The sequence below is a fragment of the Argiope bruennichi genome, chromosome 3 (assembly GCF_947563725.1).
Source record: "Argiope bruennichi chromosome 3, qqArgBrue1.1, whole genome shotgun sequence".
Lineage (NCBI taxonomy): Eukaryota > Metazoa > Arthropoda > Arachnida > Araneae > Araneidae > Argiope > Argiope bruennichi.
In genome coordinates, this window is record NC_079153.1 from 95,047,788 (window position 1) to 95,478,884 (window position 431,097).

Genomic DNA, 431,097 nt, shown 5'->3' on the forward strand with positions numbered 1-431,097 from the left:
GCCTCGTTGGATTTGGCACAAAATGTAACAATTGCCTATACTGTAGATGTTCATTCTGTTCATCAACTTTTATCCATATAGCTTCGTTTCGAAGTTATCGTTTTAACTTAGATTCGAAGAGCTGGACAGGCAGACTACTTCTGAATAGATTTTGCTCAAAATTTGACAAAAATTTATAAATTTGGTATATAAACTGTATACCATGTTTCAACCATGTAACTCAAAGCGTTTTTGAGTTATCTTTGAACAAAGTTATCTTTCTCACATAAAGTTATGTTTGAGTTATCTTTGTCACATAAACTGAAGGGCATTTTCCAAAAATGTATTTTTCGAACTCAAGGGAGTCTGAAACTTACTTTTTGTCAAAATCTCGAGTTCAAATTTTTTGACGATTACTATACTTTCTCCATACTAAGTATAAGAGAAAGTAAAAATTAATAATAAGAATTATTATTATTATAATTGTCTGAAAATAGCGTGACAAAGTCATTTCATTTTAATTACTCTTCAATCAAGTTTAGCAGAGACGGCACAAGAAATGATGAATCCATCAATCCTATTTTATTTCTTATCTTATTAATTTAATTTAATTATACCTTCATGATTCATACTTAATTCACGTATGCACATTTTTTTTTCGTGTGTGTGTGTGTGTGTGTGTGATCAATCTAGCCTTTTTTGCCATTTACGGCAAAACAACCGCCCTATTCAGTGAATATACCTTAAAATTAAAGTAGAATTTAGGCTAATAGTGGGGAGAAATTTTTCCAGACCCTCACTGTATACCATTTCTCTCCCCTCGAAGTTGATTGTAGACCTTGGGTTGATTGTAGCACTGTGGCAGTTACAAGTGCTCACATTTTTATTTTCAAAGCAATTCTCAAAGTTCCTTTAAGTTTAATAGTATAGTAACGCCTAATGAGAATTTTTAGCGTCTTTTTTCAGTCCGACTGAAACCGAAATTGACACAAAGCTACAATTTCAAAAAGTTTCGACTTTTTTTGGCGATTGCAATATATATTTTTTTATTAATTGAAATAAAAAAAAATCTTGTTAATATATTGTGATTAAAACTGCATATTTCAATATTATTGTCATTGTGTTTTTGAAATATCGCTTTTATATGCATACTAAAGTGCAGACCGATACAGTCAACCCCTTTTAAGGATTTGGTTAAATTTCACATGGATCTATATCTTAAATACTAATTCTGCTTGCCAAATTTTATTTATCTATCTCTTAACGTTTTGTAGCTATCGAGCACTCTTGTACTCAGACAACCAGCCAACCAAAACTTTCTCTGAATAGATTTTGTTCAAAATTTGACAGAATGCGTAGACCATATACAAAATTTAATTTGTCTAGATTAAACTGCCTTTGAACTATCATGTTTCATTCCCTGTCCATCTGTGGACACAGATTCAAAAATGTATTTTTTAAATTTAGTGAGTTTTGAAATGCGTTAAAATATCGAAATCGATTTTTTTTTATTATTATCAATACTTATTATTTATTATTATCAATAATTTTTTTATTTGTATCATACTTCTCAGCATTAGAGAAAGTAATAAAGGCAGAATTTATAATATTACTCTCGACATATTATAGGAAATATTCCACAAATTAAGCATATTGAAGACATATTAATGTGTATTATTAATGTCTAATGTAATATTAGTTGAGTAGACTATATAAGATTGTTTTTACTTTTCATAAAAAAATTCGTTGTTCTAATTTTTTTTTTTTTTTATTTTTTTATTTTTTTTTAAGAAATATTTTTCTTGAATTGGTAAGCTAAAAGATTCAATTCTAAGCAAAAATTTTTATCTTGACCAACCTTATTAGTGAAAATTGTGCTCTCCCTAAATTATTATTTCAAATTACATATAATTCCTGCATTTCATATTTCTCGGTGCACAGAACACTGATTAATATTGCGTTAATATTATTCAATATTTCATTGTTATTGCAGTCCCAGCGTTATCTTAGCTGGATAACAGTATAACATAATAATTATTCAATCAGGGTGAAATTTGTTTTCTTGTTTAAAATATCTCGAAAATAAGTATAAAGATTATAAAAGAAAGTTGTAATAGAAAATGTCATACCCATTGACAGAGCCTTTAGAAAATAAAAGAATGGCCATTATTTAGTATACTACACTTAATTACTCTTTAAATGTACATGCATTTAGTTATATTAATGCTCAGTTTTAAAGCAATGCTATGGCTATTTTGAGATGGACCTCGTCATATTGAACCGTGGTTTCATGGTGAGGGTGGCGCCTGGGCTGGCACCCACTCTCCAAACTTCCAAGCCACAGCCTTTAGAGGACGTTGGGCCTGACGGATTTGGCGTGCACCAGGCTCGCTTACATGACAGTTCTTCGGTGGAATCGGGTTTCGAACTTGAAACCTTCCGGTTTCGAAGCCCAGACCGTACCACCAGGTCACCGCGGCTTGCATAAATGTAGTAATAACGTTAAAAGTTTTGTTTCCTTGCAGTGGGATCATCTCTATTCATAAAGTTCACGAATTTTGAAATCAAAACTGATCACTAAAACTAACATAAAAATATAATAAATATAAAATAATAAAAATTGCCGACCTTAGCTCATTAACTTTTCTCCACTTCAGAATAAAAATATGTAAATATAATAAGAAATTTAAGATTACATAACTCATTTTTATTTCAACTTAGCTTTATTCATACACTGATAAATCAATCGATTTGAAAACAAAAAAAATATTTATTTGAGTTGCAAGATACGAAAACAGAATTCTGCATCAGATAATGGCGTGGGGGTATTTTAACTTCGCCAAGTTCTATAGAGGGTGGTGAACAATTATATATACTAAATGATGCTTTTTTACTATCGGTTTCAAACCACCTGGGAGGGGCACCTCGAAATGAGGATGAGATGCTTCAGGCATGGCGGTTGGATCTCGCCACCCTGGAGGGTACGCAAAAAGGTGGCGGATCTGGTTCCTCCCATCGATGACGGGACGTACTTCCTTCGGGAAGTGTTGTACAGTGGCCGGTGATGGCCCTTAGAACTCAACCACAGTTCCCGCCAGTGTTGCTATTTCGGCGGTTCGGTCATTCAGTTTTCTTCATCCGTGTGCCTTCGGGCGGATCGGAAACTCAGTGATATGACTTACTATCGGTTTCAGCTTGTAGAAAATTATGCACTTCTCTTTTCTATCCAACAAGAACACTTGAACGTTTCATGCTTGTGGAATGAAATTAAATGCATGCTTCTTCTCGTTTTTTTTTTTTTTTGGGGGGGGGTATTTGAAAATATCTTGTATTAGGCCATTTCTTATTTACGATGAAAAACAGAATAACGAAAGTGCATTCACTTTCTTCTTGCTGACGTTTGATAATACGGAATCATTCCATGCATTATTTAAGTAATGTTTAACTAAAAATCATCCGATAAAAAGATGCGTTCCATGTTATTACTTACAATGTCGAGGATATTTTACATTTCTTCTTACATTTCTATCAATGCTGATTGCTGAGAGGCCTTCGTAAGTCCCCATGATGCCTGAGATTGTGAGAAATAATCTGTTATCGACATTAAATATTCACCAATTTGTGAATCTCAATTCAACCTTTGTACAGAAATTAAAGAGATATAGATATATCCGTTCTTTTCTAAAAGCAATCTCTTGACTCATGTTCTTGATAAAGATTTCGGTCTCTGCCAGTCTGGAACCACAAATGAATAAACTAACACACTGTCCAAAAAAAGATGTTGATGGTATAATTATTTTTATCACCTCATAACTAATGATGTTATTTAGGGTGTCGAAACTTTTTTACATTTCTGTTTGCAATTCCGAAGCTAAGAGGACTCCATAAGTCACCATGATGCCAGAGATTGTGAGAAATAATCTTTTGTCGACGTCAAACATTCCCCAACCTGTGAATCGGAACTCAACCTTGGTACAGGAACTGAAGAGATATAGATGGAGCAGTTCTTTGTTTTTTTCTAGCTTCCCTACGAAATTCCGTGAAACAATCTCCTGGTTCATGTTCTTGATAAAATTTTCTGTCCCTGCCAGTTTGGAACCACAGATGGTCAGAATGACGAACCAGCACACTGTCCAGGAAAAGACGCTGATGGTATAACCGTTTTTAATGATCTCTACAGCTGACAGGTAACTAGATGAAATCACGCACACTAGGTTAAGAATGGTGCAAAATGAAAGAACATAAGCTAGAAATGCAATAAATGAGAACGCTTTTTCGATTTCCAGATGAATCTTTTTCGCCATAGTGAACATTATCAGAGCTCTAGAAACATTTTCTCTGATAAAGTCTTGCAGTAATCTTAAACGTATCGATTGAAGATGTTTTCCAAGAGATTTAACATACGTCAGATATACAAAACTAAGAAGGGTCATCGCCAGTCCTGGGAACATAAAGAAATGTAGCATGAATGCTATCTGGTGAATACAGAAAACAAAAGTCAGCAGAATTATAGAATCCGATCCAGAAAACAACTGGATTATTGTTATGGCAGTTAAGTGGCTTTCGAAATCACTCAAGACTATAGCGATAGAGGTAACGGCAATTAATACAGGTATCAAAACGCACGATCGACAAGCAATAATGGCGTATTTTCTCAAAGGTGATTTCATCATCTTTTCATGTGTGCTGTCAAACAAATAAATGCTGGAGAGAACTTTTAATATGCTTAGCTTGCCGAAAAGAAGAGACAGTCTGAACAGAAGTAAGATCACATTCAGTGAGACTGTAGTCACCTTCAATGTAGTCGAGGTATAAGGGAAAGCGTAAAAGCTAATAAACAAAGTATAGATGTTGAATAAAACGCAAATGGTTTCTAGAAATGATTTCGCAGCAGTCTTCATTTTCATATTTAGATTTGCGTCTCCACTTTGTTTGATATTGGAAAAGTCAATTCCAGCAAAGAAAAGATATTTTAAGATTATTGTAAATTGAGGGTGAAGTTTCATATTGTTTTGGATATTATATGGAAATTTTTTTTAAAAAATTTTGATTGCTTTAATCGTTGTAATGGCTGCGAACTGAGCGATGCATGTGATTTTTTTTTTTTTTTTTTTTTTTGTGAATTTATTTTCATGAAGAACAGAAACTATCGAAAATATCGGCCGATGATGATCTGAATTTTAGACATTTCTGAACATGCATTTTCTTCCAACGTGCTGTGCAACATTCTTTTTATATGATGGGTTTAAACGGAATAAATCAATAGAATAGACAATGGTCTTTTTACTACATAGATATCTATCAAAACGGAATGTAATTATTTGCCTATAAAAATAATAAAGCACTTTCAGAACTTCTTAGAAAATTCTTCTATGCATTCAAAAGGATAATTCAATTCAAAGAGGACTCAATAAAATATTTTAATACCTTTATCTCCTCAGATTACATGTCTTTAAAAAACTAGTACTTTTGGTTGTTTTTAGTGTTTTTTTTAATGAATTATGAGCTGAAAATTTTATATCAAAACAATTTCAAATACCTTCATTGATGCGTATCGGCAACAGATGCAATTTTTCAATGGAATTATTGTTCATTTCACGTAACAAAACTTCCTTAACTTATCATTATGCAATCCACATGACTTGTCATGCAATAATAATTGTTTTTAACTAAATAGCATATGTTCTTATAGTTAATATATAAAACGGTATTAAGAGATCTTATCATTTCTTTCAAGCAGCTCAAGAGATGAAAATAATCTGCTCTCTGAATAAGAGCATAAGATAAAATGAATGAGCATAAATTTAGATTTCTGATATTTGTATAAAATCCATAATTTTTTTAAACAATAAATATGCTTTTGACATTCACAAATGACGCCGACGAAGAACAAAAAAAAGGTAAGATTATTCACACAATCCATTAAATTGTCTATGGTACATAAGTTATTTATTTAAAAAAAGTTCTTAAGGTTATAAACAATGAAACTTTGGATAAAATGAAAGCCATTAGATTTTAACAGATCTACAGGCCAAATAACAAAAGTTGCGAAAAAGTTATTGGCAGGAGTATCAATCATAAGGTTTTGCGCATAGATTGTTTTTATGCTAATGGCAGTTTATGTTTTATAACTGTCGATTAACCACATTAAAAACTGATGCTGCAATTGATTGTTGACTTTGAAACATTGTGCAACAGCAGACTAATTGATTCTGATCTATTGATACAGTTAATTATTTTATAACGATGATTCTTATTGCTTCTGAAGAGAAATTTCTGTAACTGTTTTGATAATTCAGAGACAAATGTAATGGAAAGCATAATAAAAAGCCAGGAGAAGGCTAAAAATAAAAACACGTTCGAAAGAAGGACTAGTATGTAAAATGTATTCATGCTAACCATTATTAGAGACCATTATATTTAATCAAAACGGTCTCAAAAAGGATCCTTACCTTTTCTAGAATACTCATTGATATGAATGACTGCCATTGGAACAATTTAGGTGCAGGTAAAGTCCTATAATCACCACCGGCCCAATTCTGGTACGTTCCGTCATTGGATAGAAGCAATTCAGTTAAATATAATTACTATATTTATGAGGAACGAAAGAACCTATTTATTTATATAATAATTTCTCACCCTCATAATCGTGATGCCTCTCGTTGGAGCATATATATATATATATATATATATATATATATATATATATATATATATATATATATATATATATATATATATATATATATATATATATATATATATATATATATATATATATATATATATATATATATATATATATATATATATATATATATATATATATATATAATATATATATATATAATATATATATATATAATATATATAATATATATATATATATAATATATAATATATATATATATATATATAAAATTCTCTTTACCCTATCTTGACAAGTGATCTAGTCGCCGCGAATAAAATATTAGACACTGTGGCCGACACATAATACCCCTCATTACTAGCAGCAAAAATAATAGCAGACTCGGCACTTGTCATTGGAGATGGATCTAGAGAGCAATACTATCTTTATTATTTTCACCAGGAAAATAAGAAAGAATCATCACACTGGAAAATTTTCATTCCCATACATCAGATGCCTTCCACCCCAACCTGTGGAATATGGAAGAATCTTGTTATGGAAAATCAAAATCCGTCTGCTGAGTGTACGATGGGGAAGTTCAATAACGGATAAAGATTTTATTCTACACAAAAATATAAAAATGTACACAAAAATTTATTCCACACGAAAAATAGGAATGTACGCAAAACAGCACGCAATAAACAACAGCGCACAAACAGCAAATAATTATTAAATAGCCACATCAATGCAAGGTATCCAGAAAGACTTCACACAACTATTTGCTTGAGCTGAACTAAACTGACTAACTTCCTTCAGTTCTGTTCCTGTTCAGTTTTTTCAGTTCTGTTCCGTGATAGGATAAAGAAGCTGCTAAAATAAATGTCGGAATTGGAGTCTTAATGAAAATATCGTCAAGATTCTTAATTATTATGAGTTCTTCATTTCTATCAAAGTCACTATACTTGTCGCCAAGGCAAGGTTCATTGACTGGTTCGTTAAGCATCTATTACTATTAATATCTTCTGTAAAACTATCTTCTTTACCAGGAGACTTGCTGATCATGGAAACTACGTTGCAAATTCTTAAAAATGTATTACTGCAAACGGTAAATGCATCCACCCTCATCCGAAGTGTTGCAAATAATGTGGACGTCGCAACAGCAATGAGGCGGGATCTATGGTTGAGCTCCACCAGCTACAGTACAACCCTTACCGTAGAAGGCACGTCCCATTATCGTTGTGACTCAGTCCCGAATCTTTAATATGACAACAGGATGATTAGAACCAACCATCTTATTGGAAGTTTTTCATCCCCATATTTTTTTTTGGGGGGGAGGGGACTCCCGTTAAGAATGGGATCATATATAACCACCTACACATCAGCTACACAACCCCGCCAACCGGTATTGAAACCATATATATAAAATGTTTTTTAAACCATAAAATAAATTTTTTGGGTTGCTCAGGTACAAGGAAAAATTCTTTTTCAAATAGATGAGGGGATAGCAAACACAAAGGGTGGTTGCTAGAAGGACCCCTTTTTATATTGATTATAAAAATTTTGCCAATATGATAGACCCGCCTTCACACATAATGACACTCTAAACAAAGACAGAAAATGTATGAAAACTTATAAAATGCTTCACTTTTCTATTGCTTTTTTAGTCCTTATTGATTGCTTTACCCTTTTTTCTTAGTTTCTGCCTACCACAGGTGGTATTCTTTCTGCAAAAATCATTCTAAAACCATTTATGTTTTATTAGATCACATTTCAATAAAAAGATGCTGCCGTTTAAAATTTTCTAAATTTTTTCGCTATAACCGTAATTGATAGTCACAAAGAACTCATATATTGGAAAGAATTTTTTTTTTTAAATTGTCATTGTAATTTACTAGCAAAGAACCTCTTTTATGGTCATAGCATTTGCAACACCATGTTCTATTATAAAAACGGCCTGTTTCACCTACCTTTAAAAGCTGCTCCATTATTTTAAAAATAATCTATATAAATATCGGCAAGCTTTCTTGATAGGGATACGATTTCTTTTTCTTGCAACCAAAAAGAGCATTCTATGATAAGTAAAAACCTCAAAATTAATTATATACACACGTTTTGCCTTTTTACTTTCTCGTATGACAATTACAACAAAGAGATTGCATTGTAATAGTAAAAAAATTAGTACTCGCGATTTCAACGAATCTTTATGTTTCACACTTCCCTGGATCCGAAAAGTACATTTGGGAAATTATATCCATCTGTCTGCAAACAAATAATGCAAAAACGCTTTGCACTACGTGGATGAAATTTGGTATAAGGTCTCCAAATTTATAAATGTTTATCGGATTTTGAGCGCCATCCATTTGGAGGAAGTTCGTATCTCTAGTTGTCCGAATATAAGTTGAGACAATAACTACAAAACGAAGAGAGTTGAATGAATAAACATATAAAACGTAATACGTTTAAAAACAAATCTGTATGTATTAATTGCATCCTACCGATGAATCGTCAAAATCGCACTTTAATAGGCTTTTTCATAACTATTGTTAGACAATGACATATGGTAAATAGTAGGCATTAATTAAAGTATATACGAGAAAGTTTTTGAGAGACCACTACGGTTTTTTTTTTTTTTTTTTTTTTATGTCTGACTGATTAAGCAACATGAAGAATACTCAACTTATCTCTTCCTTCATTGACTGTTGTTCTCTCGGCGATGTTTTTATATTAATCTGAATTTGGCATTTACATTGTCAAAAGAATGAAGATTCTTGTATTGTTGTTTCTAATGACACTTGTCATAGACAAACTTAGCGATTTTAAGCCGAGAGAGCACGTTTTTGTTTTTCAATAGCGCCATCTAGGGACAAGAGTACGCCTTAGCTAAGCATGCGTCACAACCCTTCTTACGGAGCGGACTTCATTTTTGCATTTCATTTACTCATCTACAAATCGTAATTTACGACCTGAATCAGAGAACGATCACCTCTGAACCAGTACCCCCAGTGGTATTATTCTCGTCACGGAGGACTTTATGACCACAACAGATTTGTACGTGCAACCACCACACATACACAGAATCTTCGGCTGGCGCGGTTCGAACACACAACCCAAGGGATGCGAATACAACGCCCTACCAACCAGGATATCCCAGCCTCGAAGATTTTTATTCATTCCATAGTTTAAAATCATTTTCTGCCATGATTCTTACTTCATTTTTAATGAACTAATAAATGTCATGGTCATTTTGCTCACTTCATGTTACGTTAAATGTAATAACTCTTTTATTCTATCACAAGAAAATATGAATGAAGGAAATTTACCATGCAGTTTTATTATTAAAATTGCATATCATCAAGTTTTGGAACGTTTATCGTCTATCGGCCCGTGAATTGCTATATATATGTAAGAGCCATATTTCGACTTAAATAATGAAATTTGACATGCCGTCTTGTGGCCAAAATTGTACATCTATTTCAAAATTTGGGCCCAATCTGGGAAAAAAAGAAAATGCACTAAATCCATATTCGGTTTTCTTCTTTTGTTATAACACGAAGAGTCACATTTAACGACTCCCGGTTTACATCGCGATTGTTAGAATATGCCAAAATAGCCAAATTTTGTTATAAGATGGTAAGATTTTGCCAAGATGGCTGCATTCCTGATATTGACGATTTTCAGATCTTGCTAAGATAACCAATGGTTGACAAGGATTTGCGTAACTTTCAACAATCCACATAAAAATAAACAAGTATCAATTTAATATCTTTGAAAGTCGAGGTGGAGACATTCATGCAATCTTGCAGTCTATTTGCAAACGCATGATATGTGTCCTTATTAGCAAAAGATATTGCCTGATATCTCTACGATTTTGTTCGACATTCTGAATGCCGGCCAATATCGTGAAGATATGGTACAATGTAGTTCGGTATTCTGTTCTTATAGAGGCGATATTCTTTTGACTTAAATAGAAATTTTTTACATACTTAAAAGAAAATTAATTGTTTAGTTATACTAAAATTTAATATTTCGCATTAGTTGTAAATAGTAATTCAAGGTTGATTTTACTGAAATAAAGTCTGCAATTTTTATTAATAACATACTTTTGTGCAGAATTTTTTTTTAAATCCGTATATAACAAAACTTAAATATTATTATGATATTGTTTTCTTATTAACTTTATTGTTATTTAGTAATTGCAAATGCAAATGAACCATTAGAATCTCATTTTATCATAAAGAACAATTTACTTAAGAGCTTTTAAAACTTTAATTACCTGAACATTCAACCCACAAAACTTGCGAAACTTCTAGCTGGTATTACCTGTGATCAATAATTATCTTCAAACATAGTTTCATTTCATGAGGTTAAGACAATTTTCATATTTGTTTATTCTAATAGCTTAAACCCACCAGTATTTAAAAGAAAGCGACTAAATCTAAGGTAAATATATCTGTAAAAACATATATTTAGACAACAAATATCAAATGTAACAAGAATAGGCTTTTAACAAATGAAAAAAATTATTGTCAGTTTAACGTTTGTTCATGTATGTTTTGCTTCCTTAATATTATTTGGGAAAAAGAATACAAAGATATTTCTACTAATTAAGTCACAATGTAAAGTGTAAGCAAGGTAAAAGATTCGAAATATTCGCAGATAATGTTAAGTGTTAAAATGTATACGTCTTTCTCGTATCTCCTTCAACTCCTTTCTTCATCTCCTTCAACGCCCTATATGTTTGAATATTTGATAATTTGAAATTATAAAAGGGATAAATTGATAAATCGTGGCTTAAGGTATGACATAAGTATGGATTTTATTTCATTTCATTTTGTATTTCTGATATTAATGCGGCTATTAAACTTTTATTAATCAAGATTTTGTTTTGGATATCGGAAAAAAATATGCTGTTACTCTAAAATTAAAAAATAAATAAGTAAATAAAGCATTCATTAATGATAACTAAAAAAGAAAACTGATTTAATAGTGATTTTTTCCAATGAAGAGGCATTGTTTTTTTTTAGGGTGGGAGGGGGGGGGGTGGAAATTTGATATGATTATTTAAATTTTAAAATTCGATAATTTTGTGAGAGTGTTTGTTATCTTTTTAGTGAGATTATGATATTTTTCTACTCAACTCTATTAAGTTATGAAAATAATTAAATAACTAATGTAGCATACTAATTTTTAAAAAAGTAGGTTTTTTTTTTTGCATACTTTGTTATTTTCATGCAAGCTTTCTTTTCTCCGATGATATATTTAATAAAATTATAAGTACAACTCTCAACTTAAAGGTATGAAAATATTTGGGAGAAATTAATATTCTTTTTTTTTCTTTTGTAAATTAGTAGAGTTTAGGTAATTTTAAGGAAGTTAAAATTAATAATATCTTTATTACTAAATATTGTGTTACATTGAAATGATACATTAAATAAAAATTATCTTATCAGTTATAAAAATCTTTTAAAATGAACTAAATTACTAAGCAAAGATGTATTAATTTCTCAAAATAAAAAATTTCCATTTTAAGCATTTAATGTAAAGCTTAACAAATTTTTTTTAAATAAAAAAAAGCAAATATATATATATATATATATATATATGTTGAACTTATTTATTTCTCCAACGTGCTATGCTTTGAACTCCTTGCTACAAATAATGTTTCTTCTCTAATATATTCAAGCATCTAGTAAGCAATGCATATTCCCTCTTTAATATAATATGGAAGCTATTAGATATTCTATTCTTTAACGAAATTTTATATATTTAAAAAGGAATCTTGATTACCTGATTATGACAAAAAAAAAAAGCATGGAGCAGTGATGAGGGCTCTCAAATGACACTTGAAAGGTTATTAACAAGACTGCAAGTAGGAAATGGATGGAAATTTACTGATTCCTTATTTTCGATATGGCAATTGTCTGAAATGGCTAATTGAATGTATAAAATAACATAATCTCATTTACTAAAATAACATTATGACTAATAATTGTAAAACTATCAAGCAATCACTGAAAGTGAAAATTCAGCACTCACTTTAATTATAGCAATAATAGCTTCGAAAAAGTTGTCAGTTGAGCATTTCATTTATGAGTTTCAAGAAAAACTAAATCCATAACTATAAAAACAAATCATAATCCATAACTGTAAGATTTTTCTTTCAACATTAGGTTCCTGACGTGCATCTAATGCACATTGTCTTTAATCCTTATAATTTTTTAAGGTATCTTACTTAAAAACCATATAACCTCAACATCGTGTTCTCGGAGTTCTCTCACAATTCCTGCACTGTTTAGATGGAAATCGTTTTATCAGAATGTTGAATTTTTGGAGGACTGGTTCGATAATTAATTTTTACTTTTAATAGCATTGCATCCTGTTTCTTATTTAAGTAATGGTTTCGATAGCTTTCTATTGCGAATTGTAATATTTTGATCCAAATTTTTTGGATTGGTCCCTATTTAAATGAAAGTTTTGCATCCTAAGCTACACTGAATATTTAAGTAAATTCTTGTAAATTTTTGGATACAAAAAATTATCTAATTTATTGCAGCATTTTTAAATTTCTATATCTACTCTTTCATGCTTTTTTCCAGAGAAAATCATTTTAAATCATATAAATGAAAGAATAAATAAAACTGGTGCAAAATTAATGTTTTTCTTTAAAGACTTTTTTATTAATTAAATTTTTCTAACATTAAATATCTTTAACTAAACGACAAGAAAACGTGTTATTCTGTTTAATAACAATAAAAGCTACTTTATGTATACCTATTTTCAATGTTGAAAATTTCGTTAGCAGTAAAAATTTAGCCCTTACTGAATTTCTTTTGTTATTTATAAAAAAATTGCACAATTTTTTTTTAAATATACTTGAATGATATTAAATATACTCATAAATGTTTGTGCAATTAAATATATTTTATAAAGCAAAGCATAGAAATTAGAGCAAAAAATTTGCTTTTAATAGATATAATATTTTTATATACTCCCTTGTTATAGTACATACATGGCTATTAATAAATATTTCTCCCTTTCAGAAAAATAACTTTTTGTTAAAATTTCATATATTTCATTCTAATTATCAATAAGTCAAATAATTCATTACAATTTCACATACATTTATTAGTACTATTCTTTTTTCAGAATTCCTTCATGTATGAATACAAAAAAAAGAAAGAAAGTTGATGATTTCTCATACATAATAAAATTATTCTTTAAAGCACCAAAAATATTTTTAATCAAATTTAAAAAACAAGAAAGACTAGGCAAGAAAATATTTTCAACAAATTAGAGATACCTGACTGGAAATATGCCATTTGAAAGCGACACTTGAAATGTCTAAAAACTCATTAAAAGTACTTGGGAAGAAAATTCTAAAAAAGCCTCTTACAAAACAAATAACAGACGCATGAAGAAATATATGATTGCCTACCATATATCATTCCATTCTAATTAATTAAAATGGAATTCCCAAAACACTTGAAAGTTGCAGCTGTAAATGTTTGGCCGTATTATATATTCAAGGACCCTAAAAACATCTCCGACATCTCAGGAATAGAAGGAGAATTGCTCAAAGTATTAGCTGAGAGACTAAATTTCAGATACACTGTTCTCTTACCAACAGATGGTCAGCAGTTTGGCTTCAAGGATGCTTCCGGAACCTGGACAGGCGTCAAAGGAATGGTCGCGAGGGGCGAAGTGGACTTGACTGTCTCTCATTTAGGCATTACTGAAGAAGTATTTAAAATAGCAGAGATGAGTGCACCTTATTATGCTGACTACAAGACCTTTGCTTCGGATTTGCCACGCCCTCTGCCCAAATATACAGTTCTGATACGACCATTTTCTGTCTACGTATGGATAGCAATTGTCGTTTGTTTCACTTTGATCCCATTTATCTTTCATTGCCTAACAGCTCGAAGACAAAGAGACTTTGGAAATCATTCTAATGAAAAAGAGCATGATAGACCAAAAAAACAAAAAGCTCCAAACACAGCGATGGGAATCCTAGATGGGTTTTTGCTAGTTTCGGACACACTTCTCAGATTCATTTACACATCTGTTATCTTGTCTGTTCTTACTGTGGAGCGCAAGGGAAATGTTATTCGGACAGCTGAGGAACTAGCACCACTGTTGAAGTCGAGAAAATACAAATGCATGTTACTGAAAGGGAATACTATAGCGAATTTTTTAATGGGAAGCAATCTGGAGTATTTGAGAACCATTGGATCAGTGATAAAAAACTATAATGATCCTTACGTCCCTGCAGAATACCAAATGAAACCGTTTGGAGATAAAAGAGTGGTGGTTGGTTCGAAAACGCTGTTTCAAATAATGCATGGCCCTACTAAATTCATCTCAGATGATTTAATGGATGTTGCCAGTACAGCCGTTTTTCTGAAAAAAGGTTTCTGCTGCGAGGACCGCTTCAGCACAGTCCTTCTCCGCATAGTGAGTGCAGGTTTGTATGAAAAATTCATTCGTGATGTGGCTTTTCCACAGGAAGTGAGAATTTCTTCTTCGTTAGTGCATACTGATGCGGTGACGAAATTGAACATGAATGCTCTTTCCGGTATATTCTTTGTTCTTTGCATGGGTTATATTTCTTCTCTTGTGTTACTTTTATTAGAAATAGCGCATGATCGATGGCGACGGAAACCAAAGATCCGTAAGTTAAAACAATAAAAGTTATGGTTACAGTGCTTATTATTGTACTTGAATCACTTAAAATAAAAAATTAATAAAAGGTACAAGCATTATGTAATGGCGGAGGATTTATATAATCTTCAGTCTATTATAAATTTTGTCACTACATCTCGAGCACTTTCGTCACCGAATTTAGTCATTTATGTGCATTCAAGTAATAGTGATTACAAATTGTAAAAAAGTAAATTTTAGCCTTTAGGAGAGCCAGGCCTATATATCAATGAATCTAAATTTATGAAAATTATAAATACACGTACTTTTTGAAATTATATTTATATTGTACCAAATGCTTATATTGTATTATATTTTCACTAAATACGTAAAGAAATGTTGCTTTCTTAATTTTTTTTAAATATCAGACTATTGATATAGATATTGTTGCACAGCTTAAAATGTTATTTTATGATGTATGAGAAAAATAATTTCTATTATGTAAAAATATTCTTTTAAACTAAACAGATTTTTATTTTGAATCGCATATTGAATTAGTTAAGGTATAAATGCAGTTCACCTTTTCCTTTACTTGTTTTATAATATTGATTATCAAATGTTTATATTCTAGTTAAAATGTAAACATTTAAATGAAAATAAAAGAGGTGTTATTTATGTAAATTTCGATTTATTAAGTGATAATTCTTTATTAGGCCTTTGGATATAGCAATATAATAAAGTATTATATACTATTTTATATATTTAAAGTTTACTGGAGAAAAGTATACATGCAATAATTAATTTATTAATTATTTCATATATTAATTACTTATATTATAACTTGTCCATTATGAAGATTTTTTCTTCATAGTTAAAAAAATACACCTTTGTCTAGAAATAGAGACATTGCTTTTTTTTCCTTTTCAGTTTATCGATTTGCCATGATACTGGAATACTTATAATACTGATTATCAAATGCCTATATTATCATTAAAATGTAAACATTTAAATAAGAATAAAAGTGTGTGTTATTTATGTAAGTCTCGATTTATTTGTCTACCTCTTTATTAGCTCTTTGGATATAGCAATATAACGAAGTATCTTATTACTATCCCAAGCAGCAAAAGAAGTCGCCAAACGGTTGGCCAACCATCGCATCCATCTGATATAGGTTGCCCGTATTTTGCCAATGTCACCTTTGCATTGGCGCGGCATCGGATTCTGACCATATTTTTTTCTGTCGCCTCTGAAGGTCGCTTTTTCATCGGGGCGAACTCCTACGGCGACTTAGTGAAAAAGACCGGCTCAAAGCAATTGGCCCATAGTCGCCTCGATGTCTGGAAAGTTGCTTTATTTTATATATTTGAAGTATACTGGCTAAAAGTATATACGCAGTAATTAATTTTGTTAGTGTGCATCATCAGGATTTTTTTTACGTAATTGAAAAACCACCTTTAACTACAAATAGAAAAGTTGGGTTTGTTAGAGTTTATTAATTTGGTATAGCGTATAGTTACTTAGATATAGGGCATATCAAGGTTAGCAAGGTTTGATATAAGTTAAAGCATATACTATTTCGAGATCTTTTTTTAAAAAAAGAAATTTTCAAATTAATGATCTGATAAGCAAACCTACATACCCTATTGTAGAGTTAGGTTGCGTTTGAACTATAATCGAAAAGACTTCGTCATCTTGTCATTGTTTTATAAGAAGCACAAAAAATTGTTTCTACACAAAAAACGATGAAATATTTGTAGATGCGATGAAATATTTGTAGAAAAAAAAACAGTTTAAATTTTATTGCAACAATTGGAAATATTTTTACAAAATATACTTAAAATATCCTTAAGAAAATGTGAATTTCAAGAAATAGGTACAAGTCAAATAAACAGATATAATTCCGAAGAAAGTATCTTGATTTTTTCCTAGTTTAAAATTTATCATTTGTCTTCATATTTTTGGAAATTATTGCCAGAAAAACACCAGAATTTAGCTCAAATGTATTTAAAATTTCAAAATTTCTTTCGCAATGATGTTTTTTATTCAGGGTTCTAAATCTTCTGTAGATAATATTAAAAGATTTCAATTCTACCGATAAAAAAATTCAGTTTCCTTTCACTTGATGAGAATCTATGGATAAAGTGTCATAAAATAGTAAGAACGCAGTAACAATCTAATAATTTTTTTATGAATTCTTTCTATACATATAGTTACAAATCTAAAATTGCTTCTCCGCGAAGTAAATCTCCTATGAGTGAATTTTACAGATATTTTAATGAATGTTGAATGGATGACAGGTCAATGACTCTCGGCTTTAGCGACAAATATGGTGATAAAAATGAAGGTTCTCGAAAATGCAAGAATTGCGTTCAGATTCTTTACGAAATTTCGCATCCGAAGAGGGTAATCTGTTGTTCTGAATTTGTAATATAGCTTCCGTGTGCAGTATGTCTCCTGATAAAGAAGATAGTTTTACATATATAGTAATGGGTGCTAAATGAATCCCAAGTCAATAATCCTGGACTTGGCGACAAACGTGCGATCATTTAGTGACTTGGCGACGAATATAGCGACTTTGACAAAAATAAAAGACTTGGAATATTTAAGAATATTGGGAGAAATTCGTAGATGTTTCTGAAAGCGTTCATGCTCTGCCATGAAAACTATATTAAAAAAACTGAGTGAAGGAATAAAAGTCAATTAAGTTTAGTGATATTCTCTCTGTGGAGAGTGTCCATGGAAAAAATTCCTTAACTGTAAAATTCTTTAACTTTGATATTGTGATATCACATTATTCAATTAAGGATTTGTTGTCTACCTGTGTGCTGTTGATTAGTGCTAGTGCTGTCTAGTCTACATAACAGTTGTGTTTTACTGGCTGTTTCGTGTTTTCTCTTATAATAAAGCGTCCTTATATATCATCGAGCTTCTCAAACTTCTCACTGATTTTTTAGCAAAAAAGGATAGTGGACTTTCGTTCAAAGTAAAAAATACGTTATGTGGAATAGAAAATAGCATTATGTGGGAAGTGAATTATCAGACGAAATGATGCATGTATTTTCTAATGCACATATTGCAAATGAATTGTTACATTTTTTTTAACTAGTCTGCTTCACTATTCATAAACAGCAGGTTTTGGATCTCTTTTAAATAAAAAAAAATTAAAAAGTGTAAAAATTAAAATAATAATAATAATAAATTGTTTTATGTGTAATATGAAACTGTTTATCGTGCTTTAATTAGAAAACATAGAAATATTGAAGAAAAAATTAAAGGACATTCGAAACGATGGCAATGTTTTAGATAACTTAACAAGGTCATGTTTTAGACTTAATTCGTCTATCTTTACACCATTTTTTGTAAATTTATTCCTAAGTAGTCATTTTAGCAATTAACTGGTTCACTGGGGACATTGGTTTTATTATTTCACTTAGATATACATTCATGTTCATGATTCTCTCAAATTATCAGAGCTATCTCATTTGAATTTGCATAAGTTCTGTACCAATTTTACATAAATTCTGTTTAGTGTGTATGTGAAGCTTCCTAATTTAGATCAGTCCTATAACATCATAGCTCTATTAAAAAGATATATCTATCTTCTAATCAAGTTTCATTTAATTTTTACTATATTGTAACCACTTTTTTATTTGTCTTTTAAGTTACACAGATATTAAAAATAATCCATCTTCTCTAGTTTTCAGTAGTGGAAGAAATTCATTCGCTAAAATAAGTGATGAAACAAATGAAAATAGGTTTTCTAACAACAATGACAAACTGAATTTTCGACGTGTATATTCATAGAATTAATAAGGCAGTAACATTAAGCATCGTTTACCACAAATGCGGCATACTATTTTATTATTATAATTTCGGTTCTCATTAATTAAGGGTGGAAGAGTTAAAACTCGCCAAATGTAGCACCAAAACCAAACTGGCGTTGCAACCTTATGAACGCGCTTCTAACTTACGAGAAGGAAACAAATATCTATTTGTTTGTTGTTGTTTGTCAGCCAAAGAATCGCTAATACTTCATTGTTAATCAATAAATGCCATAATTTCTTACTTAATGGTGCTGGAAACACAAAAAAGATCGTTTCTCCGGGCAAAAATCTTTTCGGCCTGAAAATCCACACAATTTTGAAACATTTCAGTAAAACACTACATGATCACCTTTGCATTTAAAGCAAATATGCTATGCTTTATTCTAATGGTTTCCCTCAGGAATCACTGACTTACTTATAGGTATTTGTTGCTTTTGGTCATCACTTGTTATACCAGTCTAAATCTCAATTTGAGCCCCAAAAAGATCCGATTAATTGGCGCATTTCTGAATCGAATTCAAGAGTTTCATCTCAGATTAGATCATCCTGGATTTTGTCTTGGATCGTCAATATTTCATTTTCAATACAATGATTGCAATCCTGAATTATCACATTTGACATACCAGTAACTTGCCGTAAATCATTGGGGTGCGAGATGCTTGATTCATCCATGAAAATTCAAATAAATTATTCCCATAGTGTGCCTATTTTTATCAAGACATGACGTTAACTTTGTCCAAGTTTCTTTGTAACTATTTTTATATGTGCTTAACAACAGAAGCCAACTCTTCTGTCAAAAACTCCTTTAAGTAATGAAAAATTTTAACTTAGAGAACATACTCGAATCCTGTGGATTGTGAACTGCTTAAATCCTTAAAAAAAATGTCAATCTACACCTACTGACAACTAAGTGGCGGGATGTTAATTTCTGGTCACTTGAAATTCATTGGATACATTACTTGCACTTGATCTACCTTATCACTAACCCTCCTTTTTTCCAGAGCACCTGTTAGATTTTGGTATTTAAAACATCTTGAATTTTTATTTTAGTTGCGAAATAGGTTTGCTTAAAATGATTATTTCTGTCTGTTCGTCGGGCTGCACGATATCATATTTGTTAAAAGAACATAAACAGTGATTCAATTCTGCACATCCTTCTTAATTCTTTCGCATTATTATTATTTATTTCGGCTAAAGCAGCCTTGTCGTAACTCTTTCATCGGCTATTTTTGACTAGGAACTTAAGAATTAAAATAGAAAGTACAAAATCCAGAAAAAAACGAAAGAAAACCAAAGAGTAAATATGTATGACTTACTTTTAATCTCATTGATGCTTCCATTTATTTATTTTGTTGGACATAAATAAATCTTCGGGATACGTAAGAATGTTTAATTTTTTATATAATTAATAATATTGCAATTTATTTACAAAAAACTGTGCGAAAAAAACATGGAATTAAAGTAAGAATATTTTTAACTGATAATATCAAGTTCTGAGTTCCGAATAATATTAAATAACGAGTTCCAAACGATTTTTTTTATATGCATTGAAATAGATTTATTTTTTACTTTTATGATGCAAACTAAAACTTCTTTTCGGATTGTAGACAGGAAAAAAGTTAAAGCGCGACAATAAATAAATTAATTAATACACTTTCAAACAACATATCCAAAAAATTATGTTGCTAGGGTTTTATTCTTTTAGTTTGGTGCATTTTAATGAAATAAATGCTTATCTGAGTAAAAATAAAAAAGGCAATTTCCTTCGAAAAAATGTATTGTTCATGGCGATAAGTTTTAAAGATATAATCAGTGAGTTGTATCTGCAATATATCTTGTTATCATCTGCATATATCTTGTTGTCATCCACAATCGGTTTTTCTAGGACGGAAGCCTTACCTCGGAACAATTGTAATTTCTTTTGAAGTGCTGGAGGCAAGTCTGAAATATCAAAAATGTAAAATTATAATGTGGAATTTGATTTTTAATCTTTATTATTACTTATAACTTGATAAAATGACCATATAGGTTATTGAAATTAATTTGGTAGACTTTTGAAGGAAAAAAAATTGTCATAAATATTTAAACGCTGTATACAAATTACAAAATTAATTACATGTCGCAATAATGCTACGAATCGTTAGTATTGTTTTGCTGCGCAGTTAGTTTTATTTTTAGAAAGAAAGATTTATATATTTTTTAGCAAATTCTGAATGGATATCAGGTCGATTACCACCGCCCTAGGTGACTGCTTTGGTGAAACAAGTGTTGATTCTTGAAAATAAAATACTTCTGTTTCTATCTCTGTTTGGAACTGAGATGTGTGTGTTCTTCTTGAGAATTTCATATCCATTTGAAAACATATGTGAACGTGGGGGGCTTAAATGATTTAAAACAGTTAAATCAATTCTCTCTTTAGAATTTTATCACATTGTGAGAAGGAATGCTCTGCTCTGTTGTGTAGTTATTAAATTAACTTTCTTTCTTTACATATCTATTGTTGATTTTTGAAAATGCTGTACGCTTCGGCCCTGTTTTGTTACCAGTGCTTCATGTTCCGTGGGAATACTGGCAGTTTTTAATTTGAATTAAATCGTTAACTTGCTATGAATTAAATAGCGTACCATAACTTAATGCCCCTGATTCCAGCAGAAATGCTATTATAAACGTCGAATTGAGACAGATATTAAAACTACATTATTTTAATAGCATTTCATCTGTTCTATTCATTCAATAAATGAACATTCTTAATGAGTCAGGTCCCATGACATTTAGTGCCCTTAAAATTTACAAAATCCTTCACCTAAAACTTATGCGCCAAATATTCAAATTTGTTGTGTGATGAAAAAAGATGGGAAGTTCTGCAAAAAATTCAAAAATATGCTTGGGTCTTATTCTTTTAAAGAGGTACATGGATGATTCATATCTATTTCGTAACTGGAGAATGGCATTATAATATGTTCACAAGTTTTGTGATTCCAGAGATTCAGCAATGTTGATGCATTCAGAACCCATTAATTATGGCGCAATTCCACCACAAAACATGAATTTTCTTTTATGGCAAACTTTCTCAAACAAACGCATGGCTGATCAGACATTACTTCGCAACTGCTTGGTCTCCTCGGTTACTTGATCTCTCTCCATGTGACTTTTATTCATAATGCTTCTTAAAAGATTGTGGAATCCCTGTACCTCCGTTTTATATTTTTAATTTTTTAAAATTTTTATATAATTTTTTTTATTTGTTAAATAATGACTGCATCATGCGAAGTTTTTGTTTTGTAAATTTCCTATTATTTGGACAAATAGAATGCCCTTTACAAATCCATGAATTAGTGAAGTTTAATCCGATAGGTCAAACTTATTTTTATGCATCAAATTATGTCACATAAATTGCATTAAAGAGCAGTATTGATTAGGAATTCAAGAAATACGAAAATACCTAATCATTGCTTTAGAATTAATAAGAAGTATTAACTTTAAACAAATAAAATAACACTGAAGAAAAGTATGATTTCCAAAGATGTTTCCTCAATGTACAAAAATATTCGCACCTTAAATTTGAACAACGGAAGAAAAACGCGGAAAGAATTATTCGTAGCAACGATGAAAAACATTTGAATTTCATAACAACAATGAAAAATATCGTTGTAAAATGTAATTTAAATTATTTTCCTGTATTTCTTATAAGTAGCCGAAAAAAATTGGAACATACACACACAGTTTCTAAATAGATATCAATGAAAAAAAATAATGTTTTTAATTTTAATATGTAAAATTCATTTTCCAATATAATTTCAAGAGTTATCGTAGAAAAAGGGCAACGTTTTATTTAAATTTAAAGTAAATAAGATTCTAATGATATTTTTAAAAATATATTGATCTGTTGTGTACATTTCTACCCAAAATGTAATGACAAATTTGGTTCTCTAATCCAGTGGTCTTCCCTCTAGATTTTCAACATACGCAAGAAAAGTACATATTTGCTTTTAATATTAATCGAGATCGAACATACCACAAAATTAGTGAGTCGCCATCGTTTCATTTTTTCTTTTCTCGTTGGTACTTCCTAAAAATGAAATATTATATAAGTAATCAAAAATATAAGCATTATGAAATTAAAACCTATTTCTAAAACAATCTAAATTTAAATTATTTCGGAAACGAAATTAAAAATTATTTTGGAATCGAAACTAAAAAATTATTTCGAAATCATACTAAAAAAACTAAAAACTAAAAAAAAGTAAAAAAGGTAGAAAAAGCAGCATTGCATTTAGAGAGAGCAAATGCAGCTACTACTAAAACATAGATGAATCTAGACTAATTAGTAATAAATATCAAGTTAAAAGAAAGAAGTAGAATCAAAAATAAAATAATATTAATTAATTAATAAATAATAATATTTTTTCCTTTTAACTTGATATTTATTACTAATTAATCTCTCTTTCTCTCTCTCTCTTTATATATATATATATATATATATATATATATATATAAAGTATTTCAAGAATTTCATGTGCAACTTCAAGATAATTCATAAAATGTTCAATAAAGATTCTTAAATTAATTAATACAGATTAGAATCTTGTCAGTTAACGAAAACTCGATGATTTTAATCAATTCATCCAGAGAATTTCAAATTTTTACTAACAGTTTTTCTTGTTAAAATTATTATTTTGTATAAGTAATAATTATACCAATTACTGTAATTACTAATTTGTTTTACATAATAGTTATAGGGTATTAAACTTTTCATAAATTTAAGCATTTAAATTCAATGAAAATGAGATAGTAAATTTGTATCGGCGCGCTGTATGTAAACAGATTATAGAGAGAATTTTTTTTAAAAAAACTCTTTTTTAAAAAGTTGATATGATTGGAAACTGAAGAAGTTAATTACAAATATGAGGAATTTAATCAAAAGGCCTAAATCGCAGAGGCATTTTTTGTGCAGTTCAAAATGTTTAGTGTTAAATTCTTATGCAAGACGGTGCATGAAGCATATATTAAAGTAAGGTTTCTCATTTCTTTTATCTTATACCAAGAAAATAAGATTCAAAAATATATATGTACCATTATAATTATATTTTCGAGTATAGAATTATATATAGATATTGTTATAAATCTGCAATGTTACTTCCCAGCACTGTTAGTTCAATCACTGGAAAGACCGTTTTACGATCAGCTCTGTTGAATGCTGATCGGGTACCGAGTCAGAGATCCCAGAGCTTGGCCGCAAACATGGCTACCATTGGCGAATTGGTGATGAATTTGGCAACAAAATAGATGATACTAGAAATTTCCAGAATTTTAAAGATTGAGCCAATAGGAACCGAAATATGCTTGATCGTTCCAGAACCTTTTTTGCCCGCCTCCGGGAATTATAAAAGGCGGCAGTTCTCAAGCCGGAGTCAGTCGTGAAACGAGTCGTAGTCGTGAAACATGTCAACGGTGAAGATTGGGGTCAGTCCGGCGAAGAGCAAGCGTTGTGTGGAGCTCAAATGATTGCTGAATTGAGTTGTGTGCCAAGTCTTTATTGGGGAAGCTACCTCGAGTCGTGTGTGGAGTAGCCAGTCGTATAGTAGAGATTCGGCAGCTGGATACAGTTAAAGCGAAGAGATAGTGGTGAATTGCAGAAATTTGGAGAGACCGTAGAATGAAGCTACGTGGATTCTCTCCTCCTACTGAATTCTGTCTGGTCGCTTTGCGTGCTGTGGTTGTTATTATTACCAGTGAACTACTGTTTGTTGCAGTGTGCTGCTGTGTGTTGTCTGTGTTCGTTTCGGCTGTAGATTTGTTGTCTGCGCATTTTTGTCTTGGTATTAATAAAGTCGTCGTCCATTACTGAAGGACTATTTATTTTGTCGACCAAAAAATTGTCGAAAGAACCCCGTAATTTCCTTAACAATATATTGTTATAAATCTGTAATTTTGCTTCCCGGCACGAATAGTGTCATCGTGGTAAAAAACGTTCTAAGATCTGTCCTGTGCATGCTGAGCGGGTGCCGCGTCAATGACCTCAGAACTTGGCTACCATTTGGCGACTAATTTGGCGAGTTTGGCGACTAAATGGATAACACTGGAAAGTTCGAGAACTTTCACGATCCATCCCCTAAGAACTGAGATATGCGCTGTTTGGTCTGGAAGATACTAGCCCCGCCTCCCAGAACTATAAAGAAAGCAAGCACTTAAGACCAGGAAAAATTAGATTAGACAGCAAGCAAACTGCTGAACTAGCGATTAAATGCGCTGTGTTATTGCGATTAATTGACGGTATTTGTAGAAAAATTTTGTAATAATATACATACATACATTTATTATGTATGCATTATATCTAATTATATTTATAAATGAAATTTTTACATCATAGTTAAATAAGTATGCTTAATGTTGCAGTAATAATATTTAATAGGAAACATTTAAATTTTTATTGACAAGCGCCTTTGGGACACCAGCTAATTTACCTTGAGTAACGTCCTTTGAAATTTTCAATTAAATATTTATGTGCTTTGTTCTTTAATAGCTTCTTAAGCAAAACATTCTTAAACTTTAATTTTTATGGCTGCACAACAGGTACTATTGTAGAAGCCTTACACCCTGCTGTTTATTTTGCTGTATAAGTCTTTGATTTTCTATCAACTGTTCTGAAATTTGAACTGGGAATTGAAGGGAAATGAATAAAAGTTCAATAAATATTTTTTTAAATTTGTTAAACAAAATATGTTTTTTAAAAATATGATTACACATGATTATATGATTAAATATGATTATGATATAATATATTTATAACATAAATCCTTCAGTTTACTATAATATTGATAATATATATATATATATATATATTTTAATTTATGAGAGATAAAAATTTACAATTCATATAAAAAAAAATCCACTGAAAATAGCCCGTTTTCTATCACAATATTTCGTTGCGCTTTCCTAGAAATTTAAAAGCCAATAAAAAAAGTCATTACGTTTAGATTATTGATGGATGAAAAAATATTAATAAAATTAAATATCTTAACTGACTAAATTTAGACACTGAATAAATGTTAGTTAGGTTTCATTATACATAAAATGACATCCCCCCTATAATATTGTGTGTGTGTGTGTGTGTGTGTGTGTGTGTGTGTGTGTGTGTGTGTGTGCATGTGCGTGTGTGTGTGCGTGCGTGCGTGCGTGTGTGTGTGTTTAATGATATTTCAAACTCTTAATTTAAACCAAATTAATTTCTAAAGCTTTATCTTAATTTAGCCCATAGTAATTTCATTCTCTTATTTCTTGATCCAATTCCACTTTCGGTTTAATTAATTCAACTGAAGCTGTGTAAAAATTTACTGCGCAATCACTTCTACGTATCAAATGAAAATGATACTTCCGTTGCCCTTCTCAAGGTCAACACATATGCATCATTTTTAATAATTCTATACGAATTTTTTTTATCGTCATGCATTTGCACGATACAACACAATAAATAAGCAATGCATGAGAAGAAATAGCTTTGAATTTAGAGTTGATTTTTTAAAAGCACGCTGTAAAACACTTACTTGCTTTGTCATGGCGCAAATTTTTGAGGAAAATGTGCATCGTGCTACCTGAAAGGAAATAACTAACAATTAAATTTAAAGAAATTAAAATCACAGAAGCTTATATAAAACTATATAAAAATGATTTGATTGAAAAATAGCATTTTCATAAAGCCTGAATTTCCGCAATTATTGAAATGTTCTTAAAGCTTTTGCAGTGTAAATTGAATTCGTTGATAATTTAAAAATAATATATAAGAACAATTCTTGTAAATGTTAATAAATAGATAATCTTTTCAAACGTGTGCACTTTTGGTCAGAAATGAATAAGAAAAATGTTCTGTTTTCTTCTTATTAATTAAATTAATTTTTTTAAATATTTTTTCAAAAGCAGGTTTGCTTCGGGATAGTACGAAGTATAACTGAAAAATGACTTAGTTATATATATAGGTCTGGAAACCTCCTAATTAATAGTATTACTCGACGAAATGTAAATCAAGCAAGATTTTTTTCTTTTTTTAAATAGAAATATAAGTAATAAAATATTTATTATATTTCTAACATATATAATAACATTTTATCATAAATATATAATGGAAATATAATATTTATTTATTTGAGGTTGCGCACTACAGAAAGATTCTAATTATAGTATGTAAAATATTGTAAAATATGCATGGGCAAATAAAATGATATATAAGATAAACGCATAAAAAATTATTCAATTGCATCATATAATTTAAGCATCGAATACAAAAATATACAAATTATGAGCATTAAAGTTGGAGATATTAACCTTAAAAATATTTAATAATCTAGAAAACATTAAGATGGTTAGAATATTTATTAAAGAGTTAATAAAATTTTTATAAAGAAAAATATCTATCTAATTAAATTTGTTAAAGACATTTCTAGACGGCGAATTAAAATATACTTTTGATTTGCCATCTATAACAATCTAGAATACATTTTGCATAAACGTAGAAAAATATCCATGTAATTAAATTTGTTAAAGACATTTCTAGACTGTTCTAGACGGCAAAGCAAAACCAATACTATTTAGTATTTCAAGATAATCAATCGTGCTATTAATAATTTTATAGAAACTTCGCTTGCAATGAATATGTTGACAGGATTTCAAAATCTGAATGTTAAAAGTTTTCCTGGAGATATGGCCAAATAAGAAACCATAATACGCTCATGCAAAAGAATGTGCATGAGCGTAGCGTGAGTTTTTAAAAATTGTTGAAAATGAAGAATAAGGTTTCTTTTTAAAATCTGTGTAGTTTACAAGGTGTATAAAAAAATTTAATTACAATATCGTGAAATTTAGAAATTAGACTAATATTTAAGTTTTTTACAGCACCATGACGTCATGGGATTGGTCTTTAGTAAAAAAGTTCATGTACAAGAAACAATACTAATTATATCGCTTTAAAAACTGATAATTTGGTGGAATCATGGATCAAATCATATTTACATGATTTAAAGAAAATTAAATATAACCAGTATTTCTAGCAAACTAACTGGTCACCAAAGGCGCATAATTTTACATAAAAAGAAATTTCCACTCTATTGCGATTAAAACTAATCAAATTATGAAATTTTTGAATATTACTATTTTATAAAACGTTAGATTTAAGACCACTCCATCGACCGTCTCAAAGACGATATGTCAATCAACATGTAGAATTTTCACGAGACAGATTCGCCTAAAAATTAGGAAAATGTTGATTGCTCTAAAATTGCAATTTTCAGAGTTTTATAACACTGTCAGATTTGATCGGAGAAGATAGAAACGTTATTATTATTATTTAAAAGCTTAAATATCAAGAATATTTCGCAGAATATGATTCCTCATGACCAAAAGATTGTATAAAATTTTGACTTTTTTGAAATATATTTATTGACCGAAACAAAATAAAATACTTTTTTTTGCGCTATTTAAATCCTTTTGAAAGAAAAACTAAAAACTGAATTTTATAAGGAATCAGATAATTTTTTTTACTGAACAATTCTTTGGAATATTGCATAAATTATGAAAATTATTCTGTAGTGTATTTCAGACTTCAATGCCAAACGATTATGTTTTCTCTACTAATATTTTTCAAAAAACATGCTTGTTTAAGCAAAAAAAATTATTTTGTATTAATTGGTTAATCACTTTCACTTTAATTTAAAGTTCAAATTTTTATGGGAGCTGACAAAAAATTAGAAAGACATAGTACAAAAAACAGAATGGCGTGAGGTTTCTGTAATAGTATACGAGTTATATGACTGTCAAAATTTGAAGCTTAAATATATTTTGCTCAGGAAGCTATTAAGAGATTACATAAAATATTTAATTGAACATTTAAACGAACATTTATCCCAGCTAACAAGATGGTTTCCATAGACGGCTGGTGCAAAATAAGACAAATTTTATTGAAGTTGGTTTTGTAAAAAGAATTGTGTCTGATTTGTTGCTTAATTTTTTTGAGATAATTTTCAATATTTTAAGAAATATATATTTATTAACATTAATATTTTCATATTCATATTCATCAACCAATCAAAATATTCAACAAAATCATACAAGGAGTCATTATATTAACAAAGCCAAAGTGTCCTGGAATCTTAAAACGTTTAAAGTAATAATATCATTTTCAAATTTTTTTATTTGTTTAGGTAATAAATCTGATGCAAAAATACCTCGAAATCTTTGCTTTTTCTTCAGATTTTTCTCAATCATTTCGTTAGAAAATTTCCGAAATCATGATTAACTTTTTTTTTCTAAAAATTTTTAATCAATGATCAATCACCAAAATTCTTTGAAATTCTAGAATGTTCCATTTTATCCCTAAAATCGCTATATTCGTTGCCAAGTCTCCAAACTGTTGCCACGTTTGTTACCAAGTCCGGGGAGCATTGATCAAGCATCCTTTCAGCATCCATCGTAACTAATCGTAAAAATATTTTTTCTTGCCGTGAAACTAGTTACGATGCTTTTAATGTCTAACAATTTGACGAAATCAAAAACATAAAGTTTTGCCTAAACGAATTAACTAAAATTAAGTGTAATCAATATATCCGCCGGACCTGCTGGTCGCCAAAGGCGATTAGTATTGAACAAATTTTTGTTTTACGGAAGTATAGAAAACTTTACCTTCCGGCTCAAATGCTTCATCTTGCAGACTTTCTCATGTTTATTACCGACGAACTTCGGATCGGCGTCGAGTACAAAGGCAGTACATCTGATTTCTTGCAGCGCACACTGTAAATAAATATAATTAAAACAGTTTCCAAAACATTATTTTATTAAACAGTAGAAAATATTTCATTTTAATAGTATTATTTTTTTTCTTATTTCGAGTTATTTTTCATCATCTATACTAATAATAAAGGTGTGTGTGTGTGTGTGTGTGTGTTGGCACTCTACAGGCCAGACCGTTTGACCGACAGCAGTCAAATTTGCCAAATATATACATTGGATAATGGAAATATGCTACTCAGAAAGATTTTTCTTGAAATATTAATTAAAAATTTAAGGGAATTAATTGGAAATTAAGCGAAATATTATGCTTCCCCGATATAACTTCCGAAAATAGTACAGAGTGAAATAATTTTTACTTTATCTCAAAATTATAAAAATGGTTTTTTCAATGATATCGAATTAATTGTCGTACAGTTTTAACAATTGAAAAATTTGCCTAATTTTTAATAATATCTGTTATTATGAAATTCAAACCGCTTCAATTGTTTCTCCAAATAATTAATCGCGTAATTTTCTTCTATTGTTAAGAGCTAAAGAAGAATGATTTTGTTTAATATTCGCACAATTTACAAGACGAAGGCGAAAAAAAAGTGGTTAGAATGTAACGAAAAACTCCCAAACAGGCGGTTTCGTCTGTTTGTGAAGAAATCGTCTTTTTCGCGACAAAAAGAAGATTTTTTTTCCGAATTCGCACATATATTTGATTTATTAGGTTTTTCATCTCCTTGAACTGTATGGATTAATATATTTTAGCAAAAAGAACGGCTTGTAAAAGAGACAATTGGGATTCTCCTATTCCTTCACAGCTGAGTGGATTAAATTCCAGTTAGCATTTAAACAAATAAGTAGGTGTAACATTCCACGAAATGTTTCAGTCATTTCAAAAGGTGTCATTCAGTTACACGTATTTGCTGCTGCAACATCTCTTGCTTACGGAGCTATGATTTATTGTCGCCAGGGATAAGGAGAATAGTTAATAAAAAAATTTTTGTCTCTAAAACTAAAATCGCACCCATCAAGCGAGTATCTATACCGCGATCACAGTTTTGCGCTGCTCATCTTTTGGCAACTTTGTTTCGCACTGACCTGAGGATTTTAGACGAATATAAATTTAAAATTTCAGCTCGGATTGATTCTAAAGCTATGCTTACACTTTAACGACTTTTTGTAATCTTTTTTCTAACTGCACTTTTACTAATTGTAAGTGTGATTTTTTTTCAAAATTTTTTTAATATTATATAAATAATAGAATATAATCTAAAAATAAAGTTTCATTATATTCATTGGATTTTACTAGGAACACAATAGCATCCAGATTATCCTAGTAATAGCGATCTTGTGATCAGATTACTTATTACTATCGCAACAAAAGGAGGAGGTACATCAGAAAATGTCTGCTTCAAAAATATAGCATAATTTGTATTTGGCTTCTTCGTATGATGAAAGAGTCGATTCTTTGACTTCCATCAATTTCTAGCTTCTTTCGAATTGACAGTCCATCAATTCGAAATCAGTTGCTGAAGCGTATCTCTGACGTTTTGATCGAAGGTCTTATAAAATGATTCAAAAATTAAACCGTTCTTGGATTATACGACAATTATTTAGGTGAAATTCCTGCAAAGGATTCCTCATTTTCCCAAAAGAGTCTTCCAGCCTATGATCAAGCTACCTATTAAAGAAAAGAACTTTATGCCATTTTGGTCTACTCATTAAGAAAATTCTATTTGTTAAGTGAAGATGTGTGTTCTTGCAAATCCTAACCATTTAGATTGATTTAAGAGTTTCTTTGCTTTTGTGCTTACTATCATGTGAATGAAAAAGTATTGTTATCGTTGAAAAATTCAACCTAGATATTTTGATGAATCCCTTTTTTTTCCAATTCTGAATGAATCTGAAAGAAGCCGCTTTTAGGAATATATCCGTCAGTCTGTTATTCTTAATATTGTTATCGTCGTTTGAATGAAAAAGTATTGTTATCGTCGAAAAATTCAACCTAGATATTTTGATGAATCCCTTTTTTTCAATTCTGAATGAATCTGAAAGAAGCCGCTTTTAGGAATATATCCGTCAGTCTGTTATTCTTAGTATTGTTATCGTCGTTTGAATGAAAAAGTATTGTTATCGTCAAAAAATTCAACCTAGATATTTTGATGAATCCCTTTTTTTCAATTCTGAATGAATCTGAAAGAAGCCGCTTTTAGGAATATATCCGTCAGTCTGTTATTCTTAGTATTGTTATCGTCGTTTGAATGAAAAAGTATTGTTATCGTCGAAAAATTCAACCTAGATATTTTGATGAATCCCTTTTTTTCAATTCTGAATGAATCTGAAAGAAGCCTCTTTTAGGAATATATCCGTCAGTCTGTTATTCTTAGAATTGTTATCGTCGTTTGAATGAAAAAGTATTGTTATCGTCGAAAAATTCAACCTAGATATTTTGATGAATCCCTTTCTTTCAATTCTGACTGAATCCGAAAGAAGCCGCTTTTATAAATACATACGTCAGTCCGTAAACACTTAAAAATGTAACTATTTAAATGTATAAAATTCGGTATGTTACATTTACAACAATATTGTAGTTTTTTTTTTTTTTCGTTGAAATCCATGCACAGAATGTCGATGGTAGCAAAACAAAAGGATAAACATCTTTTAATTGTGTCTTTAATGAAAACCTCTAAAATACTATCAAATGGTGTAGAGAAAATAAATTGCCGTCTCGATATGCTTTGATATAACATTAATGTCTGCCTTCTTTTAAAAAGTCTTCTTAAAAATTGGGATTTACCTTTAAAGAGAAGCTTAGGAGCTTATTATGTAATACAGATTTGCAACAGCGAAATGTCTTTAATAAATGCAAAATGGTGTTTCTCACTTGTAGTGATATATATCCGGCAACTTGTGTAAAGCAGTGTTCACACGAGGCTAACTATTGTGTGCAATAAAAGGTCACGCCTACTGTTCGTCAACGGATTCTGAGACGACCACATTTCGACGACTCCATCTCATTAAGGGGTGAGACGCGGAACGATGAGTACATTTCCGGTATTCCCTTTGACCTTGGATTTCTCCTATTAGATACTAGTAAATGTAAACATCTCCTCCTTTCACCCCTATTTCGACGGATTAAACCAATCCTAACTCATGCGCAAAAGCGCGGAAGGTTTTACAATCCGTTGCTGAACAGTACCTCAGGAAGATCACGTGACTGCAATAGGACGGTGACAGATAGTTACCGCGGTCAGACAACTATTCGTCACTATCCCATGGTAATCACGTGATCTTCCTTGAGGTAGGCATGAACTTTTATTGCGCGCAATAGTTGGCCTCGTGTGAACACTGCTTAAAAGTAGCACGACGTCATTCCATGCAACTTATTTCCTTGGCCAATATGATCATACGACCTGTACCGACGGATTGCTGGTACTGAGGACATCTAAAATATGCATGAAGAATCCATGACATTGCCTGATTTGAAAGACGCCGTTAAGCATGAAATATCCAAATTCTGCCATGTTATTCTCGTCCTTTTTAGCAGTCTTTTTCCATATGCAATAAGTGAAAGGATTATAATTGTAATCTAAGTAAAAAAATTTATGTTCTCGTCTCTCTGTTATTATTGATTGTTTTCAATGTTGTAAATTGCATGTGATGCTATTATTCGTACTGTATGTAGTGTTCCAACGCCATTTATAACTTTCAAACGTCCAATCAATTTGCGACAGAAAAAAGCGGGAGTTGATATTCGAAAATTTTGGAAATTTTCACTGCAGCCTTAATCAAATCATTATTATTCAAATTTCATGTCAATTGGTTGAAAAAAGTGACCATTGGGAATTCATAAACTATTCATTTTTTTAAAAAATCATTTTATTTTTAATTTTAGTCTGTGTAAATCGTCATCCTTGTCCAAACAAATACGTCGTTTTATTTTTTTTAATATTTACCTTGTATCTGCAAATTGGTAAATCGTTAAAATATCGAATTTTCATAATAAGCCGATTTATTTATGGATTTCTATTTTCTCATATAAAGAAAGTATAATAATTGGTCAAAAATTCGAAATCGAGATTTTGTCGAATCTCGACTTTTCGACCTCCTCTGAGTTCGAAAAACACATTTTTGGAAAATATCCGTCTGTGCGTGACAAAGATAATACAAAAACGCTTTGCTCTAAATGGGTGAAATTCGGTATACGATCTTTATATCAAATTTGTAAATTTTTATCAAATTTTGAAAAATAATATCCGTTCAGAATTTAACACGATAACCACAAAACGAAGAAAGCTAGACAAATAAAATTCGATACACAGAATTAACATCTGTAGTCTAGACACCTACCAAATTGACCATCTGCTGGTCTATACTTTTAGAAACGTGTAAACGTAAACTCAAAGTTGCAATGACTTAAATACATCAAATTTAGTACATGATTTTGCAGTTAAAAATGTAGTTTTGTGACAAATTCTTATTTCAATCTGCTGGGGAAAACGCGTATAAAAGACAAATTTGATTTTCAGATACCATTAAACACATGCCAGGGAATAATCGCCAAAAAACTCGTCAAACGATAGAATCAGTAAAAATGCTAATTTCAAGTCGAAGGTTAATATTTCTTAACTGTTGAACTCCAGTGGTATGCAAGGTGTTCTCTGAGATAATACCTTTATTAGAGAGTATGAGAGAAAGTTTTTTGGAGGATCAATCCAGCTGGTTTTTTGAAATTTTCAGATTTATTATTTTTTTCCTATTTTTAGCAATTAATATTATTATATAAGTCATTTAAAATATCTTGATGCCTTTAAATTTCCAAATTGCAAACATGAGTATTACTCACCTCATTGGTGAGACGCTTCGAACAGCTCTTACTAACAACCTTGGATTCACCTAAAGGATCTGCAAAGAGAAAACATCATAATATCTGAAATATTTATTAAAAAATTAAATTTCAAAGCTTTAAATAAAATGATAGAATGAAATTGTACGCTGAAATCGCAATCACTGTAATCAGCATTGCATTCTGGTATAGTTCAGCAACGGATTGTAAAACCCTCCGCGCTTTTGTGCATGCGTTAGGATGGGTTTGATTCGTCAAAATAGGGGTGAAAGGAAAGATGAAAGGAGGAAATGTTTACATTTACTAATATCTAATAGGGGAAATCCAAGGTCAAAGGGAATACCAGAAAGGCATTCATCGTTCCGCGTTTCACCCCTTAATGAGATGGAATCGTCGAAATGCGATCGTCTCAGAATCTGTTAACGAACTGTACCAAACCATACAGGATCGACAACGAAAACTCTGGATTAGTGAAGGGTTAAATTTTAAAAACCAGTGGGAGTGTCTCCCGAAGCCTTTCTCGAATACTTTTTAATTCCTTAACTGCCGAGGATGACTTGCGAGGTTCGGTCCCCAGTGCCACGTATATATATATATATATATATACGTATAAGTTGCGAGACGTATATATACGCCAGGGGCAGTTAACACATTGACTTAGGGAGACATATATATACGCCCGCAGCAGGCAAAGGATTAATAAAGAACTTCCTAATTAAGAAATAATATTATCAGAGAAAATACCTTACATGGCACTAACGTACAATAGATACAAAATATTAACCTTTGACGTCAATTTAACATTTTTAATGAATCTTATTGATTTTGGGGGGGGCGGGGGGAGATTAATTATGCGAATAAGTTTAATAATATCCACAAACCGAATTTGGTTTTTAGACTTGTTCTTGTGACACAAAACGCCTATTTTGGGACGGACCTCGTAATTTTGAACCACGGTCAGATGACGAGGACGACAGCTGAGCTGGCACCCCCCCCCCTCCACACCACACCAGCGGGAGGACGTTTGGTCATGACAGATTTAACGTGCAACTGACCCCCTTACACGACGGTTCTTTGGTGGAATCGGGTCACGAACCTGAAACCCTCCGGTTCCGAAGCCGAGACCTTACCACAGGCCACCGCGGCCGTGAGTCTGTTAACATTCACCAAGATAGGTCGTTTGACCTAAATTTACCACATTATGTACAGATATATTTTGCAAAAAATGTATACCTGGGAACATTTTTTTTGAAATTCTAATTAATTTTTTAATTAAATAAAATCAAGCGGAATTTTGGCATTGATGTGCGATATTTCAAGAAAATATTATTGCACAAAAGCAATTTTTCACAATATTTCAAATTTAAAAAAAAAAATCTCTTTTGTGAGTCTAATTTAACTGCCATGTAAATTTTGGCAATTTTTTAAGAAATATATTTTTTATATAATTTTCTATAAATAATTTCATTCTTTAACGGCAATTCAAACCATTTTAATTCTTTTCCGTCAAATAATCGTGTAATTTCCTTCGATTTTTAAAAGTTAAGTTTGTATAGTTTGCGTGAGGTATAAGAAAATGAAATTGCAGTGCTGCGAAAGTTAAATGACAGATTATCCAACAGATACATTTGTCATAACAGTATGATGTCAGTGGACTCTGTTTGATGGTTCATAATCACAATGAAAAGAACAGGTGTAAGGTTGTTAAAAAATACTTATTATGCATAAAAATATTTTTAGGGGAATCATGAACATTAAGTCATGCATAAGAGATTTAATTAAAAGTAAACACAACTAATATTCTCAGTGAACCAGCTGGTCCTCAAAGGTGATTAGTAAAGCCTAAATTTTAAATCAGGAAGCCTTTTCCTCCGATAAGACATTAGAATTTTACATTTATCGGTATCTAATTTGCCTTCGCCGTATATTCTTTACAAATTTTGGGAATCTATAACTTATCATAAACTGCACATCTGAAAGTATTGTAGAATAGTTGAGCGATTGAACAGCTGGTCATCAAAGGTGATTAGTAAAGACTAAATTTTAAATCAAGAAGCTTTTCTCTTCGACAAGACGTTTGAATTTTACGCTAATCTGTATCTCATTTGCTTTCGCCATATATTCTTAACAAATTTTTATGAATCTATAACTTACCACAAGCTGCACATATAAAAGCATTTTGGAATAATCCAGCAATTGACCAGCTGGTGATCAAAGACGATTAGTAAAGACTAAATTTTAAATCAAGAAGCCTTTCTCTTCGACAAGACGTTTGAATTCTATATTAATCTGTATCTCATTTGCTTTCGCTGTATATTCTTTACAAATTTTCGTAAATCCATAACTTACCACAAGCTGCACATCTGAAAGCACTTTGGTATAGTCGAGCGATTGCTCTCGGAGAAATATTCTTCTGTTTCCTTAGGAGAGTTAGCGGAAGCAAGTAGAATAGAATGAGTATCACCAATCGCATCTTCATGGCGAAATAGTTCGTGATAAACGCTTTTTTTGGTTTGGCCTTCTGGAATAAAAAATTGCGACACAAAGATCGATGCAATTAACTAGAAGTATTAAATTGATTTAGATTTAAAATGTGTATTCATTCCAAGAATTAAACATTCAGAATTGCCGCAACAAATTCTTTCTCCTGTTATGCATTCAGTTCGATTCTTCATGCTTTTCGTGTTTATGCATTTCCAAATGATTTATAAATTTTGGAATCTTTTAGCGGTTTTGGAAATGAGGATACAAATGAGATTCTTATTTTAATTTAAATCAGCCGATGGTATTTTTGGTATTTTTAGATTTAATGGCGCAAGAGCCAAATATGGCTATACTGCGCCAAACAAATGGTATTAAAAATGTCACGTATAATTCAGTCAGTTGAAATTTATAATTTCTCGTGATAAAAAGAAATACATCCAATATTGAACAGTATCAGCATTTATAAAATTGCGAATTACATCCCGTAAAGAGAATGTTTCCAAAAATGTTAAAAGATTAAAATATCGATGAAATTTAAAAAAGGTGAAAATGCATCTCCCATAACATAAAAAAAAGGTACAATAAATTACAAAACGAAGTGAAAAGAGAAAATCATTGCAATCTTTTGATTTGGTGTTTCTTCAAGTATTTGCTATGTATAGGGGTACTTGAAGTTTCACTGTAAAATTTTTAAGATTAATCCATTTAACTTGACATTCTTGGGGACTTTGTTTAAAAACAGTTTTATCAACTGTGGTGGAATCGGTAGAAGGTTCCGCAGCAAGTGGTGTTTCGTCAATTGTTTCATGAGGGTTGTATTCTATTGCATTATCCGATTCTATTTCGCTGTCAGTGTTTGGGTTGGGTTTATTTGTGGTCATGAATTCAAGCTCAGACTTGGCTTTATCCATTTTATCTGCTGATTTAGAATTAATGGAAGAGCTCAAATTTGAGACTGGCATAGGTTGGGAGACTTGTCGAGGTGAAGTCTTCCAGAATTTAGAATATGATATATTTTCAGAATTTGCTTGTGATCTTTTTTATATTTTTTCTTATAAGTGACAGTTTTAAATTTATTCAGGTCCTGTGACATTTCATTAGATGGGACATGAAGCGTTTCATGTTCATGACCAGTTGGCTGATTAACTAAGATAGAGTCTGAAGTAATTGGTATGTCAGAAGGATCTGGAGGTTTAGGAAGGACTTCATTGTCAGATGTTTTGGCACTTGGAGGAGATTTTGTTTTCTTTCGTTTCTTCTTAGCGAAACGAGTTAAAGAAAATTCTGAATCTTTAGATTGAGAAACAGGTTGAGAAGATTGTTTAGAAGTAGATGCTGAATTTCGATTGTTTTCAGTTTTTTGTGAGTTATTGCTCTTTACTGATTCAAGAGCTGAATGCTTACAGGAGCAGGTTTTCAATGTATTAATATCTGTAAAGTCGGTCTGAGAACTAGTACATTTCAATGTTGAACTTATGGCGGCACTATAAGTAAGGCCAGGTTTGGGTGTTCTGTCTAAAACAATTTTTTTCGCTTCTGCGTATGAAATATTTTTCCTAACTTTCAAGCTTTGAATCTCTTTTTCCGTTTTCCATTTAGGACAGTCACGGGAATAAGTAGGTCTGTGAGCTACAAACTGAAGTTTCATGATCATCAGCTGAGCATTTGGCGCATCGAAGGCTGCCGCGGCAAGTTCCCTGGGAATGTCCGAATCTCTGACATTTAAAGCAACGCAGAGGATTCGGTACATATGGTTTAACTTTAGATTGTATATAGCCAGTACGTATAAATTTCGGAAGTTCCGGACTACTGAAAGTTAGAAGGACATGTTTTGTTGGAATGAATGAACCATTGCGTTTAATTTTTATGCGATGAGCTGCACAAACTTTTTGGGAATACAATTCCTGAATGAGTTCATTCTCCGAACAATCAAAAAGATCTAAATCGGAGATGACTCCTCGAGAAAAATTCAGCGTCCTGTAAGGAGTTACCTCTACAGGGAAGTCTCCAAGTTGTGTTAATTTCTGCATCGCAGCAATCTGTGTTTTTGATGAGGTCTCAATAAGGAGATCCCCGGACGGAAGTTTTTTGGTAGATTTGACATCACCAATAAATGAAGAAATCAATCTTTGAACTATGAAAGGTGAAACTTTATTAAATGTCTTTGGTGTGTGTAAGATTAGGAATCTAGTATCTTCTGTGATTGGTAAACGTGGCAAAGTGTCTGAAAAACCCATGCAAAAAGGGAAAAAAATTCAAGCCCCGACGGCACCGCCCACCATGGAGCCCAACAAGGGAAGGCAGCCACCGGCTCTGGTTGCCTCCAGCCTCAGCGCTTACCCTGATGCTAGCCAGAACTTATACGCTAAGGGCCACTTCCAGGAACGTCTACCACCCTTAACGCAGAGACCCAGAAGGTGACCCCTTCGCTTGATCCCCTTGAGCAGACCAGCCAAATGGCTTGGATACCAGCCGATTGATACACCGGGGACCAAAATGTACCACCCGTCAAGTGGGTCGCCACGCACGGCAAACACGTGGGGTTTTTGGCTGTCCATGAGAAGCAAGAAGCAAACAGAGCGGCAACAGCTTCTCATGGAGAGCTCCCTCGCTTGCCGTCGAGGGAAGGAAAGACATAGCAGAAAGCAGAAGGCGTAGAGGAGAGCGAACTGAAAGGGAGTAAAGATCCCTGGGTACCTCGGGATTGGGACACCCGTACTCACCTAAAGAAGGTCAGCCCCTGAGGGGTTTAAATCAGCCGAAGAGGGCGCTTTTCTAATGATATTTCATAGCCTCCTTTTAGAGATCAGCTGGTTTGCCTAGATTAAGTTAATTTTATGTAGCTTTATGACTTCATCAGAAATATAAACCTGAAAATCAAATTTAATAAACATGTTTATTATTTTAAAAGCCCGTTCCGTTCATTGTACCGCTTATATTCCAAATTTTCTGTCGTCTTACTTAAAATGTAAGCGTCGTTCTGCTTACTATCCTTCAAAATATTATGCCAAATTTGATAGGTATCGACCAAATTTGGTATAAATCAAATTTGATAGGTATAGAATTGTCTTTTAGAACACCAATATAGACACATATATACATTCTCTTTCATTAGTAACAGAGATTTTTAAACTGTCATAATATTTTCTATAACATATCAGAAAAAAATATTTGTAAAAACATGTATTTGTATAGACATTCAAACAAAAGCTTTGAGCTATAAATTATAGAATTAAATTGTGATTTTTTAATAGCTAAAAATAATTTTAAATTCAAGATACTTATTTAATTTAAATTCTAGCGAGGAGCAATTTCAAACTAACATTTAGTTTCAATTCAAAATACTTTATACTTTCCACTTTTTTATTTCCTCTTAAGTATAATAATCGTCAAAAAATTCGAATAGGAGATTTCGATGACATCTATAGTGCAAATGCCAGTCCAATTTTGAGCTAAATCCAACGAAAGGTTGGCCGTCTGTCTGTATGTTCTTTCAGAAAGATATAAACGCCATAATCCAAAAACGCAATCGCTTAAATATTTCAAATTTGCTACGGTATTTTGTGACTACAAATACAGTTTTGTGTTAAATTTTGGTCTCAATGAGTTGAGGAAAACATATCTAAAGCATAATTCGATTTTTGGATACTGTTAACGCATGCCAAGAATTTATCGCCAAATGACTCCTCAAGGATGTTTAGCGTTTTTTACGATAAATTCAGTAAAACGTAAATTTTGCGTTTTTACAATAAATTCTGTAAAAAAAAAAAAAAAAAAAAAAAAAAAAAAAAAAAAAAAAAAAACTAAATTCACGCAAAAAAAATATTTCGTAACAATTGTACGCCAATGCTATGTAAGGGATTCTCTATCATGACAAGTTTATTAGAGAGTATGCGAGAAAATTTGGGGGAGGCTCTGGTTTTGTATCCTATTTTGAAAGTACCGTATGTATAACATCTTTTTCTAGAAAGTGAAACTTCTCATATCCTTGGGTGAAAATTAAACTACGAGTTTATTCAATTCTGAAACTAACATTTATCCCATGTTTGGGAACGCTAATGCGAAGTGAAACTATTTTTGACCATAATAAAAATTGAAGCTATTAGAAAAATCCTTTTGTACGAAAATTTCTTTTACTATGTATTTACCTAAACTTCAATTATTGCCCGATAATTGAGTTCTTATGTTGGGCCCATTGTTTCGTTTTAACAAGAAAACTAATCCTAATAATTGTACACGCAATCAAGAATTGCATTCGGTCATTTTTGTCAAAAGCAACTTCAATTTACTTAAGAGTTTTTTAAACTTAAATTACAACAATATTTAAACAACGAAAGGTTTTGTGAATATAACTTGCTCACGTTTTTTTTTTTTTTTTTTTTTTTTTTGTCACGGTTTTATTTAGTAAGGTTTGAACATTCGGAACATTCTAATATTTGATTATTTCTCTTTAGTTTTTAAATTCAAATAAATTCTAACAACCAACAGAGTTTAAGATAAATAGATCTGTATAAATATATAGACATTTTATACTTAAAACATTAAATATAAAGTGGGATTTACGAATACGTTTTTAATATATCAAAAAAACTACCGTAAGTTTAATTTGAGTTTTTAAAAATTTGCTCACTTTACAATTTTAACCAGCGGGTGTGGTCCTCAAAAAACTTTCTCGCATACTTTCTAATAAAGGTGTTATACCAGAAAACGACTTCCATGGAATTGGCGTATAAAAGCTACGAAATATTAAACTTTGGCGTGAATGTGACATTTTTACTAATCCTTGGCGAGTTATTTGGAGATTAATCCCTGGCGATTAAAGTATCCAAGAATCAAATTTGTGTTTTAGGCGCGTTTTCCTCAACCGATTCAAACACAAATTTGACACAGAACTATAATTGTAGTCACAAAATCCCACACCAAGTTTGATATATTGAAGTCTTGACTTATTGAAATGTGTCTATACTATAGATATTAATTCTGTATATCTATCCAGCTCTCCTCATTATCGTGTTAAATATATTCGAACAGCCGGACAGGCAGACTTCCTCCGAGTGAAAGAAACAAAACAAAACAAAATGCTTTTTTATCTTGATGTCCAAAGATTATCGAAAAATCACTAGGGACCGATTGGAAACTAAAAAAGTATACTTTTCTTATTTTCTTTAGGAAATTTATCTGAGTCTATATCTCTTGAACAAAATGATGATACAGAACGATGTTTCGTGCGATAATCTAAGAAAAAAGATACGACCAGTAGAATCTGATTTCTTTGTGCATTCTTATTTTAAAAATGTGTAACTATATATTCCAATGCAATTTTATGTAAATTATTATATTGCTTGTTTTCATTGCAATTAATGTAATTATATAATTACATTAATCATTATTTAATTAAGTTATATGACGCTATATTTAAAGTCGATCATATCAAAAACAAGTTGCAAAATTGACGATTCCTAGAATAAATTATGGTAAAACTCTCTTCTCTTCCTTTTTTCACTTTCTCGTACACGTTCTTTATATTATACGTATAAAGAAAGTATAGTAATCGTCAAAAAAATTCTATGCCAAGATTTTGACGAATTTCCAAGTTTCAGATCGCCCTGAGTTCGAAATTTTTTGGAAAATGTACGCCTGTTTGACCATCTGTCACAAAGATAACTCAAACATGCTTTGATCTAGATGTATAAAATGTGGTAAACGATATTTACACCAAATTTGTAAATTTCTCTCAAATTTTGAGCAAACTCCAATTAGAGGAAGTCTGTCAAAAAATTCTGTGTCAAGATTTTGACGAATTTCCAAGTTTCAGATCGCCCTGAGTTCGAAATTTTTTTGGAAAATGCACGTCTGTTTGACCATCTGTCACAAAGATAACTCAAACATGCTTTGATCTAGATGACAAAATTTAGTAAACGATATTTACACCAAATTTGTAAATTTCTATCAAATTTTTAGCAAAATCCAATAAGAGGAAGTCTGTCTGTTCAGCTGTTTGAATATAAATAAATACGATGACTAGAAAACGAAAAGAGCAAGACGGATAATATTCGATACACAGAATAAACATCTATATTATCGACATCTTTCAGATTTTGTGCCAAATCCAATATGGGATTGACCGTTTGCCGTTCTGCACTTTGCAAAACATGAAAACGTGGCAACTCAAATACATAATAAGTAAGCTCAATAACTGAACAATGCAATGACTTAAATAAATCAATCTGATATGTGATTTTGTGACTTCAAGTGCAGTTTTGTGTTAAATTTTTATTTCAATAGAATGGAAAAAACGCGTCTAAAATATAAATTCTCTTTTTGGGAACTATTAACTGCATGCCAAGGATTGATTACCAAAGATTGATAGATTCAGTAAAATTCACGCCAAAGTTTAATATTTCGTGACTATTGTGCGCCAATCCCAAGCAAGGTGTTCTCTGGGATGACACCTTTATTAGAGAGTATGCGAGAAAGTTTTGAAGAGACCACACCCGCATATCATATCCAGTTTCTATAAGCAGCATTACGAACTATTTTGCTGAAATGCTTCGAATGCCATAAGTAGGTTTAAAAAAAAATTCTTTATTTATATGTGACTGAAAAACCACTTTTCAAAAAGAAAAAAAAATGTGGACGGTCCTTTTTTGCAATTACACAAATAATTGTACTAACTGTAATTCGCGTTAAATAAAACTGCATAAAATTAAATACAACACAAAATAGGAAAGCATGTCAATGTAGTTATTTACAAAAGAGAAATTGAGTTGGTCACGAAATTTTGAGTGACAAATATTCACAATTTTCTGATCCTATATTATGCTACTCAAAACTGTTTGAATATTAATGGATCGCGTGAACATTGTTTGCACTGTCATTTTAGAATACAGTCGTTGGGATACTTGTTTGCATAAATAAGAAGTAATTATTGTAAATGCAGCACTGAGTGTTGTAAGTTTAACTTATTCAAATGTCACTTACGAATCTTTTTTTTTTTAATTGTTACATTGTTTTTTATTATTGGAAACTGTTTTTTGAGAGGCATTTGTTAAAAATACAGTTCTATCCATTAGTATAATCAATAAATTTTTTGCTATAGTTGTGTATATATATATATATATCATTCGATAATGGTGTACTTTAAGAAATTTCTGATTTTCGGTCTTTAAATTATTTGTGCAATTTGATTTAGACTCCAAAGACTCAATAAAAAGAATCCAACAATTTTTTTACAAATAAAACAAAATCAAATCCATACATAAAAAAGAGAAAATAAAAGATTAGATTGAAATGATAAAAATACAATGCGTAAGATATAACCATGATCATGACTTTTTTTTGGAATGCTAATCGCTTGCACAAGTCTGCTTTTATCGGTATTCATACAATTTTAATGAAAAATCGACCGTTGCTACTTATTGAAGAAGTTTTAAAAGTATTTTTGTTTGAAAATGAAAAGATTCTATTTGGACACACCCTTTATGGGCAACTTAATTTTTAAAAAAACCTACAGTGAATAAATTTAAATCATTATAAATAAACTTGGGGTTTTTTTTATAGTAAAATGTGTTGCACACATTATTATACAATGTCTCCATGATACAAAGTTGCAATCATACGAATTACGTTTATGCATTCGAAGTGCCAAATTTCATCATAAACTCAATATGGTATTGTACAGGCAGTTAATCTAATCGATTAGTAGAAGGAAAAACAGAAATTTCAATTTACAATAGAAATTGATTTTTTTCTTTTTTTTATACTAATATATTTAATTTAATTATTTGACTTCTTAAATGTTTAAAAAAAATGAATAATTTGGGATATATGTTTACCGCTGAACGCAGTTGTTCATTGATGATTTGTTGAACTAGCAACTTTATGTGATCTTTTAAGGTGGCTGGATATCAATGCTTCCTTAATAAATCACATTTTTCATAATGGAAAATCACAAGGAGTAATATTCATTTTCAGTAAATCATCCCGTGACTCCAAGATCTTAAAGTTGGATTGGAGTTCGGCACAAGAAATGAGATCCAGAAACACGTTGAGTATCTGCAAAGAAAATATACATCTATTTATTCTTTCATTCGTTACCGCAGAACTTGTTGAACACATAACTCAATCTAAGGAGGTAAAATCTAATACAAAGCGGATGGTACATAAATCTGATTGAATGCAATCGTCTGTGCTGTTTCGTTTAAGGATCAACAAATTTTGAAACTATTGTTCGGTACCTCCGGGAAATACAAACAGTTCACGAGTTTCCTGGTATTAGTAGTCACTCAAGCAAATTTATTGAGATTTCAGTTCTTTTATCCAAAGGCCACTTCTTATTTTAGAGATACACTGGGGAAAAGGTTATCATTAATTTCGAAAATACAACCATAATCATCATCTGATTTGCTAAGATGATGGTGATTAATTTCTAATGGTGATTCTTCTTCTTAATTTCTAATGGTGATTCTTCTTCTTAATTTCTAATGGTGTTTAATTTCTTCTTCTATAATGGTGGTACATTTTTAATAATCGAATTTCTCAGAAAAACACGAATTAATTTTTCTTTTAATAAATATACTTAACCACAAGAGCTGTTTCTTTTTTTATCAATTCCTATTATTAGTTCACACTCTCCCTGTATATATTTATATATCTTGTACAAATTTTCAATCGTTAATAAAATACTTTTTATTCATCCACTCAAGTTCAAATATATATTTTTAAACTTGTAGTGGATGACACTTGATGTTTATACAGTTTTTTCACATATTAATTCAATAATTAAATTTAATTAATTTTTAATACTTTAAATAGAGTTTTAGCAGTTTGTAATGAAAATTGAAATCAACAGGCAGTAGCTCAATCGGTAAAATGCAAAGATTTCAGTACTTTTCACGTGAAGGTGAAGAATACGAGTTCAGTTTCTGCGAAAATCAATAATTTTTTGATACTTAATAATTTTTTTGATAATTATTTAATAAAAAGTAACTAAAATAAAATGTTTTTTGTTGACCCAAGTTGGAATTGAATTTAAAAAGAAAACTTTTATATTACTTGTTTTAAATAAAATTTCTGTAATCTTGTGATAGACAAGATTCAAACAACTATTCCTTTCTGTTCATTTCTGAAGCAAATGTTCAAAGATTCCATCAAAACATCAGGAATGTATGCTGTGTTAGAAAAGTTCTTCTCGTTCCGTTCATTTTTTTTCTTATTGGATCAGTTTTTTTTAGAATTAGATTCAGAAAGTTCAATTCTGGTTATATTACAATTTATATTTTGAGCATTTTAACATCAAAATTAATTCTTACACATTTTAGCAAAGAGAGCAACTCTCAAATATATAAAACAGCAATCTTATAAATAAGAAAAGGCCTTCTTTCTCTCAATGCAATTTTATAGAAACTCACAATGTTCTATGTTTATAGTCATAAAAAAACGCAATCAATTTTTTAATATTTTTTATAATCATTTAAAAATTTTGCATCCAAGAAATATTTTCACGGATGTTCTTTACAAAACTTATTATAGTTTTTTTTTCCTTGAAGTCAAATTAAAGAAATTCATATTCCACCTTCTCCTTATGAATTGAAATTGTATATCTAATTAAAGAGTTAATTAAATATACATTCTTTTAACTTTCTAGTATACGTAGTATAGAGAAAATATAATAATCGTAAAAAAAATTCGAAATCGAAATTTTAACGAATCTCCATGTTTTAGATCTCCCTGAGTTAGAAAAACACATTTTTGGAAAATGTCCGTCTCTCTGTCTGTGGCAAAGATAACTCAAAAACGCTTTGAACTACACGGAGGAAATTTGGTATATGGTATTTATACCAAATTTGAGCAAAATTCATTCATAGGCAATCTATCTGTCTGACTGTTCCAATATAAATTAACACGATAAGTACAAAACGAAGAAAGCTAGATAAATAAAATTCGGTTCACATATTTAACATCCATAGTGTAGGCACGAATCAAATTTTGAACCAAATCCAACTGTGTGTTGACCGTCTGTCGGTTTGTACACTCAGAAACATGCAAACGCGATAACTCAAAAACGCATTGACTTAAATATATCAAATTTGGTATGGGATTTTGTGACTTAGAGTACAGTTTTGTGTTAAATTTTGGTTTTAATCGGCCTGAATAAACGACTCAATAAAAGAAATTGTGATTTTCTCAGACTCAAAATAAGCACTCGAAACCATACATAACGGTAAAACAACAATAACGCTAGAAATTAATACCCTCCTCCATTTACTAAATATACCTTGCACTCTCCAGTGGATCCCAGCTCATGTTGGAATTGAGGGGCAAAGGAAGCACGAGACGAAGACCAACCTCGAGTAGTCACCTGTGCAAATGCGAATGCTGCCGCTAGGCGAAGGATCTACAACCAGCATCTTAGCAAGGCACCAATCCCCGATCTGAACTGCCCAAGAAATTTTTCCTCTACAATAGCCAGGCTACGTACTGGACATTTCAAAGGCATGAAGATCTCACGAACCAATATAAAGTCCTATCCCATCTTCAAGTACTGTCCCCATTCGCAACTAACTCCAGATCATGTTTTTGACTGCCAGGCCATTATCGGTTCCCTTTTTCAGCTTGGAGCACCGCCAATCGAAATCCTCCATAGCCATCGGGCTCCAGAACTTGCAGATCTTGTCACCAAGGCTTTTGGAGGACTCTAGTCTTTTGCACTAGCACTGTATGCATAGACACGACAACAACAACAACAATCGGCCGGAAAAAAAGAATTTAAAACACAAATTCGTTTTTCGGTTACTTTTAACTGCATGGCAGAAATTAATCGCCAAATAATTCGCCAAGAATGCCGTGATAGATTCAGTACAAAAGCTAAATCCACGCCAAAAGTTAATATTTCGTAACTATTGCTTGCGAATAATATGCAAGGTGGTTTCTGGGATGATATTTTTATCAGAGAATATGCGAGAAAGCTTTAAGGGGATCACTCCCGCTGTTTTTTTTTTTTTTCTTTTTTCTTTCCCACCTCTGCATACAACTTCAAGGGTTTAGGCTTCTATGAAGGTATTCAACGTCACTATTTATGTCTGATATCACTCTTAGAGTCTCAGGAGCTCCGAGTTGCGTTTATTTTTCCCGTAAATTTTGAATAACTTCTTCCTTCTGTAGAAATTTTTATTAGTCAAATCTTATAACAAAAATTCACGCACAAAACTTCGGTTAACACACCTTTTTCAAAATGCTATTTTATATGCTCATCTACAGCTTTATAATTATTTCCAAAAAGTAGTGCGGAGTTTGGTGGAATGTTCTGATTCATTGTCTAAAGATTATATTAAATGCTAGCCTCCTTTGCTGACCAGCTGGTTTATATTTTCTTTTGAATTAAATTTTGTCATCATTAATCTATACTACTATTATAAATGTGAAAGTTTGGATGGATGGATGTGTGTTAGTCAACCACGCCAGAACGGCTGCACAGAATTGGATGAAATTTAGCTGAGAGATAGATTATAGTCTGGAATAGGACATAGGCTTCTATTTATTCCGTTTAATTGAGTGGTTAATTGTTTATTAATTAAAAACTAACTTTCCCGCCAAAAATCGCCAAATGAGTAAAGCTTCAGGGTTATTTTTTTCCCACGCCAATGAGATTAGGCTTAACATGATTTTGACTATTATTTCAAACGATTCTGTTTATTTTCTTAGTGTTCGATACATTTAAAACTAAACATTGTCAATTAATCGATCTTTTGGATTCATTCTGAAGTACTTTTGAATTTAAATAAAACAGAATAAAGGGAATTAAAAATTTATAATCTATATTGTTACCCCAACTGGCGTAGAAAGTTCATACATTTGTGTTGCCCCAATTGACGTTGAAAATTCACGCATACGCAGGAGTAAGAAAAGATAAAGCCATTGATGCTATAAATTCCAATCTATTTCCACGCGTACGAAGTCGCGGGTAAAAGCTAGTAGTAGAATAATTTTAATTCAGCTCAAATTTCTGAAGCTATCTCTTTACTCTTGTTTTCAGACTCATAAACTTATTTAAAAAATCTTCCACTCTAAATACTTTTTTTTTGAATATTTCCTCAATGCATTTAGCTTTTTGTTTTCATTCTTTGTATCAATCCTTATCACAAGCCTCTAATCTGAATCATTTATTAATTATTTTCGAATTTGTAATCCTACGCTCTTTATTATTCACATCTATTTTCAATTTCAAATAATCATCAATTTTGTTAGTAGAAAAAATAATCCTGTTCGTATTCTAACATTTTTAATATCATCCATTATCTAAGCATTTTTGACAATCAATAAATTAGTATTCTTGTTTGAACAACAACAACAAAAAAAACTATTCTAGGTTTATGTTTTATGCAAAAACGATTGGTAATTTATTTTATCTTTTTTTCCATCTAACTATTGAGCATAAAGAAGTTAAATTTCTGTTAGAGGTAAAAGTAAAAGGCCATGTTAAAGATAAAGGTGTATTAAAATATTAATTTGTTTTACCTTTTTTTTTATCTAACTATTGAGCATAAAGAAGTTAAATTTGAATAATACGTTAAACGGCTCTAAATACATTCAAAGTCTCGACAATTTGTTAGAAAATTCGCAACTCATTCTGTAAAAAGAATAAAATGAGAATCGAAGTTGATAAAATACATCATAAAATTGCTCATACTTGAGCGTGGAAAAAAAAGTTTGTCTATAAAAGTTTTGAATACCAGATATAAATACTATCTGCTTTATATTCGAGTTCGTTGGAAGATAAATTTACATTTCCATCGCACTTTATATCAACACAAAACAATTGATAATGGTTAATGCCCATTTATTTGGAGCATCAATTCTAGATGATATAAAGCAATAGGATAATTCACGGAATATACTATTGTATTGTAACATACATTTCATTCTTATATGCGATTTTATTTAATGCCCATGCTATTTTATTTAAGGGGATGAAATTATAAAAAGAAGAAAACTTGCAATTCAAGGCTTAAGGTATGGTATATTTTCTCTATAGATTTAAATTCATTTTGTTTTATAATTAAAATGCAGGCTTCCGATGTTTGTTTAATTGTGACACTGTGGTGCAACGAAGAAGTAAAAACAAACTCACACGTAACTTAAAACATTTTATTTTTGAGCTTTGAAATTGTGTGAAAACTCAACTCTGCTTTGTTGATTGACTTGTGTTCTAAAGATTTGATAAACGCATTAGTGTTACCTCTGTTAATCTACGATCGTTATATTTGTATGTTTTAAATGTAAATTAAGTGTAAATATTAAATGCTTATGTCGTCTTACTTTGGATTTAATTATTTTAACAAGAACACACCTAATATATGACAGCATGACTTCTTCAGTTTCGCTTTAGTCGTCACAATGCCTTTTCGAGTACCAGAAAATTATTTCCACTATTCGGAAGTTACAAAATGCAATTTTCGAATTTAAAAAAATCATTAATTATAACTAAAAATAAGCTGATTAAAAGTAATTATTTAAAGAGTTTCATTTTTTAATGAAGATTATTTTATCATTTTTCGGTATTTCAGAAGTTTGTCATTTTTTATCTCAAAAGACGACCCTAAGAAATCCCAGATATTTTACTCACAAATCAAATTAGGGGTCACCGTCTAAGGTTAAATCTTCTGATATAGCTTAATAAATTTAATAAAGCAAATATAATTACATATATTATTATTAGTAGTAACTGTTCCTTATATTAAGAGGAATTTCTGAAAAATGTTAATCAAACATATAAAAAATAAACACATTTCTGTGTAAGTTATTAATTGTTATTCTCTTAAAAGCTATCATTAATTTCACATTAGTAGGGTTTAATCAGGATTTCTAAGGCTTGTATTTAAAAATTAACGACTAATGTTTTTAGATAATATTGTAAAATTCATTCAAAATGAAGTGCAGATTCTATTTAACGAAGACTTATCGTTCTACTGAAAATAATAGTATTGAAAAAAAAACCCTCATTAAATAAAAAAAAAATTAAAATCAGTTTTTAAAATAACTTGAAAAATCAAAAATTATAATATATTATAATCGAAAAAATCGATCGATTATAAAGAATGCCGAAAAAATCGAAATCGATTATAAAAAATAATAATCGAAACTAAATAATTTATAAATGCCGTTTAAAGCTTAGGTTCTATATAAGGTTTCGAGAATTATGGAGTTTTATTGAATGAAGACTATATTATATTTAGAATAATTAAAAAGTGGAATAGTTTTGAATCATTTGTACTTAATATCAAATGTTTTTCTATCTTCTGCCTTTATTATTTCAGAATGGCTTTCTTTTTAATATTCAGGATAAAAAAAATACACTATTTCAATAAAATAAAATTAACAATTTCTGTAAAATCCGGAAAAAATCATAAACAACTCATATAATTTTCATATTTTTAAAAAATAAATGTTTATAGCTAAAAAAAATTATCGTGACATCATATATTAAAAAATGATTGTATAAAATAATTTATTTCATGATTTAAGATGTTCCGTTAACATTCCTCAAAAAATTCCAAAATAATTTATTTGATTATTAAACATACTTTAAAAAAATTATCAATTTGATTTGGAGTAGTGCGTTTTTATTGTTATAATAAATGTATAGTAAAATTTATTTATTGCTGTGGGTTTTTTTAACTATTTACAATATTTTACTAACATCTTGTTTTATTTTATTTCTTCTCTTTTATAATTTTTTAATGACTTGATTTTCTATATAATATTCTAAAATTTTAAAAAGCAAATTGAAAAATTAAGGAAATGCTGTATTTATATCTTCGATTTAAATAGTTTGCTTGTACATTTTTACAGAGTTTAAAAGTAATTTTTAAAGATTCATAAGATATGAAATGGAAATTAAAAAAAATATATACAAGATTTATCTGAATATATTACAATTTTTAAATAAAAATTTTTGAGCGTAACCAATGTCAAAAAAATTTGATTTTAAAAAGAAGAGAAAAAAAATTTTTGTTAGAAAGAAAGAGGAAAATAAATTTAATCTTTACACAGGAAATTTAGTTTAAGAAACAATAACCAAGTAATAAAACAGAAAAATAAAATTTGAAATTTACTTTTGAAAACAGTTTTTTTTTTTTCTTAAGTAAATTTTTGTGACATTGGTTACTCTCACAAACTACAAAAAGCGCTTTCAATCCTAGAAAATGACCGTAGATGCATAACTAATTCTTTGACTGATTTCAATGTTTCAAATTTTAATATTTCAAGAAATTTATCTTAGTTACCAATTTTTAATATCAGGAGTCAGTTCTTGAGGAAATTATACTTCGAAATTAAATATGTATTAAACTGGACAGGAAATAATGATGTCACTTTCAGTAAAAAGTTGCATTAAATAATTATAATATTTTTTTTTAAATTTTTCTATTTTAAAAAATATTTTTTACTTCTATTTGACATTTTATTTTTAAAATGGCAAAAATTCGATTCCAATCATGCAGTAATTAATGGTAATGTAATTCTTTACAGAATACATTCATATACAAAGATAAAGAAAAATCTCAGATACTTCATATGCAATAAACATCTTCCTAATTACCCCTGGAAAACAAAATGCATCGGAAAAGAGCTGTTCACAGTTTCAATGAATTAAAAATATAATTTAAATATATATTCCAAAGATAAATGGCGATACCACCAGAATGATTAATTGAGATGAAATTCTGAGACAAGTTACAAAATAAGAATTGCATTCGTTATAAATATATCGATTCTAACAAATCAAAATGGAATTCCCAAAATACCTGAAAGTTGCCGCTGTAAATGTCTGGCCGTATTATATTTTCAAGGATCCTAACAACATCTCAGATTTCTCAGGAATTGAAGGAGAATTACTCAAACTTCTAGCTGAAAGGCTGAATTTCAAATATACGCTTCTCTTGCCAACAGATGGTCAGCAGTTTGGCTTCAAAGATTCTTCCGGAACCTGGACAGGTGTCAAAGGAATGGTCGCGAGGGGCGAAGTGGACTTGACTGTCTCTCATTTAGGCATTACCGAAGAAGTATTTAAAATAGCAGAGATGAGTGCACCTTATTTCGATGACCACAAGACGTTTGCTTCTGACTTACCACACTCTCTGCCCAAATACACAGTTCTAATTCGACCATTCTCGGCATATGTGTGGATAGCGATTGTCTTTTGTTTTGCTTTCATCCCTCTTATCTTTCATTATCTAACAATTCTCAAACAAATTAAATGTAAAGATATTGCTGAAAAAGTAGATGATGCAAGACCCGCCAAGCACAATTCGCTAATTAGAGCGACTGGAATCTTAGATGGATTCTTGTTGATTTCCAAAACGCTTCTCATATTTATATATACATCTGTTATTTTATCTGCCTTCACTGTGGAACGCAAAGGAAATGTGATTCGGACAGCTGAGGAACTAGCGCCTCTGTTGGAATCGAGAACATACAAGTGCATGTTGTTAAAAGGGACCGTTATCCCAAACATTCTAATGCGAAGTAATTTGAAGCATTTAAGAACCATCGGGTCTGTGATAAAAAATTACCACGATATTTACATTCCTGCAGAATATCAAATAAAACCATTTGAAGAAAAAAGAGTTGTCATTGGTTCGAAGCTGCTGTTACAAATAATGCACGGTTCGAGTAAATACATCTCACATGACTCTTTGGATGTTGCCAGCAAAGGTGTGATAATGAAGAAAGGTTTCTGTTGCATGGATCGCTTCAATACAGTCCTTCTTCGCATAGTGAGCGGAGGTTTTTATGAAAAATTTATACGTGATATAACCTCTCCGCAAGAAATAAGAATTTCCTCAATATTGCCCCGCACTAATACCGTTATCAAGCTGGATTTGAATGATCTGTCTAGTATATTCTTCGTTCTTATCATAGGTTATATTTCTTCTTTTGCGTTACTTTTATTAGAAATTGTGCATAACCAATGGCGAAGGAAAAAAGCTCTTAAATGAAAACTGTAACCATTTCATGCAAGAAATTTTATCCAAAATTACGAATGTGAAAATTAATAAATCCAGTGTACGGTGATCCAATCCAACAGGCTCAAAAGAGCGACATTTTATTCTACAACAAGACACGGGCACACAGGCAGCAAAACACAGCCGAAGCGTACCCAAGAACAGCACTTACAGTTTAAACAATAACACACAAAGAGCAAATCGGTAGTGAACAGCCGTAACAATACAAAGAGCTTGGAAAGAACAAGCTCAATTATTCATTTAAGCTGGCTACGCAGTACATTACTCAATGATGTCTCACTACTAGAATGACTCCAACTTTGTCTCCTGGTTCCAGTAATAGAGCAAGAAGGCTACAGAAAGATCAATATAGCTCGCATTCTTATGGCGATAAGTCCATTTTTATGGATCTATCACCAAAATTCCTTTAGATACTGGCAATTTTTTTTATTTTTATTTTCTCGCCAATTTGTCGCAAAAAAATCGGGGATTATTAATCTGACATCCGTTCAACATGTATCAGAGCTATCCGTAAAACTATCTTATATAACCAACTGCATCGGGAAGCATTATTACAAATTCCTAATTATATTTTCTAAATATATGATTATTTATATATGTGTTGGTATCCTTCTACAAGCAAACTTTGCCTTTCACTTGGTAAAAATTATTTACTTGAGTATTATCTTATATAATATGGAATTCTGTTTGTAGTAGGAATTTATATTAAGGTATCTACTTTTGTTACTAAGTCAAGTACTAAATCGAAGGACTATTATCTTATAAAGGAGCAGTGTCACCTTTTGACATTATAAATCTCTTAAAATAAAATTTAAACTCTTATAAAAGGCAATATGATCTTAATAATTTAATATAATATTTAATCAATATATAATTTAATGTTTCACTATCGTCCAATTATATGTTAATTGCGTGTGCGTGTTTGAACAGGCCAAACCATCTGACGTATAACATTCAAATTTGTATATCTGGGTGAAATTCGACCCCAGATTTACTGTACTAAGATATAGATATGTATAGAGAGAGTGATATTTGATTTGATTATATATGCCTAGTGCACGCCTATTAAAATTCGTCCAATCCTGACTGTTTGAGTATTTGAAAAATTTTGTCACTGCTCTAAATCTGGAAAATAAATAAAATGAAACGCTAACTAATTGTGACTGGAAACAAACTGATTTCAAAATAATTATTTAAAAAAATGAAAATATTTTGTCATGATGCTTTTGTTCATCATTTTCGAATCTGAAAGGAGAAGCTTTTTGAGAGAATTTGTAACAGCGTTTTATTCAATCATATTAAGATCGTTATCCACAATTAAGAACTCTTGATGTAGTATAATTATCTTTAAAATAGTTACGGTTGTATTATTATTTAGAAAAGTTATATTTACTGCTTAGTTTGTGATTCATATCTATGCTAAAGTTTGGTTTGGTTATATTAACGTCTCGCTTGAAGCAACACTAGGGTTATTTTGGGGCGGACCTCGTAATTTTGAACCGCAGTCAGATGACGAGGACGACACCTCAGCTGGCACCCCCCTCTCCACGCCACACCAGTGGGAGGACGTTTGGTCATGACCGATTTAACGTGCAACAGACCCCCTTAAACGACGGTTCTTCGGTGGAATCGGGTCACGAACCTGAAACCCTCCGGTTCCGAAGCCGAGACCTTACCACCAAGCCACCGCGACCCTCATCTATGTTGAAGATAAAAACTCAAGAAATAATCATATGGCAACCTTTTAAATATTTATTGAAAATATTATTCATATTGCTTCGTATTAGAACAGTTTAGAGGGGAATGAAAGATTAATTCAGAATATAATGTAAATAAAAATAAAAATTTAATAAAATCAGACTAATTAGTATTATTTATAATTTATTCGGGAAAAATTGAAAAATATATAAAAATTTTAGAAATTCATTACATAAAATTCTTAACGCATCAACAGAAGATAATATATTTTCTAAGTATTGTCTAAATATTTTAATTCTTTTTGTAAGAAAAATCATCTTATTAAAATAACCGAGTTATTTTAGGATAATTAGGTAAATTATCATTACTATCAATTATAGTAAGTTTTATTCATCATATTTCAACGACGATATCAACAGTAATATTCTATAAATTCCTTTCTGAAAACCTAGTCAATATACTCAATACACATTATACAAATCTATAAAATGTAACATTCATAAGTATTCCGAATTCAGAATATGAACAACAGTATTCAGAATATGAACAACAGTATTCAGAATATGAACAACAGTATTCAGAATATGAACAACAGTATTCAGAATTCAGAATATGAACAACAGTATTCAGAATTCAGAATATGAACAACAGTATTCAGAATATGAACAACAGTATTCAGAATTCAGAATATGAACAACAGTATTCAGAATATGAACAACAGTATTCAGAATTCAGAATATGAACAACAGTATTCAGAATTCAGAATATGAACAACAGTATTCAGAATTCAGAATATGAACAACATCGTGTTGATTGGGTATTATCGAAACGAGAAAACAGGAAATATAGCTTACCTGTTTGGTTCTTAAAAAAATGTCTCAAAACAAATTCGGACATTGATTTAAAAAAATTATTTTTATTAACAGATGCTAAAAAATAATTCAAATTGAAATAAAATTTGCAGTTTCCGATTAAATAACACTTTTTTGGTAAAATTAATTTCTTTGTCATTCGGTTATTCACATTTAATTGCAAGAAATTCTGTTATTCTCTTTAATACCAATCCAACTTTTTGAGTGCTTCTAATCTTTTACATTTTGATATTTCAGGAAATTTACCCAAATTAGTATCTGTTAACAGAAAATTTTTTAGCTTTTTGTGACATTCTATCAATATCTATAAATATTTGAAGACGGAAATTCTAATGAAACATATTTGCGGAATTAGGTATTTATTAAACTCAATATAAAAAGGAATAATATTTAAAATAAAAGATTATATTTAATAATTTAAACCCTTCTCTATGAATATCGTTTTTTCAAAGTATAACACATACATTTTAGAAATTTCTCCTTAATAAATTTTGTAAGTTTTCAATTAAAAACCCCTATTTCTATTCATCATTTTCAATTTCAAAAAGAAAAAAAAAAGAATAACAATTAAAATGATGCAGGCATTAATTGGTTTTTATTATTCTTTACAGAATAATTTATGCATGAAGGTTTTTTTTAAAAAAATGAAAATTTTAATAATAATTAACCTCATATTTAATAACCTTTCATGTTGCAAAAAAAATTGGAATTTTGAAGCAACTAAGAAAAAGTTTTCTGTTACATTTCTTTTATTGGAAATTGCACATAATCAACAGCGAATAAAATCAAAGAACTTAAAATAAAACAAATCAAAAGTTGTTGTTATTGTTATTGTTACTTTACATGTATTGATTTCTCTGTTAGCTTAAAAGTGAGTAAAGGATGTGATGATTAAACCATTTATGATTTGTATTATTTATACAAACAATCATTATCTAATTGTTTTGTCTAAAAACGTTTAACATTTTTAATTCTAGATTTGAGTTATTTCATTGTACTCACATTACCTATTTATTGATCCTTCTCTGAATATTAGCATGCACTTAAAAGATTTTTTAAAGCAATAATAAATCTTCATACCGCATTAAAAAAGATTTAAATTAAATTCAATTTTCCCTAAATGTCTAAATAAAGTTTCCTTTCTATTCAAAAGAAATCGATGTTGGTATTTTAAAACTTTCATCACAATACATTATTTAATGAAATTAAAAATTACATATTACTCTATAAGAAAAAAATATTCTGTGACGTAAGAATATTTCTTTAAAATAAACTTACTTTCATTTTTATTGTGTGATATAATGGAATTTCTGGTTTTTATTATTTTACTGGTTTTGAAATCACTGTTCATATGTTTTTATTCTTATAAAAACGTAAATCTTTAAATTGGAATAAAAATATATATCATTTATATAAATCTCGATTTATTTTCTCATTTGCCTCTGCACATTACATTTAGACGAAGCCAAGTAATTAGATCCAAGGTTATATATATATATATACGAAATGTCAAAATTTTTAAACTGCAGTTTGTTACACAGTGGACTATTAATAATGCAATCGTAAATTTTGGAATAAGATGTATCATTTTTTTTACAATACTCTGTTTAAACAGCTGTATCTCAAAATCAATACAAAAGTCCGTTTTTTTATTGCATAGCTTATCTTTGATTTGTTTAGTGTGAATGCAAGGTTCATTCCAAAAACAAACCGAACTTTCAAATAAGAACAAAAGATCGTAAACCTCTAAATCCTTTATAATTATGTTGTATTAAGCTAATTTAGCGTGTACTTGCATTTTTTGATAGGAGAAATTTTTTTTCCATTGCTTTATGAAGAGTAGTGTGAACTGGGCAATTTCCCGCATTTCGAAAATAGCTGTTTAAACAATGAGTTTGATGGAAATTTCACAAAAACTACAACATTTTAGATGGCCCAACAAGCCAATGGAATTGTTTTGGCTAGTGACAAATTTATAAATAATACCAACGTCTGAAATCGATTAGAATATTCGCAAAATAAGATCCTTAAACTTTATTTGATATTTCAACTTGTATTCTTCAATTAAGGAAAAACACAATTTTATTTGTGAAAATCATCATTTAAATATCATAACATTGAGAATTTGCAGCAAAGACGTATTTGACATAAATTTCATCGCGCTGCAGTAAATTAAGCAGCTTGTGTTTCTCTTAGCTAGTAAACAAAGCATAAATATCGTTATAGCTAATTAGAAAGTACTAATTCGTACAAGATAAATAAATGCTTTTTAAAAGTTAAGTGTTTACCCAATTTGGCTCTGTAAACTTTCTATTTTTTTCCTAAAGTTCAAATAAATCTTGTAAAGTCGAAGATTTGAAAAACAATAGCAAGTCAAAGACGGAAACTCACTGCGAGATTTGCGTTAATAAGAAACGAATTCCAACAATAGGAAACATGTTAGAATTCCTATATGAATAAAGGAAGAGAATGTCTTTGCAAGATTAAAGAGGGAAATAAGTAGAAAAAGAGGCAAATCTCAGCTTGTCAGATATTGTTGGATCCTTCATATGAGGGTTGAAACTTTCCAAAAATTTTGTAGTTCTGCCAGTTGAATACTATGAACTTTCTTTTGTTTTCAAAATTGAAAGTCTGCGATATAAAATAATAGATGAGAGAGAAATAATTTGAGAATAAAAATATAATATAATTTTGAACGAATAGATTTCATTAAAAAATTATTTACTTTAACCACATAAGTAAGATTATAAAGCTGAATGCAAAATTTAACATCTTAACCAATCAGTGTCTTTAGAATGGTTCGAATAATTTTTTTCATTATAATAATTAGAAGCGATTATATTTATTTCAAAATCACATGCAAGATTTATTTTTACACGTGTAATGAAAAAAAATCCTTCATTAGTATAAACAAGTTTATAAAATGAATTACATATGCCTTGCTTTATGTGATACTCATGAAAATTTGAAAATAAAACTTTATAATGAATTTTTCCCTCGCATCTTGATGTTTATTTACAAATTATGTCCAATTTTAAATTCTTGATGAAAATTACCTACTTAAAAATTTTTTAGAATTTAATTATCAGTTATTACAATTAATAATTATTTTTTAATTCATAACAAGGCACCACCTGGTATTAAATTTGAAAAAAAAAATGATTTCCAAATTCCACTATTTTGCACAACACTGCGAATAAATTAAGCAGACCGCAGTGATCTAGTAGTAAAATCTTGATCTCAAAGTCAGACAGTTTCATTTTTCGAAACTCAATTTCGCTAAAGATCCATCTTTATATGGTCCTAGTATATGCTAAATCTAACGTCGTGAATTAAACATTTTCCCGTTTGTATGATTCAGAAGTTTGGAGAGGAGATGTCTGCTCGACTGTAGCGCTACTCATCTAAGCTGGCTTCATTGCAAGTTTTGTTCCCAAAAAAGTCCTAGCGTTGCTTTCAAACAGATTGTAAATATAACTAAACAAAACTAAGGCGTTTAAGCTAAAGAATAACAGCTTGAACTGCTGTGTACAGAAATTACTACATGGTGAATACATTTATATATAAATGTATACAATTGCGTATATTCAAAAAAAAACATAACATGCGAATATGCCTATGATGTAGCTTCCCCAGTTCTTTTTTAAATAAATGTTTTTAATATGAACAAAGAAAATAAGAAATAGAATTTTATTGCTCAAGAAATTTTATTATTAATCATTTTAGTTGGTGGCTAAATCATGCGCCTGATTTAATCTATTGGATCTCTGGGTTTCAGTTGGGGATCGTTAGGCCTAAAAAAGGATGTTTTCATAATCTCTACATTCCCAAATTCAGGAGAAGTGAGCTCGTAGTCTTCACCAAAAGTCCATCCGTAGTCCCAGGACGTGCAGATGGGGAAAAAATATTTGTCTTCAGGATCTTCTAGATAACGTTCTTTCAGGTACTTCTGTCGACCTTCGCCTTCTTTGCTGAAGCCTAAAATAAAAAATGTCATTCGAAATAATGTATGCTCTTCAGATACCTGTCAAATTTGCCATTTTAACTCTGAAGTTAGCTCTTTACGTTTCAGAGCGGAAAGGAAGGTGGTGTTAGAGCACAGCGTAAGACCAAGTGCAGTTAGATAGATAATTTATGCGATTATGTTTGTCATGTGACTATGACCATTACAGATACGAATGATAATTGTTTTCAAGAAAAACGTAATTAAATTAATGATTTCTATGGCTTTATTTTGAAAAAAAAATTGCTTTCTAGCAATGGTTTCTTTTTGTGCTAGCGTTTATAAAACTGGTGTATAAAGAAATCTACAAAATGATTATAAATACAACATAGTTTATATATAGTTAAATATTCATGGAAATTGTATTTCATAGAAATTTGTAGCTCAAGTAATGGCATTATGCAACTAGCAATGGCACATTTCTTTTTTACTTCAAACGATTCCACGTCAAAGAATCGGATCATTGTGGCAGTGGAGAAGTGCAGGAACCACTTCATTATGCCATTAGCTGCCTTCTCACCACATCTTTCATGATAGCAAAGATCATCTACGACTTCGAACGAATATGGTGGATCAACATGATGGCAACTAAAATGTCCAAAATCAAAACTAGAAATCTGGTGCTGTTTCTGCAAGATAACAAAGATTTGATTTCCCAATTCCAGAATAAACACTGGCAGATAGATGTAATTATACAATAAAATAGGGTTAGCCCTTCAAAGAGGAAAACGTGTTTTTATAAACTGTGCTTCGATAAATTTTTGAAAAACGATTAAAATTATAGAAATTTTTTTACAGAAACGAAATTTATGTTACTTGAAAAGTCAAGTTTTTAAATTTTTTAATGATGTAAAAATAACTTTGTTACAATATATTCCGAAGTTATGGTCGAAAAACATAAATTCATTCTACACCTACTTCCCACTTTTTTGGGGGGTTGTCTAGCAAACTGTTTAATAAACCAGTTTGGCTGAAATGCTAAGAAACATGTAAACCAAATATCGCTTAAATCCATCCACCCATATGTGGAATTTTATAAGATTTAAACAGACAAACGGATATTCTGTTTTACTAATGTGATGAAAAAATATCTGTAATTCTTCATTTAAATTATATACATTGTAGATATCGTCTGCAATCTTTTATAAAACATTTATACAGCTTATATAAACAATTTTTCAACAATCAAAAATTTATTTTATTTTATCGTTTGGAAATAAATTGGTTTTTAATGATATAAGAATTTTCACCTCTATTGACTGTTAAAAAAAGGTGATGATTATTGATTAAACATACAAAAGACTTTTAAATACGACAGTTCATCAAAAACAGCAGTATTTGACTGATTTGAAAAGTTTAAAGCTGGTTATGATTTGAAAAGTTAAAAGTTTAAAATACATCGTAAATTATCAGCGATCTTCGGTTAATATTTAAGATATTGATATAGTCAAGCAATAGATGTTTGTTAGTCATCGTTTGATATTATTAAAAAGTTTCTATATCATATGATCCTGTCAAGCAATTTTTAAAATTTTAATTTATTTAGGATTGCGCAGAGTCGCTAATTTATTCCAAAAAGAAAAATGTGCTCATTTGGTCTAAGAAATGCTTTCTCAAGACGATTCCTCTTTAAAATGCATTATTATTAGTGATGAAATTTGGTTCTATGCATTTGATATAGAAACATCTCAACAATCAAATGAAAGATGAAAAAAAGACTGAAAGTTCAAGTCAAAGTGGCTCGGAAATTAAAGAAATGTTAATTGTTTTCTTTGACTGTCGTGATGTTGAGTATTATGAATTTCTACCACTTGATAATACGAAGCAAACAACCAAGCTCTGATTTTTCTAAACATCGATTACTGGATTTTTCTACTAGTTGCGTTTTTTGACTCGTTACAATATGCCGACAATTTCCTGAATTAACGTGTAGCATATCTAGATGCACAATGGATCTTTAATGAAATACAAAATCCAATTATTCCTGGATCAGCAGCAGAGCCTGACTAAGGCAGATTCATAAGGGATAGTTGCCCCGGGGCCCCGGTTAGGCAAAGTCAGGCCCTGATTAGCACGAACATATTTAAATCAAAATTCATAAATAAATTATATCTTGCTAGTTATCGAATTAAATTAAAATCACTTAGCAAATGAACAGATTGATCTTTCCAATACATTTTATATAAAATATTGTTCTAAAAAGATTTTATATTTCAATAGATAATAAATGTTGACCTACCTTAAATAGAGATAGTTCTAATAAATAAATTGTCAAAGAAAAAAATTATTCCAAAAATATCATTTTAAAAAACTTTTACCTTTGTACAGAAGTTTCTTGATGTCTGTCGGTACTGGTTTCATTACCTTCAGTCCTTCTATTTTTATCATCTTTCCTGCGTCTTCTTCTTCTGGATATTCTTCCTCTTTTTTCCAGGAAAGGAAAAGTTCCTTTTCAGGTCGTTCTGGTTCAATGGAAGTATCTGTATCAGGTGGAACGAAATCATCATCATCGTCATCAGGATCATCGTCAAATTTACATGCATCTGGTGCTGCTCTCTTCAGCCGTGGACCATGTTCCAAATGCCATTGGACACGAACCTAAGTGGAATCAGAGTCTGGATTAGTTTTAATTGGTCACTGAGTTTAGGTTTTCATAATAAATCTTAGCATTGCGTCAATGTAAATATAGTGGATCCTCATAAATTCTGAAAATAATTCGTATTTACTTCTGTTCGGATTATACTAAACATATAAAATACTGAATACAGTAGAATGTTATTGTTATTTGACTATTAAATTCTATTTGTATGTCAGATGCTTGTATTTGTGTGCGCACGAGCAATGGTTTAGATTGTATTTGACGAGAAATTGAAACGGCCACTCCAGTAGATGCTCGAGGGCCTTGTTGAAAATCCTTTCTGTGAGTCGCACAGTTTTTTAAATTTAGTAGAGAAATGGACCTTCAAATAAATTTTTTGCAATCCCAAACAAATTGGATTATTTATAACTTATTTAATGTCTTCCTTATGTGAATGCAAGCAGTGGCAATTCAAAGAAATAATTTTAAAGGTCCTTACTCGGGTTCCTTCAAAAATTTAAATTGATAGTCGATAACTTTTGGAGACTTAAAGGAGGTTTGGTTGATTTCCTTGCTCAATTCCATTCCGCTAAAAGAATCAGAGACTTGAAGATCGCTTTCCGATTCTTTATTTTTCAGTTTTGCTTCAGAAGTTTTTCTAGTCTTTTGATCAGTTTCCGAACTCTCTTTAATTTTCCATTTGTTGTATGAAACTGTTTGGAAAAGTTCTTTTTCTTCTCATTTGTTTGTTCATTTTTAGGAGATCATTTATGAGTATTAAGTAAATCTTACAAGTCTGACAGTTTAACAGTACTTGTTTATTCGTTTTCTATTATATTGATAGAAAGCTTTGGAATTTTAGTTTCTTTTGGGCCGGAATGTCCAGTTTCATTTGATTTAGCATGTGTATCGGGAAAGTTTGTTTTCAAAACTGCTGTGTATGGATTGTCAGGTTTAAGGTTTCTATCTAGTACAATCTTCCTAGTTTCTTGGATAGATATCTTTCTGACAGTTCTACGGTTTGAATTTCTTTTTCTAACTTCCATTCGGAACAAGACTTTAAATAAGAAGAATGATTTTGTTTGCAATTGACACATTTTCTGGATTTTGTACAGCCGGTTTTTTCATGTTCCGGTTCAGAACAACGGGAGCAGAACATTGAAGATCCACGAGAAACTAGTTTAGTGTACCCAGATCACTGGCATTTAAAGCAATGAATCGGGTTTGGAATGTTAGCTGATGTAATCTGTCGTTATTTTCTTTGGTAGTACTGGTGAATTAAATGTTAATATTACGTGACTAGTTGGGATAATATTTCCGATTCTTTTCAAAGTAATACGACGAGCTGCAATAACTTTTTGAGATTCAAGTTCAGAAACAAATTCTACATCGCTTACCATCAAGAATTCATCACTTGACATCATGCCCCTTGTATAATCAAGTGATGTGTGAGCTGTGACCTTAATTGAAATTTTATCAAAAATTGTTTTCAAAAGTTGCCTCGCCTGTTCCTGTGGTGATGACTTAACAAGTAAATATCCCGATCACAATTTTTTTTTAGTGTACTTGATTATGTATGTATTTTTGATTTAAGAAAGGTGACATGTTTTATAAACTTCCATCTTCATATGAATAACAAGGAATTTCAACAAACTTTTAGATAATTCATTTGATTTCATGATCAGTGTCATCATGACATGAGCAGAACGGTTGAAAATTGAACAGAAGCGGTTTGTTTGGTATCTGACAAGTGACAGTGAATTGATCCCATTGGAGTCAATGTGTTTAACAAAAGAATACATGCAATAAAGAATACGAACTCGATCCACGGCGGCACTGTCTGCCAAGGAACCCAACAAGAGAAGGCAGTTGCTGACTCTGAACAACTCCAGTCTTAGTACTCGCCTTGTAAACTAGCCAGGACATATACGCCAGGACCTACGCTAGGTCACTTCCGGTAACGTCTACCACTCTTAACGAAGAGCCCCAAATGATCACTGTCTCTTGATTCCCTTGAACAGACAGACCAGATGGTTGAGATACCGGTCGATTGATACACCAGGGACCGAAATGTACCATACGTCACGCGCGGCCAACACGTGGGGGTAAAGTGCTGTTCAGAAGAAGCTAACAGCAAAAAGAATGGCAACAGCTTCTAATGGAGAGCTCATTCGTCTGCCCTCGAGAGAAGAAAGTAAAAAGAAAAACTTAAAACGCGGGAAAATTTGAAAGAACAGATACTAGGGTATCTAGGGATCTTGGAGGCCGTTACATCTGTAGAATATGTGCCCCTGAGGACAACCAAAATTGTTGCATTCTCGTGTTTAACCTGGCGATTTTCAGATTACATCATAATACCCAAGATTCATTTTACATAAGACGCCAAGATTTCGCCAAGAAGGATGCATTCCTAGATTTACCAGCCTGGGTTACTAAATCAGATTGCGTTAGATACTTCGGTTGGCAAAGAAGTGCTTTTTGTTGGGTAAAACAAGTATCGAAATCGAAATTCTGAAATGTGTAAAAGGAAAGGAGCTAAAAAAGTAATATTTAAACCAATAATTAACTAATTATTTTTAATTTTAGTTTACCTTACAGGTTCTTGTACACTGACCACAAGCTAGCCATTAATCGCCAAAGGTCACACATTAATAATATCTTTCGCAACTAATTTTTGCCAATGGCACGGGGTTAATACGTAAATACTCTCTTAAAATTCACGCCTTAATGTCAACAAAAAAAATTAATCAACAATCCAGTCGTGAGGTTGTAAATATAGTTCATTTCATTGTTGGTTTGCTATATTAGTCAAAAATTAAATGATATCTTAAAATAGTCTCAACTAGTAACTTAACGTAGGCAAAATTGAATCGATTAAAAATGTAACGTTGCCTTCAACTTACCTTATTTTCTTTATTAATGGTCTCAGTGAAAGCCTTCTGAAAAGCAGGATCCAGCACTTTTTCCCGGGCCATGGTTATTAATGAAAAACTATTAACAATGATTTATTAAGAATAATAAATTAGTCGAAAAAAAAGAAAAAAAACGAGGGCATTACGTCTATCCTTTGTGTAATAAAACACAAACGAAATGACTATTATTATTAGTTATTTGGACAAAATTTTAAATAGATGTAAGACATTGTTTCTTTGGTTTTGGATGAATATTGTTTACAGTAAAAATCATAGGAGTTTAATTGTTTTTTAAAGGGCGAATACAATATGCAACTTAAGAATGCTTTTACCAAAGCAAACCAAACTATTGAAAATAAAAATTTGTAAAGGTATGGTTCATGTTTTTATATAAGAAAAAAAAATATGAAAAAGTCTATTGATTTTATTAGTAGAAAATAAATGAACGTTTCCAAACAGGATCGAAAACTATCCCAAAACACGATACAGGGTGAACAAATTTTTTTTTATCATGAAACGTTATTATCAAACAAACCCGAATTGATCTAAAGAGTTACATTTTATTTCCTATTTAAGATAAAATGAGTTATTAAGAAAATTTTCTTTGCTAAAGAATTAAATAATCCTTCCGAAGCTTGGGTCTAGTTTAGAATAAACTATCAAACAATAATTCATCTTCATCTTTTTATTTCAGCAAAATTTCTTTCATTCCAACGAATTCTTTGTCAACTTTTTTTTTTTTTTTTTTTGCTGAATTATTAAATTTAATTATGAAAACTATTAATTAAATTGTACTAATTGCAACTATTAATTACTATTAAATTATTAAAACATCTCCACTTAGCAATGGAGCACAAGAATTGAACAGTAGATGACTGGATAAAGGCCATTTATTCCAATGAATCACGTTCTCAACTACACCGTACAGATGACAGCATACAAATGTGGGGAAAACAACACTAAAACTTGGTCCAAATTGCATTGACACAACATTTCAAGTTAGTGAGTGAAAAATTATGATTTGGAGAATGTTTTCTTGGTACCGTGTTGGTCCTTTGATTACTGCAGAACAATGTCTGAATACCTAAGGGTATATAAATTTTATCGCAAATTATGTACTGTTCGCCAACGGATTCTGAGGCGATCACATTTCGGCAACTCCATCTCATTAAGGAGTGAGACGCGGAACGATGGGTGCATTTCCAGTATTCCCTTTGACCTCGGATTTCCCCTATTAGATACTAGTAAATGTAAACATCTCCTCCTTTCATCTTTCTTTTCACCCTAATTTGACGAACTAAACTCATCCTAACGCATGCGCAAAAGCGCGGAGGGTTTTACAATCCATTGCTGAACAGTACATCTTGTTATAATAATACCCTGTCGGGAAGGATACTTCCAGCAGCGCAACGCTCCCTGTTATAAAACTAGCATTGTCCACAGATGATTTCGAAAAGCATGATAGAAACTACCTGGCTTAGGTGGCCTGCACAATCACCATATATCAATCCAATTAAGAATATGTGATATGAAAGCAAATGAGGTATCAGGCAGCTGGATCTAGTGTTATCACTTCTGAAGGAATTGGAGAATGCAATTCATCGGGTATGGTTTCAAAATTCCTCATACCGTCTACGAACATCTCATAGAAACCACGTCGAGAAGAATCCATGCAGTATGGGCGAAAGGGAATTGTATTGAAGAGGTGATCATAATAATTTAGCCACCATATAAAACTTTAAAGTGGCACAGAAATCGCTCTTCTTACCAATTAGCAACAGTTCAAATGTAAACAATAACTATACAAACATTTCAGGCAATTCGTAGTGGTTTTCGAGCAGGTCGGTGGCTTCCATCGCATATATAGTGTAATATGTAGTAAACAATTAGTTCAGAGATCTTTGCAGTTGCTCTTTAAGATTCCCCGCAATTTGACGTACTGTAGTTATTATGTTGGAACTGGACAATTCTAGCAAGTCTCTTTTCGGAACGAACATTCAGTAGTCTGTGACGACCACAAACCTGACGTTGAGATCGGGTTTTCTGCTTAACAGCACACTCTCTGTAAACATTAACAGCTACTGCTCTCAAATACTTCACAATTATAGTCGTTTCGAAAATATTAATTCCGGCGCTTCGAGGGACAGCAATCATCCCATGTTCAAACTAAATTTAAATTACTTTTTTTTTTTTCAATTCCTACTATTAGTTCACACTCACCCTATATATATTTATATATCTTGTTCAAATTTCCAATCTTTAATAAAATACTTTTTATTGATCCACTCAAGTTCAAATACCTTTTTTTAAACTTGTAGCGGATGAAACTTGATGTTAATACAGTTTTTTTAAATATTAATTCATTAATTAACTTTAGTTTTATATGGGAACCAATATCAGTGTAATTCCCCACCAAACGCAGCTATGGTACTGCAGAACGAAAAATGCTACCATTAATACTACCATGGGCATCAACAGTACATAAGATGCAAGGAGCACTGTAGATTATGCAATAATATACTAGAACGAAAACTCTTCGCAGCAGATCACGCATATGTCGCCTTGAGTCGTGTGCAATAATTAGATGGACTATTAATTGAAGAACTAGACTTCTCGAAACTCACTGGAAAGGTTCCTTGCAATAATGAAGCATTACAAGAGTTTAGTTTAGTTTAGTTATATTAACGTCCCGTTTGAAGCAACACTAGGGCTATTTTGGGACGGACATCGTAATTTTGAACCGCGGTCAGATGACGAGAACGACACCTGAGCTGGCACTCCCCTCTCCACACCACACCACACCAACGGGAGGACGTTTGTTCAGGACGGATTTAACGTGCAATAGACCCCCTTACACGACGGTTCTTCTGTGGAATCGGGTCTCGAACCTGAAACTCTCCGGTTTCGAAGCCGAGACCTTACCACCAGGCCACCGCGGCCACAAGCATTACAAGAGATGGATAGAATGAGAAATTACAGACCACCATCAGCTTCATAAATTTGAAAAGGAAATAAATAGAAAGCGAATAAATAGTAACAAACAAAAATAATAATTCAATACCATATATAGAAAGGAAAATAGACAATTGCAAGGAAATTCGCTTTCTCTTTTGCCACTTAATATTGTGATTCTGTCATATGTATTTACATATTTATATTAATTGCAATTATTTAATAAAAAGTAACTAAAATAAAAAAATTCCTTTGTTGACCTAAGTAAGAATTAACTTAAGATTCTTTTTATATATATTTTTTTATTTTTTTTTTATTTATTTATTTTATTTTTTTGCCAATTTCTTTGCAATTAAAACGATGCAATTGATACTTCGTTTGTCATGCATTCCCTTTTTACAACTATATTTACAACATGAAGCTATGACTGATATGCGTATAAGTACCAGGTGGTCATAATAATTTGACCACTCAGTATATATATAGATTGTAGCAGATAATGGATATTATTACACAATAATAAAAATGAAGAACTATTATTGACGAGAATTAATACCATGACTCATTTTGTTTTACTGTAATAAATTTCATATATTGAAATTCATTACTTTATATTCATAAATTTCAAAGCATAAATAAATTTACATCCGTGTCATTTATTCATTCTTATTTAACAACATGGCTGAAAATCCACATTGATCAAGATATGATGAATTGAAAGACACTAACATTTCGAGCACTTTATAGAAATATACTTACACTCATCTCTTCTTTTTAACTAAAAATTGAATTAACTCAAATCATCTTTTTTAAACTGAATAAGATTTCGTTAACATGCAATATTTAAAAACTGATTTATCTCTTAAATAGAAACACCAGAGGAGAGGGATAGAGTATCTGCCAACATCCCTAAACGAAACCCTTTTAATTGCTGCAGTAGTTATAATATCACACTTGGTGCTATGAATCATTTTAATTTCACATATCAGTTTCCATGACATTATGTGGGAAAAAAATATGCTTTACATCACCAAATGTAAATTTTTATAATTTCAATGCATGTTTGACACCCCATTTATAGCTGCAAACTTAATTTCTTTTAATATTTTATAGCCCCAATAATGCGACTTATGAATTAGCAGTTAAATTTAGCCTGAACGTAGCATGTTTATATCAATTGGTTATTTTATTGAAATGAGTAAAATGAAGGATAAGACACATATCTAACCCTATATCTCCAGCAATAAAACTATATTCTGTATATAAATTTTACAAGATCTTATTTTCCCGATACTTTTGTTTTGGAATTGTGTAATAAAGAAAATTATAATATTTTGCATTTTAATATAGAAATTATAGCAAATTATAAATATTTTTTCTCTACTAATTTAAATAAATTTACAGTAATGTCTCTAATCTTTTCCTTATGTACTCTAAATTTTTAACATTTTAATCATTAATATAAGGAACAAAATAATAATATTTTTATCAATTTATTAGTTACTGAAATCTGATTTATCTGCAACCAATGATACAAAATTTAAATTGAAAAAGTTTTGTTAATTTTGCTAATAAGAGACTGTTTAATGTGTGTGTTTTTTTTTTTAACAAATGTCATCTAAAAAACTGAACAGAGTTTCTCCTACAGAACATTTGCATAAGCTGTGTAAATTATCACAAAAGAAACGATCAGCAAAATGGCATTTCCAACAAAACATTTCAAAACTAGTCTTGAAAGGAACATAATGTAATTGTGCAAGTTACATGATGCAAATATACATCTTTCATCTGATTTAATAAGTTGAATGATTTTTTTTTTCGACCAGCTAAAGAAAAGAATTATTTACAAAGAGACATATTATATAAAACATTAAAAAAATTGAGAGCTAAGAGGATTATACAGAAAACTTCAAAATATTCTTTATTAGGAAAAATTAAATTTTATCTTTTCTCAAGAAATGACCACTCTTTGTCATTGATCAAAAGAATATTATAGGAAAGCTGTATCCATTGAATATTATAAATAGAATTAGTAATGTGCAAGTATATCTTTCATTTGATTTGTAATTATAAAAATATAACTTTAGGTAAAATAAATGCTTTTACATGTACTAAAAATACATAAATAATACACTATCTTTTTCCAAATATTTTTGAAAATAAAACTTTAACTTTAAAAAACCATATTCTATCCCACCCTCATATAAAAAGAGAGGCTTTTTTTGCTATTTTAATTAAATTATGAAACTAATATTATAATAATTACTAGATCATTTATATTCTTAAGTATGTTAAAACATTTCAAAATGTTATCCTGGACTGTAAATATAATACCAGTTGAAAATAGTTTGTAATAAATATTTTTGTTAAAAATGTCCTATCCCACCTCCTTCCATCTCCCACAGAAAGTGGGTGTTATATCTATCTGTCTTTTACATTCACCAGATTTTTTTCACATATACCACAGTTTGTAAAGCCATGCTCCAAAATATACGACATGTAATAATACTTCCTAATTAGCTAATTTTTGATAAGCAATTAAAGTATTATGAAATTTGGTAATTAAAATGATAGCACCTATCTTAACACTGATCACCACAGAAAGCCAAAAGATTGCTATACTATACAATTATAGTATGACAACATTTAGGCATTTTAAAAAAATCAAAATATGATACTAAAGAATGAAAGGAAACCTAAAAAATGTTATATGAATAAAACCTTACATCTGATAGAAATTTTGAAGTAACTTTCTAAAAAACAAATTATTTTTGAAATGAAAACACTAGCAAATTGTAGAATACAAAAATCTTCTTTATTTACATTACATTTGCAGATGAGTTTGGCATGAAAAAAAATCAAGCTGCTTCAAAAAGTTATGAATGACAAGAAAAGTAAAACACAAACTATGAATGAAAATGCCCCCAAACAAATTTAAAATACTAATTATTCTAATAATGAAATAAAGTTAAGAAATTATGAGTTATTTTAATTGGGGGAGAAGCTTAGCATAAAAATAAAATCTATCTTATAATTTAAGAAGATTCTGTATCATTTACAACTGACTGTCCCAGCAATATCAGATTTTTGATTTTTTCGAGCAATGCTTCATCCGTGACAATGGCAGATATATTGTGAGACTCCGAGTTCAGGTTAACATCAACAGAGAATTCACTTTCAGTAAAAATCTTTTCCACAGCTGAAAGAGCATCATCTGTAATTAGAATATTATCAGGAAGTTGACAACAAATGGCAAAAGGTGGAGGTATGCAGTGTTCTGGAAGTAAATGACACAATTCTCCAACAGGAACCGTTTCACCCGAATCTACAAGATGTAACTGAATTTCACCATCAGTTGATGTAGCTTTTCCTCTGTGCCATGCATCTTTATATAAAATTGCATAAACTCCCGCTTCCACAGCAGAAACCTTTCCTGTATTCAAAGGATAAGAACTCTTCATGGAATTTTTAAGGCTTTGTAAACTGTCCAGCTGTTCCACCAAATTGAGATATAACTGAATTATCCCAGAACTGATATTAATATAGGATGTCTTTGCACTATACTTTCCAGGTTTTAAATCTGAATTGGAGATTGTCTGACTGACAAGATTCTGTGAAAGCAGACCAAATAAGACATTTTGGCCTGTCAAATATAGATTGACTTGTTTAGGCTTTCCCTTTTCAACAACTTCAATAGACACATCTTTGCCAGTATCTTGCACTCTTGACAAAAGATCTAATATGAAGTTTTTAGCATCTTCTGCTTTTTCAGGAGAACAATATACACCAGCTAATTTGCATTCTACAGCATAAGGTGGAATCTTTTTATGTTCAGGCTCAAGATCGACAACTGAAGATTTATCTACTGTTTTAGTTATGCCAAAATCAATTAGTAATATTGTCAATTCATCTTCATGGATTTCCATTATCTTTCCTCTACACCAAATACCATCCAAATGCACAGCACAAAGATCTGAAACTGAGCATTGTGAGAAACCAAGTTCTTTCTTAGAATAAATGCTCTGAAGGGATTCTCCTAAGGTGGACATAAGCTTTACATGAAGATCATAAGGTATCACAGATAACATCACAGATCCATTGGAAATAACAATATCTGATACATATATATCAACTTTCCCTACCATTTGGTCTTCAGAAACATCAGTAAACACATCTGGAGATGATTCCTCTATTAAATTGAATGATTCTGAAGATGGATTAATACAGAAATCTCCAAGTGCATTTACAACTGAGAGGTCAGCTTCAATTTCATTTGATGCCAAATCAATTTGTGACTCAAATACTGTCTCAGTATTTTGATGTTCAATAAAACTTGCATGATTGTTTAAATTTTTAACACCATCTGCATCAAATAATTCATCAGATCCTTGATCCTGATGTTCAGGCATCTGTTTTATGTCACATTCTGGCCTCTCATCCCATTCACTTTCCTCGACAGAATTATTTTTTGTCAAATTATCAAGCTCATCTGATTCCGCTCTGTGATTTTCAACCTTGTCATCCAGTAAAGCTCCACCTACATCTTCAGTAGAAAGGTTATTGCCTACAGGTATTTCATTTGATTCGATAAATGGCTTTTCTGCTTCTGTATCTTGAAGAGTAGTTGAAGCTTTTGCTACAAAATCCGATTCAGCTGAATCTGACAAATCAATGTCATTTGGCAACTTACAATTATTTACATCCAAATTTGAAGCCTTTTCTGGAGAACTAGAATTTGATAGTACAATGCTTTCTGGAGCACTTTCAGAGTCTAATAATTCACATTCAGGATAGGACACAATATTGTCAACAGAATCAACATCTGAAAATGCCATACTACTTGACAATTTACTTTCATCAGGATCAATTTTTGAAGCTTTCTCAGGGGAACTAGAATTTGACAATGCAGTACTATCAGATGCACTTTCAGCATCTAAAAATTCACATTCTGGAACAGACAGAATCTTTTCAGCAGAACCAACATCTGACGGAGCAGTACTACTTGAAACATTTTCAGCATCAGAAAATTTGTCAAATTCACATTCTGGAACATAGGCAATTTTACTCATAGAATCAAGATCTCCTAATGTTTCATCATCTCCTTGATTAAAATTATCAGTGTTATACTGGTCATGATTAGATTCTTGTAAGGATTCTGGCTGTTTTTCATTTGAATCTGCAACACATGTTTCTATATCACTGCACAGTTCATTATCCATATTTGTATCTGATTCAATATTTTCAACATGTGGAATTTGATCTAACTCTTTATTGTCCAAACACTCTTCCACTTCACTCCTTTCAATGTCTGCCTTTTCTTCTGATTTTGCTATCTCTTCATTTCCAAGGGTGTTCCCAGACGACAAAATGTCATCTGTGCCTCTGTCAATTTCACTCAAAGTAGAATTCTCATGATTTTTCTCTGTATTTTTCTCTGTATCTTTCTCAAACAAATGTATTTCAATAGGATATTTTACAGGATAGGATTTTTTCATCTCGCACACAAAGATACGTCCAGAAACTTCTTTTACATCTTTTGTTTTTATGTTGCTAGGGGAATTAATAATTTTACATTCATGTAACAATAAAGGTAGATGCCACAAATCCTTTGGCAACATATAGAAATTTGTAATTTCAATTTCAGTTTCAATTCCAAAATCAATACATTTTACATAAGCACATTTAGCAGAATCATCAATGCTTAAAATAGATATACGGGACCAGTTGTTGTCTATTTTAACAGCATATAAACTTTTAGGATCAATTTCATGAAATGAAATGCTTTCATTACAATGTTCCTGCAAACACTTTTGAAGATTATCTCTTTCATGAGCAAACTGAACAGGAAGTAAATAAAATATATCTCCAATAATATTTTCAATTGTTGCCTCAAATTTATTGTCAAGGCGATTATTAACAATATATTGAGGAGAAACAAGGCTATTGGCTAAAAGCATATCTACAAGATCCACTTCTCCATATAAAAGATTAGTAGCACATGCACTTGGCATACTGCATAAATGTTTACACAGTTTTATAATGACATTTTCACTATACACATATTCTTCCATTTTCTCTTGCAAGTTTTCACTTTGGTCATTCTCAACTCTAAATCCACTCAAGCAAAATTTAATAGAAAACTGAGGTTCCGAAAAGAACTCGGGTGGAAGTGCACTTATATATTCTGGTTCAACCACTTCAGTATTCCCATAGTCAATGAACTTAACTTTAATGTCATTTCCATCCACAGCTATAACTTGTGCTCTATACCAGCTTTCATCATCCAAGTATTTGGCAGCACAATAATCAAAGCAGTTGATATTGGATAGTCTTTCCTCATTTTCATTACAGAAAATTTGCAATCTCTCCTGAAAGCTAGAGAGCTCATTGTCTATTTCTGTTGGGACACCATATACTGCAATCATGCCATTTTCATTTTCCCAATACTTGACATTAATGGACAGTTCATCTTTATCAGCAAAGGAACGGAGTGGAATGATATTAGATTTGATACTTGTCACTTCAACAAATGTTGTCTGCAAATTTTCTGCTACATTTTCATTCAAATTATCAACAAGTAATTCCTTAAAAGTTTCAGGAGGTGGAATAATTTCATCAGCCAATCCTTTTTGACACAAAATTTCAGCCAAGTCGCCATCACCATGGTACAATCGAACTGCATAAGGCTCACTAAGCTGAAAAACTTCCATATTTAATTCTACTTCATCTATAAAATATTCTTCTAACTTAGCTGTTATTTCATATTCTTTTCCTTCTTTAGCTTGAATAGCATACAGTTTACATTCTATTGCAATGGGTGGTATTTTAATTAATTCAGGAGTGAGAGGTCTCAGATTTTTCAATGAAGAAACCTCAGAATTTCCATAATCTACAAAGAAAACATAAATATTTTCACCTTCAATATCAGTTATAACAGCTCTATACCATGCCCCATCTTCACTGTATTTAGCAACACAAGGCAAGGACACACATGGATCTTCAAGTACATCTGGAATAGATGACTTAGTTTTATCAGATTCACCTTCAGAAGAGTATAAAATTTCAAGTGTTTTCATCACGGTATCCAGTTCTGTGCTGAGCTCCAATGGCATAATATAAAATTTATCATACGAATCAACATAGCTAATTTTTACAGGCATTTTAGAAGAACTTAGCTTACGCTGTGGATAGCTCAAATCTGAAGGCAAAGAATGCAATTGGTCCTCCACTGTTGTTAAGTGATCATCTGCATAAGCCTCCTCAGTTTCAGGGCAAGAGTCAATGATAGCAAGTTCCATATCTATCAAGCTCTGGGCAACATCTTTATCTTCCTTAGATATATTAACAATGGCAGGTATATCCTTGCTGATGAAAGTTATTCCTAAAGGACAATCAAGGACCATATCTTGAAAAGCATCCACAGCTACATCAGACCACTGATCACTAGTAGAGGTTATTCCATTCAACTTGCACCTTATTGCATAGGGAGGAATACCTAATAGTTTTTCATCCATGGGTTTCAGGAGATTCTTATCAACAGAACTGGTATTTCCATAGTCCACAAAAAGAACATCAACAAAAGTTCCTAGAAATTAAAAAAAAAAAAAAAATGAATATATTTATCTTGACAAATATCATTCGTATACTACTAAAAAATACTATCCACTTTTGACATACAGATAATTTGCTGGAATTATTGCATATAAAAGTTTAAAAAAAACATTTATGTATTGTTTTGGTTTAATGATCTAATGATTCCCACTTGCAAAGTGGCAAAAAAAAATTGGTTCAGTTGTTGAGGTTCTGGGACTCAGTTTCATTCTAACTATACCTCTCAAAAAAGAAAGAGGGGATAGGTAGCAACATTGATAACATATCTAGACAGTTGAATTAGTATAGTGGTTGGAGTCGAGAGAAGTACTCCAATAGAATAAGGAGTTGTTCTTAATCTAATGAATCCTTCTCTAAAAAATGAAGGGTAGTAGGCCCAGGCAACTATTTATGACATAGCTAGGGATCATGAGCTTTCATATCACATTCAAATTAGTGAAATATTTTTTTAAAATCAAGTTATAACTGAAGGTTTTTATTTATTTATTTATTTATTTATTTATTTTGCCAGTTATTTTAATTATATGAATGCTAACTCATGACAGATTTTTTTGAAATTGATTTCAAGTTTTTATCAATTAGTATTTATAAAAAGATGATTTATTTTACCAATGACTATATCAGTAAATATCTCACTAATATTAATTACTTTTTATTAGTATTCAGTATTTATCTCCTTTTATACTACTAATAAAAATACAACTAATACTAATTTAACTACGCATCACATATTTCAGCTATAATTCCATTGAAAATAATAACATTGTACTATTTTATACACATTAATATTTATACAATATTAAACAATTGTTAAAAATATTATAAAAAGTTTAAATATGTAAAATACAATGCATTGTATTTACAGTTTCTACATAAAATAAATATTTTCAAAAATTGTTTTAAACAATAATCTCAACTTCAAACAGAGTAATTAATATTCCACGGATCAATACTAATAAAAAATATAAAATTTCTTCTTGTATTTATTTATTCAAAAGAAACACAAATACAATTTTATTCAAAAAAATTATAAAGAAAAAAAGTGCAGGAAGAAAAATTTTTTCCAAAACATTTTGCAAAAGTTTCAAAAAAAATATTAAAAATATTTTTAAAGTTCAGAGAAGTTATTTTCATCGAATAAAAATATGACAAAAACAGTCTCTAAGCAATATGCTGTTTTCACATCATTTATTCATTTTTCTTTTTAAACGAAGTTACATACTTTAAAAATATGCATTCATATGCTTGTAAGACATATGACTTAATATCACAAGCTACATTAAGGCTTTCATCCCCATTTTGTCTTAATAAAAGTAAACAACTAAAATGCCAGACAGCAGGGAGATACTATATATCTCTATCATGTGTTATATATCAAATATTTTATAATATATCAAAACTTCACAGTCAGAAAAAAATACATCTAAATTAAGTGATATATTTTCAGTTTTTATTTTTAATGAAAAAAAAAAAGGTTATAGTTTTCAATTCATTTTCTCGAAATGAATATATAATAACAAAAAAGGAATGGATAAGACTTGCTTCTTTAGCTAATAACAGAGTATCTAAACAGATATTTGTAAATTAAAAGATAGCTGCATGATTGTTGTAAAAAAAACAAAAATGCAAATTTTGACAAAAAAAATATATATATATATTTAATTTTTTTTACTCATATTCTATTAAAAAAATGACTATTTGAAAAACTTGAATAAATGTACTTAAAGAAATAAGTAAAGAAAATTTTAATATAGCATATTGATATACGACAACTTTATATTCATGAAAAGAAGATCAGAATCTTTTTTTCATTATTTATTTGCAAAACAATAGGTTCCTTCTAGTTTCAAATCAATTGGATTTATTTCTAACATTCTTGTTTTCTCAATATCATCTGGAAAAAAATCAAATTTACTAGTATTTAAATGTTCATACACTTTTTTAATCTATGTTGGGTTTTTTTAATGCGATTCATTTGTGAAACTATAGTTATAATTTGAATTCATTTCACAGCTACAAAATATGACACTAATTCACTCTGCCCATGAGTAACTTTTTCAGTGCGATCAAAAATTGAAATATTTCCTAAACGTGGCCAATTATGCACTTTGTAATAAGAATGTTTAAAATTTAAGAATATTTATATAAGAGAATTTAATAGAATTGAGAATTAATTTTGAGAATCTTCCTCTCTCTATCAATAACAAAAATAAAAGAAAATCATAAATTAAAACAATATTTCGAATTTTTTTAAAATTATATAAAGCAAAAAAAAAAAAAAAAAAATCAATGTTTAAATCTTTGTTTGTTTTTGAAAGAATAGAAAATGATTTAATGCAAATAAAACTGGGAAAAAATACAGAAAATCAAAAAAGGTGCTATTTTTTTTAATTATAAATAATCCAAAAAAAAATATATTGGCCAAATGTGATGTACAAAAGTAAACATATTGAAACAAATAAGAAAAGTAAAAAAATCCATGGAAGATAAATTCAAAAAAAAATTTATGAACTCCTTAACAAGTAATACATTTTGCATACATATGACCTATGTCTCATCCCATTAAAAAAAGATTTAGAGATTACTTACCTTGAATATTAATAACTTCAGCTCTATACCAACTATTATCCTCAGGAAACTGAGCACAACAAGCATAGCCAATGCAAGGATTTTGAATAATTGCTGCTGCATTATCAGACTCGCATTGTTTAGACAATTCAGTTGCTAATTCAAACAAAACATCTTCACTAGTTGCTAGTTGAATGAAGAAATCATGAGGTGTATTGACCACAGTGGCATAACCTTCTTGGTAGCCAAGAGGAACATCAGGAGGTAAAAATTTAGGTACTTCTGCAAAAAAAGGTATACATATTATATCTACCATATACAGAAGACGTCAAAAATTCAAATAATAAAAAATAAACCAAATTTAACTTTATCTTTAAACCAAAATCAAATCTAAAAATATTTAATAAAAAACATATTTATGGCTCTGAATAAAAGATGAAATATCAACTACTTTTTTAAAATTAGAAATTTTAAGAACAGCACTAAATTTACAGAATAACATTATTTTATAATTCTAAGTCTAATTAGGTTTTAAGATAAAAATAGCTTTATATAATATTTCTTACGATTTAATATTTCTTTTGCAAAATCAAAACATAAAATTTCTGTAACTGATAGATTCATTTTTTAAAGTTATATTAAATTGAATTAAATATATATACATATGTAATATTATTTGTTGTGAAGCATGATGCAGTTTGAAGACAATGAAGATACTTTTAATTTTGTGACGTCGTTTTATTTCATTTTGAAGAAGCAAGCATATGTACAGGTGATGAGCACACAGAGCGACACAGAAACGGAATGAGGAAAAAAGCTCTTGGACATTTTATCCCTGGTCTTATATAACCTATGATTTTGATAGGGAAAATACTTCTTTTCAGTGCTAATGTATTATGAGATTTCGACAGGGATTTTCGTTATACGGGTGGACAAGGTAGGGGAAACACAGGGAGATTTTAAAAAAGAATTTGCTTGATCAGCAGTATGTTATCTCTTCATGCGTAGTGTCGGAAAGTTAGATTTTAGCTGATTCAACAATTTAACAAAGCTTCTCTTGAATTAATTAAGTAGAGACAGTGGAATTGGATCACGAAATAAGAGAATATTTTAGAATGAAGTTACTATGGGCTAAATTAAGATAAAATCTTGAAAATTAATTAAATTGAAATTAGAGTTAAAATATCATTACATATATATTGCCAATTTTAAGTAGACATGAGATATATTTTCTGTGTGGACTTCAGAGCAAAGGATAATTCATCTTTAAACATTGAACAAGATAGCATAAAATATACTCTTATTGGTATTTAATGATTTGTTTTATTAGTTGAAAGCTTTAGTGAATACATAAATATACAAAAATGACAAAAAGCATAAATGCAAAAATATGGAAAGTCCCAATATTCTTGCTCAAAACAATCAACTCTATACACAAAATATTATACTTTTTTTTGTTATTCACACATTTTTTAATTGTTATGAAAAGTAATTAAGTAACTATGGAATGGTAAAATATAACTAAGTAACACATTTTGTTGAGAATATATGTAGAACTAGCATAATTTTACGTTGAAAATAAAACGGGGAAAAAAGACGAGCTCTTTAGAGTTAAAACATCTAAAAAAGTTTAAAGAACAAAATAAATAAAGAATCCCCATGTGAAGAAAGCAAAAATATTTTAAGTGTTCCTTTAAGGTATATAATTACTACAGTTAAAATCTATTGAGCAAGCAAAAAGAAAAAAAAAAAAAAACCCTATTTGAAAAGGTATAAAAAAAAGAAAATTACTTCTAAGTAAATCATATCTTTATAAAATGTAACATAAGGAAACATCCAAATATATTATCCAAAACAAATAACTGAATACCATAATAATATTGCATTCACTAACTAATGTTTTGTACAATAAAAATGATAAAAAAAAAGAGCAGTTATTTTCTAAAAAACTAATTATACTAATTTTTGATGAGCATTAAAACTTTCAAATACATGAAAATATTGCAAAAGAACATTCAGTACACAAAACATCAGAAGTTCACATATTTCTAAAATTTGTACCATGAATCAAAAATATATGTATCATCATAAAATTCATTTTCCAATTATGAATTAATGTACTTTAAATAAAGTTATTAATAAAAAAATAAAACATTTTGAAAATTTTTTTTATTATATTTTAAGGAACTTTTACATCATAAATATACATTGTAATAATTAGCCTTTGGCGACCAACCGGTTCGCCACTCTTAATGCTCGTTAAAATTTTAATAATTAAATATTTTATTTAACTCCTATTTTAATAGCTTCTTCATAGTATATAATTTATTCATAATATTATAAAGGCCTTCAGCCATAACGTAATATGTGTATCTCTAATTTTCTGTTAGTTCCAGTAGAATTTATGCTTTAAATTAAAGTGGATATGGTTAAACTGCAATCAATATAAGAACATTTTTTACTGAAATGAAGCATTTTTTTAAATATGAGGTCTGAAAACAGAGTTGCTGAATATTTAAACCTTATGGACACTAAAGAATATCTTTCTTAATTTATGTAATATCTCAAGAAGTTTTCAATAAAATTTTCTCAGATTCATCATGAACAGATCAATCAATTAATAATTTTTAGTTATAAATGTATCAAACACTAAGAAAATAAACAGAATTGTTTGAAATAATCGGTTGGAAACGTGTTAAGCCTTCAAAACCAAGTCCGTATAAGTTCAAAATAGAGTTGTGAACAATCAGAAAACAATGTGGATGTGTGAATTTTCAACGCCAATTATGGTAACGCAAATGCGTGAATATTTTTACGCCAGTTGGGGTAACGCTATGCATATTAGAAATTTTTAATTTCCTTTATTCTGTTTTGTTTTAATTCAAAAGTAGTTCAGAATGAATCTGAAAGATCGATTAATTAACAATGTTTAATTTTAAATGCAACAAACATTAAGAAAATAAGTAGAATCGTTTGAAATAATCGGTCAAAAATATGTTAAGCCTATTCTCTTTAGTGCGGAAAAAAAAAAATTGAAGCCTTACTCATTTGGGGTGGGGAAATGAAAAGATTTTTTGGTGGGAAAGTTAGTTTTTATTTAATAATTAAAATTTTAATTACAAATTCAAAAAAAGGGGCCCCTGGTGCACATTCCCGATCTCCAAGGTATGCATGTGCCAAATTTGGTAGCTGTAGGTCGAACGGTCTGGGCTGTAGAGCGCCAACACACACACACATTGAGCTTTATTATAAGTATAGATTAATACTATGGTAGAATAAAATTTTTAAAAGATCCAATGCATTAAAAAATCAATAATATATATATTCATCAATAATATATTTGCATTCATTTCTTTTTCTTAATAAAATTGTATAATTAAAATGCTTGTTCATGATATTTCTGTCACACGAAATATCTAAAAATTGATTTCTTTCTTGAGATTATTGAACACAATACCTTATCAAATATCCAGTGTGTGATTAATATCCATAATGGAGTAGAAAAAGTAGAATATACAATTCTGAATTGTAAATAGTTAAAAATGGTAAAAAAGGGTATTATTTTATACTTAAATTTTTCCCCTACAACCAAATTATATCATCAAAAATAATGTACTATTTAGTGATTTATGAGTGTACCATAAGTCATCATATGCACACTAAATGATTTTTTTACTTTTAAATTATAAATGACTAAACGCAAATAAACAAGAATTGTACCCAAGAAATATAATTTTAAAAATTACTTTTGAATTTTAATTTAAAATTTACTTGTTTAATTAAAAATAGAAGAGAATATTTTTTTAAAAAAAGAAAATATTTATAGAAACAATGAAATGATTTAAGTTTCCATATAATAATGAATGCACAGTTGCAAATTATGCATAAAAGTATTTTTTCAAATTTGTTAAAATTCAGGAAATAATTGTACAACAGCTAAAAGATAAATGATGCTGTAACTTTTTTCCCCCTATAGTAATGCTTTTGAAAGTTAAAGCAGAAATACATGATAGGATTTTTAATTCAGTTTCAAAAAGTCACATAGAGATGCATATCTTCACCGTCAAAACTACATTCGTACCAATTTTATAGTTGTATGTCCAGCAATTTACCAAGTAGAATGTAAATATACAACATTAAACATGCACTTTTATTACTGATAAACACTGAAGGAAGAAATTGAGAAGTTTTCTGATTAGTACGATTAATATTATTACAAGAACTCAAAAATATGCTAAGTTTAAGTCACTTATGTCAAATAAAACATTTTTTTTTTTTTACCAGCAGATAAAGAAGTAGAAGTATCCTCATGAAAACCAAAGAGAAGATCACTAAGATTCACTTCTTCTCCATCTTTTTCAAAAAGCAGAGTCATAATGTAAGTGTCATTTATAACACCTTCTACTTTAGCAGTTATTTCTTCAGCTTCTTCTACAGCTGCCTGGAACTCTTCCGTTTTATTGCTATCACAGTTGGGAGGAGCTCTTGAAAGTCGACATTCAAAACATAAAGGAGGAATTGTAAGAAACTCTGGAAGAATTGCAGCTAACTAAAATTAAATAAAAAATTGGGTAAAATAAGGATAAAATTAAGCTCTTTTGCAAAAAACAATTTGATACCAAGTCATTTTCAATAATTTAACATTATCAGTTTTTATTTAAAATTAAAAACACCCCATTACATTATATTTATGTTTTCACATTATATTTAATATAAAATTATTTAAAATATGAACTGACTCAAGAATAAAGTTCATATAAATCAAATAATATTTTTATAATCCATCCTAATCATCTCAATCCCTGCAAGGGAAGATTCTGCATTTCCTTCCCTCTTCAATGAATCTTTAGTAATAATTCATTATTTACAATAATAAATCTAAGATGCAAGTAAATAGAATTTTAAACAGTGCAAAATTTTAATATTCTGTCTAATAATAAACGAGAATGCATGTGAGTGTCTGTTGTTCTACAGGGCAGATTATTTTACATAAAGCTATCAAATTTGACATGAATATATTTTAGAGGTTGGGAATTTGAATCCCCAAATTATTTTTTTTAATTTTAATTATAAATTAAGCAAGAATAGAAATCACTACACAAAAGTATTTTAATGCCATTCTAAAATTCATAAAATTATTCTTTTAAGGCCAATAATTTTTCACTTGTTTTAATATTTTTAAGCAAAACATAACTTTTTAATAACATCCATTTAACACATAAAAAAATTGTATTACTATAAAAATTCAAAATATTTTCTTTTAAAAGATACAAATTTAATTAATGTACCATTCCCCCCCCCCACACACACACACAAGTTTTGATTTCTCATTTAATAAAAAAACATTTTTTGCATAATTTTTTTCATTAAAATGTCATCCTATATTTTGTATTAAAAATTAAGAAATGAATATTATACATTTTTTCTGGCACAGTTTGCTTTCACATTTTACTTCATTCAATGCATTGCATGATTTTTTTAGCTGATTTTACTAAGATAATAACACTGAAACTACCAAAAAAGGACAAAACGACAGTTCCAATTTATCGGTGAAATGTCAGCAAATTTAGTATTAAGACAAAATTGATTTGCTGAATAAAAACACTGTTTTTTTTAACATTTATTTTTAATTTTTCATTAACAAATATTTGGCAAAAAAAATCCTATGTCTGATTGTACTAACTGATGCATTTTAAATCCTGCTTAGCTAAAAGAAAAAGAATTCTGAATATTAGCAATTTGCCTTGACAATCTATAAGTACATTCTAATGAATTAGTAAAACAAATAGCATAATGTGAAACAGCAATATATAGAAATTTAATTTAGCTGAACAATTTATAAAAAGCATACTAAGCATATCTAACAAATGTATTTATATAAACATAAGAATATACCTGATTTAATGAAGTTTCTTCTGAATTCCCATAATCTATAAAGAAGACTTCATACTTCTCCAACTCGCAGGATTTTATTTGGGCTCTGTACCATGATTCATCATCTGAATATTTTGCCATACAGTAAGCCCCAGGTGTCAAGGCAGCTGCATTAATAGGATGAGCTCCATTATTCATGTACTGACTTTCAATATCAGACATCAATTTTTCTAGAAGTTCAGATTCATCCACAAGTTGGCACCAAAATTTGAAAGGGCTCTCAGCAAAAGAGACAGTAACCGATAACAACTGTCCAGAAACAAAAGTCATCTCTCGTTTCAAAAGTAATGCCATAGGCTGTGATTTTATAGCTTTTACTGTCTGGGGTAAAATTTGCTGCTCTTTTAAAGGGACATCAAGGGCAGCAAGGCCATCATTGGCAAGCTTTTGAGCAACATTTTCTTTATTGCAAGTCATATCAACCAGATAAGAATCTTCCAATTTAGAAATAAATCTACACTGTACATCTCCTTCAAAGTATTGGCCCAGTTTATCATTCACAGCCCATGCTTTTCCAGGAGGTTTAATTCCTTTTAAACGACATTTGATAGCCTGAATTGGCAACAGTGTGAAATCCTGAGTAATAGAACGGATTTTTTTCCTATCAACAATTTCCTTATTACCATAATCTACATACAATATATCCAATGAGTTCTTTTCTACTTTTTTAATTTCACCTCTATACCATACAGAATCTAAAGAAAACTGGCAAACACATATCATTCCAGGGTGAGGTCTATCAATCATTGCTTCTGCAATCGAAACTTTTTCATAATATTCCTGCATTTTAAACATCATTTTTTTAAAATCCTCTTCAGAAGATTTCAGTTGGCAAAATACCTCTCCAGGATTTAGACCAAAGGTAACAGTCACATTTTCAAGTGAGCCAAGGTTAACAACGGGTACAGGAAAAGTTAAATTGCTTGATACAGTGTGAGAATTCATAACAATTATTTTACTTGCATCTTCTAAACGTCCATGACCTAAAGACACAAATTCTTTGTTGAGAACATCATCTTGTAATTTACCAATACTTACTAAATTTACAGCATAAGTACCATTTTCATCTGATTCCACAAACTGGGCAACAAATGATTTTTCAAGGGTCATCTCTCTAAAAGTTTCAATGTCTTCATCACTCCAACTACCACTTTTTGGAGATACATTATATGATTTGCAACGTATGGCTTGAGGGGGGAGGTTGAAAAATTCTCTTTGTAATTCCTTTATCTTTGAAATAGGTACAGTATCGGTATTTCCATAATCAATAAAATAAACATTACAAGTTTCTGGACCAATTTCTTTAATCTGTGCCCGATACCAGGATTCATCTTCTTGAAACATTGCACAACATGGAGAATCAACAGCAAGGTCATGCACTTTCATTTCATTGTCATTCAAATTGCAGTATGTATCCTCAATACTTTTCATCATAATTTGAAGTTTAGTACTTTCTTCTTCTACCTGGCAATAAAATTCACTAGGACTTACTACATGAGAAACATAAACATTTCTATATGCTTTGGGAGGAATAGATGTAACATCAAATGCCTTTCCGTATGATCGAGTCTCTTTTCTGTCCTCTTTGACAGGAGAAGAAAATGACCTTTCACTCTTATCAAAAGGCTGTTTATTTCTTGGTGGTCTTACTGAATCAAATTTTGCAGAGTTCTGATTGGCACTTCGAGATTGCCTGGATTCATTATTTACAGGAATAGCTTCTTTCTTCGTAACGTGTTCTTGAAATCCTCTGAGACCAGCACCTACAAAAAATAAATGTTTATAATAATAATAATGGTATAGAATAATATAATATAAATAAAACACTAATTTTCAAACAAACAAATTTAATTGCATTGTAATTTTAAACAAATTTAAAGCAAAATTAAAATAATTTTATAATACATCACAACAATATAAGACTAAGAAGAAATTTAAATACTAAAAAAAATTTACAACACATACTTTTTAGAAAAAATAAAGAAAAGCAAGGAATATACAAAACAGAATTCTTAATTCAAGCTGCAAAACTCAGTGTAAAGGTTTAATCATTATTCCTGTTCACTGATATCTGAAACTGAAATACTTTACATACTTTTCACAAAAATATCAAATATTCATCAAAATTTTCAAAATGACTCTTGATATTCATATTTGTAATCAATATTACTGAAGATATGTCTAGTTTTAAAAATTCTCTAATTAAAAAATAAAGGTAATAAAATATATAAGAACCTAATCAAATACACTTAAAAAATGCTACTATTATCCTAATATTTTATTATTCATAAAATTTATATTTTTATAAATATATTTATTTGGCAACTAGGAAATAAAGTCTCAACTCAGCTGCTTACAGTTCCTTTCTCAGACAAGCAGCCATAGGCAGCTGCCTAACTGACAATCTGCCATCACTTATAGCTACCAAATTTACATAAATATAGATAAAAATATATACTTCAGAGTGAATTTTTTAAAATTTTAATAAAGAATGAAACAAAATTTTGACACTCTTTTGTCAATTTCTATAAATTTTATCCCATAAAAATGATTTTCACATCTCTTGAAATTTAAAAAAATGTCTTTTTAAGTAACTCAAGTAATTGTCTTTTTTAAGTTAAGTGACCTAATTTTCTCTCTATTTTTAATGAAATTTTTAAAACAATTTATGCATAATTTACTTTTCATCATTGTAATGAAATTTAAATTTCTATCGCTTACACAAATATTTAACATTCAACAAAGGAAGATAAAAACAAAATTAAAATCATACCCAATGATTTTACTTTCATTCTTTTATCAATTTTTCTATGAAATTTCTTAATCAAGTTTTCTAAAATAAGAAATATATCCAATACACCTAAAGATTAAAATTATAGCATGATGAAGATTTACAGAATCTTTAATTCTTTTTAATGTTGCTGGACGAAAAATGCATCATAATCTTTTAATATTATGTTTATATTAATGACATTTAATTAAACAATAAAAAGTCAGTTTGTTAAATAACTAAAAAAAATGCATGGATTAAATATTTTACCAGTTTAAAGATTAAAATATGTTTGTTAAGTTAAGACAGGAATATTATTAAGAATTTCAATTAAAATTATATAAAATCACTATCTTTAGAAAAGAAGTTGATTACCAAAGGCAGCTATTAATAAATACAATTAAAATAATAATTTTAAAATGCTAAAAGCATCTGAAATTTTTCTGTAATATTATTACATTATTTAAATGTTATCTTTACATAAACACCCCAAACCTATCTTTATGCACAAGGACAACATAAATCTTTTTTAAAAAATAGAAAACCCTTCTTGATTTTCTTAACTTAAAAAAAAAAAAAAAAAAAAAAAATGCATTTTTCAAGGGGGGGGAAAAAGCTGACAAACACAATGATCTATGAAATATTCAATTAAATTTAGAAAATAAGAGGAAGATGAAATGATTATCATATTTTTAAACATGGGTCTTACTTGTATTATTGAAGACTTTCATTAAATGCTTGGAAAATTCATTCCCAATAACAGTAGATTTATATTTGTGCCAGTTTTAAATGGTATTTGCATGATTATCTTACTTTTTTTTTCAATCTTATTTTAGTTCACTTCTAGGTCAATGGACCTGTATTGAGCAAAATAGTTTGTCTTTTCAGATATTCATTTCTAGCACATTAATTACAGTTTATGCTATATTTAAAAGTAAGAAACATAAATCATTAACACAGCCAATTTATTAAATAAGTTACTTAAAATAAAAACTGACAAGTATATTTCTTGGAAATTTTTGAAATAGACCTTTTAAATAATAAACTTTATATTTAATTGTTCATATTCAAGAAAATTAACCACATAAAATAAATAACATTTTTACTTGTGCTAGAATTTTAATACAGGAAAGAAAGAATTATTTGAAAAGTTTATGCCTAATCTTTCACATTCAATACAGATATTTACTATCAAAACCTTAATCATGTAGAACTTTCTTTTTTTTTATCTCAAACATTATTTTAAAAGCAATTCAAATAGTCCACTGAAAAAATATATCAAATCTAACATAACCATCTCCAAAATCAGTCTAACTAAATTAATTTACTTCTTTTTTTCATTAAAGCACCTACCTTACTTGGAAATCCCTACTTTATATTTTCACCATCATCTTTAATAATAGAGTTAACATAACTTATAAATTCATTTTGCTATTTCACTGGGAAAACAATAAACAAACAGTATAGTTAATTTAAAATAAAGTTTGATATGTTTAGCAAATAAAAATAATTAGTATTATTTTATACTAATATTATATTAATTAATATTATATTATTATTATAATTATAAAAGTAAAATTTTGTTAGAACAAAATTTCAAACATCAAAAAGAAAATTACCATGTATGGAGCGTGGAACAACTGTCTCATGCTGTCGTAATAGTTCTAAAATAGCAACATTTCCATTGAAATCTTCAGTGAGAGTTATCAACCACTTCCTATTTTCTTCTCTGACCATCTTTGCTTGAATAGAGTTTTCTACCATAAGACTTTGTAACTTTTCAATAGGTGTTGCAGGTGGGTATGAAACCAATCCACATTCAACGCCAAACTGAGGATAACTTATAAATTTCTTTTCCATGGGATGAATATCAGAAAGTGGAATAGTTTCCTTATTTCCATAATCAACAAAAGCCACATCACAGCTATTACCAGCCGCTTTTTCAACCCTGGCTCGATAGAAGCCATTGTCCATGCTAAATTTCGCACAAACAAAATCCCCAGCTTTTGGTTTGAAAGAAGTATTTCGAGCATTTGCATAGAGTTCATTTATTTCAATTTGCATTTCTTCCAATTTTTTTAAGCTCAGTTTTTCAAACTGAGCAAAAAATGAAGAGGGGGAACTGAAATAAGTAATATAAAGTTGTTCAACATCAGAAACAGGTACAGAAGGGATAGTTGACAATTTTGGCATAAGTTTTTCATTGACTGAAGTAGATGAATTTTTATCTTTGAGAGTCAAGGCATAACTTTGATCATCTGTAATTGAATGGACATGTGCTACCAAATTTTCACCAGCAGTTAATTCCTCAAACATGTCAAACATGCTATCTTTCTGGCTAGAATCTGAAGGTAATTCAACACCATATAAACAACACTTATAAGCCTGGATGGGAAGCTTCATTAAATCAGGCTTCATCCTACGAACATCTCTTAAAGATGCATTGTCGTAATTACCATAATCAACAAAAAATACTTCAATATCGTTCTCATGACTCACTTTCACAATCTGTGCTCGATACCAGGCAAGATCTTCCGAGAACTTTACACAAACAGGTAAATTAGGGACACAATCAACAAGCGATAAAGGCTCGAGTTCACATCCAGAATTAAGAACATTTGACAAATTATCTAACTGATCTTTAAATTGAAGAAGCTGACAGTAAAATTCAGTTATATCATTAGTATAGCTTACTGTGACATCATATGTAGTATTGACATTCAGTTTTTGACGTTGATAACTCAATACCTGAGGCATTGTAGGAGGGAAATGCCTTTGCATCAAGGACTGCTGTGCATGTGGTGCCAAACGAACAATATGAACCATGTTAGTTGTTGAACCACTGTGGCCTACAACATGACACTCAAGAAGTCCACAATTAATAATGCGACGAAATTCTTCCACACTAATATCATCTTTAGGTAAAGAACAACAAATTGCTTGGGCAGGAAGAGCAAGATAACGATTTGGTATTGCTCTCAATTCTTTATAAAGCTTTGGTTCACAATATCCGTAATCAACAAAGAACACAGAATACTGGTTATGAGTAATTGATTTAATTGTGGCTCGGCAGAACATATGGCTACCAGAAAATACAGCTAGACAAGGAGTTTCAAGCTGTGGTGAATTAACAGGAACAAAACTTTCTGTAGAAGTATATGCTCTGATTTCATCCATCAATTTATTTAATTCCACTTCAGCTGCTGCAAGCTGCACATAGAATTTATATGGATTATCTGAACATGCAACTTTAACAAGATGAGTAGTATTCCGATCTAAAATGTTCATTTTGTAATTAAAAACAGGACGTATAGGTTGCTGAGGGGGTACTTCTGGCTTGATATATGCAAGCCCACTGTTTATAAGCCTTTGAACAAATGGTTCTTTTTCACCTTTTTTTGCAATTCTCACAATTGGTACTTCCCCATAATTAGAAACAACAAAACAAGAAACAGTTTGATAAAGTAACTGTGATTCACAAAATCTAACAGCATCGAGAGACCATTCTTCAAAAGCCGGTCGAACGTCAGCTAATATACATTCGATAGCTTGTCCTTTATTTTGACATAAATTAGCATCCAGCTTTCTCAATTCCTCAATAGATACTCTTTCTTCATTTCCATAATCTATCAATTGCACTGTAAGTTCAGAGAAATTGATAACATTTAGAACACGAGCACGTACCCATGCCCGTCTGCCTTTGGAAAATACAGCACATACAGCACCAACAGGAACTTGGTTACAATTCAGAAATCCTGATGAATTCGCCAAATCACTGCCCGTTTTACTTAAATGGTTTTCGAGGGCTTTTAAAGTATCAACAGCAGTGACAGGCAAAGCCCAAAATTTTAGAAATGCGCCATCACCTTTCACGAAAGTGATAATAGCATCTTTTGGTGTCGATTGTCTAATCAGGGCCATGATTCCCGAATATTAACTTTAACAAAAATTATAGCAATATAATTTGCAGAAGATAATCACATGTCACACATAATAAAAATATTAAGGGCAACCACACGACACACACAAAAAAAACCGATAAGTTTCTATTCAACAGATAACAGTCACAGTTATAAGAACAGAAATGATTTAAAAAAAAAAAAAACTCTCAAAAGTCATAAAAATTCAAAAGCATTGGTTCAAAATTTATTCAAAAAAATGAATGTATTACGACGTAAAATTTTAACAATGCACAAATTTTTCATAGCTTTTAATCATTTAAGAAAATTAATTAATCATAGCGACGTCACAACCTTTATACTAAAAATATTTTGAGCCCTGAAATAAATAAAGCATTGTTATGTCTGATATCGTTTCTTTCAATATATTTATGAAATAAAGTAGTTTCCTATTATTTAAGAGAAGAATTACGATCCCCATTGTAGGGGAGTTAATAAAATCTTGATTCTGTGCGTAAGCTCCTTGCATTGTTTACACCAATGGGACGGATCGCGGTAAAAGTGATATTTTGTGAGGGAATCATATATCATACAATCATTCAATTTTTTTTTGTCGGTAGTGAAAAATTTATTAAGCTTTATAAACTGTAGGAAACTGCCTCAGAAACATAAAGAGTATATTCTTATTTAATCTTATAATTTAAAAACATTGCTTCCCATTTATTTCGTAGAGTATGCATTTATGGACAGCAACAGAATCGAAAATACGATGCACCGCTAATTTATAGAAAATTTTGTACTTCCATATTACAATTAAACTAATGTCATTATAATTTTTTAAATTTTGTTTGAAAATAGAAGAAAAGAAATTTAATTTTTTGTTTGAGAGACAAAAAAAAAAAAAAAGCTCTCACATGAATTTTCATGTAAAGAATCCAATCGAATTGTATTTTTCCCTGAAAAACAAATACATAGTAGCAATAAGAATTAGAGGACCGAAATAAAAAGTACTATTTTAAAAATGTTTTCTGCGATTTCAAATCGTTTCATTATGGTTGAATTAAAAAAAAAAAAAAAAGATGAAAATTAAATTTGAAGTTATCATCTTGTCCTAATTAACCAGTTTTAAAATAGGATCCCCCCCCCTTGAATTCTGAATGATAAGCATATAAACATTTTTCGACACCTCTGTGAGTTTCAGCAAAATTGAATTTTTTTTAAAACTGGATAATGCTAATAGTAATATGAAATTTTTACCAGAAATTCCCTTCTATATATTACGTAATTCAGTGGAAATCCAGAAATTTCATGCAAATCATAAATAAACTCAATACTTGACTCAAATAGCTACACTTAAATAAAAATAAAAAATATTTTTCCAACTGTGCATTTTTTTAAATTTATTCCACATTTAATTAAATATTACCATTATATTTTAATGCTTACGAATTTTTAATTTAAATTTTCCACTAATATTTATATCTTTTTATAAACGCAAAAAACCAATTTTAAAAATTTCACCCTTCCTTTTACCTTTATCATGTAATATATCTGGATGCAGACGTAGACATCTATTTTGGTATTTGGATAGAAAACAACAATTTAATAGCCAAATAGATAAAATTTGATACAGATATTCAATATCAAAAGTGTAGATATCTAAAAAATTTGAAACGAAAGCTGTTCAAAGAATTAGCGTCTTTCAGAATGGAGTTTTACAAGCATGTAAATGTGATAATTCAAAAATGCAATTTTTGAAATATGAAATTTAATTTAGGATCTTGTAACTACCATTGTAGTTCTTTTTCAAATTTCAGTTGCAATCAATTAAAAAAAAACACGAGAATATCTAAACTTCAATTCTCGGATACTAATAATCACATGTCAGGAATTAATCACCAAGGATTTTATGACAGATTCAGTAAAAGTGCTAAATTCATGACAAATGTCAATATTTTTTAACTATTGTGAGCCAGTACTATACAAGGCATTCGTGACCTAACCCAAAGTGCATAATTTTATGAAAGGGAAGACACTTTTTCTAGAAAGTATACGTGAAAGTTTTTGGGAGACCACCCCAGCAGATTTATTAACCTTTTGTTTTCGAGAAAGTAATTCGATGCTAATTATTCAGTTAATATAAGTACATGTTTATTGCTCCCAAAAATAATATATATATAATTGTTTTTAGTAGAATTTCTTCAAAATTCCATCTACATCTTCTGACCATTCTATAGGTATATTTAGCAATAAAAATTTAAAAATGAACAAATAAAATGCAAAAATAATGCACCATCTTGAATGGTACCTGAGAGGAGCCATTCGTGTGTAAAAGGTTGACTGGCAATCTTTCGATTAACACTAGGTACAAAATAATTTTTTTAATACATTTAGGGTAGTAAAAAAATTAAATACGTTTTTTAGATATTTATAATCATAAAAACAAAGAAAAAATAAAAATTATTAAATAAAATAAAACTATAATAAAACGATGCATCATAATAATTTAGATTTGTGAAAAACAATTGAAATATTCAATTCCCAACATATATTTTATGTTAGTATACATTATCAGGGACATATTAAACATAACATATAGAAGATAAGATTGTTTTATAATGAAATTTGAAAACAGGAACAAATAATTTCCTGTTATCCTATATATCATTCCAGTTATCAGCATCCCCTTTTCTCAACTAATACAAAGCCCAAAATTATGAATAAGACATCAACAGATAAAATTTTTTAGGAATGTTTGACATAGCTCAAGTTAAAGAACATTGCTTCAAGTATAAGATAAATGAAAATATCGTAACCAAACCATCATTATAAATGAAGTGAAATATACTGCAACCAAATTTTTGCTATTCTGTATATAGGCTTTGTTAAGAAATTAATTTCTATGAACCAACAAAAGAAATCATTGGGGAAGGAGGGACATTAAATTTACAAAAGTTTTACAATTCTTTACTGGCTACTTTATAAATGCGCTTTCCACAAACTATTCAATTCAAAAGTAAGAAATAAGATAGAATTGATAAGAATGTACAATCAACCCTTTAAGTTTCCGAAACAAAAGGATGGGAATTCCAAGACACAAATGCATAGATTATCCATGGTGTACTTGTGCCTACAAAATATTTTGTAGTTAAGCTTTATTCTGTTGATGTAATATGGATTTTGAGAAGGGTATTGCTCAAATTTGCCATATCACACTATAGTCCTTGTTTAGCATTGAATTAGACCCTGACAAATTTGGCAGTTGTGTCAATTTATATGTAAACAAATGTTAATTATACACAAATTAAATGCCAGTTCTTAATGAAAAGTAAAGTTCACATTGTTTCTCTGAAGAGATAGATTCTTATTTAAAGTTACATGGTGATTATTACAGATGGGACTTAACATTTATAACCATCTTCTCGATCAGAAACAAGAATCTAAAAATTTACCATCAAATTAACTATTTCTATTTTTTAGACCACAATACCTTGAGGGGGTCAACTATTTCTCAATGAATTATCCATTTTTAGAGTGAACTATTATTCATTTGTTTTCTACAAAAATTATTTACTAAATGAAATTTCAAATTGTCATATCTTTAATTCATTTCTAATACTTAAAACAAGTGGCAGCTTGAAAGATTAAAATTAAATATGTAATCATATGGACACCATGAGAAAAGATAACAGATTATAAAACAACTTTCTTTATTTCAATAACTTAACATAAAAAACAAAAAGTTGTATAAATAGTTCATATGATCTGATCTATGTACAAAACCTACAGATGATGTGGACAAGTGTCAGATGAATGTACAAGTCCATGACTGAAAGGTGAAGAATCGAGTCCTTTTACAAGTCCATATTTCAAAAACTATTAAATTAAAAAATTAGTTCTTATAATTCATCCTTAAGGTCTTCATCATCCGACTGTGGAGGTGGTGGTGCACCACCATCACCGTATAGCTTAGAAACGATGGGAGTAACAATTTCTTCAACCTCTTTCTTCTGCGACTTGTATTCTTCTGCATCAGCATCTGGATTGCTTTCCATCCATTTGATTTTTTCTTCCAAGGCCTCTTCAATCTTTTCCTTATCAGCATCGCTCAACTTTCCACCCATTTTCTCCTTGTCACCAAGCTGATTCTTTAATGAGTAGACATACGATTCTAATTCATTCTTGGCCTCAACCTTTTCTTTGATTTTCTTGTCATCCTCAGCAAACTGTTCAGCATCTTTGATCATTTTTTCAATCTGTTCAGGACTCAACCTATTGTGATCATTAGTAATGGTGATCTTTTCCTTGTTCCCAGTTCCTTTATCTTCTGCTGAAACCTTCAGGATGCCATTAACATCAATTTCAAAGGTCACTTCAATCTGAGGGACACCTCGTGGTGCTGGAGGAATACCAGTTAAATCAAAGGAACCAAGGAGATGGTTATCCTTAGTCATAGGACGTTCTCCTTCATAGACCTAAGGAGAATAAATTTGTTATAATAAAACTTAAATGTTCAAAAATTGCTATAATTTCCTTTATATTTTTAAACTTTACTATAGAAGATGCTAATGGGAAAATTTAAATTCAGGTTTACTTCACAAAACCAAGCTACATTAAATGAATTTCGGGTTACTGAGCATAACTTTTACAAGATCAACAAGAGAATGAAGAAAAATATGCATCTTACACAAAAATTTCTAAACTTTTATACCAAGTCTTAAATGCATCATTGTATGTTCTTGTATTTATATTAAAAAAATTCTTAAATGTAATAAGAATGTTTTAAAAAATGATTTATAAATGATTTGAAAAGCTGTAGGGTAATTTTTAATTTAGGCTTCATATTCCACCTTTCTTTTAGAGCAGGAAAACAGGGTTTAAAAAGATAAAAAGTACCGATATTAGAGAAAAATTTAACAGCTAAAGAGGACTTACCTTAATGGTTACAGTATTTTGGTTGTCAGAAGCAGTCGAGAAAATTTGGGCTTTCTTGGTAGGAATGACAGAGTTCCTTGGGATCAATTTTGTCATTACTCCACCAACAGTTTCAATTCCAAGAGTCAAAGGGTTTACATCCAGAAGAACCAATTCACCTGTTAAAAAGAATTATTAACGAGATATAGATAAAAATACAGTTAAATATATAATGTTATTAATTAATTATATTTAAAAAATATGTATCAAAAGCTTTTAGAAGTTCAAGAAACCTAGTTTTACCTGTATCTTCATCACCACTTAATACACCAGCTTGAACAGCAGCACCATATGCAACAGCTTCATCAGGGTTGATGCCTCGAGTTGGCTCCTTGCCATTAAAGAATTCTTTGACCAGTTGCTGAATCTTGGGAATACGAGTAGAGCCACCAACAAGAACAATTTCATCAACATCCTTTTTCTGTAAATCACCATCTTCGAGTACTTTCTGAACTGGTTTCATGGTAGATCTGAATAAGTCCTGAAAAATAATGATTAATATTTTAATAAAGATATACTAGAATCTTTAGATAAATATTCCCTATTTAAGTTTAGCTTAAAATTGTGTAATTAACTTTCTAATAATATTGAAAGAAATCCCATACCATATTAAGTTCTTCGAATTTGGCTCTTGTTAACGTTTCACTGAAATCTTCTCCTTTGTAAAAAGATTCAATCTCAATTCTAGCTTGATGAGCAGTAGATAAAGTTCTCTTAGCCTTCTCAACTTCACGTCTTAGTTTCTGTACAGCTCGATTATCTCCTCTAATATCATGCCCAGTCTTCTTTTTGTATATCTTAATAAAATGTTCCATAACTCGCTGGTCAAAATCTTCACCACCTGTTGAAAATAAAAATATTTTCATTAAATATTAAATTCGTATGTTACAAAAGAAGTATTATTAAACTGTTATATTTTTATAGCAAACAATTTGATCAATTTGATAAAATAAGCATGCTTAAACTAGTTTTAATAGCTTAAGCTTCATTATAATACAAACAGTTTTAGATAGTAAAAATCTGACTAATTCAAATTTTTCCTTGATCTTTTAAATTTTTATACCAATAAAAGTCAAGACTTTATACTATATATTCTGAATTAAAAATAAATATACTTTTATTACCTTAATCAATTCAGAACTTTATTATCTTATAAAAAGATAATTTTTTAAAAGTTTAAACCTATTTATTTACAATACTGTTTATTAAAAATATTAATTTAAATTTAAATAAAATTTAAATATCAAATCTTTAAGATTAACCTTAAAGTCAACCTTGGTAAGTCTTGAGTTTAACCATAACAAGATTAAATAAATAAATAAAAAATGTTAAAGATTTCTATTTTCTCCAACTTATTCTAGCTAAAAAAAAAAAAAAAAAAAACACCCGAACAAGTTTATTATAACGCTTTTCATTTTAAATTCCATTGTATCAGCTAAAGGGCTCAATATAAACAGGTTTAATAGAAATTAAACGAAATATTACAGCTTAGTTTTTAAGTTTAAACTTTTCATCAATATAAAAACTAGATCCATTTAAATTCTTACCAAGATGAGTGTCTCCATTTGTAGCTACTACTTCAAAGACACCGTTATCAATGGTAAGCAAGGATACATCAAAAGTACCACCTCCCAAATCAAAAACCAAGATATTCTTTTCGCCTTCCTTTTTGTCGAGGCCATAAGCAATGGCAGCAGCAGTTGGCTCATTTATGATTCGGAGAACATTCAATCCAGCAATGACACCAGCATCTTTAGTAGCCTGTCGCTGGGCATCATTGAAATAAGCCGGGACAGTAACGACAGCATTCTTTATTTTCTTTCCCAAATAAGCTTCAGCCGTTTCCTTCATCTTTGATAACACCATGGCAGAAATTTCTTCAGGAGCAAAAGTCTTCTCGCCATCCTTGGTTTGTACCCTAATGTGTGGCTTGCTGTTTTTTTCAATAACCTATTGAAAAAAATTAAAATTATTTTCTTGTATTTTTATTAAATCAAAAATATTCATCAACAACAAGTGAAAAATTCATTTAAAAATAATTAGAGGTAGTAGCTAAGTAACACAAGATGTAAAGAAATTTATTAATATTGATGAATTTAAGGGAGATTTAATACCTAGTCTCTTGATTAAGAAATAGCACTTATTTTGTTAAGATTTCCCAATATATTGAAGTTATTAAGAGAAAGAATCAATTTTAACTTATCTATTCTTCAGGTTAATTCATAACATGATTAAATCTTGACTTTTAAGAAATAATATAATTGGGTACAAGTTTATATTTGAAAAGGAAGAGTTTACATTAACTGGATAATAAAGGAAACTATAGCTGTTATTGCTAATTAAATTTTATTTCTATAGATATACACGATGTAAAACCTAATATATTAAGAGTTATTTTAGGTGAACTGCAGTTTAACCTCCTTCGCCAAGTTGCAATAATGCATCAAAGCTGGAAACCTCCATTTTAGCTAGACTGGCAAATATATAATCTTTATTATGCGCTATGATTGAACATCTGCTCCCTCGCTTTCGAACATTTCGCAAAAAGCGACACAAGACCGTTGGTGGTGGTTTTTGAGAATTGCACCAAGCAGGGGGTTAAACTTCGGCTGTACCGTTATTTTTAACCAAGACATTGAAACAAATTTAGATCGCATTTCGTTTTGCTTATTAATATATCAAATATATACAGATATTTTTAATTTAGTAAATATATGTTATGATAAATTTTATATTTAATAATATGTATTATTGTAACTTGTTTTTAATTTGTTATTGTAATTTATTTAGCAGATTTAAGAGTAATGTACATTTAATAAAATTAATAGTTTTCTGAACCTTTCCAAGAACAAGACGAAACTTTCCCTGAATGAGAATTTTATTGATATAATTATTTTTTTTATAGAAAGTAAGTATTTCATAAATACCTTAAATGGGAAGTATTTAATATCTTTTTGGACAGTCGGATCTGACCATTCTCTTCCAATAAGACGCTTAGCATCAAAAACTGTGTTTTCAGGATTAGAGGTCAGTTGATTCTTAGCAGCATCTCCAATTAATCGTTCTCCTTCAGCAGTAAAGGCAACATAAGAAGGTGTAATTCGATTACCCTGATCATTAGCAATGATTTCTACACGACCATTTTTAAAGACACCAACGCTATAAAGAGAAATAATCATGAATTTTATAAATAATTTTAATCTACCAACTAGAACTTTCTTTAAATACCTATTCATTAGATATACTTTAATGACGGATATTTTAAGAAGTTGGTATTGAAATAAAGATATTCTGTATGGAATTGCAACTTTTAAGTATAGATTTCAGTAAGTTTCATTAAACAAATTAAGAAACTCAAATGTAGAATTAAAAATAGGATTTAAAAGGAAGAAAAAACTAGTCATTAGAAGTATTGTATTAATAAAATGTCGTTTCATAAGTCCTGTACACGACTATAAAAGGCGTTAGTTTAAAGTTTTTTAAAAGTCTGAATCATTTTTAATTAGCTTCGAGAGTAGTTCGAAATAGTTGCCTGCTTTGACAAGAACCCAATTCTCTCATCTCAATAACGATATAAATTTGTTTTTTTAAAGAAACTCTGAACATTTGGATACTTATAAACTATTAAGAATTTATTAATGTTATAATAACAAATGTTTTTATAATTTTGCATGTAAACATTAAAGGATGATTTATCATTTGTGTTCCCATCTCAAGTTGTTAATACAGAATAAAAAGCTAGTCATACATTTTTAACTTTTGTCATTGTCAAGAAATTTAATGAAAAACTGTTGAAAAATTTTCTAATTTTTTTTATCTAATAAAAATCATTTTTTAAAGATTAGATTAATATATAAAACTATAAACGTTTCTAATCCAATATAGTTTAATTTACACATTAAAAACAAAATTACGAGCCATTAATCAAGTTTAAATATTCCAATAGCTAAAGATGTTCTATTTCGAAAGAAGTATAAATCAGCTATTCTAAAAAAATTCTGCCAAGTAAGGAATGAAAATGAATTTCTAAAATAAAAATTTAAATGGTCATTTAAACAACAAGATAATAACTCCAATATTATAAAGCGATTAAATAAACTAAATTCCTGCTAGCTTTAAAATTACAAGAAAATGTTCAATTAGATATATTTATTAAAGTAAATTAATATCAGTCTAATGCTATATAATAAGAACCAATATATTAATAGTTCAAATCAGTTATATTATTTAGATTGTAAAGAAAAAGCCATCTTAAAAATGAGAAAGTTAATGATGGTTCCATTGCACAACAGCATTTTAATTATGGTATATTTATTCATTCAATTCTTCAAACGATAAAAAAAAAGAAAAATTCTTCTACATATATACTGGAGCAAGTTCTTAAAAATCTTTCAGACAGTGATACATTTAATTATTTAGTGTACATGGAAGAGTTAGAAAAATTTACTCTTCTTCCCAAAAGGAAGGATTCGACTTATCGATTCGACTCGCCTGAAAAATATGAAGTCAAGAATGGGATGACATACCATGAGTAAGTGGTTCCAAGATCAATTCCTATAACCGTACCCAAACTTTCTTTATCTTCACTTTTGGAAGAAACCAATGTTATCACAAGCAGCAATAATGCTGCTAACCTCGTAACGATCTTCATATCTGGTTGCTATGAAAAGAAAAAATCATTTAGAAATATAGTTCTTATGATTTTAAATATTATTATAAGTATAGTTTTCTTATAATTTTAAATTACTATAAAATAAGAAGTTTCGAGAAGTTACACAAGAAAACAGAAGTCACATTAATTCTACATACACGAGAGACAACACGAATTTCATTAAAATCGAAGATCAGCCATTAATGGTCTGCTAGTAATAGTCACTTTAAAGTATAGAAGACGAGAATAGAATAATTACTTATCAAATTCTTTTATATTTAGTGAGTGCAATTCAAGGCAGAAAACATTAAACAAGACAATTTTCACCAAAAAAGGGCAAAAAAATTTTGAGCACTTACTTTATAATTCTCACTTTCAGGGAAAAAGACTCAATCGAAAAGAATCAATGGAAAGCACACGTATATCAAAAGAGCACGAGAAACTTGTACCACAAATCTATCTGTATTTTCTCACGTTTGTCACAAAACTACTTCAATGCCGGTGGAAAAAGGTTTATTAAAACGGCTGAAACGGCGTGGCGAAAGTTGATTGGTGGAGGTCAACAAATTCGTCCTACGTCTATTGGTTGGATTACGTAGAGAGTTCCCGAAGCTTGTAGAGCTGACGTGTATTTCTGCTCTTGAGCTTCTTCTCGCCAAACAGGGAGAGTGAGAGATAAGGAGCCCTAGAAAATGAATTTAATCTCTAATTTGGCATTTTTAAAATTCTTTTCCCTTTATTTATCACGCGCGAAATCTGAAGTTTAATTTTTAATTTAATGTCGTCTACTTAATTTATTCACTGAAGAAAATTATGTAATTTATAAATATGTCATTAATAGAATAAATCAATTGAACTAATATGCAGTTAATTTAAATATATAGTTTTGTTTATTTTCTTAGTATTACAAATGAATTTTTAAAAGAAACTTTGTTGTTTGTCTGCTTTGTTGTGAAATTCGCATGAAAATTAATAGCTAATGAATAAACAAGATTTTCAAATGGGAATATTGGAAATGTGTTAAACTGAAAGAAAAAATGAAATATATAAAAAAAAGTTTTTCTCTATTTTCTCAATAATTTAAATGAAACGGATAACGGTATTTCATTATCCTTTAAGATAAATAAATCTTTTTTTTTTCAATCTATTATGATTGGTTTCTGGAAGATACATTAGAAATATACTTTTGGGGAAAGTGCTTTTTCACTTTACTTACATTAATTAATGTTCTGCAAAACTACAAATAAAATTTTGGATTGAAATGTGTAATTACAACCAGATTTAAAAATTTTAATCTCTACAATAAAAAGCTCTAAACTTCATACACATACCTTTAATTTCATATTGACAGACAATAACTTAAAGAATTTCATGACCTTAAAGAAAAAAAAAAAAAAAGAAAAAAACCTAAAATCCTAGAAATTTAAGGAAACAATGCATAGTTTGATTCATTGACGAAAAAACTGTTATTTGTTCTTAAGGTTGAGATTTTTTCTCCTTCTTTTCCATCTTTTGTCATATTTGTTTCGTTAAACTGAAAAAAAATGCAAAATTATTTTATAAAAAAAAAAAAATTATAGTCCCTTTCTTCCACCTTCTATAAAAGCAGCAAAATATTTTGAGACATATGCAATAAATGTTTTGTCATGTCCCCATGCTCCTTTAAAAAAACTTATAATATAAATATATATTTAATGCTGAGTAAATAATCGAATTCTCAGAACAAACTCAGTTCTGAAATATTTTTAAAAATTACGAACAATTTCTAAAAGATGTAGAGAATTATAGAATTGTCAGCTAATTTCTTAAAAACGCCTTTTAAAAAAAAAAATATTGTAATATGTGAAATATGCAAAGATAAAGTATTATAAACATGAAAGAATTCAAACTCAAGATTTTGACATGTTAACTGACGAGTTTTAAACTTCCCTTAGTATTCATTCATTCATTTTGGAATTATGTTTGTACATCTTTCTGTGAACACGATAGCTTCAAAATACTTTGAGCAACATAGGTGAAGAAAAATCTACAAATTTTATACCAAATTTGTAGATTAAAAAGAAAAAATGTTGAAAGAAAACCATTTAAAGGAAGTATGCCTGTCAGACTGTCCGAAAATGCAAAATTACATAATAAAAATAATTAGTTTGTTAAATAATTTAAACAGCTAGATGGATGAAACTTGGTGCAATGGTGTAGTGTCTAAAATGTAATTTCGTAATAAATTTCGAACTAAATCTACCAAGGGCTTTGATCGTCTATCTGTTTGTATTATCGCATGCCTATAAAAGCTATAACCCACACATGGAAATTTAGTATATAATTTCATTTTAAATGAAATTTAATGTATATTCTTTTGACTACAATTGTAATTCTGAGTGAAATTTTGGTTTCAATCGGTTGATGAAAGAGGCGTCAAACTGTAAATTTGATTTTTGACACTTGAGTAAACCACAGACCAGAGATGAATCACCAAAGACAACACTCTATATTCATTAAAAATCTCAGATTCCTGTCGATTCCTCAGATTCCTCTATATTCAGTAGATAAGAAAGTTTTAGAGGAACCATTCCTGCTGGTTATTGTCTGAATTTTGAAAAATTGTTTGGTAAAATTACCTGAGTTATGCCATTCATTTCTGTAGAAAGATGTGGGCTGTGGGTTTTATATTCATTGTTCAAAAACTGGTAGATCGATGTGCTCTTTATAAGAAAATTGTTAACTACTGGAAATTTCTCTATTTTAGTTCTCAGGGAAATACAAATTGTTGGCAAGTTTCCTCTAATACAAAGTCAGACGTTCATCTCATTTGATTGATCATTTTAGCCAATCGAAATGGTAACGTTTCACCTTTATCATAAATCTATGTTGATAAGTTACTTTAAGCTAATTGTGGTTAGTTAAGCACAATAATATTCCTGATAATTTTTGAATTTATAAGTAAGGGAATTCTGATTTCCATAAGATTGAGGCAATGTATTCGAGCTTTTTGCACATTATATATCGCTAAAAAAACTTATGGAGTATGCGATTTTTAAAAAGTTAATTAACGATTTTCTTCATTTCAAGCTAGTATACTTCAGCTTGATCACTCAAATGGTAGAATGATAAACAATGTATAAATCAGTGTGGGCTATAAAATCTAACAATGGATTGACTATCTGTCGACGTTTATATTTCAGAAAAATATAAACGTTATAATTTAAAACCTAGTGACTTAAATATATCAAATTTAGTATGAGATTTTATGACTACAAGAGCAGTTTTGTGTCAAATTTTTGTTTCAATCGTTTCAGAAAAATGTGCCTAAAACAAAAATTCGATTTTTGAATACTATTAAAACATGTTAGAGGTTAATCGCCAAATCACTCGCCAAGAGTGACGCGAAAGATTCAATAAAAATTCGGAATTCACGCAAAAAAGCTGATATTTTGTAGCTATTGTAGTATGCCAGAAAATTTTGCGGAGACCACACCCGGTGGTTTCTGAATATTCTGACTTGTTACTTAAACATCATACCGACGATATATTTTTAAATCCTAAAATATTTAATGTATTCATGAGTGTAATTTCTATTGAAAAGTAGGAATTAGAAACTCTTCCACATTATATTAATTGGAAATTGAAATTAACACAGAGTAAATGCATGCAACTGAAAGCAAATTAAATCTGTGATTTATAATTCAATCTGCCTATTACGAAATATACGGCCATGTGTTATGTAAAATTTGGTCACGTGGCGTCTGCCTGATGCTATGCAATGAATTAATTTTGAGTTATATTGCTCTGCTTAATGTATTATTTGTTTCATTTCTTTCCTAACGTAGCAGATGGCTTCTAAGAAGTTTCTTTAACAGCTGTTGCAGGAAAAAAAAAAAAAAGAGTACGATTTTTTTTTTTTTTTTTTGCAAATGATCGATTAAAAAATAATGTAGAAAGCATAAAAGAATCCATCGAAATGAAAAAGCAGATGTTGCTAACTCGTCTGTTACAAAAGTAATTCATAACAATAAATGAACTTGTTGCTAAAAGTAATAAATTATTAAGTAGAAACAAAATGAGCAAACTTGTTATTTTAACTGTCAATATGTAACGAAATTTGATTGATGAAAAAAATAAATAAAAAAAGCAATGCTTTATGTGGTAATTTTATATATATATATATATATATATATATATATATATATATATATATATATTCTTTCCTTTTGACCTTGGAAAGTTTGATGCTCTTTCTTTACATTTTGCCTAATTTTCCCTTTATTTAAAGAAATAAAATCAATAAAAGGTTTATGTATATTAGAAGATCGGAATCAAAATTCTTAGGACTTTTTTAATTTAAAGAATAAAAGCTATTTAATTTTTCATTTTTAAACTTTGGATTCTAAAACCCTCCTTGCTTTTGCGCATTCATTAGAATCGATTTAATTCGTCAAAATAGGGGTGAGAGGAAAGGAGGTGATGTTTACATTTAACGATAAAGTAAATTCCGGAAATGGCACACATCATTACGTGTGTCACCCCTAAGTACGCCGAAAAGTGGTTGTTTCAGAATACTGAAACGAAATGTGTATGTATTGGCACTGCACAGGACAAACCGTTTTACTTAATGCAACAAAATTTGGCGCAGATGTACTTTGGTGGGTAGGAATATGCACCTTGGAGCAAATTTTAATTATTTAAGCGAAATTTTGGAATTTTTAGCGATAACTTTCGAAAAATTCAATACTATAATTATTTTTACATCATCATGAAATTGAAAAATAAAAAATATTTACAATGATAATAATTTTTTTTAATATATAAATTAGTTATTTCCTTTTTAGTCACTTTTAAAAACATTTTAAGTTTATTTTCCAACAATTGTTTTCACAAAAAATAAAAATAAAATTTAATTAAATCAAGAGTATTTCACTAGTAAAATAAAGTCAAGTCAAGAATATTCCACTAAATTTGATTCCTTGGGATCAAAGGACTATATAAAATTTAAACACATATTTTTTTCAGAATTTCATTTATTGATTGAAACAAAATAAAATATTATTATTTATATCATTTAGTCCTTTTAAAAGAAAAATTAAAAATTGAAAAGAAATTTTTATTGAATAAATCTTTAAAATATTGCAGAAGCTATTAAAAAAATATTCCGTAGAATACATAGGACTTCAATGCTAAACGATTCTGTTATATGTATTCATATTTTTAAAAAAGCAAAAAGTTTTTGTTTTATTTAAAGTCTTATCACTTTCGCTTCAATTTAAAGTTCAAATTTTAAGAAAGTTGATGCACAATACAACAATTAACATGGCTTCAATAATAGTATGAGTTATATGACAAACAATATAAAAAAATTTGAAGCTAAAAAAATATTTTTCTGACGAAACTATTAAGCGGCCGAATTACATGAAATATTTAATTGAAAATTTTAAGAAATATTGATCTTGGTAATCCAACTGTTCACCAAAGGCGACTAGTTCAAAACAAAGTAAATCAGTCCATTATAGGAACGAGAAAGAACCTTGAGAAATCTTCGAAAAAAATTAATATTATTATTATTGTTACATAAAAATTATTTAACGAATGCATTGATTGCTGAAATGGTTGCTGTTTTGTGTAGTTTTAATTTTTTTTTTTTTTTTTTTTTTACTTTGAAAATGCATACTTGAAGAAATCAATTATTTTAAATAGATAGAAATAGAATAGAAATGAATAGAATAGAATGAATAGAAATGAAGTGTTACAAAATTTATACTTTCGCAATCCGAGTCTGATGTAGAAAACATTTTTGACGATTTCATGGAATGAAATGGTGTGAGAAATGCTATTCTGATATTTAATAATATACACTCAAACAGCTACAAAATGACTCAGGACTTAAAAACAATGAAATTTAAAATTCTTAGAAATGTTCATTTAATGCAATCAAAGCTTATTTTTAAAAAAAAAATTTTTTTTAACAAAACGAATATGCAGAGAAATTCGTATTCAGAATATTTTAGTGAAAGGTACTATTCGTTTTATCATCGTCATTTTAGCAAGGTTTAATAAAATTTTATTTGTTATTTTACTAGTTGTGTGTGATTACACGGAAGTACAAATTATTTAATTATCGAATGATCAAAATTAAATATGAAAATATTACGAAAAAATTCGTACATATGAGTTTACTAACCGCCACTAGCAACCAGCTGACTTTGTGGGGATATTGGCTGTGTTTAATATTTAATTAAATCTTTTATGCATAAGTTAGTGCTAATAGTTGATCCAACAAATGGTTTTAAACATTAAATTTCGGGAGACATTTAAACAATGTTACTTTAATAAGCTTACACATATTCTGGACAGTATCTTTCTTAATGTTCAATAACATGAATCGTTATGCCATTTAAAACTTAAACTGATGAATAACAATTCAGGAAAATACATTAACATCATAAAAATATTTATTTAAGAATTAAGAAAGCGAAGAATCCAAATTTTCTTATTCATCTTAAAAATGATTTTTTTTTTTTATAAATCGTCCATTAAAAAAATTATAGGGATTATTCAACAATCCATTTAGCTTATTCTACAACTCCTCTTTCTTTTTTTTAAATTCCGAAAGTTTAGATATTTGAATAACGTAGAACTTCGAATAATGTCTAATAAACTAAACTTTCTTAAAAAAAAAAAGTAAATGAAAAAAATCGAACATACATCTCTTTACCTCGGAAACAAATTTATAACTCTATATAGAAATTTAAAGCCATTTTTAAATAAGTATTCTTATATGGATAATCAGAATTTACAATAATTTCTTTTTCTTCTCATTTCTTCGTACTTACACCACATGCGCTCTTTACATAACAAAAAAACTGCAAACGATTCAGAATTCACGAAACATCTACTTAACAAGCAAAGCTGATTACACTAAGTCTGACTTTAATTATCTCTCCGCTAGCGGAATGTGGGAGAAAAATATGTTGCTTTAAACCACGGTGTGCATTTTCTAGAAGAAAAGAAAATGTATTGGTTTATTTTTATTCTTCAAAAAATAATAAAATTTAGTTAGTTACGATCCTCATGAATTTATGTTATTTTCCATAAAAGATATTTTTAATACAAATTCTGAAGAATTATTTTGATAATATTTTAAGTGTATTTCAAAATTTTCAAGGTGTTTTCCGGCGTGACAAGTTTATTAGAAAATATGCGAGAATGTTTTGGGAAAACCACTTTCTCTCGTTAGACTGAAATATTTATATAAAAGTGAGAATTCTCCTGTTTATATAGCTATTTAGAATGAGAATTCTCCTATTTAAATCTCCTGTTAGAATTTATAAAAATTTAAAAATATATATTTATTTACATATTTCTATATAAAATATATTTATTTCACATAGTTCTAATAATCTACTTTAAAGAAACTTGCGAAGAAGTCGAATGACAGCATGTATATATCCGCTCAGAATACAAATTAAATAAAGTTTCCATTCCTACTCTCTTACTAGCTGTTGGTGTGGAGTAAAAATTTGGGCAGGAGATGTCGGCTGTGCAACTCTGATCTTTAATAAGCGATGTGAATGAAGTCAATGTATTTAGAACTTATACATAATATGAGCTCTGATAGATTGACAGATGTTCAACATTAATAAAAGTTTTAATTAACATTTATACAGAATCAGAACAACTTGTGAAGTTAACTGCATCACACAACATTTTTAAATACTGTGATTACGCTTTTTATATAATATGAAGTCGAAGAGTAATGAAACCATTTTTATATTTTATTTAGTGTAGTAAAATTTTCGACAGCTGTAATAAAAAAATCAATTTCTATGAAATTCTTTTTTTCCCAAGGGATTTTTATTTTAATGTTATTTAGTCTATTTTCATCATATCCTCGTTTATTTCTCCAAAAATGCGATGTATTTCTTAAAATTCTTTATTTAGCATTACCCATATATTGAAGTATTGAAGTTTTAACATTGGTGCCCTTTTCTCAGAATAATTTTCATAACTGCACTGGGATTTCGACTTTCAGATATAAAATTAAAAATTTTAATGTGTATTTCAACTATATGGCTGATATATCATTTCATAGTATTGAATTCTATTGCTTTCAGTAGACCAGAGTATTTAAGCTTCATGTAAAAAATATTTATAACTTTAAAGCTATCCAAAAAGTCATAAAAATACTACACGATGAACAAACTGTGTTTTCGTATAAAATACTACACTAGCTGAGAAACGAAACGGAATTCTGAAAATAGCATCCTTTTCAGATAATTTTTTTCAAAGTAATTTTTTTATTATTATTATTCAGAGCTAATGGATGATTACACTTCTTCTTTCTGTATCTTTCTTTCTTTTTCTTTTTTTTCCCAGACTAAAAATTTGAAAAAAGAAAATTTCCGATGTGACTGCAAACAGCTGAAAATGTTCCATTTCAGTTCTCTGACAGTTTGGCGAACCTGTTTGGCGCCGAAATTGTGGCAACCTCCAATTCTCCTATCGCTGTTACGTCATGCTTCGAACGTTGTCCTACTTTACTCGTGAGTGCAAAAAAGATAATTTGTATTGCAAAACTACGCATGCGCATATTGCTATATTTTTTTAAATTAACCAGCAATTTGTGTTTTATATTCAATAGATTAATATTTTTTAACTAAAAATACTTATTTCCTATGATTTTAGATGGCTATTATTTCAATATTTTAAATTTTAAAAATATTAAAATTTCCAGAACGCCTGCGCTGTTATGCAATAAATTCTGTACCAAAATAATTGTGATGCACTCTGGAATTCTGCTTCATATCCGCATGGCAGCTCCATTCCCCAATCTGATGCAAGGTGGTGCGACCTTGTTGTCATGCACCTTTTGTTTACAATTTGTGAACCGGTGAATTTGACAGTTTGGGTACCATGATCTTTATTTTCATTTGAACACGAATCTTTAAGTAACTGGCTACTCTTATATGATGATGAAAGAATATATGATTCATCGGTGCTTTGGAAGTGGAATCATTAAAATTTTGAGTTTGAAGAAAGTGTTCAATCTTTTCTCATTTACAATTTGATGATCTCTCATTTTCAATCATTTTGTGCATACAACCTTCTGAAATTGAAAGTATAAATCTATTAGAAGAAGAAATGAAATGGTACATAAATGCTTCTGTGATTTACTGAACATTTTTCTTATTGTTTCTTACTATTGGCGTATCATTTTGTTGTGATATTAATGAACTATTGCAAAAAACTATTTATGCTAAAATTATTTAAAAAATAGGCTAAACAGCTGTGCCCAAATCATGTACCTTAATTTGGATTTAGAAAATATATTTTTTGCAATTAAACATTTCGAATCTTTTTTTCTGTAATAAATTCAGTAGGATACCGCTAAAAAAAGCTATATAATTATTAATACATTATATATAAGAATATATAATTTATATATTTATAATAGAATATAGAGATTATATAATTATTAATAGAAAGAAAATGCATGTTTTTTAACACAAAATCAACATTATTTTATAATATGAAATCTCAAGGAAAAAAAGCATGAGCACTTTATAATTTTTATGGTGCTTTTTAATTTTTACTAAGAAAAGATTCTAAAAAAAATTTATGTGGAGGAAAGGGCGGGGAGGGGGCAGAAAAAGCTAAAATTATTTGTATTAATTTTGTATAGAGGAACTTTATATAATATACAACCATATATTGTTTTTTAAAACTGTCTTGAAAATTTTATGAAATTAATATTTTATTTTTATAATTCGATATTCTATTTTTATAAACATTTAATTAAGCATAGAGAAAAACAAGAAACATTTTAAAGCACAAAAAAAAAATTCCCCTGTAAATATTTTCCAACCCTCCCCCCCCCCAAAAAAAAAAAAAAAACTAAAGCAGAAGAAAAATGAGATTAAAGAATTGCAAGTTTATTACTAATATTTAAAAATCTTACTTGCAATAAAAATATACGATTAGCATATATCTTTTTCACGAAAAGCAAAATCTGGTTTCTTTATTCAAATATATGCAAAATTTTTAAAAACTTTTCCATGATTAAAACTGTTATATACAAATCTTAGTTTCTTACATCCTTTGAAGCTGCAATTTATTTTATTAGATACTCATTACTAGATAGATATTTTTTTACAAAGTATCAAATAATTTAATAAATTTTGAATTTATTCTTATGAATGTGCATGAAAATTTGCTAAATTATGAATTATACACAACAGTTATTCTTTATTTAATATATTTTTTAAAATTTTATTTCTATTGTCTTCACAATATCAGTTGGAGCATTTTGTAATTCCGACGACTACAATGAATCCTTTGTAGAATCAGAGTTCGAACTGACAGCCTTATAATCAAGCCATCTTGTCTTTCTAATATTAACAAGAAATATTTATTTAGAAAGTTATTCTGACTTAAAAAAAATTTTTTTAGAAAAGTTTTGGAGCTAATGATATCCAGTTATATTTATTTTTATCCAATTATATTTGTGAAGACCAGCTTGAATTTAGCAATAGCTATTGAATTTCATTGCAAATAATATATGTATATTCATAATTCATTTTTATGCTTCCCATAACAAAGTATTTCCCAACTTTAAATTGGGATGCATTCTTTAGAACTGTCATTACTGTAGCCTTGCACATGTTGTGTTCGTGTACTTGAACATCCCTAATGGCACTAAAAAACGTCATATAATTGCTCCCGTCTTTTAAGATCTGAACAAGGAGAACAGGAACTGTATCTTCTTGTTCATCATACAAGGTATGCAGTTGATGCCAAAATTTAAATAGTACAGTATATTTTACAATCAATATAATATGTCAACTGTATCAAAAGATGCCGATAAAAAATGAAAGAAAAGCAAGTACAATAACTCATCATGCTGGTTTTATTTTCTAGTATATATTTAATATTTTAATGGATTTTGTTTATACGCTACATAAAAAAAATTAATGAAATAAAATTACAAAGCAAAAAATGAACTAGGATATTGTCAATGAATAAACAAATACAAACAGTATTGCCATTACTTGGCTTATAATAATAAAGAAAAAATTTGCAGTTACATTTTAAAGAAGCAATAGAAAAGGTTTAAATATCGTAACAATAAAAAGTTTATCTGCAAATTTTGACAAAAATAAAATGCAATTTTATAATATTTAAATAATGTCAAAATTATGCAAAAATTGATTGTACTACGATTAAACTAATATGACATACATTAGTTAATTGAATCTCTAATTGTAAGTGCAAAAAGATTTTTTTTTTTTTTTTTTTGGTTGCACATTTCCAGCTTCCAAAGCACATTTGTGCAAAATTTGATAACAGAGTGGCAAAAGATACTAAACACTCACACACATTTTTCTATTTTATTAGTAAGGATTAAGGCTTTATTTGATTATTTTATTTTTTCAAATAGATAAATATTAAGAGGTGCGAATTTTTATTTGTCTCAAAATTTTCCTCGTCTTCAGTAAATCAGCGAGAGTGTCCTCTTCAAATTATTAAGTCTGTGCTATCCGCCTCCCCTACATGAAATTGAGTTAGGCAAGGGATTTCAGTTTTTTGTTTATAGAATGAATGAGAAATGCATGTTTTTGTAGTATAGCGAAGAAGCCCACTCTTTTATATTAATTGAATAGCATTAGCTTGCAATAGTTATAAAATATCAATTTTTAGCGTGAATTTAACATTATTATTGAATCTAGCACGTGATCTTTGCCGATTGGTGTGCAGTTAATACACAAGTACAAGAAAACTGAATATGTATTCTGGACGCCTTTCTTTCGGTCATTTGAAACCAATCTTTAACATACAACTACAACTGTAATCACAAGATCAAAAATTAAGTTTCATTTATTTAATTTTTTTTTTTTTTTTTTTTGCATTTTTTAGTTAATGCACTTAAATGCATTTGACGGCGGGCGGTCAACTCTTTGACAGATTTGATTCAAAATTTGATGCATATCTTCACTTTAGATGTTAAGTCTATGTACCAAATTCTACCCATCTAGCTTTTGTGATTTGTAGTTATTATATTTATTTGTACTCGGACAGATGGACAGACAATCAGTTTCATTTAAAATTCGATAGAAATCAACAAATTTGGTATATACTAAGTTTCGTAAGTCTAGATCAAAATAATTTTGAGTTACTGTGTTCACAAATAGGTTGATATAATTCCAAAAATGTATGTTGGACTCAGAAGGGGTTGATTCTTTTTTTTTTTTTTTACCATTTTAATATCTTTTCTTTTTTCTGTCTGTATACGAGAAAATAATAATAATAAATAACAGATATGCAAGTCAAAAAAGTTTAAGAATATATAGGTTTCTGATCTTCGAATTCTACATCTTTGGACAGATTGTAGAAGATTACATTCCTAACATTTTTATTTTCTGACATTTTTTTAAAACATAATTTTTCAGCTCCGTGCGCATACTTTTGTCTGAAAAAATATTGCTTCCGCCTTATAATTGGTAAATAAACAGGAAAATGCGGCATTAATGGATGGTAAATAAAATGAAATTGTATTCAAGATGGTTATTCAGCAATTTCGAATGTAATATTATAAATCAAAATGCTTTTGGAAATACTTTTCTCGCTCGTATGCAAAGTATAAAAAGAGAAAGTGTTTCAATAATTAAAAAATTCGATCTCAAGACTTTGATGAATCACCATAGACAAATCATTGCCGAGTTCGAGAAAAAAAAAAAAAAAAAAAAAAAGGATAATGTCTATTTATTCTGTCTGTTAATCGATCTATCAATATGATAATTCAGAATTCAATCAACTACAGGTTCGATGAAGTACACGATTCAATGAATTACAGGTATGAAAAATGTATGTGGCGATTATACTAAAACTGTAGAATCTGTTTATTTGTTTATGGAAGTCCATGAGAATAAGATAGTGACAAAATTCATTTAACCAGATGGATAAAATTGCTTACAGTTTTATCATTTGAATTGTAGACATATATGAAATTTTGAACCAAATGTCTCAATGGATTGATTGTCAATTGATATATTTATTTCTTTATGAGAGCAAAAATCGAAAACGCAAAGACTTAGAGTAACAAAATTTGGTATCAGATCTTGTTATCAAAATTGTAAAATTATACCTAAATTTGTTTTCAAGCTGTAGAAAGGTAGGTCTGCAAATTCCAATACAGTTTTCTTCATTCATATAGAGCATGGCACACTATATTTTATTAGTAGATGAAAAAGTTGTGGTGAAGACATTCTCTCTGGTTGGCTATAAATATTGAAGAAATTAGAAGAAATCTTGAAAGCTTTCGCGGCAACAGATAAAAGTAAATATAATCGTCCACTCCTTCTGTAACGCTAGGACGAATTTGAAAATACTCTCATTCTTTTGGACAGCACTGATTTTTTTAATGTTTAAAATGACTAATTTGTCAATGTGCGAATAAAGTTAATCATAAATAAAAACTAGTAACGGATCGTAAAATTCACATTTTATTTATATTATTTTAAGCTGAATTGTAACAAAAGCCAATTAATTGAGGTCTGCAATATTATTTTAAATTTATGCTGATTCATTATATTTTTTCTTCGCAGTAGTGTTGGAATTTTTATTATTATTTTCTTTCAGCATTTTTAAAAAATTTTCATATTTGGCATAGCAATTTTTTTTCTGTTAAAGAAATACGATAATTATATCTGTCTGTTTTTAATTATTAATTTTTATTTGAGTGTTCGCGAAGTTTCTTAATTCACAGAATTCCAGTATTTGATTGCTTACTTTTAATATTATTATATATTCCCATCTAAAGTGCTCTCCAAATTCTTCTTCTTTTTTTAATTTCTTAAATACTCTGTCAATGTGCATGAGATTTTCTACGTCTTTTATTAATTATTCTGTGACAATTAAAATAGAGATATTATTAACAGGATAACAGCGCCTATAGATGGCCACATCTTCTAATGTTCTCTATAGTACCAAACAGTATAAAAACACACATCTCAAAAAGTCACAGTTTAGATTAGTATTTTTTTAAGTGTGTTTGAGGGAGAGAAACCAGCATTCGAGTAGTGATAAAAAGAGAATATTATTACAAAGCGTATTTAATGTCAGTTAATTATACAAACGTCTACTTGATGAAGATTAGACTTTCCGTTTTAGGAATGACGAATATTTTCAAAGCGGTTATTACGTAAACAATATCAAAAAGTCACAAATACAAGTGATCAATACTTTTCAAAGAGGGGTGAGATTCAAATCCTTCATACGATCTTACTGATGATATTTCGATTACAAGTTTTGGATCACGATAGAAACTAACAATCGATACGATATCACTGAAATTTGCCGGAGCGGTGACTTTACTGGAAAGTAACAATCGATACGATCTGTCCAATGGAAGCTCTCGAAAGAAATCTGTGATTGGATTGAAAAGTGAACGGACCGGTTATTGGAATTATCGTATCGTATCATTGAATTGCATATCACTGAAATTTATCGCAGCGGTGATTTCACCGGAAAGTGCGAGGCTTCACTGGAAAGTGCGAAGTCACCGATATTCGTATTTGATGATGCACTATTCCATACAGATCATTTTTTATTGCTCGTGACATGATTGACTTTGATTACATGTACTGTGTTTACTGCTGGCGCCATCTATTGGTAGAATATAGGACTAAAGTAAACATTTTAAAGAAATGACATATATTTTTAACTCATCTTTTCCAGAAAATGGTTCACTCTAATAAATAAATTAAATAAATAGTTTTGAGAAAAAAAAATTTAAGAAGTAAGCTGAAATAGATAAATTAATTCAATCACACGTTAATTAAATTAGTAAATTAAGTATTAATTTCAATTAATGCATTTTATATTTAATATTAAGTAATAATTTTTAATTAATAATATGATTGAAATAACAGATATTTGGAACGCATATTTAAAAATAACAATAGCAATATTATTTGTTATTCAAAAAATCGTGGATTATGCATCTCTATTCCGTTTCACTGCATATATCCGATGATATCAAAATTCATTGCAGTTATTGGCCTTGACCAAAATTTTAAAGAAAAAATAAGTTCGAGGAAAAAATCTGAAGACACAAATTCTTCGAATTCAGTACAAACGACTGGTTACATAACGAACATAATTTATTTCCAGATCATATTCATGAAAATCGTTGAGCGAAATAATTTTTTCCGTAAGAATCCGCCTAAAATAATACAATACGTTCCATTCCGAAAAAATACTGAGGTCGCAGTGACCTGGTGGTAAAGTCTCAGCTTCGGAAACGGAGGGTATGAGGTTTGAGATCAGATTCCTCCTATAGAACAGTTGTGTAAGCCGGTCTGGTGTACCTTAAATCCATCGGGGCCAAACGTCCTCCTCCTGGTATGATGTGGAAGCTTGGAGGGGAAGGTGGTAGCTCAAGTGTTGTCCTGATCATCTGACCGTGATTCAAAATTACGAGATCCGTCTCAAAATAACCCTAATGTTGCTTTAAAACGGGACGCTAATGTAACTAAACTAAACTAAACCGAAAAAATTCTAATAACATAATTTTTTGAAGTAAAGTCTATGTCAGCGAAACGCTAATTTTTTAAGATGGTATAAAATAATATTTGTGTGACGATGTGTTTCAAAAAGAAAAGTAAAACCATTCTACTCATATTTCAACCCATTTAGGAAGACACAGAAGTTTTTCATTGTGCAATTAATCCTTATAGGTGCTAAGGAACATGTGCCGGAATTTTTTCATTTTTGTCATGGGACCTATAACTGTACAAGGTTCAGAAAAATAAATTTAGTGTGCTCAATTTTGCATATACATATAATTATTTAAAAATTGTAATTAGCTTAGCTTAGTTATATTAACCTCCAGGAATCGGTGATGTCGGGTTCTGCAGCCGAGACCTTACCATCACCGCGGGCCTGATTTTTTCCATAAGAATCCGTCTAAAATAATACAATACATTCCATTCAGAAAAAAAATACTCAGATAAATTATAATAATGTAATGTACAGAAGTAGAATTTATGTCACCGAAAAGTTAATTTTTAAAATGTTTAAGATGGAATGAAATAATATTTGAGCTACGATATATTTTAAAGAGAAACATACAATCATTATACCCATATTTCATCCCCTTTAGGAAGCCACAGAAGTTTTTAATGGCAAAGGATTTTATGCATAATATTATCATTTTTTTTACTTTGAGTTTATTAACTCATATAAGAATTTCATCAAACTCTTAAACTAATCTTTTTTCTTTTACTTGTATACTCATTTGTATCTAAACATCTTTTGTTTTTGTTTTTGTAATTTTTATTTTTAACGGTATTTTACACCAAATGTGATTGAAAATCTGTATTCCTAAAGTTAGATCAGTATGTTCATTTTCTTTTCGATATTAGAATAACATTATTAGTTTGCTGTACTTCGTATGCGAGATACTGCGTGTTAATTTTATTTCAATAAGTTACAAAGATGTTCAATTTATAAACGCACCACGGCACTTTTTGTTAGAGAAAGAAAGAAAAGAACAGAAAAGGGAAAAAAAAACACCTCTTAAACTACTCTTTTGGGATATTGCAAAGATATTCAATTTATAAACGCATCACACCACTTTTTGTTAGAGGGATATGGGGGGGGGGGGGAGAAGGAAAGAAAAAAGAAAAGAAAACTGCTCTTTTGTGAAATTACAAAGATATTCAATTTATAAACGCATCACACCACTTTTTGTTATAGGGAAAAGAAAAGAAAGATAGAAAAGAAAAGAAAAATAATCCTTAAAGTACTCTTTTGTGAAACTGCAAAATCCATTGTGTGAGTAAAATCTCCGAGCAGATAGTTTCCCAATAACAGGAGTAGTACAATTGACGCTACTTAGAACCAAAAGACCTTTCTATTTTACATGGTCCAATTAACAAAACAAAACAACAAAAGCGGAAGAGATTTTTAAACTAGCATACTTAGACTATCGAAGCATTACAGTTGAGCCCTACAAAGGAAGAAACTATTTTTGTAGAAGAAGATGTAATTTTTTCCATCATACCGCGAATAATTGCAGCATTAGGCTCTGATGCCTGAAATGCGGTGAGAATCATGAAACTAATGCTTGCGAAATTAAAGAAAAAATCGGATCACCAGCATGCATAAACTGCGGCAAAACCGACCACATTGCTTCCGACCGGGGCTGCGAAGCGTTCCCCAAAATTCAATCTGCTAGAAGTAATAGAAATGACTACTTCAACAAAAACCAATCCCTAATCAAAAGCAACGTTAGTTTTGCCGGTATCTTTCAAACCACAAGTCAGCAAGAAATGGCACCACGGGACAACTTCACCCCACAAGCTGTCAAAAGATGGCGCCACGAGATAATGTCGTTTACGAACTAGACAAAACAACCAAAGTCATATAATAGGCAACGACTTTGCAGATGTATGCAGTAATGTCAGAATTGAAAAAAACTAACGAACGAGTACCTGTTACTCTTCACACAACAAATTTGAATAAAAAAATCTGATGTAATGAAGAAAAATTCATATTTAATTAAATTTATAAAATTGAATGGGTGCGATTTTTTTTAAATCGACTGTGAACATGTGATTTAATTTCTCACTTACATACATAAAATATCATTTAAAAATCATTATTTGTTGAATATATAGCTTTTGAATAAATTAAATAAATATATTCTACATATTTTAATGAAGAAAATAAATAATTAAATTACATGTATAAAAATGTTAATGGTTTATATAGATATATTGAAAATATAGTTATCTTTTGTCTCAATAGATGGCACTATGAAAGGAAAAGGATTTTTCTTTCTTTTTTTTTTTGGACGGTTAGATACTAACAAAGAATTATTAGCGAATTCACAGGAACTGAATATGTTGCATAGTTTTCATTTCCATTTAAATTGGAATTACTTTTTTTAAAGATACTTAATTATTAATAGTCTCCCATTATTTGGAATTTAAAATTTTCTTTAAAATGAAATTGCAATGAAATGAACTCCATTTTTTAATTAGTATAATCATTTGATCATAATAGAATAATAGTTTAATCTCATTTCTACACAAAAAAAGATCGATATATTATTTGCGTATTAATTAAAAGAAAAAGAAATCCATTGAAAAAATATCGTTGATTCGCTATAACTGTGATCGTACTATAGTTTAATTCCCCCAAGTAAACAAAACCCCGTGTACGCTGTACAAATAAAATCCAAAAACATGATTTCAAATGAAAAAGTATTAATATTGTTTGGAACTCAAACTGGAAATTCTGAAGATGTTGCTGATCGAATTTTGAGGTATCTTAAACGGATGCACATTAAAGCTCAAGTTGTAGATATTAATGAGTACACGGTGACTAATTTGGTTAATGAATCGTTGGTGATTTTCGTATGTTCAACTACAGGAAATGGAGAGTTCCCAGATAATATGAAATCATTCTGGAAATTTTTACTGAGAAAAAATCTTCCTAGCAATTCTCTCTGTCAATTGAATTTTTGTGTGTTTGGTTTAGGAGATTCATCTTATGAGAAATTCAATGTAGTTTCTAAAAAATTGAACAAACGGTTGATTCAGCTGGGTGCTACAGAAATTATACCATTGACTCTCGGTGACGATCAGCACGAATTGGGATACGATGCTGCCTTGGATCCTTGGCTACTTAATCTGAAAAATACAATACTATCTTTTTTTACAGTATCAGACCCACCAATTCCTGAAGATGTACCTTTACCACCGAGATATAAAGTTAAATTTTGCAATGAACTTTTGACAACTGATGAGTTTCAATCTACTACTTACAACAGAAATAAATCTTTTCCTTTAGCTACTTTAAAGAAAAATGAAAGAGTTACAGCAGTTGATCATTTTCAGGCTGTCCACCATCTAGAATTTGAGATTGATTCAACTGTTCATTATGATCCTGGTGATGTTGCAGTTGTTTGGCCCGAAAATCCACCAGAAGAAGTTGAGGATTTCTTATCTTTGTTAAATGTTCCTTTAGATACGAATTTCATTCTTATTCCATCTGATGTTAATACTCCTTTACCAAAGATAAATCCATATCCTTGTACTGTTCGACAGTGTGCAGTATCCTATTTCGATATTTTGAGTGTTCCACGTAGATCTTTTTTTGAAGTTTTCCATCATTTTAGCCAAGATGAGTTGGAAAAAGAAAAATTGGTAGAATTTACTACTGCTGCTGGCCAAGAAGAATTGTACGATTATTGTAATAGACCAAGACGCACAATTCTGGAAGTTCTGAAGGACTTTCCTCATACTACTCCACATGTACCTTTTGATTATCTTTTTGACATGATTCCATCCATTAGACCACGATCATTTTCTATAGCATCTGCATTAAAAACTCATCCTCAAGAATTTCATTTGCTAGTTGCTGTTGTTCAGTATAAAACTCGACTGATGAAATCACGTCAGGGATTATGTTCTAACTGGCTTGCCAAACTGAAGCTTGGTACAATCATTCCATATTATATTAAGAGAGGTTCTATAGTTTTACCAGAAACTAATGTACCAATCATAATGGTTGGTCCTGGGACTGGTTGTGCACCATTTAGAGCATTTACAGAAGAGCGAGCTAGTGCTGGAGTTGGTGATAACTACTTATTTTTTGGTTGTAGATACAAAACCAAAGATTTTCTATTTTCGGAAGTATGGTTAGAACTTTGTGAAAAGAAGATGCTAACTATTTTTACTGCCTTTTCTCGTGACCAAGATGAAAAAATATATGTCCAGCACAGGATTGCAGAAAATGGTCCTCTTATATGGGATTTGATTCAGAACAAGAAAGGTGTTATATATATTGCTGGAAATGCAAAACAAATGCCAGAAGGTGTAAAAGATGCATTTATGGAAATAATTAAAAAGCAAGGAAACTTAAATGAAGATGAAAGTGTAAAATATTTACAAACTTTAGAACATATGAAAAGATATCAGATTGAAACATGGGCCTAGTGGAAGAATATATTAGAAAATTAATTACAGCATTCTCAGAAATAAAATGCTTCTGTTAGTGCTTATTTATGTTTCCTTTTAAATTCAATGAGATTTCAAATAATTTTTATGTGATTATTATGGAAAGTTAGTGACTGCTGCAATTAAAAATAAAACTGAAGTAAATACTTAAAAATTAAGTGCAGTTTAACTTAATCAAAGATATTTGAGCTTACAAATTATTTCATGATCTGAATGTTTTTAGTTTTTAATTGATAGTGGCATAAAACTCGTAAATTAGAAACTGCTTATAAACGAGTTACAAAATTATTAAATAAAATTTTTTATAGTTGTTGTAATTTGTAAATTAATTTACATGCATTTGCATAGTTTGATTATATGTGAACAAAAGTTTCATTTGCACTTTAGAAATGATATTAAATTATATTTTGTGCAAATATCAAAATTGAATTCATTTTAGAAAAATAATACATTATTTTCATACTTAAAGATAAACTTATTAAAAAATTTATTATTAAAAATTATTATTAAAAAATTTAGAATTAAGTTTTAAGAAATATTATATTAAGTTAAGTTAATATTAAGTTTTTAAGAAATATAAATATACAAGATAGAATCAAAATAATATCAGCTTAGATTACACTGTATTTGGTTATACTATTTGTCTTTTCATATTTTGTTCAAACCAGCATTTCTTAAATCACACATTATAGATGTGTTATAAAAAGAAAATCCAACATATATTCTTTATGTCTCAAAATGTGAGAAAAGATAATTTAACATCCATTGTCTTTTTTACTTCTAAAATTATTAAGGTTAATGCCATATTGATGAAAATGTGTGGAAAAGAATGCAATTACTCAGAGTTTTCTAAACTTCTAAGAAATTACAGTTATATATAAAAAAAAAAATCTTTTGTTATATATATTATTTGTATGATGAACTGACACTTCAATTAATTTGAATTATCTTAAAGAGTAATGTAAGTTGTAGGAAATTAAAATTTCAACTATCTGCCCTTCAATTGGATGATCCATCTAAAAAATTTGGCAGTAACTTTTACTCAATGTATAATATATTCCTCACTTGTTCTATTCTAATCCAAATTACTATAGTTATCATTTTTGCAAAGCATGGTAAAAATATATGAGAGTTTTTAATTCTGGGGAACATAATCAGCAAAACTGTGCAAAATAAATATTTTAATAATAATAAAATAGTATATAATTTACTGACAGATATTTATTGTTTTTATGTTAGTAATGTTTTTTTGTGTTAATAGTGACTGTCTGTTTAACTAAGGTGACCATTCGTACTGATTTTACCAGTACAGTACTGGTTTTCAGGGCATAAGTCCTGGTTAGTCATTAAAAAAAACCAGTACACGAAAAGTACTGGTTTTAGATTAGAAAACATTAAAACAAAAAAAGTAATAAAATAAAAATAATAAAATTAGAACTGGCAACCCTGATAATTCCATGTGATATCGTCAGGTGTCGCATGAGCAGGGCCGCCACGACGTCATACAAGCCAGTGGTGGTCTGATGTACGAACTACTGTGATGTACCTACCTTATTATTATCATGGCGGCAATTCATTCATTCCTCAGAAAAATATAAAAAAAACAAACTAAATTAAATAACATCTTATGTTTTATTATGTTATTATATTAGGTATGGCTTATCATGTTATGTTATGTTTATTATGTTTTATTTTTATATTGTAAAATCACATTTTAGTTTTAACATTTCTAGTGTTTAAATAAACGCAACATTTTTTGATATCTAAAATTTTTTTATTTACTTAGGTATAGAGGTTGGCCGTTGGGTGAATTTTTGATAAAAATTTATAAAATTTGGGCGTGGCTGGTCAAAATTCATGTTGTCCTGGTTTCAGGTTAAAAAAAAATGGTCACCTTAGTTTAACAAAAATTTCTGTTTCAGTAAGAATCATTCAAACACTTTTTTCTTGCATAATTTATATTTTTTTATCAATGAAATCAATAGTCATTTTTTGGCTATAATAAATATATTATTTAAAACTAATATATTTGTTTGATATATGGAAATTTCATTTATAGTTGTTTCTCTATTGAAGGTCTAAGATTCATTAGAAAATATAGGGAAATTCAATATACGCGGGTTTTACTGAAGCCACATACCTAATCAATTTTTATCAGTACGGAATATACATCCTAATCAAGAAGTTTTACAGAATATACATCCTATTGATTGTAATAGGGAAAAATTTGAAGAGAGAACATTTATGCTAAGTTAATGTAAGAAATATTTACTAAATTTTATCCACCTAGGCTATTTTTTTTTTTTTTTTACTTAGCATGCTCATATAGAGAAACAGATACATTAACCCTTTTTAGGGCTGTGGGAAGTATGCTTCCCACCAAATTTATCAATCTTTGTATGAATTTATGTAGGTTTGCATAAGTTCTGACAAATTTTTTTAGAAAGACAGAAACTTAGATGCTTCAGTTCTTTATCTTACATAAAATGATGTGTCTTGATTTGTTACTTAATTATTAATTAACCAAATGAATTAATTAATCAAATTAAATTTATCTAATAAGTTAAATGAATTCCTTTCCTTATTCTAATTTCAAGCCTAAAAATATTTTAACATAATATGACTAGAAAAAAATGGCCCTTTAAAGGTTTAAAATAATTCTACTAATGGGATTTTTGAATGCAGAGAGGTCTAAAATGGAGAAATATACTGCATTTTTCAGCAAATTCATTATATTCATTATGTATTCTTTGTATAATACAAGAAATATCTCATTGTTTTTATAGAATATTAACATTTTCCCACTCTAACAATTTTCCTCTCTGAAGTTCAGTCATATTATGCAACTTAATACACCATTTCATAATGATTGCTTCAAATTCGATGACAAAGACAGTTAGCTTTTGTTTTAATTTAATATTATTCACCTTTTACAATCAATTGGTTTCCAGGGATTGATTGTTTTTGATTTCAATTAAAACTCTTATGTATTACTTATTGGTCATGTTTTTCAGAACAAAACAGCAATAGATAAAGATAATTATTTAAATAGCTTTACACATGTTCTGTTATTTTCTTCATGAACCTTCCAAATACAATTGAATCTCATGGTGTCATAGGGCCATTAAAAACATAGGTGTTTGGGTAATTTTTTCAAATTGCATATTATCTTTCGAGGTAATGTAATTTCACCTTCTGATTCTTCATGCAAACTGCACTACTGATAAAAAAAACTCTCATCCTTAGTTTTCAATATTAAAAGAAAATCACTCTATTAAATATTTAATGAAACAATGAAAACAAATTTCATTGCAACAATAAAATGCATTGTTCAAAATTTTATAAAAAATATTTTGAAAAAAATTATCAAAATCTAAGGGAAAATTGCACAGAAATTAAGTTGGTATTATTGAAAAGATAATTATTTAAGATTTAAAAGTGTAAAAATAAGTTTTATGTAATTTTATTTTTGGGAGTTATCACAGAAAAATAATAATTAAAATTTAATTTAGTAATTAATAAAATATTGATTAATTTTTATTAATTAAAATTTGAAAAAAATACTCAGCGACATGCACATTTCTACCATCCAAAAGATGTCTACACCAAATTGAATAACTCTTGATCAAAAAGTCAGACCTTTAGAAAACCAAAACATATAAAAACATATTCTTTACTATTGGTAGAGATTACCATTATTAAGGAAGTAAGGTACTGTTTAATATCTATATATAATTTATAAGTTGATAAAAAAGGGAATTTGCAATGCCTGGAAATTAAAAATCGAGATTATAAAGGTCAATTTTGTTTTTAATACTGCTATATCTCATGGAATTGGTCTCTATTAAGAAAGTTCATGGACACTATGAACAGAACATATGTAAGATTATTAAAATAACATTGTTTTAATGTCTGACAATTTGACTGAATCATGGGCATAGAGTTATATCTAAATTTAATTTAATTTAATTGAAATTAAATATGACCAATTTTCTCAATGTCACCAAGCTATTGGTACTCACATAAATGTCAGTGGAAAGCTTTGGTCTGTTTACAGATGATAGTGTAATTTTGTTTGGGGGAAATTATCATAATAATGTTCATTTGCTTCCATCAAGGAACCATCGAATCTCATTTGCACTTTGTTCACGAATAGACAGACCAACAAATGGTCAATCTGCTGATGAAATTTGAAGCCATACTCCAAATTTTATCCATTTAGTTAGTACTATTTCTGAGTTATTTTATTCATGTGCCAGAATGATAGACAACACAGACGATTTTAGATCGAAGACTAATTGCATTGAAATTGACAGGAATCTGAAGTTTAAGTGTTAAGATTGCATACTAAATTTCTCCGACTAACTTGTTTCATTTTTAAGTTACCATGCTCTTAATGAGATTGACTCCACATTAAGATTTCAGCCTGGCTTAATCCAAGTTCAGGCTAGAATAATTTCAAAAATGTTTTCAAAATGTAGGATTCGTCAATCTTTTTGAGAAATTATCCAGTACTTTCATTTTGTATATTTCTCGTACCCGAACCGTTGGGAGTATTCTCTGAAGTTTCCCAAGCATTTTTTTTTTTTTTTTTTTAAAATTAAGATGTCCTTCCTTTTTCTTTTCTCAGCTTAAAATTGTGGATTTTGAATAGCAAAGAATGCCATGAGTACTCAGATTTTTATATTCAAAGTCCTGCACATGAGAATTTTGTGCTTCGTTGCGTCGAAAAGAAAACTGAATATGCATCTTAGATTCTTTTTGATACTTTGTCGTTAGCCGGGCGCAAGCGAAAAAATCGCCAAATAATGTAGAATTCCGCCAAATTTCTTATGCCAAATTCGCGTGTGGTTCATGGCGAGATTTGCGCCCGGCTAACGGGGAAAAAAAAAAAAATCTTCTTTTTTATCGAGCGATTCAAACCAAAATTTTACGCAAAAATATCATTTTAATAACAAGATCACAAACCAAAATTTATTTACTTAAGCCACTGCGTGTTAGAGTTACAGGCGTGCAAAAGTAAATACTGACAAATGGTCAACACTTTAACAGATTTGGCTCAAACTTTGATAAAAATATGCACTTTAGATGCCAAAACACACGACAAACAAAATGTGAACAAATTGCATTTATCTAAATCGTCGCTGCATTGCATGTTTATATGCACGCAAAAGAACAAACCTACTATTGGTCAGTCCCTTGAAGGACTTGGTTTAAAATTAATACACATTTTAAATGCTAAATCTATGTTTCAAATCTTATCCTTCTAATTCTTTACATATTGTAGTCATCGTGATGATGATGATGTCGTGTCCACGTTACCACGGAAAGGGGGTGCAGTAGCTTCTGAGGGTAAAGACCCCTGAGCACCGGAGGGCAGAAGTCTGACTTCTAGCTCATATGACGATGACACACACACACACACACATTCGCTTGCACAAGCCCTTTTTACAAGGGGGCAACTTCACACACCTCACAGATAGAACACAGATGAAGAACAACCATGCCCGAACCGGGATTCGAACCCGGGACCCCAGATCACGGGGAAGATGCGCTGCCCCTATGCCAGTACGCCGGCTGTAGGGCTTACTTGCATTTGCCAGCCTGATAGATTTAATCTGGTTTGATTTTTTTCTTCAAAAATTTTGATAGAAATCTATAAATTCGATTATAAGACTACACACCAAATTTTATCCGTCTAGCTCAAAGGTTTTTTTTTTTAGTTATCATATTCTCAAATTTGCAGACATAGTTCCAAAAATACGTTTTTTTTCCCCTGATTCCGAAAGAGTTCTGACACTTGGAGATTCTACAAAACCTCGTGCTTGAATTTTTTTGGCGATTACAATACTTTCACTTTACAAAGAAAAAGTATTATTTCGTATGCTAACAAGTAAAAAGGAATTGTTTTATTTTTAATAGTATTTTGAGGATTACTTTGTTATAACACATTATTTTCCTAACAATTAAAAGGACTATTATTGACATTTGTGGTAAACAATTCATTCTATTTTCGATTATAATTATTATGCATTAAATTTTATTAAAACAATAGCGAACATTAATGTTTCCCGAATCAGCATCTTTCGGAAATGAAGACATGCCTTTTATATATATTACTAGAATTTTTCTCCTTTCATAACCACATTTCTTCAACGTTTGCTCAATACCCGAAGGTAAAGTTTTGATTTGCTTGATTGCATTATTTTGTTTACACTTTATTGATATTTATACAAGTTTCGATCTAAATGTAGAAATTTTAAATTGTGTAAGGCCGAATCTAAGGCTTTTAAATCGAATTCAAAATCATTTTTCCTTTTGAAATTTAAATGCATTTTATTTGGTGAAATGTTTTCATTTGATAAGAATTAAGTGCATAAATTGTTCCCAAAATAAACAGGTTTAACTTGATCAATTCTTGAAGGACCCAAATGCCAGTTCAGCGAAATTAAGTAGGGTGCTTAAGACGTCTTTACATTATTGCTCCTTTCCTTTAAGTATAATTAATTGAATATCCGAGCTGCACGCTTTGGTCGTTAGATACGCTCGGACAGATAGTTTCGAGAACTCTCAAAAGATGTCCATGCTTACTTTTGCTTAAGATAAGCTAGATCTTTTTTTTTTTCTTTTCTACATCAAGTCCTTAAGAATACGAGCTTTCATTGTTGTTTTTGAGGGAAAAGACTCTAGAAAGAGAAATGCGATCATTCCTGCATTCTGAAGTACCTGGGTTTCAATGATGCTAGGAAAAAGAGGAATAATTTTCTTTTTTCATAAATTGTTAAAAGTGTATATTATAATATAAAGTAAGATATTACCTTGCTTTTACGAACCCATCTTCCCGCCATGTTCACAATAAACTAAAACCTTTAAATTTATATTTATGAAATTTCAAACTTCATGTCGTTTTCATACTACCATGCAGTTTCAGTATGAAAGAATCGAATTAAAACTGCATCATTATAACCAGAAACCCTTCCAGCAACCATGGCCTTATCCGTGAAAGAAAATGAATACAATTTCGAAAATCTTGAGGAACTTGAAAAACTAATAGAGAGGGAGAGAGAAAGGAATAAAAATTTATGAAAGCAGTAATAGATTTTTTTTATTTGAAACAACTGTTTTGTTCATATAATACTATTTATAAAATTTTAAATTTTCTTTCAGTGTACAGGTATTTATTTCAGCTTTAGTAATCCCATGTCCAAATTACGAAAGATAACTGAATTAAAGAAGCATTTTGAATAAATTTTTTTTCTAGCCATTGGATAATAAAATTACAAAAGCAGAGTAGTATCAGTAATTTGTTTACTTGTGACTTTAAAATAAATGCTAAGAATAAGATAGAAATATTCCGCAAGTGCAATTGTGAAATGTTTATCTATTTTCTTGAGAATTTTTACAAATGTAAGGGTTTTTTTCGTGATATTAATTTTCTCGCTATTTATACCACTATTCTTTGATCCTTTGAAAAAAGAAAAGTAAAAGTGGAATAATAGTGTATTTCATTTTAATATTTTTGCTAACAATATATGCAAATTCTGGTAACCTTAATCATAGCAACGAATTAATTTCATTATTATTACTACTTGTTTTTCCCAAACCTTTGTCATGCTGTTTTAAAATTATCAATTTAATTTCTGCTAATTTATCATATTACTATACTGGATCATCTGGGATATGGCTTATTGATACAGTTTCATTTTTACTTTTAAGCTTTTTCGACTTGAATCGTAATATTAAAGACAGAATTTTAATGTAAGATCCAAATATTCATATGCCAATGATGTATGGGAATTGTTTCGGAGAGTAAAGTGTCGTCGTAGGTCATCTGACTATGCTACAAAACTGTATATTTGTCTTCATAAATTCTCGTATAGTTTTAGATTTTATTTTTTACAATATAAAGTATACAAAGATAAAATTCTGTGAACATCAAAAAATTCCATCTCGGGCTTTTGATGAGCCTTTACGTTTCAGAAACGCTGTTTTAAAATTATCAATTTAATTTCTGCTAATTTATCATATTACTATACTGGATCATCTGGGATATGGCTTATTGATACAGTTTCATTTTTACTTTTAAGCTTTTTCGACTTGAATCGTAATATTAAAGACAGACTTTTAATGTAAGATCCAAATATTCATATGCCAATGATGTATGGGAATTGTTTCGGAGAGTGAAGTGTCGTCGTAGGTCATCTGACTATGCTACAAAACTGTATATCTGTCTTCATAAATTCTCGTATAGTTTTAGATTTTATTTTTTACAATATAAAGTATACAAAGATAAAATTCTGTAAACATCAAAAAATTCCATCTCGGGCTTTTGATGAGCCTTTACATTTCAGAAATCTCAGAATTCGACAAATGCATTCTTTTGGAGTTTCATTTTAGAATTATGTTTCATATACATATTTCTAACTACTATGCAAAATAAGAGAAAAAAATCACATTTCCTTAAATTTTAAGTATTTTAATAAAATAAATTACATATTGCCATCTAATTTATACTTTATATAAATCTTATCAATTATTTATTTTAATATAAGTACAATAAAGGAAAAAGTCAATTTTACCCATGGTAAATTTGTAGATTAGATGTAAAAATTAGTTGATGCTCAGCATCAAAGTAGGAAGTTTATTTTCAGTATCGATTATTAAATTTTTTAAATTCTGCAATTTAAATCTATTGTTGGTTATTCTTTATGAATTTCTTAATTAGTATGCATAATCGCCCCAATGCCATTTATAGCCCTCAATGAAATTGAAAATATGCCACTTTTTGGTCTGCTTCATTAACAGATACGAAATCTCAATCTCTGTTTTGGCGTCTAGCAACTGAGATAATTTTTTTAAATGTTAAAATTGATTGATTTATCAGTGCGCGAATAAAACTAAGTATGAATAAAAATTGTTTATAAGATCATAAACTTCACATTTTAATTGCATTTTTTTGTTGGATTGTAGCAAAAGTTAACGAGCCGAGATCTGCAATTTTTATTATTTTGTATTGATGCAAATATTTTATTTCAGCATTATTTTTATTCTGCATTTTACGTTACTTTTTTTTTCAATTTTCCTTTCAATTCCAGTTTATTTATAATTCATTTTTTCAACTGAATTATAATTTGTTTCAAATTGATTTTAGCGAATAATTTTAGTTTGAGTATTTGTGAACATTATGGATAGAGAAGATTCCACTACAAGGAAACATAATGTTACTATATATATACATGTAAAGTGTTCTACAAATGATATATACATATATATATCATTTGGAAATATATATATATATATATATATATATATATATATATATATATATATATATATATATATATATATATATATATATATATATATATATATATATATATATATGTGTGTGTGTAATAATTTCGAATCCTGTCGGCGGTTTAATATGTAACATTATTTGTTGTGAAGCATGATGCAGTTTGAAGACAGTGAAGAAACTTTTTATCTTTTTAAATTCTTTTTAATCCAACGGGAAAGCATAATTATTTACAAGCAGAGACGCGGACAAGACGTCCGCCACAGCGCAGTACAAAAGCCGAAGTGGGGAAAAAGGGGCGAAATAAATTATCCCTTGCCTTATATAACCTTAGATTTTGATAGGGAAAATATTTCTTCACAGTGCCAATATATTAATAAGATTCTGATAGGGATTTCTGACACATGTCAATCACATGTAAGGGAAACACAGGGATCTTTTAAGAAAGAATGTGCTTACTGGACATTTTTACCCCTTCACGCCGAGTGTGTGAAGCTTATGTATCGGCGTTTAGCTGACTAAGCAATTTTATAAAGCTTCTCTTGAATTAATTAAGTAGAGAAGTGGAACTGGATCACGAAATAAGAGAATATTTTAGAATGAAGTTACTATGGGCTAAATTAAGATAAAATCTTGGAAATTAATTAAATTGAAATTCAGAGTTTAAAATATCATTACACACACACACACACACACACACACACACACACACACACACACACACACACACACACACACACACACACACACACACACACACACACACATATATAATTTCTTAAAAGCTCTGCTAATGTGCACGCGATTTTGTAGTACAGTTTTCGTTAATTAATTGCTGCAATCGCATCGAGATATTATTAACCAGATCTCTTCTGTACGATACCTTTTCTTGTTAAAAAATATTCATAGGGATCCTAATAAATGGTAAACAAAATTTTTGAATTAAATGTTGCTCAAAAAAGGGAATTATAATTGTTGCCAATGTAACATTATTAGATATGGACGATTAATTTTTGTTATGTTAGATGAATAAATCTCAAATTTTTGCACTCATAAGCTAAAACAGACTAAATCATAGTTAATCATAACATCTTATCTTTATTATCCAAACAGGACTTATTCCCAGGCATAGAGTCTGAAAAAGACGATGAAATTCCTTATTGGGAGTATGAACCAATTTATGAAGAATTCCATAAATTTTCTCGAAACAAACCAGCAAACTTGCCCTCTAAATCAGATACCAGATTTGCTGAACCAATCCCAAAAGCAGCAAAAATATCTGCTCGTATCAGTAAACCTAACATACCTCATGAGGAGAGATTTCATGAAGAAAGAATTTCAGCGTCTCAAAAGAAAGTGCATCCCAGTGAACGTGGTGAAAGCAATCCACATTATCAATTGTATCGAAATATAAAACACCCTACAAGCATCGAAAACGATGATGAAGACCATCTGCCCAACATGAATCATAATGATTATTATTACGAAGAAGAATATCCTACATCTTCGCACGATAGAAATAATGATAATAGGCAAGGAATGAAGAAACACAAACAAGCGAAATTCTACGACAATTATATGCAAGATAGTTCACAGCAGAATTATGTTAAAGAGCCACTCAGTTATTTTGAAAAGAAAGAAAAAATGCGACCATCGAAAAGGTTAATACATGAAATAAAAGTGGTTGAAATAGCTAATGATATGAAAGATGATGGCAAGTCATTACATATTCCCAAGAGAGGGGTCGAAAACGGTGCTGAGGGCAATTTGGAAGACGAATCACAAGATCTATCATTGAAAGTTAGAGATTTAAAAGAAAACTTCTCTCCACAACTTTCGGTTTCGGAAACTGAAGATATCAACCATAATTCCCCAACAAAAAGGATGTTACGCTTGCCAAATGATGATAAAAGTATTCATACTCGGCTAATTGAAGTCTTTCAGGAGCCATTGTACAAATCAGAAAATGACGGAACAGGTAGGAAAAGAGGATTGAATAATCCAGCTGGAAAAAGTAAGAATTTAGAAAATCTTTTGAATCTTCTAACAGGTGGCATAGATGATGATAAGGACAACTTGAAACCTGCTAATGAAGAAACGGAAATCAATATTGTTGTGCGAAGGACTGTGCGGCAAAAAGATTTCAAAGCTGGAAAAAATAGCTCAGCTTATTATGGAGCTGTGACACACTGGAAGGAAGATATGGATAAGCAAGAGAAAATATCACAACTAAGTGGAAATGGCTCATTTGATGTAACAAACAATTTCGTACCTGCAGACTCCTCGGGGGAATCTGAAGAACTACGTAAAAAAAGAAATAAAAGTTCCAGACAATTACATTCGCTATTCTTAGTAGGTCCAAAGGGATGGAAGACATTTTCAAAAGTAAGTAAAAGATCTCATACTGAAACCCCACGAAGTTTGAAACTAACCACTAGAGCAGGAAACAAAAGCTTTGACTATGAAGAAGAAATTTCTGAGGAAATAAAAGATTTTATTCATCGACATTCTCAGAATATTTCGAATAACGAAAGAGTAAATATCGATTCGAACGTGTCGAAGGTTATAGAAGTGAATGAGGAGACCTTGCCAGAAACAAATCTGTCGAGTATCAACAAAAAAGAGAACATTATCCGTCTTGAAGAGAAAACATTCCATTCCCTTGGTAGACCAGAATCTTACAAAAGTCTTTTATCAGATGAAATAGAAACACCAGAGAAAAATATAGCATCAAGCACTGTATTAAAAGGACCACCTGATAAAAGCAAAAACGCCGCTATCGACAATCTTATTAGTAACCTTATAAATGAACAAATAATAAGTTCAGAATTGCAACTGTTATTAAATGCTCTGAATCTACACATGGGAAAAAGTACAGCACCAAGTAATATCCTGACAACAGAAAATAAAATGATTACACATGGTGGAACAACTATTTCAACCACTGGTAAACCTCTGCAAATGAACCTAACATCAGATTCCTTAAGTACAGAAGCAACTGTGACTCCAAAGAGTGGCTTAGGTTGGGATTTATCAAAAATTGGAAACTTTCTACTTCAGAGTATTGGGCTTGGTACACAAACAACACAAAGCCCAGTTTATCATGAAGAAAACAAGAGTATGCCGATAATCATCTCAAAATCAAACATTTCTAGCTTTAAAGTCTCTCAAAAAGTGAAAACAAAGAATAGAACAAGCCTTCAAAAATCTCGCAAACCTAAACCTAAACTGAAAATTACGAAGCGGCCACCCAAACTTTCTAAGGTTGGCACTAAAGCTAAAAAAAAGAAACTTTTACCTGCTAAAAAACAACCAAACACAACCTCTTCAGGTTTTCAGAAGAATAAAAAGGGGAGAATTACAAGCAAAATTCCAAAACTAAGTGAGGGATGTAAATATTGTTCAAAAGAAATAAAAATTATTGACACTTCTGTTGAGATCTACAGAAGTTCTACTGCCGTGCCAGTGACGTACAAAGTTTTTATAGAAAATAATTTAGAATTGGTTACTTCACCTGCCAAGAGTGTGCCATTCGAAACAGAGAATGGAGAAATGAAGACCTATTTAATTACTTCCTCTCCGAAATTATTTAAATTAACTACCGAGGATTTTTCTAAAAAAGCTGATATAGTTTTCAATAAAATTGTCGAAAGGAATCCACAATCTTTATCAATAAATCATTTGGATTTTCCTAGCAAAACAGATGTTACTTCTGAAAACGCATCAAAACCATTTCAGAATGAATTTTCTACTGATGGCGATAAATCCACAATCCTAGAAGACAGTAGTTCAGAACCGTATCAACCAACAAATGAATCAGTTGAATTCAATAAAAGAAATTTAGACTCGGCCAAAACTAAGGCGAAGAATTTAGCTTCAATAAGATACCTTCGCCAGCCAAAGAATTTTTCTGAAAGTGGGAAACTCACAGTTAACGAAAAGATTAGTAGAAACGTAATTCTGACTGATTTATTGTCTTTATTGAGTAAGAAAGATGATTTAAAGAAAGATCGTGATGACCGTAGCACAAATCAAAACAATCATCCAAAGTTCTTTGATTTATCTGGAAAGCATCCATATCTTGCTGGATTTATATTGGGAGTAGGACTTGTAATTATTTTTTTAATATTCAGTATTATGTTGTACTGGATGGGTTTCAAGAAAGGGCAATATGATTATTACTCAAAGGAAACTGAAAAAGTTCCTGAAACTACAGTGCATTTACTTCCAAAAGATGAGAGGAGGGGTAAGAATTTTTTTTATTATCAGTAATTTTAACTCCTTTACTCCTTTGTATGAATTAATTAAAAGCTCAGAAAAAAGACAAATAATAATTGCGTTTGTTATAGATAGATTACACAAGTGAATTTGAAACAATTAAACTGATTATATTATGTTTAGAGCTTTAATGGTGGGAACAATGGTGTATATCTAACTGAGAAGATTAGGTATTTAGGCTGCAAGACTAAGACTAGGGACACTAGCAAGTCGATTAAAAAATGTTTATTTTCCTAATTGCAAATAAGTAAGCTTGTAGCAGGTCGATTAAAAAAATGTTTATTTTTCTAATTGCAAATAAGTAAGCTTGTAGCAGGTCGATTAAAAAATGTTTATTTTCCTAATTGCAAATAAGTAAGCTTGTAAAAAATGCAAATTATATATCTACAATAATAGGAGGATATTGACACTTTATCAAGTATAGTTGATCAGGTTCCTATTAGTCACTTAGGACGTATTTGTCATTTTTATTATTTATTATCATTATGAGTCGGCTTCCTGGCATAGGGGTAGCGTATTTTCCTCGTGATCTGGGCGTCCCGGGTTCGTGTCCCGGTATGGGCATGGTTGTTCTATCTGTGAGTTGTGTGAATGTGCCCTCCTGTAAAAAGGGGTTGTGCAAGCGAATGAGTGATGCGTGAGTAGGCAAGTCGTACTCTTGGCCCAAGTTGGCTCTCCCCTTAGGCTTAAATCGGCTGTCTTTGAACAGCGGGCTTGTCCGTGGCAAGTGCTATAAGAAACAATAACATTATTATTATATTCATTTAATTTTTGGATTATTTATAAAGCTGAACATCTGTTTCAATAATATTGTGTATAAACATGGATGGTGGATAATCTAGTGTCTTGATAGAAAAATAAAAAACAAATACATATTCACAAAGTCAATGAAAGTAAAGAAATATTAAGCAAAAATAAATAATTAGAGTATTGAAAATGTGCTGAAATTGAAGACTATTTTGGCCATCTTAATAAAAGAGGGGCCTCACAATGTGTAAAGTCTAGGACCGTAAATTTCATAAAACCGTCACTGAAGTCAACTGTATTATTATATTCAATGAAATACAAGTATATACTATGTAATCTTTCGATACAATCAACAACATTTTCTAGAAATTATTTTCCTGGGATGTTAAATTAGTAAAATACCTGAATCAGTACTAATTCTCCAGATGCTTTTGATGAAACGATCGATTGATTTAAGAATATGTGGAGAAATGTGACATCAATACGTGGCAGGGTTTTTTTACTTGCTGGATTTGGTCTATTTAATTTTGAGCCCATATGACTATTATTTGATTCAGAGAAGAAGGAAATACTTCCTAGTATTTTTAACAAATTACTCCAGAGATTCTTAAATCAATAGATAATTCCATCCGAAACATTAGCAGAACTGGTACTGATTCAGATATTCCACTAATGCCATGTTGCTAGAAATAAGTAATACAGCATGCTGATGCCTCTTAAGATCTTAGATCTAGTAATTCTTATATTGTTTTGAAATAAAAATGTAATATTATAAAATAGAAATGTTCTAATGTCATATTTTTACAGCAACAATAGCCGATAATGGCAATGTCTTCTACGCAATTAATGGTGATGAATCGACCGATATGAAAACTTTGAAACATTTAGTGGCAAAAGCTAGTATTATGAATACAAGTGATCCTGTTAAAGAAGATGTAAAGCTTTTGAAAAAGAGAGTTATAAATAACGAAAATGAAATAATTCCTATACAGCGGAGCAGTTCAAAGATTTTTCGTCGCCAATCTTCCAGAAGCAGGCAAAGATCTCAGTTAGAAAGTGAAAAATTTGAGCCAAAGCTTAACAGCGTTTCTAACGACGGCTCAGACGAAGAAAGCTGGAATGGAGTTTTTGATACAAACAGGAAACCGAGTTTGGAAATACTTGATGATGAATCATCTGTCCAGAAGTTAAAGAATCCTAGCATAAGTAAAAGCAGTTCCCGCAAATTCAGTTTCTTTAAATAAAATATCCTGTATAGAAAACTGTGTTGATGAGCAAAAATTTATACACAAATTTTAGTATTTCTTGATATATACGGCCCTTGGCTTATTCTCCAATTTTCAGATTATGCCAAGCTTCATTTTATATAGGATGTCAAGATGGTTGCATTTTAATTTCATTTGCGATTTGTTGCGAGAGATTTCATTTGGCGATGTTTTAGATTTTCTAGTGATTTATCGCTGGCAGCGTAATATCAACAAGATCCAAACTTTCCTACAAACCGTTCACTAGATATTACCCTAAAAATATGTTTCAAATATGATTCGTTATAGGATAGTTATGAATTCTCTTGAAAATATCATACATTTCTACATTAAATTTTAAAAATGCCCATTCTGGTTCTATAATATTTGATATGAGCACATTTCGTTTCTTGTTTTTATTAAAAAACTATTTGAGGTATAAAATGCATCCATTTTAATATAAATCTTTCTTTCATCATTAATATTAGCCAAAACAAGTTATCTGAAAATGTAATAAAATGTTCATAATTTTATACTATATATCAATTAATGCACAATAATCCATGCAGTTTTTATTTTTGAACTTGAAAAAAAATTGATAAAATTAAAGAAACTATAAGTTAATTTAAAAATGTTAATAATACACAATATTCAAATGAAAATCTTGCCAACAAACTTTTTTTTTCCAAAGCAGAACAAGTGGCAAGCGAATGAATAATGCAATTTACGTGTAAAATCTAGGCTTATTGCATGCGCCTGACAATTTCGGAGGGAAACCCATTATTTTGAGGGAGTCTAAAATTTTCCTTGTATATTAATAAATTTGAATGACCTAAGATTTTTTTTTGAGGGAAGGATACAAATTTGTAGCAAACAAACAAACAAAAAATCCAAAGTAAATTTAAATTCAGGTAAACTCTTAAATTAAAAAATGGCTAGCAGTTAAAAATCATAGGAAATCAAAATGATAGTTTTAGTTGAAACTTAAAAAAAAAAAAAAATGAAATGAAATCTACGATTGCAAATTTCAAGTTATCATGTGATAACATTATTATTTTTTAAATCATTATTTGTCTTAATTAATTTAAGTCATTAACCAGTTTAAACCGGTTTGAAACAATCACGAGATTTCTCTATCGGTCTCTATCCCTCTCTCTCTATATATAATGATAATTTTTTTAAACTTTCATTTTCAATATTTCAAGCTGACAAACAAAGTTTCGGAGCTCGACCGATTTTGAGATGAAATAACAGCTATGATGCCATAGTTCTACGTCAACCTTTTAAAAACTCACCTGCTGTCAAAGAAGCATACGTAACAATAACAAAGCAATACTGGTAAAAGCAGGTCAAACTTTTAAAAACACATTTGCTTTCAAAGAAGCATACATAATAATAATGCAATACTGTAAAAGAAGGTAAAAAAAAAATATATGCAATTAAAAGATGATGATGAAAATTGCCATTTATCCTTTATTCATTGCCTACGCGATTTCGAGCTTCAATATTCATTGCTTAACGCAATTTTGAGCTTCAAAACCCCCTAACCAAACCCTCCAAGTCATCATGTTCTCACATGATAAAAAAAAGAGAATATTTTAAAACAAGTCAGAAGCTAGAGGCACTTTTGAAATAAAATATAAATGATAATATTAGTTTGTTATAAATTTTACTAAAGTGCTAAAAATTTAAGATTAATTAATTAAATAAATTTTATAATTAATTTTCTAAAGCGCATTGTAGTCCAACTTAAGGAGCCTGAACAGACCAATTAAAGATATTTGTTTTCCTATTTGTCAAAAAATAAAAATTCTGATTTATAAAATATTAAGATAATATTAATACTTTTTCATTATAATTTGTCTGTTCTTATATGTTTCATTACGTTTGCTTTGTGATTAGAATATTCATAAGCATAGAAAAATCTATATCAATTATTTTGAGTACAAACTTGGGTGCCAGGCAGCCAGCTTGGAGTCATAATCTTTATTGATAATAAAGATGAATGTGTGTATGTATTGGCGTTCTACAGTGCAAATCGTTTGATCTATAGTTATCAAATTTGGCACATATATACCTTGGAGAATGGGAATGTGTACTTCGGAGCGATTAATTTGAAATTTTAATTAATTAAAATTAAGCTGAATTTTGCCGCTTTATCGTGATGAAATATTATTTCACAAAAATATATTTTACAAAGTTCCAAATATTAAAGAAAAAACTTATTTTTAATGATATTAATTTAATAATCCTTTAAATTTTTCCAAAATTTTAGTAATTGTTCAAAAATATTTTGTTGCTTAAATTACATTGTTACACTAAAATTCAAACCATTTTCATTGTTTCATTAAATATTTATTTGAGTTGAATACTTACTTATTCTTCCAATTTCGGAAGCCGAAATAGGAGGATCCTATTTTACATTTATGAAGTTGACGAGTAATTAATCCAAAACTTTCTCGCATAATCTTTAATAAACTTGCCATGCTAGAGAACAGCTTGCATGTCATTGGCGTACAATAGTTACGAAATATAAATTTAATATAATGAATTGCGGGAATTTAGTATTTTTACTGAATCTAGCATGTCGACCTTGGCAAATGTTTTGGCGATAATTTGGCGATTTTTGATAGTATCCGAAAATCGTATTTGTATTTCAGATACGTTTTTCTCAAAAGATTGAAACACAAAACTGCTCTTGTAGTCACAAAATCTCATAAAAAATTTGTATTGAATTGTATTTTGAATAATCGAGTTTACATATTTCTGAAAGTGCAGATTTATAAGCAATTAAACCTTTGTTGCATTTGGCTCAAAATTTGACAGATGTCTACTTTATAGATGTTAAATCTGTGTATTGAATTTTATCCATATAGCTCTCTTTTTTTTGTAAGAAATTTGAAAGAAATATGCAAATTTGGTGTAAGGATCGCATATCCAAAAAAGTCGTTACAATGCCTCAAAATTTAAAAATAGATGAATCACACATTTACGTTATTAACAGTACCTGGTTGCATGGCACAGATCTCCATTAATAATGTTCATGTACTTTGTAAACTGAACTTAAGTATGGCAATTAAATAACGCGACTTTATTGCTGAGAGTTTAACAGAATCATGAACATGAAAATATATAAAAAAGATTTGACTGAAGTTAGATATAACCAATATCCCCGACAAGCCAGTAGTCTAAAAAGGGGTCCAGTCGATGAATAAAAACTACATTTTCACAAAATAAGTAAAGCAAAGATATATTATATAAAATAAAACATTATCACGTTGAAAAACTGTGTTGGAATACGAAACTAATTTGACCAGCATTTTAAAAGAAAGGACCTAAATCCACAATTGGGTCTAACAATCTGTTTTGAGAACGCAGGCTTTGGTAGATATTTCAAATCTGCACTGCAAACTGAATTTGAAGGTAGCTATTACATTCTTATTCTAATAACCTATTCTTAAAGATATCCGTGACGCTTGTTTCCTCTCTAGCTATTATCAAACCCATATTTTCTGTTCTCTTTGTTCCTCTTCTTTAGAAAAGATGGCAGCTGTTGCTACAGAAAACAGTTGTGCAGCTGTAAACACTGAAGCTACTGCAACTCATTGTTTGTTTGAACAACTTAAATTGCGGTACGTCGGTGGAACTTTCTAGGAATCTAATGGTAATTTTAATTCTTAAAAGACGTGTCGTAAGTTTTTATTGGAATAGAAAGTTATTTTTTCTTAAGCATATGTTTTTTTTGACATTATTTCATAAAGGTGGATGTCAGTATAATGTGAAGGAACTGTAAATCATCTTTCAGCTGTCAGCTATCTTTTTCCAATTAAAAAAGCAAGTTGAATTTATTGTTTTGCTTTAAAGATGACTTCCTTTATCTTTTTCAAGTAGTCATGTTTTTTCAATTCCTACTATTAGTTCATACTCTCTCTATATATATCTTGTTAAAATTTTCAATAAAATACTTTTGATTCATCCACTCAAGTTTGAATACATTTTTTTAAACTTGTAGTGGATGACACTTGATGTTCATGCAGTTTTTTAAAACATTAATTAATTAATTAAATTTGTCCAGTGATTTCTATTTGGTCGTCAAAGTCGCCAAATCCGTCACCATGTCGCCAAATGGTCGCCAAGTTTGTCGCCAAGCTCTATTTTACCACTTAATACTGTAATTCTGTCGTATGTATACATATATTTATATTAATTTTAATTATTTAATAAAAAGTAACTAAAATAATTTTTTTTGTTCATCTAAGGAGGAATTGACTTCATTTTTTTATATATTACTTGCTTGATTGAGCTTAATGTGTGAGAAAAGATATGAGCACTATGTGGAGATAGAAAAATGATCAAATGTGCAGAGTATGCATTATAAAATTTGCTTAATCACAGCGAGATTGTTGTAATTCAAATCTTCAACACTGCATGCCATTGATATCTGTATAACTTAAGTAAGACATATTTACTTTTTCGTATAGGCAGTACAGTGAAAGTATAGTAATCGTCAAAAAATTAGAATTTTAGATTTTGACGAATCTCCGCGTTTTAGACCCCCCTGAGTTCGAAAAACACATTTGTGGAAAAAGTTCATCTGTCTGTGACAAAGATAACTCAGAAACGCTTTGAGCTAGACGGATGAAATTTGGTATACCATCTTTACACTTAATTTGTAGATTTCTATCAAATTTTAAACACAATCCGTTCAGAGGAAATCTGTCTGTCCGGCAGTTCGAACATAAGTTAATATAATAACTACAAGACAAAGAGAGCTAGATGGATAAAATTCGGTATATACATTTAGGTTCTATTATGCAGACACCCACCAAACTTTGAACGAGATCCATTGTGGGGTTGACTGTTTGTCGATCTGTACTTTCATAAACATATAAACCAATAACTCAAAAACTCAGTGAATTAAATATATTAAATTTTGTATGGGATTTTGTGACTACAAGTGTAGTTTTTTTGTCCAATTTTTATTGAAATCGGTAGTGAAAAACGCATCTAAAACACAGATTCGATTTTTGGATAATATTAATTGTATTCCATGGCTTAATCGTCAAATAACTCGCCAAGAATGACACAATAGATTTGATAAAAATTTTTAATTCACACCAAAGGTTAATATAATATTTCGTAACTATTGTATGGCAATGCCAATACAATAGTTACGAAATGCCAATACAATGGTAAGGTGTTTTCTTATATAACACCTTTATTAAAGAATATTCGAGAAAGCTATGGCGAAACAACACCCGCTAGTTTAATTACTTTTGAATAGTTTAGAATTAATTAATACATAATTATTATTAGATATTTGATTTGTTGAAGTTTATTTTTAAAAAAGAAGTATTAATTAAAAATCACAAATTTTTAATTAACATTTAATAATTCATTTTTATATAAATTTTTATAAATAATTTAATATAAATTTTATCAATTAGTTGCATTATTTCCGCTTTTAAGAATTTAAACAATTGCGACTAAACATTGAAAAAATATTGAAAGTTTTAAATTGAAAATGTTAGGATGAAAATAAATATTATTGACCAGCCACCTTTGGTGGACAGCTGATTCGTCGAAATGAATGTTCGCTCAAATTTTGTCGACTTTGGTAACCTGGTCTTAATAACTTTCTTAAAATATTTTTAAGCTTCAAATTTTGATAATCATATAACTAATAGTATTTTAGAAGCCTTAACAGTTCTATTCATTGTCCTGTGTATTTCCCTAATTTTCTGACATTTTCCCACTTCTAATCTAAACTTTAACTTGAAACGAAAACGAAAAATTTCAAACAATAACTAAATTGCATTCTCAGAAACTAAAAATGTCTTTTAAAAATATGAGTGCAGAAAGTAGAATCACTCAGTATTGAAATCTTATGTGTACATCAGAATATTTTTTTTAAAATAATTTTTGCAATATCTTTGAAGATAATTCAATGAAAATTTCTTCGATTTTACATCAGTTTACTACAGTAAAAAATTATTTATTAAATACAGATTCTAGTACCGATAGTCTGTTTAAAAATTTAAAATTCGTAACTCATCAGAACATTTATATTACTCAACTATATAAAATAATTTCAAGTATCTAATAAATTCATTTCTTCATTTAGATCATATTTCCTATGCTTATTGCTAAGATTTTTGAAATTAATTGTTGGGACCCATTTATAGAATAGATAGCCTAATTATAAACTACATTTACCTTGAATAATGCAGATTTATTGAGTTGATATTATAGATTTTTTAAATGTCTCAGAAAATCGTTTCTTGCATTTATTTTTCCAGAAAATATCATGTTTCATTTTTATTTTATTTCATACACACACGTGCTAAAAATTGCACGTTAAATCTTGGTTTATTTGTAACAAAAGTTAATGTAATCTTTTAAACTGAATTCTTTTGTCAATGTGATGGAGACCTGCTAATTTTATCTCGCCAATTCGGTTCTTGATTTGTCACGTTTACTTACACACGACCAGATAAAATTTGCACATTCGTTTTTTTTATGAGGCCAAAAAATGCCTTCCCTCTTTTTCAGTGATTATATTTCGTACCTATTCTCTATTATTAGTTAAATATAGGATTCAATATTTTTCCAAAACATTTGAAAGCAGTTTTTAAAAGCTAAAAACGAAAAAGAAAAGTTTTTGTTCCAATAATTTTCGTATCTCGTAATGATAATTATTTATTATTCTTCGTAGATGATAATTAGTTATTAATAAAAATGAGTAATTAAAATAATATTCAAATTGCAAATAATATTTATTAGAAAACAATTTCATTTTTTGTGTGTGTGTGTGAAAGAGAGAGAGAGAGAGAGTTTGGTTTGGTTATACTAACTTCCCGTTTGAAGCAACACTAGGGCTATTTTGGGACGGACCTCGTACTTTTGAACCACTGTCAGATGACGAGGACGACACCTGAGCTCGCACCCCCCTCTCCACACCACACCACACCAGCGGGAGGACGTTTGGTCATGACGGATTTAACGTGCAACAGAGAGAGAGAAAGAGAGAGAGAGAGAGTAAGAGTGATGGATAAAAACTATATTGTTCACTTATGAACGTCTAATTGTAAAATCAGCCCTGTCAACAATTTTGATTTACATGAGTTTTTACTTACTCATATACATAGTACAGAGAAAGTATAATAATCGGCAAAAAATATGAACTCGAGATTGTGACAAATCTCAATGTTTTAGACCTCTCTGAATTCGAGAAACACATTTTTGGAAAATGTCCCTCTCTCTTTTAGTGGCAAAGATAATTCAAAAATGTTTTGATCTAGACGAATGAAATTTGGTATACAAATTTGTAGTTTTCTATCAAATTATCAGCAAAATCAGTTCAGAGAAAGTCTATCTGTCCGGCTGTTCGAATATAATTTAGCCCGATAATTACGAAGAGAGTTAGGTAGATAGATTTCGGCACACAGAATTAACATCTATTGACTAGACACCTATCAAAGAACCAAATCCAACTAGGGATTGACCGTCTGTCGGTCAGTATTTTTAGAAAAAGCCGTAACTCAAAAATGCAATAACTTAAATATATCAAATATGGCATGTGATTTTGTGACTGCATGTGCAGTTTTGTGTCAAATTTTTATTACAATCCGTTGGGAAAATGCATCTAAAATACAAATTTGATTTTTGTACACTATTAACCGCAAACCAGGGATTAATCACCAAAAAATTTTCCTATTATCACATGATACACGATCAGTAAAAATACTAAATTCAAGCCAAAGATTAATATTTCGTATTGTACGAAAGGTGTGTGCAAGGCGTTCCCTGGGAGAGAACCTTTATTAGAGAGTATGCGAGAAAGTTTTTGGGAGACCACCCCACTGTTTTATAATGAGCAGTAACATAAAATTTATTAAGCAACACATCAGATGCTAAACTCTAAATTCCTGGATGCCAAATATTTATAAAGAAATTGAAACCATTTTTAGTGATTAAAATTTAAAAAAATTAGAATTAATCATTAAAATTAAATCATCGCAATTTTCAAGTTATCATGTGAGAACATTATTATTTTTTAAGTCATTATTTGTCTTAATTAATTTAAGTCATTAACCAGTTCAAACCTGTTTGAAACAATCACGAGACTTCTCTCTCTCTCTCTCTAATAATAATAATAATAATACTTTATTCAAACTCATTTTAAATTTTTCTTGCTGGCAAACAAAGTTTTAGAGCTCGATTTTGAAATGAAATAACAGCTATGATGTCATAGTTGTTATTTCAACCTTTTAAAACCTTTTACAACGCATCTGCTGTCAAAGAAGCATACGTAATAATAATGCAATACTGGTAAAAGCAGGTAAAAAAATTATGCGATTAAAAGATGATTATGGAAATTGCCGTTTATGCTTTATTCATTGCCTACGCGATGTCGAGCTTCAAAACCCTCTAACAAAAACAAATCATGTTCTCACATGATAAAAAATGTTTTGGTCATTCACACATGAATCGAGTTGTAATCTTTGCATTCCGATTTATTTTTGTAAAAATGTTTTATTGAGGAAGATTACCATATTTAGATTATCTAAATATTTTTAATGCACTGTAATAAAAAAGTAAGACTTAAAAAAATACTTTTATATATATTTTAAAGGAATGAAATTAATTTTCATTAAATACACTTAATAGTGGAAAAATAGCTTATTAAAATTTTGTGATATCTGCAATTAATAACGGTATTTTTCTGAAATCGAACTATCAATTGTTTCAAGTTCAATTAAAGCAAATGCCTTTTTTGATTACCACAAAATGTCATGCTTTGCACACTAATTTCTTTTTACTTTCTCTTATACAAAGTATAAAAAAAAAGTATTGTAATCGTCAAAAATTCGAACTCTACGATTTAGATCTCCATGAGTTTGAAAAATGTATTTTTGGCATTATGCCTGCCTGCGTGTCTGTATGTGAGCACAATAAGTTAAAAATACTGTGAGCTAGACGAATGAAATTTGGTATATGGAACAATGGCCAAATTTATAGATTTCTATCAAATTTTTAATCCATTTAGAAGACATCTGACTGTCCTGCTGTTCGATTACAAATAAACTTGATAATTCCCAAATGCAAAGAACTAGGGAGATGAAATTTGATACACATACACAGGTTTAGAATCCGAAATATTCTCTCAAAGGATTGATCGTCTGTCTGTCTGTACTTTTGCATGTTTGTAAGCGCAATAACTCATAAGCGTAATGAAAACGAAATTCAGTATGTTATCTTGTGACTATAATTATAGTTCCATGTCAAACTTTGGTTTCATTCTCTCAGTAAAAATGTGTCCAAAGCACATAATTGCACGGCAGATCCAGCGAAATTGGATGCACGCCAAAGATCGATATTTCGTAACTATCGTTTGCTGATGCTATGCAAGGCATTTCAGGCCTTATGCGAAGGATGGGGGGAAAGGGAGTGCGCAAGAAAATTTCAGCATTCCGTTTTTTTTCTGTATTTCCTCACATGTGGCGCTAGCTTCATAAACCAGTTAACAAGATCTGGACAATGGTGATCACTTTTGTCTAGTGGTTATGTTACGCGTCTACGAAGCCTAACGACGTAAGTTCGACCCTCGCTTATAGATATCGGCCACATTTATTAATTAATGCTTTCCCATAATAATTTTGGAGCATATTATTACATATAAATTATATTTTTTTCTCAATATATTAAAATTTAAAAGAATAAGCTTTTCAATTCTATTAATTTCGTCTTTTTTTATAATTTTAATAATTTTTTAAGAATATTTTTAATTATCATTTATAACAATGCTTTTCATTGTTTCAGTGACTTTACTTATCCTCACTTGTGTTGCAATCACATTAAATACTACTTTTTTAAGTGTACATTATCATTGCTATATAATTAAGAAAAAAATTTGAAAATAAAATAGACGTATCAAGCGTAAAACATTACCACTGTGACGATGTTTCAACTAGAGGTTCGAAACTCGTTTAATCTCCTTTTTATTTCATGAAAGCATTTATTAAATTTGAATATTCTTATTAATGTTCATTTAAAAAAGATAATAAGGAAATCATTTTGGACATAATTTACTGCTTTTATTCGATTCAAAAATATGTTTGCACCACACGAAAATTTCATACACACTTGAGAACATTCTAAAGCAGTTATGAAATTCAAATTTATGGAATTGCTCCATCACAAAATTATGCGTTCTGTCTTCTCACGAACAAGCCATTTATTTTCTGTGCATTCAAGGTAACGTGAAAAAAAAATGATGGATAAAACACCCTTCCTAATACTATTTTACCCTTCTGACAAGAGCATATGATACCGATAAAAAAAAACAAGAAAAATAAATCTTTTGTTTTACCATTCACGCCAAACTTGGCATTCTTCTGCGTGAGTAATCTGTGATAATGCATTTTGCGATTTCCTGTGACAAAACACACGTGAGAGTCGAGAGTTTCACAAAACGGCGTTTTTCGATTGAACGCGAATCTTCTAGCCATGACTTCACACAGCGGTAAGTCTGAAATGTTTACTTTACAATAAATTTCATTTCTGCTTTAATACTGATCGTTATTTTATTTTCAAAGATGCAGACGATTCTAGTTTAATGATTTTAAATTGTTTCTGTTTAAAAATTTATATTATTTCTGCATTATTTTTGATAATTCACTCATATTTGTATTGTTTATAGTTCGAATGATAACTTGGATATCATTTCTGATAAATTTAATTTTACTATTTTCGATAAATGTATAATTTAAGGGAGGAATTTTATAGTTTTGTTTCATGAAATAACCTGCTATCTGATAAATATAGTAATAAACAAAACCATTACAATTGTCAATTTGAGTAGTTTGTACATAAAATAACTTGATAAAATAATAATTTATTATATAATAATTGGTTGTTTAGAAATAAAACCACTATCATTACAGATTCTATTTAACACAAATGTAATATTGTATATGTATAAACCACTATCATTACAGATTTTATTTAACACAAATGTAATATTGTATATGATAAAAGACAATGTTACAAACGAAATAATGCAGTATTATATGTTACTATTCAGTCAAGTACAGCATTCTAAATATTGTACAAGATTATTTGTTTTTGCGTATTATTTTCGATTTTATAATTGAAAATACATCTTTGTCTTTTATTATTTTTAAGTAATAATTAGTCCTTGATCCAAATGTACATTATTGTTGAATTTGAATTTTGTACAATTTATACGTCAATAATCTATACGTTATTAAATTAAATTTACAACCTCTCTATCGTTTTTTTCCTTTGATTTATTTTCTTATATTAAAAAAAATGGGAAATTTTAAATTAAAAAATTTCTTTATTCGTAAAATTTATTTTAAGAAAAAAGGTAAAGCTTATTACAGATTCGAAATTTTTAAAAAGTCAGAACTTCTCGACTGAAGATATAAACTATATGATAGTACAGTATTCAAAATATCATATGCAATATTATATTAAAGTTGAATGAATTCAGTTCAGATTCCTTAGTAAGAAAATTAGAAAACCTTATGAATCCTTATTCCCTTATGAACTAGAAATTCATTGTTACGGAAGAAATTAAATATTGTTAAAAAGGTTGAAAATGAATTTCATATTTTTCGGAAACATATATTTACTTTTCATAATTCAGCTTATTCAAAATATCATATGCAATATTATATTAAAGTTAAATGAATTCAGTTCAAATTCCTTAGTAAGAAAATTAGAAAACCTTATGAATCCTTATTCCCTTATGAACTAGAAATTCGTTGTTACGGAAGAAATTAAATATTGTTAAAAAGGTTGAAAATGAATTTCATATTTTTCGGAAACATATATTTACTTTTCATAATTCAGCTTATTTTTTCTTAATTTTATCACTTTTCTATATATTCCCAACTTTAGTAAAATAAATAAATATTTTTTATCTTAAATTTGTAATTAACAATTCCAAGTAAAAAAAATCTATAAACTTCATCATAAGATAAATGCATGCTGAAGATTTGCCATTTTAATGGTCCACAAGTTAATAATAAGTTTTTAAATTAACGCCTGAAGTCTGCAAAATTCAAAAATATGTATACATTCTTTTAAATGTATATATTATAGCTAAAAGGCGGAAATTGGGTATTGCATAGATTTTATGGTCAGATTAATTAAGTTGAACTGTGAAGCCTGTCATTCACAATCATATATTCCTAGAATATAATTCTGCTATCTGTATTTACCTCCCTTTGACTTTACGCAATATCAAAGCAACGTGACTGCAAAACTGAATTTGTCGATCAGTTTTAATATGTAAACTATCTTTTCCTTTTTTCTGCACTTTGATATTATTTTTTATGCACAATTCCACCTTAATTATTATTTCCAAGGTACTCTATACGTATCAGGGGTTTGAATGACTGTCATTGATCTCAACATTGTAAAGTTATGGAGGTTAAGAACCTTTGAGTTCAAATACTCTGTTTACCCTCCAGCATATTCGCATTGAGGATTAACAATTTGAAATATTTTACTGTGTCTATCATATAGGCAAATTCTTATTTTGTAAATCATCCTGCATTTTAGCCAAATATATCAGTGACTTTCCAGTTACCTAGATAATATGCATATTAAAGGTTTTCGAGCTTTCATGTAAGTATAAACGTGAAGCAAAATACTTAAAATTACACACTATTCACTTTAAAATTATACACGGTTCACTTAAAGTTACAAATTTTCAAAGTAAATATAATGGAAAATTACCGAAATTTGGTTTTAGTTTTATCATGAAACTGAAGGAGGAATCTTCCAGAAACTTTTTCACATATTCTCTAATAAATTATTAATAGTATGTCATTGGCGAACAATAGTTACGAAACAGCTTACTTTTTGCGATTAACCCTTTGCACTTCAAAAATTAATGAGAGGCATTATTTTTCATATGTGAGTATAAGGATTCCCTTTAGTACTTAGAATATCAGAAATAGTTATAAATTTGTTATAATTCCTAAAAATTAATTTGAAAGTTTTTGCTTTTATACGGGTTTTGTAATGATCATTATCTAATAAGAAAAGGAAACAGATGCATCCTGTACAATGGCCAGTCAGATTGGGCATAGGGAAATGCAACGGGCTATCTCTAGAATACGGTTAATAGAAAAGTACCAGAAAACAGAATGTTCACTTTGATGGCCGATTGAAACTAAAATTTCGTTCTCCCGCTGGTGTGGTGTGATGTGAAGAGGGGGTGCCAGCTGAGGTGTCGTCCTCGTCATCTGATAGCGATTCAAAATTACGAGGCCCACCCCAAAATAGCCCTAGTGTTGCTTTAAAATGGGACGTTAATATAACTAAACAGAAACTAAGATTTTGTGTTGAATTATAATTATATTCAAGCGATCATATTCTAAATTTCGTGAATTTATTTATTTAAGTTATTGCGTTTTTAAGTCATTGAGATGGCATGTTTACAAAAGTACCAATCGACCATTGACGGATTTGGTTTCACATTTATAAGATTTATATTTTAGATGCTAAATCTATGTTTCAAATGTTACCTATTTGGTTATTTGTTTTGTAATCGTCGTGTATACGTGCACTCGGACAACCAATCAGATAAACTTTCTCTGAATAGATTTTATTTAAAATTTGATAGAAATCTGCAAATTTGATGTTAAGTCCACATACCGAATTTCATCCATCTAGCTCAAAGCGTTTCTGAGTGACAGCCTGGATTTTTTTTTTTGTGGAATCTGTAAATAAATTATTAAATAAATCCAGAAAGCTAAGAGACGTGTTGAGATATTAAATGTATTAGGAAATATATGCGGTAAGCTGAATAAATATAGCAGTGACTTTTTATGAGAAATAAGAAATGGAAATTACCTCATTTAGATAGCGCGCAATTAGATGACACGAAAAGTTACGTTTGTGACGTCATTTGGCTTTATTAAGGAAATTCATGCGCATGATAAACAGATCATGTGTAAGGAAGGTTGCTGAAATATCGTGGCTTAATCCCTTCATTTACGATGACTCGTCCGACACGCATCGAATTATTGAATGTTTAGTATTTAAATAAGCAATAGTAGGTGACTATGTTAAAAAGTCGTTTTCTTTTTTCCTTCAAAAATATCAAATATTCTTTGATTCGGTATTTTTAATTCCTTATCAATCTTCGTAATATAACCGTTTGAATTTTGTTTTTAAGTTCATGCTGTGGTAATTTAGATTGATTTTTATATTTGCATTATACATGTTTTAGTGCTATTTTACATCTACCTTTAATACATTTCATTTTTCATATATTTAATCTAAACATTAAACATTAGAATTTTCTAAAATTCTAATCTTTAGTAGTATTTTCTTGCAAAAAATCTCATGAATTAAAATCTAATGCCTTTATATATATATTTTCAAATTTGGTATAATCGTTTCTTTATATGTTCTGCATTTTCTTAATAAAACATTAAAAAATATCAATATAAACGGGACGTTATATTGAGAACGGATAATCAATAACGGGACGTTATATTGATAAGGACGTTATATTGACTAAACTGAAGATTTTGTGTAGAATTATAATTATATTCAAGAGATCATATTCTAATTTTCGTAAAAAATATTTTATAATTGTTATTTTATTCATTAAAAAATATTTTATAATTGTTTTTAGTGCTTCACTGTGGGGATTTTTTTTAAAAATTTCATGTTATTTATCAGTCGCATTCTAATATTCAAATAGTTGATAGGACAGCTTCCTTTTTAGTTGAGAAACTATGTTTACTGAGCTATCTCGAAGATTTTGAGCAAATTATTTGATAAACGTTTAAACTAGAAAAGAGATAGAATCTCTTCATATCTCTTTAACTTTCCTCAAAAAAAAAAAAAAAAAAAAAATTAACATTTAACTGGTCTGATTAACATTAACTGATTTTGTTTTTATTGATGTTCTTCAATCAATTTCATTCAGAAATTCCAAAATATTACAATTTTACAGCGCTTTTCGAAAAATTCATCTTAAACATAATCATAGTATTAAGTAATTTAGAATATAAAAATCCTTTGGAGATGCTTCAATATCTCATGTACCCTTTATAATATTATAGAGATTAAAATAACAATAGTTGTCCGAAACAGAATCTATAAGCTAATTAGGAAATAAGGAATTTATAATAATATAAATAGAATATAGAAATAAGGAATAAAATTAGGGATAATTAGAAAAATTCGTAATTCAAGGGGTTGAATGCTTATACAATTTGACATTTAAAAGTATTTTGCTCAACGAACTGTGAATATCAAGATTTTCAATTGAAGTTAAATTCTTCTAATATTCCTAAGGAACTAGCTGGAATAGCAGACGACTAAAAGAGTTTATAAAAAAAATGTTGAAAAATTATCAAGTATTGTGGTTATGTAACAACAATATCTCTGCACTTCTTATGAAACGGAAAATTATTTTTTTGAGATAATAGCGACGGATGTCCAAATGATACAAAAACATGAAAAATATGAAAGGCAAAAAAAAAAAAAAAATATGAATTTATTAGTAACATTTTAGAATGAATGTATCAATAAAATTTTCAGTCCTTTGGAAACTTTTGCGAAAATATTTTTTTATAGAATAATAATTTGTTTATTGCATTTTCCATTGCAGTATTTAAATATTTATTATATTACACTCTTTAATTATTTTTGGAAAAAGTTTTTTTTTCGTTTTTTTCTAAACGGTACAGATTTCTAGCAAAAAAAAGATTATTTTTTGTAAAAGCATTTCGAAATTTTGATATAGCTTATCTAAATTTTATCATTATTTATTCAATGAAATTATGTTCGACTAACTGTCTTCGCAAATTAATCATCTCAAACAATTTTGACGAGCTGCATCTTATCCCAACAAAAGTTTTTTTTAAATGTATACTTGCAAAATGAGCGCAGGGAGTTTTAAATTAGACATTTATATTTACAAACCGGCGAAATTTATTTGAGAATAAAATTTGGTAAAACACTAGTCATTGAAATTGGATTTCTGACAAAGTTTTATTTTCAGCTGTCTTTCGAAAATATAAGGAGTAAGGGCAGATGACTATTGATAACATGAATAGGGATAATGAGTTTGCATCGTTATATAAAATGAAACCCTTGTCTAAGTTAAATATATCCTCACCTTTTTCGATTGCGTAGTTATCAGATGTGAAATTCCAACTTGTATTTTGGTGTTTCGCAGCTGAGTCAAGCTTTTTTATGTTTAAAATGACCTATCTATTAATGTGTGAATAAAGGTAAACATGAATATAAATAAGTTATATTCATTTATGATTCAAATTGGAAATTATTGCTAATATTTCCTTGCAGCATTTCATTTTTTTTCTGTTACTGTCTGTTCTGTTTTATCTGGATCACTATTTGTTATAATCTGATTTTAGTGAATACTTTTGATTTGAGTGTTAGTAAAGGTTAGTTAGGGTTAGAGAAGATGCCATTAAAAATTTTCTGGTGCTATTGTACCTGAAAAATGAGCCTAATAGCTTAATTGTAATACATTAGAAACAGACAAAAATTTTTGATTGGGAAAAATGCTTTAAATGACAGGGAAAATTATACTTTCTGTTCTTTGAATTAATAAAAAAAATTCTCGGAAAAATCCAAAATGTAGCTTTTTATGCAGTCACTCTGTCCCATATATCACATTTAGTAAAATATTTTTTCCACTGTAGCATTTTAACCCTTTCTAAGGCCGTGGGAAATATGCTTCCCACCAAATTTATCAATCTTGGTATGAAATTATGTAGGTTGGCATAAGTTCAGAAACATTTTAGAAAGACAAACTTAAATGCTTCAGTTCTTTATCTCACACAAAATGTGTCTTGATTTGTTACTTAATTATTAATTAACCAAATTAATTAATTAATCAAATTAAATTTATCTAATAAACCAAATGAACCCCTTTTCTTATTCTAATTTTAAGCCTAAAATTTTTTTTAACATAATATGACTAGAAAAAAATGGCCCTTTAAAGGGTTAAATAAAAAAATTTAACAATCTGCGATTAAATCTAATCGGGTTATGGAACAAAGAAATTCTCTATTTTAGACGACGACGGTTCGAGAGTGATCTTCAGGAATCATCTGCAAATCGAAATTTTATGCATCGTTGATATGCTTTTTCGAATTGTTCCTTTAAATAAATTTGTACGCGATCCCTGTTTAAGAATTTTATGAAACGATCGGATTTTTTTGTATCATGGGTTTTAGAATATCGACAATTTCTTCCGAAATATAATTCACAGGACCGAGGGACCGTATAAGAGGTTAGAATTTGTAACTTTTTCAGAAATGTATTTATTGATTCAAACAACATAAAATATAATTTTCCCTGCGATTTAAAGCATTTTTCCAGCCTGTTTCGAAATTCGTTATTGGATCATGATAAGAGTGTACACCTTGTATATTTACATCTAAAAATGTATAGCAAATGCTTTTTTTTTTAAATTTCTAAACCTCTTTGCCAATGTGTATGATATTTTCTACTATAACTTTCATGAGTTAATCCGTGACAATCGAATTTGAGATATTGATAAAAGGAATAACCTGTCTAGACGAGCTCGTTTTCTACCCTATTGACACAAGATACTGTCAGATATTCCCATGATGCTCTGCAATATTCTGAATACTGGATAATATTTTGAGGATATCGTAATAATGTTGTAAGGCATTTTGAGCTAAGAGTAGTATGAGACAGAAAATAACAGATTTTATCACGGTTTTCTTTATGCAGAATGTAATGTATTTTTGAATTATCTATTCGAATATAGAGTAGAAGGCAGACGATGACATATTTAGGGACCGGAAATTTTCATATGAAACAAAATGTTTCGAAATTGGTACAATAGTCGTAGCTTGAGGAACCCTGCCAAAATTTTCCAAGAACGTGCAGTGAAGTAATGGTTTTGAGATTTGCTTCGAAAAGGGAAGTACATTGGAGGGAAGAGATTATTAATATCTAGAAATCATTACCCATCATATATAAAAGAAAACTTGGGAAGATCAGAAAAGTGCTTTGGTTTCGGGGCTAATGTTTTGGTTTAGTTAATTATTTCAACTATATAAAGATGCTTTTATATTTCTTGAGGCTTTAAATTGTTTGTAGAATTTTAGGCAATTTATTTTCTTAAAAACTAAGTTCACTGGTTCAAATAATATTGTCTCGTAGGTACTTTAGTGTGGAACTCAATGACACACACAAGAAGTAGAGCTAAACCAATTTATTAACTCAACTCTGAACTGAGAACACGGTGGCTGGCAAATCTTCTGCTTTTATACTAGCAGGGAAAGTTCCAGAATACTTTTCTGGAGACAGTAAGAAAAGTCCAGAACACTTGTCTGGTAAACTAAAGAAAGGTCCAGAATCTTCTGGAACATGACATAAAGAAAAATATAAAATCAAGGAATTAAATATTTACATATACTATGAATCGCATTGTCTCTAGCGGGATTCGAACTGACAATCTCTTGATTATGAGATCAGTGCTATGACCATTCGGCCGTGGAGAGTCGACTGTCTCTTTTTAATGCGGCAATATAAAAGATAAATATCGAATGTATTAACTTCCTCAAGTATTAAGAAACATTTTTAGATAATGGCCGTAGTGTAGCTGAATTTTTTTTTTTTTGAAAACTGATAAAATATTACAGAAAATATAGATTTTGCATTTTTACAGACTTGAAGGAATAATATGAGTAACTTTTCTGTTGTCATCTAACCTTCTATCAGGCAAAATGGATCAAATCGACATTTCACTTCATCATCATGAAGATTCAGTTTATCAGTAAATTCTTCGGAAAGCCTATGGAACAACTTCGGAAATATGTTTGCTATCGCATTACTTGCTAATCAACTTTTTACCAATAACCATTTTTTCTTTGTATTACAAAGTAATGAAATCCGGTTTGTTTAGATATTTATTAAATTTCTCTGTCAGATAATGATAAAGATTACGTCATTGTAAACAATTAAAATGACTGTCATGTGCTTGTCAATGTTACACTCCGGGTAATTAAGCAATTTTTAAGATAAAATTGATGGCGCGAAATCTTTTGATTTGTTAGGTAGATAATCTACACATTTATGGAAACACTTGTTGATAGTAAGTCAGATTAAAAAAATGAGTTCGTACTAATAAAAGCTGGATATATGCGTGTTTTAAGTTCGCCAACATCATCTGGTTTAGATGATTCCTTCTATTTGTTGTAATTCCAGAAAAAAATTATTATAATTATGCATGCACATGCCTTTCAGAACGTCACATCACACAAGCAGAAAAAAATGAGTTGAGTTACCACAGAGCCACGACATCCTTCATGTTTCTTGAGGGGGGGGGGCTCACATTGAACATTTATAAATGTGTTGAATTTAAACTTTTAATTATTTTTTTTATTTCCTGCACAGTAAAGCGGTTTTCTTTTCTTTTAATAGTCCTACAAAAGTTGCATATTAATCTCTGATTATAATTTTTTTTAAAACAAAATTTTAATGGACACGTAACTTGTACTATTTATGAAATTTAACATTATGCATCTCTTTAATTTCCTCTAATCTCACTTAACTTAAATTTAGCAAGGTTTAGTTTTAGTTTAGTTATATTAACGCCCCGTTGCAAAGCAACACTAGGGCTATTTTGGGACGGACATCGTAATTTTGAACCGCGGTCAGATGACGAGGACGACACCTGAGCTGGCACCCCCCTCACCACACCGGCGGGAGGACGTTTTGCATGACGGATTTAACGTGCAACATACCCCCTTACACGACGGTTCTTGGTGGAAGCGGGTCTCGAACCTGAAATTCTACTGCTCACCAGCCGAGACCTTACCACCAGGCCACCACGGCCCCAAATTTAGCAAGGAACTTATATTACTTCTGAATTTAAACTTTAATTAGATGCATAACAAAATTTCAGAAGTTTTAACAGCACAGAACAGACAGACATAAAACAGAAATTTACTTAATGTGGGAAAAACAGAACTTACCTTTATCAATAACACAGAAAAAGAAATCCGGGAATGAAATATATGTAACAACAATGAAAATGAGTTGAATTTATAATAATGTTAAAACTCGTATACTGTTGAACACAAAATACCTAAAATATTTGAAAATAATTAATTCTCAAATTACTTTATTCCGCAATTTTCGCAGGTTGAAAGTGTGTCTATTTTCTGCCGCATTCCGCTATTTTCCTAAGTTAATGTGTTTGTTTTTACTTATACAGATTAAATTATACAATGCTATTATAAGGTGGAATATAACAACAATTCGTTTAAAAAAATATTTTCTCTTGTTTGTAAACATTGCATACAAATTGTATGTTTTTTTTTTCAAAAAAAAAAAAAAATCAGCAATCAAAGTTAACAAAACACACACAAAAAAATGCTAAAACTAAATTATAGTTTCTGAAATGATAAATATTTCGAATTTTAAGAACATAAAAAATATTTTTGTGTTATAACATTTTCAACGGAACGTTAAAAAAAAAATTAATTAAAATTTTAAAATTAATGTTTCGAGGGGCCATTTCTATCTTTCAATTGTATTTGAGTTTAAACGTATATACACATCTTTATTATTAATAGATATAAATGGACTTTGATTTTATCCTGTCAGATATAAAATTTTATACTAAATTATAAAAGCTTTATATGCAAAGCTCAGCTATAAACTGGCGACTTTCCGAACAAAGTGGGAAGAAATTTGATCGCCAAGCAAGAAAGAGGGGGGGGGGAGGTGAAGGAGTAAGGCGCAAACGTAAGAGTCGGAGAGTGGACAGTAAAGCAAGTGTTTATACTTTCACTCCGATAATAGTTAAGTAAACTAGTAAACCAGAGATAAACGATAATAAATTATTAAATTTATTTGTTTTTGCTCAGCAGGAACTACGGTTTTATGTCAGGTAATTTCTAAAAGTATTTCACTATGTTTTTAGTGTTCCATTACAAATATTTTTGATATAATGTCATTTTAAACAATGGAAAGTATTATATATATATTTTTGAATTTTTTTTTAATCATTCTCTTCATAATTTTCTTTATGAATTACCAGTTATGATTTTAAAAGTAACGGAATATATCGATAAATAACTTACATTCGACGCAAAGCTTCATTTGGCACCCGAATGCACTTATTCTTTTTCTTTATTATATAACTAGCCGCCTTTGGCGACCAGCCGGTTCGTCAATCTTAATGCTCGTTAAAATTTTAATAATTAAATATTTTATGTAATTCCTACTTTAATAGCTTCTTCATCAAATATTTTAAAGCTTCAAATTTTGATAGTCATGTAATTCACTCATAATAATATAAAGTCCTTCAGCCATAACATAATATGTATCTCTCTCATTTTCTGTTAGTTCCGGTAGAATTTATGCTTAAAATTAAAATGAAAATGACTAAACTGCAATTAATATCATAATATTTTTTACTGAAACAAAGCATTTTTTTAATATGATTACTGATAATAGAGTCACTGAGCGTTTAAACTTTATGGGCACTAAGGAATATCTTTCTTAAGTTATGTAATATCTCAAGAATTTGTCAACACAATTTTCTCAGATTCATCATGAACAGATCGATTCATTAACAATGTTTAATTTTAAATGCATCAAACTTTAAGAAAATAAAATGAATCGTTTAAAATAATCGGTCGAAAACAGGTTTAAAAAACTACTTAAAAAACGATGTACTTAAAACTATAAGCATATACAAAAAAATATATACCTGACATAAATACAATTTAATTACAAAAGCATGCAACTAACCTAAAAATAATTTATATAATTGAAAACAGGTTAAAAAAATCTACTTAAAAAACGATGTAAAAACTATAAGCATATACAAAAAATATATAACTAACATAAATACAATTTACTTAAAAAAGCATGCAACTAACCTAAAAATAATTTAAATCATCCGTTGGTTGCCATGTCAACAGTCAGAAAACAATGCGCATGCTTGAATTTTCTTCGCCCGTTACGTTAACGCAAGTGCGTGAATTTTCCTACGTCAGTTGGGGTAACGCTATGCAGATTATACATTTTTAATTTCCTTTATTCTGTGTTATTTTAATTCAAAAGTACTTCAGAATGAATGTGAAACATGGATTAATTAACAATGTTTAATTTTAAATGCATAAAACATTAAGAAAATAAACAGAATCGTTTGAAATAATCCGCCGAAAAATGTTAACCCTAGCCTCAATTCTGTTGGGAGAAAAAATAACTGAAAGTTGGCGGTGGGGAAAATGGAAGATTTTTTTGGCGGAAAAGTTGGCGGTGGGGAAAATTGAAGATTTTTGGCGGGAAAGTTAGTTTTTAACTAATAATTAAAATTCTAATTAAAATTTCAAAAAATGGGACCCCAGGTGCACATTCCCGACCTCTAAGGTATACATGTACCAAATTTGATAGCTGTATGTCAAATGACCTGACCTGTAGAGCGCCAACACACACACACACACACACACACACACACACACACACACACACACACACACACACACACACACATTGAGCTTTATTATAAGTATAGATTAGTCATTCGTGTTAAAAATCGGAAAAAACTACCGTTCATGTTTAATACAACTATCTTTGGTGACCAGCTTGTTCGCTGAGTTCATATTCACCTTAGTAAAGTATTTTTATGTATCGAAATGATAGAAATCAGGCTCACATTTAAAAAAAAGTCTAATACATATTCTAATTATTATGTACATGGATCTTTTTATTTTCTCTTATACGAACAATACAAAGAGAAAGTATAATTGATAAAAGGTTTGATTATCTAAAAAGGGAAGCCTAAACCATGGAGATCTTGACAAATCTCTATATTTTAGACTTTCCTGTGTTTCTGAAAAACACACTTTTGAAATTATGTTTGTCTGTAAACACGATTACACAAAACCACTTTCAGCTAGATAGATGAAATTTGATATTAACACTAGATTTATAGATTTGTTTTTATCAAATTTCAAATGAATCCATTCAATGGAAGCCTGTTTATCCAGCTGACAGAGTACAAGTCAACATGAAAATTGCGCCAAGAGCTTGTTAAATAAAATTTAATACGCGCACTCGTATCAAATTTTGAGCCAAATCTGACAAAGGGTTGACCTTGACCGTTTATCTTTATCTATGTATATTTTCAAGTATGCAGAAGCGATAATCCAAAAGCATAGCAATTTAGGTCAATGAAATTTCTTTCACAGCTTTAGCATCTAAAATATAGATTTTTTTTAAAAAAAATCTAATTCTGAAAATTTGTCAAAGGATTGAATTATCTGTCGATCTGTTCTTTCGTTTGCATGTAAATGAAACAACTTAAATAAATGAAATTTGGTATAGGATGTGACTACAGTTTTAGCTCTATATCAACTTTTATTTTCAGTTGGTCGAAAAAAAAAATTCGATTTTTGATAGTTGTGTATTAACCGCACACCAGGGATTAATCATTAGGAGCCAAATCACGTTTTAAAACACAAATTCGATTTTTGGATACTCTTAACTGCATGCCAAGGATTAATAGCCAAAAAATTCGCCAAGGATTATATGATAGATTCAGTAAAAATGCTATATTCGTGCCAAATGTTAATATTTCGTAATTATTGTACGCCAGTGCCATGCTAGGCGTTTTCTAGGATAAGATCTTTATTGGACCGTATGCGATAAAGTTTCGGAGAGACCACACCTTACTGGTTTTTAAAAAATGTGACCCAGAAGTATATACACATATATAGGATTCAACAAGATTAATTTTTGTAACTACCGCGTGCAAGCTTTTATTGTGCATAGCAAAAAACGCATACTTTTCCTTCGCTGCGAAACTGCGAAGATTTTCTTAAACCTTTGAGGCCTAATTACAAAAGCTTGCAAATATAAAATAAATTGTGTATTCTTTTTCAAATATTTGTGAAATACATACCAGTAGTGCAGCGTGGATATTTCAAGTAAGAATGAAAGCATTGCAAGATAACAAAGTAAGGTGGCCTTTCAGAGCAAGCATGGGAGAAAAAAGACAAAGCTGAATATTGTAGTTTTTATATGTTTAAGAAAAAGTTAATTTTTTTTTTTCGTTTATTCCTCAAATTAAATTTTTAGAACCATTTTGTTTTAAAGAAGTGAACGCTGGACATGCAGTTTTTGATAACCTGGAACCTTGAGACTACAGTTTTAATCAGTATTGGAATTTCTTTAAATGTATGAAATTTTTGTTCATTTATACAGAAAATATCCTCACATCTTTCACTTAACAGCTCAGTCAGTTTTCATCTAACAGTTACATGACTGAGCAGTAAAAAAAATATTAATTTGATAATAGTTATGAGTTGGCATGTATTATCTTCAATTTACGGCATGCATGCATGCAAAAAAATCGTTCAAAGCGACCAGCTTGAAGAAGTTTGATTATATTTTCAATTAAAAATTAATCAAAAATTCAAAGCTCGGAGTATGCCACTTTAAAATAAAATAAAATAAACTTTATAGTAGTGCTAATATTTTTTCGTAAAATATTTTCAATAATTTAAATAAATTAAATATTTTGAAGTATCTTTTAAAAATCACTTTTTATTGATTTACTGGTTTTAAAATTCCATACGTTGTAATTAATACATACTTAATATTACGTTGAGGTAATATTAAATAATTTATGTGCATATTATTGCTGCTGTGTAATAAGGAGCCCATTTTAAAAATATAATAAATCAAACCTAAAACTCAGAATGATATTTTGAGCAAAAGGTTCGATTTTTTTTTTAAGTTCGTGTTTTCTAAAGTAGAATAATTAAGAATGTTTACTTTCTTGTATATGTTGTAATTGTCAAAAGATTCGAACTAAAGATTTTGATATTTTTCTGTCCAAAAAACGCATTTTTGGAATTATGTCTGTCTGTGAACACAATACTACTAAAAAACTTCGAATTATACAGATAAAATTATATATTTGCTCTATGTACTAATACTGCAGATTTTGATTACCAGTATTGAACGAAATTACTATAATAATATAATATTAATATAAATTAACATAACTAAAAAGCAAAGAAAGTTAGATAAAATTTCTAACATCTAAAATGTAGATATCTTTCAAATTTGGAATCGTATATTTTATAGGATTTATCGTCTATTGATCTGTGTTTTTGGTGCATCTTGATTTCCATGGCAACCGCTATTAAAACGACGCCTAGCTAGAATTACTCAAATTTAGTTAATTGAATGTGTGTATGGTTGCTCTTAATCTGACTGTTTTTGGCTGTTTTTTTTTTTTTGTTTTTTTTTTTTACATGATTTGATGGTGTATCGCGGTCGCCGTGAAAATCAAGTTGTATCGTGTTTTCACAAGCATGCAACTCCGATAGCTTAAAAACACAATGATTTAAATATATGGATATCGACATGTGATTGCAGTTCTATGGCTTCAATCAATCGGCAAAAAGGCATCAGAATACATCGTATGGTAGATTCAATACAAATGCTAGATTCATGCCAAAGATTGAGTGCTAATAGACTCTTCATTGGTTTCCTATATTGCTGTTCTCTAACAATTGTTCGCTATTCACATGCCATTAATAAATACCTTTATTAGAGAAATGCGAGAAAATTCTAGAGAGACCACTTCCGTTGGTTTTAGAAAGATTTTCTTCCCTGTATTTCCGTAAGTGGTAATCAGTTGCTCTATATCTCCGAAAAAATTTAAATATTAATGAGTGTCTATGATATTTTCAAAACATTTTTAAGCAGATAATAACAATTCAACTTCCTTGTTTCCTACCCAATTATCGAAAAATAATAGATATCTTTCTAGAAAATGCTGACTAGCGTGTGGCGTCTTAAAATTGATACAATAAAAGATAAAATACTGATTGATAAAACTGACAATGGCCGTAGGGTGTGACGATAATATATCAATCTTTTTTTTTTTTTATTATTTCTATTACGGAAATTTATTCACGGAAGTAGCTATTTTTAATCAATATAAAAATATGACATTTTCTATTAATAAACTGCACTATTTTTTTACCCATTTTGAAAGTCACTTTTTTTTTATTGTTCCAAAAAAGTTAAATTTGAAGAAACTATAATTTTTTTTTTTTGTTTAGAGATAATCATAACAATAAAGCGATTAAGCTCGAAGTTTGTGATTTTTACCCTGTCGGTTTGTTACATAACAGGCTGAATGCTTGAACGTATTTTAGATAGATTTAAACATCGAAGTAAAAATATTACATACCTTGAACTCAAATGAATTAAATTTTAATTATTAATTTTCTAAAGTATGTTTTCAATTATATGTCCATCTCTAACTATTTAGAAATTAACTATTGAGATACGTCACCTTTTTTTTTATATATTTAAGACCGTTATTTGAATATAATATAATATAATATAATATAATATAATATAATAACGCATAGCACTGAAATCGAGCTTATAACTAATTGTCGAATTTCAGACAGCAGTCATTGAACATTTTTACAGGTGTACTGAATCAAATGCTTCGCTTAGCTAATTAATGGAGCTTCAAACTATTATTAAAATTGTTCTGAAGATATTTTGCCATGTCGTCAAAGAGGACATTCAGTTAGAGGAAGGAAGATATTAAAGAAAGAAAAAAAAAAAAAAAAAAAAGATAAAAGTGAATTTTAGTGTGCCTCCTGCTGCGCCAACAATGCCAAGTCGCCAATAAAGATGGCAGACAAAATAAATACTTCCGCGGAACAGTTACGGTTACCATTTCCCGCCATATAATTAGGACTTTTTACTGATAAGTAGTTTTTTTTTTTTTGGCATCTGTAGAAGGCACCGGGCAGAATTTTTTAACTTAAAAAAAAAACATTCTACGGCTTTGCTAGCAGCGGGAGCGGGTGCCTAGTAGCTTCGCTAGCACATTGAACATAAGGACTGAGTGGATAACAGGAACAGTACATAACCAAAAGAAAAGAAGGAACGGAAGAAGAAGCAATTGAAACATTCTCCATACAAAATTTCAAACAAACATCCTTTTCCCAACTTCATCAACTCGTAAAAAAATATATTTCACTCACCCTTCATCCATTCTGCAGGTTCGAAATACTGTCTTCCATTCTATTTACCCTACATCCATTCTTGCATAATTGCCGACATAACAAATTATGAAGGGAATCAACCGTTAGAACACCAAAAGAATTGCGAGAACTGCGAATTCCATTGCAGCTGTCTTTTAAAGTGAGAATGCAGACGATTTCGTAAATTAAGAATTCAGACGATTTTTTAAAGCGCATACTGACAATTAAAAATTGCAAATGAATAAATATTTTCTGTTCGTATTCAAATAAAAAAAAGAAAGAAGAAAATAACTTTTAATTATAAGCTTAACTTTCTTTAGTTAATAAATTTTTAATTATAATAAAGAAGAAAATTAAAATCTTTAATCGATATAGTTTTTTAATATTTTTTAATTTAACATTTTTCATAATATAGTTGAAATTCATGCACAACTCAACCATTGCAAAAAGTAGTAAACAAAACAGTATTAGGGTTGCTAGAAGAGCGTTACGATGGGTTGCCATATTGGCGACAAACTCGGGGGCACACTATTCTTCACTTCATCCAAATGTTCTAAATGGTAATAGCGGGATGGAAAGAAGAGAGGAAGAAATTTAACTGGAACAATCGATGGGCTTTGAAATATGCCACGTTTATTACAAATATATTACAATTTAGCGCAAGTGCGCAACATATTATAAACATAAATTACGGTCATTAGCCTCACCTGCTAGGTTAAATTGTATATATTTGTTTGATAACTAATACTATAAAATATTTAATATTGTTAGATCTAATCATGTCCATGCTAAGGAAGTATCCCTCTGGGTGTCAAGACTCTTTTTCAAAAAAGAAAATTAGCAGAAAAGTAAAAAAGAAAAAGCTGAATTTGAAAAAGTCACTAGTAGATCTGTTTTCTTGTCTACGAAGTACTTCTTGCAATGAAATTGCTTCGACTTTCAAACTGAAGTTCAAGCTTCAGTTGGCGAAGAAAGTTCTGCACAAACAACACTGTCTTGCAATCTAGTTTGCAACTGTGAAACTCTTTGAAGGATCGTATGTTTATATTAGTATGATTGAATCAGAAAATAACGACGAAAATGCAATAACAAATGAGATCAGGTGCATATAAGTGATTCATGTTTATGAGCAAGCACTATATCTGACAAGTTTATAACGTTTTGTGTTAGAAACAGACTGGTACAACACAAAGAAGTTTTTGCTAAGAATTCAGATAGGTAGATCATTTTTCACTACATATTACTTTTTTTAAAAAAATGCGCCAAATGGTGAAATGCAGTATCGCAGCTGGTTGTTCAGAAACGCAAGACTTGGTAGTTTGTTTTTGCTGTACATTATTTTCCAGAGGAAATGAAAACTCTACATGATTTATAGGTGTTTATAATAATTGGAGACAGTTGTCAACTGTAATTCTTCATGGGCGTTCTACATGTCATTTAATTCACTTATTGCTTGAAAAGAATTACTGAAATGGCTAAAATTTATATTCGACTATTGGTAAAACAAATCAAGTTAACCCTTTGAGTACATTCGACGTATCAGAACGTTCCGTATTTGTTTCCGTTTTTCTTCTTCTTTTTTTTTGTAATTCTAATTAGCTTAAGTCATCTCAATATCATGTAGCAGTATATTGTTACAAAATTTTTCTATACAGCAAAATACCGTCGATCAATCGTAATGCATTTAATCTCTAATAGTTTAGCAACTTGCTTGCTTGCTAATCCTCTAGTCTTTTTACTCGTCGGCGACTCCGACCACTTTCACACACACAACTTTTGACGATACATACGACGACTTACGATTCAGATTGCCTGTCTTTTATAGTTCCGGGGGGCGGGGCTGGAATCTTCAGACCAATCAGGGCGTACCTGGCTGTATCTCGGGTCTTACTGGATGGATCGTGAAGCTTCTCGAACTTTCCGGTATTATTCATTTAGTCGCCAAACTCACCAAATTCGTCGCCAAGCTCAGCGCGCACAGTACAGATCTTACAAAGATTTTAATGGTTTTTCCAGGATGACACTATTTATGCCGGGTAGCAAAATTACAGATTTGTAACAATATACTCTGAATAATAAGAAATCAAAGAATTCTAATTTAAAAGTTACTGCCTTCACATGTTCAAAAAATTAAATGCGCTTCAAATATAAAAGTAGTTTCAAATAAATGTGTAATCATAGGGTTAATATAAGCAATGAAACGGATCGACTTAAGCTACTTTTTTTAAAGAAGTGTTGATGGGATTCTATTTTTAGCATGTAATAATCTTCCAATTCAAGGAAACCATGAAATAATAGGAACACCTAAAAATAGAAATTTTTTAAGTTTAATCGAATTATTAAGTAAATACCATTTTGTGCTTATGAGTCATATAAGCAGAAATAAATTCCAAAAATAGAATTGGGCATGATTTAGCATATACATATCAAGAACAAATTATTATTGCGTAAGAAAATGAAGTTCTTAACAAATTTAAAGGCGATACAAAAGCAGCCACGTATTACAGTATTCAAATGGTTCTACTTCTAATATTTTCTATAAAAACGAACTTCAGTTTTTATTAGGTATGTAAATTTTGAAGAGAAAAAATTAAGTATAAATGAGTCATTTATAAGGTTTATTGAAATGACTGATGTGACTGGAGAAGGACTAGTAAAATCCCCATTGGAAATATTACATGAGCTTGGTTTAGACATTACGGATTATAATGTAACGACAACGGTAGCATGAAACAACATAAAACGGAATTATAAAGGTCTACAATCTAGGATAATTGCTCAAAACCCTCATGCAATTTATGTTTTACTGTTTTAATTTATTAATTTATAATGTCGTTTCCAACAGCATATATTGTAATTTTTTTTGGATATTGCAATGTTTATATTGCTTATTTTCTGCATCTAAAAAAAACATGGGAAATTCTACAAACACATTTAAACGTCATTCTTGAACCATTATACGACACTCGTTAGGAAGCGAAATTAGATACGGTTAAAGCAGTGTATTTACAGTTTGAACAAACTTGTAAGGCCCTAGAAGAATTTATTGATGCAAATAACGATAATACAGTGGTATCCGAAGAAAGTCTATTGAATTCAATACAAGAAATGACATTTATTTTATATTTAATAGTATGGTTTACAATATTGTACGAAATTAGCACTATCAAAATATTTCAAGTAAAAACAGTTGTTCTCAACTGGGCTGTTAATTTAGTCAATAAAATTAAAGCTGAAATCAAAAATTTAAGAACAAAATTTAACTCATTTTTAGACGAAGCAAAAGTGACAGCACGATGCTGTTATTGTACAGATAGAAAATAGATTTAAAAGTATTTCAAATTTATAACTGATATAAAAGCTTTAGAAAAACAGGAATTATAAAAAAGTTCCAAAAACTTTGTAGCGTTTCATAATAACGATGTAGATGAAAACCTAATCCTAATAATTGTTTTGCTACGGGATCCGATTTTGAATGAAAGGGATGCAAATAACGCTCAACACATATTGCAATACATACTAATTAATAATTACAATAATTTATTTCTAAATGTATTAACTGTGTTAAAAGTTTCCTTTACATTGCCAGTTACTACAGCAAGTGCTGAGCGCTCTTTCAGTAAATTAAAATTAAAATTGATAAAGAATTACCTTTGGTCATGCATGTGCGCATAACGTTTAAATGCATTTTCTATACTAAGAATCGAAAAAGAAATTGCAAAACATTGTAATTTTCCAGAAATAATTAATAGCAAAAACAAAATCACGCATCAAATAAACATGCAATAGTAATATGTGTTCGTGTTTATCATTTTTTTTTTTTACTTTGCAAAAAATTTAGGGTCCCAAATAGTTTTTTGCACCTGGGCCCCTTCTTAGAGAAGGCCGGCTCTGTCTGCAGTCCTGGGTGTAATACTAAAAATGTTAACAAACAGTTTTTAAAATTGCAGTACATAATTGTCACGATTATATTTGGAGAGAAATCGTTCCAAAATGTTTCAATTTTGGTGTCGTATATTAATTTTAAGTCTAGCTTTAGTCGTTATGACTTGCCTATGGAAATTGATACTCATATCTTCCAAAACAATTATCTTAAAAAAAGTTTTATGTATTATCTTAAGATACAAAAAGAGGCCTTTTTAGAGACATATATTTCATTTTCGTACAATTTTTCATTTAACCTCAATATTATTTTTAATTAAATTTGATACACCATTTGAAACAATGTTTTAAAATCATATCATGAAATTCAAACTCTAAACCTTCAATCATGTACTTTTACCAATGATTAAATCCATAGTAAGATTTTTATTTCGTAATATAGATATACTTTGTAAATTGTTTTAATTGAATTCATGTATTTTAGACTTTTCAAATTATAAGGTGAAATGTTTTTTTAAAGAAATACATCCTGTATTAACAATTTAACAATCTAAAAAAAATCATTCTAGGCGGACTAACTGGTCGCCAGAGGTGGCTAATATCTTAAATAATATTACAGCAGCAAAGCGATTTTGTTTTTCTGATTTCAGCTGAAATCATTTGTAATTTCTGTTAAAACTGAAGTTGTCAGATTGTTTTAAAATTTCCATGCTTACTTTAACACCATTGCATGCCCCTGCGCCTAGAATCGTGAAGATTCCCCATTCAGTGGGGATGGTCAAACGTGCGAGGAAAATGAAATGGTGACTTTTTGAGAAAAGATGAGATGAGAGATCGACATTTGTCTTGTCTTTTTGAAAAAGTGGAAAATAGATTTGCAATCAGAGACAATAACGGTAAGGCCAAAGGCGTACCTACATAAAATGGCGCCCAGGGTAAATATCAAAACATCGCCCCCTAGAATGTTATTATTTCGCATCTTTATGAAATTTATATTCGTCTTGGAATTTGATTAGATTCAGCATATATAGAGAAGTTGTTCAATTAATGTCGAATATTATTAAATGTCGAATATTATGTATTAATTAAATGATTATTGCTTTAAGAATTCAAACTGAACGAGCATAACAGAGTTGTACCCCAATTAAGAATTCGTTTTCAAGCAAATCTGGTGTATAATTGAGGGGAGATCAAGGTTTCTTTGTGCTTGCCGTGATTCCAACACAAAGAAATAAATTCTTTCCAGCCTCAGAAAGTGGGGAAACACCGGATGGATAGGTCATTATTCTATGCATGCCATCCTTCATCATATAAATATATTTTTTTTCATGTAATATCTGAATTTAGAGCTTTTATTACCCAATAGTAGATCTTAGCAATTTATTATCTACCACAAAGTACTAATTGTGTTTTTTTGCTGATTGATAGAAATATTCAGCGAATAGAAATTTGATTTTCTAAACCTTAAAACCGATTCCATGATAAATCTTGTTTTATTAAATACTACTCGCATGATTCATTTATATTATTATGATATATCGGCCCTTAACTTTTAATAAAAAAAATATTTTCAAACTTGCAAGCCTCGATTATCCCTGTCGTAATGTTTACATACGAAACTGAATAATGATTTGAATTTAGGAATTTTAATATATTGAGATAATTCAATATATAATATTATTAAATTAAACAAAGGAATCTTCATTTTGAACTAAATTAAACGAAGGAATCTTCATTTTCAATTAAATTCTACGAAAGAATTTAGTTCAAAACTGTGAGAATCTGTATTTTAGAAAATAAACCTATGTTTCAATTCTACCTAGATTTTTGCATTTCATAGTTATCGCGTTAACTTATAACAGAGCAGCCAGACGGACAGACAGAATGGATTGAAAGAAATCCACCAATTTTGTGTAGAATCTATGTATTAATTTCATTCTGGTTCAAAGTATTTTTGATCTATCGTTTTCACAGACAGTCAAACTGACTGACCGACAAGCATGATACTAAAAATGTGTTTTTCGAATCCAGGAAGATTTGATTGATGGAGATTCATCACCATTTCGAGTTCGATTACAATATTTCCTCTATACTTCGTGTACGAGAAAGTAAAACAGAAGAGTTTATCACAAAAAAGTCAGTTCCGGAAAGAGTCATTGAATCTCTAGGGCAATCTGATCAGGCGATATTTTAGGATTTATTTTTATTGAAGGCAGTTGTCCAGAGATGGACGTTGTTATCATGTTTGTCGGCATCAGATGTTGGGTTTCCTATGGATAATTCCTCATGTTTATAAATAAATCTGGGAACCATGTCCTGATGCAAACATAACCTCATATATGTGTCTTGTGTTGCCATTAAGGCCTTATCAGACGGGCAAATACCGTCTGACCTTTCGTGGACAGTTTTTCGTTTATACCCTCAGGCAATCGATGACCTGAGGGGAGGTCAAGCAAGATTTTCGTCATCGTGGACTGTTTTCAACCGGCTTGAAAGTGTTGACGATAGTGCCGGAAAGATTGTTTGCAAATGAAATTCAACCAATCGTGCTTGGCTTTGGTAGTGACGTAATTGCCAAGAATGGCGCGATTGACGCCTATATGAAACTAATTTGTAAACACATTTCCGAATCACTCCTTCTCTGTAAAAAGACGGTAAAAAATGTTGTATGGTAGTGTGATAAAAAATGGCTTTTGATTGACTTTATTCATGAAAAGCCGGCTATTTGGAATCCACTGAATATTCATTATTAAAAAAAATGTTATACGAAGAAATTCGTACAAAAATTATCAGAAGATGAGGAGATATTGACACCAGTAGATAGTCATCAAAACCAAGAATATTTATTTTCAGAATTTAAAAAAAAATTATCAATGTTTATGTGAACTGTCTTCTTTTTGTGAACTGTATTTGATCAGATTAAATCTTTAATGTTTTTTTATAAATAATAGTAGAATTTTTCAATTTTTAAAATATGTAATTGACATCTTCCATACAGTTAAAAAATTATTTAATTCCTATGCTTTAGTGAAAGTTAATAAGGATCAATTCATTTTCTTACCTCTGAAATATTGTTCAGCACATTATGTAATATACATTTGAGGGAATTGCTGAATATGAATGATTCTGTTATTGTTTAATGTTTTAATGAATGAATGAATATTAGTGAAGTTTTTATTTTTAAATTAATTGCACATCCAACCACAAAATCGCTTTTTTAGCATATTTCTGTGTTAAATTTGATTTTTACAATTTAATCTATAAAATACCAATACAGACACATTATGCAATTATTAGATTTTTTTTTGTACGTAAACCTGTCATTATTACTGAAAAAATTAACAAAATGGATGGGACAGCAATATATCCCAGGATTAATAACAAAAACAAAACTGTTACTAAAAATAAGTATAGCAAGTAGGAAAACTAAAAATAGCAATAAAAATCCAATATAATGTACGGAATGCATGAACAGGAATTCCACTAACGAAATGAGTAAATGAGTAAACTACAGATATTCACAAAACAGAAAAAGCGAATAAAGAGCGATAAATTAGCCATAAAGTGCACCTGTGTTTTTAGGTTTACCATACCTCAAATCCCCACGTGACGTCACTACATACGTTTTTCCATGCGCGTTTGTCCACGAAAGTGTAAACGGAATTTGGCCATCTGATAAAACCTTTAGACAAACTTTGGAAAAGAGAAAATGGGTTTTCCCCCTCTTCCTTTGACATATGAATCCCATTCCCGTGGCCACTCATTAACAGAAAATTGTATTAGTTCTTCTCTTAAACTGAGGTTTCAAGCTTTTGCAAAAGTTTGTTTACCTGAACTGTCAAGTTTTATTTCCTTGATGGCCAACACGTGCTTTTATCCATCCAAGGTGATTTATTTTTATTTTTTTTTTAGTAAAATTTGATTTGTGGGAGCTTGTTGGGTTAGAAGTCTTTCTTCAGATTGATGAGAATGTATTGAACTATTTTCAATATTTCTGAAAATAGATTTTTTTAAACAATGAATTTTAAATATGGCATCATAAAAGGAGATTTCAAAAGTTCTCAGAATCCTATTAACTGAATAAAATAACAAAATCTTTCGGTGCATTTGTTTTGTTGATCATACAGTATTGCAAGTAGTGCATCATATAAAATATCTTTTATCAAATTTATGCGAGTGGTATTGAAAATTGTGTTACACAGTTTCTTAAGCTAATTTTCTTCCGACTAATTAAATGATTACTTCATCATTTAATTACTATTAAACACCTGTTCAGTGGAACCATTTTGCTACCTATCATTACTTTACCAATGCATCATTCTATTTTAAGTAAACAATATAATCATTTATTCATATTTATGATATGTGGATAAATTATAGCACATGGACTATTTTGATCATCCCTTTCATTGGAAAATACTTTCACTTCCATTAAAAAACTCGTAAAGTTCTAATTAATAACTCATTCAAGTTCTAATATCATTAAGATTCTAAAAGTAGATACATTACTTTCTCCTTTTTTGACACACGCGTTTCGAATCTATGGAATTATAGCAAAAGTGAACAGAGTTTAAAAGAATGAAAATTCAAATTCTTCACTAGTAAATTTTCTGTATCGTAACCATGACTATAGTCATGATGCTTGAGAAACAATATCAGGAGTAACGATCTGAAAATCGATAAAAGTGAAGACTGCATCCGGAAGCTGTCAAGGAGCATCTTGAACTAGATCAAAAAAGGTTCATATAAACAAGAACCACTTTTTTTTTTTTGATAAAGTTTGTTTTCGGTGTGAGATTGTGGCAACAGGAAATGAGATGCAAAAATAAAGATAGTGTTCTGTTAAGAATTTGTTTTTACTTAAAATAAATTAAAAGTAAATACCTAGAAAATATCTACTAAATATCGTTTCGTAGCTAAATAATTTGGGTAAAACTATTAGAAGTACGAAACACAATTAATAGTTGTCAAATATTCTATACAGAAAATAAAAACACACGGTAGCGCAATGAATTTTTGCAGTTTACCAACGAAAATGATTTCTTACTGCAACGTGCATTTAGACTCACTAAGGATTAAGAAGGAATTTTAAAGAGAAAGGAGATGATTTCACATCCCCCAATGTTTACACAGCAGTGTTGGTCACAAAGTCAGAAGTGACGTAATTGTTAGGAAAAGACCTTGTCTCAATTTTGACGCACGTGTAGTAAATAACTAAAATGACGCATGTGTAGTAATGGCAGCTTTCAGCGCAGGAAAGGAACTACTTAGCAAATGAGTAGAAATAAGTGCTGAATTAGAATGAAAGGCAAACATGCATACTAATTTGTAGCTATCAAATAGTACCTTTCCCCAGATCACTTTTAAGACAAAACCAATTGTTTTGTGAAAATCTATTATTGCAACCACAACATTAGAAATGAATTGAATCAGTTTTTACTAAACATAATTCTAAGCGACTTCTGCTGTCCTATACTATATAATACTTTTCAGCTATATTTTCACTAGGTCCCAATTTAAACTCGGGTTATGTAAAAAGAACACTAATATTGGAGCCAGAAGCGGATTTTCGATTGTTGAGATGAGGATATAGGCATGGGAAAATCAAAGATATATTGTTTGCTTAGTTGTCAAATAAATAAATTAAAAATACTGTCTATAAGTTTTATGAATCATTAAATACTAGTATAATTTTGACAAATATAATTGATGGGGCTCTGTTTCATTTTGCGTTCACTCATTTATAATAGCAGATATAAACAACAATCTCTGCTTATATAAATATATGCTTGTGCAAACGTTGATTCCGAGCAACATTGTGTCAATAAATCTGTATACTCGAATGATAAAAAAAAAGTGTGTATTTGTGTATATCGTTGATATACAGAGCATACTATCTGCCCATATAGTATTTTGTACAAAAGAGCAGTGTTCTTTGGAGAAGCAGTGTTCTTTAAAAAAAGAGCAGTGTTCTTTAAACTAATACTAGCACAGCGGAGGAGGAAAAAGATTAAGAAAATAAAGATGAATGAAAATGAATATTAAGTTTTAGAATTACTGAGGGATTATGGGATGACAGAAGAATCGTCTGCCATCCATTCAGTTTTTCTTTTAAATTAGAGTTAGTTATTTGAGTATTTATTTCGTGTTCATGATAATATTTTGTAATAAAACGCTACACTTTACTGTAGAACGATTCTAATTATGAATATACTTTGATTCAGCAAGTATTTTATAGGCTTAATGTTTAAAATTATTAAATTCTCTGTTTAAATTTTAGGTGAAATGACGGAAGTTATTGAAGCGTATAACGTAATGAATATAAATGTTTAAGTATTCAAAATTAATGCGAGTCACATACGTATCAAATTTGAAGACATAGAAGACAAATTTGAAGACTTTAACACATTGAATCCATGGGGTTCACTGGTTATCTACACTAAGTTATGGTGTCGCCAAGATTTCTAGAAATGCATAATTTGAAAAAGTGTCAAATATTTACATAATTTTTATTATTATCGTCGTTACTACAGTGGTATGAAAAAATTAATGCGATATAAAAATTATAAAATAATTTTATTTATACATAAAATTTATTATTCTCAGACTATACGATATGCTCTATAAAAGTATTCCAAAGAAAAAGCGAACCATTACAGTCTTTACAAGAAGTCACGATTTTTTAGTATAGATTTTTGCAGTTGTCCGCCTTTGTTGTTTTGGATTTTTTGATAGTACATTTTGCAAAAGCATGGCATAATTCTAGCCTTTCTGGCACTGCTTTTATTGAGGAAATCATTACTAAGTTGCATCTAAAAGATTTAATTAGAAATTTTCTCAGCTAATAATCCTTGCGAAGCAGCTGATCGCCAAAGTAGGTTAGTTAATACAAGAAATTATATACATTTTCACAAAATTAATAAGATAAATATAAGTTAGTGCAAAATAAATAAAAAGCATGTTCATTGATTTTAAACGTTATCGTAATTTGAAACTAAATTGATCAGTTTATTAAAAAAAAAAAAAAAAGAGCCTAGTGAACTAATCGGGGTGCAAAATGCGTAAAAAAAGTTTACTGACTGGATACATTAGCCTACAAATTGCTTAGATTTGTTTATTGACTGGCGTTTCAAAGAAATATCTATTCCAAGCAATAATTTGATATTATCTTTCTACAAAAGTGATTTTTTTAAATATAGGTTCATCTAAATATGAAGGACATCATGTTGACATTATTATTTTCATTATCGGTGTTTTTTAATTCCCGTGTTTGAAAATAGTTGAATTCTTTGTATATTAATTAGGTAGAATACAGAAATGATTTGCATCGTTTTACAATCGAATGTTCTAATATATTTTTAAAAATTCTTTAAGAAAATAGTTGGCACGCAGTTTCTTGGACTTCAGTTCTGAAGAGACAATTCTAATCTCTGTAGCTGATTTTAGTGACATTAATTTTTCATTACAAGCATAAATATTATTTGCATTGAATTTGAGCTTTCTGATCTAGCCCGTAGATATCCATACAGCAGTATTATCACGAATATGGAATATTACTACTTTGCGCATCTGGTAGCATGGAAGGAAATGAGAAATTTATAAATCTTTAATGGATGCTGAATGGAAGTAATGTCAATGATTCAGCTTTGGGAACAACCCTTTACCTGTTTGGTGGGGAAAAAAAAAACAAAGGCTTTAGAAAATACAAGAATTATGGCGATATCGCCGTTATAAGCCAAACTTCTTGAAAATTTTCCAGAAAATTCTATGCGGTGTTGAGAAACTGTAAAAGGCAAAGCGGTCATACGAAGAGTCAGTTAAGTGGATTCTCTCTTTGGCTTTTTGATAGCGAAACGAGTTTTGTTGCTGCACTCTAAGCATTATTGCTGCTTTCGTCTGCTTGAGTCATTTTTGTGCACTCTTTTTGCAATGTTTTTGAGTGGAATAAAGCGTTGTTTCCGTTGTCTAGTGCATCAAACTTCGTCTCATCAGAAACCAATCTGACAGATTTCCTAAATTGTCCGCTTTGAATGAAATCGGAACATTTTCAAAACGAGAAACATGTGGATTTTGAAGAAAGAACCAGTATTTTAAAATTTACAGTTTGATTCAAATACCAAAAGAACAAAAGGCTTATTAGTAAAATATTCGAAACCATTATTTAAAAAAATTATTACAATAGAATCGACTATTATTACATTTGAATAGTCGATCTAGTTGAATATTAAGTTTATATAGATATTAAATAAAATGCATATCTCATATTATTTATAAAAATTTCTCTTTCTTGATTGCATTTCAAACTAGCCAAAATCAGTAGGGATTGCCGATGTTGGTTAAGTGAAATTGTTGGATAATAGAAAAATAATGTAAGAGCCCCCTTTTTTTATGTAGAAATACCCTGTATTAATATCTTTCACAATATATTGTATTTCGAAACAAAAAACTAAAATTTTATGATTAACAAACCAATAATCAAGATATATCTTAATAATAGATAAAATTCAGGCGTTTTAAAAAGATTTCAAAGAACATGATTTTTCCTATATCATGTTCTTTGCTACTTTACATAACCATCTCAAGGAAGGCACTGGAAGCAGCAGTTAGCGATTCTTATGCTTCATTTCATTGTTCACTGATTTCATTGTTTCCCAAACTCTTCTTTCTCATTATTTACATGTTGGATTATTTCATCTTTCGCTTTGCACACTATCCATCAACAGTAATTCGTCATTTATAAACATCTTCCAGTGATTCAGAAGTGAGTATAAAAAATTAACAATGACATTTACTATCATAATTGTTTAATTGACATGGAATTGCCAGAAGCACTAATGTTTTGCTGTGTTCACTTCAGTAAATTTTCCGATTTATTGTTAGATACTATAACAAAGTAAATTGTTAGATAATTGATGTGTGATTTTAAAGAAAATGATTAGATAATTGCTAATTGTTGTGTTTTTGAAGCAAATTGTTAGATAATTGTTAATTAATGTGTTTTTGAAGCAAATTGTTAGATAGTTGCTAATTGTTGTGTTTTTGAAGCAAATTGTTAGATAATTGCTAATTGTTGCATACTGTTAGATAATTTAACAGTATGAGCCTCAACTGTAAATCTAAGTTATATTTCTGTTGTCGCGGGGCTATAAAAGACTTAAGAACTTCCCGACAACTTCTCCCAATCTTGTCTTGATCTTAAACATGATACATCATTTAATATTGGAAATGATATATATCGTTATAATAAATTCCCTCTCTATGTCAATGTTGTGTGTAAGGTAAATAGTATCTGAATAAATTTAAGATTCATGTTTAATCAGTCTTCATTCAGCACAGTTGCGTCTTGGCGTTCCCACACGTGCTCTTCTAAATTTGACCCGTTCCCACATGTGCTCTTAAGACAGGAAACCGCGAAAGGGCAGCTGCAAAATTATGAATATGATTCGATTTCCTTCCGTTTGTTTTGCGAGATAAATGCTCGTTTGATCTCTAATCACGAGAGCCCGCAGACATTCGAAAATTTCATCCTTGACCAAATGGAAAATAACTTACTTTCCCAAAGTTAAATCATCTGAGTAAACTCTTGCTCTGGGTGCTAGTATAACTTAAGCATCCATGTTACTGAGATGATTATGTGATAATTCCAACATGCATACCCCGGCATCTTTCTTAAAATTTTTTTATTCATGAAGCAAATTTCTATTTTTTCGCCTTCCTGTATTGCGCTGGTTAACAATCTTCCGCTCCTCTTATAAATTAAACTAACTCAAAAGAGTATAATTACATTGCCGCTACATTAGTTACTTTGGCGATCAGGTGGTTCGACAAGAATATAAATTGTGTTTAAATTCGTTTAAATCTTTTATGTATAATTTGATGTTCATAATTACCTGTATGAAGCATTGTTACGCATTCGTTTATAAATAAATATTGATTGTATAAATATGACTCCGTCTTTTTTTAAGTTAAAACCAATGGGAGGGGTCTTCCCAAAACGTTCTCGCTTACACTCTAATAAATATGGTATACCAGAAAATGCCTTGCCTGGCAATGGCATACAATAGTTTCAAAGCATAACCTTTGGCGTAAATTCAGTACTTTTATCGAATTTGTCGTGTCAATTTTGGCGATTAATCCCGGAATGCGGATAATATTATCCAAAAATCAAATTTGTGTTTTAGTCGCGTTTTTCCCAACCAAATAAAACCAAAATTTGACAAAAAAAAAAAAAAAAACCTACATTTGTAGTTGCAACCCCCTCCTCCCCAATATTGATTGCCTAGCTCAAATCTCGACATATATTTTAAAATTAAAATATGTTTTGAAAATGCAAAATAGAGGCCACACGCTAATTTTTAAAGGTTGTTGTCAAACTTTTCAAATACAATTCTCTTGATTTATTTACAATGAGGTAGTACTATAACGCCTTCTTTAAAAAATTGAATAATATTTAGGCACCTAATAAATACTCTTAAACTCGGATTACTTAAATAGGATGTTAAGATTCTAAAAAGATGGACAAGAAGAGAACTACCCCAGTGCGTCGAATGTCGTTGACCAGCCCAGTCCCACTGGACAGATTTACGGATTGAAGAAAATATTTTACAAACATTTCTCTTCATACGGGCAATATTTAATAAATTACATTTATTATATTCTCTTTATTACATTTGTAATTAGATGTTCGACTGATGTGAATGGGGAGCAAATTAAACAGTGTATGAGATCTTACGACTGCTTAACTCACTTTAGGAAGCAAGGATATGCACACAGATGTCTCATCAGTGGCTGAATTAATAAAAATTCATTAATAAAACTAATAAGTCACGACGGGCCGTGAAGGGGAAGTGAGCTCACCACAAATAATTGCGACTAAAGCTCATAATTTTTATAATTCACTGACGCATTGTCAATCATTGACTTTTGATGTATGTTAAAGTCATGCTATTTTAACAGATATATATTTTTTCTGCTCATTGTATACGGAGTTACCACTTTGATTAAAGAGTATGCCTGCGTCCTGGCATAGGAGTTCGCATCTTCCCCGTGATCTGGGCGTCCTGGGATCGAGGCATGGCTGTTCTTCTGTGTTCTATCTGTGAGGTGTGTGAATGTGCCCTCCCCCCGTAAAAAGGGGTTGTGCAAGCGAATGTGACGCATGAAATAGCTAAGTCGTACTCTTGGCCCTAGTTGGCGCTACTGAAAAATAAACAAGAGACTGTTGCTCAGCTTAAATCGCTGACAGATAATGTCAGCGGGCATGTAAAAAGTGCTCTTAATGTGTGCTGTGTTGCCATAAGTCACAACACAGCACACATTAAAGAGTATGAGAGAAAGTTTTTGGGAAATCTTCCCACTCGCTTTTTCGAAGTATTTGTTTGGTAAATCTTGCATCCGAATTTTGTCAGTGAAATATCGTAAATTTTATAAATGTCGATCGAATTCAGTACTTCTTTCTTATACGAAATTATTGAAGGCCCCATTAAACGTTTACAGGATGAATCTTAATTTCGAAAAATGTTTTCTTTTACTTGCGTCTGAAATGAGTAGTATTGATAAAATTTTGAAACATTTGCTCTAGATTGTTTCAATAAATTGGATAAGATGTTTTATCTTGAAAGAGAGTGGATCAGGTGTCAAATATCGAAAGTACAGTCAAACCTCACTTAACGAGATCTCTCACCATGAGCAAAAGAAAATGTAAGAAAAAGGGACTCACTTGACGAACGATGTTTCGCCAAACTAATGAAGAGGAAACAACATGATTTCATATGCAGGGTCCTGCCTGTATGTATATATTTGTTATCACTCAGTATTTAGGGCTTGTTTATTGATGTTTTATTTAGTTATTTGTAAAATTAGAATATATATAATATGTTGGACAGCTTTGGTAAGCGGCATGATTTCACACCGCGATATGACAGAAAAGAATTTCAATAACATGCGAGCGCAAATAACAAGTATAGCCAGGAACTGTATTCTGTGACATAACAAGAAGTTGTAGAAGAGATTTCATCCAGGACAGGAAAGATAACAGCCTCAATATAGTATCAACCCTCCAGTGAAAAAAAGGAAGAAGCTGAAAACTGTTGCAACATACATTGAAAAGCACCGGCATTATGAGACATTAGCTACATTCATTTAAGAACAATGGTGCGTCTAATTTTCGCTAAAGTTGAAGTGTAAGCAAAAACCAATGTCTTTGGACAATTTCTTATAGAAAAATGCATTATAATAAATTACTTCATTAATTTCGTTTGAGTATTTTTTTAAGAATGAAATGCTTCATAATATATATTTTTTATTTTATTAATTCTATGGAAAAAAAAAGTTTCTTTTAACGAATGTTTTATATAACGAATTTATGGCCATTAGGCGAGGGTTTTATGTTTATAGTGGTTGAGTAACCTATTTAGATAGTTATGTTTTTAATGACCCCATAATGTCATGGATTTTGACTCTATTAGGAAGGTTCATGCATTAAAATAGGTAAAGTAGACAATTGTTTAGGGGTCCTACAGCTTTCGGGTGTCCTGAGCTCTCACTTTTTTTTGTGGTATTTTATTATAAAGACCGTGACATCGAACTTAATCAAATTTAAATCAAGGATTGTTAAAATCAATTTTGGAGCAAGATTTTAATGGATCTCCTAATTAGTTACTAATTGCAAGTTATCTGTCATATTATTTTATATTTCTAAAAAAAAAAAGTGATGCTTTGTAATTCAAAAAAAGTTTCAATCCCATTAGTAAAAATTTAGATTATGATAAATATTATTTTTTTTAATAACTTCTAAATTTTAGTTGTATATTTTCCCCCGATATTCTGAACTAACTTTTTAGAAAAAGATCAGCTAAGGATTTTTTTTTTTTCCTATTTAGTTTGTTTTAATTTGCTTCTTAAAATTACTTATCTAAAAATTAAGTTAAAATCGTTAAAAAATATTTAGTTTTAAAAATTTGGAGGGAAAAGAGCGCTCCGATTTGTGTTTTAGATACGTTTTCCTCAATCAATTGAAACCAAAATTTGGCACAGCACTGCAATTGCTGCCACAAAATCATACTAAATTTTGTATATTTAAATCATTGCGTTTTTAAGTAATTGCATTTACATGTTTCTGAATTCGAAGAACAGATTGACTGACGATCAATCTCTTGTCGAATTTGGATCATAATTTGATATGTGCCCACGCTATAGATGTAATAGATTCTTAATGGAATTTGTTCAAAATGTGAAGACTCGTCAACATCCTGAGTTCTTTTATTTTGATGATTACATAACTTTATCTCTATTTGGTACACGAGAAAGTAAAAATGATAAAACTTATTAGCTTTTTGTGTTTCGAGTGAAGGGAAAAAACACAGGGAAAAACGTTCAGTTGGGGAAAATTTCAGAATGCTTCGCTCTCTAACTTGCTCTGAGCGGCTGATTTCGACTGAACAGTCAAGGTCACGTTTTGATTAGATGACATGTCATTTTTGAAAAGAAGGTTCTGGAAATGATTTTTAAACAACGGATTTAATGTCAATAAAAGGAAAAATTACATGAAATGGAGAATACAAATGTTCATAGACGTGTTAAAGATAATTCAGGTATGGATATGAAAATGATGTTAATTTTCAAAAAGTTTTTCAAAAGCGTTTTAAATCCTTTTATGGGAGTTTCTTGTAATGCTTTATTTTTTCAGCTATGGATGGCGCCACGGTCGGAAATATCTTTTAAATTTCTTTCAAATACTTTTTTAAAAATTTTTTATCTGTAGATCAGATTTTATCGCCAAATATTTATAGCTTCATAAGAGCAATATTCTATGCTTTGAATATTTAGAATAAAATAATTCATATCTATTTTTTACGAAAGAAATTTTAATGCTTAAACGTGATTATTACTGTTATGATTGTTTATTTCAAAAAATCAAAACACGTATATGGAAACTTACGAAGGTATTTCATCTTTAAATATCATGGTTGTGAAATAAATAAAATAAATTTGTTGCTAAATTCTTTAATAAAAGAAATATTTTTAGTAATCTGAGCCACTTTTGAAATTGCATTTTGATAAAAAAATATTCTAATTGAATTGGAATTTTAATTATATTTGTGATATAATGTAACTTTCAATGAATATCCAGGATTTTTTTTTTATTACATCGTGTCGTAATTTTTTTGATATTAATTTCTTGATTTTTACTTAAAAAATGTTTCCTACTTTTCATTACATTAATAAAACGATATTTAAAACATTTTTATAGTTTATTTCTTAGTCTTTCATATACATCATAATTCATGATTAAAAATATTATGGAATTTAAAAATTAGTATTTCTCAAAATAATTTCTATATGCCATTTCGCGAAATCAATGTTTAGATAATTTCATACATTAATCGATAATTGGGTGTTGAAGTTATTAAAATTTTATTGCCATTGGAAATCCATAGCCAAAAAATTTTCCAGAGCTTCAGTACATGAAATAGAATAAAAAATTCCTTCTTTGCAAACATGAAACATGCAAAATAAGTGAAAGTGTTTAACATTTAACAATTAAAAATATTTGGTAAATATAATTAACATTAAAAAAACATATTAAAGTTAAGAAAAGATTATTCTGAAATAAAACTGATATCACGGAAAAATGCATTTTTAGAATTTTAAAATGATGCAAAAATTTTGTGTTAAAGGAAGCAATTGTTAATGCAATGAAGTAATTACTTTTTGTTAAAATGAAACAATTTTTGTGCACTCGTATGTTTCGAAGGAGCAACATTTTGGTTAACCTTTAAATTAAAAATCTAATAAAATGTTTGGAAAACACGTTCTTTTGGTGCAGCTTTTATCCAACCCAATTGCATGCCAAATTTGATATCTCTGGTCCAATATTTTTTTTTTTTAGACATTTCACACACAGCGACTTTAAGCAATTTATATATATGCAGCGTATAAAAAGTAATCTATTTAAAGTGTTACTGCTTTCTTGGATTTTCATTTGTTACTTCTTAAACAATTTTTTTCCTCTTTCTTTCAGGAGTGTACCGTTTCTCTTCAGATAGTATGAAAGAAGGTAAAATTTTATTTGTTTTTAACAAAACTTTGCAAACTTAATTGCTTATTCATTTGCCGGATTTTCGACCATTGATGACTTATTTAGAAGCCCTAAATAAATCATTAATGGAAATCTGCTTTTCACCTCGTCATTTTCAAGAGAAATCTCAAAAACACTTTTTCACTGTATATTCTTTACAGAAAGAGGAAAAGGGGAAAAACAACAACAACAACAACAACAAAAAAAAAAAACAAAAAAAAAAACACCATGACAGAATTCCACAGCCTCAAGAGCTGTACCAATTTCGACAATTTCTATATTTGTATTTCATATGAAATTCACGATCACTAGACACCATCAATTATTGTTTGTCACCCGCCGCCATTTTACTTCAAGCGATAATTTTTGTGCATAGTAAAACTTTGGCGGAGCCCCCAACCTCAACAATGAGAGCGATTTCGCCAATTAATTTCGTCGTTGTGTAAACATACTTAATCAGTCGGAATGCTCAATATTCATTGTGCAAGTATAATTTCAAATTTTTTGTTGTTGTGATAAGCTGCAATTCTCAAAGTTGATTGCCAATTAATATGGTGGATGTCTAACTGGTTCACGAAGGCGATTTGCTATGTATGTATTGGAGTTTTAAAAACTGAGTTGCGAAACTTTAATTAAAATTTTTTGTTACATATAGTTATATTTGCTAGATACAAAGATATTAGTATGAGTTACGAGTTTTACGCCCTTGCTGTAAGCCTTTTGAATGAGTGAATAGGTGGGTATGGGCTGATATATAAATGTATCAATGTATGTGTAGGTAAATCCAAATTTGTGCCGGAAAGTCAATCATAATAGAGTTAACTGTTGATAGACCTCAATTTTTTTTGAATTTGTTTTTTAATAAAGTGTTTCATCATAAATCTTCTGGTTTAGATGAGAAAAAAAGCTCCCGTGATGACCTGCATGGAAGTTTTTCAAAACCTCCGAGGCCACTGCCTGTCCAACAAGGTGGACGAGTCAAGGATATGGCGTTCTGGGTCGCAGTCATCTTATCTCAAGTGTTCGGTCTCCTCTGCATCGCCCTGGTGATTCGTTGGTGTCAAATGTACGAGGGCTTCGGTTGGGAAGACCCCAAACAGCAGTTTTACTATCATCCCCTGCTGATGGTACTGGGTTTAGTCTTTTGCTATGGAGATGGTAAGTTTCGTTTATGTTGCGCTCTTCAAATTTATCATTTGCGGAACTTGTTGAATGTATGCTGTTGGGTGATTTGCTGCCATGTGCAAAAACTTCTCTGAAGGGTAGACTACTGAAAGAGAAATGGAATTAATAGAAAGATGGAAGCGCCGTCTTAAGGAGCAAATGTGCTGAGAGAATGGTACGTGAAGAAGGGTATTGTTAAAGAGCATCATTAGTTGATTGAACGACCTAATAAAAGTGAGGGCCAACAAGCACCCACTCTGCACCAGATGGAATCTAGGGTTTAAATGAAAAAAAGGAGGAGGAGAGGAAATGGATTTCCAACGTGTTCTGAAAGTGTTCATATTAAGTCGTTTAGTTGTTAGTGATGGTTAAGTAATATCACTGACTCTCCGACCCGCCCGAAGGCACATGAATAAAGGAAAATGAATAACCGGACCACCGCAACAGCAACATTGGCGGAAACTTTAATTGAGTCCTAAGGGCCATCACTGGCCACGGTACAACCTTTCCCGAAGGAAGTATGTTCAATCATCGATGGGAGAAGTAAGTATCCCCCACCTATTTATGTACCCTCCAAGGTGGTGAGATTCAACCACCATACCAGAAGTATCTCATCCTCTATTCGAGGTGTCCCCCAACGGGGGGGGGGTGCTAGTGAAGGTTAAAGTTATTCTCGGTAAATGATATCATACATTCTTGCAAGCTAAATTTCTTAAATGTCATTATTTATGACCGGATTTTTTTTTAGCAATATTTCGGCATCAGGTCAAAAAATTGCATATGCTGGATTTGGAAAAATTAAATATTTTTGTTAGGAGATCCATACCACTAACTGGTCAATATCTTCACAAACACACCGATAATGAGAATATAAGCCTTGTCGATTCCTCCACAGATGCATTTTTTTCTTGCATTCTTTGGGGGTCGCGGTGGTCTGGTGGTAAGATCTTGGCTTCGAAACCGGAAGGTTTCGAGTTCGAGACCCGATTCCACCGAAGAACCGTCGTGTCTGGTGCACGTTAAATCCATTGAGGCCAAACGTCCTCTAGCTGGTGTTGTGTGGTGTGGAAGTTTGGAGAGGGGGTGCCAACTCAGGTGTTGTCCTCGTCATCTGACCGAGGTTGAAAATTACGAGGTCCGTCCTAAAATAGCCCTAGTGTTGCTTTGAAACGGGACGTTAATATAACTAAACTAAACTAAATCCAAATCTTTGGAAATATGAGGGAATCTCCCATGTCCTGATAAAAAGTGGATAGCATCTTATTTTTATTTCAGGGTTAGGAATAAAGTCATAAGTTATGCTTCCTTTTATGGACATATACCATCTGTCAAACCATTGTAGCGATATTTCTTCTCTTCATTCCCATTTTAATTCACTATTTGATTTGGGGACAATTGTATCAATACTTTTTTTCTGTGCTACCGCTAACTTTGCATATTGATCCACCTTTTCATTATCATATATTTCAATATGGACCTTAACTCAATTCAACTCTATCCACTTGTTAGTTTTTACAATTATTTATGGTGGTTTAGAGATTATTGGGCATTTAACAATCCCAGCAATAGTTTCCAAAACTCTGAAGTAGGTTAAAAAAAATTTTTCATTGCCTTTCAAAAAATCAATTTTAATCCTGAACGCCAATAGCATAACAATGTTTTAGACTTGATTCGTTTATCTTTAAATAACGTTTTACAATTTCTTTTAATTACAGCAACAATGGTTCGACCACAAAAGACGCGCTAATATCATAGCAATGAAGTCTTTCATTGCTGATCGCTGGATTCAGATTTTCATTTCCCAATTCCTTTTAAAAATATTATTGCAAGACATTACGATGGCGACTTCAGACAGCAGAAACTATGGTATCCATTATATATAATTTCCTAGATTAACTATTGACCGGCAATATAGATTCTTTTAATCACATTAAAGATTGATAAAAAGCAATTTGAGATTTTAAGTAATAAAATTAAATGCTCCCAAAAGGCATACACAGTTTGCGCACCTATAAAATAAAGGATAAATAACTCACTTAAATGTTCATAAATCGGATAAATTTCGCCCTCGTTCAACAGATCTCACCTTTATTGTTTTTTTTTTCTTTTTTGTGAGAGCAATTAAAATTATAAATTTCTAGATCAATACTGATTGAAATTGACCCATAGAGAGCAATTTATCAAAAGATCGCCAATGTATCTCCCATCGCCAACTATTTCAGTTCTATCGGTTCACACCATCAGCTATGCTTGTATAATAACGACTTATTAAAAAAATATGAATATTTTGGGGCATTATGTAAGTATAGCAATCATTAATCATAGAATAAATGAGGAGTTCGTTTTTCATCTTTAGCTATCATCATATACAGAGTCCTCAGTTTCATGCCAAAATGGATTCTGAAGATCATCCATGCCACGCTGCACATTTTTGCCATTCTTTGCTCGTCCATAGCGCTGGCTGCCATGCTCGAGAACCACAGACGAACAAATAAAGCTGATTTCTATTCTTTACACAGCTGGATAGGAATAGCTACTTTTGGCATGTTTGGTCTCCAAGTAAGTGGATTTTTATAGTTTATGCTGACTTTTATATCTTATTTTTTCACATTTCATTAACACTGTAAAGTTCTGAAGGACTAGACACTTTGGTGAGATGGCGACAGAAACTAAATTTAGTTGGTGTCGGGTGGCAACGTGGAAAAAGAAGCGTGGAGCGGAATGATGTGGTGTGCGCGAAAAAGGAACACCGGAAGAAATAGTTTATTAACATTTAAAATATTTCATGTTTAAATGTTAGTCTTTGTAAAGTTGTGTAATGAAGTGATCGTCCTTATGTGTCAAAAAAGAAATGAACCAATTCGGTTTAAAAATCGGCCTGTTTCTTTAGAATAATCCACGCTACCATATTACAACACATTATCCCAAATTTAGAACTTTTAATCATTATTTGAAAAGAATTTAGTTATCCCTTTCGAAGATTGCGCTGCAATATCGTTCGACGATCTTTTGGAAATCTAAACTTGCCCAACTATCTTTTATTATATACTAGCCACTTTTGGTGGCAAGCTGGTTCTTCGGGGATATTGGTTTTTATTTAATTCCACTTAAATTAGATAAATTTTCTTGTCCATGATTCCCCTCATATTTTCATGCCTTAAAGCTTCATATTATCAGGCTATGTAGTTATAAATGATGTCCTGCATGCGTTTTTTTTCATTGTGTAAATGAGCTTATGTAATCCCTTAACATCACAGTACCATTAAAAACGTAAATGTCTGGTTCATCTATCTTCTAAATTTCGTGGTATTTCAACTTTATTTCTTTTTGTTTGTTTTGTAAACTACACAGATATTAAATAGAATCATTTTACTGAAGTTTTCAATAATGGAAGAAAGTCACATGATTAAACAGTAGAGGAAACAATTGAAACAGTTGGAATTTCAGGGCAACGATGCAATTTGTTATTGGTAAAATAAACAATAAATAAATAAATACCAATTAAAAAAACACGATTATTAAATTGATATCATTAAAAACAATTTTTCTAATTTTAAAGTGGGGTAGAATTTATTTTGGTGCAATGATATTTTCGTAGGTTATCACTGAAAAACTGCAAGATTCAACTTAATTTTTAATTAAAATCTTAAAAAATGGCTCCGCAATGCGCATTTCTACCCTTAAAAGTATACATGCCTCATATTTGCTATCTGTAAGTGAAACGTGAGGCCTATAGAAAGCCAATCTACTCACATTTTTATTATTAGCAGAGATGAGTGTAAAACGTATAAGTTTATAGAATCGTATATAAATTGTCCCCACGGCGGTAGTCTAGGTGGGCGATATGATGACAAAACAATGATGCGTATATGCCAATTGTTGATTTAAAAAATATGAGGAAGTGAAAGAAAAATTTGGTACATAGTAGATCGAGCCCTCCTCGGGTTCGTTGGTCCTGATAGCTCTCTCTAGCCAGTCCACGATGAATTTTGGACGAAGCAAGTAGATACTCCAATGGCCCATCAAGACTTGTATATCCCGGGACCACCGGATCGTGTCGAAAGGAGTGGAAACAAGCTCAGTAACGACCTATTGTTGGAGCTGTTATTGAGTGGATCTGATGAAGGAAATTTCCAGTTACTTGGCATAGTTTCGTATCTGGCTTTGTGAAAAGCATCTCTTTTTATCAAAACTCATGGTTATGCCCACAATGAATATCTGACTACCACTTTCAAGACTCATTTAAGGAAGCAGACGAGTACCATATTCAACAGGTGTCATTTTTGCTTTATAAACTAACTACTGATTTCATCACATTAACTCACCGGGCCCATATCCATATTCTGTGGCGATGCTAAATGTGGTACTGAAAAGGGGGATTTGCATGGATACCCTCTACTTGAAGAAGAGAAATCACCTAAGACAATTACATACACATAAAAGGAAACAATAAACTTTCTATTAAATTAAACTTCTTGCTCTTGCTTGCTAAATTGCTTCTTGCTTGCTAAATTAAATTTGTTGCTTACAAGAAGTTAAAGCAATTTTTTTTAAAGATCTATATTTTGTACTAATGGGGAACAATTATACACACATATTCAATTTTTTAAAAACCCATTTAAATGAACAGAATGTTGAAAAGATATGCAGGACATCTCTAAATTATTCACCTGATAAAGATTTATTAAAAATAATTCAAATAAGAGATACAAAAAAGAGTGCCATTGAATTTTACTTAGCAATTCAAAAAAGTTATATTAATATACTTCAACATGAACATCAGTAGTTGCTCGAAGAATATTAAGCCTGATTCTCCTCCAGATATTGTTAAGCATTTGTAGAATTGTTGTGCCCGTTTTCACTTTTTTTTTTTTTCCTTCGACGTTACGAATCTTTGTGGCATAAACTCAATACATCAGGAATGCCGAGGAATGGAAGTCAAATGGTGTGATATGGAAGGGACTTGGAGGTCATGAAAATAGTCCATTTCTATGAACCTACTGATATGGCTTTGTTTTATCACGCACACGTTTTATGATGTACAAAATGTCCGATCGCTCGAAATCTTTTAAACCTTTTTGCAATTTATTGTTCCGGTAGTGGAGGAATACTAAATTCACGGCTGAATTGCCCTTGAAATATTTTCAGAAATTTTGTTTCCCATAACCAGAAGACGCACATTATTTTTCATCGCATGGTGTCGTTTTTTCGGTAAACAAATAAGCTTACTTGTTGCCATTCGTAAATAGATTTTTCAAAGAATTTTCTTTAAGAATAAATGAAGTTCTTTAAAGCTAATAACAAAAGAATTTCCTAATATTTTGCGACATTACGTTTTAATTTAAATTAGTTATCAAGTGAATAATTTATGAGCATCCTGTATATCTGACTTTCTATTTGTAAGTTGAAATGGGACACGAACATAAGTCAGGCAGATTCTATAATTGCTTTCTTTTTTCTTGCAGTATCTTGGCAGTTTTGTCACCTTCATGCTTCCCTGGGTACCTAATGTATGGCGAGCCAGGATAATGCCATTCCACACATTTTTTGGCGTAGGTTTGTTCGTTCTGGCTGTGGCAACGGCTGAAATGGGCCTTACCGAAAAATTGATTTGGACAGAGTAAGTATCACATTTTTATACAATTATCTATTCGATGGCATTATTTAGGAGCTAGGTCAATTATTACACCAGATTTATATACAAACCAGTTTGGTACGAGACGCTTATTGTATAGCACAAAGTAAACAAGGCATATTATTGATCATATTCTATGCATCCTTTTATGGCAGACATATTAATATTTGCATTAAATTATGTTGAAAGTCGTTTTTTTTTTTTTTTTTTTATAATTTTACAAAAGTTTTTATCTAACATTCTTAAATTTTTGAACAAGGTTCCCCCCCCCCTCTTTTTCATAAAACTGTTCGAATTTTGTTTCGAAGTTCACTCTTAGAAAGGCAACAATTGATTTTTATATTTGCATATGTTTTCTAACTGTTTTACATCTTTAAATGCATTTTTTCCCCCATTTTAAATTTTGATGGAATTTTCTAACGAAAAATCGATCATTATTATTATCCTTTCCGTCGGACGGAATCTAACCCATTCCTTTAACAACCTATAAGGAGGTAATACTAAAATAAATTCTCCACTATCTATCTAAAGTACTAAGAATTAGAGAAGTTCAAATCTTCTATCGTGTCGTAGGAAATTTGGCATTGTCCATATTTTATACTGCCATAACCCTTTTAGTATTTCTATATATGGTAGCGGCTGTTTGTGAAGATGTCATTAAGCATTACCTTAACATGTGTTGATACACCTGAATCTATCTTGCTCTGAATTCTTTAATTGGATTCCCTTTCCTGATACATCTGATAAACAAAGCTTTATGATTATACTTTCAATTTATCATATTCAATATCTGGAGGGGAAAAAAGTTTTCCATTTCTATAGAAAATTACTTTCTAAGTACCTTATTTTCTAAATTGAGCCTTTTTTTTAAAAAAAAAAATATGTTTTTCAAATTTAAGAGCCTTTTAGACTCATAAAATAAATGATACACTTTTCTAAATTAGCTATCTTTTAGTTCAGGAACTGAATAATATATCTCTTATGCAATATTTTGAGCAAATTATTTCATAAATTTCTAAATTGGAAGGTTTTTATTTTATATATCTTTTAGACTAATCCCCTGAAAACTTTTGATATTTTGGTACCTGAGATTTTCTTCAATCTATTAAATGCAAAAATATACCTAATTTATGGCGTTTGTCAAAAAATTAATTTTGAACAGTTGCATACCTTTAATATCAATCTAAAATTTTTATGCGTGACTTCTTAAACAATATTTTCAATTATGTTTATCAGAGTTAATCTTCTGCCGATTATAACCAATATTAATGCAACTTTCATAATCTTATGCGCACATATACATGTGCAATTTGAATATTTTTTTCCTGAAACATCATATAGTATGTGTTTACTTAAATAATTTTACTGCAAAATTATTGAATCTTTATTTTTTATGGATAAAAATCACTTATAATTAATGTTAATACTAGCAAAAGTAAGGAATAATAGACGTTGCAGAAATGAAACTTAAAAAATATGCTGCACAAAATTTTAATGCCTAAAATCATCTTGCAAAACAAAAATTATAATTTTAAGCTTCGTTACTTAAACTGATCAAACCTTCAAACTAATTTCTTTTTTTTTGTATTTGCACAGCAACTATACAACTAATAAATATGTTCCAAAAGCAGTTGTGGGGAATTCCTTAGGATTGTGCCTTGTTGTGTTTGCATTTTTGATAGTATTTATCACAACCCACGCAGCTTACAAGAGAAGGCCGCTTCCCGAAGAACTGCCAGCAATGTCTACAAATTAATAACTATGTAGAACATCAAATCAAAATGAACTTGGTGCACCACATATTTGTATTTTTTTAGAATTAAGAATGCTTATATTTTTTACATGAGCCTTTTGTATAGTTTTCAAACAGATAGTGATTGTTTCTGCTTGTTTTTTTAAATAAACAAAAAATTAACTTTTGGTTTTTTTCTTCTCTTTTCTAATTTAAAATAGAAACAGAAGCCTAATTCTTTGATGACACTAATTTTTCTATAACTTAAAATGCAACTTTAAGATTTATAATAAATACATACCAGTTTTATAGAAGATATTTATTTGAATTAAATTTGATAAAATAATCTTGGACCATTAGAGGCGTTTATAACAATATCATCATTTAGAATTTTTAGTTAGAAAAATTAGAGGAAGGTGAATATAATCACTTTTGATATAAATATTACAAATCCTTATAATCTGCACAGTATGAAATTTTAATTCGAATATACTGATGGAAATGGCAATACTTCAGATGGTTGTAACCTGTAAAGAAAAAAAAAATATTAATGGCATGTTCATATTAAAATTATTACAGTAATTTTTAATACAAATTCAATAACTTAAAAATTTTTTGAATAGAAATTGGATATATATACATGGTGTCTCAAAAATCTTGACCGCAGCTTTCATTCCTTAAATATTGACCATAGACATATACTGTAAATTACAAAGTTGCGTGAAAAAAGGTGCAAAATGTTACGAAATTGATTAAAATTTTCAGGGGATTAAACTTCTCTTTGCAAAATGTTGAGACTATCTGAATTTCATTCAGTCGTTTCTCCTCTAATAAGATTCAAAGATGTGGGTTTGTAATGTAAAATTCACTCTTGTTAATCTGACTCCATTTTATTCTCTCTTATTTACAAGATGTTGCCATACACAAAAAACAGTATATTGGTTTCAAACGCAATTAATTCTGACTTTAAGAGTCCTGAAAGTAAGTTATAGGTAAAATATGTTCAAAGTTAAATCTAGTTTTTAGCCAAAGGTGCTTGTAACATAGGGTGAACATCTGTGTAATGAAAATCTTTCAAGAGGTGCCCATTTTTTAGAAAATTACCAACTAGTTGAAATGTTTACCACTAGATTACTAAATTCTTAGATGAAAATAGAAAAATTACCAATTTTCTTTACTGTATTCTGTTTCCTTTTGCTCAACAATATGAAAAGTATAAATAGGTCTTGATTTGTCTGAAGTATTTTTTCCACTTTTGTGAATAACAGAGCCATGAATAACCACACAATCTCCTGTAATACAAGTATTAATTAAATATGAATAATAATTATAATAAGAAAGTTTAGTATCTATTAAAATAGCTGAAGTTGCACCTTTTTTTGGAAGTACAGGAACATATAAACTTTCATCAAATGAGGGAATTTCTCCTTTAAGTACTAATGATGGATTACCACTAGGATTTCTAACATACCTTTGATGAATGTTTTCTGTAATAAAGTAAATAAATGATTATTGAAAATCGTTCAGTTCCAGATTAAGAATATGTATATTTGAGGAAGAAGATATTGATAATTTTAATTCTTTCTCAAAGCTGATAGATATATAATTAGATTTCCAATACTATTGAAACAACATTTCAAATAAAATGTTTAAAATAATTCCTCTTAACTCTTATAATGTATATATTTACACATAAACATCTACGTTAGGTATAAGCAAGGATGTAGGAAAAGAAATGCAATAATCATGAAGAAAAAATTTTTGAAAACTAAAGTACAGAAAAGCAATAATGTCATGTTCACACTCAGGCTTCAAAGCTAGAGATTTTTTATTCAAAGGAATTAAAGTACATATTTAATTTATGTATCATACAGGATCTACAAGATTTTTTTAATCAGTAAAGAGCGATTATAGTAATGTTAATTACTGAAGCAAAGAATCCAACACATCCTAAAATCCCTGATGTGTATAATCATGTCAAATTGCTGTAAAACTTCAAAATTACATTATAAGAGTTTAAATTATAATTCTGAAGAGTGAAGTGAGTTGAATGGGTATTGAATGTTCTTTATTAACTTTTAAACAAATGAAAAAACTAATAAGACAATAAATGCATAGTGAAAATATGTTAAAGTGAAATGATAGTGCTGAATACTGAAAAAATAGATGACAGAAATCAAGAAAATATTAAAGTGAGAAATTATTGATAAAGGAACATTGAAATAATTGAGCCAAAACATCTGATAACACTGTTATGAAAATTTGTTTGAGCTTTTATCTTTATTTGTTATCAAGCTTTTGAACTTTTCACTGAACATATCATCTGATAAGTTCAAAAGCTCACTAACAAACTATAAAAATGATGTTCTATTCCACAAGAAAGCATGTAAACATAGGTAGCAAAAGACAACTGAACAGTAACCAAAACACTGTGCTTGCTGCAAATCATTTTTTAAACAGCTACAGCACAAAGCACTAAAAGAGAACTCGATGAAGAGAGAAATTATTCAAATACTTCTCTTGTGTACCCTTTCGTTTTTAATGCTCCTGTGACAGGGCATTGAAAGATTTAGAACTATCCTTTATCTTAATTCTTAACACTGCCAGAATTCTTGTATACTTGATAACATTTATTTTGTGCTCAAATTTGTTACTAAGGCCAAAGTCATTAACTCCGCATCCATTAGAAATATCTATAAAACTCTCATCCTTACTATGAAAATAATTAAGCAGAAAACCAATATTATAGATTTGTAACAATATTTTGGTGATTGAAACAATGTAGAATTGATCTTCCAACAGATGTGTAAATTTACTTTTAAGTCCTGGTAAGTTGGATGCAGATGAATTTGATATAATAATACTATGATGTTGTTGGAAACAATATTAATTAGGAATGAAAAATAATAAAATACAGTTATTTAATTCCGAAATAAAGCTAAGCTTCTATAAAAAGTGGTTTTTTTTTTTTTTTTTTAAATGCAGATTAAATGGATTTTTTTTTTATTTAGCCCATGTTGTACAATATTTCTATGATACACCTGTACTATTAACATTGTACAACAATTAGAATATTGAGCAAAATGTTGATTATATATATTTGTTCATAATATTCTGTAATCATATATCAATAAGAAAAAATATCAATTATTTAGAAAATGCTATCAGATTTTTCACATGACAAAAATGAGATAGTTTGTTTTGTTGTTTTCATGCAATCAGATTCAATAAAGTAATTTATGAATTTAAACAAACAGAACTAAAGTGAAAATTCTTCAAAGACTCATAAAAATATTTTTCCAAACAAATACCTTAAAATGTGATATCTGACAATGATGAAAAATTAACATGGCCTCCGAGATCGCTAACAATTAAAAGGAATACCTTTATGTGATCCTGGAATGAACCATAGGCAACCATTCTGAAGAGTGATATCAACAAGTGGAATCCAGAGTCCTACAGCACTTGGAGGCTCAGTGTACAAAAATGTAGAGTCCTGATGAGGTGTTACTTTTACAAAGAGTAATTAAAATAAAAATGCAATATTAAAAATAGTCCCAAGGAATTAATGGCACAATTTTTATGAAAAAGCAATTAGAATACATACCTAAACCACCAATCTCAGGATGCTGGGAAAAAAATCAACTTGTTTAAAAACTTTGAATAAAAGTGATTGAAATAAAAAACAATGAAATGAAAATATTAACCTTATTAATTTCACTTACTTTAAAAATAACCATACTCTGTACAACAACAGGGTCTTTGTATTGTAAGCTTTTTAACACATCCTAGATAGGAATGAAAAAGAAAATCGTCATTTTATGACCGAGTTTTTGTGACCAATTATTTTAAGAAATTTGTTCAGATTTAATATTTTTGTGTCAACACTAACCTTAACCTTCTCACTAAATGTCACTTTTTTAAAAGATGGATTCAACCAGTGTAAAGCTGGAATTTAAAAAACATTGTCAGAAATCAGTTTTAAGGGAAAGCAAAACAGCAATAAAATTAAAAGGTACAAAAGAAATGAAATTAAAATAAGAAATATATAAATTGATTAATATTATCATAAAGATTTACTTATGAAAAAGAATTATTGCATTCTATTTCAGTAGTATACGAGATTAATAAACTAACAAAGGAGGATATTAATAAATGAATTGATTTTAAAAGAAGATTCATTAACTCTGCAGGTGAAGAAAAAAAAAGGTTATATCCAAATATATAATTTTATTGCATTTAAAAACACTACAAAAATTTTAAAAAAACTTCTTATTAGTTAGTCAAATTGCACTCTTTTATATATGAGTTTTATCTAACTCATTTTTTCCCTCATTGATAAGATGAAATTTAGAAATAACTTTTTTACACTTTCATATGCTAGAGCAGAGCCTTTCAACACACAGTGTACATAGTTCTGGGTACATGCTACGGATAAGTAAGATTCAATAATGATATCTGAGTGATGGTGAACAAAAAAGGATTAAAATTAGGAAATAATCCTAAAATTTAGCTTCCCTGTGTATGTGGAAAGTATTGAAATTGTGCACATTCAAAAGTCTATTCATGTGATGAGAAAAAGTGAGGAGTAAATTAAGAAAGAGTAATTCAATGATAATTGTTTATCAGCAGCCAGTAATTATAAATAATTTATCATAATTCATATTACATAATCAATTATCATATAATAGCACATGTATTATATTTACTACAAATCATGTAAAAGCCAATCATGCCTTCTCCAGATATAGTTCTATTAATTTCACAGTGCTTTCTGTCCTTTTTCTTTTGTTCCTTTTGCTTACGATTAATGAGAAAAATCCTGGATCCTTTCTGAGATCCTTAGATTGATATTTTTATTTTTATTTAAAACAAGATTTTAATAACAACAAAAAATTCATGGTTACATTTTAAATAAAAATTCAATCAAATGATCAAAACTAAAGAATGCATTTTTTGCATAGCAAATATTTACAATTTCACTAGAAGAATTCTTAATAATTATTTGGATTAAGTGAAAAAAGAAATTCATTTTTTTGGAGTTGAGATGTAAAAAATGATTCATATAACATAATAAAAAGTATTAACTCTCCCACATCATCTTTGGCTGACATACAAAGTTAAACAAAAATTGCAGATGGAGATTTTATTTCCATTTGCTCAGATGAAGAATAAAATATTTTACATTATCAAACAGTGAATAAAAAACAAAACAGGCATAAATAGATATTAAAACAAAGTGTAATATTTATCTTTTATCATAAACTAAACAAAATTATTTCAATACAGTTTTAAATTGTTTTGACATTTAACAAATACTATGATAAAAATGAAATAGACAGCAAAATCAAAAATAAACCTTATGAATATTCTTAAGTTATACAAGTTATTTTTCAACTTGCCCCTAATACTATTAATAAAATCATCTTTGTGTGAAGAATGGTTTGAAAGATATATAATACTAAGAATATTCTAAAATAAAAAGTCCCATTAAAATACACAAGAATAAAGAAAATTTGAAAATACTAGTATTAGAGAATTGTATTTCTATATTTCATGACAATATGCTAGTTAATGTTCCCAGAACATTATTTTCAGTTATTTATTAATAAAATTAAATATTAATTTAGTATCGGATAACAGCCAATAATGAGAAAAAAACAACAGATTTTTTGATTAAAACATACATAAAAAATAATCAAAATGAAAAAAAAAAATAATCTGCCATTTAAACATAAATAAAAGTTAATGTATAAAAAACTTTTATATTTAAATCTGTTTGCAGTTACTTTTACTATTGTTGAAATCTAATTACTTGAAAATTCTAAAATGTTTAAATATTCTTTTTAAGGAAATAAAGTTTTTTATAATGATAGTGAGTTCAGAATAGTATTAAACCATTGAAAAACAATTTAGATATATTTTTTTTTTATTTGTAGATTAATACAATTTTAGTTTGTATAGAAGATCAGTGACTAACAAAGAAGACAATTCTTTAAAACTAATTGCACATCAAGTGGTTATAAAGCAGAATTTTCCCCCAAAGTGGTGATCGCTTTTATTATTAATTAATATTTTATTTCATCCTAAAAGACGTGCTCATCTAAACAGGTAGTTATATTGTTAATATCTTATTTATGCTTGTCCCAGATAAATTAATTAAAGTTCTAATAGAAAATCTTATGCACATTGGTGAATTGACTAAAAAATTAAAACTAGAAATAATATCACACAGTAAACATTATAGTAACAACAAAAATAAACAATAAAGGATTGGAATTTTATGAACTAAAAAAACTTTGAACATTAAAATCGACACTAATCACTAAAAACAAATCTAAATGAATAGTAATCCATTAACCGAAAAAGCATTGAATTACAAATTTTAAAGCATGATGAAACAAAACAATAGAAATAACTTCTGTCTCATGATGTAAGAATATAATGAACTAGTGCAATAAAAATTGCATATCTCAATTCACCTTTGCTACAATCCAACAACAAAAAAAAAATGTAAATAGCACACAAAATGCACAATCTCCTAATTTTTTTCGTGCTTAGCTTTATTCAGACACATTAAAAAAAAGGACAACTTCTGAATGGAAAAACAGAAGTTGGAATTTTTTTTCTAGGAGATATTTTTAAGCTCTGCCCAGCATTGCAAACAATGCTGGACAATTATATATGCTGATTAATACTAAGGGAGAATATAAATTATAAAATTATAATTACAAATTTCTTTGAGCAATAAGAATTCAAATGCCTTGCTTTCATTATGCGTGTTTTAAATTCATTTAATTGCATGTAATTGATAACAATACATAAAAGTTTGTTTTGATAAATATGCTGCAATTTTCATTTATATACAGATTTATCTTTCAATTCACAAGCATGTTTGAATAGGACAAAGAATGCCACCTGATGATGCTTTGGTAATTGCAAGATTTGCATTTGTCAAATCAGCATTTTATCTATAATCATTATATCAACTAACCTTGTAAATATTCTATTCACTTTTCCTCCCTTATTTGTAACTTGATATGTTGTGCAAATATACATTTTAGAACTTTCAATAATGGATATTAATAACGACATAAGGAAATTCAATATATTAGAAACATCTTAAAGCAGTGGGAGTGTTTTCCCAAAACTTTCTCACAGATTCTCTAATAATACTTGCTATCAGAGTCCAAAAGCCATGAAATAGTCTATTGCTGCCATTTTTGGGATCATATATATACCTAGGGCTTCACTGTTCCCAACTATGTAACTGAAAACTGCTATTAAATGTTGCAAAAACTTTAGTTGCTAAATAAAGATATTATAATAAAGTTTGTTACTCACCATGCCCTATTTTATTTAAAGATTTTTCTTTTTCCACCATAAGCTCACCTAAGGAAAAATAAAGTATGATTTAAAAAGACAAGAAATGATAAACTATTCTTCATTAATGAATAATATAAAAAACATTTTCAATTGAACATATAATAAATTATTTAGAAAAACCTAATGAGTAGTAATATATAAATGTATATTCATCAATAATAAAATGTATTTTAAACACAAAAATATGACACATTAATATTAAAAAATACTAAGTTATTTATAATTTGTAGCAGTCCATCCTAATAAGACAACCATTTAATTCAATAAGAGTTATGTACAAGTCCATTCTAATTGAAGTAAAAAAAATTATAAATATCATTTTTGTTTTTTAACTTTGCAAAAGAAATAATAGTATATAAAATTAAAATAATAAATTATTGAATTGAAAAAAATGTAATTAAAAAAATGTGCTTTTTTTTAAACATATGCCAATTTAGTCACATATTGTATAGATTTGTATCATAAATGCAGAAAGCAATTCATATGCCAATTTAGTCACATATTGTATAGATTTGTATCATAAATGCAGAAAGCAATTCATTGCCAAATCACACAGACATCTACCCATTTTCAAGTAGTTTTAGTTATAGAACTCAAGACCTTCAATCTCAGAATCAATTTTCTCAATCATGTCTTGCCTTAAACTATTAGGTCATCGATGATGTATAATAATGAGTTGATGTAATAAAATGAATTCTGCCCCAACAAGACTGTAATTGCATATGACTAGTTTTAACCAGTTTTTATTATCATTACATAATCAAAGTGATATTGCATATCTCTATTCTGCAGTGTCAACCATCAAAACACAGCTTAAACCAAATGAAAAAAAAAAAAAAAATGGATGGGGAAACTGTAAAGTCAGGTATAAAATAATCCAAATCAAATACAGATTTTGAATAATATTAAAAATACATTTATAAAATATATATATATATTAATATAGCAATATACAGAAAATTTACATTTCAAGATTATGCGAAACTCCATAAAAAAGTTCATATTTTCCTTATTCACATAATTATCCACTATTTCATATAGATATCAATTAAGTTATGCAGATTTAAGTTTCGCTTGCCTCTGGATTATGTACACATGGAACCAGACACTTAACATGAATTCTCATCACATCCTACTTTCTCAGGAAGTGGTTGACAAATTACAGACAGATGGATAACTCCAAAATGATAACCATATTTTAATAATCCCAAAAAAGGTTTTTAAGATAAGAAAAAATAATTATATAACACAGAGGAATATCTACATATATATATATATATATATTTACACAACAATAAATTATGTGTCCTAATAGTTCATAAAAGAATAAAAATTTTTATTTAGGACAATAAGACATAATAATTTGCACCAAGTATCAAAATTATTAAGGTAATTATCTTTAAATGGATATATATCAAAAGTGAAACTTGCTCTAAATTTATCAGTCAGGGAGGAACTGAACCATAGAATGGATAAAACTATATTCCAAAAAAGAAAATGATTTGCTGCTGAAAAATGCTTTGAGATATCACAAGGAAATGAGATCTACAAAAGAGCTGTGGAAAATTATATGAACAAGGAATATAGGACTCTATTCATGAGGTTTTACATAACCTTGAACTGTAAGTGTATTAATAATAAATGTTAAATGTGTTAATAATAATGTAAAATGTTTTGTGTATTAATAATATATATATATATTTCTTAAAATATGCTTTAAACATTATTCAGTTTGAATTTGGTTACTTTGTTAGGTTTTTTTTTATTAATTTTTTTTTTTTTTTTTGAGGTTTTTAGGTTTAGGCAACTTTGTGGGTATCATTCCGCTGACACGCACGAAAAAAAAAAACACACCTCTATGGAATAGAGAAAATTTTCTTTCTAGTTCAGAAAAACCGACATCTTAATGCAGTTAATATTTTGACTAACAATGCATCATATACTGGGTATCCACCCTAATTGTGGTTCAACAGTCAACTTCTAAATCTTTGGAAATAGGCACATACTTCAAGTTGATAAAATGCCTTAAATTATATAAAGATTTCTCTATTATATAGTTTGAGTCAATAAATGCATTTCTGAAAAACTTATGATGTCCACATTTTTATACAGGCATTCAATTTCATTAATCATACTTATGTTAGTTAAAATCTTTAAATTCCATATATTTTAAATGGGTGGGGAGGGGAGAAAACCTGATTCAATTCCTTTGTAACCAAAACTGAGCAAGTTATGAAGTTTTAATTTTCATTATTTTAGATCAATCAAAAGTCACTTTGAAGAAATACATGTGCTAATTCATATATTTCCAAGAAGGCATTGAAATGATTTAAAACCCTCTAAAATAATGATATTCAAATTTTCATAATTTGATCAATTTTGTTTGCACAGGAATGAAACTTTTCATGTTTAAAAAGTTAGTGTCACAGAAATTTTATATAAGAAATTTAGATGAATTTTTAAAAATATTTTAAACAGAATTTTGCAGCAATATTTGATTGCACATGCATTAGTAATGCATTAAATTTATATTTTCTTAACTTGTTCAACTTTTTCAAATTCCTATTTATGCAAAATTAACAATATTGTATATTTATTAACTACATGTAATGTTTATATTTATTTGAAATAAATAGTATTTCATTAAAATTTATTTCAATCTAAAGTTAGAAGGTATAAGTTTCATCTAACTTAAAAAAATAATAATAAAAATTATACTTTAATTATTATTATTATTTGATTTATCTACAAAAATATATATTCTGAAACAATCACAATTTTTTTTTTTAACTTAATGACATTTTGATATGAAAAAAACGTAACAACTCTTAAATGAAGATTTTTCTAGTTTAAGAAAATTACCGTTATCATTAACAGCATCCTTTTCAAAAAAGAAAGATATTTTGTCACCAGAAGTTATAAAATATTCATCTCGAGCCTGAAAAAAAAAAAAAATAGCAAAATGTAGGTAAGAAATAATTTTAGTAAATATATTTTAAATAAAATATGCATACTTAATTTTATGTGCTTTTCATGCTTAACAAATTTAAAATATTTTTCTGAAATCAAAATATTATTTAAAATTATTATGTGGACTGTATTCAGAACCATGTAATTATTTAAGATAATTAATTAATATTCGCACAAAATATTTTAATTTTTAATTCTAGATGTACCTTAGTTAATACATTTTAAATAAACAACACTAAATAACACTGTATTCATTTTATTATTTACAATGTATTAAAGTAATTTTTGAATCAAAATCATTTCTTTAAATGAATGAATAAGTCATATATATTAAACATTAAGGAGAACTTTTAAAGAATAATTTACATAGTGAAATTTTGTTTCAATTTATTGTGAATCACTGAATGGTTATGAAACAATTTTTAGATACAAATTTTATTTATAATACAATATATATATATATATAATCACATTAAGGTGTTAAAAATCAAAATATATATTTACGTACTAAATAAATATTAGAAATCAATTTTTTAAAAAGTTAAACTGAAAGTTAACTTTAGCAAAAGCCTTTATGTCAAAGGCTTAAAATTAAAAAGTTTACATTTTCGGTATCATGAATATCAATTAACAATGAAATAATTCAGAAATATTTTAAATTATTGTTATTTAGATTTTAGATGATTGTTAACTGATAAATATACAATGATAATGATTTTATAATAAAATTTTTTAAATGTACTGTCATGCATATTAAATTAATACTTAACCGCAAATTATTCAAGGAATAATCTTGTTACTATATTTCTGTTGAAATTAATGATGAATTCAAGAAATTAAACTTGAATTTGTTAGAAATATATTAATTATATGAAGAATTATGAAATTAATAAAAAGGTGTGATGAAAGGAATTTACATCCAAATATTACTTGATCTTTCCCAGTATGAAATACAGAACAGTGTTCTGGAAGTTCCATATTCTGAACAATTGTTGAACATTCTTGAAGAAGTTTATCCACTTCAGCTGAGCTTATAAAGTTTTCAATCAAAGCATATCCTTTATTGGAAAACTGTAGGAAATATAAATATTGTTCATGAGAGAAAAATAAATAAGGAAATAAAAAATAAGTTTATGAAATCTTTTTAATATTCTTTAAATATTACATAATTCAATGAGGCATTTCATGATATAATCACATCGTGCTTCAGAATTATTAACAACATTTTCCAATAATGCAACTTTTAAAAACAGAAAATTCTATTTAAATTTTAAAAAAACATCATGGTTTAAAAGTCAAAGTAATATAGAAATAATTTGATTTCTAATACAAACAGATAAAACAATTATTTCTAAAATAAAAAGGCAATTTTTTAAAAACATGTATGCCATTAAATTATATAATGCAGTGGTTTTTGTTGCATTATGTAATTAAAATGATATTGAAAGTAAATCAAAATAACTCACTTCTTCGAAGATATGTTCGGAATTCATATTTTTACTGTTTGCTTTGTAAAAACAGTTTGCTAAAAAAAAGGAATAAAAAATATTGGAAAGTTTAAAAAGTTCAAGAAATTGGTAGGCCCTTTTTAGCTGTTTTATCTTAAATGATCTGAAAAAAGAAATGTTATCAATAGCGTCCAAAATAGGAACTTCCGTCGCTTTGAAAAAACGGTTGCCGGTTTATCTTTGAATCGCATATTTGCTATTTTATTCCATGTGACAAGTCACGAGTTGCGTTTGTTTACAAATAGATTACTTTTAGTCACAGTTATAGCTAGTAAATCAAAACCTTTATTATTTTTCGTAAGACAAGAATAAATAAAATAAGTGGGTAAATAGTGAAAAATCTCAGCAGCTGATAAAATTTTCTAAATAGTACGGAGTTAATGGGCGAAATCTAGAATTTTATTTTCTATTCAGAAGTAGCTTGTGATGCGCGGGGATAGAACCTGAGACCTCGTGGTTCGCAGTCCTGTAACATGACCATGATATGAAAGCAATTGCTAGGGTAGCGTAGTTGTTAACTGACTTATATGCTATTCACTACAAGCTAACAGTTTAAAGAATTGATCCGATTATAGTGAAATAAAAGTAGTTATGCTGTTTTATTTCCCACTATTGTTCAATCCGATTAAGAGCTCAGAGTAAGCACAATGATTGTGAGCAAAACTGATGTAGCCTCATCAAGAATTACTTTTGATGAATAAATATTAACGGAATGAATATGTGGTGAACATTATAAGTCAGATAACAGTTACGAGATATGAGTATTACTTTTGTCTTGTGGTCTTGTTACTCGGCAGCGAATCCACAAGGTCCCAGGTTCCATCCTCGCTCATGCCAATCTTCCACATTGGTGACCTCGGACGATGAACCTTCAACCTTCGTAAAGCTATTATGGCGCCATCTACCCACAGCAGCTCAAAATCGTCAGACTCACTTGGCGCAACAAAAACCACTTACCCACACAACTTCGCCATAACGCTTGGCGCTTCTCAAATGCTCAAATGGGTACAGGTGCATTAGATTCAACAGCTAAATACATCACCATTCAACAGCCGTATCGTTCGTCTCATGATTTTGGGATTTGTATGCTTTTATGCCGGGTAAGTGGCGTCACCTAGGAGTGGCTGAATTTGAACTCCATATTCCGCACTATTTACAACAACAAATAATAAAGACTATTAAATAATTATATATATTTCTATCTTTTTGGACATTAGTAAAAATGTATTTATGAAAACTGTTTTTATTCAAATTTATTTCATTCAATAATTTTGCCAAAAATCAGAGATATTTGCTATCATGCATATACCTAAGTTATACTTATTCATGCGAACGTAGCTTAACGCCAAACTTGGCAATCTTAAAATTACTGCAACTCCTTTATGCGCCTTACCAGTCTAGTCTGTCAGATGTTCATTAGAACGCTGACCCGCATCGGCTCAAAAGCCCTCGCAGAAGCTGTGAACTAGAGATGCATAATCCACGATTTTTTGATTAACAAATAATTTTGCTATTGTTATTTTTAAATATTTGTTCCAAACATCTGTTATTTCAATCATATTATTAATTAAAAATTATTAATTAGTATTAAATATAAAATTTATTTATTAATTGTAATTAATGATTAATTTACTAATTTAAGTAACGTGTGATTGAATTAATTTATCTATTTCAGCTTACTTCTTAAATTTGATTTTTTAAAAAAACTATTTATTTAATTTCTTTATTGGAGTAAACCATTTTCTCAAACATTTGAATTAAATATATGTCACGTCCTTAAAATGTTTACTTTAGTTCTATATTCTACAAATAAATGGCACCAGTAATAAACAGAATATATGCAATCAAAGTCATGTCGCAAGCAATTAAAAAGGATCTTTATGGAATAGTGCATCGTCAGATACGAATATCGGAAAGTCAAGGTCACTCCCATGAAGTGGAGTGGCGACTTCACACTTTCCAGTGAAGTCATCGATCCTATAAATGTCAGTGATATGCAATTCAATGATACGATAATTCCAAGAATAATCGGTCCTTTCACTTTTTAACCCATTCACAGATTTCTCCTTTTCTGTTTTGTTCGAGAGCTTCCATTGGACAGATCGTATGGATTGTTACTTTCTATCGTGATACAAGACCTGTAATCAAAATATCACCAGTAAAATTGTATCAAGGATTTGAATCACCCCTTTTTCGAAAAATATTGATCACTGGTATTTGTGACTTTTTGATATTGGTTACGTAATAACTGCTCGTAAAATATTCGTCATCCCTACTGTACATCCCAAAGTCATTCCGCAGCAGCCATGTATTATACTAACTATTCATCGGAAAAGGATTTTATGAAGTTGTAAATAAAGAAGTTGATCAAGTATAGCCCATTGTTCACTTCGAACCACCAATACTTTTGTTGAACTATATGAATTACAAGTAAAAGAGATTGTTAACTTGATCACGTTTATATGGTTGATACTATTTCTGAACTACAATGGAACCTTGCTTAACGAGCATAATTCGTTCTCGAATATTACTCATAATTTGAATCACTCGCTAAGCAAAACATTATTTTTCATACAAATCGATGCATTGTTTGCAAACGGATTCCAAAACCCTCCACGCTTTTGTGCATGCTTTAGGATGGGTTTAATTCGTCAAAATAGGAATGAGAGGAAAGATGAAAGGAGGGGGATGTTTACATTTAACAATAAAATAAACTCGGATTACTCGTAGACTGAATTAAAATAATACGTTCAGAAACATCACGATATTCACATGCACGTGAAAATAAAAAAGGAACAAAAAATTATCTAATAGGGCGAAAATTAAGGCCAAGAATGACGAAGAATTCCAGAAATACGTTCATCTTTCCGCGTCTCTCCCCTTAATGAGTAGAATCGTCGAGAAGTGGTCGCCTCAGAATACTGAAACGAGCAGTAAAATAGAACAATGAGATCCATTTCAAAAACGAAATACTCAAATTCTTAATATTGTAATTTATTATTTATAATATAGAATTTTTTATAAGAAAATTATCTAAAGATATTTATTTTTGACTAATATGAGACAGCAAATTAGTCAAAATTTGACATATATGAGACAGCATTATCATTAAATGAGTTTATAATATGCATAGCTACTGCCTTATCAGTTTGATGTGCTTCTCAACAAAAAATGCAATCATTTCTCATGATGTCAGCATCTTCGTTATTTCACTGGAAGATTATTGCCCTTTTGTATCTATTATTTCTTCCTCTCCTGGCCAAATCTCCACCACAATTTTGCTATGATTCAGAATGCCGCTTCACAGTTTGGTAATTATGGCTATATTCTTCCATCAGCTCATCGAAGTCATCGCTATCCACCTCTAGTCCAAAAATCTTGGCGAAAGACAAAACTCTCTCGATTAAGACTCTACAGGTACTTGCTAAAACCCATCGGAATCACGTTTGACAGCACAATTCGGACAAAACTTTTTTTTATAAGTATAAGGGTTCTATTCAAACAAATGCTCAACATTCAGGTCAGTTGAGCATGTAACGTTACAATGTCTCTTCACTATCGTTAAGAGAGTCACTTTTTTGTATTTTATTTTGCCCGCTATGCGAGTTTCGATTGTATATGATATAGGATATTTCGCAAAAATCATACTAAATATCTTACAAGTCAGACATTGACCCCATAGATACCAAATCTGGTACAGTTAATTTTTTTATAGTAAGTGGTCATTAAAGATAACACATGCGAAAAATCCTGATATTCAATGACTTTTGTTTTTCTTTTGGTTTTGTATGAAACGCATGTAAATTACAATTATATAACTTTTTTAACTAAAGTTACTGTAATCTGTACTATAAATAAAGATGAATGTGTGTGTGCATGCGAGTACCTGTTGTAGCTGTACAGGACATACCGTTAGACCATAGATTGGACGCGAGAACCTTTCATCGAGTCAGAAGAACAATAGAGGCGTATGATTCAACATTATAAAAGAGAATATAATATTATAGTTGGAATGTTTTTTTTATGTTTGTTAACGAGACGGTGATTAGAAGAGGACATGAACTTCTACGTTAGACCCAGACCTATCAAATTTAGCACATATTTGCATTGCAAAGTAAAAATTGCATTTTAGAATATTTTTCAAATTTTAATTATAAATAAAATGAAATTTTGGCGTTCTCAAAACTACTGAAAATCACTTTAAAAAGAATAGAATCGTTGTTATTATAAATATTTCATTCAGGATTTTTCTTTCATTGTTGATGATGAAAATATGAAGATGGGTCTTATTTTTCTTCCAATTATCTTCGGCAACCAGCTGATTCGTCGGCGATATTGGTTATATTTCATTTCAATTATATTGTATATATGTAAATTCATAACCACGATTCCATCAATTTGTCAGTCATTAAAATTATGTTATTTTAATTGTCTTACATATGTTTTGTTCATTGAGTGCATGGACCTTTCTAATGAAGACCAATTTCGCTACAAGACAGTGTTATTAAAAATGTAATTGGCTTCTAAATTTCACGTAAAAAAAGTGAAATAGCAACTTTAGTTTTTTTAAAAAAAAATCATTTTATAAACTACACAGAGAGATTTTCCCTAAGCTTTCAACAAAGGAAGAAAATCATACTATTAAATATTAGAATGGAACAATGATCATGGTTTGAGTTTTAGGTAATGTAATGTTAGGAACATTGTAATTTAGTTTTTGAAATCAAGTAAACATTTTAAAAAATGCCCACATTCAAGAAAAATTTGGACGATTATTAAATTAATATGATTGAAAACACAATTTTTGAAGTTTTAAAATGGTATTAAATTCATTTTTGTGCAATTATATTTTCGGGAGTTATCGCAAAAAAAAAAAAAAAAAAAAAAAAAGTATGCTTTTAGTATGCTTCAAAAAACGTATGCTTTAAGTATGCTTCAAAAACGTATTCTAATTATCCTTTAATTAAACTGAAATAGTAAACAATGAAAAAAAAATATTTACCTATTTTTAAATAGCTTTTACAAGAAATTTTTTGAATAAGTCGCAGTTTAATATTTCTGTTTCAGATTAAAGTTTAAATTTCAGATAAACTGATAAAGAATTTGGAGATGCCCAACACAATAAACAGAACAATGCAAGGCTTGGTACATGTTATATGTTTATAAAAATTTAAAGTTTAGAAGTAATTTACTGAGCAATAATTAAAAGGAAGCAACATAAAATTTCTAATTAGAAATTTCAGCAATCATTAATTCCGGCCAACTAATTGGTCGTCGGAGATCGCTAGTCTATACTTATAATAAAGCTCAATGTGTGTGTGTGTGTGTTGGCGCTCTACAGGCCAGGTCATTTGACATACAGCTATCAAATTTGGTACATGTATACCTTAGAGGTCGGGAATGTGCACCTGGGGTCTCTTTTTTTGAAATTTTAATTAGAATTTTAATTATTAATTAAAAACTAACTTTCCCGCCAAAAACTTCCATTTTCCCCACCGCCAACTTTTCCGCCAAAAAAATCTTCCATTTTCGCCACCGCCAAATGAGTAAAGCTTCCGGGTTTTTTTCTCCCAACAGTAATGAGGCTAGGGTTAGTATTTTTCGGCGGATTATTTCAAACGATTCTGTTTATTTTCTTAATGTTTGATGCATTTAAAATTAAACATTGTTAATGAATCGATCCTTCAAATTCATTCTGAAGTACTTTTGAATTAAAATAAAACATAATAAAGGAAATTAAAAATTTCTAATCCGCATAGCGTTACCCCAACTGGCGTAGAAAAAAAATCACGTATTTGCGTTGCGTAACTGGGGTTGAAAATTCACGCATGCGCTTTGTGTTCTGAATTCCGCATTGTGTTGACGAATTATTATCAACGGATGTGGACTGGATTTAAATTTTTTTTAGGTTCGTTGCATGCTTTTGTAATCAAAATGTAATTATGTTAGTTATATATTTTTTGTATATGCTTATAGTTTTAAGTGTATCGTTTTTTAAGTAGTTTTTTTAAAACCTGTTTTAAACCGTCTATTTTAAACGATTCGTTTCATGTTCTTAGTGTTTGATGCATTTAAAAGTAAACATTGTTAATTAATCGATCTGCTCATGATGAATCTAAGAAAATTTTATTGACAAATTCTTGAGATAATACGTAAATTGAAAAAGATATTCTTTAGTGCCCATAAAGTTTAAACGCTGAGTGACTTTATTTTCATTAATCAGATTATTAAAAAATTCTTTGTTTCAGTAAAAAATATTATTATATTAATTGCAGATTAATTCTTTCCACTTTAATTTAAAGCATAAATTCTACGGGTGCTAATAGAAAATTAGAGAGATACATATTACGTTATGACTGAAGGCCTTTATAATATTATGAGTGAATTATATGACTATCAAAATTTGAAGTTTTAAAATATTTTGATGAAGAAGCTATTAAAGTAGGAATTGCATAAAATATTTAAATATAAAAATTTTAACGGACATTAAGATTGGCGAACCGGCTGGTCGACAAATTCTTGAGATATTACATAAATTAAGAAACATATTTTTTAGTTCCCATAAGGTTTAAATGCTCAGTGACTCTGTTTTCGTTAATCATGTTATTAAAAAAATTAACATTTATTGACAAACACGAACACACTGATATTCACCGTTACTCTGATTAGATGTTATAAAATCTGAATAGATAAACATAAAGTGTAAACAGCTGTACGCCGGTTTCTATGGCAACACAGCTGGAAAGGGAAAAGAAGTTTCTAAGACAGAACATCTGCTTTACACAATTTTATAGAATAACTTTTCCCCTTTTTCGTTTCATTTTTTAAAAAAATTACTTATTTAATAAGAACACCTGCTTTACCCAATTTTTTAGAATAGTTTTTTCCCCCTCTTCGCTTACTTTAAAAAAAACATCTATACTTATATATAAAGTTCAATGTGTGTGTGTGTGTGTGTGTGTTGGCGCTCCACAGAAAAGACCATTTGACCTACCAAATTTGGCACATGTATACCTTAGAGGTCTGGAATGTGCACCTGGGGTCCCTTTTTTTGAAATTTTAATTAGAATTTTAATTATTAATTAAAAGCTAACTTTCTCGACAAAAAATTATTCATTTTCCCTACCACCAAATGAGTAAAAGTTCAGTTTTTTCCCCCCAACAGTAATGAGGCTAGGCTTAAGATTTTTCGGCTGATTATTTCAAAGGATTCTGTTTATTTTTGTAATGTTTGATGCATTTAAAATTAAACATTGTTAATTAATCAATCTTTCAGATTAATTCTGAAATACTTTTGAATTAAAATAAAACAGAATAGAGGAAATAAAAATTTCTAATCTGCATAGCGTTACCCCAACTGGCTTAGAAAAACTCACGCATTTGCGTTACCGTAACTAGCGTTGTAAATTCACGCATGCGCATTGTGTTCTGAATGTTGACATGACAACCAATATCAACGGACAATTTAAATTATTTTTAGATTAGTTGCATGCTTTTGTAATTAAAGTGTATTTATGTTAGTTATATATTTTTTGTGTATGCTTATAGTTTTAAGACCATCGTCTTTTAAGTAGTTTTTTTTTTAACCTGTTTTCAACCGATTATTTTAAACGATTCGTTTTTTTTTTTTTTTTTTTTTTTTTTTAGTGTTTGATTCATTTAAAATGAAACATTGTTAATTTATCAATCTGGTCATGATGAATCTGAGAAAATTTTGTTGACAAATTTTTGAAATATTACATAAATTAAGAAAGATATTCTTTAGTTCCCATAAAGTTTAAACACTCAGTGACTGTTTTCAATAATCATATTACAAAAAAAAATTTAAAAAAATACTTTGTTTCAGTAAAAAAATATTATTATATTAATTGCAGATTAATCCTTTCCACTTTAATTTAAAGTATGAATTCTATGGGAGCCAACAGAAAATGAGAGAGATACATATTACGTTATGACTGAAGGCGTTTATAATATTATGAGTGAATTATATGCCTATCAAAATTTGAAGTTTTAAAATATTTTGATGAAGAAGCTATTAAAGTAGGAATTGCATAAAATATTTAATTATGAAACTTTTAACGAACATTAAGATTGGCGAACCAGCTGGTCGCCAAAGGCGGCTAGTAATAAATAAAATAACATTATCAACACACTAGATTATCTTGCTGTAAAGGGAAAATCAAAACTAAAAATTAAAAATAACACTATCAATAAAAATAAAAATAATTTCAAAAAATGAAATCTACAATCGCCAATTTCAAGTCATCATGTAAGAACATTATTATTTTTAAGTCATTATTTGTCTTAATTAATTTAAGTCATTAACCAGTTTAAACAACCGGTTTGAAACCATCAGGAGACTTTTCTATATAATTTTTTTAAACTTTTATTTTCAATTTTTCTAGTTGGCAAACAAAGTTTTGGAGCTCAAACGATTTTAAAATGGGGGGGAAAAAACAACCCCATCGTTTTTTTAAATATCGACGCATTCGTAATCTAATAGTCTCGTGACTGTTTCAAACCGGTTTAAACTGATTAATGACTTAAATTAATTAAGACAATTCGTAAGAATTCAGAGAATGTATAATTTGGAAATAAATTTGTAACTTTAGTTGGCGATAAATCGACAAATGTGACAACCTTCTGCATTATTTTCTAATAACCCTAAAAGCAAAAAATTGATGTCTCAAAATCGATACATCGCCAATTTGTTGTCTACGCATTTTGAGGCTTTCAAAACCTTAAACCAAAACAACACCATGTTCTCACATGATAATAAAAATATAATTACCAAAATAACTGTATATTCAAAACGTAACATAATTTAAAGAAAAGACAAAAAGAAAAAAAAAATTAGGCATAAAAACATCAGTGAAGCAATAAAAATGAACTGCATATTATCAGAACAAAAGAAAGTTTTAAATTGCAGGAATTACAAATGGATTTTTTTAAATTCATGTTTTTAACGGACGAACAACACTACCGATTTGATAGAACAATAAAATTATTTTAACTTTCGTTACGATATTGCAAAACCTCTTTGAAAATTATGTATAAAATATTTCTAAAAAAAATTGCCAAAATTAAGAACAAATCAGAATGAGAACTAAACTAATATTATTTGAAATACTGATGAGAACTTAATGGATCTTGTTTGTAATAAGTCAAAAAGTTGTGGCCCTTGTACATCATGTATTAAAGATTTTATCATTAAACAAGCTTCATGTTAAAGTATGCAAGAACTTTATGAACTTTATAAAAGACGTCAGCTGTCAGTACATAGTGACATATTCAAATCTGAAGACAAATAAAATATAAATAGATAAGGAAATTAAAGGTATGAGGAGAACTTGAAACCAACCCTATGCATTGCTTTCAGTTGAAAGAAAATTAGATGATTTAGATGCAGAAATAATTAATGAGAGATTTGCACAACCATCAAGAGAATTTTACATGTTTGTTGACTTGCCCTTAAAGTAGTGAACCGTAAGTGATATATTTCTGTACTTTGGAGCTGTTAATTTTTGACAATAAGAAGTATTTATTAAAAAAGAAATTGAAATTGGTAGAGAGCTTGCTTTTCAGGTAAAAGTGAATTATAGTGTGCCCCCTTCTGCGCCAACAATGCCAAGTCGCCAATAAAGATAGCGGACAAAATAAGCAAATACTTCCACGGAACAGTTACGATTACCATTTCCCGCCGTATAATTAGGACTTTTTACTGATAAGTATTGTTTTTTTTTTCATACTGCCCGGTGCCTTCTACAGATGCCGAATATTTCTTGGGTTGAAAAATCGGATTCCCTCGGAAAAACGGAGTCGAACCCATACTTTAAATGGTTTGGAGTGAAGATATTATCACATTATCAGGAAGTATTGCTTCAAGGGATAATACTTAAGGGATATCTAATGGATATTTTCCCCTATTTTATCCTTTACTCCAAAGTTTAAAAATAAAAGAGAAGGTATAATAACAACATGTCTAACTACTCTGATTGTTATTACTCCAACTTTATTGAATAAATTTGGATTTTATGACAACTTCATTGTCACTCCTGAAACACAGAAGATGACATTGAATATATTCTTCTCTACTATTGACTTTGAACATATACTATTTGAAATACTGATCTCAAAGAATAACTCTTTGGAAAAAGACTGATCATCAATCAATATCGTCTGCCAAAGTTTCGTTTCAAAACACTGTTTTTAATAGGCATCATCTCCAATTTTTCCCTCGATCGTTGAAGTATTTTGACGTACATTAATTGCGATTTCCTGAAACTAGGGTATGATGGTCTTAGTTTGCTAAAGATCCCAATTACTATATTACATACTCGATGAGTAAGGATTCATACGCAAACAAAATATCAAGCCTGTTTCTGTATTGTGTTTGTAAAATCTAAAAACGTAATTTGAAGGAAAAACGAAATTGCTTACCTTTTATGTTTTTCGGGTTCTGTTTCATTGTGGTTGAAACTGCAGGAGTTGATTTCAACAAGATAATTCATCATATCCACATTTTTATTGTTGAAACCCGCAAATGTATTATTTATTTTCAGGTTATTTACAATCGCGTTAATTTTGTTTTCATATAGCAATCGTACCTTGTTGCATCGAATATCATTCGTTCATAGCAAGCACACCAAAGTAGGATGTGAAATTATTGACGTCACATCTGTGGGCATGCGCAAAAATCAGTTTTCCCTGTACCAATATTACTTGTATTACTTGTTTTTTTCCTTTTTGTTCATGAGGAAGTTATAATAATTTGTAATAATACCCAATTTTTTTTGGTAAATAAAATATTTCTAATTTGTTTTATCAAAATGTTGCAAATCTTTAAACGTTTTTGTTTTACATTTAACATTTTTCAAATTTCTTTATTTATGATTTTATGAATTTTTGAAACGTTCTTTAATAGCAGAATATACTTATTTTAAACAATGGATAAATATATTGAAACTGTTAATGAATTTGAAATTTTTCCTTTTAAGAATTCTTATGCAGTTGTATACTTTTTCCTATTCAAACAATTTCATTGAAAATAAAGGTTAAAGAACTGACTAATTAAAAAAAAAATTGAAACATATGCCTAAGAAAAAAAAAAAAAACTTGAGACAGCTTTTCTGGTTTTTCCATTCTTAATACTTGGTACATAAATTACATAGAGAGCATTTACTGTAATATTCAACGAATTCAATTTCGAATTTTTGCAGAATATACAAATTTTAAATTTCCGTGAATAATTTTTTTTAGAATTATGTCCATATGAATGTCAACACAATAAAACTGTCCATGCATTGTATATGTACACGATATCTCAAAATGTGTTCCTATACGCATCAATTCTAGATAAATGAAATTTGTATGTGACTGAATTGATTTGCACAAAAATTGTTGTTTTTCATCTAATTTTGGACAAAACTAGTCAGTGTAAAGGAAAATCATATAAGAAAGTAAAGATAAGATCATTCTCTTTTTATTTTGTAATATAAATTAAAAGTATTGAATATTTAGTATTAATCAATTACTTGGAAATTTTTTTATTGTTATTCTTTATTATTATTATTATTTGTGTAACGACAAATTTTCTGTGCTGCTTAGATGAGATTTCTATTTCATCCAACTTTTAAAACTGCACTTAAAAACACCTAATCAGTATTTAATTTTTTTATTTAATTGATATGACTAGAGGATTCTTTGGAAATATGACATTTAATTTGCTTATTAGACTTTCAATGGTTATCAAGAATATGAAAATATTTTTACGAAATTTATGCTACAACATTTGTATATTATTCTTTTAATGATATACAAATCAAAGTTGAAAATCATTAACTTGACTAGTTTCATAAAATGTTTATTTACTTCATGTTATACTATAGTTTTGAAATTTAATAATTTTTCTGGGAATTTCAGCAATGTAATAATTATTACAGCTGTAATAAATGTTTAACTAAATTTTTTAATCCTTTGGGGTCATATACGTATCTCTTCTCAGCGATCACAACAACGAATCTTTCTGATCTTATAGCATATTTAATCGAAAAGCTTTGGTAATGTGTGGAATTTGAGAACCAATACTTTACCAATTGCGTTTAAGTGTTTCATTTTTTATAATATATATATAAAAAAATAGCAGTTTAAAACAGCAAAAAGAAAATTACCGTAACAGGTGCTTTGTGATATCGAACGTAAAGATGAAGAATTTTTGATTCTTTGAACACTACAGAAAGTGCTAAGGGTTTGTTAAAAAATATTTATACTAATGCTGCTAATAGTATCGTTGTTCTAGTGACGAATGACTTCATTAGAAATGTCTAGTGACAGTGAAATAGAAGAAAATCAGAATTGTGAAAATCTATAAATACTATTCGCATGATATTTATATATAAACTAAATATGACCACATAGAATTAAAATTTCACCACTCGTTTTGAAGAAATAATGAAACAAGACTCAAGATATAATATTCTGTATTTGTTATCATACAAATCACCTTTAAAACTAATAATTACAAACTTGATGTAGAGCACAATATAAGTGTGCTATTTCTCAAGATCGTTATGCAAGGAAAAAAGTTAAATTGTTCTTTTCACCAGTCTTCAATCATAGTTGCAACACAGTTCACATATTCATTCTTTTTTTGACACAATAAAAACAATTTTCTAAAAGTATTACTTCGGAGGAATTAGTCACAGAATGATTTATATAACGACCTTTATACATAGTTGAAGAAAAAGCTGAGCATTCGTATCGATATTCCAAATTCATGGAAAATTAAAATGGCAATCGATTAATCATCGATTTAGAAAAATTATTCTTCCAATTTTTTTTCACACTTTTTTATTTTATGAAACTTATTTCCATATTGCAAATTCAAATAATTAAATTAAAATTTAAAAAAAATAAGAATACTTAATAGTAATACTTAATAATAGAAATAGAAAAATAAGAATAATTATTTAAGGTATATTTGAGATTGTTCCAGCATATGATACAGTAATATAAAAAGGTAATTCTAGATATAATACTTAAATAATTACACTTGCGTATTTGTCTCTTTGTGGAATGATTTCAATTGAATAATTGTAATTTGAATATTTTATTGGAGTTAAAATATCTGAAAACAATATGAAGAAAAATAGTGTTCCAAGAAATTCTAAGTCCATGCAAATTACCCCAATAATGTTTATTGTTTAAACTTAGAAACTTAATTACACGAAACTGAATCGTTCTTTCGATTAATGTATAATAAATCTATTTATGCAATCTGCAAACGAAATTTAAATTCGAAATAAAATGCAATCGTTTCAGATTTATGAAATATCTTTGAAAATCATCTGAAAATAGCCTATTTCTCTTAAAAATATAACCCAAGTTAAAAATTTTTCTCTAGAAATGGAATTTATGACTTTAATGTATTACAATTGGTAAGTAATTCTATTTTAAATCATTACTTTTAGATATTTGAACCAGGTTTTATATTATTCAAAGAGTACTTGAATCAAATATTTTTTTCTCGATTACTTCCTTTTCAAAAATAATTTATTAAATTATATCAGATATCACTCAATGTTTTGTTGTTATTGAGAGAGAAAAGTTTTTATTTTCTTTTTTATTTATGCTATTGTTTTTATGTTTTAAAATAAAGCTTAAACGCATTATAAAATTTCAGATACAGAAAGTGATATTTTAGCACATATCCAGTTAATCCACTAAACGTATTTAAGCATTCCATTTTGCAGATACAATTTTTAAATAAGTATATAAAAAAAATCAAAGAGCAGGAAAGTATTATAATTATATGATAATTATTTATCTTTGCTATGACAGATTAATGAATTTTCTAAATTGAAAAAGTGTTTTTATATTAAAATTCCTATTATATAAGAACCGAATGAATTTTTTTTCTACAAAAAGTAATATTTATAATTTCATAGCTAACTCGGTCGTTTTGACTTATTAATTACATAAAAGAATAAAAATAATACGAATACGAATTTAAAAGAATACGATATGAATTTATAAAAAATAAATTTACTATTGCGCTTAGCTGAAGAATAATTTATCACACAAATCCTTTAAAAAGAATTGAGAACAAAAATAACATACTATTTATTCTATTTCTATTGTTTTAAAAGTGTGATTTCAAATTTGTAATCTCTCTACGAATGCCCAGAGTAACTATCAGTTTGGTGTCTACCACAAATGATCTGCCAATCTTTAAAGCGATGAAATGAATGCATCTAAATACTGTCGATAAAAACTTCTTATTTTTGCTTATACACAATGTCTCATTCACACTTAATTTTCACCACTTTTCACTTTGAGGTTCGCATTTACCTAAGGACTGTTCTTTGAGCAAGAGAGCTTTTAACTTGGGCAATATTGCACAGTATAGATGAAATATGATTTCGCCGAAAGGGCTCACAGTAGAACAACTTGAAAATTGCTACAGGAACTCAAAGAAACACACGATTGAAAAGCTCCATTCTCTCACTTGTAAAATGTCGTTTGGCTCCATTCTGTAGAATTCAATATATTCTATTTCGTTTCAAAACAAAGAGAAAAAAATATCAGAAGTGCGTCATGAAAATTTATCTTTGGCATTTTTAATATAAAGTTCAAATACCATAACTGTTTGAAAATTTTGCCAAATAATTCTTAAAAAAAAATCAGTGTAGATAGTATCAAAGCAATGTTAATTATTCTATAAATGCATTATTGTAGATTTGAATAAACTAAATTCATATTCCAATCTTCTGTGATTTAATAAATATATCTAATTGTGGATAATTAATTTTTCAGAAGAATATTTATCTATAATTTCATTTAAATGCAACAATCAGCTGTTCTTGAAGGTGAAAACAATAATTGTTCATCAGATTAATGATATTTAATTGCAACAAAGTTTGACAGTTTGTCCTTGTTAAAAACTGAGACTGTTATTAAAGAATATTCGACTAATATTTATTTGAAAACAATGCTTTTTTCATCAGATTTTGTGTTCTTATTTTGATCCATATATTACTTTTAAGTAGTGTTCTGTCAAAAATAATTTCGTAGAAATGGATTTCATTCTTCTATTTCTCAAAATATATCCCAAACTTTAATTATTTTAACATTCTTGAATTACTTTTACAGGATCAGGATAATTTGAAATAATAATCAATATTTGTGTAATCATGTTGTCATTTGAATTAACATTAATTTTCTACATCAAAAATTTAATAAAAATTTCTATTAATTAAATAAACATCGAGTTAATGAATTTCTTCAAATTTTTAATTAAATAAACACTATTTTTTGTCAAATTTAGCATTGGCACATTAAATTTACAACTCTACTATAAGGAAGATTTAAACTGTTTTCATAAAATGGCCACCTTCTGCTATATCTCACACGAAAAAGAACACATAAATCCTTTTTAGATTATGAGCTAACCGCAGAATTTATACTTCGCTTTATCATTCAAATACTATTTTTATATTCAGTCCCTTTTTTTACTTTATCGTATGCGAAGTATAGAGATAATATTGTAATCATTCAAAAATCTGAACTCGAGATTTTGACGAACCTACACGTTTCAGACCTCCTATTGTTTGAAATGTTATGTTTGTCTGTTTATGACAAAGATAACTCAATTCTTTGAGCTGAAATTTGATGTATGAACTTTACACCAAATTTGAAAATTTACATCAAATTTTGATCAAAGTCTATTCAGAAGAAATCTGTTTGCTCCGCTATTCAAACATAAGTCAACACAATAATTAATTAGATGTACGAAATAGATGGTTAAACGGTAATTAGATGGATAAAATGAGGTGCGCAAATTTAACATCTATAATGTAGACAGCTATCAAATTTATAATTAGATTCAACAAGGGGTAGACCGTTCTGTTGGCCTGTATTTTTAGAAGCTTGTAAACGCTATAGCTAGAAACCCCAATGACTTAAATGTATCGAATTGACTCTGCGACTATAATTATAGTTTTCTGTCAAATTTTGGTTTCAGTCGGTTGAGGAAAATGTGTTTAAAGCACAAATTCGATTTTTGGATATTATTAACCACATACCAGGGACTAATCGCCAAATATCTCGCCAAGAATAGCACAATAGATTCACTAAAAGTATTAAATTCTTGCCAAAGGTTAATATTTCGTAACTATTGAACGCTAATACCCTGCAAGGTGCTCTCTGCCTTACTCAGAATGCATAATTTTTTCCGGGGGGGGGATTATGGAATCATTAGAGAATATGCAAGAAAGAGATGAGCCGACAACTCTCACTGATTTTGTAATAATAAAAGTCGTCAGCAATAGACAGAGTACATAAGACTTTTTTATACATAAGTTTATAAAGAACAACATTGTTTCTTTAAATTGACGATTGCATTCAGATATTGGATAAAAAGAACTATTTGAAATACATTCACGTCAATAAAATGTCTTTACTCTGTGTGTATGTATTTCTAAATATTTAATTCGAACAACAATAACAACATTTTTTTTCAAGAATAGGTGAAGATTGCATTTGGGAAAATTCTTTTCAAGGATTTATTGTTTACATTTTACTGTTAATGCATAGTTATTTCTTATTCTTATATCTATAAATTCTGCTTGTATATGAAAGTGTTTTAAGAAAACAAATGTTGTAAATCATGGGTTATAAATGTACCTTGTGCACTCTAATTTATGTAAAAACGTTTTTCTTTCTGTATCATTTTTATTTTTCAAAAAATTAACATTGCATTCCTATTAGCACCAGATATTTTACATCTCCACGATGTTTGAAATCCTGCAACCAGCCAATACGATGAAGCTATCGGTACATTATTATTGAGCAGTTTGTGTTAATATATAAGGCGTCTATGCAATGATTTATTGGTAACATTTCTGAAATTGCTCAAAGATAAACCAACATAAATGTTTCATTTGTTTTTGATTTTTTTTTCAGTTATAACGTACAGCACTTCTGTATTTTCTTCTCTTTTAAAAACATACGGACAAAATTTGGCACAACGTTTACTGAAACCAATTTACAAACAAACATTCAATATTTGGCAAAATGTTTTCAGATAAGAATGCTTCAAAGTTTAATGATAAAACACTAAAATTTGGCACATAAAGCTGAGATTTTGAAGAAAAAAAAATGCAATTCATAGGAAAACACACCTATTTATAAGATTTTTAATTTTCTACCGAAAGATTTCGTTATTAGATATAAATATTTTCAATAAACTTAAGATTTAAACTACAAACTAACACTATTAAAAATTTATTTCAATATCTATATGTAAGCTATTAAATTTATAAAGCACATGATCATATGTTGAAATAAATAAACAAATACTTCATTATTCTCAGACTTATAGAAAGGTTAAATCAAAATATTCCAATGGATTTTAGTATGAAAGTATTAATTAATGAAACTAAGATTATGCTGATTAGAAATTTCTGATGAATAAAAGCTAGATTTATTAAACAAATATGGCACATAAAATTTACCAATAAATTTTAAGAGAATATTCAATTTTTCTTAAATTTTCTAATATAACTTTAATTTTTTTTTCTTTTTAAGGTATATAATATTTTAAAACCTTTAATTTAATTTCAAATATTTTTCAATTAACAAAATTATTAGAATAAAATAAATAAATCATGAAATGAAAAAATTTCAATTTCTCAAATATTAATTTATTATTTACAAATATTTTTTTTAATATAATTCTTTTTAGGCAATATTTTAGACATTCACTAGCTTTTCAAAGTTTGTGATAGCCTGAAAAATTTTGCGATATTTTTATTTTATAAAAAATTATCAATGACTAAAGAAATTATAAAAATTCTATGAATAGAGCAAATTGTTTAACTGTTCTGAATAATATATTAACACTTTAAAACTTTTAATTTAATTTGAGATATTTTTTTAATTAATGAAATTATTAGCATAAAATAAATAAATTATCAAATGAAAAATTTTCCATTTCCAAAACATGAATCAGTTATTTACAGATAAATTTTCTTAAATATAATCCTTTCTAGGAAACATTTTAGACTTTCACCAGCTTTTCATAATTTGTGTTAGCCTGAAAAATCTATCAATATTTTTATTTCATAAAGAATTAATCATGACTAAAGAAATTATAAAATATTCTATGAATAGAACAAACTGTTCTATTCTGACAACAATTGTCACAACTATTCTAGATCGCATTTTCGTTTCAATAACCAGTTTTTGAATAGATTCCGGTACTCGACATCGATTGCGAATATCTAAATCAGAACGTCTAGATAATCGCTATTGTATAAAATACAAAATCAAGTTCTTTTTAATTTAAAGATTTCGCCCCATTATAAGCATATTAAGTTTCTTGATGCTAAGCACTTCATTTCTTCTTTATTTGCTATTTTAAAAGATCTAGAACAGCTGTAACTGAAGTTCCTGTAATGATTTCCAGATGGAACTGCAAACGCCATCGATGTAGTTCTGCTTCATATGTAATTAATGATGGTTGCCTACAATTATGAAAATGGGTTATCAACTCAAAAATGATGTCGTTGTAGAATAGCGATTTAAGTACAATCCATGCTGACTCCTTTTAGCTGCCTACTTGGAAGAGATTAGAGTAGCATGTATTTAGCAGTTTTTCTTTTAATAATAGGGTGTTCGAAAGTTCGTCTCTACAAAACGTCTCTAATAATTGTCTGTCATTCTCTATTAATTATATATATATATTTGCTTTGAAAAATGTTCTCGTTTTCTTGTACATGTCCATCTTGTAATTTTTTTTTCGACGAAGTCCTAAAAAAAGAATCCCAAAAAAAGTTTGGAATTATTCAAAGCTCGTAGCACCAAAGCATGTAATCGAATTACAGTTTTTTTTTACAATTGTAGGAGTTAGTACTAAGCAACTAGTTCAAGTGCACCATCATTTCCGTGCTTTTAACAGCAGAGTTCGGAAAAAACTATATACTTGAGTATCAATATAGTTTATATTTTTGTTATATATAATATCAAATCCTATATGGCGTGGAAAGGTTCCTTTTAACACAAAATTGTTCTTAAAAAACTGCAGCTTCAAAGTTCCTTTCCAATGTATAGATAATACTTTCTAAAATATGAATCTATGGATAACATGTTTTTACTTTAAGTATGCGATATAAAGTTCGAAGAATGTAGTGATAATTTTCCTTAAATTTCTTATTAAGTAAGTAAATGATAGTATTCCTTTTTGAATGCTCATAATATCATAGGATCCTTTTATGTCGTCTTCATTTAAATAATCAGAAGATTTAGAAGGAAAATCGTATTCTAATTCGTTTGCCTGAATTTTCATTGGTTGTAGCATTATCCGTTGAAACAAAAAAAAGTTGAAATATATTTGTTTTTATTTCTTCTTTTTTGGCATCATCCGATTACTTCGATGATTTTTGGCTTTGATTTACAGACTGTTTCAGGTTTTAAAATAGTAGACATCATATTATATGTCTGCATAATAGAAGAAATACTTCCTTTTTAAATTCAGGTTATTAGATGTATATATATAAATTTAACGTTAACATAGTTTGATTAATATTTATTTATTATATTCATATTTTAAGCTTCAATTAGAATTTATTTATCGTATTTTTTAAAGTTTTTTTTTATGTAATATACGAATCAAATTTTTTCTTCATCTAAGGAAATTCGTCGAAATATTTTATTTAAAACAGTTGTTATATTCGTTATCCTATAAGAAGATTATATCATGCTTTTCATTTTTCCTTGTTCTGATGTTTAACTTCATATCTTCTTTAGTTTAACTTCACATTGATAAATTTTTTTCCCTGTGATTATAATGATTTCTTAATTCTTCGCTCTAAATTATATTTTTAAAAACTAAATATTAAATAGTTTAATCTTCAGAATTTAAATTGATTATTATATTTCAGTTTCTTATGAGCAGATAAAGATAAATTGTAAGGGAAAGAATGATCCATGAATATCATTTCCGCTAAATCAATAATCTGTAAAACTTTAATTATCTGTATCTATATCTGTATGAATCATCTAATTATTTTCTATTTTCATCTGAGCGATTTCTTCGAGAGCAATTTAAACTATTAGTTGTTTAACAGACAATAGAAACATTTTGTTGTTTAAAACATGTTTCACTGAAAAAACGATTTTCCTCAGTTAAATTCTTTTTATGAGTAAAGGATCATTTGAACAAAGATTATTTTTTATTCTTCTTCTCCTGGCACTTCAATGGGCAGTGAATCAGCACTTGGTTACAGCTTGGTAATAGCTTATTCCTAAGTATAATCCTAGACATAACTATTATGTATATATCGAAACTACCACTCTCCAAAAAAAGCACTGAGGGCTTGTCTAACAGCAAGTCACCACACTAAAAAAGTCATTGGAAATTGCAGCAGGATGACAGGCCTCGGTACTGGCAGCAAATACACTGCGCATTCTTTAAAGGTTGCAGCCAATCATGGCCAGTTGGTTTCGTGAAAATGGCAGGCCTCGCCCGCTCTGGCCTGATGTCAGACGCTGTCGATGGACATAAAATTCATAGGCCCGAACTCTGGGGGATCGAAGGGAGGGCTTCGTTTCTGCCTTGGCTCGAAGGGTGGAGGGGGATGCTGATGATGGTGATGGTGGTGATGATGCCGCCGTCGTTTTCTTTTGCGATGACAGACGAGGCAGATGGTTAGGAAGATGGTGAAAGCGATGCCCATCGTCAGGCCTACGATCAGGTACACATTGACTGTCTCTATTTCTTCGCCTGAAACAAAGAAATGCTATTTGTAATGTCAAAACTAAACAGGTTGATTTAGAATTTTACTTAATGAAATGTGTGGCGGTTTTGATAATTACCGACATTAATTCAAGATATTATACGGTTCGATACACTGAACACAGTACAATACCATGAAGATATCGTAACAATATAGTATATAAACAATTGTGTCGTATCACATATAATAAAAGTAAGGTTAAAAACGCTAAATGGACTGATGATGAACTTAAAGCAATTGTTACGGCATTCTTCAGATGTTTAGTTTGTTTTAGATTTCTTATAGAGTAAATGCAAAATGAGAAATTAATAAAAAATATGGCCTTACTGCTTATTATTCCAAGAGCACTCTGATAAACAGATTGAAAAGCAGCAATGTTTTAAACCATAGTAAGGGAAGACTGGCAATTTTTATTGATGATGAGAAGGCATTGGCCGATAAAATTCACCATTAGTCAACCGTTTTATGGTGTAACCATCATACTATTGCGACATTTAGCTTTTAAATTGGCCAAAGATGGAAACCTCAAGTCCGATTCTAATGAAGAAACAAAAAGGGCAAGGGAAGACTGGGTGTCAGGATTTCTTAAAAGAAATCCTCAAATAAACTCTTAGAAAATCATAAGCAAGAAGCATCAGTAATGATTTCGGATGCAGCAAAGAACAAAATCTGTTTTTCTAAAATCTAAATAGGGTAAAGGACAAATTTAGTTCCCAGTTCAACAGAATATTTAATGCCCATGAAACCGGCATCTCTTGAATTAAAAAGCAAATTTACACTTTAAAATTCCAATTAGGTCAAAAGTTAATTGGAAGTGATATTAACTTGGAGAAGGATTGAAATATTACAGTTGTGTATCCTTTAAGCGCTTCCAGACTCTACGTCTCACCACTATACATCTTTCCAAGAATGAAGGTCTTCCTTCTTTCCTACCGAGAAAATAGCTAACTTGCAAGGGCACTCTCCTGTAATAATGTATGGTACAATGGTGAACTGCTTTCTTGATGGCTGAAACAGTCAGAAAAATTCACAGAGCCTACAGCAGATGATCCAGTTCTCCTATGGGATAACTCTGTAGTCATGCAGCACTGTTCGACTACTTCTGTCACTAGCACCATATTTATATATAATTTCTATACCACTAAGTCACATGAAATGTTATCACTTTCTGATATTTTTCGAACCACTTAAAAGTGTTTTTAACAGAGAATGCAACAAATTCAGGAAGTATATACAAGAAGACAATTCCACATGAATTGAAAAAGGAATACCTAATTTTAAAAGCATATGAGTATATCTTGAAAAATTCCATTATATTTAAAGATGAGCAGTGGTAACCGATACAAAGTTTAGAACTTCAAGTTATTGACGATGAATTGGTCTTCTGTCTTGAACAAAATGACGTAGATTCAAGCCCGACACCCAGAACAGAAAACTGTTCTAAAATGATATGCCTAAAGATCTGATCAAAGAGGAGTTCCCGGAATTTTGCTAAAATGTTCGATACCACATAATGAAAGTTTTAATGCAATGTTAAATAAAATACATCCAGTTCTAATTGCATCAACTAAACAAATAAAAATATATTTCCACCATACTAGCCATTTCTCAATTTGGACATATACGGTTATGAAAATTATTTTTGAAGAATCTAAAGCAAAATGGAAAGAAAAGGCAGTAAAAGAGGAACTGTGTACTAAAAAGAAAGCTAATTACTAAATTAATTTTTAAACTGTAATTACTAAAAGGACGTAGACCTCCACGATTGGACAGCTTAAGCATATTAAAGGTAAAGTGACAGGATTACATAGAATAAATTATGTTTATCAAAAGCAGAATTATTAAAAGATCTCTAGGAATTGATAGATTTAATGCATTAAAGCTAACTACAGGACTACATAGAATAAATGGCAGTTATTAAATGTAGAATTATTTTAAGATTTTCCAGGTATTAACAGATTCAACAAATAAAGGAAAAGTGAAGTAAAATGTAAAAGATTTGTATTTTGCGAAATTAAAAAACAATAACTCAACGATGCACTTTTAGATGGAAATATTTCATAAATAACATAAATAATAATAATTTAATACTATCCATTATCATACAGGGCTGAAAGGTGATAAATATTACTATATAATTTAATATATGTAAAATAGTGAGAACCACGAATATTATATTTACAGTCTTCTTCATCACTTCTGTCTGTCCAGCCGCAGTTGGGTTCTCTGTTGCATTTGAGCTCACTGGCGATGCAGTAGCCAGTTTCCCTACATTTAAACTGCTGGCAGTCATGGGCTGAAATATTTTTAAGAAAATAAATAAATAAATAAAAGAATCAAGTCATTTCAGTGTAAAATAGTTTTTTTTGTTGCTATTTCGAGAATTTAAATATTTGTACAGAATTAAATTAAAAATTTTGAATTTACAGTAAAACAGAAATAACTAAAGAAACTAATGCTGTCTTGAAGTCTATTTATGGTTGTCATATGATAAACATAATTGCACATCAAATTGCGCATTGTATTATGACGTCATGCTTTTTTATGGATCCGGTACGATGCGTAAACTCTGGAATACAAATGCGCGAAGCATTCTTCTCAACAATTATGTATTGTTTACAAAGTTTAATGTATATTTTAAAAGAGGGAAAAAGAACGTGAGCTGGCATAAATGAAATTCAATTCGCAATTGGATGCATACAAGGCAAAGTTTACCTTTTGATTTTAGGGAAAAGGAGACAGAATAGATACTATTTTTATTTCAAATCTGCTGATTTCATTATGATAGCAATAGAATTTTTTTATATGTGAGTTAATGAATATGACATTAATTCATATGATTTCAAATGAAAAAATATCGAGTAAATAATTACTTTAAAAATATCAGATCCATAAGCTACAAATATGAATATAAATTAAATAAACAATGAATAAAATATTATTACATTAATGATTTTTTTATTCAAAAGTTTTAAGGGGGAAATATTGCGAATACATGTAGCTCCATCTGGTAGTGAGTTTGCGAAATAGTTATTTACAAGAGTCCATAATAATTATAATTATGAAATGTATAAAATGTATTAGCGACATAAAAGGAGAATTAAAAAAAAAAATTAAAACGAAGCCCTTATTATCGTATTTGAATAGCTTTTATATCATTATACAATAAGAATGTGAAATGCACAATGAATACCATCTGAAAGTGAATATCTATTGAAAATCATATAAAAAAGAGCTTTGATTATTATCAATGTGATTATAATGTTTTTGAAAGTCAGTTTGTGCTTCTTTTATCTAAGAGAAATAAACGAAATCAAAGGATAATATAAAAATATATTCATCTTACTTTCAGTAACTTCCGTCCAAACAGCTTTAAATCCTTCAGCTCCTATTGCTTTCTCAGCAGTTGCAAACCTAATAGAAATAGAAAATAACAAGATGAAATTGACAGACTCGAAATTCTAGGTTATCATATGCCAAAAGGAATTTTGATTGACATTTAATTTTTTTGCATGAAGTAGATGACCTTAAGGTGGCCATTCATCAGACAATTTTAAATATCTATTAAAAAGGATAATAGAACGGGTAAACAGCGAAATGAAAATATTTTGAAACTTACATAGCCTTTTGTTTATGTTACTATCAAAGACCAAAATTAGAGAATGTCAGTATTTTCCGACGAATGTCGACGCTATTGTATATGAATATCAAATAATGATTAATATGTGAATGTTAACATTCACAAGAGAATATTTCTATCTAAGTATTCTATCTATATTTCTTAAAGATTTCTGCAGTTCAAACTTATCTATGCCTCGTTGTGTGGGTGCATGAAAAGTACCCAGTATCCTAAACCATCTTAATACATTTTTTTTCTTTGTTTTTGCTAATTCAAGGTAATTATTCTGTTGACTTTGTCACTTTAAACTTAAAATTTACATTCCATTTTAATGAAATATATAATTCGAAAAGTTAAATGTCTCCATTTCCAGAATGCAATTTTCTTAGAAATATTTAAAAATGAAAATATTTTTAATGGTATATCAGGGTTGAAAAAATTTATATGGATATTTATATTTTATTTGAATTTTTATGAAGTAAAAAGAATTAGACCAACGAGATGAAAACAAACTCACGTGAGTTTCAGAACGCTGTTGGTGGAAGTCATTTCCAGTGTGTCATTACTGGCTTCCATGCCACATATCTCAACAGGTGCTTGGCTTAAATTTTTCCACACTCGAACTACGGCACCAGGACATCCTCGTTCTATATCATAGAAAAATCGACGTAATCATTAATTCTTATTATTAAATTGATTCTTTCAATTCAGTATGGCAGGCACAATATATGTTACCACATTTGTACAGAAGAAGGCTCATATACTAGTATAAAATAAGCTTGTTTGAAATGGTGACATGAAATTATACTTTTTATCAAGTGATACAAATAAATGTTTATCTATGAGTACAAGGCAATTCTATGTGAAATAGTGGTGCAAATGTAAATAGAATGGAATGTATATAGAATGATGTATGTTACAAATGTAAATAGAATGGAATGTATATAGAATGATGTATGTTACATATGTAAATAGAATGGAATGTATATAGAATGATGTATGTTGCAAATGTAAATAGAATGGAATGTATATAGAATGATGTATGTTACATATGTAAATAGAATGGTATGTATATAGAATGATGTATGTTACATATGTAAATAGAATGGAATGTATATAGAATGATGTATGTTGCAAATGTAAATAGAATGGAATGTATATAGAATGATGTATGTTACAAATGTAAATAGAATGGAATGTATATAGAATGATGTATGTTACATATGTAAATAGAATGGAATGTATATAGAATGATGTATGTTGCAAATGTAAATAGAATGGAATGTATATAGAATGATGTATGTTACATATGTAAATAGAATGGTATGTATATAGAATGATGTATGTTACATATGTAAATAGAATGGAATGTATATAGAATGATGTATGTTGCAAATGTAAATAGAATGGAATGTATATAGAATGATGTATGTTACATATGTAAATAGAATGGAATGTATATAGAATGATGTATGTTGCAAATGTAAATAGAATGGAATGTATATAGAATGATGTATGTTACATATGTAAATAGAATGGTATGTATATAGAATGATGTATGTTACATATGTAAATAGAATGGAATGTATATAGAATGATGTATGTTGCAAATGTAAATAGAATGGAATGTATATAGAATGATGTATGTTACAAATGTAAATAGAATGGAATGTATATAGAATGATGTATGTTACATATGTAAATAGAATGGAATGTATATAGAATGATGTATGTTGCAAATGTAAATAGAATGGAATGTATATAGAATGATGTATGTTACATATGTAAATAGAATGGTATGTATATAGAATGATGTATGTTACATATGTAAATAGAATGGAATGTATATAGAATGATGTATGTTGCAAATGTAAATAGAATGGAATGTATATAGAATGATGTATGTTACAAATGTAAATAGAATGGAATGTATATAGAATGATGTATGTTACATATGTAAATAGAATGGAATGTATATAGAATGATGTATGTTGCAAATGTAAATAGAATGGAATGTATATAGAATGATGTATGTTACATATGTAAATAGAATGGTATGTATATAGAATGATGTATGTTACATATGTAAATAGAATGGAATGTATATAGAATGATGTATGTTGCAAATGTAAATAGAATGGAATGTATATAGAATGATGTATGTTGCAAATGTAAATAGAATGGAATGTATATAGAATGATGTATGTTACATATGTAAATAGAATGGTATGTATATAGAATGATGTATGTTACATATGTAAATAGAATGGAATGTATATAGAATGATGTATGTTGCAAATGTAAATAGAATGGAATGTATATAGAATGATGTATGTTACAAATGTAAATAGAATGGAATGTATATAGAATGATGTATGTTACATATGTAAATAGAATGGAATGTATATAGAATGATGTATGTTGCAAATGTAAATAGAATGGAATGTATATAGAATGATGTATGTTACATATGTAAATAGAATGGTATGTATATAGAATGATGTATGTTACAAATGTAAATAGAATGGAATGTATATAGAATGATGTATGTTGCAAATGTAAATAGAATGGAATGTATATAGAATGATGTATGTTACATATGAAAATAGAATGGAATGTATATAGAATGATGTATGTTGCAAATGTAAATAGAATGGTATGTATATAGAATGATGTATGTTACATATGTAAATAGAATGGAATGTATATAGAATGATGTATGTTGCAAATGTAAATAGAATGGAATGTATATAGAATGATGTATGTTGCAAATGTAAATAGAATGGAATGTATATAGAATGATGTATGTTACATATGTAAATAGAATGGTATGTATATAGAATGATGTATGTTACATATGTAAATAGAATGGAATGTATATAGAATGATGTATGTTGCAAATGTAAATAGAATGGAATGTATATAGAATGATGTATGTTACAAATGTAAATAGAATGGAATGTATATAGAATGATGTATGTTACATATGTAAATAGAATGGAATGTATATAGAATGATGTATGTTGCAAATGTAAATAGAATGGAATGTATATAGAATGATGTATGTTACATATGTAAATAGAATGGTATGTATATAGAATGATGTATGTTACATATGTAAATAGAATGGAATGTATATAGAATGATGTATGTTGCAAATGTAAATAGAATGGAATGTATATAGAATGATGTATGTTACAAATGTAAATAGAATGGAATGTATATAGAATGATGTATGTTACATATGTAAATAGAATGGAATGTATATAGAATGATGTATGTTGCAAATGTAAATAGAATGGAATGTATATAGAATGATGTATGTTGCAAATGTAAATAGAATGGAATGTATATAGAATGATGTATGTTACATATGTAAATAGAATGGTATGTATATAGAATGATGTATGTTACATATGTAAATAGAATGGAATGTATATAGAATGATGTATGTTGCAAATGTAAATAGAATGGAATGTATATAGAATGATGTATGTTACAAATGTAAATAGAATGGAATGTATATAGAATGATGTATGTTACATACATATGTAAATAGAATGGAATGTATATAGAATGATGTATGTAAATAGAAGAATGATGTATGAGTACCGTCAGATCAGGGTGGATGAAAGCTTATATATAGATACAAAGCAATCTTATGCAAAATGGTAGTATAAACTTATTCCTTATACTGCTCAAGAAATGGCATAACTAACATGATAAAGAGGATAGATTATGTAATGGTGCTGCAGAATTCATGCCATTCTAAAAATGATGATAATAGAATGATGGTGCATTACAAGCATTATCACATTTGAATGTGCTAAATAAGATTAAGCAAAAGGTGGTATTACTAAATAATGTTTGTCTACTAGTTTTAAACTAATTTTAAAAAATACAAATGATAATTGTCATTTTTTTTTTCAATTTGTAATGATGGTACTTCAAAATAAGAATTTTTAGCCTCAAATGATAAATCAAATGGTAAGAATTTTTTGCTGTTGAAATTTTTTTTATAATGGATATATATTGAAATGAAATTAGCTGATGCTCACAAGAGTAACATTAAATGGGCTGATACAATTCAATTTTGAAATTTAGTCCTGGAAAAAAAAGAAAATAAAGCATGAACAAAACATAAGGAAATATGAATTTAGATGCTAGATGGTAAGCAAAATTATGTTTGTCATGACTTAATCTTAAAAAACTTCATTTTTCACTATAATTTTGTCAGAGAATCTGCAGTTCTTTCAATAATTTACCCCAGTGCTAAACTACTAATAGAATATAAAAGATAGCTATTTAAAACTATTTCAAACAGATAAATTTCGGTATACTTGTTTATTTTTAAGGATCTTGGATTTATTTAGCAGTTTTTAGATTATACTAAAAACTCCAAGATAATAGATTTAGTTATGATTCAAGAATGAAAATGTGATGTTCGTCTCTGAAATATTTCAATAAGTCAAATAACGAAGGTATAGCTATAGATTGTTTTTTAATATGTTGGTCAGTGTTTAAAAATTAGGAAATCCATACTTTAAAGAGTAATGAGTGTTTCTGTTGCCCGGTTATTGATTAACACCAAAGGGAAGAGAAATTTGTTACCTAGAGGATCCCCCTCAAGTCTGAAAAAAGTGAAGAGTAGTAGAATCCTAGAATTTTGTTTGACGTGAATGTACCAGTGGCACACTTGCCGCCGGTCCTTGTATTTGGCTGGGAAACCAGGACTTGTGAGAACTCCAGATGTTTGCCCACTGATGTTGAAGCCACATTCTTTGAGAGACAAAATAATTCAACATTAATTGAAGCAATTCTATAACAATTACGTAAAATACTTTTTAAAAAAGAATTCTACTAATAATACTTCTATTCATTTTAATTCTTAAAATTCTCACTACTTGCCAGGCTAGCAGTTCAAGCAGTGCAAGCTCTATACTAACGGGTTGTTTGGGTGCGGGTATTTTTTAAAATGAGGAATTCAGGATGGAAAGCGTGGGCATCTTTTTGCTTCACATTCTGCACTTTTGGTTTGAATCAGAAATCGACTCAAAAATGGTCTATTAGTATAGAGCTTTCAAGGCGGGATGGGTTGGGTAAGTAGTAAAAAGGTTTCACTATACATTCTGTATAACTTAAGCAAATTATTTTCAAGAAATATGTCAGAACCAAATGTTATGTCATCTTGATATACAGGAATTTTTGCACTGATTTAATAAGCAGAAAACATATTTTTTTTAAAAAACAGAAAGTAATTTTCAAACAATATTTGAAAGCTATTTAGTTTATTAGAAACTCCTTCAAAATGCTTAATCGGTTTAACATTTTTCATTGATATACATTGCAACTAAATCAATTATACGGTTGTGGCTTAATTGTTTCTTGAAATTAACTTTTTAAGTGGTCCAGCCTGTTGGACATTGCCTTTGAAAACACAATTAAAAAAAAATGTTTGTTCCCTTTCTTTCCCTAGCAGCACACACATATATTGTATAATGTTTTGAGATATTAAGTAGTATTTACTATATTGTATAATATTGAAAATATAATATAGCATACTATTGTACAATATTGTTCAACAAGCTGTATTACTTGGTTGCTTATAGAGTAATATCAGCAGTTGGATAGTCGAAAAGACTATTAGAGTCAACTGGTGTATTTTCTACTTCATGTCTGTTACACCACTTGAATAACTGTAAAGGTTATGGTCAAAGCGGCATGAAGTAGCGCTATGCTATGCAGTTCATTTAAACACATGAAAGTAAGTGCATTAAAGTAGATTACCTTCGAATTTCTTGGAGGGGACGATGAAGAGATAACTGGCCAGAAAACCACTGGCCACCCCCTCGGCGTCCGTGTGCAGTACCACTTTCATAGTGTGTACTCCTTTGTCGGACACAATGGGACCGGGCGTCGATTTGGAACAGTAACGGCCCACGACGTTTTCTCGTCCGTTTGGATACACTTCGTAGATTTCCAACCAATCTTCCTTGCACACTTCACTAAAATGGCATCAGAATGGATTTAATAAGTTTAGTGTTTAACACTCTAAATAAAGGCAGTAAGATTTTGATATGTCTTTGAATTAAAAAGAAATATGAGTTAATTATGCATCTATTAATAATGTGTGACATTGTAAATAGATTAGTCTATTAACTGAATTCTAGAGTTAATTTTTTAGAATTCAAGGATTTAATCTTCGATTGTATTGAAGATAAATTATTTTGAATATCCTTTCAGTATAGAAATGCTGTATTTTAATTTTCCTTTTTTCAATTCTACTAAACGAAGCATACAAAGTAATGTAATGGTCAAAGAATTCGACATTTTATGAATCTTCACGTTTTATAACTCTTTGAGTGCGGAAAACATATTTTGGAGATTATCTCTGTCTGTAAACACGTAAAAAGCTAGATAAATAAAATTTAGTATACAAAATTTAACATTTAAGGTACAGATTTGAATTAAATTTTGCTACGATTCCGTAACCATTCTGACGAACCATTTACTAATCTGTACTTTCGTTTGCACGTAAAACCGACCACTCAAACACAAAAAGACTTAGATAAACTAAATTTGGTATGTGATCTTGTTACTAAAATTTGTAATTCTGTGATAAATTTTGGTTTTAATCAGTCAAAAAAAAGTCCCCCCCCCAAAAAAAAAATGTTTATTTGTTTGGTTTGCCCTAGTATATTCCGAAACACAAAAGAGCTCATGTACTATCTCTTTTGGGGGCATCTATTTCACTATTTACTAGGTTTGGATTGATACTCTATTTTACAATATCAGATACAGTGATTGTAATCATCATATATTAATACTGATGATTGTGCCTGATATTTTAATTTGATGCTTTTGTATCTGATATGTCCTTAATTGATTCTTTTACCATCAGAATATACGGTATACGGTGGGCATCGCTTCTCATATTTAAGGTAAGACTAGTAGCTAATAGTGATACTAATATGATTCCAAATTGGAATTTCGTTTCTTTGGAACAGGTATTTAAAATGAGCAGTGATTGACGAGCGGTTGAGAAGAGGAAATGAAAGACTTTGATGATATAAACAATATAGGAGAAGATATGAATTCTTGAATGGTATGGTGACTACTACCCTTTACATTTGGTAAAGGGTAGTAGTCACTGGGGCATCGAGAAAGGTGAACTAAATTATATCAATCGGTATATGCCGAGTCCAAAAACTAATATTGAAAACCTGATACTCTTAGACTTAATTAGTTTTGTGAACCTAATACTTTTGTATATCTGATACAAAGTATCAGGTTAATACAATATTACCGTACCCAACAAGTTACCTTGTATATAGTACAAAATATGCCAGGTCATAGGTTTTCAGTAGCCAATCGGGCATAAATGTTGAAGAATAGTAACAACAATAGTGGCGGATTTTCCCCAAAGAAGAGAAGCAACTGCTTAAGACCGCTAAACAAAGGGAAGGGTAGAGCAGATTGATTAAAAAGACGTCATTATATTAGTCACCAAATAAATAAATTTGCAAAAAATGCAAATTCTATAAATTATAAAATCTAAAAATAATATGGATAATGCTAACGTTTTGCCTGGTACAAACGATTAGGTCCCTATCTGTTTCATTATATTCATTTAGTTATAGTAATGTTTTTTAACTTTAAACTTCTGCTTAAATAATATTGTGCACAAACATGGATGCCATACAGCAAGGAATCATGGTAAATAAATAGAAATTCCCCAAAAAGTTACTAATATAATAAAAAAATTAAACCAAATAAATTATTATTGTTTAAGTTAGAAATGCGTGGAAATGTGAACTTAAACAAATAAGTTTAATTAATGAAAAACATCCTAAATAGTACACTACCAGAGCCTAAAATGTGTATCTGACATCGAGCCTCTCTTTAGATTTTTCAAGGTATATTCTTAAATTTATTTGATTTTACACATAGTATACGAATCCTTCGACAATTTAACGTATCTTTTTTTAAAAAGAATTTTGGATCTTCGGAGGAAAATGTATGAAGAAATGGTCTGACTTTTCATAAAGAAGGAAAAAAAAAACTTTACTTAAGTACTGTATTCTCAATTAGTACTTAATACAGTTTTCATGCTGCTGCGTATGAACAGTGACATTATGCGGTTAATGAAGAAAACTCAACTTTTAGATAGTACAATACTAGAGATGTTAAAAAGCATAGCATGGTTTTAAACGTTTTTACATTGTCAAAACTTATGTCTCAACTCGAAAATGTAAAATATAATAATGAATAAAAATGTATTAAAGATTTTGTTCTATACATATTTTTTTTTGTTAAATAAATACGAAAATAAAATCCCTAATATGCATGTATTTTAACTTTACACTTAGATATCCTTTTTTTTAATTGCTGACCACAGTCGCATAAATTTTTATAAATGAGATTCAAAACTGCAGGAAGGATAATTATGTACTTTATTTTAAAATTCATTTGCAATAAAACTTAATTAAAAATTAAAAATTGCCAGTTCCAATTTATTTGTCAGAACTTAATTACATAGAGTCACAAATCTAGTTATATTAGTTACAGCACTCCATTGCGAAATGTATGAGTCGCCCCTATGTAAAGGTTTTATAGTATTTTCTTTCTGTTATGAAGCTCACCCCCTGCCTTGGTAAAAGGAGCCATCAAGGGCAAAATAAACGAATAAATAGTTTCACAGAATAACAAATACACAAACCCAAATGCAAAGGGTCATGTAGAAAATTTGTACGAAAAAAGTTGCTCAATATGTATGTATATAATGTAATTTACAAATTCAATTTTCTCTTACTTGTAACCTGTAGTGGCCAGTTCTTGCGTCTTGGTGCGGAAGTAGTTGAAGACGATTTTGATCTGTGTTCCGGGTTCTCCTTTGAAGTTGTACACACAGGTTGTATTGGAGGGATAGTTGGCGGGGTGTCGGGGACTGTTGAACTCGCCCCGCTTCGTGCTGCTGCTGAGGTAAGTGAAGTTGCACGTGCCGTCTGGGGCGGGCGTGCCAGGAACTTTGTAATCTGCGAACAAAGTAACGGTACGTGAAATTACGACAAAGATTATTTATGAAATACTAACAAGCAGAAGTATCAATTTGTTCAGAATAATAGTTCTAAAAATAATGTTGTAATGATCCAACCCCCTTCTATTAGCATACGAAGAAAATGACGTGTAAAGAAAGAAAGGGTGTTTTCAAAATAAAAAATTGAATTGAAATATGCAGGGGGATGTAAAGAAGTAAGGTTGGTATATACAAAGTGAATCAGAAAAAAATAGTACGTACATATAAAGAAATAGGAGGTATATATAGGATAATTCAGAAAAGGTATATTCCACAATTGGCTACTGAACCCTGCATAATGAGACAAATTTAACGATCGGAAAACTCCACGACAGCATAGATGAGCACTATCGCTGAGTCCCAAGGACAATTACTGGCCCAGAATAACCTCTCTCTCAAGAGACACTCCGTTATTGGTGGAGGCACCAATCGTCAAGAACTAAACACCGTACCAGAAGCTTTTCGCCCCCATATTTGAGGTGCCCCTTTGGGAAAAAGTGATATATACGAATAATTCAGAATAAATTTTCAATAGTTTAGAGTAAGATCAGAAGAAAAGAATCATACGAAAATTGTTTACAACCGTAAAATCATCTCTAGTTAATAAAAACTTTAGTCTACCAGAATAGCTGAAGCAATGAAACAAGAAAAAGGAACATCAGACATCAGATAATGCAGAACAAAATGTTTTGGTGATCATCTATCTGAAAACCATCTGGAATAACTTCTTCAACGATATCCAATAGTTTCTTTCACCCATTCATGCTGCAAATAGGAAATAGTCAACCAATCTTCTAAAATGACGGCTCAAGCGTCAATGTTTAAGTATTACTTGCAGAACGTGGCTTTGCTGTTTGTTCAAACTGTAACATTCTCCGTTTCCCTGTACTGATAAGACATTTACAGCCAGCTGTATCGTCGCTGTTACTTACTAAACTCCTCGAGATAGCCAGATGGTGGATCTTTTCACCTGGGTGGTCTCGCATCTGTTCATTAGCAACTACAAGGAAATACCACATGTGGAATTCCTCGTCCAAGAGGTATTGATAGTACCTTCAAAGAGAAAGGGGTGTTCAAACATCTGGATGCTAGATGCTTCTCTTTGTGAAAAGACCTTCCCACGACCCACTGGCGCCGCTGAAAGAGCATATTTCTGAACCCCAATTGGCCGAAAGAGAGCTCATATGACCAATGTAAATTAAGAAGCGGGGATTGTAGCCGAAATAAAGTGCGGAGATATTTTTTTTTTTTTGAGAATAGAAGAAACGAATTGTAAGCGGACTATTGGACTACGCCCACGAGTTCGGAGTCCGAGAACTGAGTTTCATGAAAGCCTTCGACTTTGACTGTTGTGTCTCCTACTACAGGTGTAAATAACTATTTATTTAACCAAGATTAGAACAAGTTGTTCTTTTGTATGCATAGAGCTTTAAAATAAAGAATTGTCTGGAAATTCTGCTCCATTAGTTGATCAGTCTAGATCAAGACATTACAAAACCCACAATTAATGCAAAATGATTAATCGACCCTTGAAAATAAAGTCTTAATTGTGAAAGAAGCCCAAGCTGCTCTGCGACTTGTTGTTTCACAGTCATAGCGATCCTTTTTTACGACCCTATACATCTACATTATTATTGCCGCATTTTCCCTTCGAGTTGAAAATTAAATAATTGCTCTGTATCACACAAGCAATAGTAGAAGAATACAGAGAAAAGTTTTATTATCCACTACCAGGGCTTCAGAAATTGAGAATCGTGACTTCAGAAAGGTTTCACATAGCATAATAATACGTAACTAAAGTAGCCCCTTTCTTTCAAATTCATCATTTGAGGAGTATAGTTTAGTCTAAGTCGTATAGTTTTGAATGAAAATATTTATCTAAAATTAATTAAATGGCAATTATTTTCATTTTGCTTGATTTCTTATCTTTTGGTTATGAGTTCCAATAACTTTTTAATGGAGAATATAAACGCAGGAAATGTTTGATACAGGCAGAAGTTGAGGTGGTAAAGATAAAAGAAGCTCTGTTTTTGATGATATCTACATATAAATGTTTAGTTATTTTATCTAGCTATTGATATTTAATTCTAGATATAAAAAGGTTTATTACAATTATTATTTATTTAAAGCCTCAATCTCCGGTGACATACAAAGCTTCTTTCAATAATCACGATCGATAAATAATCATGCATTCGTCCTTCAAATTTATGTAAACACAATGCTTTTGAATTTCCAGTAGTTTTCTTCATGGAATCCTTTGAATATATTCTTCAAAATTTCTTCAATAATTTAAAAATCAGTTTTTTTAATAAATCAAGAAAATAATGATTGACATAAAAATAATTTATTGTGTTAAAAAATAACATGAATCTTTAAAACGTTATAACATATTCCTAATTATATTGATATTTTTTGTCAGAATACATTTATTTCTAACAGTCTTTTACTTCATATGAATAAAATTGAATTTCAGCATTTGCATTAGATTTTTTCAATCATTTGATTTCTTGTGATTTTATAGCATTTTGAATATTATTTCGCAAAAAAACTTTCACTTTTTATATTTTTGGTCATGTTCTTGACTAATCTTTCATACTTAAGAACCCCAGACTAATGACTGCAATCGGGGTAATGGCAGAAATGTGCTCTATTTTTTCTAAACGACTGATATCTGCCGCCAAAGCAGTGGGCGTGGCAAATTTTCATGTCGGAACCGACAGAGAGACGATCTACAAAATATCTGCGCCGTACTGGCTAGATAGACTTATACTTGCAGGACTGATGACCATTTCCATTTTTTTTTTTGCTTAATGTTAACAAGAATTTGGACGGCGCTTCTCTTAATGGTGTTAATTATATATCGCCCTCCCCATGATAATGCAATTGATGTTTGACAAAGTTAAGCTTGTGTTTTAGAATAAAACTAACATTATTGATTATTGATAAAGAATGGAACATGATTTTTGAATGTCGATATTTTCTCATATTTAAAATATCAGTAAAGAACGGATTGGTGTCATAAAAATATATTTGATAGATTCTACTCTCTAGATTTTGATAAATTTCAAGACTGCCGTTAACTCCGAACCAAGACCTACCTTCCCCCTATTTTTTTTCTTTGAAAATGATATTTGCGTCATTTTTTTCTCGTCTGTATAGATGAAATTGAGCACATGGTTATTGTATCAAATTTATGGATTTGGTTGAAAATTAAGTTTGAAAATTTATATTTTTGTTCTGTATTAAGATACATGTGCTTTTCAAAAAAAAAAAAATCAATTTCCGTTTTTGTAATATAAAAATATATTAAAATGAGTTTTAATTGAAATAATTTTTTAATTTCTGCATTATCACTTTCATCGAATAAAAATGTTCTATAACTTTTTTTTTTTATTATTGCATTTATTTAGTTGCTTGTTTCCATTTACATCCAAGAGAAATATTAGATGCGACTTTATTTCTTGTGTTTATTGATATATACGTAAGCGTAATTTTTGAAGCAGATGTCAATTTCGGAGACAGTGAACAGACTTTTGATTTTTTAACTTCGTTTTATTTCCATCCTGGGAGATATGATTTCTTGCACAAGCAGAAGCGACGAGCACAACACAGAACGACACAACACGAAATGAGGAAAAGCTGATGAAAATTTTATCCCTGTGAATATATACTGTGAGATTTTCCATAGGGATTTCTAACACTTGTCAATCACAAGTAAGGTAATCATAGGGATCTTTTAAAAGAATGTGCTTAGCTGAACAGTATTTTATCCCTTCACTCGGAGTGTGGGAACCTGTCGGCTTTTAGCTGATTCTGCAATTTTAGCACTCGTGTTGAATAAATTAAATAGAAAAAATGGAAGGGGGTCAGGAAATAAGAGAATATTTTAGAATGAAGTTACTATGGGCTAAATGAAGACAAAACTTTGGAAATTATGTTTAAATTAGATTTTAAAATATCATAACATATATATATATATATATATATATATATATATATATATATATATATATATATATATATATATATATATATATATATATATATATATACATATATATATATATATATATATATATTGTCACGTAGGTACTCTAGTGTGGAACTCAATGACACACACAAGAAGTAGAGCTAAACCAATTTATTAACTCAACTCAGAACACAGTGACTGACAGATCTGCTTTTATACTAGCAGGGAAAGTTCCAGAATACTTTTCTGGAGACAGTAAGAAAAGTCCAGAACACTTATCTGTAAACTAAAGTAAGGTCAAGAATCTTCTGGAACATGAAATAAAGGAAAACATAAAATCAAGGAATTAAATATTTACACAGATTGTGAATCCCATTGTCTCTAGCGGGATTCGAACTTACGATCTATTGATTAAGAGACCAGTGCTATGGCCATTCGGCCATGGGGAGTCGACTGCCTCTTTTCAATGCGGCAATATTCACTTCATCTTTTAATAAAGATGCATCAATTTTTTTATGTAATTCTTTGTGGCAGGAAAAATTGAATTAAAAAAAATTGTTTTTGTGGTGTAAGAAATTGTTTTTGTAATTGATGATTATTTGATGTAAGAAAAACAACAGTGTGAAACTGGAAAAGTATCAGCGAATAAATAACTTTTAAATTTCTTTAATTGGTCCCATTCTCTCCTACTTGCCAAAGATAATGTCAGAAAACATCAAAATTAATTTCTATTAGTAATGAAAATATTGAAATATATAATGAAACCTCTATTAATAATGAATGTGTGTTTGTGTATTACAAGCAGGCCATCTGACCTGGAGTTTCCAGAATTGGCATATATGCACTTTGGAAAGAGGAAATGAGTATCTCGGAGAAATTATTTTGAGATTTTAATTAATTAACAATTAGCCAAAATGTTGATAATTTTTCATCATATCTTCCAAAATATTAGTTCTAAAAATAATAATTAATTAATGTTAGAATTAGAATTCAAAGTCATTTTAGAACACAAAAATAATACCAATGATATCAATTTTTTGCCGCACAATTTTTTTCTATACTTAATTAATTTTTTAAAAAAATATTTTAATCATTTTTTAAAACAGTATATTTCAATGTTGAAGTGAAACTCGAATAATTTCATCTTTGCCACTAATATTTCACTCCATTCTTTTTAATTATTGATGATTAAGATGTGATGATTCGGTTTATTTTTCCATGCTGACAAGGTTTCAGTATAAGGTATGCATAAGGTGAAGTTTGAATTCAGAATCAAGCATTGACGTATAATTTTTAAAGTTCACCTATTTTTAAACACTGCTACTCTTTCCTGATATATAACTGAGTGTATAAAGATATAGATTGAAAATTAAAAAAACTATAATACAATGAACAGAAAGGTGAAAGGTTTTTAAAATAGTATTAGTCATATGTCAGTCAAAATTTGGAGTTTAAAAATATTTTGCCGAGAAAGTCTTTAAAGCCCAGTTAAATAAAAAGTTTCATTAAAATTTTTAACAACTATTAATCTTGAGAACAAACTGGTTTTCAAATATGGTTAATAAGTAATAAACAGAGATAGTCCATCAGTGATTTTGAATGCTTTGAAAAAATCATTATTAATGTTAGTCGAAGATGTTTTATTCCACAACTCATGCGAACAGCTATTTTTAACCATACCTTAATTGGATACGTTTATTGGTTTCATGATTTCAAAGCGGCAATTATTGTTGAATATCAATTTTGAGATTACATAAAGAATAGTGTGTTTGCAGTACCAATTGAAGAAACTGATATATTCAAAGTTAGGATCACAGATTTTGTTACTAGTGTAACAGCCGAAATGTTGGACTATATTTAACGATAATTGGAATTCCACCTTCACATTCTTCGAGTTACCAAAGATGTTTACATTGAAATTTACTAGCATAAATAATTTCATTAAAAACTTTTTAAAAGTCTTTGCAATATATCGAAACAACCATATGCAAAATTCTTATATATTTTTAATAATAATTTTCTTTGTAATCAGGGAAAAGCTCTGTAAATATCCTGCACAATAATCATAATGTTCATTAAGTTTACATATTTTGTGTAAACAAAGTATGCAAGCGTAATTGATGTACGCAGACGTAAACTCACTCAATTTTCAATTTAGCGTTCCTACGCTTTTTCCAGTCGATATGAAAATCCTCAGTAGTTTTTTCCCATGTTGTACTCACCTGTTTCAAAGATGTATTTTGCCTTGAATCCCTTTCCCGTCATGGCTGCGCTGGTTCCACTACTGAAAACCATGGATAGCCGAGGACCCTCAGACAAAACGGGCTGTGGTATGTTCATCCCACAGAGATTGAGATCAAATTCATCCAAGGCTTGGCGTTCTTCCTGACCTTGAAGGTAAATTTTCAAGAAACCACCTTCTGAACATCTGCGGAATTAAATGAAAAGGTTATTGCTAAATTGTAGGGTGGTAAAAATGTCTGAAGGAAAAGAATTATTTTGATTTTTCTTTATGAACAACATACGGATCTTTTACTGAAAGACTTAAAACGTGCATTTTTTATGATAATGTATAAAAAATGGTAAAAAAAAAACATAAAATTTACTTAGAAACTGAAAAATATTATAATATTCCGAACTGAACACTGTGCCATCTGTTGAAAACTTTTCCAGCTATTGACTGAAATACAAATAAAGCATTAGAAAAATAAGTTATAACGCAAATATCCTCTAATTGAAAATGCTGACTATATAGAAGTCGAAGTCTTTAAATATCTTAGTAACGCCATACATTGACTGCCATTCGGACAATAACAATAAATGTATTGGCTCACACTGCAATACAATTTTTGGAATTGTTGATGCCAATATATTTCAAATATTTGAATATTCCTTTTACTTTGGTTTAAACATAAGGAAAGAGTTGTCGTTCCTCTAGCGTCCAATGTCCTAATGCATATTTTATTACGGAATTTTATAGGAACGTATTTTTTATTTAGATTTATTTTGATCTGTCGTTTGAAGTAACAGTGTTTTTTCCATTCATGATGAGTGTGATATAATTTTTAATATTTATTATTTTAATGTATAATACTATATTTTTCTTTTTCTTTTGAAGGCCAGCAGAGTCAATGAATATTAATAATAAATAATATATGCATAAAAGTGCACTTCACGAATATATAGCTAAAAAACTGCAATTTTTAAAAGTTGAATAAGTTTTTATTTGCATTAGAAAAATCGAAACACATTAAAGGAACAATTTTTGAGAGCCAGTAGAATCAATACATGTTATATATAAGTGCACTTTCGAACATATATAGCTAAAAAACTACTATAATTTTTCTGAAAAGATGCTACTTTATACACCCCTCCCCCCCATTTTGTAACTAAATATTGACATGTGGCTGTATATGACCTGTATCCGAGATGGTGTAGCGTTTAGGGCTTCGGATTCTCATGCATTTTTCTCATTTTGATCCCACGTTTGCAATTCAATTAGATTTCGCTTAGAATGTTAAACGAGTCATAAGATAGGATTTTAATCACATTTTTACAAAACAACAACTAAAAAAAAACTGCCGAGCGAAACTTGGTTTCCCAGGTACTATAGCTAAAAAACTATTGTAATTCTTAAAAGTAGAATAATTTTTATTTATATTACAAAAATCGAAATATTAAATGCTGTTTGATAAAATAACAATGGTATTCTTATTTTGATTCTTCAATATTATAGAAAATTTTGTTATGCATTCAAACATCATTTACTTCCTCCTTTTTTTAGTGAATCAATCCTTAATTTCCTAGGAAAAGGGATGAGAATTTTTCCTAATTGCTTAGTAACAACTACTTTACTTTGCTTGTGTCAAAAAAAAATTCCAAAATAGTCAGTAGAAAATTAATTTTTTAAAAACTTTCTATGCTCTTTATTTCCTATCAATATAGAGAATAAATATACTTACTCTGCGTCTTTATTAGGAATTTCAAATTTTTCAAAGATGAGTCGAACTCTTTCGAGATTCTGGTTGTCTTGCAGGCCGTATATATAGTACTTGCAGACTGTGTTTATGAAATAGGGGAAGGGGTAGTTAGGAGAATAGACGTTCCCTGACGACTCCTTCTTGCTCAAAATCTTTTGATCGCATTCTGAAAGAGGTAAAAATAAAAAACATTTGTTTAATATCGTTAAAATTCAATTCCATCGTGAACCTCAAGTTTATACTTTCCATAAAAATAAATGAGTGAAATTATAAGCAGCATCAAATAAAATTTAAAGTGAATTAATTTTTTTTTGTCAAGTAAATGTGGTTAAAGCATGAATGTACAATGCAGTGAATCTACTTAAAAAAATAACACCAAATGTTTAGGCAAAGCCAGATGATCAAACAAACAAAATAAGTAATTTTTTTTTTATTGGAATGCAGCCTAGAAGATATTTTTGCAATTATTTCAAGATAATTTAAGCTTTCATTGATATACAAAAGTTTTGGGTCCGAATAAATTGAAATTAAATATTGCGCAAGGATAATTTATTAAATCTATTATATGAAAAGGAGATATTATAAATTCTAGATAAAATATTTCAAGATATCTCCATGCCATTGTTCAATATTCTGAATGTCAAACAATAATATAAAGATATCGTAAAAATATTTTTGGGCATTTTGTGCTTGCTATTAGAGAGATTCTTACGTCATTTCTAGCCCGTGTAAGAAAAAAAAAAATTGTAGTCCAATTCGAAATCACTTCTAATATGATCAATAGATGGCGCTATAAACTCATAGAAGAAACCTTTTAGTTGCCGCATCAAACCAACGAAACAGCAATTTTGTTTATTTTAAATATTATAATGATTCAGATGTTATATTCTAAACCTTTTTGTTGCACAAATTAATTTCTTGTTGTTTTCTAACTTTAATGTTTATTTCATTCTTCATCGCTTCATAAATTAAGATGAAGGAAATAATGAAATCCTTCACTGATCACTGATGATAACGTTATCGATGGAAAAAAGAATTGAATATAGATTAAATAAATCTGTTTTTAGACAGAAAAGATGACAGAAAATTACCTGAACTCATAAATTTGAATTTCGTTTTTATCAAAAAATGCTTGCTGTGTCTAAATATAAAGCTATCAAAAATAAATTTCAAAATATAACAGTTGTAATGATCATAAAATATAGCAAACATAACAATCCTAAAATCAAATTATTTCTCTCAAATATTTTCTTGCTATAATAATATGTGACTGTAAAGAAAGTAAATTTACAATATAATTTATAGCTTTCTCTACAGTCATGATTTATATAATGCATATTTATGCATGATTTATATAATTAGCATTAGAAATTCTTAATTTAAAATGATAGAAAATTTTTTCACTAAAATCATTCTTTACAAGTTTTCCATAGAAAAAGTTTATTTCCAATTATTGCTTTTTTAACGTGCATCCTTTTAAAAAATTATCACCGATCATATTTAAAAATTAATTGCTTAGGTTTATAATAATATACATAAAATCCTCTTATTACAAGAAACATCTATGTAAAATATATTATTATTATTATTTTTAAATTATTATTAATTATGATGATTAAAAATTATAATAATTATTATATTTTTTCATTAAAAATTAATATCTTTTTCAGAGTTTTAATATATATATATATATGTATATATATATATTGCCAAAACAAGATCAAATCCAGTCAACAATATATGAAGATTTTCCCTCCACAAAAAATGTCGATATGCCCATTAAAATTATCCTTCATTTAAACTCATAAACTGAAAATAATGTGAGTAGCAATTACCTGTTCCACGAATATGCTCACCGTCGTTCTTCCCAATGAAATCTGGAAATGAAATGCAAGTTAGGAAAAAGAAGAACATATGCATCATTCTTATTAGATCTACGTGCATGATATGGATATGCTCTATGTGCATGATAAATAGATATAAATTAATGTTTGAGTTTATAAATAGCAAATAACACAAAGATAGGATAAATTACATAATTTTTTTGATTTACATTCTGGATTCGGGTCTACATTTATGTTTAAAATTATTTATTATTAATCATCATTTCTCTTTGGATAATCTAAAATTCCATGCCAGTTTTAATTGCAACATCAAACGTCATTAACACAAAAAATATTATATTGCATCCATAAAAATATTATATTTTTATGGATGCAATTTAATTTTGTATCATTAATATGGGCCGTTTTATTTTCTCGTGTACGAAATATTCAAAGAGAGTTTGTAATTGTCCCAAAATTGGAACTCCAGATTTTGTAGAATATTCATTTTTTAAACTTTTCCGATTAAGAAAAATACATTTTTTGGAATTATGTCTGTCTGTGGACATGGTAATTCATATTTAGCAATCGGTATGCGGTCTTTACACCGAATTTCCAAACTGGTATGCGGTCTTTACGCCAAATTTGTAAATTGATATGCGATATTTACGCCAAATTTGTAAATTGATATGCGGTCTTTATGCCAAATTTGTAAATTGGTATGCAGTATTTACACCAAATTTGTAGATTAGTATGCGGTATTTAGCCCAATTTGTAAATTGGTATGCGGTCTTTACTCCAAATTTGTAAATTGGTATGTAGTATTTACGCCAAATTTGTAAATTGGTATGCTGTCTTCACGCCAAATTTGTAGATTGGTATGCGGTCTTTACTCCAAATTTGTAAATTGGTATGCGGTCTTTACTCCAAATTTGTAAATTGGTATGCGGTATTTACGCTAAATTTGTAAATTGGTGTGCGGTATTTACGCCAAATTTGTAGATTTACGCCAAATATTGAAAGAAATCTATTCAGAGAAAGTCTATTTGGGGGTTGTCCGAGTACAAGAAAGCTACTACGAAACTTAAAGACTAGATGTATAAAATTTGACACACAGATTTAAAATCTAAAGTGAGCATATGCATTAAAATAGAAACCAAATTAGTCAAGAACGATAGTTTGTTTGTTTGTATTTTCGAAACTATGTAACCACAAAACTCAAAGACGTATAAACTTAGCTAATTCATATTTAGTGGAGATTTTGCATGTTAAATGCATTTTATTAAATTAAAAAAAAGCGCACATTAATAAACATATTGTCTCCGCTCCACAGTTTGCAAAGGGGGGAAGGTACTGTCGCTTATACAACGTTTTCTTTCTTTTTAGAGACGGGAGAAATGGGGGTTGAAACGTTTTCCTGCTACAGAAAATTATTTCCCGAACCTGGAATTCGAATTAAAAAAATGACGATTAATTTCTGACCAATAAAAACTAATTAAAAATATCGTTCTATTAAGTCTTGACTTAAATAAACATGAAAATAACTTCTTTACATATGTATTCATTTTAATTTTGCAATTACGTCATCACTTTTTATTACAGAAAAGCTACTGAATAAATATCCACAAATAAAAGTAGGGCACGCAAGAAAAATTGTTGAAATACTTATGTTTAAAAATTTTTAATATAAAATTAATTATCTTCAAGCTAAACTATCTTAAGTCAACAATCTCATTATTATTTCGTATTGACTAATAATGAAATTATTCAAAATCAGTTAGATGACTAAATAAACTAAATTATGCCGATAGACAATACTACGCAATGTAAAAATAAATTACAACATCTATGCATGTGCAATGAACAGATTGTCATTGTTTACATCCTATATGCCAATACAAAAGAAAACAGAAACTGTTTCTAGCTCATTAATTTCAGTTTGGCGTAGTACATTCGATGAGGATTCAGTGCTAATAAACAACAATCAGATCCAAATTCAAATTAATAGTCTCCTGCATGCTGTCTGCAACGCAAAACCAACCATGCGCATAACTCATTTTGTTTACATTATTTAGCTCAGGTTGCGTGATATCCGATATGTAAACAAAACGATGCGTCGGAATGGAACGCTATCACATCCTTATTAGATTGCGGCGGTATTTATCGTTTTCTCTTGCAACGCAGACTTCCGGAATTGTCTGCTGCGACCGTAATCGAACAAAACAAGCAGACTTCTCTCATTTCTTTGAATATTATATCAGGCTCTGTAATGAATAAGAATTACCGAGGATATTGTTATTAAGATAGTTACTGTTATGTCTGCAATGACCGTTAACTCCCGCCAAAAGATGTAAGTCATATGGAAGGAACCGCAAATGATATTTTGCAGTTCTTCCATATGACTACAAATTCAGTATTTTGCTTTTAGCTCGCTGATGAAATCGAAAGATTTAATAGAGAATTTATAGAATATATTGCATGACCTAGTTTATTTGATGAAAAATATTGAACGGTTTTTACTATTATAAGTTAAGGTAGTAATATAGTAGATATAAGTAGGTTATTTGTTCAGGTAGTTTTAAATTCACCCATATAGAAAAAAACAAAAACAAAAAAACGTTGCCTTTTTTTTTATTGCTTGAGATTCAGTTTTTTGTTTTTAATTTTCTGTTAAATGTTTTTTATATTTATGTTATGTTTTTTTTACAAATATAACATTATATGCCAAATTTATGCTTTTTTGAAAAAGAACAGTTTTGAAAAAAATTATTTAAGAATATTTCTTAATTTTGTTTAATATAAAATTCTGTTGGAGCATATTACATAAGTTATATATTTAAAATTATTAGCTTATGTAATATATTAAAATTATAAAACAATTTTTATATTAAGGCTCAGGAAGTTTTAACCTCAGCCTGATTAATTACTATTTAAAGTATCAGGATGAAAAGAAGTATTTTTAATGGTAGCATTTGATGCGTGTTTGTAAAGATTGTTTTGAGTTCTCATTCTAGAATTTGGATATAATATATATAATATATGGATAATGTATGGATATAATATATGGATAATAAATAATGGAGGGATATATAATATATTTATATATAATATATGGAATTTTAGATATAATTGACCTTGAGAATACAGAATTTCTTAACTTTACTTTATATAAAAATTTTGTTGAAGCATATTATTTAAGATAAACATGTTAGAATTATTAGACATAACATCCTTGACTCCGCTTGCTTTTATTTGTTCTATACACATGCAAAACAAAACAAAACATATACTTCTAAGTCTTAAATGTTTTATATTCAGACTCTTAAGAGGTTTTAAACTCAACCCTGATTAATCACTATTTAAAGTAGGAGGATAAAAAGAAACTTTAATCTCATCATTTGATGAATATTTGTAAAGATTGCTTTGAGTTCTCATTCTAAAGTTTGGCTACATATAATTGGCCGTGAAAGAAATTTGGGATTTCTCGATTTACAGAGGCTTTATTAAAATTTTAACTTAAAGAGATTAGCAGTGTCAGGAAAAGGTAACTGAAAGATTCTTTGGTCCCAAATATTTAAGTTACTTAATTTATTGTTTTATGTAATTGTAATAAATGTTCCATCTGCTATTATAAGCCATAATAAATAAAAAGTAATAATGTATACATCTTTAGATTAAGTTGCTAATATAAAATTAAATTATTAATAATTTTAGTTACTATTATAAAAAATTAATTTAAAATAAATCAAATACATGCATATTTATTAAGTGAACGATATATTGAAATGCGGTCAGCTTATTAAATACAGTAATGTGCATTCTCTAGAGTCTTACAATTTGCCGTTGATTTGAATATATTTCTCCCTATTGCCATTTGAGTTTCCACTGACTATAACTGATCTGAATTTTAAAAAAAAAATCAATATGGCCCAAAATTTGCTGCATTTTAATATTTTTCTTACAAGTAGTATAAAAGCGAAAGTAGTGCTGTCACAAAAACACGATCGCGAGATTTTGGCGTATCTACATGTTTCACATCTCCCAAAAATATTCTTAGAATTATATCTGTGATAACGATAATGTAAATGCACAACGAATTTGATGAATGGAATTTAGCATGCCTGCTTTATACCTTTCTCATTAAATAGGGATTAAAATCCGTTTACAGAAAATCTATCTGTTTATTTGTGTAAATGTGATCGTAATTACGCAGAAGTATAACGATTTCTTTATATGAAATTCGGCATGTGACTTACAGACAATGCTGTAATATGCGTGTAATTTTTGATTAAATTTGTATAGGTTTTATGGTCTGCAAGTTAGTATATATGAATTTGAACGCTGAAAATCTAAAAATTATATAAAAGAAATTTCGGTTTAGGTTTTATGGCCTGTAAGTCAGTATATATGAATTTGAACACGGTAAATCTAAAAATTATATAAGAGAAATTTAGCTTCTGGTCTTGTCATCAAAATTGTAGACCTGCGTCCAATTTTGAACCCGATTGATCAAAAGGGAAGCATGAAAAATGCATTTTTAGTTTCCTTTAATCTACTACGATGCAGTAACTGCGTCAAACTGAGTTGACACAGGGGAAAATATTTTCACCAGTTATTCTTAAATTTTTTTTTTATTTTCTTGTATATGTAATATAGAGAAAGTATAGTAATTGTTAAAAAAATTCGAACTCGAAATTTTGTCGAATCTCCACGTTTTAGAAAACTACCTTCATGAGTTCGAAAAACACATTTTTGGAAAATATCCTTCTGTTTGTGATAAAGAGAATTCAAAAACGCTTTGAACTAGAAGGTTCTGGTCTGTACATCAAATTTGCGGTCTTTCTGTTTTCCTGAAAAGTTCCGGCTGTTCGAATATAAGTTAACACGATAATTACAAAACGAAGAGAGCTAGATAGATAAAATTCCGTACACAGATTTAACATCCATAGTGTAGACATTTGTCAAGTTTTGAGCCAAATCCAACTAAGGATGGACTGTCTGTCGGTCTATCTTACAAAAACATGTAAACGCGATAATTCAAAAACAGTGACTTAACTATATCAAATTTAGTATGGGATTCTACAATTGTAAGTGCAGTTTTGTGTCAAATTTTTATATCATTTGGTTGAGAAAAATGTATCTAAAGCACAAATTCTATTTGGGCATCCTATTAATGCATGCCAGGTATTATTCGCCAAATAATTCGCCAAGGTATGCATGATAGATTCAGTAAAAATGCTAAATTCACGCCAAAAGATAATATTTCGTAATTATTGTATGCCAATTGCATGTAAGGCGTTCTTTGGTAGACAATTTTATAAAGGTATTCGATAAAGTTTTCGGGAGACCACTTCCACAGATTTGTATTCAAGATTTTCGAAAGAAAATCCCCGTAGATTTAACAATTTCCATAGCATCCTATTTTTTTTGCGTGCATGCTGGGGACAAGTTAAATTCGGCAATGATGAGTAATAGTAATTTTTTTTTCTATGCGTCGAAAAGTTGAAGGGTGGAAAGGTGGTGGAAGTACTCACCGAGGCTGACGAACCTGTTACTGAACTCGAAAAATCCGGAAAATCCTCTGTTCTCGCTCTCCGCCGTGCGCTGCAGAGTGATGAACTGGACCGAGACATTTTCGGCCGACGAATAGATGACCAGGTTCCGCTGCTGACCGCAGTGGGTCCCGATCAGGGGATCGTCGGACGTGGCGCCGTCGAACACCTTCACGTAGTCAAAAGGACAGCTGGAAAAGACAGAAAACAGTTTTAAAACATCAAGCTTACATATCATAGGCCCATACATAACCTCTTATTTTTCAAAAATTGTCAATGACTTTGTCGTGAAATATAAATATGCCACAAAATTTCATTGAATTAAATTATTTGATTTCATTGACTATCAAGAAATTGAGTTTTATGCTCAACACTTTCCATTTTTATCTTTTATTAATACAAGCATATTATAAAGTGTTTGTAGTCCATCTAAGAATATTTGAATATTCCAGATTGAACCTTCTAAACACTCTTATATCAGTAACATGACCATGATACAAAAGCAATTGCTCGGGTAGCGTAGTTGTTAACTGGCTTATAAGCTTTCACCACATACTCTCCCTCCAGGGAGTCGGAGGTAAGACGAATGATATGGCTGTTGAGTGGTGATGTATTAGCTGTTGATTCTAATGAACCTGTACCCATTTGAGTAGCGGTAGCGCAAGCGTTATGGTGAGCGTGTGTGGGTGAGTGGTTGCTGATGCTGTTTCTGCTTCAAGTAAGTCTAACTCCAGATCAGAAGTTTGCGTGTTCAACTCACGTCCGGGTCACCAATGTAGAGGATTGCGATCAGCGAGGATAGAACCTGGGACCTTATGGTTCGGAGCCCAGTAACATGACCACAATACAAAAGCAATTGCTCGTGTAGGGTAGCTGTTAACTGGCTTATAAGATTTCACTACAACTCTTCATCTTATAACTCGATTTTGTGTGAAAATTAACTAGGATTTCAACTTTGTCAGTCTAAATCCTACAATTCTTCTTTCTGAAGTATTTTCATGGCTTCAATCGGCGTAATTGGGTATTATTAGAAAAAAATTAAAATGTGAAAACTAGCTCAATTATTTTTTCAAAAATAGAGACATTTACCGTTTCAAGATCTGGCATTATTATGATAATCTCTCTGACCTTTTGCATTCACAGATGTCCTCCGTCGAGCATATTATAATTCAAAGCGAATGTTGCTTGAATATATGCATACACTATTCACAGTATTCACTTTCAATATTGGTCACTTTTTGTATGCTTAAAGGTCAGTCTTAAATTCATTCTAAAACAATTTTGTCTAATGATTGCAATAAAAATTATGTAAAGGTAGTAGAAATTGTAGTTGAAGGCGTTGGAAAGAGATCTAGAATGCTCTTAAATCTTTTAGAAAGGTCAACAAATTTTCAAAATGTAATCATGTTAGGCATACCCAAGATAACTTCTAAATAAAATTGAAATATTTAAAATCTAAAACATCTCAAAACTTTTATAATGTTGCATGATATTTCAATATTTAACAACGAAAAATATTTTGGAAAAAAAACAAAAATATTTCAGAATTTTTAAGGAGGTTGTAAAAATTCCAAAGATATATCAAAATTCGAAAATATTCTAGAACATATCGGTGTTCCTGCATCTTATTTTAACGATTTAATATTCCAATCCTTATTCAAAGGCTGTGGTAAAGAGGTTTAACAAACTCAATATTTTTGCCCAGTTGGTAATCAAAAATAGTTCCACGTTTAGTTGAAATATGTAAGATGCGTACAAATAATGTTCGGTACATAAATACGAACATGCAAACAATGTCTTTTAGAAATAATGGCATTCCTAACTACAAAATACAGAATTTATCCTTCAAAATGCAAGTAATAATTTTTATTTCGCTTCTTTAATCATTACTTCAATCGTATTAATTTCTACAAGTACTAAGTACTAAGTTCGACAAGTACTAAGTCGATTTAATTTCTATTTCATTCTAATTTTTTAACATAAAGAAATTATAAAGATATGTCTATTTTGCCTTCTTTGAGTCAACCAGGTTGTAGGGTTCGTAAAAATAAGTACATAATACTCAATTATATAATGATTCTCGGTTCGTATACTCCAGTAATACATAATACTCAATTAAATAACAATTCTCGGTTATTATGCTTCGTATTCTCCAGTATCCCAATTATTGGTGTTATCTATGGCAGTGGTGTAATTATTCAGTCTGGCAAAATGACAAGGATTCATAGTATTATGGGTTCCCTACACCCAATGTGTTGTAGTTATAACGGTACATGAATATTGCTACAGTTCAATCCAAGATTTGAGTTCCAGGATTGAAAAATGAGTGTTCTTAAAACATTTTCAAGGGATTCAAATTGTCTGATTATGTTGTTAAATAAGAACCATTTAGAAGAGAGGGAAAAGAACGATTATGGCTGGAAAAGAACTAAAAAAAGTGAAAGAAAAAGAGATCAAACTTTACTTGAAACTAAATTAGATAGTAAGAAAAAGGATACCATAAAAGCAAGATAAAAAAAAAGTAACTAAATTTATTGAATTCGAGAACTACGGGTAATGAGTATTTTTTCAGCAGTCTCATTGAAGAGGAGGTTAAACGTATCAAAGATATGCGGGTATTTTGAAAACCAATCGCTAGGGGTCCTAAGGTTAATCAACCAGGTGCCTGCCCGGATCACGGTAGCACATAAGCAATTTGGCTTATACATGGATCAGAAACTGTTATTAGATAAGAAATCGAATCAAATTTTATTCCTATTAAATTAAATTCCTTTCTATATATATCCTTTTCCCTCCTTAAAATTTCATTACTATTTATTATTATTAAAACCAGAAAAAATAGGCAAAGAAGAAATAATAATAAACTGTAATTGCCTGTATCAAAAGTAATTGCGAAATCTTATTTTAATAGTATTTCTCAAAGTAAAAAATAATGTGCTTTATTTTTAATCATTTGGAGTATCCTACTGCGAAGAACATTGAAACCATGCATTTATATCTTTCTACATGAATTTTTAATTGCTCAGAGAAAAATATAATAATTCGTTTTGATCGAATGAATTCTTAATATAATTATATCTTTTTCATTGAGAAATAACATTAAATAATTAAAAAAGAAATTCGTTGAAATGAAAATACGGGAAATGTAGTTGCATTAATTTATTCCTATTTTATTTTCATATGAATGTGTTCAAAGTATTACAACTTTGATACGAATGCTATATGCTCGACTCTCGTATCAAAAACAAATGACTTTATAAATAAAATGATTTTTAATTACAATTTGACCAGCACCATGGTGGTACTCGGGTTTCAAAACCAAATTAAGGAATGTAATATATGGAGGAATACAATATGAAGGATAATTAGGAGGAATACTAAATGCAGATTTTTCTAGTCAATTAATCATAAATAAAATGTATTTTTATATAATTGTTAGTATTCTTATAATATGTATTCCACCCATAATAGAATTCTTTTTAAGGAAACAATGACACTTTTTAAAAATTCATCCAAAACTGCTTTAAAGCAATAGAAAATACCAAATTCACTTTTAAGATAGTCTAGAGGTACAATTTTGTATTGAAAGCTTTTTAATTTTGAATCTCTGTACTTTTTGCACAAATTTTGGAGTTCATTTCTTCTCATGTTATGGCATTATGAATAATATTGTCAATATTCATAAATGAGACTGCCAAAGCTTAATGATAATTAATCAGCAGCATATTAGAATATGGAAAAGTATACAAATTTAGTGGGTAAATTTTTAGTGGGCAATTATTTTTAGATTTATAAGTTTTTACACCTTCTTTTAGGGTCTCTAAACAATATATTTAGAAATTTTTTTAAATACTTAAATTATTTAAAATGGAATTTTATGAGAAAGAATATTGAATAAGCTGCATTTCATAACACATCCTTATGTTGTACGAAATGATCCGCAAGCATTAACCATTTTTATGACTGAAAATACTGAGTATTATCGCAAGCATTTATAGTGTTTGATTTTAGTTGCTCAGAAGAAATACTGCTTTTGAAAATAAAATAAAATTACAATGTGACATGGTTATCTTTTATTCATAATAGAAAGAGGATGAACTAGAGTTCTATAATGGGTAGAATACGTATAATCAATAGCCGAAAAAATCTGATTTCCAACAACATATAGTCCACCAAATTTAATAGTTGGTTGTTGAATAACAATTAAAATAGACGAACAAATCAGTTTTTCAACAATATATAGTCCATCAAATTTAATGTCTGATTGTTGAACAACAATTAAAATAGACGAACAAATCTGATCTGATCAGCTGACGAACAAATCAGTTTTTCAACAATATATAGTCCATCAAATTTAATGTTTGATTGTTGAACAACAATTAAAATAGACGAACAAATCTGATCTGATCAGCTGACGAACAAATTCATCGAATTTAATATTTTATTGTTGAACAACAATCAAACATAACTTCGTTTTCGATTCTGGGTGTTTATATACGAAAAACATTTATTTCGAAACTAAAAGAAAGTCACAAAAGGATAACTTAAGTGCAATATTTCAAATGACCTCATTGAGAAGACCATCTCTGATTATAAATTATTCAAATTCTCGCCTAATGCTACGTTTCTGTCAAGCTTGATTTGCTAAATTGCTCATTATGTAACATCCGGTTAAAATAGAAAAATTCATTCATAAATAGGCATGGAGTCTGTCTTTTGAAAAATGAATTGTAATAAAATGTAACATCATAGCAGTTAAATGAAAATTCGAGGTAGGACACAATTCACGGAATGGAAGAAAACGCTAATTATTAAAATGAGGCGATTTCTTCCTTCAGATCAATGTCTCTGTTTTATTAGATGAGATAGTGATAAATCTATTATTGGTAACCAGAAAATTATACCCGATTTGTTTGTTGATCGTCATATATATTGTCCTTTGATGTATCTACCATTATTATATACAGGATATCACCAGTGATGTGGTAGTCATAGATTACTTAAAGTAGCACTAGTTCTATTGATATTTCGGATAGAACGACTTGTTATTTTAAGAATCTCTGAAAGAGCTCGGTAGAGAATCGTGACATATTTTTCCCTAGCTGAAGTTAACAGTTCGCATTTATACCTCTGGAATTATGATGTGATATCAAAGAAGGAAAAAATTAAGAGTGTTTCCGAAGATTTTTAAAGCAGTAAATTTCTCCCTCCAAACAACTGAACTAATGCTGTTTAAAAACAAACAAACAAATTAGATCCGTCTTGATTTTTGCTTGTAAAGTTTATTGTGTCAATATAGGCACACCTGCATTGCTTATAAGGTATTTAAAACGATGTAGAAATATCTCATACTTAAAGTAGTTGCATACTTATTAGGTCTATCGTTGCTTCAGGTAAAACTATTTACTATTCTAATAATTTCTGAAAGGGCTCTATATACTGATTGCAGATAATCGTGACAAATATTTTTCCCTTAGTAGAACCAAAAGTTTATCTACTTGAATTTACATTTCTGGGATTATGATATGATTCCAAAGAAGAAATATTCAATACTGAGAGTTCTAGGGAATCTTAAAGTCATAAATTGCTTCCTCCAAATTGTTTTTTAATTGTTTTACGATTCTCATATAGCTGGATACAAGCGTTGGAAATTACATCGAAAAATTATAAATGCTTCAAGCAAGTATTAATGTTATACTGATTGTAATTATTATATGACTGACATTATCAGTTCACTTGTATTTTTAGAATTCAACTACTAAAGCATTGACTTTAAATTTTTAAGTGAAGTAACTGGTAAACGTCTAAACAGCAGCGAAAATCACCCATTGGCTAACTTCAAATTTATTTATTGTAATATTCCTAATGTTGATCAAAAAGCACTTAGAGAAAACAGGCTGTAGCTTCTCGATATATAAATTGCAATAGAATCTGGGAAATACTTTAAAGATTTTGTTGTTCGTTATCATGGCCCATTGTCAAATGCCATATGTTTAACAATACTCACTAGATGGTTAAAAGTTACACAGATTATACTTGACGGACTAAAAGCTATTGCACTTCCTTCGGGTAATGACTCATTTTGCAGCCATTCAAGTCACAAAACATCATGATATCTTTCCTAGATAACTAAAAGTAACAGTTTAAAGCAATATAAACTCTTTTTTCTAGAAACTTAACTAGATTTATTGAACAACGGATTGAATACAATGTATTTTTTGTACCAAGCTGAAAATCTGATATTGACTAGACGTTGAATGAAAAGAAACAGCTTGGCTCTAGAACTTTAAAAGTGAAATAGTCAATCACAGATAGAAAAATAATTAGATCTTACCTCTCAAATTTTATTTTGAAGGTGCTGAGTCTCCAGGAAAATTCTGTTTCATATCTGATATTTATCCCTTCTCTTATCTCTGTACAAAAGTGATGATGAAACTATATTTTCTATTCACTTCTGTTCTTCTGTGCATAGTTACATACTCAATGGGGCATAAAACATTTCCCATTAAATGCACAAGATTTGAGCGATGTGTTAAATTTGTATTAGAAGCATCGGAGAGAACTTAGGGAAAAGAGTTTGGACGTTTTCATCTAATAAATTCATACGAAAAACAAATAGTTATATATGATAGTTAACAATATCACAATTTCTTAAAATTGCATTTCGCAATATGTTACAAATAGCTGGGAAAACTACAGCAATTCATAGTTTTTAGAAATAAAATCAGATTACTTAGATATTGACTTGCTGCTATTCATTAACAAAATCATGTATTAAGATAATAATAAGTTCAATAGTATTGGATTCCAAAAATACCTATTAAAAAGCAATTTCAGATATTTTTCGTCCTCTTTTTCTTTTTTGGAATACATTACCAAAAAAGATGACAGATTTTGATAATGTTTTTTTCGTTTGTGGACGTTGAGCTCTTAAAAACTTGAAATACAGCGAACTAGTATTACAGAAATATCTATTGTTACTTGTTTTTCAAAAGAAAGGGAAAAGTCCAAGGCCATTTTAAAATACTTTTTTCTATCAACCAGATATCAATTGACGGGGGGGGAGAGGGGAGAATATTTATTACTATGAAAGGAAATAACTTCTTCGAAGGATATAAGATAACGCCCTGCCCTGAATATTAATTAAAAATATATTCTTACTACTAAAGTAAAAAAAAAATGCGTTTTTTTGTGTTCTATAGAGCAGTCTATTTGATCGATCAAATTTCATTTCTCAAAACTGGTCAATTCTATTTTGGAGAGTAAAAATGGGAACTTAATTATTAAATTATTTAAAAAAACTGTGATTAATTAAATGTGATTGAAAAATTTAATAAGAATTTTAATTAATAAATATCAAGAAAATTTTTTCCATTTTATGGCGATAGTTAGTGAAAATATAATTGTATAAAGGTAATGTTTATGCCACAGTACAATTCAAAAATTATCTTCTCAATAATACCAGTTTAATTGCTGTCTAAATTTTAACAAATTTTAATGCAGTGTTCAACGCCACTTTTCTTAGTTGCAAAGAAATTTAAACTATTTTTATTGTTTTTGCAGGTATTAAAACGCAATTGTGCTTTTTTCCCCTTTGTTGTAGGATTAAGGTCTGAAAAATTATATTTTCATATTCTTCCTCAATGTCGTTATGAATTTTTGCATTGTTATTTCATTTCATTAGAATTATTACAGATTGTAATTTTTTATGGAGCAAAGCTCATAAGGACATTAAATAATATATACGATATGCTGAAAGAATATACTAGATATTTTATAAAAAAAAATAGTATGTATCAGTCCACCTATCATGTTTTAGATGCGCTCACATGAGTAAGTAAGATGGGCCGTATAATTTTAATGTCAACTATGCATTAACTATGCAACAATGCATTTTCTGCGCATTAAAGATAATAAAAAGAAACTACAATATTAAATACTGTACAACAATGTATTAGATAACAAACACAGTTTCATTTTTCATGCCAATGTGCCATTCTTGTAACTTGGCGCCTTTAGGAAGTCTCACTTCCCATTGAAGACAACAAGAGTAAGACTACTAAAATATCAATTGCAATTTGATGTTTAAAATATTTTCTGATGGAGCTATGAATATTAATCCCTTCATGAATGATTTAATAGAAATTAAATTCTAAAATTCCCGGCATGTCAGGTAGTCGTCGAAAGCGTGTAGTATTAATTAAATATGACTATAATTCTAGTTTATTTAGTATATTATTCTCTGCGTGTCAGCTTTTAATGATTTTGATTTGATCTGTATGTTTTGATGATAAAGACTACTTTTTTATTTCCTCATATAGAGTACTATCTTAAGGTCAAAATTAAGGTCAAATGCAAGGGTCAAAAATTTCGAATTCAAAAGTTTGATGAATCTCCAGAACAATGTCACTCTGATTCTTTGTTCGTCCATTCGTTCGTCTGTATTTGAACGTTATATCTTAAACACTAATTCAGCAAACTGATAGAAATTTGGTATATGGTCTTTAACAAATGTGTAGATTTCTATGAAATTCTGAATCAAAAATTCCACTATCCGGATATAAGTTAATATAATTTCAAAGCGAAGAAAGCTAGATGAATAAAATGTGGTGAGCACATTTAGTACCTAAAATGTAGATATATATTAAATTTTGAACTAAATTCGTCAAGGATTGACTGTATGTCGGTCGGTACTTTCACATGTATTTAGACGCATATATTTAAAAATTTAAATATATGAAATTTGGTATGTCACTTTTGTGGCTGCAATCGTAGTTCTATGTTAAAATTTTCTTTCAATTAGTCGAAGGAAAGAAAAAAGACTTCCAAAACATGTATTCGGTTTTCTAGTACTTGTGTATTAACTACATCACAGTGATTAATAGCCAAAAGATCGCTAAAGACCGCATGTCAATAGGCTCTTTCGTAATTATTGTTAGCTAATGGTATGTGGTTAAAAATACACTTTACAATTTTTAGAGAGCAGGTAAGAACGTTTTGAATAGACTACTCCCACTGGCTATTTTTCAATGCATTAATAAAAAAATTATTATTATTTAACTATTCCATTTGCACCAATTTATGCAAGCAATAAAACAAGCACCTCTCTTTTTTCCTTCGGTTGCGGTGGTGGCTTAGTGATATTGTCGCGACCTCGGGACCGGAGTCTTTAGGTTCGAGACCCGATTCCACTAAAGGTACGCCTTGTATACGAGCCTGGTGCATGTTAAATCTGACGTAATTGACAAAACATCATCCAGCTTGTGCAATGCGGAAGTTTAGAGAAGAGGTACCAGTTCAAGTGTCGTTCTCGACATCTGACCAGAGTTCAATGCTACGAGACCATTCTCAAAACAGCCCTCGTGTTGCTTTTAAAAGAGACATTAAATAGATTAAATTATATACATTTTCTTTGCATTTGCATCATTCATTCAATCTATTGTCATAATTCTTTTTATAATTTTGACATTTATTTTTTTTATATATTAATAAGTATGAACGAAAATAACTCCGCGTAAATACATGAACGGTTGGGACTTCATATCTCGGATAAACGCAACAAAATTCCAGCTGGCATCTGTAACAACACTACTGAAAATCCTGACACTTTTCGCATGGCGAGCTCTCCATTATTAAATCTTCCTGTCACTCAGGTTTTCAACAGCTAAAGAAAAACTCAATAATTTTGATTGACAGACATATTTCGTTCTTGAGACAGAGTGTCATGGAGGAATAAATACTCAATTCGCGTCCTTTTTTTTTATTTTAGTGTGTGTGTTTCGAAATGGGAAGATACAATTCTGCCTACATCAGACTTCATATCTCTTTGTGCCTGTTGTTTAGTAATAAAGAATTTCTGTCAAAAGCAAGTTTCCTTGTATCCTTCCGTAAACAAGGAAATGCATGAACACTTGGTTGTTTTTGATCCTATTATTGACCGCAACCTACATTTAGTAGTTGCAGTCAATAATTTGGTTAATATACTAATAACCTATATGTTGTGAATACTACAGAATGTTATAGCTTATTATATAATTTTTTTGTCATTTTTCTTTCGTTCTCATATATTATGTTTAGATGATTTGTATTATTAGGTGGTTTACAAAAAGAAAAACAAAAGTGACCAAGATTTGATGAAAAACTATTTTTAACATCTGAGAGTCGGATATAATTTATGGAGTTAGGTTTGTCAGCATATAAAGGAATAAAAATTTTTGAAATATTTGGTGGATTAAATCTCGCTACGATTTTATCAAATAACTTATAATATTTTAGATCAATTCGAAAAAGTTAATCTGTTGGTCTGTCTATTCGAATATTTGTGAAAGGAGTAAGTAAATAAACAAAAAGAAGTTACAATAGAAATCTAATTATCCGGATCGTCTGGAAGAAAACCAATCTAGATAATCAAATATTCGGATAATTGATGAACTGAAGAGAAGAATTGTTTCTTAGAAAGAAAAGAGAAATTTGCTAATAATATATTAATTTAATGACCCCCAAAACAATATTGTTTGCATTTTGTATATTTACAAACTAAATTATAGAAACTTGACTTGCTGTATGAAAAATCTATTTTTTAATTTTATCCTCATACATAGGCGATATTTCACTCATTGAAGGAATGTATTATGTGCATATGTTTGAAAACCGAAAGCTCAAAAGTCAATTTTAAAAGGCATCATTCACAGGAGTCCGTAATGATAATAAATTGCAGTTTTTGCAATTTTCTCAAAATATTATTTTGTTGTTGTTATTTTAAATTTCGGTACGAATATATAAAATTTTTACATTCTCAATAAAAATTTTATAGATTCGTACTTTATAGAAAACACTATATATACCATATAGAATATTTTTTTTTTATAGATTCGTACTTTATAGAAAATACTATATATACCATATAGAATATTTTTTTTATAGATTCGTACTTTATAGAACAATACTATATATACCATATAGAATATTTTTTATAGATTGGTACTTTATAGAAGAATACTATATATACCATATAGAATATTTTTTTATAGATTCGTAATTTTATAGAAGTACAGAGGACGTATTGTAATAGTTAGAAAATTCGAAATCCTGAGTTCAAGAATCCTCACGTTTCAGATATCTACAAGTCCAAAAAACAAATTTTTTGTCTTATGTCTATCTGCCTATCTACGAACACGGTAATTCAAAAACGCTTTAAGTTGGATGGCTAAAATTTGGTGCATGGAATTACTACCAAATTTCTAGAATTCTATCAAATTTTAACTAAAATCCATTCACAGGAAGTCAATCTGTCTGGCTGTTCGAGTAAAAGTGAATTCAGTATCTATGAAACCTAAAAAGAAAGGTAGATTAAATTTTTATACAGGGTTGGCGCCGAAAATATAGATACCTAAAAAATTTTGAGTTATATCTGCCAAACGGTTGACCATCGATCAATCTGTACTTTCGTATGCATGCAAACATAATAACTCATAATTCCGGTGATTTAAATCAATTGACAAATTTCGTTCTATCTTTATTGCAACGGTAGTTTTGTGTTAAATTTTTGTATGAAACGGTCGCCATAAAAGGCGTTCAAAATGCATATTTTCTCGATAGATTCAGTAAAAATATTAGATTCGCACAAAGGATATATTTCTTAATTATCGTTTACACCAATGCCATACAAATTATTCGTAGTTTCACCCAAGGTCCCGAATTTCGTGCAGAGGAGGGATGATAAAATTTATTGGAAAGTATGCGGTAAAGTTACGGGGAGGCAGGCCACCACTGCTGATTTGTATTGTATGTATTCGTATGAATTTTTTTATATAATATTTACAATCATTTTGTATATGCTAAGCCATTTTTAACTTATATATGGGCCATTGATATATTTTTAAGAGGCTATTTACATTACAAAATATCATGTATTTTTCAGACTTTCAAGCTAAAGACATTCAATATTGTTTCAAGATATTCTTTTGAAGTACATCGAAAATAAAATAAGTTCATTATAATTATTGAACCTTTACTCACATATAATTCTAATTTTTGGCAGATAATATGTAACTTTTCCCCCTGTATGTATTGATTTAAAGTGAAGAAGTTCACATTATCGTATCACAACGTATTTTCAGTTTGCTATTAATTTAAAAATATTGGGCACAATCGGTCAAAAGCAATAAGATGCAAAATGCATACTAGATTCTCTTCTCTATAGTGTGAATCTTAATGGAAAATATATTACATTGTGTAAAAATACGAGGAAATCTAGGATAGAACAAAACATAATTATTGATTAAAATTCAAATTTAAATGTTAAAAGGTTTCTATTCAAATTTGTTTATTTTTAGAGAAGTTAGTAAGACCTTTTTCTAAATTTATCTAATGATTATAATTTGTTAAAAAATGTTTTAACAAGAAATTTTTGAAATAGAGTTGCAATTCTAAATAGGATAAGTACAATAGAAAACTAAACAAATGATTCAGGAAATAATTATAATTTTGAATAAGGTGTGATTTCCGCCTTCGTGACAGTGACATAAAAAAGTCATATTTCTCTAAAAATTATTTCAGTACATGCACTTAATTATTTTGTGCTAAAATTTGAATTATTCTAACTTGCAGTTAGATATGGCTGAAAGCGCTTAACCGACACTTATTTTATTCAGAAGTATTTCATAATACATATATGCATAAAAAATATCACATATAATTGTTTTCGCTTTTAAATCTTTTATAATCGAAAACGTAAAGTTAAAAAATTTTTAAATAAAAAAATGTCGGCATATTCCGACATTTTTTTATATGCACTTACTTATTTTCAACTAAAATTCGAGTTATTCTAACTTTTTACGACATAAGGCTGAAAGTACTTTGTAGAATTTTTTTTATTTAGTAGTGCTTTATTTCGATTCATAATGAAAAACTGGTCAAAGGACATGATGAATAATTGCTTTCATTTTTGAATCATAATAATCTAAAGGTCATTTTGAAATATCAATCAGGTAAAGTTGATAAATTAAAAGAAAAAAATGTCGGCATATGCACTTATTTATTTTGAACAAAAATTCGGATTATTCTAACTTTTTACGAGATAAGGCTGAAAGTACTTTGTAAACTTTTTTTTTTATTTAGCAGTATTTCATTTCAATTCATAATGAAAAACTGGTCAAAGGACATGATGAATAATTGCTTTCGTTTTTGAATCATAATAATCTAAAAGTAATTTTGAAATATTAATCTGGTAAAATTTATAAATTAAAAGAAAAAAAATGGCGGGATATGCACTTACTTATTTTGAACTAAAATTCGAATTATACTAACTTACAGAGAGATGCGGTTGAAAGTACTTTATCAACATTTATTTTACTCATGCGGATTTCATAAAAAAAAAGACTGAACAAATGATATGATGTATAAATTATTTAGTTTATAAATGCATTATGACATGAATATAGTGACTCCATGAACCGACAATTGACCCACAAATTTCAACATATCAATCAGATAAAACTAATAAATTTTAAGGAAAAAAAATACATTTCTGAAGTAATTACGAGAAGTCGTAGAGTTCTGTAGATAAATAGACCAGCTACTTAGAGTGTCAAAAAATTTCCCCAGTTGAAAACGACATCTTGAGTTAGAATAATTCGCAAGTGCAAGGAAGCCTTAAAATCAAACGATTTTAGCAAAAATATGAAATAAATAAATAAAAAAAATAAAAAATGCCAACTCACTGAGCTCCTCCAAAGATGAGGTCGAAATCCATGAACTCCAACCTGACCCTCTGTCCTTTCTTGCCCAAGAACCTGTAATGGCAGTTAAGGTTCTTGGGGTAGACTCCCGGGTAAGTGGGCGATCGGAACTCGCCCTCTGACTTGTTGTCACTAAACACTGTGAAGCTGCACACTGAGTCAGGTGAAGGAGTGCCCACCACGTACTGAGCTGGAAGAGAAAAAACACTGTTAATTTCATCATTATACTTTTCATTATAGGGAAATGGATACTGTAGCCCATATACAGACTAAGCAACTACTTAGAGCCGCTTGGCTGATGGCTATGTGTGCAAGAAACTCGATTTTAAAATAATTATTATTAATTTAGCAGCTAAATAAATTTGTAAAAAATAAAGATTCTATTATTCATAAGATATATAGAAACAGTACTAGTACTTTATAGAATATAAATAAGTTTGCAAAAAAATGAAGTTTTTGGTATTTGTAAGATATATCGACAATAATTTTTTTTATAAAATATAAATAAATTTATAAAAAATGAAGATTCTTTTATTTATAAGATATATAAAAACACTACTAATATTTTATCAAATATAATCGGCCAGGCTCTCATTAGTTTCATTACGGTCTCTTAGCTATTTCAATATTTATAACATTTGGTTCATGTAAGCATCTAATTAAATTATATTAACTACAATTACTGCTCAGTATGAGTTCATGATAAAATAGAAAATAAGCATAAACATTTTTAAAGAATTACTGAAACAAAAAAAGTAACCTAATATAAATAATAAACATGTTGGATAATTTTTGCAGAAATTTGAAACTAAATTGACCAAAAGTAGGGCCTTATAATGTGCAATGAATAGGGCCGCAAAATGCTGAAATTAACCACCATTAATCAGAAAGTTTTTGATATCGATATGTCTTTATTTGAAATTATTTATAGATCTATTCTATAAATAATGCATGGATAATGTAGACTCTACGTATGATCATTTAGTTTTTATAATTTTAGTCAACATCTATGTCTAGAACATAGCTTTCTCCGTTGCTACTCATAACACAAAAGCATTTGAATTTCACTATAATAATAAAACAAACGTACAAGAATTTGTAATTAACCCGATGAAAGTTTTATCTCTGTGCAATATTTCTTATACTTTGCTTTATTTTATATTAGAATCGGTATTAGAAGGAATTGGCATCAATAAAATCCGCCAAATTAAAGAATGGGGGGCATATGAAAAGAAGAATGAGAATATAAAATGGATTGTATCAATGAATTGCTAATTTCATTAATGTATTCACGTGTATTGGCTGTAGGTGAAATCCCATTTAGTATATTCAAATGTCAAGGATTCATAACCAAATCCAAATATCAGAATTTGTGATATCTTCAGATGGTAAGTTTTTTTCCTTGATAAATCTTTCCGTGTATATCCATTTAACTGTCAGGGAAACCTAGAGATTCCACTTTCGGGTGGGGGGGGGGTATTCTGTGGCGAAAAGAAAAAACGACGGTAAAAGAGAAATTGGAATATTTAGATAGTATGTGGGGTGAAATGTCTTAATTCCAGTATATGGAATAGGTTGTTTTCTTGAAAGAATTTCAGGTGAAACTGGAACACGTATGTATTTCGAAGGGAAAATAACTAAAAAAGCCTGCAGAAGGCAGCCTAAAAGCAGTACACAATTGATTATTAAAGAGCTCATCTACAAGTCCTTCTTTTAATAATGTGGAGTAAGGACATAACCAGTAAATAGAACCCATTCTCTGCTTCATATTCCATGGTAGTGGAGATAATATATGCAGATATGTCTTTGACACAGCTTATCCGAGGTATTTCTCTTCTACCACATGATAGGACACAAAGCCTTTGAATGGCATTACCCCAGCAGACCAAAAGGAAAAAAAAAATTAGAATTGGGTTTTCAAAATTTTTCTTGTCTCTTAAATTTCCAATTAATATAAAATTTAGCCTACAATTTGGATGTTTTTTAGTTAAATCGGAGTCAAAACTGAAAATCATTTTTTTAAATTTTATCATGATTTATTTCAAAATCATGATTCTTTAAAAATTATTTTTGCTAGCTAAATACATTTATGTATTGTGTCTTCAATAGTCTTAAGTACATAGCATTTTTAGGATTCTTTATTCATTAGAGGTTTTAGCAGCTGTAAAATGCATTTAATATGAAAAGCAATAAAAAATGTTGATTAAAAACAATAAACATTTTTGGATGTATCAAAATTTTTCTGTGTTCCTATCAGCCTGAAATCAGCCAAAATTCAACTACATATATTAAGCTGTAAATCCTGAGAGATTGTTTCACCTTTTCCCAGTTTTATCACCATATGTATGTGATGGCTTGATTTTAAACAAATGAGACTACTTATTTCCAACAGAAAGCTTAAAGAGTAGGCAGATATTTAATTCTTTTTACCTGAGAGAGTTTTGGCGAAAGCGTGTTCACCTTTTTTCAACAGAATTACAGTTTGAAAGGAGAATGTGTAATGCAATAGTACAGTCCATAATTCTACAAATGAAATACTTGTGACAGTTTAAATTTATTGGAAAACGACATAAAAGGGCGGCGCCCTGCAATGAACGGATTGGCAAGATCTCGTAGAATCGAAAATGCTGGGAGGGTGTAGTCTCATGAGATATATAAGACTCTGTTCCTTATCATATCTTCAGCTCATAAAAGGATTATAGAGGATGATAGAGGATTGTGATAAATGTTGAATTGATGCCATAGAAATGCATGACTTTCAGTTGGAATTGGAATTGTTCTATAGGTTTTGACACTTTATATAGGCGTGCTGACAATATCTAACGATATAAGATCTAAACGAAGTTTGTTTCAATTAAAAACATACAGAAATTACAGATGAAGCTGTGTTTTTTTGCTTTTTTCGATAATAGAGTATTTTTTTTCTTCTTCTGGTATTATTATTATGTTTACTTACTTCAATTACATACAAACATTGTTCGTATTCAGAACTATTCAATTGAGTAGAAATATACTGTAACATTCCCCGTTTCCCAGTACTGATAAGACATTTACAGCCAGCTGTGTTGTCACTGTTACTTACTAAACTCCTCGAGATAGCCAGATGGGGGATCTTTTCACATGGGTGGTCTCGCATCTGTTCATTAGCGACTACAATGAAATACCACATGTGTAATTCCTCGTCCAAGAGGTATTGATAGTACCTTCAAAGAGAAAGGGGTGTCCAAACATCTGGATGCTAGATGTTTCTTTTTGTGAAAGGACCCTCCCACGACCCACTGGCGCCGTTGAGAGAGCATATTGCTGAACCCCGATTGGCCGAAAGAGAGCTCAAATGACCAATGTAAATTAAGAGGCGGAGATTGTCGTCGAAATAAAGCGCGGAGATTATTTTTAGGAGGAGAAAAGAAACGAATTGCAGGCGGACTGTTGGACTACACCCACGAATTCGGAGTCCGAGAACCAACTGAGTTTCAAGAAAGCCTTCGACTTTGAACTGTTGTGTCTCCTACTACAGGTGTAAATAACTATTTATTTAACCAAGATTAGAACTAGTTGTTCTTTTGTATATATAGGGCTGTAAAATAAAGAATTGTCTGGAAATTCTGCTTCGTTATTTGATCAGTCTAGATTAAGACATTACAATACCAACTGTTTTGTCTTACACAGCCAACTACATATGTTTTATATGATCAGTCTACAGCTGTTTATGTACATAGCCAACTACAGCTGTTATTGATTGTGACCTACATCTGCGATTGCTCGAGAAACTAACTGCAAGAAAGAGCCAGAAACTCACAGGCGTTGATGAATTCGTAGTATCCCTCGAAGGCATCGGAATCGACGTGTTCCTCGTCCGAGTAGAAGGCGATGACCAGCGTCTGGTACATGGAGATCCGGTTTCGAGGCCTGTTCCGACCGCAGTACCGTCCCCCGAAAGGAGTTCGGATCAGCTCCATGGTCGCATTCTCGATCTCTGTGTACAAATCGATGTACTCGTGATTACACCTGGAATGAAACAAACGAAAAGGTGATTAAGTGAGTGCTACAATTAGTGAGTGTACAGCACAGTTAAATTTGGAGACATTTTGGCAGAGGAGGATGTAGCTGAAGGCGATCTACTCACTCCGGATTGGTCCCTCGCAGATTGAACGACATGAAGGTGACCTGAACCCTTTCATTTTCGCTGGCGATGAAGGTGTAGATGCAGTGGCGCGAATGACCCTTCGGAATGGTGAGCTGAGGGGCTCTGAATGTTCCATTTTTCGGACCTTCCGCATTGCTGACGAAGATGCGGTCACATTCTGAAAAGAAGCCAAGACCTGTCATTTCTGGATGGCGTCTTCTCTGTTTATAAAAATTTTGGCATCTTTTAAATTTGATGTAATGCAATGATTATTTCAAGCAAAAATTTCTAATTATTAGTAAGATAGGCATCTCATGGTAAAAGTATGAGTATCTCTAATGAGTTTCACGTTTCAGTGTGTTGCGGAGCAGTGTTTTACTATATGGAGCGTCTAATTTTGCTCGCTTCCAAAATCGATAATTTTAATTATAAATGGGAAAAGTAGGTTTAAAAATCACTTTTAGGAACTGCTTGTTTTATTAATAGATGGCAGTTTAATTCAAGCATGTCCATAATTTTCAGCTATAGCTACTAAATAAGAGGTTCTCAACCTAAAATAAGCCTACATTTGGAAGGCATGCTTATGTTAACCATTTATAAATAAGCTTTGAAAGCTCAAGCATTTGAAATAATCAAAAAAGTAACTGCCTTCTTTAGTGGAAATATCACTTATGCTTTAAAATTTTCTATAGTTTAAATATATATATATATCTATGGAGTTCAAGATGTAACTTTTAAAATACACCTTAAGAGCTCAAAAATTATTACTTTGTTAAGGGAAATCATGAATTATTGTTGTTTAGAAACAAGTAAGAAATTCAGTATTTATTCATATAAATAAGTTTATTTAATTCCGGAATTTTTAAAGCTGTTTTAGAGTATTATAGTATTCAGCATACAAAATGACTCATCAGTTAATTTCTGTTTTCAAGAAAATTTGATTAAAAACTGGCTAAACCACTAAAAAGTAATGGTTTTATTGAAAAGCTTGCCTCAAATGAAAATAGACGTGACAAGGAATAAGAAAAAGAAAGAGGCACTGATTTAATTCTGTTCATATATTCTTTGCATGTGCTACAATTTGGAAGGTATTATTTTTCATTCACAACTACCAGCTATTTCTAGAATAACGGCAAGATAAGCCAAAGCTGTTGAAGAGTTCAGCAATCTGAGGAATTAGAGGCTAAAATTTGCCAAAACAGCCGAAAATAACGGCCAAGTATTTTTCAGAATAACAGCAAGATGAGTCAAAACAAACAGCTGTACACTTCGGTAATCTGGGAGATTAGAAGCTAAAATTGCCAAAACAGCCGAAAATAACGGCCAAGTATTTTTCAGAATAACAGCAAGATGAGTCAAAACAAACAGCTGTACACTTCGGTAATCTGGGAGATTAGAAGCTAAAATTGCCAAAACAGCCGAAAATAACGGCCAAGTATTTTTCAGAATAACAGCAAGATGAGTCAAAACAAACAGCTGTACACTTCGGTAATCTGGGAGATTAGAAGCTAAAATTGCCAAAACAGCCGAAAATAACGGCCAAGTATTTTTCAGAATAACAGCAAGATGAGTCAAAACAAACAGCTGTACACTTCGGTAATCTGGGAGATTAGAAGCTAAAATTGCCAAAACAGCCGAAAATAAAGGCCAAGTATTTTTCAGAATAACAGCAAGATGAGTCAAAACAAACAGCTGTACACTTCGGTAATCTGGGAGATTAGAAGCTAAAATTGCCAAAACAGCCGAAAATAATGGTAAGACGATCTAATGCAAATAATAGCAGAATAAAATAGCGCTGACAAGCCAAGTCAATAGATATTGTCAATGGATGAATCAAGCATTCTGAATGTCTAAGATTTCCTAATTTTTACCGCTATTAATAATATGTAATGCCAGTTTATTATTCTTAACTTTGCATCAAACACTCTTGCATACTTTCTTAGCTATATCTCTACTTGTTTAAAATCAAGAATTTGAAAGTTATTAAGAATATAAAAGTTTAGTTTTAATTAATTATTTCTTCTCTGGACGAAAATGGACCGTATACGCTTAAAGGTCATAAGGACTCCGGTGTAAGAAGAAACTAATGAAAAAATGGAAATATTAAAATAGAATGTGGCAATTATATGCTATGAAAATTTTGAGCTCTAACGGACATAGATAATGACATGTCTAGCCTGTAATAATGTCATGCTTTTTTTTCCATTCAGAATATTCATTCGAGTGATTATTATATTTAATCTCTAATAGATGTTAGTTTGCGAAATGTGTAAATTCCGAAATTAGTTTAGTGGTTTAAAAGCTCTTATTAAAATTCAGCGAACTGTATATTCGTTTGAGGACCCTTTTTCTCATTTCTGGTTACAGTTAAGAATCGAAAGTATGAAATTTTAATTCGATTATAACTTCTCAATAACATTTAATTCGATTATAACTTCTCATTAGCATAAGAAATTCAAAGTCAGATAGTCCGAAAGAAAGACTTGTTTATATAAGAAAATATCAGGGGTATAACTTAATTCTTTTAATTCCAGTGTTCTGCTTCAGTATTTTTTCGAAATTACTGTTATTTCATATTGTAACTATTATTTTTCAGCAAATTACAAAACAATCAGATAATCACTTTTTACCAAGAGTTCAACAAAAGTTATCAGCAATAAATATATTTATAAAAGGAACAACTTAGTATAAAGAAATTGATAATATGAATATACTGATACATGCATAAAAAACTAGCTACAATTTAATATAGTAATAAATAGAAGAAAGAAAAAAACATAAAGCTAGACATTTACAGGAACGTCATTAAGCATGCTTTTACTTGAACGGAAAGAACAAAAAATCGAACGAGCTACAGGTGCTTGAGTGCAAGAGAGAGAGAGAGAGACAGAGAGCTAGAGCGGAGTCAGGAAGTAAACAAAGTATAAAGAAACGTACTTGGGGTGATCCGAGATGTGGGTGTAGGGGGAGAATGTGCAGCCGAGGGGTCGCTCACGGTTGAAGAGCCACTCACTACGGAAGGAAGGACGAACGAAAATAAATAAAAAATGAAAACAAAGAGATGAGTGAACATTGCTCACAGATATCAGCCAGCAACAGACAGAATGTGGGCAAATCTGGAGATAGCAGCATTTTTGCTGGTCAAATTGTGCATTCTGACCAAAATCTGAAGCATGTCTAGCATAGGTAAGTTCAGATAAAGTCCATATAAATTTAAGAATATTCAACCAGGTCTCGTTGTTTTGTTTAGCAATGGTTATATACTATTTTGCCCACATTCTTGATCGGTTGCTAGTTTTAGTAAAAGCACAGTGCTACAATGAGATTGAAAGAAATTAGTGAATATAGCTCACAGGAATCAATCTACGGTAAGCAGAATGTGGACAAATCATCAGACTCTGTAACATATTAGCTAGTTATGTTTGTTTTGTCATAACAAGGTAAAGTTTATAGACCATAAAAATAGAATAATATAATTCAATACTGTGTCCCATTGTTTTATTTCATATAGTTATACACTATTTTGCCAACATTTTTGATAGGTGCTGGATTTAGAAAGACCATAGTGTTGATTGAAGAATATTATAAAATATTTATCACCCGCAAAAAGAGAATAGGGGCAAGCTAACAGACTGCAGTCTGTTTGCTGTAGATAATAATCAATACCTAAATGTTCAGCAACAAATAAAATCAACCCAAAAATAAAATAATGAAATTTACAAGCATTCGTTGCATTATGTTGATAACATACTACTTGATGTATTGCTGGGTTCAGCAACAGTATAGTACTATATTGCGACATAAAGACTGAGGTGATATAATTTAATAATCTGCTTGCTACAATTAAAAGTGAATAAATGAACAGATTTTACAAAATTTTTGCGGTTATGAATGCTGTATATCAATCAGAAACTGAAGCAGGTCCAGTATGAAATAAATTCTAATTTCCATAAAGATGGGAAATAATAATTTAAACTGTATCTCATTGTTTTGTATCATATTAGTTACTTATTAATCTGCTGATATATTTGTTCATTTTATGGAATCAATAAAATAACAGAACGATACTGAGATATGAAAAACTTGATTATCTTTTATAGAAAATAACATAATGCAAGAAAATCAATTAGTCAACCTGTCTTATAAGCAAATATTCAAGAAAGTTTAGTATTTTGTTCTACTAACAGCAAATATTGTGATTGTAATTTGCCATATTGAAGAATTTTCCATCAGTTAAAAAGTTTTTTTGGATTCTAGCAAACAATTAGTAATAAGACGTTACAGTGTAATCTAAATTTGAAAAAAAAAATCCAAAGCAACATTTTTATGACAGAACGTCTTAAGTAGCCAGAAATTTATAGAATTGGTGATAGATTAGCTCTTAAGAATAATCAGAATAAACACACAAAAAAATCTGAATTATTGGGTTTCCTCCAAAAAGATTTCAGATCGAAATGTATGATTGAGAAATTAGATTTGCCGGGAAATTGTTATAGGTCTATCTAAAGGTAGAATTCAGGTGCATTTCAAATTGGATCAATGAATTAATAATTGAAAAGATATAATTGCTAATTTTAGTAATGAGCTAATTCGAATTCAGAGTTTTTTTTCAATATTTCTTCTTGACAAAAAAATTCTTAAAATAGGTAACATGAGCTGTTTGAAATATAATCTTTCCGAATTCGACAAAACCTGAATTTTAAGTCTTTTTCTATAGAAAAATTGACAATATGATAATCAATCAAATAAATTTCATTTTGTTTTACCTGGAGTCATCATATCAATTTATGAAAATTTATCTCACTATTCTATTATTATTTTTAAGTCACAGACTCATCGGTTTGCGAACATTCTGCTTCTGTTAAGGGCAAAAAAAAATTGTGGTTATGATGTGAATTAAAAAAATAAAAAAGTACTTACTAATAGGGTTTTATTAAATTATTTATTTTAATATATTATTGGATATGGAAAAACATCAAACATTGAAGGGAAAATAATTAATAATAGCCTTATATATATATTTAAAATATAAAAACTGATATACAAACAAATAATTACTTTTTTCATTACAAAGAAAAATAAGAACATTTTTATACATTATTTTTAAGCTACAATTATAATTGTTCTACAAACTAAATTAAAAAAAAAACACGTAATATCTTGGAATTAATTCATGTGTGCTATTGAATAAAAACTAATATCTTTCTTTAAACAATATTACGAGGAAAATGTTGTTAATTTGCATATTTTCCTGCAGATGGAAATTGATAGTATTTTATTTGCACAGATTGTATTTAATTTGGAGATGTTTATTTTGATCTCTATTTTTGTGTGCATGTTTCTTAAATGAAGGAAAAATAAATTTACTCTTACTTCTATGTAAGTATGTTCACTTTTAAACAACTGAGAAGAAAAATATAATTTGGGAATTTATTAAGAGTTGACAAAATTATTTTAAGACTTCAATATTTAAGAACGATATTTTCTTTTGATGTTCAAAAAATATCTCTAATAAAAAAGGATTCAAAATAAATTAAAGAAATATTTTATTGATATTTCATTCGATATTTAATTTAACTACTATATTAATGAAGCATTTAGATGTTCAATAAAATATTATCCTTTTAAATGAGTAAATTGAATATAGCTTTCATTATATTACACAGCTGCCATTTTTTTACATATTAAAAATAACAGTTTGTACTTTCATGTTCAGTTATTTTCTAAGTTATAATTCTAATAAAATGGCTGTCCATTCAAATTATAATTCAGTATCTAACTGATAAAATTTTAAAAATAGGCTTATACTTCTACATAGAAAAATGTTCTAGATGTACATAGATTTATATTTCCTGCCGGAGTCAGTAAATGCTGTGCTGAAAATTTACAAATTCTAAATTTAATACAATTCTCTTGCCATATCCGCCATATTTAATGAAATATTTTTGGTATAAGTTTTAAATAGAAAAGTTTAAGTAGAAAAGTTTCATTCTTCAACATTTAAAACGAATCTATAACTATCTCTGTTTTAAACAATTTTAGGTTACTTCATTGGTCGCCTCGAGAATTATCCACTAATCAACACAAAGTTACTTCCTGGAGACGACTAATGAATGGCCATAAAATAATGAAATTCAGAGCATCATAATTCATTCAGTTTCGCCATTCATTTTTTTTATTTAAAAAATATGTGTTGAAGAAAGAATTTGCTGGCTCCCATGCGTTGAATCTCAAGTTCTTTTCTCTTTTATCCATCTGCTTTTATTACAATTCTAGTCGCCTTTGGTGACTAGTTGGTACGGTGGAGATATTTGTTATATTTAATTTCAGTTAAATTGTTCAGGCATAACTTCATGTTAATGATTCCGTCAAATTGTAAGACATTAAGACCATGTTATTTTCATTCTATTATGTATGCTTTGTTCATTATGTGCAGGAACCATTTTAATGGTCAGCAATCCCATTACATCATTACGATATTAAAAATATAAATTTCCGGTTTATCTATCTTTTAACTTTTACCGTATTTTTTTTATTTATTTTGTAAACTATGTAAATATTAAACAGAATCCTTCTTTAGCTTTTAATAATATATTAAAATAAGTGCTTAAATTTTTTAATAAACAATAAAAACTGTTTGAATTTCAGGACAACACTATAACCGATTATTAGAGATTAGGCGAAATATATATATATATTTAAACTACCAAAAATCTGGGAAAGTTTTCATGACTATAAAATTGATATCATTAAAAAAATAATATGCTGCATTTTAAAATGATGACAAAATTCATTTTTGTGGATTCATTTACGTAGTTATCACTTAAAAATTCCAATATTCAGCTTAATTTTTAATTAATTCAAATTCTGATTAAAAGTTTAAAAAAAAACATATGTGTTAATATATATGTGTGTCAAATTGGTAGTTGTAGGTGAAACGACGGCTTGGACAGTACAGCACTAATTCTCTCTCTCTCACACACACACAGAGAAAGAGAGAGAGAGAGAGAGAGAGACTTAATTTTTTAGTTAGAAAAATGCTCATGATGACACATACATTTATATTGCCTGATTTATATTGATTATTGTTTGATTCACTGTAATTCATCCCTGAATTAATAAATTCATCACTGAAAAATAACGAATTATGGATTTTAATACAATTCCAAATTTAGTGGTATATTCTTGGTACAATAACCTAAACCCTGAAAAATTTTTCTTGTCCATTGTCCGTTCATAACTATTAACTTAAACTATTTCAATCTGTATTAATTCATCGCATTTTCGCCTCAAGACCGAATTCGATTCCCATATGCATGCTTGTCAATCATTTGTTCGATGCCCGAACACGAATTCGAATATCGTGCAGGAACAGGACACGTATGATTTTGAAATGCTGTCTTGTTCTAAATACCACACCTATCAATTTCAAATATTGATCAATTGTTGAGCTGAAGCCACCTTCCTATAACTGATAATAAAAATATGAACAATTACTCCTTGAAAACATTCTTATGGTGTGTCTCGTCTTTGGTAGATTTCCTATGCTGGCATTAAATAAAATATAGCAGTTTCGTCTCATAGAAAATAATAAATATCTATTTGTTGCCTTAGCAAGCCACGAAAATAATTACAGAGTAAAATTTATCAAATCGCAAATACTAAAATTTATAATCAAATTTTGCTGCATTATCTATTTTTGCAGAAGAATTCTTTCCAATATTATTTGTCTTCAGTGGTTGGCAATTTCAAATTCATGGGAAAGTAATCAAAATTCTTCTGACGAAATCATCAAAAATAATTACCACGTAAAAATTTTCCATTTCGCAAATTTCGTAAATTTTAATCAAATTCTGTTACATTATCAGAAAATGTAACTTAATTTTATGTGTTGTTTTATTGAATACTTTTATATATGTATGCAAAATGTTTTATACATTGTATTATAATTAAATCTAAATGTACCAGATAAATTCAACTATACGATCTGCAAAAGTCGGTGTTTAGGTGGTTTTTTTTATTTTATTAATTTAGACAATAAGATTTCTTTTCGTATATCAAAAAATAAATAAACATAATGTTAGGAAACAATTTAAATATAATTTATTTTGAATTACGAAACTTTGATGTATAGAATAAGAAGCTGTATCTTCATAACATTCAGCCAAATCTAAGATCGTGAATAATTTAATTTACGAATAAATATGTTTTAGATGTTTTATTGTATACTAGCCGCCTTTGGCGACCAGCCGGTTCGCCAGTATTACCGCTCGCTACAATTTTCAATTAAATATTTTAAGTAACTGGTCTCTTAATAGATTCTCAAACAAAACATTTTTAATCTTCAAATTTTGATAGTCATATCAAACTTATACCGTTGTTTAGATCGTTTCGTTCAATTTACTATATATATTTTGCTAATGTGTTGTCATTTCCGGTAAAGCTTCAACTTTAATTTAAAATGGAAATGATAAAATTGCAATTAATATAAAGATATATTTTAATAAAACCAAGCGTTTTATTTTATTTATCATCTTTATTGTTATTTATTTATTTATTATTATTATTATTGAATATGAGTATTGCAAACAGAATCGCTCGGTATTTAAGTCTTATGTGAACTACAAAATATTTTTCATAATTTATGTAATATCTCAAACAATAATTCAACAAAAATTTCACAGATTCAGCATAAAATTCAGTTTTTAGCTTTGCTTTCAAAGGATTGAAATGAAATCAATAATAATATTTTGTTCCGGCCTATAAATATATTTCAAAAATTATGAAGTCTAAATTTAATGCAGTAAGGTATCATATTCTGAGAAATATTCTGGGCACACCAAATTTTAAATAAATGAATGAATGTTTCTATTTTCCACGATCAACTAAGACTTATTTATGAAGTTTTGAATGTTAAAAATTTTGGAAAAACTCAACATTTTCATAATCTTAGGCCAATTAATCTTGAGAAACCTGCGCGCTGATTGGCGTATTTTCTTTGAAACGATCGATGGAAAATCTAAAATTATCCTTTTTTTATTGAATAGTGATATTCAAATTTTCATAAATCAGTCAGTTTAAGTGATTGGTTTAGTTGATTGGAAATTAACTCTTTTTATTTAAAACATTAGTGTTTCAATAACATTTTGTTAATCGTGATTTCCACAGCAGAAGCTTTATGTAAAATCAAAAATTCGTTATTTATTAGAGCATTTATTGAATCAAGTTACATAAAATATAATCATTTTCTATTTGGACAATTTTATCAGATCTGTCTCTTACTAAAGGTTTACAAATTAGCCGTGTGGCCCTGATTTGAATGGATATCCTGTTGATATTAAACAAAACTTGCCTTAAAATAAAACTGATTTATTAGATTAATAATATAGAGAGTGTAAAAGATCATAAAATAATTTTTCTTGAATTTATTTTTTAGAAAAAATAATATTTCGTATTTGTTTTATTTCCTACGGACACGAGCCGAAAATTATATTTCTGCAGATTTCATTTCCAAAAAGATTTAATTTATTTTTAATTGGAGCTTTAATCAATGTCATGGCAACACTTTGAAAAAAGCTAATTTTTCCCCATGAATGCGAAACGTGCTCATGCAGCTTAAATTTTATTTTTTACGAAAAAAATTGTTGAAAAATATAGTTAAAATATTTATTTAAAAATTCATTAAAAATAGAAATTTAATTTTAAGGTTAAAACATTGGTATCATTTAAAAGATAAATTTTTGATCTTTAACTTCATGTAAAAATCTTTTTTGTGCTGTTATATTTTCGGAAGTTATAGCAGAAACACGCCAAAATTTCGCTCAATTTTTAAATAAATAAAATTCTAATCAAAAATTCGAAAAAATAACCCCCAGGTGCACATTCCCGGCCTCCAAGGTATACACGTGCCAAATTTGGTAGCTGTAGGTTGAATGGTCCGGCCTGTAGAGCGCCAACACACACACACACACACACACACACACACACACACACACACACACACACACACACACACACACACACACACACACACACACACACACACACACACACACACACTGAGCTTTATTATAAGTATAGATATAGATAAAACATGTAAAAATGGGAAAACTGCATTTTTAATATACCACAAAGAAAGATAACTTAAATGTATAATTAAAGGCAAAGCTATATTCATCCGTGGCGGTCAAAGCTGATTATTATAAATATTTAATGATGTTTTTAGCCTAGGCCTATGCGTTATTATAAATTTTCATATTTTACGTAAATCCTCATTTTTTCCTTGCACAGTTACTTACCAAGGAATCTAAATGCTATGTCATTTATCCTATTCATCTGCTATGTCCGGAGGTGAAGAACCTTGAGTTCAAGTTCTCCGTGAGACTCCTCTCAAATAGGCAAATGATGTCATTTAAAAATTTTGTATTTTCAAATGGAACCATTTTTTTGAATTGCAAAATGATTCATTCTTTGCAAGAAATCACGTTTTTATTTCGTCAACGACATTTATACATGGTGAAAATGCATATATTTAGAACTCAAGTACAAAGAAAATTTTAAAGAAAACATGATGCCATTTCATATGAGCATGAGACATTTGATTTTGATAAGAGTTGTGAATTAGGAATTACAGATAATTTATATTGATTATTAAAAAATAAATATTTACTATTCTTATGAGAAAAAATAGCGATCTGACTACATTCGTTTCGTACTATTCTGTATTTTTTGTTGCCAACACATTTCCACAAATTCAAACTACATATTTGATTACAATTATTTTTTATCGTTATCGAAAGTAAAATTAAAGCCTCACAAGTGAACTATTTAAAACAATGGGAATTCATTTATGTAAAAAAAAAAAAATGCCATTTTTGCCATAAGGTGCAAAACTAGTGCTGCTGACAAAAATTGGAGAACTAGACAGTCATAAAATGAAAGTATTTTTATGTGACGCACTGAAATTAGAATTTAACATATTTGCAATTCATTTGCTGATTCTAGATATTCGAGCTTACGTTTTACAATTTAGCGTCTTTTATTCAATAATTTAGTTCATGAAATGTGTTCAGTATTTTTCATCCCACGTGTCTGCATCTTGTTCATTCTCAAAATAACACTGTCGAGTATAAAATGCAATACATCTCTATTGATCTGTTTGACTTGCAATGTTGCACAGTCCATTAAATCCTAATTTCCGGAGGATATAAATTGTTTTAAATACTTTACAAATGCGCAAAAAAAATTGAAAAAAAAATCAAATTCAAACAATAGTTTTAGTGTTGACAAATTGCAAATAATAAAAAAAGCAAAAGTAACGACTTAAAATGATATTACGTTAAATGGCAATTAAAAAGTAATGTATTATATAAAAGTTTTATTTTTTCCTCTTATTTGATGACCTAAATTCATCCTACATAATTGTTGTCAATAGATTGAGGATGATTTGTAATTTTTTTCTTTGTGAACCGATTCCGATGGTCAAAGTGACATGCTATGAAATGGCGTTTCGCTTGTACCAACAATTTTTTAAAAATTAAATTCTAAATACTTTATTTTAATTCTGAACACCCTAAAGCTCAACTAAAATGTTGATTAATTCATTTGGTTTCATAACACTTATGATCTAATATACCACATGTGCAAATTGTCGATAATTCAGGTTGGGCATAAAGCGTTTAAATAAGACTAGCTGCCTTTGGCGACCAGTTTGATCATCTATTTTATTGGGTTTTTAAGCTGTTAATTATTAATATGGAATGCATTTCTTTAAAAAACACTTTCCCTTGTAATTTAGTACTAGTAAAACACGTGACTTCAATTAAAGTAGTTTACTGCAAATTAAAAAGTGCATAGATTACTAAATAAAAACAGAAGTGAAAGTCCGACGACCGATTTAATGATTAGCAAAAGCACGTGCTTTAATGTTTTGAAGGAGAATTTGGATTTTATCGTAGCATTTAAAAACATTGTTACATAAAGTGTATCGAATTGAATTAAAAATACTATTGAAGTTAAATGAAAAATCGTATGAAAATGAAATTTATATCATTAAAAGGTATCATTTTGTATCTTAAGGCAATATAAAAAGTATTTCTATAAGATAATTGTTTTAAAAGATACGAATATCAAATTTCGTAGACAAGTCATAACGGCTAGACTTAAGATTAATCTACAGGCGCTGAAATTGAAACATTTTGCAAAAAATCTTTGCCAAAATTCCTTTTTTTTCCCTCTCGAAGACTCGTTACTTGTCTATAACTCCGATTACCATTCAATCCATTGCAGCTTGAGACTACCGTCCTTTTATACCTCCCGGGAGGCGGGCCGAGAGCCTTCTGGACCAATCAGGCGTATCTCAATTCCTATTGGATGGATCGTTAAAATTCTCGAAGTTTCCAACATTTTTCTATTTTGTCGCCAAATTCGTTCCCAAATAGTCTCCAAGTTTGTCGCCAAGCTCTGGAATTACTGGCTCTTAACCCGAGCAACATCCAATACAGATGGCTGTAAATCGGTCTTTCCGGTGATGGAACTAACCGTGCTGAGAAACAGCATTACAGGTTTGAAACAATACTTTCTCTTTGTATACTTCGAATAAGAGAAGGTGACAATGAAGGGAATTACTATAATATATATTTAAAAATATTTTGAAAAATTTATACTTTTAGGATAAAATGGATATTATTGAAGAGCACTTATTTTTAAAGAACACATATTTCCTAAAATGTAATTATTTGCAAAATTTGGTAGTCTGTGTCTAACAGTCTGCATTGTTGACCGTTTTGCGAGATTTTTAATCATGTACGTCACACAACTCACGTTGCAATTTATAAATAGTGTGCCAATCTTTAATCATGTTGAAGTTTCATGCAGATGTTATATTTAGTGACATCCGTGTTACAAATTATTTCACGATTCTTCTTTGTGTTTCATTGAATTCACTGATATAAATGTTCTTAGTAAGAACACAAAGTTATCAGTCAGAAATGCGGAAACAACTTTTGTTTTTGTCAATATAAATATTACCACGTTGCATAATTTTCATTTGCTTTGAAAATCACATTAAATCTCATCATTTATTGTATGACCAGAATTCCACACCTTTAATTTAATTAATGGAGAAGAAAATTCCCGACGAAGCTTTTATCCGAAATTAAGAAAGTTGGTCACTGTGTATAGTAAAAATAAAAGTTAAGGAAAAAAACCTTGAATAATAATCAACCTTAACTTTTTCATCCAATTAGTATTCAGCCGAAAATATGCAAGGACGTCATTTCTATGCTAGATAACATGTAATCAGTAGAAAAATGCTCAATTAGCACCCGGGACTTTTTCAGGCGTATTCTCTTTACTGAAGGATCTCCAATCCTGATATTAGGCATTCTTATACCCTACATTCTATCTAGATTTCTTCTTTTTTTCCATTCTTTAATTCGATCATTCTTTTCACATCGATTGTCTGGAAAAAGGTCCTTAGCCCCGAGCGTGCAGTCTGCCTATCCCCCACTCTTGCAAAAGGCCCCCTCCCTTCAACCGTTCTTCATACCACTCCTCCAGCCAACGTCTGGCTTTTAATGACGGAGATGCGGTTACCATGGTTACAGGATCGGCAAAGCTCGGGAGCACGCGGTTGCATTCGGTTATTTCTTACGAGAAATTCCGATGTCTGTTTGGAATTCAACTTGGAAAGAAAAGTTCTGAGAGATTAAAAATAGACTCAAAGGTGGAAAAACAAGTTCGTGGGAAAATAATTTTGTATGAAAAGTGATTATTTTTTATTGTTTATTAAGTAATTTTATTATTTGAGGAGGCATGTGATATCTGTTTATTACAAAAGAAATACAAGATTTTTGGTTAAAATAAGTAATTATTATTGAATATCTTTATTTTATTACTATGGTATCACTTATTTCCAAAATGAAACCTTTTTGGTGAAATTAAAGTGGAATGTAGTAGTGGAAAGTAACTAATTCTATCTTTATTATGAGTATTAGGATGAAATTAAACTTTTGAAAAGAAAGGAGAAAAGAAAACTCATAGTTTTCCTGTTATAGTATGAGCTTCACTTCTATATTTGCTTGCGAAGTACACATTACCTTTAAATGTATGAAATAATAAAAAAATATACCCGAAATTCTATATAGCTGTAATAAATTTTTTTTTACAAAAATTGCATAATTATAATATATTTATTTAAATACTGTGATTATAAATTTTGAATTCAGAATCAATATATTAAAAAGCTTTATAATGCTGAATTTTGAAACACCATCAGCGGCAGTGTATTGAATATTTAGTGAAGCAATCACTTTTCATAGATGTATAATCTAGACTTTTCTCTTTTTCACTTTCTCATATAAGAAGTAATCAAAGATGAAATATTATAATCATAAAGAAAGCCGTACTACAGATTTTGACGGTTCTTCTCGTTTGAGTCCTTTATGAGATTTTGGACATACCACTTCTGTAACACATTTTTGGAATTTTATTTATCTATCTGTGAGCATTATAACTCAAACACATTTTGGATTAAATGGATGAAATTTTGTATGTATATCAAATTTGTTGACTTATCTTATTTTGAACGCAATTACACAACATTGTACAGGAAATCTGTCTGTCTGACTGTACGAGTACAAACGTACTCAATGAGTTAGATGAATAAAATTTTATACATATACTTAACACAAGAAATTTTTTTGTCTGGTTGTACGAGCACAAATGCATCCGATAGCTACAAAACTCAAAGAGCTAGATAGATAAAGTTTGGTACACAGGTCTAACATCTAAAGTGTAAATACATATCAAATTTTGATTCATATCCGTCGAGGGGATGGCAGACTCTTGATCTGTACTTTCGATTACAAGTGAGCGAGGTAACTCAAATAATAGTTATAACTCAATAATAATAATAATAACAACTTAAATAATAGTTCTGTGTCAAATTTTAGCCTCAGTTTGTTGAAAGAAAAAGTGTCGAAAATGCGCATTCTGTTTTCTTTCATCTCCAAAGCATCATTCCTCATATGAGTGACTACAATTTTATTCGCGCTAAAGGGGAGATGACACATTTATTAGAGATTATGCAAGAAAGTTTCAGAGAGACTACTCTAGATGGTTGTGAGTTAATTTTTCTTAATTTCTTTGCATATCTATTTATTCAGATACGTAACAACAAATTTTAGCCTCAGTTTGTTGAAAGAAAAAGTGTCGAAAATGCGCATTCTGTTTTCTTTCCTCTCCAAAGCATCATTCCTCATATGAGTGACTACCATTTTATTCGCGCTAAAGGGGAGATGACACATTTATTAGAGATTATGCAAGAAAGTTTCAGAGAGACTACTCTAGATGGTTGTGAGTTAATTTTTCTTAATTTCTTTGCATATCTATTTATTCAGATACGTAACAACAAATTTTAGCCTCAGTTTGTTGAAAGAAAAAGTGTCGAAAATGCGCATTCTGTTTTCTTTCATCTCCAAAGCATCATTCCTCATATGAGTGACTGCAATTTTATTCGCGCTAAAGGGGAGATGACACATTTATTAGAGATTATGTAAGAAAGTTTCAGAGAGACTGCTCTAGATGGTTGTGAGTTAATTTTTCTTAATTTCTTTGCATATCTATTTATTCAGATACGTAACAACATATTACCGAATAATGCAATTTTAATCAGTCTTAAGAATCCCATGAATGGATACTAGAAATATTAAAGACGAATTCTGTTTCTCCAATTATACTTGATTATTGAAGAAGATCTCTTTAACAATAATATTTATGAGAAGTTAATATCGGTAAATTGCATGATATTAAAATTCTCAAAATACTCTATAGAGCAAACCATTGGATCTAGTGTTATCACAGTTGACAGGTAATATCTTGGAGAGCAAATGCTTATAAAAGAAAGGGTTTCAAAATTTTAATTATAATTTTTTAAAATCAAAGATTAATTGAAAATCAGATACTCTACCTCAATAATTTCCGAGTTCTATAGTTTAGAATACGTTTCTAAAAATATTATAAAATCAGGCGAATCAAACCAAAAATATTACAACGTTCGAATGCTTCGATTTAAAGGTTCGAATCTCCTTTAAATTTTGTATCATATTATTTTTCATCAATCAGTTATATAGAAAATCTTTAGAAATAATTGTTATAATCTCGGAAAAAAAATAGTTAAAAAATTTATACAGAAATTAATCTTAAAATTAATATTAAATAATTAACCGCATGATTAGTTTAAATGTGCAGTAATTTTTATGTATAATTCATTAAATTATCCAAAATTAATTGAATAGAAGCAAAATAGCTGTAATATAAATCGCTTTTATGATATTAGGTTAACCGAGTCACAATAAATTAGATATATGCTTCCGTAAGGTTAATGGAAAACTGATCGTAATAGTGCTCTCTGCGCATAATCCACTGCATATTAGTATAGATGGGGATGACGTCAGAGCTTAGCTAAGACAATTTGTAGTCAGATGGCATAATGAGAGCAATTTATCTTTGGAGTGCACATAAAATCACTCCATTTGGAAATCAATCGACGTTTCTTAGTCGGAAATCACATGACTAATAATGCTCTCTCATAGGATAGTTTAGTTATGCATTTTATGTCCCTGTTTTAATCACAACAAATTAAAGTCATCTTTAACCCCTTAACTGTTTTATTTTCTTTACTATCTAATAAGATGACACCTTCTATTTTTTGAATATTTTCATATTTTGATTCAAATGGAAATCCATTGAATACTTGACTTATCTATGTATTCTAAGTAATTTTAATATTGAATTATAATCGTTATGAATGGTTTATTTTTTGCTTACAACTATCAAAATTCGATAAATCGATGCACGTATGGCACTCGGGCAAAACAGTTAAGCGGTTAAAAGCTATTTATTTCCGTCTTTACCTGTGCTGAAAGATGTCTCTTTTACCTTCCAAGCCTGAGTTAAAAGACGTTTTTATATGTTCTTTATTTACTACGAAGGTCTGTAGTCACCTGGTGATAAGGTTCGGCAGAGGAGCCGGAGGATTCCAGGATCCAAACCCGATTCCACCGAAGAACCGTTGTGTAAGTGGGCCGAACTCACGCTAAATAAATTCGTCGGAGCTAAATATCCTCCAGCTGGAGGACGCTTTGAGAGGAGATGACGGTTCAGGTGTCGACCTCGTCATCTACCCGTGGTTCAAATTTAAGAGATCCATCCCAAAATAATCCTAGCTTTGCTTTAAAATTGGACATTAATATAACTAAAACAATTTATAACGAATCCCCAGTTCTGAATCTCTTAGTCAACCATACCTGTATAAATTTTCCAATTAATTCTGAATGTTATCCTTTCCTCCCTCCTAATGAATTCTGAAATATATTTTTAAATTTCAAATAATTTTGGTTACGATTATCTTTATTGGCGAGATTTTTTTTATAAATTGTTAATGTTATGAATAAATGTTTTTGGACCAAAAAGGATAATTTTTTTTTGCTTTTTTTGTGGTAATCGCATCTCTTATTTTGCATGCATAGCAATCCAATAATTTTAGTTTAATCATTCTCTCTATAAGATATTTTGTTATATTTTCCAAATTTTTAAATTTAATAAATCTGAAAGGTAACTGATTAACAGGAGGGAATCTAGCGATAAAAAGAAATTGTTTAGTGCCAATCAGGCATATATGCACCGAAAGAAGAGTTTAGTACTTCGGACCATTGTAATTAGAACATCATGTTATGATAAAAATCCTTTTGTAACGGTATAAACAAAAAAGGGGATAAATCTAAGTGTTAGTGATTTATTCACTCCTTACCAGAACCACTCACACTGGGTGGCTCTATGAAAAAAAAAATGCTACTTAGCTGTAAGATGAAGGGTCAGACAATACGGTAAAGGATTGACCAATATACCAATATCAGAATACTTTTCACAGAAAATATGCTTTATTTATTTTAAAGGGTTTTGAAATAGTACTTAAAATTAAAAATATTCTTATTCCAAGCAACGTCGGATTTGGTACCTAATTGCTAAATATTTTAACATATAATTATAAATTTAAAAAGTAGCATATTTTATGCAATTTATTCATCCTATTCCGACTATCCCCTAATTTAAAAGCACCCAAACTACCACTTGGTATAATCAGCGATATGTACTTACAACATTTTCCATTTGCAGATTTGAATGCGCAGATTATTAGTGCGCACGAAAATCAATAATTCCGAAACCTCACGACTTACGCCACTTCAGTATCAACCTTTTCCTTGTAATATATTGTTTTATTCCGTCAGATTCCTCTAAGAAAGCCGTCTATTGAAACATTACATGTGTGCAGTCTATTGAAACAAATAAACGATGGCATCCTATTTATCTAAATGAAAAAGGCTGCGACTACAAATCCATACATACACAGGGCGCTCTTTTGTGAACAAAATGCAGGAATATCCGTAAATTCTAAAGAGGGTGAATAATAATTAATAAAGAGAAAAGATCCCCCCCCCGGCGCAATTTGCTGAAGACGGAATCAAATGCTTACATGAGACTTTTTCCTCTTTTACTCATTAGTGAGTCGAAGCATTGCTTACACAAAAGGAAGCGAAATTTTTGTTTCTTTGCATTGAGTCGAGGCTTTGTGCCTAATTAAAATCGAAATCATAAATGCAAATTGGACAAAAGTATCAAAAAATGATGACATCTTTTCATGAACTTTTCGCTGCAGATTCATTCTGCTAGAGATTTACTTTGAAATAAACCCGGGGATATATTGGTAGACTTTTTTAAAATGCGAAAAGTGGTTCTAATTAGTGATTTTAATGCTTGGCTAATATTCATTTGCTGGTAATATTACTACTTAGATCAACAATTTGTTGAATGGATTCATTGATACATAGAAAGGTATTGCATTTAAGCATATAATTAGATTAAGATTTTTTTTTAAATATAAATGATGCATTTCGTATCTGAATTGTAGTTGAACGATGCGAACTTTCCATATTAAGGCACAGACTTTAAAAAGTAATTAAGTTATAAATAAGCCCTTCTTGTTTCGTTTTGAATTAAATTTCTAAAAATAGCTCTAAAATAAGTGAACGCAACATCTAGAAACAAAATTTACCATATATGCGTAATTAGAAGCGATATTTTTGCAATTAAAAAACAATTACATGCTGATGCAATGGTATCAACTTTTGCATCAGCATGTTACCTAAATTACCCAAGTTGTTACGTAATTAAGACTAAAGTTGTTAGGTAAAGTTAGTAAGTTATTAGGTAATTAAGAGTTACCTAAATTGCAGCATCCTCAATTATATAGCTTATAAATAGATTCAATGATGTATCATAATTTGCATGGTATATTTAAATCTATCAATAATCCAACACAATCTTATTTTTTGAGGTTTCAGTTTTCAGGAGAAACTCAGTGAAAAATAGCAAAATTACTTAATACTTAGTACTACTTTATACTTACTTTAAATACTGCAGTATTACTTTAATACTTAGTCACTACTTTAAAAAGAAATTCTATTGCACTGTGCTTGAAATCAGTAAGCATAATGTTTTACAATGTGCTCAATTTTCCTTCTACTGCGCAAGCATAAGGACATTGCATCTTTGCTTTCACTGAGGCCGTGGTGGCCTGATGGTAAGGTCTCGACTTGTGAGCCATAGGGTTTCAGATTCGAGACCCGATTCCACCGAAGAACCGTCGTGTAAGGGGGTCTGTTGCACGTTAAATCCGTCATACCAAACGTCCTCCCGCTGGTGTGGTGTGGTGTGGTGTGGAGAGGGGGCTGCCAGCTCAAGTGTTGTCCTCGTCATCTGACCGCGGTTCAAGATTACGAGGTCCGTCCCAAAAATAGCTCTAGTGTTGCTTTACAACGGGACGTTAATATAACTAAACTAAACTAAACTTTGCCTTCGCTACATAGTTTGAGAAGGGAAGAAACCTTTCACTGGTTAGATTTGATTTTAAATCAACAGTTTAACTCTATGTTTATGGTTCCGCCAAACTGTCTAACTTTAAAGCCATGCTATTTTAAATATCTTGCATCTATTTACTGTGCCCTATAACCTTTTCTGTTGAATATAGTGTTATATCAGCATATCTCTATAAAAAAGCTAAATATCCGCTTCATCTGTCGGCTAAATTTCATGATATTGTAACTTCACTTTTTTTGTCTTGTAAACTGTACAGATATTTAACAGAATTCAACAACAGCTTTAGCTTTCAGCAATGTAAAAAATTCAAGGGACAAAATGGTTGATGAAACAAAGAAAAGGGTTTGAATTTCGAATCTACAATATGAATCTGTTGTTGGAAATTAGAAAAAAAATATTTTTAAAAAGTTTTCATAATTTGCACTATCATTAAAAACACAATTTTTGTACTTTTAATAATAACAGTGAAACTGTATAAAATTCATTTCAATAACAAAACACATAATACGCTACTTTTTATACATTCTTGTAAGATCTAATAAAGAAAAAGAACCAAACGCTGAGTGTCGAAGATTTTTATACGATACAACAATAACTCAGAAAGTGCTACAAGCGATATCATGATAATTGCGTCCATTTTTACGAAAAGGGTTTTCTTGACATATCTGTCATTTGCCATCTGATCTATCAAGTTTTATCTGAAAAGCAACGGAAATTGCTCAGTATCTTAATGTTTATTGTTGCTATTAGAACACACTATCTCCTACTTTGATACCATTTTCCTTTGTTAGAAATGGAAAGAAATCTTTTCCCTCCAGAAAGCCCGTAGATTGATGAAACATAGAAAATGCCGAGATGTTATCATTTTTGGATGTTTTGTCGCTAATGAGTTTTGTTGCAGGAAAAGGAAGATTTATAATAAACAAAGGAAGTAAATCATTCGATTAGGAAGAAAATTCTTTGCTAATGCCTATTTTTCAATCCAATTTCGAAACTTTATGTAATTGGATAGACTTTCGAACATTCTTAATTCAAGTATGAGAGGAATTTGCGTAAAAACTTTTTTAGTTTCGAGGTGATCTTAATTTAAAAAATTTTAAAACGTCAGAATTCGTTTCCGATCGTACTTTCTCATTACATAGAATGACATTATGGGGTTTTTTATGTTGAGCTTTCTACTTTTTGCTCTAGTATAAAGTAGTAAGTCGGATTTGTATTTGGAACTTCTATTTGACAAATTGAATCCGAAATTGTCTTTTTCAAGATGACGTTCTATACACCAAGACTGTATTATGTAGTAATTATATTTCATGTTTAAACTTTATGGATATATAATTTCTAGTTAGTTTTCTTGTGTTGACAAATCATGTTTAAAAATCAGTAAAATTCAATTAGCATCCAATAGCTTTGAATTTGCTTTTGAATAGAAACTTCATTCCATCTCTTCCGTATGCATGTTATTAAATAACAAATAAGCAGTTATAATAGTTAATTCTTACATAAATATCACGAAGTATTCATACAAATTTACTAGTTGGCTAGCTTTCATGAATTCTACAGAGCATATCTATATCTATACTTATAATAAAGCTCAATGTGTGTGTGTGTGTGTGTTAGCGCTCTACAGGCCAGGTCATTTGACATACAGCTATCAAATTTGGTACATGTATACCTTAGAGCTCGGGAATGTGCACCTGGGGTCTCTTTTTATGAAATTTTAATTAGAATTTTAATTATTAATTAAAAACTAACTTTCCCGCCAAAAAAAACTTCCATTTTCCCCACCGCCAACTTTTCCGCCAAAAAAATCTTCCATTTTCCCCACCGCCAAATGAGTAAGGCTTCAGTTTCTTTTTCTCCCAACAGTAATGAGGCTAATGTTAACATTTTTCGGTGGATTATTTCAAACGATTCTGTTTAATTTTTTAATGTTTTATGCATTTAAAATTAAACATTGTTAATTAATCCATGTTTCAGATTCATTCTGAAGTACTTTTGAATTAAAATAACACAGAATAAAGGAAATTAAAAATGTATAATCTGCATAGCGTTACCCCAACTGGCGTAGAAAAATTCACGCATTTGCGTTAACGTAACTGGCGAAGAAAATTCACTCATGCGTATTGTGTTCTGATTGTTGACATGACAACCAACGAATGATTTAAATTATTTTTAGGTTAGTTGCATGCTTTTGTTAAGTAAATTGTATTTATGTTAGTTATATATTTTTTGTATATGCTTATAGTTTTAAGTACATCGTTTTTTAAGTAGTTTTTTTAAACCTGTTTTCGACCGATTATTTTAAACGATTCATATTATTTTCTTAGTGTTTGATGCATTTAAAATTAAACATTGTTAATAAATCGATCTGTTCATGATGAATCTGAGAAATTTTTGTTGACAAATTCTTGAGATATTACATAAATTAAGAAAGATATTCTTTAGTGCCCATAAAGTTTAAACGCTCAGTGACTCTATTATCAGTAATCATATTATTAAAAAAATGCTTTGTTTTAGTAAAAAATATTATTATATTAATTGCAGATTAATCATTTACACTTTAATTTAAAGCATAATTTCTACGAGGGGTAACAGAAAATTAGAGAGATACATATCACGCTATGACTGAAGGTCTTTATAATATTATGAGTGAATTATATGACTATCAAAATTTGAAGTTTTAAAATATTTTGCTGAAGAATCTATTAAAGTTGGAATTGCGTAAAATATTTAATGGTATGACCGGAGTTTAACCCCCTGCTTGGCATAATTTTTAAAAATCGCCAACAACGGCCTTGCGAAATGTTCAAAAGCAAAGGAGCAGATGTTCAATTATAGTGCATAATAAAGATTATAAGCTTTGGCGTGTTATCGCAACTTGGTGAAGAAGGGGATTAAACTCCGGTTCAACCTATTTAATTATTAAAATTTAAACGAACATTAAGATTGGCGAACCGGCTGGTTGCCAAAGGCGGCTAATATATAATAAAGCTCAATGTGTATGTGTGTGTTGGCACTCTACAAGCTAGACCGATCGACCTAAAGCCACCAAATTTGGCATGTGTATACTTTGGAGGTCGGAAATACGCACCTCGGAGCAATTTTTAAATTTTTTTAAATTAGAATTATAATTAATTAAAAATTAGGTGAAATTTAGTCGTTTTTCCGCTATAAATTCCGAAAATATTATTGCACAAAAATGATTTTTACAATTTACCGATTAAAGTTCAAAAAATTGTCTTTTCAATGATACTGATGTAACCTATATATTAAATTTCTATTTTTAATGAATTAAAAAATAATTTAACTATATTTTTCAACAATTTATATCGTGAAAAATAAAACTGAAATTTAAGTTGCATGTTCACATTTCGAGTAAATGGGGAAAAAAATTAACTTTTATCAAAGTGTTGCCATCACTATGATAAAAGCTTAAATTAAAAAAAATACGTTAACTGTTACTGGAAATTAAATCTAGAAAATTGTAAATTTCAGTTTGTGTCTGTTTGGAATGAAATAAGTGTGAGATATAATATTTTCTAAAAAATTGCAACAAATAATTTGTTATGACTTTTTTACAATATCTATATTATTAAAGGAATAAATCAGTTGTATTTAAGGCAGATGTGATTTAGTATATACACAAAATATCCACTCTATTCGGAATTAGATCTGAGCGATGAATGAACTTCATCATCGCGATATATCGTCCAACACATATCGATATTTTTCGTTGTATCGTGATATCATAATTTATTTATAGCTATTATAATTTATAAATAGCTTCGCTTAACGTATTGACTGATCAGAACAACTCGGAATAAAAGAAAGTTTCAATTTATAAAATTAAAATATTTGTTTTCTGTTGAATAAAAATAATTAACAAATAATTCTATTGAAATACCTTTAATAAAGTGTGTCAATGCTAAATCAGGTATAACGGAACTTCTTTTTTTTATGCGAGTACTGCCGAGTGTGAAAGTGCTACGAATAAAATTGTGAATTTAATCTGAGTGAATCCTTTTTGCTTTTATTTCTGACAATTGAATATTTAGCGATTAAACAAAGGACCGGCAACAACCTTCTGATAGCTCCAATTATTTTCCCATCCTGGTATCATTCTGTTAGGGAACAGAAAGCAGTGCTTCTAAAATAACTTGCTTAACACAAGTATTTTTATATATTAAAACATGAAAATATTTATAGCATTATTAACAAAAATTATACATAAAGGTGAAAAAGAATGCAGAGCAAATAAAATAAACACTAACACAAAAACGGAATCAAAAACGAAAATTAATTGTAAATATCGATTTATTATATTATGATTTATCATGAACTATTACTTAAGATCATGATTCGATATTTTTTGAAAACCGGCATCGAAAAATCGATTTTTTTCAATTAATCGAAAATTGGCACAGTCCTAATCAGGAGCCAACAGTTATTCTGTAAACCTTTAATAATAGGTACACATCTGCTTACAAAAGACTCTAAATGAAGTAAATAATAACATTTTATGTATTTTTAGTCAATAGATGTTCTGATGAATTATGAATTTTAATTTTTTTCTACGATCCTCTGCCCTGTGAATCATCTTTAACAAAATAAGTTTGAGACACTAATATTTTAAATAATAAAAGAGTTACATTCCAATGAACTAAATCAGTTACTAAAACTGACTGATTTATGAAAAATTGGATATCACTATTCTATAAAAATAGGCGATTTTACACCACTTCATCGACCGTCTCAAAGAAACTAATCATCTTCTAAGGTTTCTCGAGAGTAATTGGCCTAGATTATGAAAATGACGATGTTCCTAAAATTATAACATTCAAACTTTAATATATAGGTCAGATTTGATCACAGAAGAGAGAAACGTTTATTTATTTAGAAGTTGGAATGTCAAATATGATTCGCGGAATATGATTCCGTAGGCCAAAAGACTGTCTAAAATTTAAACTTCACAGAATTTTGAAGTATATTTATAGACATAAACAAAATAATATATTTTACTCACGTTGTTTAAATCCTTTCGAAAGAAAACTAAAAGCCGAATTTTAAGATGAATCAGAGAAATGTTCGCTGAATAATTCTTTGAGATATTATTTAAATTTTGAAAATTATTCTGTAATGCACATAAAAATTCAATGCGGAACGGCACTGCTTTGAGTTCTCATATTTTTTTAAAGACATGCTTGGTATCAAAAAAATGCTTTTATATTAATTGTAGCTTAATCATTTCCATTTTAATTTAAAGTTGAAATTTAACGGGCGCAGACAGAAAATTGGAGAGATACATAATGAACTTGGCGACTTAAGCTCTACATATTAACATTAGTATATCACTATCAAAATTTGAAGCTTAAAAGTATTTAATGAAAAAAAATTATTAGGAGAATAAGTTATATAAAATATTTAAATGAAAATTTTAGTGAAAATTAAAACAGATGAAACGGTTGGTCGCCAAAGGCTGCTAGTCTATACTTATAATAAAGCTCAATGTGTGTGTGTGTTGGCGCTCTACAGGCCAGACCGTTTGACCTACAGCTACCAAATTTGGTACATGTATACCTTGGAGGTTGGGAATGTGCACCTGGGGTTCCTTTTTTCGAATTTTTAATTAGAATTTTAATTATTAATTAAAAAATAACTTTCCCACCAAAAAAAATCTTCCATTTTCCCCACCGCCAACTTTTCCGCCAAAAAAATCTTCCATTTTCCCCACCGCCAAACGAGAAAGGCTTCAGTTTTTTTTCTCCCAACAGTAACGAGGCTAGGGTTAAAATTTTTCGCCGGATTATTTCAATCGGTTCTGTTTATTTTCTTAATGTTTGATGCATTTAAAATTAAACATTGTTAATGAATCAATCTTTCAGATTCATTCTGAAGTACTTTTGAATTAAAATAAAACAGAATAAAGGAAATTAAAAATTTCTAATCCGCATAGCGTTACCCCAACTGGCGTAGAAAAAATCACGTATTTGCGTTACGTAACTGGGGAAGAAAATTCAAGCATGCGCATTCTGTTCTGATTGTTGCCATGACAACCGTTATCAATGGATGATTTAAATTATTTTTGAGTTAGTCGCATGCTTTTGTAAGTAAATTGTATTTATGTTAGTTATATATTTTTTGTATATGCTTATAGTTTTAAGTACATCGTTTTTTAAGTAGTTTTTTTAAAACCTGTTTTCAACCGTTTATTTTAAACGATTCGTTTTATTTTCTTAGTGTTTGATGCATTTAAATTTAAACATTGTTAATTAATCGATCTGCTCATAATGAATCTAAGAAAATTTTGTTGACAAACTCTTGAAATATTACATAAATTAAAAAAAAAAATATTCTTTAGTGCCCATAAAGTTTAAACGCTGAGTGACTATTTTCAGTAATCAGATTATAAAAAAAATGTTTTGTTTCAGTAAAAAATATTATTATATTACTTGAAGATTCATTCTTTCCACTTTAATTTAAAGCATAAATTCTACGGGTGCTAACAGAAAATGAGAGATACATATTACGTTATGACTGAAGGCCTTTATACTATTATGAATGAATTATATGACAATCAAAATTTGAAGTTTTAAAGTATTTTGATGAAGAAGCTATTAAAGTAGAAATTGTATAAAATATTTAATTATTAAAATTTTAACGAACATTAAGATTGACGAACCGGCTGGTTGCCAAAGGCGGCTAGTATTATAATAAAATAATATATTCCAAAAATAAATCAACTCTTATATCTACAAATTATAAAAGTAATTTTAAACTAGTTAATTTTCAGAAGTTGCGCGTTTTGGATTACGACGAATACTATTGAATAATGTGCATTTTGAAAATTTCTCCATGTTTAAAATGAGAAATTAAATTTTATAAAATGTTTCCATGTGTAATTTAATTATATATTGTATTTGGAAAGCACATTATCATTATTTCGTAAATCTTTGACAGATTTTCTAAGAGAGATTTTTCTTTAATGCTGTCACATTCATCGCATAATTCTTTTTCTATAATCTACTGTAAAAAATTATTTGTTATATCTATTGATGAATTTTCGGAATATTTTTTTTGAGTGATTTCTTTTATGTGTTTTATCTACCACACAAAAAAGTTTGATTATATTATATACTGAAAATTTTCTGCTTTAGATCATAAAAGTCTGTTTTATTTTAAGTTTTATACTTCCAAATTTGTATATATACCACACTTTGGAAGCAGTAACAACTCAAAAAAAAAAAAATCGATTTTGAAAGATTCAAGAATCTACTTCAATCTGCATGCAAGTTGCAGTTAAAAAAAAAGTGATTCCAGAAAAATTGGAAAGAATTTCCCCCGAAAAAGGAAACGTCTTACGCATCAAGTTTATTTTTGTTTAAGTCTTTGTCTTTCACCAGCGTTTCTGTAGCATTCTTTCATCACTACAATACTTCTCTTATTTTCCCAAAATTATTCATAAGTCAAACAAATAAAAAACTCGCAAAAAGCACTGCTTCCTCCGCATCCTTTATTCTTTTAGAAATTTAACATACTAGGCGAGCAATTGAAGTGCACTTTTCCAAGTGACGGACGGTCAAAAACGTCAGCTGTTGAGAAACTTTTTATTTTCTCCCTCGTCTGCTCCATTACATTTTTTTTGTTTGTTTATTTTTTATTTGACGTCGGCTGCAAACGATTTCAGCTGAAATTTTTACCCTTTTATTATGTATGCATATGTATACATGTAAAATTGTTATTAGAATGCTTCTTTATTGACTTTAAAAATCAACTGCTTTTTTTCTTTCAAACAGACAAATAAAAAAAGACAGTTTGCAAAATAAAAGGAATATATTAAAGTTTTCACTAGAAAGTTATTTGTTTGCCCAAGAATTGTGGGAAACGTCTATAATAAAAATATAATATAATTTTAAGAACTAAATTATAAAGGAATTAAAATTAAAAAAAATCACCCTTTGAAGATTTTTACCGGGTAAATAAGCATAAAGAATGTAGGTTCATGTTCATGAAAAGTAGGAGTTCTTAAATGAAGAAATTAAAAATTCATTAAGAATAGAAGAAATTAAATGTTCATTAATAACAGGATCAAGTTTACAAAGTATCCAGTATTTACTTTTAATTAATACAATGATTAAAAATACAATTTTTCAAAAATATAATTTATGGAAAGGCTTTAAAAATTTTACCATTTTGTTAGAAACATGATACATTTCTTAACCAAAAACTGTATAATTTATTGTTTTTAATAATTTATGAGATTTATCTTACATGGGTCATTCAATTTGTTTTTATCTGGAACATTACCTAGAACAACATCTAAGAATACGACTAATGCCGCTTCTGTCATTGGTTTGAATTAAAGGGAGGAACTCAAAAATTAAAAAAAAAAATTATACTAGTCCATTTTGTGCTCTAATGAATACATATAATCTTTCCCCGCCTCTTGTGACGCTGGCGGAGTCAAAAATGTATCAGCCCCTTCGGTTTGCGTTTTACTTGGATGCGAAATCCCAGCTTCTATTTTTTCATCTTCCAACCGAGATCTAAGAATGAATAAATAACAACGACCAATGACTTCAGATTGGCAATCATTATTATTTTTTGCTGATTCATTATTTTCTCCCTACATGGATGAAATTGAAAATTGTTGCTAATATTTTCTTTCAGAGTATTTTTTTTTTAAATTTTGCATTAAACATTGCATGTTTTTCTGTTATTGGATCACTATTTGTTTTAATCACAATTTTAGTGATTAGTGTATTTGAGAGTCCGTGAACATTATGGATAGAGAAGATTCCATTGCAAAGAAATAAATTTTATTATACATTTACATTTAAAGTCTACAGGAATGATAATTTTTTAAAAATTTCTTACGCACTCTTACATGCATGATTTTACTAATTTAATTTTGGTTAGTTAAACCGTGACAATCAGATCTGACTTATTAACCCCTTGCCTGCCGCGGGCGTATATATACGTCTCCCTAAGTCAATGTGTTAACTGCCCCTGGCGTATACATACGTCTCTCTCGCAACTATATACGTATATATAATTGGCACTGAGGACCGAATCTCGCAAGTTATCCTCAGCAGGTAAGGGGTTAATAGTTGGATACCAACTATAAATAGCTGAGATCTAGAAAACATAGATGTGCCCTCAGATAGTTAATCTAGAGGGCACATCTTCTAATGCATGATATATGATCAGTATGCTGTTTTTCATGCGCTCATTAATAAGGCCTTTATTTCTAATATGTGTACTTGTAATGAATGCTTGTATATTTCCTAAGCTCCATGATTAATTTTTTGCATTATCGTTTTTTCCTATTTATCCATTTTTTATTCTTATCGTAATTTTACTTTTAATTCCAAAATTGTCCCAACTGAATATGGAGATAATATAAATTGTATAACTAATCCTGCTTTAGCGAAATTATATTCCATCAAAGAAAGCGAGTTAAAGAGTTATGTCTACCATACCTACCTGCCATACCACAAATCCTGCCCTGATATCTCAGATCATCATAAATAATAGTAACCATGACATCAACATGAGAAATGAGATTGGAATCAATGTCAGATCTAACCATTTTGTGGCCCTAGATAACGCAGGTTATGAGGGCACTCTTTTCATAAATTGATCAATTTATTTTAACGTTTCGGTACATTTTTAACCTTATGAATACATTAAACATTCTTAGGTTATCGTTTTTTTTATTTTAATAACTTTGTCAAAATATTCTCTTTTTATTTAAATACTATGATTTATGACCTGCGATATCTGTATTTGTATGCAATTATATTTATGCAAATGGCAGATATTTATAATTGCTATAATAATTAGATGAATGTGGTGAAACTTAAAGCATATGTTTACCTAATATAAAATATTTTGTAACGTATAGAAATAGCAATTTTCACAAACTTTTGAATTTGGCGACTAGGCTAATAATATTCTCAATAGGCCTGTATGCCCCCCCCCTCTTCTTTTAATCCAGCGACCTTAGGCAGATGCCTAATCTGCTCATCTAGAAACCGGCGAGTGGTTGTCGCCAGCAACAGTCGATTCCTCTCGCAGGAGTAACGTACCGTCGTTGGAGTGGATATAACTGATTTTTAAACTGTAATTATATCTCAGACGAAGCGAGAACCTACTTATTTATTCCTAGCTTATATTTATTGCATTGTACCGGAAATCTTGGTACAAACTTTAAGGGAGGTCAAATAGACAGAATTAAGTGATTCTTATGATAACATATGGGATATATAAAAATCAAAGTATAATCATCACTGCAAGGCCATAGCAGAATTAAGTCATTTTCATAATAAAATATGGGGTATAAAATTCGAAGTGTAACCATCACTGGAAGTCTTTTTGTCAACCAAACACGTAAAAAAAAAACGGATACAACACGAACAGATAAAGTGTGTAAAATAGATTTAATAGTCACAAATTCACAACTGTACAAAAAGTTGGATAAATTAGCTGTAAAAATATCGACATGTAAAGCCATGTATAAGTTCGAAAGACAATTCCATTCAACTCTTAAATCAATTACTCCGAAGGTTTTGTGTTAATATTGTGCCTTACTTGTCATTACATCCATCATAAAATGTAACGATATTATTTATACAACTGTGCTGTTGTATTATTATATATTGGCATTTCATTAAAATTGTGTTATATACTTTATCTAATGCATACGGTTCTGTTACTTAATTCTCTAGGTAAGAGCTCTCTATTGGTTTGTTCATCATGTTTGTGGATATATTTCCCATTGCAGCAATGTTTCTGCATTCCCTGTCTACCCTTAAATTGTGTACTATGAGTTTAAAACCACACTGTAATGTAAAGTGTTTATAATTTTAGACTGTCGTAATATTCTTAGCAATGAATTTGAAAGTTAGAAATCCTATGTTGAAAACTAAGAGAAGTCAATAGCAAAAAGGAAGAGCACCCCCAGTTTCGAATTAGAACCCTTTTTATGTCCATCAATTATAATTAAAAGACTTGTTTCTTATACTCTACATATCAGTGATTAATTTCATAAACATAAGTATGCAAATATTTTTTAAAGTATTGTCATTTACTTATTTTGCTATGGTATAAAACAATACTAAAAAAGTTCTTTCTTCTTGTTAATAAAAGACAGCAAGAAAAATTGGAGGAAAACTAATTACTATGTTTCCCCAATGTTTAAAAATGCTTCTAAAATAGATTTTTTTTATTTACTCTGGATAATTAATAAAAGGGAATTTACATTGTTTCTTCCTCGGAACATGGACCGCCGAAAAATATAGACATTACGAAATATTCTCTCCCTTCAATTAAAAAACGAGCTATTTCCGTAATAGACATCCGTCTTCCGCCCGTAAACTCGACTCGCAGTGGCGAAGCCGTTATTTACCAGGATAACTAATCCCTTCCACAAAATCAATGGCCCTAAAACAGTGGTCCAACTCCATAATAAATGCCCATGGTTCTTGCAAGAAATTGGAGATCCCCCAAGAAAGGGTTGGAGCATAAAATAGAACATTAAAGTTATTCGGTGCAAAATGTGGCATGATAGATAACATGATTAAACGCACGGGATATATCATCACTGGACCACTAGAGGGCGGTATGGTGTACAGGCCTAGAGTTCTTTTTGTGTCTGCGGAGGGCTTTGGGTGCTAGAAAAAGATTTCCCCAAGATGCTGTGCCGAGGCACCTGATATTTGGCCATCGCCCAAACGCGTCTTAAAATTGTCAGAATTATAATTTTCCTTGTTGGTATAGCTCCTTCATTTTTTTCCTGTTTCCTGGCTATCCTCCAGTGCACTTCGCTGTAGAAGGATAGATAACCCTGCCTAATATATCCTTCTAAGGACAAAAACACACGAGCAATAATGGAAAGGGTTTGTTTTGTCTCAAGCTGGTGATAGCCATACAGTGGGGTATTTTTTATTGTTGTAAAATATCGAAGTGAAAAATTGCTTGATTACAACGTTGGGAGCTTGGTTTTCTTTTTATTTATTTAAGAGGCTGCTATTTGAGTAGCATCAGCTGCTATTATTAACTTAAAGATTCGATTATTTTCTTTTAGAAAATAATGTATTTTAGAGATATAGCAAGTGTCTATATTAAACAAAAATGGCCAATGTTATTATCTATACATAAGCATGGTATGAGGAAACCTTGCCAAGTTTCGCAAATACATACTCAAAATAATCTAAAACACTTGCAATTAAATTGGCTATGAGTTTTTCTTGGAAAAATATTTACAATGGTTATCTTAAAAATTGTTATACTTGAATAAATTTTATAGCACTATATCAGACGAAGCATTTATTCATTAAGATACTTATTCTAATACAGAAAAGATAAATTTTAACGTATTGATAATATTAAAAAAAATCGTTGCAGAGTTAAATATGCAGGTTGAGTTTAAATGGAGTTTTTCAATTTGATAAACAAGCGCAATAAAGATTACTAAAAACTTTATTATTTTAAAATCTTATTACTGATTTTGACGCAAATTCTTCTATATTGCACTAAAATGTGAATAAGCTTATGTAACTTGATAATTTCTTTGACACTCTGAATGCATAATTAGATTTTAATGACATAGCCATATTCTTAAAAAACTTATAATTAAATAATAATTTAATGCAATTATTTTCTCTTATATTTTAAAACACACTCATTTAACAGCAAACAAAACAGATTGTTACTTACTTGCCTCATATATTTCAATCTGTAACTTGTTTAACCCTTTAAAGTGCCATTTTCTTTTTCTAGTCATGGTATACTAAAATATTTTGAGAATTAAGAGTGACTTAAGAAAAATGATTCATTTAGATTACTAGATAAATTTAATTTGATTAATTAATTCAATTGAACAATTAAAATGAATTAATTTGGTTAATTAATAATGAAGTAGCAAATCAAGACATAGCATTTTGTATGAGATAAGGAACTGAAACAAATAAATTTCTGTCGTATTGAAAAATTTGTCAGAATTTATGCCAACCTACATAATTTCATACAAAGATTGATGAATTGGATGGGAAGCATGCGTCCAATGGTCTTAGAAAGGGTTAAGCTACAGAGAGTTGTCTCCTAGAAACTTTCTCGTACATCCGTAACGGAGATACAATCCCCCTCCATGAGATTTTAGACTTTGAACAAAACCATTATCGTCAAGAAGGCCCACATTTTTATTTTCAGAGTCCTGCATATAAGATTTGTGCTTCGCACATATTGAATAAAATTAAATATACATTTTAGATGCTTTTTTTCGACGGAATGAAACCAAAATTCGGATATTAATTATTAACCAAATTCGAATAACCATTACCCATTATCAACCAAAATTCGAATAACCATTAATTATTATCAACCAGAATTCGAATAACCATTAATCATTATCAAACAAAATTCGAATAACCAAAATTCGAAACCAATATTCGAATATTAATACCAAAATTCGAATAACCAAAATTCGAAACCAATATTCGAATATTAATACCAAAATTCGAATAACCAAAATTCAAACCAATATTCGAATATTAATACCAAAATTCGAATAACCATTAACCATTATCAACCAGAATTCATTTCATATAAATCTTTGTTTTTTTACTTCCTCGCTTACGAAGTATATAAAAAAAAAATATTGTAATCATCAAAAACTTCGAAATCAAATTGATGTCGAATCTTCAGTTTCCAGACTTTCCTGAGTTCGAAAAACACGCTTTTAGCATTCTGTCAGTCTCTCTGCTTCTGAACCCAATAATTCAAAACTGCTTTGAGCTAAATGGTTGAAATGTGGCACATATAACAAAATTTGTAGTTTTCTCTCAAATTTTGAGTGAAATCTATTTAGAGGGAGTCTGTCTGCTTGGTTGTTCAAGTTCAAATGACCTCGTTAACTATAAAGCACTAAAAAGTAGATAGATATAATCTGGTGCACAAATTTAATATCTAAATTGTAGATTTTTACAAACTTTTGAACCAAATATGTCAAAAGTTTAACCAATTGTAGATCCATCCTTTTTCTTGCATGTAAACGCTATAACTCAAAAGCGCAATGACTTAATGACGTGATCTTGTGATTACAACAGCAGTTCTGCCAAATTTTGGTTTCAAATGAAATCACAAACTGACCACAGCGACATAGCAGAAGGCACACGGAAAAACCGCCGCAACAGCAAATTGGTGGGAACTGTGATTGAATCCTAAGGGCCATCACCGATCACGGTACAATCTTCCCTAAGGAAGTCATCCCATCATCGATGGGAGGAGCCAGATCCCACCTCTTTATGTATCCACAAGAGTGGTGAGAATCAAGCACCATACTGGTAGCTTCTCATTCTCAATTACGAGGTGCCCTCGTGGGACATGGCTTTAAATGAAAGGCGTTCAAAATGCTTATTCGCACTTTGAATTCAGTAAAAATGCTAGATTCATGACAAAGATCTATATTTCGTGAATATAGCTCACGAAATGCAATCTTACTGAAAGTCTACAATTCTCTACGGAGTAGGGGGGGGATAACACATTTATTAGAAAGTATGCGCTGAAGTTTTAGAGACTCACTCCTCTGGATGAGTTAAAAAATTTGCATGTATTAAAATGTACACAGAGACAGGCCATCAAATACTTGGCAGATTTGGTTCATGTATGTAGTATGTGTTATGTATATAGTACGTAGTATGTGTATGTATGTGGTTCATGTATGTTCTTTTATGTAGACCCACATTAAGATATAAAGTGTGTGCCAAATTTTATTCGTCTAGCTTCTACGTTTTGTATAGAAATCATATTCATATGGATTCGGACAGAGAGACAGACATATTTCCTGTGAATAATTTTGTTAAAATTATTTTAGAAGTCTACAAATTTAATTTGTAGAACATATACCAATTTTTAACCATCTAGCATTTTTGAATTAGTGTGTGCACAGACAGAGATATATAAGTTTTTCTGTTTTAGAATTCTTCACTCAAAAATTCGTCAAAACCAGGAATTCGATACTTTTTTGATGGTTATAATATTTTCTTTTTATATACTTCGTACAAGGGAAAGTAAAAAGTTGATAAAACTAACGCTTAAAAAATAACTAAATGAAAAATTTAATAATGGTACTTTAACCTCTTATCGGGTACGACAAAATGTATTTCATGTTAAACGATTTGAGTATATGTATAGGTTAATTAACCAGTTAATTTGTTAAATATATAGAAATAGATTTAACACAGTATAAATATACGTCTATTTCAATTTTTAAAGAATTTTTTTGAAGCATCATATCCTTATAAATAAATCTTCAAAATTCAAGACTACATAAAATTCATGACTTTTGCATTTATTCACGATATTTATTTGAATTAATTAAGAAATTTAACGTTCTTGTAACACAGGCATTTAATTAAAAATTTTCGGTTACTTTGCGAATTCCCAAAGAAAAAAAAATAGAAAACGACATCAATTAACAGAAACTTCGACTTCTAATGGTCTTTGGGATCGAACTACAAAATTGTTTCTTGTCATTAACTGTTCAATGCCGCCTTAGGATTGTACATCCAACTAACAGTCAGTATTCACGATTAATTATAGAGTAAAGGCGTAACGAAACGACTATTCTTTTTGTAAAAAATTTCACACTTGTAACGGAACTTAACCAACCATTTTGTTAATTCCCATGACACCAATCTTAATCACTTTCCATTAATTAAAAATTCATTGAACAATCTTGAAGTCCATTAATTACATTTAGAGAGAGAGAAGTTCGTTTCACTATTTACTTTTAAAAAAATACATAGGGAAAATAAAGATTCTGATATCTGTACTCAAATAATTGAATTAGTCAAGACGTAAATATATTCTGTTTACTTAGAGATCTCTTGTTAGTTGTAAAATTATCCACTTAAGCTTAGTTTGACGAAAAAAGAATTCGATTTAAGCTCATTTTTGTAAAGCACATTTGAATGTAAGCTTTATGAAATAGCCTTCGAGCCTTTTTATTTCTATCAGGAGTAGAATAATTTTATGTACTTGAGTATTACATTTATATAAGAATCGTTTACCGGAAAAACTTTGGAGGGACAAAATGGCGCCATTAAGAATTCTTAGCGGTACAAGCTAAAAGTAGAATTTACAGCTAAGGTATTTGGATTTAAGTATAAATAAAAGGACTTTTAGATGTGTATTTTTTGGGTTTCATTTAACTTGAGTGAATTTTGAAGTAGGAAAGGATTTGGAGGAATAGAAACTTTATTTCACTTGTAAGAATGGAATAAATATTGTAGACTTATGTCGACGAAAATACAATGCCTATTTTATCGTTTTTCGCCGATAAAAATGGTTTAAAAATGAAATTGCGTTTTAATATAAACACTTAGAAAAAATTTCTTTCAGTTCTTTCTTGTAATTTTGCAGAAATTAAAATTGTAGAGTTGAAAAAACAAAAGCAAAGAATTAATATATTAGAAAATAACATATTCATATTTTATAAAAAACCAGTTTACAAGGTTTTGCAGTTTCTTTTATTAAAAATTAAAAATTACATTATTTTATCAATTACATTTAAAAAATACTCATTATATACATTTTGATTGATATTTATATGGTAGTAAAAATAAAGAATTAATGATGATATTTTATTCTTCCGATATAGAATACTGTATCTAAATGAATAGTATCAACGTATATGGCACATTGTCACAAGATATAAGTTATTGTGCAAGCCATCTAATATTGTTTTCTTCCTCTTTAAATCATATATAATTTTCTCTCGATTTCTTGAACTTTAGTTCTTTGGCCTATTATAGTGTTTGGGATTATAGTAACACAATTTTAGCTTTATTAACTGATACTATCTGCAGAAAACGCTATATTTTTCAAAGCGTTTCGCATGAATTTAATTTCTTGTTGTAAATTCAAATAAGTTATAACTGCTTATTCTATTTTTGCATAGACTTTTGTTTAATTGCGTATAAACAAATGAAATTTATTTTTTCACCTGTTTTTTTTTCTTAAAATTAAATTTTTCTACTGATTAAATTTAACTGACAGATGATACGGTAAACGTTTATGTTTTTTTTAAAAATCTACTTCTAAAAATATTGATTAAAATCTATTAAATTTGGATATACACTAGTGATTATAATCAAAGTAAATTTGGAGCTATTTGTGACAAAGAAGTTGCAACATCGCTTGTTTGTTTATATTATTTAATTTTTTAAAAATTAATTAATTTATTTTTACAATAGCATGAAACAAGTTAAAGAAATAAAGTGATTAAATTGTTAAAAACTAGGAATAAGGTTACCTTTTTGTATATCGTTTCCAAATTCCTCTCTAAAAATATCAAGTAGCTAAGAATTTCACGAGAAAAAATTTCTTCTAATATCACTTTTTTATTATAAGCAGAATATGACCTGCTTCGTATGAATTCTTAAGAGGAAAGCAGCTTAGAAATAAGTAAGTTTTACCAACTTCAAGAAAAAAAGAAGAAGAGGAAGTGACATTAACCGTAAACATCGTTATACTTAAGGATAATTTAGGCCACCAGTTGATGCAGTTAATAGAAAATAAAAAAAAATCTTTTAGCTGTCGAGTTATACAGTAGAATATAACCTCAGCAACAAAGATATTTTTTCTTTTCTTTCAGAAATAGCAGACTATTTACTTTATAACTAACCAAAATAAAATATGACAGCTGTTTTAACTATATAAATTAATTGTTTGCTTTAAATAAGTTAATGCTTGTAATGTTTGTACTAAAAATTGCTACTAAAAACTATTGCTTCATTTTAAAGTATTAAAAAATTTACACAGATAAAGTATCTAATAAATTTTAACTACGACATTAGTCAAAGGACTTCATTACTCTAATACTCTATTTTGTTCAGATAAATGCAGAGTCTATTTAAGAAATATATTTTTGAATTTGTACCATTTAAAGCGAGAATTTTAGTATATTTCATAATTAGACAAATTGAGTTTAAGAAAAACATATTTTTAAATTTTTATGATTTGATATTTGAATTTTAAAATTCTTAAAATATCTTAACTGGAGTATGAGTTTATGAAACATATTTTTGAATCTGTACCATTTGATATTTAAATTTTAGAATTCTTTAAAGTTTAATAAATGTCTAATAGGTTTAAGAAACAAATTTATGTTTATTTGAAACAAATTTAAGGAAATGGAGTATAAGTTTAAGATACAAAGTTCGATTAAAAATTGATATCGTTTATTACAATATAATATTAGAAATCGCAATCCTAGAAAATGAAAAATTGACCGAAAAATCTATTTCTAATTAACTATACAAGACCGTATTATGATATCTTTTCGATTAATACTTTATCAAGGATTTTTATTGAACGAGAGCTTAAATGGAGAATTAAGATATCGAGTGGAAAAAAAGATCTCCTTGTTGAGAAATCTAAAACGAAAATAGAACGAATGTTTCCGATGCGTTATGACACAAGTAGAGCTTCGATTTTTCAATTTGTTCACTCTATTAGATTAACCCATTTCTTTGTGTGCGATGAAATCTGTCAAAGTGAATTCTCTTTTTGGCTGCCTTTTTGGGATGTCATCCATAACTTTTTGCACAGCTGAGGGTCATTAACAACAGGGATTTGTACTTCAAATCATCAAGGATGAGACCATTTTTTTTTGTTTTTTTTGTTTTGATGATTGAAATAGTTTAGGATTTTCTTGATGGAGAATTTTCTTTGTGCTTTTGTTATTATTTTTTAATCACGTGAGTTTCGTGATGAAATATATTTTATACATAATCCCTTAAAAGAAACTGTTTCAATTGTATAAGGTCAAATACTTTTTAAAGGGATGCATTTTTGAGTGTGTCTGCGAAAAAAATGGGCGTTGAAATGATAAGAATTAAAATAGATTGAATCTGACAGCAATCCTATTTGCAAGTTCAGTGACTTTTCATATTACTATTCTCTGTAACATCTTTATTGATTGCCCTATTTTCGTAGGTTTAATTAATCTATTTTAGAATTTGCGACTCAAGGTTAAAATTTTTATTGGAAAAATTCACCATTTTCTTACATTAATTTCTCATTATTTTCCAAGTTTGGTTTTGGTTTGCTTTGAGGTTTTATGGCCCAAGAACCAATATTAAGGTTATACTGCGCCAAGCAAGTTTATTTCTAATTCAAAGTTTTCAAAGCAACAAGGGCAAAGTCACTGTTGTTGTTTTGAAGTAAAATAAGCGTTGAGCATTAAAATAAGGGCATTCAACAAGGATATGATAAACTGTTATTCCACAGTCACAATGTGGGCATGTTGGCGATTGACCATTTAATAACAGATGTCTATTTGTGAATCTAGTGTGACCGATTCTCAGACGAGTTAAAACTGTGTCATGTTTTCGATAGTTCAAAGAAGGCCAATTTTTTATGATAGGCTTGCTAGTATGAAGTTTCTTTAGAGTTTCCGAATTCCACTAAGTTTGCCAGTTTTTGTAAAGACAGATTTTTGCCTGTTTCTTCAAATCGCATGCAGGTAGGGGGGTTTCTAAAAAGCGAATTGCGGATTTGGCACTCTTATCAGTCTGCTCATTCAAGTAATTGAGATAATTTCAAGTAATTGAGTAAGTAATTCAGTAAGTAATTCAAGTAATTGAGATAATTTAAGAAGAATGGAAACTTTTAAATAAAATCTAAGTGTACGCTTGAATAACTTCATTCTTCTACTTTTTCACTTATGCAAACAATATTAAAGTACCCGAAGTTTGCAAGTATCTACACAATCGATGTATATGTTTTAATAACTAATTCAAGTTTGAATTTTCAAAAAATTTAACTGTTTATTTATTATATAATTACAGTATTTTCTGGCTTTTCGCGTTTTTGCGTCATCTAAAATACTTTTTATCGGTCGCCGGAGATAAATCACTGATGTAATTAATGAAAGGGAGTTTACGGCCATTTACGGTTTTCGCTAGTTTACACTACAAATGCTCCAGTCTTTTGAAAAGCGTGAAACTCAGTTACAATGTATTTTATTTCTCATTCTTTTGATGACAACATTTTATATTACTTTGAATTTTTTTCTCTGCTATGTTTTTGATACATTTCCATTGCTTTTATTCTAAGAAAAAGATAAACAAAAAAAATTTATAGAAATTTGAATTTTTTGCCAAATTATCGTAATATGAGAGTGTTTTGGGGTTGATGCGTCTGTATTCATATCATTTATAACAATCTACTTTTAAATGCAGAGGAGATAACATACACAAAAAAATGTTTTTGATACCATCTTATATAATGCAAGTATATATAAGCGTAAATCTAAAACAATGAAATTTATTGTTAAAAAATACTCTAAATGATTTTTAACTAATTAAAATTTAAAAGAGAGAGAGAGAGAGAGAGAGAGAGAGAGAGAGAGAGAGAGAGAGAGAGAGAGAGAGAGAGAGAGAGAGAGAAATATTGAGCAGTAATGAAACAAAATCGCTGAAAAGTTAATTTTTCATTTTTGTATAGAAGTTTAAGAAGTATAGAGAAAATATTGTAATCGTCAAACAATTCGAATTCAAGATTTTGAAAAATTTCGATGTTTCGGATCTCCCCTTGTTCGAAAGTCACATTTTGGGAATTATATCTAACTGTTTGTCAGTGAGCATGATAAAACAAAAACGCTTTGAGCTAGAGCGATTAAATCTTGCATATGATCTCTATTCTATATTTGTAGATTTCTATAAAATTTTGAACGAAATACAGTTAGAGGAACTCACGGTGATTAAATCTGGCATATGATCTCTATTCTATATCTGTAGATTTCTATAAAATTTTGAACGAAATACAGTTAGAGGAACTCACGGTGATTAAATCTGGCATATGATCTCTATTCTATATTTGTAGATTTCTATAAAATTTTGAACGAAATACAGTTAGAGGAACTCACGGTGATTAAATCTGGCATATGATCTCTATTCTATATTTGTAGATTTCTATAAAATTTTGAACGAAATACATTTAAAGGAACTCACGGTGTAAAGCTGCCCGAATATAAGAAGAAGATTATAATTACTTATGTTTAATTCAGCCATTAAAATTTTCAGTGTGTTTAATATTTTGATAGTTTATATATATAAACTATCAGCTATTAAAAAACCATTTGGACAGCTGGTACTTTAGGTTTAGTAAAAATGGAGCGTTAAGCGGTAGCACAAATTGTTTTAATTGTTGAACAATATTTCAAATATAATGGAAATCTGGCGGCCATAATTCGGAAATTTGAGAATGGACCCCCTAGATTGCGTGATTTAACACCAGTGGATTTCTTTTTATGTAATTATTTGAAGTCAAAGGTCTGTGCCAAAAAGCCCACAAGCACGCGTCCATTGGAGGAGGAAATTCAACGCTACATCAACGAAATTCAGCCACATTTACACAAAGTGGTCATGAAAAATTTCAACAAAAGAGTTGGAATGTGCCAGCAAAGCTGTGGAGCTCATTTGTCTATGTGTTATTCCATACATAACCTTACCCTGTGTAATTTACGATTCAATAAAAACATAATAATTTAAAGAAAAATAACCTGTGTTTTTTTATTTAATTAAAATATTGCGTTAACACGTTGTTCTGCCTTGTGACGCTCCATTTTTCCTAACCCTAAACTATTAGTTGTCAAATGGGTTTTTTAATAGTGTTCCCAACACTTTACTGCACGAATGGTAGTCAATTCAAATCTTGCTTTAATATATATGTGTGTGTGTGTGTTTTAAATTATAGTCTATTCCAAAAAGGAATTAAATGTCAGTTAAATATATTACAGTACACTCCCGATTATCCGTGGGCGGGTTATCCGCGCCTGCCGCACTAAGTGGTTTTTTTTTTTTTTTGCTTCCAAGCAAAGAGAAAATGCTTCCAAAGCAAGAAGCAAACACAAATGACTGATTTCTTCATTCGTCTTTAGTTTTATAGTTATGCTTTTGTAATTGCATAATACATTACAGTATTAAACAGTACATATGTATTAATTTTACTGTGTATTCTTGATGCCTCTCTCTAGCTATGAAATAAATTTCTTACCTAATTAATAATTTATTGCGATTTTCTATTTATTACATTTTACAGTTTGGCACAATAAATTAGATGCTGAATATGACAAAAGAGTTATTTTTATGCTTTAGTTAACTTTGCAATCAAACTACAGTAGACTCCCGATTATCCGCGGACGGCTTATCCGCGCCTGCCGCACTAAGTTTTTTTTTTTTTTTTTTTGCTTCCAAGCAAAGAGAAAATGCTTCCAAAGCAAGAAGCAAACAGAAATGACAGATTTCTTCAAAAAGGTGTAGTTTTACAGCTATGCTTTTGTAATTACATAATACATTACAGTATTAAACAGTACATATGTATTAATTTTTCTGTGCATTCTTGACGCCTCTCGTAAGTACAAAGCACTTTTCTGTTTTCATTAACAAATGCATTTTAGGTTAGTTTTGAGTGATATACTAAAATATGAAGCGTTGGTTAAACATTTCCTGCTGTTTATTTTACGTTTTATTGTACATTTTTCAAAGTTGGAATGACTGTTTTCTCTTTTGCTATACCCGTTTTTAGCTTTTTTCGGATTATTCGCGATTTTTATTATCCGCGGCGGCCGCGCCACCCAATTCTGCAGATAATCGGGAGTGTACTGTACTTTCATATTCGTATATTATAATGTCATATATTATATTTCGTATGTTATTATATCAACTTATCTCATATATTCTAGAATTAGTTAAAAAAATTCTCTGCAATATCTGGAACATCAAATGCATTGTTTTTGGTTCGATACAGCAATCAGTATACTCAAATAATGTTAAAGCAAAATATATACGTTTCAGTCAAATAAGTGTTTACAACGCAATGTTACACTTTAAAATGAATAATAATAATAATAACTTTTAACCAATTCTGATTATTCACATATTCTTAGAGTTCAAATGTTAAATAAATGAACAGAAGGCATTCGAAAAAATATTCTTTTTCCGTTATATATCAGCTTGGCATAAAAATTTTATTATTTATTGTTAGGAATTCAGTTCGAGTCATTTCTAATACTTTTTCTGTCTGCTGGAATGCTGGGAAAAGGCAAAAATGACCTACTTTCTCCGTAAGCCCGCATGACGGATGGTTTTCTTCGAGCATTAGGGTGGTGTATTAAGGGATGGCTTTTAGTTTGTTTTCTTCCGATGGAAAGACGAGAAAACAAAATAAAATCTGTCCCAAAATACAAGTGTTTTGTGCAATGGAAACATAATAAAACTCGGTCCTAACAAATTTGATTTAAAATCAGTAAAAGCAGAATTCAGCAAGTGTATCTCTTATTCGAAAGTGAGTCAGCAAGAGACAATAGAAATTAAGTAAGAGGCTATAGAATTTATGAAATGAACATAACAGAGATCTTAACTTCGAAATGCAGTAGAACTTGACTAATTCACCGTTTTTTATTCAAATAAGTAAATTATTCGAATTTTTTTAGGATTGAATTTTTGAATTGTTAAAATGTCCTCCGCAATTACAAATTATTTGGATTAATTTAAAGTGAAGCAAACATTGTGAAACACGAGGAAAAAGGGTTTAAAGAAGATTTAAACCTCTTTTTCATACTAAAACAATTCTTTTTTTCAAAATCTCCTCTTAGTTGCTTCATTCTCTAATAATTTAAGATGTAAAAAATTTGAGAGAGTCTTTTTTTAAATTAAAGATATAAATACATTAGCTCTACACTTAAACGTGTCGCTACACATTTACATACATTAGCTCTACACTTAATCTTGTCACTACACATTTACATACATTAGCTCTACATAATTATGTTGATCACATTTCTCAAATAGATTAGATCAGAAAATATAGATTAAAACTGAAAACATTGTGAAAAATCACATTTTATTAACTAAATCATATTTTATTAGCTAAAAAAATATTTCTATAAAGAAATGCTTTAGGTTGCATATCTAACTCACATAATGTTAAAATATCTTTCATATTTACAAATTATCTCAGCTAATTTCGAAATAAAGTAAAAATTGTGAAAGGATTTAGATCTTTTTTTTCTTATTAAAATTAAAAATAAAAATTCTTGTCCAAATAACAGATTTTGTAATTTTTTTGTTCAAAATGTCTTATTAGCTGCTTCCGCTCTAATAATTTGTTTTGTAAAAATTTTTGAGGGAGTCCTATTTTCTTACATTAGATACATTAATATCTTAGCTATGCATATATATAATTGATCACATTTTTCTAAATAGATTCGATCTGAAAACATAAATTAGAACTAAAAATGATGAGAAAAATCATATTTTATTGTTTAATTAGAAAAAAACACTTCTATATAGAAATGTTGAGCAAGAGTATGGTTGTATTTATTTTGCTATGTTTAAATGTATGATGAAGTTCAAGTTATAACGCAATAATAATGAAAAAAGTAATAAACCTAAGCAATTAAAAGTCTATTTCTAATAAATTAGATTACAAGGGATAATATGGAGTATTTTATTTTTTTCAAATATACTGAACAAAAAGGAATTTTGACACTTCTCTTGATTTAGAATTTAGATTGAAAAAAGATTCAAAATATGACGCTTGATCGGAAAAGTAAACAAATAAGAAAAAGCGATTCAATAATTTTATTTTGGAACAACATAGCATAATAATGTTCGGATAATTTTTCTTTATCTGTTTTTTTTTTAATTTTAAGCGCGTAAAACAACGATAATGTTCTGACAGATAACCTAATTTTATCGCAGCAGCGTGGATATAAAGTATCCTTTAACTAAAATAATGAATATTATTACTATGTTATTATATGTACAAGTTTTTTAATAAGTTTGTAAAATCATTTAAAAGCTTGTTTTTTTAATCTTTAAAGAGGTTTAGGAATATTTTTTTCAAAGTGTAATTAATCTTTTAATAAAAAATCTAATTAAAATTTAAAAAATAATAAAATTTTAAAATATTGCTTCAAATTGCACATCCTTAATATCTAAAGTACTTCGTAGCAAATTTGTTAACTCTGGTTAAATAGTTTTCCTTGTAGAGCAAGAAGAGACCAAAGGCAAAAGCATTTATTAACTTTTTTTTTTAATAATATGAAAAAAATTTGATAATTTATTTTTTTAGGAAACTGAAACACCGTCGAGAACGAAAATCATTGAAATTTTAGTTGCATGTACAGGAAATTTCTTTCAAGTAAATGTTATATCTAATGTAGAATCTAGTATTTATTTAAGATTAGTTGTTTTCATCATAAAACAACATAAAAATATTTTCATCTTAAAAGATTTCTTTTTTAACAATAAATTGGAATCAATAATCATATTGACTTGATAGCAGAATGTCAAATTTATGAATTTCCGCCTTTTTTTTTAACTGCAAACTCTGTTGTTTCTTATTGCACTTGCCACGGACAAGCCCGCTGTTCGAACACAGCCGATTTAAGCTGGAGATTGAGCGTCTCTTGTTTTTATAGTAGCGCCAACTAGGGCCAAGAGTACGACTTTGCTACTCACGCATCACTCATTCGCTTGCACAAAACTTTTTTGGAGGAAGGCACATTCACACGTCTCACAGATAGAACAACGGAAGAATAACCATTCCCTAACCGGGACTCGAGCCCGGGACGCCCAGATCACGCGGAAGACGCGCTACCCCTATGCCAGGACACCGGCACTGCAGACTCTAAATAGATGTAGCTGTTTATATTTATCTACGACAGAAAGAACCTAAGACTTGTCGGATATAAATTGAAGAGAAATTAAAATTCATTTACGTAATAAAAAAGTAATAAATCACATCCATATAAAGATTCAAATTAAGTTAGATTGCCTCGTGGAAAATGATCAAAAGACATAAAATTACTACGAATTTCGCTGCTTTGCATCGATTTAGACAAAGAAACAAACAACAACAAAAACACCGTGTTTGTTCATGTTCAGAATTAAATATTTCTACCTTCCAATTCAAAGAGCCAATTATATTGCTCACGTGTCACTTGCAGGTCTTGTGATCAATTGAATTCTGAGGGATATGAGATTTCCTCTTTAACTCTTTATTTGTCGAATATCCAAAGTATATAAAGCAATCTGCATCTATAAACTTTTCTAATGAATTGCAATTGCAAATTTTTTTAATAGAAAACTCATTTACATTCAACTAATCCTGATTATTATGACTCTAAAGAAAAAAATATTAACAAAACAGGGGGAATATATCATATAGAACAGATTTACTTTATCAGCAAGATACGTTGTAACTATTTAAAAATGAAAATGATTGTTGCTAACGGAAGATTAATTGTATCTTACTGTAATGTTTATCTGATCCGAGAGTGCCTTATTCAAGATAATTTTCCTACGTTGTAACCCTCGAGTTAGAGTCTAGTCAGTTTATTTATGGCTAACTGGATTGCTTTTCTATTCCGGAATTACGATTCACCTGAGAGCAGAAATCCCTAAATGGCACTTCTACAATAGAACGAGGCATTTCCTCTTCTGACAGTCTCGATTTCAGTTCCTGGAACTCTCCAGCAGAATTTACAGCTGTCTCAAGGATATTCATTCTTAAACAAATATTATGCAAAACCAAATTTATATTCAAAATACCAACTTGTTTGTGAAGTTATTTATATTTTATTCATGAATTGTTGATTAAAGTAACTTAGAATTGCGCTTGTGTCTTTATAGTCCCATTGCACCATTTGTATGTTATTTCTTATTTTTAGTAAATGAACGGAGGGTTAAACCGAAGTCAACCCAAAGAATAACAAAGTTTTTTCTGTGTAGTTTACAATCTGTTCAATATATAGACATCTTCTATTTCAGGAGTGGGTATTAAGACACCATCAAGACATTTTGGGTTGACTGCCTTTACTAAGACCGCATATAAAAAGAAACGTATTTATGGAACATTATATTATCTTTATCTCTTGAGTAAAACGAAGTTTTTTTCTTCAAAATAACATAATTTTAAAAGTGCGTTGTGGTTGTTGCTGCTGCTTATCCACCTTGGATTGAACACCAAATCAAATCAAGTCCAAGAGATCGGGGAAAGAAGGGTGCAGTAGCTTCTGAAGGTAAACAAGTCTGACTTTAGATCATATGAAGATGATACTCATACACTCGCTTACACAGCCTCTTTTTCGGGGGGGGGACTCTTTCACACACCTCACAGATAGAACACAGGGTAAAGAGCAACCACGTCCGAACCAGGACGTCCAGATCACGTTGAAGATGCGTTACCCTTAGACCAGGACGCCGGCAAAGGCACGTTGTTCAGAACGTAAGATAACTTTGGGAATCTAATGTACGTATTCTAATTTTAAAAATGTTGCATATCATTTAACATCGCTCTTTGGTTCTGCCTACCTGTGTGAATCTGAATTTTCAACGACGAATATAATTAAGACAACATATCGTTTCCGTCTCATAGACGACCACTTGGATTCCAGTGGAAGATTAGTACTTAGTAATTATGTACCGAGATATTGGCGGGCAGTATGTAGCCGGAGTCTTCTACTAACTATAACTACGAGAAATAACTTTAGATGAAAATGATTTATTTTTTAATGTATTTTGAATTTTTTGATATTAAATGCATCATTTGATATTATTATATTTGCGACAATTATTACTATCTTTGTAGTTATGTTCGTAAGTACATATTCCGTATTTATTATTAAAGTATAATAAATATTGAAGACCTACGCCACTGGGTGGACCGCAACACCTAGAAGCTGTAGAAGCATGCTTGGCAAACTACAGCATGCGTATATGCATATTCTTAATTTACATTTGGTATTATATTTACATAAAGTATTCTTAAAAATTACTATATATTTTATACATCTACTATTTGTTATATAAGATTTTTTACATTTTAAAAAGCTGTTTCTTTACAAATTAAAACACGAACTTTGAAATAACAAAAATGTACAATAATAAAACATTTTATAAGGGACGGTAAATGATCGGTACAGATCTACCGACGTACTGGCTATACTGACTGATTGTTTTCACATGCTTGGAATGTCGACATTCAGTTATTTGCTAACCATTTGCCATAAGAATTCATAAGGTTCTTTTACCCTGGTAATGTAACAAAAATATTTGCCTTTGGTTGGTTATGCATCGATTCAATCGGAAAAAATAAAATAAAAACGAGATAACTCGTGTCCCGGCCACAACGTTCGACCTGTTAAAAACGAGATATCTCGTGTCCCGGCCACAACGTTCGACCTGTTAAAAACGAGATATCTCGTGACTCGGACACATCATTCGAAAATTAAAAATGAGAAATCTCGAGATCCGTAGTAAGAGAAACCTCAGCTGTGGTGAGACTTCAGGGAATCAAATCAAGACAGGTATCTCTTAACTTCTACACAATATCGCATCTTGGAATAAACTTAAAAATAATATTTCTCAGTCAGAAGCTCAAGATTGCTAAGGATAAGCCATGATGACTGATAACAGTGGTATTATTTTAATGGCATAGGGAAACAATCCCTGGATAATGAAAAAAGTTTCTTTTGAACTTACATTAGTAAATTAATTTCCTTCGCCTCTAAGCTCTCTTTTAGAAATTCGCCTAGAAATTCTGGCGAATAACTTTAAATTTGATTCAGATAGAAAAGTATTAATAACGATGATGACTCTTTTTTAATCAATTGTAATATGTAAAAGACTTTGATTAGGTATAAAACTGTATTTCAAATATAAAAGAAGGATTCTGGTTTTAACTGTAGCCAAGATTAAACGTGAATGTTAATGAATTATAGTGCAAATAATTTCTTTTAAGTTTAATAATGTACTTTACTTTAATTACATCTTTACTTAATTTATATCTTTCTAGTTTGACTCTTTACTCAATTTCTGCAAATAAATATATCCTTTTATTCAATTGTAGATAGATATTTTTATACCATCATTCTTTAAAGGAAGCATTAAATCATGTAGGAAAGTTGACTGATGTAATCATTCGATTTTGCGTAAAAATAATTTGCAAAATTTTTTAATGATGTGATTACAGTTTTTATGCCAATCGAGAATATTAAAATTGAAATGAAATTTAGAAAAAAAAAAAGCTGAAGTTGCAATAACATTAGAAACAGCAATGATGTTTTCACACCTGATTTTCTTAGTTAGATGATCTTACTCTAAGAAATTTTTTTTTAAAAAAATATCGCATCTTATTTAATATGGGATCTTTTTTAAAAGACATTAGCACTTAAACTTTACTTAAATTTTTCGAAGGGTGGAAATATGTCTAAATACGACCCACTCAAAAAAAATTATTTTCACTCAATGTTGTAATGTGTTATTTTTGTTTTAAAATATCATTTCGTAACAAAAAATGGATATATCAATATATATCCAACATATATATACTATATTGACAATATATTGATATCCGTAATTTTTCCTGTTACGTGGATGATATTTATAAATAAAGTCAACTCAATTTTTTGATTTCATTATTTTTAGCTATATACCAAAGTTTTGAAGTTTTGAAAGTCCGTGAAAGTAAGTAAAACAAGTAAGTGTAAGTAAGTGAAACAAAGGAAATGTCTATAAAATCTACTAAATGAAGCATTTGCTTTATGTTAGAGGTGATGTTTTTATGAGGATTTTGCAAAACTATCTAATGATACAATTATAGTTAGGTTATAGAATAGTTACGTATCTGCAAAATGTGACAAATTGGGCATTTTTTTATTATTCAAGGTGATGTTTTTGTAAGCTAAAATAATAACTAGTTTCGAAAAAAATTGATTAAACATATTTATGAATTCGTTTAATAGTAAGGAAATAATTCTGAAAAAGTAATTTAGGTTAGGTTAATTTATTAAGTAATACATTCTAAAAATATTAGATACACATTTTTTGCTACAATAGGATAATTTTAACTGTAAAGAGGAAATTCAGATTTAATGGATTTGATTAGTGATTGCTTACTTAATTTTTTTAGAATGGACTATTCATATTGAATTAAATTTACTTATATAAAAATGCATTTTAAAAGTGAAAATAAATTTACCTTTAAAATTAAATTTATCAACATCTTTTAAAATTATATTTAAAGAAAGTTTCTTTGCTTGTCAATTTTCAAGATTGACTTTAATTGTCAGTAGCTTCTGAATCCAGAATTCCCTTTGATTAAGCAGGAGACCATTATATGTAATAATGATTATAATAGATGAAGATATTGCAAATTTTTTATATGGATTAAATAAATAAAGTGATAGATAAACTATTTGTACTGTATTATATGAAAAGTTCCTTTTTTTCACCTAGAATGTTCAGTCTAATCGTGGCTCATATACTGTTTTCAATACGGTTAAAGTTTAGCTTGAAATAGAGATATACTTGCCATTATAGAAATGTTTTAAATAGCATAAAGAGTTATATTTTTGAGGTTTTGATTTACTAAATATATTGCTGAAAAAATAACGATTTTTATATTTTCATAATGTTACTATCACGCCAGTCATACAATACAATATCTTTAACCAAAATATCTTTTGAAAAGATTCTACACTTCTGCGACTAAAATGGCCGAGTTAAAAGCTTTGAATTTCAATATTTACGACCAATCAATACGTACTTTGATGAGGAGTCAATTAGTCAATTCATCAATAGATAAATTAACTGATATTTCTCGAGACTTAAATTGAAATTGTTTAAATTGACAATATTTGAAATCTCTCATAACTCGGTCAGTTTTAATCGCAGAGGTGGTGAAATTTTTTAACCATAACTTTTTAGTGTCGTCAGAATAAATTTCTAAATATGACTAACAAGATCAAGAAATTCAGACATCAGCCTTTTCCAGCAGTATATTTATAGGAAACAAAACAGAAGATAATTATTTACATCAACTTAAAGCTTTTTCCTATTAATGTACGGGGTTAGTACAAATGATGGACCCTATTTGAAATCATATTTTCAAAACTACTGTACAGATTACAATAAGTGATACATGAATTTAAAGAGAAATATGTCAAGTTTTTTTCAGTTACAAATGTTCGATGTGTGACTGTCTTGTGACATCCAATCTGTAATCCAGTTCGTTCTAAACATTTTGTAGCATCACTCTGTCAATGGTTTTGAATGTTGCACAAATGCGGTCTGATTTTTTTATAGGGTTACGTCAAAGACATTCTTTATGCACAACTAATTATTTGCACCACATCAACTTCTATCGCCGGCATTTTGACTCCAAACATCAGGTGGTGGCATACGAACCAGGGGATTTGGTGTGGAGTTTTATTCCAGTTCGTAAAAAATTACTTTCCGAGAAGCTCCTCAATAGGTACTTCGGCCCTTATCAAGTTTTGAGGCGGTTGTCCGACGTCATCTATGAAGTAGTCGATTTCGATCCTATTCTAGAAGGCGGAAACCAAAGGAAGTTGTCCACGTCTTACGCATGAAGCCATTCCATGACCCAGAAGAACAAGATGACCAACATTCTTATAAAATTGTGGAGGTCCCGGAAAGAGACATTTCTCAAGAAACTACTCCCCGTGAAGACACGGCAACTTATACTGGCCCTGTGACTCGATCAAGAACTAGAGCCACACAATGAAATGTCATAACATCGAGACGATGTTCTTTAAGAAGGGAGCAATGCCGCATTATAGAAAGGCAGTCGAATCTCCATGGCTGAATGGTCATGGCACTGGTCTCATCATCAAGAGACCTTGAGTTCGAATTCCGCTAGAGACAATGGTATTCATAGTATGTGTAAATATTTAATTCCTTGATTTTATGTTTTCCTTTATTTCATGTTCCAGAAAATACTGGACATTTCTTTAGTTTACCAGACAAGTGTTCTGGAACTTTCCCTGCTTGTATAAAAGCAGAAGATTTGTTAGTCACTGTATTCTCAGTTCTCAGTTGAGTTAATAAATTGGTTTAGCTATACTTTTTGTGTTTGTCATTGTGTTCCATATTAAAGTACCTACGTGACAATACTGTCAGAACTTAAAGAAAACATTTTTGCAGCATTCAGAATCATTGACAGAGTGATGCTACAAAATGTTTAGAACGAACTGGATTAACAAGAGAATCACACAGATCGGACATTTCCAACTGAAAAAAAAATTGGCCGAATTTTCTTTAAGTTCATGTATTACTTATTGTAATATATGTAGTAGTTTCAAAAATATGATTTTTTTAAAAATTGGGTCCATCATTTGTACTCACCATGTATTTATTTGTCTCTTACTCATTAGGCCATTATTAGATTGGACACACTCTCTTATTCATAAAGTGTAGCTAATTAGATCGTAAAAAAATTTCTTTTATTACTTTAACTCACCTCATAAAATGAATTTCAACTTCCAGAATGACAATAATCAAAATGCTTTAGCAGTTATTTATAAAAAAAATTATCAAATAATCGAAAACTTTTATCTGATAATATAATTGTGTCTTAGATCTTACGGAGAGAGTGTTTTGAATAATGCTAATGTGAAATAATACAAAATAAGCATAGCACAGATATACAAGAATAAAGTTTTACAAATTTAGTGCATGATTCTTAGTAAGAAAAGCGCAGTTGCAAGCACATATAGTAAGCATTAAAGCATAAAAATATTCTTATATGTGATTATATTTAGAGAAAAACTCACCCAAAGCCACCAGATGAGGGAGTAGCACCGCCAGAAAAATGGCAGCGAGGACACAACAGGTGGCAGCACCGGCGGGTTCCACTTCATCGTGGTTGCCAGATGCCATTGTGGGCAATCCCACGGACACCCCTGGAAAGAAAAGATCAAACACAAATGAATTATATTTGTTTTTTTCAGACATTTAATCGTGATATTACAAAATTACAATAATGTATCGATTATTTTCTAAAATGCAGCTTATCTACACTATTTACTAATAAGTATTTGGACACCCATGTAAATGAAGATATCTGCATCCTGCTTGTGTCAAGCCTTCTGTATTTAATATCGTGTAGGAAACAACATTAGCATTAGTAGCATGCAAGATGCCAGGAAATTCAGAGCCGTCTGATTTCGAGAAAGACGTAATTGTCGGATATCATAGAAATGATCTATCCTTAGGGGATGTATTTAATGAGTTAAACATCCCAAAATTGGCAGTTGCTTTTGTGATTAAAAAGTGGAATTCAGTGGTGATTGTCGGAATGTGCTTTGACCCGGCAAACCCACGAAACCGATGAATGCTTTCCAAAGAAATTCTGAAAAATCGCACCAAACCGATTGCTCACATACTGCAGAAGTTTTAATAAGCATGTTTAGATAAAAAAAAACTGTGCAAGGAAGAACATTTGCTTAGCTGATATGGTCATGTTGTTGTACATAAACGTTTGATTACAAAATTTAACAGTGCTGCTCGGTTGAGGTGGTACAAAGCATGTCGAAATTGAGCCGTAGATAAATGGAAACATGATGAATCAAAGTTCAGTCTCTACCAGTTGGAGATAGAGACTGTATTTGGCGTATTCATGAATAAAGTCTTTTGCCAGAATGCATAGAATGCCTATATTGTGCCTACAATAAAGTTCGGCAGAGGTGGAATTATGGTCTGGAGATGTTTCTCGTGGTATGGACTGGGACCTTTGATCTTAGTTCATGATAATATTAACGCCGACCCCCACTTCACTATTCTAGACAACAATGTGCTTCCAATGCTGTGGCAATTTTACAGGTTGGATCATTGTTATTTCTAGGATGACAATGCCATGGTGGACCTATCACTCATGTTGATAGGTCCACCATGTATCGGTACGATGACAAGAAAGTGAACGGACTGAACTGGTCTGCCCAAAGTCCAGACTTGAATCTTATAGAAAACCTCTACGACGATTTGGATCACCGAATTCAAGAATATAACAACCACCCAAAATCGGTGAAAGAACTTATGTGTCTTCTCCAAACCTAGTGGAAGAAAATACCATTGTCCATTATCCAAACATTTGAGGGAAGCATGCCCTGGAGGATTAAAACTGTGTTTTCCTCAGGTGGAGGCTCTACCAACTATTGAATATGAAAGAATTGTACTTATCTCTTTTTTCACAGGTATCTATTTACTTATTGGTAGATAATATAGTTAATCATACGGTAGTGGTGGTCTCAGTTAGATTTCAGCTTCCGAGACGTAGGATTTCAGATTCGAAATTCGTTTGCACTAAATATAGATCGTATATATTTTCCTGGCATCTTCTAAATCTGATGTTATGAGCCAAACGTCCAGCGGTTGGTGTGGCGCGAAAATTTGGAGATGGATGTCAAGTCAAGTGTTGTACTTCCATCTGACTGTGCTTCAAAGTAGGGATTGCCTTACTTCAAAAATGGGACGCTAATAATACTAAAATAAATTTAGTTAGTTTCTTTTAATAATCCTGATAAGATAAGAGAAGAAAGTTAATTAAATTTGTTTACTGTCATTTTGAAAACTCTTATTTAATGATCACAAATTGCTGATTATTACTCTAATAATACTTTATAAATACAAAAATTATTTTAGCATATTTTAATTGTGAATTACTTTTTCATTTACATTTATTCAACTGTAGATTTTCAATACAGATGAAAATAGTAGCAAATAGAAACAAAAGAAAAATATGATCTAAATCAACTTAATCCATCCATAATATAAACTGATTATTTCACTCGATATATCTACTTTTGAACGAATGATGCGAGAAAATTATACTTTTCTATCCGCGAATTCCACTGAATTAATTACTGCAGACTTAACTTGACCAAACTAATAACATCACTTTAACGGTAATCAATCAACATAATGGCAGTAGAAAATTCTAATATTACTTAATCGACAAAAGAAACCAATTCATCTCATGCTGTTACAATTAACCAATCAGAATTTTGGCCACGCCTATGTTTATCCATCAAAATATGACTTCCGATGTTGATCGAGGTTTGTTTGATTAGAGGAAATTGTTCTTCCAGCATCAAATTAAGTTTGATTAACTGGCAATGCAATACGTTTTATGTTAGACCCACGACATTAAGATAAGGTTATAGATTACTTGAAAGGAATAAAGTACAATTCGTTGGCTTAATAATCTTAATATTTTTCATAGTGCTTATAATAAATGAGAATTTGATAGGGATTTCTTTACACGCGTCGACTCAGGTAAGGGAATTATAGGGATGTTTTAAAAGAATGTGCTTGGCTTGCCATTTTTTATTCCTTCACTCGGAGTGTGTGAACTTGTCGGCTTTTAGCCGACTCAGCAATTTTAGAACTCGTGTTGAATTAATTAAATAGAAAAGTGGAATGGGATCAGGAAATAAAAGAATACTATAGAATGAAGTTAATATGTGCTGAATTGAGCTGAAAATTAGTGAATTAGTTGTTTAAATTAGATTTTAAAACATCATTACACACACACACACACACACACACACACACACACACACACACACACACACACACACACACACACACACACACACACACACACACACACACACATATATATATAGAGAGAGAGATTTTCATACATATTTTCGAATTTATCAACATCTTTAAAATAGCCTATTCTTAAACATGATTTTTTTATAATTTGGACATTATTTTTTTCATCACCTTAATATTTTTGTTTTTGTTTTTTTCCGCGAAAGTGATGATGTAGTAATATTGTATGTATACATGTAAAATTAAAAATCGTAGGTAAACAAGTTGCGTTGTAAATTCAAATTTAAAAGTTTACTAAGACGCAAATATATTAGAACAATATATTTAACGAAAGAATAATCAGAAAGTAATTCTTTTCCTATAAATTACTGATAATCTGCTCATTAACAAACAAGTAACATGAAATGATAATTATTTTGATTGATTTTTCACATTTTCAATATTCATTATATTATTTGAACTTACTTTCCTTCCAAAATTACACAATAAAAATTATGCATTTTGATAACGTCAGACATGTCATTTTGTACGCGAAAACGACAAGATTTAATTAAATATAGATGATTTAATTTTGTAAACGCATGAAGTAAATATAGATCAGCTTCAAGGCAATTCCTTGAAATTCTCCGCAATTTCTACAATTCTTTTGAATCAAAATTAATTTCTAGTAGCAATTTATCTCTGTCTTATTCTTTGAGTAAAATAATTTCAAACTGCGATTCCATTTCTGAAAGGTTAGATTTAAATGTCACAAGAGATGTTATTTATCATATTTGTAATATCGTCTGAATTCCGTCAAATCAAATTATCGTTTGAGACAAAATAACATTCTCATTACTCATTTTTCAATTTAAAGTTCTCAAAGAAAATGTATTTTCGAGTTAAGTAGCGGAATTCAAGGAATCTGAATGATTTATTGCGCTTTCAAAGATTTTTCTGAAAATAACAATTTAAAATGAGCTGAATATTTTTTCCAATTTCGAATGTTATTGAGCTTGTTTACTGAAATGAATATAACTGTGTTTTGATTGGTTGCTAGCTTTTCTGAATATTTAATGCGCTTGTTTGATAAATATAAATATGAACATAACTGAAAGATTCTTTAGTGAAAAAAGACTAGAAATTTAATGCTTAGAGTTCATCAAAATATGTTAAAATGATTTATAAAATTGCTTTATAAATGCATTTCTTGTTCTTGGTATTTATGGAATCCAATTAAAATACAAAAATAAAAATTTCAACCAATTTTGGTAACTTAATATAATACATTTTAAAATCATATAGAATTTAAAAGAAAAATAACTATTTGAATCTATGAATTTTGCACTAAAATTGTGATTTGTATTTACAAAGAATTTACGTAATAAAATATGCTTAGAATTTGAGAAAAATTTTGAATTTGGATAGCTCTAGAAATGGAACTACTTAGGATTTCACCATAATTAATGAGTTATAAAGTTTAATAAATTACGAAGAAAGCCTCTAAAACATTAAAAAATTCTTTTAGATTTAACTACAATTTTGATCAACAAAAATAAATGGAAAATAATAGGTAATTTATGGATTGACCAAACAAAAAAAAATCGTAAAAATGTAATTTTACACAAAAACAGGTTACTTTGGAATAGAATGGAATTTCTTATTTTAATTTGTTAAGATGTCCAAAGGAGTTAAAATCACATAACATTACATAATAAGCGTATTTGCTAAAGTCTCCTATTATTTTCTTAGTTCGGTATCCTACTTTAATACTTGCCGGCGTTCTGGCATAGGGGTAGCGCGTCTTCCCCGTGACCTGGGCGCCTTGGGTTTGAATCCTGGTTCGGGCATGGCTGTTTTTCATCTGTTCTATTTGTGAGATGTGTGAATGTGCCCCACTGTAAAACGGGTTTGTGCAAGCGAATGTGATGCGTGAGTAGCTAAGGCTTACTCTTGGCCCTAGTTGGCGCAAGATCGTCCATGGTCAGTGCCATTATAAACAACAATTTTATACTAAAATCACTAATTATTTTCTTAGTTCGGTATCTTACTTTATGCTAAAGTCACTAATTATTTTCTTAGTGCAGTATCTCACTTTATGCTAAAGTCACTTATTATTTTCTTAGTAAGGTATCTTACATTATGCTAAAGTCACTAACTATTTTCTTAGTTCGGTTATCTTACTTTATGCTAAAGTCACATATTATTTTCTTAGTTCGGTATTTTACTTTATGCTAAAGTCTCTTATTATTTTCTTAGTTCGGTATTTGGCTTTATGCTAAAGTCACTGATTATTTTCTTAGTTTGGTATTTTACTTCATGCTAAAGTCACTAATTATTTTTTTAGTTCGGTATCTTACTTTATGCTAAAGTCACTAATTATTTTCTTAGTTCGGTATCTTACTTTAAGCTAAAGTCACTAATTATTTTCTTAGTTTGGTATCTTACTTTATGCTAAAGTAACTACTTAGTGCAGTATCTTACTTTATGCTAAAGTCTCTTATTATTTTCTTAGTGCGGTATCTTACTTTATGCTAAAGTCGCATATTATTTTCTTAGTTCGGTATTTTACTTTATGCTAAAGTCTCTTATTATTTTCTTAGTTCGGTATTTGGCTTTATGCTAAAGTCACTGATTATTTTCTTAGTTTGGTATTTTACTTCATGCTAAAGTCACTAATTATTTTTTTAGTTCGGTATCTTACTTTATGCTAAAGTCACTAATTATTTTCTTAGTTCGGTATCTTACTTTATGCTAAAGTAACTAATTATTTTCTTAGTTTGGTATCTTACTTTATGCTAAAGTAACTACTTAGTGCAGTATCTTACTTTATGCTAAAGTCTCTTATTATTTTCTTAGTGCGGTATCTTACTTTATGCTAAAGTCACTAATTATTTTCTTAGTTCGATTATTTTACTTTATACTAAAGTCACTTATTATTTTCTTAGTTCGGTATTTGGCTTTATGCTAAAGTCACTTATTATTTTCTTAGTGTGGTATCTTACTTTATGCTAAAGTCACTAATTATTTTCTTAGTTCGATTATTTTACTTTATACTAAAGTCACTTATTATTTTCTTAGTTTGGTATTTTACTTTATGCTAAAGTCTCTTATTATTTTCTTAGTTCGGTATTTGGCTTTATAATAAAGTCACTGATTATTTTCTTAGTTTGGTATTTTACTTTATGCTAAAGTCACTTATTATTTTCTTAGTTCGGTATCTTACTTTATACTAAAATCACTAATTATTTTCTTAGTGCTGTATCGTACTTTATGCGAAGACGGGACATGGAGTCAACATGATAAATCTGCGTATTTCAAACCTCTCTGTGTAAAAAGAAGAAAAAAAATTAATTTATAAAAAGGAGCATTACAGTCGTCGAAAAATTGCAATTTGATATTTAGACCTTGAGTTCGAAAAACACATTTTGGAATTATGTCTGTCTGTCCTTGAATATGATAACTCTTAAACACTTCAAACTAGAAAGATGAAATTTGATTTGTGACCTTTGTAATAAATTCGTAGATTTCTATCAAATTTTGAACAAAATCCCATTCTCAAAAAGTCTGTTTGTCCAAGTACAAGTAAACACGACAGCTATATAAAACTTTAAGAGTTACAAAAATAAAGTTTGGTCTACAAATTTAGCATCTGAAACATAGATTTTCATCAAATTGTAAATTAAATCTGCTAAAAAGTTTATATTCTGTCAATCCATATTCTCACTTGCATATAAATGTGCTAAATTAAAAACGCTATGGCATGAATAAATGAATTTTAGTTTGTTATCTTGTTGCTAAACTTGTATTTCTATATCAGATATTGATTTCAATCAATCGAAAAATAAGCGCATATAATTGGTTTTTTTCACTATAATATAAAACATGTATAAAATTCTAAAAAACAACAACAACAAAAAAGCCTAATCTAAATAAAAATCTAATCGTTCTCGGCCTTTCTCGAGGTCCAAAATTTTTATGGTGTGAGAAAAGGATAATTTTGTTTTAGGGACATTACCACCATCGTTTTAATCATTTGTTTATGGTCTGAAAATTAATGGAAAATAAAAGTCTGAATAATTGTGACTCGTTTCACTTAAATGGGGAGGAGAGACGTCACATTTATTAGTCAGTAAGCCGAAAAGATCCAGGAAGATTACTCCAGCTGGTTAGAAATATGTCTGTTTGTATATATGGTTACTTAAAAATGCATTGAGCTAGATCAATGGAATTTAGCATGTAATCTTAACAACAAAGTGAATCAAATATCATTTCATCAAATTTTCATTCAAAATGCTCCCGAAACCTCAAAGGTAAGTCTGCATGTCCATCCATTCTGCATTGTGGATTAAATGCATATGCAATTCGGAAATGAAAAGCTATATATATATTTTAATATCTAATTTAATCCAAATTAATTTCCTAAATTTTGTAGGCCCATGTAAGGGTCATACTAAAGTATTCCCTTGTTTCCTGATCCCATTCCACGTATGACGCGGTGTAAAAATTACTGCGCAATCAGTTCTACGTATGAAGTGAAAATGATCCCTACGTTGCCCTTGTCAAAGGTCAACACGTGTATTCAATCGCCATGTTGCCGGAAATCCCATGTTATATAAGACCAGTGATCATTTGTTTCGCGCCCTCCCTTCCTTACTTCTGTTTCTGTGCCGTGCTGTGGCGGACGTGCCTTGTACGCGTCTCTGCTTGTAAATAATTTTGCCTTCCCGGGATGGATATTAAAGAGAATTAAAAAAATCCAAAGCGTCTTCTATGTCTTCGAACCTGCAGTCTGCTTCAATCAAAATATGCTTACACACACACACACACACACATATATATATATATAACTAAACAAATCTTTTAGTTCAGAAGTTTTTTAAATGGGTTTTTCCAAAATTTTGCATACATTAAGAAATCTATTAATTAGTTACTGAAGTCAAAAATAACCTATATTTCTCTCTTTAAATAATGAAGTTTGACTGATAAAATTTGTAATTTTTTTTTGGTGTTAGGGAGAATTAAAACAACTGTAAAATCTTTTCAAATAAGTAGATTGTTCATTCTGTTGTTAAGAAACTGCAAAACCTATTAAGAAATTGCTATGCCCAATTTGATCAAGAAATATGCACTATATGTAATTTATGAATTTTTTTTTGCATCTTAACAAAATTTAAATTAAAAAAATAACAACAAAATCTAAGTCATGCAAATATAAAAATGTATAACTTCTCAAAGAATAAAGATAGAAACGAAATTGAGAAGGTTTTTCAAAACTAAACTATTCAGAAATTAAGAATATTGAAAAAAATATGATTCGATATTTTCGCTGAAAATCGATCTTTCAGCACAATCATAAGATTCAAGTAAATCTAAGAGCGCCAAAATTCTGTCTTTTCCCAAAAGATACATTTAAAGAAAGAGAAAAAAGAGCGAAGAACACATTTTCGCCAAAAAACAAATGGCCTCGAAAACAACAATTTTTTTCGCAAGAATAGTGATTCTTTTTCTGCCGTAAATGAGAAAAGAAATGCCTACTGACAGATATCTCGCGTCGCCATATTTAGGTTATGAAAACCGAGTTTCATGCTTTTTCGGGTATGCTATGCAGTGTTAACAACAGGGAAAGGAGTTTCTGGTTACCATAGTAACTCTCAACACGGATTTGTACTTTTATATGTTACTCTCACTTCTTTTTATACATGGAAAATGTTTTCTCACATTATACATCCTAAGTCCCTTTGTGATTTCGATTCGCAAGACTGCGAAGGAAAATGTATTTTGCTTAGGACAGGTTTTGAATTTTTGATCATTGAAACTGCTTTAAAAATTAGCAATCTTAATTAAATTTGTTTGTATGTTTCTACAATTCTACTGAGTCATTAAAACAATATATCTGACTTTACTGATTTTTGTGAGGGTTTTCTCTGATGTGATGGCATCTTTTAAGAGCTATCTCTATGAAACTGTTTTTAACCTTAGCATTGGGATGACAGCCTTTGTAGCTAAAAATCACTAAATCCCCCTCATTCAAACAAAACAAACCTTAGCATGTGTTGAATTAAATTGATGAATATTTTCAAGATAAAATTAACTATTAAATGGAGATTTGGGAAGGATTATTAAAATAGTTTAACTTATATACCTTATTTTCGAAAATTAGATTTGTATAAAATCTTAGTTACATAAATATTATATCATTTCAATGTAGCTGGTTGGTTGGTTGGGAGTTTTAGAAGAGCCAACCTTGGCTAGAGCCACCTTGGTTGAACCTTGGCTAGACCGCAAGAGCCAACCTTGGCTAAACTGCGCCAGTCGTATGGTTAGTATTTCAATGTAGCAGCAAAATCAAATTATATAGCTTTGAGAAATGGTTTGAATTCTAAAAGAATTATCAGATTAATCAACTCTCTTTTAGACACAATCACACCTTTTGATATGATGCATCTGAGAAGTTATCTTCCATTAAACATACACTGAGTAATGAATTGCAATCCCACCAAGGATGATTAATTTTCTCTGAGAACCAATGACGCCTAAAGTTCTCACTTTTCTGAAAGGAAACTTTTCCTAAGCAAACAATATAATAAAATTTATTTTTCTATATAAAATCTTACTAAAATTATCAAAACTCAACATCTGAATGTTTTAAAAAATAAATGGAATTTATACTTTGACTATTAAAAATCAAAAGCAGAAATATGAACTATAATTTTATTATTTGGAATGAATAGAATTAGAATGAATTCCATCTAAGCATCATACGATATTTTAAAATATTGAGAACTATTTTATTATATTGACCATTACTATAAATTATTGAAGGTATTAGTTTTTCTATTGTTTCAGCATCACCGAAATATTACATAATATTGTCTAATATCATATAATATTTGCAATATTGCATAATGCCGGCGTCCTGGCATAGGGGTAGCGCGTATTCCCCGTGATCTGGGCGTCCCGGCTTCGAGTCCCGGTGTGGGCATGGCTGTTCTTCCTGTTCTATCTGTGAGATGTGTGAATGTGCCCTCCTGTAAAAAGGAGTTGTGCAAGCGAATGAAATATTTAAAATATTTATATTGTAACGGTTATATAACTTATAAAAGATGGCGTTACCTTTTTAACATAAATTTTCATTAACAATCATATTTATATTTCCCATGATCCTTCTTAGAGGTCATTATTAGTTTGTATTCTACTGAGTGTAGTGTATTTTCCTGTTCGTGTTTGTTTTGTCTTGTAAAATGTGGAGCTTAAAAAATAATTAAATAACTGTTCCTGAGACACGTGGAGCTTAGAAAATAATTAAATAACGGTTTCTGAAACTCGTGGAGTTTAGAAAATAATTAAATAACTGTTCCTGAAACTCGTCTATTATTTTCACCTACCTCATAATGAAGTTATAATGAGTCACGTCCCTCAATAATATGATAATGATATTTTCATAATTAAAGAGCTATAGATTTCAGATTCAAATTTGTCTTTGCATTTTTATTACATTTAAACAATAGGCATATTCTCTACCTTTAAAACGCAATTTTTAAAAAATATCTACGCATATTTTTTCGATAAATGAAAGGAAAATGAATTACCTGCTCTAGAAATCATTATTTTTGAAACACGCATCCAGAAAAAAACTCATAAAAAACTGGGCCGCAATTCCTCAGTACTAATATCTGCTATCACAGCTGGAGTTGCCATGAAAAATCCCGAATAATGAAAAATAATCTCACTATCCAAATGTTACCCAATCAGCATTAAAAAATAAAGTAAAATAAAATAAAAAACGAAAAATACAGCTGAATGTACTTTCCTTTTTAAGCCTAACCGAATATTAAAACCCATTGCGTGACGCTAATCTCCGCGGCGTCGACGAATCCTCAACTAACGAGTTGAGACTTTGGAATCTGGCAGCACACCCCTTCTCACGATGGGTTGCAGTAATTGGAAGTCCTGCGAAAATCCATCGGAAGTCGGAAAACGAGATTGCTTACAGCATTCCAACGGCTGTGCGTAATTTATGAGTCCATTACCGAATGAGCCATGAAAAGGCTTATCTTATTAAACAATGGCGTTGGGGGATTCAAATATTAACTCTCGACAACCACACTCAACGCAGAAAAGGTTTCAACTTAAATCTGCTATCTACACACGAATCGGTTATATCGATTGCGGAAAGTTGTAAAAAGAGCAGTAGGTGATTGAAGAACTGATAACGGTTTCCAGTCACTGTGATTATGCAATCGCAGTGATTTATAAAATGGATGCATGTAAGAAGTTTTTGAAGAATATTCATAAAATGATAGCGTGATATCATTTTAACTAATAAGGACAATGTGTATCAGGAAAACTGAGATTTTCAGTTTTTGGCGCGATAAGGTAATAGCTGTTTTTTTAACTCAAAAAGAAAAACTGAAAATTAAAAAAATACAAATATTAGCATCAGAGTTTAATGCTCATATATTTATGGATACATCTCATAAGAAAAAAAAATCTTTACACAGAGAAAATAAACGGTTAAGCGAATTTTCACAGTATTGACATGATATTTTTTGTCTCTCTCATTCCTTTTCTTTTACACTCACACAAACCCATCCCCTCATACATATACATTAAGCAATTTTATTTTATTTCATATCTCAGTGGGGAAGCGGTGGCCTGGTGGTAAGGTCTCGACTTCTGAACCGGAGGGTTTCAGGTTCAAGACCCGATTCCACCGAAGAACCGTCGTGTAAGGGGGTCTGTTGCACATTAAACATTAAATCCGTTATGACCAAACGTCCTCCCGCTGGTGTGGTGTGGTGTGGAGAGGGGGTTGCCAGCGCAGGTGTCGTCCTCGTCATCTGACCCTGGTTCAAAATTACGAGGTCCCTTCCAAAAATGGCCCTAGTGTTGCTTCAAACGGGACGTTAATATAACCAAACCAATTCATATCCCAGTTTTTTCTAGCACATCATTTTACAATTTTATCTTCTCATTGATTTTTAATTATTTTACAATTTATAAATTTTTTCATTGGCAAACTGTATAACCAATTTCATCTATACTTTAAAAAAGTATAGATGAAATAAAAAAAGTTTTAAAATTATTCTTTTATTATTTGCAGAATTTATTCCTTTTACTTATTAATTTTTATTCTTTAATTTATAATTCATTATTATGAGTGATATGGAATTCACTAATCAATTACTTTCTCCTATTCTCTATCAGGCAATAGCACTAATATTGAATCAAAATTTATTTAAACAATTAACTGATAGCTATGAAGATACTAATATATTAAAAAAAATCACCTAAGATATTAAGAAAATGTATTATTATCGGGAATAAATAAATAATGTTTCAAAATTCTAGAACTTTGAAAAGTAAGTGAAAAATTGACGATAAAATTCCATTCTTATAAATTTGAATCAAGGCAAGTTCAATAAAGTGTTAAAAACGATATATATGCTATTAATCTTAAGGTGTATTTACACACTTGATACTTCTAAAATCGTTCAAAATATCGAATATTTTTTTTTATTGCTTAATAATGTTCTCTGATCCTTTAGCTTTCAAACGATACCAAGATGTTGTCAATATTCGAAATATTTCTCGAGTTATAATTATTTTTCTTGAGGTGTTTTCATTAAAAACTCTAGTTATGGATTTTTTAAAACTCATTTTATGAAGAATAATATTTTTCCACTATGTTGCTTCATTCAAACAATCATAACTCAGCAAGAAATTAACCAAATACAGTTATTTATATATCAATATAATCTGTATGAAACAGTGGATGTTTTGTGCCTCAATCAAAGTTACATTTATAGAAATAAATTTTTAATAGCTATTTAAAAATTAAAATGACAGAAAAAATCTCGCTTTTTCTATACATCGTTGATGAAAAAACTATACATTTTTATAACTTGATTGAGACAGATGACATGAAGACTAATATTAGGCATCATTTCCAACTAGAATTGTGCGTCTGTACAAATTAGAATTTAAGATATCATGTTTCAAAAAATGTGCTAATTGGCTCATTAAATATTATTTAATTAATTAATAATTAGTGTAATATGGTGTTTTCTCACTGAAATGAGTTTAAACATATATTAATGACCTACTGTGAAAAAATTGGAGTTTTAAAGTTGAAATTTAAAAAAAAAATCTTCAAGTGTGTACGTACACCTTAATTGCAGAATAATCTGCAGAACCTATAACTCACGATATTGACCGATATTTAAAATATTGAATAACATCGTGATGAGTGTGCTAATAGGGATATATTAACACATTTTAGTGATTAAAAGTTAACTTAAACTTCTTCTCACACATTTCACTTGCTTATTTGTAACTTGCCACTAACTGTATCAATGATAACAAAATCAGTGGGTGCATCAAAAGTGCCACCGATGTCTTGATAGATGTCAAGCCGTTATAAGAGAATCATCTCAATTGCTGAATTTAAATCTTTTGGATAGATCTGGAGCTAAGAGTTAAAAAGTATGACTTAAAACAAAAAGTGAATTAAAAATGGTTTTGCTACGAGAATTGAGGGATATTGCTACAAAAAGTTCAAATTAATTATACTAAATGCCCACAAGCTTGAATGTTACTTTTTTAGATGCTAAACCAAATTCTAGTAAGTACTGAAATTTCAAAAATATTACTATATTTATTCATAATTTGAATCTTTTTTTATTGAAGAATCCAATCCCTATGAACATGAGATATTGTATGATATCTCAAAAATGCTTTCCAATATTATATATATGCTGGCAAATATTATAAATGTATCGATCTCGGTTTTGATATTTTATGCTGTTGGGATGACTTTTATTAGGTAATTTTCTGGTTTATGTTGACTGTATATTTTCGTATTGTTGTTAGCTTTGTTGTATATCAGAGTGAATAAATACATTTTGGTTCAAAATTTGAAGCTGATCAAAACTTTTGATGCAAAGATAGTATCAGAGAATTAATTTCTTAAACTCTTTTCATTTTGGAGGTATTGCGTTGACACATACACGAAAGACCAACAGACAGCCAATCACTTGATGTACTTGGTTCAAAATTTGATACAGATCTAGCATTCTTGGAATAAAATCGATTCAAATTTCATTTATATCGATGATTATCTATAATTTGGATGTGAAAGATATTGTTACGAATCTGTGATGCTACTTCCCAGCATAGTTGGTTCCATCATCAGAAAGACTGTTTTACAGTCATCTGTATTGGACGGAGTCCGGGTGTCACGTCGGAGATCCCAGAGCTTGGTGACAAACTTGGCGACTTTGACGCCAAAATAGATTATACCCGAAACATCGAGAATTTTCCCGATCCGCCCAGTAGGAACCGAGATACGCCTCGAAAGTTCCTGATTAGTTGAGAGGCTTCTAGCCCCACCTCCTCAGATCTATAAAAGGAGGCAGTCTGCAGCTGCCGGGGTAGTAGTCGGAATTGACGGTAAAGAACGAGTCTTCCAGAGATTAGCAGAGCAGTGACGGAGTCAAGCTAGTGCTGAACTAAGCTGTGTGCTACTGTCTGCAGTGGAGTCTTGTTGTATGCTGCTGTGTGCACGTCTCGGCTGAAGATAATTGTCTTCTCTATGCTGTATATAGTTGTCGTCTTTGTGCTGTCCTGTCCTGTCTTCGTGTAAATAAACGTCGTGGTTTTTTTTTACTGCCGTCTGCTGATTGAGCGTTCTCCACACCATATAACTTAAACTATCCAAACGAACCCCAGGAAATTTCGTAACAATATCATACCAAATTTTCTCCCTAAAAGCTTTTATTTTGTTCCGCGTCGTCGTTTTACTATCAGATTTCCAGTACGGAAACCCTCCGCACTTTTGCGCATGCGTCAATAGGATTTGATTTCATCAAAAAAATTTGGTAAGACTACAAGCGGAAATAGAGATGATAACTTTTACTAATTAATCTGTGGAAGCATTACATAATTATGAATTAAAGCAAGACAATGTATTTCAAAATCAAAATGAAAATTAATAGTAAAGTAGAATAGTTAAAACAGAAACGGGAGAAATTAAAAAAAAAAAACAATCCTCAAAGGATCACTAATTATCGCCTCTCTAAAGACTAAATTCGCCCACCGGATTTTGACACGGACAGTCCTCAAAATGTATTTTTCGGGCACAGAAAGATTTTAAATATGAAAATTTTAAATTATGAAATTTTTTTTCATGAAGCATAAAATTAAAAATCAAGAATACTTATTTATGGTATTAATGAATTAAATTTGCTTATTTTTTTCAAATTAAACGTTATTTCATCAGGAATTATTTTAACAACAACACCAGTTGTGCAATTTAAATCATTAAGAAATCACACGACTTTAATAATAAAAAGCAATACAAAATTTTTATGACTTAATAAATACTTTAAAATTTGATAGATATTTCTTTAACCGCAGTTACATAAGATATTTCCTTCCTAAATATGAATTTTAAAATATGTAATAATTTGATGCTTTGTAAATGTATATATAAGCTAAATCGATTCAATAAAAGTTGTTGAACCTAGATTTCGCTTCCCTTCATGTTTATAACCAGCTGAAGCGTTTTCTCCAAAATTTCTCTCTTATTCTCCAATTATTTTGTCATACTAGAGAACGCCTTACATTGGCATTGGCGTACAATAGTTACGAAATATTAACTTTTGGTGCGAATTTAGCATTTTTATTGCATTTTTCGTGCCATTCCCATCGAGGTATTTAGCGAATAATATCTGGCACGTGGTTAATCATATCAAAAAATCGAATTTATGGTTTAGACATGCTTTTCTTAATGAATTGAATTAAAAATTTGACACAAAGTTGCACTTATAGTCATAAAATTCCATCCCTAATTTAATATATTTAATTTATTGTGTTTTTGAATTATCGCTTTCATATGTTTCTGAAAGTACGGACCGACAGACAGTCAATACTTAGTTGTATTTGACTCAAAATTTGACAAGTATCTTCACTATAGATGTTAACTCTGCATACCGAATTATATCTACCAAGCTCTATTCATTTCGTAATTATCGTTTAAACTTACAGTTGAAAAACCGGACAGACGGACTTCTTCTGAACAGATTTTAATCAAAATTTGATTGAAATGTGCAAATTCGGTGTAAAGACTGTACATCAAATTTCAGCTGTCTAGCTCAAAGCACTTTTGAGTTATCTTTATTACAGATTACCTTTTTTTTTTTTTTTTTTTTTTTTTTTTTGAATTCAGAGATGTCTGAAACTTGGAGATTCGTCAAAATTTCGAATACGAATTATTTTATACTTTCTTTATACTATGTATAACAGAAAGTAAAAAAGCTAAGAAACTCATACAAACAATTGTAGTGAAAATTCACTTCCAAACAAAACAATTTGGAAATCCTGCCACATGATGTACATCCAAATATGTTTGGCTTAATTTTAAAGTTGGTAAATATTATATAACTGTTTATCTAAAATTATATGCAATACACCAAGCATTGAAAATAAATCATACCATTTGAGGCATGTTTTTCTGCGATTTATTTCCTTGCGTTTATATTATATTGGATAATTTCATAATGTTCCTATGAATAGTATTTAAATAATCTTGTACTGTCAAGCGAAAATAATCTTAGATAATTTAAATATTGCTTTTTCTAGGCACCTGAAATAATTTGTGAATTACTGTGAATCACAATAAATACTATTATAAATCTCATGCAATTATGATAAAATACAATCGATAAAATGTGTTTCGCCACAACTGCATGCAAAAATAAAGGACATGAAGACATGAAACTTTGCTAAGCAACAAATATCATATTTGGATTATTTTTATTATTATTTTTTTCTTTTTTAGCATATGAAGCAAGTATATTTCACAAGTAATTATTTATTTTGCTCATATAAATCACTTTAGATACTAGCATGCATATGTAATAAGCTATTTTTTGGTCCCAGAAAATCCAAACATGTGAAAATTAACATATTGAAGGTCTTATAGATTTTTGAAGGTTCATTATGCAAAAAAACAAACAAAAAAAAAAAACAAAAAAAAAACATTGGACATTTATAAATTATTATTTTTTTTTTTATAATTTTTTGCCAGCATTTCCTCATTTTCCAATATACAGTCCTGAATATTTTTTTATAGTTCCCACTAATAATTATTACTTTCATCAAATATATATATATATATTCCCTCCTCTTTCATTAACGAAACTGAATACGAGCAAATTTGAATTTGGGGACCCCATTTCCTTTCTTATAAACTACGAAGAACTTACAATAAAAGTTCCGCTTAAATCTGCAGTGCTTTTTTACTCCTAATGAATTTTCTCCTCTTCAAACAAAGCTAAAAGGAGAGAGAGAAAAAATGAAGGCGGAAACCAGAAGCGTTTTTACTCTAATTTTTCTCCCCGCCAAAAAAGGAAGCGCGCATTAGAGGAGAATTAAGCGATTAATGTATTGTCAAACCCCATCTATGAAAGGCCAGCTCGCTTTTCATAGCGATAGGGCGTTACAAAAAAGAGAGGGCCACGTGAAAAAGGGTAACAGTCCTCACTGAATAGCAAGACTGTCTATCTCTTTGGATTAGAGCTAAACCAACAGAGCGCGAAGCGGAAAGTATTCTCTTTCGGTAAGGTTGCAGTTCCTGAGGGGATTATACAGAAATTACGAGCAGTATATTTCTTATCGCTCTGCCATGCTTCCAACAATGTTATCTTGGTGATGGTAATGTTTGATATAAATGAATTGTTGATCACGTTGCGAAAAGATGCATTTTTAAGGATACTGTTTTATATCAAGGATATTATTTAAAAATTATGTCTAGAGTAATTGACAAATCCGGACAGATTTAATAAAATAAAAAATTCCTATATGGTTGTAGACAGAAAGATATCATTTGATAACTTCATCATGATATCAAAGATATCATAGGAACATCAGGAAAGGCTGGTGTCCTGGCCTAGAAGTAGCGTCTTCCCCGTGATCTAGGCGTCCCGGGTTTGAATCTCGGTTTCGGTATGGTTGTTCTCCCCCCCTGTGTTCTATCTGTGAGGTGTGTGAAAGAGCACCCATGTAAAAACAAGTTGTGCAAGCGGTTGTGTGAGTGTCATATTCATATGAGCTAGCTGTCAGACCTCTGTCCTCGGGTGCTCAGGGGTCTGTACCGTAAGAAACTATTGCGCAAACCCGGCTTAAATCGCTGACTTCGTCGATGAACGTGTCTTTGATAAGTATATAAGTAACAACAGCAAGGAGGATACAGGACTGCTTTTTGTTACTTAACAATGCTTAACATATTTTAAGTGCTGCCGGGATAGCCTGATTGGAAGGATGTTGAATTCGCATCCCTTGGGTTGTGAATTCGAACTCCACTGGTAGACGACTCTCTGTGTATATGATGGCTGGTGCACGTACAAATCTGTCATAGCAGCTAAATCTTCCAAGGCGAGGCAATACCACTGGGGGTACTGGATCAGAGGTGATCATTCTCTGATTCAGGTCTAAATTACGATCTGTGGATGAGTGAATGAAGACTGTCCCTTAAGAAGGGCTGTGATGCCTGAATAGTTGAGACTTACTCTTGGCCCTAGATGGCGCTACTGAAACAAGAGAGCTAAAATTGGCTTGTCTATGACAAGTGAAATAAGCAACAAGTTCATAAAGTTTAAGTAAAACCAGAGAGCTCTGTGTTCTGAGTGTATTGTATTTAAAAAAAAAATAAGGGGAGAAATGGTAAACAAATATTCAATATGTCGTCCTCCATTCCAGATTCAGCTATCATATGAGGAACACCGTTTGCTTAGTTCAAAATTTTGACAGACAAGTTTTCTTTATTTTCGTCGGGTTTCTCTTATAAATAAATGTTAAATCCAACTATGATTACACGAAAACGAGGCAAAAGAAATTTAAAGCGATTTCAATATGAAGAATGTTCACTACGTTTAGCTAAAGTTTTGTCAGTTTAGCTAAAATATATCATAAACAAATACTAATTATATTTAAACATGCTAACGATTGAAAAACGTGCGTTTGATATTATATCCAGATTTTTAAAAAAAGTATATTACAGAAAGAATAACGTTGTAATTCATGAAAGAAAACGAATTTACGATTTAAGAACATTACAAGAGATTATAACTATCAGCTTTTACATTCGATCAATTTTGAAAGTAATCTTTGCAAACGAACTCTTCCACGAAATAGGAAAGATGACAGCAGAGAAGAAATGTAAGAAGTAATCAAATTTAATGAAAGAAATAATTCATTTAAGAAATTAATATTTATATAGGATATTTTTATTTGTTTCTTAATTATAGAATTGTTTTTGCTTAGTTAATTTTTAATTAGATGCCGAATATTTTCTTTCTGAGAAAAAAATTCATATTTTTACTTTCTTGTATAGAGGAAATATAGTAATTGTCAGAAAACTCGAATTCCAGATTTTGAGGGATCTCCCCGTTTTAGATCACCCTTTAAGAGTTCGAAAAAATACATCTTTGGAAAATGTCCGTATGTCACTCTACCCCTGACAAAGATACTCAAATATGCTTTGAGCTAAACGATTGGAATTTGGTATGCGGTCTTTACACTGAATTTGTAGATTTCTATCACATTTCGAGTAAAATCTGTTTAGAGAAAGTTCGTCTGTCCGGTTGTCCGAATATAAGTTACCATGGTAACTATAAAACGAAGAATGCTAGATAGATAAAATAAAATACACACATTTAACATCTATAATGTGGATACCTTTCAAATTTTTAGTTAAATCTAATGAGTGGTCGACCGTTTGTCGGTCTGTACTTTCAGTAATTAAGTACTTCAGTAGTAGTACTTTTTCTGAATTATCGCATTTATGTATATAAACGCGATAACAGGGAAATACAATGAGTTAAGCACATTAAATTTGGTATGGGTGACTGGTTTGTGACTACAAGTGCAGCTTTTTAACGAAATTTTGTTTCAAAGATTGGCAAAAACGCATTTAAAATACAAATTTGATTTTCGGTTGTCATTAATCCCACGCAAGTGCTCCTTATAACTCGCCAACGATGGCACGATAGTTTCAGTAAAAATGCTAAATTTACGCCAAAGGTTAATACTTCGTAACTACTGTACGCCAATGCCATGCAAAGCGTTCTTTCCGATAACACCTTTAATTTGATAGTATGCGAGAAAGTTTTGTAGAGACCACTCCCTCTGAATCAAAAATGGTAATTTGTACAATCTTTAGAGCTCTGAATTGTACTTAAAATTCAGAACTCGCATGAAGATATGAAAGCTTTCAATTTTCTATCCGACAGATCTAGATATGAGTAAGATTGTATAAACGGACAATGGTAAATAAAAAAATGAAATGAAAAAAAAGTCTGTGCTAAAATACTATTAATGACAAGCAAGATTTCAGTTTCACATTCGAATTCTGAGCACCATGGAAATTATTTTACTTCCTTGTCCTATGTTAGAACTTCACGCATGAAAGACGTGATTTATTATCAACAAGAGAAGATTAAGAAGAATCGAAAAGAAAGATATTTCCTTATCTTAAAGGGAAAAAAAGGACTTTCTTTCTTCATCAGATTCTCTTTTTCAAATGCTATTTTAAGATTTCTTTTAATAGTTAGTCAAAAGATCAGAAACTCCCAAAAACTGTTTATTAAAGCCTATGACGATACAATATTCAGAAAAAAAAACTTATTATTCTTAACGTCTTTATATATATTAATGAAAAATGTGTTTGTAGCAAATTTCATTTTTAATATTTAAAATTATTTACATTTTATTGCTTAGGATAAGAATAATATTTGTAAATAGCGTACTGCGACATGAAGCGAAAAATTGCTCAAAACACTCTACAAGTTGGAGCTACTTGGATTGGAAGACAGAAAGTTAAAAAATTTAGGTCTAATTTTTAACTACAAGGGGTGTTCACATTTAAAAGTTACGAAACGTCGTAACAACGTAACCGTTAACATATTTGCCTTTGACGCAATTGGCGAATGTAGCGAAACATCTAGGGACGCGAAACGCTAGGAAGCGAAACATCTAGACTTTCAGTATAGTAAAATTTATTTCAAAACTATTATTTTTTCTAATTTTAATATTTATTAAAAATATTTTTTCAATACATCTTGAAGTCTGATTTTTCATTCTTTATATTCTTTTTTCATTAGCCATTTTTATTGCATTTATGCTCATACGCGCGTTGAGATGACTTTAAATACCTTTACTGTATGCACAGTTTTTCTCTTATATAATAAAAAAGTTTTTAAAAAGGTGGATAAATAAACCTTAAACATTATTACGCTGTGACATTTCGAAAACTCTTTTAATCCTTTTTTTTAATAAAAGGGACAATAAAACATGGTATGTAATATCCAGAAGAAATAGTTGAACTTTTTAATTCGCAGGCCAATTTTCGGTAGTAAAGCATGAAACAATCAATTAAAAAACAATGATATTTTTTTTAAATATAATATTTTTTTACCAAGTTGCTTATTTTATTTACTACTAAATTACTTTCATTATGAAAATTTTCTCCCTCAAATGGCAAAAAAGATTTACTGTAAAAGGAAACAAAATTATTTATAATCATCACACTAGAAATAAATTTTCTTTATGAAAAATAAAAACATTTCTCGGGCATCCGGGAAATACAATTATGGGACGCGAAAGACTTCAAGAATATCAAGAAACGCACCCCCCCCCCACTAAAAAAAAAACAAGATTTCGTACAAAAAAAAAAAAAAAAATCGCGAAAATTATCACACCACACGAAGCGAAAACTCGCCGGAAGCAAAATGATCTGGAATTATTGGATCCAGTTTTATTTGCTTATGGAGAACAGAATGCTCATCCACCCCTCTAAGGAAATAAAAAAAAAGAATCCACATATTCAATAATTCCACTAGTTACAAAAACATTCCGAAAGAAGCTCTTAAAAACATTTTGTCTTTTTTTTTTTTGTTTCACATGTGATGGCAAGTCACTTTTACAATATGTATTTTTAGTAAGGGGTTGGGGCTCTTTCCACTTTTAACACATATAAAAAATTATTCTTGGAGTAGGAACTGAAATTTTTTTTATAAGACACAGAAATTCTTCTGTTACTTTCGTTCTATCTTTCTCTCTCTATATATAAAAAAGCACTGCAGGTGCCTGCAGTAGCCCCTGTGCAATCTCCTCGAAAGGAAATCTTTCTGGTCTATATTCTTAGTCGACGTTCGAGCGGTAAAGAAAACGCTGGAGCTTAAAGAAATCTCTCTGCAGCCATAAAAGAGACCGATAGAGAAAGAAAGAGCTCTGAGTGAGCGATTGGTGATCATGTTTCTCCCCTTCTCACGCGTCGTTGCAAATCGAAGCGCAGCATGGTGTACGCTTGGCGACCGGCTGGGTCCGCTTGGCGACAGAAACGATCCATAGACTGAACAATGAACAAGACTTGAAGGATGGAAATATTGAGAATAGGAGACGAAGCCTTTTTCCCCCTCCAAACACTTTTAACATGTTTCATGTTTGTATAGATAGAATGTTGTAAGCGATTTCGCACCTATTTCCTAATGTGGTAGAGTTTCCACATTTGTTTTTTTAGAGATATTAAAATAATTACGTCATTTTCGTAATTTAACATTTTTAGAGCATTATTATAAGTGAATCATTAATGAAATTAAATTTTGGCCAATTAAGTAATCTGGTAGTCAGTTTAAGAAGCAAAAGTTAAACGACTTTTGTTACGTTAAAATAAGTTTTGCTTTGTTAAGATAGAAAAGATGCATAAGTATTACAAAATTCTCTAGTTTAACGCAGAAAGAACTTTTAAGAATTTTTCTTAGGTTATTTACTTTTGATTGGACCATAATTTTTTAAAAAAAGACTTTCATATTGATATCACTGATATAAATTTTATGTCAATGCCATTTTTTTCAAATTCAGTATATTTAAAAAAAAATAAAATAGGAAAGGAACATGAATATTACAAAATTTTGAAGTTTAATACATGAGTAAAAAAATTTTATAAATTTCTTTTTTTAGGTTATTTACTTTTATATTAAATATATTTAAAAAAATATTTTCATATTAAAAAATAATTTTTTCAATTACATCACTTTTATATCAATGTCATTTTTTTTCAAATTCAATACATTTTTAAAAACATTTTTAGGTACATTTTACAACATTGCTTTCACTTATTTTAATTATTGGATTTATATTCCGACAAATAGGGACGAAATTAAATGTATTTTTTTTTGTGCGCAAATTATTTCTGTTACTTAGAATAAATTCTGAAAATCAAATAAAGACTGACAAATTAACTTTACATCATTATCATGTAACAATGTTTCGGACTAGAGAGTGGAATCTCCTGCAAAGTTTTTAATTTTCAGCTTTACATTATTTAAAAAAAATATCAAGCGAATGATGAGAGGTTACGAAGCCATTTATTTGCTTATGATTTTCTACTTAAGAAATTAAAAATGAGAAGATGACGTTCTTTTTTTCGAATATTTTAACAGATTCGTCCTTTTATAAATCTTCCCTGTTAATTTAATGAATTTTTTTTCATCGATGATTTACATTATCAGCTTAGCATTTTTTAGATAAAATATTCCAATAAGATTACTATATGAACAGGCATTATTTCTGTATAATAATATAAAATTTTTCTTTTAAACTGTTCGTAATCTTTGTTTCTGTTTATTTACCATATTCATAAATAAGCTTTAAAAAAATAAGACAGCACATGAAATGAGATCCATTGGATCTTTTGGTGCTGTGATAAAAGGAGCGACTCAGGTCTCGTCTTCGTCGTCTGACCACAGTTCAAAATTATGAGGTTCGCTTTACTTGGACATCGAACTTGTTCAAATTAAATTAAATATCTCTCAAATTTTGGAAAATAATTCTCACAATATTTCTAACTAATTACCTTTTGCAGTTTTATATTATGTTGTTTTATTATTTTATCAATTATAGTTCCTTATAATTTAAAAACTGGGAGATTTTATAATCAAATAGTATTTAGAGAGTGATGAAAACTTTTTAAAAAATATTTTAAAATTACTTTGTTTAAAATTCCTTTAAAATTTTGAATTTGTTTTTTTAAAAGCGAGATACTGAAACCAACAATTAACAATCAAAATTTAATGTTAAGTTAATGAAATTTGTCAAACTGTTTTACTTGGAAACAGTTTATATGGAATTTAAAATAAAAAAAATGTTATATCGTAAATTCTGGTGGCAAATAGGGGACTAAGGACTTGGATTGCCTAATAGCTCCCTATAAGGCTTAATCTAGTTCTGAGCTAAAACCAAATCAAAACAAATTAAGGCTATAATTTTATAATTTTAGCATTTTGAAAGCAAGGACATTTTTATAAATTATAATTATTCTTAAAATCACTATTCAGGAATCTATATATCAATCTTAATGAAATGTGTAAGTGAGGATAACATTTTTAACCCTTTCTCATCCGAGGATGTCATCACCGGTGTAATCTGCTTTAAAAACACATATTTAACATGCTTTAATAACACATATATAACATATATTTACATGATCCTAGATGATAAAATGATCTGAATAATGAAGAAATCATTTTAATTTACTAATCTTAAAGATATTATTTAATCAAAAACTCTGGGTGAAATGAATTATTTTAGAGAAGAAGCATTTTAAATTGTTTCTCCAGTACTTTTTTTTTTACTAACAAATAATAATTTTGGTCAATGAAGATTAACTTTTTTTATAACAAATATTGAATAATCTATAAAAGAAATTTGGCGTCGTTTAAGATATCCTACAATAAATAATATTCATTTTCCTCACGGATTATCAGTTGCAGCCGCTATAACCGTTGGCATTATGATTTGTCGCCAAGTCTAGAAACAGAAACCAATCCTGATTGGGTTTCACACTCCAAGAAATTGGAGGGAATATTATTTCTACAGGAAGCCAATTCTTTACTTCTTTCTCTTCACCTTGGATTAATTAGGGGACGCAATGGCTCGAAGAATAGGTTCCTTTCTCTATCAAAAAGGTGCAGGGCTCTTTGGGAATTGGGTATCGAGCAAGTCTTATTTTATCGGGATTGCGTAGGATCATGCAAAGAATAGGGAATTGTTGTGACAAGGCTTCAGGAGAGAAAAACCTGTGTTCCGGATTGTATGAATCACAGCGATTCATAAGGAATAGAAGAATTGCTTGGCGCCATATAATGTTATCAAGTTTGAACCCATATTAATGCTGTTATGGCCCGTAATTCAAAAAATCGAAACCTATCAGCACAGTGAAATCGATAAGTGTCTATAATATGGCCAAGAATATTTGAATGTTGCGAATTAAACTCTCAAGATATTTATTTATCAGAGAATGCCGTTTTATTTAGAATCAGACGAAAATTAACTTGTTCTTGAAAAGTATATTTTTTTCAAATAATATAATTTGATATTATGGAGAAAAATTTTAAAGTTGACGATATAATTCGTTTTATAAGGCACCAATTCGAAAATTTTTCCATATTATACTATTAATTGATTTTCCATTCATAGATAATTCTTCGCCAAGTAGCACTTATGCACAGAAAATAATGCATATGCTTAAGTACAACATTTCCAAATATTCATGCGCAATTTCTGCCATTGCTAATAAGGAATACATATTTTTACTGCCTTTAGTACTTGAAGTTTTTTAAGATTTTACAGAAGTTTACTAACAGAAGATTTACAGAAGTTTACTAAATTAGAAATTATTAGATGAGTATCAATGGGAAATTAATTATACCACCTAACAATATATTCCGAAATTTTCAAGACATTGGGCGGCATTCGAAATATCGAACAATATCATGGAGATATCGAATAATATCTTGCGACTATAGGAATTGTTTCAATTCATTGTCTTTTTCTATCTCTGTGATTGTCAGATTTCTATCTAAATAAAAGACATGAGATTCTATTTCTTTCATTGATTGAGAAGAGCTTTTTTGAATTGAGAGAACTTTTTTGTTTCTGCGATATAATTCCCGTTTTAAGAGGATACCTTGAGATTTAGTTCAGCCGTATTCTAAAAGCTAACTAGAAGCCCAATATAAAGCAAACATTAAATGCCAATAAAAAAAAATCAAGTAAATGATCAACTGAACAATTTTTTTTAAAAATATATATATATATATATATATATTTTTTTTTTTTACATAAACATTGCAGCAACCTTAAAGCACTGATCAATGCTTCTTAGAGTATTATTCAAAACTTGTAACAAACATTCGAATGGAAATAGACACTTCTTAAATTTACTGTATTCTAGTCAAGACAACCTTTTGAAGCATTATTTTAGAGTTTGTAATTTTTCAAAAATTAGACCAGCATCATTTCCTGTTTCTCACATTATCGGACAAAATATAGTTTTTCTTACATAACTAGAATCACATTTACCGATAAAGTAAAATAGAAACAATTTGAGAAAGAATTAAGGATGTGAAATGGAAACCGTCTGAAAGCAACAAACTGAAAATTTTACAAACGAGCAAAAAATAGTTTTGAGACTATTTTTCAACTTTAACTGAAGGTCAACAATGCTAACAGATTGATAAAAATGATAATAATCTCAAGAGCCCTTGCTACATTTTTCCAGGTCACTTATCAGAAGATACGAAGTTACTGGCAACTGCTACAAATGCTATTTTTAACTATTTAGAATGTGATCGACAGTTAATATTTCAAAATAAGAGCTCTGTCATTTACTATGTTTTGACTCTGGAAAAATTTATTTGGTATTTCATGCTTTTCCTCCCATTTCATCATTATAAATTTATGTAAAAAATCTGACAGCTATAAAAGCTTTTTTGGAGCTATTGCTGTTAAAGCTATTCAACGGAATAAAATTGAATATCATTTAAGGAATAAACAAGTGAAGTAACAGTACTGCAGAGGATAGCGTGCAATAACAAGACAGATGAGATAATTCAAATATTACTATGATACCATGGGACTAAATTCCATTTAGAAGGTTCATGCTCACAAAAATCAGATCATGAGTAAGACTATTAAAACAACATGGAATTAATGCCTGTCATAATTTTATGTTTTAAAATATTTTTGAATGATGAATATCAATTTATGTAAAAGAGAAATGAAATGAAATATAAAAAATATTCCCGATAAACCAGTTAATATACTAGAACAATAAGTGAAAAAAATAAAAAAATAGCGTTTTTGCATTAATGAAGCATTTGTAACATACCATTTTAAGAAAAAGAAAATCAACTGAAGGGAAAAAAAATTAAATGATTTATGTGAAATTACTAATTTTGATAGAAACAATGCAAAATACAATATACAAGAACGGGGGTGGGTGGGTAATTCAGTGCATGGGAGCATTAAAAATGAGAAATATTTACACCAAATCATTTGGAGAGAGAAAAATAATTATGCATGATAAAATTTAGCTGGTTTGAAATATAAAATCCCAACTTAAACAATATATTACAATATAAATATATAAGAACTTTCTTTCCTTCACCACAGAATATTCTCGAACTTGGAATCTCTAGGATTCCCTGTCGGTTGAAAGGAAATATATAAGAACTGAAAATTCAAGTACAATTTCAGCTGATTAAAAAATTGATTCCTTCCTAACATCATCTCTGAACAGCTAGCAACACTTCCACTGACCTATCCATGTGGCATTTGAAAAAAAAATACCTCCCCACAATATCACCATCAGCATAGACAGAATCGGAACACAACGCATATTGACTTTTCCTTTTTTTTTACCATTGAAAAGAAATACGTTCTCCTCAGCAAAATTTCTCGTGTGAGTCCGGTCCCAATAAGAAACTTTTTGCTTTTATATTTCCACTCCAGTCCTTTTCTTTGATTTTTTTGCCTTCTTTTTTTGCCGTTTTTGCCTCGCGCAATATGCTGCTCGATGGAGGAAGTGTCGAGCGAAAGGGAAATCAATAGGAAAGGGGGAGTAACAAATCTTCCTGCTCTTGCCGCGGGCGAGATATATATTCCAAAGAAAATGGGTTAAGGCGGCCGAAATGGAGAAGTTTAGCCTCAGGGAGCCTTGTAGTGGGGTCTTGGAATATGCATGGGAGGTGCTTCGATTGATCTGACCCTTCAAGAGTGAAGAATCAGACGTTTTCGTTGATTTCAAGAAAGAGCAAATGCACGGTTGACCAAACTGATGGATCTTTCTTTGAGAAAGAGTATAGAAATGCTATATTTTACATTCGTATATAAGATTTACAAGAATATTCAATTGCAAGTATTATGGTTGCAACTTCTTTGCAAACAGCTGTAGATAAAAAGAATAACTTATACAAACATTGTATATTGTCATGAAAATGTTAGTTTAAACCAACTATTAGATTTATTAGAAAGAAGCAACTGACCACAGCACTTACCCGTCACTGATGGGCTTTTGTACACATATAGAATGTTCGAGAAGAATCCAATTTGAATATTTAAGGAAGAAATAGAACCTTCCGAGGTCGGGATAGCCTGGTTGTTAGGGCGTTGGATTCGCGTCCCTTGGGTTGCGAGTTAGAACCCCACCGGCCGAAGACTCTCCGTGTGTGTGTGTGCTGCGCACATATAAATCTGCCGTGGTCACAAAGTCCTCCCTGTCGAGAGTACTACTCTGGGGGTACTGGATTAGGGGTGATCGTTCTCTGATTCAGGTCTGAACTACGATCTGTGGATGGATGAATGAATGAAATGCATGAATGACGTCCGTCACGTAAGAAAGGTAATGTAGTTAAGTTGTACTCTTGGCCCTAGATGACGCTACTGAAAAACAAGAGACGCACCCTTGGATTAAAATCACTGACTTCTAAAGTCAGTGGGCTTGTCTATGACAGGTGTTTTTTAGAAACTACCACAGAGCCTTCCAGATCTTAGATAAACAATAGATGAGAATTTAAATAAAACACAGCTGGCTGGGATTCGAATCACGGACCAACCTATCTTAAACGAGATGCTTTGCCAATTGAGTTACAGCGATTGCTGGTTGTTCTGGTTTGTGTTTCAATAAAAAGAAACTTAAAGGTTCATTTATCTATTTAGCAATTAATAATTATGGTTTTCCTTCCTCACTCATAACGTTCATGTCATAGTTATGCCATTTTATGATCATTTAAAGCATTTTAAAAATATGAAATGCAAAGTAATTCAAAGCAATTATATCGATTACAAATGGTTGCAACTTCCTAGGAAACAATGATGTGTAGAAAAATAACGAAGTAAACACTGCATCTAAAGCATCTGAAAGATTTGTTTGAGTTTGTAGTAATTAATCATTATACCTATACTTGTTTTCACAGACAGCATTCATGTTGTAGTCTTGTCATTTTATGACAAATTAAAGCACTGTATATGAGAAACACAAAGAAATTCTAAGCAACTATAGAGATTACAAATGGCTGTAACTAACTACCTTGTAATAATGACATGTAGAAAAAATTAGAACATTGTGCAGAAACAAAAATAAAGATTTATTTGCTGAACATAATAGATGACTCTTTATGCTTGCTCACAGAGATAATATCCATACTTAGTTATACCATATTATGACCATGTGAAGCAATTCCAGCTAGCTCCCTGTTTCAAGAGAACGAAGCAATCATTGCCCACATGTTGCTCATTTAACCAAGAGAATTCAAATAGAAGCAATTATTATGTAACGAAGCAATATTTTAGACTTCTTTCTGTATTACATTTAAGATTTTTTTTCTGTGTTTGTGTATAAAGAAGCTATAGCCATTTCTTAGAAGTACAATTATTTTAAATAATATGGAGAGAGTATTGCAACCGTTTAATCCCTTCGTTTTTATGAATCTTTTACGAATAAAATAGTTATCAGAATTTTGTCCATTTGTGAGAAATTCAATTTCTAAACGAAACAAGCTAGATTAACAGAATTTATCTATTTGTGTTAATATCATAACTAATTATCAAGCATAAAACTTGCAATAAATCCAGTCTCGTACGGACTGCCTATTGATTTGTCTGTCCATGTGTATAACAGTATAAGCAACACTGGCATACATACACAAGATAAAAACGTATCGACCTCGTTAAATAAAATTTCACTTATAATCTTGACGCCGTAGTTGTTGATTTGTATCAAACTGGGAACTCAATCGGGCAACGGAAATTCGTACAAAATGAGCATTTGATTTTGTTCTCCTAACGACAAAGCCATACTCAATCTATCTAATGCGCCATATTGGGGAAAAATATAAAAAAATCCTGGTTAGAATACTCATGCGAGGTTTTAATTCTAAATCCAATCTGCAGATACAATTTAAAATCTTCCTTTAGTTTTAAACTTTTATTCTAATATTTTTTTTACCCTAATGAGTTTTTGAAATTTTTTTAAGAAACGTGTTTTGTCAAAGAAAATTTTTTTCGAACATAAGCATAGTAAAATAACAAAGTTTTGCTTGAAACCAGATTTTAAATCAGTAGCCGAAAAAATAAATATAAAAATAGCAAATTTACATCCACATTATCAAAAAGAGAATTTTTCCATAATGAATTATCTTTTTATAAAAGAATCCTTTTTAGCAATTATTAATCAAAATTTAATGGCCTTTATTATTATTATGAAATTTACCAACATTTTAACTTAGTATTTTGTGCGGGTTTTTTTCAAATACAAAATACTGAATATAAAAGCTTTTGCTCAAACTTTGTTTCTAAATCTATAAATGGAAATATAAAATTTGCAAATAATTATCAAAAATGGTTCACCTTCAATAAATTAAATTTTGCAACTCAATAAAATGTTAACTTTTTCACAGATTCGATATTTCAGGGAGTGTATTCTATTCCGTAAAATGCATCCAGTTGAAAAAAAGTATAAAAGGCATTTCACAAATTTTATTGTAAAACTTTACAAAATTACGAATAAAGTTTTAAAATATACAAGAGGAAATATATGAGCTGTAAATGTTAGAGTTCATTAGAGCTAAATTTCATTTCATTATTTTTGAAGACTTAACAATTAGTTTTTGAAAAAGGAGACTGAATTAGTTTTGAAAAAGACTTAATCAAAGTGCCACTTGTCATATCTCACAGTAAAGGAAATTAGTATTTTAATAGCTATATCTTCAACTCCCATTATGAGTAGAGTAGTTTAGGAAATCTATAGAAATTCCCCTTGCAAATGAGCCAATAAAATATCTAAATGTATGTAAAATTTCCACCAAAGAGATAATTTTAATGTAAAAAATATTTTAAATGTACTTTTATATTATCGGTGATAACATGCATTTTTTTAAATGTTAAGCTAAATTAGGGGCTTTAAGAAAATGATAATCAGTTTAATATTGTAAAAAGATATTTTTGCTTATGAATGTATTTTAATATATATAATATAGATTTCCGTTGCTCGTACGATTTTAATTTTATTACTTTCTTTTGATTGAACATTCAAGCAAGACATATTTAATGTGATGGGCATTGAAATATTAATAATCTGAAGGAGGATTCTCCTCTCTTTTTTGGGATAAGGGGACATGTGCGTGTGTGTCACACTGTGTTTTTTTTCACAAATAAAGAAACATTGTGGTATAAAACACAATAATTAAATGATTATTTTTGATAAAAAAATAAATTTTCTATCTTGTAGGTGCAGAAATTTACTGTTTATGAAATCATAATTAGATATGTAGTCCTTTTAAGATAAATAAAAATTGCCCCAAATCATTTTCAAGTTGATACCTTTTATTCCTTTTTCAATACTACAGTAGATTATTCGTGGATAATCCGTAATATAATGAGTGTGTTGCGATTTTCTAATGAACTAATCGGTTTTAAATATAATATTTTTAATCTACACAAACACAGCTACACTACAAACTTGCTTGCAAACAACAAACTACACTTGCAAACACACATAAACAATTAGGTTAAAGTAAACAGTATGGTGGAGAGAATTTACTGTTTCCAACCGAAAGCATTCGGCGTTAGCGCAAGGGTTGCGCATAGGGAAAAAGTCGACCTCAGGACGCAGGTCTGCCGTTCAACTTATTGTCTTGTACAAAACGCCACAAAGGGGCGCTCTCTGCTCAAGGTGAAAAAGAGGTGCTACAGTAATTTTATTTTTATATATGAATAATCGACTTTTTTTATTTAAGTGATCTTACTGGACAATTTTTGGAATCAAGACAGGACTTTATGACCACTTCTTTGCAAATAATAATAATAATAAAAAAATAATAAATAAAATAAATAAATTCTAACTTTTCGGTATTTATATCTTTGCATTTAAACAATTTGAAAAATAGTAAAAATTTCTCCTATATCACCTCACTGAAAATTTTTAATGTATTAGTTGCAGAAATATAGCATCCAAATCTCATAAATATTCAGATTATATTTATGCGTTTTCCCTTTTGTAAAACACACTATACAAACTATTACAGTGAAAAATACATCATATTATTATAGTAAAATTTTGCAAAAGCAAAGGAAAAGTAACTTTAAAACTACTTTTATCAAAAAATGAACTCTTATTAATATTTTAAAAGATAGATTTTTATCATTAAGATTGCCTAGTTCATGTCAGATTTATTTTTATGCATAATGATATTGCGGCGAATTGGTATGAGCGAGGATAGAACCTGGGACCTTGGGGTTCGCAGCCAAGTAACATGACCACGATACAAAAGCAATTGCTCATGCAGCGTAGCTGTTAACTGGATTATAAACTTTTCACTACAGTATTATAAAGTTTTACTGCAGAATATTGGATTAAAAATCAATCAAGAATAAATTTTTTAATACAAACTTACACAAATAGGAAAATAGCAAATAACAATCCAAATACTATTGTAATCTAAATGACAGACTTAGTCACAGCTAATTTTTCTTTAATATTGATAATTAAAGTAGAAAAATACAACATTTATCACAAATACTGTAAGTGCTAGAAGTGAACATGCTGCAAAATATCAATAAATAAATAAAATATTTTTGCAGATTGCAAAGATATTCACTCTAGCAAAATCTCTGCATGTTTATTTTTTCTGAACTGCTCAGAGAATTACCTGGTATTCTTTTTTTTTCAGATTTACTATATCATAATACTTTTCTGAATCAAAGCCTTGGTGTGAAAAAGCAGTTTGATAATTTTTGACATTTATATCGTTTACCAATTTTAGTTTTCATCTCTAATTATCAAACAATACGAAAAGATTTCCTTACAGAAGGTGAATCAACTATAACGGAATACACTTTATAAATAAATTTTATATTCCTTATCTTACAATATATAAAAATGATATTTTCAGTTAATATAATAATCTTAAGCATAGCCTTCTATAATTATCTGGACAATCTCTGTAATCCATATGGTACAACCCCATATTACGGGCGAGAAAAAGAAATAAGAATGCATTCTGAAAAACACACTCCAGAAATTCTTTATTTAGTGTGTGAATATTTCATTATAACTTAACTTCTTTTCCCAGCCTTCCCGTGGCCACTTCCCAACCCACAATGGGGCACTCGATGGAAACACAATTGAAAGAATAAGAAAATCAATAGAGAGGAGAGTACCAAATCTCTCAGCTGGGGTCGAGATTTATTCCCTTGGAAATGGGTTAAAGCAAGACCGTCGTTAGACTAACTTAAACTGTCGGGAGTCTTGTTGCTGAATTGGGACATCCTCAGGAGGTGCCGCCGTGATTTGGGAAGGATTTATTTCCCATTCTGCCTCAGATCCGAAGTATTTGAAATATCGACTTCATTCAGTGGGCTTTATATAGCAGAATGTTCTTGATCACGATCTTTGGCCTTCGGATCAGATCCGTTATTACGGATTCACTGATGGTGGAAAGATAGCGGATGTCTAAGAGATGGAATACATATAAAGGATTTGGTGTGGCAAGTCAATTCAAGTATCTTAATTATTTCTTAAGGCGACAAGAAAGTTAATAAAATTTTCCAATTTAATAATAAAATGAAAATAGTTTGAAAACGGGATGTTAACGCAATAACCACATTCTCTTGAGGAACTTAATTTATTAAATTAATTAAGTTAATTGGCGAACGTAATCAAATTTCAGTTATGAAATAACTTATTAGCCTGGGAAATTAGTGACTAATCGTTGGCTGTATGCAAGTTATGAATATCCTGTTCCCTTTCTCTTTTTCTTGCATACTATTTTTTATATACTCCCAAAAACGGCTGAGCTGGACCTTGTGGAACAATTTGTTTCTACCCAAGAAGAGGCCAGAATGGAAACGGCACCTGGTGTAAAGTTTATGTGCTTAGCTATGAAATAAATTTCTTACCTAATTAATAATTTATTGCGATTTTCTATTTATTACATTTTACAGTTTGACACAATAAATTAGATGCTGAATATGACAAAAGAGTTATTTTTATGCTTTAGTTAACTTTGCAATCAAACTACAGTAGACTCCCGATTATCCGCGGACGGCTTATCCGCGCCTGCCGCACTAAGTTTTTTTTTTTTTTTTTTTTTTTTTTTTTTTTTTTGCTTCCAAGCAAAGAGAAAATGCTTCCAAAGCAAGAAGCAAACACAAATGACTGATTTCTTCAAAAAGGTGTAGTTTTACAGCTATGCTTTTGTAATTACACAATACATTACAGTATTAAAACAATACATATGTATTAATTTTTCTGTGTATCCTTGACACCTCTCGTAAATTCAAAGCACTTTTCCGTTTTCATTAACAAAATGCATTTTAGGTTAGTTTTGAGTGATATACTAAAATATGAAGCGTTAGTTAAACATTTCCTGCTGTTTATTTTACGTTTTATTGTACATAAAACGATTTTTCAAAGTTGGAATGACTGTTTTCTCTTTTGCTATACCCGTTTTTAGCTTTTTCCGGATTATTCGCGATTTTTGTTATCCGCGGCGGCCCCACCACCCAATTCCGCGGATAATCGGGAGTGTACTGTAATAACTGTTAACGAACCAGAAAACAAAAATGCCTGCTTCGTAAACTTATAAAATACAAAAGAAATACAACAAAAAATATTATGAATAAATTCAAAATAAAAATCAATATATGTAATAATAAATAAATAAATAAATGCCATACAAACAATTTTTTTAAATATGAAAATTTAAAAAAAAATACATATTGGTAAGTAAAATAAAAGGAAATAATAGATAAATGTGTATAAAATATAAAAATGCACAAAAACATGTAGTTTATGCTTGTATATTTATAAAGTCGGACCACAGTTTAATGAATTTTTCTTTTTCACAGACTAAAATAAAGACAAAACTGCTGTTTAATGAATAATGAACTCTGAACTAAAATTATTTTCTACAGCTGAAAACTTATTCTTGTTATTTTCAGTTAGAGTAATATTGGATAGTTTTTCAAATAACTGGAGTATCTATATTATCCAGAGCAGATGAGTACGACTGGTAGATTTCATGAGGATCGCGCAGGAATTTCCTTTCTTGTCTTTTCCCACTGAACATCGCAGAGAAGTGTGGTCTGTTGAAAGATCGGTTTTGCAGAAAATTTGATTTTTGAAACATCGTGAAGCCTCAATTAGATTGTGAGAAACGAAAACGTTTTTAGTTGTAGGACAAGTTTATATTTTAAGCGAATTTGACAAAACCGTTGGACCATAAAATGCTTTAACAGAAAATCTTGAAATCTCCACGTAGACATTAGCTACAATTGTTAAACAATGAGCAGGAATTGAAAAAACATTTACAGAATGCAGCGAAAAATCGTCAAAAATAAGAAAGTTACTGAATGCTACTCCTTTTTCTGTTCTTCAATCTGATCTAATGGACTGGTTCAGTACCTTTCATGCCAAGAAAATAGCCATTGGTAGGCCTGTGATCAAAGAAAAAGCCTGTCGAAACACATAATATGAAGAACGTTTCTTTATCTAATGGTTAAATTGAGCTATTTTAAATAAAGGATAACATATAATCCAAAAGAAAATGTGCGGGGAAAGGGTCGTTGTAAATGAAAAAATAATATAAGTTTGTAAAGAAAATTGAAGCCTGATTGAAGGGTATTCATCATCCAATATTTACAAAGAAGAAGAAACAAGATTATTTATGACAAAGTTAGAACTCAACCAAACGCTTTGTTATAGAAATGAAAAAGCTTTGGCGGGAAAAAATAAAACAAAATGAGCATTACGGTTACTAAATGGAACTGATAAGTTGAAGCCATTTGTGAAAGGAAGGGCAGTAAGGCCACAATGCTTTAAAAACGGAAAGACTTTACTGAGAAATATTTATTGAACAAAACCATCAAACAACAAAACCCTGGATGACTCTTTCCATATTTACAAACTTTTTGACGTCTGTAGATAAGTCTATAAAGATACAAAAGAGAAAAAAGTCTTTTTGCTTATTGATCTCTCTCCCCGCATCTACCAATTTGAAATTTTAAAAAAGCGTCAAAATTGTGTTTTTCCTATAAATTGCGCAAGTATGATTTAGCTATTATATCTTGGTATCATTTAGGATAATTACAGGGATAAAGCTCATGAGAAAAATTATAACATCATTGGATGAAAATGCGGAGAATCGATGGAAAGCCAATGTTTTGGATGATCTATATTTTGTGAAAAAAGCTATAGATGAAATTTCTAAAAATACAATTAAAAAATGCTTTCATAAAAAGAGATTTCCAAGCCCACGAATGGAAAATGATGAAGAAATCTTCCTATTTGACCCTTCAGAAGCAAGTCTTATAGATAGAAGTAGTTCTAAGGATAGACTTTAACTATTATTTCACGTGGGATGACGGACTGTCTATCTGTGCAGTTGAAGCTAATGAAATCGTTGATTTATCGGAACATCTGAATAGCGATTCTGATTCAGAAATCATTTTTAGATTGTGAAAATAGTATCCAATTCAGCAGGATGTAAATGACTCAATATTTTCTTTTCATTATATCGCCGAAAAAGAACTTTTCCTAGTCAGGAATCAAGGAAATTATTATTCAGTTATATACTTTAAAGTTTCAAATTAATTACTCGCTGTAAGTTAAGGTGCTAAATAAAAAATATATTATTTCTTATTATATTTTTTTTGTGTAGTTGCTTTTTAGGGATATTCTATAAGATAAATGCTAGAATATTTCATTTTTTGTTTTGACCCCGATAATATGAATAATCTTCAATTTAGCGAATAGAATTTTTGGTTACGACGAATGCGTTAAATCGAGGTTCTTCATTGGAGGATTTATAAGTATGTCATAATCACTTTGAAGTCTTTGGAGGTTTTAAGTCCTTTATTTCTTAAAATTCAATTTTTCCAGCGCTTAATGCTCGTTTCGCTAAGAGTGACCTAACTACTCAATGTATAATATTACATAATGACATCACTTCCTTTTTTTCTCTAATAGGATGTGCACTGAATTCCTAAATTTAAATGATGCGGTACATTTCACAAGAGTATTAATTGAAGCCGTTGGCGATAAGAATGTCAAAAAAATGCCCTCGCATTATTTTTACTTTCTCGTATATGTAGTAAAGAGAAAGTTTAGTAATCACCAAAAAATTTGATTTGAGATTTTGACGAATCGCCATGAATGTTTTTAGATCTCTATGAGTTTAAGTTTTGGAAAATGTCTACCTGTCTATCTATGACAAAGTTAACTCAAAACCGCTAGACGGTTGAAATTTGGTAAACCGTCTTAATCCCAAATTCGCATATTTCAGTCAAATCTTCAGTAAAATCCGTTCAGAGGAAGTCTCTCTATCCAACTGTTTGAATATAATTTATCACGATAACTACAAAACAAAGAACTAAATAGGTAAAATTCGATGCACAGAATTAACATCTATAGTATAGACAAATATTGAGTCAAATTCAATAAGGGATTGACCGTTTGTCGGTCTGTAATTTTTGAAACATGTAAACACAATAACTGAAGGACACGATGATTTAAATCGTGTCCTTCAGTTATTGTGTTTTGCGAATTTGGTAAGAGATTTTTTTAACTACAAGTGTAGTTTTGGATTAAATTTATGTTTCAATAAGTTGGGAAAAATGCATCTAAATCATAAATTCGATTTTCGGTTTCTGTTAACCACATGCAGGGATTAAGCGCCAAATATCTCGCCAAGGATGACACGATAGATTCAGTAAAAATGCTGAATTCACGCCAAAGGTTAATATTTCGTAACTATTGTACACCAAGGCTTTGCGTTTTCTGGGATAACATCTTTATTAGAGAGTATCTGAGAATGTTTTGGGGGGAACATTTCCTTTGGTTCTATACTTGAATTCAGTTTTTGCATACCACTGGAAAAAGTGATTCAGATTCCATGTTGAATGTAATCTACACATTCTTTAGAATGCAGATGCCAATTTAGTGAGAAGTAGAGCAAATGAAATCTAGAAAGTTAAACTGACTGAGCATCACAGGAAAAAAACTTGTAAACACTAAATCTATCATGACTTTAAATTCTTTCACGATCTAAATTGGATTTCTATATATTGCCTTGAAATTTGTACAGTGATTTATGGTGAACACAATCTACACTACTTTAGAATGCCAATGCCAACTTGGGGAGTTAATGGAGACGCAAAGTAAATAAAATTAAGAAAACTAAGCCTAGCGTTTCTTAAAAAAAAAGAAAAAAGAAAGAAAGCGTTCTGTGTAACCACTAAATTTCTGAAGACTCTTAATTCTATCACGAATGAAATCGATATGTCCGTATTAGTTAAGCTAAAAGAAAATAAATATTTTTTTCTTTGACTTTTCTCTCTTTCTTTGGTGAGTGAGTGTGTGTGGTTCCCCAGAGTAACTTTCTCAAACGTAACTAACTGAAGAAGTAAAAAAAAAAAAAAGAACAGAAATCAATCGAGTTTTTCCGCTTAGCGAGAGCTTACAAGGGGATTTCTGATTAGCAAGAAAGGGGAAGAAGAGAGATGGTTTCTTTTTCTTCACTTCCTTTTTTTTCTTCTTATTTTTACTTTTTTTATCGACTATTGGTAAGTCAAAAAGGCAAAAAAAAAGAAGACGAATTCACCCTCGCTCTGAGACATCATTGAAGGTAAAAAAAAAAAGTGAGCCGTGAAAAAAAAAAGTGTAATGTGAGACTTGATAAGAAAATTCTGCGAGAAATCACAGATAATTAACTGCTTGAAGGAATCGGTCATTAAATTGCGTTCAGCAAACCTTCTAAAATTTTTAGGCTTAACGTATCTGTGACTATTATCGATGTTTGCGCATAAATTAGCTGTATAGCCTTTATACTTTTTCGCTGATTTTGATAAGGAGGTCATTAAGCATGGTTTATTGCTAATTAGGTAATTTTTCCTTCCTGTCATGTGAAGAGGCAGACAAGGCTGCTAAATTGGCAAATATTCCAGCGGTCACATCTATTCCTGTAAGCGACTTAAATAAGCACACTAAAAGGCTCCTTTATTCCAAATTGCAAGCTCAGTGGGACCTTGAAATTAACAATAAACTACATGCTATTAAACCTTATGTACAACCGTGGTCTTCATTACCTCATCGGAAAGCAGACACAGTATTAACCCGTTTACGTATTGGTCATACGAGATTCACCCATTTCCACTTGTTGCTAGGTGAACAACCACCTCTATGTTCCCAGTGTGACTGTCAAATGTCTGTCCAACATATATTGTCAGAATGTCCAAATTTCAATGTTCAACGTTTGCACTTCTTTCAAAATACGAATACTCCATTGCATTTCTTACTTGGTAAGACACCACATGTTCAAATTTTTGCATTTTTGAAATCAATAGGTTTTTATCCACATATTTAAGTATTCTTCATCTTTCCCAAGTTTTCATTTTTTTTTTGTTTGTCTTGTTTTGTTTTGTTTTTATAGCTGAAATTTTATAATTTAATCCTGAAAAATACAGTTTGGCGCAGCATAGCCAACATCATGGCTCTTGTGCCAATAAAATCCACAAATCCTTCCTGTCATGTGATTAGCTATATATTTTATGACTAGTCACAGTTAGTTAAACTTTTGCATGTTTTCATATATGATATAATCATCAGATGCAAAAATGAGAGTAATTTAATTTTTCAGAATAATACAAAATTATTTTGTGTTTATTTCCTTGCAAAACATCTTTAAAGCGCTGTTTGAGGGATATTTCCAAAATATTATATTAACAAGAAAATGTGTCCATAGTCTCAAAATACGATAGAATATTTGCCTAAGCAATAAAATATTGTGAGGAAGGGTCGGATTTTTAATAAGATTCTATAACTATTTTAATATATTACTGTGTTTAATGTGCCAAGCAGTATTAAACAACTTTAAAATATTTTAGAATTAAAATAACTTTAATGGAATGCTTTTTAATGATAACTTTTAAGTACTTTATGATTTTTTTTCTGTTGTTATGAAATAAAATAATTTTTTAATAATCATTACTAGATGCATTTGATTATATTTATTAATATTAATATTGGTTATATTTAATTACAATTAAATCGTTTAGGTACAGCTTTAAATAAAAGATTCTCTCAAATTCCTAGATATTAAAACAATATTATTTTAATAGTTTTCCATTGTGTATACGGACCTATCCAATGGAAAGCACTCTCATTGAAGCATAGGGGTATTAAAAACATAAATATTCAGTTCATCCATATTCTAACTTTTGCTATATTGTAACTTAGTTCCCCCCTCCGTCTTGTAAATTACACAGGTTTAAACAAAATCCTTCTTCTTTAGCTTTCAACAATGGAAAAAAATTACGTGGTTAAATATTTGATGGAACAATGAAAAGGGCTCAAATGTCAGCGCAAAATACAATCTATTATTTGAAAATAGGCAAAAAATGTTTCTAAAAAAAATCAAAAATTTAGGAAAATTTATGCAATTATTATCCTTAAAAATATTTCTGCCGGCGTCCTGGCATAGGGGTAGCGCGCCTTCCTCATGATCTGGCGTCCTGGGTTCGAGTCCCAGTTCGGGCATGGCTGTTCTTCATCTGTTCTATCTGTGAGTTGTGTGAATGTACCCCCCTGTAAAAAGGGGTTGCGCAAGCGAATGTGATGCGTGAGTAGCTAAGACGTACTCTTGGCCCTAGTTGGCGCTACTAAAAAACAAGAGACGCTCCCTTGGCTTAAAATCGCTGACTCCGTCACCGAGCTTGTCCATGGCAAGTGCCATTATAAACAACAACAAAAATATTTCTAATTTTTCAAACGGTGTGAAATTCATTTTTATGCTGGAGTTTTCCAAGTATTGGCAAGAAAACTACAAAAATACACTTACTTTTTAACCACTGAAATTCCAATTAAAACTTTAAAAAATTATGCCGAGGTGCACATTCTCCTTCTCCAAAGTATATATGTGCCAAATTTCGTAGTTGTATGTCAAATGGTCTGGCCTGCCGACTGTCAACACATGTAAGGACACACACACATATGCATCCACTTTTAATATTATTAAACAATGTAAACATTATGTAATACCACATATCAAAATTTTTAATTTATATTATTATTATATTAATATGTTAAAAGTTCTAATTTCTAAATAATCCCTTCTAATTTTTAAATTATCACTTAAGGGTTAATACAGCAGTTTTATTGTAAAACTTTATTTTTTGTTTTTAGTTTTTCTGTTGTTGGGTGAATCAAAGTTGTAAAAAGAGTAACTAATTTATTCCTGTTTTATACTCCATGGAAAAAAATAATGAATTCATGAAATAAAAGAAGCTACTAATTAGGTTGAATTTCTTGAGTCTCACTTATTAGTTAGTTTTAGCAATGGACGATTTTATATCTGTTTCAACAGCACAAACCTAACAAAGAAATACCTCATTTCTAAATTGGAGGAAAATGCAAAATTTTTAGCATTTAATACAATAAGAAGGATAAAATAAAATAAAAATGAGGTTAGGTATAATTGATATTTTTCACATATTTTTTAAAGTGACTGTCAAAAAGGCTTTTGTTTAGAAGTATTCTGCACATTCTTAATTTGTATCAATAAAATCCTTTAAAATTACTCAAAATGAAATTACTTTCACAATTTTGTTTTTAAAATACATTAAATTAAGTTAGCATTTTTGTAATGTAAGTGTTACTTTTGTTTTATATATGATTGAAGAACGCAAGAAAAATTAAAAATAAAAATAAAAAAAATGGCGGCTTTCATCTCAGAATCAAAAGTTGAGAGCTAGATGTTTAGATTTCTCATTTTTCTTCACAATTTTAATAATTATCTAACAGCAAAAATACCAACAAATTTATTTTCCGTATTTCCTTCAATAGACTTCATATCACTATTCCTGATAAAATTTTCGAAATGATGGTGTGAAGGCATAATGGGAATTATCAAAATATACATAGGTATGTGACTCTAAAGGAGAAACGAGGAATTTCTTATAGAAATATTAAGTATAAATGAAAGTCAAAAGTATTCTTCTAAAATAAGGATTCTTATTTAAAAAAAATGACTGTTTTGCTTCTTGTTAAACTCATTGAAAGATGGCTCGTGATACTTTTTCACTGTGCTCTGGATTTCTACATTGATTCTTGATTATTTCTACATTGATATTTTCTACATTTGCATTTTCTACGTGATTATTTCTACATTGATATTTTCTACATTTACATTTTCTACGTGATTATTTCTACATTGATATTTTCTACATTTACATTTTCTACTTGATTATTTCTACATTGATATTTTCTACATTTACATTTTCTACGTGATTATTTCTACATTAATAATAAATCTTGAAATCACACCTTACATGAGTGTTATAACAAAAGTAGAAATGAATCCATTTGCAAATTAATTTGATTCCATAGGATAAGGATTTAAATATGTTATTGGTTTCAATGTGTTATTGATATCTGACATTAATAAATATTTAAAAAAACAGATATTTATTGCAAATATACATATACTTAAAAACACAGAATTAATTACAATCAAGCAACTTTGTTTGGGTAGATATAATATATTTAAGAAGTTTTTAGATACTTAAGAATTAAGAATTTTTAAATTAAAAATTTTATAACTTATAAGATATTTAAGTAAAACAGAGTTAATGAGCAATCAACAAAACATTTTGGAAAAAACAGATAATCTCATTAAAAGTATTAATTGCACCTGATAAATTATTTAAGAAATACGAAATTAATTAAACATGGTCAAATAATCTTTAATGGAAAGCAGATGACATTATAAGAGGTTTTAATTGCATCTTTAAAAAGCCTGAGGAAATAATTAATTAGCAAGCAAGCAAACTTCGAAGAGAAGCAGATGATCTTATAACAAATTTTAATTGCGCTTTAAATTTTTTTTAAGAAGCTAAGAATTAAAGAATAATAAAAAAAACATATTGGAAAAGCAGATGACCTCATTAAAGGTATTAATTACACCTGAAAAATCGCTTAAGAAATGCAAAACCAATTAAATACAACCAAACATTCATTAATAAGAAAGAAAGCAGATGATCTTATAAGAGGTTTTAATTGTATATTTGAAACCATTTTAGAAAAAAATATTAATTAGCAATCAAGCAAGCTTTAAAAAGAAGCAGTGATCCTATAACAAATTTTAATTGAACTTAAAATATTTTTAAGGAACACAGAATTAATTAACAATCAAGGAAACATAATGGAAAAGCAGAAAATCATATTAAAGGTATGAATTATACTTAAAAAGCTATTTAAGAAATATAAAATTAGTTAAATACAGCCAAACAATCATTATTGAAAATTAGATGACCTTGTAAGAGGTTTTAATTACATCCGTAAAGCCATTTGAGAAAAAAAAAATGAATTAGCAATCAAAAAACTCTCAAGGAGAAGCAGATAATCGTATAACAGAGTTAAGTGCGCTTTACAAAATTTTTGAAAGACACACAGAATTAATTAAAACATAGTGGAAATTACACAGAATAAATTAAACTATAGTTCAAGAAACATAGTGGAAAAGCAGATGATCTTATTATAGGTATTAATTACACCTGAAAAACTATTTAAGAATTACAAAACCAATTAAATACAACTAAACATTCATTAATGGAAAGCAGGAGACCTTATAAGTTTTCATTGCATCTTTGAAGCAGTTTGAGAAAAAAAATTTTAATTAACAATCAAGCAAACATTAAAAAGTAGCAGATGACTTTATAACATATTTTAATTGAGCTTTAAAATTTTTTTAAGAAACTCAGAATTAATGAACAATGAAGGAAACGTAGGGGGAAAACAGATGACCACATTAAAAGTATTAATTACACCTAAAAACTATTTAAGAACTACCAAATTAATTAAATACAACCAAATAGTCATTATTGGAAAGGATATGACCTTATAAGAGATTTTAATCCTTTTAAAAGTTATTTAAAATATACAGAATTAATTAACAATCAAGAAACCTTATTGGAAAAGCAGATGACCTCATTAAGGTATAAATTGCACATGAAAATTATTTAAGAAATATAAAAGTAATTAAATATAAGCAAACATTCATTATTGGACAGCAGATGACCATATAAGAGGTTTTAATTACATCTTTAAAGCTATTTGAGAAATAAAATAATTAGTAATTCAGGAAACATTAGAAGGAGATAGCCTTATAAGTGGTTTTAATGGCATTTTTAAAGCCGTTTGGGAAAATAATTAATTAGCAATCAAGCAAACCTCAGGTGAAGCAGATGACCTCATATCAAATTTTAATTGCACTTTAAAAATGATTTAAGAAACACAGAATTAATTAACAATTAAGTAAGCATAGAGGGAAAGCAAATGACTTTATAAAAGTTTCAATTGCATCTGGAAAGCTATTTAAGGGTGTGTTTTTTATAATCGAAACAATCGAAATAAAATTAAGTAATCCCTCTACTGAATACATGTTGGTTTCTTTCAGAAATGCACAAACATGATAACAAAAGCACCAGAGCTTGAGTGAATTTTACTATAATACCTAACCCTAAAGATAATCAACAGTAGAAATTGAACAATTCTTTCAAAAGAAATACACAAAACGAAATGAATTCTAGTTTATTTTATAAAATCTATCTTTTCTGGAAACTTCCAAGAGCCTTCTTTTCTCCCAAAGGATTTGGAACAAAGCCGTTCGATTTCTTCCAAACGTAAACTTGATTGTAACTTTCGTATCTAATCTTAAATTTATACCGCCCGTTTTAGTGAAACAAGAACTTCGGCAGTTTTATTGAATCAGACGGGCGGGTATAACAAGCTTTTAATAAATATTTAAGCCAATGAAACAACCAAGAAAGACAAACAAAAGGGACCGGAATTCAGAGTCGGAATTTCAATGCAATCGTCAGAATGAAAATTAAATGAATAATGAATAATTGTGACTGTGACTCTTTTGTCATTATTATGGAAACTAATTAATATTTACTTTTTCATTAGAAGTTGATGAAATACTATGTAAATTAAGCTATGTAAAAATTGTAGTGAAATGTTTTAAATGTTACTGTTTTAAAGTTCCTTTATTTAAAAATTCAAAGCTTTGGATATTAATGCAAACGATTTTAGGAAGATTTCTTTTTAAAAATTATTAAGTTGTATAAATTTATTTTAATGCCGAGACACTTATAAGACGGCTTGTAGGCAGCGCATGCGCAGAAAGGGACTGATTTATGTTTGCCACAATTTCATAAGATAGATTCAGGTATTCCATGCTGGGCTATAAATTCCTGTTTTGGCGTCCCTGATTTTTTTCTTTTTCACTGCGTATCATATTAAAATGATGGATATTTACACAAAGAAACATTGTAAAATTAAAAAAAAAGTTCAACGTACCTAAATTTGGAAAACTAAAGAAAAGAAATGGCAAATAAAATGAAAACACACACACACACACACACACACACACACACACACACACACACACACACACACACACACACACACACGCACGCACACACACACACACACACACACACACGCACGCGCACACACACACACATACACACACACACACACACACACACACACACACACACACACACACACACACACACACACACACACACACACAATCTCTCGTCAGAAAGAACAAAGAACAAAAAATGTCGGAATTAATCTATTATATGTTATCAATTTTTCACGCCAAAAAAACCCCCCAAATTTTACAAACGCATGCGCAGTAAAGGAAAAAAAAAATACAGCGGCATGCTGTTGTCCCATTGAGACAATCACTTGCCATCGACCGAACAACAGGTTTCAGCCTTTATACGCATGCGCTGCCTACTGGTCGTCTTATAAATGGCCGAGTGCAAACCCGGCAAGATTATAGTTATCAATATCATTTATAAATGATTTTATGCGAAATATTAAAAACATATTACTGACAGAAATTTTGATATATTTCTGTTATAAAAATATCAGTTATATGTTTAGATCTAATAACCAATAACAATTTATTTGAAAGAATGGAAATTAATTGACCTATAATGTAAACAATTTTGAACGAGTTTCTTTCTAAAATTATCAAATAATTTAAATTACAATAAACAGAATAATTTAAAAATAATTTTTTTAATTAATATTAAAAATATAATTGATTAATTTTAGAAATTTTGCTATATTTCAACAAAAAGATGAACATTTGTTTATCATTTCAATTGAATATTTTATACTTAATATAAAAACTGATTTTAATTAAGCAAGAAATTGAAATTAATTTCTCTATAATGATAACAATTTTGGGAGAGTTTCTTTCCAAAATTATTAAGTAATATTAACTTATTTCAGATTACATTGAACAGAATCATTTAAAAATGAATTTTTATTTAATACTAAAAATATAATTGATTAATCATAGAAATATGGATATATTTCTTTGAAAAGACAAATATGTTTTTATCAGTTTAGTTGAATATTTTATACCTAATATAAAAATTGATTCAATTAAGCAAGAAATTGAAATTAATTGACTTCTAATGCAAACAATTTTGGGAGGGTTTCCTTCCAAATTTATTAAGTATTCTTAGATTACCATAAAAAAGAAGCATTAAAAAATAAATTTATACTTAATATTAAAAACAAGCACCTGATTAATCATCGAAATTTTGATATATTTCAATAAAAAGACAAACATGCATTTATCAGTTCAGTTGAATATTTTATATCTAATTAGCAATAAGACTGATTTCAATTAAGTACGTGATTTGTCGAAAAATAGTTATTATTCCTTCCATTTTTTTTTGTAATTTTTTAACTTTGACGTTGAAGCGTGCAACAACTTAAAGCATATATACCTCGCTTTTATTCATATATCTGTTACTATGACAAACTAGGTTACTAGACAAAATGACAAGTTTCTAGAATGACTGTAATGTAATAACATTTATTTATCTCCTTGTTTTTGTTATCCTTATTTTGTTATCTCCTTGTTGTTTTGTAACAATTATTTACCTGTCACCTAAGTAAGAGAACCTTCCTGAGTTCGGTGTAATTGTTGTAATTTTCTAATTGTGTCTTAATTAATTAAATAAAGAACATTAAACAAATATTTTTTATTAACAAAGATTTAAATATATTTGATCAATTTTTTTTAATTTAGAGGGTACCGATATTTTTACAGTAATATATTGCATAAATGTTGATAAAAAGTAACAGTAATAAAAGTAGTAAAAAGTATTTTTAATTCAGTTGCTTTCAAAGTTCTTGAACAATCTTACATTTTGAAGTTTAAATTATACTTTAACTTACTCAGATAGTGAGTGCGATTATTTCAATGAGAAATGATGTGAAATTAAAAATTATTTTTCTCATTTGACCACTTTAAAATCTATGTGTTTGAGGGGCTGTGTCTAAGTGTTTAAGGGGCCATTCCTGTAAAACCCTAAAAAAAATAGCACCACAAAGTTTTGTTTTAAGCGACAGCACTTGTAATTTCAATAAGGTAATTTGCTAATAACATTTCTGCGTTAGCATCTGGAGTTATTTGATTCTTAATGAATCCAACAAGAGGATATGATTTATACGAGGTGATTATAAAAGAATATTCCAACTTTGCAGGTTTGTTAAAAGAAAATAAAACAAAATATAACTTTGCTGTTCATCGAAAATTACAAATAGCAGTTGAAAATTTAAATTTAACTGAGACATAAGTGCTCCTTTTAAGAACCACCAAAAATACGAATGCTATCAAAGCAATACGGTAACTCATTCTATGTCCTTTCAGCACCTCTGATGTGATGCTTTGAAAGAGTGTGGCTATGTATGTCTTAAGTTTATCAACGTTAGTAAGTAGCGTAGGGGGGGGGGGAGTAAACACCTACTGTCTGATGTAGCTTCAGAAAAAAAAATCAAGTATCGCTAAACACGCAAATCTTTTCAAAGCTTCACACCAAAAATGCAGCAAAAATTATGGGATGAACTATCCCGCTGCTTCAATATCCTTCGTATTTTGGGAAAGGATTGCATTGCACACTTACCACGGTGTTGAATCCAATTTTCAACTGTTATTTTTTTATATTTCAATGAACAAATAACATTTATTTTGTTTTCTTTCCTTTTAAAAGATCTGCAAACCTGGGATATTCATTTATAATCAACCTATTTTATTCTAGCACATTTTGTAAAATTCCATCGGTAAAATTTCCTGCATTATCTTGAAGTATTTATTACTAAATCAAAATTGCATGACATTATTACTGCTTATCAAATTCTAATTATTATCAAAATTCGAATTCTAACTATATCAAAATCACGACATACATTACCATTTCGACAGAGCTAGTTCCAGAATATTTTGATTCCACTTTTATACGTATCTATCCATTAAAAAATAATTTAGGGTTTCGACTCGAAAATATTCTAAAAAACTTTAATTTCAATGAAAAGAATCTGCATTAGATTTCAATTTTTCAAATACTATTCAACAGTAGACATAAAAGTGAGAGTTTGGAATAGAAAATAACTAATGATAGAAGTGAATTCAGAAAAATATACTTTGGATTAAAGAATTATTTGTACATATTAGAAACAGGACAAAAACAATTTTGCGAAGATAAAAGTTTATATATTAAGAATACAGAATACAGAAAAAAATATGTTTAGGTCAAAAATCTACTTCTGTTTGCAATCGTGTCTTAAAAATAATTTGAGCCTTTCAGATGAGAAAAAAAAAATTCATCAACTTAGAAGCCATTTCTTTTTAAAATCAGGACCATCTGTAAAACGTTCTTCCGGACTTCTGTAATCCCTCTAAAAATATTTGTCCTTAAAAAAAAGAGAGAATTATTTTTGAAGCATTTATCAAACACTTCATAAATGCTCTTCAGTAGCAGATAAAAACACAAATAATAACAATAATACAAGCAGAATGCTTTCAGCTGATAACCTGAGTTTTAAAAACTTTTCAATGAGAAACAGCTTAAAAGTAATTTCAAGTTCTCAAAATTCTTTTTTTTTTCTAAACAAGAAACTTTTCACACAGGCATTGAAAACTGTTCCTCTTCTTTATTCGAACTACGTCAAAGCTTCTTAGAGGACTACAGAATTATTTTGAAACGCTGCTGAGATATATTAAGCACCGTATCGCTCGGTTGAAAAGATAAAATAATCCCAATATAAGAATAAACTTCGAAAAATAAAAATGAACCTAAGTCTCATATTTACTGCTTTTTTTATATTGATTCTGTAAGTCCTTATTGTTAGTTTTATTTTCTTCCTTTTTTTATAGAGAAAAGGGGAAAAATAGAACAAAAATTAGGCCGACTGGAACATTTTTCGGATCGTCTGCGTAAATTGCGTTCTTGGATGGCAACATCGATCGCAGATAAATATCGTCTTTCCTCTTTTTAAAACTTTCCTGTGAAGTGAACGGAAGAGGGGAAAGCAAAATTCTTTTTTTTGAAACTTGATCTTCTGTTTTTGATTTTAAAGCACGTATATTAAGCTCTGACGCTTGAATTTCCCTCGAATATTCTTGTGAGAAATAAACCCTTATTGAATGGTAGAAGAACTAGAATTTTGCATAGTTATTTTATCATTATTCCTTTCAACGTTCATCTATGGCAAAATGAAACAACTAAAAAAACTTTTGGAATGGATTTTAGAGTGCAAAGAACATCGGTAATCTTGATTATAGCCTTTGTCTAGTTTTTTTGCTGTTACGAGGTTCATGTCTTGATAATCCAGATTTCTTTCATTTTGGGTCGAAAGTGAAATTAAAAACTTGCAGCTGTTTTCAAGAAAGACATATTGAAATAGACAGGGAAAGAAATTTATTAATCTTTCTTCTTAAGAATTAACATGCATTTTGTTTTTAAATTTCTAAAAAAAAAGAGTTTTCATTTTATTTCTTATTTCATTACTGAAAAATAACGAATTCTTTTCTATGCTATAAGATAAAGCCGTTTTCTATCTAGTTAAAATTTTGTAAAAATAAATATTGTTTATTTAAATTATATCTCATAGTAATAATGAGAACAAAAACTGTAGGAAAACAAATGTAATTTAAGCATTATAACTGCATATAATTACAAAAATTCTTAAAAACAAAATTGGAATAATTCATTTGAAGTTACACTGTCTAAGCACATGTTCTCTAAAACCGAACTTACCTTAAACTATTTGGAAACAAGTTTTTGGCATCGTGATACTGATCTGCTTTTTTATTTTTATGCTGTCGAGTGCTTATTTTGCATTTAAATGTTCTCTGCATCTATAGGTTTTTGGAAGCAATCGCATTTTTTCTAGTTACTAGTTACTCAAAAAAATAAATAATAACAAGCAAGATGTCCTCTACTACTGTAGAAAAAAGTAGGAGGGTGAGGAATTAGATTTTATTTTAATAATAAATTCCAATTTGGTAAACAATATCATTAAATAAAAATAAAAATGTAAATTCACGAAGAAGATTGAATAAATAGTAAAACCTAGCAAAATACGATGACTATTTGGATCTAATGTTTCGGAAATTCCTATAAAATATATTATATAACGCAATCTTAATGTCTAATATAACGTGGTCTTTTGTTAAACTTCAAGTTTTGATAAACATATAACTCGTATTATTTTAAAAGCCCTACGTCGATCTGTCCATTGTACATTTTCCTATTTCCTGCCTCTATCTTTATGTTTCCAACTGTATTAAAGGAAATGGCGGCTTGTTTAAATACGAATGTACTTAAAAAAATTATTCACTAATGCTTAGTTTTGAGATTAAACTTCGATTGTAAGTGCTACAGTATTTCAATAAATAAATAAAAGCGTGCGTTATATTGAAACCTGTTCAATATGGAAACAATAAGGAAACAAAGCTTCATACTTTTACAATGAACAGTGGGAAAAAATGCCAGGATGAAATATCATCAGCAATAATAAAAACGATTTGAGTCTCACTTCAACAATGAAATATATTGTTGTAATATACTCAAAGCATTTTTTAAAATAGAAAAATCATGCGGTAACAATTTATGCGTAATGATGAGAATCAAGTTCTCTTTATTCTTACAAAATGCGCAATGTACTCAGAAATCATGTTGATTCAATGTTTCTAACATGCACTGAATAGATTCTATTACAGTAGATTTGAAGCTTAGAAAAATAATCAAGTTGATTCATACATCTATATCTTTACAAAAAATTTAAAACAGCTGGTAAACGAAATTACAGACGTTTTTCTAAATAATTTAAACTCATTATTTCTTTACAGCTGAAAAAAATATGATTTTAGAATGTAAAACAATATTAAATTTTTTTTTGAGAATTAAATCAATATTTTATTTACAAATGAAATTACACAATATAATGATCTTAAAGCAGTCTTTAGATTTGGTATGTTTTATTTTAAAAAGTATTATGGTTTTTTTTTTAAAGAAAAGATAAAATTTTGTTTTAAAGAAAAACTTCAAGAATACATGTTAATGATCTTACTTCAAGTTGAAGTCCACTTCTTTTTTAGATGCATCATTGAAATCTTTATTTTAAATGGAATGCAAATTTTTATGCTATTTTTCTTTATTATTTACAATAACAATACGCTTAGTGTTTTATGGGGCTGAAATGAAAAACTAATGATTTAATCGAAAGGGACAAAAATTCCACTGAACACATGCTTATATTTCAATGCTTCTGAGCAAATTTTAAAGCAAATAAATAAAAGCTTATTTACAATTAGCAGTTGATAAATCTCAAGGTTTATGTAAGCAAACGATTCTTAAATAAGTTATTTTCAAAGCAAACGATTATTTTCTATAAAATATTTAAACATACAAAATTCTTCTGTAGCTTGAAGCATTTTTTTTTTATTAAAATAGGGAAAAAATCTTGTTGCATCTTTGAATTTTAATATCTTGTTATTTTTCAATAAAAATTCCAGATTGTCTCAAACGATTTTTAAAAATTGCTGTCAGCTAATTTTCCCCTTGAGTTATAATTAGTTTCAAAAGAATTATAGAAAATTGAATTAAACTTCATGAGTGACAACTTAAATTTGTATTTATGACTTGGAATATGATGATATCTGTTAGTGTTCCTTAAACATCGATAGTTAAACAATCGTTTTTCTGAAATTATCGATAGTATCGATACTATCAATAGATCTGACTCTTGCAATGCTGCACTAAGGCCTTCTATGTCTCAAATCTATCGATAATTTTTAAAGAATTAATAGCTTTTGAACGAGAAATACTATCGATATCGATCGATAAAATTGCATCGATAATTTTATACCTTAACATATTTAAATGCAATGGTGTAAATATATAATAGATATGAATGCGCAGATATATAAAACTATTGCTTTATATGTCTTTATGCGTATATGTATATTTGCATGTAATTTATAACATAGATATATGAATTAGTGTATAGATGTATGCATCTAGTACGCTGTAATATGCATGCTTCCTTTGTGAGCATGAATATAAGCATGATTTTCGCCTGCTGCATGCGTACATAAAAATAGTAAATAATATAATTAAATATCAAGGATATTTTCAAAAAAAATCCCTTATGTTCTTCTGAGTCTGTAAAATAAATGAAATCTGTTCACTTTTTGGATTTTTATAGCGCATAAGAAAATTGATATTGCAGTTTTATTTATATAGATATAATACTTAGATTTAGATCTTATTCTTTTACTTTTGCAGCATTCTTGAATAACAGATTAAGAATATTTATATTTGAAAGAGAGCGAACTTACCTTTTCTCCAATCTTTATTTCTCAAACCAAATTTTGTAATTAAAGAAAACTTTGGAAATGACGGTTAATAATTTGGTGTCTGAGCAAATATTTACATATTTACTAAGAAATAAAACTATTTTAATCCAAACTATTTATTAAAATTCCGTTATAAACACTAAAAAAATGTGAAAATAACCGCGTCAGTGCAGTGCTTGGTTAAACAAACATGTCAAAATACAGTTCAAATCTAATTCGACGATAAATAAATATTAATTTAAGTTCATCTGGCTGTAATAGCAATATAAAATCAATTCTACATTCTATTCTTTCTTCTTTTTACACTATTTTATAATATCTTTATTATTTTAAAGAATCAACTGACACTTTTTTTCTGACTTTGAAAAAGCAGCTTCTTACACAAATACACTCATTCAAATTATTTTGCTTTATACTTTATCTTTTCATTAAATGAAAAATTCTGAATATTTGACTAACTGTAATTAAATCGATTTGTCAGACGACATTTTAAATGTAAGTTGAAGGTAAATAAATATTTATTTTACGTTGATTTTAGAATGACAATAATATAAAATCAGTTCAAAATTGTGTACATTTTCTTTTTTTTATAATGTCTATTCTAATGTCTACACTATTAAGGAATCAATATATTTGAATCATTCATTTACTATCTTTGAAAGAATTAACTCTTGTACAAATAAAGTCATTCAAATAACTCCGTTTTTTTTATTTTAGCTTTGTCATTTTACAAAATGAAGAAATTAGCTTTTCTTGAAAGATTCGAACAACCTGCTAATTAAAAAGTCGCTTTTTACTGAATTTTAAAGTGAAAGAATCAATAGACGAGTTGACTCGCCCTGCTGTGTCAACTACTTATCTATTCATCCTATGTGGGTTTGTGCCGGAATAGTTTTTTTCTATATGATGGATCATTTTTTAAACTCTGAACACTCTACACAAACAAAAGCAGTCTAAATTAAAAATGTATATTCGCTTACTAAAGAAGAGATCAAATGCCACCAGCAACGATAATTATTTCTGTTGATTTTAGATACCAAAAGAAACCAATTATCCCGTGAATTATATGTTAAAAAAATGTGAAGAGAGGGAAAAGAAAAGAATAAATTTGTTGCTTAGTGCATGTACTTTTCATTAAATTTGTAATGCAACTTGCTCAAAGAAAAGAAAGAAAAAAAAACCATTAATTATTTTTAAGCAAGATATTAACATGGTTTTTTTTTGTAACTTTGTATTGTTGTTTATTTAGTTTTGGCAGATTTTTTTTTTCATTTGAGAATTTTATTTTGGAATTTCAGAGATAATTTTTTTAATTATTAGTCTAACTCAATCATTAGACTAAGTTTAATTAACTCATGTGATCATATATAAGGTGTCACAAAATTAAAGCAAGATTTGAATTTGCCACCATTCATGCAGTAAAGTGTTGGCAACTCTATTAAAAACCATTTGATTACTCACAGTTTAGGGTTAATAATAATGAAGCGTTACACGATAGAACAACGTGCTTTCATTGTTGAACAATATTTAAAAAAAATGAAAGTTTGACGGCCACAGTTCGAAAATTTGAGAATTGGCCCCCTAGATCGTGTGATTTAACTCCATGGATTTCTTTCCTATAAGGTTATTTGAAGTCAAAGGTATATACCAACAAACCCAAAGTCACGCGTGCATTGAAGGAGGAAATTCAAGGCTTTATCAATTAAATTCAAGCGTATTTATGCAAAATGGTCTGGAAAATGTCGACAAAAGAAGGCATATGTGTCAACAAAATCATAGAGGCCATTTAGTGGTGTAGAGGCTAATTTTTGAAAAATTTCATTTTTTCAGGAAAGATACCTATATAGATAAACTTAAAAATCAAAATTTTATCTCAATATCAAATTTAATCCAAATCGTTAGAACCATTTCCGAGATACATGTATTAAATTTATTTATAGATAAGAATTGCTCCTTTAAAATTACACAATATAATGTTCTTTTTGTTAAAATGTAATAAATATATTAAGAATGTATTACATGTTTGCATAATTTAATTACGAATATTGAGATAAAAACTTAATTTTTAAAAAAGAAGATATTTTATTCATATTTATTCGAAATTATAAATAAATTTTTAGAATTTTTTTTCCAAAAAATTAATTAAGTACGATGAAGTTACATGAAATATTATTATTTAAATAAATTAGAATTGTATAACAGCTGGTAAATTTTTCTCAACTTTATGGTTTCTTAAAAATCATCAACTAATTTAATTAAAAATGATCTTGCACTTAAAAGTAAGGTCTTTAAAAATCTTTTTTTTATTTGTTTTATATAAATATTCTTGCATCTTTTATTTCATCCTCTATTTCTTGCATAGAGATTCCACTTCTCACAATATCAGAATATTTTATTAATTTTTTATTAAATACTTCAAATTTTGCTTCTTTCGAATCGTATAACCTTTTAACTTAACGTCTCCACAAAAATTTAGATTAAAAATTTTCTTTTTTCTGAAACATATCTTAAAATTGACATTTACTCTATTACTCAATACTGGAAGAAATTGGCGCTACTCCCATCATGACGTCATCAGTGCAGTCGCTCTGTTAGCCTAATCCGTTCATTCCGAAATAATCTTGGTTTTACCGAGCATTCAGAGACAGTGAGCAATATACGCTTTTGGAAGGCATTTAAAAAATGAAAGAGAATTTCAACATCTACATTGTTCGTCAATGGTAGATAGCTTAGCTTTATCAGAGCGAAATTTATTTTCGAGTCATGAAACTTGATAAGAGATTACCATTGATTTTTTTAAATAAAAGTTCTGACATTACAAGTAGAAGACACAATTAAAAGAAAAAAAGATAGAATCATTTAAAATCAATAATAAAATTTCCGTCTTCCTGATTTGAAGAAAAAAAAATTCTGGATTAAAAAGGAAGTCTCTTTTAGTGATAGCTTACACTGAAAATCAAACTGAAAACGAATAATCACATCTTCAAAAACAATTAATTCTAACAACTGTTTAGTTTTGTTTCGTCCTTGCTTCTAGTCCTCATTTGTTTGCCTTTAAACATTTTTTTTTCTATTTCTCATTCTTTTTGGAGGGGAAAAAAAAAGAAACTTAAATCTGCGTTCAACAAACATTTGTCAACTCTTTTATAGCGTTTCTCTTCTTCATCATTCTCTTTAACATGATGCCCATCAGAGCAGTAAATATTGGATAACTGCGCATGCTCCTGGAATGGTGAAAACTTTAAACGCATAAAAATGGAAAATGCATTGATTCAAAAGCTTGAGTGTTCACGGTAGCTTCCTTACTCTCAAGATATTTGAAATTTTGCATGAAGTTTCCATTTAGAAGCTAAACCTTGAGATGAGTCCGGAACTTCGTGAATTGCTAAGAGCAGGTACATGGAATGAAGTCTTTTAAAATGAACTGATCTATCATATCAGAAAGCAGAAAGACTTGAAAGTTAAAATGAAGTTCCCGTGCTGAATTCATTTGACGAGTTGAAATCTTTTAGGATTTTAGGCTTAAAAGGATAAAGGGAAGTGACTGATAATCTTCAGCTCTTTATAAAACTTAAAGAGAACCGGTAGAAGAGACTTAAGGATCTAGAAAGCTATCTTAAATCTTATTAAATAAATTTTATTTCGGATTTATTCATTGCAATAGTGTTTTATTTTTCTATTCATATTAATTCTCTTTAAAGAATTAAAAATCAGCGCTTTCAGATTTTATAAAGTAGTCGTTAAGCAGAGGTTTTGTTTGATTCATATCTAAAATCTTGAATAATTTTCAATACTTATCTTGGAATTTTCAATATATTACACGTCCAATTATCAGTGCTTGAGTCTAATAATAATGATTTCGCTTAATATAAACTCAGTTTATCAAAAGATTTAATATAAATTAATTAAAAAAGCCCTAAAATTAAAATTGCTTTAATGAATTATATAAAATGCATACAAATATTGCTATGGATGATATCTCATCTATTCTTTTGATATGGAAGGAGCTCCATATCTTTATTTTCCCCCATATTCCATAATTAATATTCTTATATTTGAATAACTCTACTGTCTTCACTCTTCTGCCTAACCATCTCTTCGTGAAAAGATTTATTAATATCTAGTCGCCTTTGGTGACCAACTGGTTCGTCGGGAAATATTGGTTCTGCTTAGTTTCAGATAAATCGTTTAGGTTTAAATATAACTTCAGGTCCAGGATTCTGCTAAGTTAACAGGCATGAAAGAAATTTTATTGTGCTTACTTAAGTTCTGCTTATTGATATTCATGAACTTTTCCAATGCAGACCAGTCCCATAACATTATAAGACCAATAAAAGCAAAAATGTCCGGTTCATACATCTTTTAAATTTCATGGTATGGTAATTTTGCTTTTTTTAAAAATTCATCTTGTAAACTATATAGATATTAAGCAGAACTTTTCTTTATCAATTTTTAACAACGAAAGAAAATGTCGCGTTTAAATATTTTATGAAAAAATGCGACCAATTAGAATTTTAAGACAATAATGTAACCCATTGTTGGAAATTAGATAAAAAATATTTTTAATAAAGTGCGAAAAATTCAGAAAAATTTGCATATAATTGTATCATTAAAAAGGTAATTCACTAATATTTTTTGGATGTTACCACAGAAAACTCCAAAATCTAGTTAAAGTATTTTTTAATTAATTAAAATTCTAACAAAGATTTCAAAAGACACACATACACACACATGCCCCCCACACATACACGCACGCACGCACGCACACACATTCACCCTTATTATTAGTGGAGATGTTAGCGATTTAGGTTAGCTTAAGATTGAAACGATTTAAATAAAGTTAATAATAGCTATTTTAGCTTTCATTCCATTTATAAAAATAATATTAAATTCTTGTCTTAATAGGTGAAAAAAGCATTGGAATAATTTCGCATTAACTTATGATGAAAGCTAACAAATACTCATCGCTATAATCAGCCATCAAGATAAAGAAAATTACATTTAATCAATAACTTTATCTCAAGGGACCGAGCTTTACAAAATATGGTTCCGATAAAGACATATATAATCTCTCTAACTGATGTTGAGTTATTGTCATATCTGTTAAGACGATTATGTTCTTTTTGCGAAGGGTTATAGACATATTTTTGTTTAACACTGAGTTCTTGGTACATTTCTTCCACGGTTACTTAATAAGCTTAAGACTTTCATAAATATACTTTTTGCATGAACTTTGGAGAAACAGAATTCCATAGCAGCATTTTTTACCCATTTAATCTTTTATCTTTTTTTTTATTTCCGGTAATTACAAGATCACTTTCATAACCTAATTGCGCAACTTTGTCATGTTATGTTACCATTTGGAGGGGTGTGGGTAAGACAGATTTGGAATCTCTGTACTACAGAGATATGGTTTTTTTTATTATTCGCATGCATTTAAATTAAACCAGCCGCCTTTGGCAACCATCTTGCTTGCCAACAGATTGTTGATTTTTTTAGGTTATTACGCGATTAATATGGATTGCATTTTTTAAAAAATTTCACAACTAAAATTTATTTGATGCGACTTTATAATAGAACTTTAAATGAACGACTCTTTCTTCAACAAATCATTGTAGGCATAAAAGTGTATATATTATGAATGTAAGCAGAAGTGAAATTCCTGTTTCGGAATTAATGACAAAAAAAGTTATTTTTTTATCTTAATTTTAAGGTTAGCAAAAGCACGCGATTGAATATTTTGATGGATGAGTTTGAATTTCATAACATTAAAAAAGCAACTGAAGAGAGCATTACTCTGAAAAAAGCGTTTTTCAAACCAAACCAAACTTAACGATAAAAGCATCGTAAGATTGTAAATTAAACGTGTAGAATTAATTAAAAGTAAAGAAAAAAAACTGTATAAAACTGATATCATTAAGGAAATAATTTTATTGAGTTTTAAGACAATTCAAAAAATGTTAGGGGAAATTATTAGTTTTGGAAATCATCTATTTCCAATAGGAAGATGTAGCGAGTATCCATTGTGATGGTTAAGCCTATTTTCACTAACTTAACACTTATAAATTTTTCCGATTAAAATTTATTTCTTAATTTCTTTTATGTCTTCTGACTAAATGAAATGTTTGGCACAACAAGCAACATTTATAATATAATAATTTTATTTAACTAACGAAGTGTTGAATTAAGTGTAGTTGCAAACACTAATAAAGTTTCATACATCAATATGTCTACATTTCGTTGCTGCCATTCCGTAATAAGAAATAAAAGCGATTTCTGTGTCACGTAAATTAGCGTTTTATATATATATATATAGATGGATTTTAATTTAATGCTCTATATATTATACATAATTAGATAAATAATTTATAAAAATGAATGTGATACTCATTAGAAACAACATAACTACGATAAATAAGATTTACAAATTAAAAAAAATAAAATAAAACAAAAAAAATTTTAATTTTAAAATCTGGAAAAAAAATTGTCTTCTAAGAAAAGTTTTACTCAAGAAGAAAAGATTTTTATGCTTTATATTTTCATTTTTTTAAACCGAATCAAGCATTTATTTATATTTTTTTGTGGTCTTGTGCATTTATTCAGTTTTTACTGTCTTAAAATGGCTGCTACATAGAAAGGAAAAGTAAATAAAATTCAAAAATGTTTTTGGATGGTATCCAGAGACTCTGCTCTTCTAATAGTTATGCATTTCAACCCTTTGTCATTAACTTTTTCAGCAAAAACCTCGACGTGAGTTGACAATGTGTTGCCAGTTGCACCACCTCTCCTAGCTTTTTTATAGCTGGATATTTTTTACAGCCCCTTGTAATTTTTAGTTTCAAAAAGGCTTATTCAGGATAACGAGAAAGAATAATTTATTATTTTTCTCCCATTTTAAGCTAAAAAAACAAAAAAACAGAGAGTTTATTTGAATTCTATGACTGAGTAGTTTTATTTGCTTCATTTTTTTTCACTTTCCGGAAGGAAGGGGATTTATCTAGTTCGTTTTTGCGAGAGGGGGAAAATGAGTAATTAGTTTTAATTTCACTCATTTGAAACGAAACATTCAATTTCCGCTTAACTTTAATTTCATTATGTTAGATTGAAATCGAAGCTTGTATTCACTGTTGTGCTTGTGGATTTTAATTACAATTCATATAAGAGCCTGAATTAATTGATTAGAATTGATGTATGGGCCAAAATTAAACAGATTAAATAGAAACAGAAGGAAAATAACAACAAATTCAATTCCCTTGTTATCAGAAATATATTTGGGTGACAACAGTTTACAGTTCCATTTTTTTTTATATGTAGAGGAAAAAAAATTAAAGTTTGCAAAATTAGTAAAAATTATTTAAAATTCAGCTTACTGAAATTGTTTTAGTTGTTGTATTTATGAGGCAGTTATTACAAATATGTATTTTGCTTATTTATTATTTTCAATATCGCCACCTTGATAGTCATTATTGTAAAGCACTGTTTTTATATTTCTCATGTATACGCTATTATGTCAGTCCTGATTCGTTCGTAACCCTTATAATGGTAAATTAAAATGTTTATAAGTCTCCGAGATGTGCAATCAAATTATGACTTTTCTCGCTTTCGTAATAATGTTTAAAATTAATAATGTTTTTTAAAAAAAATGATATAATTATATACAAGTACTATTTTAAAAACTTTAAAATTATTGATTATAAATCAGTTATTTGGTAAAATTTCGATTATACACCTTTAGTTTATGCTTCCTTTTGGACCAGTCCCAAAAAGACGTTTAAGCAGGGGTTTACTGAACTTTGTATACCTCTACAGAGCAATTATTTATTAATGATTCGTGTAAGGATATTATGTAAAAATTCTCTGTTTTATGTTTTTTATACTATTTATTCAAATTATAATTGCGACAATCAAAAGAAATAAAACTTCTCCGCTTACTTTCTTCCTTAACATTGAAATTACGAAACGGGATGCACGTGGAACAAAGTTTTCTGCTCCTTTATTTAATTAGTTTTTTTTAGGCTATTAAGGATTTATTGGAAACTTTGAATAAAATTACCCTTTCTAGAAAGCTCTAGAAGCTTCTACGTGATTCATAAATATATGCACGTGCATTAGTTTTTTTAATTGCATTTCTGTATGATCTTTATTTATGAATAAAGAATGTGAGCGTTTTTATTTTCTCCTTATTTAACATCTAGAAATATCTCAAATTGTTTTTTAAAAATGATTTTTCTTGAAGGCAATGTTATTATTAAATGTATTCCTCTATTAAAATGCGATGTTGAGTTCAGTTATCCGAATTTTATTTTTAGGAAACACCAGAAGATTAATATCCAAATTCCTGTGAAAAGCATCTTTTCAATTTGGCCTAGAAATTCTTATTATCGTCAGATTCATCAAGTAGCAACACGATGTAAAATTTAGATCATCTGGTGCTTGTATTCCCTGGCGATAACTGTTAATCATTAAATTAAAACCAGTGGGAGTATTCTCTACAAAATTTTCTCTCATACTCTCTAATAAAGGTGTTATACCAGAGAACGTCTTGGCATCACATTGGTGTACAATAGTTACGAAATATTAAGATTTGGCTTGAATTTAGCATTTTTTATTGAATGTATTATATCAACTTTGGCTAGTTATTTGGCTATTAATCGTGGTCTTGGCATGGGGTTAATAACATCTGAAAATCGAATTTGTGATTTGGATGCGTTTTCCCCAACAGACTGAAACTATAATTTGACAAAAAAAAATTTTTTTTTAGTCCCAAAATTCTATATCAAATTTAATGTATTTAACTGATTGTGTTTATAATTATCGTGTTTATATATATTTCGAAATACAGACTGAAAGTCGGTTAATCCCTCATTATATTTAGTTCAAAATCTGATGGGTGTTTACATTGCATTCATTAATTACTTTTAGGATAATAGTATTCATAGGCTGCTGTGATTTATGTGTAACTTATGTGATACGACAAGCGCGATGAAAAAATTCTATATAAAACGTTCTATATAGAGAAAATTCTTAGACCTAGAACTACCAAATTTAGCATTTTGTTACATATCGAGCAGTAGCGGTCAACCTTTAACCAGATTTGATTCTAAATCTGATAAGATCTACACTATAGGTGTTAATTTTGTGTACCGTATCTTATCTACTTAGTTCTCTTCATTTTGTAGCTATCTTGTTAAATTACATTCGAACAACAGGACAGATAGACTTCATCTGTACAGAATTTGCTCAAAATTTGATAGAAATCTCCAAATTTGGTGTAAAGATCTTATACCGAATTTCATCCAACTCAAAGCGTTTTTGAGTTATCTTTGTCGCAGACAGACGGATGGATATTTTCCAAAACAATAGTGTCTAAAACATGGAGATTTGTCAGAATCTGGATTTCGAATATTTTTGACGTTTACTATAACTTCTCTATGTACATATAGAGAAGGAAAGTAACAATTTAAAAGTATTTCATATATTATTTGTTATTCCATTTAAAGAAGACTTTATGTTTCAAGTCCTCCATGTCGAGAGTAATACTACTGGGGGTACTAAATCAGGGGTGATCGCTCTCTGATTCAGGTCTAAATTACGATCTGTGGATGAGTGAATGAAAAGCATGAATGAAATCCGCCACATAAAAAGGGTTGTGACGTGGGTGTAGCTTGGCCCTAGATGGCGCTGTTGAAAACCAAGAGACGCACCCTTGGCTTAAAATCACTGACTTCTAAAATCAGAGGGCTTGTCTATGATAAGTGCCATTAGAAACAACAACTTTTGTTACAAATTAAAATTCAACGCATTTCATGCGAAATTCATAAGGATCATGGTATCGTTTTGTCCTGATAACGGGTTTGAGAACCGATTCCTTGAAATATGCCTTGCAAAATATGTCTGTGCATATTAACATCAACACTCCACTGGTGCCTCTACGGGGACATTGTATTAGATGTACACTTTGAGCTGATAACACATATAACACAGTTTTTATTCAAACAATGTAAGCAGATCTTTACTGAGATCGCAATTATTAATTTGGTTGCTAATCAAAGTAATTACGTTGTCGTTTAAGGAATTTAACTGCGAATGCGAGCAGCAAAGCATTATAATTATCTAATTAGTTTCTGGATGGCAAAGGAGTGGCAAAGATTAAATCCATCTTGGCCAAATGTCCTTGCACGCAGTAGGGAAATGGAGTATTTTGCGGCTCGAAATACTACACATTATGAGCAGACTCTTTTAATAATTTTTCAATTTTGCGCCAATTTCACTAAATTTTTTAATTAATTTATTTATTATAGTATTTCTGTAAAAAAATTATTTACAGAAATTTATTATATATTTTTATTTTATTTCTTGTTTTTTTAAAAAAAATATTTTTTAAAAATGTGTACATCATGAAAAAACTTATAAATTAATAAAATTGTTGAAAATAATTTATATAAACATTTCATTCATTTCATAAAGTCCATTAAATTGTTAAAATGAATTTTAATTACACAATAATGTTCAATCAAATATACCTTTAAAAAATTATCATTTCACTGGATTCATTAATTGGAATTAGTAAACTGAATAATTAATATTCCAATACAATAAAAATAAATAATGAAGTGCATTTCAATTATTTAATAATGATTTAAATAATTCAGTGCTAATATACATTGAAATATTTTATTATTCGTAGAATCTATATTTTTGTATTTTTACAACAAGCTTAAACATATTTTTTAATCGAGTAACCTAATTGTAATTTTTTAGGGGAAATTAAAATGTTAATTTTTCTCAAATTCTAGCAGTCACAGGAAACATGTTTAATTGATAAAAAAAAATAAAAATATATGTTCTTTAAGACAGATAAAAGAATTTCATATATTTTTTCAGAAACTAACAAATATAAATTTCTATATTTGAAATAATGTGAAAATATAAAATTCTAGTGAGAAAATTTATATTTATTAATGCACTTTTATTTGCGGAATTAAACCAGTATAACACAGACGATTTTTTAAAAAAATTTTTGGTAAAAAAAAGTTTTTGAAATCATAAGAAATCTTCTTATAGAAAGTTTCCTGAAATACCTAAGTAATCAATCCATAATTTAAGGACGCCTAATTTCAGATGAATTTAGATCCATTTAGTTGCAAAAAGTTTTATTTCATACATTTTTATAATTCAATTTATATATTTTTGAAAAAAACAAAACAAAACCCGGACTCTGATAAAGTGTTTTGAGACCAAATTAAAGATATTATTGAAAAAAATCATATGCTTTTGATTTGCAAATTGTATTGTCATCAAAAATTTATGAATGAACAGTTTTTATAATGAACAGTCTTGTTTTTTATAATCACATCATACATAATTTCCATCGAAAAACATAATATATCCAATTAATAATAACAAATTTTTATTCCTCAAACTAGCCCATATAAAAGAACACTGCGAGTAGAGTAGCAACTCATATTGCTACTCTGACACATTTCCTGTCACCCAAAAAACTTCTTTCTGCCACCGCTGCTCCATAAAAATCTAGCAATAATGCCCTAATCACATTTTTGATGATCCTACGCATGCCTTCCGAATGACCAATCAGGAGCGATTTTAGTCAGCGTTGCCAAACCGCGCTTCGTAGTTTATCCCAGTCGTAACACAAACAAAGGAACTTCGGCTAAGCCTCTCTTTTCATCCATCAGACGATAAGGTGATCAGAGAAGTAAAAGTTTATCTTCTCTGCTCTAAAGAAAAATGGCTGAACTTTTTTTCAAGTTGTTCTTCTTCTTTTTTAAACGGAGAGGGATTTCTTAAAGTATTTTGTAACGTCGACACACAAAAGTTGTGCAAAACATGTGGTGTACATGAAAATCCCTGGATTGCTACAACTGAAGATAGTTTGTTATGAGTTTCAGAGGCTTATTTATCAATGAATTGTATAAAAAATACAGTTTATTATCAGAGAAATTGTGTTTTATTAGAGAATATAAAAAGTATATACTTATATTACCCCAAAAATATTGATAGTAAAATATGTTGGATGGAATAAAATGCGTCAAAATAAACTAGAAAATCTTGAAAATAAACTAGAAAATCTTGTTGAAACTACTCCCATCGAGTTTTCCCCCCTTTAATTTTCAGAATTTATTTTATTTATTATATATTTTTTATATTTTTATAAGTATTTTCGCTGGAGTTTTATTTTCCACATTGTTCAAGATATGTTAAGAGTTTTAGTTCAGATATTAGAGTTTTAAAAGAGTTTTTAAAGTTTATAAAAAAATAAAAGAGTTTTTAAAGTTTAAGAGTTTTAGTTCAAGATATGTTAAGAGTTTTAACGGAGTTATATCATGAAATGTCAGAAATAATATAAAGTTTTTTAGAATATATGTCAAAAATAATATCAAAACAATTTTTTTCATCAAATTTACATTAAATTTTCTCAGAAATCATTATGGTAACTGTTGACATCAATAAAATACGTTGTAATATTAATATGCTTGGTTAAGCCATAATTTTATCATATAACAAAATAACAATCAGAGCAAAATACAATTTTCCCTTTTTTGACTATGTTTTAAAATTGTGTTGATTTGGAGAGTGACACTTGTGTACAACTCGCCATCCTTTTACTAAAGAGCAGCATTATCAAGAATTCGGAGAGTGACAATTAGCTTTGAAATGAAACTTCCACATTTTAATTAATAAACAATCGAGGAAATTTTGGCTTTTTAGCGATATTTTCGGAAATATTATAGTATGAAAATTATTTTTTTGCATCATGTTAAATTTCGAATAATAATCTTCCAACAAAATACCTGTTTTGTTTATCTTTCAATTGTCTTATTAATTTGCATTTTTTCTTCAAAATTATCTTTAAATATAATTTGTAATAATGTCCTTCACTATTCGAATGAAATTTAAGCAAATTCAATTGCTTATAAGTATTTCATTCGCATTATTTTTCATTTGTTCAAGATATGTGGGATTTAAAAAAAATCCTTTCTTTGAATAGTAACTCCAACAAGGTTTTCATTTTCGGTTTAATTTATAACATATTTAAAGAGAAAAAGAATTTAAAGGAAATTCGAATTTCTATTATGAAATATCGTAACATAATAGCTTTCTTGGCTTGATTAATATTCCTTTTTTATTTTTTAAACTATACTTAATTGTAAAGTATAGATAACCTGAAATTGCCGCAATATAAACCTAATAGCTAAAATAATAAAATATATTGTTAAATAACATGAACATATTTTTTAAAAGAATGTTACATTTTTAGAAAATTATTGTATTGGAATAAAATTGGCTTTATTCAATTGCTTTTTGTTTAAAAGATGCAATAACTGCTTTTACACAGTTAAAACTTCTAAAATAAATAATACAAAACCTGAAAATTCTGATTGATTTTCAATTCAAAATCTAGATTATATTTGGAAAAAATAATTCTTATTGAGCCCCTCTTATCCAAATTACGTGATAAATTAAATACATCAAAATCTAACGGTCTGCTCTGTAGAATGTTTTCAGACGCATGCAAGAAATATCACACAATTTATTGATAGTATGACACCTATACATGCTATCATGTTGAAAGTAAAAATTCCTTTATAACCATTGACGTCAAATTAAATTTGCGGTTTCGTTTTTATTTTTTTAGAACTCACAAGCAATAAATAATATAGATTTTATGCATTGTTTTTTTACGTTTTAGCAGATGAAATATGTAAAGCAAAAGTATAGAAATCGTCAAAAAAAATTCGAAATGGAAATTTTAACGATAAATGTTTGAAACTATTCTGTGTCCAACAAATGCAAATTATGAATGAAATTCATTTAATGGAAGTTTGTCTGTCTGTATTAATGCAAGAAAGTACCATAACTGCAACATACAATAAGTTACATGGATAAAATTTGGCATACAGTTTTCACATCTAAAGTGCACATTCTTATCAACTTTCAAACCAATTTTCGAATCATCGTATGGTTGTCTGTCCATTCGTAATGCATGTAAACATAATAACTCAAAAACACGACTACTTAGATAAATATAATCTTGTAACCGAGTATAATATTATATTTGGTTTATAATCTTGTAACCAAAATTATGGTGTGTGAAAAATTTGGGTATTGGCGTCCAAATTGAAAATAGTTGCCCAAAATACATATCCATTTTTCTTATGTACACAGTGAAGCAAAAAAAAATTCTGTCCGGGGATCTGAAAATAAAAATCTGCGCACTTCGAGGCCTGACAAATGGGGTGGGGGGTAAAACTTTTGTTTGAAAATAAACTAGAAAATCTTGTTAAAACTACTCCCATCGAGTTTTCCTTCCTTTAATTTTCAGAATTTATTTTATTTATTATATATTTTTTATATTTTTATAAGTATTTTCGCTGGAGTTTTATTTTCCACTTTGTTTATATTTACATCTTCCATCAAATAAAAAAAGATAAATTTTAAATAACTATGCAACCAAATTTAATTTATGAATGCCCAGACAAACGATAATTCGATTTACAAGCTGGTTACTAATGTTTATAGAATAGCGAAAAAGAAAGGGAGAAAAAAACTTCTAAAAAATAGCCATGCGTTGATATTTCACAGCATTGTCAAAAAACAACGCTTTTCATACTCAAATAATGCTAGGATTTTCTTATATAAATAAGTCTAGAATACATATATTATAATTTTGTATTTACATAATATGCAAAAATGGCCAAAGGAGAAAAAAATTGTGAAACAGCGCCGAAGTACAGCTTTTACTTTCTGGATCCACATTTATAGAGAGGAGAATGTGTAGAGATAGATCTTGATGGGTAGGGGGGAGGAATTGGAGGGTTTTATCGACAGAGCATCGGGTCATCCAATGGCTGCAGAGTTCGCTCTTTTGACGTCACAAGAGAGTGCGTGGTCTGACCATCGAAAACGCAAAATTTGGGTCTTATTGCTTCCTCCTCCGCTATAGACGATATCAAGATTTTTCTTCCTTAGTTCAAAAATTTTTTTTGACCCTCGGTATATTTTGAACCTTGGTCACGGCACGTATTGAATGATAAGATGGATCGCGTTAGAAGTCGTGGTAGAATGGGGGAACGAGGTTTCTTTTCTTTTCTTTTTTCTTTTTTTATTTATTCATTCCTCCTTGGCGAATAGTCATTATTTTTTAAAACATATGAATGAAGTGAAATGTTTCCTTTCTTTTTAAAAAGAACTTAGCTTCAGTCTGATGAAATGTGACAAAGGGATTAAAAATTTGAAATATAATATTAATTTGTTTATGCTACATACACGATATAGATCGGTTTCTCGAAGCGTAGTGTCGAGAGAGCAAAGTAAACAATTAACTGCATAGGAACCAGAGCTAGACAGCCCCCTAGGTTAGTGTATATCACGTGACCTTCTTCTCTCCAAGAAGACACTAGATATTTTTAAAAAGACACTAATTCCTACACTAGATATTTTTATTTATCTCAACAATTTTACTTAAAAATCATATTTTCATACAGTTTTATAGTAAAATTTCCTACACTAGATATTTTGGTTGGTCTTAATTATTTATGTAAACAGTTTTACTTAAAAAATCGTACTTTCGTATAGTTTTATAGTAAAATTTTCTACACAATCATTTTTATTTTTGTGTAAACAGTTTTACTTAAAAATCGTACTTTCAAACAGTTTTATAATAAAATTCCTTACACTAGATATTTTTATTTATCTGAATTATTTATGTAAACAGTTTTATTTTTTAAAAAATCGTACTTTCATACAGTTTTATAGTAAAATTTCCTACACTAGATATTTTTGTTTATTTTAATTGTTTGTGTAAACCGTTTTACTTAAAAATCACACTTTCATACAGTTTTATAGTAAAACTTCCTACATTAAATATTTTTATTAATCATTCTTTATTCTAATGATTATTTAAAAATTATTCTTTTATGTTTTACTGTAAAATGTGATAATACATAAAACATTTAATTATGGGGCTTTTTAGTTTCAATATATCTCATATATCTCATGTAAAATAACTCAAGATTCAAATTTTTTTTAAAAAAAATTAAACAAAATAGAATAAATAAAACTTTTTAACACAATCAAAATGCCATTTAATTATAAAGTCAGTTATTTATTTAAAAAAAATAAAGCACATGCATTCATCTTTAATATAAGTAAAGAATTCAAATATTGTATAATTTAAAGGCAAATGTAAAACTTTTCTATAGGTCTTTTTCATATTTCAAACGTAATGAAATGTTTCTTTATGTATTTTGATACTTCACATAAATCATATTGCATTTCTTTTCATTCTTGTAGATAATTCTATGTCTATTTTGTTGATAATGCATACTTTGTGCTACCTAATTTTATAATTTTATGCAATTTAATTCTTTATAAATCTGTACCAAATCATATAAAATTCATATGATCTTTAGAGACCATGATGTGGTGTGAATCAAACATTTTATTAAAACTTCTCTTTCCATGTCATTGCCCTATTGTGGCCAAAATCTGATCTATTTAACCTCATATTCTTCTCACAAGGGCCATTGTTTTCAGACTCAGAACGAAACTAAAACCACCCTTTTATCGATAATCCCGTTGAAGACTAGCCGCCGATTCACTCACTGCTTTCTACAAAATAGCTTTCCACCAGGCGTGGATTTACAAGTTCAGCTCGGCTTTTAGTTGCAGTGGCTATATCAGAGCCCCGTACGTTATTGATCTTTGCAGGGGTGTTCCCTAATTGCTGCCAGAAGTCAGTAATTAATTTGCATTGTCAAGAGCCATCGACCACCCTTCCTTGGCTTTGTGGTCGAATCTTTTAAGTCACCGAGTTTACCATTTCCAGGACAGAAAACTTCCCATAATGACCATCTTTTACACAGCACTTTATTAAGATACCATAAATTCAAATAACCATCCCTTTTAAAGTGAGACGATTCGATGAAATAAATTATATAGTTGACTGGAGTTTGGTTAGTCCCGAAGGGATTACCAATTATAGTCCACTTTATCGAAAATTGGGAATAATGGGTTTTCATTTTGCTGTGAAAAGCCAGTTTAATCGGTTGGAAAACTGCGAAAGTGAAAATTGTCCCCTTTAAAAAAATGTTTAACTTGAGATCGAGCAGTTTCATTGACGAGTTGTAATTTTTTCCCCTTTCTGTTTTCAAATCTGTTAAACCATAAAGACTTTTTTTTCACCAAAATGTAGGAGAAAGTAATAAATTTGAAATTTTCCAAATCGTCAAGTTAAGGTATAAAGAAACTTAGAAGAGATTGTTGCAAAAGTAATAATAGGCTCCTATTGCCAATCCGGAAAAAGAAAAGAAAAACATTTAGAATAGCCAAACGATTCTTTTTACTTTACACAAAAGATTAAAAAAAATAATAAGCTGAAGAATGGATAGAAAAGTACACATAAAAAAACTAATAAATATTTTATACTTCTTTTTTATATTTATAATCAGAAAATTATGCTAAGGTATCATATTCTTTTAAGAATTTGTTAAAGTTCAAGGCAACATTCGAAAAAATTAAGTTTCGATAGATTTTATTCGTGAAGAGAAAAAGAGACAGAATTTAATCGGTTTGAAAAATCACCATCACAACACTCGTCGTTTGAGTTTCAAATGATTTTAATTACAAAAATTAAAAAGTGATTCGTAAAGGAAAAAAATTCATAACATTCTCTGTAAAATAAATTCATGAAGGGATTTTTTTTTCATAAAAAATAAGTTTCAAAAGATTATTTTCGTAAAGAAAAATAAAATTTTTATTTAATTTTTTTGGATGATAAAAATTGCACTTCCTGGTATTTAATAATATTCTACAAAAGTAATTATAAACAAATACAAAAAAGCAAAGATATCGTTTATCTTACCTGAGCAAAACAGCATTTTTAATGTAACTGAATATACCTGTATCAAATATTTTCATGTTGAAACCATCATTGCATTCAACGATAATGCAATTTTCGAATAGATATTTCCAACACTTCAACCACAAAAAAAATCAAGCAATATGTTGTAAGAAGCAATTTATTCTTATTTTAATATCAATATTTAGAATTATTTTGACTTGTCTACGACGTGGCGGCTCGAATTAGATGCAGCAAATTTATTTTTCATTCTATTATGCTTAAACTGGAATGAAAAACAAAGATCGCGGCTTCACGACACAGCCATTCAATTCTACATCTAGATTAAATATATACACACGAACTTTGAAACGTATTTCGAATCGAACGCGAATACAAATGTAGACACAGTTGCCAGAACACTTAACAAATTCTAAAATATTAAAAAAAAAAAAAAAAAAAAAAGAGAAGAAGAATTTTAACGCGGAGCAGACGATTAACTATTTGCGATAGAAACCGATTTTTATATTCATTCAAACGAAAGCTGGCCAATAAAATATGATTAAATTTGAAGAATTAAATTAAGAAATAGAATTTGCCAGTGAATTAGGTTCTTGCAGACCATTCAGGAGTACTTTTCTAATAAATGCAATCCAATAGACGACCAGAAAACTATTGAAAATATTTTTATATTCCACCATTTGTGTGCTTAAATTACAGGTAGTATTTCCTGTTTGTTTTACATGCATTATCAAAGTGGATTGTTTCCACATATCACTATATTTAATTTACAATTTCAAAGATTTTTCTTTATCTTTCTACTCATAAATAGAAGAAGTTATTGTAATCTTGGAACAAAAGCAAAACTTCTTTGTGCTTTCGTGTGTACTAGATCAACTGACATAGTAGTAGTTCATATGATCATCAGAAACTGATCAGAAAGCTTGGAATTTTCATTGTGAACATCGCTGTTAAGAAAGATTAAAAACTACCTTATGGTAAGCAAATATTTTACTATCGTCATCTCGATTTGTATGTTTTTACTACTGTTGTTTGTATTTAATGTATAGATGTGAATTATAATTATAAAAGTGTGCTTTATTCAGGAACTAATGAGTATTTAATCTGAAATCGCATCTTATCCTGCTTTTTTCCCAAAAGGGCACACTATTGTGCTTATGAAAAATAATATTTTAGAGTTTAATATATCTCAAAGTAAAGATGATTTACATGAAAAATATTTGTTTTAAAAATACATCAGTTAATTAAATTTATTATTTGTGAACTTTTCGTTGATAATTTATTAAATAATTTTATTTAGGAAAGAAAAATTTATTATAATGTTTAAGTTATCTAAAATGCCGAAATTGCCATTAAAAGTAATAAAAACGCGTACATCGGAGCAAATTTTTTTTTAAAAAAATTTGATTAATTAAAACTTAATCGAAAATTTAGTAATTTTTATAAATTTCTCTCAAAACATAAATCGTACATAATTTATTTGTATACCTTTTTAAAATTTCAAAAAATATATTTTTTTAATATCAATTTTATAATCTTAGTTTTTTTTTAAAGATATTTTTACATAATTTTAGTTTGCACTTTTCGAGATGTTTTTGTGAATTTCCCATTTTACAACTTTACAGTATATATTTGATAATAGGAGAGATATGAGTTTTCTTAAATAGATACTGGTAGTTTTAAGAGATATAATTTTTATTTAAGTGAATATTAAATTTAAGAGAAAATGACTATAAAGGTATTTAGAATTTAGATACTTAATATTTTCTTGATTTAATATTTGATGTAATAAAACAAGTAGATACCTTAATATTAACAATTAATATAAACATAATTACAAAATTCCAAAATTCATATATTCTCAAGCTAATGATTTTCATTGATCAAGATGCAACATGCATTCAACGGAATGCCAACATTCAGAAAAACTATATTTTTAAAAAAATATTTTTGTTTCTTTTAATTAATTTATACTGGAAAATTTTTGGCTCTATACAGTTTTTGTAACTTCCTTTCATACCCATACTGCTTTATAAGCCGTGATATTAAAATTTTATTTGATGTTTAATCAAGGATACGCAATACACAATTTGAATTTTGAGCCCCGAAAATATGATAATACTGATTATGGGGAAAAAAACGAATTAAAGTCTTAAACTGAACACCCGTTAAGCTAATTAAAAGTTAACAATGTTAAATATAGGCCAAAATTCTAGGTTGCCAAAACTATGAGAAATTGACCGTTGCTACGTTTCTTTCAATATGTAAATAAATAAATAAGACTTTTCTAGATAAATTATGTAATTAGATAAAAAAAAATGAAAACTTTCTCGAGTGAAACAAAATCTATACATTGAATTCAAACTAAAATATAGTCATTAAAAGGGTACATGATAAGCTAAATGATGAACGAAAAAATTAAAATGCTAAAATATGACGCAAAATTAAGACAAACAGTAAAAGAAATAGTTACAATTTTAAAACATAGAATTAAAAAATAAATTGATATTTTCGTATTTTGAAAGATCCTAAGAAATAAAAGCAAAAAGTGAAAATGTCTACAGAAAAAACTTAATTTCAATATCATCAAAAGCGCTCGAGTAACATATAATTAAACAGCAAAATAGAAAAAAAACAACGCAATTAATAGCAATGCTTTAATTGGCTTAATTATGTATGTGATTTAATTTTGAAAAACTATTCAGATTTAAAATATTATCGTACAGAAACAAAATATATCTCAAGGAAAATCTAATGTTTTTTTAAAGATAAAAATATATATTTTTAAAAAATTGTAATGAGATGTTCTAAAAGTTATGCAAAAACATTCTACTCCCATTCATTCCCTTCAGGAAGCCGTATAAAGTTTTTAATAGAGCATTTCCTCCTTTTAGGCGCTAAGGAACATATGTGTTAAATGTTGTTTGATTTTGTCATAGTGTGTGGAAATATATAAGGTTCAAACAAACAAATGGACATTCAATTTTATATAAAGATATTTAATTTTTCAAACGATCTTATATAGTATAGAAATACCAAATGTCTTCTTAATTATATGATTTAAATTTATGTTCATTAGTCAGTTTTAATTCTTATCAAAACCAGGCAGAGAAAAACCATTTTGATAATTTCTTTATGGAAAACCTTTCGAAAATATTTGGAAACATCTTTTAGCAAGATATATTACCCACAGACCAGTTTCTTTATTAAACAGTTTTATTATAAACGCTGATTTATCGCACCAATATCTTCATTTTTGCCAATACTTTCATTAACAAGAACAAAGCACTCCAGAAAGACGAATGAATGAGGTGCCAGATCAAGTTGTTGCAGCGTTACATCATAACCTGACGCCACATATCATTCCGGTGATTTTGTAACTTCGCCGGAAGACATATTGTGATGTAACGCACCCAGATACTTGATCCATGTTTTAGTGCATCGATCGAAGTAATGTTTCGGAACGAGAAACGGATACCTACCTTCGCTGCAGCATGATGAATGTTTGTCATATGTTTAAATCGCCCGAAGCGAGCCTAGTAGATGAAAATGAAATATGCTGTAGTCAAAAAATGGTTTACTGAATAGCTGTGCTCACTCATCAGTGAATTATATTGGAAAGATTTCAGTTTCTTTCTTTCTTTTATTTATTTTGGAGATTCATTCACACTTAGTTTAGATTAATAACAATAACGTCCCGTTTTAAAGCAACATTAGAGCTATTTTGGAACAAACCTCGCAATTTTGAACCGAGGTCAAATGACGATTATGACACCTTTTGGAAGGTTGGAATGTACATTTTGAAGTCGATATTTTTTAATTTTAAATAAATTTTTAATATATTTAAAAATTAATCTAATTCCCACCATTGCTTGTTAATTATTTAAAGGAAACAAAATATACAAAAATTCTTTTTATAGCATTTAGAAATTCAAACCAACCATGAGTGGTTTATTCAAAACTTTCTTGCATACTCCCTAACGTTCCTCCCACATAAAATTATGGACCTTGTGTAAGACCTTAATTGCTTTGCATGGCAGTGACAAAAGATATGAAATAGTGATCTTTGGAGTGAATTTAGCACATTTATTGAATCTATCATGTGATCTTCGGCGATTTTTTAGCTATTAATCCCTTGCATTTAATAAAAGATATTCGAAAATGAAATTTGTGCTTTTGTTCCAATCAATCGAATGAAACCAAAATTTGACATAAAACTGAGTCAAAAAAATCCCATACCAAATTTCATATATGTAAGTCATTTGCGTTTTTTAGATATTACATTTACATGATTGTGTGAAAGTTCAAATCGAAAGATAGTGAACCCCTTGATCTATTTGATTCAATTTTTGATAAGAATTTAGATTTTATATAATTCTAAGTCGACAAATTTCTCAGGATGATAATATATGCCATGACAAACGACTTTGGCAATATAATTTTGGATCGAAGCATGATTAATTAGTGAAAAACAACGTTGGAACCTGAGAATATCAATGGGTGGTACTGACAGGATTAACTCGACACCAGGCCTCTGTGAATAACCTCTGTGACCAATTTGCCAGTATCTACTGTAAAACAGAACCCTCTGTTCATTTTCAGCAGTTAATGTTAGAAGTATAGCCTGTCATCATTTGTATTATTCGAAGAACAAGTTATTTCTGCCCATGGTGTTATTGCAAAATTCCTTGTCTTGATATATTTGATCACTTCTAAAAATTTGTCACTGATATCCAAAATCATTTCATCAAAAGCTCTGCAATTCGGAGGATAAAATTGTAATCGAATTTTCATTTAAATTTTTCTTTGCACTTTTTAGTTAACTTTTTTACATGCACATGTGCGAATATGCTAACATTCCATTGGCAATTTATTCAAAAATTTGACAAAAAAAAATCCTTAATTTCAGTGTGATTGTATTGTAAATTATATTCTCTTAGTTGTTTCTCAAAGGTTGAGACACAGATTTTGATGCCAAGAAGATTTTTCTTAAATCAGCGATGTCTCAATCGAATAGATGAAAAAAAAAGTCTTGAGATAGAATCTTTTTCAATTCCTACTATTAGCTCACTCTCTCTCTCTCTCTCTCTATATATATATATCTTGTTCAAATTTTCAAATACTTTTTATTTATTCACTCAAGTTCAAATGCATTTTTTTTAACTTTTAGTGGATGACACTTGATGTTAATACAGTTTTTTTTTTCAAATAATAATTAATAAATTAAATTTGTCCAGTAATTTCTATTTGGTCGCCAAAGTCGCCAAATCCATCGCCATGTCACCAAATGGTCGCCAAGTTTGTCATCGATTTTGTAATTATTTAATAAAAAGTAACTAAAATAAAAAAAAAATGTTGACCTAAGTAGGAATTGACTTAAAAATATTGTTTTATATATTACATGTTACAGTTATAATATTTGAAAAGAATAAATGGGAAAGTGAAAATGCATTTAATACTGAAATACATTATTATATTAACTTTAAGTACCTAAGAGTTTCTTAAATTCTATATATGTTTGGAATAGCTATCATGTAAATCAACAACATTTACTATAATATATAACGTAATTAAATTTCTTTCCTAAGACCAAACGATAAGAAAGATTAGAAATATTTTTTTAAATTAAAATGACTCTAGGATAAGTTTAAGACTGCAATAAAATTTCAGCTCGCATATCGTACTTTACAACTTCGAATATTTAAAGCTGTGACTTATAAAAAAATGTACCAATTCCTTATCTAACACCGACTTCATAAGCAGTCTGCGTGAAGGAATAATGACAAATAAATAAATAAAGATTGAATATTTTTCAGGGGATGGAAATGGCAGTTAAAACTGTCAGAGCATCTTGCGATGTGAGCTATAATGGGAAATCAATAAAGGTTTGCAACTGAGGTTGGTAAATCTACTCCGATGAGAGAGAAAATGCAAAACCGATGAAGCGTTTCTTAAATTTATCTAAATTAAGCAACAGAAAAAAAAATTTGTGGTATTTCATCAAAATGAACTTGGAGAAACAGGGAAGTATTTTTCGATGTACAACTTGAAATCGAATCTTATCCCGAATGCTTATGGAATCACAGTGAAAATCAAATAAATAAATAGCTGGAGTTTTTCCCAAAATTTACCGCATATTTTGATAAATGTACTTATGTACCATTAAACACATGTTATTGGCGACCAAGAGTTATGAAGAAGCACATTAGCGTGCGATTTTTGGAGGGATTTTTTTGGCAATAATTAGCTGGGATACAATTGATACACAAGTACTAGAAAACTGAATGTGCTCTTTGGCGTCTTTTTTTCCGAGTGGTTAAAACCAAAATCTGATACAGCATTACAATCATATTCATATAATGACATAACAAACTTTATATAATAATAAATAATAGTAATAAATGCGTTTATTGGCGCTGTATTGAATAAATGGAAACAGAAATTCCATATTTATCATAGATATATTTTGAAGAAGAGCAATCTGCTGCTGGAAATGATTTTTTGAAATTTTAATTCGAATATTTAATTATTAAAAATAAATTATTATTATTTTTTAGTTTCTCTTCTGTTACTTCTGAAAACTTTATTGCCTAGAAATGATTTTGACATCATCTTACAGTTTAAAACATTATTTTTTTAATGTCACCCTTTTTTTTTTCTAATCGTAATAATTTATTACAAAAGATTTAAAAGTGGTGTGCAGCTGTGCTTTTCATTATTGTAAAGAAATTCACATAATTCCAGCTTTTTTTTTGTTAAATTTTTAATTATGTATCATTTACATTATTAAATCTTGAGTAAAAGTAATTTATACTTCTAAAACTAAACTCAGTGTCACGGCAGCCCATGTGGGCCAAAGCCTACAGCGCCCATATCTGTTTTCATGGTCCAGAGCCCTGGAGTGGAAGGCATATATCGCGGTTAGGTGGTCAGTCTAATGCGGAACCTCCAGTGTTTAGTTCTCAAGCAAGCTTGGTCCTCAGTTTATCGATCCTCTGAAGGCATGAAAGGCTGGGTTCACCTTGCCCAGCCCGAGGATCGAATCTCGGACCTGTACTTTGAGAGAGCAAAACGCTACCATTACGCTACCGGATTTTATACTTCGAACATAATTTCTTTTATTATACTTCTAATATACTTTATACAATACAATATACTTTATAATATACTTTATAAAATATTCTTTTACTATAGTTCTAATATAATATATAATTTATACTTTTATTATACATTAATTCAAAAGCAGATTTTTATTTTCATTTTGACTTAAAGTGAATGCATACTAATACATATTGAGAATTGCAAATGTTAATTTCTTGCTGTTTAAAACGATATTGTACTATCTGAATTAAATTGGTTAGTTTTCTGTGCACGTGAAATGCATCCAGATTATATAAAAGAAGAAAATAAAAAATATATAAATTGTTAATAAATTTCAAATCCAGCAAATTAGAATATAAAATATCTTCTTTTAAATACATATAAGTATAGATAAGAAAATTGTTTTTTAGTTCTTAATTCTTAGTTGCATTCTTAGAGCCATATTACAGAAATAACCGAATTATTGTTTGTCAATTTCTAAATACTTATGTTTTTTCTTCCACATAACGTAATGCATAAAAATGTATTATCGTTTTGTTAGTTGCAAGAACTGCTTTCTTATTATAGGGCATGACATTTTTTTTTTGAATTTGTATGCAAAAAATGTTCTTAGATATGAGATAAATTATTAAAATTATTTGCTGGCACTTGCACAATTTATTACTAAATGTCTTACTTATTCTGCACTAACTAAAAAGTTATTATTTTTTTAAAAACGTTAGTATTGAAGAATAATTAAAACATTTTAAATACTTCTGAAGATTTATTAATTAAATTTGTAAGTTTCTTAAAATTATTCTTGTGATAATATTTACTACGGAATGTTACTTTTTCAGTATCAAAAACTTTTAAAATCATGAATGTATCTCATTAATCACTGCTCTCCGTTTTAATGTACTTTTGTTTAATCTTAAAATTTCGAACAAAAGAACTCCTTAAAGAATACCTTTGTTTCCAAAAGGGGGCATTCTGATGTTAAAAAGAATGAACAGATTTTTAAAAGAAGATTTTTCTAAACCGTATCATCGGTGTTTCCTAATTAATTTAAAAAGCTCATTTTTAATTAACGGTATTATATTTTTATATTTATTGAAAACAAATACAAAATAGAGAATTCATCTGTAAAAATACTTTTTAATACCAGAAAACAAAGACTAGTTAGAACAATTACCAAGCAAAAAAAAAAACCCTCTTTTACTATATAAAAAAATGTATATCACTTTTTTTGCAGATTTCTTAAGCATCAATCATTTTTTTGTATGCAATAAATCACTTTTTTTCATACTATCACTGTTTTTTGGCAGCTTAGTTGCATAATTAAACATTCACTTGTAGCATAAAAAAGCAATAAACTAATTGCTGACTGAAATGACCAGCTTTGGTTATTAAAATATGTTTTTGTTAAAAGAATTTCAGACGACTGATATTGATTATAAACACTGAATAAATTTTTTTATTCACAAAAGATGAATTTCGATTCTTAAAATTGAAATCGATTAAAAAAAAGTCAGACGATAATTATCTGGCAAAAAAAATCAAATAAGCTTTTAATTTAAAAATGTTTTTATTAAAAAGGAGCAATAAAGAAATTGAAAACAATAATAGTTTTTATAAACTTGAATCGTATTTTATACAGTGAGCGAAATAATAAAAGAAATGATAGATAAATGGAAATGGACTCAGTTATGCAGGTAGGAACCAAACATCATTTTAAGAATTTCGAATTAATTTGTACTAACTCTATTATAGATGTATATTGCTTGATTTAAAAGTTTGAACAAACTCTAATTTGTTGCACAGCTATTCGTAATATAATAATTTAACTGTGGAAAAATGTAACTTTAGAAATTTTTTCTACATTTATAAAAACAGATATAACTCAATCTCGCGTGAAAGAGTTGGTTCTCTTATGTATACCTAGGTTCAATCATAGTTAGCTTATTTTACTCTAATTTGATTACAAAAACTAGATGGATAATCATAGACCTGAAAAATAATTTCTTATTAGAATTTTTTTTAAAAATCTCTGTTTCTTGATTATGTAAGTGTTTGTTAGAATTGTTTGAATGTCAAAGATTTTTATGTGCTATTGCTTCTAACGAGAGTGTTTTACCATTTGGTATTACGACACAAGAATAAACACACCGAACGACGTCTATAAGGATATATTGATATAAAGAAGTTGTTTGTTTTTAAATAATAAGTTGTTTTTAAATAATAAGACTGTTTTTTTAAAGCTCCAATGGATTTTAAGAAAAGGCAAGCTAAATAACAAAAATGATTTTGTTACCAAAAATCGTGTGCAATCGTAATTACTTTGCGCCATGACCACCATAAGGATTCAAGTATTTGTCATATCGGTGAATCAGATTTCCAATCCCCTGTTCAAAAACCATTGTTGTCTTGAGATAGGCCTTAACTTTCCTTATCAATCTGACAGTTTTTAAAATTTTCTTTTAAAGAAAGAATATGGAGTAGGAAATGCCTAAAAATTCTTCCTCCATAATCACAACTTTTGGTATGCTGGCCTTCCAGCTCGTTGTCTAGTAATCCAGTATCCTCCCTTTTTTTAATGACTTGATCAAGTCGTTTGAACAAGATCTTCTATAGCGACCATCTTGCTGCTTTCTCTCTCTTTATAGAGAGTCCGGTTTCAGTAATTTTCCGGTTTCAAATGATTTGTATCTTTTTTCGAAATTGATAGCAAGGATCCTAAAATAACAATTCAAAATTAATAAGAAACTTTAAAGAAAAGTGAAAAGTTCATCTAACGTTATTGGCCGTAACGTTTATTGAAAAAAGAATCGGGAACCTGATCCATTAATATTACAAATACCTGAATCTTCATGGCGATCATACTGAAAATTAACTGTAATTGTACTTTTGATAATAAATTCATTTTGTTCCCTACACTTGCCTTTTTTTTGTGGTTTATAAGAGCTTGAAATAAAAATATGGCCCCTTATTATTTTGTACCCCTGTATGTGAATGACGTTATTAAGAACAAAATAAATGCAAATTAAGGCCATCGCAATATAGGAAAAATCTTTTTTAGGAAATAAAATCAGAATTAGTTTTAAAATGTAAAATTTTGTTTACTATTTTCTTTACTCTGATTAAAAATACTGAAACATGATGAAAAGAAATTACATTTCTGATACAGTTAGAAAAATAAAATCGGGGAAACATTAATTCTGCATTGTAGTCTGGACTAAATTGAGAGAATGTATTCTTCAATCGATCAAAAGATGTAAATTAGATTTACAAAAGTCCAGTTCTGAATTGATTTAATTTCCTCTTTTGTCGATTTCCCGGGTATAATCCAGCTTTTCGTCGTTTTTGATCAAATCTGTTTCCTTCGCTTTTCAGAATTCTGCTTATTTTAAGAAAAGCTTGCTAAAAATTAAATTTGCAACTGTTTTATACTATATTTGCTTTATTTTCTGAATTTGTTTTTATAAATTTCGATATTAAATGTGTTCTATTTCAGTTTAGAAAAAAGTACGGAAATGTGTTTATGTTCAGTATTTGGAATGGGATTGGCATCAGATTTATTTAACCATGATTCATTTTTAAAAATAAGCTGGCGGGGGTGGTCTCCCGAAACTTTCTTGCATACATTTTAATAAGGGTGATTAAATTTATAAAAGTCTATCCGTATAAAATTGTGGATCTTCGGCAAGTTATGCTCCATAAGAGCTCAGATTTTTATTTTTAGTTTCCTGCGTGTAAGATATGTATGATTAGAAATAAAATAATGAATTAGTTGAAATTGATTCTTTTTTAAGTATAAGTTTCCCCGAAACTTTCTCTCAAATTATTTAATATAAGTATCTATCTCCTCTTCTTCCATTGGAAATTGTAGATATTCCGCAAGTGCTCAGATCTTTATTTTAAGTTTCTTGCACAAAAAAGTTGTGTGATTCATAGTAAAATAAACAATTATTTGCAAACCGATTCCTTTTCTAGCATAAATTTGCGATAGTGGTCTCTCTGAAACTCTTTCGCAAATTATTTAGTAAAAGCATTATGCCCCCTTCCACCATATAAAACTATACACTTTCGGCGATGCTGTGAACACCACTAGAATTCAGGTTTTTATTTTAAAAGTCTCACATTTGAAAAATATGCACTTTGTAGAATTAAAAAGTTAATTTATTCTTTTTGAAGTACAAATCAATGAAAAGTCATAGTGAAACTTTCTCACATGTTCTATTATAAAGTATTTATTCTCTTCTCCCACTGTATAAAATTGTGTACTATTGGCAAGGCTGTAAATACCAAGGATGATTACATTTTTATTTTCAAAATAACGCATATGAATGTTATGTGCTTTGCAGTAAAAAAACACAAACTGGCTACTCCAACCACCGGAAGACACACGGAAAAATCTGAATGACCGGACCGCCGCAACAGTAACACTAGTGGAACTCTGATTGAGTCCTAAAGGCCATCACCGGCCACGGTACAACCCTGCCTCAAAGAAGCACATACCGTCATTGACCCCCACCTTTTTGGGTAACCACCAAGGAGGCGAGAACCAATCATCATGCTAGAAGCTTCTCATCCTCAATTACTGACCCCCCCCCCCATGAGACTTTGCAGTAAAGTAAAGAAAACAAAAAAATATGTTTTGGACGACTTTTTTTTATTCCAACTGACTGAAACCGAAATTCGACATAGGACTACTTGTGTAGTCACAAGATTATATACCAAATTTCATTTATTGAAATCATTGCTTATATTAAATAACCTCGTTAGCAAGCATGTGGAAGAACAGACGAACAGAAGATCTACCTATTGAAAAATTTGTTTCAAAATTTGACGAAGATATCTACATTATAGATACTAAAACTGTATTCTGAAATTCTGTTTCATAAGTTGTTGCATTATTGAGCTATTCCGTTTACATGTACATGAATGTACAAGCAGACAGATGTCCAGTACCTTGAAGGATGTGGTTCGAAATTTGATACGTTTCTATATTTCAGAAGCTAAATCTGTGTACTAAATGTAATTTATCAAACTCTTTTTGTGGTTTTCGTGCTTCGTTACATTGACATAACCGGGTACACAGACTTTATATAAAATTTGGTGCCCAGCCAAATGCAAAACTTCCATTCCAAACTGCCAAATGCCAAATTTCCTCCATCTAGCTCAAAATGATTTTGGGTAATCATGTTCACTAATAGATAAACAGAGCAGCAGACAAACTTAGATCCAAAAATGTGTTTGTGGTGACATTTTATAAGCCAGATAACAGCTACGAGACATGAGAAGTTTATTTTGTCTTGTGGTCATGTTACTCGGCTACGAACCCAAAGGTTGCGAGTTCGATCCTCGCTTATCGCAAATAGCAACACGTTTTTTGGACTCGAGGAGATATGGAGATCGAGATTCGGATAGAGAAGATGTGGAGATCCGCCAAAATACTGAGTTTACATTTTTTGAAGATTATTATACTTTATCTTTTTATACTTTGTATGAGAAAAAATTAAAAAAAAGGATTATTTGATTCTACATTTGACAACATTTTGCCTAGAATCCCAAATTTCTCACAAGGAATTTTAGAATAATCTCTCTTTTACAATATCATCAATTAAATCTCATTTTCTTCTTTCATTTTCAATTAAAAAAATTATGGGGCAATCTACAACTGTCAAAAAGTTATTCCAATTCAAAATTCTAACTTAATTAAATTTAACTTTCCCAGATGCATGTCAACTAAATTTTATTTTTAAAGCTTATAAATAATTCTCGCTCATTACTTTTGTAAACAACATTCCTTTTATGATACCACTAGACAGTTGAAGTATTTACTCCGGCACGGGGCTGGAAAGAAGATGGAAGCCCTCTAATGGCATTGACAAACTGTCAAATACATCTGACTATCTATAAGTAATAGGACATATGGAAAAGACATATGAAAAGTAAGTTTCATTAATATGAAATTTCCAACTTCAGTGCAGAAACAAATGATCTTATTCGTAGAGTAAAATATGAAAACTCCATAAAAATTGAAGCTATTGTAATTATATATATATCTTAAAGCTGAATATTTTAGTCCTATTTTTTAAGTGAAAAGAAAAGTGCCAAAAATAATCTTTTAAAATATTTTTAGAATGTTGCAATAAATACGTATATCATATTAATTCGAGTTATAGACTCATTATTTTAATCAATAATCAGATAGAGTAATCTTCCTCAAACTTTCAGCATACTCTTCAGTGCCTTATCCCTCTTATCCTACGTAAAAATGTGGACTTGGCAAATATTAGTTTAGTATTGGCATAAATATAGTTAGCAAATATAGATCTTTGGCGTGAGCTTAACATTTTTATTGAATATATAGCGCGAATATGTATTTTAAAGCCTACCCCCTCCCCAAAGCTTGAAACCAAAATTTCACTCAAAACTACAGTAGTATTACATGTCGAATTTAAATGGTTCAAGTCACTGCATTTATGTGTTCCTGCGTTTATATATATGTAAAAATGAAGTCTGAGAGAAGGCCAGACTGTCATATTCAATAAAAATATCAACTCTTTGGTTCAAAATATGGTTCAAAATTTGATAACAATTTACCTTTAAGATGCTAAACTATATACCAAATTTTATCTATGTAGATCTTTTCGTTTTGAAGCTATCGTGTTCAGTTGTACTCGGATAGCCAATTAGACTGACCTCCTGTGAATGAATTTAATTCAAAATTTGACAGATATCTTTAAATTTGGTCTAAAGTTTCAGTATGCCAAAATACATCCGTCAAGCTCAAAGAGTTTTTGAGTTACCGTGTTTACAGATAGACACTTATATTGTCAAAAATTTGAGATTTAATTTTTAAAACTGAAACGTAGAAAATCGTCAAAATCTCGACTTCTTATATTCCTTCTTATAACTTACTACTGTAAATGCAATTTCAATTAAGTGTTTCAAAATCGCATCGTTAATTATTTTTATTTTTAAAATTTTTAATTCAGAATTTTTTTTTTTTGCCAATTAGAATTTTGTCTATACTTCATATACAAGAAAACAATAAGCAATTCAGATTAAATAATAAAATATTAGTAAACGCAGGCTTTTTGTGGTATTGCTTCTTATAACTTACTACTGTAAATGCAATTTCAATTAAGTGTTTCAAAATCGCATCGTTAATTATTTTTATTTTTAAAATTTTTAATTCAGAATTTTTTTTTTTTTTTTTGCCAATTAGAATTTTGTCTATACTTTATATACAAGAAAACAATAAGCAATTCAGATTAAATAATAAAATATTAGTAAACGCAGGCTTTTTGTGGTATTGCTTCTTATAACTTACTACTGTAAATGCAATTTCAATTAAGTGTTTCAAAATCGCATCGTTAATTATTTTTATTTTTAAAATTTTTAATTCAGAATAGTAGTGGGCAAAACAAACAAAAAAAATCAAATAATAAAAATAAACATAAATAGTAAAAATATAATTTTCTGTTAATTTATATATTTATTTTTCCTCTTTGATATTATGGTTTCTTTCAAAATATTCGCCTAAATGTGTGAATTAATACGATTTAAATTGTCATAAACATTACCTATAAAGATTGCTAAAATTTTCCTTTTAAGTGTCGGGAGAAAATGGTTTTGTATAATAATATAACAATTTTGTTTCATTTGCATAATTATTTTCATTACTCAGATATAATTAAAGTATAATATATTCGAATATCGTACGCAATTACAAATGATTATTTATATTATTTACAAAGATCAAATGGTTGTATCGGATATTTGCATACATTGTAGGAGAATGAAGAGGCTTTTGAAAATGTAATAAAAAGATGAACCATTAAAGAACATCGTTGGAAAGCAATTTACTTTTAACTAACTTTTCTACTAATAAACTATTAACTTAACTACTTAATTAACTTTTCTACTAATAAAGAAGGATATGTGTGTTGTCATTCCAAAGGGCTAACAGTTTGATTCTACAAGCACAAATTTCGTGTAGAAGGCTCAAATGTCACATCGGAGCAATATATTTTTTTAAATTTTATATAATTAAAAAACCAAGCAGAAGTTCACGGTTTTCTGTACTAATTGTGTTAAATTCTCTCTGTAATTTTCTGTAATAATATTGATTAAAATAGATTTTTGGTCAATTTTAAAATTAAAAAAAATAATTAAGGAAAATAGTTTAATTGCCAGACATTTTTTTTTCTCCGGAATTTGGCAATTTTTAAAATTGTATGTATATTTTTTAACAATACGTTTTTTTGATGAAAATCAAACCTTTTTCATTGTTTTATAAAATATTTAATCATATGAATTTCCGCCACTGCTGAAATCAAGGAAAGACTAGTATTAAGAATTATAAAACGCATAATTTACATGAAGCATAGTGAAACTACATTACTACCCAAGATAATGCACAATTTGAAATAGGATTTTTTTTGTCTTTTTAAAAATATTACCTTTTATATGGATTGATGTTAGCATGGAGCAGGAGTGAATAAAGTAAAAGGACTAAAAATAGGTCTATGTCTCCGCAGAAGGGTTGCTGTACTGGTTCCCATTCCAAGATATATATATATATATATATATATATATATTAATAAAGCGCGCCATATTAAATAACTTTTATAAGGAAAATATAACGATTTCTTTCTCAAATTTATTCCTTCAAATAAAATAAAACTTAGAAAACATTTGTAAATCAAACGGAGGAGTATATTCGACGGCTTTAATAAATTTAAATTTTCTAGAAAAGAATGCATCTGAGGTGTTACACCAGAAATGGAACCTTATCTCTTATAAGCAACAATTTTCTTCCACGGCGAAATATTCTGGCTCCATTTCCTCTTTATAAAATCTTGAAGCGGAAACAGTGAGTGCACAATAAATAACAGGGCTCACTATATTTATCGGAAATTTATAGCTAAACCAAAAGCCCTGGCTCCAATATATCTCAGGATCGTACGTGATATTACGATTGTGTAGGCGAGGTACCAGAAGCGTTTGTCGGATGAAAAAAGGTATTCTAACGGCATATTCATCAAAGATTAAACGATCGAGACGCAGGGTTGTGTTTTTATGAGGGCTTTCGGGTACCTTTTCTTTTGCCACAAAAATATTATTGAGAAGCTAAGGTTTATTTATTTTATAGTGCCTTTCTCCCTCAATGTGTGTACAAAATGAATGTTTTAAAGGAGGGAAAATAGGTTGGTTGTGAGGTCAGGTCATGATGGAACGTTTTTGAGTTTCACCTACAAGTAAATAAATCCTTAGACGAGGATTGTTTTAAGATAAATTATGTTTTAAGAAATCCAGAAATCCTAAATTCTAAGTCTAAGAGATGGGAATCCTAAATAAATTCTTAGAAATTCGACAAACTGAAACTATCCCACGATTTCTCTTTGGACTTTTATAATATATATTATATAGAAAAAAACCCCTATTAATTTGAGAAAATACCGTTGACCAAACAGTTCGAACCAATTATAGTGCTATTTATCATTCGCAGTTTTTTCGATGATGATTCTAGTCATCTTTGTCACAACTAGTATAAAAATAAGAATGAGAATCTATGTATTTGTTTGTATTGTTGGCGCTCGAAAGAAAAGATTATTTGACCTAGAGCAGCCGAATTCGGCACAAATATTCTATATAAAGTGGGAATGTGCACATCGAGCCGATTTCTTTGAAATTTGAATTAACTGAAAATTAAACGAGAGTTAGAGATTTTTTCGTGATAACATCTAAAAATATTTCTGCTCAAAAATAATCTTTTTTTCATATCTAAAATTTAAAAAAAAATATATTTTTAATAAGAATTTATTTGAAGATAATAATTTATTGCATTTATTATAAGAATTTTGGGAATTTATTTTTTAAAAAAAATTGCATGAAATTGTTTTATTAAATACTGGCTGCTGTACCTTAGGCTTAACCTGCGTCTATTTATGCATATAAGAAAACTGAAACACATATACTCGAAATTTATGCACTTTATAATGGTACAAAAAAATTGCAGAGATAAAAGTTATGTATAAATTAATTATGTATAATTAAAAGTTATGTTAAATTAATTAAAAATCAGAGAAAGAATTACAGTAAAGCAATCGATGTTATTATAAAACTGATTATTTAAATTTTAAGATGGTATAAAATTCAAATAATTAGCTTATATACATAGGCTAATTGAGTAGTGATTTCTTCATAAATTATGGTGGAAAAAAAATAAAATTAACTCGTATTCGAACCCCTTAGAAGAACGTGTACGTTTAATTTAGTGTTTATTAAGAGGTAGGGAATTGTATAAGGTTTAAAGAAACAAAATATTCAATTCTCTCTCTCTCTCTCTCTCTCTCTCTCTCTCTATATATATATATATATATATATATATATATATATATATATATATATATATATATATATATATATATATATATATATATATATATATATATATATATATATAAAATCCGCTAGATTTTAATATATATAATATATATAATTCTATTCTATATAAATCCATATATTAATATATATAATAATATATAATATATTTAATATATATAATAATATTTTAATATATATAATTCCGCAAGATTAAAAATATTTAATCATACAGTTTTCTTCAATTATTGAACGCTAAAGAAAAAGAATTATTTTTAGCAACTGAACCGTTAACATAAAAAATAAGACAGGGATATTAGTACCATGGGAGATAGAATGCTGCAAAGGATGCATACAACTAAACTGTAGAGTATTGCTGTTTCTAAAGGCACTTGCCATAGACAAGCTCGTTGACAAAATCAGCGATTTTAAGCCCAGATTTAGCGTCTCTTGTTTTTCAGTAGCTCCATTTAGGACCAAGACTACGACTTAGCTACTCATGCATCACAACCCTTTTTACGGGGTGGACTTTATTCATACATTTTATTCACTCACCAGTATTCCCAGTGGTATTGTCTCGACTTGGAGGACTTTGTGGCCACGACAGATTTATATGTGCACCAGGCACCTTATACACAGAGAGTCTTTGGTCGGCAGGATTCGAACTCACTACCCAGGGGATGGGAGTCTAACGCTCTACCAACCAGGCTATCCAGGCCAAAGTAGAATACTTATACCTGTAAGCTTTTAATAGCTGTTTGATGTCATAACAGTTAGCTTTATGGAAGGTTCACGTGCGCAATAAACTGAACAGGTCAAGATTATTTTAAAAAAAACGTTTTTATATGTATCTAAAATTTGATGTTTAAAAATAATTTGTTGAAGAAACTATGAAAGATTTGTTCTTACATGAATTAACTGAAATTAAACTTAAAGAATCTCAGGAAAATCAGTTGCTCTCCAAAAAGTGGGTAATTACGAAAAACAATAAATTGGCTGTGCTTAAATTATATCAATAATTGGCATGTATGGGATTACATTGAATGCAATGTTGTCAATTAATGGAATGCAATTTAGATTTTGTTGGCATATGACTACTGTGATCGAATATTAATTATAAATAATTCTAAAGTACATAAAATGTTGGGAGAAAATAAACAAATAAATAAAAATGCAATAATTTTTTGCTTTTTATTGTTATTTATTTTTTGTATAAACTCACTGGGTTTTTTTATCACTATTTATATGCAAATAAATCAAAATAATGCAAATGTTTGTAAATAAGTTATATACTAACTTGTTTTTGTAAATATTCTATGATGCAAAATGGGACTATTGCCCTGTCTCTCGTATACTCTAATAACTACCTCATATATTGATTTCAATAGTTATTTTGTGTATCTCTTATATTAATTTATGCATACTTTTGATAATCAGGTCCATTTCCATTGCCGCAAAGTCTCGTTCTTCTAGACTTACAAATGTAAGGGGCCTGCGGCATCAATAAGCTTCAAATCCCTGATCAACAATTTTAGCAGGTTACCATTTAAATTAAACACTGCAATAGTGTTGAAACTCAAATTGGATAAAATGTTTGAAACTCGATTTATATTTCGCTCTAGGCGAGAGGAATTTTATATAGAATACCATTACTAGTATTTATCCTGATAAGATCCAATATTCAATAGTATTGTTAATACTTATTATTAATGATGTTATTATTATTATTAATATATTATTCAGTACTCCAGTAATCCTTATAATCTTATCATGAATGGTTTGCAGTTGAAATAAGTGAAGTTGATTTTCAACAAAACTAGTATATAGTTTATTAGAGAATAAAAGAAAAAAAAACTTATATATTTCTGTATACTACTTAAGAATTTTTTTTTTCAAAACTTCTCCTTAATGTCTAGTTATGTAAATTAGGGTAGCTTTTGAAGATACATTAGAGTTGCTTTGAAGTGGTCTTTGTAATTTTAGCTGTTGTTAGACAATGAGGATGACGTTTGATCCAGAAACGCATCTAAACACTTCAACATATACAACATCCTACGGGATTATACTTCATCTCGAGGATTTAATTTATTAAGTAGATTTATATGAAACTGGATATAGACCTAGGAGAGTTATAAGTATCACCAGTAGTATATGTATTAGAATAGGTATCGCAAGTATTTCAGGTACTGATTACGCGAAAATTTTATTGGTAATTAACCTTAGAATTCTATACTCTGCTTCTTCGAAATCAAGAATGGATTACTGAAGCTTTATTAACATTATAAAGATTTTTCTGTAAATTGCGTGATGCCAATACATTCAAAGTTCAATTGGTCGTAACATAACAAATTTGGCACGTAGTTACTACTTGAGTAGTAGAAATGCACTAAAGAATAATTTTTATTGAAATTTTAATATGATAATCAAATATTAAAAATAGATCGATATTTTAAAATTTTTTCTCTCTAATTTTGAAACATTTTATTATAAAAAAATTGGCCGAAGTAGAGCAAATACTTATGAAAAACTGCTTTTGTTACAGGGAAAAACTTATTTATAATGTCAAGGTCATATGTTATAAACGGTTTCCTTAAAAAACACTTAAATCACCATCAAAGTAAAATAAAAAAAATTTTTTAAGAAAAAGAAAGAAATTAGACATAAGTAAAAAAAATAGATTTTTGCTTCAAATAGTTAAATTGTTACCGCAATTTCATTTGCATTCTTCTATAGACTTCCAAGTTTGATTTCCACATGAATAACGATATAATAAATATTTACATATGAAAAAGGAAATGAGCCATGAGACAAAAAGAAAAGACAAAATATAAAAGAAAGGAAATAGCTTAATATAACAAAAAAAGCAATCTTCATTTCAGCGCAGATAAATCAAACACAGATCTTACCAAATAAAATGTTTTGTGTACCAAATCGATTTTTCAGTCGTACTGAAGAGATGTACTTTTGCTGGTGGTAGTAAAAGAATTGCATTCTCTGTATTTATTGACATCATAAAACAACGTTTCTCAATCTTTTACACTTTGTGTATCCCATACAAATGCAAATGCAAGAGGTAACTCTTTGTTAAAGACATTCCCTTTAGTTGTAATAAAACTAAAAGAATGAAATTATGTGTTTATGATCTTTCTCTATTTTGAGATATCATATTGATCAATACTAAAAAAAAATGAATAAAAATTTGGGAAGTTTAGTGAAGTATTTTGAAATCATATTTGACGAACTTTCAAAATTTTACTGAGCAAAGCTTCTATATTTTAAACAAGTAATAATAGAATTCTCTCATTTTTTACTCTTGATTGATATCCAAAAAGGCAAAAAAAATTTGAAACCTGATTCTAAAAAGAAATTCCTCTTGGCGAGCTGAAAGGTAAAGGTAGATTCTTTATGTCTAAGTTACTATCTGGCAATATAAATTGCTGATGTTAGAAACAGTCAAAATGAGGTCTTGAAATGAAATTATCGAAAAATTTCACATACAAAAGTTTTTCGTTTTAATGAGGCACTAATTTCGCTAATTGGATTTATTTTTCTGTCTTCAATATTAAGAAAGTTATATCGAAATGAAAATTTCAACTCTCCACCATTTTCACCCTTTTTGAGCTAGATGGGTGTCATTTACGAACTTGTCCGAGATTTTTACACTTCTCACAACATATTCCTAGCCAGTTAAAATCCAATATATATATATATATATATATATATATATATATATATATATATATATATATATATATATATATATATATATATATATATATATATATATATTCTAGTTATCCTATTCACAAGATAACATGGACAAAGCGTTATATTTATATATATAAACATTTGAATGAAGGGTGGTTTGAGGGTTCTAGGGAACATGACCAGTAAAGAACTGAAGAAATTTTGCCGAAGTCATGCCATAAGATAGAGTTGTCTTCCTATAGAAATCTACCTAAAAAATCACCATGAATTCAAAGTGGAAGAGAAGCGTATGAAAAAACGATTGAAGCTATACAACCAATAATAAGGAAAAGGAAATTCGGTTTTTTATTTACTAAATTTCGAATAACAGTTTTAAAATCTATGTAATTTAGTGACTATAGAATAATCCCGCTTGAAATTTTTCAAGAGATTAGAAGAACAGTGGTGGAATATATAGAAAACGGGAAACCATTTATATGGGTAAAAATGCACTGCAATTCTGAGGGGAAAGAAAATATTCCAAACGATGAGTAAATGTTAAGGATGGAAATTAAAAGGGATACAATATTATATTTTTAACATCATTGTTGTTTCTTATGGCACTTGCCATGGACAAGCCCGCTGTTCAAAGACAGCCGATTTAAGCGTAAGTGGGAACGCCTCTTGGTTTTTATCGTAGAGCCAACTTCGGCCAAGAGTACGACTTGACTACTTACGCATCCGCAGCCCCTTCTTACAGGAGGGCACATTCACACACCTCACTGATAGAACAGAAAGAACAACCATGTCCAAACCGAGACTCGAACCCGGAACGCCCAGATCACGGGGAAGAGGCGCTACCCCTATGCCAGGACGCCGGCACCATCGTTGTAGTAATAAATAGTAGACATTTTAAAAATTACGCGATATCAATATTTTATTTGCATCACCTTTAGTCATACTTACTAAGGAATATCATAGCCCTATTCACTTGTTATATCCAAAGCTTAAGAACCTTGAGTTCAAGCCCTCCGTGACATTTCCTTCAAATCGGCAAAGCGGGATTTAGTTATTCTTAAATTGTACACCGCTATGAGAGTTTTTAAAAATTTTATTCTGGGTGGCTGGTTGTGGATTGAAAAATTTTATTCAAAATAGAAATGGATAAATACGAGGAAAAGATTTTTCAAAGATGCGATGAACCACTAAAAAAGTCAAATATAGGAAACAAAATGAATTTATTATTAAAAATTAGGTACAAACTTGATTACTTTTAAGTATAATCATTATGAAGATTCAAGTATTTTTCATATCGCTGAATTAAGTTTCCTATCTCCTCTTTGAAGAATGTTTCCACTAGTGATGTGAAATAGGTTTTAACATTTCTCTAAAGCTTCTCATTAGTCAAAAAGTAGTTTGAATTTTCTTTTATGAAAAGGATATGAAGCAGGAATGTCTAGATATTCAGCTTGTGAAGTCACAAATTTGGCTTGCTGTTTGCCCAGTTCCTCCTGGGCCTGAGATTTCAGAAATTATCCTTTCTTTTTCGAAACATTAAATCAACCCCTGAATAAGATATTTTGTTACGACACTTTTGTTGCCTTGTCTAACTTCATGGAGAATGCGATTTACAACCCATGATTTTCGTCCTCTCCCTGAACTGAAAAAAGACTACAGACTCCAAAATAATAATTCTATAATAATGAGTTTAAAAAAAAAAGTTAATTCCCCTCTAACATCCCAGGCCGCAATGTTCTTGGACTGGATCGAAAACCTGGTTCACCGATATAACAAATCCGTGGATTTCCATGGTTATCTTGTTGAAACCATGCGATTGTACAGTACTTTCAGTAATAAATTCATTTTGTTATCTAGTCTTGTTTCTTTTATCGTCAATCAGAGTTTATAAAAAATAAATTTAGTAAAAATAAATAAATAAAGCAAAAATGAAATAAACAACAACAACAAAAAAAAAAACTATTGCTATTAACTTTTTTCATCAGGGATGACTACTTCTTAAATGCATTTGTATGATAATGAAAACTCATATAAGGATTATATATATGTATGTTTGTTGATATGTTTATGAAGTTTGTATGATAATTATTTTTTTTTCATTAGACTTATTCATCCTTATTGATTATAATTTGGGTAATCATATACCATGCATAACAAAAGAAGTTCTTAAAAATTATCAAAAGCCAAATTTTAAATATTAAATCTTATTGATCTTTACTTTTAATTCAGCCCTAAATAAAAAAGATGCGACAATTAAATTATTTCATTAATTTGGAACAAATAAAGTGAATTTACATTCAGAACTGTTTCAATTTATCTGGGACCACTAGTTTTTAACATCGCAAATACTACTCGTTTCAATATCCTGAGACGACCACTTTTCGATTATTCTATCTCACTAAGGGGCGAGACGCGGAAGGATATGCGTATTTCCGTAATTCAATTTATTGTTAAATGTAAAATTATCCTCTTTTTATTTTTCCTTTCACCCCTATTTTGTCGAATTAAACCCACCCTAACGAATGTGCAAAAGCTTGGATTGTTTTAGAATCCGTTGACAAACAATCCTGATCCGTGTTTGACAAAGTGTTTAAAATATTTAAATTATCCCTTCATCCTTGTGTAATAGACCTTGAAAAAAACCCATTTGAAACACTTCTTAATATTGTGTACCGAAAATGTAAGAATTAATTCAAATCATAAAAATAATCATTTTGGACAGCAAACAACATTTTTTTTTTCAAATCGACAAATGATGAATTTATTATGCCTGCTTCTCTCTTCTGCCATCCGCTTAACTATAGCAACCCAACATTTAAAAAACTCGTTCATGCAGAATTTGTAACACATTTTCATGAAGAAAACATCAATCCCAGGTGCTTAGATTATATTTCGATTGCTCTATAAAATGAATAAATAAATGCATCAAAAAATTGCAAAAATATTTTTAATTGCAAATTTATGACCTCAAAAAATATTCTTTTTTAATTACAAATTCATGACATTAAAAAATATTCTTTTTTAATTGCAAATTCATGACTTCAAAAAATATTCTTTCAGCAACATAAAATTCATGACTTCTCTGTCCATTCAGAGATTTTTCATTTCTCTGCTATTTCAATTTTCAATGAAAATCTACTTTGTTGAAATTATGTAAAAATGGATTTTGGGTAGTAATATGCTAGCTAAGCTAAATTATTAGGGCGAATCGCTATCATTTGAATTTATTTTTTAATTAAAGTGTTGAAACCTCTCCTTTAGTGAGTACTTACTACCCCAAAGGTAATTAATAGTTGATTCATGTATTCTAATGGATTACTCTGCAGAACGTTTTGAATTTATTCAACTCAGTTCACATCGGGCATCACGAATTTTACAACCTCATTTACAGAATACACCAACATATAAATATTGCTATGCTAATATCTAAGTTGGATGCTATATTTGGACGCTCTATATCCTTTGGATTGCTCTGTTTTTTTTAGAACAATTTTTACATCGGTCATGCTTTAACTTATAGATAGCCCATGTTTATAAGCATTGTCAAACTAAAAATCTCTTCATAAAACAGGCAACTCCAGTCTTGTGTAAGCTGGATTGAACTAGTTCTGTCGATTGGTAGGTTTTTATCAGAGATTTTTTATGGGTTATCTGCGCTAAAGTACACATTGTAGAAAATAGATATCCCAGCACTGCTCAAAGATAGAGAACGATCGTTATTGGAATTCCCTGATCAAAGCGAAGCATTCGTCAAAGAGCATCCAATACGAAACTTTCTTGTGATTGGCTGCGAACCAGTCCCTTTCAGAAAAAGATCTTTGCCTTGTGCTTGGCTTATTGTAGTTGAGGCAGAACAAAATTTTGTTTTCTATTTATCTTGACCAACTTTCAGAATATATATATATATATTTTCCTTTTTGAGTGTATGCGCGTGTTCTTGGATTCGTTTTTATTCACAAGTTACGGCAACACTAAATTACTTTTCTCAAATATATATTTGAAAGGAAATTACTTTTCTCAAATATATGTTTGAAAGGAAATTACTTTTCTCAAATATATATTTGAAAGGAAATTACTTTTCTCAAATATATGTTTGAAAGGAAATTACTTTTCTCAAATATATATTTGAAAGGAAATTACTTTTCTCAAATATATATTTGAAAGGAAATTACTTTTCTCAAATATATATTTGAAAGGAAATTACTTTTCTCAAATATATGTTTGAAAGGAAATTACTTTTCTCAAATATATATTTGAAAGGAAATTACTTTTCTCAAATATATATTTCTACTATTAATAAAAGAGAATGTTTGTATATGCTAAACCATTAAACCCTCTACAGGCCAAATTCTTTGACCTACAACTTCCAAATTTCGTACAAATAACTTCCGAAGGATGAAAATGTACACTTGGGGCATGGATGTTTTTGAAACATTTGATAACATTTTAATTAATTAAAAAAATTAAAGAAATTGTGGCATTTTTTGGAGAAAATTCCTAAAATATTACTCCACATAAATGAATTTTACATCATTTTAAAACTTAAATTGCATTTAATTTCTGATAGTATTCATTCTTACTTATAGAAATTTAGTTATCGTGGAAAATTTTACTGAAAATGCAGAACTTTTTAAAAGATATTTTGCACAAAGTTTTTTTTCAACAATTCATTCATTTCTGGAATGAGGTTGACCCTAAGAGCCCGGATTCACCCTAAATTTTCCCGTCTGATAGGGCCCTGACAAGGATGTTTTCGGCTGAAATCGACCAGTCGCTCATTTTCCATTCTGTTTTCGTTTACGAAAAATTACCCCATATTTTGTAGCGCTGAAATTCTCACATTAGCTAGAGTTATGGAGTTAAAACCGTTTCATTATTTCGCCTTATATCTGTCTCATTCTTAAGATTTTCTTTTATTTATGATAACCAAGAAACAAAGATTATGGTTATTATTTGCACATTTTACAGGAGGAATAAGATTACGAAATCACATTACTTGGAAATGTAGTTTTCATATTCTCCATAAAATTTGGAATAAGTTACCCAAGAACTTTAATTGTTTTATGTTGTTATGGATTCGTTCCATTTCGGTGCTCAGATATGTTATAAACAGGTGTGAAATTATTAAAAAATACAGCTTTAATGATTGCTACAATTTTAAAGTTTACAAATAATTTGTTGAGAAAATCATGAGCATCATGTTACGTGTAAGAGATTTAATGAAAATAAAACTCGACTTATATTCTTGAAGAATTAACTGGTCGCCAAAGATGATTAGTTGAACATTAAAATTATTGTATTGATATCGTATAGATAAGGGTTATGGGGTTACTTCAAATTTACATATCACTCATAGTCAATATTATACGATAAAAATTCAAAAGCATTCATTAAAATTAAAACGCTTTATGAATATGATTAATATCTTAGTTTACTTAAAGGATTTAATGCCAGCTTCCCATGTTTTACGACTTTTGATTAAAAAAATATTATTTTCTGATTAATATAAATTAATAAAAATATTCTTTAAGTTTTTGTATATATATATATATAAAATTTAAATTATTTAATAACAAGCTTTAATCAGCTATAATAAGTACATTCTTGAGGCGCCATTTTAATTCAAAGGTATAAATATATAAATTACTGTCTTAAATTGGTTCAAAAACTTGGAATATTCTGAGCTATTAGCTTTGCTTGTAAAATGGCAAAATGAGTTAATGAATTTAACCCAGCTGTCGAGGCTAGGCTATTTCACCAAAGTTTTATTTTGCTCCGTATCTCTTAAAAATGGAGAAAAATAAAAAACAGGAAATCATTGATGACATATCATCATGAGTTTTCATATAAAATAAACACTGACCAAATTGGTTCACTGTTTAGAATTGGGGTGGGGGTTGCCTGATTTTTTACTATTGGCAATTATTTTAATTAAATAGACAGATACTAAGATATTTATGCATAAAATTTCATTCAAAAAATGAAATTTCAACATTTAATTTAATTCTTTCTAGCTCCATGGGAAGTATGCTTACAATCAAATTCATTAATCTTTGCATTAAGGTGAAGTTATGGAGGTTGGTTCTGTCAAATTTTTCAATAAGACAGACACTTAGATGCTTCAGTTCTTTATCTCACACAAAATAATGTACCTTGATTTGTTACTTAGCTGTTAATTAACCAAATTAATTAATGAATGAAATTAAATTGATTTGATAAGCTAAATGAGTCACTTTTCTTAAAGCCAATCTCAATCCTAGAAATATTTTTACATGCCATGACTAGAAAAAAAAGTATTTTAAAGCGTTAAAAGATTCCTTTTCTTTTCAGAAAAAAATCTTCATTAGACTAAGAGGTAAAAATTCAACCTCGAAACATCAGTTTGAAATAACTTCGAACACCAAACTAAAAAAATAAAAAAATGTTTTATTGTCAGGTGCGGCGAAAAACGATTTATCTCTTACCGATACAGGTGTACTTTTCTGTTTGTGGTTTGGGCCAACTCCAGCCAGAACTAGATTTATTTTTTCACAGAAAGAGCGGAAAAAGACGGAGCTGGAATTTTCTATTTCTATGCAAACATATATGACGCAACTTCACTTTCTAAATCAATCTGCTTTTTTTCATAAGTAAATATAGAGGTATATACATTTGACCCAGGTGAGCCCGGAGCTCGAAATAATCCAATGCTTTTGAGGCAAGTAAAATTTATAAAAGGAAGAGAAGGGAAAAAAATAATAAAGGGAGTGCAGAGAAATATGTTATTTCTTATAAATAAGTTGTTTGGCCGTAAAGAAAATACAGATGCGTAAGGAAAGTTTTCGATATCTAAATTTATTTATTTTATTTTTTTATCTTTTCAATTTTTTTTAATAAAAGGATTACGTTATCCTCTAAAAGTTATGAATAATGGATCGCAGGAGTTCTTCATAACGCCATATAACGTTGGATTTAAAAATATATATCAGCTATATGTTTTCGGGTCTTTTTCCGCATTTCCTGGATAATGTGTAAGTAGTTTGAATATGTTGTGCGCGCTGTTATGCGTTTATGAAATATTTCACTGAGCAATTGGATCTTGGGAAAATAAATTCAAGCATAGACCAAATGAAAAGTTTTTATGTGGTATAATAAAACGAGTCACTTATTTTTATCAAAGATTTCACAATATATTTTAGATGAATAAAAGAAATTGTAAGAATATTTTGTCAAGATTTTTAGTAAATCCTCTTTAACTAATTTATGTCAAATTTTATTGGTATTATATTTATCGCGCTCTGTAACTTCACAGTTAAACCAAGATGATAATTTATTAAATCCACTTATATTTTTCATTGTATATTCATTTTATTGAATTCACTGATTATTCCTTTATTACAGTACACTCTCGATTATCCGCGGAATTGGGTGGCGCGGCCGCCGCGGATAATCCGAAAAAAGCTAAAAACGGGTATAACAAAAAAGAAAACAGTCATTCCAACTTTGAAAAATTGTTTTATGTACAATAAAACGTAAAATAAACAGAAGGAAATGTTTAACTGACGCTTAATATTTTAGTATATCACTCAAAACTAACCTAAAATTCATTTTGTTAATGAAAACAGAAAAGTGCTTTTTTTTTACTAGAGGCGTCAAGGATACACAGAAAAATTAATACATATGTACTGTTTTAATACTGTTATGTATTATGTAATTATAAAAGCATAACTGTAAAACTGCACCTTTATGTAAAAATCAGTCAAAAAAAAAAAAAAAAAAAAAAAACTTTGTGCGGCAGGCGCGAATAACCCGCCCGCGGATAATCAAGAGTCTACTGTACTAATAATTCTACAGGAGTACCGCCAATTTGCTGGTTTAGCCCTGAATTGGAAATCGTTGCTTCGACATGCAGAATTCATTTACCCTAAAAATTTGTGCAAATTTTTCAATTAACCAATAATGTAAAAATTTAAAAATTGTCTGAAATTTTTTTATTATATTCAATCCTGTATTGCACAGATTTATTATTATCACAAATTGCACAAAATTATTAATGCTTTCTTTAAATAATTTTGAATACTTTAATAGTTAAACTCAATTTATTTTTCATTTATGGCATTTTGGACTTGAAGAGAGATGTTTTATCCAGCAAATATTTTACTTCAATAATTAACGTTTTTAGTTTATTGACATTAATTTTAAAAAGTCAAATATTAAATCTTTTAATAATTTCTTTTTTGCTGTATTTATTTTTATTCATACCGATTAGCATAAAACTGGTAGGCAACTATCAAAATCAAGCAATGTAGATTTAATATTTCTTCTGTATAATTTTTTTATTAATACTTCTAGAAAACAAGATATGTTTCCTTTCATTTATTTACTAGGGTTAATATTTCGTAAATTGAAATGTAATAAAAATAAGAGTATTTCCTTTCAAGTAATAAAAAAATAACATTTTTTTTTTAATATATGAAGTTTAGAAGTATAAATTAAAAGCCTTTCTTATATATATATATATATATATATATATAGGGTGTCTCAAAAATCTTGATCGCGGCTTTAATTCCTTAAATATTGATCTCAGACATATATTGTAAAATACAAGTTGCGGAAAATGTTATGAAATAGATTAAAATTGAATTAAACTTTAAAAAATACAAAATTTAAACTTTTATTTGGACCCCGTACAAAAAAATTCCCAATGAGTAGTATGTGCCCTATCCTTTAATAAGGGCGTGTACAAAATTTAAGAATTTTATCATGAAAATTATCAAAGATATGTGAAAACAAAGTTGGTGAAGGGTCAATCACAAATTAAAATGCAAATGCTTACAGCTTCAGTGCAGATGACACGACGCAGGAATGCATCATAAGATATTAAAATATGCTTTATATCTTTAGTTTTAAATACAGATTCTAAAATCTATGCTTCCTGAAAAATACTTTAAAATCTTATATCATAAATTACAGAATATAACTTAAAATTACCACAGTCAATGAATTTGTAAAAAAAAATCAACTTTTGTAATATTTCCTTTAAGTAATCCTTCCTTTTGTAATCTTTTCTTTATGTAATCTTTCTTTTAAGTTATTATTTCTACAAATTTTTAATACTTTCGAACCAATAAATAGTAAAATTATTATTTATTTATTCAATCATTACTTTCTTTGTTAATTAGTGTACGGCCCCTAAAACATGAACATCCGACATGGGTTTTTTTTTTCCTCTCTCTCTTTACGAATTAATATCCAGGCATCGAAAAATGGGTTAAGTTAGCATTTATGTAGTTTCATATTTTTGAGACTTTTTGTGATAAATTGCTGAAATTTTGTACATGACCTTATTAGAGGATGGGGCACATTTTACTCACTGGGAATTTTTTTGTATGGGATCCGTATAAAAATTCAAATTTCGTATTTTTTGAAGTTTAATCCCCTGAAAATTTTAATTGATTTCCTAACATTTTACACCTATTTTTACGCAACTTTGTAGTTTACAGTATATGTCTATGATCAATATTTAAGGAATAAAAGCCGTGGTCAAGGTTTTCGAGACACCCTGTATATATGTGTGTGTGTCTTTGTGTGTATATGTTTGTGTGTGTGCGTGTGTGTGTGTGTGTGACAGAGAGAGAGAGAGCTCTTGTGTTACAAAATAGTAAAATAAACCTTTAGAATCTGTTGAGGCAAATAATCGGGAGATTTTCTTACTGAATGCATTTTATTTTACTTCAGCATATAAAAAAACAAACAAAAAGAAAGTATGGCAAATGTCAAAATATTTTTCTTGAAATATGCATGAATCATTACTTTTTAGAACTCTCTGAATATGAAATTAATAAATAATGTTTAAAATTATTCTCAATAATCATTAAAATCATATACGATTATTTTAATAATCCATTTAGAAGATTCAATAGAAATTTTTGAGAATACTTAAATTAAAATGCGGTTCACTATGATTAAAAACGTGCGTAAGGGAACTAAACCATTCCAATTGTTACATTTCTCCATGTTAGAAACATTCCTTCGAAGATATGAATTTTAATTCTGCAGAACCAATTTGAACCAATAGAGTTGCGATGAAAATCTGATTTGAACCAAAACAGGAAACATTTAGATTTGAAAAAAAATTGCATCAACTATTGCAATTAGTACATTTATATTGTATACATAAATAGACATAGACGAAATGTATCTTCGAAAGCGATAATGTTTTTAATCTGGTGCACTATCGATAATTTGTGATATGGGATATTAAACATAGTGAAAAAAAGTTATACAGGACAGATATCGTTAGATCTAAGGTACCAAAGATGGTACGTTATTATTTCTTGGATAATGAATACTCACTCATTAAGACAAGTTTTTCAAGTTTTCAAGTTTTTGTAATTAAAAATTAATTAAATTAATTTTTTTTCATAATTTTAAGAGCATATTATTGTTCAAAGAGCATTTTTGCACCATTTGAAAATTAAAAATATTAGCTTTCCCATGATATCAGCTTCATACATTTTTTTCTAACTTTAATGAGTTTGAAAAAACAACTAAGAATATTTCACAACAATATTTTTTTTATGATTTAGTAACTGCACCTATATTTTGGCAGATTACGTCAAAACATAAATGCATTAAAGTATATATATTAGAGATTGTAAGGTTAAAGAATAAAGTTTAGAAAAATTATATAAAAAAGGCGGATTTAGCCTAAAATATTGTACTATATTTCGGGTTAGAAGTTCGAATTTTCTTTCGTTTTTTCCTTAAAAGTATTACAAATGATATTTTCAATTCAACAAAGCAATCCTGAATATAATATTTCCCCAGATTTAAAATGTTTCTTCAATAATTATTATATTCGTCATTAATTACATTCTAGATATGATTCTTCGATGAAAATAAAGTTTCAGCAAAGATTTGAAATATTCAGGTTTGAAGAAGCTGCGGGGGGGGGGAGATGCATCAACACTTATAGTTAGATCTGTGCAATTTTTATCTTGAATTGGCTAAAAAAATATATTTTTAAATATATGGATAATGACACTTGAATAAAATTAATACTAATTTATAATTGTAAAATTTTTCATCTTGGAAGCATTCCTTCAATGATTTGAATTATGATGCTACATATTCAAATAGATGCTTTTCGATTAAATTTATTTTACGCAAAAATTTAAAACATCCAGATTTCAGAAAATGCTTTAGATATTAGAAATAAGTTCATTTAATTTTTATTCATTATCTGGCTAAACATATTTTTTTTGCAAAGATATGGTCACTGGCTTATGAAATGAAATTTAACAGTCTAAGCAATAACATTTAACAGCTTCAAAACATCCCTTCAATAATTTGATGTCGAATAACTCTTTATTTTCATATATGATATTTTGAAGATTGAAACAAAAAAAATTCAAATTTTAAAAAAAAGCATCAGCCATTACAAATGAGGCATAAATAGAGCCATTACAATAATGTCTGTACATGCTCTTTAAATTTAACATTGGCAACCTTAACTGTATGTATAACATAAAAAAAGAATCAGTATATGTAGTTTATATCACGCTTTCGTTCCAGTTTGAATCCAATGCTAAATAAATGAACTCCTCAAATCAAATCTAAGTGCAAATATTATGATGCGTAGTCCTATACCCTAAGGTGGTCAACTCTTCAAAGCTATGAAGTGACAATGTAATATTCCAATGGACTGAACATTCTGAAAAAAAACACGTGGTTTTAAGAAAAATTGCTTGTGATGCGTCATGCATCGAAATAATTGATATTTAAGATGAAGTCCCCACTTCGTAAAATTGATTAACAAATTGTAATAGATATTTTTTTAAACGATAGACCGTTCCGTCCGAACCATCAATATAATGGCATTGCTTCGGATATTCTAATATTTCCAAACTTCTGTCAATAAATTGCACACAACACTGGTAGGCTATATCGAAACACTGCAAATCTCTGAAGCTAAAATATACCTTTTTATATGATTGTCAATAATATTTCCAATCCTTGAAAATAAGTAGACCTAACTTACTTTTTCCGAACCTGAGAGAGAGGAAAAAAAAAGTCGATTTCAGTTATTGCAAATGACTTGATAGAAGATCAAGAAAGATTTCATTCGAATTGTAATATTTTTTTCCTATAAAAAATTCATATAATTTATTTTATATATTTTTAACACATTATTTTTGTTTTTAAAATAAATTGGTTATATTGCTGTTTCATAGATATGGCCATACCTTGTTTAACTTACTTTGAACCATACCTTGTTTATCACCAATTTTAAAAAAACCCACAATAATAATTATATGCAGCATAATTAATTAATTTTTCAATCTCTTTTTTTTTTCTTAATGATTTTTAGGATGAATCAGACCAAACGTCAAACTAGGAGAGTCTAGGAGACGAATTTTGGAATCAGAAGTCACGTTAAGTCTAGATATATGAATAATAACAGAATATCATATTGATAAATATAATTCAGAATAACAACTACAGCATTTCTCTATAAAGCTTTTATCTTCATTCTTTGTTTTTGATTAGTCTTATTATCTTGGGAAATAAAAGAAAAAAAAATTGCAATCCTTATATTTAGTAGTATTTTTTATATATTCTAGAAAATAGCTTTCTTTTAAAATATTATAAAAACCGAGATCTTTTCCTTTAACTACTAACAGCATATTTCAATTAATGATAACTTTTTTCCTTCTCACAATTTTCTCTCTTTTATTTTTCTCCTTTTATCATCACAGATTTGAGAAATATTTTAACATTGTTCATCTAGGCCACTGAAATTATTCCCTAGTTTCATAATCACTTGGAAACGCTTTTGCTTAAATTTATATAAATCAATAGCTTGTAAAACCGAGTTGAAAATATTAACAGATGCTTCCTTTGTTTTAAAGATTTTCGGAACAAATAAAATGAAATCTTATGTTGAAAACTACTTTTAGAGTGATAACATGTAGAATACTGTATCATACTGTTTCAAAATTTATAAAACAGTATGAGAAGCTAAAATTAATAAGGTTAATTTTGATTAGCAATTTTATATGCATATGGGATATTGAAAAAACAAAACCAGCCGCAGAAAATTTATGTCTAAAAGCTTTATATTGCATGCCAAAATAGTAATAATACCGAAAATGAAATCTTACGCTAGAAATTATTATTATTATTATTATTTTTACTGATAACATCTAGTATTCTGTATCATAATGTGGCAACATCTATAATTCAGTATGATAAGTTGGAATTAATAAGTTTAATTTTGATCTGCAATTTTATATACATATGGGATATTGAAAAACCAAACCCAACCGCAGAAAATTTATGTCTAAATTTATGTCTGCCAAAATAGTAATAATACCGAAAATGAAATCTTACGCTGGAAATTATTATTTTTTTTTTTTTTTTGGATTGACAACATCTAGAATTCTGTATCATAATGTAGCAACATCTATAATTCAGTATGATAAGTTGGAATTAGTAAGTTTAATTTTGATCAGCAATTTTATATGCATATGGGATATTGAAAAACCAAAGAAAATAACAATATTCAAATTGTAAATGAATCGGTTATTATAGGTAAGCGTAATCGTAATGTCATGGTACGTTGCGATTAAAAAGCAATTCATAAAAATCTCTGAAACAAATAGCAGGCGATTCCATTATTTTGCAGAAGGAAAAAAAATTATAAAGCGAAATATTGAAATAACATATTATAACTGGAAAAAAAAATCTAAAAATATTTTACATGTATTAAGAGTTTGTGACTATATAATAGGCAAGCACATAAAATATCTTCATTTTAATTTAAGTGAGAGCTAATAATCAATATATTTTTTTCTGGTGTTTGTTAAAATTTAAAGTGCTGCTTAGAGTATTTATTAAATATTTAAATGCTTTGTATAAATTAATATTTTCACCATTCTAAATTATTATATTAATTTAAAAATCAATACAAAAATATATAAGATTCATTTTTAATTGTTACATAAATGTCATTTTCAAAATCCGAGATGCGTGATTATCAAGTTCAACTTCAATTTGAATCACCGAATGCTTCTAAAAATTAAACTTAAAACATATGATAAAAAAGCTTTTCCTTTGGTATCATTATTTTATTTAATAATTATTAAAAATATTATTATACAGATGATAATATTGTTAAAAAATAATAGAAAAAGTTTTTACTCTTTATTAAAAGTATTATTAACTATTTTAAATTTAATAGTTTTATTACTTTAAAATACGTTTAGAAATTTAACTTAATTCTTTATTAAAATATTAAATATTTTATTCTTAAAAAAATTTATTCTTTAAAAATTTTATAAAATTATAAAATTATTTATTTTATAAAAAACAATTAGCCTATATTTGGTTTTGAAAAACAGCATTTGGACTCAGCTAATTGAAATTCATTTGATGCATAAATTTTATTTAATAGTAAAAATTTGATAAATATTTTTATAAAAAAATTTAAATAAATCAAAATATTGAGAGATTAATACTTTGATTGAAATTTTGAAAATGCCATTTAAAGAAAACAGTAATGAATTATACTTATCATAGTTGCAATCTACTAATTGTTATATTCAAATTTTTTTAATTTTTTATAATCGCTTAAAAATTGTTTTCATTTTAAATGAGTTAGACAATTTTGTAGAATACTTTAGCTTCTAAAAGTTGATTTGCTTTAAAAAGTAATTATATACCTCAGTTTTAAAAGATAATTTAATAATAATTTCAGAAAAAATATAAATAATACTTCAAACTGTTCTGATTTAATAAACTGATTTAAAAATAAAATTTTTTAAAAATTAAGCGTACTTAAAAGACTACTCTCTTGGGGGAAAAACTTGTCAACTATACTTCACAAACTGAACACACGTTTATGATTTCATACTAATAATTAATTTACTTCCGCGTTGATTTAATTTATAGATTCTAAAAGAACTAAATATTTTACTTCCTGGAATATAGCTTATCATCAATAGAGATTGGATAATAGTATTATAACGAATTAAAATAACAATGAAAAAAAAAACTTTACAAAGCATTTCCATAGCTTGTTTAAAAGAAAGTTTTTTGAACGACAGTTTATCACATATGAATTGTAAAATCTAAGCAATATATGTTAAGCGGAGCTAATAATTTAATCGTAACTTTAATGCCTGGCGGAAAATGAAGTGAAAGGCTATAGGGTATGCGCTCAGTCACAGTGAAAAGGACACAATAAGCAACTATTATATTGAATAAATACTGACAATATACTGTACATATTGAATAATGTTATAAAAACGATGATAGGGTTGGAAAGTAGCTTAGATGAAAATGTTGAATAAAACAACGTTGTGCTTGTAAAACTAAAAAAACGTAAAATCGAAATAAAATAATTAAATTAATCATAAATTGTCTAAATTATATATATAATAAAAAAATGGTTATAAGAAGTAATGACCAACAAAAAATTATTTTAATCATACTTACGATTCTATCGCAATGGTTCTAAATCTGTATATTGATTAGATACAAATTATAAACCAACAATACATATTTCAGCGATTGTAACTGAAACGGACATCCTACCGAAAGAAATAAGAAACTAACCCCTTAGAGTAGGGATCATGTGGATATGGTTTAAAAGAGGGGGAGGGAAAAATAGACACAATGTACAATGAGTAATGGGAAAAACCAACCTGCCTTACTCCGTTGGGTTCTATGCCGGGCGAAATCTCACAGACAGTAGCCCAGTGGTTGATATTCGCCCCATGGTGGTCGCAATTTGTTCGTGTGTGCGCCCCAGTCACAGCGGAGGAAGACATACACAAAGACGGCGCTGACCACGGTGACCAGAACTCGGGGTGGCCAAAGATCCGCCCCTGGAATCTGTATCCTTCATTGGGTCTTGATAAGGGTAGAGCTAATCGCAGGGCGCTGCTTCACGGGCGGCCATCTTGGCACATTTCCCTTCGAATGCAGAGGGCGCAACTGTTTTCCCTGCGCCCCGGCACTTCTCCGCTCTCCGCCCCGGCTCCGTGGGAGAGATTCTGGAGAGTAACAGCTGGATTGACACGCATGCGCAGATTAAGCAATCAGTTTCTTTTAACATAGTTTAAATGAATTGCACGTATAAAATACTTTTTGAAACATACTTAGTGAATCATCGATGTATATACGCAGTGGCTGATTTTCAGTGGCGTAGCGCTCTGGAGTCAAAGGGGTATTG

General features: G+C 29.5%; 8 protein-coding genes across 11 annotated transcripts; 4 read left to right on the forward strand and 4 right to left on the reverse strand.

The window, feature by feature from the left end:
* The first annotated feature begins 14,071 nt into the window (after positions 1 to 14,071).
* Positions 14,072 to 15,295, forward strand: LOC129962908 (ionotropic receptor 21a-like). Its single transcript, XM_056076911.1, has one exon. The coding sequence runs from the start codon at positions 14,072 to 14,074 to the stop codon at positions 15,293 to 15,295; it is 1,224 nt and encodes a 407-aa protein (XP_055932886.1).
* A 37,655-nt stretch (positions 15,296 to 52,950) lies between these two features.
* On the forward strand, positions 52,951 to 54,162 carry LOC129962909 (ionotropic receptor 21a-like). Its single transcript, XM_056076912.1, has one exon. It carries the CDS (start codon positions 52,951 to 52,953, stop codon positions 54,160 to 54,162), a length of 1,212 nt encoding a protein of 403 aa, XP_055932887.1.
* Positions 54,163 to 71,997: 17,835 nt separating this feature from the next.
* LOC129962657 (maternal protein tudor-like) lies at positions 71,998 to 92,121 on the reverse strand. Its single transcript, XM_056076545.1, has 5 exons — positions 89,707 to 92,121; positions 85,279 to 87,080; positions 83,665 to 83,932; positions 79,405 to 79,665; positions 71,998 to 76,789 (listed from the first exon to the last, which is right to left on the reverse strand). The coding sequence occupies exons 1-5, from the start codon at positions 92,006 to 92,008 to the stop codon at positions 72,240 to 72,242; spliced, it is 9,183 nt and encodes a 3,060-aa protein (XP_055932520.1). The 5' UTR covers positions 92,009 to 92,121; the 3' UTR covers positions 71,998 to 72,239.
* Positions 92,122 to 95,679: 3,558 nt separating this feature from the next.
* Positions 95,680 to 102,193, reverse strand: LOC129963075 (endoplasmic reticulum chaperone BiP-like). Its single transcript, XM_056077107.1, has 8 exons — positions 101,971 to 102,193; positions 101,487 to 101,620; positions 99,888 to 100,119; positions 98,508 to 98,910; positions 97,566 to 97,801; positions 97,204 to 97,441; positions 96,922 to 97,079; positions 95,680 to 96,461 (listed from the first exon to the last, which is right to left on the reverse strand). Exons 2-8 carry the CDS (start codon positions 101,609 to 101,611, stop codon positions 95,886 to 95,888), a joined length of 1,968 nt encoding a protein of 655 aa, XP_055933082.1. The 5' UTR covers positions 101,612 to 101,620; positions 101,971 to 102,193; the 3' UTR covers positions 95,680 to 95,885.
* A 17,610-nt stretch (positions 102,194 to 119,803) lies between these two features.
* LOC129964229 (NADPH-dependent diflavin oxidoreductase 1-like) lies at positions 119,804 to 121,670 on the forward strand. The gene has a single exon (XM_056078952.1). It carries the CDS (start codon positions 119,851 to 119,853, stop codon positions 121,603 to 121,605), a length of 1,755 nt encoding a protein of 584 aa, XP_055934927.1. The 5' UTR covers positions 119,804 to 119,850; the 3' UTR covers positions 121,606 to 121,670.
* Positions 121,671 to 147,588: 25,918 nt separating this feature from the next.
* LOC129963235 (transmembrane ascorbate-dependent reductase CYB561-like) lies at positions 147,589 to 191,974 on the forward strand. 3 transcript variants are annotated; one of them, XM_056077447.1, is made up of 6 exons: positions 147,589 to 147,715; positions 183,199 to 183,234; positions 184,150 to 184,413; positions 186,776 to 186,978; positions 189,885 to 190,039; positions 191,651 to 191,974. In XM_056077447.1, the coding sequence occupies exons 1-6, from the start codon at positions 147,700 to 147,702 to the stop codon at positions 191,808 to 191,810; spliced, it is 834 nt and encodes a 277-aa protein (XP_055933422.1). In that variant the 5' UTR covers positions 147,589 to 147,699; the 3' UTR covers positions 191,811 to 191,974. The 3 variants fall into 3 exon arrangements, with proteins under 3 accessions (XP_055933422.1, XP_055933421.1, XP_055933423.1); XM_056077446.1 differs by lacking the exon at positions 147,589 to 147,715 and adding an exon at positions 181,606 to 181,768; XM_056077448.1 differs by lacking the exon at positions 147,589 to 147,715 and adding an exon at positions 182,016 to 182,119.
* Positions 191,975 to 192,115: 141 nt separating this feature from the next.
* Positions 192,116 to 203,870, reverse strand: LOC129963236 (phytanoyl-CoA dioxygenase domain-containing protein 1-like). The gene is made up of 11 exons (XM_056077449.1): positions 203,609 to 203,870; positions 203,073 to 203,213; positions 202,035 to 202,110; positions 199,131 to 199,178; positions 195,679 to 195,734; positions 195,512 to 195,574; positions 195,394 to 195,415; positions 195,171 to 195,296; positions 193,160 to 193,273; positions 192,952 to 193,078; positions 192,116 to 192,313 (listed from the first exon to the last, which is right to left on the reverse strand). Exons 1-11 carry the CDS (start codon positions 203,633 to 203,635, stop codon positions 192,265 to 192,267), a joined length of 849 nt encoding a protein of 282 aa, XP_055933424.1. The 5' UTR covers positions 203,636 to 203,870; the 3' UTR covers positions 192,116 to 192,264.
* A 17,855-nt stretch (positions 203,871 to 221,725) lies between these two features.
* LOC129964025 (cubilin-like) lies at positions 221,726 to 430,737 on the reverse strand. 2 transcript variants are annotated; one of them, XM_056078687.1, is made up of 17 exons: positions 430,568 to 430,737; positions 322,919 to 323,047; positions 273,268 to 273,342; positions 270,331 to 270,508; positions 270,004 to 270,212; positions 266,187 to 266,394; positions 252,448 to 252,656; positions 246,926 to 246,967; positions 245,073 to 245,256; positions 243,333 to 243,538; positions 236,877 to 237,099; positions 233,852 to 234,069; positions 232,676 to 232,843; positions 228,582 to 228,711; positions 227,792 to 227,859; positions 226,628 to 226,741; positions 221,726 to 224,432 (listed from the first exon to the last, which is right to left on the reverse strand). In XM_056078687.1, the coding sequence occupies exons 2-17, from the start codon at positions 323,022 to 323,024 to the stop codon at positions 224,191 to 224,193; spliced, it is 2,580 nt and encodes an 859-aa protein (XP_055934662.1). In that variant the 5' UTR covers positions 323,025 to 323,047; positions 430,568 to 430,737; the 3' UTR covers positions 221,726 to 224,190. The 2 variants fall into 2 exon arrangements, with proteins under 2 accessions (XP_055934662.1, XP_055934664.1); XM_056078689.1 differs by lacking the exons at positions 322,919 to 323,047; positions 430,568 to 430,737 and adding an exon at positions 289,799 to 289,845.
* Positions 430,738 to 431,097: the final 360 nt, after the last annotated feature.

What these genes read in the sequence shown, in the direction of transcription:
- LOC129962908 (XM_056076911.1), top strand. Translation starts at nt 14,072, where the DNA reads ATGGAATTCCCAAAACACTTGAAAGTTGCAGCTGTAAATGTTTGGCCG.
- LOC129962909 (XM_056076912.1), top strand. Translation starts at nt 52,951, where the DNA reads ATGGAATTCCCAAAATACCTGAAAGTTGCCGCTGTAAATGTCTGGCCG.
- LOC129962657 (XM_056076545.1), bottom strand. Translation starts at nt 92,008, where the DNA reads ATGGCCCTGATTAGACAATCGACACCAAAAGATGCTATTATCACTTTC. An exon ending in TGTTCCACGCTCCATACATG is followed by an intron (nt 87,081 to 89,706) that starts GTAATTTTCTTT and finishes TATTTTTTGTAG; the next exon opens with GTGCTGGTCTCAGAGGATTT. An exon ending in TGAAGTTATTAATATTCAAG is followed by an intron (nt 76,790 to 79,404) that starts GTAAGTAATCTC and finishes TTTAATTTCTAG; the next exon opens with GAACTTTTGTTGATGTTCTT.
- LOC129963075 (XM_056077107.1), bottom strand. Translation starts at nt 101,611, where the DNA reads ATGAAGATCGTTACGAGGTTAGCAGCATTATTGCTGCTTGTGATAACA. An exon ending in CTTGGAACCACTTACTCATG is followed by an intron (nt 100,120 to 101,486) that starts GTATGTCATCCC and finishes TTCTCTTTATAG; the next exon opens with CGTTGGTGTCTTTAAAAATG. An exon ending in AAGTGGTGATGAAGATACAG is followed by an intron (nt 97,080 to 97,203) that starts GTAAAACTAGGT and finishes TCTTTTTAACAG; the next exon opens with GTGAATTGGTTCTTCTGGAT.
- LOC129964229 (XM_056078952.1), top strand. Translation starts at nt 119,851, where the DNA reads ATGATTTCAAATGAAAAAGTATTAATATTGTTTGGAACTCAAACTGGA.
- LOC129963235 (XM_056077446.1), top strand. Translation starts at nt 181,726, where the DNA reads ATGGAGAATACAAATGTTCATAGACGTGTTAAAGATAATTCAG. An exon ending in ACGTGTTAAAGATAATTCAG is followed by an intron (nt 181,769 to 183,198) that starts GTATGGATATGA and finishes TCTTTCTTTCAG; the next exon opens with GAGTGTACCGTTTCTCTTCA. An exon ending in TTGGCATGTTTGGTCTCCAA is followed by an intron (nt 186,979 to 189,884) that starts GTAAGTGGATTT and finishes TTTTTCTTGCAG; the next exon opens with TATCTTGGCAGTTTTGTCAC.
- LOC129963236 (XM_056077449.1), bottom strand. Translation starts at nt 203,635, where the DNA reads ATGAATTCCGAACATATCTTCGAAGAA. An exon ending in TTTAAATAAAATAGGGCATG is followed by an intron (nt 195,735 to 199,130) that starts GTGAGTAACAAA and finishes TTTAAATTCCAG; the next exon opens with CTTTACACTGGTTGAATCCA. An exon ending in CATTTAGTGAGAAGGTTAAG is followed by an intron (nt 195,575 to 195,678) that starts GTTAGTGTTGAC and finishes ATTCCTATCTAG; the next exon opens with GATGTGTTAAAAAGCTTACA.
- LOC129964025 (XM_056078687.1), bottom strand. Translation starts at nt 323,024, where the DNA reads ATGGCATCTGGCAACCACGATGAAGTGGAACCCGCCGGTGCTGCCACC. An exon ending in ACTTGAGGGGGATCCTCTAG is followed by an intron (nt 228,712 to 232,675) that starts GTAACAAATTTC and finishes TCTATGATATAG; the next exon opens with AACGAGGATGTCCTGGTGCC. An exon ending in CAGAAGTGATGAAGAAGACT is followed by an intron (nt 224,433 to 226,627) that starts GTAAATATAATA and finishes TCTTTGTTTCAG; the next exon opens with GCGAAGAAATAGAGACAGTC.